Genomic DNA, 573933 nt, shown 5'->3' on the forward strand with positions numbered 1-573933 from the left:
TATCTCAAGTCTGGAGAGAAGTTTGTTGTCGACACCGACACCAGAATGGTGGGGTACTATCACTGATTCAGGATGGACAGGAAGAGCTGATAACATATTTCAGCAATCCGAGGCTGAGAGGAATTACCACCGTGACCCACTGTGAACTACTGACCATCATGAAGACCTTGCAGCACTTTCATAAATACCTGTCAGCAGTTCCACTTTTGCACCAACATTCTGCCTTGATGTGGGTTCTGAATTTTTAAAAATCTTGAGGAATAGACTGCTCAGTGGGTGCAACTTGTACAAGAGTATGATTTGACCAGTAAATACTGGCAGGTTAGCAACACTGCAATGCAGATGATCTGTCCAGGAGATTATGCCCTATACCCACTGTCAGAAAGTTGAAAGGCAGGCTGGTACAATGGAAATCAGAGGTGTGAGAACTGTGGTAGCAGAAGGCTGGGATTGTACTACTCTCCGGTGGGATCAGCTCGTGGGTGATGAAACTGGACAGATCAGGTGGGAAGTCGAGTGTGGAAGGAAGGACATCTCCAAGTACAACCTGTTGTATAGTACACACTGGGTTCAGTGGAAATCCCTAGAGATCGATGACTGTCTGTTGATGCATTTATGGCAGACAGCCGACATTAAGAAGAAGGTTGGGCAGGTGGTAATTCCCAGGGACAAAAGAATAGAAATAGTGGCCGAGTTACACAGAGGCGCCATGACAGGTCATCTTGAGGTCAATAAGACCTTGGATCGGGTCCAAAAATGCTACTAACGGGTACACGTAAGCTTGGACATCAAAAGATGCTGTCAAATGTGTGACACTTGTGCCATAAGCCAACGCCATCCTACATGGTGTAGAGTCCTTTTGCAGCAGTTCAGTGTTTAAAGGCCCTTCGAGAGGATAGCTATTGACATTGCAGGATCATTTCCAGATTTGGATACTGGAAATCACTACCTTCATCTAACTATAGACTATTTCACCAAGTGGCCTGAGTTCTACACCATCTCCAATAAGGAAGCTTCAGAAGAGGCCGATGCCCTGGTGAAGAATGTTTTCTGTTGCATTGGTGTCTCAAGAGAGCTTCACAGTGACCAGCACAGGAACTTCAAATTGACACTGATGAAGAAAGTTCTGCAGACTCTCAGTGTGCACAAGCTCCGAACGGCACCTCTTTACCCGTAGTTGGATGGCAAGGTAGAGTGGTTCATGAAGACCTTTGAGGAGCATTTATAAAGGTGATATTGGTACACCTGAGGGATTGGAGTGAGAGGGTGCCTTTCTTCCTGATGGCCTACCGTGCATCCACTCATGAGATGACAGGCAGAGAGAACCACGCCTGCTATGCGACTTAATGTTTGGGATAGTCCCGGAGGAAGAAGAATGCATGAGAACCAGTGAAGATGCTCAACAACATTCATGAGTATGCCTGATAGCACCTGAAAGTAGCTAGCGACTGGTTGAAGGTCTGGCATGACCTGCAGATGAACCTGGCAGTTTCCAGGAAGGCGGCTGAGTGTTGCTGTACCGACCTGTACAGACAATAGGGAAGTTGCTGAAGCTCCAGTTACCATAAGAAGGTCCCTACATAGTTATCACTAGGAATGGCAACGTAGTCTACAAGATATAGCAGCCTTCCTGAGGGAAAATGATAAGTCATCCACCTAGATTAGCTTGTGCCTTGGGACAAGCAGCTTTAAGACGGGAGTATTGTGACAATCAAGCCATATGCTAAATAAATAAATAAGGTACTAGCGAAAATAAATTATACTGTGTTATATTTGTCAATACAGCAAATGTGGTTTTATTTGCAAATATAATGTTCTCAATTATGAACCAAGTCATGAAACCTGTACATCAGGTAGCAGGGGTAGAAAAATATGGAAATAAAAAAAGGGGCTGGCTACTGAATTATCAGGAGCCAACACATTTTTTGCAAATAAAGATCACGAAAACCACAGGTTAGACTAGGATAAAGCTACGTATTGTTTTTTTAAATTTGTCCTTAAGTAGCATAGTCTATCAATTCATTCAAATAAATTTTCTAAATTTTTTGTTTTAGTTATTAGATGAGTTTGTACGGCTGATGATGGCCAGCCAAGACCGAAACTAGTTCCTAGATTAAAAATGCAATGTTTTTCCAAATATGGCATTGAAAAAGTGGACCATTACGACATAAGTTTAGTTATTATTGTGATCACAATTCAATACGGATCAAAAAAGTTTATATCCTATGACAGTAAAAAAAATCTTAATAGACACCTCTCACCGGCAAACACCCTTCCTTAACAAACGATTTTCTAAGTCCATGTTTATTAGAATACCCCTCTTATACAGACACCCTCTACTATGGACCCGGACACACTACAACCACTAGAAACTCGAATGAAACCTCATCTAAACAAACAGTTGTTTTCAAAATAAATTTGTGTGTGCACTGATTTTACACAGATGATACTTCCAGGAATTACAGTAACTTGCAGTGCAGATTGTACACATTCTTGGAAAGCAACACTATGCTACGCTCTCTCACCCTCCGCCCTGGTAGTTCTGATATCTGAAATGCTTGACAGTTCTGAAATTCATATTTTCACTGTCAGGTGATTTTTAAATTGACTCCTAGGTTTTCTATGTGTTTAGTTTTACGTTAGTAAGTTAATGTGTTTTAACATGGCTCCGAGGTAATTCTTAACTCTAAAAGAAATGATAGGCATAATAGACTAAAATAAACTTGAGAAGTTTGTTGTGTCTAAACTGTTCAAAGGAAGACACAGACAGCAGAAATTGTGAAAAACCAAGAGGAACTAATGAAAGAATGACATTTAAATGCCAACAAACAGCAGATGAAGCAGTTTCAAAGCAGCAATGGAGCTCTTATTGACAAGGCAATGCTACAGTAGAGTGGTTCAGTAAAATTAGACGTCAGAATGTTCCTGTGTCAAGACCAATAATGCAAGCAAATGAGTTGGAATTTTCAGTAAAATTACGTATAGGAGATTTCAAAGCCTCGAATACTGTAGTTGACCAGAGATTCAGAAAGTGACTTTGTCATGTGAGTACATATATAATACAGCATACTGTACAATAGACCGGACGAGTTGGCCTTGCGGTTAGAGGTGTTTAGCTATGAGCTTGCATCCGGGAGATAGTGGGTTCGAACCCCACCGTCAGCAGCCCTGAAAATGGTTTTCCATGATTTCCCATTTTCATACCAGGCAAATGCTGGGGCTGTACCTTAATTAAGGCTACAGCTGCTTCCTTTCCACTCCAAGGTCTTTCCTATCCCATCATCGCCATAAGACCAATCTGTGTCGGCGTGAGGTAAAGCAAGTTGAAAAAAAAAAACTGTAGATTAGGTTCTAATTTGCTAGAAATTTTTTTCACATACAGTACATGGGTTATTGTATTCCTACTTTAGGTATGTGGTTCTGAAAACATTGAAACAGGGAAGGTATTGCTTCAAGAAAAATGCCTGGGGAACTCTATTTTAAATTAAATTTAAAATAACCTTTGTTTAAAACTTGTATTAATAAAGACAAACATTTTAAAAATTTTAATCAAAAGATTATGAAAATTTTGGATTCAGTTCAAAATTTTGGAAGTTAATATTTTACAAATGTATCATATTTTTTATGAGGTTATTTAATATTAAAATAGACATATGATTAACAATGAAAGATAGATTTGCATAACTTTCGCTCATGAATCCACACTTCTTACCAATGGGGCTATGGCTTAGACAATAGAATGCTGGGCTTCTGAGCCCAAGTTGGCGGGATTGATCCTGGCTCCGTTCGGTGGTATTTGTTTTAGCGACACTTAAAAGAACTCCTGCAGGACAAAATTCTGGCACATCGACGTCCTTGAAAACAGTAAAAGTATTTAGTGGGATGTAAACCCAATAGATTATTATTATTATTATTATTATTATTATTATTATTATTATTATTATTATTATTATTATTATTATTATTATTATTATTATCTTATTATTATCATTATCTGTATTAAATTACTATTATCAACTTATTATTATCATTATTATTATTATTATTATTATTATTATTATTATTATTATTATTATTATTATTATTATTATTCCCTCTCGTCATATGTACCGTAGGTATGTCGTTCTTCACGGACGTAGTAACTCCGCATCAAGTGTTAAATCCTAGCAGGCTTTGGATCTTTTATTCCTCTTCAAGAGCCCGAAGGAAAGACGTCATATCCCGGCGCAGTCTTGTCTTTTATGAGTAGTTATATGCGGGAGACCCATGACCTCCTATTATATATCCTCTCTGCCCATGACCCTAGGTCGATAAAGAACGCAATATACAGCATCTCTTCTCTTAAAACAGATAAGAAATGAGCGGAAATTAGACAAATAATATATTGCATTGATGCGTTGCACTGGCTATTCTTTCTCGCAAATCCTATGCATCGTCAAAGTAAACGGTGGAAAAAATTCGGAAGATTTCCTCCAATTTTAATTTCTATGATTGTGTCTACGCAAGTTTCCATTCAGTTCCTGAAGGGGGCGAAGGGCCTCTTACGTTAGACGGTAATGCCGTATCTCAGGCCAGAGATATTTAATACGGTGAATGAGATATTCGGAGAAGATGGCCGCGGCCTATACTAGGAACTGCTACGGTATTCGCCTTAGTGCAGGAAAATGGAAAAAATTTCTCAGGACAACCGACGGTGAGAACCCCTCTCCGTCTCCTAAATGCAGAGGCGTAGAGCCACGGCCACCGCTCCTCTGCTAAATGCAGAGCTGTCAGACCATGGACCAGCTGTGGCCACTTGTAGACCGAAATCTATTCTGCATCCGCCTACCATTACAATTTCCTGGTAACAGTGGCGGTTCGTTCATGAAGGGCTTTTGAGCGCCGCCCTGCCGTCTTTTCAACTGATCACATAAAGAGACGGACAAATGTAGCGAAGTCGAACTTATGTGGTGTGCTATTCAGTTATACAATGCTATCTTTATTATTTCGGCTGTAAATATTTTGCTTTTTATATTTTTAAGAAAATGACAAAGGCTTTCAGACAGTGGCTGCTTTCCAGCAAGCACGGCGTTTTCTAAAGAGAAAGAGGCGCTAGGACGGTGGCAGGAGAGCTCTCAGTAGGTCCCTAGACCTAGCGGATGTGCGGAGTGCGCGGTGCGGGAGGAGCCTCGAAGGACAATATGGGCTTGTCAGGGGAAGGAAGAATGCAGGCGGGTATAAGTGAACGGAGAAGCCCTCAGCAACATTGCCGATCACTTTACAATGTACCTAGGCTTTTCCTCCCACATCTTACATTAATTGTTGTTAGAGATTAATTCCAAAACATTTTACAATTTTTTTTTTTTTTGCTAGTGGCTTTACGTCACACTGACTCAGATAGGTATTATGGCGACGATAGGCTAGGAAAGGCCTAGGAGTTGGGGGAAGGAAGCCGCAGTGGCCTTAATTAAGGTACAGCCCCAGCATTTGCCTGGTGTGAAAATTGGAAACCACGGAAAACCATCTTCAGGGCTACCGACAGTGGGATTCGAACCCACTATCTCCCGGATGCAAACTCACAGCCACGCGCCCCTAACCACACGGCCAACTCGCCCGGTATTTTACAAAACAATTAATTCCAGTATACTGACTATTTAAACAATTCCGTTCTATAAAGGAGCTAAAATAAAGATTCAAGATGTAACCGTAACGTGACGGTACTATTTGTAGGGTGGTCAAATTGTTAAATACGTTTTCATGCTTTGAAATTTGAGCAAGGAGAGAGAAATTCGGGAGTGCACTGTTTTTGTTTTCATGAATGTCGTTATTGTCTCTTAGGCCTGTGATTGTGATCTGTGAAACAGTGCAGTGTCAATAGTAGTCGGAATTGCATTAGCTGGTAGCCTGTTAATGTGTGTGCATAAATGCCATTGTAATGTGGTTCATTCATTCATTCATTCATTCATTCATTCATTCATTCATTAATGTTGTAGTGCAGATTTCTATTCAGCCAGTGCCATCGGATTATTATTATTATTATTATTATTATTATTATTATTATTATTATTATTATTATTATTATTATTATTAATCTAAAAGTATTGTGGCGCTGGTCAGTGAAAACTGGATCGATTGGGGAGGGGGAAGAGATGGCGACACAGCCCTGCCAGAGTAAAATGTCATGAACCACTACTGTCTGGTAATGTGGTGCAGTAATATAATAAAATTAAATCCCCGGAAGCTGCGTGTGTTTGTGCGGGTTTATCTCGAGAGCCACCGAATAGATTTTGTTGCGGTATGGAGCATTCATCGAGAAAGATGAACCTACGACGAAAGGAAGCTGAGCAAACGTGATTTGAGTGACGGAAGTCACAGGAAAAAATTGAAAAAATTATCATCCGTGCAATTTCTTAGCTTACGCTGCGTTAAACGTCAAGGATAGATTCCGACTATGTGTGGAAAAATTGACCATAACAACACCTAAGAATGAAAACCTGTAAATCGCCTTTCTTTCTTTCTTTAATTGAGATATTTGGACCAAAGGTCGTCGTATGTCAAGCTGTTCAAGGACGAAAAATAGAAAAAGTAAATGATGCTTCCCTCCAGTGAAGTAAGAGGCGACTAAAAGGGACACCTTACCGAACTCGACAGCTGCAGCGGCTTAAGTGCGGCTGGTATCCAGTATTCGGAAGATAGTGGGTTCAGCCCCACTGTCAGCAGCCCTGAAGATGGTTTTCTGTGGTTTCCCATTTTCTCACCAGGCAAATGCTGGGGCTGTACCTTATATAAGGCCATGGCCGCTTCCTTCCCACCTCTAGCGCTTTCCTGTCCCATCGACACCATAAGATCTATCTGTGTCGGTGTGACGTAAAGCAACTTGCAGAGAGAAAGAGAAAGAGAAAGAAAAGGGACCCCGGAGGCTCTTAAGTCCTTGAGTCCTGGCATTGCTTCCACTTACCTGTGCCTGGTTCCTCATCTTCACCTATCTTATCCTACCTCCCTTGGTCAACTCTTGTTCTTTTCCGACCGCGACGGTATTAGGTATCGAAGCCCAGGGAGCCTTTCATGTTCACGCCCTTCGTGGCCCTCGTCTTTCTTTAGCTCATACATTCATTTTTCGAAGTATCGGACCACTTGCATTTTTTCCCTCTTATTAGTGTTAAGAGAGGACTGTTGCCCAGTTGAACTTCCTCTGAAAACAATCACCACCACCAAATAAACGAGGTTTATCCGAGTAGCTAAAGCGACGCATCAAATCGGCCGTGATCTGAATAGGAAGAACTTACTATAGTGTGGAATACTCGATAATGATGAAATATTTTAGATGTAATTGTTCGTAATAATGCGTATTTAATAAAATAAAATAATGAATGACATATTCTGTCGAATTGCCTGTTTCAATCACCTTAATTAAGTACAAAATATTTTCAAGTAAAACTTACATTATTTCCATCGTTCATGCATTATGAGTTACACTAGAGTCCCTGAAAATGTATTGAAATAAATAATGAAAATCTCGTAACTCTAAAACGTGAAAGTTTGAAAAACTAATATGTACAGTACAAGGCGTATTAAGCAGGTCAAAACATGCATGTTTCTACGAAGTTACGCAACAAAGTTATCAATAAACTTATGCTATCTATTTAATTATTTATCGTATGTCTTTATGTGCCGGAAGTGTCGGAGGACAAGTTCGGCTCGCCTGGCACAGGTATTTCTACTCGTATTTAACGCTCATGGAGTTAAATGGGCGGCGTGCACGTCCGGATGTGAGATTAACAACAACAACAACAACAACAACAACAACAACAACAATAATAATAATAATAATAATAATAATAATAATAATAATAATAATAATAGTGAAATGGCGTATAGCTTTTCGTGCCGGAAGTGTCCGAGGACAAGTTCGGCTCGTCAGATGCGGGTCTTTTTATTTGACTCCCGTAGGCGACCTGCGCGTCGTGATGAGGATGAAATGATGATAAAGACGACACATACACCCAGCCCCCGTGCCAGCGAAATTAACCAATTATGGTTAAAATTCCCGACCCTGCCGGGAACCGAACCCGGGACCCCTGTGCCCAAAGGCCAGCACGCTAGCCATGGAGCCGGACATAATAATAATAATAATAATAATAATAATAATAATAATAATAATAATAATAATAATAATGGCGTGTGCCCTCCGAAGAGGTCTGGTGCAGGTCATTCAAGTTGATGCCGTAAAGGCGACCTGCGCGTCTATGAGGAGGGAACTCTACCTATGATGAATTCTACACCCAGCCCCCGAACAATCGGAATTAACCAATGAAAATCCCCGACCCGGCCGGGAATCGAACCCCGGATCCCCTGGACCAAAGGCCAGCACTCCAACCATTTAGTCATCGAGCCGGACCGGTTGTGAGATGATAATGAGGAAGGAAGAGGGTGGAACCCGGTATCGGCTCATCATAGCCTACTTCTGTCGAATAACACCAAGGAATCTGCACAAGGCTTAACGTCGTCATCCGACGGACGAATCACCATCGATAGCGTCATATGTCGTCACTGCATATGAACGCTACCGGGAGATTTGGAAATTGTATATTGTGTACCACCACCTCTCCTACCCTGCCGGCCAGCGTTCTGATGATGATGAAAATTTTTCAACCACCGGGAATCGACTGAGTAAACCATATAGACTTGACGCCTTAACGATTATGGCCACCAGGCGGGCGATAATCCTTCTGAGAGGAACTCTGAAGTCTATAGAAATACAGTTTTGTGCTTCTCCCGTAAAATTAATGAAATGGACTATACGAGGTTTTCATTCTTAGGTGTCGATAAAAAGCTCTAAAAAAAATAAATCTGCGGCGGTCTGTTAAAAGTAGCCCTCGTTATGTTTCTATGTTAACACTATATAATTTGCATGCATGGTTTGGGAGTTATTGTCGGCTTAGCGAAAGCGCATGCACAGGGAAATACGAGCGAATTTCACACTAGGCGACTGGAATCGGCTACATTGTTTTAAACGAAACTTTTCACACTGGTCTACTCAGTAGCTGAGCCACGGAAAGAAACGCTGCGACCGACCTTGAGGTATAGCTTCCTCCCGCTACCGTTAGCCGAGGCAGATTTTGCAACCCCGATTGGCAACAGCTGGTGAACGATTGCTGTGTATTGGGGTCTTCATACCGCTCGCCTTCAGTTGCCTTCCGTTCAGAACTCCGTTGTCAATGTGCTCCTTCTCGCTACGTATTTCGTTTCAAAATACCATAAACTGCACTAAGAAATTAAACAAAAATTAAAAATGCTTATAATTATAGTCGGAATGAATTATCTAACCTACACAAGTGGACCAACTGAACACGGAAGATTTACTTATACAAATTATACATTCATCTGGAACTTAATCTTTAGCGTTTCTTTCACAGCTGTCTTCCGAGATAGGTGCATAGACGTGTAAAGAAAGGAATATCATATTGACATAAATACTGTATGTCTTATGACTGGGGGTCCTCCGAAAATATGTATACCGTGACGCGACAAAATGTGTGATGGAAGCGTAACCGTAGCAACTGTGTAGACTATGTCTTATGACTAGTTGACATCTGAAATTAGCAACCGTTGTTAGATGGCCATAACCGGGAGACATATTAATGATCATTTGATTTTCACAAAGGGGAAAATGGTCTCTTTTTTTAGAAATTTTATAGGATGATGATGAGCCTGACTTTTATGAGTATAGAGAAGATAAGTTGCAGTAAGACAATCTGTAGACATTTATTACGCCAAAAGAGCCAAGAGAATACTATTGCTAATGTTGTCGTTCCATGACTGTTCAGTAGCTGTGGAAATACAATATATGTCAGGCTATTTAAACCATTTTCGAAACATCAGAACATTCTGGTATGGGGCATGCATAAGGTTGAAAAAACTTGGAAGTGAAAGTGTTAAAGCAATCAGCAGCGGCGACTAAGGGGGGCAGTCCCCCCCCCACCCACCCCCCCCACGTTGTAGAGAAAACATTACATTTATATTCTATTTTAGCCGGCTGAAACTAGGAATAATAGGAATTATTAAAAAACAATTTGTGCACATTTTTAATTATTAACAAAATTATTATCGAAAATACGCACAAAACGTCGTTCGTCGCGGCTAACCGATTTGTATAGCGCCACATCAAGTAGTGGAGACTTCGCAAATGCTGTGAGGAAGGGTAACAGGGGTATATTTTTTGCCAAGGTCGTGGATACTGAGGTATGATTCATCTGCTTGCCGCGTGCGTTCATCAATCTGGCGGTCTCTTTAATATGGTCTGTTAGTTTTCTTAGAGTGTAGTCAAATACTAACTGATTTTTTTAAATTTTAAAATCACGCTGTACTTCTATTTAATTGTAATACGTGTGTAATATTATTTCTTTGGTGAACGTATAGTACTGAATCAAAATCTCAAAAAGCTATTATTGCCGCACTTAAGTTAGTAAACTGTCAACTTTTACCTATATGTCGAAATTCGCTCAAGGAGCATCAAAAACTTACAATTTTGTAGCTTTTTGTTCAGTTTTTAATGTGTATAACCCCCCCCCCCCCACCTGCTATATCCCTCAACCCGGATACTTTCTGTTGTCTGCATATTTTTCCCCCCTCCCCCCACTTTTAATCCCCAATCGCCGCTACTGAAACCAATAATCATCACCACCACCGCCATAATCTCTTTCTTCCACAAAATATCGTAACGTATGGAAAGTAAATGTCTTGAGAATTACCGAAAAAGCATTCGAAAAAGTAGAGCGGCCTGTCAGAATTCTTCAGAGCTAAAAACACAAATGTCGAGCATCAAGAGGCTTAGCGTGAGCATCTCAAAGTTACGGCGCCCGGGCGTCGTGAGGGGGGTTCCGCACTATCGGAGTCCAGCCGAGCAGATCTACTGTCCCATGGTGGAAGTATTTCAAACCAGTACTAACTAGACACTATATTTCGACAATACCTATCACGCGATACCTCTTCTACGTCAAAACTTGCAGTCATGGCCTCGACATGGAAAACAAAGCTGGAAATTTTATCATGAAAATCGGCTGACATACAGTAAACAGTGCAAGCGCAGTAGTAGTCTTTAATTTCTTCCACTACGGAGTTTGTTACAATCTGTTTTACGTCCCACATAGGCAGATATGTCTTATGGCGACGATGGGAAAGCGTTTGGAGTGGGTAGGAAGTGACCGTGGCCTTGGTTAAGGTGACAGGATTGCCTGGTGAGAAAACTGGAAACCACAACAAACCATCTTCAGGTCTGCCGACAGTGGGACTCGAACCCTCTTATCTCCCGAATACAAGCTGATAGCTACGTGACCCAAACCGCGCGGCCACTTGTTCGGACAACTACGGAGCACATTGGAAGAGGGAAGGCGCGCACTGTTTGTAGTTTGTAATATTCCGATTGTTTTTTTTTATTACAAAGATCGGAGGTTGTCGTTGAATTTAAACACACAAGTTTGTTCGGTTTCAATATTTTACTGGGAAGCGGTGGAGTAGGAAACTGTTGAAACGTGTGTATTGTGTTTAGGAGATAAGAACAAATAACATTACGGAAGGTAGGGATGCAATTTCGCAGTTCATAATTGTTTTTTGTTAAGTAACGAATGGTTCGTCCACGGGAGGAGCTTGAAATAATTCTATGTTTGTGGATTAGGTAGTACACAAATAGCTTACGTTGCCCCTTGACTTATGCCACCCGCCGTACCATGCTTCAGTTAATAGTCTGCATGCGTAAGTTATGTGAAAATGTATTAATAAGAATAATAATGTTATATGTTTTACGTCCCACTAACTACGTTTAGGGTTCTCGGAGACGCCGAGGTGCCAGAATTTTGTCCCGCAGGAGTTATTTTACGTGACGGTAAATCTACCAACACGAGGCTGACGTATTTGAACACCTTCAAATACTACCGTACTGAGCCAGGATCGAACCTGCCAACAAGCCAACGCTCCATCGTCTGAGCTACTGTATATTATGAAAACATTCAAGAAGCAAACGTTGTCACACTAGAAAATATTGCAACATGTCAGCAAAATCAAAAGTCGTTCATCATTAAATGCTACCTGAGCTACAAACATCAAATGTTTAACTTCATTTTTATATATATATATGGCATTATTTTGACGTCATATGTGTTGGAAAAGGTATCATAATCCAAGAAGAGAAATCAAAACTCTGAGATTTGTCGATGATATCGTTCTTTTTTTTATCTGGTCTACAGAAGATATGGCGAAATTGCTGATGGTATGGACGCAGAGTTGCAGAAGGAGTACAGAATTTTAATTTAATTTCTTGTGGCTATTTCTAGCCGGGTGCAGCCATTGTAAGGCAGACCCTCCGATGAGGGTGGGCGGCATCTGCCATGTGTAGATAACTGCGTGTTATTGTGATGGAGGATAGTGTTATGTGTGGCGTGTGAGTTGCAGGGATGTTGGGGATAGCACAAATACCGAGCCCGCGAGACACTGGAATTAATCCGGCCGGGAATCGAACCCGGGACCCTCTGAACCGAAGGCCAGTACGCTGACCATTCAGCCAACGAGTCGGACGGAGTACAGAATGAAAATAAACAAATCCAAAACAAAAGTAATGGAGTGCAGTCGAACGAAGTCAGGTGATGCTGGAAATGAAGTCTTAAAGGAAGTAGATGAATACTGTTACTTGGGCAGTAAAATGACTACCGATGGCAGAAGTTAACGAGGACATAACGTGCACACTAGCACAAGCAAGGAAGGCCTTTCTTAGGAAAAGTAATTTGCTCACTTCGAACTTTGATACAGAAATCAGAAAGATGTTTCTGAAGACATTCATCTGGAGCGTGGTACTGTATGGAAGTGAAAGGAAGAGAATAGAAGCTTTTGAAATGTGGTGTTACAGAAGAATGCGGAAGATGAGAAGGATAGATGGAATCACAAATGAAGAGATAATGAATAGATTTTTTTTTTTTTTGCTTTACGTCACACCGATACAGATAGGTCTGATGGCGACGATGGGATAGGAACGGCCTAGGAAGTGGAAGGAAGTGGCTGTGGCCTTAATTAAGGCACAGCCCAGGCATTTGCCTGGTGTGAAAATGGGAAACCATGGAGAACCATCTTCAGGGCTGCCGACAGTGGGGCTCGAATCCACTATCTCCCGATTACTGGATACTGGCCGCACTTGAGCGACTGCAGCTATCGAGCTCCCCTTCCTATAGAATTGGTGAGAGGAGATCGATTTGGCTAAATTTGACGAGAATAAGAGATAGAATGATAGGACACATTTTAAGCCACCCAGGACTTGTTCAGTTGGTTTTTAAGGGAAGTGTCGGCGGTAAAAACGGAAAAACAAACATACAAACAGATTAGAGTAGATGTAAGATGCAGCAGTTACATAGAGATGAGAAGATTAGCACAGGATAGGGTGGGATGGTGAGTTGCATCAAACAAGTCTATGCACTGATGACCCAAACAACATACGTATTCAGGACCGTGCCCGTAGCCAGCAGAAACAAAATCTCCCAAGCACCCTGCATAGTTGGCGGTGAGGTTAGGGGCGTGCAGCTATCAGATTGCATTCAGGAGTTAGTTGGTTCGAACCCCACTGTCGGCAACCCTGAAAATGGTTTTCCGTGGTTTCCAATTTTCACACCAGAAAAATGTTGGAGCTGTACCTTAACTAAGGCCAAGACCGCTTCCTTCCCACTCTTAGTACTTTCCTGTACCATCGTCCCTGTAAGACTTATCTGTTTCGGTGCGACGTAAAGCCGATTGTAAATAAAAAAAATTAATAAATACTTCGTTGACATGATAAGCTTTTGGGCTTTTGCCGTGTCAAGAAAACAAGGGGAAATTATTTACGTTTCGCAGAGAACTTTGCATCGCGTCTTCAGAAGAAAATCTCGTCTGTTTACGAGGAAGACTTCTTTATTAATCTAAATATTTAAATCAATCAATCAATCAATCAATCAATCAATCAATCAATCAATCAATCAATCAATCAATCAATCAATCAATCAATCAATCAATCAATCAATCAATCAATCAATCAATCAATCAATCAATCAATCAATCAATCAATCAATCACTACTGATCTGCATTTAGGGCAGTCGCCCAGGTGGCAGATTCCCTATCTGTTGTTTTCCTAGCATTTTCTTCAATGTTTTTAAAGAAATTGGAAATTTATTGAACATCTCCCTTGGTAAGTTATTCCAATCCCTAGCTCCCCTTCCTATAAACGAATACTTGCCCCAATTTGTCTTCTTGAATTCCAACTTTACCTTCCTACTTTTAAAGACACCACTCAAACTTATTTGTCTACTAATGTTGTTCCACGCCATTTCTCCACCGACAGCTCGGAACATACCACTTAGTCGAGCAGCTCGTCTCCTTTCTCCCAAGTCTTCCCAGCCCAAACTTCGCAACATTTTTGTAATGCTACTGTTTTGTCGGACATCACCCAGAACAAATCGATCTGCTTTTCTTTCGGCTTTTTCCAGTTCTCGAATCAAGTAATTCTGGCGAGGGTCCCATACACTGGAACCATACTCTAGTTGGGGTCTTACTACAGACGTATATGCCCTTTCCTTTACATGATTACTACAACCCCTAAAATCCCGCATAACCATCTGCAGAGATCTGTACCCTTTATTTACAATCCCATTTATGTGATTACCCCAATGAAGATACTTCGTTGCTGGGGAAACGTGGACGGAAGCTGAGCAATAATTTCAATGTCGGTTTTTTTTTTTTTTTTTTTGGCCGCATACGTATTTCAGTTTCATTTCTCTTTTTCAAACGAGCCTAATGAAATAGTAGAACAGATTATAGCTCCTGCAAATGGGTTTTCATTTCTCACTTAAAGAAAGGCGCGTCACCTGGAAAGTGTCGCTTTCTCTCTGGCAGGGAGAAGAGGTAAATTTGAAGTCTTTTTTAAATTGGAGATGGGAAAAAGAAAGAGAGTTTCCGTGAGCTGAGAATATTGACCTCCTAACTAAAGAGAGAGATTTATATTTTGAAGATTTTTCGACTTGATTTTTAATTTAGGATTTTTTTCGTTTTCTTGGATTTTGGCGGTTTAAATTAGCAGTGTGGAGGATGTTTTTTTATAGCAGTGAAAGAATAAGAGAAGTGAGAAAGTTTGGGAGGGGGCAGAGTTTTTTTGATAAAAGTGAACTAATTAGTAAAATAAGAAAATAGGAGAAGGGGGCAGGGGAGTTATGAGAAACAATTTGGAAAATGAGGAAATATGAGAAGGGACAGCGGGGGGGGGGGAGACAGAAAATGAAAAAGTATGAGAAGAAGCTTATAAGCTAACAAATCCTACTTCTTCAAGTATTTAATGCTATAAAATGTAACCCGTTGCGTGGAAAGGAATCCAAGGTCGGCAATGGAGTTTTAGAGTAAAGTTGAACGAAAGTGTCTGTGGTGTAAAAAATTGCATTTCTATGTTTTGACTTCTTACACTACCTATGAGTTTTCTTAACGAACTAAGTTACGCAGTAGTTGGAGTCTTCGCAACTCGATGTCATGGAAACTTTATAAAATTGGTAAGAAAATTAGTGAAAACAGTAATTGCGTTTTTCTCAAATGACAGTTTTCGATGATGATGATGTTATTGGCTTCACGTCCTTTACGCGGAGGCCCCGGGTTCGATTCCTGGCCGTGTCGGGTATTCTTACCTGGATTCAAAGATTGATTCGAGGGTCATTCACCTACGTGATTGCAGTTAAATAATACTGTTATTTGCGTTTTTTTACGTCCCACTAGCTATTTTTTACGGTTTTCGGAGACGCCGAGGTGCCGGAATTTAGTCCCGCAGGAGTTCTTTTATGTGCCAGTAAGTCTACCGACACGAGGCTGACGTATCTGAGCACCTTCACATACCACCGGACTGAGCCAGGATCGAACCTGCCAAGTTGGATTCAGAAGGCCAGCGCCTCAACAGCGTGAGCCACACAGACCGGCAATACAATTTTCTTAATAACAACAGTTAATGATTACAGCAGTATCCTCTGAAGTATTGCACCTCAACGCATGAACTCTGTTTTGATAATGATCATTACTTTATGCCAATTTCAGAACCACAACAAATCTCAAAAATTAGAAGTCCGGCTTAATAATTAATACTTATGTTGTATGAACTTAAACTGAAGATCAAAGGCGACTATATACACCCTTGTCTCACACCCCTCCGTATTTTGACCTTTTCTGTCGTGCGATTCCTGATTCTGACGTTTCGCGCAACGGATCACAAATGGAATTTTTAAAATTATTGTTGCTATAAATAGAAAAAATAATGCTATAATTTCATACCTTTAATAATAACATCTGTAATGCAGATGTCAGTGATCAATTGGGTGGGAAGTATAAAACAAAAATTAAAAAGAACTTACACTGAAGAGTAAGGCAGTCCGTATTCGGTTCTCGATACTGAAGTCTCTTCGCAAGTTCGCACTGCAGTTGGTAAGTGCTTGTTTCAAAACCTGAATGCCGTGACTTTCCAAAGGTAATAGGCGTTGATATGAATACAAGACAGGAGCCTTCGCTTAATTTTGGTGCAGTGTTAAGAAATGTGCCGTACTGAAGGTGATCGTGACACAACTAGTGATTCATCCACTTGAAGTCGGAACAAAGTGGAGGAAAACCAACGGAGGGGAAAAATACCAGCGCACAGAAGATTATGCCACAATCATTAATACTTATGTTAGTTTGTATGAACTTAAATTGAAGATCAAAGAAGACAATATACATCCTTGTCTCACTCCCCTCTATAAATCGCAGGTCCTTCTGGTCTATGCCCGTGGTTTTCAGGACTTCAATCATCTTCTCAGGTCGGACGTTGCCAAAAGATTTTTCAAATTCAATGAAGCAGAGAAAAACATTGCACCGGGCGAGTTGGTCGTGCGGTTAGGGGCGCGCAGCTGTGATCTTGCATCCGGGAGATAGTGGGTTCGAACTCCACTTTCGATAGTCCTGAATATGATTTTCTGTGGTTTCCCATTTTTTTCACCAGACAAATGCAGGGGCTGTACCTTTATTAAGGACATGGCCGCTTCCTTCCCACACCTAGGCCTTATCTATCCCATCGTTGCCATAAGACCTATCAGTGTCGATGCGACGTAAAGCAAATTGTAAATACATTGCAGTTAACTTCTCGGCAGCTCTGCACCAACCCCTACATTTAGATTACGGTATGTTAATTGATTATTCATTCTAGTTCCACTACAATCGGCTTGGTACGACTTGGACAGTTACTCTCTCAGTTCTGTGACATTATTATTATTATTATTATTATTATTATTATTATTATTATTATTATTATTATTAGTATCAATTTAGGAAGGCTCGGCTTGTGCCGGTAACATATTATTATTATTATTATTATTATTATTATTATTATTATTATTATTATTATTATTATCAAAACCCCCTGGTGGCCATGATAATTACGACATTGAAGTCTAAATGGTTTGACACCGTGGTTAGCCGGTTCGAGTCCCGTTGGTCGAAAAAAGTTTCACCATCAGGATGTTAGCTGGCACGGTATGGGAGGTGGTGGTATACAATTTCTAATCACGAGATTGCGTGCCAAAAGCCTGGATTAAATTCCAAACCTCTCCGCAGTGCTCATATGGAATGAGGGCATATGACGCTGTTGATGGTGATTCGTCCGTCGGATGGCGATATTAAGCCTTGAGCAGATCTCTTGGTGCTATTCGAGAGGAGTAGGCTATGTGCCGGCACCGGGTTTCACCCCTCTCCCTTCTTACTATCATATACCACGGCATTCATTCAATCTCATCAACTCCTCTGATGAGGTTAACGTCAGGAAGCGCATCCGGTTAGAAACCGCCACGGCAGATTCATCTCACCTCATACCCGACCCCGTAGGGAAACGGGACAAGGGTTGGACAACAAACATTATTATTAATAACATAATCATCATCGATACACTGCAGTTAGGAGATATCTCGTGGCTATGCTTGCTTACAACAGCATAGCAACAAAGTAAATATATACATATTGAAAATTGCTTTACGTCGCACCGACACAGATAGGTCTTACGGCGGTGATGGACAAGACAAGGCTAGGAGCGGGAAGGAAGCGTACGTGGCCTTAATTAAAGTAGAGCCCCAGCATTTGCCTTGTGTGAAAATGGGAAACCACGGAAAACCATCTTCAGGGCTGCCGACACTGGGATTCGAATCCACTGTCTCCCGGATACAAGCTCACAGCCGCGCGCTCCTAACCGCACGGCCAACTCGCCCAGTAAACCTTCTTCTTATTTGTATTTTATCAGTCTGACTCCTTGTGTGAATGGTCAGCATAGCTAACTTCACTTCAGAATGTCCCGGGTTCGTGGTTTTAAATCGCCTCTTCTTAGTTCCTCTGGCTCGGGGATAGTGTGTTTTTGCTTGACTCTATAGACTTTTCTTCAATACACACAACGAACAACACTACAAACCACCACAGAAGGCTGACGTTAGGAAGGGCATCCGGCCGTAAAACAGGGCGAAGTCCTCTATGTGCGACACACTTCGCACCTGCGACCCTACCAGGACAAAGAGTATGAAGTGTGGGAAAAACGGCAGATTATTATTATTATTATTATTATTATTATTATTATTATTATTATTATTATTATTATTATTATGACAGTATTCATAATACAATATTTTAAAAGTACAATAATTTAACTATCACCTAAACAAACCTGTGTAGATCTATTATTTCATAGTCCGACTCGTTGGCTGATTGGTCAGCGTACTGGCCTTCGGTTCAGAGGGTTCCAGGTTCGATTTCCGGCCGGGTCAGGGATTTGAACCTTCATTGGTTAATTCCAATGGACCGGAGGCTGCGTGTTTGTGCTGTCCCCAACATCTCTGCAACTCACACACCACACATAACACTATCCTCCGCTAGGATAGTTACCTACACACATGGCAGATGCCACCCACCTACATCGGAGGGTCTGCCTTACAAGGGCTGCACTCGGCTAGAAAGAGCCATGCAAAATTATTATTTCATACAGTGGATCATGACGAACTGTGTGTTATTCGACGCGCACCGATATGTCTTATGGTATTGACGGAATAGGAAAGGCCTAGGAGTAGGAAGGAGGCAGCCGTGGCCTTAATTAAGGTACAGCCCCAGCATTTGCCTGTTATGAAAATATGAAGCAAAGCAAAGTCATCTGCGTAGAGGCCATGAAGGGCCTTGGAGGGATGGAAGGTAAAGGCTTCCACTATTCGTAACCTCGGCACTTGATGGGGTGGAGTGGTTAGCTCTACGCCCGGCCCGGCCGCCTTTGCCCCCCCCCCCCCCGCTACTCATTTTTGGTGTAGGCTGAGTGAACCTCAGGGCCATGTGCAACTCCGGAAGTGGAAATCTCGTTTCTTAAATTTCACGACTTCCTGACGGTGATTCGAACCCACGTCCTTCCGAGCGAGCCGAGCACGCCTTTACCGCCTCGGCCAGGCAGCCCCGTAGCAAAGTCATCTCCGTACAGGCCATGAAGGCCCTTGGAGTGGTGGAAGGTAAAGGCTTCCACTATTCGTAACCTCAGCACTTGATGGGGTGGAGTGGTTAGCTCTACGCCCGGCCGCCTCTGCCCCCCAGGAATTAACCTGGTACTCATTTTTGGTGTAGGCTGAGTGAACCTCAGGGCCATGTGCACATCCGGAAGTGGAAATCTCGTTTCTTAAATTTTACGACTTCCTGACGGGGACTCCATATGAGCACTGCCCTAACCAAACGTCCAACTCGCCTGGTGACATGTCCTATATCTCAGCAGCTTACCGAGATAATAAACACATATTATACATGTTACTGAGGTTCGTAACTACTCCCTCCTGGAGTTAAGTGCTAACTTTACCTAAGACTTTTGCCATTCCTCAGTAGCGGGTACAATAAGTAGGCTACTTATTTTGAAAGAGTCCCTACTAAACGGGAAGTTTCTATCTTTTTAATACGACGGAGCAGGGTAGGCGAGGTGGTGGTAAACAATTTCTGATCATTAAATTGCGAGCCAAAAGCCTGGATTAAATTCCAAACTTCTCCGCAGTGCTCATATGGAGTGAGGGTATATGGCGCTGTTGTTGGTGATTCGTCCGTCGGATGGAGACATAAAGCTTTGAGCAGACCCCTTGGTGTTATTCGACAGGAGTAGGCTACGTGCCAACACCAGGTTTCACCCTCTCCCTACCTCATCATCGTCATAATGCCACATAGAGATGCGCATGTCGCCTATGGATGTCAAATGGAAAGACCTGCACCAGGCGAGTTGAACATGTCCTCGGACACTCCTGGCACTAAAAGCCATATGATAAATAAATAAATACCGGTACGACGGAGAATGAAACATCTCGGTCTTTTACCAAGTTCGAGAGCGCTCTATTCCAGACCCTGAATCTAATCCTAAATCTTTAGCAGAGTTGGTAATCGAACTCGGGCCAACCAAGCGGGAAAACTAGTAAGCTACATCTTTCGTTAGTTTGACGATATTTGGAAAGCTATCGCGGCATTTCCCATACCTCACTTCTATCATTACTTTCATAATAATTATTGTACCACTCCTCGTACGGTACAGAAGATTCCAAAATAAATTTTCAGATGTAATAATAAACATTCCTTTACAGCTACCAGTTTAAATAGGCGGTGTAAAAACCCAAATCAGCTAAATACTTTACTCAAAGATGATTATAATAATGTCATGCGATCAACCTTCCTTCAACTGCTATCGATTTTAAAACGCCTAAATGCCGAAATTTTGCCATCAAACGGTGCGCTATTAAATCAACCTACATTGCTTTTTCGCATCTTAACACTATGTTCCAATTCGATCCCCTAACTTTTCGCGTGGGAAACAGTCGATTTGCTTCCTACCTAGAATTAAATGTCAATAACTTTGGTTTACGTCCGCCTCTGTGGTGTAGTGGTTAGCGTGGCTCTGCCACGAAATTTGAAAAGTGGTACGAGGGCTGGAACGGGGTCCACTCAGCCTCGGGAGGTCAACTGAGTAGAGGTGGGTGGTTTTCCGTGGTTTCCCACTTCTCCTCCAGGTGAATGCCGGGATGGTTCCTAACTTAAGGCCACGGCCGCTTCCTTCCCTCTTCCTTGCCTATCCCTTCCAATCTTCCCATCCCTCCACAAGGCCCCTGTTCAGCATAGCAGGTGAGGCCGCCTGGGCGAGGTACTGGTCATACTCCCCAGTTGTATCCACGACCAAGAGTCTGAAGCTCCAGGACACTGCCGGTAGAGGTGGGATCCCTCGCTAAGTCCGAGGGAAAAACCGAACCTGGAGGGTAAACAGATGATGATGATGATGAACTTTGGTTTACACTCTTTTAATTCACTGAATGAAGCTGAACTCGAAACCTGTTCTCTGATTTGTTGATTTCTAACCTTGCTATAAGATTTTAACACTGAGCGAGATAAAACATAATAACGAAACATTCGGCAAATTATTGTGCAATGAAACAAATTTCTCGTTTGCCCCATTAGCATATATTGAAGCTATAGTTCTACAACTTACCAAAATACCCCCGCTCAACAAAATTATAAGCCTCGCGCGCAGTGGTACCGGTATCTATATTACGCCAAATAAAATATATATGCACGATGAAACTAAGCGAGTACGCGGGTAATAGGTATTAATACTGTCCCTGCGAAAGGTCTAATCTCATACCTGTTTTGTCTTTCTTTTACACGAAATATGTACTTCAAGATAATGGAATTTTCCATCAATGTTTAAAGATTTTTAAGCTTACCTTTACTTAGAAGAAAGTAATTTGATTTGCAAATGTATATCCGGAACAGACGCAGATCTACTAAACAAAACTCTTCGTTTTTTGTGATTTTTCTTCCAGTATTAAATATAACTAGAAACTGATTGCTACAACTATGCGCTTATGCGCCACTGTAAAAAAGCTCAAAACGCTGACCGCTGCACCTACCCGATGCGTGCGGCGGCAGGGGTTGCAGGGTGGAGGCATCTGGTGGAGCAATCAGTCAAATATACTATTTTGGTTCCGTGAAAGGAGAGTGAATATTATGATATAATATAACTACATTGTTGTTCAAAATACTATTGTTTTTAATGTCATCGTCAATTTTAGAGGTAATTAGAACGTCATTCCACAGAACGCCAATATATTGTACGATCCTCTTCATCCCCACCCCGCTTTGTTATGAACGAATGAACGTTCGTAACTTCATGAAACATGCGCATTGCTTATCATATTATGATATAAATCTGACGAGGTATTCTTTGATTGAACATTCGGGTATCTGCCTACTTGTATTGTTCCATTACCAACGTGTTCGGAAAGTCCTTATCTACAGTTATAAATCCATTATTTAATTTTTCTTCCTGTCTTTGAAAAGTGTTATCAACAAGTGGGGATTTTAGGCGTAACAGGTTGTCGGCGAAAGACGTCTTGACGGTGAACAGATGCGTGTATCATGAGGTAGGCAATTACATTTTATCCCCTTTGAGATTAAAATAGTATTATTGGTTTATGTGAGAAAAAGAAATGTTTAATTAAAGTGGACAAGTTTGCGAAACAGGCACTTGTCTCTTAATAATTCCGATGCTATTTCTTTGAGTGATCGTCGGAGCAACCCGAAATGTTATTTTAGATTAAAATCTATGTATCCTACATCATTTGCATAGTTGAATGTCACATGTAAATACGTTAACATATACAATGTTATCATTTTTACTATCGGTTTAACAAAAGTCGAATAATATTTCGAAATGCTGATGGTATTGTGTTTTCCACTTCTTGTGTTGGCGCTGTTCAGGTTATTTATATCTGTGGTTTTATATTAATCGTGATTGGTTAGTGTAGACAGTTGACTTACCAATCGCTTAATTATGTAATGGCGTGTTCTTCAAATCAAATCAGAATATTTTGTGCAGAATAGATAATGGGTAATTGTTTTATATCTAACAGTCGTAAATAATGAGCCTGCCTCCTAATGTTAATTAAGCTAAAGCGAAAAATATGTCACAATATCATTGCTACATGCTATAACTCTTTCACTTTAAGGACATTGTAAGAATAATGTAATCAACAAAATTATTGTAAGCCAAAATTAAAATTTCATTTGTTTTGTTATGCTTGGTTCATTGTGGCAACCTTCAACTGAGGGAAGTTTTAAAAATAAATATTTTACTTTTCTCCACTACACATTATGGCACACTCATTCACCCCTTATCGTTCTTGGAGGTTTTGCTGTCCACTTGTAAGAGGAAAAACCTCATCCATATCATTAACACCTACATTAAAATAAGACTTCTTGTATAATAAGCACTTGTTGCCTCCTTTTGTCAGATATTAGCATAGTCTGTTGGTATCAAGTGACTCTAGGCTACATGTATTGTTTAGACAATCCATACACAGCACATGGTTTGTCGACCAAGACAGTTAGGGCCTATCGGTAAGGAATATTACTCCACGATTGAAACTATACGACCGAAGCCCGGCTTTTCACCTATAACGGCACCACATGAAAAGTTCCCCCTGTGTTAACAGCCTAATTTTACCACACAATGTTTATTATACATTAAGCCACTAATAGAACACATTTTACTATTAGCAGCATAGAACCAAGACTGAACTGCTAGTCATGATTTTTCTCTCTTAACCTGTGTGTCAGCAAACATAAGATTCTTTTATACTTGAACAACGATGAGATGTTTCAAATGGATTTCACATCACCGTTTTGTTATCAAGTGGCACACATACATTTTTTTTTTTTTTTTTGCTAGTTGCTTTACGTCGCACCGCCACAGATAGGTCTTATGGCGACGATGGGACAGAGAAGGGCTAGGAGTGGGAAGGAAGCGGCCGTGGCCTTAATTAAGGTACAGCAGGGCTGCCGACAGTGGGGTTCAAACCTACTATCTCCCGAATACTGGATACTGGCCGCACTTAAGCGACTGCAGCTATCGAGCTCGGTACACATAAATTTGAGTTGCTGTAGACATGTATATAACACAATTTTTTGTTATACTAATTTTACTGCAGTATTTAACTTTCGTTTTTCGCTAGGCTGAAGATGTCCCCAGGAGGGACGAAACATATACCTGTAACTTCGCTTTGAGAATAAAAAATTTAAGTATTGTAAAGGTGGAGCTTTTAATGTTAATATCTTTAAACTGATCTATCTAAGGCGTTTGATAGGACAGATCATGAGAGACTACTAGTGAAAACCCCCTGTGGGTGGGGGTGGTAGAATAATTTCCACGGTATCCCCTGCCTTTTGTAAGAGGTGACTAAAAGGGGCCTCAGGGACTCTGAACTTTGGAGCGTGGGTTGGTGACCACGGAGCCCTCAGCTGAGTCCTGGCATTGCTTCCACTTACTTGTGCCAGACTCCTCACTTTCATCTATCTTATCCGACCTCACCTGGTCAACTCTAGTTCTTTTAGACCCCGATGGTATTATGTATGGAGGCCTAGGAAGTTTTTCATTTTCATGCCCTTCGTGGCCCTTGTCTTATTTTGGCCGATACCTTCATTTTTTGAAGTGTCAGACCCCCTCCATTTTTTCTATCTGTTTAGCGTTATACAGAGGATGGTTGCCTAGTTGTACTCCCTCTTAAAACAATAATCACCACCACTACTAGTGAAAATTAGTGCAATATTGGACTAGAGAAAAGAGTGGCTATGGGTAACTATATTTTTCAGAAATTAGAATTAGAGTAAGTGAAGCATTATCTGATCCTGTAATCAATAATAGGAGAATTCCTCAAGGCAGTATTATTGGACCTTTATATGTTTGTATGTATATAAATTATGTGCGTAAATAAGTGGAATTGAAGACAAGACTTTTTGTAAATAATGATATAATCTTTAGAGTAATAAATAAGTTAGAAGATTGTTAGTGACTGCATAAAGATCTCAACATTGTTTTGAGATGGACAGCAGGCAATGGTATGATGGTAAAAGGGGTGAAAAATCTGGTTGTGGTTTCACCAAGTGGAAAAGCCGTCTCAGTTTTAATTACTCTTCATGGTATGACATTATTTCAAGGGGATCTCTGAAAGACCTACAGTTAGTATTAATATAAGGAAATATCTTCTTTGGTATAATCACATAAACAGGATTGTAAATAAAGGTTACAGATCTCTTCACGTAGTTATGACAATGGTATTTAGGGGTTGTAGTAAGGATGCAAAGGAGACAACAGTTAGAATATGGTTCCAGTGTACGGGACCCTCATCAGCGTTACTTGATTTTTTTAAAAAGTAGCTCGATTTGTTTGGGTGATTTCCAACAAAAGAGTAGCATTACAAAAATGTTGCAAAGTTTAGGCTGAAAAGACATGGTAGTAAGGAGATGAGCTGCTCGACTAAGCAGTATATTATTAATAATCCCGACCTTGAGGGTCGGGATTGGATCCGTATTGACTTAGTAACAGTAAATATGTTGGAAGATGGTCCGCCTAGTCAGTACTATTTATTTATTTACCTTTCACCTTAACATCTAGTACATGTTTCGAGAATATTATGCATTCTCTTCCTCAGCTAGTGGATTAAAATTCAGTATACAATAAGAATTTTTAATGGGGGCCCCCCCTATTTTAGTAAGGTCTTATTGTATACTGAATTTTAATCCACTAGCTGAGGAAGAGAATGCATAATATTCTCGAAACATGTACCAGATGTTAAGGTGAAGGTAAATAAATAAATAGTATTGACTAGGCAGACCATCTTCCAACATATTTACTGTAAGCAGTATATTACATGTTACATGTTCCGAGCTGTCAGTGGAGAGATGGCGTGGAATAACATTAGTAGACGAATAAGTTTGAGCGGTGTTCTTAAAAGTAGTAATATAAAGATAAAATTGGAATTTAAGAGGTCAAACTGGAGCAAATATTCATTTATAGAAAGAGGAAATAGGGATTGGAGTAATTTTTCAAGAGAAATGTTCGATAAATTACCAAATTCTTTGAAATTCTCTAAGAAAAGGCTAGGTGAACAACCAATAGCGAATCTGTCACCTGGGCGACTTCCCTAAATGCAGATCAGTGATGATTGATTGATTGATTGGTTGATTGGTGTGTGTGTGAATAGTATGTATAATATTTGTGATAAGTGCCTCATGCCCATTGCTTATTTATTTATTTATTTATTTATTTATTTATTTATTCAACTCATTGACTGAATGGTCAGTGTTGAGGCCTTAGGTTCAGAGGGTCCTGGGTTCGATTCCCGGCCAGGTCGGGGATTTTAATCGTGTCTGATTAATTCTTCTGGCCCAGAGATTAGGTTTTCGTGTTTGTTCCATCACTTTCCTCTTCATATTCAGACAACACGCCACATTACCAACCATCACAGAAACACGCAAGACTAATTACATAGGGTTGGCGTCAGGAAGGGCATCCAACCATAAAACAGGGCCCAATCCACATGGGCAACACAGTTTGCACCCATGACCCCACAGATGTGGAAAGGGGGGGGGGGGGTAAGCAACAAAAAAAAATATTTATGCCTTGTGAACACAGCAGGTCATGAGTCCCAGTTTCAATGTTCACGACAACTTTAACTTATATGTAAAACATAAACTAGAATATTCTTAAAATTATTTGAATTAATTTGCTGTATCTGTGATATATACAAAGCAAAATGAGTTAATACCTCCTTAATATTTGCAAAATTTCCTTCATCTCATTCTTGAGGATTCATTAAAAGTAATTTGAATTTTCAAGATACTTTTAAGCCCACAAAAGCTACAAGTCATCACTTTGGAAAAGAAACTTTCCACTGATGTAAAAGAAGCTTTCTTTTTAATTCTGTTGAACGGAGAAGGTATTAGAAGAAGCTGATGAATGCAGAGAAAGTAAAAAAAATGAAATGAAACTCACATCGTGTCTGACTCTCTGCTCTTCTCTTCTTGCATGATCTTATTACCTCCCTATTTAAAAGGCCCTTGCGATCTTGTTTCACTCAAGTGATTGGCTATCAAGGCCGATAGGAATGACTTGGTATTATAGCTTAATCAATCTTGTGCAAGGTAACACCTTGTTTACAGCTTCACATGACCGGTCTTATTATGTGATAAGGTGCAAAGAGTTAAGTGTAAGTAAAAGTTAATTGCTTCATTTCAAACAGGTTTCTAATGATTTAGGCCGTAATGATATCAGTAATTTATTTTGTTAGGTGTTATCTTGGTTAGACAGGATGTGTGTGGAAGAATGTTCTGTAAGGAGTAATTTACAAGTTCTTCAAATTTAACTCCAGAACATCAACATATCCCAATTACAGTTACCTGCTTCAAAATTATATACTGTATAGATGGGGTCTTCTTTGACTCCAGTTGCATTCTCCTTGTTTTTATCCTCTCTGTGTTTAATTTCTGGAGTTCTATTTTGATGTCTGTGTGGCTGATTTATTGAATTGTTTAGAAGTTTATTTTTAGTAATACCTTAATGGCAAGGGTGCATGTTTAGGAAGGAGAAAATCATGCAAAAAAGATGTGAAACAATACTTTAAGTAGCGGAGATGGGAGATCCTCTCTTTATGCTTGCCCGAGACCCACTAACCCGCCTCTTTTTTTTCTTTCTTTTTAGAATTTGTTTTACGTCACATTGACACAGATAGGTCTAATGGTGATGATGGCATACGAAAGGCCTAGGAGTGGGAAGGAAGCGGCCGTGGCCTTAATTAAGGTTCTTCAGGGCTGCCGACAGTGGGGTTTGAATCCACTATCTCCTAGGAGCAAGCTCACAGCTGCACGCCCCTAACTCACCTCAAGAAGTATTTTTACTCATATAGAAAAATGAAAATGGACAATATGCAAACCTGAGAAGTGTGACCATTTTCTGTGTTCCTATTGGCTGGAGCAGTTTGTTATCATCTCCGATAGAGAGCGCATCATGTGTGGCCACAGGGCTAGCACATTCTGTGAAAATAATGAAACCATGAAGTTTGAAAGTGTTGGCATGTGACAGATGTATTTGCAATGTGAATATATTAAGTACAGAAGGATTGAAATTCACTGAATACCGGTATTTAGCCAGACTGATGGTCTTGTCACTAGCCACAGCTAAGTTGGCAGCCATCAGTCAATCAGTCACTACTGATCTGTCCGGCTCCATAGCTAAATGGTTAGCGTGCTGGCCTATCGTCACAGGGGTCCAGGGTTCGATTCCCGGCAGGGTCGGGAGTTTTAACAATAATTGGTTAATTCCCCTGGCACGGGGACTGAGTGTATGTGCCATCTTCATCTTTTCATCCTCATCACGACGTGCAGGTCGTCTACGGGGGTCAAGTCAAAAGCCCTGCACCAGGCCTCTCCGGAGGCCACATGGCATACACTGATCCAAATTTAGGGCTGTTGCCCAGGTGGCAGATTCCCTATCTGTTATTTATTAGTCTTTTCTTAAATGATTGCAAAGAAATTGGAAATTTATTGAACATCTCCATTGGTAAGTTATTCCAGACCCCAACCCCCCTTCCTATAAATGAATATTTGCCCAATTTGCCCTCTTGAATTCCAACTTTATCTTCACATTGTGATTTTTTCTACTTTTAAAGACACCACTCAAGCTTATTCGTCTACTAATGTCATTCCATGCCATCTGACAGCTTGGAACATACCATACCATACTCGTTAATACCGAATGTTGTATTCTTTTTCCTTAGACTGCTCCTATTGTAAATATGTTGATATTAAACTTAATAATTATATTTCCTAACATTCCAAATAATGTAATATTTAAATTTTCAAATCAGACCTCTGCTACTAAGCACTGTATATGTACCTTTGTCACAACTAGTAATCAACAGCCAACGGCAGATATTATTGTTATACACATTAATATCCAATATTGTATTCTTTTTCCTTTTACGCCAAGTTAAATCACCAATTACTTATTGCAAGCCATAATTCTCGAACCTAAGACTTCAACCAGATAGTTTTTCCAATTATTACGACTTTACTTTTGAATAAGGTCTCATTTAACATTCTCTCAAATTGCTGGAATATTTTTCCTAACATTCCAAATAATGTAATATTTAAATTTTCAAATCAGACCACTGCTACTAAGCACTGTATATGTTCTTTACACAACTAGTAATCAACAGCCAATGGCTGATATTGTTACACACATTAATACCGAATATTGTATTCTTTTCCTTAGACTGCTCCTATTGTAAAAATGTTAATATTAGATCTTAGTCATTATATTTTAATTTTAAATCAGGTGCCTGATTTAACCTTGAGGAGGTACAGTGACTGATGATGCCTTCTATGAAAGGCGAGGCATGTCTCACATTCATAAGGTAACAATGATCAGTTCCTAATTGTATAAAAATTTTAATGTATTGAATAGGTGGTTAAATAATAAATAAATTAATTAGCATCCTACAAACATACCACTTAGTCGAAAAGCTCATCTTGTTTCTCCCAAGTCTTCCCAGCCCAGACTTTGCAACATTTTTGTAACGCTACTCTTTTGTCGGAGATCACCCAGAACAAATCAAGCTGCTCTTCTTTGGATTTTTCCAGTTCTTGTATCAAGTAATCCCGGTGAGGGTCCCATGCACTGGAACCATACTCTATTTGGGGTCTTACCAGAAGCTTATAAGCCCTCTCCTTTACATCCTTACTGCAATCCCTAAATACCTGCATAACCATGTGCAGAGATCTGTACCCTTTATTTACAATCCCATTTATGTGATTATCCCAATGAAGATCTTTCCTTATATTAACTCCTTGGTATTACAAAGATCCCCAAAAGGAATTTTCACCCCATTAACACAGTAATTAAAAATGAAAGGAATTTTCATATTCGTGAAACTTACAACCTGATTTTAACCCCGTTTATCATCATCAGCCTTGTGTGATGTGTGCAAGTAATGCCATGTTGGATTCCTAAAACTTTTTTTGCACCCTAGTTAGTAAAGTTTTACCTTATTTTTATCCTACGTTTCACAAAAACATTATATAAAGGGTGTTACAAAAATACAACTTATCATTTTGAATGTGTGACCTTTCTAGCTTTTAACATTTAACATTTAACTGGTAACCTACACTGGGAGCAATTTTGTTTTTATAATGATAATCCTTATAAGATTTCCTTGCAGATTAGATTAGTTGTTTTCCTTCTGATGTATGTACGTAGCTCATTGCAACATTTTTCCGAGGTTCTTCCGGCCACCTCCCTGTTATCTTACTCCTTTCCCCCCATGCAATATTTAAGCTATCCCTGTGTTTACTAAAACAGTAAAAACTCTTACAGTATTCATACAGATATTTTATGTAACAAAACTGCCTTCCGATGAAAGGAGCACCATAGGACTCAGTCTCACTAATAACATTTTTATATAACAGGTAAGTTATAGCAAATCATACTAAATATTTGGATTGAGATTGTTTGTGATTTAAGATGTGGCAGGATTTCTTCAGCACTGTCACTACAGTCTCATCTCTAAGACAGGATGGTAAGCCGAATCTCTTCCTAAAAGTCTTCCAAAATCCTTGGTATGGCACCTCAAACTTATACTGTAAGGGTGTTTTTATCTTAATAATATTATTAGGTACTGGTAAGACTTAGTGTTTACAGTGCACTATGTCTTCTGTGTGGGCCAGAACATATTTGTTACTTTCATTGTCCATTGTGGCTTTGACAACATGAAAGAGCAATTTCTATGAAACTCTTTTCCACCTTGTCAATACTTCACATTTTACTATAATTACGGGGGGTAACTGTGTAGCCCGCCTGGTGGCCATGATCGTTAAGGCGCTGAAGTCTAAAAACGGTCTAACACCGAGGTTAGCCGGTTCGAGTCCCGTTGGTCGAAAAAATTTTCACCATCAGAATGTTGGCCGGCAGGGTAGGGGAGGTGGTGGTATACAATTTCTAATCACTAGATTGCGTGCCAAAAGCCTGGATTAAATTCCAAACCTCTCCACAGTGCTCATATGGAGTGAGGGCATATGATGCTGTTGATGGTGATTCGTCCGTCGGATGGTTACGTTAAGCCTTGAGCAGACCCCTTGGTGCTATTCGACAGGAGTAGGCTATGTGCCGGCACCGGGTTTCACCCTCTCCCCACTATCATATATCACGTCATTCATTTCATCTCTCATTAACTCCTCTGATGAGGTTGACGTCAGGAAGGGCATCCGGTCATAAAAAACCGCCATGACAAATTCATCTCACCTCATACCCAACCCCGTAGGGAAACGGGACAAGGGTTGGACAAACACGGGGGGTAACTGTGTGTAGCTCAATACGGACAAGATTGAACCATCATGGTTAAAATAAACAACATGAAAGTGACCGAGGAATGAGTGATGCTAGTAATATCATTCCGTATGCAGCCAGTCTCTGATATGAATAGTGTGAAAATGTCACTCATAGGGTCGGTTGGTGCGGGCATTTCACTAGGCTTGGCAGACTGAGATGTAGTAGCAACTTGTGGCTCAGTGAGGAAAGCAACAGGGAACTATCTCGCTCCTCATTTCCCTAGCGCACATCTTCAGTGACACCTGGGTCACCTATGATGGCTGATGGTGGAGTTGTGGAGGTCCAAACCAGCCTCCAGGCCGAGCACTCAACGTACATACAAGGTTAATAAACAATTTATTTTAATAAGGATTATTTGATTAAAATATTAGTCTCAAAATATATTTTTTTTCATTTTCAGGTTGATTTATTACTACAAACTAAAACATAAACATTCTTATTGCAGGCTACCCATTTATAGGTGGGTCTGGACTGTTGTGAGCTTATTTGTAAAGATTTTTATGCTCAACAATAATTCTTCCACACATAGTTGGGGGTCTGTTGTTGATGGTTTAGGCAGCGAAAGCCAAGAAGGTGCTCGGATGGCCGGTTTTGCTGCATCTTCCTTCACTAATCGAAACTGCGTGGCTCTCTTGTCACAAATTAATACTTCATACACCTAAAACTTCCTCGAATAATGCTCTGTACAAAAGTGAAAATGGCATCAAAATCTGGATGGTGGTTCTCAAGATTAGCCTGCGTAAACATAGACAAGTTGCCTACCGACAAGTTTATTTTATAAAGCAGGAAAACTTGGTTAATTCAAATCCAAAAGGTCCAGAAAATAATTTGGATTAATCTCGATTTCAAATTAAACAAAACTGTACTGCCCAAATCTTGAACTCAAAATGATCCCTACTTCTTTAGTGGTTCTTTGAGTTGCAGTGACAGTAGAATATGGTGAATCAATAACAGACCACAAATTTGTTCATGACATTTTATCATAAAAAGCACTTTAATAATAAAAAGAAGCTTCACCATTATCACTTAATCCATTTGTCATCACCCATTTTAACTAGTGTCCTCATGTTCCCCCTTCCAAGCCTCCAGTAGTATTTCACATTTCATTTGCTGACTGCTGTCAGTCAACTCCACATGAAGGTCTGGGTTTATGTCTAATGAGCAGATTTTCCTGGTTACTAAAACCCAAAGTTAGCTATCTAAAAGACATACCCTCAGGTGTCCAAAAGCTCAAAACCTTTTCTTAGCTTTGCAATAACTGCAGTTCCATTTAGAGTTCCAGCACAACTATATACCATTTTTTGGTTCCATCAAGGCAGTCTTCAGTCATTCTCAAACATATTTTTTTACAGTGTTAAAATTCTAATATGGTATCTTGACTTTGAATTGAATTAAAGACACATTTTAAAAATTTGCAAGGTAGTGCAGTATCCCCATTATTTTTTTATCACCATCATGGATGACATAGGTACTGAAGAATATCAAGAAAACCTCTGGTGAACTAAATGCAGTGGCTTTCGCTGATGATGTTATGATCTGGGGAGAAACTGAAGAATAAGTACAGTTGAGACTCAAATGAATGGAAGGTTAAGTTCCAGGAATACAGTCTCAAGATAAACGAACCCAAAAGAGTAGTGACGACAATAAAGAGAAAGGGTCGACCAGCAAACATCGTGCTAGGAAACCATCAACTGGAAAGTGTGAAAAACTTTACATACCTTGGCAGTGTAATATATTGAAATATTCTAGCTGCAAAGGAGATGGCAAATAGAGTGCAGAAGAGCTCTCACTTTTATCAGCAAATACAAACACTCCTCTTGGGATCCCGAAGTACCAACAAAATCAAAGCTGGTGATGTTCAATCAGTACTTCATACCAATCTTAACCTATGGCATCGAAAGCTGCACCCTCACTAAGAAGGACTCATCAAGGTTGCAGGTATCTGAGATGAAGTACCTGGACAAGTTAAGGAATGATGTGGTTAGAAAGGAAGACCCCCTTTGGGTGGGGGCAGTAGAATAACACCCACGGTACCCCCTGCCTGTCGTAAGAGGCGACTAAAAGGGGCCCCAGGGGCTCTGAACTTTGGAGCGTGGGTTGGCGACCACGGGGCCCTTAGCTGAGTCCTGGCATTGCTTCCACTTACTTGTGCCAGGCTCCTCACTTTCATCTATCCTATCCGACCTCCCTTGGTCAACTTTTGTTCTTTTCCGACCCCGATGCTATTAGGTTTGTGAAGGCTAGGGAGTCTTTCATTTTCACGCCCTTCCTGGCCCTTGTCTTTCTTTGACCGATATCTTAATTTTTCAAAGTTTCGGATCCCTTCTATTTTTCCCTCTGATTAGTGTTATATAGAGGATGGTTGCCTAGTTGTTCTTCCTCTTAAAACAATAATCATCACCATCACCACCTTAGAAAGGAAGGTGAGATTGAGACATCATTGTTAGATCGGGTCAGCATGTCCAGATTGAGGTGGTATGGGCATGTAATGAGGATGGAGCCAATAAGGACAGCTTATGTTAACTTGGAGAGGCATGTGGCAGAAAAACTGATGGTGGGAAGACCAAGAACCCACTGAGTGGAAGAGGCTTGCCAACAGTTCCCAGGAAACTGAAACTGGAACTGTAAAATGATGATGATGATGTATAGGAATGCCAAGAGATCATGAAAAACATTAGAATTATTAACACATTTGAATTGAACACATTCACAGACGTGCCATCTCCCTTGATTTAAGTGGGAGACTCCCTATTTTTGGCCCTTCCTCCCTCTCTCCTGATCGCAGAGACTTATCTCCCGATTTTGAGAACAAAATTAATATTCCTGTATTTTTTGATAAAACCCAGGTTTCTCCTCATTCTTTAAGTACTTGGGGAGAATTGATGTTCAGTGGACACTGGCAAGACAGATGTAATCAGCTCGTATCTCTAATGTAATGCTTTTTATCATATCATTTCCACATAACAATGCCGACTGTGAGGCTATTTTTTAGTATATTTACAAGGACAAAAACAATTCAGATAAAAGTTTCCTGAAAAAGAATCCTGGAAAAAAATTAAACCTTAAAACCCGCTCAACATGGCCGGTGCCTAGAGCACAAATCTAGTTCAGAAATTTATGAAGAGGCCTAATGCAGTTACAATGAAGAGTCATGTGTTCCAAAGCTCAGATACATGCAGTATTTCAGTATTTATAAAATATATGCAATATTTTAGAATTTATTAATAAATAAATAAATAAATTAATTAATTGAGTAGTACAATGTGTTAAATATTCTTCAAAGTTGCATCATCAGTGATGTGTCGTAACATGTCGCGATATGCCAGAAAAAAATAAAATCTCCTGATTTTTTACTTTTGAAAGTCTGTACTCAATTTAAGAAACTTCTACTGCATGTACTGTATATATATTACAGCAATAACAGGATTAGTAACTTTTGGATCAGCATTTATGAAAAGTACATTAAGTTAAGAAGGTTGCCTATCGGCTAATATAAATAGTATGAATTGAGATTTAAAAATAATTTTGCCCCCATCTGAAATGCTGATTTGAATGATAAGTGTTCTACTTACCTGTATTGTCCATGCAAGTAGCACACTGCACTGCTAAGAGAAGTGGTGAGAAGTGGAGACGTAAATGTGATAACTTAATTATCCTTGTTAAGACTACTGTTGCATGTCACAATAGCTGATTGTAATCAGTGTTAATGATTGTGTTAGAGATGAGGCTTTCAGGGGAAGGATAAGATTCAAGGCTGCTAGAATGTATACCTAGGAAGTATTGATGAAGATGGGCAGTTCCATGCTAGGCTGATCCTGTGAGTGAAATATGATAATTTATAATATATTTTTTTATGATATTACTAAAAGTTAATTACCATCAATATTAAAACCTTAAAGCTCACGTTAAGAAAATTCCACTTCTTGTTGTTTATTAGACAGGAGATTAGTGATATTTCAAATGACATATATTATAATTCAAAATACAAACATAGACATCCATTTATACAGTTATTGACACACTCTAAAGCATTTTATGCTTAAAATAATGGAAAACAATGTCTTTTAGTGCTACACTGTTCAAACTCTGTGCTCATCCATTTGTGCGCCTTGTGCTTTCATTATTGCTCGATAAATACAGGTATTCTTTTTGTTAGTATTTCCAACATCTCTGTGGATGCAGACGTGATATAGGTCTTTTGGGCTTATGCCGTGCCAAGAAAACAAGGTGAACCTCTTTCTGTTTCGCAGAGAATGGGTGTGTGACAAAGTTGCATTCTGTCTCTAAAACTATTCAATGCTTATGGCAAGTTTATCATAAGACAAGCTTTGGGCAACTATGGTGGGGATGGGTGCGTGTCGATGGGAGGCAGAAAATTCAGACCTTCATTATTGTAGAAGTCTTCCTTGTGAACTGTCGAGATTTCCTTCTGCTCCGGAGCAAAGTTCTCTGTGAAATGTAAAGAGTTTCACCTTGTTTTCTTGACTCGGCATAAGCCCAAAAGCTCATGTCATGTCTACAAGTACTGGCCGTGAAAGCATCAATGTTAACATTAGAAACCTCTGTGGATATAGTTCTCCATGTTTTCAAAAGGCATTGCTAGAGATCTTCACAACTGTTGACAGGAGATTGTTTTTGTCTTACAACCGAGTTCATCCTGTAATAACTCGATGGGTAATAAATTGGGTGACTGAGGGGGCCAGGTCATTACTTGTAGAACTCCTACAAGTAAGCTGTTACTTATAACTTGCACAGCTTTGAAGTGTGTTTCAGGTTGTTGTCCTGATGCAGAACGAAGTTGAGTTCCAGATGGCATTGCATTGCTCTGTAAAATGCGATTGTTCTGGTTCTTTCTCAAGATACTTTCCACTCTCGCAAAGTCTCCGAGCTTATTGTTTCCAAAACAACCCCAAACACTAATGCTACCACCACTATGCTTCACAGTTGGTATTAGTCAGCCTTCTATTATTCTTTCTCCTGGACAACGGCAGACATACAGATGACGATTTGACCCAGACTTCTCAATTTTGACTCATCAGTTCATAGCATACATTTCCACTGTTCAGTGGTCCAATCCTTTTGTTGTATGGCCTACTGACATCTCAAAGATTTATGTCTACATGTTAAAAGAGACCTGTTGGCAGACGTCCACACAAGGCAACATTATGTAAAGAATATTTCTCAGTCAACAGTGACACTGATTGTTCTCTAGTTCTGTGAAATTCAGTGCAGATGTCCACAGCTGTTACACTTGCTTAAGATCTCAACATGTTTATCCTCAGCAGCGGATTTTCTTCTAGCATGTCCACTACATACTTGATAACTGTGAGTGCTTGTTTTTTTATCTTCACTTCAAAGTAGAGCGAATGCTAAATTCAGAAATCTTTCGTTTATATAGCAGTCTGTCAGTTTGACCATTTGACTGTCTTGTTGGCCTCATCACTCTTTTCATGCTAACTTTTTCTCCCAGTTTTCTGCAGTGACTCTCTATCTTGCAAAAATTGGAGCAGTACTGAAGGAAGAGATTTCATTGTTGGAAAACAGGCTAAACCAACAGAGATATTAAAAAAAGTGTGGGAAAGTTCTTTGTATTATAAGTAACAATAGGTGATTTCAACAAAGGCAACAGACTTTTAAGCGTCAACTTGTGAGGTGGTATTTCTGAGATGTACTTTGTGAGGTGAGGTCTCGGAGAGCGCTAATGTATCTTAGTTACACATAGCCACACGTAATCAAACAACTAACTTATAATTGCTCGTACTGGTTCCTACATTAATCTAATATGGGTTAAAAATGCAAATAAAATAATCTATTATCCTTACTTTCACTCTTAATAGAGAATGGCAGAATCTTTTCACTGATCATCATTATCATCATCATCATCATTATCATCATCTGCAGTTTCCAGCTGTTGGCCGGGTCTGCTTCTTTTCACTGATCATCAGTTTTGATTAATTTTGGAATAAGGATCCTTTATAAAGCTGATATTTAGAAATAAATACATGTGACGGATAGAGTGATACAGTTAAACCAAAGTAACTTACATCATTTTATCAAAAATCACAGCATATAAAGCACATAGAACATTTTACGCAAACTTCCCATACTTTTGGGTCCTGCTCCTTTTCATGAATGCTCACGTGACCATTTGTTTATATTTCTTCCGTGGTATGCTTTAAGTGTTATCCTCGCTATTTGCAGCCTCATTTTCTTCTTCTTCCCCTTCTGCGACATCACTTTCCGAAATATTTTCACTCTTTATAATAAAGAAATCTTAATCAGAGTCTGTTTCATTATCACTTATATCCTCCTCAAGCCATGATTGTACAGTGCTTTCAAATCCACACTACTAGAGTTAATCGAAAACGAACAATGTGTAACGTAACCATTGAGGTGCAGTCTGTGATACCGCTCAAAAATTTTTACTATGCAATGAACTGCATGTGTCAACAGCTACAGCAACACTGAGCTGTGTGGGGACTCAAGTTCACACGTTAGCAAGGTAAGCGAAAGAAAAGATGGGAGCTAAAGACAGAAAGTGATAAAATAAAACTTGAAAAGTTTCCCACGGTCTGTGTGACCGCACCACACAAGTTAAGGGTTGAGGTTTGTAAATGTTTTGGTTAAAAAAAAAAAAAAAAAAAAAAAAAAAAAGTAATTTTGTCTCGTCGTCCGGAGGTGGTGCAGCTCTTTTCAGGCACACCCCCAATGGAGGTGAGCTGCATGTACCATTTTAACCACATACCAACACTCCTGCCATTCTTAAATTTCTGGCAGTGCCGGGATCGAAGCCAGGTCTCCAAGGATGGCAGGTAATAGTGCGAACCATTACGATACGAAGGCGGTCAGTGTTTTGGTATAGTGATATAACAGAATCCAGGCTGACGTTTTGTGCACACTGGTTGAAGATTCTAGATATTTGCAAGTATCGCTCTCCAAATACCTACTTGTATGTCTAGGTCTTAGTCCTCTTTCCTGATACAGGGTTGAGGATGAGGCGAGATGAACGTATATGACATGTTTCTACAGCTGGATGCCATTCCTGTTGCTAAACTTCAGTTGAGGAACCCTGCAACCAATTGCTCAGTCCTAATGAAGATGAAATTAATGGTGGTGAATGAAATTAGGAAAGGAGGTTGCTTATGAATAGGAACTGTCCCTGCATTTGCCTGAAAGTGAAAATGAGAAACCACAGAAAACCAATTTGAGGACAGCCGACAGTGGGGTTCGAACCCCACTCATCTCTAGAATGCAGAATGCTTGGCTTCAGAACTGAAGCGCGTTAACATGCGCAGCCACTCCGCTCGGTTCTCCAGACACCTACATAGTACCTAAATAATGATTAAATATCATTATATGTATATTTTTATGTAATAGATCAGGATGCAGCAGGAAATGGATAAAAAATCCCATCAATCTGTATTGCATATCAGTTTGAAGAATTTCAGAGGCGAGTTTAAACTTTTTGATGCTAGTATATTATAACAGCAACAGTCCGGCTCCATAGCTAAATGGTTAGCGCGCTGGCCTTTGGTCACAGGGGTCCCGGGTTTGATTCCCGGCAGGGTCGGAAATTTAACCAACATTGGTTAATTTCTCTGGCAGAGGGGCTGGGTGTATGTGTTGTCTTCATCATCATTTCATCCTCATCACGACGCGCAGGTCACCTACGGCCGTCAAGTAGAAAGACCTGCACTTGGCGAGCCGAACATGTCCTCGGACACTCCCGGCACTAAAAGCCATACGCCATTTCATTTCATAACAGCAACAATCTTTCATACCTTTCACACTCAAAGACAACAGTTCCCTACATCCTTGCTTTTGACATTATTGTGCGCTAGGACATTCCTTTAACAATGTGTGTGTTTTTTTTATTTTCTTAGAGAGCTGATGTTTTCCATGGAAAACAGAACAAAGTTGAAAGAAAATTTTAAAATGCTCATTGTAGACAGTGAAAAATAAGTTCATGTACTATCCGCAAAACATTTAGTGACACTTTGACTCCATAGTGCTGAGTTGCAAGCAATCGTCCGCATTTTCCGTATCAATGTTATATGCTGTTAAAAGAAGTAAAAAAACACAATAGTTCCACATGATCGATACTGTTTATTCATTTAAGGCAAATTAAAAATTGTAGAACATGTTTCGTCTATTTTGTAGACATCTTCAGCTGCATATGTTTAGGGGTAGTGCATAATTAACAAGGACATATATTCCTGTTATCTTCATGTTAAAACACACATTAAAAACATTAAAAAAATTGAACTTAGTTATACTAAAAAGTATGTCATGGGAAAAAAGGGAGAGGGAGTGGTGGGGTGCAGTCATGGATGAAAAGGAATATAGTACATTTTAACTAATTCTCACTAAAATATCCTGTTAATAAAAATAGCTTAATTCTAGTGCTCAATAAGTAGACCTTGAGAGACGGATTGGCAACCTGTAACATAAAAAATGAATTGATTATGTATCACCATGAGACACCTGGCGGTGTATATGCAAAACTTTGAATACTATTGTTATTTTTACAGCAAAGCAAACAAATATAGGTTAAAACTGAACTTGTGAAACCTATCGCAATAACTGAGAAAAATCCAAGTACATCACAGGAACACCATGGAACTCCTACTCGGAATGAACATCACAGTGAACGCAGAAAAATAATAGCAAAAGTAGCAGACTGCAGTGATGTAGAAAAATAAAATAAACAGTTAAGTCTTCTCGCTCAGTAAGACAAGCTACTGCATATATGGGGAAATCTCTTTCCACGATTAAGAGGATTAAAACATTTCTTGCCTCTCACCCTGGTGAATCTCAACGCATACATGGTAAAAAGAGGTAGGCCAGCCAAGCCATTTTATTATGGTTGATGTCATTATGGATAATGAAGAAAAAGTTATGAGACATGATGTGACTCAGTTGTGGGCTTTGGATAATATAATTTTAGGAAATTCGTATCGATCATAATATCAATTCAATTCAGATGTCAATTCCATTCAGTTCGCAGTATTACTGGGACTGTTGAAGATCCCTCCTTGCCCCTCAGAAATATTTAATTGAAATTCAGATTCCTCCTTACAATCAACTTATTACTTTGTCCCAGTAACCACTATGGTTTTTGGAGATGCCGAGGTGCCAAATTTTTGTCCCCCAGGAGTTCTTTTCTATTACAGTAAATGTATGAATGAATAGAAAATAACAGAACTAAACCCTTCAAGATCAGAATGGGTGTGTGACAAAGTTGTATTCTGTCTCAGTCTGTTCAATGCTTACGGCGAGTTTATTGTAAGACAAGCTTTGGGCAAACGGTGGGGGTGGGTCGGGTGTCGATAAGAGGCAGAAAATTGACTGATTTGTACAGTGCCGATAATAACACTTTACTCACCAAGGAATTCCCTGAATTTCTAGACATGCTGCAGATCACTGCTGAAAGTCAGGTCATTGGATTGCAGATCAGTTTTGAAAAAGAAAACCTAACAATCATCGATAAAGATCAGACCCTCCACTACAGGACTTTCCACCACACATAAAAATGATTAATGAATTCAACTGCCTCAGGTTTTACCTGGGGCAGCTGCGAAATAGAAATCAGAAGGTGCATATTAGTGGCTTGCAAAGTGGTCAATCTTGTGAACGTGTGGTCTGACAGTCCACATGTTACGATCTCCGAATATACAACGTGTATTCCCTACCTTGCATGCTGCTGTTTTCTTCGATCCTGTCACCGCTGCTTCACGTATTCTACTACTCCGCTCACCTGTGCTCTTTATCTTGTTACTATGTTTGATTGTTAAATATATTCTATCCATATTGTTAAAAAAAACCAACAACATACTGTTGCTATCTTGCTGTTGGTAGCGTGTGATAAACAAATAGTATCAACTGAAGTGCACGGCAGTAGAGGTAATGTACACACGAAGTGATATAATATAGTATAGAGCTTAAGCAAAGAGGTCATAGAAAAGGGAGGCTCGGATGATGATAATAATAATTGTACCGGGCGGTACACCTCCACGCCGCTAATTCAAACTTTGCGCCAGTTGAAACTCCTCTGCTGGAGGAAGTCTGAACTTTATCTACTGTGTTAATTTTCAAGTTTCTCAGAAGATGTCACTACTTGGAAATTTTGGAGTTTCTGAACTGGGTCGTTTTCGATGTATTTTTGTTTTACCGGTAGTAAGAAGTGTGAACTTTCTCTTCTAGAGGACACTACTGAAGAACTACAATGGTGCACCCTAGTGCGAAGTGAAAGAACTGTTTTTTTTTTTTTTTTTTTTTTTTTTTTTTTTTTTGGAGAAATTTTTATTTCAAAAGTTTGTTCCTTGTTAAATTTCTTTCTGTTATTGTTTAAGTTGGCTGTATAACCCTTTCCTTCCCCTTGTTTTGAATTTAGCCAATCCCGAATTTCTTTAATTAATTTCTGACCAGATGTATCTTCTCCAACTTGAATATCTTGCTTAACCCTAGCCAATAAAGTTTTGGTGGGCGGGTGTTCTCATTTCCGAAACGCCTCGAACTTTCCACGAGAGTATATAAACTGCTGATTTTCGGGTCTCTGCGCCACTTCTGTACCAACTTTCAAAGTGTAAAGTACGTAGCAGGGGGCGGGAAGCGCCTCTTTCTTCGGGCAGCAGTACAACAACAAGGTAATGGCCGTTTAATAACTTCTTTTCTTGCTAGCTCAGCAGTTTAACTCTTGGGGCGGGTCCGAAGCGTTTCCACCATGTAACTTTCCCTAAAATGTAAAGACTCTTAGCATGTATTCTCTTTTAAAGCTACATATTGGGATAGAGAGTGCTTAACCCTCTCGAGCTCCCACTCATATTGTTTTGAGGTGAACTTATTTTTCATAACCGATTCTTCCGTAACATAATGTAAATTGTTTCCTTCTAAAGTCACCTCTTTAGTATGGGATTAGCCCTTGCATTAGCGGCCTAGAGCCAGATTAGGTTTTAAACAAAAGGTATTAGGAGTGCAGATCGCCTCCTCACAAATTGTTATTTTGGAGGTCATGTAATTAACCTTTTTCTCACTTAATAGACCTCAGTAGGTTGGGTATTTTACCCCCGTGTCTATGTCCTTAGAGGACAACTTGAAGGTGGAGTTTGGTGTGGCCTTTGATAGGCTTAAAGTTGAGAGCGAGTGGCTCTTTCTTGAAAATTGAGTATGTATGCCTCGAGGAGGCTTTTCTGTGTAATTTAGAGCAAGCGCCCCTGGGCATGAATGGGGATTTCTGCCCCTCTGTTAAATCTTGTTTTGGGGTAAAGTTGGGCTAGTTGCCCAAGAATTGCGAGTTCGGGGCTCGAAGCCCAAATCCTGTAAATACTGTAATTGTACTTTTGTTGCCTTGCTACTCTGTACCTGCCATTCTTGTTATTTCTGAATTTTGAAAAGAAAATATAACCTTTTCAAATTTTAAATTAACTTTAATTTCGTAGCCTGAGACCTGTTCACCCCCGCACCTTCTTTCACCTCTGCTAATCCACCAAACCACGGTAACAATAATAATAATAATAATAATAATAATAATAATAATAAATTATTAAACCATGGAAACATGCAGTAAGAAGGAGCTAGGCCAAGAGGAAAACCAAAAATTAACAATATGGATAGAATATATTTAACAATCAAACACAGTCACAAGATAAATAAATCAAAGAGAAATTTTAACAAGTGGTGAAAGATAAATATGTAAAACTGGAGAAAATTAGAAAAGTGTGCCACATTTACAAATAGAATTTCCAAAATGCATGTAAGAAAAGCCTATCGAACAAATACAAGCGTACAATGAATACATACAGAAACTGAATAAGAAAAGTGGGAGCAAAACCTGAAAGAAAAGAAGTACGAAAGGAAGGGGAAAGGGAAGTGGGATAAGGATCAGAATGGGGAAAGGATTTTCTTCACCGGGTATTACTATGTTATGAGAACAGAATTTACAAATAGCATACGTCTTAGAAGACAACTGAAGTGATTAAATTTTTTTTAAAATATTGTCCGTTGCGCAGTTCATGTAGAAGTGCAGTCTTTCATATGAGCTTTGGAAATACAAAGTGTTAAGTCGGCAGAAGAAAAGTTCAGCAGGCAGATGGCCCAGATGAAAAAATAATGTCCAAATAATGATAAATCTTGCTCACCAAATTGTTGAAGATTAACAGTCCAAATGGAATTGACATAATACAAAGTAGCACGGTTATTTGGGTGCTCCACCACTCTGAGACGAAGGCAGACTCAAATTGTGGAGCAGCGGAGTGGGAATATATAGCGGTGTAGAAAGATCTAGAAAAGTGAGGAGGCTACAAGCCAGCAAGTTCGAGAAGCATATTATCACGTGTCCAAGGTAAGCACACAGCGCACAGACAACGGAGAAGGCGAAGCATAGAGAGGAATAGAGAGGATGGCATCATAGTCACGTGATGAATGGCGTAGCCAGAGCACAGGTGAGCGGAGTAGTAGAATACGTTAAGCAGCGGCGACAGGATCGAAGAGAACAGCAGCATGCAAGATAGGGAATACACGTTGTATATTCGAAGATCGTAACACACAAGGTAAGAAACTTATGGAATTTCTAGTGTTCTCCATATTTTTTGTACAGTGCATAATCTTGGACACTGAAGGCATCTGATGTGAAATGAATTGATGGTTTGGAAATGTGGTGCTGGCATCAGTTGGTGTGTATCCCATGGACAGCAAGAAGAATGAACGTGTCCATTTTAAATGAACTTTGCATTTGTGTCAGGCTTTCAACGGGAGATAGTTGGTTCGAACCCCACTGTCAGCAGCTCTGAAGATGGTTTTCTGTGGTTTCCTATTTTCACACCAGCAAAATGCTGGGGCTGTACCTTAAATAAGGCCATGGCCGCTTCCTTCCCACTCCCAGGCCTTTCATATCCCATTGTGGCCATAAGACCTATCTGTGTCGGTGCAACGTAAAAAAAAAAAACACAACGAAAGAGAAGCTTTCAATGATTTGTCGGTGTTGTATTGTACAGGACTTTGGTCATGTGGTATGATGTGATGATACCTTGAAAACTGATAGTTCAAGGAAAAGTTAATGGACAGCAATCCAGGGGTGTAGCACCATTGAGATGGTTGGACCAAATCAAACACTTCACTTCGAATCTCACTCAGACTAGCAGATCAGCTCGAATGGAGAACCATGGTTCACACTTGAAAATTAAAGTCATGAGACCATGATTAGTCAGTGATATGGGAAATTGAGTTAGAGGAAAAGGAAATATACCAAATAGGCTGGTGTATTTGAGGACTATCAGATTCAGCCAGGAGATAACCTACTAACATGGGGCCAGAAGGCCAGAACTCTTCCGTTTGAGCTACTCAGCCCTGCAGTGTTATTTTTGGGATCAAGTCCAGTTTTAAGTGTATGTAGAAATAAAATATCGGGTTTCAAAAGATCATGATCCTCTCTGCTCCCAGCATTTTCCTATCCCATCTTCGTCATAAGATCTATCTGTATTGGTGCAACGTAAAGCAAATTGTAAGAAAGGAATACAGAAAGTGTCTAACTTTTACAGTCAAGTCAGAAACCTACTTTGGGGCAGCAAAACACCCCAGGAAGCCAAAATAACTATGTATTACACATGTTATGTACCAACTCTCATCTATAGTTTGAAGTTATGTACTCTACTAAACAAAGTCATTAGCAGAATTCAAGCAACAGAAAATAGATTCATCAGAACTACAAATGAAAAACAACCAGAAGGGGGATAAGATCATAAATGAATTGAACAGGAAGGAAGGTGGCATCATTATTCCTATTGCCAGTGTTATAAAGAAGCGTAGACTTCATTGGTATGGTCAGTGAGAAAACTGCAAGGACATACTTCAACCTCAGAGTGGAAGATAATGTTGGATGGAGACAGTAAAATCAGAGGTGGAGGAAGATGTCTAAAAGCAAAAAAATATTTGAAGATAGGAGGAAGTGGCAAGAACTTGTATACCACACCTGGGAAACTGTAGTTGGAGAATGATGATGATGTATTAAGATGAATACAAACATCTAGATCCTGAGACAGGGAATTAACCGAAGTAGTTAAAATCTCTGTTACAGTCCGTTTCTGTCTTCAAATACCTTGGAAGTATCATTTCAAAAGATAACACAGTAAAACAAGAATTACTTAACAGGACTCAGTATGGTTCTCAATTTTATTTTCAAGTGAGAAATCTACTCTGGGAAAGCAGAAAATTGACAGTGTTTTATACCTACTTCATTCCAATTCTCACATGTCGGCTCAAAACATGTACCCTGCAAAACAAGGCAAATAGTAAAATCCAATCAACAGAAATTAAATTCATCAGAACAATTAACCAAAAGACCAGGAAGGACAAGATTAGAAATGAAGCAAACAGGTAGGATGCTGGCATCAAAATACTTGTTACCAAGCTTTTAGGAAGATGCAGGCTACAAAGATTTGGGCATCTTATGAGCGTGGACAGAACGAAACAGCAAGGAATTACTTTGAGAGAGAAGTGAAAGGGGAGAGGCCAGTTGGGAGGCCAAGGAATCGATGGATAGAATCAGTGAAATTGGAGGTCAACAAGAGGAATGCCAAGTGGGAGGATATAGAGGAACCAAAATTATACTTTCTACAGGAAGAAGTGGCGAGCGCTTGTGCACCACACCCGAAAAACTGGAGCTGGAAAATGATGATGATGATGATGATGATGAGTTAAAATCTCCGATGCAGCCAGGGATTGAACCTGGGTCCTCTGAACTGAAGGCCGCCCACTGTGCTGACCATTCAGCCAAGGAGCCGGTCAAAATATTTACAATAATGTCTTTAAATTTTTCTCCTAATTACAAATTATATATATTTCATTTATTGCAATGAATGACCACCAAGGATCCTGAATTCTAAATTTATGCATGGTGAGGACTATGTACGAAATAGAGATTTAAAAAAAAATGCTATTTGTTCAGGGCGTCGACCCATGTGGACTTTTGCCCGTTCTGGCGTCATATTGTATGAACCTGCATGTAATTGGAATGGCGGTAGTGTGGAATGTTGTGTGTGAGGAAAGGAAGATTAAGGATGTCACAGACACCCAGTCCACAGGCCAGGGATATTAATAATTACAATTAAAAACCCCTGACCCGGCTGGGAATCAAACCCGGGGCCGCTGGGTGACAGGCGGGCGCGTTGCCCCCCTATACCGCGGGGCCGGACAAGAAGTAGAGATACTTGATATATTGATTCATCTTCAGAGACGAGGAGGGTCTCTAGTAGTAGAAGTCACGACAAAGGATGCTGGCAGAGTCCTTGATTATGCCTGTTATAATTTTCTCCGGCATATCATGATGGATCCTGAAGATTTTGAGGACATCCATGTATATTTAATCACACTACCCCTGTTTCCAAATAGCAAGCCCTTCTCAGGACAGATATTGTATTTTTCTATTAAATATGAGATTCAAAGCTCACATATATTCTTCTTGTCAGTTTCCATGACCTGGGTTCTGGGACTTCCAGAGTGGATCATTTGACTAAGTATCACTGCTGTTCGTGCTTGTTAATGGATGGCAGAGCAACAGTGTCTGCTCCTCTGATAGATCTATTGGTAGAAATACAGTAATCTTTACAAGAGATAAATTTCATATTTAAGCTTGTATTGTCACCTTAACAGCATTATGGTATTTTCAGGCAGAAATTCCACCTGTACAATACACTTGTTTTTATTCTCTTCAGAATAACATTATTTTAGTAAAATGGAACATATTTCATCGTATTCGGACATATTCAGCCTAATCTTTCTGTATAGAACATATCAAGAACTATCCCTTGTCCCATTGGGATGAAACATGTTCCATTTTATTAAAATAATGTTATTCTCAAAAGAATAACAGCAAGTGTATTGTGAAAGTGATTTGTACTTGAAAATAGGCACCATAATGCTACAGTGTTCTTTGTCATGTTGTTCAGATATTATTATGGTCTAGGTTTTGAAGGAGTTCTCGTTTATGACAGAAGCCAAACAATATCCTTAGATTGCTGTGAAGAATATGGTCACCAAAAGATATCATACTTCATTATGAAGTTAAGTTAATTTTATTTTACATATTATGTTTATTTAGAAACTAGAAAAGATAATTCCTTTGGTCATACAAAAAATGAGTCTTGAAATTATTTGTATGCTCAGTGTCATCTAGTCACACAACTCATCATGGTGGACTAAAAGCCTTGTTGTCATAATAAGTTGTGTCAGGAGCAGAGGTTTTCTTGCCAAACTGTTCTCCCTCCTCTATTGTGTCTGGCAGCGTCTTGCCCAGTGTCTCTGGCAGGATCAGTGCAAGTAGACCAGCTGTGAATGTGAGAGCACCAAATGTAACTGGAGGTGCAGAGTTCCCCTGTAACAGAATAATTTTTGTTGCAGACTTTAAAAGTGCATTAGAGCAGGGCACAAAATTTCCTGTTACCTGGTCAACACAGGCGACAAAGTTTTAATATATATTTTAAAGTTCCCTATGGGAATCAAAATCTATATCATAGAATGGTCTAGCAGGCATTGATTTTTGTAAAGGAGCTGAAGTCTCTCATAGTGCATTGTCACTGCCTGCGGCTACAAGTAGCCTGTGTAGTGTCCACTACATGCACTAGCCATGTGTCATGGTAGGTATGCCAGTTACCAACAGATGAACCCAAATTGGCACACTGGGGTCAAACGCTGGCAACCAAGAATGAGTTAGCTGCAAAATGTATAATTTCTAATAATTGACTAATTATATTGGAATTGCAAGTTTTATTATAGGCTTTTGGGCTTATGCTGTGTCAAGAAAATAAGGTGAAATTCTTCACGTTTTGCAGAGAACTTTCTCTGGCCTTCTCAGTCATCAACGGCACTGTCATAGTAGATGAATTCCTTGATAAGAGCGGTGGATCTGCGTAAATCAGATGGCATTATTCCAGATAGAAGCGGGAGCCAATGAGTTGGTGTAGATCGAATTGTGCCAGTTATTATGCGCGTAGTGGAATTCAATTCAGTATCAATGACTGTTCATCCATACTGAAGCACAGTTCTCAGCACTTGAATATACCAAGCCTAAAGCTGAAGACTGTAAAACGTTTGCCGAAGAACCCCAGGTAGTTCCACAAAGCTTATGAATGATGTTGTTACGTGTTTTCAGTTTCTGTGCAGAGCCCAGCAGATGTTGCTTGTAGGATAGTGTTCGATCCAAGATTACTCCAAGATATTTTGGGTTCCAGTTGTGGTGAAGTATCCTGCTACAGAAACTTACATTCAATTTAGTATTCAATAAAATTTTAAGGAACCCCGATCTACTTGTACATGAAGATCTACGAACTATCAACCAAAACAGATTATGTTCACGCCATCCAACTTTACGTAATGCCTTAGACATGGTTGCTAGAAGCTACAACCCAACTACAGAGTGGAAAAGACGGTGGGAAGCAGCAACGGAGACGCACCTGCACAGTATGTTCTCGAATGCCAAACTTCCAAGTGGATTCCAACTACCACGTAAAATATGGTCTGCTTTGAACAGAATAAGAACAGGCCATGGCAGATGCAGAGACATGCTGTTTAAATGAAACAAGTTGCCGACACCCGCGTGTGACTGTGGAGCTGCACGACAAATCATACATCATATTGTCAGAGAGTGTGAAACGCGGGCATACACAGGCAGCGAAGTGGATTTCCTGATGGCAACTCCAGAAGCAGTACAGTGGATCAGTGATCTTGACATTCAGTTGTAGGGAGACTTTTCTTGTTCACTGTTTTCTTGTTATGTAAATATGTATATAATTTATATCTGAACTCAACTTGATTGTATGGGTCATACGCTAAATAAATAAATAAATAAATAGTAGATGAATATAAGGAATGGGCGCATAGGAGTATCGGGCGATGACATTTCATATACACTGTTTTGCTATTAGAAATCTTTGTACCGGGTGAGTTGGCTATGTGGTTAGGTTCTCGCAGCTGTGAGCTGTCATCAGGAAGATAGCGGGCAGGCCAGAAGATGGTTTTCCGTGGTTTCCCCATTTTCACACCAGGCATATGCTGGGGGGCTGTACTGTAATTAAGGCCATGGCCACTTCCTTCCCACTCCTAGCTCTTTCCTGCCCCATCGTCACCATAAGACCTGTGTGTGTTGGTGCGACTTAAAGCAAATTATAAAAACAAAATCTTTGTTTCCATTTTTGGTATTTAAAAATGCTTTAATCATTAGTTACTGATACCTTTTGTGAGTTTAGTGTTCCGTAAAGTTGAGAATTATGTGCTTCATATTGTTTTGTTTTATATCTTTAGCAGTTGAGTAACTGCCATGAAGAAAAGAGTAACATTCTGTTGATTCATAAAAAGGGTAATATCAAGAAATTAATAATGACTGGCTGTATTCCATGTCCAAATGCAAGTGTCTCCAGGAGAAAGTGAGAATGACACTGTAACAGTGTTGAAGTCAGTTCACCTTCTTATTCTATGAAAGGAAAATGTAAGGGTATCATGTTAAACGTTTTAACATCCCATTAAAATACACTGACTGACAGAGCAAATGCAACACCAAGAAGGAGTGGTCAGAACTTTATGCCAATTGCAGGGTAGACTGACGTCACTGAGGTATGCTCATGATGTGAAATGCGCCGCTGTGCTGCGCACGTAGCGAACGATAAATGGGACACGGCGTTGGCGAATGGCCCACTTCGTACCGTGATTTCTCAGCCGACAGTCATTGTAGAACGTGTTGTCGTGTGCCACAGGACACGTGTATAGCTAAGAATACCAGGCCGCCGTCAACGGAGGCATTTCCAGCAGACAGACGACTTTACGAGGGGTATGGTGATCGGGCTGAGAAGGGCAGGTTGGTCGCTTCGTCAAATCGCAGCCGATACCCATAGGAATGTGTCCACGGTGCAGCGCCTGTGGCGAAGATGGTTGACGCAGGGACATGTGGCACGTGCGAGGGGTCCAGGCGCAGCCCGAGTGACGTCAGCACGCGAGGATCGCCGCATCCGCCGCCAAGCGGTGGCAGCCCCGCACGCCACGTCAACCGCCATTCTTCAGCATGTGCAAGACACCCTGGCTGTTCCAATATCGACCAGAACAATTTCCCGTCGATCGGTTGAAGGAGGCCTGCACTCCCGGCGTCCGCTCAGAAGACTACCATTGACTCCACAGCATAGACGTGCAAGCCTGGCATGGTGCCGGGCTAGAGCGACTTGGATGAGGGAATGGCGGAACGTCGTGTTCTCCGATGAGTCACGCTTCTGTTCTGTCAGTGATAGTCACCGCAGACGAGTGTGGCGTCGGCGTGGAGAAAGGTCAAATCTGGCAGTAACTGTGGAGCGCCCTACCGCTAGACAACGCGGCATCATGGTTTGGGGCGCTATTGCGTATGATTCCACGTCACCTCTAGTGCGTATTCAAGGCATGTTAAATGCCCACCGCTACGTGCAGCATGTGCTACGGCCGGTGGCACTCCCGTACCTTCAGGGGCTGCCCAATGCTCTGTTTCAGCAGGATAATGCCCGCCCACACACTGCTCGCATCTCCCAACAGGCTCTACGAGGTGTACAGATGCTTCCGTGGCCAGCGTACTCTCCGGATCTCTCACCAATTGAACACGTGTGGGATCTCATTGGACGCCGTTTGCAAACTCTGCCCCAGCCTCGTACGGACGACCAACTGTGGCAAATGGTTGACAGAGAATGGAGAACCATCCCTCAGGACACCATCCGCACTCTTATTGACTCTGTACCTCGACGTGTTTCTGCGTGCATCGCCGCTCGCGGTGGTCCTACATCCTACTGAGTCGATGCCGTGCGCATTGTGTAACCTGCATATCGGTTTGAAATAAACATCAATTATTCGTCCGTGCCGTCTCTGTTTTTTCCCCAACTTTCATCCCTTTCGAACCACTCCTTCTTGGTGTTGCATTTGCTCTGTCAGTCAGTGTATATACCGGTATATATTGTAATTTGTTTTAATATTCTTCCTGTGTAGAAGAAGCGAAAATATGAAGGGGGAGTGATTTCCTGAGAGAAATATCGTGCACGCCAGAGGAGTCGTCAGTTTGGTGTTAATGGTCTTCTCTTCAGCATGCGAGAAACTGTATATCAATCCGTGGACTAAGTTCTTGCAATACTAGATATTTCACGTCAAGATCTCAAATTAAGAGAGCATCATTGTAGACTCCGTAGCCATCATCCACCATCATATTTATGTGAAGAAATAAGTAGAGGAAATAATTTAAAATAAATAAATTAGCCATATGAATCCCCTAAGGGCTATGGCCTCCTGCAATGCAGGGACAGTGCTCAGTTTAGCTCATCAGGTGAGCAGGTCCTGAAGAGCATTATTATATTGGTTAATCTGTAGTTTTTCATGATAACGTATTACCGCATATTGTACACTTGTGTAGTCTCACCCCCGAGTGAATGCAATTGTGTTTTTCTGGAACAACAATTCGCGAGAACGCACTGTTGCATTAATGACACGTGTACACTTTTATCCCAGGGAGGGTTCAGGTTGTTTCTAGGTAAAAGCGTTAACTTGCACTCTTCGTTCTTGGATAGCTTCTTCTCCGAATGTTGTAGACGTTTCTTGTAATTTCTTGACCTTATCCTCCGTTGAAATTCTCCTGACATACATTGCAAGTGCATATCCTCCTTCCACTATGTGTTACGTGATGAGTTATCAAATCACTACTGCATGCAAACGTCTGTCTGTTTGACATTCGTCTTGCTATTCTCCCGAGTGCACAGAAGATGACCATCACGGTATCCTCTTCGTCGAAGCGTACAGTTGTATGTTGTATTCTTCACCTCTGTCCTGAGAGCGTACTTCAACATATTTTACACTTGCTCGGCTTCTTTCCGCAGTGTACGTGAGGATGATAATTTTATATTCACCACTTCATAAAAACCTCTTTTTATCAATTTTACTGTATTATGCCGTAGTGATCAGAGAGGTGATCTCCAGGTCTCTTTGCGGAAGCGCACTGTTGCATATTTCACTGCTGCACAATATCTATAATATGTGTCTTGATCGACCTATGTTATCACAGGGCTTGAGCAAAGGTGTATCCCGTAAGGTCAGTGATCTCTGCACACAATTTTTCCCAGCTCTTTCCACTCTTGCCTTATCTTTGCTGTTCTTGTCTATTGTTTTCCTCCCCATCTCGCAAACCAGTCTGCCCATCTAGTTCTTTGCCTTCCCACGTTCCATCTTCCTTGTCTGGGATCCCACATTGTCATTTTGTAGGTCCATCGATTTTGCTCCAGTCTCGCTACATGTCCTCCCCATTTCCACTTTAGCTGATCGGCTGTCGTCAGAGCGTCTTTCATGCCGGTTCTCCTTCGTATATCTTTGTTCCGTATTCTGTCTCTCAATGAGACCTGGAGTATTTTTCTTTCCATTTTGCGCTGGCATATCTGGATCATTTTCCTTTGTTTTAGTGTTAGCGCCCAGGTTTGGCATCCATATAGTAGGACTGGTATCACACATTTTTCTAGGACTTCAGCTTTAAGGGTGAGTTTCTGAGTCTTGTCTGTCAGTATGAACTTTAGAGACCAGAACCTCTTCCATGCTTGTCCTATTCGCCGTTTGACCTCTTTTTCTGAACAGTTTGAGAATGATATGTTCTGGCCAAGGTATACACATTCCTTTACGTCTTCCAGTATTTCTCCGTTTACGCTAACTGGAGTTTCCAGTGCATTAGTCATCAATTTTATTTTTCTTGGATTCATTGTCAGGCCTGCTTCTTTGCTGATGTTGTCTAATTCTATTATCATTTGTTCTAGCTCCGTTGCCGACTCTGCCACCAATACGATGTCGTCTGCAAATCGTAAGTGCGTTAGTCTTGCTCTATCTATTTTGATGCCGTATTTGTTTTCCCAATCTAGTTTTCTGAACTGATTCTCCAGTAAGCACGTGAATAATTTTGGTGAGAGAGGGTCCCCTTGCTTAACTCCTCTTTCTATCTTGATGTTCTTTCCTTCTCTTTCTGTTTTTATTCTGGCCTCGCTGCCTTCGTAGAGTTTATCCAGGAGTCTGATGTATTTGTTCTGGATCCCTTGTTTGCTCAGTGCTTCTAAAACGTATTCCCGTTCCACGGAGTCGAATGCTTTACTGTAGTCCACAAATGCTATATATACATGCAGATTGAATTCTTGTGTTTTCTCGATCAGTTGATTCACTGCTTGTAGGTGGTCTGATGTACTGTAATTTGTTCTAAATCCTGCTTGTGTCACTGGTTGTTGTTCATCTAGTGTCTTCGCCATTCTCTTAGTTAGGATCTTCATGAAGAGTTTGTAAAGATTTAGAATTAGGTTGATAGGTCTGTAGTTATTGATATCGTCTTTGGCTCCTTTTTTGTGCAGAAGTATGATGGTGCTTTGTTTCCACTCCCTTGGTATGTCTTCTGATTTGAGTATCATGTTAAATAGCGTAGTGATGAATGGGGTTATGTCTTCTTCACCCCATTTCAGGAATTCATTGTAGATTCCATCTTCCCCTGGGGATTTTGCATTCTTTGCTTCCCTTATGGCTGCTCTTACTTCACTGGGAAGAATGGGTGGTATTCCTTCCTCAATGTCCTCTTTTGGCGTCTTATGACACTGTGTGCCATTTTGGGAATTACTTGTATATAATTTCCTGTAGAATTCTGTCGCTTGTGTCACTATCTGTTCTCTCTTGGCTTGTCTTTTACCATTACTGTCTTTCACTCCCAGTATCCAATGTTTGTCCGGAGTTAATTCCTTTCGAATCTTCTTCATTGATTTTGTATTTTCCATGATTTCTTTGACTACTTCCGTGTTGTGGTCTCTGATGTCTTTTCGGATTTCCCTTTTTGTTTGTTTATTGATTTTTGTATATTCCAGCTTTGTGCGCTCATTTTCTTTGGCTTGTGGTTTCAGACGTTCTCTTTCTTCGATCAGTCTTTTAGTACTATCCTTTAATTTTATTCTATTTCTTCTTCTGTTTCCCGGTGTTGAAGATTGCTTGACTGAGAGGGATATGCAGTTTACGAGCTCTGTATAATATTGTTGTGCCTTCTGGTCTGTTTGTTGACTAAGCTTTTGGAGGTTGTGTTGTAGTGCTTTTGTGTATTCTGTTCGATCTGTACTTTCGGGGTTTGGGGTCGTCTTGTTGAAGTAGCGTCTCTTTTCCTTCTTTATTCTCATTTTAAGTCAGACCATTCTGTGGTCTGTATCGAATTTTAGACCATTGATTACTTGGATGTCTTTTACAACTTCTAGGCTATTAGCTAGGATGTAGTCTACTTCATTTTTGGTTTTTACATTCGGAGCGATCCACGTCCATTTACTTTCCGGGTGTTTCTTGTAGAAGGTGTTTACAATTTTTAATCTTTGTCCTAGTGCAAACTGTATGAGTCTGTCTCCCCTTTCATTTCTTGTTTCATATCCATAAAGTCCCATGGGTTCTTCGTCTTCGTATTCCTTTTTCCCTACTTTGCTGTTGAAGTCACCAATTACGAATGTTCGGTGTGCTTTGTAGTCTGTTAGAGTGTCTTCTAGAAGCGTGTAGAATTCTTCGATCTCTTCTTCTGTGCTTGCCTCTGTGGGTGCGTATACCTGGATTATTGTGATTTTGATGTTTGTTATTTTTAGGGATAATACCATGATCCTCTCTGAGATTCCTCTTATTTCCTGTATATTCTGTTTCAAATGGCTTTTAATTATGAAACCTACGCCTTTTTGTCATCTTGTTTCTCCTATGTAGCTAAAAATGTTGCCATTTTCTTTTTCTATTATATCTTCGCCGTATTGTCTGACTTCGCTGAGGCCCAGAATATCGAATTTTTATGTTCTTGAGTGCATTTTGGAGTTCCAGTTCCTTGTCTTCAGTTCTTAGGGTTCTAATGTTCAACGTAGCTAGTATTAATTCGTCCTGGTTGCGTGTTGACTGTTTGTGCTCTAAGGTTTGCAATTTTACTTTCCCCCGTTTTTTTTTTAAATTCATATCATTCCAGTGTATCCACTGGCTGTTCAGCATTATTTTCTGGTAACCCACCCTCACATCACTGTTACCCTTGTCCCTTTCTTCCTTAGCTTTCTGTCTGAGTGATGCCTGGATTGCTCTCTCATTTCTGGTGAGGTCATCATCTATGTAGATATCTTGTCCCCTTAGTCTGTGTTTGTTTTTGACAATTTTTAATTTGTCAGAAAAGTGTTCAAAACTGACCTTCACTATCCCTCTATTATTTTTGTCCTTGCCCACGTAGGTTGTATTACTTGCTGTCACTCCTGCTTCTACTCTGTCTATTATTTTATTGATTTTGTCCTTCAGTTCGTCTTTTCTGCCTTCTTCACAAGATAGTTCTTTGCTCTTGATCACTATGTTGTTTCTCTTTTCTCTTTTTGCCCTCTGTTCTTCTCGTTCTTCTAGAATATTTATTCTTTCTGTTAGTGCGTTTATCTTTTCTTGTGTTTTGTTGTTTGCATGGGTGATTTTCTGTTCTAAGGCATCGTTTACTTTTTCATAGTATTCATCCCTTTTTCCGATTTCGTTCTTTATGCGTAAAATTTCTTCTCTTGTTTCTTGTTGGAAGTCTTCACTTTGTTTTCTCAGATTTCTTAATTCTAATAATATTTCAGCAAACATACCCTTAATATCATTTCCTTGATCTTGTATGTTGACTGCGGAATCCTCTTCTCCAGAGCTTTCCGAGAGTGGTATTTTATTGATACTTCCTTTGTGTTTTGTGTTTTTAGTTGCAGGTTGTGTTTTGGGCGGCATGTTGTCTTGTTTGTGTTTTAGGTATTTTGTGAGATGATCTTGTTATCCTTTTGTCTTCTCGTGAGGCTTTGGTGTATGTTTAAAGTTATCCTTTAGGCGTGATAGCTTTCCTATTCCTTGGCGACATCCTCAGTTCTTGTTGGTAACAAGTTTTCACGGATGTGATGTTCTAGTCTAAGTGTGTGGTCTGCAATTGGTCTCCCTTTGCTGTCTTACTTTTGACTTGACTTCACCTCTACCACAGCAACGTGTTTTCTCTGACTTATGAAAGTCCTTTTTGTTTATTTTGGGATTATCTGACTTCTTTGCAGTTTTTCTCGGACACCATGCCTGTAGGTACTAACCGTATCGTAACTGCCGGCGCCGAACAACAGTCTACATTCGCAGACTAGCCACTAATACTTATATCACTTGTATCACTTACGGGATATTCAACAATAATTACCACTGTAAATTTTACCTGGAGTCGAAGTCTGGGTAGCGCATGTTGGCATTTAGATATCGCAATCAGTTTATCTTGATCTCACACCAGGGGATGTCAGTACATTTAGCACCATTTAAATCCATTTCAGTTCTAAGGGAGTTGGATTTTAAGCGCGTTGTGCGTCGTTGCTCATATACGTTAAATATCGTGTAAATAAAGCTGAACGTCCCTACACACAATACCTAACGACTGCCGTTTAATTTTCTTTTACGCTGACGATGTACAGTTCCCTGTCAAAGTATGCGATAAGCTGCAAGCTTTGTCTAACCTCACTGATGGGATTCTACCATACCTCAGCATAACTGTGCATAGATTGGGTAGTTATTTACTTCATTCTCCACTCGCCACCAATTGTACATCAGATTTTTACCACATGGCACATTGACATCTGTAACTACGTCCAATCCACTGGCCTTACCTGAAGAAATCCCCAATTTTCCAGAGCAGTACTTTCACACGTTCATTACCGCCATTATTAAACGCACAATATAGGCCCTGTTAAATACTACTACTACTACTACTACTACTACTACTACTACTACTACTACTACTACTACTACTACTAATTGTAACCCTCAAAAACTAAAGTAAAAATAACCTGGCATTAAATAATTATGATTATCAGCGATGCAAGGGCGTTTGGAAAACCGTTCCTATTAAGTTATTGTCAGCGCTGATCGAACAATAATTTACCTTTTATCAAATATGAATTAAAATGTATTCACAACAGATGGTCAATGTTGATTGATTTTTAGTGCCTCTTGTGGCAGACCTAAATCAAACCCCATGGCACAACAGCTCTGAAGGGCCATAGCCTACCAAGTGACCGCTTCTCAGCCCAAAGGTCTGCAGATTAAGAGGTGTTGTGTGGTCAGCAAGACAAATCCTCTCAGCCGTTATTCTTGGCTTTCTAGACTCTGGTCGTCATCTCATAGTCAGATAGTTCCACAATTGTAATCATGTAGGCTGAGTGGACCTCAAACCAGCCCTCAGATCCAGGTAAAAATCCCTGACCTGGCCGGGAAACTAACCCGGGATCATCAGATAAGAGGCAGGCATGTTACCCCTACACCCAAGGGGCTCTGTCTCTTGTGGCAGCTAGATGAAAATCTAACAGATCATTTTGTAAATAAATGTTCCTTCTCTCTCTCTGTATATATATATATATATATATATATACAACTATTCTTTATTACAGTAACTCTCTGTGGGTGGAGGCAGCAGAATACATCCACAGTATTCTCTGCCTCATAAGAGGCAACTAAAAAGGGCTCTCAATTTGGGAGTGTGGGTTGGTGACCACGGGCCCCTTTAGCTGAGTCCTGGCATTGCTTCCACTTGTGCCAGGTTCCTCACTTTTATCTATCCAATCCTCCGTCGGTCAACCCTTGTTCTTTTCCGATCTCGGGATTATTAGGTGCCAAGGGCTAAGGAGTCTTTCATTTTCATGCCCTTCGTGGCTGTTGTCTTTCTTTGGCCGATACCTGCATTTTTCAAAGTGACAGATCTCTTCCCTTTTATTTCTCCCTGAGTAGTGTTATATAGAGGATGGTTACCGGGTTGTACTTTCCCTTAAAACAATAATCATCACCAGCACCACCACCACCACTTTATTACATTATTCAGTTCATGTGTTAAATGTAGAAGCTGGAAAGTTGTCCATAGTAGGTTATATATATTTGTACAGTACGTAGGAAAAATGAAGTCTAACTATAACCTGGAATGTACAATGAATCGTCAGTTACATCACTGGGAAATTCTGATGTGCCATCTGTTCATGGGGAGGTGAGTCTATTGACTGGAGGTCTGTATAAGACTGGGTTTGGCACAGTCCAGGATCTACTTATTATTGGTTATTTGTTATGAAATGTCTGTCTTCTATGGGCTAAAAATGGTAAAGTATAACAAAGGTGATCTGAATCAGGACACCATGTGTTGGCGGAACAATCTCTGAAAATTGTATATGTGACCTATTGTGTGGAAAGGGACCTAAATATGAGCAAGTAATCTACCTGTTCAATACACAAAATTTTGTACATTGCTCATATACAAAGTGGTTCCTGTAAGGGCCCTCCCTGGATATAGCCGGAGTGGAGTCCACTGCAGACACTAAAGTGAGCCTGAAATTCTAGCTTGTGTTCTTGGTTCATGTCCATGGCAGGCCTTGCTTAGGAATTTTAGGCACAACAGAATAAGGTCTAGAAATGCAGCACCGGACGAGTTGGCCGTGCGGTTAGGGGCGCACGGCTGTAAGCTTGCATCTGGGAGATATTGGGTTCGAACCCCGCTGTTGGCAGCCCTGAAGATGGTTTTCCAAAAAACTCTTCATGGTTAAACATACATTCAATATTTAAGTGTTATGGTATACTTTGTCAGATTTTGGCAGCCTATCATTGTAGGAAGTAAAAATAAATAAAATAATAAGGGACCTAAAGTCGGATTTTTCATTTTTGAGATTTTTATGGTTTTAAAATTGGCATAAGATACTGAATATTGAAAAGAATAGCACCACGGACCACATAACGTATATTGGAGATATTGTGCATAGTGTGGAAATCTTTCATATTCTTTTTTAAGTTGTTTTTCTGGTTTTGGAATGTTTGATGATTTTCCCATCATCACTTTCGATTTGTATTTATTTTTAGATATAAACTTACTTGTTCAAAATCATATTTTCACTGAGAAGGCCCTGATTTGAGGCAAAACTTTTATGGATGTTCATGTTTTGGCAGCCTATCCAAAATCTGTAATGTTTTCACTGACTTTCATTATGTTTAAGCTCAAAATAACAACCTCTCTTATATAGGGGAAAAGGAAAATGCACCTCAAACTCTCTTAATCTACTGATAGTCATCAATCGTGATCTGAAATCAACAATTCCTTCCAACTCCTTGGTTGAATGGTCAGTTTAGTGGCCTTCACTTTAGAGGGCCCCAAGCATGAAATCCCAGCCGGGTTGGAGAATGTAATGTTAAATTGTTAATCTATTTAGCTTGGGAACTGAGTGTTTGTGCTGTCCCAAAATCCCTGCAACTCACAGAGCACACACAACATTATTGCCCTCAACAATAACACACATTTTCCCATACACCACCGCCCACCTTCGTCGGAGGGCTGCACCAGACCAGCAATAGCCATACAGTATTATTATCAATTATCTTCGCGGCACAGACGGTACTCACCAGCAGATTGATGTAGGGTGCCATCATGCCTCCGATGCGAGCACACGTGGCACTGGCTCCTATTCCTACATTACGAACCACTGTGGGAAACAGCTCAGCTGAAAACATGTAGATGGTGGTGAAGGAAGCTGTGATGGCCATTTTTCCTATCATCACAAACATTATGGTCAGCCAGGTCATGTCTGAAAAAGAATTTAAGTGTGTAAGCGATCTTTTTATTATTCTAATGTGTTCTTACCTCAGTAATAAAGAATACCCAATGCATATTTGGCATTGAAGAATAAGCATTACCAATTAATAATGCTACTTTTTTTCTAATGACAAGTACACTGATAAATACAACGGGCCTCACGAATGAGCTGGCCAACCAGTCCACAAGCCCCAGCAGAGTGGCAGCTTGCTCACACACCTTGTGACCTTGGCTTACTTTTGTACGTTCCTCAGTTCACTGAAGCTTGTGTTGAGTTTGGAAGTGATTTGAGTGTTTATATGTTACAAGTCTTTGGATTATATGTTTTACAGTAATAATGCCTGGAGATAAGTACACATTACAACAATGGATTTTTATGTACAATTTGTATGTGATTACATTATCTTGCAGGGAAACTGATGGCGATTTTCATTATAATTTCCAAATGTAAATAAATTTAGGGAAATGAGTTTGATTCTCGGTAAGAAGTGAAGATTAAAGCTGCGCATGCTTACCGAGGAGAAAGTAGTCAAATTTGGAGAATGATTAGACATTCTCCTGAAAAAAAAAAAAAAAAAAACCTGTGTGACAGCTATCACTAGGAATCACAATTTCTCGGAGCTCACTGTGGCAAGCTACCAAACTCGAAAAATTGAAATCGTACAAGATAACGATTGTTCTTGAATTGCTATAATGTGTTAATAAGATTCTAGTGCATTTCTGTAACTGGATGTTATAATAATAATAATAATTTCGTGTGGCTATTTCTAGCCGAGTGCAGCCCTTGTAAGGCAGACCCTCCGATGAGGGTGGGCGGCATCTGCCATGTGTAGGTAACTGCGTGTTATTGTGGTGGAGGATAGTGTTATGTGTGGTGTGTGAGTTGCAGGGATGTTGGAGACAGCACAAACACCCAACCCCCGGCCCATTGGAATTAACCAATGAAGGTTAAAATCCCCGACCCGGCCGGGAATCGAACCCGGGACCCTCTGAACCGAAGGCCAGTACGCTGACCATTCAGCCAACGAGTCGGACAAACTGGATGTTGAGGAATGTTGATGATGGAGTAATTGATCCACATTTAATAATCTTCTCTGATGAAGTAGGATTCCATTTACATGGCCCTGTTTCGATGCAGAATAACCAGTGGTGCAGCTCAGAGAAACATGATTAAGTGCAGGGAACCCCATTACATGATGAGAAAATCGGAGTACGGTGCGCGGTAATTGCATACAGGATAATGGGACCGATATTTTTTGCAGATATCGTTAATGCAGAACTTTACAGGAATAACGTACACCATTCTTTAAACAACTAACTGATATTGAGTGTTAATTGGGATATTTCTGGTAAGACTGCTGTCACACATACAGTTGCTGAGTCATTGCATTTTCAAACAGACTTTCAACACATTAGTATGATGAGGCCGTAAAAATTAAAATTCATTAAATTTTATTGGGGAAATTTTTGAAGATAGGGTAGTTAGTAGGAGGTTATAGCCAGCACATCATGTGTATAGGTAAAACCTCCACACATTAGAAGAACTGGAAGGGTATAGGGGAGAGAAATTAACTCTATTTTGAAATCTGAACTGATGCGCGTGAAAGAAAATTTTGTAAAAAGGTGCCAGAGTTGTGAGAAAGGACATTTCTAACATCTCTTGTGATTTCTGTCGGTCAGAACGTGTACCATTGGCACAATGCCCATCCTTCCAATTATGCAGGAAGAATGCTACTGTTGATTTGGCCTGTTTGACTTCACTGTAATTTCCCTGCTAGGGAGCCCACAATCATGCCCTTATCGAAGTCCAATAACTCTGAACCTCATGCCATCTTCTTATCAACTGGTTCTCATATGTCTTGAAGCATATGCTGGTGACAAAAGTTGACTGACCTACTAAATTACCAGCCATCATGGGTGTTTCGCTTGTGGCATACATGTGCCTCAAATGAAACATCAGGGCATATAGAAACACTCTGGTAGCAAAAACTATTAAACCTTGAAGATTATGTACACATATTTTACAGTTATATAGATTGAGCTTGTTGCTCTGCACAACAATGTTCACTCGCCTTCATGGCTTCTCAAGTAAAACTCGGTAACTTTTAAATAATAATATTATTTGCTTTACGTCCCACTAACTACTTTTACGGTCTTCGGAGACGCCGAGGTGCCGGAATTTAGTCCCACAGGAGTTCTTTTATGTGCCAGTAAATCTACCGACATGAGGCTGTCGTATTTGAGCACCTTCAAATACCACTGGACTGAGCCAGGATCGAACCTGCCAAGTTGGGGTTAGAAGGCCAGCGCCTTAACCGTCTGAGCCACTCAGCCCGGCAAGTAACTTCTAGTGAAACCCTGCAAGAAATGTGAATTTTGAATAACTCCCTCCTGCCCTTTTGTCCCTAGTATTGCAAGACCAGTAGTTTTCTAATCTCTACAGGGGAGAGTTTCATCATGAGTCAATCGAAGTGAAGATTGCCCAATGTTGCTGAATGGGGACCAGAGGTCATTTCTCGCCTGGCTCTCAGGGGAGACGTTTGCGTTAAGCCAGCATTGAAGTGCCCTAGCTCTGTATTTTGTCCATCACTTTGCACGCCTTGGCAACACTGTGGCCTAAATAGCCAGTGCCGCCGGCTCTTGTACACTGAGTTTTCCTCTGTGTTGAGTGTGAGAATTTCGCTGACATCTTTGTTACAATACGATATGTTATCCTATTAGAAATATACTCTTTCTGCGTATTAAGTAATGGCAAGTGCTCAAAACAGTTGTTCATATTGAAGGGAGAGAGATAGCAACAGCACGTTCACTGTGTACTCTCTCACTCTCACCCTGCTCTCTATCGCACGAATGAGCTGTGATTAGCTGTTCAAATCTTGATGGTTGAAAAAATCTTCACCGCCAGAATGTTCGCCAGTAGGACAGGAGAGGTGGTGGTATACAATTTTTAATACTTCATTGGATACCAAAAGCCTGGATTCACTTCCAAACCTCTCTGCAGTGTTCATATGAAGTGAGGACGAATGACGCAGTTGATGGAGACATTAGGGCTTGAGCATACCCCCTGGTGACAGGAATAGATTGTGTGCTGACACTGGGTTTCACCCTCTCCCTGCCTCATTATCACAGGTCGTTCATGGGCGTTAACTGGAAAGACTTGCACCAAGCTTCCCCGGAGGCCACATGATGACATATCAACAAAAACGGAACTACATCAGTTAACTTCCAGGCTAAATTGTCTCTGCTATAGAATGATGACACGAAGGAAGTTGGCCGTGTGGTTGGGGTCGCGGTAGCTGTTAACTGTAACTTTAAAGCTTATCAGTCTGTCAATCACACAAATTAAAATGTAATATATAACAATGTAACATACGTGTAAAAAAAAAATATATATATATATATATATATAATATACAGTATATAGAAACTATTAAACAAAGAATGACATGTTTCGCCTATAAGATTCTATCAAATCACTTTAAACCATGTGCATATGTGTACAATATTGTTTACATTGCACAAACTAGTCAATGATTATGAATTGGTGATGTTATGGAAAAATTTGTACAAATCATGAATGTATTAGTCCTCTACTGTCACTTTAATAAATTTGGAAATTTTTTAATACGTACGTATCTTAGCCCCTGTTGTCCGTTATCTTTTGCAACTGTATTTGGATAGCTGTGAGCTTGCATTCGGGAGAAGGTGGGTTCAAACCCCACTGTTGGTAGCCCTGAAGATGGTTTTCTGTGGTTTCCCCACTTTTACACCAGTCAAATGCTGGGGTTGTACGTTAATTAAGGCCACGGCCGCTTCCTTCCCACTCCTAGCCCTCTCCTATCTCATTGTCGCCATAAGACCTATCTGTGTAGGTGTGACGTAAAGCAAATTATAAAAAAGAAAGAAAAAAAGAAAAGAATGATGACAGCGTTCAGTATAAAATGTTACCACATTACTGAAGAGATCAAGATATGAAAGGAATGCGACAGAAGGTTGTCCTCTTTCCCATCCTTTCTAAGTTATATCCTCAAGATACTTTTTTAATTTCCCTTGATGAAGTTGATAAAGGTATCCGTTGTAGCGGCCTTATTGAACTGCGTGCCATGCCTACATCTACAGTCAACACAGAAGAGTGCAGTGCTGGATAATGACGTCACACCAATTTTCAATATAAATTGGCATGCAGGATGAGCTGCAAAACATTGCTGTATGCCAACCTGTCTACAAGGGTATCCCCTATTTGAAAATGTGGTCTGGACAGGTGGACTGACACAGGTCGTGAGGTTTCACCACTGTGCACGCAAGCGTAACCTTGGAAGGAGACATTCCCATCCTCTTTCTCACTGTAGTCTTCTTTGCTTTCAGCATTCTCGTGACATATTCTATGTCCCATTATACATTGTACAGAAGGACTTAATTCCTTACTCTTGATTTCGTGTGCTTTAAGATAGGGCTTCCCTCATATTTGTGTTCTGGCAACGAGAATATTATTGTGACTTAAAGCACACTCAGGAACTGACAACAGTCATTCCCACTAATAAGCACCGTTTTGTAAATAATGTACATAGTTAATTTTCATGGTCACCAGCGAGAACAACCTTTAGTTTCAGTGCAATTTAAAGTGAATGAATATTATTGTAAACTGGTGTCCGGCTCCATGGCTAAATGGTTAGCGTGCTGGCCTTTGGTCACAGGGGTCCCGGGTTCGATTCCCGGCAGGGTCGGGAATTTTAACCATCATTGGTTAATTTCACTGGCACTGGGGCTGGGTGTATGTGTCGTCTTCATCATCATTTCATCCTCATCACGACGCGCAGGTCACCTACGAGTGTCAAATCGAAAGACCTGCACCTGGCGAGCTGAACATGTCCTCGGACACTCCCGGCACTAAAAGCCATACGCCATTTCATTGTAAACTGGTGAATCAATAAAAATAAGTTTGTGTTTGTACAGTTGTTTGTTTTTGTACACAACAGTATCAATATTATTGGAAAGCAAAGAAATACCATCGCTATGTGGATGAGACCATGATACTTGTTGACAGTTTAGAAGGCCTATAATCTTTTTTGAATAGAATCAGCAAAGTAAGCCTTAAAATAAACACTCAGAAAATCACCAGTGTTGTTATTACCGTAGATGGACACACTACTGAAAGCGTGTCCCATTCAATTACCTAGGATGTTGGCTAACACAAGAATGGGATCTAGATGGGCAAATTAAGAATTGGCGTTGCAAGAAGTGTGTTTCTGAAATTAAAACATGTTGTCCACGAACCTACTATGCTGGCGTAGCCGGGGGAGAGGTGATATTCCCATGTGGCGCGTCCCAGTTGGCAGATAGGGGGGTCCTAACCGGCTTGCCGGTGGACTTGAGGGAAATAAAATAGCTCTCGCGGACCAAACACATAACCCCCTGTGGGTGGGGGACGCAGACGAAGAATGTATGTATGTTCAGTCCGTCAGCGATACCGCTGGTGGGATCCTCAACAGCTCTGCCATCAGCTGTCATAGATGGCCTAGGCATCACTGAAGAGGCGTAGTAGGGAAATGAGGAGTGAGGTAGTTTCCCGTTGCTTTCCTCACCGAGCCAGAGTTGCTATTACATATCAGTCTGCCAAGCCCACTGAAATGCATACACCAACTGACCCTATGAGCAACATTTTCACACCATTCATAGCAGGGACTGGCTGCATAAGGATTGGCATTACTAGCATCGCTCATACCTCAGTCACTTTCATATTGTCAAAGCCAAGGATAAGACAGAGACAGATCTATGATAGGTTTGCGTTGCCTGTCAATGGTGCTGCAATGTGCGAAACACAGCAGGTCTGTAATACATGTGTGAATTTCATTACCTGTGAGTAGTACCATAATGTGTGTCTACGCTATTCTTGATTAGTACCGTAACATGACAAATACCATGGTTCTATTTTTCTAATGATAAGTACCATTATGAGGGGCCGATGACTTGGATTTTGGACTCCTTTTGACTACAAGCATCGTAGATTCAGTATCGTACTATAGAAGCAGTCCCTTGGTCAGTATTACTATTGTTTTACGCCAGCTTCTGTGCATGTGAGGCACTGTGGGACGGTTCCACTGATCGTTTTAAATTCATGTCCATCCATTCATTCTTCGTCCTCATGTTTTGAATTGTGGTCAGTGGAGGATTTTGGGTTTTTAATTTGTCATTTCAGTTCGTCTCATTTCGTACCATCAGGGGCCGATGACGTAGATGTTATGCCCCTTTTAAATAACAAGCATCAATCATCAATCAAAACATCTTGTGTGGAACTGTGATCCCTGATTTGAAACTCATTGACATTTCGTAAATTGTTGTGTATTATCAGTGCTGCTTTACAATGTCAAATGATAAGGACACGGAATGCTTCATCAGTAAACAGATACAGGCCTTTCAAATGTGAACATATTGTAGAATGTTTTAGGTCTCATAGATATAACACATCACCAATGAGGAAGTACTCCATCGTGTTGCAAAATCCCTTGCAAAATACAGGAAAGTAACCTATTTCAACCACATCCTCAAAAATAACAAATACAACCTGATGCAACAGATCATAACAGGCAAGATAGAAGGGAATGTAGGCAGAGATTATCCTAGATGCAGAACATTCATCACCCATGATATAACAACACAAAATAGTAAAAATTACTCTACATTGGTCGCCAACATTCTGGAGGAGGAGGAGAACTTACCCACTGGAACAGCCAATGTTAGAAGTAGTGCAACTCCTCCGATGATCAAGGAACCAGACTGTATGATTTTTCGTCCCCATCGGTTAAGGGTAAGCAGAATTAGTATGTTTGCCGGGAACTCAACCGCTCCGGCTATCACAAAGATGATGTATGCATTGCCTGCCAGATTGGAAGTGTTCCATGACAAACCATAGTATGTACAGCTGTTGACGAACCTGTTGGCAGTTAGTAAGATGCATTAATATTTGAATTGATGGTATGTCTGATGGCTACTGTTAGTGTTCAGTGGAAACCATCGACAATCAAACCTTGGGCATGAAATGGGTGGCCAACGAATTAGGATTGTTTAGATTTTAAGTACTACTTATACAGGACTTTCAAATTAAAATGCTACTGGCAGCAGAGAGCTCTTAGTAAGCAAGTTCCTCCCAGTTGACATAGTAAATTGTCTTCGGGAACGGACTGTTTGGGAAGTGTAATTAGTTGACACTTGGCCCACTTAGTGGCAGGTGTTAACTGTGTTGACCGGAAGCTCATTATAAGGTCTCTGTGGCTGGCCGTACTTTATTTTGAAAACCCTGAATTTTCCAAGCTTACAACTTACTTTCTAGTCTATTTTACTTTTAACAAACAAAGGTATTTTCGTTGAGTATTTAGTCTTTACGATTGCATTGTACTTGAAAAAGACTTTCAGCCTACTAGATTGTGTTGAGTACATACAGGACAAGTCTCTCCTCTGTGGCAAAACACAGGCAAGTAACTAGGGTGATGATAAGGAGGATAATAAGCCAAAAAGTATGGTGCAGTACACTACTACAAATTACAGTTTATCAAAGTCAGAGGAGAACTGGCATCATGTTATATTGCCTCCTTTGAGTGAATCAGGTCTACTCATGCTTGGCTAGTGCAGAATCTACCACTTCATTGTTTCTCGCTGGTCCAGCATAGAGCATGTTACACAAAGCGCCCTCATCAACAGTCCGCCCACAGATTACATACGAGTAGGTCTTGTATATAAGGAATACATTTCATTATGGTCCATATTGACGATTGATCACTACCAAAACGGGGTATAGGTGGACCTTCCTATACCCTCTTTTGATAAGTTTTCATACACGTGCACTGTTCATACTTACATGTTAATTGCACATGTTATGGGAGTTACTTTTTTTTTTTTCTTTTTTTTTTTTTACAAGTTGCTTTAGGTCTTATGATGACGATGGTACAGGAAAGGGCTAGGAGCGGGAAGGAAGTGGCCATGGCCTTAATTAAAGTACAGCCCCAGCACTTACCTGGTGTGAAAATGGGAAACCATGGAAAACCATCCTCAGGGCTGCCGACAGTGGGGTTCGAACCCACTACCTCCCAAATACTGGATACTGGCCGCACTTAAGCGACTGCAGCTATCGAGTTCAGTATGAGAGTTAATAGCTGGCCCCGTGGTGTAGGGGAAGCATGCCTGCCTCTCAGCCGGAGACCTTGGGTTCGATTCCCAGCCTGGCCAGGGATTTTTACCTGGATCTGAGGAGTGGTTCGATGTCCACTCAGCCTACGTGATTATATTTGAGTAGCTATCTGATGGTGAGATAGCGGGCCGCAGTCTAGAAAGGATTCGCCATGCTGACCACATGACACCTCATAATCTGCAGGCTTTCAGGCTGAACAGCGGTCGCTTGGTAGGCCAAGGCTTTTCGGGGCTGTTGCGCCATGGGGTTTGGTTTATGAAAGTTACTAAGGACTGACAGTTTCTCTAGCATCGTCAGGTGCTGGCCTGGATGTGCAGTTGTTGTCCTATCAGCCTAGTCATAGTACAAGAACGGTAGTGAATTGGACTATAAACCTTGACTTTGTTATCTTCCTTACCACCCCATTGCTGTTTGCCATGGAGGAAGGACTTATTGTATATATTTCTGAAGAGATGTTAAGTGCAGAACAAAAATAGCCAACCAGACATCAGTGGAACCAAACCCTCAACCTTGGTATTTCCTGTCTGATGCTCTCCCTATTGAGCTTTAGATTTAGTGTGCCTGATTGGCATTTGGTGCTGTGAAACTTGATCTTTCATCGAATCAAAACTTATATGTAAAAGAGGTCCATCTTACCAGATATAGAAGAGGATGAGAGAGTTTTTGCGCATGTTTGGCCAACGTAACAGGTCGAACACAGATGATTTGTAGTCTTGGTTTTGTGGCTGAAGGATGTCCTCCATGGTGCTTTCTGGAATGTTTACCTTGTTCCATTTCGCGACTTTAAGGAGTAAGCTGCGAGCCTCGTCCACTTTTCCTTTCGTGATCAGCCAACGTGGCGACTCAGGAATTACCCTGTTGGACATGATATTGTAATCACCTTAAGTAATAGCAATGAACAAAAAAGTGACTTATCAGTTAATGTATCAAAAGGTAGGAACACACAATAGAATAAATCAATGACAGACTAGCATTGGAAGAGGGAGCAATGAGGACTAACATGGAAATATATAAGGACAAAGACAATCTCCACATCTTCAAATAGATAGGCTCTTCCCTCCCAGATCTTCTTAGCCACCAGCGAGCTCGCTTCTACCTGCCACCTTCATGAGGAGGGCAAGTATCTACACTCATCTTCAGTCTTGATGTGGGAAGCGTTGGATGGGTAGAAAGCTAGGTAGGCTGAGAAGACGAAAAGAGACAAAAGATAAAGATGAATGCAGGTGGTAAAAGGCTACAAACCAGGACAGACACAGAAGGAGAAAAAGTACCCAACGGGTACAAATAAAGGACACAATGAAGTCATAAGAAAGATTAGAACACAAACAGGAAAAAGGGGGTTATTATATGCCAGTAAATATGATATGCAGTATGGCTTGTACATTGATATAACCATCCATATTAATAGCTAAGATCTAATTGAAGTCATACATTTTAAATACGTGGTCTTGTGATGGCAAGACACTGAAGTGCTGAGTAATTGGAGAATACTTGTCCACTTCAAGGAAAACAAAACATTAAAAAGAAATCCATAGTTGATAAGAGTGACACTGTATGGTTCAGAATGCTGACCTGCTTCATTAGGAGGGTGGGTATCAGCACTCTTTGAGGGATCATCTTGACAGATCTTCCATCTTGATGTGGGAAGTGTGGGATAAGAGAAATGTCAGGCAAACATAAGAAAAGGAAGGGGGCATGAGATAAAGCTTAATACTGTTGGTAAAAGACTAGGCATATTAGCAGAAACAAGATTGTTGGGGACTGAGAAAAAATGAATATGTAATAGTTGGCACGGATTAGGAGAGCGCAGTGTGTGAAGATGTGGAGACTGTCCTATTTTTGTACTTTCATTTTTGTTCTTTTATTCTCTTCCTGCTGTTCCCTCCTCCTCTACTGACCTGTCATTGTATACATCCTATTATGTGTTCTTTTCATGCTTCTCTCTCTATATATGAGATGCTTGTACTCTACTTAGATTCTTCTCATAAATCCGTTTGGAAGTGGTAGAAGAAAATTGCAAGACCCTAAAGAGTATTATCCTGTTGAACATGGGTACAGTAGTTACATGCTGGAGGATTGTAGTTACAGTAAACTGATGAACATTTAGAGAATGCTGGCAACAGATGGCGTGGTACCATTCACTTCGTTATGCAATGTCCATCCTTGCATCAGATAGTAACGTGCGTGCCTGGACACTTGAATATCGTTTATGTGTGGAGCAGTCAGATTATAGCCATGAAATCAAAGTTTATAATTTTCATGTTCTGTATTGATGACAATATAATTGTAGACAAATGAGGTAATCCATCTAATCAATACAATATAAAAATAGTACTTCAGTTTATTTTAATCATAGCACTAGTTTCAGTCTATTGGTATTAGGCCATCATCAGCCATAAGATATTAAAACACTGGCCATAGATATAACAAAAATAGATAACATATTACTTCAAAATAGTTCTGATCCAGTATTCAGTATCCACTAAAATAAGTTGCTGTCTTGAGGATATAACAGAACAGTTGAACATTTTTATGATCTGTTAGTATACTTCAATAAATATAAATCAGTGTTTTGAAGATGTATGAAAAAAATTTTTTTGATCACTTGTATACAATTAAAAGCAATTGGTGAAAAATTAAGATAGAATAGCTTGATGTTAAATTAGATCGTAGTTGATTATGTTTTTTAAGTGTATGTATTTATTACATAGTAACACTTTCTCAATTTAGAAGTTGCCTAAATGACAAAGTATAACCAATACCAACTGATATTGTGTAACAGAGAAAAATACATAGACGTCTATTGAAAGCAAATTACCGAAGGTGGTTTCTTAAAATACTTATTGACGATTTCATGGCAGAAAGTCCAATATCAATACTCAAGGATTTTGGCAGGTGGAATGCCGTGCAAAACTCAACGAATTTTCTAGGTATGGTGCCCCTACTCCCGATTAGCAAGCCCATGACTTTGATCTTTTTAGCTTGTATTCTTCCTTTTGAAAAGGAACTGTGGATTCGTATAATTTCTTCTTCTCACGATCAGTCAACCTGACGATAGGTTGACTCACGGAGTATTCGAAGCAGTCGGTTGGATCGATTATATATCCTACATTGTTGTCTTTGTAAGCAATTACAGCGATCCTTCGAGTGCTTCCATTCTTTGCCAAACCAAGGATCTCTCCATGGACAGTGAATCCGGTTCTTCTGAGAGCCTGGGCGATGGTAGTTCTTATTTGATGATTCCTAGCAATGCACAGAGTTGTGGCTGATGATGGCCTAATATTGATAGGCTAAAACTATAGCCATGACTTGAAGATAGTTGTGTGCCCCTGTTGTGCAATTATAGCTGTTTGAGAGGGCTCGCATTGGGAGTCTTTGCAAGACAGGATGGACATATCAGCGGATTGATGCACACATTGATTATGATGCATCTCTAGTTTAGCAGAGTTATCAACAATGGTTCATTGAATAGACCTACCCCTATAAACCAGGTTGGGGATAGCTGCATAGTACAGACTATGTCGAGGTCAGTGTATTGTTAACATCACTGGCAGACTGTAATATATCTTCAGTAGAGTTCTGAGGGAATGTGGCACTAGCACACGTACCATTGGGAACTATCTGCTTGCAGCAGGACTGTGACAGTTAATGTCTTTTGCCCTGCTTTCTCTTCTATCACAACACTGTCATCCACCCCTCCTGTGGTTTCGGGCAAGGATCACCTAGAGAATGGAATGGCATTGTGTTGTGTTTAATGATGGGAGCAGGTTTTGCCTCCATGCAACAGATGGCTATTTATGTGCTTGACGTCAGTCTTGTGGGCATCATCTTCCTGAGTGTATTCCCCCCCGGTGTACAGGTCCAGTTTGTGGCATTATGGTGTGGTGCACATAAGCTTCAATTCCGTTTCACCTTTCGGTGTGTATGGAGGGTTCATTAAAAAGTGCCCTCTACATTCAGCTCATTATTCGACCTGTCCTACTGCCTTTTCTCCAACAGGAAGGTAATGTACTGTTTCAGCAGGATAATGTTCATGCACACACTGCTACATACATGGTGTTCATCAGCTGCCTTAGCCGGTACAATCCCCAGACCTCTGTCGCATTGAACATGCTTGGGATGTGATTGGTGACTTCTGACCCAGTCTATACAGTCAACCATTCACCTTTCACAGTTGCAAAAATAAGGTGCGAGAGGCTTGGAACACTATTCTGCAGGATGATATTCATCACCTTTATGATCATCTCCATGTGAGAATATTATGATATTATCTTCATTTTGATCCATATTGATACAATTGCAATTACAATATAATAAGAGAAAGGATCCACCTAATCAGTATATAATTTATTCTGTGATTAATTATATGTCATAGTATGGTGTGGGACTAGTTTCGACCAATTATTGAACATTTTCAGCCACTCATAGTAAAATATTGACCAAGTATTAATCATATTATATACAAACAGTGATGAGACAAATATCTAAAAACATTTTTGTGCACATTTTAAGGTTTTTAAGATTTTAACATCATATATCACCATATGTTTCTGGGGAGGAGGGCCTCAACCCTGACATGGCGTGTCCCATATGGCTGATAGGGAATGTTCCTGTAGGTATACAGGACAGGTGTGAATATGGCTTAGCCAAATAAACACCCACAGATCAACTGAGGCGAAAAGGACTACAGTCAACGGTCTCGATGGCGGAAGAGGATATTTCCCAACGGGTGAGAAGGTGGAAGAACTGGCTCTACGGCTAACAACCATAGTTCTAACCATGGACAGAGTAATCTGTCCCACCAAGCATTACCATGAGGTAACACTATGTGTGATGAAAACACTTTCAAGAAAAACCACCCCAGGTGGTACCCAGCAATGGAAATCCACGTTGCGGCGCAAACAAGCCTTCGGATTCTGGGGAGCTTGTACCAAGATGGAGTCGGAGCCATCTGGTAGCCAGACTGATGACGTGCTAACGACAAACACGACTCACCAAAAACAAATTTTATGGGCAAAGAAACATCCCTATTTTGGAACTATCAACATACAGACTCTACTTCAGACAGGGAAATTAAAACGGACTTTGGATGAAATGGAAAATCAGAATATCCTAATACTAGCAGTGCAAGAGACATGTTTTACTGATATTAATACGTTTGATTCAGAAAATTACAGAATCCTTAAGGGTAAACCTGGATGGAAACTTGGCACAGCATTTTGTGTAAACAAATGAGTTATTGACTCCATAATGGACTTCTCTTCTCTTTCTGACACTCTCTCCACTCTAACACTGAAGTGTGCAAACGAAAGATACACATTATTCATTGCATACGCCCCCATAAATGAAGACAACAGAAAAAATCCTGATAAGGTGGAAAATATTCTGGGATCAATTGAAGAATGAATTGCTAAAGACACCGAGCAATCGTGTCAAAATTCTGATGGGTGATTTCAACGTGCAGGTCAGGAAAGAACGTCAGTTCCAAAAAATAGTAGGTGGTTATCCAGGTCACACCAGAACAAATACGAATGGGAAGAGACTTTTTGACTTATGTGAGACTTTTGATCTTAAATTAATGTCCACGTACTTCAAAAGACTGCCAAGGAAAAGAAAACGTGGTGCGCTCCATGGAAAGACCTAGGTGAATATCAACTGGACCATGTTGCAATTTCAAGGAGAAACACTAAAGAAATTATGAATATGGTAGTACAGAAAGGAGCCAATCTTGACAGTGATCGCTTCTTGACCTGCATAAAATTCAAGCTGTTACCGCTAAACAAGAAGAGTCCCTCTCCAAATGTGTCAATAAAAGTAAACCACGAAAACTTCAAGAAAACAGAAATGAATTTCAAAGACATATGCGGGAGAAGAAAATGGGGACTTGCAAGGATATTCGAGAGAATATGGCAAATATAGCTAAGGATGTTGCACCATTGCGATGAACTCACAAACACTGATGGTGGACCACAGACTGTGATGTAGCAATTGACAGGAGAGCTGCAGCCTATAAAACATGGTACGCAGATAAAACAGAAGATAAATTTGAGACTTACAAAGAGGTATGCAAACAGACAGCAAAGACCCTCCGGCAAGCCAAAAGGAACCAAATATCTGAAGAAATCCGAAGTATTGACGCGGAATTTACGAAGGACAATACTACAACCTTTCACAGGACCTTTAAAGAGCACATAAATGGATATCAACCATCTGCCATGGGATTTTGAAGGGAAGATGGAAAATGAGCTGTGAATAAGAATGAAAATTGTGAGATATTGGCTACATATTTTGAGAAACTGTTGAACTGTGAAAAACCTTAAAAATAAATGTCCAAAAGAGGATCCAAAGTAATGGAATGGAAACTCAATAACCCCCCGACGAAAAAGAACTCCATGAAATAATTACAGACTTAAAGAACAACAAAGCTGCAGGGGAAGACTCTATCACAGCAGAGATGCTAAAAAGTGGTGGAGAAATCGTAATCACAATTTTAAGGCAAGAAATGGAAAAGATCTGGGAAATGGAGGTTATCCCTGAAGACTGGAAAAATGCTGTCATTCATCCTCTACACAAATAAAGGTGATAGAACAGATCGTAACAACTACCGCGGCATTTCCATCACACCTGTCACATGTAAGACACTGTCTAAAGCACTACAGAAGAGACGTATGGAAAAAGTGGATCACCAACTAGGTGTGTATCAAGCGGGAGTTACGAAGGGAAGATCATGCATTGATCAAATCTGGAGTCTGAAACGTGTACTAGAGAATCATCTCTCAAAGGATCTGGTAGGGGTTTTTGTAGACTTCAAGAAGGCGTATGATTCAGTTGATAGGGAAGTGCTATTCAGTATATTGGTGGAATTTGGAATCAACGCCAAAACGACGGCAATTGTTAAGCAGAATTTAACTGGGACACATTCGAAAGTTAAGTTCATGGGAGAGATCTCCAAGCAGTTCGAAATTATAACAGGAGTCAGACAGGGTGATAGACTGCCACCAATTCTTTTCAACTTTGTGTTGGAGAAGATTATCTGGGAATTGGAAAAAAGAACTGGACAGAAAAGGACTACTTAACAAAATATACATTGGAGGATCAAAAAGTGGTGTCGTGATTAATTGCCTTGCCTTTGCTGATGACCTCACACTGCTATCTAGGAATACTAACACAGCAGTAGAACAGCTGAATGTACTAAAACTACAAGCAGAAAAAGCAGGACCACAGATTTCTTTAGAAAAAACGAAATATATAACAAACATCAAAATAGCCCCTTGGTACCTGAAGACAGAACACGGTAAAATAGAAAGAGTTGATAGCTTTAAGTACTTGGGTGAAATAGTGAAAATGAAAACTAATGAAAGAGAAGCAAACAACACCAGACGGGACAAGATGGTTGCGGCTTTTCATAGGATATATCCTGTATACAAGAAGAAAGCCATCTCCAGGTGAGCTAAACTAAGGCACTACAATACATTGATTAAAACGGAATGTCTGTATGCTAGTGAATGCCTCCAAATGACGGGGAAAGTGGGACTGAGGGAAGCTGAGAAATTCAAACGAAAGATCCTTCACAAAATAATGGGTCCAAAGATTGTGGATGGACAGTATAGGTTGCGATGAAGGGAAGAACTTTCCCATGACAATGAAAGGCTGAGTCCATGAGAAAACGGAGACTTAAATTCTATGGACATTTATTTAGAATGGATGAGAAGAGACTAACAAAAAGGATTTTCACAATACTAGACAGCAGAGCTAAAGTGTCAGACAAATGGTTCAGGGAGGTGAGAAAGGATCTCCACAGGTGGGACTAAATTTAGAAGACATCTCAAACCGAACAAAGTTTAGGTGAGTGATCGACAAGTTCCAGGGGATTCCATGATGAACCGAAACTTAACCGTGGGTGGACGGAAGAAAGAAGACAGGCTGCCAGAGAAAGGATGCTAAAGTTTTGGGCTGTGAAGAAGGCTTCCAGAAACATGTAACTGTTACCTAACATGGTCTCTAACGGCCATAAACGAATAAATATATATATCACCCTATGTTTAATAAAACCACACCTGGGCAACTGGAGTGGGACATTGATGATGATGATGTTTAAGTGCACAAAGATATTTATAGGTACATGTTTCATCATTGTTTGTTTATAATACGATTAATACTTTGTCAATTTTTTTACTATGAGTGGCTGAAGATGATCAATACTTGGTCGAAACTAGTCCCACACCACACTGTGATGTATAATTAATCACAGAATAAATTATTTATTGATTAGGTGGATCCTTTCTTTTATTATATAGGGGATGCCTGGCCAAGGCGGTGAAGGCGAGTTCGGTCCACCCGGAAGGACGTGGGTTTGATTCCTCGTCATGAAATCAAAAAATTTAATAAATGAGATTTCCACTTCTGGAGGTGCATATGGCACTGAGGTTCACTCATCCTACACCAAAAATGAGTTCCAGGTTAATTCCTGGGTGCAAAGGTGGCCGGGCATAAAACTAACCACTCTATCCCACCAAGTGCTGAGGTTACAGATAGTGGAAGCCTTTACCTTCCACCCCTCCAAGGGTCTTCATGGTCTGTACAGAGATGACTTTGCCTTTCTTTTTTTTTTTTTAATCCCCTCTTATTATATTGTAAAATTACATGCAAGAATACAAGTGTTTGTGGCTGTCCAAGGGATGTACACGAGATATTGATGTGGCACTAAGCACCTTCATTTCCAAGCATCTGTTGTTTGGTTTGGTCTGTGGTGTTGTTTATGTAATGTCATCAAGCTACAGTTGAGGTTGAATTGTGAATAAAGTGACATACACCGTCATAGTCTCTCTGCCAGTATATATTTACCACCAGTAACAGAGGAAGAGGCTGGCCGGTAAAGTGACTGCTATCTGGAGCATCCTCCAGTCCCGTACGAAGAAAGCGATGGCTGTCAGAAGCACATATCCCAAACTGAACATCAGAATGAAGTGCATGCCTGCTAATAGCCGTTTCTTTGGTGCCACCAACTCCATACCTGCAATAGAACTGATGATAGAATACATTTTCTACTGCATCTTCCATGAAGAAGGCAGTAAAATATTCTTACCTATCACGTAGATTATGAGGAAAACTCCATCTGTTGTTGCACCGATCACCATCCTGGCAATTACATAACTGATATACTCAGGAGCAAATGAGCCGAGGAGGCCAGCAGCTATTTGTAAGACTAACGATGTGAAGAATATGGGCTTTCGGCCATACCTAAAAAATAAGGGACACAGTGTGTATATATGATTTCAAAAATGTAGAAATTCACTGTCACCACAAGGTTTCATATTTTGCATAATGAGAAAGAGGAAGTGTTCTTTGTGTGCAGTCGAACAGGTGGTATAGTGAACAATTTTAGCTGCAGGTTTCACAAACACAGTTGCTGTATACCTGATAAAAACCTTTCTTATTACAAATACGGTGATGGAAGGCGTAAATTGCTCCTCACGTATAGAGGTGATGAAGCTCAAAATTGGCTGCTTTCCATTCATCATTGTTCATGATGGGAGTATTAAAGAATTCTGTGCCTATTTCTGCACTTTTCTGGAGCCATTCATCCAGGAACCTTTTGGCAGCTGACGTTGGTGTCAGATTGTAAGTTGTCATCAAGTCTTCTATGAAGGAAGATGTTCTTGCTAGTTGGTATACAAGTTGATTTGGTGAAAACTTTGAGATGCAGAGTGCTCTCTTTACGTATCTGGCCATGCGGTTAGGGGCGCGCAGCTGTGAGCTTGCATCCGGGATATAGTGGGTTTGAACCCCACTGTCGGCAGCCCTGAAGGTGGTTTTCTGTGGTTTCCCATTTTCACACCAGGCAAATGCTGCAGCTGTACCTTAACTAAAGCCACGGTCGCTTCCTTCTCATTCCTAGGCCTTTCCTACCCCATCGTCGCCATAAGACCCATCTGTGTTGGTGCGACATAAAGCAACTTGTAAAAAGAAAGCAAAATATTAGTTCTGCCTAAAGTTTTCAGATATCTGTATGAAAGGTATGCCCATATTACCTCAGTTGCATACAATGTTACTGGTACAATTTTCAGCTTGAATAATGACATTGCTGTTCTTAGTGAAAGGGATTTGAGATTGCGAATATGAGTGAGTTGGCCGTGCACTTAGGGGCGCGCAGCTGTGAGCTTGCATTTGGAAGATAATGGGTTTGAATCCCACAATCGGCAGCTCTGAAGATGGTTTTCTGCAAAATGCTGGGGCTATACCTTAAAAGGCCACGGCCACTTCCTTTCCATTCCAAGCCCTTTCCTATCCCATCACCACCATAAGACCTATCTGTGTCAGTGTGATAAAAAAAAAAAAAAGAGCAGAGAATAAAAAGAAGAGAGATTGCGAACTTCCATTGCAGCTTTTATTGCAGCCATTGTTCTATCTTTAGTGTGTCTTATGAAAGTGAATCCTGTGACTTGTACAGTTACCCCTAAATATTTGAAAGGTTTGACTACTTCATTTGTTTGGTTTCCTTCCTTTCTGGACCTTCATGACCTTCATCTTATTCTGGTTTATATGCATGTCATTCTTTTGAGACCATTCCACTGGTCAATTAAACGCTCCCTGTAATGAGCTCTTGCTGTTGCTCACTATAACCATATCATCTGCATATAAGTACCTATTCACATCTCAAGTTACTACCTTTTGTACTACAGTACACCATTCCTTTGTTTGATGTCTCTTGACTGATGTTGATTATTAACTGAAGGAAATGATCTTCAGATCCTAAAACTCCTTCGAGCTTCTGTATGAGGATGTTATGGTTTACCCCATCAAATGGCTTTGTATAGCTGATGAATACAGCGAAACCATGCCCTTTTGGTTTCCTTATTGAATCTCCAATACATTCAAGTACACAGTGGACTGCTTGTGCTATAGAACTCCCTGGTATTAATCCATATTGTTCCATTGGTATGGTTTCCATCAACCGGTCAAAGATCCTGTAACCTAATTACACTCATGTTAATAAAAACCAGAACACCTTGAAAGACTAGAAATAGGAATTTCATATTCACAGGACTCGTGCATTAGTATGTTCTGAAGAAATGATTAGCATTTGAACCATGTCGGCCCTCAGGTTCAGGGTTCACATCGATATCTCGGTGCACCACCACCGACTGGTAAAATGTGCCTGCGGCTCTCGTTGTTACTATAAATCGAAGGTAATGGATCAGTGTGACTTGACCAGACGTGCAGGATGTCTTGCAGACATATGCGAGAACCGTACCGTCAGATGAGTGAGTTTGAAATAGGGCGCATTTTTGGCATGAGAGAACGTGATGCATCCATCCAGAAAATTGCTGCTCGTGTGGGATGAAGTGTTTTGGCAGTGCAGCGTGTGTGTACAGAATGGTTCACAAAAGGCCGTAGAACACGGCGAGATGGGTCTTGCCGCACCACCCAGATCACCCCACGAAAAGGATAGACACCTCATCTGAAGGGCATTGTAGGACAGATCTGCGTCCTCCTCCTCGGCTCTGGAGCAACAGTAGAACAGTGTAACACATCACACAATATCAGGAGTGACAGTCCGTCGCCATTATTGCGGTGTAGGTTATCGGCGTGCCTTCCACTTCTCCGCCTACCTTTGACTAATTTGCATAAACACGCTAGATTGCAATGGTGTATGGAACGATGTCACTGGGGACAGGAAAGGCAGCAGATAGTGTTTTCCGATAAAAGCGATGCCTGTTTGTTTGAAAACGATGGCTGCATTTTGGTTCACTGCAGACAGGGGAAGAGGCATCACATTGACTGCATTCACACAAGACATACAGCACCAACTCAAGGCCTTACGGTGTGGGTTGCTATTGGGTACAACCACAAATCACAGTTGATGTGTATCCAGGGCACTGTGACCAGTTTGACCTACGTACATGACATCCTGCGACCCGTAGCCATACCCTTTCTGCACGACACCCCCAGACGCCATATTTCAGCAGCATATGAGTAACAACACAGTAAAGGTTTCCACCTATTCAATACAAAATATATTCACAATGTTTTAAAATTACATGGAACCCATCTAGGGGTCATCATCAGCCATATCAAAGCAAAGATCACTCTTGATGAAATCCTAAGAACATGTTAATTTTAACAGTAAGATTATTATGGAATAACAAGTGAATGTAGTAAATGTAGTAAATGAACAGAGATGTTAGTATGGGACAGGTGAGTAATAGCTAATAAATATACAAGGAACATACATAAGAGGTTTGGAACAAAGTATAAAAGGGGGCTTAGTGTTGTAAAAATTATATAATCATGGAAAACAGTAAGTCCTTATAATGAAGAATGCAATGTGAAATGACACATATAAAATTATATATGGCTTAGGAAGAGTGGGGGTGGTTTGGGAGGGGAAGAGGGCTTAAGGTGGGGCTGAAGGGTGCGGGAGAAAGGGTAATTGTCTCGGATTAAATTTAGGATTGAGTTTTGGTTGGCTGCATTATTGTTTCTGAGGAAAGTGATAAATAGATCGAAGAGTATGTTGGGTTTCTCTGAGATTTCATTGAGATTGTGACTGGCGTTAAAGTATTGGTCTAGGTGTATGTAATAATTTTGAGTTGATGTGACTACATTTTCATAACCGATTTTCTACGCTTAATGTATTAAAATTTTCTTATACGAGTCACCTCCCTAGTTTGGGAATAGCCCCTGTGTCATCGGCCTAGTGCCCCTTAGGTTTTATAAGGTTTCATGTAGGAGTGCAAGCAACGCCTCCATTCATCTTGGTATTTTGGACCATTTAATTAATCTGTTCTTTTCCACGAAGGCCCAGTAGATTGGGTACAAGATACCCCTGTTTCTTTGTAGGTGTGCCTTGAGGGCAGTTGATAGTAATGTTGGTTGTTACCTTTGATAGGCTCGGAAAATTGAGAGCGGGTTAGCTCTCTTACTTGTGGTAAATGTGGCTCAGAGAGGCTTGAGATTTAAAGGTGGGAGCAAGGGCTCCACGTTATAAGGGGATTTCTGCCCTTTGGTAATATGTGGTTGTGAGCTGAGAGCTTGTAAAAATTAGAGCTTGTGGCCCAGATTGTTAAAGTCTCTCTAAATCTTGGCTTTCTTGGTCTTGTACCTGATTTGACTTGTTATTTGTTAAAATCTGAAATTTTTATGTGAAAATTGTTAAGTTTTTAAAATATAACCTTTATTGAAATTTTAATTCATCTTTCGGCCTCGTAGTTAGACCCATTCCAGCCTGCACCTTCTTTCACCTCTGCTGATCCACCAAAACAATGTAACAGTAATGATGATGATGATGATGATGATAATAATAATAATAATAATAATAATAATAATAATAATAATAATAATAATAATAATAATAATAATAATAATAATAATAATAATGCTGTCTAAATAAGAAATGAGAAAATCCAGGAAGAAATTAGAGTGGAAAAAAATCAATGATAGAATAGAGAAGAGCCGACTAAGATGGTTTGGGCACATACGGTGAATGAGTCATGAAAGAATGCCAAAAAAGGTGATGGAAATACAAATGCAAGGAAGGAGAGGCCATGGACGACCACGACTGAGATGGAAGGATACAATCCAACGCAGTATTATAGAAAGAAACCTGGACTGGGACACAGTGTTGAAGGTGGAGTGGTGGAAAGACCGAAGAAAGTGGAGAGGAACCATATTTGCCCCTACCCGGCTACAGCTGGATAAAGGGAAATGATGATGATGAAGAATATGGTGCTGTCTGACAATGAAAGCAGAATTCCACTGGAAATTTCGTACAGCTGTGTTACCGTAATTTTGTTGCTTGACATGGAGTGCTAAGATTTTTTCCTGCCTTTCAAAACCTGACTATCTCAGCCACGTTAGAATCCAGTTTTGTGAAATATTTGAAATTTTTTAACAATTGATTTTTATGATGGCTCTGCTTATATAGAGTATTGATTTTTTTCTTTTTGGTAGTGGTTAAACGTCACACTATGTTATTTAAGAAAGTAAATAATATAAAAAAAATATAATGACTAAGCCACAAACCTATCGGAGAGATCACCAAATATAAGGGCTCCAAGGACATCTCCCAGCATAAAAAGTGCATCTGCTGTTGCTCTCAGCCAGACATTGTCACACACAAGATTGAACTGAAATTTTAAGAACCAAACATTAATGATGATGATGAACTCTGAAATAATGGAACACTAATAGATTCTTCATGGTAATTATGAGCAACACATAAACAACAGAAATTTGATCTGCCTAAAAATTTTTTTCAAACAACACAACTTTTCTGGAACTCTGCCACTTTTTCATAGGTGAATTGTTATTCTCCAGTTGGCATAGTAGTCTGCGAGTGTTTTTTTCCCCCTAAATTATATCCTGCTTCCTTGCTTTGAAATCTCATTAAATTCCTTGATAATGGTACAATTTTATTGCTTCTGCTTGCCTGAATTGCCCAGTATTTATTACATAATCATACAACCACCCTGAATTTCTGTATAGTTCGTCTTAAATATGTAATTCAGATACTTTATATTTCCTAGTGTCATCAGCACCCTATTCCTCCCCTCCCAATTGCTTTGAGTGTTACGGCAGTAGAATACATCCACAATATCCCCTAACTGCTGTAAGAGGCATCTAAAAGGGGACCTCCAGGGGTTCTCAACTTGGGAGTGAGTTTGGTACTGAACGAGTTGGCCTTGTGGTAAGGGGCGTGCAGCTGTGAGCTTGCATTTGGGAAATAGTTGGTTCAAACCCCACTGTCAGCAGCCCTGAAGATGGTTTTCTGTTGTTTCCCATTTTCATGCCAGGCAAATGCTGGGGCTGTACCTTAATTAAGGAAATGACCACTTTCCTTTAACTCATAGCCCTTTCATCTCCCATTGTTGGCATAAGACTATTTGAGTCAGTGTGATGTAAAGCAAATTGTAAAAAAAAAAAAAAAAAAAAAAATGTATTGGTGACCACTGGTCTCTTATCCACAACTGGCATTTGTTCCACTTTCATGTTTTCTACCTGACTTCCCTTGGTTACTCCTTGTTCTCTTCTGACCTGAAGAGTATTAGATTTGCAAGGCCTACATTTTTCTGCCCTTCATGGCCCTTCCCTCTTCTTCTCCGATATCTTAATTCTTAAGCAGCAGTCATTGTCATCATCAGTAGGAAGAAGACTGAATTATAGAGTTGAGAGTGGATGGTTGCTTGGTTTTACTTTCCCTTAAACTAAACAATAATCACCACCTTTCTATGATGCTTAGTCGATGTTCTACCTTTGTTGTAGTTGGCCAACATTCAAAATCATAAGATTGCCATGGTACAGACAGGTGTTATAGATTCAGTTTCAGGTGGGCAATTAAAAGCGATGCCTGTTGACTTTTACCACTTCATCTGGGCTGGATTAATCCTTACACTGCTACGACCGAGATATCTTGTTGGGAACTTTAGCTAAATTTCTGAAAAGGAAATTTATAACTTTGGAGTTTCCTTTGGCTTTCAAACATGAGTGGCAGCAAGCTAAATCTTTTAGGAACATAATGGACCATATGTCAAAATGCACACTGCATTTTACTGCTATCTGCAGTTAATTATCTGAAAAAATGCACTCAGCTTGGTACACAAACTAGATTGGCAGTCCCGAAATACACCTACGTCCAGGGCTTGTAAAAAGCCTTCAAGTAGTAGACGGCAAGTGCTTTCAGAGTTCAAACTTATAAAAACTGTGAATACTCTTGAATAGCAAGATGAGTACTCGGATATCAGTGATTGAATATCAAACTTCTTGTAGGATAGTGTATTTTTGGCTCTAATAGACAATCCTGATTATCTCCGTCCTTAATTTTTGTGCAAAAAAAAAATAAAGCAGAAAGGTATTGTGGAATTCTTTTGCCAGTTGAGATGGTATTTCTTATTATTTTGGCCCACTTTTCAAATGTTTAATATATTTTTAAACATTATATTTTTTAAATTCAGCACGGATGGTTCTGATCGTCGCTCAGCATATTAGCAGTGAAAAGGTTAATTCCCATTTTCACCTCATAGATGAATTAGAGAACTTATGACATGGTATTATAATAAATATAATTTTAATCCTGTACATTTTCTGCAGGGTGAAGCCGATCTCCGCCAACAAACTGTGGGAGGTTGTTCAGGGGTACCTTCTAAGTATATTGTAACAAGGGACTCATGGTCTCCGGTGGCTCATTACAGGGTAATTGCATTTTGTTTGGTTCGTTGCGCCAGTTAGCTTTGTACCTGCATTGCACTGAAAATAAAAAGTGCTCGTTCTTGACAGATGCCGGGGTGTCAGAATTTTGTCCTGCTGGAATTTTTTAATGTGCCAGAAGCCAACGATGCTGTGTTCTTGGTGGTCAGCGTTTTGAACAATATCTCTAAGACAAATCCCAGGCGCCACGTCGCCATGGCACCTAAAATTCTTCCTTTGGTGCCTTCTTTTTTCGAGTTGAGTATAATCTCCCCTTTATATGTTTAATTCTCGGCTTGCTTTCGCTGAACTGTTGCAAAATGAATGCAATTGCAAACAACCCCTTGACACTCCATATGATTTATCAAACTCGGTTGAACAAGACAGTGAGTTTATGCAGTGGCAGGGATCTTGGTAAATATGGGCGATTTCTGGTTTGATATTAATGTTACTGCCATTTTAAATAATAATCAAGGCCACATTATATAGGCAATGGAAGAAAAATTAATGTTAAGTACGAATGTTTGGGTGTTGAGAAGGCCACTCGTAAAGAAAGTATTGCTGACGTAAAAATAACTCAAGTATGGTACATTTCTCATGTTAATGACACAAATAATATTCTGCATTTCTCCTTTACTATCAAAATAGAATCTCTTTTGCTATTAAATTGATTTTTTAACAGAGCTATTATTGTAAAGTGAAATAGAACGTTGGCAGCATGGGCACAAAAGGCACAATAAGGATGTCTTGTAGAGTCTTGTGTCATATTTTTTAGATATGTAGGTAGATGCAGAGAATGATCAACATATTAGCAGAAACTTTAGGCAAATGTAACCTCAAAATTAATACAAGGAAAACAAAAACCATGACAATATGTATTTAAAAGAAAACACCTGTAACACACTTCACAATTGGCTCTGATAAAATTGAACAAGTGAAACAGTTTTGCTTCCTGGGAACCCTAATCATAAGTCATAATCGGAGCATATCAGAATCATAGGTTGAAAGAATAGCAATGGCAAAGAGAGCCTTCCAAGATAAAAAGCATGTGCTAGCCAACAAACATATAAATATTCAAACTCAGAAGGCCTTTGCAAAAACCTTTGTATGGAGCGTGCTTCTATATGGTTACGAGAGCTGGACATTAGGAGAGAGAAAAAGAGCAGAGGCAATTGAAATGTGGACCTGGAGGAAAATGAAAAGGATAAGTTGGACTGAAATGAAGAGCAATACCTAAATCCTTAGATAAACAGGAGAGAAACGGAGTCTGGTAACTGAAATGGAAAAATCGAAAATAAAATTTATTGGTCACATTCTGCAGCATGTGGAGTTCCTTTGTAATATCATTCATTCAAGAAAGAATTGCTGGAAAACAGAGGAAGAGGACGACCCAGAGTGCCTTATTTCAAGAACCTGCTTCTGAGGATGAACTGCAAGACCTATACTGAGTTGAAAAGACTGACTCATGATAGACATCTGTGGATGCAGTGACGATGCTTAGCCTTTAGAATATGATGATGATGATGAGGTAGATGATGTTTAATCCTTTAACATGCCAGACTAATCTATACAGAGGAATTGTAAAATTTGGTGATGATTCACTTAGATATTTACATTTTACAAGTTTATTAGAACAGTATCAAAATATAAGTAAGTAACAATTGGCTCGCTTCATAAATTTGTATATAGAATGGCATGTCTTATTTAGTTCAGTGTCCTGCTGTCTTTATATTTTGTGGTAATCTGTTGTAGTGTATAAAACTACTAAATCACAATACTTAGGGCCTGTTGCTATTACTAGCGTGTTTTATTTTCCAGAAGGCTGGACGCCAGTATGTTAATGATGCCAGTACTAGAAAAATTACCTGCCTCATAGGTTTAAAAATCATTTGTCATGGCCTGCTGTAAGGGAACAGTTCTGCATTTGTTATGCAATGTACTGTATTCTGACAGAACAGATTAAGCACACTGTGACCAAAGTGTACGTGTTTTGTATGAGGGTTGTTTGCATTACTCTGGGTTTCATGTTGCACATTTTGGTTATTGCATATTACAGGCTTTTTCACTGTTGTGAACGTATTTTCACAGAAACAAGGATGACTGGGATGTAAGGAGCCATTGGAAACCACGGGTCCCTTATACCAGTATACTCGGAAGGTATCCCAGAACAACCTATGACAGTTTTCACAAGTTATAAATTTCATTATGGTCCGTATTTATAATTGATCACTATCACTTCTCCTTTGTGAAATCTGTAATAATGAAACCCTTAGAATGATTTTCTGAAATATGCATTCTACAAGGCAGGCTAAGTTCTTAGTCTATTTATGTAGTATTTTTATAATTCAGATACTGAATGGATGGTCTGCGAACCAACATTATGTTCTGAGAAAACCACAAAATAAATATTTCAGTTCATGTCGCATATGAACAAGTACATGCCATCTTCTCTATCCTTTGATAGTGATCAGTTGTCAGTATGGACCATAATGAAATTCATAACTTATAATTTGAAAGAAAACCAGGAAAAAAAAAAAAAAAAAAAAAAAAGAGGCTACTTAGGCCTTCTTTATTTTACAATTTGCCGGGCTGAGAGAAGATGGCCTTCTGACCCCAACTTGGCAGGTTCGATCCTGGCTCAGTTTGGTGGTATTTGAAAGTGCTCAAATACGTCAGCCTCATGTTTGGTAAATTTATTGGCACTTAACTCCTGCAGGACTAAATTCCGGCACCTTGGCGTCTCCGAAAACCGAAAAAGTAGTTAGTGTGACGTAAAGCCAATAACGTTATTATTATTGTGCAATAACTCTAATGGTATTGAATAGGTGGACCTTTCTCTACACTTTGATAGTGAATGTGAAAGTTTGTCGGTGGAGTTCGGCTTCACCCTGTATGTTAGAAAGAAGATGCAAAATATAAACATATAATTTACTCATTTATATAACAATATATATCACAAAAAGGAGTATTAGTCACCTCAGAAACTATGCTACTGTCATATGTAGACTTGTCATACACCCAGGAGGAACATTTGATGGTACCATTGACTGAGATCTCTTCGTCGGTGTACCAGTTGCTATAGTTCAAAGGGAAGACCTCACAGGATGACCATTTCTCCCCATCTCTAGGATATGATGCATTCAGACTTTGTTCATCTATTCTGTAAGTGCTGTTTGGTCCTTCAAAGGGAAGTTGACACCTTTCGAGGGAGAAAGAGATCCCAACAGGTCAATATAATTAAGGGAAAGAAGAGACAAGGAACACTTAAGTAATATTAAAAAAAAGATAGGACCATGATAGATCGGTGTGGGGAAAACAGAAGAGACAAAGACTTCTATATAACAATTGAGGCTTTCATGGCTGGCGTTACAAATCATGTCAGTGTTTTTCAGGCTTGTAGGCCATGGTCCAAGAGCACATGATTGTCCCTATTTTTCACAGAAGACTGCATTCAGCATTATCAAGGTTGATATAGATGTTGATTCCCATAGGGAACCTGAAATATTTGTTCCGAATGAGTAGCTTTATAATACCAATATAGTTGGTCCGTTATTGGACATTATAAATTTTCCAGCTAACTCATTCCTGGTTGCCAGCGTTTTGCCCCAGTGTGCTAAGTTGGGCTCATCAGTTGGTAAATAGCACACCCACCTATGGGAATCAACGTCTATATCATCTGATGGCCAGGCAGGCATCAGTTTCTGAAAAATGAGACAAAGTCTCTCATAGTGCCAGCCAAGGCTGAAACTAGTTCCTAGATTTTAAAAAATGTAATGTAAACATTGCATAATATAGTATTGAAAAGATGGACCATTATGATATATGTTTAGTTATTATTGTGATAACCATGGTGGGAAAATTATGCAAATTTTTATTTCCCCCTAAATTTCCATTTCAAAATTAAGGGTGGGAAAATTATGCAAGCGGGAACATTGCATGTTTAAGTACAATATTACAAGTCGACCGTTTTGTATTATGTGATGTCTTACCTGTGTTCAACCTTGGCATGCAGAAACACTCCAGCTAGTCTGTGAAATGCTACTATTATCCCAGGTAGACTGAGAAGTAGGAGTGTTCGTCTTTGATATGGTCCAAATTCTCCAATGTACTTGAAGATATCATCAAATGCCATGGTGTCTCCTTTTTGAAATCTATAATAATGAAACCCTTAAAATGATTTTCTGAAATATGCATTCTACAAGGCAGGTTAAGTTCTCAGTATATTTATTAGTATTTTTAATTCAGATATTGGATGGATGGTTCACAAACCAACATTATGTTCTGAGCAAAACCACAAAATAAATATTTCAGTTCCTGTTGCATATGAACAAGTACGTGCCTATATGTATAAAACAATTTACATCATTCATTCATATATACACTACCCGATTTAAAATATCCAGTTGCCTATCTGAAATTGCACTTAGACTTTACCCGTGTCATGTTCCCTGTTATTGGGCATTAATATGGGGTGGGTCCACCCTTCAGCTTTATGATGGTTTTAACTCTGCTGGGACACTTTCAGTGAGGTGTCTCAATGACTCTAGAGGAATGGCAGCGTATTCTTCCTCGAGCTGAAACCAGAGAAGGTAGTGATGTTGGACTCTGGAGTCTGGAGCGAAGTTGACATTCTAACTCGTCCCAAAGGTTGGTACTCTGCACAGGCCAGTCCGTTTCAGGAATGTTATTGTCCACAAACCATTGCCTCAGAGATGCAGCTTTATGACAGGGTGCATTGTCATGCCGATACCAACATAATTGGTCCGTTATTGGACATAATAAATTTTCCAGCTAACTCATTCCTCTTCCCAGCATTTTGCCGCAATGTGCCAATTTGGGCTCATCAGTTGATAACTAGCACATTTACCAAACGCTGGCAACAGGAATGAGTTAGCTGGAAAATTTATAATGTCCAATAACAGACCAATTACATTGTTATTATAAGTTTACTCATTCGGGACAAATATTTTAGGGAAATAATTTCTGTAACACTTGTCATGCTGATACAAACAATCGTCATCTCTGAACTGGTCCTCTACTGCACGTAGTATACAATGATTTAAAGATGTTCATATCCTTCTGCACTTTGAGTTTTCTTTGAGCGCATTAAGGGGACCACACCCTAACCACGAAAAACAACCCCATTAATAATCTTGACCATAATGGCCGGTATTGGATCCGTATTGACTTAATAACAGCAAATATGTTGGTAGATGGTCCGCCTAGTCAATACTATTTATTATTTACCTTTCACTTTAACATGTAGTACATGTTTCGAGAATATTTATGCATTCTCTTCATCAGCTAGTGGATTAAAATTCGGTATACAATAAGACCTGATAAAGTAGGGGGGCCCCCATTAAAAATTCAAAACTATGACCATTACAATGTAACAATTAAAAAATTTCTATGGTAAAAAACATGGAATTAAAATCCCATCTTGTCATGTACAAATAAAAACACAATATAATAATGTCTGATTAAATATTGAGTACACCGTCTTATGGTGATATGAGTTCACAGTATCCTTGATCTTGCAATGCTATCTTGCAAAGTTCAAATAAAGTTGAGTTAAGAATAAATGAAATTGCATTAAAACTTGAAGTCTTGCCGATATCCGCGGTTAATAGGTGTTAAAAATAATGTCTATATGAATTAAAATCTTGAACACAGCGTTGTACATTGATGTGAGTTTACAGTGTCCCTGGAGTTGTAATACTATCTTGCGAAGTTCAATTGGATTTGTATGATAATAAATGAAGTTGCATTAAAACTAGAAGTCCTGCAACTTCATTTATTATCATACAAATGTCCGACTCGTTGGCTGAATGGTCAGCGTACTGACCTTCGGTTCAGAGGGTCCCGGGTTCGATTCCCGGCCGGGTCGGGGATTTTAACCTTAATTGGTTAATTCCACTGGCCCGGGGGCTGGGTGTTTGTGCTGTCCCCAACATCCCTGCAACTCACACACCACACATAACACTATCCTCCACCACAATAACACGCAGTTACCTACAAATGGCAGATGCTGCCCACCCTCATCGGAGGGTCTGCCTTCCAAGGGCTGCACTCGGCTAGAAATAGCCACACGAAATTAAAAAAAATTATCATACAAATCCAATTGAACTTCGCAAGACAGTATTACAACTCCAAGGACACTGTAAACTCACATCAATGTACAACGCTGTGTTCAAGATTTTAACTCATATAGACATTATTTTTAACACCTATTAACGGCGGATATCGGCAAGACTTCAAGTTTTAATGCAATTTCATTTATTCTTAACTCAACTTTATTTGAACTTTGCAAGATAGCATTGCAAGATCAAGGATACTGTGAACTCATATCACCATAAGACACTGTACTCAATATTTAATCAGACATTATTATATTGCGTTTTTATTTGTACATGACAAGATGGGATTTTAATTCCATGTTTTTTACCACAGAAATTTTTTAAATGTTACATTGTAATGGTCATAGTTTTGAATTTTTAATGGGGGCCCCCCTATTTTATCAGGTCTTATTGTATACTGAATTTTAATCCACTAGCTGATGAAGAGAATGCAAAAATGTTCTCGAAACATGTACTAGATGTTAAAGTGAAAGGTAAATAATAAATAGTATTGACTAGGCGGACCATCTGCCAACATATTTGCTGAAACAACCCCATATCATAACACCATCTCCTCCATACTTCACTGTTGGCACTACACATGATTGCAGGTAACATTTTCCAGGCATTGTCCAAACCTAAACCCTTCCATCAGATTACCACAGGGTATAGCGTGTTTCATCACTCCAAGTCACTCGTTTCCAGTTACCCACTGTCCAGTGGTGTCGCTCTTTACACCACCCCAAGTGTTGCATAGCATTGACTGCTAAAATGTTTGGCTTAAGAGCACCAGCTCGATCATTGTACCCCATTCTTTTTAACTCCCAATGCACAATCGTGCTGGCTGGACTGCTGGTAGCACTTTGGAACTCATGAGCGATTCCTTCCGCTAATTTCTTGCTATTTTTACAACCACCCTCTGCAGTGCTCGACGGTCCCTGCCCATCATTAAATGAAGTCTGCATGGTCTTGGTTTAGTTGTGGTTGTTCCTTTGTGTTTCCACTTCACAATCAAATCATCAACAGTCGACTTGGGCAGCTTTAAAAGGGTTGAAACGTCCCTGATGGGTTTGTTACTTAGGTAACATCCAGTGTCTACTCCATATTTGAAGTTACTGAGGTCTCCTGACTGACCCATTCTTCTGTTTATAAGCTATAAATTTCATTTTTGTTCCGTGTTGAAGTGCAATTATAAGAAAGAAATTGACAAGAGGGTCAACCTTTTCAATATAATATACCAAGTAAATAATATTACATCAGTCTTGGGACTAGTTTCAGCCACTTAGTGGCCATCTTCAGCCAAATAAAATTAAACAGATTATGTGATAACTAAAACATATATGTATACCAGACAAAGACAGTGCTGCAGGAATAATTGTAACATTAAAATACATATAATAAAAAAATTATGGTTATGATATTCTTGTCATAATATGATGTCTTTAAGTTGACTTAGGACCTCAGCCAAAGAAATAAATCTGGAAATTATTGCCAGAATTAGGAATGAAGAAACATAGAGAAAAGAAATTAAAAAGAAGAAAAATTATTTATGAGACTCTCCTCTAATGCCTGATGTAGAACAAGCACTGACTTGCTGGAGGAAGCAGGCAAGCCAACAGAGAAATGGATAGGATAGTGGATAGGACTCTCAGCAGCAGTCTTTTTTCCGCATCCTTCAGCCCCACCTTAGACAGCCCTTCTCTCCTTCTCCCCTTCCCTACCTTCCTTATCCCCTCCCCTCCTATCCCTATCTTGAAGCACTGGTCCAAACCAAAACTGAGCCAGGTGACTCCAGCGACCCCAGAAATACCTGGGATAAACTTAATAAAATTTTAAATTAACAACAAACTTAATTCTACAAATAATTCTGTAGACCTTCTAAGCTTAACAACCAATTCACAAATGAGAACACAAAATACATTTAAAAAAATGGTGCATATGGAACATTTTGAAAAATAACCTCTTTCTTTGAAAAATGAGCCGTAATTTTGAAACTAATTGCTCATTTGAAACTACCCTTTGATTTTTCTTAATTTAGACTATATTCACTGCATCACCAAATTTGACGTAAGTCAATTAAAAATTAACTAGGATAGAAGATTCATTGGGGTCTCCCTTAAGTCAAGAATCATAATCATCAGTACTACATAATTTCACATTTTGAAATAAATACATCTCTACAAAATCAGGGGGTTAGAGTTTTATGTTGCAACTCAAAACTCATTGTTCATTGTTCACATAAAAACTCAAATTGCACCACTACTAGAAAGAAGGAGAAACCCACGAGAGGAATAATGCTTGGAGGGGAACAGCTTAGGAGGTGGAGAGTTTCAAGTACTTGGGAAGTATCATAGAGGAACGTTGTAGAAATGATAGGAAATAATCGAGCGTAGAAGACAAGCAGGAGCGTTCCTGAAAAATGTTGGAGGCCTTGTTTGGAGCAAGGATGTCCCTCAGAGAAGCAAAAGATGGATATACAGGACGTACTATATACCTCTTCTGAAGTATGCAGCAGAAACTTGGGTAATGAGGCAGAGAGACATGGCTAGGATACAGGCAAGTGAAATGAAGTTTCTGAGAAGCAGGATAGGAGTGACAAGAATGGATAAGATGACAAATGAGAAGGTTAGAGATATCAGAGGTGCCAATTATTACGGATTGTCCGTAATTATTACGGATTTCACCTCACGATTACGGAATTACGGTCAAAGGAGAAATTATTACGGAAAAGCTGACATTATCAGGAAAAAATAATTTTCTACGGGAAAAAAAGAAGGAAAAAGGCTCGAAAAGATTGAACATTTCTCCTAAATCATCCTCGTTTCAATGCCTCTGAGCTGGCAATGGTAGTTATTCGATCGTGACTTCCGTTTGCTACCCATACGCGTTGTAAAATTCATTGTGAATGAAGGTGCTCCGGCGCTGCTCTTCTTCACTATAAATCCTTCATTAATGTTGTATTTGCTGCGTCAAGTGTACCTGACAGTTGACAGAAAGATTGAGAAAGAAGTGAGGCCTACATTAAGCAGGAGTCGCTTATGGTTCAGAAGACGAAAATGTCATCACAGTGGGAAGGATGCTTCAAGAAAACCTACACTGAAAAGCAGCTGCTGCGTGAGAAACAAGCTACAAGGAATGTTTTATCACAGAACTAACAGGTTGTGTGCAAATGTTATTGTGTAATATGATATACTTTCGAATAGATTGGTAGAGGGAAGGGCAAAAGGGGTGTCATTATCAAGAAGTGAGGAGCATGCTTTGGATTTGACTTGAAATTTTTATCGGCGGCGGAGGGCGATTACTGATAATCCACTTCAAAGATATAGTAAAAGAAGAGCCACTGAGTGAGTTGGCCGTGTGGTTAGGGGCATGCAGCTGTGAGCTTGCATTCGGGAGATAGTGGGTTCGAAGCCCACTGTCGGCAGCCCTCAAGATGGTTTTCCGTGGTTTCCCATTTTCACACCAGGCAAATACTGGGGCTGTACCTTAATTAAGGCCACGGCCGCTTCCTTCCCCACTCCTAGCCCTTTCCTGTCTCATAGTTGCCATTAGACCTATCTGTGTCGGTGTGTCGATAAGCAACTTGTAACAAAAACAAAAAAATAAATAAATAAGAACCGCTACAGCACAGGATAGAGGTATCTAGACTTAGATGGTATGGACACGTGAAGAGAATGACAGAGGAAAGGATACCGATGAGGATGCACGGAATGTAGATAACAGGAAAAATGTCCAAGGGGAAGACCAGGAGACAGGTGCATAAAAGGAGTGGAAGAGTGTGTACAGAGAAGAGGAGAGGACTGGACAAGCGTGACGAGGGAGAAGTGGTGGGAAGACAAAAGGAGATAGAGAGGCTTATGTTCCAAGCAGACCTGGCCAGCAGCTGGAAACTGTGTGTGATAATGATGATGACGACGACAATGATAGATAAAGAATCAAAGAATTCGTTTCACCTGGTGGTGATTACAATGCCATGTGCAGGACGGAGTAGGGCGTGCACACCGCCATTTTATTATTTATTTGCGGCATCTGGAAACTTTCACTCCATGTAACTTCAGACTCAGCTAAGTTATGTTGCTCGTTGTAGTCTCAATCAACAGCTCTGATTGTCATCAAAATCATGCCAGACTGCAACCTGGATCTTGTGATACCTATCGTAATCACTAGAGACTTGAATGTTAATATCGTGCAAGTTCACTCATTACTGGACTTCATGCTCTGTGAGTTCAGTCTATCTTATATTAAAACTCATCTGATTACTCTAGGCAGTACTTGTATTGATTTAACATTCACTAGAAATCTTGATGGATCTTGTATGGCATTAGTATCATACTTTTCATATCACAGAGCTGTCATCTTTAAAATTATGATGGGATAATATTTTGTTTCATTTTCTTCCCGACACCAATGACAATTTGTTTACAAATTCAAACAGATACAAATAAAAACTTCCATTGTTTATCAGATTTTTTCCCTCTGTGTGTAGGGGTGGTAGAATGACACCCATGGTATCTCCTGCCTGTCGTAAGAGGTGACTAAAAGGGATCCTAGGGGCTGTTCTCTTGGGAGCACAGGCTGACGACCACAGGGGCCTTAGCTGAGTTCCTGGCATTGCTTCCTCTTACTTGTTTCAGGCTCTTCACTTTCATCTATCATATCCTACTTCCTTTGGTCAACTCTTGTTCTTTTCCGGCCCCAACGCTCTTAGGTTGTGAGGGCTTGGGAGTCTTTAATTTTCATGCCTTTCGTGGCCCTTGTCTTTCTTTGGTTGATATAATAATTTTTCGAAGCATCAGATCCCTTTCGTTTTTCTCTCTGATTAGTGTTAATAGAGGATGGTCGCCCAGTTGTACTTCCTCTTAAAAGAATAATCACCACCGCCATCACCTTTTTCAAATTTTGAAGAAATTTCACATAAAATAAGTAAATCTGTTAAGGAATCTGGATTATCAGTGGAATATACAAATATTAATTCACTTCATTACTTAATAACAAGACCTACTAGCAGATATGTACATAAAAATGCGTGGCTCTGTCCCTGATGCAGCTACACAGACTTTTTGTTAAAATTCATCCACTGTGTGTTGCCCTATTACAAGATGAGATAAAAGACAAGACTTACTGGTACAAGATTGTATCTCACGTGAAGTAAATGCTGTACTCTGCTTTATGTTGAGGCAGGTGAAGTTGTTAACAACAGTGTGCAACCAGTGTTCGACCCTAAACAGTTGTGCTTATCATATGGAGTACACTAGGGTGTAAAACTTGTGGGACACCTTATGACACGTGTTTGTTCACTCACAAGCTACGGAAACGTGAACAAGCAGTATCGTTTACATAATAACTTAACTGGTTATGGAAATCTCCCAATTTATTTTGGAAAGGTATGTTCTCTCTTACTCAGCTGTGTAAGATGATTGTTGTATTTGGAGATAGAGGACGGAAACTAAGGCAGGCAAGAGCATTTGTGTTGATTTAGGCTTTCCTGATTGTTGGATTGTTGATCGGACTAAGCTATTTAAGATTCTGAAGGTGATCAGGACTAGGTACCAAGAACGAAGAATTATCTAAAATCTGTATATAAATCAGACTGCTTTGATAAGAATCAAGGGCTTTGAAAATGAAACAGCAGTCCAGAAAGAAGTGAGGCAAGGTTGCAGTTTGTCCTGCCCCTCCGTTTTAAGTGTTCATATAGAACAGGCGGGAAAGCAAATCAAAGTGGAATATGGAAAGGGATTCACAGTCCTAGGAGAAGAAATAAAATCCTCAGATTAGCCAATGATATTTTTAAAAAAAATCTGATACTGTAGAAGATTTGGATGAATTGCAGAATGGCATGGACACTGTCATGGGGAAGGAGTAAAGATGAAAATAAATAAGTCTAAAACTAAAGTAATGGAGTGCAGTCAAAAAAAGTCAGATGATCCAGGAATTGTTAGATTAGGAAATGAAGTTTTAAAGGAAGTAGATTAATATAGTTAATTGGGTAGTAAAATAACTAGTGATGGCAGAAGTAAGGGGGACATAACATGCAGACTAGCATAAGCAAGGAAGTCCCTTTCTAAGAAAAGAAATGTGCTCACTTTGAACATCGATACAGGAATTAGAAAGATTTTTGAAGACTTTCGTCTGGAGCATGGCATTGTGTGGAAGTGATACATGTGCGATAACTCACTCAGAAAGAAAGAGAATAGATGCTTTTGAAATGTGGTGTTACAGAAGAATTTTGCAGGTGAGATGGGAATCATGAATGAAGAGATACTGAATTGAATTGGTGAGAGGAGAAAGGTTTGGCTAAATTTGACCAGAAAGGTAGATAGAATGATAGGGCACATCTTTAAAGACACCCAGGACTTGTTCGGTCAGTTTTTGAAGGAAGTGTAGGGGTTAAGAACTATAAAGGTAGAGCAAGGTTTGAATATGAAAAGCAGATTAGAGCAGATGTAGGACGTAGTAGAAGTTACGTAGAAATTAAAAGGTTAGCACATGATAGGGTGCCATGGAGGACTGCATCAAACCAGTCTATGGACTGATGACTCAACAACAACATAGGCTTTTCTTCTGTCTTCTTTACCAATCACGCCCATCGTTGCCCTTGTCTTTCTTTGACTGATACCTTCATTTTTTGAAGTGTCGGATCCCTTCCATTTTTTTTCTCTCTGCTTAATATTATATAGAGGATGGTTGCCTAGTTGAACTTCCTCTTAAAAAAATAATCAACACCACCACCACCACCTCACTGTTGGCAGCCTATCCCATCGTCGCCATCGGACCCATCTTTGTCTGTGCGACGTAAAGCAGATTGTGAAAAACAGATGATCCATCAATCAGATGGAGATATAAGCCTTGAGCAGACCCCTTGGTGTTATTCGAGAGGAGTAGGCTATGTGCTGGCACCACGTTTCATCCTCATTATAGTCATTTCACGCTCAGACATGCAAGTAGCCCATGGGCGTCAAGAAAAAAGACCTGCACTAGGCGAACTGAACTTGTCGTCGGACACTCTTGGCACTAAAAGCCATACGATAAATAAATAAATAAATATATTAATTAATTAATTAATTAATTAATTAATTAAAGAAATAATTTACACTAATATATTGTTAAATTGTTTGATCTGAAAATATGTCGGGCATAACTGATTTGTTAGGGGCTGCCTGGCCGAGGTGGTAAAGGCGTGCTCGGTTCGCCCGGAAGGTCGTGGCTTCGAATGCCCGTCAGGAAGTCGTAAAATTTAAGAAACGAGATTTCCACTTCTGGAGGTGCACTCGCCTACACCAAAAATGAGTACCAGGTTAATTCCTGGGGGCAAAGGCGGCCGGGTGTAGAGCTAACCACTCTACCCCATGAAGTGCCGAGGTTACGGATAGTGGAAGCCTTTACCTTCTACCACTCCAAGGGCCTTCATGAACTGTACGGGGATGACTTTGCTTTTTATAACTGATTTGTTAGGCAGAGTTCTCACTTTCTATCTTCCCTCCTATGTGGCAGTGCCACTAGCCGTATTGAGAAGTTTTACAGATGAGTTTCTGTCTGTCTGTTTATTACATTATCACCTTGAAGGCTGGTTGGATCCTTAAATAGGATCATTAAAATGCAGTGCAGTTACAGGGAAACTTCAAAAACCAATCATGGTGCCAGAATGAAGCATACTGTACTAGGCAAGATGAGAAGTGAGGTAGTTTGCCATTCCTTTCCCCACTGGCCCAAGAATTGCTATTGTAGCGCGACTGCCCCTACAAGTAGCTCTTTTCACAGCACTCGGTTGCAGTAATGATGCTCTGAACATCATTCTCATCACCACCCACATCTTAGCAGTTTCCATATCGTCTCTCCCATTAATGGGATAGATTTCATTTTATTAAGATAAGTATTTCTTGGCACCATCTTGGAACCATCCATGTTGACGGTGAAGATCTGCCACGAGTAGAAAAATTTAAATATTTTGGATTCACAATCTCTGACAATGGCCGACTCACCGACGAGGTCAACACAAGGATACATGCAGCCTGGCTGAAGTGGTGAATGACAACAGGTGTCACCTGCAACCGTCGGATGAAGCACGAACTGAAATCTAAGATCTATCGGACTGTTATCCATCCTGTCACTCTCTACGGCACCAAGTGTTGGCCAGCTACAATGGAGGTAGAACATCGACTAAGCTTTGTGGAGATGAAGACGCTTAGTTGGAAAGCTGGCATCATTAGACTGGATCATATTTCAAATGATGATATCAGGGAATGTTTTGGTGTTGCACCGATCCAGAAGAAAATGCAGGAAAACCGTCTGTGCTGGTTTGGGCATGTGTTGCGTGCAGAAGACAATACATTGGCAAAGTCAGCGTATACATCGGAAGTGGCTGGAAAGAGGCCCAAGGGATGACGAGACAGCTGTGCACCGATACAGTGCACAACGACCTGAAAGCTGTAAGACTACATCCAGAAGTGGTCTGAGACCGAATTAAATGGAGACAACAAATTCACACAGCGGACCCTGCCACCAGGTGAGACAAACACTGAAGAAGAAGAAGAAGAAGAAGAAGAAGAAGAAGAAGAAGAAGAAGAAGAAGAAGAAGAAGAAGAAGAAGAAGAAGAAGAAGAAGAAGAAGAAGAAGAAGAAGAAGTATTTCTTTAATTGTTCGCTAGTTTAAAAATCATGCCTTTTAGCTTTTGAACAAGTAGTTTGTACTGCAGGGTAGAAATATATACTAACTATGTCTTTCCCAGTGTTGTTTTTTGTCAGTCTACAGTTTCTTTGAAAAATATTTTGTAATAGAGAAGTTCTCTGGAATAGGTTGTTCTTTGGTTTCTGTGCATATTTCCTTCTTCACATATCAGTGTACATCCATGCCAAATAACAATTCACTAAACTAAATAGAGGCTGCAGCACTATGTAACGAATTCGACCATGTGTTAGGTTGTTCTTCCAGTCAGCACAGTCTGCACAAAGTAGTTGCAGTCTTAGCCAAGTCGTCCATCTTTTGCTGCAGAAATTTACCATTTTTTCCTTGACTCCAGTTAAGAATCTCTCTGAAAAAACTAAAGAAAACCTCAGCTTCAAGTCTCTCATGAAAGTCTTATTTAAACTAGCTAAGAAGAAGGACATAGAAGTGCTCCTTAAGTTAATTGATCTACAGGACACTCCTCGGTTCTGTGATCACATTTCAGGCAATCGCACTTCTGGAGATTAAGAATGCATGACTGATGAAGAAGATGGGGGACCCCAGTAGAAGTGATCAATAGATCCATAGAAACAAACCAAAATCTTTGTTCCCAGATAAGAAATTGGTACATTATGCTAAGTGAATAACGCACTTAAAAAAACGTAACAACAATAATTAGTAGTCAGAGCATCAAAAGTGAAAGTGTTTGCTTTGTAAATTTCATGTTAAATGTGGAAATAGCATACAGTATATAATTTATTAGCAATGAAAATTAAATAAAATTACACAATTCTCATATTTCTGAGCATTTCTAAACCATTTAGGTTCATCTGTAGGTGATAACTTCAGTCTAAAAGAAGTTCATAAAGATCTAAAGGAAGGAGGCATAAACTCCAAAGAAATTCAAGACAGAATTATTTTCAGGAAGAAAGTTACAAATATGAGGGAGAATCCAGAGACATCCTGCTCTACCAAACAACATTTCGGCAGAAGAGTGACAGAAGAGAAGCCTGAGAAGGCAACAGAATAATGACTTTCCTAAAAAAAATCACATTTCCTATAAACTGTACATTTTATCTTTTAAAGAAACTTGAAACTTTAGTTAATTAATGGATGACTTAAATGAAACCAAGGTTTTTAAATACTTATAACTGGCTTATTTTTTGGGTTCTGTGGTTCAAATCCCGGTCACTCCATGTGAGATTTGTGCTGGACAAAGCAGAGGCGGGACAGGTTTGTCTCCGGGTACTCCAGTTTTCCCTGTCATCATTCATTCCTGCAGCACTCTCCATGATCATTTCATTTCATCTGTCAAGTCATTAATCATTACTCCAGAGGAATGCGACAGGCTTCGGCAGCCGGCACAATTCCTATCCTCGCCGCAAGATGGGGGCTTCATTCGTTCCATCCCTGACCTGGTCAATGAGTGGAAAACAGGTGTAGGTTTTCATTATTCAGCTTGCTTATTTTGATGTGCCTATTGTGCTCATTGTGCCTGAACTTCTAACATGTTGAGTACCACAGCATACATGTGTGTCTATTTTGAAATTTCCTGCCAGGCAACAGAAGACATGGGTGTCCATTTGATGATGATGATGATGATGATGATGCTGATATAGTCAGCTACATACCATTTTTCTTTTGGAGGCTTACACCATTTTCTTTACATTGTTACCAATAGTTTAACAATCTCAGGCTTCTCTTCTGTCACTCTTCTGCTGAAATGTTGTTCAGTTTAGCAGGATGTCTCTGGATTCTCCCTCATATTCTCAACTTTCTTCCTGAAAATAGAAAATGAATATCTTTGGTGTTTGTGCCTCGTTCCTTTAAATCTTTGTGAACTTCTTGCAGCCAACGGATGAGTTTCCATTTTTCCAAAGATGGTTTATGGTGTGGATTACTGCAGTCACGTCCTAGTTCGTGAACCATGGGCAATGGCTGAGTAGCCTAGTAAGTGGTCCTGAGAGTTGGGATACCAGTTGCTGTGGAATGGGAGTGGGCATCTTGGACATATTCTGAGTCTTGGCCCTCCTCGTGCTCAGGCGGCTAGGACTATACAATTCACCAATGGTCCATAACCCGTTAGAGGAGAGATCCCCACTTGGACTGTGTGCAAATAGGGTAGCATCCTGCTTCATGAATTTACCGAGCTCAGAACATTTTAAGCAAGCCTCGGACCTATGGGAGTAATGGAGTCCTACTTCCATTTGACAGGCGAGGGACACCTTGGAAACAACTTGGCGAATGAAATGGAATTCGATGGGGAGCTATCAATATTAATGGGGCTTATGGAAGAAAGAAAGTAGAACTGGCTGAGTCAGCAAAGAGGATGCATCTGGATGTGTTAGGAGTAAGTGATATTCGGGTAAGGGAAGATAACGAGGAAGAGACAGGAGATTATAAAGTGTACTTGACGGGTGTTAGAAAAGGGAGGGCAGAGTCTGGTGTAGGGCTCTTTATCAGGAATACCATTGCACGCAACATAGTTTCTGTTAGGCACGTAAATGAGCGAATGATGTGGGTAGATTTGTCATTTGGAGGAATTAGGACTAGAATTGTCTCCGTGTATTTACCATGTGAGGGTGCTGATGAGGATGAAGATGACAAGTTTTATGAAGCATTGAGTGACATCGTGGTCAGGGTCAACATCAAGGATAGAATAGTGCTAATGGGCGATTTCAATGCGAGAGTTGGGAATAGAACTGAAGGATATGAAAGGGTGATTGGTAAATGTGGGGAAGATATGGAAGGTAATGGGAATGGGAAGCGTTTGCTGGACTTCTGTGCTAGTGTGGGTTTAGCTGTTAAGAATACATTCTTCAAGCATAAGGCTATTCACTGCTACACATGGGAGGCTAGAGGTACCAGATCCATAATAGACTGAATCTTAACCGACTTTGAATTCAGGAAATCTGTTAGGAATGTACGAGATTCCTGAGGATTTTTCAATGATACAGACCACTATCTGATCTGTAGTGAACTAAGTATCTCCAGGCCTAGGGTAGAGAAAGTGAAATCTGTCTGCAAACGAATAAGGGTAGAAAATCTCTAGGATGAGGAAATTAGACAGAAGTACATGGATGGATATGATTAGTGAGAAATTTCGAACAGTGGACAGTAAGCAGGTTCAGGATATAGAAGGTGAATGGGTGGTATACAGGGATGCTGTAGTAGAAACACCAAGGGAATGCCTAGAAACAACTGTGTGTAAGGATGGGAAAAGGCGAACATCTTGGTGGAATGATGAAGTGAGAGCAGCTTGTAAACTTAAAAAGAAGGCTTGTCAGAAATGGCTCCAAACAAGGGCCGAGGCAGACAGGGATTTGTATGTGGATGAAAGAAACAGAGCGAAACAAATAGTTGTTGAATCCAAAAAGAAGTCGTGGGAAGATTTTAGTAATAACCTGGAAAGGCTAGGTCAAGCAGCAGGGAAACCTTTCTGGACAGTAATAAAGAATCTTAGGAAGGGAGGGGAAAAAGGAAATGAACAGTGTTTTGAGTAATTCAGGTGAACTCATGATAGATCCCAGGGAATCACTGGAGAGGTGGAGGGAATATTTTGAACATCTTCTCAATGTAAAAGGAAATCATCCTGGTGGTGGTGCAAACAGCCAAGCTCATGGGGAGGGGGAAGATGATGTTGGTGAAATTATACTTGAGGAAGTGGAAAGGATGGTAAATAAACTCCATTGTCATAAAGCAGGAGAAATAGATTATATTAGACTTGAAATGGTGAAGTATAGTGGCAAGGCAGGGGTGAAATGGCTTCATAGAGTAGTAAAATTAGCATGGAGTGTTGGTAAGGTACTTTCAGATTGGACAAAAGCAGTAAATGTACCTATCTATAAGCAAGGGAACAGGAAGGATTGCAACAACTATCGAGGTATCTCAGTGGTTAGTATACCAGGCAAAGTATTCACTGGCATCTTGGAAGGGAGGGTGCGATCAGTCGTTGAGAGGAAGTTGGATGAAAACCTGTGTGGTTTCAGGCCACAGAGAGGCTGTCAGGATCAGATTTTCAGTATGCGCCAGGTAATTGAAAAATGCTATGAGAGGAATAGGCAGTTGTGTTTATGTTTCGTAGATCTAGAGAAAGCATATGACAGGGTACTGAGGGAAAAGATATTCGCTATACTGGGGGACTATGGAATTAATGGAAGATTATTAAAATCAATCGAAGGCATTTATGTTGACAATTGTGCTTCAGTGAGAATTGATGGTAGAATGAGTTCTTGGTTCAGGGTACTTACAGGGGTTAGACAAGGCTGCAATCTTTCACCTTTCCAGTTCGTAGTTTACATGGCTCATCTGCTGAAAGATATAAAATGGCAGGGAGGGATTCAGTTAGGTGGAAATGTAGTAAGCAGTCTGGCCTATGCTGACGACTTAGTCTTAATGGCAGATTGTGCCAAAAGCTTGCAGTCAAATATCTTGGAACTTGAAAAGAGGTGCAATGAGCACCTCGAAGACTAAATTAATGTCAGTAGGTAAGAAATTCAACGGAATTGAATGTCAGATTGGTGATACAAAGCTAGAACAGGTCGATCATTTAAAGTATTTAGGTTGTGTGTTCTCCCAGGATGGTAATATAGTAAGTGAGATTGAATCAAGGTGTCGTAAAGCTAATGCAGTGAGCTCGCAGTTGCGATCAATAGTATTGTGTAAGAAGGAAGTCAGCTCCCAGACGAAACTATCTTTACATCGGTCTGTTTTCAGACCAACTTTGCTTTACAGGAGCGAAAGCTGGGTGGACTCAGGATATCTTATTCATAAGTTAGAAGTAACAGACATGAAAGTAGCAAGAACGATTGCTGGTACAAACAGGTGGGAACAATGGCAGGAGGGTACTCGGAATGAGGAGATAAAGGCTAATTTAGGAATGAACTCAATGGATGAAGCTGTATGCATAAACCGGCTTTGGTGGTGGGGTCATGTGAGGCGAATGGAGGAGGATAGGTTACCTAGGAGAATAATGGACTATGTTATGGAGGGTAAGAGAAGTAGAGGTAGACCAAGACGACGATGGTTAGACTCTGTTTCTAACGATTTAAAGATAAGAGGTATAGAACTAAACGAGGCCACAACACTAGTTGCAAATCGAGGATTGTGGCGACGTTTAGTAAATTCACAGAGGCTTGCAGACTGAACGCTGAAAGGCATAACAGTCTATAATGATAATGTATGTATGTATGTATGTATGTATGTATGTATGTATGTATGTATGTATGTATGTATAGTATTCTATACTGCCATGTATCTGGCTTTATTCTCTTTAGGTATCTGTAAAAGCTCATCCTTGTGTTTCTGATTGTGGTTCTCTATTCTCCCATACAATTCCCTATTGGATCCCAGATGGAATGTACAATCCTCTGACACTTTTTTGGGTCCTAGAATTTTCCTGGATAGTTCTTCGTAGCATAGGGGCATTGCCGTCTGACTGCTGTGCAGTAGTGCCTCAGTTTTGCCTGGAAGGAGATCGATCTGGACCTGTAGATATCTTGACACAGTTTAAAGGCCATTTCCATCCTTACTCTTCCTCCTAGTGATTCTTTTTCATTGCCATTGTTGTGTTATGCCTTCAGATATGAGAAAATTTATTTTTATACTTTATACATATTATAATGTATAGTCAGATTTAAGAAAATGTATTTTCTTTAGTTTGGAGCGTTCTTATCAATTCCTTCCCATGTAAATTCAAAGGGATTATTGATAGGCAATGGAATTAGGGAATGTATGAATGCAGGAAATTGACACAACGAAATGTTAACAGTCTGAAGTGTAGACAGGAGACTACTTACCCTACTTCACTGGTTGAGTGTCAACACACAAAGGGAAGTGAGAGAAACGTTCATTGTTTTTGTGTAGCTTGTATGAACTTGTAATCCACAATTGTCACTTAACACATGTTTACCTCACGTGTCTCATTCTACTACCATTTTCCTTTCTTCTCATCCCGCAGAGATCGCAAGCTAGGAATTGGACAGTATTTGGTGCGCACCTATAGTGTTCTCTTGTTTGACTGCCATGGCCCTAGCTGATGCAAGTTCAGTATTGGTAAGTTTTTAATGTAGATTTTTGCTTTTCATTTAAATGCCATGGTGGAATTTGCTTCTAAAATGCCAGGAAGTATAAATATATTTTTGATCCTTGGAGGAAAATTTTGATGAGGTTTATTTATTTATTTTCATAATTGATTTTGGCCAGCTGTGGACCATGTTAATTTCTTTTCATGATTTCAGTTTTCTTTGGCGTCACTGTTCCTTCATTCTCTTGCTAGCAGCTTCTTTCTTTTCAGCCGTCCAATGTTGTTTCTTCTTGGTTGCTGTTTCTGACTCTAGGAACCCCTCAAATGTGTATCTTGTTTCTGAAAGTGGTTCTTTTGTGGATGTCTTAGTCTATGATGTTCATTTCTTCCAGATCCTTCTTGGTGTTAACAAACCATTTGTCATAAGAGTTGCCTTTTCTATTGGGCTTATCGAAAGGGTTACAAATTTTCTTAGTGAGTCTGTCTTCGAGCATTCTTGAAATATGTCCAAAGAATTTAACCCTTTGTTTGCATATGGAATCTGAAATTCTGATGCAGATTTTATATACTTCTTTGTTACTCCGTAATCGGTATGTGTCAGCATATTTTTTTGGACCAAGAATTTTTCTTAAAATCTCTCTTTCCTTATTCCCGATTTCTTCAGTGTCTTTTTCTGATTGCTAATTCTAGGCATTCTGAAGCATACAGACACTCTGCTTGGATTACTGTCTGATACTGTAGTAGTTTCTTTCTTTATTTATTTATTTACTAGCTGGTGTACCCATGCTTCACTATGGAATTCTAAATTGTATACAGAATTCTAGACGAAGTCATGTACACGTAGATAAGATTTTATTAAATTATGTAATAACGCAGGTATTTAAAAATTAAATTTTAGGCACCTTCCCCTAAACTACAATTTCAAACAGCGTGAATAAAGTTATTTATAGCCTAGATGGTAGTTCTTTATTCCCCTATTTTACATACCGATTTTCATTAAATTGTGTTCACCCATTTTCTCGTGGTTCAGCGTTGAAATTGATTTAGCAACAAAAATCAAAATTCATTAATATCTCTGTTACCATAACCAGTACGGTAAAAATGTATGAGACATAAATGACAGGAAATTTAATTTTATATAATAATTGTTATGTAGTGTTTATCAATAGGACCACTAATAACATAAATATTTGAGAATTAAATTTCAGGCCTTCCCCTAAACTACCATTTGACTCAATGCGAATAAAATTATTTATAGCCTTGATTGTAGTGCCTCAATTCCAAACTTTACATACTGATTTTCATTAAACTCCTTTCTGCCGTTTTCTCGTGATGCGCGTACATACATAGAGATAGACAGACAGAAAGAAATGACGGAAAATTAATAATTGCATTTTCTTGTTTCTGTGGACATGACCGATATATAAATACCATTCTTCTTAAATTCTGTTTAATGTACAGACAAAACTCTTATTTTATATTTATTTCTTCTTCTTCTTCTTCGTTTTGGCCTACGATGGACCACATCGTTCTTAACTCTGTTGAGCTCTTTTCTTCCTCTTAGCCCAGTATTCCTTTATTCTAGCGCTATGGATGTCTTTTCTTTCTTGAGTCCATTTCACTCCTACTCCTGGACGCAGTGATTTAGTTGTTAGTGACTGGAGAGAGTCAGATGTCTTGACTAACTTTCTAAACTTATCTCGGTTATAAATGTCAATGCGATCAATTTTTAGGTATTGTAGGTCTTTCCGCACTAAATTTGTCCATTTCGCATTTGTTGCTTTCCCTCTAGATACTGTGTTGAAGATGAGTGATAGTGTTCAAGTCATGATCCCAAGTTCATGGGATCACTCCTGCCTGAGGTCATCTATTTTTGAAGGACAGTAAAAAGTCTCATCACCGTAAGTCATTGCCAAAAATCTGGAAAACAGTGATATTTGAAATTGGTGACCGAAGCATGATTTATAAAGGTGTGAAAAGGTCTATAAAAGAAAACAGAGAATGAGTATTAAGAATGAAAAAGGAAGAAGGAGAAAAAGGCAAAAGTGAAATATGAAAGTTAATTTACTCAGTTGATGGAGAGTGAGTTAACAAGCTGATGTCCATAATATAGAACTTGAGGCTGGTTTTTAATCAAGAGATTTGTCTACATTTATTAAGTGAAACATATGCAACTCCAAATAGGGTGAACTTTTTACCACATTTCAACAAGAATGTACAGAATTTTTAACATTCCAAATCCAGTTTTCTTTTTTCGGTTCACAACATTTTGGTCTCATGATGTTTTAAAACTTTTTAACACATGAACCATTTATCACTTCAGAATGTAAGAATTATGATGTAACATTCTGATTCTTTAGATAATATGTAAATTTCATCACTTTATATTATCCAAAGTAACTGAAGATGACCCAAGGAGGCTGAAACATGCCCTAATTATGTAAACATTTTTACAGTTTAAAAATTGTAAACAAATGTAGTTGCATTTACTAGGTGGACAATTACATTACCATTTTTCTGTTCCATTGTAAATTGAGGCGGTCGACGTAAAAAGGACACATAGACCTATGAGCCCGTTTTACGCAGAGTACATAGGTTTGTCCGCTATTTTCTCTAGTTAATAATGGCGAAAGATTGAGCAGGATATGTTGAAAAGTGATGTCGTTACACCTGTTTAAAGTTAGCTGTGCAACTTTCCCAGTTCATGGTCACAGCTTCTCACAGTATGATAAGAACTTTGGACTTATCAGACAGTAAGTACATTAACCAGAAAGAAGTGAAGCCTTATCTTACTGCAGTGGTATTGTGCTGCAGAAACCCTTCTCCATTTTTGATAGTTACAGTGGATGTGGACCTACTGCCATACTGGGGTAAGTTTTTATCTCCATTCTTTTGAATAAGCCAGTATCCAGAAATAATGTCCCATTCACAATAATACAGTACGTGATCATAAACACAATGAGAGGTGGTCCTGTTGTTTTTTTTTTTGTTTTTGTTTTTTTTTGTCTCATAGCTTCAATGCAAATTTCAGCCTTTTTTGCATTTGGAAATATGATACAGACAAGAAAACTTTACCATTGAAAAGACCTGCCCCCCCCCTCCCCCTGTGGACTTCATCCAAAAGAAAGTGAAGGATATAAGAAGCCTGTACAAACTTTTCTCTGAAGATGGTGTTCCATTTATTCAGGGGGTGATAAACCAAGACTTTTGGTATTATTCTCTGACAATGTTAATAAACCGAGACTGAACAGAAAATCTTATTCCCTGACAATACTGATCTGTTGTAGCCACTTAATTTTTCCACAAACTCAATCTTTTGTATTAATATTGGATTATATTTAATTTAAATCACTGTATTTAAGTCTTATTTATTGAATTTTATCACCAAAAATGCTATCTGCATAAAAAAGGCTCATAATATTAATTTTTCATTTATTTAATTTATTTAATTCATGAGCCATTTAAGTCATATTTTAAATGAATTATTCATATCTGAATTAAATATTCCAAATAATAACATACACTACAGTATGGAAAATAATAAACACTGAAGGAAAACAAAGATAAATATTTCATTTCCTTTTCTTTCCCAAAATGAGTTTTCACCTATGTGCCCTTTTTACGTTGACTGCCTCAATTGTCAATAATGAATTACGATGAAATTTATCTATGCAAGCCCCTTTTTTGTGGTTGAGTGTACCTAACACTACTTTGTTAAATGCTGCTACTGTACTTTGTTGTTTGGTAGACATAACTCACCTTTTTATTTTCGAGTGATCTGTCTGAAACACGCTTATGAGGGGTTACATACCATGAGTTTAAAATCCACACATGCTATCCTATAAAACAAATCATCGTGGAGACAAATCTCGTCTGAGAACAAAGCTGGATTCCGTAACACATTTTAGTGGAAAGCTTTTTGCTACTCTTGCCTTATCACAGTGTCATTGCAACTTTTTGTATCACGTTCATTAGCATGAAATAATTAAATCCGCTGTGTGGCAAGAATTCACTACCTTATCTCATTTTTCTTTTATTTGGCATACGTTTTTTAATTTTTATTAATGACCACTCACAGGCACGTGAAACTAGTGTTTGCCGGTTTGAGCATTTACTTAATATTTTATCATCTCTGGTCATTCAGATTCAAGATAATGTTATCACCTGCAGTTTGTTAATCAGCTTCTACTTAACATGCAACCTAACAAGTGACAAATCAAAATAGGAACACAGAATAATACAGAGAGTTGGGCTCCTTTTCTCCTTCAGTGTTTGTGTGGTGTTCCTAGTTTCTTACCACTTGTATTCATCTTTCTCTCTTTTCTTTTTCTGTATTCTTCAGCTTTCTCCCTATCCCACACAAAATTGAAGATCACTTGAAATGGACCTCTCAAGGTGTGTTGAAGCTCGGACTTCTAATGAAGCTGAAAAGCAGAGAAAAAAATGGATGTAGAAGAACTTGGCTTGATTAGGAGAGAACCTATCCTTGTGAAGATGGTAGTGTATGAAGAAGTAGAGATTGGTCTTGTCCTTTTCTAATAATAATAATAATAATAATTTAGTGTGGCTATTTTTAGCCGAGTGCAGCCCTTGTAAGGCAGACACTCCGATGAGAGTGGGCGGCATCTGCCATGTGTAGGTAACTGCGTGTTATTGCGGTGGAGGATAGTATTATGTGTGGTGTCTGAGTTGCAGGGATGTTGGGGACAGCACAAACACCCAGCCCCCAAGCCATTGGAATTAACCAATGATGGTTAAAATCCCCAACCCGGTCGGGAATCGAACCTGTGACCCTCTGGACCGATGGCCAGTACGCAGACCATTCAGCCAACGAATCGGACAATAATAATAATAATAATAATAATAATAATAATAATAATAATAATAATAATAATGTACAACCTGTTTTCCAGTCAATGACTGGGTCAGGGATGGGGTGAATGAAGCCCCCAACTTGCGGCGAGGATATGGATTGTGCCAGCTTCCAAGGCCTGTCGCACTCCTGGGGCAATGATTAATGACTGACAGATGAAATGGATTGATAGTGGAGAGTGTTGCTGGAATGAAAGATGACAGGGAAAACCAGAGTACTCGGAGAAAAACCTGTTCCACCTCCGCTTTGTTCAGCACAAATCTCACATGGAGTGACCGAGATTTAAACCACAGTATCCAGTGGTGAGAGGTCAGCGCTCTGCCGCCTGAGGCCACGGAGGCTCCAATAATAATAATAATAATAATAATAATAATAATAATAATAATAATAATAATAATAATAATAATAATAATAATAAGAATAAGAATAATAGTTATTATTATTATTATTATTATTATTATTATTATTATTATTATTATTATTATTATTATTATTATTATTATTATTATTATTATTATTATTATTATTGAGAGGAAGAAAATTTCTACGCCCAAAACTCACCGATGGACAATATGAACTTACAGGTAGGAGTGACATTAGAAAATGCAGGCTGAGATTCTGAGGACATATAAGAATGCATTGAGACAGTCTTATTAAACAAATAGTCATATTCTATGAAAACAGGAGTTAACTCAAGACAGATGCAACAAAATGGATTGGCGAAATCAAAACCAAGTTGAAACAGGCAGGAATAAAACCAGCAGACGTCCAAAGCAGGGTAATCTTCAGATCCAAAATTCACACATGGCAAGTTGACCAAGAGGAAAGACCAAAGAAGAAGACTGGAACAACCTGGTCTCAAGACAGAAAGGAAGCCCACAGTAAAAGAATGAAAAAAATATGGGCACAAACGAAGGCAAAGGCACGCCTCTAAGTACTTTGCCTACTCCTAATGGGCTTATTCGTATATAATATATAATAATAATATTATTGGTCTGACTCATTGGCTTAATGGTCAGCGTTGAGGCCTTTGGTTCAGAGGGTCCGGTTCAATTCCCAGCCGGGTCGGGGATTTTAATCGCGTCTGATTAATTCTTCTGGCCTGGAGACTGGGTATTTGTGTTTGTCCCAACACTTTCCTGTTTATATTCAGACTACACACTACACTACCAACCACCACAGAAACACGCAATAGTAATTGCATTCCTCCATTATAGGGTTGACGTTAGTAAGGGCACCTGGCCATAAAACACGACCAAATCCACATGTGCATCACAGTTGTGGGAAAAGCGGAGGAAGAAAAATAATAATAATATTATTGGCTTTATGCACCACTAACTACTTTTACAGCTTTTGGAGACGCTAAGGTGCCAGAATTTAGTCCCGCAGGAGTTATTTTATGTGCCAGTAAATCTACTCACACAAGGTTGACATATTTGAGCAGAATCAAACTTGCGAAGTTGGGGTCAGGCGGCCAGCGCCTTACACGCCTGAGCCACTCAGCCCGGCTTGTCCTTTTCTGTTTTCATTTCTGCCCTTTCTCCTCTTTTTGTTGTGCTCTCTTTCCACACTGATCTGTAATATTTATGTTTGTCCTATTATGTGTTCATTTTCCATTCCCTTCTATATAGTTTTGAAGACTGGACGCTCAGCTCTTTGCTGGAGAGGCAGATTGAAACTTTCAAAATGTACTTGTACAGAAGAATGCTTCGAATATCCTGGGTAGAATGGAAACCAGTCAGGAAGACCTCAATTTGTTAAATGAGAAAAAAGAACTTCTATCATTCATCAATGAAAGAAAGCTCAGGTACATCATGAGAACTTCTCCAACTCATCATCGAGGGGAAAATTGAAGAAAAACGATCTATAGGGAGACGGAGAAATTCTTGGCTTAAAGACTTGCACCGCTGGTGTGGACGAACTTTCATTGAAATCTTTCAAGCCGCTGTTTTACGACTCAACATAATCAATTGGATCACCGACCTTCGTAGGAAGACGGCGTCCTAAGGAGAAGAATTCGTGTTCACTGACTTGATTTCTACATAACTCTCAATTTACCGTAATCAGATCAACCGCATTGTGGCGTAACCGCCATATCAAAAACACTGAAAATTCACGAGTGTTAGGAGTTACAGTAATACGGATATTTCTGAAGACGATGGATTTCTTGGATTTGATGAAGCTGATACAGTTAATACAGTGACTGAAGCCATAAAAACTGTCCCAGGTGGAGAGGAAGTTGACGAAGACATTATTCGCCAGTGGTTCGATTGTGACCAGAACGACCAAGACTACGAAGAGCTGACAGATGAACAGATTGTTGACAAAGTAAAGGGCAGGGAGGGAGCAGGAAGTGAAAGTGATGAGGAGGGGCTAACAGCTGCTCGCGCCACACAAGCACAACAAATAGTTACACAAGGGGCTACCTTGGCAAATGTCGAGTCATTGCATGAGTACATCGAGGGCCATGATGATGCTCCCATGACCGAAAAACTTGTTTTGAGAAACTTGAGAAGCAAAATAAATAAAGTGTTTCTCGGCACAAAATCAGAAAACCATGACTGGTTATTTTCAGAAACAGTAAAGTTAGGTAGTCTGAATATTTTCCTTTGTCTTATTAGTTTCAACAAAAAGTGCTGTTTATTTTTCCATTTATTAATTTGCTAAGTGCTACTTTTTACTGCAACATATTGGGTTAATTAATAAAAAACAATACAGTAGTATAATCCGGAGGTTCATATGGCCCTGAGGTTCACTCAGCCTACATAAAAAATGAGTACCAGGTTAATTCCTGGGGGCAAAGGCGCCCGGGCCTAGAGCTAACCACTCTACCCCATCACGTGCTGAGGTTAACAATGGTGGAAGACTTTACCTTTCACTCCTCCAAGGGCCTTCATGGCCTGTACAGAGGTGACTTCGCTTTGCTTTGCTTTTACAGTAGTATAATTTAATATCATTCTGTACTTTCAGTACGCCTATTCTATTTTTAACATTTTGTGCGTTTATCGCAATTTTACTTATCTGGGAAGCCTTAACCTTGCATTATCCCAGTTAATAGAGAGTTGACTGTACATTACACATTTATTAGTTATCCTGCACAGTCAGCTGCTGAACTTTCATCCAAATTCTTTTCAGAATGTTCCACTTAAAAATAACTTTCAGACAAATGGTTCAATCAGTTAAAAAGTGCTACCCCTAGATGAATCTGACATTGCTTCCATAACAGTATCATTACACTGAAAAGTAAAAGTCCATCATCATCATCATCATCATCATCATCATCATCATCATCATCATCATCATCATCATCATCATCATCATCATCATCATCATCATTTAGCTATCTCTAGTTTCACGGGTGTGGTGTAAGAACGCTCTCCTCCTGTGTTGGTGCAATGTAAAGCAATTCGTGAAAGTTTTCACACCCTTCTTGTGTCTTCCCTTTCTTTTTCTGATAGTCATTTTTTGAATTTGCTGGCCTCTTCCATTTTCACTTCTGATTAAAGGGAATGGTCACCTGCTTGAGGAGAATTAACAATAAAACATAAGGCAAAAGAAAAGAATGGGGAAAGTAAAATGAAGAGAAGAACTTGTAGCTAGGCACAGTAAGATAAACACAGATATGACACATAAGTAAGGGTTTAGTACAGTAAAAAATAAACATGACATTATGTACAATACAGGGGACAGCAATGAGAAGAGAAAAAAGGAATATGAAGGAAATGGGCTAGGTTAACTTAAGCGAGAACTGATTAAAGGAGGCATGCAAAGAAAAAAAAAGTCCAAGTTCCCATAGTGTTCCTTTCATTATTTCCATCTTTCTATAAGCAATAAATAAAAATTATTTGCAAAATGAGGAATAGAGCATAAATCAAGAACAACTACAATGTTGGTATTTCAGAATTTTATTTAAGATAAATTATTTTAAGTGATAATATATTTACAGTAAAAACTCTTGAACATCATTACACTGAGCCAAGATTGAACCTGTAAGCTTACATTTTAATAGTGTCCTAACTAGTACATGTAAATTCCTTCCTCTTCAACGTTACACCATTCTATGCCTCTTCCTTGTGGATCTTCTTTTATTTGGGATGTCCATCTTGTCCTTTGGCCTGCCTCTAGGTTGCTTTCCCTCTAGGTCCCTTTCAAGCTATTCTCTTGCTGCTCTCTTTGGACCCATTCTTTTGAAGTGACCAAACCATTTCAGTCACGATGTTGCAAGAGTGGCACAAAGTGATTCCATTTGGATCTCTTTTTGTATCAAAAGTCAATCATCATCATTTTACAGTTCCAGTTTCCCGGGTATTGGTGGGGAGCCTCTTCCATTCTGTCTTATTGAAATGCATTCTGTTGTTAATGACGTCCTCTAGTGTCCTTCCCCGATCTGCAATGTCCGTCTTTACGATGTCCATGCAGTGGGTTCTTTGTCTTCCCACCATCCGTTTTCCTGCCACATGTCTCTCCAAATTAACATATGCTGTCCTTCCTCATTACATGTCCAAACCACCTCAATCTGGACATGCTGACCCAATCAAAAATCAATACGGACCAAGAAAAACAATAAAAATTATAAAATTAATAAATTGGTTCCATATGCATCAGGCTCCACACTTTCATCTTCCCTATCTGAACTCCCTCTGACAAATCTTGTTCACTTCTGACCTTCATGTTTGCGAGGCCTAGGGAGTGTTTAGTTTTCACACCATTTAGCGAGTTGGCCGTGCAGTTAGGGTCATGCAGCTGTGAGCTTGTATTCAGGAGATGGTGGGTTTGAACCCCACTGTTGGCAGTTCTGAAGATGGTTTCCCATTTTCACATGAGGCAAATGATGGGGCTGTACCTTAATTAAGGCCACAGCTGATTCCTTCCGACTCCTAGCCCTTTCCTATACCATCGTCGCCATAAGATCTGTCTGTGTTGGTGCAACGTAAAGCAACTTGTAAAAGTCTTCTCACCCTTCTTGTCTCTTCCCTTTCTTTTTCTGATAGTCATTTTTTGAATTTGCTGGCCTCTTCCATTTTCACTTCTGATTAAAGGGAATGGTCACCTACTTGAACTTCCCCCTTAAGTTGAAAAATACCCGTTAAAGACGTCCTTAAAATTTAAGGTTACAGGTTCAATCTTGGCTCAATGTAATGAAATTCAAGAGTTTTTAAATATACTATCACTTAAAATAATTTATCTTAAACAAAATTCTGAAATACCAACATTATAGTTGTTCTTGGTTTATGCTCAATTCCTTATTTTGAAAATAACTTTCAATTACTGCGTATAGAAAGATGGAAACATGGAAAGGAACACTACAGGAACATGGACATTTTTTCTTTGGGTGCTTCTTTTAATAGATTCTTCCTTAACTTAATCTAGCTCGTTTCCTTCATATTCCTTTTCTCCCTTCATCTATAATACCCGACAATTTAGAATCAGCTGCAACCATTTCCTTGCATAATATCAATACAGTTAATTATACTGGAGACCAATGTACAACTCTGCAAGCCTATACTCTTATCCAGTTCACTGGCTACCTGTAGATCTATTATATCAGGATATTTGTTATATAAAATGCAATTTTTTGCAACACTGTATGCTGTACAAAAAACCTTATTGGTATCTGCATACTGTTTACTGAATTGTTGACCAATAAGTTGTTGTAATTGCTGCTTCTCTGCAAGGTTAACTTTATCTGAGATTGTTCTGTTTGCCTTGGATTTTTATGATTAAAATGTTTTCTTCCCCTTTCTTGATTCCATAATACGTAACCTCAGTGTTTTCCCATTCTTCGGAAATATAGAGCTCCGATTCTCTTTTAGTACCCAAACCCATTTCCAGTCCCATTGAACAACCATACAACAAATTTTCTAATCTTCAATAACTAGCCAATGGTAAGCATTCAAGAAGTTTTATGGCTGTTGAGCAGTCCAGTACATTGTATATAATGTAATCTGTTTTTTACTGTACTATACCATTACTTATGTGTCATATCTGTATTTATCTTACTTATTGTGCCTAGCTGTTCTTCTCTTTGTTTTACTTTCAGTCTTTAATTTTCCTTGTTCTTTTCTTTTGCCTTTATGATTTATTGTAATTGTTGTGTCTACAGTTATTTTGTTAGTTTTTAATTTTCTTCTACTACTTTTGTCATTAGATGATTTTTCATATCAAATCAAATCAAATCGAAAGCTCTTTATTTGCAAATGAGGTGTCTATCTCGGTGGCAAATGATACACTAAAATACATTATTGTCAAGCACTAAATTTTACATTAACAAGAGAAGAAGAAAATGTTCCTAGAATACAATATTATACAATTTATGCTAACAATTTTTTCTATTAAACACACAGTTCATCCTTAATAAATTTATATTGTTTACAAAATTCTACTTATAATATCTCCTGTACTTACAAACAGTCATCTCATATACAGTATGTGGAATTACTTCAAATAATACTATACAACTGGTATAAAATTAAAATTTACATTGCATTTATTTACTTATTTGTTTTTTACCCATTTTTGAACCTAAGTAGCATAATGACCTGCTGCGTTTTAACCAGAGCCCCTTTTGCCGCCACTTTTCAGAGTTTCAGACTTTTTCTTTAATGCTCTTTCATTTATGTATGTTTGCATTTTGCTACTCAATTGTTAATATATTTTTCATTGCGGAACTCGGTAATTCAGCATCTTGCCGTTTTGGTTTCCCAAATAAATAAATTTAAAAAGGAACACACAATTATAAAAAAACACAGTGTCGGAAGAGAGAGCAATAGAAAGGGGAGACGAGGACAAACATGGAAACACAAAAGACAAGGTCAACCTCCAAATCCTCAAATAGACAGGCTCTCTCCTCATCAATCCCAGTTCTTCTACATCCATCTCTTCTCACCACCTGACGAGCTTGTTTCTGCTTCCCAGCTTCATCAGGAGGGTGGGTATCAACACTCAATGAGGAGCCATGTTAACAGATCTTCAGTCTTCATGTAGGATAAGTGTTTGATAAGAAGATAGCTGGATAAATACTGGAAGAGGCAAAATAAAAATAAAATAAAAATGCCACAGTTCTAGCCCTTCAGGCAAGCAACTCAATGTTGATGAAAACATCCTATGGATATGAGCTACAAATTTTAGGTAAATAAAACATGATGAAAAGTAAGACAGTATATTCTTTATTGTACCCGGTCGATTAGATTAGGAGGGTTGCCTTTTTGTACCACTACGAGCGCTAATGTGAGTCAATGCATAGTTTCACTTAAGCCCTTATAACTAAATCTGGTGTGGACCTTTTTCAGAAAATAAAAAAAAAAAGCCTGAGGAACACATTGCGTAAAGAATGATGTAAATAAGTTAATTTGGCTGGGATTTGAATCAAAAAGAAAACAAGTGATTTTGGGCTTTTCAAGTCCTTTAGCCCTTCAATTTCGGCACAATTGAGGAAATTGCTTAATTTTACGCTTTTTCATAGTATGCTAAGAAACGTGTTCAAAATTAAAATAAAGACGAATGTTGGTGATAAAAGACCAGGAATACAGGACAAACGCAAAAGGAGAGAAGAAATCCAAATGGTCGGTATAAGTATTGGAAAGGAACAAACAAGTCATATACAGAAACTCGTTGTTAACAGGTTTGTTTTTACAGTAGCATTAGTAGAATTAGAAATGGGGGGAGGGGACATTTTACAGAAAACAAAAAATTATCAAGTTTGTGGGATAGAGTGGAGGTGGTGGTGGTGGTGGGGATTATATACATCAAAACACAAATTTTTTAAATGCTCTCTGAGTACATTTTGACAGAGAGGCAAAAGGTGACTCTGAAATGAAATGGTGTAGGCTATGGCTTTTAGTGGCGGGAGTGTCCGAGGACATGTTCGGCTCGCCAGGTGCAGATCTTTTGATTTGACTCCCGTAGGCGACCTGTGTGTCGTGATGAGGATGAAATGATGTTGAAGACAACACAACACCCAGCCCGCGTGCCAGCGAAATTAACCAATGATGGTTAAAATTCCCGACCCTGCCGGGAATTGAACCCGGGACCCCTGTGACCAAAGGCCAACACGCTAGCCACTTAGTCATGGAGCCAGACAAGGGTGACAATCTACCACCTTAAGTGTGGTAATAATAGTTTTTTTGAGATTTTGATTCACTACTGTACAATAAAGCCTTCACCAAAGGAACAATATTACACATCTATTACAATTAAATAGAAGCATGGTGTGATAATACAATTAGAAATCATTTAGTAGGTTGACTACACACTAAGAAACTAACAGACACTAAAGGACTGCCAGACTGACGAATATGTGTGACAAGCGGCAAGTGGGTGAATCATATCTCGCCGTCCATGACCATGGCAAAAAATATACCCCTGATACTCTTCCTTACAGCACATTCAAAGTCTCCACTACTTGCTGTGGGACTATAAAAATCTGTTAGCCGCAACGAACATCATTTTGTGCGTATTTCGACTAATAATTTTGTTATTAATTAAAGAAAATAAAGGAAAGAATTAGTTGATAAGACAACAGGGCTTGAACTAATTGTTTCTTTTTTTAAAATCCTAGTTTCAAGCAGCTGAAATGGAATAAAAATGTAATGTTTTCTCCACAAATTGGGGGGAGGGAGTGACTGCCTCCCTCCCCCAATTGCCACCACTATGTTTTTCTACAATTGCAGCAGTAATGCTATCTAGCAGAGAAAAGTGGTAGCCCAAGAGAGAGAGCAAATCTTTGTTAAGAGCAGTCAGAGTAATGTGATTGTTGATTAGTTTCGTGGTCTTAGGACAGTGAAGACCACCAAATGTAGTTTACTTCCAACTCTTCAATATTAAAGCATGCAAAGGTTAAGGGAATCTTTACTTTTTTTTTTTTTTTTTCCCGTTCCACCTCCTTTTATGACCCATTTCTCATTACACTGAAAATCTACATTCCTTAATATCTCTGTGTGATAAAAATGTACAGGATGTAAAGGATCAGAAATTGTATTTTCCGGAGATATTTGGAAGTTTGTGAAAAATATATTATGTTGAGTATTCAACCTGAGAGCTTATTTGATCCTCAACAGCTCCATCAGCTGTCCTAGATTGCCTAGGCATCACTGAAGATGCATACTAGGGGAAGGAAGAGTGAGGTAGTTTCCCATTGCTTTCGTCACAACCAGAAGTTGTCAATCTGCCACACCCACTGAAATGCATTCAACAACTGACCTTATAAGCAACATTTTTACACCTTTCATAACAGGTACTGGCTGCGTAAGGAATAGCTCATACCTCGGTCAAGGATGATCCTGAGCGGTTTGGGGCTGTGTGGTTTGAGTCATGTAGCTATCAGCTTGAATTCAGGAGATAGTGGGTTGGAACCTCACTATCAGTAGCCCCGAAATTGTTTTCTGTGGTTTCCCATTTTTACACCAGGCAAATTCTGGGACTGTACCTTAATTAACGCCACGGATGCTTCCTCCCCACTCCTAGTTCTTTCCTATCCCATCGTCGCCAAATGATCTGTCTCTGCATGTGCGACATAAATCCAGTTACATGCTCTATTGGTGGAAAAATATCTAATTCCCTCCTTGGGAACTTAAAATTTCTATCCTTAAATCCAGTTGTAAAAAAATTTGATGATACTGAGACAGGTCAATGAAAGTAACAAATTTGTTCTAGCCCATACCAGAAGACATTAAACACTAGGTCTTGCCAGTGAAGACATGTGGAAAATATAATAATCACAAATCTCCTTTATTATTATTATTATTATTATTATTATTATTATTATTATTATTATTAATAATGTAAAGATGTTAATGATTGGAAATTATATTATATACGGTTCTTGATCCAGCTAATAGTAATGGAGAAATGAGACATTTCCTTTTTTCATCTCATTAATTTTGCTATGCCACTGTACACTAATCAAGTACAGTAGTGTAGACTAGTCCATTCTCCAGATATCCCTGAATTTAAATATTGAATTTCAAGAAATCTGTCTAGCAGTTTTCCTGTGATTTTCACACAGACAGACAGACAGACAGAAAGACACAAAAAATGAACTGAACCCACTTTCAACTTCTGTTTACCTGCAGTCCAAGATAGAAACTAAGTATGAGACAAAAATTTCAAGTGTGCAGATGAAATTATAATAATATTTCTATAGATAGGAATTCAAAATTGGATAAACACAGTGGGAAGAGGGAGCGACAGAAAGAGGAGACAAGGACAAACGCAAAAGAGCAAGGAAATCATGTTACCCTATGAGTACTTGCCTGTTGTGAAGTCTTGCCTAGCTGAAGGAAGAAGAGACACTGTAGACAGAGATATCATGATAACAGGCTGTTACAAAAGGACTATTCAATTTTTTATATTTACCTGTGTGTAATTGTTGGTGTGTCTCCCCTATTTTGCCTCTCTTATAATTACTTCCTAGACCAAGATCTTGTCACTGTGGGAGAATCTGCTGTGACAATGAAGAAGTTGTTAATGAGCTAATGATAGCAGGTCTTTAAGTATTATGAAATAACTTGAGATTGTGTTCTGCCTGTGACCAGGAGATGATACAATGTCCTTCATATGCAGTGGAAACATTAGTGCCTTACATAGTGTCTTGTTCCTCTCTGGTAGTGGATTTATGTTGGAAATCAGTCAGTTAATGGTAATGCATTAGTGATTGCAATTTTACATGTGTTGTTCATATATCTGAACGACTTGCATACTTTTTGTGTGATGAGTTCTATTTTTACGGTTCTTAATGTGAGGAGGACAATTCTGGTGTTATGTTCCTGTTTCCTAAACAGTTATTGATTGCATTGTCCAACTCAGAATATTTCAAGTGATGGGAATAGGTACTGTACTATTTCAGACATTTTAAACATAGTGATATAAATTTCTTCTTCTTTTTCTTCTTTTTCTTCTTCCCACACCTGGGGGGGGGGGAGTCCACAGGTGCGAACTTTGTCGAACATGTGGATTTGGCCCTTTTTTTACGACTGGATGCCCTTCCTGATGCCAACCCAATCTCGAGGGATCTAATCACGATTGCGTGTTTCTGTAGTGGTTGGTAGTATGGTGTGTTGTCTGAATATGAAGAGGAAAGTGTAGGGACAACACAAACGCCCAGTCTCTGAGCCAGAAGAATTAATCAGACGCGATTAAAATGCCCCTCCCGTCCGGAAATTGAACCCGGGACCCTCTGACCGAAGGCCCCAATGCTGACCATTCGAGTCGGACTGATACAAATCTCTACTACTAGTATTTTAAAGAGACAAAGTTTGTACTGTCATCTGGGCTAATCTCGAACTATTGGACAGATTTTGGTGAAGCTCTCACCATTGTCTTTCTAAATAAATATATATTTTATTCACCAGAAGAATGCACAAGATGGAAGCGGGTGGGAAAGACAGAGAGAAAGATGCCTGAAGGGAGTGAAGACTGGAATAGAATGTTGATGGGAATCGCAGATTGAGGTTTAGCTTGCAGAGAGGGCTAGGACAGTGACTAGAGACTGTGCTTGGAGATGATGATGATGATGATGATGATGACGACGACAACGATGATGACTATCTCTGTGTAGAACTGGCACACCAGAAAATTTATCCAACAGGTAGTTCAACTTCTAATCACAGAGCAGTTGTATGTAAAATTTCTTTGTTCTTGCCTGAAATTCACTGCACTACACTCAGTGGCATCTTGTGAAGAATGGTGATGAGGTTTCACATATTGCATTTCTCCCATGAATATTAACCCATTTCCAGTTATAAAAAACATAAAATCAGATCATAACGATAAAATAAACACTTACCTAAGCCAAAAATGTGGAAGTCAATCGTGTTGCTGCTGAATATATTTAGTAACGATAAAATTGGGAGGCTTGAATACTCTACAGAACCATTTACCTTTACAATATCAGTCCCAAGATATGTTTAGGAGCAGAAGCAGTCTTCCCAAAGCCTTAATTTCATGTTTTCTGCTGTTATAAAACACTTGTTACCCTTACAAACACATATAAAACATATTTGTAATAACACTAATTATTGTGAATTAACATAAATCTGCACAAGGGAGAGCAACTTTGTAATTACTAGTGAAAACAGTTTTCACTTTGGCCAGTCCTCTCGCACCCTCTTTTCAGTGTTAACAAAATAGAGAGCAACCCTGCTTTTGTTCCACTGCTTCCTGGCAGGTTTGGAGAGAAGAGGATAGTGTGAGAAAGACTGAGTGACAGAGGTGAGAAGTGTATGAGCTACAATTTTCACTAGCGATTACAGCAATTTTTTAAAAAAACTTTTTTTCCCTATTGTACACTGCCTAGAGCTAATTCAGCAGAATGAGCTACACAGCTGCGTTGGCTGGAGCTCCCTTATTCTCTTAGCAAAGTAAGCTGAATAACCTGATTTTACTGCTAGGAAAATAATCATGAAAATTATTGAGAAGCTCATTTCCAAAAGGTACCACAAACCTATTAGGCTGTCATAGCCTATCGTAAGAGGCAATTAAAAGGGGCAACCAAGTGATGGTAAATTTTGAGCCATGAGATTACCTCTGATTATTACTATCACACAAGGAACACCATGAGTCTACTTTTCTTGCGATTAGTACCGCTATATGAGGAATACCATTGGTCTGTGGGTGGATCACTATGGGTTTACAGTACCCGTGTATAGTGTCCGCCACTATGACGGAGGCTCCCCTCTGTCCAGATTCGGTTGGAACACCCCATGAAGAAAAAAACAGGCTATCCTCGGTGCAGTGTTTCAGCATCTGGTTGTGGACATCGTGGGTCTGCGTTCCGAGTAACACCACGGGTCTGGGCGTTGCCTGTGATTAGTACTGACTATGTGAGGAACACCATGGGTCTGGGCGTTGCCTGTGATTAGTACTCGCTATGTGAGGAACACCACGGGTCTGAGCATTGCCTGTGATTAGTACTCACTATGTGAGGAACACCACGGGTCTGGGCGTTGCCTGTGATTAGTACATACTATGTGAGAAACACCATAGGTCTGCATTACCTGTCCGTAGTGCATTACCTATGAGTAGTACCACTATGTGAGCGACACTGTGAGTCTGTGTTACTTGTGGTTAGTACTGCTACATGAGAAATACCATGGTTCTGCTTTACTAGCGATAAGTACCATTGAGGGGCCCTTGACCTGGATTTTGGACCCCTTTTAACAACATCATCAATTCAGGATTGTGCTTTCGAAGCAGCCCCTTCGTCAGTATATACCATTATTTTAAGTTACTTTCTGGGAAGGTGGTGCATTGTGGGTTGGATCCACTGATTGTTTTAAGTTCATAATCATTGTTCATCATTGGCTTTTTGAATTCTAGTCAGTGGATCAATTTTTGAATTTTTTAAACTTTTAATACTGTGAGTTGGATCCGCTGATTATTTTAAATTCATATTCATCCATTGATTCTTTGTCAGCAAGTTTTGAATCCTGGTCAGTGGATGAATTTTGGAATTTTAAATTGTCATTACATTTCATCTCATCTCGTACTATTAGGGGCCGATGACCTAGATGTTAGGCCCCTTCAAACAACAAGCATCATCTTCATCCAAAAGGTACCACATCCAAAAATTTCAAAATTGAAATAATGATTTGAAAATATGCGTTTGTATAAAGCTCCACATTATATTCAAAAGAAAAGGAAAGTATATGAAATAAAATTTATTATTAAAGTCCGTATTGTCTACCTAATACAAGTATTTTGGTTCTTTGAGGAAATTTCTCCTTTACAGTACTATCATTATTTATTCTATTCAGAAGAACAAATTTATTTGGACACATTTTCTCTCTTTAAGAGACATCGTCAGGCATAAAAAGGAACAAAAACAAAAAGCAAAGATACACACACATTTTAAAATACACAAGAATATTACTTATATAACATATCTTAGTCTTTAGTGATAATCTATAGTCTTGAGGACTCTACTCAGATGTGCCACTGTGGAGACATATGAAATTTAAAATAACATGCATTCAATTGAAAAGGATTCACACCATTGAGGTATTTTAATGTTGAACACATTTCTTAACAGACAAAGTAGGGGTCCCCATATGATGAAAAACGTAAAATTAAGCAATTTCCTCAATTGTGCCAAAAGTTGAAGGTCTAGAGAGCCTGGAAAGGTTTCAAATTGTGAGTCTTTGATAGCTCTATCAAACATTAAAAACAGATTTCAGAAGTCACTTCCGGCCTAAATGCAGTTCCAGAAAAACAGCCTAAAATTGCTTCTTTCTTTACTCGTTTTCTTTTCGATTCAAATCCTAGCCAAATTAACTTATTTACATAATTCTTTCCGTAATGTGTTCCTTGGTTCAATACCCTCAGGCATTTTTGATTTTTTGAAAAATGTCTGCACCGAATGCAGTTATTAAGGGCTTAAGTGAAACACTGCATTGACTCACATTAGCGCTCATAGTGGCAGAAAAAGGCAAACTGCTAATCTAATCAACCGCATAATGATGATTAAGAAGAGGATTATAATTTTTAGTAATAAATGAAGAATATATTGTCATCATTTATTGCCTTTTATTCACCTAAAATTCGTAGCTCATATCCCTAGGATATTTTCAGCATTGAGTTGCTTGCCTGAAGGGCTAGAACTGTGGATTTTTTCACAAGTTATGTCTTAAGTGTTTATGAAACCTTGGTTATTAGATGGTCTTCAAAAAATTCTTATGGAGCACTGATATGTGGGAGACAGATTATATAGAGTTATTACTCTGTTCGCTCGATAGCTGTGGGCGCTTAAGTGTGGCCAGTACCCAGTAATCAGGAGATAGTGGGTTCGAACCCCACTGGCGGCAGCCCTGAAGATGGTTTTCCGTGGTTTACCATTTTCACACCAGGCAAATGCTAGGGCTGTACCTTAATTAAGGCCATGGCCCCTTCCTTCCCATTTCTAGGCCTTCCCAATCCCATCGTTGTCATAAGACATATCTGTGTCGGTGCGACGTAAAGCAAATAGCAGTTCAGTTACTCTGTCCTTAAATTCCTTCAGATTTGTTCCAAAATAATATTAGAGTGTTGATTATAATTGCAAAGTTAAAATATTAAAATCATAGTTCTAACACATGGCTAGCAAGCTGTAATTTGACATCCTTGTTCTTGATTAAAACTGAGCTAGAATCCGGAGGGGGAACTTTTTCTTAACCCACGAGGGGTCGTGTCAAAAGAGTTACATAATGGGTCGTGCACGGTCGATTTGACCAGGGAGTATAAAATACCAGTTCTTGTAGCAAAACACATTGTATCTTTAAGGAAAAACATTCCCATGAAACAAAATACCAGTTTTTATTGAAGAGAAATACATCCATGAAACTCACAAAACACTTGTATAGTGACAACAAAGACCGCGGACGGCGGACACCAGGAGTTGTGCACGGTGTAAATGACCAGGCTTACAGAAAAAGCTATCAATTAACTGACTGGTGATGAAAGCGGGGAACAGTGAACGTAAACACATGTACTAGAAGAGTCCATTGAAAGGTACAGGAAAGGGTGAAGCTTTATACTGCGAAACAATTTTGAAAGAATAAAAAAATGTATGGGCCCATTCTAAAAGACTGTGATATGACCCCTCGCAGGTTAAAGGTTATTGTTACTTAAAGTTGAATTTTTGGGCTTGGCTGAATTGTTGACTTCATACGTTGAAATGAAGAAGTTAAAGATTCTACTGAAATAAGAGGGGTTTCCTTGCTGGTCTTTCTTTGGCATAGCCAGCTTGCATGTGGCCTTATGTTAGACTGAGTTTCAGTTGAACACATGTTATTTTAAATTTCATATGTCTCCACAGTGGCACATTTGAGTAGAGTCTTCAAGACTAGATTATCACCAAAGACTAAGATATGTTATATAAGTAATGTTCATGTGTATTTTTAAATGCATCTGTATCTTTGATTTTTGGTTTTGTTCCTTTTTGTGCCTGAGGATGTCTCTTCAACAGACTAAACATGTCCCATTAACTTTGTTCTTCAGAATAGAATAAATATTACACAGAGTCTTTTTTTTTTTTTAGGTCGTTCCGCAGTACCACTCAGAGCACGGCACGGCTGGCGCAATGACACTCCTCCGCTAGCCGGCACAATGCGCACTTTTCCTCTCCACTACTCGCAGCAATTCACACTTATAGAAATCCATTTGTAGTGAAACTATTGGTCTAAAACCTACCTGGCATTACATTTGATATTCACAATGTTATCCCTCAGCTCTCAAACACGCCTGACACCTCATAAACAGGTTTGCAGACACTCGGCGTATCTCAGCCCATGTGATGTTCAAAATAACTTGTGTAATGTTCTGTTTTAGTTCTCTTGTGTGAGGGTTGTTAACATACACTTTTCCTTCAGCATCCCCCATAGGTAATAATCACAGGGATTTAAATCAGGAGATTTAAACCACATGATCTTCGAAAACTTCCCATATTACCTCCATACACCAATTAGCAGTGTATGCCGTCGCATTATCTTGCATCAAGTAACCATTACTCTTTTCTTCTTCCATCAGCTCTTGAAAGAATGGTCTGAGAATGAGGTCTATATATCGATCAGCATTTATTGTTTCACGCAAAAATATAGGCCCTATAATTCTGTGAGCACTTATTGCGCACCAAACTCCTGTCTTTACATCATGAAGTGGACGCACATGCACCTGATGAGGATTTTCTGCACACCGGTAGCAATTGTTTTGATTATTTACATAGCCACTTAAGAGTAGCCATGCTTCACCTCTATAAAATAAAAGTTCTGGGTCAACATACCCATCGTGAACTGACTGAAGCAACCAGTACCAGTACTGCACCCTAGCAAAACTGTCAGGTCCTTTTAAATATTGGGCAGGGGTGGGTTTGTACGGTTTTGTTGCTTTGTGAGCAGAAGATAATGACACATTAGCTTGTACTATGAGACGCAACAGGGATTTTGTTGGAGTTCTTTCCAAGAGAGCTCCTATTTCGTCAAGCTTTTTCTATCAAGAAGGAAGTATAAATATCCACCTAATCGATACTTTATTAATGCCTCAGGCAAAATTGAATAAAATTAAAACTTACAGGACATGTTTCGACCACTTAGTGGTCCTCTTCAGCTGTATAAATAAAGAACTGAAAAGAAAAACATTGACAATAAGCACAAATAAACGTTCTTTGGAGACTCCTTTGATAAAAATGGAGGTCATCAGAATAGGTCATCTTGCCTCTCGTTCTTGTTTGGAAAAGATGTTTATTCTGCGCTCTCTAGAGGGTCTGTCTTTGAGTGCGACCTGGTGAAGTAACGATGTGATACAGTTTGACAATTCATGGAAAGCTCTGGAGAGAAGGGAAGTAGAGTTTTATCGCCATCTAAAATAACATGTGAGGGAGGAGGGAGATTGGGCTGTGCTTCTGCGATGTCGTGTTTGATTATATCTCTTGTTCGTCTAGTCTGTTTCATGTCTACCCATTCTAAGTATTTGCTAATATTCTCACATAAGATGTTTTTATGCTCGTTGTTTTCGTTGAGATTCTCTTCACCGTTTTCCAATTTATCAAGAACGATGTGGATGTTTTCCAGGTTGTTCATAAGATTACCTTTATTAATCATACAGATAATTTGAAGGTCGTTTTATATTGGTGAATTTGTGGTTGGACTCTTTCATATGGGATCCCATGGCAGAGAATCTTTTGTATCTTTCAGCATTGACGTGTTCTTGATATCTAATTGAGAAGTTCCTTCCAGATTGTCCCACGTAAGTTTTTTTACATTGAGCACAAGTCAGCTTATAAATACCCGATTCCTGGAATTCGTTATCTTTAAGTTTATTAGCTTTATTATGACAAAAGAATCTATGATTTCGTGTTGTTGTTTGTAGAGAAGGCTACCTTGGTATTGTGTTTCTTGAATAAGTTGGTGATTTCGTAAATCTGCGGGTTATTAAAGGTGAATTTTACATATCCTTTTTCTTTTTCTGAATGCTGTTTAATTTGTTGTTGGTATTTGCATTTAGTGATGATTTTATTGATGAATTTCAAACTGAAACCATTATGTAGAGCCTGTTGACGAAAAAAACTTACGTGGGACAATCTGGAAGGAACTTCTCAATTAGATATCAAGAACACGTCAATGCTGAAAGATACAAAAGATTCTCTGCCATGGGATCCCATATGAAAGAGTCCAACCACAAATTCACCAATATAAAACAGGACCTTCAAATTATCTGTATGATTAATAAAGGTAATCTTATGAACAACCTGGAAAACATCCACATCGTTCTTGATAAATTGGAAAACGGTGAAGAGAATCTCAACGAAAACAACGAGCATAAAAACATCTTATATGAGAATATTAGCAAATACTTAGAATGGGTAGACATGAAACAGACTAGACGAACAAGAGATATAATCAAACACGACATCGCAGAAGCACAGCCCAATCTCCCTCCTCCCTCACATGTTATTTTAGATGGCGATAAAACTCTACTTCCCTTCTCTCCAGAGCTTTCCATGAATTGTCAAACTGTATCACATCGTTACTTCACCAGGTCGCGCTCAAAGACAGACCCTCTAGAGAGCGCAGAATAAACATCTTTTCCAAACAAGAACGAGAGGCAAGATGACCTATTCTGATGACCTCCATTTTTATCAAAGGAGTCTCCAAAGAACGTTTATTTGTGCTTATTGTCAATGTTTTTCTTTTCAGTTCTTTATTTATACAGCTGAAGAGGACCACTAAGTGGTCGAAACATGTCCTGTAAGTTTTAATTTTATTCAATTTTGCCTGAGGCATTAATAAAGTATCGATTAGGTGGATATTTATACTTACTTCTTGATTAAACATTGATACGGTCATGAAATGGACAACTTGTAAGCTTTTTCTATGTTAAAATGGTTCATGTCCTGCGTGATTTCTTGTTAAGAATGGACCCAGTGGTGCAGAACTTCTTTACTAATTTATGTACCGTACTCCTATTGGGAGCGAGAATGCCAGGAAATTTGCGAATGAATCAAAAGCAGCACTCTGTATAAGAAGAATGCTTCACATAGCACAACACAATGAATACATGCTGTTCTACTGTATACATCACCCGTTAAATACACAATTACTTTAATATTCCTACAGAAACGATGCTATTTTAAAACGAACACATTGAACAATACCACAGATGTTAAACTAGACTATTGCTGTGAAGCAATGGTTATCGTTACCATACTAAATTAGATCATCTTAGCCGGTCATGAAACAATATATCTCTCAGCAAATGAGTCACCCGGCCGCGCTATCACTTTCTGTGCGTGTTCCCCTGACACACAGATCGAGCTAAAAAAAAAAAGACCCTGCAATATGTAAAGGTGGAATTTCCTCAAAGAACCAAAATACATGTAGAAAAGGAAATCGTCAAAACAGCCAAAATCCACGTCAAATAGGGCATTAAAAATCACTTTTGAATACCAATAGGTACCAAATTCCATGGTTGAGTTGGCCAAAACATAAAACATATCCAAGTAGCCAATGAGGAGCCATTTCTGGGGCATTTGACCAGCAGCAACAGAACACTTTTTTTAATTTATGTTGTTGTATTCAGTGATTTAATTTGTGCCTTGAGTGTAAATAACTTAATTTTGTTCATTGTATATATTTAAATACACTGTCTTGATGACTGCAGTGAAACTTTTAAATTTCAGAGGGAAGTATTTAGAGTTTCATTGCCAAAAAGTACCAAATCCATTGTCTTTTCTTGAATATTTCTTAAACTGCAAAAGTTTTATCAGAAATACTTTGTATAATAATGTATTTATTACATATTAACATACTAAAAGTGCCAAAATGAATTAACAGTTGAAATTTTACACTCTGAATGTTTTCCTTCTCTCCTGTAAAATTTTACTTTTGGAAATAAGCTCCTCAATTGGTTTCTTAGTGGACTAATTGAACCTGAAGAGAAGCCTCACTTGACCACTGTAAAGATTACTTCACTAACACAGTGTAATAACTAGTACAGTCTTAGAATGTAAGAACACAGTGTTATGCTGCTCTCTAAACAGCAAACTGGACTGAATTATAACAATATAAAGATAGAAATTATGCCTGCTCTAGTAACAGCAAATTGTGTTTTATTGCCCACGTGCAGGCATAAGCATGGGAACAGTTTGTTATTGTTACTTAAAATTGGCATGGCCTTGGCCCAGTGCAGGATGCACTCAACTGCTGATGAAGGCCAAACAACAACAATGACGACAATGTTGTTTTTTGTAATGCCTGCCTAATTGACTGAAACTTGTGATTGTTTAAATATTAAATCAGTTAAAGTTTGTTATTTGTGAAGTACAATTTGAAATGATTTGAATGTATAATGCTCCACAGTATTCGCTAGCCATGTGTCTTGGTGAGTGTGCTATTTACCAACTGATGAGCCCAACTTAGCATACTGGGGCGAAAAAAACAAGACAAGGACTATCTCCATATCTTCTTTCCCTATCAAGAAGTAAGAGTCCACCAGTATTGGTTTTTTCTTTCCATAAGGTCTAATGTTAATACTGTCTACTGACTGTATTTTCAGCTGTGGAGAAATAGTGGCTCTTGGATGATTGGTCCTAAATCAAATGGAATGTTCAAACGGTATATGTAGGTATTAGACAATCCTTTCAGTTCTGATGGAACACACATATCCCAAGGTTGGATTTCCTTGTCAAGTTGAGCAACCTGTAACAAAAGTAAAGTGGACTGTTGACTGTTGAGGTAAGGCCCCTTTAAACACCAAGCATCATTGTCACAAAGTAAAGAGACATTTACACAGGTCTTCCCTCAAAAGAATCTTGAATGAGAGGGAAAATTTGCTTGTGGAAAAAGAGATGTCATTTAGGTTTCACTAAGGATGTAAAAGAAATTATAATATAGAGCATGTTGTAAACCATTATGTAAATAAAGTTTTAGACCTTACTGCATGTAATGACAAATAACAAAACAGTATGTGGGGGGAATATTTGAACAAAACTACTGTATTTGAATATGAGCATAATAACAGCCTTTGTCTATATTCATCATAATCATCATTTCTTCGCTCCAGCAAGCCGGGTGCGGTTGTGTATGAGCCTCCTCCAGTTTGTCCTATCCATCCACAGATGCTGCTCATATATGCGACGCCAGTTCATGTCTCTAATTTCAAGGTCCTTAAATATCTGTTTTTCCCAAACATCGCGAGGTCTCCCTCTTGGTCTCTTCCCAGGAACATTGTGGTCAAAGTATGTTCTGTGAGGGTTCATTCTTTTCATGTGACCATACCATTGCAATCTCTTCACTTCTAGAGTCTCCAGCAAGCTTCTTTCCAATACAAGATGTTGCCGGATATCCACATTCCTTATTTTATCCATTTTTGTTTTTTGTAGACAAGAACGTAGGAACTTCATTTCTGTTGCCTGAAAATGACTCTTTGTTGGTCCAGTAAGGGTTGCTGCTTCTAGGCCATACGTCAATATAGGTACTAGATATATTTTGTACAAGCTGATCTTGGAAGGTAACGGAAATGTTTCATCCCAAAGTATTTGACGTACAGCGTGATAGAATTTGGAAGCTTTCTGTATTCTGTTGCTAATCTTTTTGATGTATGGTATTGTCTGATGACAGAACACTACCTAAATACTGGAAGTTGTCTACAATATCCATCTCCTCATCTCCAATTCTTAGATGAACAGTTGGAGAGTTTCTACTCAGCACCAATCCAACTGTCTTCATTTTGCTGATATTGAGACCTAAGGTTGTAAAAGCTTCGTGCCAGAGATCTAGTCTAGTTTGCATTTCCGCTTCTGTCTCACCCCATACCATTACATCATCAGCAAAAACCAGGGCATTAGTTGTTGGATCTTTTTTTTAACCGCTTTTAAAACTTCATCCTTTATGATTATGAAGAGAAGTGGTGAAAGACAACTTCCTTGTTGGACTCCACTCTTCGTTTCGAACCAACCTGACCTTCCATCCTGGACCTGGACACAACACTTGGTTTCATCATATAATCGTTGTACTCATGCTATGATGTCATCGGGCACTTCCTTATGTCTCAAACATCCCCATGTATGCCTACGTGGTACATGGTCGTATGCTTTCTCGATGTCCAGAAAAACAGTTATAAGTGTTTTACCTTTCTCCCAATACTTCTCATAGAGCATTCTGGTGGCAAAAATGAGGTCTATAGTTGATCTATGAGGTCTAAATCCATGTTGTTCCTCCTCGAGTGTCGGTTCAACATGTTTTCTAATCCTGCTCTTAAGGATGGATTCGTAGATTTTGAGGCCATGTGACAGCAGAGTTATACCTCTGTAGTTGGTACATTTCTTTCTATCACCTTTTTTCAACAATGGGATGATGACTCCTTGCTTCCAGTTATTGGGTATTACATTCTCTTTCCAGATTCTATTTATTACCCTGTACATCCACTGTTGTCCAACCTCTCCTAGTGCTTTGATCATCTCAACGCTTAATTCATCTGATCCAGTTGATGTGTTGTTTTTCAGCTTAGATATTGCTGTCTCTACTTCCAACTAGTCAGACTAGTGATTCTTTCAAAATCATAAGGTTCGTCGTCTAATTTAGTGACATTTTCATAACAGTTCAGCAAAGTTTCAAAGTGCCTTTGAACTCGTGTAATATTTTGGTCTTATCCCTAGTCACCTCACCATTAGGAAGTTCTACAGATTGGATTCCTTTTGAGTTCTTCTATTATTAACAATACTCTATAACAGTTTTTTTTAAATTTTCATACTGCATTATTTTGGTAGCCAGATCTTCCTTGCATTTCTGCTTTTCAGCTACAACCAACTGTTTGATCTGTAATTTTTTCTTTCTGTAATGTGACAGCTTCTCCTCTAGTTCATGTTGATTTCCCTGTGTTCTTGCTTGATATAAGGATCTTCTTGCATGGTTTCTGTCGTTGATAGCCATTGATAGCCTTTTTAATATCATCATTCCACCAGGCAGTTTCTTTAGGTTTTCTTATTTGATTCTGTTGTCCATATACTTTTTCTGCTATACCAACCACAACCTTCTTTAGAGTACCCCATTCTTCATCTACCAGTTTCAGTTCTTCTCTCAGCAACAACCTGCGGACACCTTCCCTGAATTCTTCCTTTGTACTTGGCTCGGTTAGTCTCCAAGTTTTTATTTTTAGGACTCTTTTGTTACAGACTTTGGGAGGCCTTTTCTCTGCAATAACTGCAACGAACAGTCTATGGTCTCCACCAAGGTCTTCACTTGGAGACCTTGATTTTCCCATACATTTTGTCTATATTGTTTCATAGAATACAGGTAGACCTCGTTATACGCGATAGTTATGTTCCGCGGAATTGCCGCGCATACTGAACTTGCGTAAATCGGGAGTCATTTTATATTAAAATATAGGATTAGGTTTCTGTTTACTCACATATTAAGTTTAAAATAGCAGAGATTCTTAGTATTTTTACAAAAAAAACCATTATCATGTTTCTGAAACGCATTTTAATGCAAACTTTAAACACTTAAAAATTTAACACTGAAACACACAATAATATAACTAAACTCTGCATACACGCTCTTGGCTTTCGCTTGAATAGCAGCTCCAGGTAGAGGCATGTGGTGTTGGTTCTGAGCTCAATCCAATCCATTCTTTCCATCACTTCCGAGCAAGATTTGGTCACTCTAGTCACACGTAAGTTAGCAGAAGACTGAGCAGCTTTTCAAATTGATTCCACATTGTCATGAATAGTTCTCACATTGGAGTCACTAAGTCCCAAGGCACGCTGAATGTCAACAACATCCTCACCTTTCTGATAGCGATCCGGAACTTCTAAATTTGTTTCTAACTAATACGACTTTGGTACACGCTTCTTTCCTTCGACAGGCACACATTATTTCTTTTTACCCAGTATTTTAATACGAAATTTGTGAAGTGCAACTTCACCGCTCTGCCGATCGGAACTGACGATTCACGTCTCGACAAACACGACAGAAGATGCGCGCAGACTGCGCTTGCCGTGTTTAACTTTGGTGAGCAATGTAGTGTACGGTACGTTACAGAGTTCGGCACGCATGGGTGTACATGCCTTAAGGCTTTACAGCTTCTACATACTGTTAACAGATATAAGCAATATACTTAAAACCAAAATCGCGTATATGCGAAATTGCGGATAACGAATCTGCGTATAACGGGGTTTACCTGTACCTTTTTTCTGAATTAATAGTATAGGAATTATATTCTGTTCTCCTTTTCCTATCTGACATCCTTTACAGTTTTCTCAGCATACAGAACTAACAGAATAAATGTGTCCCAGGTCTGTACTTAAAAATCTCATAATCAGCCCTGAAAGGATCAAATACTATGGAATAAGAGATGTATTTTCTAAGTTACTTGTAATTTGTAGTCATCAGAAATGTGATTGATTGGTTCAGTAGTGCTCAAGTTGCAGAAAATTCTTCAGTCTATCTATGTATATTGTCTGACCCTTGTCCCGCTTCACTAAAGCATCAAGTAGAGAGTTTTTATGGCCGGGAGCTCTTCATAACGGCAACCTCATCAAGGGAGTTAATGAGATGAAGTCAAGAGGGTGAAACCATGTGCTGGCACATAGCCTAACTCCTGTCATATAGCATCAAGGGATCTGCTCAAGGCTTTACGTCCCCTTCAGACGGACGAATCATCATCAACCCTCACTCCGTGTGAGCACTGCAGAGAGGTTTGGGATGGAATGCAGGATTTTGGCACACAATCTAGTGATTAGAAATTGTACACCACCACCTCTCCTACCCTGCCAGCCAGCATTCTGATGGTGACCTACAATATTAGCTCTTTTTATACTTTCTCCTGAAGCCAGGTGGTAAACTTCCTCATAAACATAACAGAAAGCTTTGGCAATATTAATTTGTATTGTATGACAGTGCACATTTCTAAACAATGAGCCAAACTAGGATTTGTGTTGTTGTTTCAATCTTGCCACAGGCATGCGTGCAGTGGTTGTCGCCTTGACTCTTGTTGAACAAGCTTAGTACTAGAACTGCAACTGCCATCATTTTTATATTTTCAATCCTTTCAGAATCGAATTCTGACTGATGGTTGATTTTCAGCACTGACAAGTACAGTTCAAGTACAGCTCAGTAGGTCTTGATTTTGAAAATGCCCCATACCCAACTGAGGTTCTGCTGTTACAGCGCAGTACATGGTCATACCATCTCAGGAGAATCTCCTGCATTTTATCAGTGATTGGAGCCTCTCCAAATGCTGCTATAAAGCTGCAAAGAAAGCAGTACTTTTACCTCCAAGACCTATTAATGTACCTGCTAAAGAGATTTGTTTTCAGCTACGTCGAACCATCTTGGCACCCTGGGAATCGGAGTGGCTAGCTATCCGAACTCCCAGCAAGCTGAGAGCAATTAAGAAGAGAACTACCGTGTGGTGGTCCTCTTTCTGGGCTTCACGGAGAGAGGCTATAGTATTGTGTAGGCTGAGGATAGGTCATGAACGATCTACGCACTCTTATCTCCTAAAGAGGTGGTGCTGACTTCACTGTGGCCCACATCCTCACAGAGTGCGCCAATCTATCTGGCCTAAGACAGAGCCTCGGCCTGCAGGAAACACTTGAACGCATATTAGCCAATGACGCGACTACTGCTGATCTTGTCATCCGCTTTATGTGCAACAGTGGATTAATCAAGGGTATGTCAATTGCAAGTGTTCTGTTACTCACGGAGCTCACGTTCCCTTTTGATTCATTAGGGTTTTTTCGGCTTAATTTAATAATTTTTTTGTTTTATTTTGTACTTCGTTTCCAAATTCCTTCATTGAATAAATCACTTTATTTTATTTTAAATTTCTTTTCCTCTTAATTTGTTCAGTGAGGTTGATTACCTAGTTGTACTTCCTCTTAATTTTTTTTCTGTGTTGGAAGTCCTGCTAGAATAGTTTGATCGGGTGAAGGGAATAGATCTGCAAAGAACCATCCAAGCGTGGTTAGAAAAAGGAACTAAGCACAAGAGATCAAGGAAGTAATTTTGTTTGGTGAGCAGATAAAACAAGACCTGGAGGGATGAGGGTTAGAGTGGCAATAGATTGATAGGAAGATGTATACCTGGATTGACAGAGGGTTGCGGGAAGTCATGTATTAATTCTCCACACTCGGGCATCTGGACATGGTTCTCAGTGGTGGAATATACAATAAAACATATGCACTGACTGGTTCAGAAAATTATTTGCTCAGGATTTGCTGTATGAGAAGTTTTGGGAGAAAGGTAAAACATTTATAACTGTTTTTCTGGACATCAAGAAAGCATATGACCATGTACCACACAGGCGTATAAGGGAATGTTTGAGACATACATGATGATGATGAATATGATGATAAAAGAAAGAGCAGCTTCATCGTAGCTCATCTCAAACCCAGTTGAGAAAGGAGGAGAGTATATAATTGGTTATTGAGTCTCCGTGGAAGCACTGATGTTGAATAGGAGTCTCTGGTTAATCTTGAAGGGGGAAAAAAAAAAAAAAAGCTCTAAATTGTAAGCTCGCCTACTTACTTAACCAGCAAACACTACTAACCGCATAAGGGTGAATTTCTGGTGGCTTAAAACTGGACCGAGCTCGAGCTGCAGTCGCTTAAGTGCGGCGAGTATCCAGTAATCGGGAGATAGTGGGTTCGAACCCCACTGTCGGCAGGCCTGAAGGTGGTTTTCCGTGATTTCCCACTTTCACACTGGGCAAATGCTGGGGCTGTACCTTAATTAAAACCACGGCCGCTTCCTTCCAATTCCTAGGTCTTTCCTCTCCCATCGTCGCCATAAGACATATCTGTGTCGGTGCGACGTAAAGCAAAAAAAAACAAAGCTTAAAACTGGATAACTCTGCTTAGGGGGAACAACCCAGACAGGAAGGCCAACAGGCATGGAGGCTGTTGGAGGCACTGTGCTGGCCAATGTAGGGACAATTTTCCACGTTGGGTGAAATCCCCAAATTCAGGGAATAAAAGAAGAGTTGGATGTATACGAGTATAGAAAGTGGCTGGTAGACCCGACACTGAGAGGCAGAACAGTAATAAATCAAAAATCAAAGTGGACCGATGACCTAGATATTAGGCCTCTTCGAACAAGAAGCATCATCATTATCAAAATCAAAGTGAGTTGACACTGGACTGAAGCACTTCTAAATGCAGCTTTTCTTGAATAAAAAATGAATGAAAACCTACAACCTGTTTTCCAGTCATTGACCAGGTAAGGGATGGAATGAATGAAGCAGATATAGGCTATTAGTACGATAGGGTCGCCACTCCCAAAGTGTAGCTTTTCTTCTCTCACTGTAAAAACAGAAAAGAAATATGTAAAAAAAAAAAAAAAAAAAAGTTTTTAAAAAGCTGCTTTTTCTTTGATTGTTCAGTATAGTACATAAATCGCAATTCATTTCATCTCTTACTATAAGACCTGTTTAAGACTACTGTATTTTCTAAAACAAAAATAATTTCTTTACTAATGTATTGCAGAACGTTGAAGATTGAATGGTTAGGCCATATCACCCACAAGGAGGTACTCCCTTGTGCCATGAAATCAGTAAAGAGTAACTTCACCATAGCCAATCCCAAACCTGTTTGAGAAAAGAGGTAGATTAATGCTAGGACGTACCTTCCATTTCTGTACTGTCGTAGTAGGAAAAGTAAACTTCTGACAAAAGTGTGATTTCAGACTGCCATTGCTACCTGTTGACAATCTTATGCTACTGCTCATGAGAGGGGTTATAAAGAGAAGCTCTGATGTTGTAGTTAACTTCTATTGTATTATTCTTGCCATAAAATGACAACAGATATGACGGCTGGTAGAGTGAAGGTATTGCATAATAGTGCTACTGCCTAGAGCATTTTAGAAGTGCGAAGTTATTTATTGTCTATTGAAGATTGTGATACTACTATTAGTAGTTTATGCAGTGAATATGATATTTAAATTGTTAGAGGATGTATTTCTGCCCCTTCGTCCTGTTTCTTGACATGGGGACGAGGATAAGATGAGATGAATTTATATGGCGTGTTTTTATGGCCGGATACCAACCTCATTTGAGGAGTTACCAGGTCTATGCGTTAGTTTTTGTGGTAAAGAAAAAAACGCATCATTTTCAAGGGAAATTAACTTTTTGTTTATTCAAAATTTTGGCCATTGGCTTCTACACACTTCGCCCATCTTTCAGGTAAGTTATGAATACCATGCCACAAAAACTGCTTGTCGTTTGTGGCAAACAATTCATCGAGCCATTTTCCAACTTCCTCGAAACTGCTGAAGTGCTGCTCTAAGAGCGCTTGCCCCATTGATGCGAAGAGGTGCTAAGTCAGATGGTGCCAGGTCGGGGCAGTACGGCGGGTGCGGAAGTATGTCCCATCCAAGCAATTTCAAGATGTCTTTCACTGGTTTTGCTGTGTGAGAGAGCACATTGTCGTGTAACAAAATCACTTTGCCATGTCTTCTGGACCATTCCGATCGTCTCTCAAACAACGGGTGATTTAAATTAATCATTTGTTGGTGATATCGTTGTGCACTAACGGTTTCACTGGGCTTCAAGAGTTCATAATACACTTTGCACTTTTGTGGTCTACCAGAGCGCGCACCACATGTAAATTGTTGAAACCGTACCTCACATGTTCTAATCGATAGTGCGTGTTCACCATATGCTTCTACCAGAGAACGATGACTTTCCACAGCCTTTTTTTCTTTTTATTAAATAAGAAAGGCGATGCGTGCCATAAATGTTCTATTTCAGGCACAAATGTCAACGTGATCACTGAATGATACAACACAGACGCTAGTATTTGGCAGCCTCAACTTGTGTGTGTTGGTAGGTTAATGTTAAACGAACAAACCGACGTATGTGTCAAATTCATACGCTGCGTACTGTTTGCTAGCACCATCTCTTAGTGAAACTGGAAAAGACTTATGCATACACCTGGTAATGAAGACGAAATGAATGATGGTGAATTGAAGTGGATAAGGAGGTGGAAGGAATCGGCTCTGGCCTATGAATAGGAACTGTCCCGGTATTTGCCCTTAATTAAAAACAGGAAACCACAGAAAACCATTCTCAGGACAGCTGACAGTGGGACTCGAACCCGTGCATCTCCCGAATGCAGAGCTTGGCTCCAGAGCCGTAGCGCGAGCATTCCGCTCGGTATTGAATTTGTTAGAGTAAGTGACAGTAATGGACAAAAGTTGAGAGTGAATAGTGACAATGAGCAGAACTCAGGTGTAAATAGTGACCAATTTTCAGATTTCGATCAACTACTGCAATGATATAAGAAACTCGGATAGATCAAAGAATGTACTGGGCAGGGCGAGGAACTAAGATGAGGAAGGGAGCACTCTGAGAGGAATAGGTAGGAGAAGAAGCCGAGCAAACTGCGGTAGGGGAAGATACATTTTTTTAGGATGAAGCAAAAGAGTTACCATTTCTCTAATTTTCAATGTATTGTCTTCATACTCAGTACAATGGTCATTATTTTGTACATCTCAGGATGTTTGTTACACCTAACTTTTGTTTTGTAATCAACACTTACCAGTAATTCAAAATCTACAAATATTTTGAAAACTTTCAATATATATCTGTGATTTTGGTAACAACAACAACAACAACAACAACAACAACAATAATAATAATAATAATAATAATAATAATAATAATAATAATAATAATAATAATAATAATACCTGGCTGTGCTGATTGCAATATCAAAAATACTCATATAGCTTAAATGGTTATAGAATCAGTAATTATTAAGTTGGATGATGCTTTTTACTGAATTTTTCCTTGGTGGTTAATGAGTCTCAGTGGGGCCACTAATCTCAAATAGGTGTCACTGGATGGCTCCTTTCTAATGGCAGGAAAGCAGCCTCTATCAGTCATATCTTCTGAAATGACTAACGTAGCCTGATACAAAGCAAAATGTGGACAACCTGGGGTATGCAACAGTGGTTCTTCATATATAAAATGGTAATTCTGGTGGAGGAAATGCAAAATGGTCACCAACCATCAGTGAGGAGGCAGCACGAGGAGAAGATGAATTAATTTATCTTTCATTTGACTGTGAAGATACTAGAGTACCATGATAAACAGATTGAATTAAACTTTTTATACAGATTTATTTTGAGTGAAAAGATAAACAGTTTTCTTAGATCAGTCCATCATTCAGTAAGAAAACCACTTTTTAATGCAGAATTGTTGCAGAGAGTCACATTCGCATTTCTTGGGAACACGGCCGGCGTGCTCACGTTGTGTCTGATGATGCTGGTTTCACCTGTTTTTCTTTCTTCCCAAATCTCTCCCCCTCTTCCACTGTGTCTGGGAGAGTTTTGTTCATAGTTTCCGGGAGGATAAGAGCAAGGAGTCCAGCCATGAATGTGAGGGCCCCGAAGGTCAGCTGAGGTAGAGGCTGCCAGGTGTGTGACTGAAAAGTCAACAATATTACATATGAACAATTCAAAGAAACAGACAAGTAACATATAAAGAAAGGAACATGCAAAGGGGCACACAATAGGAAAAGCGCAATGACATTTTAGTGTAGGAAGAAGGAGCAACAGAAAGAGGAGACAAGGACAATCTCCACAACTCACTGCTGTCTTCAAGTAGCCATCAATCAATTTCTTCTTGACCCCGATGCAGGTCTGTAGCCAATAGGGAGCCAGGATGGGCATTGCTCTACCTAGCTCTTAATGAGCTACGTGGATGTGTTTAGCTAGTTTTGATGTGACCGTTGATGAATTTCTTGTGATAAACTGGTTCTTCTATAATTTATTTATTTATTTTAATTTTTTAGCCAACATAGGACTACTTTACTCAGGTTTATGGAGGTTTACCTTGTTTTTGTCAGCCCAATACTGTTTCATCATTTCACAACATAATTTTCTTTCTGCTTCTGGAATCACTCTTCATATTCTGTGCTTGTTGATTTTCGTCTGTAGTCTAGTGTGTTTATCTTTCAATATCTTGAGTATATTTGTTTTGTATTTTAAATCTTGTAATATGTAACTCTCTAATGTCTTCTTTAAGTTCTGTGATCCATCTAATATTATTCTTACTCTTCCATAATTTTTCTCTTATTTTTCTACTGATTCTATTTTCTAGTGACCATATTAGATGCCCTAAGAATGATATTTGTTTCTTTTTCATTGTGCTAGTCACAGGTTCTATTTCTTTATAAACTGTTTCATTGGAAGCTAGTCTCCAGACTCCGTTTACTTGATAATTTTTATTTAAACAGGTTTGCACTCTTCTCCTTTCTAACTTGAGTATTCTGTATATTGCAACTGTGTTTCTTGTCTTGAATAATGTTTCATATGCATATGTAATTTGTGGCTGGGTGACTGTTTTGTAGTGTTTCAATTTGGTTGCTATTGAGAGACACTTTCTATTATATGTATTCTTGGTAACATGCTGTGCCATAACCAGTGCTTTCTTGTTCAGGTTGTATGTGATTATTTCACCTAAATATTTAAATTTTTCCACAATTTTTATTTCTTGGCCTCCCAGCTTAATTTTGTTTGCAAAGAAAAGTTGAGTTAGCATAATTTCTGTTCTTTCAAATGAAATTTTCTAACCAACATTTTGAGCTATTTCCTTTAAAGATTTTATTTATTGTCTTGTTTCTTTTATTCAATAAAATATGCACCAAAGCATAGGAAAGTATTCTTTCCTACTAATCTTCAACAGTTAGAAACAAAACTTGTATGAACATATTTCACAGAAAATTGAGTACTAAGTTGACTTGGTAGAAAAGTAAGAATGGCAGGAGGACTGGTAGGCTACATGGTTAATATTGTACATGCAGCTCACCTCCGTTGGGGGTCTGCCTGGAAAGAGCTGCACCACCTCAGGATGAGGACATGAGTTTATATTTAACCAATAGAACGATAACAGTTTCTTTTAACGAGATAATAAGAATGTAACGAAATTACTTCATTTTTACATATGTAACAACATAGTATGTATCTAGGAACCTTATTTTTTTATATAGGCCAAAGGCAGGCATTTATACAAGTGGAGGCACATTCTTCCCCTAGTGCACCGTCACTGCATTGTCCTACATAGGAGGCTTGCAGTGGTGTCTCAACGGCGCACTAGCGCCAGTGTCTTGGAAAGGTGTAGCAATCCATCTGATGAGCCCACTGCTACACTGGGGCAAAACGCTGGTAATTTCACGACTGAAAAAGCCTAAAGACTTAAAGAGCTTAAAAGTTTTTAACATAGTGTGTATGGATTTTAAAACCGTCACACTACAATTTGTAATAACAATATTTTATAATAATGCAGTGACTATTTAATATTAAGACTCACAATAAGTGGACTTTTTAAAATTGTTGTGCTATATTTTAATGAATTTATTTTTCCAACACAGTGTCTGTTCTATGTATCATATTTTTCTAGTAATATTTTAGAATGTTTCTTGTTAATTTATTTGTTAGGCAGTTGATGATGATCCGGTGGGAACCAAAACATTTTCTAGTGTTATAAAAAATGTGTAAATGTGTAAAGTATTTCTGAACAATGTATTGAAAGGTGAAAAAATATAATTTTCTCTTAGGAGTCAATTTTTAATGATGAATGATGTAAGCTCATTAGTGTGGCAGGTTTGGTTGAATGTTAAGTCCCTTAAACTGAAATTAGGAGGAGTGCAACTTTCTGCAGAATGATATAAGCACAATAATAGTTATACCTACCAGCAGGTTGATATAAGGAGCACTCATTCCTCCCACTCTAGCGAAGGTTGAGCTTGCTCCAATGCCCACGTTGCGAAGGACCGTGGGGAACAGCTCTGCTGAGAAGATGTAGATTGTGGCAAAGGATGCTGTGATTGCCATCTTTCCAATCATGACAAATGTTATCGTCAGCCAGAGCATATCTAAAAACACCACAGAGAAGTATTTACTGAGTGTGTTTGTATGATGGAATATAGGAAATTAATTCATTAAGGAAGTAGAGAGGGAGGGGTTGTCTCAAACAAGTCATGGACAAATATATTCCTGAGTTCTGATGTCACCTCAGAATATTATCTGATCATGGCAGCCAGTTTATTTCAAAGATCTGCAATACCAAACTGAATGAACTGGGGATCAAAGCAAAGTAATATGGTTGAAAGGACAATGCGTGAAATAGGACTATGTTTAGTGCGTATGTGGTTCTCACAGCTGTTGAACGTTTGTGTAACATCACGTTACACGAGTCCACTGGATTCACGCCCTATGAAATTCATCGCGGCAGGAGACCTACCAATGAAATTGTGAGTATATTTTCTTGAATGTACGATAATTTTTGGCAAAATATGCTTATTTCAAGAACAGAATTTGATAATTCCGTCTTCTGAGGTTGGCAACGCTGGCCAGCAGCAACATACAACTAAATTGTGGCAAGGTGGGTGATATGCGTGATGAGTGTGATGACGTAGGTAATATAGATTTCGATTCCCATACGGAACTTGAAATATTGGTCTTAAATGAGTAAATTCATAATTCCAATATAATTACTCATTCAGGACATATTTCAAGATCCCTACGGGAATTGAAATCTGTATTGTCTGATGATTTATTTATTTATTTATTTATTTATTTATTTATTTATTTATTTATCTATTTATTTATCTATTTATTTATTTATTTATTTATTTATTTATTTATTTATTTATTTATTTATTTTACAGTACAGGACTTCGTGTCCCACTTACAGTGGCAACTACGTCACATAAACTACAATTAACATGGCGGTACTTATATCTAAAATATATTCTACAATTTTATCTAAACACCTATAATACCAAAGTATTTCTCTAAAAACTAAAGAGCCTTATATTATTATGGTTAAAAATCACACAACAAAGTAAAATGATGAAAGAAATGAAGCAGTTCATGTACAAGCATAATATTAGAGAGTGCCAGCCCCGTGGTGTAGGGGTAGCGTGCCTGCCTCTTACCCAGAGGGTCCGGGTTCGATTCCCAGCCATGACAGAGATTTTTACCAGACCTGAAGGCTGTTTCGAGGTCCACTCAGCCTACGTGATTATAATTGAGGAGCTATCTGACGGTGAGATAGAGGCTCCGGTCTCGAAAGCCAAGAATAACGGCCGAGAGGAATTGTCATGCTGACCACAGGACACCTCGCAATCTGCAGGCCTTCGGGCTGAGCAGCAATAGCTTGGTAGGCCAAGGCCCTTCAAGGGCTGTAGTGCCATGGGGTTTTGGTTTGGTTTTTGGCATAATATTAGATAACTTCACCTTACAATTTCCCCTATTTTTATGACTTTATACAATGGTGCGAAGAAGTTCAGTTAGAAACTCGCTCATTGGCTGACTGAAGTCAAGGCCATTATTTTTCTGAATGGTACTGTTGAAGATACTACAGAGTTTGTTCACTGGCAAGTTATCATGGGCACACATCCTGGTTTTTTTTTCTTTTTTCTTTTTTTTTTTTTCATTGAAAATGTTATGCTATTTCTGGAATTGAAACGAGGTACATGAAAATTTAAGACAGTAATTCAGGATTATCAATGGCATACTTTACAATTTTAAAAAGGAATTTTACTGCATCCTTCCGTCTGCAAATTTCTAAACTTTCCACTCCGAAATTAAATGGATATTACTATAGGGTAGCATACGGGGATAGCAGCCAGTTTTTTATATTGTAAGTATTTTAAAAATCTTTTTTGCAATTTTTCAATCTGATAGACATATGATTGACACCCAGGGCTCCAAAAAATGCTGCCATATTCTATTTTTGGTCTTACTGTGGTATGAACAGATGAGTGCAAGTTTGATTGTTTTGAAAGGTTTTATATTCCTGATAATGAATCCTACGGTCTTTTGTGACTCAGCTACCATTTTCAGTATATGCGAATTGAAAGTGAGCTCATGGTCGAATAAAAACTTGAGGTCTTTCATCTCGCAAACCGATTGTAAATCACTATCACTTAGCTTGTAAGTGTAATGGACGGGAGTTTTTCTTCTGGTGAACGACATCGATACACATTTTTCTGCATTTAAGTACAGTTTATTTTCAGGCGCTCACTCCAATACACTTTTCAAGTCTAGCTGGAATATTTCATTTGTTCAGGGCAAGTCATTGATAAATACAAGAAACTGACACACTGGGGCAAAACGCTGGCAACCAAGAATGAGATAACTGGAAACTTTATAATTTCCAAGAACAGACCAGTTATATTGGAGTGATGACATAGGTAAGCATAGAGTCCTGGCTTGCTTCACTCTGAGAGACTGACGGGTTGAATCTGGAGGGCCAGGTAGTCTGTAGTGGGATGGTTAGTATGTAGTGGTGTGGGATAGAGGAAAAAACCAAACCCCATGGCACTACAGCCCTTGAAGGGCCTTGGCCTACCAAGCGACCGCTGCTCAGCCCGAAGGCCTGCAGATAACGAGGTGTCGTGTGGTCAGAACGATGATCCTCTCCGCCGTTATTCTTGGCTTTCTAGACCGGGGCCGCCATCTCACCGTCAGATAGCTCCTCAATTCTAATCACGTAGGGTGAGTGGACCTCGAACCAGCCCTCAGGTCCAGGTAAAAATCTCTGACTTGGCCGGGAGTCGAACCCGGGGCCTCCGGGTAAAGGGGCAAGCACGCTACCCCTACACCACGGGGCCGGTTTGGGATAGAGGAAGGTGAGGTGGATTGGACAACTCCATCAGACATGTCCAATGACTGATGAGACAAAAAAAAAAAATGTATAAGCAGCATGCAGAAACTAACCTTGAGGTACGGTGAGCGTGAGAAGTAATGCTACACCTCCGAGGATCATGGAGCCGCACTGTGTGAGTTTACGGCCCCACCGATTGAGGGTCAACATGAGAAGTACATATGCAGGAAACTCGACCAGTCCAGCGAGTATGAAGTTAACAAAATCATTTCCTCCCAGATTGGAAGTGTTCCAGGATAAACCGTAATATGTGCAGCTGTTTACAAACCTGGTGGACAAACATACTGCTTGAGATAACACTTTCTACTATGTTCCATGGGTTACACATACATTTAGAGACATGAACATAATAACAATAACATCAACATCATTTACAGTAACACCTCACCCTTTATCAACCCAGGTACTGTGCAAATATGCTTTTGTAAACCTGCATTACAAATGCTTCATGGCTTTTTAAATGTGTGTCTGCCAGGGACCAGCTCTCTACTCTGTTAAGCAGAGTGGAGAGGATATAACATCCGGCAAGCCTGTTTTTCCTTTTTAAACTTACGGTCTTATTACAAATAATATTTCTCATCCCAAAGAATGCAGCTCAGGCTTTCTCTAACCTTGATTTTATTTCTACGGTCATTTCCCAACTTCCCTGAATACTGCAGTCAACATGCAGTATGTTATTTTATTTACCATTTCAAGCGTAGTTCCATTTGCTGTTATCCGTGGTAATTCAGGAGGTTGTTTACTGAAAGGGACGATCTTGTATTTGCGATGTTCAAGTTTCATTCTTGACGAACTGTCCTTATTTGTTTTTGAGCTGTTGTAGTTGTTCAGCGCACTGGCAGTGAGAATGGTATCATTGGCATATCTCAAGTTGTTGAATAGTACATCATTCACCTTGACGCCAACTTCTGTATTTTCCAGTACCTCCTTGTAAATATTTCTTCAGAATATATCTTGAACAGGATGATGTCTTGCTGGGGTTAACTACTGTGGGATGGAGTAGACTGTGCAGCTAGCGACTCAGTGCCAAATGTTGGGTGGCAGTAAATTCCCCAACTCTCTAAAAGGGCTAGGTAATGGATTTGGACAGAGGAGCCCTCATATTTGGGTGCTGGTCATCAAATAGAAGAAATGCTACTGAAATCTAACAGACCTCACCTGTTCTCTAGATTAGGGGCAGCTGCTAAAGATATCTGTTCTTGAAGTTACGGTCAGCCTTGTTGCAACCTGGCAGTTAGGTATAAAATGCCTTTGCCTGTGGTGATCCCACTGTAATAATAGCCTATAGGCACTGTGCGGGATGTACTAGTGATGCCGCACAGCGTTACTGAGGGAAATTAAATGTGGACCTTGCGTCTACTGAGGAGTTCCACAGTGACATTAAGAAATTGTGGATCTGAGCATTGAATGATGATTACTACTCATGAAAAGTACAACATTCAGCTTTGCATCACTTTCTAAGGGTGAACATTTGTGTGTAAGTGGACATGTGAATCGAAATAAGATGAGATGATGTATCGGTTATTTCTGCAAATGTGATATGCCAAACTTTTGTCACACTACCACTGTACGCAGTAAAACTACAGGTAACTGTATAACTGTGTATATTTTTGTTATCCATTCCACATGCTTGCACTAAGTAAATATGAAACTTTTAATTCTTATTTTTATTCAAATTTGTTTCGATTGATTCGGAGTGCAAAGTTTTTAGTGGGACTTGTGTCCTGCAGGAGGAGGATTATGTTAACACATTGAAACTGTATTTTATTATATCAACAAGACTAGTCTGCCACAAAGTCGGGGGATACCTAGTGCTACTAAGACTCAGAAACAAAAATATTCAAAGTGAAAGCGAATAGAGTAGTCTTCCCAAGGAAAAAATTGAAGTGTACTGTTCCTATTTTCCTCCTTTCTAACAAAAGATGACCTTTGACATATCATTTCCTCCTTAAGCCAAATATAACAAAGGTGGTGGTGGTGATTATTGTTTTAAGAGGAAGTACAACTACAGTCGAGCAAAATATTATGTGCACTCGAGTTTGGAGGTTGTTTATGAAGTAACCAATAGGCCCACTGAGAATACAATAACACCACCATTTTCATTGTATCATTTCACGTTAGGTCATGTAGGTTTTGAATTTTTAGTTTATATTGTAATTTTTCAAAAATCGCAAGTGGAACGCCAAAAGTGCCCGTTTTTAGGCGTGTTTCAACCATGCGTCGACTTTAAGACATCGTTTCTCCAAAACCCGTCATCTGATAGAATCCAAATTTTAACACAATATACATTGGGATGTTTTAAATCTAGTTTATAATTTTAAAAATTTTGTGTTTCCAAGAAAAAAAAGTTGTTTTCTTTGTTTTTGCTCTTTTAGTTCATATTCTGATTCATCCATGACAATAACTGGTCCCAATGCTGCGTTTCCTAGGCTAATATTGCCTCTGTCGTCATCAAAGAGTTTTACAAACTATCCACTTCATGTCCATATCGATATGACAATCTAACAATCAAAGAAATATTTGTTATCCACCTATTCGATACTTTATTTGCCTTTGGCAATTTTTTTATAAAATTATTAACAGTACATGTTTCGACTGCTTTGCAGTCATCATCAGCTGTATTTACATAAGTTTAGGTGTGAAAAAGGTTGGGAGAGGATGGTAGGGGGGGGGGGGGGTGGAGGGTGAGGAAGAATGCTTAAAAGGTGATTAATAGGGGGCGGATTTCTATGACCTAAAAATGTATGAATTATGTATGCATTTATGACCTAAAAGCATAAAAATATGACCTATAAAATTCAAAATATGACTTAATGGATAGCATCTACGTTACATAGACACACTTTTATTACGAGTGCTACAGGCTACAATTAATTTAGAGTTTAAAAAGTTTTAATTCTTCGAAATCTTTAACCCAAAATCAACTAAAATGGTGAATATTTCATGAACTTGTTAAGGTTACATTGCATACTCCCAGGCAAGGACGGACTCTGTGGAAGACATTAACACTACAGTAACTTTCACTGTTCTATATTCAGTCAGTTTTACTTTATACCCAAAACATATGTTATTTGAATGAAACTTTCATACCTGATCTAGTCTCCATTATCAGAATTGTTGCACTTTATGACCACATGCATCTTAAGATTGTTGAATGAAAATCCCCTCCTGTTGCTGCTGAGTATCGTCTTGTAGCGAGGGAAACTTCTTTTGACATTACATGATGTAACGGGAGCGTACTTGAATAGAGTTAAATCACTTGGAGAAAATTCCTGGAAATCTGCAGATGAAGGGGTTCCACAAAGAATGTCACTTATTCCATGCAGGTATACAAGTCTGCTATTTTTTCCAGTATATTTTCTAATTTTCTACACACCCTAGATGCTATTGTTCCTTTCGCATGACTTAATTCCTGTTCAATGTACTTTACAACATCCAGTGCATTGCTTAGTTCTGCATCTGAAACTTCCAATTGCATGATTGCTCCAGATAAAAAATTAAAATTGGACTTTATGTAAGCCAGGTCCTCTTTTAATGTAGTGCTTGAAAATAAATCTTGGGTGGTATTTATGGAGGACCTTTCTGAGGATCAAAAGACTTCACGATCTTCTCCACGACATCTAAGTTGTTGCAATAGTATACTGCGGCATCAAGCTAAGTCCCCCATCACGTTATAACTGGCTGGGGAGATAGGGGTAGTAAAGGTGCTTCTCCTTGAAATTTCTGAACATGAAGTGGAGCTTTGACAAACACTTTCTTACAGTTCGATATTAATTTATCAGCTTCAGGGTAGCTATTTCTAACTTCTTCAGCTGCCCTATACAAGGCATGTGCAAGACATGTCACATGTATCATTTTCGGCTATAGCATTTTAAGTCCCTTGGCTGCCTTCACCATATACGGAGCAGCGTCAGTTACAAATAGAAAAACATGCTCTCTCTTTGCCCCGTTTGGCCACAACAGATTCATTGAATTGTCGAAGAGAACTGCAGTGGTGGAATGGTTTGTCTTCTCTAGCACTTCACATGTCAGGAGGAACGTATCTTAATTAGTTGGTGAAAAGCCAATCAGTTGTTTCAAATACGCTTCTGAACAGAAGCAATAAAAGACACTTAAAGGCGTTTTTATCTTCTTATTGGAAGAAGAAGATTTAACAATATTTTAGTTAAGAACTAGTTATTAATCACCTTTTAAGCATTCTTCCTCACCCTCCGCTCCCCCCACTACCATCCTCCCCCAATAGACAAAATTTAAGTTTCACATGTAAAGTATCAAGTCTATTACGAGAACATATAATGTGCTTATTTTTACCTTTTTTACACCTAAGCTTATGTAAATATAGCTGATGATGACTGCATAGCAGTTGAAACATGTACTGTTAATAAATAATTTTATAAAAATATGCCAAAGGCAAATAAAGTATCGATTAGGTGGATAACAAATATTTCTTTGTTAGATCAAAGAGTTTTTCAATGTATTTCTTTATGGTTCTAATTTATCTTCATCATGAAAGAAAATGTTTCAATTTTTATCAACTAAATCAAGCATTTTCATCTTGTACATGCCAGTTAGTTCTTTTACTCTCTTGTGCAGTTGGAAGCTGTCATGTTTTTTTTCTGTGTTTCTTCAATTTCTTTATATCTGTTAATGAGCCATTCTTCTCTTCAAGTCTATATTTCTCTTCTGATCGTTCTTTCCGATTCACTGTACTTTTCTTGATTTTTATGTCTGTAATGGCATAGTAGGTTACAGCACAATATGTAATATCTAAGTAAATATTTACATGATGATGACAGTTTCAATTTATAATACCAAAAATGACACCAAAAGGTAATACAAACAAATGAACAGCATGCATGTATATAGATAAACACTACATAATATTTATGGTAGTCATAGCAGAATGTAGTGTGTGTCCTTTACATATTGTAGGTAATCTAAGTTAAGAAACTGACAGTGAGGAGAAATACCTACCTTCAAAAAATTCAAGGCATATTATGACATTTTCCAATGTTTTCCTTTCCTTTTATTTAGTGCCATTTTAAGAAAGCCTGTATTAATAGTAAAGAACACTGCTCAGTTGCTGTATTATGCCTCAGATTCATTCATTTTTTTAAGACAGGCTACTTACCATATGAAGAAGACCGTGTTGGACTTCTTCCGAAGATTAGGGTAGCGCACAAGGTCCACCAGAGATGTTGATCGTTGTGTAATTGCCTGGGTTTCTTCGTTTTTATATGTTTGTTTGACAACATCATCCAGAAGTCCTTTTGGAATGATTACTTTGTTTTCATCAGCAGCCTTAAGAAGTACCTTTCTTGCCTCTTCAGACCTCCCCTTGGTGATGAGCCAGCGAGCAGACTCTGGTATAAACCTGTTGATGTTAAACAGTAGCATACCTATAGGGTTAAAGTTTGGTATGACATGTACAGGTGATTCACCCAACTTGCGACTTGTAATAATTCCGTTGGAACAAGATATTGAACTGATTTCACAAATTGTTTCCATGTGGCGGCCTCACAAATTGAGAGGAGAAACCTACTCCACTAAACTAAGCAAATACCCCATTCAACAGAGAGTTCCATTTTTCTTTTTTCCTTGCCAAATTACAAACTGGGTGCAAAATTGTGTATAACAGAATTTGTTTCAGGTTCCTATACCAAATACTTCTTGGTATATTACCTGTGAAAGTATCGGTACCGGTAGGCAGCATCACTAGTGTGACGGACATGAACACTGACCTGCCAGATACAGCCACTAAAGAAACTGAAGCTGGTTTGTACCATTAGCTGAAAAAAAATTATGTAGTAGAGCTTTTCTACGATTAAATATTTTACTTATTACAACTTCCCTAATTATAGGGTTGCCACTAGGATTTTTCACTACACAACTTATTATTACAGGTTATAACAAAACATTATCTAATAAAAATCATATTAGCATGTAATCTTAAAAATCTTTCACATACAATAAAAAAAGAAGCAAAGAGTACACAACACACAATACTTATTGACTGTATAAATGGTTTCTAAAAAATTAATATTGAACTGTGCCTTACTGTGTGAAGTAGTTAAGTGCTACAAAAATGAATATATTTTTAAAATTTTTATTGAATGTACAGTACAATACATTGATTGAGCAATAATTACCACAAAAAGACTTTTTTGTTTGTTTGTAATGTTCACTGAACATCTGCTATAACTGTTATCTGTATTGTACTAGCATAGACAAAACAGACTTCTGCAGGAAAAACCACCAACCTTGGGCAGTGCACTGTATTTTGTGTTTGACACAGGTTCATCTACACTGCTTATGTTCACATCACTGAACATGTCTCCACTGCCAACATTAATATCTCTGAAAGTACTGAAGATCATAATATAAAGCAAAGTTTGTTATCCATAATTTTGTGCCTAGTTTGTAATTTGGCAAGAAAACCCTGTGACTTTTATTTCTGGGGTAGTTTAAAAAAATGTCTGTACAAGACAAATCTCTCAAATCACTATGTATGCTCAATTTAAAATAAAAAAAACTTTGTGTTGAAGGGGTACTTGTTTAGTTTACTGGTGTATGTTTATCTTCTCAGTTTGTGAGCCCCTTATTTGGAAACTTATCCTCTCATCCGTTATTCTTGGTTTTCGGACCCAGACCACCATCTCACTGTCGGATAGCTCCTCACCTGTAATCACTTAGGCTGAGTGGACCTCGAACAAGGTAAAAATCCCTGACCTGGACAGGAATCAAACCTGGGGAATCCAGGTAAGAGGCAGGCACTCTGCCCCTAGACCAGGCAGACACAGACTGTTCTCAGCGGAAAAAAAATTAGATGACATTGGTCACTGTTTGGTCCCAATCCCTTGCGACTTTTATTTCTGGGGTAGTTTAAAAAATTGTCTATACAAGACAGATCTGCACACCCTAGAAAAAACTGGAACAGAATAACTGTCAGGAAATTGACAACATTACTCAATGTGGACTACTTTCCCAGTCCTAACCCTTTCCCAATCCAACTGCTGATAAAGTAAACTCGTGTCCTCGTCCTGAGGTGGTGCAGCTCTTTCAGGAACATCCCCAGTGGAAGTGTGCTGCATGTACCATTTTAACCTCATACCAGCCCTCTTGCCAGTCTTAAATTTCTGGTAGTACCGTTAATTGAACCCGGACCACAGAGGACGGCAGCTAATAGTGTTAACAGTTACGCTATAGAGCCGAACTGCACTGTATAGAAAGATAGGAACACCTAATAGGATAAACAGTGACAGGTTAGTGCGGGAAGAAGGAGAAAGAGGAAAAGCAATGGATGTAGATGAACTGAAATAGATGAGGAGAGAGTCCATCTACAGGGTCTCTCCTATAAACTAAGACCGTCGAAGTGGCGTTGGGGGGCGCGCCCCTAGATCTTGACCTTGCAAACAGCCTGCACGTGTTCGACCTGGCAAGCATGAGTTGCCAGTCTGAATATCAGCTGTTAACACACTGAGACAGTATTCGTTGCAACACCATATTTTCATGTGTAAAAATTCTGGTTTCATCTCGAACAACCTATGTACTCGCAACTGAAAGCACAAGAATCTCTTCAATACCATCACAACAGAACTGCACTTAATCCAAAATGCTCTATCCACTAATGTGATATAAACATACAAAATTAGAGTACAAAACTTATACATAGAATCTACCAACGGACATCCTTATATGCCAACATCAACGTGCTGTGACATCCAATCTATTAAGTCCAAGCTCAAGCCATATTCGAATACTTTCTAGATTTTACTGTACATACTTTTATATAGAAACATTCATAACTAAGCATGTGTTTATTTCTTTTATAATGTTAAACATGGCTACACAGCCTTCATAAACATAACCCTACTGTTCAACAGACAAATATGTCACTAAAATCTGATTATTATACTTCACTTTCATTACTTTCTCCTTTTTTAACTAAAGGTGTACACCTTATAAAAACAATTTTTTATCGCACTGACTGTCAGCTTATATATGTATATACTTTTTAATTATACTCATGTTTATATTCAATACTATCAATGTAATATTACTGTAGGAGTCACAATTAATGTAATATATCTTTGTATAATTGTCCTGGCTGATGATGACATCAAACATTGTCGAAACCGGTACCAAATGTAAATAAACGTGATGTTTTAAATGTAAACCTTCACGTAATATATTGTATTGAAAAGGTGGATATTAACTTTCCCATTTCTCTATTGTTCACCTTAATGGTCGTGTGAACAGTCATAGCTCTCGCTATTGGAGTGCAGAAAATCCTAATGGTGTTTATGAAGTCCCTCATTATCATAGGAAGATTGGTGTTTGGTGTGCTGTTAGTGCAAGATGAATAATTGGGCCTTATATATATATTTTTTTTTGAGATGGCAATAAATGCAGAGAGGTACCAAGATGACATTTTGACGCCGTTCTTCCATCAGTTAATGGAAGAAGAAAAATCGCGTGGGTGGTTTGAACACATTCAGCCCCTGCTCATACAGCAGAAGATTCCCTTCTTACAATCTCAGAAGTGTTTGCAGACAGTGTGATCAGTGCTGGTCTATTTCCCCCTCGTTCTCCAGATCTAACAGTGTGTGATTTTTACTTGTGGGGTAAACTGGAAGCAAAAGTGTATTAAACAAATCCTCACAAATTGGAGGAACTGAAAGAAAACATTACAAATTAAATCAAATCAGAAACGTTACAGTGGCAGAACTCAATCGCGTCAGCCAAAATGTGGTTATCAGATACAATGCCTTTTTAACCCAGGAAGGAAGACCTTCCAGCATCTTTTATAAGGTAAGCATTCATATTAAGATCATATACACGCTTAAAGCAGGGGGCGGTCGCACGTGACATACGTTCAGCCGAGGCAGCGCTGTAGCGCAAAGTACAAACACCGCACATTCCATCTTAGTTTATATAAGAGACCCTGTATTTGAAGATGACAGTGTATGAAAATACTGAGATTGTTCATATCATTTTGTTGTTTTCATGTTTGTTCCCGTCTCTTCTACTACCCGGTCTTAATTGCTGTCTTCCCACAGAATAGAATAATGATTGTCATGTCTACACACCAAACCTTGTCATAAGTTATTGAAAAGAAAGCTCCTGGACTATGTTTCTTACCACCAGTAACAGAGGAAGACTAGCCCAGGAACTGATACAGCACATTGTAGTAATCTCCAGTCACGAATGAAGTATGCAAACAAGCCAGTGAGCAGGTAGCCCAGAGTGAAGAACAGCTGGATGAGTACACCAGCTAAGAGCCGCTTGCTGGGTCCAACCATCTCCATGGCTGGAAGAAGAAGAAGATGATGATAATAATTTTATCTTTTCCTTTTGATTATTTAAAATAGACCTAACATTGATTTTTATAGAAATTTGGAGAATCCTGAGATGAATCATCTGTGGAATATATTTAATTGCCTGGTGTAGACGAACATTTATTGCTCATATTGTATGTATTATTCGTAAGGTACTATATACAATATTGTATTAGCCAATACTGTACCTAGCCGGCCTCTCAGTGTAGGGGTAGCGTACCTGCCTCTTGCCGGAGGCCCCAGGTCTCAGACTACGTGATTACAATCGAGGAGCTATCTGATGGTGAGATGGCGGCCCCAGTCCAGAAAGCCAAGAATAAAGGCCGAAAAGATTTGTCGTGCCGACCACATGACGCCTCGTAATCTGCAGACCTTCGGGCTGAGCAGCGGTCTTTTGGTAGGCCATAGCCCTTTGGGGCTGTTGTGCCATGGGGTTTGGTTTTAACACTGTACCTAATAGTAATTAAAAAAATCTAAAAGTTGGACTGCGTGACTCGGACAATGACGGCTTGGTGATTCTAAGGTGGTGGGTTTGATTTCAGCTCAGTTCGGTGGTGCTAGGAGGTGCTCAACAGATGAATGTCATTCCGATTCACTCCAGTGTTATATAGGAATAATATAATAACATAAATTTTTACAGTTTCATTATTATAACTTTATTTTCCTTGCTTATGTTAAGAAAAGCTTTCTCCACATTTTCCTTACAGCTTTCCAACATTAAAGACCCCTAGGCAATTCATATTGGTAAGGGATAGTACTGATCCAAATAATGGACACTTCATCTTTGATAAAATGATGTATTTTGAAAGGGAAGACCTTTTTACTGCTACTTATCTACAACTTGTCATTATTGGAAAATAATTCTTGAACGGTGGTTGATCCCAATTATATGCCCTCTATATGGTGCTGTATCTTTCTTATCTATCTGTCATACGGCTTTCAGTGATGGAAGCGTCTGAGGATAAGTTTGGCTCGCCCGGTGCAGATCTTTCTATTTGACTCCCATGGGCGACCTGCACATCTAGACAGTCTAGTGATTTGAAATTGTGTACTACGTTTTCCACCAGTAGAACTTGAACCAGTTAACTACGTTGTCAGACCATAAATATGCTTTAATCATCATAGCCACCAGGCAGACTAGTGTGATGTTGTATAATGTACAGATAAGACATAGAAAAAAATGTGTAATAAAACCGACAATTTTTCAAAAATAAGACAGCCTAGGAATGGGAAGGAAGCAGCCGTGGCCTTACTTAAGGTACAGCCCCAGCATTTGCCTGGTGTGAAAATGGGAAACCACAGAAAACCATCTTCAGGGCTACCGGCAGTGGGATTCGAACCCACTATCTCCCAGATGCGAACTCACAGCTGTGCGCCCCTAACCGCACAGCCAACTCGCCCGGTACGTTGTCACAGTCAAGGTCATGCGTTCCCACTGAAGACCAAGACTCCCTAGTCTGTGACATGAACATCGCTCAGTTTAAACTGAATATTGTGTACGATTTTGTAAAATGGTGCTGAGCGGACCCTGTTCCCGTATGTTTTGTAAGGAGAGACCTGTTGTACTGCCACATGTCTACAAGACAACTTGTCTGTGTTTGGAAATAATTTCTCTCACCGTGGAAGTTTTGGTTTAAAAAAAAATAAGACAAAGGAAAAGACTGAAATTTAAAAAGGAGAAATTATCAAAAAAAGGGCTATTTTCTAGTTTTTTCTCTGCATCTCCCCAGGATTCAACAAGTGCTGTGCGTGGTGGAATTCTAATACAGTTAGCAGTACTAGTATAACAATAACTCACCTATAACATACGCTACAAGAAAAACTCCTGCCGTGGTTGCTCCTATGATCATCCTGGTGATCATGAAGCTGACGTACTCCTGTGCCAGAGATGCCAGAAGGCCAGCCACCACTTGAAGTACCAATGAGAAGAAGAAGATGGGCTTGCGTCCAAACCTGAAAATAAATCATGTTTAAACCGATAATGCTCACAACTCTGTGTAGTGCTCCATGTAGCTGGACGATACTCACCTGTCTGAGAGATCACCGAAGATGATGGAGCCCAGCAAGTCACCAAGCATAAAGATGGCATCAGCTGTTGCTTTCAGCCAAGCATTGTTGCACACCAGATTGAACTGCAATTTGAAATATTTGGGAAGGTTTTAATACTTATAAAAACCAAAAAACAAATGTATAGTGAGACAAAAATATCTAATAGTTCTGTATTTAATCCTAGTGGAATTAATTGTTCTTCAAACAATGGTTTTTTGTTAATAAAATATTTGTTTCTTCTTTTGCACAAAAGAAAATGTCATCAAGTATTTTTTGCAAGGACTGGTCTGTTACCACAAAATGGTCCCATGCCACTAATTGGTGGCCATTCTCTTTTTTGCTACATAGCTTCTGAGATCTGTTTTATGAATGAATTCCTAGATCTTTCTGGTGGCCTTATCCCAGCAATACAGCCTTCTACAGTTGTCATTAATGAAGAAAGGCATTAAGCATGATCCCATGAGGAAAGATGTTTTACATATTCATTTCAGCTCTGAACAAAATTTAAATACCTTTAATTAGATCTGTCCACACAACTTCAAGCATTTTGCAGAAATAGCACAGTTCAAATACCTCCAGTTCTTAGGTTGTTCAGAGGAACTCTATGAGAAAGTATTCATGATTTCCTTCTCTAGCAACATGAAAATGAACTGTCATAACATCTATCATTGTTACTGAGTGGCATAAAAACAAACTACCATAGCAGCCTGCGACCTGCTGCTCTGAAATATTGCCTAAACTACTATATACCATTATTTACAAGATCACTCACATTAGGGTTTTCCGCTACACTATTCTGCACTCTCTCACTTGGCTCATCTCACACACTCCTGCTCTCCAACACGGCCTCCCACAACACAGTGTCGATTCGGAGTATTTTGCTTCACAGTTCACTGCATGTTGACTAACCAAAACAGTCTTATTCTTTGCAAATGCACTACTGAATGGCTTGCAACTGTCTTGTAACTCACTCGTGACTAACTCAAGACTCACTGGCTGTTTGCCGGTTCTGCTCTTTATATAGGATAGTGGAAGAATCTTGCAGTTTCCTCTTATAGATCATTCTGGGCTCCTTCATTGTTAATCAAGTTCCATTTTCTTCTAATTAGGAGCTTCCTTATCATGACCCTCATCAATTTTCCAGACTATTGTTTTAGTCATCACTGGCCTCACCAATATTGTCACCTCTTGCTGGCATTGTAGCCTTCCAGTAATCCTCTGCCCTTTTGGTCATAATATATATTACATATCCAAAATGCAATTGCATGAAACAGTGCTGGTGTCTGTTGATCATAGTAGATAGATAACAGCAGGGCAAACAGTGGGCATGTCTGTGGATGAATTACAGTCATCACACGAATCTTGCATTGCCAACGGGACAAGATCTAATTTTACAGAAGAATTTCTGAGTGCTAGAAATGCAAAAGCAATAAGGCAAATTCAACATAGAATATGTGTTGATTGCTAAGGGTCTAGTGAGTGAAAGGAACCACTGTATCACTAAGGACTGACTGCCTGACTTATTGAACAGTCGTAGATTTAGCATACTACTGTACCTAGCGACAGAGCACTAGACGTAAACAAACAGTAGTTACTGGCTTTGCCGAGTGCAGTCATATTTTGAACACTTAATATATATACTGTGGACACATGAACTGGTCAACCCAGCGAGCAAAGTCTCTTCCGACTTCCCGCAATCACGAGCGTCTTCGCTGCCTCCCATCCCACCCCACATCGTGTAACTTGTTCCATTTTGCTTATTGCTTACAATAGCAGATGCTCTTTTTAGTCGGTTTATCAGCCTAAATTGTTTCAAAATATTGTTTAAAACATCTTAAATTAAAGCATAGTACCACAAATTGCAGAATGCCCATAAGGTGGCCATAATTGTAAAGGTGTTAAGTCTATATGGTCTGACACCATAGTTAGCCAGTTCAAGTCCTGTTGGTGGAGAAAATTTTCACCATCAGAATGTTGGTAGAAGAGATGGTGGTATACAATTTATAATCACTAGATTGCGTGCCAGAAGTCTGGATTCAATTCCAAACCTCTCCGCAGTTCATATGAAGTGAGGTTATATGACACTGTTGACAAGGTTTTACCCTCTCCCTTCGTACTATCATATATCACATTATTCATTTCGTCTCATTAACTCCTCTGATGAAGGGAGGCGCCCAGAAAGGCATTCGATTGTAAAAACTACAAAAATTCATCTCACTTCATACCTGACCCTGTAGAGAAGTGGGATAACGGTTGGATATATAGTGTAAATTGCTGGATAAGCCCTTTATTTTAATATTATCAGTTTAAGTGGGCATTTCCTTATCCAGCCAAGGGTTGAGTCCTGAGCAGGCCGGTTAATAGGGCATCCATCCTATATAGATAAATCTGGAAATAATGTGAAAGGCCTGGCTGAGTGGCTCACATGATAGAACACTTGTTTTCTCAGCCCAAGTTGGCAGGTTTGATCCTGGCTTCTCTTGTGATATTTTTAGGTGTTCAGATACAGCAACCTCATTATCCTGCACTTCCCATACAAAGACTGAAGATTGGTCAAAATCGTCCCTCAGTCGGTGTCGAAGTATACCCTCATCTTGAAACTGGGAAGCAGAAACCTGCTTGTCAAGTGCTAAGAATTACAGAGACTAATGAGGAGAGAAGGCTCTTTTCCAATGCTGACCTGTTCCTCTCATGTATTCCTATTCATGTTCCTATCTTTCTATAAAGGAGAAAGATCTACTCACCTCCGTTACTGCACTACTCTTGTATGTTGACTTGTCATACACCCAAGAGTTGCAGCCAATGCTGTGGTTTTCTGGCACTCCTTGGCTGAAGTAATCTGTACTGAAGTTTGCGTCTAACCTCTCACAGGATGACCATTCATTATTGCTGTCATCCCAGGGGTATGACATATTGAGCAGTTGGGGCGGAAGTGTGTACGTGGTGTTGGCATACTCGAATGGCAGCAGACACCTGTAAACAGGTTAGATAGCATCATTAAAATACCAGGAAAACATCACGTTAATTAATGATATTTAAATTTCATTGTTATTTAGTGTGATTGTACGTGCTTGCTTCCAAATATTTCCAGAATTTGTTAGTAACACACTCTCCATTCAAGCAACTAAGTGAAGTAGACGTTTTTCATGATTGGTTCTATTCTCACGAGTATATTATCAAGTAGAAATCAAGCCAAGTTAAGCTTCACGTATAGTTTTACAGTTTTTCTTTCATTTTAGAATTTCTGATGTAATTACCGCCATTCCAAGGAGTGAGCAAAAAAATAACTAATAAACTTGTTCTTTTGCATTTTGCATTCTAAATAGAATATATGAAGGTACAAATCTCTATAATTCAGTGAACAAATAAATAAGTCGGTCTGAAAGACCAAGGTAGAACCTAAACATTATGTTACTACGAGAGGTAATTCTGATCAGTGGATGATTTTGGATTTTAAAATTGTCGTTACATTTAGTCTCATTTCATACCATTAGGGGTCGATGACCTTTATTTATTTATTTATTTATTTATTTATTTATTTATTTATTTATTTATTGTCTTGTTTTATATGGCGGGACCCAGGCTATGAAGCCTGCTATTCTGTCCTACCATACATACACCTACATGAAGAGTTAAATATACACTAAATTATCTACAGTTTAATATCTTAAGGTATCAATTAAATGTTGTTTTTTTTTTGTTTTTTTTTTTTGCTAGGGGCTTTACGTCGCAATTAAATGTTTTAATTAACCTAATAACTTAACTATGATCTAATCCTACTATGTTATAAGAAATTATTATTATTTATTAACCAGGTTTGACAGAGTTTCTCAAAGCGGAGGTGGTTTGACACGCTCCTAATTTCAGCAGGTAGGGAATTCCAAATTCGGCTGGCGGCGACTATAAATGATCTACTGTAGCCAGTTGAGCGGTGAATGGGAATGCTTAGTACTGCAGTGGATGATGATCTGGTAGGAATACTAGAAGGTGATGCTAGGTAATGGAATTGTGTGGCAAGGTATTCAGGTGTGTTAAGGTTCAGTATACGATGTAACAGGGAAAGAGTGTGTAAATTTCGTCGCTTTCTTAAGCATAGCCATGAAAGCCTATCAAATGCGGGAGAAATATGGCTAAACCTTGGTATATCTGAAATAAATGGAACGCATGCGTTATGTGCATTTTGGAGCTTGATGGAAAGTGAGGCATTCAGGTTACTGTATACTACGTCACAGTAGTCGAATATTGGCTTGTTAGGCCCCTTTAAACAACGAGCATCATCATCATCATCATCAACTAAGAGAGGTTTAAAGAAACTTGAACTCACATCATCATATCATCATTGAACTTTACCTGTGGTGGGGATTGGCATGGAGGAAGACATTCACCAGCTTGTGCAGAGCCACAGGAATTCCTGGCAGGCAGAGGAGGAAGTAGATCCTCTTCTGGTAGCGTCCAAAGTCTCCCAGATGGAGGAAAACATCATCAAAGACCATGATTTTTCTGCAACATCATTATGTAATGAATACACCAAACATTTCTTTTACAATAACATATTTATTAAATGGATACATACCTCTTCAGTATAGACTGTTATGTCTTTCATTGTTCAGTCTGCAAGCCTCAATGAATGAACTATACATCTGTACACACCTCTGTTTGTAACTAGCTCTGTGGTCTTGTTTAATTCCATACCTGCCGGGCTGAGTGGCTCAGATGGTTGAGGCGCTGGCCTTCTGACTCCAACTTGGCAGGTTCGATTTTTTTTCTCTCTCTCTCTCTCTCTCTCTCTCTCTCTCTCTCTCTCTCTCTCTCTCTCTCTCTCTCTCTCTCTCTCTCTCTCTCTCTCTCTCTCTCTCTCTCTCTCTCTCTCTCTCTCTCTCTCTCTCTCTCTCTCTCTCTCTCTCTCTCTCTCTCTCTCTCTCTCTCTCTCTCTCTCTCTCTCTCTTCTCTCTCTCTCTCTCTCTCTCTCTCTCCTCTCTCTCTCTCTCTCTCTCTCTCTCTCTCTCTCTCTCTCTCTCTCTCTCCTCTCTCTCTTCTCTCTCTCTCTCTCTCCTCTCCTCTCTCTCCTCTCCTCTCTCTCTCTCTCTCTCCTCTCTCTCTCTCTCTCCTCTCTCTCTCTCTCTCTCTCTCTCTCTCTCTCTCTCTCTCTCTCTCTCTCTCTCTCTCTCTCTCTCTCTCCTCTCTCTCTCTCTCTCTCTCTCTCTCTCTCTCTCTCTCTCTCTCTCTCTCTCTCTCTCTCTCTCTCTCTCTCTCTCTCTTCTCTCTCTCTCTCTCTCTCTCTCTCTCTCTTTTTTTTTTTTTTTTTTTTTTTTTTTTTTTTTTTTTTTTTTTTTTTTTTTTTTTTTTGGTACCTTCAATCATTCTTGCTAGTTTCATCTCTGTTTCTTCCAACTTAGGAATATGATCTTCTGAGTCCACCCAGCTGTTACTCATGTACAGCAAAGCTGATTTGAAAACAGACCATTGGAAAGATAGTTTCGTCTAGGAACTGACTTCCTTCTTTAAAAATACTGTTGATCACAACTGTGAGCTCACTGCATTAGTTTTGCTGCACTGTGATTCAGTTTTGCTTAGGCAGCAAGTGAAGATTATATAGGGGAAAGAATGAATGTAATGATGTTTGCGGATGATGTTGCGGTCTGGAGAGAAGATGAGGAGGAGGTACGACAGCTGAATGTACTGAATAGAAGGATTCAACAATGGAGATTAAGGATCACCGTGGAGAAGAGCAAGACAGTGGTGATTAGTAGAGGAAGTAAAGAAGGAAAAGAAGCTATCAGAATTGGAGACAAGGAACTGGAAATAGTAGAACACTTCAAATACTTGGAAAGTTAACTGACAGAAATAGAAGACTGGTTCTGGAAATTAGTGGAAGAATACAACTGGGGAGTACCTTTTACTGCCAGGTACATAAAGCTGTACCAATGTAGGCTAAAGAAGTAACGTACAAGGGATATCACCTAAAATGACATATGCAACAGAAACTCAGAGGAAATGAGAGTACTGTACAGGCAGCTGAAATAAAATTCCTGAGAGGAGTATGGTACAGAAGATAAGGAGCGACACAATGAGAAATGAAGATGTATGAAAAGAGCTAATTGTGCAAAAACTAAATTACAAACTGGAACAGAACAGATTGAAGTGGTATGGACATGTCAAGCAGATGAAAGAAGAAAGATTGCCAATACAAGCACTAGAAAGACAGATAACAGGGAAGAGAGGACGAGGGAGACAAGATTACGATGGATGGATTCTGTGAAGAACAGCATAGGATAATTGAACCTGGAATGGAACACAGTGTTGGATGAGGAAAGATCAATCAGTCACTACCGATAGGCATTTAGGGCAGTTGCCCTTTCTTGAATGATTTCAAAGAAATTGGAAATTTATTGAACATCTCCCTTGGTTATTCCAATCTCTAATTCCCCTTCCTATAAATGAATATTTGCCCCAATTTGCCCTCTTGAATTCCAACTTTATCTTCATATTCTGATTTTTCCTACTTTTAAAGACACCACTCAACCTTATTCGTTTACTAATGTCATTCCACGCCATCTCTCCACTGACAGCTCGAATCAGGTAATCCTGGTGAGGGTTCCATACACTGGTACCATACTCTACTCGGGGTCTCACCAGAGACTTATATGCACTCTCCTTTACATCCTTACTACAAACTCTAAAACACCCTCATAACCATGTGCAGAGATTTGTTTACAATCCCATTTATCTGATTACCCCAATAAAGATCTTTCCTTATATTAACACCTAGTTACTTACAATGCTCCCCATAATCACACCATCAATGCAGTAATTAAAACTGAGAGGACTTTACCTATTTGCGAAACACACAACCTGACTTTTAACCCCATTTTTCATCATACCATTACCTGCTGTTCATCTCACAACATTTTTGAGGTCATTATGCAGTTGCTCATAATCTTATATCTTATTTATTACTCTATACAGAATAATATGGTGGAGTGGAAGGATGGAGTGGAGGGGAACCATATTTGCCCCCAGCTGGTATCAACTGGAAGAGGGGAATTGATGATGATGATGATGATGATGATGATGATGATGGTGATTATACTACTACCATCTTGGGAGAATAAACAGTGAATTCCTCCTTAAGGGAGCAATGTAAGATCTCTTTCTTGCAGGGTTTTACGTCTTTTTAAATATTAAGCTTGTTGCCTCAACAAAGGTGTAATGAAAGATACCCTATTTAAATATATTAAACTTATATTTCTCCAAAAAATCCATGCTTTTTTTGCATGTCATAGTGTATTGTTTAGCCTATTAATACATTCAGAAATTGATTGAATGGTTCCCCCGGCTTCATTATGACAGATTTCAACACATGTTGGGGAGCTGTTTTGAGAGATTTTCGTTCGTGGTGTTGTAAGTGTAGGATCAGAAGAAAGCTCAATAAGGACAGGAAAAGAGAAGAGACAAAGCGATGAAGATAAATACAGATGGTAAATGACTAAGAAGACAGAACAAACGCACAAGGAGAAAAGGAGTATGACGTTTCAAATATAAGTATTGGAAAGGAATGAAGAAGTGGTGAATGAAGATTGAATATATATATTTTTACAATTTGCTTTAAGTCACTCCAACACAGATATGTGTTATGGCGATGATAGGATAAGAATGGGCTACGAGTGGGAAGGAAGCGGCCGTGGCCTTATTTAAGCTACAGCCCCATCATTTTTCTGCTGTGAAAATGGGAAACTATGGAAAACCATCAACAGAGCTGCCGACAATGGGGTTCGAACCCACTACCTCCCGAATTCAAGCAACTATGAAGTTTGAAGCTCTGTCAAGATGGCCTCTCAGTGAGTATTAAAGTCTGTCTTCCTGATGAACCTGAGAAGCAAAAACAAGCTCATCGAAACCTGTGGAGGATTGAGAATGATGAGGAGAGAGAGCCCATCTGTTTGAAGACAGCAGGATATGAAGAAGATATGGATTTGGTGGGGGTTTTTCCATTTCTCTCTCTCAATGTGTTTATATATATTTTTATACTATGCTTGCAGTTTGTCTTAAAGTTTCAAGACTTTCAAGAGAAATTTAAATTTTGAAGGATAGATTTATTATGCTGATGAGACTTGAATCAAGGGAAGTCAGTTTTTCACTGTTCCTTTTTTGTTAGTCCATTGGCTTTTTACAAGATTCTTGAGAATGTAGTAAAAGACTCACCAGTTTTATACCTCTCTTTGGAACCATACATTCATAGACTGTACGTGTGTTTGCTGCTGTTATGCTGTTAGCACAAGCAGTGAGATGTGTTACATGCTCCAGTGATGTGGAACAACACAACGTAACACCTGCTCAAAGAAACTCTTGGACATGTGCCAATGCTCAGGAACTGGAAGTGTTTGTTTAAAATTTTTTCTTAAAGCTGTGCAGAGGCTAAACATTCCCATTCTTTTGAATGCCTGACAGAGGACGTTATTTGCAAGGCTGTAGATAAAATGATAATTACATATTAAGGTGACTGTTGAAACAGTATGCATTGCTAGGCTTTAATGGAGGTGTCAGCAGATTCAAATGTTAGACTGAGGTTGTTCATAATAATAATAATAATAATAATAATAATAATAATAATAATAATAATAATGATAATAATAATAATAATAATAATAATAATAATAATAATAATTGTCATCATCATCTACAAGCAAATACAATCATCTGAGAGAATGAAGAAGTACTAGGCTGACAGAAAACTGAAGAACCCTTTTTATAAAATTGACTAAAATGGTCCAATGAAGGCCATAAAATGTAAATAAATAAATTATTATTATTATTTAAATAATTCCTAGGACCAAAGTACAAAAATGGATGAAAAAGAAACCATGGGAAATTGATCAAATCAGGGAAAAAATGCAGATACAGTTAGAAAACAGCAATTAAAATTCTGCGGACACCTACACAGAATGGATAACAACAGGCTGACAAGGAAACTTCTATCCCTGAAAAACTGGAATAATTGTTTAGTGGAAATAAAGAAAGATCTACAAGAAACTGGTTTTACTGAGGACACCATTTGAGAAAGAATGATATTTAGATGCTTAGTTAGCGAACATAAATTTGCAGAGAAATTTAAAAGAAAATGTACAGGATAGGCAGAAGAATGCAGTTGGGAACTCGGTGAACAAATGAAGAGATGTTGGGAAGAATATTAAAAAAAACGAGATTCTACTAAATAAGTTCAAACGCGCTCCTTAGTTGGGCGTAACAAATCAGTAATAATAGTATATAGACTGTTATGCCTTTCAGTGTTCAATCTGTAAATCTATGTGGATTAACTAAGCACCTCCACAACACACTATTTGCAATCATCTGCATGGCTTGATTTAGTTTTAGATGATTAAAATTTGAGTCTAACCATCATTGCCTTGGTCTCCCTCTACCTTCTCTTACCCTTCGTGGCTGAGTTCATTATTTTCCTAGGCAACCTATCCTCCCTCCATTCACCTCACATGACCCTACCACTGAAGCTGGTTTATATGCACAGCTCCTTCTGTCGAGTTTGATAAATTCCGTTTAAGCTGTTTTTCCATGTTATTGTAACAAACAAACAGATAGACAAACATGACCTACTTTCAAATTGTGTGCACTTAATCTGAGATAAAATGCAGGTAGGAGGAAATACTTTGAAGCCTACAGACAAAATTTTATTTTCTTTACATTATTTTTCTTTACACAGATTATACTAACAACTGTTGTGGTACTTTTAGGAGAATTCCACCTACAATAGATTATACCATTTACAGTATAGTCAACTAAACTGAAAATGAAAACCTACAACCTGTTTTCCAGTCTTTGACCGGGTCAGGGATGTAATGAATGAACCATATAGGCTATTATTACAATGGGGTCGCCACTCCCAAGGTGATATTAATGACTGATAAATGCTATGAAATGATAATAGAGTGTGTTGCTGGAATGAAAGATGACAGAGAAAACCGGATTACCTGGAAAAAAACCTGTCCTGCCTCCACTTTGCCCAGCCCAAATCTCGCATGGAGTGACCAGGATTTGAACCACAGTATTCAGCGGTGAGAGGCCGACTCGCTGCCGTCTGAGCCACGGAGGCTCTCAACTAAACTATCATCATCTCTCATCATTCACATACAGCCAATTGCCTCCATCCATTCTCAGGACAGCCTACAGTGGGGTTCGAATCCACTCATCTCCCGAATGTAGATTTTTGACTCCATAGCTGTTGCACGTTAACACGCACGGCCACTCCACTCGGCGAAATACATCCATCATGCTGCGCCATAAATACACAAGTGAAGAGGCAAATGTTATAGTTATATGGCTATCCTAAGGGGTAAAAGAGGACATTATGATGTAATGGTTGAAAAAATGTGCGCACCTGACATGTAAACCACTATACCAGCGAGAATGAACAGTTCCTCACATCTGCCATTTAAGTTCCATGCAGGTCAAGTGCGCACTCAGGACGTGCCTGCGTCGAGACTGCCAATACAAAGTCTATGTACTCACCAGCTGGGCAGATTGAGGGGGAGCAGGAGTCTTTTATTTGTTCGTCTCTACCTCCTGTACTCTGGGTTGCCCAGTTAAAACTCACCACAGACACTAGAAATTTGTGTTAAAGATTTCCACTAATCTTTGTTTTTTGAAGACAGTTACAGCCATGGAAAGGAAGTTACTCAAATTGTTGGTTTTTGATGTTGTAATAGAATTCATATAGAATAGGTAAACTTTTACTGGTAATGTCAGAATTTGAAAGATTGAGAAGAGTTAAAATTGGCATTTTTTTGTCTCCATCTTCTTCTTCTTCTTCTTCTTCTTCTTCTTCTTCTTCTTCTTCACATGTATCCTGCGATGGTGGAGGGTCTGCTTTAAACTTGACACATCTTGGTTGCTTATTTTGTCAGCAAAAGGAATAATTGTGAGAGATGGTTAGCTGACCGAATGAACAAATTCATCTGTTTGGCAACTCTCCCAGAGTGGTGGGTAGATGAGTGCAGGAAGCAATGTTGTCACCTCCATATGTCAGATAAATGTCTAGACAATAGAGCTATTACTTCCAACCTATATTTTTATAAAATCCTCGTAAATGTACGGACATTATCTCTAGATTGAGCCTAAAAACTCTCATTATATACGTAGGTTGATTCATGAGTGTTAAAATGACTTAATGACATCTTAGTAAATGCCTTTGAAGGAAAAATACTAGGAAAGGAAGGAAGAGGAAGACCAAAATGTGAGAAACTTGATGGGTGTGAACACTACAAGGAAGTGAAGAGGACAGCAGGATTGAGAGGAAAACGGCTGCAGAGACGAGGCTTAGCCTTTAGTGTATAATATTATATCATTTGTGAATCATTGCAGCTTTTTTTTATCTCCCAAAATGTGCCAAAACTGGAAATGTGTATGTAATTCTATAAAGAACACATTATCATCATATGCAGTTTTCAGCTGCTGGCCAGATCTGCTTGGAACATAAGCCTCTCCATCTCCTCTTGTCTTCCCGCCATTTCTCCCTCTTCACTCTTGCTTACTCCTCCCTCCTTGACTTCTTTTATCCATCTGTCTCTTGGTCTTCCTCTTGGTCATTTTCCTGCTATGTCCATTTTGTGCATCCTCTTGGATATCCTTTCCTCCACCATTCTTTTCATGGGTCCAAATGCCTCTATCTTGTTCTGCAGTGGCTCTTCTTTTACTATTTCTCTAACCTTCTCATTTCTCATCTTAATCCTTCTTGTCACTCCTTATCCTGCTTCTCAGAATATTAATTTCACTTGCCTGTGTCCTAGTCATGGCTCTCTGCCTCATTACCCAAGTTTCTGCTGCATACATCAGAATAGGCACATAGTACGTCCTGTATGTCACTATTTTGCTTCTCTGAGGGACATCCTTGCTCCAAACCAGGCTTCTGACAATTTTCTGGAATGCTTCTGCTTGTCTTATGATACTTCCCAGGTACTTTAAACACTCCGGCTTCCTAAGCTGTTCCCCTCCAAGCATTTTACCTCTCGTAGGTCTGCCCTTCTTTCTAGTTGTGATCACGATCTCGCTCTTTTTGGCATTAAATTTCATTCCATATTGTTTCACCTGAGAGCCTCCGTAGCTCAGGCGGCAGCGCGTCGGCCTCTCACCACCGGATAATGTGGTTCATATCCCGGTCTCTCCATGTGAGATTTGTGCTGGACAAAGCAGAGGCGGGACAGGTGTTTCTCCGGGTACTCCAGTTTTCCCTGTCATCTTTCATTCCAGCAACACTCTCCATTCTCATTTCATAGCATCTATCAGTCATTAATAAATCACTTTGGGAGTGGCGACCCCATCGTACTAATAGCCTATATCTGCTTCATTGATTCCATCCTTGACCCGGTCAATGACTGGAAAACAGGTTGTAGGTTTTCATTTTTCATTGTTTCATCTGATCTTCCCATGCATATCTAACTGTTACTGGACATCCTCTTCCTTTTTTTCTATAGATTAACAAGTCATTTGCAAACATAACCACTTTCATTTTCCCCTCCTCAATTTTCCTTGCCACTTTTATCATTAACTCATCCATTGCTACAATGAAGAGCAGCGGTGGACAGAGAACTTCCTTGTCATAACCTATTTATTTTTTTTGTTGCTCAAACTAGTCTGTTCTCTCTCCTCCTACTTTCATACTATTGACACTCCCATGATCCATCTCCCTCACTCTTTCTGTTGTCTGATTCCCAACACCATTTTTTTCTGTAAGGCTTCCCATACTTTGTTTCTGCACACACGATCACATGCTTTCTCAAACTTTCTTATCCTTCCCACATATGATTTCACATTCATATCATCAATGATTTGGTTAGTGAACTGCAATTTTGCCTGCCTCTTCCTTCTTTCCCTTCCAAAACATTAACTATGAAGGCATTGCACCTTTAAAGCATCAGATAAACTGATCTTTACCTTTCAGTAGTTCCTTCCAAAGACCTCTTTTCTCCAACTCTGGTAAGGACATCCTAGTTATATTATAAAGGAACTCAAAGAAATAGTTAAGGAAGATTTTAATGCATTTGTTTTTGCTGATGATGTTGCCATTTAGGGAGAAACTGAGAAAGATGTTCAAAGGAGACTGGATCTTTGGAACATGAAGTTTAAAGAATATAATTTAACTGTGAACAAGAGCAAGAGAGTGGTAATGAAAGTTAGTAGTAGAAATACACCTTGTAACCCCTCCCTCGAGGGAGAGAAGATTGAATGTGTGAATACCTTCAAAAATACGGGGAGTACAGTATCAAATGACGGAAGTGCCAAGATCGAAGTGTTGAATAGGGTGCAAAAAGGATCAAACTTCTTCCATCAAGTACGGAACGTAGTATGAGACAAGGGAGTTTCTCAGAGGGCTAAACAGACCCTGTGTAAGACTTACCTCCTGCGTTTCATGACATATAGTTTGGAGAGTTGAGTCATACATAAAAGATAAGTAAGTCAACTACAAGCTGTTGAAATGAAGCTCAGCTGTACAGAAAACAAGGAAGGACAGAATTAGGAATGATCAGATACGAAGGGACCTTCAGGTCAACCTGACCATGGAAGAAAGACTGAGTGTTGCAAGGCTGAAGTGGCTAGGACATTTTAAGCGGAGGCAGGAGACTCGAACACCAACGAAGTATCTTGAAAAGATCATTCCGGGACGAAGACAAATTGGACGCGCTAGAAACAGGTTGTTAGAGAAGAGAAGAGAGGAGAAACATGGGATGCCCTAGTAAGAAAAGAAGCATACGAGAACCATAATAAATGGAGGCACATCGTTCTTAAACATCCTACCCGGCTCGCTGGAAGGAATTCTTCATGATGATGACGTCGTCCATTAGCTGGTGATCACAAGCCATTACATATGTATTTTTAAAGTTAATCTTAATTCTGAACACTGAATTCATTATAAAGTCTGTATATTCCAAGGATTTGTGTAGTAATTCTTTACTTTCTTCAATGACCGCAATATCATCAGTAAACCTGATAATTTTCTCTCTCCTGGTATTAAATGTTATCCCTCCCGTTACTTCTTTACATTCATTTATAGCCTCAATGTGCACTGAACCGTACAAAAATTGTCTGGCAAAGAACGATTTAATTTTTTAAGTTCTTTGAAAGGCGAGGATATATATAAACTGTGAATAGCCAGTGGCTGAAGAGATGATTCTTGGAATCCTATCACCTGCATAATATGTTCATTCTATTCCAAGCAAGAGGATTTTGAAAGAAAGTCATCTTCTACAGCAGCCAGTTATTGTGTGGTTGAGTGTACATATTATAAAGAACTGGTAGGTACATCCTCGCCTCACTCCTTTCTGTAAGCAAACTTCTTGTATTTCTCACTTTTTGTAAAATATGGCCCTCTGGTTTTTATACAAGTTGAGTATTCTCCCTCAGTCTTTGTGGTCAACCTGTGCTTTTCATGTCTGATCTGATCTTTTATTTTAAGATTTTTAAAGAATATTTTCAATTAAATATTCTCTCTCAAAATTTCTCTTATAGATATTTGATCATGTTTCTCTTCGTGTTTAGAACAATTCTTTTAATATTCAAAATGACCCTAATTCTGATAATATACTTGTTTCTCACTATAGATGTAATTGTATTACATATTAAAAATTTCATTCTGGTTCCATCTTGACATCATTAAACATGTACAAATGCACATGTAAAAGGTCCACCAGTTCAATACGCTATATTCTTCTTCTACAGCTTTTCCCACACCTTGTGGGGTTGCGGGTGCAAACTGCGCCGCACATGTGGATTTGGCGTTATTTTACGGCTGGATGCCCTTCCTGATGCCAACCCTGTATGGAGGGGTGTGTTGTGTGAATATGAAGAGGAGAGTGTTGGGACAGACACAAACACCCAGTCCCCAAGCTAGAAGAATTAATCAGAAGCGATTAAAATCCCCAACCCGGCCGGGAACCGAACCCGGAACCCTATGAACTGAAGAGCAGTACGCTGACCATTCAGCCAACGAGTCGGACAATTCAATACACTATATATTTAAATAAAATTATTATTATTACCTGGCAGCAAGTACGAGTACATGTTCTGTCCACGTAGTGGGTATCTTCAGCTAATACCATCAGTACTAAACTATTAACACTAAAATATTAAAAAGAACAATGGAATTAAAATCTATGGGAAACTAGTGCATAACTAAAGTCTAAAACGGAACATCAAATTAAAATACGAATAGAAAATGCATCTATCAAGTCATAAAATCACATGTTCTGGCAAGCTAATCACTAAAGTCTTAAAATTGTTCTTTGATGTGTTGATACACAAGGACTTGATGCGATGAAATCCAAATTATGTGTCATATATAACAGTTCCATTGTTCTTTTTAATATTTTAGTGTTAATGGTTTAGTACTGTTGGTATTAGCTGAAGCTGTCCACGAAGTGGATGAAACATGTACTAGTACTTACTGTCAGGTAATCATTTTATCTGAATATATCTGCCTGCAGTATATACTGCATGTGAGTAGCCCAGTAGCTGCTGTTGCCGATCCCAAGCCCGGGGAAAGGAGGAGGGTTGGCTCCATGCCGTAAAATAATAGCCAAAGAACATCCTTTAGGCAACCTCTAAGGTTCAATACCTTAGTTGTAATTTTCTCACTTCATTAATCACCAACTCATAAATCATTATCACCTCACTGGATCACATCTCGAGTTGTAACTCGAGACCTAGTCCCACCACAGGTTATACATCTACCATCAACTATGGAAAGTCTTCAAAGGAATATTCCACCATCTGAACTAAAATGGTCTGAGGAGGCAGTACTCAGATACAGTGGGATGTTACCTCGAAAATCCAATGCAGTCGGAGGCATTGAAATACCCACATACAGACAAGACAACTGAACTTAAGTCAAAATTTAAACCAAACCATATGTCATATTTTGTAACACACAATGTAAATTCCCTTCTACAAATTGGCAAATTAAAAGTAATAACTGACATAATGGACCAGCACAAGATGGAATTACAGGAAATAAGAAACTTTGATCAGGATGCACTGGAATCTCAAGGGTACATACTCTACAAAGGTATACCACGAAAGAGAGTGACAAAAAATTCCCCAGTTCACAACAGGCTTTTTATTTAACCTTAAAATAATAAACTCTATACAAAAGTTTTAATCTGATTCCTCAAGGATCTTCACACTTACAATAAAGACAGCTAACAAAATTTATACCATAACTAATGCACATGCTCCTACCAATGATAAGAATAACTCTTTAAAAGACTGTGTAGAGATAGAAAACTATTGGGATCTACTCGACGATATCCTAAATAACATTCCTAAAAACCTTGTTAAAATATTAATTGGAGATTTTAATGCCTAACTAGGAAGAGAATGTAGATATCGTGATGTAATTGTTAAATGGCCTGCTCGGAAGAGAACAAACAAAAATGGTCAAAAACTCATTGATCTTTGCAGGAATCATGGCCTAATATCAAAATCTACATATTTTAAGAGAAAACCACAAAAACTCAAAACATGGAAACAACCCGATTACTCTAAAGGTGAATGGCAATTAGATAATTGTATTTATGGATAAATTATATCACAAAGACATTTATAATGTCAGGGTTCTTCGAAGAATAGACACGGGCTCTGATCATTATGTAGTTAAAATTAAAATCAAATTAACTCCCCAAAGGGTAGTACAACAACAAGCCTATAAACCAAAAAGGAAAATAGATCCTACACTGCTAATTAAAAATGAAAATTATCAAAAAGCAACAGAAATTAAAATCACAGATAACATAGATGACCTAGTTTGTAACTTTCAGCAAACTGCAGAAGAATTGGCCCCAATAAAGCCTCGTAAAAAACATCCGTGGTGGAATAATGAATGTGATGATATGATTGAGAAAAGACACAAAGCAAAACATGTACTAGTACTTGCTGTCAGGTAATAATTTTATCTGAATGTATAGTGTGTTGAACTGGTGAACTTTTTACATTTGCATTTGTACATGTTTATATATTTAATTGACCAAAAATTATCTTCACTGATAAAGCCATGACATAAGGCAAACCAAAAATGAACTTGGGTGAATAAATCCAAAATCTGAAATGCTGAGTGGATTAAAGCTTAAGTTAGCTATTTAATGCCATCCCCCTTTTCCCCCATGGTGCGGCAACCCCCACGGGCCTTCGTCTACCAAGCGACTGCTGCTAAGCCTATTTGATGGAGGGTAAACTTAGCAGATAATATTAGCGTCTGCCATATTGAATCATTGCCTTCAAACCTGGAACCAAGAAGGGAGATATAATTCATCTAACCATCAGGTTCTTTTGGTTTTCAACAGGTAATTAGCTGATGGTAAACTAATTTTTGGCCTCTACATTCCACCGATTCTAATAACTGTTTATTTGTTGGAGTATATTTTTATATACGGAAGTCTTTGATGGATTTTAATTGTGTTTGGATTAGTTTTGATTTTACATTTTGACTGTCCCTATGTACACTGTCAAAAATGAAAAAGTTAGAAATTTTGTTTTATAGTGCAAATGTGCTTTAGCTGTAAAAAAAAAAAAAAAAACAACGTAAGTTTACAAATAACATGTAGATTCAGTGTAGTTTAAAGAGTATTGAATTTAGAGGATAGTTACATAGCTGTACTTCCTCTTAAAACAATAATGAATTTAGGATTTTGGTTTGTTTCTAGTCCCCAAAGGAGTGGGAATGTCTTAGTATCATGCAGTTGATGGAATGTACTACATTTAACATAATTTTGTAGAAATAAATTAACATAATTTTGTTGTTTGAGTCATCAGTCCACAGACTGGTTTGATGCAGCTCTACATGCCACCCTATCCTATGCTATGCTGACCTTTTCATTTCTACATAACTACTACATCCTACATCTGGTCTAATCTGTTTGTCATATTCGTATCTTGGTCTGCCCCTGCCGTTCTTACCACCTACACTTCCCTCGAAAACCAACTGTACAGGTCCTAGGTGTCTTAAGATTCAGTGTGTTGTGTACTTCACTACATGCCCTATCATTCTATCTCTTCTTCTCGTCATATTTAGCCAAATCAATCTCCTCTCACCAATTCAGTTCAGTATCTCTTCATTCGTGATTTGATCTACCCATCTCGCCTTCAGCATTCTTCTGTAACACCACATTTAAAAAGCTTCTATTCTCTTTCTTTCTGACCTAGTTTTCGCCCATGTTTCGCTTCCATACAATGCCACTCTCCAGATGAAAGTCTTCAAAAACATCTTCCTAATTCCTATATCAATGTTCGAGGTGAAAAATTTATTTTCTTAAGAAAGGCCTTCCTTGCTTGTGCTGGTCTGCATTTTATTTCCTCCTTACTTCTGTCATCATTAGTTATTTTACTACCCAAGTAACAATATTCATCAATTTCCTTTAGGACTTCATTTCTTAATCTGGTATTTCCTGCATTACCTGACTTCGTTTGACCCACTCCATTACTTTTGTTTTGGTCTAAATTGTTTTCATCTTGCATTCCTTCTCCAAGACTCTGTCCACACCATACAGCAATTTCTCTAGATCTTTTGCAGGGTCAGATAAAATAACATCATCTGCAAATCTCAGGGTTTGATTTCCTCTCTTTGGACTTTGATTCCCTTTCCACATTCCTCTTGAATTTCCTTTATCGCCTGTTGTCTGTAAACATTGAAAAGGAGAAGGGACGAACTGCAAAAATGAAAAGTGAGCAAGACACAGATTCTGTCTAGAAAAATCATTATCAATCTACTTCAACTAAGAATTACCCACCCACTAAAGGATGTATTCTTGGTATATTTGTATTTTTCAAAATTAATCTTCTTAACTAACATGAGAAGATAGGTATGTGGTACACTATAATGTAGAATCTCTTTCTGCCATGCTGTTGTGAAAATATGTTAATACTTAAAATAAATTGTATGTTTGAATTATGTCACTATCTTGCCTGCTAACATATTGTTCTGTAGTATAGAGCAGATTGAAAGATTGTGTTGGAAGGTATAAAATATATGATCTACTAACCTTATTTCTGATGGTGATTGAAAGTAGAGGAGAGAACGCTATTCTGAACAAACTCTTGTTACCACAATCTACAGTTTGGCTTAATGTTATGGCCATGAAAGCCACCTACACTCGAGATCTGAAAGTTTTTAATGAAGCTGATTGTCTTGTCCTACACAAGGCACTTAAATCATCATAACTTGCAACTCTTATGTAGGTAGTGTGTAGGTACTTCTCACAGCTTGTGATTTAAAAGTTTTGTTTGAGAGTGTGGGTAATAGATCCAGATTGACAGAGCCAGATAAGTGACTAATTGAAATGTATCCCTGATTTTGGAAACAAGGGTTCTCATCATTTAATTAACTGATTATCAGCATCTTTGTTCTGTGTTTTGTAAAATTATATTGGGTTAGTTTAATTTATATTAATCTTGAATAAAAGTAACATTCAATCTGCCAGACAATACTACCCATCACATATTCATTGTGCAGTCATGTTTCACCCCATTTTGAGGGCTTCTTCTATGCATTACAAATATGAATATTATGAATATTGTGTTATTATAATACAACATATAACTGTTATAGCTCGGTCATCATTATAACACTGTATCTTAATTGGAAGATTGGTTGGCAGCAATTCTCCTCCTCCACTCGTCTGTATAAGGATATTATCAATACACAATACACGGTTGGAAAGTCATTAAATCGTAAACAAACCATAGGACATAAGTTCATAAGTGTTCTGTCTACTGCTGATCACTTCCCACATATCTGGGAACACTCTGTATATGAAGAACGAGTTATATCTTCAAAGGTTTTGTATTATCATTGAATAATATCTTATAATGTTGATCTAAAGAATCAACCAAATGAGTTAGCTGTGTGGTGCAGGGTGTGTAGCTATTAGCTACCGTCAGCAGCCCTGATGGTGTTTTTCAGTGATTTACCTTTTACACATCAGGCAAACGCCAACGCTGTATCATAATTAAGATCACAGCTTCTTTCATCCCACTTCTAGCCCTTTCTTGTCCCATTATCACTTAAAACCTAATTAGGACATTGAACCACTGGCATATAACTTCTGTTATATTCATGTTTTAGAATAGAATTTTGTCGAAAATGAAATGATTAAAAATATCTTGGTTATTATTACTCGTACAGTAAAAACATGTGAGATTTGTTCTGTTGATAGGTATATTTATACAGTACCAATGCACCAAGTCCAAAGGTTAGTTGATGGTTTGGCACCACTAAAGAAGAGACTAGTTAGCTCTCGAAACATGTGTGGTAATTAAGTATATAAAATATGTAAAGTATTGACAAGGCGGGAAAGTGTTCTATAGAAATTAGATTTGAAGTGATCGGAAATAGTATTTCACACAACTTCTATCGTATTCAGTTTTTTCAATACAGCTAATAACCTACAGCTATTCCTCGACCATCTCAACTCTATTCACGTAAATATTCAGTTCACCATGGAAATCGAAGTAGACGGAAAACTACCATTCCTCAATGTCCTAGTAAAACGCAACTCCAATGGGACTCTGAGTCACGCAGTATACAGGAAACCCATACACACAGACAGACAGGTACCTACATGCCTCGTCTCATCATCACACATCACAAAAGCGGGCTATCCTAATATCACTAGTGAACAGGGCCATAGTGATATCAGACGCAGAGCACCTCAAGGAAGAGAAAGAACACCTCACGAGAACCCTCAGGAAAAATGGTTACTCGCTCAATAACATCCGACGAGTCTTTAAAAAATCAGAAGAGAACAAAGAAAAGGCCGCCGTAGGAGAAAACAACGGGAAAGAAGAACTGACCCGCCCGAAAAGAGTGATACTGCCATACATTAAAAATACTACAGACAGGATCGGCAAGATACTGGACAAATACGACATAAAAACCATCTATAAACCTCACCGGAAGCTAACCCATTATCTACCACCAGTGAATGACACAATAGAATTACAGGATCCTGGAGTATATCACATTGAATGTAGCTGCGGAGCGTGTTATGTTGGTGAAACAAAATGTCTGACCTCCACCCGCCTAAAAGAACATATCCGTCACACCAAGAACCAAAACTCAGATATTTCAGCGGTAGCCAAGCCTTCCTACGAAACAAGGCACGGAATATCATTTGACAAGACCAAGATCCTAGCAGCTATCCCTTGGAATATGGAAAGGAAAATCTGCGAGGCTATCGAAATCAAGAAACATCCGAACAATATAAATTTAGAAGAAGGATATACAATCAGTAATTCTTGGATGCCTATCATTCATAGTTTAAGACATACAGACCACAACATAAACATGCGGGCCGAAACCCCATTACATAACAGCGCGGGCAAGCCCCCACTACCTGGCTGTGACACATACCTTCCAGAATGCTCACGAGACAGCCTGGGCTTAGGTCAGCCAGAAAGGCTAGGATATAAAAGGCCAAGGTCAGGGCCACTCTAGTAGTGTAAATTGCTGCCTGGGAGACTGATTACCTTGGATCGAGTAGGGGTATTTCAGTCACTTTGACAAAGAATACTGCAATGTATTCGAAACGTCGGCAAACTGTACGTGATGTACAGACAACTACAACATGGTTCAACCCGGAAATTAAACTAAATAATTCTTCACATCGTGAAAGCTTCACCTCTAAGAAACTTCAAAAAATTTTTAAATCCCTGACCTGGCCAGGAATCAAACCTCAGTCCTTTCAACCCATAGGCAAATAAGCTAACCATAAAGCCAAGGAGCTGTACATATAATCCAAGATAAAAACCAACAATGAGGCAACAATTTTAACTGTGGAGGCAAAATTATATTATTTTGAAAATAGATCAGATACTCATTGACTTGCAGGCTGCATCAAACTTAATCAGCGACAAGTACAGTGTCAAGACAGTGCAAAACATTAGTACCTGAATTCATTCTCACTCAAATTTCTCTCCAGCCATAGAAAGTTTAGGTGGTACTTTTGAACACTTTAAAAGCAATACTGCGGATGACTCTCTATGCTATTGTGGATCTTCTCAGATAATGAAGCATTTACTGTGCAATGTTTGGAAGAACGAGATTCGATCTTGAGTGTTACATGAATAATTGTAATGTGGAAATCCCAAAGGCATGTTGCTACAAAAGGTTCCTAAAATTCATCCATCACATTTGCAGTAATTTCCTTCCCTATTTTTTTTTTTTTTCCGTGAACCAAGTAATTGTATAACTGTTTGTAAAGTAACTGCAACCTTAATACACTCCTCTGTAAGACAGAGTTCCAACTATTAGGATACAGTCATAATCTGTGTCGGTGCGATGTAAAGCCAATAACAAAAACTGTTAGGATATTCAATAAATAAATATTTAAATAGATTAATTAGTCAGTGTGCTTTCAATATGACTTTCTTCCTTGAATTTAAGGGTTCTTCCTTACTTTGAATATACGTATAATATTTCACAATTTTTTAGCTTAAATTGACCTTTTAAGAAAACTTGTTTTTTTGTTACTTTGAAAATTTATGACCCTGTAAATTTTCTGAATTGATCTAATCATTTTTGACTTTATTTGTGAAATATTCATGGTTTTGTTTCATTATAGGGGTGTGATTGCTGAGCGGCGTTGTCACCAAGACGGCTGTGTTTAGAATCCCGGGCATTGCGTGTGGGACTTGTGAAATATGTCCCCGTGGTGCAGATTCCATATAAAACTGGAGTTCATGTGGCCATCATCAGTTGGGTAAAACTATAGCTTACTTTACTTGCATGCTTTGTTTTGTTATATTTCTTGGCTTTCATTCTTTTTCTCTTCTTTACTCTGAAATTGTTTTAAGTATGATATGAAAATCAGCATTTATAAGACTAATTACAAACATGAACCCAAAAAAGACTAAGATATTTTTCAGATCTTCATATACTGCCATCTCTCTTTCATCAGCCCCAGCTCTTCCACATCCATTTCTTCCCAGCCCGCAATAAGCTCATTTCTGCTTCATCTCGATAGATCTTCAATTTTAATGTGTGAAATATCAGTACAACGAGAAAGCCAAATAACAACAGGAATAGGAAAGAGACAAATGTAAATACTGGTGGTAAAAGGTTAGGAACAAAAGACACAGAAGGCGAAGAGCACACCAGGAGGTATGAAAAGGAACATCAAGTGACAAATCAAATTACATACAGAGTGTCTCAAACCTTTTGGCTCAAATTGAAACAGGTGATAGTGGATCCACAACCTATTATATTGAGATAGGGAACCAGTGGTTGGAAATGCATATTTATTGTCTTATGGACATACACAGCATAACAACCACCTAGCTCATAGTAATTGTTCAAAGTGATGACCACCAGTCTCGGTGCATATATTGCAATGGTGCAAGCAGTTCTGCCGCACCCTCGCAAAGATCCCGGGTGCCTGTTGTACACTGGAGCAGGCAGCGGGTGATAAACGGTGTACACCCCTGACCACCAAATAGAAGTACTGTACACAACTTGGCTCATAGCATGTGTATCATGTGACGACTGCATGCATCGCACCGGCACATTATCCTGTGCTGCATGCACACCAATATCCTGGGTATCAGTTGTCCCTTGCATAACACAGCTTGTGATGTGTCCATGGTGAGGTGTGTTACTGTGTACAGTGCATGATGCGTATTCAAAAATGGAACTTTACTCATCACAAGAGTTGGCAGACATATATTTAATGTACAGTGTGGCAGGATGTATTGCCCGTAAAGCAGCACGAATGTACAGAGAACGCTTTCCCAACAGGCGTCATCCTAATTGGAAGAGGTTTATCTCCGTGGATACCAATTTACGAGAGACGGGGTCGTTCATGCACAGAGAACTGGCCAAGGTTCCAGCCAAAGACATATCTGAACACCAGACTTTGAGGAGATGGTGTTGCAACATCTTCACGTGGCTTAATACCGGCTTGAGAGCACCAATCGAAGAAAAAACTGTCATGGGAGGGATTTGAACACAGATCTCCGAGTTGATACAATTGTTTAAATCTTGTTTATTGTTTATTTTATGAGTCCTTGTATGAATTATAGCCTTTGCACTCACCTTTCATGGACTGTTTTGAATTGACATTACTGAATATCTACAATTCGAACCTTCACTGCCAAGTCCATCTCGCAACATAAGTTCAGATGTCACGTGCAATTCTATGAGGCTGTTAAATCCTAACTCACATTCAACGAAGGATTGAACGCAGACCTTTTGTGCCAAATCCATTACGAACCTACATTTTCGAGTGTGTCTCATGTGTTTTTTGCATTTATCGAATCCAAACTCACGCTTGTGCAATTCTTGTCTCACCCTTTACAGCTGTTTTTTGAATTGGCGCTTATTGAATAAGTGATCTCAATCCCTAACTGCCAAATTTCACCTCAACCCAAATATGTTTTATAATGTTATGTACATTTTTGAGAAGATTGTGTTTATTGAAATATAACCTATGTTTTGTACTACACTCGCGGCAGGCAACATTCAATGGAAAAGTGTCTGAAATAATTTAAATCTCCAATGCCAATCATCTCGTACTTCTGCATGGTTTTGTTACAGTTTATATGTTTTATTGTTTAAGTGATTATGTTATTTCATGTTTATACAATTTTGACTCACCCTTCATGACCACTTTGAAACTGACATTGTACTTCGCGTCTTCATGTTCTCTCATTTAATCACACTAATGTAACACCTTGTAATATAAATGTCTACATGCTAGCCTATTTCCCACATTTTGGCTGAAGATGACGCCAAACAGCGTCGAAACTAGTTCCAAGTGTAAATATATATTGTAAATAAACTATAACATTTATTTGTATTGAAAAGCTGGACCCTTTTAAGTTTCCTATCTTCCATTGATACAATTGCACAATAGTAAGTACGCTACGGTGACACCGGTTGAAATTCATGCTGTGTTTGACACTGATTTCTTGGCATCGATATCTGTTAGGGATCGGTCATTTATGGAAATGTTTGTCGAGCGGCCTCGTCACTGACTAGGCTTACATTGCCGTGCAATCGATCCAGGTCCATTGTACACGTCACATGGCCAATCGATAAAATACGCTTTCAAATATTTGACATTTAAAGGGGGCGTGGCTAGTTAGTGCAGACATTTTTAAGAGCAACATTTAGTACAAAATATGCTTGCTAACATATGCAAACTATATATATTCTGAAAGAGAGAACTCCAAAGAATAATACACGAAAATAAGAAATTCAATTTTTTGAAAATAATTCACGTACACATGCCCTTAACACATTCACTCCCATAGAAGCCTTAAGGCATTTAAGAGCAGCCTATGTGCGGGACCGTATCCGAGTTAAGGCGTTTAACGTTGTGTGATGTAAACGTTGTTTTGAATTTAGTGCTAAATTCTACAAAGTCGTAGTTTGTGTTGAAAACCACAGATGGCAAATAAATGAAGAGTCCCTTACCCTGACTACCCAAACAGAGAGTACATTCCAGTGCTTGCTTTCTTTTTTCTTTGAGTAAACACGGAACTTGTGAGGGTGAGTAGTGAAGTGAGTTATTGTTTTTGCTATTTGCTTTACGTCGCACCAACATAGATAGCTCTTATGGCGACGATGGAATAGGAAAGGCCTAGGAATTGGAAGGAAGCGGCCGTGGCCTTAATTAAGGTACAGCCCCGGCATTTGCCTGGTGTGAAAATGGGAAACAACAGAAAACCATCTTCAGGGCTGCCGACAGTGGGGCTCGAACCCACTATCTCCCGATTACTAGATACTGGTCGCACTTAAGTGACTGCAGCTATCGAGCTTGGTGTGAGTTATTATGTTGCAATAACATGACGAGTTACAAACATAGTATACGAAGTGAGGAAATTAAAGACATACTACTGAAAGATGATTCTGGTGATGAACTCATCCCTGATTTCAGTGATAGCAAAGGCAATTCCGATGATGATATACCAGACTCTGGGCAAAGTGAAATTCAGCATATTCAAATAACTGATACACATCCATCTTATTGCCAACCTGCAAACAAGTTCACTGGCCGGGTAGGATTAAATGTTGACATCGAAAAAGCAACAAAATTATGTCTTTTGTCATTTTATTTGTAAATGACTCTTTTCTTGAATATGTATGCCATCAGACAAAACTTTACGCGGAACAAGTTATTTGTGCAGCACCACGTCCATTCACTAAATATTCTATTTTTCAGACGTGGAAACCGGTCAACGTAAATGGGATGAAAAAGTTTTTAGGATTAATGTTTGTAACCGCAATCATTCAAAAACCAGATCTGAAAATGTACTGGACAGAGGACACTATTTTCGGCTCGTCGATATTTTCGAAAAATTTGCACGAACCTGGTTCAAAAACATATTGATATCCTTCCACTTTAGCGACAGCAGTCATTATGAGGGGAATTCTGACAGGCTATACAAGATTAGGCAGATTCTCGAAAGGCTCAGTGACCAGTTTTCGTACAGTAATATTTAATGTAAAATAGTGCACCTTAGAGATGAGGGGATTTAAAAAGACTGGGCTGGAGGTTTGAATCACCCGTTGAGGAGCTGGTAGTCATCGTGTTAACAAACATTTCCGTATATGACCGATTGCTTAGCAGCTACCCATGCTGAGAAATTAACATCAAATACAAAATAGCGTGGGTTTCAGCCTGTTGTCGTACCGTACTTGCTATGCTGCGATGCTGTTCGCTCGGAGGTCTGTGCTCAAATCCCTCCACTGGCAATGTCTTTTCTTTGATTGGTATTCTCAATTACACGTTATAATTCTCATGTTAGGTCCGTATTGAAATGTACGTAAATACAAAGTATGTTACAAGTGTTATTTTTAAAATCCACCTATTCAATACAAAGAGATCTAGTAAATTAAGAATTAAATCTTATCATAAAAAGTTACAAGGGACATATCTTGCCCATATTAAAAGCATCATCAGCCTCAAATTCAAACCTGTAAGGTGAATAATCAGGATCCTGATTGTTCTTACAAATCATAAAATGAGGATATCAATGTAGGTGTTTAACATAAAATGATTACAATGTCCTTGGTTAAAATCGTATCAAGCTGCATGTCTCAAGTTCACAAGATTACACTTTCCACAGCGCTGAGTCAGTGCGCCCAAAACCTGTTGAGGGTAGAACAATAAACAGCTCAATCTTTATAAGGAAATAGAAATGTGTTTCCTTGAATACTCCTATTGGAGAATGAGAAAAATTAAAGCTGATAGACTGTTAAAGATGTTAATTTCGTATGTTAAGATAAGACAACAGTCTTCTTAAGTAGCTGTTCAGCTGTCTATAGTCTTATTTAACTGGCTTGAAGGAGTGAAAGTCGAATGTGTTACGGTAAGATAAGTCTTCTTAAGTAGTTGTGGGAGCAAGGAAAGTTATTCGGCTGTCTATAGTCGTATTTATCTTGCTTGAAGGAGCGAAAGTCGAAGGTATAATGACGTTGACTAGAGCTTTATGGTGTAAAGTTAGTAACAAGAGGAGAGTGAATGCTTAGGAAAGGTATTTTTGAAGTGAATGTGGGTTTTAAAAAAATTGAGAATGTATAAACACTTACCCTTTTCGTCTGTAAAGATGTAAATCAGTTATAGAAAGGTTAGTTGAAGAAAACAACATTATGTGTATGTTAATTTATTTCTTTGACTGTTATGGTGTTAATCAGTTGCTATGGTAGTGTTGTGCTTCTAGTATTGTATCGATGTGAGATTGGCGGAGGAGGGTGTGGTGGAGGGGAGGGGGTAGGCGGGGCGTTAAGTTTATGTGTTGTTGGTTGCGAGAAATTTGCGTGGTCAGACAGGGAGGGAGTCGTGTTGAGTTGCGGGAGATTTGCAGGGGCAGACATGAAGGGAGTCATGTTAGTTAAAGTAGTGGGAGTTCTAGAAGATGTTAATTTAATATTTTTAAGAATGTAGTTATCTTTTGAATTTAGGGTTTGTAATAATTTGGGTAAACTTTCATATAATGGATTCTTGACTTCAATTAAATCATTGAGGTTTAGATTTTTGTTGTAGTATTGGTCCAAAAATATATAGATGATTTCAAGTTAATTCATCAACTTTCCTTTGTCTACTCTTTTAATAATTGTGAGATCTTGTTTTATCGTTGTGAAGTGATCTCCGGTTTCTTTCATATGGGAGCTCATAGCTGAAAATTTATTGTGCTTATTGGCATTATAGTGTTCTAAGTACCTAGTTTGAAAACTCTGGCCTATTTGACCGTATAAGAGACGTTGCATTGCATGCAGGTGAGCCTGTATATGCCTGAGCCTGAGTAAATGTTTTTGCTTGAATTGACTGTGTTGTGATTAAAAAATAATTATTGGTTAGTGTTTGTTGTCCTAAAAGCTATACTGGTATTTTTGTTTTTTATTAGGTTCAAGACCTGGTGAAAGTTTGGAATGTTGTAGGTGAAGGTAACAAATTTGGATTTTTAGGGTTTGTCTGGGATGAGGTTTGTTGTTAATTTGAATTTGACCTTATTTATTAAATGGTTTATCATTTCAGGTTTATATCCATTGATTTTTGCTAAATCCTTTATATAATTTAGTTCTGTTTCAAGGTTCTTTGGTATTAGAGGGATTTTTAAAGCTCCGGAAATAAACTGTTAAAAGTGGCTAATTTATGGGAGTTAGGATGTAAAGAAGTATCTTTGATTGTTAATGGGGTGTGAGTAGGTTTTCTGTAAATTTGAAAATTGAAGTTGCCATTAATGTGAGTTACTGTGAGATCTAGGAAATTTACGGATCCATTGACTTCATCTTCCTTGGTGAATTTAATATTTTGGTCTAGGTTGTTTAAATAATTTAAAATATTGGTAGTATTATTGAGATCTTTATTGATTATTACGAATGTGACATCTACATACCGAAGCCATAAGCTACGGCCTTTTATTTTATTTTATGTTCTAAAGAATCCAAATAGATGTCGGCTAAGATGCCTGATAAGGGATCTCCCATAGCTAGGCTATCTTGGTGGTAAATTTACCATTAAAAATGAAATAGTTGTTTTTTAGCACAAAGTTTAGGATTTTTATGAAGTCTTCTAATTCAGTTTGCTGAGGTTGCTGTGTTTTGCGAGGTTGTCTTTGATAATATTTACAGTTTCCTTTGTTGGTACATTAGAATACATATTAGTAATGCCAAAAGAGCACATAATGTGGTTTGGTAGTAAGGTGAATTTTTTTTTAATTTCGCAGAAGTCTATTGAATTTTTTAAGGGGGATTTATGGTTAAACCTGTTATGCCTTTTTAGAAAATAGTGGATATATTTTGAGGTTTTAAATGTCGGACTATTTCTACAGTTGTTGATTGGGCATATGGGTGTGCTTTTCTTATGTAATTTAGGCATTGCTCTGGCTGTGGGGGTTATAGGTTTCATAAGGATTACTTTTTGTTGTTCTTGTTCATTGAGTAAAAATGTGGAATTCTTTAATAGTGTTTAAATTTCGTTGGATTCTTATTGTGGAGTCTTTATGGACTATTGTGCAAGTTTCATTTATGAAAAATTCTTCCGTTTTTTTTTTTTTCAATGTAATCTTTCTTATCTATTAGAACAGTAGTCCCTCCTTTATCGGTTTTAGTTACTATTAAGTTATCTTTTATTTTGTTTTTTACTTCTTTAATTAATTTTGAATGATCGAGAACAGCATTTTTATTTAAACCATCAATTAGTGTTGGAAGTTTCTTTAGTATGTCTTATTTAGTGTCATTTTGTAATTCCAGAGGGAGTTTTGAAATATTCGTCTCGACTTCTGCTATGGTGGTGATAACATAGTTTTCTTTTTGTATACTAGGCCAATTGTGTTTTAAACCTTTACCTATAAGTTCAATTTCTTTTTCTGAGAAGCTTGTGACCCACACTAACGTTTTTGTAGTGAACGTGCCCCACAGGCATGATTTGAGTAGAGACTCGTGTGTGAACATTGAAGTGGACAAGGTCAATACAGATATTGTTAAAATTTGTAAGGCCTCCATCTAAACAATTCAGGTAAACGAAAGATAGCAAATATTGTTCTAGATTTTATTAATCTTAAGATATGTACTGTAAAACAGGCAACTCCCTTGAGTTATAATACTGACCAGGAAAACTAGTAGAAAGAGCCAGCTGTACTTCAAGCTGGCTCAGTCAACTAGAAAAAGAAACTCAGGATAGTAAGGAATTTCAAGTTACCCAATTGCAACAGTCAAGTTTTAGGGAGGAAGGGGGTCTGAGATTGCTCTTGGTAAACTGTCAAAGTGTAGTAAATAAACAATTAAAATTCGGTACATTGATGGAATCTTATGAGACTGATGTGGTGATAGGAGTGGAATCGTGGTTGAAAGAAGGAGTGGGTGGGTAATAGAGAAGTATCTCCAGAAGGGTACACAGTCTATCGTAGAGACCGAGGAGATAAAAAGGGAGGGGGGGGGGGTGTTTATTCTGGTGAAGGAAACTTACTGTTCACATGAATGGTTTACCGATGAAAGGGATGAAATATTAGGGATAAAATTAGTTTGTGATAATATGAAGGAGGTGGGAATTATAGGAACATACAGGCCTGGAAGAGAGGAAAGAGACATGGAAATCTTTGAAAAAATAATAGATTATACTCATAAAAACAATAATAATGATATGGTAATAATTGGGGGAGATCTAAATTTGCCTGAAGTTGAATGGAAAGGAGCTGCAAGTGAAGCCCATGAACAGAAACTGGCAAATAAGTTAATTTGGGAGGGAGGATTTACACAAGTAGTACAAGAACCGACTCGTCTCAATAACTTACTAGATGTATTCTTGGTTAAACCATGGGAAATTGTTGATAAAACTGAGGTAATTGAAGGAATAGGAGACCATAAGGCTGTAATAATGGATGTAGGACTCGTACCAAAAAGGCTTAATAAGAGGGTTACACAAGACAAGAAATTGTACAGAAAAAATAAAGTTGATGAATTTGGGACTTACCTTAAATCACAATTCAGTTGTTGGATAAGTGAAGGGAGTAACGTGGATACACTTTGGGCTAAATTTAAAGGAATTATTTGGGAAGGAGAGAAGAGATTTGTACCTGTTAAGAAGGGTAAAATGACCTCAGACCCTGTTTATTATACAAGGGAAATAAGAAAACTAGACTTACAGGATTATATAGAGCCTATACAGGAGAAGAAGCATGGGGAGATATCCGTGAGAGGCTTCAGTTGGAAAATAATTATATCGGCAGGACTGACCACAAATATAAAATTAGAAGGAATTTTAGCAGAAGCAATTGGGGTAAATTTTCATTCATTGGGAAGGGTGTGAAGGAGTGGAACAGTTTACCAGGGGTAGTGTTTGATCCTTTTCCAAAATCTGTACAGATATTCAAGAAGAGAATAAACAGCAACAGAGAAAATAAATGAAGTGTTAGAGGGCATTCGACCGGTTCAGGTTATTGTAAATAAAAAAATGTGTGTGAATAAATTAATTCCATCCCCTGGTCTAAGGAGTTTGGACAGCCAAAGTAAGGGACTGCCTGTAGGGGTGAAGTACAGTGGGGACTTCGAGGGCCCTGGGACCGCTACGGTAGCTGTGAAGGCCCTTCAGGAACTCTGAAAAGTGGTGGCAAAAGGGGCTCTGGTTAAGACGCAGCAGGTCGTTATGCTACTTAGGATCCAGAACGGGTAAAAAAAAAAAAAAATAGTAAATAAATAAATGCAATGTAAATATTAATGTTATACCAGTTTTATAGTATCATTTGAAGCAATTCCACATACTGTATATCAGTTGACTATATTTGTAAGTAGTACAGGAGATATTATAATTAGAATTTTGTAAACAATATAAATTTATTAAGGATGAGCTGTGTGTTTAATAGAAAACATTGTTAGCGTAAATTGTATAATGTTGTATTATAGGAAAAATTTTCTTCTCTTGTTAATTTAATATTTAGTGCTTGACAATAATGTATTTTAGTGTACCATTTGCCACCGAGGTAGACACCTCATTTGCAAATAAAGAGATTTTGATTTGATTTGATTTGTGTTCATCAAGTTATGGCGGGAGAGTTGTTGAAAGAAAGAACCCTTTTTTCTAAGTGTATTTTGGGTGTTTGTCGTTGATTTTCTTTTAAGTGAGCCAGTTTTTTTATCTAATGTGAACCGTTTCCTGCTTAGTATGTCATTTCATTTATAATCAACATGTAATTGAAATGAATTCCATTCTATAGGGTTCACATACTGAGACACCGATAAGTGTAGTTTGTACAGTTGTAAGTTTAAGAATGACTTCTTTTTATGGAAAGTTTTTATTTCGTTCTTAAGACAGATTTCATTAGTTTTGTTTTGGGTTTTTAATAAGTTATGAGCTGATAAGTTTCTCCTTTGGACATGTCTCAAGAATCTTGGTACTAATTTTAGTCTCAGATGTTCTTTTAGGAAAGCTATGTCTTTACTTAAACTGCTAATCTTAACCTTCAGGTTGAGAAATTTGTTTAGCATATATTAGGCCTGGTTGGCTTTTACATTACAGGTTATAATTCTCTTGTTAGGTCCATATTGAAATGTACGTAAATACAAAGTATGTTACATGTGTTATTTTTAATATCCACCTATTCAATACAAAGATATCTAGTAAATTAAGAATTAAATCTTATCATAAAAAGTTACAAGAAACATGTTTTGCCCATATTAAGGGCATCATCAGCCTCAAACTCAAACATGTAAGGTGAATAATCAGGATCCTGATTGTTCTTAGAAATTGTAAAAAGAGGATATCTTTGTAGGTGTTTGTCTAACATAAAATGACTAGAAGGTCCTGGGTTAAAATCTTAGTATCAAGCTGCATGTCACAAGTTCACAAGATTACACTCAACAGGTTTTGGATGCATTGATTCAGCGCTCCAGAAAGTGTAATCTAGTGAACTTGTGACATGCAGCTTGATACTAAGATTTTAACCAAGGACATTCTAATCATTTTATGTTAGACAAACACCTACATTGATATCCTCTTTTTACAATTTGCAAGAACAATCAGGATCCTGATTATTCACCTTACAGGTGTGAGTTTGAGGCCGATGATGCCCTTAATATGGGAGAAACATGTCCCTTGTAACTTTTTATGATAAGATTTAATTCTTAACAAGCAGTTTCCCGCTGGCTCCGCCCGCAATGTACAAAGTATGGTGTTGTTGGTTACTATCTTCACGGATGTATTTGCAAAGTTTCGAAATAATCAAATCAAGCAATGATCTGCTGTGGTAATAGATTGTAATATTATGTCAACAAAACACTTGAAAATACATCACACAAAGAAATTGAAATAAATGTTCTTTGGAACATCACTACACGCCTAACTGTTAAAAAGGCTTCAAAGATCTTCGTCATGGAGACAAATGTACTCATAACTTTTCTCAGAATCTACCAATTTAAGTAGTTAAGTAGTTATTGCCTCAAAAGAAAGCGATTGATCCACTAAGTGTTTTTAGACCAAAACGAACTCCGTACCTCAGTTAGAACCAAAGATATGACTGCTTCAAAGAGACAAAAAATTGAACAAATCAAATAATTTGAGGAAGGTGGAAGTTGAGTGACTTGTAGTACCTGATGACAAATCTGCACATGAATACCTTTCAGTTAAAGAAAAAATGAAGGAAATTGATTGGATAGAATGACCGGACTGACCAACTTTAGTTTTCATAAAAAAATTTAATATATAGATTTACTAGATCTCTTTGTATTGAATAGGTGGATATTAAAAATAACACTTGTAACATTCTTTGTATTTACGTACATTTCAATACAGACTTAACATGAGAATTATAACCTGTAATGTACACTGACTGACAGAGCAAATGCAACACCAAGAAGGAGTGGTTCGAAAGGGATGAAAGTTGGGGGAAAAACAGAGACGGCACGGACGAATAATTGATGTTTATTTCAAACCGATATGCAGGTTACACAATGCGCACGGCATCGACTCAGTAGGATGTAGGACCACCGCGAGCGGCGATGCACGCAGAAACACGTCGAGGTACAGAGTCAATAAGAGTGCGGATGGTGTCCTGAGGGATGGTTCTCCATTCTCTGTCAACCATTTGCCACAGTTGGTCGTCCGTACGAGGCTGGGGCAGAGTTTGCAAACGGCGTCCAATGAGATCCCACACGTGTTCGATTGGTGAGAGATCCGGAGAGTACGCTGGCCACGGAAGCATCTGTACACCTCGTAGAGCCTGTTGGGAGATGCGAGCAGTGTGTGGGCGGGCATTATCCTGCTGAAACAGAGCATTGGGCAGCCCCTGAAGGTACGGGAGTGCCACCGGCCGCAGCACATGCTGCACGTAGTGGTGGGCATTTAACGTGCCTTGAATACGCACTAGAGGTGACGTGGAATCATACGCAATAGCGCCGCAAACCATGATGCCGCGTTGTCTAGCGGTAGGGCGCTGCACAGTTACTGCCGGATTTGATCTTTCTCCACGCCGACGCCACACTCGTCTGCGGTGACTATCACTGACAGAACAGAAGCGTGACTCATCGGAGAACACGACGTTCCGCCATTCCCTCATCCAAGTCGCTCTAGCCCGGCACCATGCCAGGCGTGCACGTCTATGCTGTGGATCAATGGTAGTCTTCTGAGCGGACGCCGGGAGTGCAGGCCTCCTTTAACCAATCGACGGGAAATTGTTCTGGTCAATATTGGAACAGCCAGGGTGTCTTGCACATGCTGAAGAATGGCGGTTGACGTGGCGTGCGGGGCTGCCACCGCTTGGCGGCGGATGCGCCGATCCTCGCGTGCTGACGTCACTCGGGCTGCGCCTGGACCCCTCGCACGTGCCACATGTCCCTGCGCCAACCATCTTCGCCACAGGCGCTGCACCGTGGACACATCCCTATGGGTATCGGCTGCGATTTGACGAAGCGACCAACCTGCCCTTCTCAGCCCGATCACCATACCCCTCGTAAAGTCGTCTGTCTGCTGGAAATGCCTCCGTTGATGGCGGCCTGGCATTCTTAGCTATACACGTGTCCTGTGGCACACAACAACACGTTCTACAATGACTGTCGGCTGAGAAATCACGGTACGAAGTGGGCCATTCGCCAACGCCGTGTCCCATTTATCGTTCGCTACGTGCGCAGCACACCGACGCATTTCACATCGTGAGCATACCTCAGTGACGTCAGTCTACCCTGCAATTGGCATAAAGTTCTGACCACTCCTTCTTGGTGTTGCATTTGCTCTGTCAGTCAGTGTAAAAGCCAACCAGGCCTAATATATGCTAAACAAATTTCTCAACGTGAAGGTTAAGATTAGCAGTTTAAGTAAAGACATAGCTTTCATAAAAGAACGCCTGAGACTAAAATTAGTACCAAGATTCTTGAGACATGTCCAAAGGAGAAACTTATCAGCTCATAACTTATTAAAAACCCAAAACAAAACTAATGAAATCTGGCTTAAGGACGAAATAAAAACTTTCTATAAGAAGAAGTCATTCTTAAACTTACAACTGTACAAACTACACTTATCGGTGTCTCAGTATGTGAACCCTATAGAATGGAATTCATTTCATTTATATGTTGATTATAAATAAAATGACATACTAAGCAGGAAACGGTTCACATTGGATTTAAAAAAAAGGCTCACTTAAAAGAAAATCAACTACAAACACCCAAAATATACTAAAAAAAAAAGGTTCTTTCTTTGAACAACTCTCCTGCCATAACTTGATGAACACAAGCTTCTCAGAAAAAGAAATTGAACTTTTAGGTAAAGGTTTAAAACACAATTGGCCTAGTATACAAAAAGAAAACAATGTTATCACCACCATAGCAGAAGTCGAGATGAATATTTCAAAACTCCCTCTGGAATTACATAATGACACTAAATACGACATAAGAAAGAAACTTCCAACACTAATTGAAGGCTTAAATAAAAATGCTGTTCTCAATCATTCAAAATTAATTAAAGAAGTAAAAAACAAAATAAAAGATAACTTAATAGTAACTAAAACCGATAAAGGAGGGACTACTGTTCTAATAGATAAGAAAGATTACATTGAAAAAAAAAAAAAAAAAAAAACGGAAGAATTTTTCATAAATGAGACTTGCACAATAGTCCATAAAGACTCCACACTAAGAATCCAACGAAATTTAAAAACACTATTAAAGAATTGCACATTTTTACTCAATGAACAGGAACAACAAAAAGTAATCCTTATGAAACCTATAACCCCCACAGCCAGAGCAATGCCTAAATTACATAAGAAAAGCACACCCATATGCCCAATCAACAACTGTAGAAATAGTCCGACATTTAAAACCTCCAAATATATCCACTATTTTCTAAGAAGGCATAACAGGTTTAACCATAAATCCCCCTTAAAAAATTCAATAGACTTCTGTGAAATTTTAAAAAAATTCACCTTACTACCAAACCACATTATGTGCTCTCTTGACATTACTAATATGTATTCTAATGTACCAACAAAGGAAACTGTAAATATTATCAAAGACAACCTCGCAAAACACAGCAACCTCAGCAAACTTGAATTAGAAGACTTCATAAAAATCCTAAACTTTGTGCTAAAAAACAACTATTTCATTTTTAATGGTAAAATTTACCACCAAGATAGCCTAGCTATGGGAGATCCCTTATCAGGCATCTTAGCCGACATCTATTTGGATTCTTTAGAACATAAAATAAAATAAAAGGCCTTAGCTTATGGCTTTGGTATGTAGATGTCACATTCGTAATAATCAATAAAGATCTCAATAATACTACCAATATTTTAAATTATTTAAACAACCTAGACCAAAATATTAAATTCACCAAGGAAGATGAAGTCAATGGATCCGTAAATTTCCTAGATCTCACAGTAACTCACATTAATGGCAACTTCGATTTTCAAATTTACAGAAAACCTACTCGCACCCCATTAACAATCAAAGATACTTTACATCCTAACTCCCATAAATTGGCCACTTTTCACAGTTTATTTCCAGAGCTTTAAAAATCCCTCTAATACCGAAGAACCTTGAAACAGAACTAAATTATATAAAGGATTTAGCAAAAATCAATGGATATAAACCTGAAATGATTAACCGTTTAATAAATAAGGTCAAATTCAAATTAACAACAAACCTCATCCCTGACAAACCCTAAAAATCCAAATTTGTTACCTTCACCTACAACAATCCAAACTTTCACCAGGTCTTGAACCCAATAAAAAACAAAAATACCAGTGTAGCTTTTAGGACAACAAACCCTAACCAATAATTATTTTTAATCACAACACAGCCAATTCAAGCAAAAACATTTACTCAGGCTCAGGCATATACAGGCTCACCTGCATGCAATGCAACGTCTCTTATACGGTCAAATAGGCTGGAGTTTTCAAACTAGGTACTTAGAACACTATAATGCCAATAAGCACATAAGTTTTCAGCTATGAGCTCCCATATGAAAGAAACAGGACATCACTTCACAACGATGAAGCAAGATCTCACAATTCTTAAAAGAGTAGACAAAGGAAAGTTGATGAATTAACTTGAAATCATCTATATATTTTTGGACCAATACTACAACAAAAATCTAAACCTCAATGATTTAATTGAAGTCAAGAATCCATTATATGAAAGTTTACCCAAATTATTACAAACCCTAAATTCAAAAGATAACTACATTCTTAAAAATCTTAAATTAACATCTTCTGGAACCTCCACTACTTTAACTAACATGACTCCCTTCATGTCTGCCCCCGCAAATCTCCCGCAACTCAACACGACTCCCTCCCTGTCTGACCACTCAAATTTCTCGCAACCAACAACACAAACTTAACGCCCCGCCTACCCCCTCCCCTCCACCACACCCTCCTCCGCCAATCTCACATCGATACAATACTAGAAGCACAACGCTACCATAGCAACTGATTAACACCATAACAGTCTAAGAAATAAATTAACATACACATAATGTTGTTTTCTTCAACTAACCTTTCCATAATTGATTTACATCTTTACAGACGAAAAGGGTAAGTGTTTATACATTCTCAATTTTTTTTTTTTTTTAAACCCACATTCACTTCAAAAATACCTTTCCTAAGCATTCACTCTCCTCGTGTTACTAACTTTACACCATAAAGCTCTAACCAACGTCATTATACCTTCGACTTTCGCTCCTTCAAGCAAGATAAATACGACTATAGACAGCTGAATAACTTTCCTTGCTCCCACAACTACTTAAGAAGACTTATCTTACCGTAACACATTCGACTTTCACTCCTTCAAGCCAGTTAAATAAGACTATAGACAGCTGAACAGCTACTTAAGAAGACTGTTGTCTTATCTTAACATACGAGTTTAACATCTTTAACAGTCTATCAGCTTTAATTTTTCTCATCCTCCAATAGGAGTATTCAAGGAAACACATTTCTATTTCATTATAAGGATTGAGCTGTTTATTGCTCTACCCTCAACAGGTTTTGGGCGCACTGACTCAGCGCTCCGGAAAGTGTAATCTTGTGAACTCGTGACATGCAGCTTGATACTACGATTTTAACCAAGGACATTGTAATCATTTTATGTTAGACACCTACATTGATATCCTCTTTTTACGATTTGTAAGAACAATCAGGATCCTGATTATTCACCTTACAAGTTTGAGATTGAGGCTGGTGATGCCTTTAATATGGGCAAAACATGTCCTTTGTAACTTTTTATCATAAGATTTAATTCTTAATTTACTAGATCTCTTTGTATTGAATAGGTGGATAATAAAAAGTCACTTGTATCGTACTTTGGTATTCTCAAGCCGGTCTTAAGCCACATGCAGATTTAGCAACACCTCGCAAAGCCCATTTGAATTAGCCCACGATGTGATCTGATTGGCAGCTGATAAAATGACAACGGTGTGAGATATTGAATTATTTCTTTCAAATTATTTATCAGCATGACTATCCCTCTAACGCTCATGCACCGGTTCGCGTTGTTTCTGACTACCCTGTATAGGAATATGGAAAGGTGCACATAACAGATAAACACAAAGGCATGTCAGTTTGAGAAGAAGGAGCAGCAGAAAAACGAGACAAGGACAATCTCCACATCTTCATTCACTGTTAAAAAGTAAGTGTTCACCAGTATTTTTTTTTTTTTTTCCTCTCATAAAGTCTAATGTTAATACTCTCCACTGAATGTATTTTCAGCTCCTAAGAAATTGTGCCTGTTGGATGATTGATCCTAAATCAGATGGAATGTTTAAACAATATATCTGGGTATTAGACAACCCTTTCAGTTCAAATGGGACACACTGTCCCAATAGGTTGGATTTCCTTGCCACGTTGAGCGACCTGTAACAAAAGTAAAGAGACATTTACACAGGTCTTCCCTCAAAAGAATCTTGAATGATAGGGAAAATTTACTTGTGGGAGGGCAGAAGAAGAGGAAATGTCATTTAGGTTCCAATCATCATCATCATCATCATCATCATCATTTCTCTTTATCCAGCTCCTGCCGGGTCGGGGTATTTATGGGACTTCTCCATCTTCCTCTTTCCTTCCACCATTCCTCTTCCACGGTCTTGTCCCAGTCTAAAGTTCGTCTTCTTATGCTGCTCTTCACTGATTCAATCCATCTTGTTCTAGGTCTTCCTCTTGCTCTCTTGCCCTCGCACTTTGCCTCCAGCATCTGTCTTGGAATTTTATTCTCCTCCATCATCTTTACACGTCCAAACCGCCTTTGTTTCTTCTTTTCAACCCTGTCATTTAGCTTTCCTATCCCAACTTCCTTCCTAACATCTTCATTTCTCACTCTGTCTTCCCTTGTCTTTCCTATCATACTTGTTAGGAATTTCATCTCACTGGCTTTAATTCTACTCTCTTGCCTGCTAATCAAAGTCTAACTCTCAGCTGCGTAAGTCAGTACGGATACATAGTACATTTTGTACATTATCTCTTTACTTTTACTTGGTACTTCTTTACTCCAAACAAGTTTTCTTACATTTTGGTAGAATGCATTACCCTGCTGAACCCTCCTGCTAATCTCCATTGTCCACCCTAGCATTTTGTATTAATTCACTTCCTAGGTACTTAAAGCTGTCCGCAATTTCCAGAGTCTGACTTACCATTTTCACAGTGCCTTTTCCTTGCCTTTCCCTGTACTGATTTTCATGCCATACTTCTCAAATTTTTCGTTCAGTACATCTAGTTGTTCTTGAACTTCTTTTCTGTCCTTTCCCCAGATCACATCATCATTTGCAAATAGCAGTATCTTCATCTCTTTATCTCTGTAGGCTTCCTTTGTTTCCTTTACAATTTCATCCATGACCATAATAAACCAGAACTGACAACACACACCCCTGTCTTAGTCCAGTCTTATTCCTAAACCATTGTGTCTTTCCAACTGGGGTTCAGTACTCTGCTAACACAGTTGTTTCACTATGTAAAAAAGAGAAACATAGTATAGAGCTTGTTGTATTCCATTATGTAAATGTTTTAGAACATACTGCATGTAATGAAAAATAAAGAAACATTGTATGGGGGTATATTCGAAGAAAACTACAGTGGAACCTTGGATTGCGAGCATAATTCGTTCCAGCAACATGCTCGTAATCCAAAGCGCTCGTATATCAAAGCAAGTTTTCCCATAAGAAACAACTGAAACGCAGATGATTCGACCACAACACAAAAATATTTATTCGCATACCATTTCTAAAACAAAATATAACATAAAACAAATTAAAGTGCACTTTTCCATACAATAGAATCATTGTTGATGTGAGGGAGACGAGAGATGACATGAGAAGAGTTACTGTGTAGCACGAATTTCACTAACAGAATCGCTGGTATCTGTTGGCTCACTGGAATTGTTTTCTTTTGTGCAACTTTAACGAGGAACCTGTCCAATGACTGTTGCTTTGCCTTTTTTTGAGGATTTCACAAAAATGTGGCATTACATTGTCATTGAACTGATTCATCGCTCGCACTGCTACAGCCTTATTCGTGTGGTGTTTTTCTACAAAATTTTGCACCGTTTCCCACATTTTGCACTTCTCCCGAATCTCAGTTGAAGTGAGAGATTCCATTGACTTTTCCTCCTCCTCTTCCCCAGACGAGATCTCCATAACCTCCATCTGATGTTCGCGATGCAGGTCTATCAGTTCGTTGGGGGTCAGCTTCTGGCTATGTTTTTTCACCAGCTCTTGAATGTCCACGTCATTCACCTCCAACCCCATAGTCTTCCCCAAGGACACAATTTCATCCACAAACGGCGGCTCATTGTCACCAACAATCCCCTCAGAGTCATGTCGAAGAACACGTTCAGGCCACAGCTTTGCACAAACGGAAGTTAGAGTTCTCCTGGTGACTCCATCCCAGTCTTTATCGATGATCTTTAGGCAGTTCACGATGGGGAAATGATTTCTCCCAAACTCTCAGAGGGTAAGGTTTGTTCCTTCGGTCACTTCGAAGCATCGCTGAAATAGTGCTTTGGTGTATAGCTTCTTGAAGTTCGAAATGACTTGCTGATCCATAGCCTGGAGTAGTGGAGTAGTGTTAGGAGGAAGGAACTTAACCTTAACGAACTTGAATTCTTCCAGTAAGTCGTCCTCAAGGCCTGGAGGATGAGCAGAAGCATTGTCCATAACTAGCAAGACTTTGAGCGGCAGATTATGTTCTGAAAGATATTTCTTCACTACAGGACCAAAGACCTCGTTCATCCATTCAACAAACGAACAGGGGAGGCGAAAACGTAGGGACACGTGACGCTCGTATTGCGGAACCTCACTCGCTTATCAAGTTACGATTTATTTCAAATGTTTGCTCGTCTTGCAAAACACTCGTAGACCAAGTTACTCGCATTCCGAGGTTTCACTCTACTTGAATATGAGTATAGTAACAACAGATTTTGTCTATGTAGTTTCATAGAGGCAATTATATTTTGTTCTCCTTTTCCTGTCTGACATTCCTGTAAGTCAGGACTGCAGGATTAATGGAACAAATATGTCCCGTTCCATGCCTGTATTTCAAAAACTATTTTATGAAAACAAGAAAAATTTATCCCAAATATGTATTTTTTTTTTACCGAGTATCTTCCGGTATAAGAAGATCCGCTCTACCAAGTGCCAACAGTCTCCTTGAGGGTGGATGAGCGGGTAGAGGTTAGGGCACTATGGTCCTTGGGACAGGAAATGGTCCCAAAAGGCGGAAGAACCTACAACTGGTCAGCGGCATTAGGATGCGGAAGGCAATGGGAAACCACTGCATTAAAGATCCTGAAGGATATCCCTTTAAGTTCACACGGCATGGCTCTATTTAACGTAAAATTATTATCCGGAGTTTCTATTCCCCCATTCGGATCTCTGGGGGGGGAATTCTTTCAACGTTGCTATGAAGGACATCCGAAGATGGCACCACTGCCCTTCAGAAGATGCTTTCCATGCTGCAGCATCACGTTCAGAGCTGGCTATGTGGACCGTCGACCTCCACTAGGAGAAGGCGCCTCAAGAAGAAGATGTATTTTTTAAAGATCTCATAATCAGTCCTGAAAGGGTAAAATAATTTGGAATAAGAGATATATTTTCCAAGTTACTTGTAATTTGTGGTCATCAGAAATATGATTGATAGGTTCAGGAGTGCTCAGAATTGCAGAAAATTCATCATCCATGAGTGTGAGGTTCTTCAGTCTGTCTATGTCCAACCTGTTTCTCTACAGGATCAAGAATGAGGGGAGATGAATCTTTGCAGCAAATTTTTATGACCAGATGCCCTTGATGACATCAACCTCATCAGATGAGTTAATGAGATACTAGTACTAAAATGTTTACATTCCTCTCCTGAAGGGGGAGGCGGGCCTCTTGGACGATAACGCCATCTCTCAGGTCAGGAGATTTGTTACGGTGAAGGAGATGCTCGGAGCAGTTGAAGGGGTTGGCGGCCGTGACCTATTCTAGGAACTGCCCCGGCATTCGCCTTACTGCAGGAGAATGGAAAACCACAGGAAACCATTCTCAGGACAGCCAACAGTGGAGACCAGCCCCTCTCCACCTCCCGAATACAGAGGCGAAGAGCCACGGTAGAGCCGTGGCCACTTGTGGGCCGGGACCCTCTCTGCATCTACCGACTTAATGAGATTAAATAAATTACGTTATATATAAGAGGTGCTTAGCTGGGCGCCCGTCGAGGCTAGCCCAGTGCAGCCGGGCTGGCATGACGTAAATGTGGGCAGCTTACGTAACAAGCATACGTCACAGTGAAACGAGAGAGCGAACACACTCTGCAGGGAGCATTGAAGTTGGATTGTGATTACGAAGCTCTCCTCCACTACTCACTGAAGTGCTGGTTGGGATGCATTATTTAGAATAAAAGTCTACAATCTCAACATAACAAAACTGACCTTTTAAAGATATTCCGGTTTAATTTATACTGCGCTCGATATAAACAGTCAGTTTTATTTTCTTATATTTATTCATTCAAAAGAAAACTGACACATTATGTTTGTGTTACCATCTACAAAGGTAGATGGTTTAAACTTACAAGCTACGATTTACAATTCCTTGCATGGGAATTACAGCGTTTTCAGTTTTAAAAAAAAAAGTAAAATTCCCGTTATTCATTAAGCAAAAATTAATATAATTACATATTGCAACAATTATTTTGTACAGTGTTGTGGTGTTCTGTGACTTTCCCCGTTCACTGAATTTCTGAAAATAGTATTTAAAATTTAACAGGCGTCTGGGAATAATAGCTAGTCTCTAAATGGCGAGAGTTAATCACCTTCAACAACGGCATATGCCCTCACTCATTATGAGCACTGCGGAGAGGTTTGGAATTTAATCCAGGCTTTTGGTACACAATCTAATGATTAGAATTTTTTTTTCGACCAACAGGACTCAAACTGGCTAAACACTATGTCAGATCGTATAGAATTCATGCCTTAATGGTCATGGCCACCATGTGGGCACTTCAGTCTGTCAAAACCAATTCAAGAATGAATACATTTAGAAAATTCCTGAAAGAGAAAACATTTAACAGATTATACCTGAAAAAACTATCGTTAACTGAGTTGGAACTGAAAAGAAATAGCTTCCACTATAACACACACACAAAAATCTTCATTAACAGAATATGGAGAACTCTTCATTGACTTGCCTTGAACCTGTCTTTAGAAATCAGATGTTCTTAGTCACCTAGTTTGAAGAATGAATCAACAATTCCCAGTACAGGCAGCTGGCTTCGCCATTCTTGATTAGATAGCGTACAGCTGCCCCTCACATCTGACACTGGTGATTACTATCTTACCAGGAAGAGAAAGTTGACTAACAAGAAGAATGTACACCTTTTTCTTCTTTTTCTGCTGTTCTCACATGAGCAGTGTTTTGCAAACCAGTCTTGTGTACCCTGGAGCCATTGCTAATTGCACTTTGCGATACTCTTAAAGTGGAATGTTCTGTTCCAAGGTCATTTAGATCCAACACTACTTGTTTCTAAACAGATTCTCATTTAGACACCGAGTTAAATATTATCCTAATAGTAACATCTTGTACTTTTTGTAATCCTTAAAAACTTTTCATTTTACAGTCATTTGTAACATGTTAAGTTTTAATTTCCTCTTGTCTGTGAATGTCTTTCCTCAGGTTCAATAATAATAATGTTATTGGCTTTACGTCCCACTAACTACTTTAATGGTTTTTGGAGACGCCGAGGTGCCGGAATTTAGTCCCGCAGGAGTTCTTTAACATGCTAGTGAATCTACAAACACAAGGCTGTTGTATTTGAGCACCTTCAAATACCACCGGTCTGAGCCAGGATCGAACCTGCCAAGTTGGGGTCAGAAGGCTAACATCTCAACGACGTAAGCCATTCAGCCTGGCTTCCTCAGGTTCAGCAATACTTTTAGCAATGCTCACTCTGCAGGTTCCTCTAATCCTCTTCTTGTTCTGACAGTTGAGAACACACTGGCCATTCCGTGCATGTTAACGCTCTTTGGCTATGGAGTCGCACTCTGCATTCAGGAGACTAAACCCTACAGACTGTTGTCCTGAGAATGGTTTACTGTGATTTCCCATTTTCACTTCCAGGCAAATGCTGGGACAGTTCCTATCCATACGCAACACCCAATTTCATTCACCATAATTAATTTCACCTTCATTAGTTCCTCAACTGAGATTGGTGTCAGGAAGGGCATCTGGCCATAAAAAAAAATTTCATCTCGCCTACTATCCGATCCTCTATCGGGAAATGAGACGAAGGGCATTCAAACATTACGCAATGGAAGGGAACAAACAGGTGATTTGTTATAAACAAGAAAATAGGAACATGAATAGGATAGACACAAAGACAGCTAAAGGAGACGTGGGCACTAACCATATCTTCATACATTGTCGTCTAATAAATACAAGAGCTCTCAATGAATGGCCATCTTGACAGATCCTCGGTCTTTATGAGTGAAGTGTGACATAAGAAGAAAGCCAGATAAACACAGGAAAAGGAAAGAGAAAGTATTAAGATGCATGCAAGTAGTAAAAGACTAGGACAAGAGGACAAACACTAAAGGAGAAAAGGAACAAAAACAGGTGCATTGATCCAGCTTTCTTCTTATCCTACACTTCCCTCATCAACAGTGAAAATCTTGACCATATTGGCCATTTTTGAGTCCATACTGACTTAATCAAATTAGCTAGTTATGTTGGTGAATTTGTCTAATCAACACTGTACCAAATCAATTGTGTAAAAGATTTAATTCATTATACACTCAAGAATAGATAGTACATGTTTTGAGAATATATGGATTCTCTTCTTCAGCTATGCGGGTTAAAATCACATATTTGTATAAAGATCTGATAGGAAAAGGAGAGGGGCCCGTTTAAAAGTTAAAACTGTAAAGATGTACAATAACACAAATTAAAAGTTGGATCATAATGTCCTGGATCATATTTCCAATCTCGTGTTCATATAAAATCTACATTGTAATTTAATAATTCTGCAGTTATTGTGGAGCACTATCTTGGTGTGACGTCAAATGTAACCTTCTTGTAACGAAAACACACTTGTCCAGATCTCTTATTTACTGTATGTTCTTAGATCTAGTAAGCTGTAAAATACGTCCCCATATGAAGACGGGCAAGTCAAGCTGAAGAAGAGAATTGAGTTTTTAATGAATTAAAGGTGGGTGCACCGACATAACTAGTTAACTGATGATCTTTCACAATGGCATCACTGAGAGTTGAAGCCCGCCCTTCGGTTGAAGCTGGGAAACAGAAACAAGCTCATTGAGGCCTGAGAGGAAATGGATGTAGATAAATTGGTGTTGATGAGCAGGGAGCCAATCTATTGAAAGATGGCAGTGTGTTCTCGTCCTTTTTTTTATGTTTTCATGTTTGTTATATCACGTGTTCCTTCCATATTCCTATCTTTTTATAGATAACTTGATTTATCTCCGTACACCTGGTGAACTACAAGATATAGAACATCAAACAATTAACAACATAAAATATATATACACCCAAGAGTTAAGTCTAAAAATTAAATTTTAAACCATTACCTTTTCAGTGCTGAAAATGAGCAGAGTTTTGTCACAAGCACTTAGATAGAAGTTCACTTGCTGACTAACAGGCTGACATTGAACTGACCGGTGTTAATGGACGCTGTGTGGTCATGTAAGGGATGTCACCTGTCCTTGGCATCTTTCCCACTAGGTTACTCTTTAGTATTCAGTTGAGTACCTGAAGAGAAGTTGATTGTTTGCTTGTTTTGGTACAACTGATGCAATCAGTTGAATGGGACTCATCACGGTCTGCTGAGTATGGCCTGGTCCATTGTCATTCTATGCTGTTGTCATTTTAACACCAGCTTCATGTACCTCAAGTAATGGACCAAAAAAAAGTACACCACAGGGCATTACCCTAGTGAAAGTGAACTAAACACTTTGTTATAGCTCCCATTCTTCAGTAATATTTTGCTAACATGAATACTGTACCAGTACCAGAAACAGTCTCTTGTTCAGAACATTATTATTTTACCTTTTTTTTTTTAAAGAACAAACCTATACTTTCCAGTGTTGACTCGTTTAATGCAACTTCAAAGCGTTTCAGTTCGTCAAAAACATTAATTATAACGCGCATAACACTGTAACATACCTGTAAATAAAACCAGACACTAATAAACCAAGATGACGTGTTTTTTTCTATAAGAACATCCTCAGATTCTATCAAATCACTTTAAACCATGCGTATGTCAATGACTGTGAATTGGTGATACTGTATTATGAACAAATGAAATGTATCATGATTACAGTAGACCTCCACTGTCACTTTACTACAGTAACTTTGGAAAAGTTAAGCTGCTAATCGTCTGTTAGCTCCAGCAACTACGTCTGGACTGAAGCCAGTTCCCGTGCTCTGGCCGTGGTTGCTATGCAGAGGACTGAGGGGAATGCTGAAGGTGATAACTTTGTTCAGCGAGAGGAAAGGGGTAGTGCATAGTCATATTAAATTTGTCTTGTGTATTTGAGAATAAATGCACGATAGTGCTTTGGTCAAATCATCATCAATGTCCCACTCCAGTTACCCGGATGTGGTTAACAAGGCTCCTCCACTCCTTTCTGTCCTTCCACCTTTCCTGCTCCATTACTTCCACCACATCCAATCCAGCTTCTCTAATGTCCTTTCTGATCTGATCCATCCACCTTCTTCTCGTCTTCCAACTGGTCTCTTTCCCTTAACTTCTCTTTCTAATTCCCTTCTTGCTACCCGTTCCTTTCCCATTCTTTTTACATGTCCAAACCATCTCAGTCTTGCTTTCTGTATGTTCTGTACTAAGGGTTCTATATTTAGCTCTTATCCGATTTTAATATTTTGGATTCTATCTCTTCTTGTCTTTAACCGATGTTCTTACAAATTTCATTTCTACTGCTTGGATCTTACTATCTTGTCTCTTATTAGTTACCAGCGTTTCTAGTCCGTATGTTACAATTGGTATGAAATACTATTTATATAATGTTAATTTCGTTTTCTTGGGTACTTTGTCATCCCATAAAAGCTCTCTGACTTGATGATAAAATGTTGTACCTTTACTTAGTCTGTTATTAATTTCAGGGTTGATTTCATTACTTCCATTAATAATGCTACCCAGATATGTAAATTATTCTACATTCTCATCGTTCTCCGTGTCTGTTCACTTGGCTTCTCTTTTTCTCTTTTCCACAGTGCATGACTCCAGTTTTCTTTTTACTAATTACCATTCCAAACTCCTTCAGATTTTCATTCCAAATGTCCAGTCTCCTTTGTACTTCCTTTTCTCCCTTTCCCCAAATCACCACATCATCTGCAAATACCAAAGCATTCACTTCATCACTATGTGATACACTGTTTTACACGTTTTATGATTTCATCCATCAATATAATAAACAATAATGGAAACAGTGCACTTCCTTGCTTGAGATTTTTTTTTTTTTTTTTTTTTTTTGTATAAAATGTTTCAGAGTTACCCCTCCCCACTTGTACACTGCTTTTACTCGCATAATAAAACATTTTTATCTTGTTAATTAATGATTTTGGTACATTCATTTTCCATATGCATTCCCATACCTGTTTTCTCTTAACTGTATCATAAGCTTTTTCCAGATCCAAAAATACAAAGATGATTTCTTTGTTCCTTTCCAGGTGTTTTTCCAATATCGTTCGCACTGTAAATATCAAGTCTATTCTTGATCAATTCAGTCTAAAGCCATATTGTTCCTCCTCTGTGTTTCTATTATATCCCTCAGTCTTTTTTCTATGACTTTCTCAGTTATTTTTAGCCCATGTGATAATAGGGTTATATTTCTATAATTTTCACATTTCTTCCCATTTCTTTTTTTGAACAATGGTACAATGCTTCCTTGTTGCCAATCTTCAGGTAACCTTTCATCCTTCCACACAGCATTGAGGGCTTGGTATTGCCACTGTTTCCTGCTGCCTTAATCATATCAGCAATGAATTAGTCTTTTCCACTTGCTTTACCTTTGGTCATTGCTCTCTCCACCTATTTCCATTTTCTTATCTCCTTCTTCCTCCGAGCAGTCATCCCCATTATAAAGTTTTTCAAAATACTTTGCCATCACCTTCTAAAGACCCTTTTCGTCATGTACTACGGATCCATCTTCTCTCTCTAATGCCTTGATTTTTTTCTTACTTCTAGTTTCAATCTTTTGTATTCCACATGTAACCTTTCTATCCTATTCTCATCTCTCTGATACTTTTTTATGCTTTTCCTTATCCATTTCTTCACCTTGTCCCTTTCTTTTATTTATTTTTTTATTTTTTGTCTGTCCAGCACTGTGTCTCCTTTCCCTTAACGTTTGCTTTTGTTTTCCCGCATACCTCAATTGCTGCTTTCACAAATGACTGTCTTAAATTGTCCCACTCTTCTTCTCCACTTCGTATTTCTGTGTTAGGCAACTTCCTTTTTATACAATCTTGGAATGCCATTCTTTTATCTTCCTCCTCCAATTCCCAAATCCTGATCCTTAGTTTCTTCTTCAGTACAATTTTAGGGATTTTTACTTGTTTTAATTCCGCAGTATTAATATTCTTTAATTCTGCAATATTAATATTCTATGATCACCTTCCATACTTTCACTGGGAATTATCTTCGTATTCATGACGTATCTTTCCCATTCTCGGTCTGTTATTATAAAATCAACGAGTGTTCCATACTGTCCATCCCAACTATATCGGTTGATCGTATGGTTATTCCTTTTCATAGACCATGTGTTCTTTATTATCAGGTTATTTCTGATACAAAAGTCCAACAGTTTCTCTCTATCTTCATTTCCATCGCCATACCCATGTGGACCATCAGTTCCCACATGGGCATTCAAATCTCCCATTATCATGATCCCAACTCCAACAATACGAGTTTCCAGTTCATTAGGAAATCATCTATTTCTTCCACGTTACATCCTATCTGTGGAGCATACACCTGTACTCTCTTCATTAGTTCCTTGTTTACATGTATGTGCATTATTATAATTCTTTCATTTACATACTCAACTTCAGCTATTGGTTCAACATACTGATTCACTATAAATCCCACTCCTGTTTTTTTTGCTATTTTTGCTTTACGTCGCACCGACACAGATAGGTCTTATGGCGACGATGGGATAGGGAAGGCCTAGGAGTGGGAAGGAAGTGGCCGTGGCCTTAATTAAAGTACAGCCCCAGCATTTGCCTGGTGTGAAAATGGGAAACCATGGAAAACCATTTTCAGGGCTGCCGACAGTAGGATTCGAACCCACTATCTCCCGGATGCAAGCTCACAGCTGCGTGCTCCTAACCGCACGGCCAACTCGCCCGGTAAAATCCCACTCCATTCCTTTTCTCTTTACTGTTACCCATCCAGTAAAAGGTGTATCCCTTTCTTAGTTTCTTCATTCCTTTCCCTTTCCATTTTACTTCACTCAATCCCAGGATGTCGAGTTTTCGTTTTGGTGAAATAAAGTGCCGAATTGAATTAAGGAGTAAGACATTATTTTTAGTAATAAATAATAACCTACTACGTCTCTAATTCCCTTAAAAACAAAGTAGAAATTAAAAATCCACCTTAGTCAGTACAATTCAATATGTATAAACACTTAAAAGTTCATGATTAAAAAGCTTTGGTATATGTTTCAGCCAATATTTTGGCCTCCTTCAGCCATATATTAAAACAGTGAATGGAATAAAATGGAAAAAACATATGACATAAACTAGACATAATTAAAAAATTAACAAAAATGTCACATAAGGTTGTCCATCTTGATGAAAGGTAACAACTAAAAATGGAAATCAGTCTTTTTCAATAAATCCATTTTTGTCGTGTAAATCTATCAATTAAGGACAACCCCTGTTGATCAATATGTAAAGCATCGTACTTGATTGAAGAATAATTTTGTAAAATAACTTTTTTCTTTTCGAAATCAACACGGAACATTGTCAGTTGTTTAATTATTTCCAGTTTATGTCATAAGTTTTCTCCATTTTAGTTCACTCATTGATTTAGAAAGAAAGCTTAAATATTGGCCAAAACATGTGCCAAATTTTTTAATCATGACCTTTTCACAGTTCTTAATGTATATTGAATTGTATTGATTGGCTAAGGTGGATTTATAATTTCTCTTTTTTTTTAAAGGGAATTTTGAGTATTACACATTGTCAATACGGAACATTGTGAATACGAGTTTCATAAACTCTAACATCTCGAGTAGCGAGAACACTACCTAAATTCAAGGAATTTAATACAGATAAAAGTAACCTCACCCACATTTCAGACTGTAGTGTCAGAGTAGCCTCCTGGGATTCATTAAATATTAAATGTGAAAATATATCAAGATCTTTGTTTGATATGCAGGGGCTGAAGAGAAAGGTGGAAGGAGATAACTTTGTTCAGTGGACCGGGGAGAGAGGTTATATTGTGTTTTTGAGACTTATGTTAGAGTGTGAATGCATGAAAATGATTTTGGATGAAATAAAATTCACAGTAATGAGTTAAAGAGTAATTTGTGTAATGTTATTTTTAGGATTAAAATATTACCTAATAGATGGTCTCAAATAGTGAGAACGCTGTCTAATTTCAGAGAATTTAGTACAGATAAGAATATCCTAACCCGCATTATAGGCGCTTAGCATCGGAGTAGCCTCCTGGGAAACAAAAGGTGTGAAATGTTCTGAAAATATAAGTAGCACGAGGGGGGGATTCTTCATATGTGTGTGATCGTTAAGGTTGATATGTTTTAAAACAGTTTTTTAAATGTGAGTTTATATAGTTTCTTTAATGTTTAAAGATTTGCTTTTATTTTTGACAGTTAACACAAGATCTGTGTAAGTCAATGAAAAGGTCCTCTCCGGAAGCTGAATGTCAATTGTATCTAACCGCATTTTTGTGTTCTTTGTATCTGGTGTGGAAACTACATTTTGTTTGGCCTGTACATGTGATATTGCAGTTTGGTTCTTGAAATCTAATTTCAAAAACTCCTGATTTAGAGAAAAGTTATTTTTTGTTTTGGTTGTATTTGCTGATTTGAGTCTTTGCAATGTGTTGTCCGTTCTACAGGCTACTTTTAAACCTTGAATTTTGAAAATATTACCTATTTGGTACGTGTTCTTGTTCAGATAGTTAAGGACAATGTATTTTTCTTTTTTATGTATGGTTTTTCTGATTTTTCTTTGTTTATTTAATAATCAATTAATTGTGTCAGAAGGGTGGTTGTTCTCTTTTGTGATTTGTTTTAGTGTCTGTATTTCATTATTGGAATCTGTTGTGCTCACTGGTGTGGAAATTGTTCTATGTAGCAATACATTTGGTCCTGCTAATTTGTCTATTGTGTGTGATGTTTGAGCGAATTTTTCTGTATATTTTATATGACAGGTTGTCATTATTTCTACTGATTATGATGTCTAAATAAATTTATTTTCTTGTTTATTGCCAGTGATTGATAAAGTTATTTATGTGATTGACTTGTGTAAGGAATTCAGTGTGTTTAAGAAGTGTTGCACATTTGTTACATCATTATCCTATAAGCATATTACGTTGTCTACATATCTGCTCCAGTATAAGATTCCTCTAGAATGCTGGTTGGTTAAGAAATTGTTTTCAAAGTTAAGGAGGAAAATGTTCGCTATTATACCCACGGTTAACCCTTCTTTTTTGGCTACAGATTTTATGTTGAATGTAAAACTATATTGGTTTAAGTTTGTTCTTAGAAGGTTATTTAATTTGTTTCTTGTAGTGAACTGTCCTTTAAATTGTTTTCCACAATGTTAACTTTATTATATTTGTATATTAGTGTACATACAGGTGATGTCAAAGGATATCATTCTTGTGATCTCTGTTATTTTTAGCTTTATTTCTTTCATTCATTCTTTCTTGGTGTTTTTAATTAACCTGTTTTCTTTGAGTGTGTTTTTATCATTTGGTTGAGTGGTTTGCTTACACTGTAACTTGGCAGTCTGACATTTACCATTGGTCTGACAGGATTTGTGTCTTCGTGTATTTTGGGGAGGGTTCTTAGTGTGGGGAGTTTGGGATTTTATATGGTCTTTCTTTTTCCTGTTTTGTGAGAATAAGTTCTGTTTAAATTGATAACACTAGAATTCAAGAGATAGAGCAGGACCTAACAAGTGAATTTCTAAATCAGATAAAACAAGTGATCAAGAAAACAGACCTTCTACTCACAGAACAGGAGACGAGGAAGACTTACCATAAACAATCCCAAACTCCCCACACTAACAGCCCTCCCCGAAATGCAGAAATACTTTAGACCTGTCAGACCAATGGTAAAATTCAAAAATGTGCCAAGTTGCAATGTAAGCAAACCACTCAACCAAACAAGAAAAGAAGAATCGCACTGAAAGAAAACAGGTTAATTAAGAATACCCAAGAATGAACCAAAGAACTAAATCAGCTAAAAATAGTGAAGAGCACAAGAATGATAACCTTTAACATCACCAATATATGTACATTAACATACTAATACAAGAATTCACAACAAAAACTAAATAATGAACCTTCTAAGGACAACCTTCAACCAAATTAGTTTTACATTCAATGACAAAATCTATTGCCAAAAGGAAGGGTAACCATGGGCTCACCATTATCAGGTTTAATAGCAAACATTTTCCTCATTAACATTGAAAACAATTTCTTAACCAACCAACATTCTAGAGGAATCGTACACTGGAGGCAGACATATAGACAACGTAATATGCTTCTACTGTATGATGATGATGATGATGATGATGTAACAAATATGAAACACTTCTTAAATACTCTGAATTCCTTACACAAGTCACTCAAATTCACACTGGAACCAGAAATGAACAAAAAATAAATTTAGACAGACTATCATATACAGGAAATTCACTCAAACATCACACACAATAGACAATGTACACACACAAATTAGCAGGACCAACTACATTGCTACATAGAGCAATTTCCACACCAGTGAGCACGACATATTCCAATAATGAAATACAAACAATAAAATAAATTACACAAGAGAACAACCACCCTACTGACACAGATCGATTATTAAATAAACAAAGAAAAAACTTCAGAAAAACCATGCATGAAAAAGAAAAACACATTGTCCTTAACTGTGTGAATAAGAACACGCACCAAATAGGTAATATTTTCAAAATTCAAGGTCTAAAAGTAGCCTGTAGAACAGACAACACACTGCAAAAACACAAATCAGCAAATACCAAAAAAAAAAAACTTTTCTCCAAATCAGGAGTTTTTGAAATTAAATGTCAAGGACCAAACTGCAACATCACTTGTACAGGCCAAACAAAATGTAATTTCCACACCAGATACAAAGAACACAAAAATGAAGTTAGATACAATCGGCATTCAGCCTTCGGAGAAGACTTCTATAACAACTTGCAGCATTTCACAGCCTTCAACACAGATCTTGCATTTTACCTATCAAAAATAAAAGCAAATCTTTAAACAATGAAGAAGCTATATAAATTCATATTTAATAAAACATAAATAAACCATACCAACCTCAATGATAACACTACACATTTGAAAAATTTCCCCCTTCGTGCTACTTAGTTTTCAGAACATCATTTCAAACTTTTTGCATCCTACAGGAGGCTACTCTGATGCTAAACATCTGGAATGGGGGATAGGATATTCTTATCTGTACTAAATTCTGTGAATTTATGCAGTGTTCTTGTCATTCAAGATGTAGTAGGTTATTATTTATCAGTAAAAATTATGTTTTATAAGATTTTTCTTCTGTCCTAGTTTTGTTTGTTCTAGTTTTTAGTTTGTCTGTAACTGAAGGATTTTCCTTAGGCTTTTCCTTCTTTTTTTTCCTCTGTCCTTAATACTGACTGCCTGCCTGCAATGGTTCATTTTGTATGATGTGTGTTGTAATGCTTCAGGTTTTGATTGCTGTGTTGTTTTGATTTCTGGGATATTGATTTTTATCTTTCCCAGCTGATAGTATAATGTTTGTGTGATTGAGATTCCCTCTTTGTTTGCCCTAAAGGTTGAATGATTCCTCCTTGGCACTTGAATAGGAAAATAGTGTATTTTTCTGGATTGCTACCATTTTGATTCTGATATAGTGAGAAGGTGGACCTACAAAATAATACATAAATTTTAAGCACACAGATCCACAAATTCCTTTGTTAAAATAACCATTTCTAGGCCAGAAGTTCAGGATAAATTAATAAAAACATATTTTAAAAAATAAATTTATTTAGCAAGAAGAAAACGGTACAAAAATGGTAGAAAGTGATTGTTGTGTTAATGGTTTGGCACAGCGAGATCTAAAATGCAGAGTATTTGGTATGGTAATGAGAGAAAATATTAATGTATATGGGCTTTGGTGAAAAGAACCTTGTCATCTCTCTCTGATAGCTTTACAAGTAAGACTCTCTTTAATTTTTTAATTAATCACATTTAAAGATAAACTCTTAGTTTGTAGTAAGCGAAATCCAGCACGGAACAGGAAACTTGTGAACTTCTTACTAACACTGATCAGAAACAGTCATCAATGACCTGCATTTAGGGCTGTCGCCCAGGTGGCAAGTTATCTATCAGTTGTTTTCCTAGCTTTTCTTAAACATTTTCAAAGAACTTCGAAATTTATCAAACGTTTCCCTCATAAATGATCCCAGTCCCTTACTCCTCGGCCTGTAAATTAATATTTGCCCCAGTTTGTCCTTGAATTCAAACTTTATCTTGACGTTATGATCTTTCCTACTTTCAAAAGCTCCGCTCAAGCTTATTCATCTAATAATGTCACTCCACGCCATCTCTCCGCTGACAGCTTGGAAGATCTTGCTTAGTTGAGGAGCTTGTCTCCTTACTCTCAAGTCTTCCCAGCCCAAAGTTTGCAGCATTTTCGTAACACTACAGCTTTGCCGGAAATCTCCCAGGAAAAAAAAAAACAAAAACGTCCTGTTTCCTTTGGATCTTTTTCAGTTCTCGTATCGAGTAGTACTGGTGTGTGTCCCATACTCTGGAACCATACTTTAATTGGGGTCTTACCAGAAACTTATATGCCTTCTCCTTTACATCCTTATGAAAACTCCTAAATAGCCCCATATCCACGCAAAGATATCTGTAAACTTTCTTAACCACCTCAGTAATATGACTAGATCATTCCTAATATTAACACCTAGGTATTTACACTGTTCCCAGTGAAGTACTATCAACATAGTAATTAAAACTGAGAGGACTTTCCCTTCGGGTGAAACTTACAACCTGACTTTTCATCCTGTTTACCATCATACCATTGTCCGCTGTCCATCTCACAACATTGTCTAGGTCCCCCTGCAGTCACTCACAATCCTGCAACTTTCTTACTATTCTAAAATGTAAATAGCCTTATCTGTGATTCCACTTCTTTATTCATGTTGAAATGGCATATGGCTTTTAGTGCCGGAAGTGTCCGAGGACATGTTCGGCTCGCCAGCTGCAGGTCTTTTGATTTGATGCCCGTAGGCAACCTGCGCATCGTGATGAGGATGAAATGATGATGAAGACTACGCAGATGCCCAGACCCCCTGCCAGCAAAATGAACCAGTGATGGTTAAAATTCCTGACCCTGCCGGGAATCAAACCCGGGACCCCGGTGACCAAAGGCCAGCACGCTAACCATTTAACCATGGAGCCGGACTTGACTCATTATTTCTAGATATATAAAAAACATAAATGTCCCATAATACTACCCTGTGGGACGACTCCCTCCCTCTATATCATTACAGGATCATTACTCTAATTCTCTTGAGTTCTATTTTCTAGAAATTCAGCCACCCATTGAACCACTCTTTAGTCTAGCCCAATAGCTCTCATTTTTGTCAGTCATCTCCTATGATCTACCCTATCAAAAGCCTTGGATAGTTCAATAGTGATACAGTCCATTTGACCTGAATCTCAAATATCTGATATCTTGCTGGAATTCTACAATTGAGCTTCACTGGAATAACCTTTCTTAAACCCAAATTGCCTTCTTTTAAACCATAAAGTGCAGTTTTGTTGGAACAAGAATGTGACATTTCATTCTCAGACACTGTCTAATAGAATTATAATAGTCATGGGGGGGAGGAAAGTAAAATGAACAGTTTTTATGAAAGCATTGTGCATATAAAAAGTTATGTTTAATAACAGTGAAGCAAAACAAACATGTAGATGAAATAGTTTTAAATAATATTTTACTAACTGATAATAGCCGAGGCCATATTATTATTATTATTATTATTATTATTATTATTATTATTATTATTATTATTATTAATGCCTTTGTAGCATAGGAGTTATCACTACTAGATGCAATCCTTGGGTGCCCAGGTTCGGTTCCGGTACTGCCGGAGATTTAAGAATGGCAGGAGGGCTGGTAAGTAGTTAAAATATACATGCAGATTTAATATGAGGTCTCGTAACTTCCGAGCCATGGCATGGTGGCCGCAGTTCCCAAGCTCTGTGTTGTGTGTCAGACTCTTCTCTATTCAATTTAACCTATCTTGGTTTCCTCTTGTTTCCTCTTTCCTCATCTTATTGGTTTTGTGAGGAATAAAGAAACATTTTTACGTTTCTGTTTGGTATACCCAGTATCCTCAGTTCCTAATTCTTTTTTAAAATCTTGTGACACATAGAACCCCGTAAGGCTTTGACTTGTCAAGACAACTTCTGCGTGACCAGATGGCCTGCAGATACTAAAGTATCAAGTAGTCAGCATGTCAACATCCTCAGCTGTATCGCTAGACTTTTCTGACAGGGTCCACCGCCTTTCATATCAGACAGCTTCTCACTTGCTATCATCACAAGGCCGAGTGGAACCCGTTCCAGCTCTCAGTTCAGAATTAAATTCTTTGGACTGGCTGGGAATTGATCTTGGACCTCCAGGAAAGAGACTGGCCTGCTACCCTGACACCATGAGCCTTGCTCCTTGTTGTTAGATCCTCAATAAATAAAATTAATGCTTAAATGAAATTTGAGATTACAGAATTATCATCAAGCATATACAGCAACAACAATCAAAGCCATCTCTGTACAGGCCTTGAAATGTCCATGGGGAGTGATGGATAAAGGCTTCCGGTATCTGTAACCTCGGCACTAAGTGGGACAGGGTGTTTTTAAGCCCAGCCGCCTTTATCCCTCCAGGAATTAACATGGTATTCAGGCTGAGTGAACTTTGGGTCTGTGTACTGCTCCATAAGTGGAAATCTCGTTTCTAAACCTTTTTACTTCCTTACAAAGTATCGAACCCATGTCCTGAATAAGTCTACATCCCCAATATTATTACAGTAATTCCCACTATCATTTTTACGGTGTCTTAAGTGCCAGAATTTTTTTCCTGCTGGAGTACCTTTTAGCATCCTACATGCTGGAGTACTACCGACACAAGGCTGGCGTATTTGAGCCAGAATTTAACCCGCTAACTTGAGCTCAGAAAGCCAGCGCACTACCATCCGAGAATTCCCTCTCCCCGAAAAATACTGCATTTGATATTCATGTTAGGAAGATTAAAAAAAAAAAAAGCTGATGATCTGCCTTTTCACCAAACCCGTGATTGATGATTTATACTAAACAATATCCTGCTTCAGTGTTCCATCTGATATCCTTTAGGTCCTAGTTAACAAAATTTACATAGCATCTAAGTCATAAGTTATGAATTTCATTTCAGTCCGTATTGACAATTGATCACTATCAAAGGATAGAGAAAGGTCCACTTATTCTGTACCATTAGCTTAATATAGTGCCCTATATAATTATATGAGCTTTTTAGAATGAGCTGATGTTTGCAGACATACTGTGAAATATTTATTGCAAAATCCATGAACGATAATATAAGCTCACAATTGCATGGCCCAAACCCCATAGCCAGTTCATAACAACCTATCCCTAGCACGTTATTGATATGAGCCCAACCTAGCGCACGGGGGCGAAACACTTGCAACCAGGAATGAGTTAGCTGGAAAATTTATGATGTCCAATAACGGACCATTTATATTGGTATTATAAATTTACTCATTCGCGAAAAATATTTCAGGTTCTTTTTGGGAATCGTCTATATCATTTTGATATCTCCGATATTCATTGTTGATGGATTTAGCAATAAAAATTTCACAATGTGTCCGCAAATATCAGCTCATTCCAAAAAGGTCATAATTATATAGGACACTATGTTAAGCTAATGGTATTGAATCGGTGGACCTTTCTCTACCCTTTAATTAGCATCTAAATGTTGAACAGTGTTCCCATACTGGCTAACCAGACTTGGCTGGTGTTTAAAATTTGCAAGTAGAGCATTTACCTTCATCATAATTTTTTTTTTTTTTTTTCCCAATACAGTTAATGGAGAAATTTAACACTTCCTGTTTTTGCCCGCTTAATACTGCTATGTCACTACATAATAAACAAATACCCTAGCTAGTGCACAACATGGCTATCCTTGCACTTAAATACTGAGTTTTGAGAAAATTTGTTGAGTTGTTTTCCTGTGGTGATGTAAGAGACAAAATGTGAACTGAACCTGTTTTCAACTTTTGTGTATCTATTCCGAGATAAAAACGAAGTACGAGGCAAATATCTTAAGCGTACAGACAAAATTATAATTTTACTTATATACATTTATTTGATAACATAAAACTACTGTTCACATAGTTGCGAGATTGCATTTGGGAGATGGTGGGTTCGAATCCCACAGTTGGCAGACTGAAGGTTTTCTGTGGTTTTCACATCAGACAAATGCTGGAACTGTATCTTAATTAAAGCCATGGCCCAATCCTTGCCATCGCCTTTACGTTCCACCAACTACTTTTACGGTTTTCAGAGATGCCGAGGTGCCAGAATTTAGTCCTGCAATTTTTCTTTTACATGCCAGTAAATCTGCCAACATGAAGATGACATATTTGAGCACCTTCAAATACCACCGGACTGAGCCAGGATCAAACCTGCCAAGTTGGGGTCAGAAGGCCAGCGCCTCAACCGTGTGAGCTACTCAGACCGGCAATAAATAAGTAAATAAAACTGCTGCAACAAGGAAATATAACGTACTAGCTGCACTACTCATTCTTGCTATTTGTTTCACATCGCGCTGATGGGATAGGACAGGAGTAGCATTTTCCTGGTGTGAAAATGGGGAAACCATGGAAAACTATCTTCAGGGCTACACACCGTGGGGCTTTGAACCTCACCATCTCCCAAATGCAAACTCACAGCTGCGTGACCCAAACCCTGCAGCCAATCCGCTACTACGTATCCCTAGCGTGTTATTGATATTTTGATGTTGATAATATTCATTCTTAATGGATTTTGGCAATAAAAATTTCCTAACATGTCTGCAAATATCAGCTCATTCTAAAAAGATCACACAACAAAATGTTTAGAAAGTTCTTTAGTATCTCATATAAAAACGGTAAAAGTGATAGTACGAGGGAAACTGGAACTGTAAAATGATGATCATGATGATATGAAATATTGAAAATTTTATTTTCTTTGTTAAAGAGGAAGCCAAACTTTTCAGTGTTGACTAAGTTAATGGTACTTTAATAGTCTTAACAGTGTGTTTTTATGCAACTTTTATTATGTACAGATTTTAGAACTGATATTTGCTGAGTGTCCGCATGGCGACGATGTCTGCGGCACCACGGGCTGTCAGTATGGCGACTGTTGTTGCGGTTTCCCTTCACGTTGCAGCAGAGACAGGCGCGCCTACAGTGGTGCATTGAGCGATGACCACGAACACAGGAGTTACCGTCACATCGTCTTTCCAGACAAAACCCAGTTTATCAACAACACCTTCATAGTTGAAGTAAACAATGTATTGAATGAGAGAATTCTATTGAACTATTATACTATAAAATTTATACTGTCAATACGGATATGAAGTTTATATCGTGCGAATTCCAGTTCTGCTTATGGCAATCACGATGGACGTATCCATGTGTGGAAGCACCGAGGAGAACGAATATAATAATAATGTTATTTGTTTTACGTCCCACTAACTACTTTTACGGTCTTCGGAGACGCCGAGAACAAATGTTACTAGCTTGCATTCGTCATAGTTATACAAGCCCAGCACCTTGCATGATAGTATGGGTTGCCATTGCATACACATCCTGGTTCCCTGTTGTTCGTGTAACCAGTAATTTGGACAGCCACCGCTACATTTTGGACGTATTAAAGCCCATGGCTGTGCCCTATCTTCAAGACCTCTGTGACACCGCCTTTCAACAGGACAATGCACGGCCGCATGTTGCCCGTGCTGTCGTGATCTTCCCCGGTACAGAGGCTGTTCGACTGTTGCTCTGGTCAGCATATTCTCCAGATCCATCAACTGTCGTAGGTCACCACGAGACTGGCACACAACCACTCACCAGCCACTTCGATTGATTAACTTTGGCATAGAGCTGAAGTTGCATGGAGTGATGTCATCCGAGCACAGTTCCACTCGATGCCTAACCGAATCACAACTGTTATTGCTGCCAGAGGTTGCAGCTCTGGGTACTAATTTGTGCCTCAAAATTGCCTGTAAACTGCATCAAGTCTTCTGCCCATATGTACAATAAATATGATTCTGCTCTCTGTTTACCTTCCTGGTGTAGCAATTTAAATGCCCAGCAGTTTATTAATGGATAAATTGACATTTCCTGTTTTAACCCCGTAGATATTGCTACATCACTGAATACTAATCAGACATGATATTCCGTATGGTGGTTTTTTTTTTTTTTTTGAGTTCTCAGTCCAGGGGTTGGTTGAGTCCTCAAAAGCTCCGCCATCAATTGTCAAAAATGGCCTAGGCATCACTGAAAAGGTTTACTAGGGATATGAGTGAAGCAGTTTCCCCTTGCTTTCCCCGGTACCATACACATACTTGCATTATTCTCCCACTTTTTAACCTCAAAAATGCAGAGGGAGAATTATGCAAATTTAATTATGCAAATGGACTTTTGGCCATCGCTGGCATAGACTTTTTTGAAGAGAAATGTTGTTTCTCTTTGTGAATCTACATGGCTACCCTCTGCTCTGGTTGATTTAAATGTGAGATTCCTATACTGCTTTTCTTTGCAATCTCTAGCACCTTTAACTGTAGCATTTTGTGTGAAACTTAACAGCTTCTCAGTCATTGCCTGGGTTTAGATCAGGATTTCGGGCGCCATACACCTATTTTGACAAACCACTTGGTTATGGTCTTATGGCTATCCCTGAACGTAAATACCAAATTCTGAGAAAATCTGCTGAGCTATTTTCGTGTGAATAACAAAAAAGTTTTAAAAAATGAAATAAACCTACTGTACTTTAGTATACCTAATGCAAAATAAGAACTATGTATGAGATAAAAATTTGCTGTGAATAGAAAGAGGTTTTTATATTTTATTTTAAATACTTCCTTGGTGGTGCAAAACTCTTGCATTTAGGAAATAAATAGACTGTTAGCAGCCCCTAGGTTATTTTTCCTTTAAAAACTAATATTACCACCAACCATCAACGTATTGTTTTCCTGTGAAAGAACACCTAAATTAATCTAATTTTATAAAACTGATTTTTATTTGGCATAAGCTAGTATTATCACTTATCATTCTTCCTATAAATTCACCTGAGACATATTATAAAACTTGGGAACACATTACCTAGGAACATGAAGCAGGATATTTGATAATCGCTGCTGGCGATAGACAGTGTATCTATCTGTGTGGTAGGAATGTGCTCAAGAGGTAGAGGGTACTCCTCACTAATACTTAAATATGCCTCACATATGGTACCAGCCATGTGGAGGCAATTAACAATACTTTTCTGTTTCCACACTCCTCTCTTGCTACGCCATGCTGCCTTTCGAGCCCAGCTTGTGAACAATCTCCAGTTCTCGACCATGTTGCTCTTCCTCAAACTTCGGTTTGCTATACATATAAAAAAGGAAAAAAAATCATTAAGAAGAAACCTCACCAATTTGACTAATGAAATAAACACAAATTCCACAAATACCATTCACAAACAAAATAAAAAATTACAAGATAAAATAAAACAGAATGATGTCAAAGTTACAATGGCCGACAAAGGATGCACCACAGTAATAATGAACAAGAAGGAAATACATTAATAAGACTGAAGCCTTTTTTCATGGATAACTCTTTCATTAATAAACAAAGATCCCATAATTGAAAGCTACTTTCAACCTATTAGGTCGTGTTACGTACATTTAGTACGTGATGAAGAGATGTTAAGTACAGAACAAAAATGGCCAACCAGACACCAGTGGGATCCGAACCCACAACCTCCCGATTTCGCGTCGGTTGTGGGTTCGGATCCCACTGGTGTCTGGTTGGCCATTTTTGTTCTGTACTTAACATCTCTTCATCACGTAATAAATGTACGTAACACGACCTAATAGGTTGAAAGTAGCTTTCGATTACAATGTGGTCGTGAAAATTCAATATTCAAAGATCCCATAGCCCGAATCCAACGCAATCTCAAGACTCTGCTCAAAAATTCATCCTTTTTACTAAATGAACAGGAATCAAGGAAGTTAATAAACATGAACCCAAACATACCTACAGCTATAGCACTACCAAAAATACACAAAAAAGAAATTCCCATCAGACCAATCATCAACAGTAAAAATAGTCCAACATATAAAACATCACAGTTTATAACTAAAACATAAATTTCATAATAATTCTCCGCTAAAAATATTCAAGTGATTTTTGTGAGAAGTTACAAAAATTTAAGGTACAACCAAATCACGTCATGTGCTCGTTCGATATTACCAATATGTACTCAAACATTCCAACAAAAGAAACAGTTAACATCATTAAAGACAATTTAACCAAACTCTGTTGTCTCAGTGTAATGGAAATCGATGAATTGATGAATTTATCAATATATTAAATTTCATACTCTACAATAACTTTTTCACTTTCAATAAGAAAATATATCATTAGAAAGGGTTATTAATAGGAAATCCAGTTTCAAGCATCTGAGCAGACATTTACCTTGATCACTTAGAACATACAAAAATAAAAACAAAAATACAAGGTTTAATCCTACAGTTACGCTCTGTCGACGACACGTTTACCATCATAGACCACAAGTGCTACAACAGTAACACTATTTTGCAATACCTTAACATACTTGATCAACATATAAAATACACTACAGAAGACGAAGTCGATAAGTCCATACATTTCTTACACATTACCATCACACGTAAAGAAGACAGATTCGATTATCAAATTTATAGGAACGAACCTTTTTATCAAACACAAGAAAGAACAGCTCATTACACCCCAACTCTAAAAAAACAAGCAGCGTACTATAGTTTAATACAAAGAGCCTTTAAAATACCCCTGACACAAAACGACCTCAATAAAGAATTAAAATATGTAAGGAACATAGCCAAGTTTAATGGATTTAATACAGATACTTTAACCGAATAATAAGAAAAGTCAGAAATAGACAAGTGTCAAAAACAAAACAGTCCACATTCGTCACATTTACTTACAATAATCATAACATATATCAAGTTTTGAATTTATTAAAAAAAACATGATTTCAAAATTGTGTTCAAAACACAAAACGCTAACCAAAGCATGTTCCTAAATCACAATAGTGTCAATTCCAAGAAAGGCTAATACTCAGGTTCCAGGATTTACAAACTCACATGTTCTCAATGTTTTGCCTCGTACATTGGACAAAAAGGACGAAGTTTCTCAACACGATATTTAGAAGTCTCCTATTCGAACCGCCATAGTGATAGGCGGCATGTTACTCCACATTTTTTAGCAACACAAGCAACATTCTATTAGACCATATAACATTTCACAAATACGCTCACAGAAGTTAAATCATAAATTGAGAACCAAGTTCCACAACATACCAAGGGAGCAAGAATTTTGGACATTTAATCTCAAGCATCCCATCAACCAGAAAAAAAAAAAAAAGCTATTTGGACTTAAAGGCTGTACAATTGAATGTTTAACAAGTATAGACTCTCTTTTTAACAGAATAATTAGTAGTAGAACTGGAGAGTTCGGCAGCCTCCACTTCCACTGGCCCTCCGCAGAGCCCTCCTCCGCCTCCACCTCGGCAGACTCTTGGGAGAGGCCTCCATCTCCACACGCTCTCGGGAGAGGCCTCCGCTGCATTGACTGCGCTGGCTAAGAGCGCAAGCCTAACCTCACATTTGCCATCTTGGAGGGGCTTAACACAACTTTTTATGCATAAGAGAGCTAACCTAACCTCATGGAGGGAACCTCAGTTTTACAGCCGGATGCCCTTCCTGACGCCTAAGAGATCGAGCCTAACATCACAGAAGGCTCTAACCTCAGTTTTACGGCCGGATGCCCTTCCCGACACAATTGCACAAGATGGCGGCTATAGACGGCTCCTTATGAGATGCCTTAAGGGTGCTTGTGCAAGATGGCTGCTATACATAGGCTCTTATGAGACGCCCTAGGGACGCTTGCGCAAGATGGAGGCCACAAGATGGCAGCTATACATGGCTCTTTATGAGACACCTTAAGGGTGCTTGCGCTAGATGGCGGTCGCAAGATGGCTGCTATACAAGGGCTTTTATGAGATGCCTTAGGGATGCTTGCGCAAGATGGCAGCTATACACCGGCTCTTATGAAGAACGCTAGCTTAGAGGCTACTGCGCAAGATGACAGCTGCTGTAATGCATGCGGTGGAGGGCAATGAAATTCCACCGCAAGATGACAGCTGCTGTAATGCATGCGGTGGAGGGCAATGAAATTCCACCGCAAGATGACAGCTGCTGTAATGCATGCGGTGGAGGGCAATGAAATTCCACATGCTTTTTTGAGAGTGGTCATCTTTAATCAACAAAGCATCGTGCTGCCATCCTTAGCTACTAAATTTGAAATGTGGTGGTGGGCAATTTGAAAAATTCGCCTTGTTTTTTTTAACAGCTGCCATCTTTAATCAACAGAGCACCGTGCTGCTATCTTTATGGCTACTACCTTAAGAACGTGGTAGCAGGCAATTTGAAAAATTCCGTTAGCTATCATCATTAAACTGTAAAACTTTAGTGCATTCGCGAACCTGACCTCTCATCTATTATCTTGAAGGTGGGCTATCATTAGTTTACGACTAGGTGTCCTTCCTGACGCTAATTACACAAGATAGCGTTTAGAGGCTACTAAACAAGATAGCGGCGGCTGTTATGGCCTCCTCCTCCTGTGTCAAGGCATAGCTCTATCTAACATGCATCGCGAAGGCAAGAGTGTACACGTGTTGCAGCGATAACATCATTGTGCATGTTTAGACTTGCAGTTCACGAAAGAAGTGATTGAAACATAACAAGACTAGAATCAAACACTGTACTAGATGTCGTTAACTTCAACATGTGATCAGAACATTGATTGATGTGTTGTGATTAAAATATAACAAGACTAGAATAGAACACGATACACGATGACGTTACTTACAACATGTGTTCAGAACGTGTCAGGGGATACCTTTGTTCTAAGAAGATGGATTCGAACAGAGAAAAAAATATTAAGACTAGAATTCTGAACAGCTTGTGCAAGATAGCAGTTAAGGCATAGCTTTATATTTCTGTTGATCATACAACATGATGTTATGCATAAGGCAGTGCACATACTGCGTAGCCAACTTGCTTGGTAAACGATAATATGAATACAAAAAAGGTACAGCTTTAAATGATTTGCCTTCTATCATTTGTCTTGTGCGAAAATCAAAAAGTACAGAAGAAAACTATAATGCGTAGCCAACTCGCTCATTAAATGATAATATGAATATATCAAACGTACAGCTTCAAATGATTTGCCTTGTCTTGTGCGAAAATCAAAAAAGTATAGAACAAAAACCATACTGCGTAGCCAACTCCCTCGATAAATGATAATCTGATTTAGTTGCACTAGAAAAAACAGAGATTCAAACCCTGTTCTCTTATCGCAAACACAGAAAGTGAAATTAAACAGAATGCCTAGTGCTATAAGAAATACATTGGTAACCCCTGGTTTCCATTCCCTATCATGTGTGTAGCACGATTATTTTTTCGGTTCAGCATTTTACAATCATCTTGCATAGTAGCCCTCGCCTGCACAAGCTAGATGCTGGTAACCCATGCCAACAGATTGAAACAATATGTTTCCGAACCGATATTTCATGTTACATTTTCTGCAATAACTTGTTCGACTGCTAGGGGCTTAAATGTAACCAGTGTATTTCTTATAGCACTAGGCGTTCTGCTTAATTTAACTTTCCGTGTTTGTGATAAGAGAACAGGGTTGAATCTATGTTTCATCTATTGTAACTAAATCAGATTATCATTTATCGAGCGAGTTGGCTATGCAGTATGTTTTTTCTATACTTTTTTGATTTTCGCACAAGACAAGGCAAATAATTTGAAGTTGTACGTTTGATATATGAATATTATCGTTTAACGAGCGAGTTGGCTATGCAGTATTAGTTTTCTTCTGTACTTTTATTTTCGCACAAGACAAATGATATTATCGTTTACCAAGCAAGTTGGCTACGCAGTATGTGCACTGCCTTATGTATAACATCATGTTGTATGATCGATAGAAATATAAAGCTATGCCCTAACCGCTATCTTGCACAAGCTGTTCAGAATTCTAGTCTTAACATTTTTTTCTCTGTTCGAATCCATCTTCTTAGAACAAAGGTATCCCCTGACATGTTCTGAACACATATTGTAAGTAACGTCATCATGTATCATGTTCTATTCTAGTCTTGTTATGTTTTAATCACAACACATCAATCAATGTTCTGATCACATGTTCAAGTTAACGACATCGAGTACAGTGTTTGATTCTTGTCTTGTTATGTTTTAATCACTTATTTAGTGATCTAAACACATCAAACAATGTTCTGAATGAATGTTGAAGTTAAACAACATCGAGTACAGTGTGATTCTAGTCTTATGTTTCACTCACTTCTTTTGTGATCTGCAAGTCTAAACATAGACAATGATGTTATCGCTGCAACACATGCACACTCTTGCCTTCGCGATGCATGTTAGATAGAACTATGCCTTGACAGAGGAGGAGGAGGAGGAGGAGGCCATAACAGCCACCACTATCTTGTTTAGTAGCCTCTAAGCGCTATCCTGTGTAATTAGCGTTGGGAAGGGCATCTTGTCTCAACTAAGGATGGCCCTCTTCAAGATGGTAGATGAGAGGTTAGGTTCGCGAATGCACTGGAGTTTTACTGTTTAATGACGATAGCTAACGGAATTTTTCAAATTGCCCGCTACCACGTGCTTAAGGTAGTAGCCGTAAAGATAGCAGCACAGTGCTCTGTTGATTAAAGATGGCAGCTATCAAAAAACACGTGGAATTTTTCAAATTGCCCACCACCACATTTCAAATTTAGTAGTTAAAGATGGCAGCACAATGCTTTGTTGATTAAAGATGGCCGCTGTCAAAAAAGCACATGGAATTTCAAACTGCCCTCCACCGCCTGCATAACAGCAGCTGCCATCTTGCGCAGTAGCCTCCAAGCTAGTTTTCTTTATAAGAGCCTGTGTATAGCCGCCATCTTGCGCAAGTATCCCCAGGGCGTCTCATAAGAGCCTATGTATAGCAGCCATCTTGTGTGAACACCCCTAGGCCGTCTCATAAGGAGCTGTGTATAGTCGCCATCTTGTAGAATTAGATAGCCGCCATCTTGCACAAGCATCCCTAAGACGTCTCCTAAGAAGCCATGTATAGCTGCCATCTTGCAACCGCCATCTTGCGCAAGCATCCCTAGGGCATCTCGTAAGAGCCTATGTATAGCAGCCATCTTGTGCAAGCGCCCTTAAGCCGTCTCATAAGAAGCTATGATTGGCCGCCATCTTGCGCAAGCATCCCTGGGGCGTCTCAAAAGCCTACGCCTAGCAGCCATCTTGCGCAAGCACCTTTAAGGCTTCTCATAAGGAGCCATGTATAGCCAAAATTAAGAGGGTTCCTCCTATTCAATACAAAGATATTTATTAACGTGAATGAATCACATATCGTTCACATGAGGTAGTAGTTTCGGCACCAAACGTGCCATCATCAGCCAACAAGTCAAATCGGGCAAACACAATATAACCTTAAAACAACTTTAAAACACACTGTAACGCTTGCATAGATGAATATGAAATAAAATATGGTACATGATGATATTGCATTTCAGTTTGAAATCCGTTAAATTGACGATGATTCCGTTGCTATATTTCCTTTTTTATTTTTTAATAATCTGTATTGTCTTTATAAAGGCGGTTATGTGTGATCGTTGTATCATGGGTACTTTAGTTTTTAAATCTGTTAAATTATGCTGCGGTGTTTAATGTCATATGAAGTTAACACTGTGTGTTCTGTAGTTTGGTTCCAAAAAATAAACATACATAAGATGAACTTGGGTAGATCCAAAGAATTAATTTCCACTTCAATATGGGTTTTGGAACCTGGAGAAGAAATTAAAAGTTGAATCATGCAAAAGATTGGAAGGAAAGACTAAAAAAAAATCTAAAAAAACGAGAGACTACTAGAAATGAACTCACCTTGAGGAGCCTGAGTGATCGGCGGAAGGGAGGTGAGGGGAGGGGTAGAGGCGGAGTGGATATATATTGTGTATGGTTTGAAAGATCAAATTGTTTTTAGGTGGTCTAATATTTCTTAACCATTTAATTAAGAGATCATAAAGAATATTAGACTTCTTGGAAATTTCATTTAAATTATAGAAAGGGTTGAAATATTGATCGCAATGAATGAAACAATTTTCGACAATGTTCATGATTGGTCCTTTGTTTGCTATTTGAAGTATCTCAAAATCATGTTCTATATCAGTGAACTTATGATTAGAGTCGTGAATGTGTTGGCCTATAGCGGAAAACTTGTTATATCTTACTGCGTTGACGTGCTCTGAATATCTGGTTTTGAAGTTGCATCCTGTTTGTCCCACGAAGGAGGTGCTGCAGTCGATACACTTGAATCTATAGATTCCAGATTTGGAAAATCTGTTAGAGGTGTTGACTGATGTTGAATTATGTATAATTTCTGAAGTCCTATTATTAGTTCTGAAGATAGTTTTTACGTTATGTTTTCGAAAGAGATTAGTGATTTGATGGACACCGTCATTGAATGTAAAAGTAGATGAAATGGTAGTTTTAGGTTTTTCTTTTGTGAGAGTGGTCTTAGGCCGTGTCTAAATTTATTGATTATCTGTTCTATAAATGATCTGTTGTAACCGTTAAATTTGGCGATTGCTCTTATAGTGTTGAGTTCACTATTGAGGTCTTTTTTAGACATAGGTATCGTGAATGCACAATGAACCATGCTATTATACGCTGCACGTTTGTGTGTTTGGGGGTGTATGGAATCTTGACGAATAGTATTGGCAGTTTTTGTCTGTTTTCTGAAGATTCTTTATGAAAGAGCAGATGGATTTCTGAGAACAGTCGAATCCAGAAAATTAATAACTTTATTATTTTCGGACTCAAGCGTGAATTTGATGTGGGGGGTCAATGTTGTTTAAGGTATGTGTACACCCAGAATTTTTATTGTTTTTAATTACAAGGTTTCCTGTTTGGAATTTAGGTTACTGGAATGAGCAAGAAAAAGTAGAAAGATCAGTATATATATAAACTAAAAATATTGCATTATTTGTTTATAACAAATTATTTTGTTTAAAAATGTATGATATTGTTTTAAACATCATAGCTCCCAAACTAATTGACATTTCTCAAATCTGTTTTTTGCATTTTCTTCACAACACTTATAGGTAGAGCATAAACCTAAAAGACATGATCCTAGAATGAAATTGTGTCTGTTGATGTCCTATTACTTTAGTTGATACAAATGTTTTGGTGAGTGTTTATAAACAAATTACATAATCAATTTATTTTACAACAATAGTTACATATCTTAGGTTTGTGCCCTGGAGTAGGCTTTTGGCTTTTATTTAAAAGAATATTCAGTGAAATATGATAATTAGGTCTAATGTTATGATTTTTTAAAATACGGAGAGCATTAAAAATTTTATTCCAGAGAAATCCATCTCAAAGTTTTAACACAGTTTTAGAAACCTCCTGTATCATATGATGTCCCGTGTAATGCAGTATTCTGGTCTTCCTTCATCTTTCTTTTTCCTCTCAGGTACCTCTTCCTGGTTTTCTGCTCTAGAGTGTTTTGTAGGTGATACTTTTTTCTGTTTTAGAGCTTTAGTCAACTCCACACTGGCTCGAGTATGTTTACCAATAGTAACACCCACTCGCTTTAGAGTTTCCAATTCTACATTTGGGCTAAAATTATAATGGCAAATAGCATCCATAACACAAAAATTCAATGTTTTTAGTCCTACATAACCATCTTTTGGGCATCTTCTCCATATCATGCCATTAAAACTTTCATTTTGAATTTGCATTTGCATTTGCCATGGAGACAACGCCTCAGCATAGCAGGATCAGTCAGCTTGGAGTACACTGGCTTGACAGCTTCAAGTAATTGTCAGGTAGTCCATTTTGAGGCTTATATTTATCCATTGTGCTATGTGCCACTGCTGTTTGGAAGGAACACCAACTGCCTTCACCTTTGGGTATCCAATTGTATTGTCCTGCTCTACAACTTTCTTCATGTTTGTAAACTGGTTTCAATGGATCTTCCTTACAGGCCTCCTTTTAGTTTTTCTGTTACCCATGGTTATAACAACAATGTACAACAATATTAAAAATAAACAAATTAGAATTGCTGGAAAACTTTCTATAAGTACAGTGTATCAACATAAATAGTAGGCCTACAAAATGCAAGGGTGCTCAAAACATTCACATCTGTTTAGTCAAATAATTAAGAGCAATTCTCATAGATAGCAGCACAGGGTTAGTGTGGAGTGACCTTTATATTGTACATCAGTAATTAGAAAGAAAACAAAAGTCACAGATGATCAGCATGAGCAGAAGGCAAAGAATAAACACTTGTGTCCATAAAAGGAGGCGTGGCTCAGTGTGCTGCCATTTACATAAATGTCAATATCTCAAAAAGTAGTTAAGATAGGGTTATGTAATTTACAACAAATTAAAGCTAATAAAATAACGAATCCAGATAATGTGAAATTCAAAATTGAAAAAAAAAAATGAGACTTTTTGGCAATTTCTGGGTGTAATTCTTGCAGGGTAGAGGTCGCATTCTTGATTTCTCCATCCATTATAACAAATGTTTCTGTACATATCTGGCCTACATGAGGATGTTTGGAAAAGTGTTGCTATTTATTTTTGTATATTCCAGAAATTCTAAATAAATGTCCGCTAGAATTCCCGATGCGGGAGATCCCATGGCCAGTCCATTTTGTTGATAGATGGTTTCATCAAATTTAAAGAAATTATTGTTGATGACCAGTTTCAGAAGAGAAATAAAATCTCGTATTTCTGATTTGCTGAGAGAGCTCTGTTTGTTTAAGTTATTTTCAATAATGGAGTAAAGTTTGGTTGTGGGTATGCTTGGATACATATTAACTATGTCGAAAGAATGAAGGGTATGGTTGGCTTGTACATTAAATGACTTCATTTTTCAATTAGTTCGGTGGTATTTTTGATGGATTTGTTAGAGAGAAATTGATAGTTCTTAGTTAAAAATCGTTGAACAAATTGCGCAGTTTTATATAGAGGGCTGGGATGATAGTTAATAAGCCGGATAGGAGAATCAATTTTATGTATTTTAGGGAGGGCTTTAACTGTGGGTAAACCTGGATTCATATTTAAAAGTTTCATTTTTTCTTGATCTGTAAAAAGAAAAGATATATTCTTTAATGTTTGTTTTAATTGTTGCTGTATTTTCTGTGTAGGATCTTTATTGATTATTGTAAACGTGCTGTTGTTAAATTCTTTGGTTTTAGATATGTAATCAGTTTTGTCCACGATAACTGTAGTATTTCCTTTATCCGTTTTTGTGACAATTAGATCGTAATTTTGAATTCTCTTTTTGTGTTCTGCGATTTGTTTATGTTCGGAGGTAAAACTATTGACATTAGAATTGATAGGGGGATTCCTTTTATTTACGTTGTTAGAACTGAACATCTTATCTAGTTTTCTTTTTGTGTATAAATTTTGTATAATGCATTGTTTCAAGAAGCTAATATCTTTGCCCAATTTGGCAAAGTAAAAAGTAAAAAGAAAACTAGATAAGATGTTCAGTTCTAATAACGTAAAAAAAAAGAAATGCCCCTACCAATTCTAATGTCAATAGTTTTACCTCCAAACATAAACAAATCGCGGGACTCAAAAAGAAAATTAAAAATAATGATCTAATTGTCACAAAAGAGGATAAAGGAAATACTACAGTTATCATGGACAAAACTAATTACATATCTAAATCCAAAGAATTTTTTAACAACAGCACGTTTACAATAATCAATAAGGATCCTACACAGAAAATACAGCGGCAATTAAAACAAACATTAAAGAATATATCTTTTCATTTTACAGATCAAGAAAAATCGAAACTATTAAATATGAATCCAGGTTTACCCACAGTTAAAGCCCTCCCTAAAATACATAAAATTGACACTCCTATCCGGCTTATTAACTATCAACCCAACCCTCTATATAACATTGTGCAATTTGTTCAACAATTTTTAACTAAGAACTATCAATTTCTCTCTAACAAATCCATCAAAAATACCACCGAACTAATTGAAAAAATGAAGTCATTTAATGTACCAGCCAAGCATACCCTTCATTCTTTCGACATAGTTAATATGTATCCAAGCATACCCACAACCAAACTTTACTCCATTATTGAAAATAACTTAAACAAACAGAGCTCTCTCAGCAAATTAGAAATACAAGATTTTATTTCTCTTCTGAAACTGGTCATCAACAATAATTTATTTAAATTTGATGAAACCATCTATCAACAAAATGGACTGGCCATGGGATCACCCGCATCGGGAATTCTAGCGGACATTTATTTAGAATTTCTGGAATATACAAAAATAAATAGCAACACTTTTCCAAACATCCTTATGTGGGCCAATATGTTGAGACACATTTGTTATAATGGATGAAGAAATCAAGAATGCGACCTCTACCCTGCAAGAACTAAACAACATTGACCCCCACATCAAATTCACGATTGAGTCCGAAAATAATAAGGTAATTAATTTTCTGGATTCGACTATTCTCAGAAATCCATCTGCTCTTTCATAAAGAATCTTCAGAAAATGGACACAAACAGCCAATACTATTCGTCAAGATTCCATACACCCCCAATCACACAAACGTGCAGCGTATAATAGCATGGTTCATCGTGCATTCACGATACCTATGTCTAAAAATGACCTCAATAGTGAACTCAACACTGTAAAAGCAATCGCCAAATTTAACGGTTATTACAGATCATTTATAGAACAGATAATCAATAAATTTAGACACGGCCTAAGACTACTCTCACAAAATAAAAACCTAAAACTACCGTTTCATCTACTTTTACATTCAACGACGGTGTCCATCAAATCACTAATCTTTCGAAAACATAACGTAAACATTTTCTTCAGAACTAATAATAGGACTTCAGAAATTATACATAATTCAACATCAGTCAACACCTCTAACAGATTTTCCAAATCTGGAATCTATAGATTCAAGTGTATCGACTGCAGCGCCTCCTACGTGTGACAAACAGGATGCAACTTCACAACCAGATATTCAGAGCACGTCAACGCAGTAAGATATAACAAGTTTTCTGCTATAGGCCAACACATTCACGACTCTAATCATAAGTTCACTGATATAGAACATGATTTTGAGATACTTCAAATAGCAAACAAAGGATGAATCATGAACATTGTCGAAAATTGTTTCATTCATTGCGATCAATATTTCAACCCTAACTATAATTCAAATGAAATTTCCGAGAAATCTAATATTCTTTATGATCTCTTAATTAAATGGTTAAGAAATATTAGACCACCTAAAAATAATTTGATCTTTCAAACCATACACAGTATATATCAACTCCACCTGTACCCCTCCCCTCACCTCCCTTCCGCCTCGCCTATTAACCTTATGATCGCATCCATCAGTCCAGCTCCGTCTGCCGATCACTCAGGCTGCTCAAGGTGAGTTCATTTCTAGTAGTCTCTTGTTTTTTTTCTAGAATTTTCTTTTTAGTCTTTCCTTCCGATCTTTTGCCTAATTCGACTTTTAATTTCTCTCCAGGTTCCAAAACCCATATTGAAGTGGGAATTAATTCTTTGGATCTAACCAAGTTCATCTTATGTATATTTATTTTTCGGAACCAAACTACAGAACACACATAGTGTTAACTTCATATGACATTAAACTCCGCAGCATAATTTAACAGCTTTAAAAAACTAAAGACATATACAAGCTGGACAAACCGCCATGGGTATACAACAACGGAGTCATCGTCATTTTAACGCATTTTGAACTGAAATTCAACCTCATCATGTATCATATTTTATTTCATATTCATCTGTGCAAGTGTTATACAGTAAAACCTCGTTAATTTAAAGTAGTTGGGACTAAAAAATCGGACTTCGAATTACGTGATTTCGAATTAACCGCCAATTTGCATTTCAGAAGTACCAACCCTTGCCGCGTTACAAAATATTCTAAGGCCCGTTACTGCATGCCGTTAACCTTGATTCACAGTTTATACCTTTCAAATGGCATGAAAAAAAGAACTATTTCCAAAATGTACCCAAGAAGGTGCATTTGCAGTATTCAAATAATGCACTTGGATATCTCGCTGGCAAACATAACCTCACGGAACGAAAGAAAGAAAAAAGTACGATTCAATGACTGAGAGAAATCTATGCTGGCTCCCATGTGCAAGTGCTTTTTTTCATTGGATTACTATACTGTATGCATTTTAGATGCCTTGTATTTACACAAAAAGTGCCCGATGCCCTTAAAATTGAACTTTCCTATGACTCTATACTTGTACGATTTCCTGCCATGGTACTTCTTTCGTACTTCAGAAATGTAAACACTTGCCGCGTCACAAAGTATTCTAAGACCCATTAATACATATAATCACCTCAATTCACAGTTTAAACCTTTCATATGTCACGGAAAAAACTATTTCCGAAATGTATCCAACAAGGTGCATTTACAATGTTCAAATAATGCACTTGGGCAAATTACCGACAAACATAACCTCACGTAACGAAAGAAAAAAAAATTCAAAGACTAGGATAAATTATGCTGGTTCCCCTGTGCAAATGCATTATTTTTTGGATTTCTGTACTGTATGCATTTTTAGATGCTTTGTACTGGCATGGAAAGTGCCCAACGCACTTAAAGCATTGTGGCTTATCGAACTTACCTTTGACGAGGGGATAAAGTTTCTCGCTTTCATGTGCATTGCAACGCACTACTAATACAATGACCCCCATCTCCCACCGTTGTACAATTCCCCGACTGGCACTTTCTCCTTTAAAACCATAAGACCGTTTGGGCTCGAATTAAAATAAAGCAATGCAGTTTCATCTACAAATTAATGTACAGAAGGCACAAGACTTGAAAATTTGCCTATGCAGGGTGGAAATGCGACAAAAGACGCCTTTCATGTACAAGAAGTGTTCAACGATTACTTCACTTCAGAGGCTGGATCTGTTCCATGGCAAGAAGAGAATCAATAGGCTACATGATGGAATGTTACCTAAGACGGTGATATAGGCCTACTGGGAGCCATACGTGAAAAAAATATTGTATGTGCGCTATTTATAAGATTTGGTGTTCAGTGCCTACGAATTTTATTATATGAGTCACGTTTTTTGTCAACTGTCGGCATCGGCAGTGTTCGCGGATTCTGTTTTTCCACACACTGCCTGTTGCGCGATATTACGGCGCTCCTTAAAAGGTTGAATACAAAAGAATTCCGATTTCATTCAACTTAATCATAAAGCGCATTGTAGACCCACCGAAGTGAGTGTAAGTGCGGAAAGCTCCACGTTCCGGAACACGCGTTCTGTTATGACGCGAATAAATTCCGAGTTGAAATTACTCGGAAACATACTATTGTTTTAAAATGTAAAGGCAGTTTCGAATTAAAAGTCTGAATTTCAGTAACGGGGCCAACATTGTACTTCGAATTACGAATCATCCGTATTTCGAATTAAACAATTTAAATAACATGCAAAACTGTATCTCATGTTTCCGGGAATGAGAGGTTCTTCGAATAAGGCAGGATTTTGAATTAACCAATTTTGAATTATCGAGGTTCTACTGTAATTGTTTTAAAGTTGTTTTAAAGTTATATTTCATATTCATCTGTGCAGGTGTTATAGTGTGTTTTTAAGTTGTTTTAAGGTTATATTGTGTTTGCCCGATTTGACTTGTTGGCTGATGATGGCACAAGTTTGGTGCCGAAACTAGTACCTCGTGAATGATATGCGATTCATTCACGTTAATAAATATCTTTGTATTGAATAGGAGGAACCCTCTTAATTTCAATTATTGTAATCCCACTTCAATACGGATCATGAAATTTCTAAATATCCATGTATAGTCACCATCTTGCGCAAGCGTCCCTAAGGCGTCTCATAAGAGCCTATGTATAGCAGCATCTTGCAGCCACCATCTTGCGCAAGCACCCTTAAGGCATCTCATAAGGAGTCGTGTATAGCTGCCATCTTGTGCAGTTGGCGTCGGGAAGGGCATCCGACCGTAAAACTGACGTTAGGGCCTTCCATGAGATTAGGCTTGTTGTCTTGTGCATCAAAAGTTAGGTTAAGCCCCTCCAAGATAGTGGATGTGAGGTTAGGCTTGCGCTCTTAGCCAACGCAGTCAATGCGACGGAGGCCTCTCCCGAGAGCGTGTGGAGGCTGCCGAACTCTCCAGTTATACTACTATAATTGTACATAATATCATTGTTTTTACATACAGCAAATTCCACCAGTCAGAATAATCAAAAATGGCCAGTTGTTTCCACAACTCATATGTATACAGAAATATATTTTATTAAATAATATCCAGGTTAGCATGACAATTTTAAATATGTTATCAGGATACAAATACCCAGGATCCTGGATATTTTGATCACTGAGTATAGGAAAACAGCTGATGATTCCCAAAATGTGGGCGAAACATGTCCCGTTAAAACATTAATAATGTAAAGTTTTTTATGTAAATAAAAACCATATTGTATTGAAAAGGCAGACTTTCAAAGTGTTATTTTGGGGAAAAAAGTCTGCATTTAAGTTTTTCATGTACAGGTACAGTGAAAGATTTAGGGTACAAACCATTTCTAATGATGAGATAGGAGTATTAAAAGTCACAAAGAGAATACAAAAACTGTTTTCCATTGGGGCTTATTAAATAACAACAGTGTATTAAAAGGTGTGTAAAACAAAACAAAATATAAAAACTGGGACCATGAAAGTATCAGCACATTATTGCAAAATCATTCTTTCTAAAACAAACGTGAGCTGAAGCCTTATATATTGTGGACCAGTTTTCTAGTCACACTCTTTGACCATGAATTATCTGAAGGTTAAATTCGGCTATGTATGAGAGGATGATTTTATTCATTATCTTGAATGCAACAACACTTTGATCGACTCGAGTTGAAACTCGAAGATGCAAGTCTCAAAATACGCACCACCGTTGAAGGATGTGGATGCCTGTCCACTTCCTGGATTTTAATTTTGTCTTCATTTGTAAAATATTTCACAAATGTTTCTGTATTTATGACTGAGCTACCACAGACAAATCTGCGCCATGCTAGTCAACTTCAGATGACTGTGTTCCTAATTCATAGGTTTTGTATCACGCGATAAATATTTACTATCGTTCACTACATCACTCAACATACTGTAGAATAAATTTCTAACTTCTGAACGCAGTACAAAATATAAGCACAAACATGCTTACTGTGTTATTCAGGAATATCAATGAAAACAAAAAAGCAAAAATGGATTTTCCTGAGACTAACAGCATGCTTCCTGAAGGTGTAATTTACTCAGTAAAGTTCATGAATTTAAGGCCATTTCCCATTTTTGTGCACCTTTCCTCAACCTGCTGTCTGTGGCGAGGGCTGTAATCTGTGTTGGAAATCATGTTCCTTTCACAAGGAATGATGACAAGAGAACATTTTCAGGGCTAGAAATAATGTAATAATGTAACAGTGAAATTTGTGACGCAATAAGGGAGGTATTTTTATAGAGACTTCAATTTACTTTGAATATGCTAAGCAAGAAATCGTCCTAATGTTGAACACACTAACGAGGTTTCACCTTATTTTCTCGTGTCTAGTTAAATTTCAGAAAGGCTATTCCCATGTAAATTTATACTCTACTGGCACTTGAATTATGTTTTCATAATACATATAAGGTTAAGTTTGGCTAGGTAATGCTGTTTGAATAGGGAAACTGAAACATTTGCCACAGAAGCCACTGAGTTAGGAGTATTTTACTTTTGAACCAGACTTTTAGTTGAGGTTAAATAAGGAATAACAGAGTCATCCTTCACTAGTTAAAATTGATTCAAAAATGGTGGATACCCAATGTGGTGACATGAATCAGACGAATCACAGAAGGAGTAACAAGTAGCCATGTTCCAATTAACTTCCGATTCACAAACTAGTCTATTCATTTCGTACACTGAATCATGATACATTCATCCAGTGCAATGATTCGTTCAGAATCTCCCCATCCCCAGTAGCGAGTCAAGCTCCATGCAGAATGGATGTGATGAGGCAAGAACAGTGTGGGTACATTAAACTGGCTGTGTGCAGGGGGTCACAATGCCAAAATGCTGAAGAACGTTATAGAGAAGCTGTGCAAGCTGTGGGTAATAAACACCCTTCCGTACTGAACCGGTGGGAGATGGGCAGCAGCATGAAACTAGCAGCGATGTGCAACGGTCCAGAAGATCTGTTACTGTTCGGACGCATGTGTCATGTGCAGTAATTACCCAGTGCATGGACATGGACAGAATATGGATACTACCCAAGTTACAAGCTGAAACAGGCATTGAAAACTGAACTATTCACAGAATTTTACAGGAAGATCTTCATTAACATAACTTGGTATACTACTAGCAGGAAGGCGAGTAAATGCTGCAGAGAATAGCGACCCTGGATGAATTTTAGGCCAGGGCGTATGAACCACAGCCAAAATGCCAGTCTGCAGAATGGAGACATGCAGGATCACCACACACAGACAGAAGTTCCACAAAACCCTTCCCCCGTGAAGCTGATGGTCATTGTGGCTTCCGATGTCAGAGGTGTGATTCGTATTACTTCATTTCAAATGGTACAGCAGTATCAGTAATGTACTATAGAGCCTTCCTGCAGAAACAGTTACATCATGCCATTAGGGACAAATGCGCAGACCTTGTCGATAATGCCAGACTACATGCAGCAGAGGCTGTACGGAGGCAACCTCAGCGCGGAGGAGGAGGAAGTACTGGAACATCTGCCATACTCACCAGACCTGTCTCCGTATCATTTTGACCTCATCCCCAAAGTGAAAAAACCATTGCGCGGGAGACGGTTTGGGACATGAGAGGACACTGCCAGCGGTATGAAACATGATGTTGCAAAATTCATACATGGTGAGGTGACTGGTATCTGACATCTCCCGCAACATTGCCAATGTGTTGTGAATAATTTATGGGACCACTTCGAGGGTTTACCATAAAGGTTACTGTACTCTCTGAGAATAAACATTATGTAGCACAAGGATTTCCTGGCTTACAATTTCCTCGCTTTATATCCCACACCTGGCAGTATTCATACATTCCACTGCACCTTACACTCTCCACTCTCATCTGTATATTTCCATTTGCCTGGTAGATGCCGTATTTGTGCCAGGGGGCTTGTTGCCATGACTTACACCCCAACCCTTGTAATAGTGATTTTTAACTATCATGCTCAAGGCAGGTGATTAATTTAATGCTGTTGAGTAAAATTAATGATTTTACAAAGACTGCAGAAAAGTGACTACAATGTTAACATATAGTATCTTGTAATTCATAAATAGATGTAACCTTCAGTAGTTTGTACTTGCAGTTGCAATATTAAAAAATTAAAATAAATTATGTAAGTTGTTTTCATGGTACCACATTCAAGAAATGTTTTGAGAACAGATGTCCCATTTTGGACCTTCAGAAATATGGTCATCCTGTTCTGCTAACTTACAGACAAGGACAGCAGATGCATAAAAATCAACATAAATGCTCTGATGTAAATATGTTTCATGAATAAACATAGCACTCGCCCTACTAACGAGTTTATGTTCTAGCGTAATGTATATACAGTACTTACCACCCAAACTTCTCTCCCTCCTGTATGGTGTCGGGCAGCTTCTTGTTGAGAGTTTCTGGGAGCTGCAGAGCTAGGAGTCCACCAGTTGTGATCATCACACCAAAGATGAGCAGTGGTAAGCTCCGCCAGGTGTCGGCCTGCAAATGCAACCAGTTGTGCTCTACTCAAAAGAACTGACTGCAAACCAGCACTGATACTTATAACATATGACTTATGTTTCAATGATAAAAAGTATGCTTAATGTGGCTTTTTAGAATCACTAAATAAATTTTTTTAACTTTAGCTCATTCTGTCAGCCTTTTCAGAAGTCTTACACTGTCAGGAATAATTTTGGAACTTTGCTTAAGACCAGGACAATGACAACCAGATATGGTGTTATTTAAATGGCCCAGAAGTTCCAGTACTTAGGTGAGATACTGGCCCTGATAATCAATGAAAAGGCAGAAAATGACGAAAGGACAAGATCCATTGAGTTAGCAGTCAGGCTATTCCAAAAGACATACAAATCAAAATCCCTCTCATCCGGTCGAATTCATACATTACACTGCAGTTGTAAAACCGAAATGCCTGTACACAGGAGAGACAATTCCCAATCAGAAATAGAAAGGAAACAAAGGGAGTTTCTAATAAATATCCTGGCACCTTAAAAGTTAATAACCAATGATTTTACATTCTGCATGGGACCAAACCGAGAGTGAAAAGAAAAGTCTGAAATATTCTCAATCACGGTGAAGAAGAGGAGAGTGGCTTTGCAAGGACACGTCAAAAGAATGCTGCAACCAGAAAGATACAATTTCCATGGGTGAAAAATGTTCATGTAGAAAAGTGTGGAATCAAGGCAGAAGACATGGCAAACACTAGTTATAACACATACAACATTATAACATAGTTACAGAAAAAAAAAATAAACACATACATACACACACAATTAAACAAAGAATAACATGTTTTGTTCTATAAGAACATCTTCAGATTCAATCAAAACACTTTAAATCATGCGCATATTATGTCCAATAATGTTTATGTTGCATAAACTTGTCAATGTAAATTGGTGATATTATGAACAAATAATGACTGTAGCAGTCCTCAATTGACACCTTATTAACTTATAGAAATGTTTCTGTACTTCAATCAATCGTCCCTTACCTTCAGCAACTGCGTTTGGACTGCAGCCAGTGTCCTTCCTCGCTCCTGATGGATGAATGAGTGGGTATGCGAGGGGAAATTCTGTAGGCAAGGAAATGAACTCTGTTCTGTGGGGGGGGGAGGGGAGGGGAGGGGAAATGTTGCCTCTTCTTGTTATAAGCTATTTTCGTGTATTAGGGAGAAAATGCAAGTTAATGATTTTGTGAAATAAAAGTATGGGATTGAAGAGTATCTTGTTAACCTAAAAAAATGCCTTTAGTGGCAAAAGACTGTAAATTCAGAGAATTTACTACAGATAAGAATATCCTAAATGGCATTCCAGACATTTAAGTCAGAGTAGCCTCCTGTGGGATTTATTAAGTGCTAATGCAAAAAGTGTGAAATGTTTTCAGAAGTGAATTAAGTAGGGTGAAGAGGGGGAGGGGGGGGAGGAGGGCAGAATTAACACTCCTAAAAATGTTACCCCATTGGTGACAGATCTACTGAATAACTGAAATGCCAATCAAACATTCATTCATTGGAATAAAGTAGGGTCCTAATGAGCAGTGTGAGTTTATATTAAGCTTTCATACCAGGAAATTCAGGAGCCATATCACATTCGTAAACTTTTCTAAAAAATTAGTAATCACCACCACCACCATTGCAATATACACGCAGTTTGTCTTAGAAATAATTTCAATATAAGTGGCGCATCTGACGATGTCTACCATTTTCTACTTTAGTCATCTGGCTGTAGTGTAGAGGACCTGAACCCTAGAACGGTAGCGCTCGCCTTCGCGACGAACACGTGATACACTTAAGCTTCCCCCAATTCGCCCTTTTATTCTATCTCCCACTTACCTCTGGCAGTGCCTGGCGCACTGTTTAGGCTCCTTCCTGATAGCCGAGAGAGTGGACAGCAAGTTGAGGTAAGCGTTGTTTGGGATCAATTCCTAAAATCTTAGTAGTAGCCAATACAAAGCGCTACATATAAACGTCTTCGTCTTCTGTCTCCAAAAAACAGATCAATTTCCATTTTGTCTCCAAGACGAACTGCTACTAATGAGCACATTTAATTACATAAAGTAAAATATTTCACATAGTAGTTGTGTGGAAATGTACACTGGGACTCTGTATCTATATTTTTTACGTTTTTCATATATGGTCAACAGTCTGAAATGGAGACATCACGGAAGAAGAAATCAACTATGTTGAACAAGGTGATAATTTTGAAGATGACAATGACCTAGATCCAGACTTTATACCCAATGAACAGTGGTTTGATACAGAGAAAGATGAAAATGAAATGGCTGGAGGTGTCAGAAGACAAGTACGGCTCGCCAAATGCAGGTCTTTTGATATGACGCCCGTAGGCGACCTGCAAGTCTTGATGAGGATGAAATGATGATGAAGATGACACATACACCCAGACCCCGTGCCAGCGGAATTGACCAATTATAGTTAAAATTCCCGACCCTGCCAGGAATCGAACCCGGAATCTCTGTGACCAAAGGCTAATAGCTACGGGGCCAGACGCAGAGGAAGATGAAGATAACATCATTATGTACAATATTAGAATTGAATAGCATGTCGTGGACTATTATTCGTTGTCTATTATAAAATGTTTCATGTGACTTACTGTATATTGCTCTTCCGCTCCTACTCGTGTACCTCACTAAATCTGAGATGTAATTATAATTTAGTCATATCAAATGAAAAAGTAAAACATACCATTGATATTACCATTACAATACAGACTTTAACAACTATTTAAACCCCCTTAAAACAACAATGAAAAATAACAATTCATAAAAACTAGCAAAAGTGTACGAGTCGTCGCCCTGACGAAGCGCTACCAATAACAACAATGCGAGTAGCGCTACTGTTCTATGGTTAAGTTTCTTATGTTGCTAGATATTCCTAAGAATTTCTTCTATACCTGGAATAGCTGAAACACCATCCCTGGTAACATAATTGTAAAAATTCTCATTCAGGTTGTCATAAAATTTGACCAGTTAGGTGTTAGAATTATTGGCTCCACATTTCCGAACCAAACTACAGCCCCAATGGGCCTTCCGCCTACCAAGCGACCGCCCTCGGTCCGAAGGCCCACAGATTACGAGGTGACGCATGGTCAGTGCGACAAATCCTCTCGGCCGTTATTCCTGGCTCTCTACACCGGGGTCGCCATATCACCGTTAAATAGCTCCTCAATTAAAGGTAATCGTAGAATGACTGAACCTGGAACCAGCCCTCATATCCAGGTAAAAATGCCTGACTTGGGCAATAATCGAACCCAGGCCCTCCGGGTGAGAGGCAGGCAAGTTAGACCGCGGGGCTGGCTTCAAACGTTAATTACCGGTACACGACTTTAAAATCTCGAAACTTTACATTCAGTTTTACCAGGGAAACTTTGTCAGTTTCCACTGAAAACTTCGTCATATTCCCTTGAAAACTTCTTTCAGTTCAGCAACTTTGATCAGCCGAACTCTTCGAAAAATCTAATACCCATAACGCCAAACCAAACAACAATCGACCACAAGTAGTTTTTCATTTTCTAATCTAATAAAATTAGATACAAAAGCGTCCAACAAGATGGCAAAATCCATTATTTTAAAAATCTTCCATTGTAATTTGGTCACCAGTATACTGTTCCCAGTCAGTTTATGGAAATCTTGTACCGCGTAAATTAGGCCTACATCGACTTTTAAAGGTTATGTTGAAATCGAGAATATGGTTTCGAAAATATCAAATCCTCAAGTTCTCGAATGCATTATATTTAGTTCACCCGTCACTAATCGCAATCAAATTGGAAAGAGAAAAAATATCATTACACTTCCGAAATTACGATTATTCGCGACCTTGAGCTCAGCTGGAAAGCCCACTTGCTGTACAAGTCGGTACGAGTGTGAAATGACACAAAGTTTTTAAATGTAAAGTGCGCAAATAAAACGACTATGGCTTTTATAATATTTTTAAACAAAAACGTGAAACTCCCAGTCTTATATTATGACAAAAACAGTAATAGGCAATCCCAAAACGTCCCATGGCTTTATGTATGTAAGGTGCAACATCTGTTCCGGTCTCGATAACGTAACTGTAAACTCTTTCAAGATTAAAAATATTGTGTCCACCTATTCAATACAAATATATATTTTTAATGGTTAAATTCTACATGAATTAAACACCAGTTAGGGACATATTTCGCCCTAGTTATGGGCATCTTCAGCCAACATTAAACTTAAGGTCAAGGATTAAAACTATAACATTGGAACTTATAGTAAACTAACTTAATCTAAATACAATTGTCTTATGTCTAATTCACGTTGTGATCAATCCAATCCACAACTGGAATTCTAGTCAAGAAATGAAATTAAAGCAACGTACAAAAAGAAAGCCCTCCTAAATTTACAATTTTATAGGGTTCATTTATTTTTGGCCCAAATGTTGTCTCCGTTGGAAAGGAATTCATTCCAACTACATGTGGACTATAAATTGAATATTAACAATTTTAACCAAGATTCCAGTTTTGTAAAAGTTCTTACGAACAGTTGAAGAAACCCCAGCTCACGCAGTGATAAATTCTAGTCAATACAATTTGAGAAACCCCAATTCACACCTTGATCAATCCAATCCACAATTGGAAGTCTAGTCATAATAAAATAAGTTAATTCATTGTTCATAAATTCTGGCAAAGTTAATGCACATATTGTAAACTATTGTAAACTATGTAAACAGCATAAGACAATTGTATTTAGATTAAGTTAGTTTACCATAAGTTCCAATGTTATAGTTTTAATCCTTGACCTCAAGTTTAATACAGGCTGAAGATGCCCATAACTAGGGTGAAACATGTCCGTAACTGGTGTGTTTAATTCATGTAGAATTTAACCACTAAAAATATATATTTGTATTGAATAGGTGGACACAATATTTTTAATCTTGAAAGAGTTTACTTACTGTATCTTCAATACGGAACAAAATGAGATTAGTTACTTGTAACATAATTGTATACGATAATAAAAATACTAAATTTGTGTTACTTAAGAAGGAGCAGTTTCGATTCCTGCCTGAAAGCCCAGTTACTATACAGTGCCCTGAGGGAAATGCCGAAAACCTGTTCGGCGACACACTCGAAAAAAGTAAAAAAAATAAACATCTAACCCTGGACATAATGTCGACGTTTTGCAAGTAGGCTACGAACATTTGACGAAACTCTTTCCGTCTTCAAACAGAGCTGTCAAAATGCACTCCGTCTCCTTCCAATTGTCGTGGGCACTCTCTGCTTTATGATTTTCGAGGATTCTCTAAACAATACTACCCAAATGCAATGCTAAGATGATCCCTTATGCAAGTTCACCGCCGATCTCTTTTCCAGTACAGTACTTTCTCTAATTATCGCAACGAGGGGACATTAACACCAAGATCCTAAGTATGCCATAGCCGTCCATTAGTAAGATACAGTTTCTTGAAAAACGCGTAATCGAGGAATTAGCGTCGATTGGACTGAAATCTCTGGACGGGTGACCCGGGAAATCGTTTCTTCGAGGAACAGAAAATGCAGGATTTTTACAACGTGATTTAATTAGGATGCTCGTGGGACCATGTAATTTGAACGAATAATACGGGAAAATGTAGTTCCCGGGAACGTATAATAGAGGTTCGACTGTACATGTAGGGACATGTATGTAGTCGAAGTGTCCTATAATTCCATGGAAATTACCCCATGTATAATAAAATATATTGTTTGCCGAGAATTGTATTCCAGTTGACAGTTGCTGGCTGGACTGTCCCTTTGTCAGTCTCAAGAAACAAGTCTCTTGAATAGCAAAATCTTATTTTAACCTTTACCACTCGTCTGTCGGGTGAGGCCCGACATTACGATATTCCCGTTACGGTTGCATGTCGGGGGAGACCCGACATGGCATTTTATCGCCCACCACTCGTCTGCCGTCTCTTAGCCGACAAAATACACGATGATATACTGTGCTGCCATCTTTTGGTTCCGCGTGGAACTTTGTAGAATCCAGATACTATTTGACAGTCAGTCAAAATTCTATTATTTAGATGGCAGTGTAGAAGTCAGCTGTCCACTCACTCACACGAAAGCTCGAGCAATAGTAAACAAACATGGTCGCCATGTGCTCTTCTAGTCATATATATGTTGTATATGTCAGGCAACGCACGAAACCACAGTATTTTCGCACCTCTGCTCCTAATGAATATATCCAATAGCATTTCACGATGCCTAAAAGTGAACTGACAATGGTCGGTTTGTATACCGTAACCCAACATGTACCTGATGCTGACGGCTGGCACAATATTATAAATCAGCAGATTCAGATTTCAAGAAATCGCAGTTTACAGTGGTTTCAGCCCACAAACTACTGCGAGGTATGAAAACAGAGACTGAATAAGTTTTTCAATTGCTTTTCTCATGATAATTTGTACACTAAATTATTAACGAAACCAATCGGTATGCAATAACGGTAATAACAATAATAATAATAATAATAATAATAATAATAATAATAATAATGCAAAATAATTCGTCTTAAATTCCACATATTGCTTTTATTTGCTCCAGTACAGCTTGATGTAAACGTGCCATCTCCAAAATCATGAAAGATTAATACAGGTCATATAAGATAAAAATGTACATTTAAAATACAAATAGTAGAGGCAACTCAGAGAACTTTAATTCAAGGGGTAAGGGTTAAGCTGTACCTCCCTGTACATTTCAGATGAATTGCTGCAATTTCGCAGTGGGCGACCCACAGAGAGGCCGTCGGACTAACCTTTCTTCCTGGAATCGTCTCAACCTTATACAAATTACATGTTTGATGGTACATATCCTCTGATTGTGATTCCTCCTCTCATTTGAGGTTAAACAGTGTTCTCAGCAGTGTTTAAACATGGCCGATTGAACAGTTTTAGACAGTGTCTAAGTGATAAATAACGTCTCTGCAATGCGGCAGCCATACTTGGGGCTTGTTTAACTGTAGACATCGTCTAAACACCATTTCTGCAAATATCCCAATGTACTTTACACAATGTTCACTGGCTATTTAAGAAATAAGCTAACTAAACCACCTAGACATTTTCACAATGATAATGAATAGAAACAAAACAATCAGCAATTATTATGAAAACCTGAAAGATAATTATGACAGACCTCAAGTCTCTTCAGTCTGTTTCATGGAAAAGCAGAAAAGCTGGAAGCTGATTAACAGGAAAGAATGTGCCAGAATGATCTGGAAGTCGAAATTACGGCTAGATCTACTCCATGGAACCAACGTGAACATGGATGTCTCAGTTCATCAGATGTATTTCCAGGACTGCATCCGCGTGTGACATATCTTCACGGACAATTCTAAGATAGGAGAAAATGTTGGATGCTCTTTTGTCACCGATAATGTTTGCACAAAGATCTCACTTTCCAGTGTCTGTAGCGTATATACAGCAGAGCTCTTCACCATCTTAGAAGCTCTGAAGTTTGCACTGAGTGAAGAACGAGCCACTTTCTCGAGAGTACTGACTCAAGTTCTGTACAGTCTATTGACACCTGTTTCCCCACAACACCAACTGGTACAACTGGTACAACAAATTCATGACATTGTAGCCTTGTTATGCAAATGCTGGCACCAGAATCACTTTCGCAATGCTTACAAGCCATGTTAGGACTGTGGGGAAATAAAATGGCAGAACATACTGGAAAAGAAGCAATACTTTAACCACCCAGACTTGTGAATGTACCTGCTAGGGATGTTTGTTCTCAGCTGTGTCAAACCATCTTGGCGTCCTGGGAATTGGAGTGGCTAGCTATCCGAACTCCTAACAAGATGAGAGCAATTAACAAGACAACTGCCATGTGGTGGTGCTCTTTCCGGCCTTCACGATGAGAGACTGTAGCTTTGTGTAGGTTGCGGATAGGTCATGGAAGATCTATGCACTCTTACCTTTTAAAGACCCCCAAATGTGTTCTTGTGGTGCCGAATTCACCATGGCCCACATCTTTGCACAGTATGCCAATCTCTCTGGCCTAAGACGAAACCTTGGCTTGCAGGAGACACTCAAACTCATACTAGCCAATGACGAGAATACTGCTGATCTAATTTGTTTTATGTGCGAGAGTGGATTAATCACGAACATATATATTTGAAGTGTTCTTTTTTGGCTTAATATTTTTTTAAAATTAAATTTCAAATTCCCTGTTGAATAGTTTTTATTATTATTATTATTATTCGTAATTTTTTGACTTCATTTAATTTGTTTACAGAGGATGATTACCTAAATGTACTTCCTCTTAAAATAAAAAATCACCACCACCAACACAACGAGAATTTTCTACGGGTCTATATAAAAAGCGGACCCAGCAAAACGGTCAGTCTTGAGTAAGTGAGCGAGCGAGCGTTGGTCTTCGAGTCCTGTGCGTCAGCAAGTACTGAAGTGAATCAAGACAGTCTTGATTACGCGGCATGCTCCAAGCTGGGGAAGTCAACTATTCTGGATAGAGTCTGCACCGCAGGAGGCCTGTTGGGCAACAGGAGTTCAGTGCACCGGAGTATTATCACCCGAGTGTGTTTTACGATTGTGAGTTTAAAATAGTATTCAGTGGAAAACTGAAATGGGAGAATTCATAAATAATCGTAATAGCACTTTAATAAATTTAGTGGATCATAAAATATGCTACCCCTATGTCTAGTAATTTTAGTTTTAGGGACCCTCACAACAATACACACAACACCACATGTTACACTACTAACCACTACTACAGGAACACGTCTGGCCATAAAACCGGGCTTAATCTACGTAGCTGACCCCGGATAATTTGAAAAGGGCTAGCAAAGAAGAAGTGTGAATATCTTTACTTCTTGCTCAACATGATGGTGAAACCTGAGGATAAGGTGCCTGAGAAAGAGTTTGTGGTAAGGGAACAAAGCCCACCTCATAGATGATACTCACCAATAAATTGATGTATGGAGCAGTGATACCTCCCGCGCGGGCACACGTCGAACTGGCCCCCAGTGCCACATTACGTATCACTGTGGGGAACTGCTCGGCGGTGAACACGTATATGGTTCCATATGAGGCAGTGACAGCCAACTTGCCTATCATGGCCAGAGTTATGGTGAGCCAGTTGAGTTCTGTAACACACAGCCAAGTCTGTTAAAACACACTGCGATCTCATGGCTAGGAGGCATGCAGCATCACTCCGGCACTGTCTCGAGCATCCTGAAACATATGAACACAGTATGTCTTGACATCCAATCAAACTGGTGTGGCATCTCTCGAGAACTGCCTGCAACAAGCTACAAATTTACAAGAATATACCAGTTAGGGTTTTATTACTATATTATACAGAGCTTAAAGCATGCCCTAAAGCTGTAAAAGGGTGATGCATGCAGTATCCCCTGTCTGTTGTTTATCATCCATTGTTACAATTGTTTCTGTAATAATATTAGCAATGAAATTTTACCCGCGGTTCTGCTTGTGTCAATCAGGTTTTGACAATCCAGGTGATTGCGTCCTTTGAGTTTAATTTAAATCTCTAAGTGGAACATAAAAGTGTACCTAACGGTTATAGCTATTGCAGTGAAATGAATTTGAATACCATATTTACACATATAACTTAACTTCCCCCCCCCCCCCCCCCCGTTTTAGCATTAGGGAATGGGGTGGTGGGGGAGGGAAAATTATGGTGAATTTAAATTTGAATATAAAATATAGATGGAATTTCACCACTATTTCAACATGGTTCTTCATCACTTGCCGACATCGAGATGTCCTCCTTTGAAGGTGTTTTTTTTTTTGTTTTTTTGTTTTTTTCCCGGGAATCTACACAGCCATCCTCTGGTTGTTGAAAACTAATTCTTACATTGCCTTTCTCTGTGATATCCATTGCCTTTAACTGTAGCATTTTGTGTGAAACTGAATAGCTCTCTGATAATGTTATTGCTTTTACGTCCCATTAACGACGTTTACCATTTTCAGAGACGCCATGTGCCAGAATTCAGTTCTGGAGGAGTTCTTTTATGTGCCAGTAAATCTGCTGACATGGGCTGAAATAATTTAGCACCTTCAGCCTGGCAAATAGTCATCTTTTCTTACTTCACTTACCTTAACAGTTCTTTTTCAATTTCTAGATACTAGCCTGATTTTGGTCCCTCAAATGATATGACACACAGCACATGTCCCTTTTTGTTTACGCAAGTAGCATATAGAACTCGTGTCTGTGAGCACGATCGCTGTTCATTTAAACTGTGCATTGTAACTCCCGTTTTTCTTCCCCTTGCTACCACTATTCAGTGATGTACGTAAAAATAGTTGTCAGAGAGACCAAGTGCGCATCTCCCATATGGTTATTACAAATGTACTAGTTATGCGAATATGGACAACACTATGAGCAGCTTGCCAAGCGGTCCCATTACTGTGGGTGGTTACGGTCTGCCTTGTTCTCTTTTTCCCGTAGCGATGGATAAGCACTACTTCACGATGTAATCATCGGACCTGTGCATCATGTGTGACCGTGCTAGCGCATGGCAGCACACACATTTCTATGGTGCGAGTCAAACAGACGATCTCAAGATATTTCTATGAGGAACAACAAAAGAGTCTGCCCGAACTGCAACTATCTGAGGAGCAGAGAAAGATAAGCAAAAGATTGAGGACGTTCTGAATAATAATCACGTGGCCTCAGCTGCCGTGTACAGGTATTCTAATTTGATGCCATCTGGCTGCCTGCTCGTCAATTACAACATTCAGTTTTACTCTAGGCTTACTAAACGGCAGAGTAACTGAATTTCTCTTGGGCGTCTATGGTTGAGTTTTAATGAATTCTGTCAAATGACCACCAAATGTGTCACCAGAGATCTTTTCATGCAGATATCTTTGACACAGTGTATCAAATGAACTTTTGAATGCCCTTCAAAAATCTGACTACCTCTGCTGGATCTGAATCCATGTTCTTGGGATCCGCATAATCCACAGAAGGAAGTTCTGAGAAGATAAAGCTACCTGGCCAGTCTCTTCTTAAGATTTACGCAGTCAACATTTGGCCAAAATCAGAAGCAAAACAGAAACAATGCTTACCTATAGTTTGGATTACTTGCAAAACCGAGTTCATAATCGGAGTTTTTATCTTTTGTCTCGTGGCCTTTTCCCAGTTACGTGGGATGGATTAAGCCCAGCTTTATGGTCGCATGCCTTTCCTGATGCTGATGCAGAAGAACACAAACCCCCAGTCCCCAAGCTAGAGGAATTAATCAGATGTGACTAAATTCCCTGACCCACCTGGGAATTGAACCTGGGGCCCTCTGAACTGAAGATTGCTACACTGACCATTCAGCCAAGAAGCCATAACAGTTGCTCATAATTGGAACCTTGCTTGCTTATCTTGCTGGTTCCAACTTTAACCTCTCGGCCGGGGAGTTTCCACTGAGAAACGAACATTCGTAGTGAGGAATATATTTAGACTGAAAACAAGTTAATTTGTCATGCCCATTATCATGATGTGGGTGACAAGTTACCTCGTCACGCCCATTACTCTTCTGCGAATGACTAAGGAACTCATCCCGCCCATTATGCATGCATGCCTTTGCAGAAGAGGAATTATCCAGTTTTGACATAAATATGTCTCGTGGCTGGTGGTCATCTGAAAAGATGTGTTACGGAAGTTAGAGTCACAAAACGTGCGACAGTGGTGTAACCTTAGCAACTGTGCAGGCTAAGTCTTATGACCGGCGGTCATCTGAAATTAGTACCCGTTGATGGATGGCGATGACCGAGAGACGTATTTATGATCATTTGATTTTTGCAATTTGAAAAGTGCTTTCTTTTAATTTGCATCTGGTAATTCAGACCATATTTCAATATTTGATTCGACTTCTTGCAACTATATTATGATACTACGTCTGACACTAAGTAACAACCAATAAAATGATGCCACTGTTGTAATGAAGTACAGTATTATTACACTACATAAATTTGTCTTATAACAATATAGCAAGAAAAGCAGTGTACTGTACATAATGTTATAAAAATAATTTAAGAATTTTCTTAATCATTTTTCTTGAATGAGTCTATTTATAATGGTACAGAAGCAAGCCCACTGTGAGTTTCACCACTTGTGTTTATCTTCTATATCTAAAGAGCTGGCATCTGATTAGTTATCTGAATTAATGGGATTAAGAATAGATTCATCATCCAAATGAGCACGCTTAGCAAGTCTGGAACCTGTCGACATGTTTAAAGCGATCATAGAACTACACTCAGCAACAAAAAGAAACAAGATAACACGTTGCACCCAGTAGAAGGCTGTAGATGAGTTAGCTCGTTATTACCCGGTTGAGGAACAATTATTGGCAGATGCATTAACTCGTTATGCCCACTTAAGAGGTTAATAGGGTTAAGAGCTCTCGAGTATCTGTCTTAAGGCATGTCCCTTTTCTGCACCTAATACCTTAACAATGCGATTTGCAGAGCAATTCTAATTTTCTGCTTTTGCTGTTAAGTCGCACCTCCACCTGATGTCCTTATTCCTTAAAGGGAACCTGCTAACTTTGCAGGTGAATTAGGACACAGAAATGAAAACAAATTTTGCTGAGTGAGCTGGAAGTTTGCCCCTCTCTATTAACGGTACACATGGAAAGAGGTCATCTTGACAGCGATGTTCACAACAGCTCAGTATTCCTAACAGTCAACACAGTAGGGGTTATTGCATAGCATCACTTTGAAACATGCCTTACAACTACATGCTGAAACAAAACTGAGAGAGATTACGGTGTTGTGCCCCACTACACACACTGTCGATGGAGTGTTAGCATTGTGACACAACAGCAGCATTTAATAGCCTAACAACAGTGCACTAGATGGGCCAAGATGGAGTTTCCATATTGAACTTTTTTCTGAAGCTAATTTTAAGACTGCTCTATTTGAGTGCACAGGGCGACTACATCCAAGGAAATCTGGGAAATGTACAAAAGTTTTTCTGCGCCTGAAATATTTAGGAATATGCCAACAATTCCTAAAAGAACAGGAAAAGCTTGTTCACAAAATTAGGTTGGGAGAATATGAGACAGAACTACAATGAACTGATCACATTAGTTTATCAGACATTATATTCCTTTGAGTTTAATGGCATGTGAAGGACAAACTGCACGAAAGTTTCGCTAAGACTTTGCTTTGCTTCCTCAGAAGTGAACGATAATTGTTCAGATAATACAGAAGCTGGCAATAACAGTCGTGGTCAGTAGTGGTTTTTCTTCCGAGAAACTGGTGCAAAGCCTTCACGAAATGTAAAGATTCCCTGCAGTTTGTCTGCTTCACATGGCATCAACTGAAAAGAATATTTTGTCTCTTATTTTGGGCCATGACAGCATCAAAGTATACGATAATTAAAAACAAAACAAGAACTATGGCACAACCGCGCAACTGCTGCTCAGCCTAAAGGCCAGCAGATTACGAGGCGACGGTTAACGTAATGCATCCTCTTGGCCGTTGTTGGCTTTCAAGATTAGGGCCACTATCTCAACATCATATAGCTCCTCGATTGTTCTTCAGTACACTGAGTGAACCTTGAACCAGCCCTCAGATCCAGGTAAAAACTCCTAACCTGGCCAGGAATCAAACCCAAGGCCTCCAGTTAAGAGGCATATTTGCTACCTTTAAATCATGGGGCTGGCAGATGATGATGATGGTGGTGGTGGTGATTTTCATCATCATCATCATCATCATCATCATCATCATCATCTGTGAGTTCTATTACCTTGTACAGGCATTTTACTTTGATGCCATTTAGGCTCCTAGGCTATTTAGAACTTTGTTGGGTGACCTACAGCAAAGTTTTAATTATGTCAGGTGAACTCCAAATGCATTACCAGTGATCTTTCATGTGCCAACATCACATGACATGGAGTGGAACCTAGTGACTAACCAGATTGTTACTAAAAGGAATACAATGATGAGAAAGGGAAATACATAATGGAATGGCATATTCAAGAATTCAGGATGCTTTAACATTTGTAAAAATAAAAAATAAATCATTGATGAGAAAAGTAATTTTTCACTTGTATAAGGAAGCTCCACCCAGGCCCAGGCGCCCACTACAGAAGGAAATGGCTGAGAAGGGAACAGGGGCAATGCTGTTGTTCTTTACTCACATGACTTACTAGGGCAGAGACACGTAAGTTAACTTCGGGCTGAATGCTGTGCTGGAACCTGCTAAGGAGGGAGAAAAATAGCGAGACGAGGTCGTGAGAGGATAGTATTAACACACAGGAGGAAGACGATAAGTGGATCTTATCCTCTTGCCTCCAAAACACTGAAAACACAAATTAAAACTCAGTGCGGAAGATAAGAACAATCAAACACTGAAAATACAAGAACACACCTGAAATACACACCTCATTAGCCCTGAAACCAATGCCTTTAAATACTTTTTTTTATACTTCTGCAGATGTTCCTGCTGATACAACTTCTAGCAGTTTTCTTGCAATTCACAAATTGACAGTATTATTTTGTGGTAGCCAACTTCCATATTGTTGTATTGTTAAAGTCGCTACATGTACATTTTGAACTGTAATTTATTAAGAATTGATTTTTGATGAAAATTTAAAGTTTCTTTTAATGCACATTTGTGTATTGACTAAGGTGGGTTAATTATATACTTTTCATTTACTATACAGTTAATACAGAACAACCCAAATATGAGGTTCTTATACTGCACTGTAATTTACAAATACAGTATTTGGTGAGGAGAGACAGTTGCACAAAATTATGATTCTGCATGGAAACTAAGAGAACAACTACTGTATGATATAGTGCAATTGGCATAGACATAAACATCAAGAAGTCTAAATGCTTGGCTATAAGCAAGGGAAGACTCGCTTGTCAACTAAGCATCTGCCTACAAGATAGTGTCAGGATTATTTGAGGAAACAGTGCAATACCTTGGAGTTCATAAATCCATTGTACTTGATGAAGCTAAAACTTCAAGCAACCCGAAGGGAAAGAACGACTGTTTGGCCACTACCCTTCTTCTGCAACCACACCTGAAGTACATTCTCTCTACAGTGATTTGCCCCTCCTTGAATTACAAATTTCAGACCACTTCCTTAGATAGAATACCAGCAAGATTTCTCTCAGACGGAGTTGTCTTTATTAGAACGCCCTCGAATGAGATTCTTCAACTTCCAATAGATACTTCGGGCAGTATGCTATACTCTCATAAGAAATGTGAAGGATTAGGTTTATTCTGAGTCAGCTGGGAAGTGCTTTTGTAGAATATTAATGCTTGTAACCCTTGTGGCTACCAGAAACTCAGTAATAGATTATTTTCAAGACCTACTTGGAGGAACAGAACAATGTGTGAGGAAACTGGGCATTACTTCATGTGAGCATTTTTCTTTTTACAAGTTGCTTTCTGTCGTACCGCCACAGATAGGTCTTATGGCGACGATGGGATAGGAAAAGGCTGGGAGTGGGAAGGAAGCGGCCATGGCCTTAATTAAGGTACAGGCCCAGCATTTGTCTGGTGTGAAAATGGGAAACCATGGAAAACCATCTTCAGGGCTGCTGACAGTGGGGTTTGAACCCACTATCTTCTAAATACTGGATACTGACCGCACTTAAGCGACTGCAGCTATCGAGCTCGGTCCTCACGTGAGCAGCGGTGTATGTGAATATGTTGACCGTACATTTCCCTGCTGTTGGATAGGGTGTAATGGACCAATTAAGTGGCCAGTTTGATCTCCTGATTTAAATCCCCTTGATTTTTACCTGTGGAACCATATCACAAGTATGGTATATCTAAGTGAAATCAGCACAGAAGAAATGTTCTGCCAAAGTGTTTTTGCTGCAGCAGAATCCATTTGGATGGACTCTGAAGTGTTTGCACATGCACGAGCATCATGAATTTGCCACTATAGAGTACTTCTGCAAACAAATGCTAAACACATCGAACACTTGCCCTAGTAGCTTGGGCGTCCTCTGGACCCATTCGGAAGTGTCCCCACAATTTCTACCATCGTGTAATATGCACCCACTTTTGGCACCTCAGTGGAAATCTTGTTTCTAAATTTTCCAGCTTGCTGACAGGGAAATCAAACCTACGCCCTTCCGGGTCAACTGAGCATATTTATTGCCTCGTCTATGCAGCCCCTCGTTCTGTAGACTTAACAACATTCCAAGTAGGAACTCTGCAGAAGCATTCACAATAGACATGTTACAGAAATTTAAAATTAAAAATAAGTCCAGACATTTTTTGTTTTTTTGAGGTGTGTATTTTTTCCAAAACTGTCAATTATGATCTGCAAACAACAAAAAAGAAAATATTTGAAACTGAACTCAAATATAACATGTGTTTTGTGAAAATACTGTGTGGTTATGTGTTCATAGTTGTATCACAAAATATTAAAAAATCTGTGTGTCAAGTCAGTAACAAAAGTGTTCACATTCCAAAATGAGGGAGATGTGGGATCTGATGGGTTAAGGGCAGGCTGAATGTTATCTTTATCATTCAAATGATGTAAGTTGCGATTTGTATGCTAGGATATGCCATGGATTGTGTTGTTCCTAAAATAGGGGTGTTCTGCTTTCAAAGACTGGTACTCACTATGAAAATACAGTGTGTAAAATAACAATTGCTGCAACCAATTAAAAAAAATGAATTTCTTATAATACTCCGTACCAATCTGGGCCGAATAGATGAGAGTTCAGGCTCTGCCTGTCAAAGCCAGGACAAAGTGTGAGTGACAGAGGAGTAACCAAGAAATCTTGGTCCAGCTGGCCTGGCTGGTAGCACCTTGTAGGACCCCTTGTCAGAGTTACAATGAAGTCCTAAGCAACAGTTCTGGCAGAGAAGGAGACCTCTGGAATGGTGCAGTTGGTGGACCAGGCATTTCAGTATTCAATCTGCTACCTCGTACACAAAGAAAGGGACTAGTAAATGGAGTTCACCCTGATAGGCAAACCCTCGAAGTGTTAGGCATAGCAAGTCAGCAAAAGAGGGATTGCTTTCAACAATTCAGAAAACACTTGTTCATGCCCACACCTGACCTGCTGGAGTATAGAATAGATCATGAACGACTCTGCCCCGAAAGATCACCAAGGACCTTGACCCTGAAGCAAACAATTGCTCCTAATAAAACAAAACTCACAAGGCTCAGTACATGCAAACTGATATTAACATTGAAACCACTCGGCTGGTGATTTACGTAGACGGCATCGTTATGCACGAAGACCAAAAGTTAGCGCTCGAATTGAGAAGGCTGCAACTATGTTTCCCTGACTCCCACTAATATGGACTGCAACTTCTATCTCTTATAGCTTTAATAATAATAATAATAATAATAATAATAATAATAATAATATGACGTTGGATACCATGTGCAAGCATTTTGAGTTGACACCGTTTGGCCACCTGTCTAGCCCATCTGGTAGCCATTATCATTAAGGTATCACTTCTATTTGGTCTGACACCATAGTTGGCTGGTTCGAGTTCTATTGGTAAAAAAATTTATCACCGTCAGAATGTTGGCTGGCAGGACAGGATAGGTTGTTTGGCACAAATAATTACAGGTAATGCCAAACTCAGCTACTGTATTGTTATGTTGTCAGTCCACAGTCCCAAGTTGATAGCCACTATCTCCTGAATGCAAGCTCACAGCTACGCAACCCAAACTGTGCTATCAATTCGCTCAGTCACCCGAGATGTAGCCCATCTAAAGTTTGTATAACCATTTTGGGGAATGTATATTACACAAGGTTGCAACAACAGTTGCATTACAGTTTATACGTTCATAGTGTGTACCAGGTTTTGTATTAAAGGACATTTGGATGCATCAAGGGTGTGGTTATGTAAAACAAGGCTGTGTGTGCGTGTGTAACTCACCTATGGGCACAGCTAGCGTCAACAGAAGGGCCGCCCCTCCCAGCAGCATACAGCCGCACAGGATGGATTTGCGACCCCATCGGTTGAGTGTCAGGATCAGGAATGTGTAGGCAGGCACCTCCACTGCTCCAGATATAACGAAGTTGAGATAATCGTTACCTCCAAGGTTTGAAGTGTTCCAAGACAGCCCATAGTAAGTGCTATTGTTGACAAACCTGGAGGAAAGAGAACGCGACCAACGACCATATTACTTGAAAATGAAGTAATGAATAAAATTCATCTGTAGAAAGATAGAAACATGGATAGGAATGCATCTTTTTTTTTTTTTTTTAAGTCAACATGCCATGAAGTTACAGCCTTGAAAGGCCGCCATCAAGCGAGCACTGCTCAACCTAAGGCCTGCAGATTACAAGGCGACACATGGTTAGTGCTACAATCCTCTTGGCCATTTTTCTTGGCTTTCCAGATTGGGGCTGCTATCTCAAGCATCAGATAGCCCCTCAACTGCTTTCAGCTCAAACCAGCCCTCAGATCCAGGTAAAAATCGCTGACCTTGCCAGGATTCGAACCCGGGACCTCCCAATATGAGACGTGTTCTCTATCCCAAGACTGCAGGGCAGGCAGGGGACATATCTATTTTGTTTTAACTTATAATTTTGCCTGTTCACTTCATATTTTACTCCATACTTCATTTTTATCCCTTATTGTGTGTACTACAGTCAAAAGTAGGTTCAGTTGTCGGTCGGTATGACATCGTGGGGAAAATTTCTCAAAATTTAATAATTAAGTTCAGAGATAGCCAAAAATGATGTGCAGGAAAAGCTGCAGAAATGGAGTCAAGAGTTTACGAGATATGATTTATATATCAACAAGACTAAGACGGTGGTGATCAAGTTACAAAAGGGAGATGACAAACCACAAATCAGAATAAATGACACCAAACTGGACAGTGTTCCAACATTTTAAGTACTTGGGTAGTATAGTATCAAAAGACAACCTTGCAAAATATGAGGTGTACAGTCGGATTAGCACAGCAACTCAATTTTACCATCACGTAAGACAACAGCTGTGGGATAAACAAGTACCATTGGAAGCTAAGATGAAATTTTATGAATCATATTATGCACCCATCCTCACGTATAGCTTGGAAACTACCACGTTAACGAGACAAGACAACTCAAATTTCCAAGCTGCAGAAAAGAAGTTCCTACGCACCATGATACAGAAGACTAGGAAGGACAAGTTCAGGAATTAAAAAGGCTGAGAGGAGTTGGGAATAAGAGACTCCCTACTAAAGGGGATCCAGAAAGCAAGACTAAAGTGGTTTGACCATGTAAGAAGGATGAGTGCAGCAGGATTGCAAGAAGAGAATATGAAACAGAAGTAAAAAACCAGCAGGCAGACCCAGAGGAAAATGGACCGATATGGTGAAGAAGGATGTTGAGGAGGGAGAAAAAATGAGAACAGAGAACAGTGGTTCATGTATAGACAAAGATGGAGGGGGACGTACACCACACCCGGGCAACTGGAGATGGTCAACGACGATGATGATGATACGACGATAGCCAGGTTGTCCACTAGGCTATATTTTTTTATTACAGTGGAATCTCGATTCTCAGTTTTTTGTGGGACCACAAACAAAAAATCGTACAACACGGAGAACTGAAAATCCAGGAAAGGATGAAAACCATCAAAAAATGACTAAACATCATAAAAATGAAATATGTGTAATTGTAATCTTACTAACACTCCTAAAACAAACCGAACTACGCCTCAATGGGTCTTTGCCTACCAAGCAACTGCTGGTCAGCTCGAAGGCATGCAGAATACAAGGTGACGCATGGTCAGTATGACTAATCCTCTTGGCCGTTATTCCTGGCTCTGTAGACCGGGGTCACCATCTCACCATTAGATTACTCCTCAATTAAAGGTAACCGTGTAGGATGAGTTGACCTGGAACCAGCCCTTACATCCAGGTAAAAATGCCTGACCTGGTTGGCCCTTACCATAATTTTTGTTATATGTATTACATGTATTTTAATCTTATAATTATTCCTGCAAAATTGTCTGTCTTGTCTACATATGTTTTAGTTATCGCATGATCTGTTTAATTTTTATTTTGGCTGAAGTGGCTGAAACTAGTCCAAAGACTGATAAAATATTACTTACTTGATGTATTGTATTTAAAAGGTAATTGTCAATTTATTTCTTATAACTGCACTTCAGTACGGAAGAAAAATTAAATTTATAGCTTATAAATATGGTTATGTTGAATTCGAGAATATGGTTTCGAACGTAAGTTTCGATTCCCCAAAGTTCTCGAATGCATTATATTCAAATATGCCCGTTACTAATCGCAATCAAATTGGAAAGAGAAAAAAAAAATCATCAAAACTTCAGTTTTTTTTTTTTTGCTTTACGTCGCACCGACACAGATAGGTCTTATGGCGACGATGGGACAGGAAAGAGCTAGGAGTGGGAAGGAAGCGGCCGTGGCCTTAATTAAGGTACAGCCCGAGCATTTGCTTGGTGTGAAAATGGGAAACCACGGAAAACCATTTTCAGGGCTGCCGACAGTGGGGTTCGAACCTACTGTCTCCCGAATACTGGATACTGGCCGCACTTAAGCGACTGCAGCTATCGAGCTCGGTACTTCACAAATTACGGTTATTCATGATCTTGAGCTCATCTCGAAAGTGCGCCCGCTGCACAAGTCAGTTTGAGTGGGAAATGACACAAACTTTTTAAATGTAACATGCGCAAATTAAAACAACTGCTGTTTTTATGACATTGTGACAAAAATGTAAAATTCCCAGCCTTGTATTAGGACCAAAACAGTAATAGGTAATCCCAATAACTCCCATGGCTTTATGTACGTACTATCTGATGTACCCGTGCTTCGCTAAGGAATTCTAAACTGCACATCAAATTCTAGGTTAGGTAGTGCACACGTCGTGAGTAAGATTGTATTAAATTGCATAGCAATTAACGTTACCCTAGAAACATGACGGGGAAGTCACAAAACGTCTTTTCTTATGTGAAGACTGGGTTAGAGAATTTTCATTGTAACGGAAGGCCCTCTTGCCTACCATCAGTCACAGTCAAGTTGGGGAGTTTTCATTATAATGGCAGACACTCACTCTCCACCTGCCCGTTTACATCCTCAGGAAGACTGTGTTAGTGGTTTTCTTAACTGAAATCAACATAGGTCATTACAATGACGCCAGCAGAAATATCGTGATTAAAAGCAGGGCTATCATATGAAATGAAATGAAATGTTCTCACTTTTAACGAACAGTACTATGCTGCCGATCTAACAGTCCAAAGTTCCACAGTTGGAATGTCCAGGCCAGACAGCAGCGAGCCATGAACTCGCTTTAATTTCGGGAGGGGGGGGGGGACGACGACGACGAATAGAGTAGAGCCCCAGGGCAAAAACTATGACCTTTTACTCATCTGTTTAATACAAGTATCCGATGAGTCGGAAAATCTCAATTAACTATACTGGAGGGGGAAAAAATTCTATTTGACTTAGAGGCAAATTTTTCCTCCAAGCCAGAGGAGAATAAAATGTGGAATGTAATAAAAGTGGAGAGGAAAAAGCTTTTCTTAAGAAATGGCTCTTTTCAGGGTTGAATTATGAGTTATTTTATAAATTACGGTGCTATAGCCTGAAATAGGTCGAAATTGTAATTCTATACCAGGTCATAAGTGAGCCTCTGGCATTATGTATGAACACTGCTCATTCCTATCAGCGTAGGAATCGAATAGCTGGAATACTATGATGAACCAGAGAGTTACGTACCAGCAGTCTCAGAAATTGTATGAACTGGAGGAATGGCATGCTAAAGAATAAAGTAATCTAACTCTCCAACTATTTACCGCCAATATTCAGGCTGTTATACTGGGTGTTTGTTGTTTGTCCAACCCTTGTCCCGTTTCCCTACGGGGTCGGGTATGAGGTGAGATGAATTTGTCGTGGCGGTTTTTTATGACCGGATGCCCTTCCTGACGTCAACCTCATCAGAGGAGTTAATGAGAGATGAAATGAATGACGTGATATATGATAGTAGGGAGAGGGTGAAACCCGGTGCCGGCACATAGCCTACTCCTGTCGAATAGCACCAAGGGGTCTGCTAGAGGCTTAACGTCCCCATCCGACGGACGAATCACCATCAACAGCGTCATATGCCCTCACTCCATATGAGCACTGCGGAGAGGTTTGGAATTTAATCCAGGCTTTTGGCACGCAATCTAGTGATTAGAAATTGTATACCACCACCTCCCCTACCCTGCCGGCCAACATTCTGATGGTGAAAATTTTTTCGACCAACGGGACTCGAACCGGCTAACCTCGGTGTTAGACCGTTTTAGACTTCAGCGCCTTAACGATCATGGCCACCAGGCGGGCTCAGGCTGTTATATTGGGTACGCAACAGTAATTCCATCTATCGGTGATGAGTGGCAGCATAAGAGACAAAGAATATCACAACAAACAATGGTGAATGTAATGTTATTGCTGATCAATTTTATGAGCTTTCGATATTTTAGGCCTTCACATTTAGTCTTCTTCAGACTCTGAAATACTACTTATCATAGTCGGTATGGTAAAACATAAAAAATGATCGTAAACTGTATTCTCTATAACTTTTGTTAATGTAGTACTTTTCGATAGGACCAATAACATACGTATTTAAAAATTACATTTTAGGCACCTTCTCCTAAAATACCATTTCATTCATTGTTTGTAGCTTAGACTGCAGTTTATTATTCCCAGACTCTATATACCGATTTTCATTAAAGTCTGTTTACCCATATTCTCATGGCTTGGCGTTGATATGGACTTAGCAACAAAAGCAACAAAAATACAAATTCATGAATATCTGTTATCACAGACGGTACGGTAAAAGTGTACAAGACATAAATGATCGTAAATTTAATTTTACATAACTTTGGTTATGTAGTATTTATTGATAGGACCACTACATATATACACATCCCACGTCGTTCCATCTTAAGAGATGGGTCGGCGAACGAGGCTTCTCCACCAGTTGCGGTCTCTAAACTTCTCTCCTTCTTCGATGCTTTCCAAAGTATGTCCTCCTGTTGAATGTCAATCTTCACCATGTCAGTGAACCTGAGTCTTGGTTGCCCTCTTGGTCTTTTGTCTTCAAGTTTTAGATCATACATTCTTTTCAGTAATCTGTTATCTCCCATGCGTCGCATATGTCCATACCATCTCAGTCGCTGCACTGTTATTCTGTCCTGCTGTCTTACAACTTGAGCCTGTTTGCGGATTTCTTCATTACGGACTCTGCCCTCCGTGTTTTACCGTGCTACGGACAAATCCCATTTCTGCTGCCTGGATTCTACTAACGTCTATTTCTCATGGTCCATGTTTTGCAAACAAATATTTGATAAATAAATTTTAGGCCTTCCCCTAAACTACCATTTTACTCAGCATGAAAAAAATTATTCATAGCCTAGATTGTAGCGGCTCATCCCCCGACTTTACATACCGATTTTCATTAAATTCTCTTCAGCCGTTTTCTCGTGATGCGTGTACATACAGACAGACAGACAGACAGACAGACAGACAGACAGACAGAAATTACGGAAAAGTAAAAAGTGCATTTCCTTGTTACTGTGGACATGACCGATGCAGTAATACCATTATTATTAAATTCTGAGCAATGTACAGACAAAACTCTCATTTTATATGTATAGAAGATCCAACATCTGTTCTGGTCTTGATAACATAATCGTATATGAAAATATTAAAATAAGTACTAGATTTGTGTAAGAAGGAACAGTTTCGATTTCTGCCTGAAAGCCCAGTGACTACAGTGCCATGAGGGAAGTTTGAAAACCTGTTCAGCGATACAATCGAAAAAAGTAAAAATATAACATCTATAATCCTGGGCATAATGCGGACATTTTGTAAGTATGAACACTTGACGAAACTCGTTCAGTCTTTAAGTAGAGTTGTCGAAATGCACGCTGTCTCCTTCCAGTTGTTGTGGCCACTCTCTGCTTTATGATTTCTGAGGATTCTCTAAACAATACCACCCGAATATGATGCTAATATGATCCCTTATGCAAGTTCAGTGCCAATTGCTTTTCCAGGACAGTACTTGCTCTAATTATCGCAATGATGGGGGGTTAACGCTAAGATTCATAAGTAAGCCGTAGCTGTCCTTCTGTGAGATACAGTTTCTTGAAAAAGCATTTGATCAAGGATTTAGCGTTGATGGGACTAAAAGTTCTGGACGGTAGATACGGGAAATCATTTCTTCGAGGAACGGATAATACAGGATTTTTACAACATGATTTAATTAGGATGCTCGCTGGAAAACAGTTTCTGGGAACTGATAATCGAGGTTCCACTCTAATGTACAGCGACATAGCAATATTAGAATCGCGTAACATTAGAGGTAATACAAATGTCAATCCTAGAGTAAATGCCCTTTTCTAAAAATTCAGCTGTTGCTGATAGTAAATGCATATCAGAAAATATCTGGGTGAGATGCAGCACAAGACTCTCTTAAATTGCAGTTCAGCTGTAAGGAAATCTTACCAGTTTAAGAATATGTTGAGTGCCCTCTTACGGAGGTTAGGGTATCTGATGAGATCGAAGAACGACGGCTTCCTCTCTGGTTCCAGAGGGACTTTCTCCTTTTCTCCCTCTGGAACAAGCCCATCCAGGACGTCGGGAGGTATTATAACTTTGTTCTCCTTGGCAGCCTTCAGCAGGAACACCTTGGCTTCTTCTGGTCGGCCATTGGCCAGAAGCCATCGAGTTGACTCCGGAAGAAACCTGTAAGATGAAAAACCCAAAATTCTCAGTATGCAATGTTCTTGTAATTTGTCTGAGAACTATCAACCAAATTTGTATATGCATCATACATATATGGGTCATTCGAAATTTTATGCACCATTTTTGTTTTTCGTTTTTAAACAAATCCAGATATTGTTTTATACCTTTGATATTTTTTTTGTATACCTGCTGTACCCGTAGTTGATGGAGTAGTTTTGTACAATATCAGCAATAGGCCTACTGTTATCTATAGTATTAGTCATCAGATTGTAGTCTTATACATAGGTGTGTTCTTTTTCAATTTATAAATTTCCCAGTCTCTGTCTCTGATATGACAACTTTCCATTCAAGCTCCTGTACTTTTCCGAGAACCTGTGTTGTTCTTCTTCTTCTTCTTCCTCTTCTTCTTCCTCTTCTTCTTCTTCCTCTTCTTCTTCTTCCTCTTCTTCTTCTTCTTCCTCTTCTTCTTCTTCCTCTTCTTCTTCTTCTTCTTCTGATAGTAGAACCTTGGTGTAATGACAGATTATTACATGCCCCTCAAAAATTCCTATATGAATCTGTGTAATATCGTTCAGTTACAACAGGATCCATTTCACAAATTCGTATAAACAGACGAATGGATTAGGGCGCGTTATTATTCAAATTATCAATATTTTTAAGGCTAGGTACACAAATGACAGGGAATCTACAACTTAGCAGCATCCCTAAATGCAAACCACTGATGATTGATTGTACTCTCCCGCATACACCTGTGTAATCAACTCCAGGGTCCAGACTCCAGCTTTTATATTGAATCCTCCTCCATACCAATTTTTTGCTGCACGCACAAGTGAGCTCTCACCGACATTCGAAATCTGTATCGATTAATAATGCCCATCGGCTCAAGACTCCGACTGAAATGAACATTACATTTGTAAATGAAAGGGAGGAACATTTTCACAATAAGTGTGTAAATAACATAGCCGACAGCAGTTGTCAGAAATAAAGGCTGAAGTAAATCATCACTTAATTTTAATACTAAGAACTGAAATCGAATAAGAATGTGATAGAAGTCACTGTGCATCACTGATTTCGAGATTAGACTCTTGTGTCTTGTTAAATTCCAGAAAGGCTGTTTGCATGTACATTTATAGCAAAAAGGTTGTAATTCCTCCACAGGGGCTTGAAATAAGTTTTCATGATAAATACACAGTAATTAGGTTAGGCAACGCCGTTTCAAGTGAAAGAATTGAAATGGCAAACCAATGCTACACAGCCTAAAATGCCTCCTGCATCTTGACCAAATCACCAGGATTTGATTTAAATCATAGAACCTGGTCTGCTCTTAATAGGATAAGAACCAATTGTGGCAACTCACTGCATAAATGGAGCAGAAAATCCTTTCCAAGCTAGGATTGTGGAGCAGAAAAACAAACAGTCCAGCGTCTATTTAAATAATGTCCTCTCAGACCCTTTCCTGGTGACCCAGCTGAACTCCTGTTGGCAACTACAAGAGCAACTGACTACATAGAAAAGTTAGACATTAGCCTGCGACCATTTTCTGTACAAAATGTAGCGCGTCATTGCAAATATCCCTAGTATGTTAAGAAACTTTTTTTTTTTTTTCCTTAGTTAGGAACATTTTTTAATGGTTTCTATAGTGTTGGTTATGGAGCTCTTCCCTTCGATTAATATTGTATTTCTCCTGTTTAATTGTTGTGATGTGATATTAGCCATATGCTAAACAAATAAATCATCAACATTGTTGTCCAGCTCCATGGCTAAAAGATTAGAGTGCTGGCCTTTGGTCCAGAAGGTCCCGGGTTAGATTCCCGGCCAGGTCGGGGATTTTAACCTTAATTGGTTAGTTCCAATGGCTCGCATTCTAGGTAGGGTCCTCATCTTCACAGACTTGCAGGTGGTCCAACAGGCCGCCTACGAGAAAAAGACCTGCACTAGGCCTCTCCGAAGGCTATACGCCATTATTATTATTATTATTATTATTATTATTATTATTATTATTATTATTATTATTCTGGCACGTCAAATCAGTGCCATAGTTATGCATTTTAAGTTGTGTACAATAGCTATGCTGCTCCTCTCGTGACATGCGGCAACACTTGTGCTACGATAGCCACGTATTACTTTCTTAACTCTGGACAACAGCAGAAATGAGTGACAGTTACTTCAAGTAACAATAGTCACTCAGTGTAATGTTATGTAATTTCCTGGAGAACAACTAGAGTTACAAAGTGTATGCATGTGACCTTTACCTATAGACAAAGTACACGCTGGACTTTATTTTGTGATATGACTGACAGTTTACCTATTATTTTGTCTTTTGGCACATAAAACCTGTCCAAATTCACTAAATATCCACATGTTAAGGGCTGCCATTTTGAAACAGTTTATTATTGAAAAATCTTAATCAGCCTGTGTTTCAACTGAATACCTGAGATATATACACCAAATTTCAGCTAACAGTTTTGGTTTAATTAGCGAGAACGACACAATTATAAAAAATTGAAGAAGGATCCACCTATTCAACCTTTCCTTCTTTGATTTTTATAATTGTGATTGTTTGTCAGTTTGGATCATCATGAAATTCATATCTTACGACAGCAAGAAAGAAATGTGCATGATCTCATTTTAATCTGTTACCCAATTTTCTTTTCAAATAATTTCACAAACACAGTGAAAGTTCTCTGAGCCAACTGCCGCCATTTCTGATAATTTTAATCTGGCATGGAATGATATCTAATAAGACCAATGTGTTTTCACCATCCTTCACCAACAACCATGAATTTTTTGCTGCTGCTTGTTGTTTAAAGGGGCCCTAAACATCGAGGTCATCGGCCCCTAATGGTATGAAATGAAATAACAAAAAGTTCAAACTCATCCACTGACCAAAATAAAAAATGTCATGAAGAATGAAAGGATGGACATGAATAAAAAACAAAAAACAAACAAACAAAAAACAGTGGATCCGACTCAAAAAGGTCATAAATAACAGTATTACTGACCAAGGGACCACTTATAAAGCACAATCCTGAATCGATGATGCTTGATGTCTGAAGAGGTCCAAAATCCAGGTCTAACACCCCTCGGAATGGTACTTATCGCTAGTAAAGTAGAACTATGCTCGACTGCATATCAGTCAGAAAACCAAGAATGAAAAGATGGAAGTCTAGAATATTAAAGAGCCTAGCCAATACTTACCACCAGTAGGAGAGAAAGCCTATTGCGGGGACAGTGAGGGCAACTTGCAGCATTCTCCAGTCGGTAATGAAATATGCAAACCCTGCAGTAAGAATGTAGCCTGTAGTGAAGAACAGCTGGCACGCTACACCAGCAAGAACCCGCTTGCTGGGACCCACCATCTCAAGAGCTGTAAAAAACAATCAGGTGACTTGTTAAGATTACACAGTGTATGATTTCCAGAGGACATTATTATTGTTATTAATAATAATAATAATAATAATAATAATAATAATAATAATAATAATAATAATAATAATAATAATAATAATATTATTATTGTTGTTGTTGTTGTTGTTGTAGAAACAGAAAAGGGCATGAATAGGTTGATACAAGTTATGGAAAACTCTCTAGGTAAATTACAGCTCAAAATTAAACCTCAGTTATTCAATCGTATTTCAAGGACATATATATTCTGGTCCAACCTGATAAGACTTCTATATACTTTTACATACCATGAACAACTGAATTATTAAAACAGGTCTAAAATTAAACGATACACCCTGAGACATGTATATACTGAAATAACACACAAACAACAATACTGTATACAAATTTCATTAACCCAGGAATGCCATAGAGTACCAACATGCATTACCTCTAATTCAGTTCTCTGTATCCCCAATCGCACCATGAATCTCGCAACAATGTGTGAAAGGTAATAATGGAATCATTTCCTTGTGGCACCACATGAATAGAGGAGTCGCACATGGCTCTGTACTTGGACCTCTTCTTTTCGCACTCTCTGTGAACGATATATCATCGAATTTAAGACATTGCAAATACCATATGTATGCTGACGACCTGTAACTCTACACAGATACTACAGCACGAGACCTTCAGGAAAATATAGACTTACTAAACATTGACTTACAGGCTGTTAGTGACTGGTCTGCTGCCTATGGCCTGCAAATGAACCTTACAAAGTCGCAAGTAATTATCCTTGGCCATTAAAATCAAATGACAAGTATACGTAAACATCCACTGCCTAGAGTAATCCTTCAGAATGTTTCAATTTCTTTTGTCTCACAAGTGAAGGTTTTATCATGGACATACCTTACATATCTGCCAAAAGGTTCTCTCAACTATTCATTCTTTATATAAACATATATTTCCAGTGGAACTTAAACAGAAATTAATCAAAGCTCTTGTAATGCCACTATTGTCCCTAAGGCTACAACATGCTCAAAAAGCATATGTGAGGCATATAAGCAATCTAAGAAAATATGATCACGTGTCATCTTTCCTAGAACTAGAGTGGTTGTGATTCCTTGTTCGTCGTAATCATCATACTCTGTCTCTCCTCCACTGAGTCCTTACTACATCTTCCCCATCTTACCTTTCTTCGCGTTTCCATGACTTCTCAAATATTCATAATAGAGATACAAGGGCTCAAACATCAAACCTGCTCACCATTTCTCACCATCCAACTGCCTCATGTAACAACTCATTTTCTGTGTTTGCCGCACGAGAATGGAGCCGTTTAGCAGATGACGTCAAAAGAATACCAACCACAGTGTTATTTAAAAGAGCATTAAGAGGTACAGCTGCCCGAGGCTAATGTACTCGCAAATGAAGATTCCGCAGAGGAACATGAACGGAGTCTCGCAGATAACTTCACAGAATGTCGACTTAAGGTCCAAGCAGAAGAAATTCTCAAACAACATATCTCCCATTGCAGTGAAAAATTTGTGGATATAGAAGATTAACCGTCCAGGAAGAGAGTGAAATCATTAGCCTGTGAGCCACCTATCTGGACAGAGGAAAACTTGGATGCTAAAACAACCCCCTTCCCTGGTGCAGATTATTATTCTTTTTGAAACATGACACCTACTGAAACAATCGCACTGTTCTTTGACCAGAAAACATGCACTGTTTAAGAATGAAACAGACTTCAAGTTATTTATGATCTTCATATATTATTTGATAGTGTTGTGACTTTGTGCCTGACAGAGTGTGGAAACTGACCCTTTTGACTGTTTTCCAATATTCATAAACATTGTGAGACTTCGCCTATCATTGCGTGTGCCATACTACCATTCTTAATATTACGTACTGTTTCATCTTATACCGATCCAGAGTTTAATTAATCTTTTTCTTTTTCATATGCATTGTTTTACATGTTTTTACGGCTGATGATGACCTGGACTAGGGTCGAAACCGGTCCCATTTATTTTTACTATTAAATAAAAATGTAATCACTACATTTCTTTCCTATGTATTGAATAGGTTGAACCTCTTTCAATTATTTAATTTTTAACGTTAATGAAACAGACTGTCAAGAAACTCCTGAAGAAATTAAGGTATTCGTCGGTATTTTACTTCTAAGTGGGAAAATTTGGAAAATGCAACTGATGTTCATAATGAGATGGTTAGTTATGCCATGTGTTGAGATCAGTTACTTCAGATAATTAGGTTCATTCACAGTACAGACAACAGCAGTACGAGTGATGATCAAACGTGGAAATTATGAACTCTGATCAACATTATAGAATAAAAATGCCTTCAATCTTTCAGAGCGGAGCAGAACTAGGCCGCATGGTTGTAAACGATTTGTTTGGGGGAAGCCAGTCAGATTTGGCTTCATGGTGTGGTGCCTGAACTTAGATGATTGCATTTTCAAGTTTGTCCTTGTCTCCTCTTTATCTGTTGCTCCCTCTTCGCACACTGACCTGCCATTATGTTTGTCCTACTTGTGTTCCTTTTCTTGTTCCTATCTCTCTATGTATGACTTCATTTGGCACTTGTTTATTCCTTTCCAATACTTGGTGTCTTTTCAAGTTTACCAAGATAAGAACCATTTCACAAATACCCAGTATGAAACAAATTTCAGTAAAAGAAGCAGCACCTTTAGGATCTATGACTTGCTGCCATACAGAACTTTCCCTACAGATTATATTCTGATCATTTGTTCACTGGTTTCAAACTTAATAAGAGCCTTCATTCTAGAAGGTATGGCTGTGCTGGAGCTATTTGAGAAAATAGTCCCTAAGAACCATCCTCTGACCTCTTCAATGAAGAAGAAAAAATTTAAATTTACCAAAAGTACAGTTAGTTCTCGCACAATTGGTGGATAACACAGCTGTGACAGCAGTATCATTCTGTCATGGTATACTGTAATGCCCATATCCAATGAAGTAGATATAATCAAGCTGGGAAGAAGAAAATCTCAGTCCCAAGCCCACATCTGTTTGGTCAGTACAACTGCTGTACGGGAGGCACCGATCGAATGGATGAAAATGTAGCCCTTTACAGGGTTAGCATGCAGAATAAGAAGAGGTGGTGGCAAATGTTCACGTGGCTTTTTTTTTTTTGTTGCTATTTTTTGCTATTTGTTTAACGGAAGAGTGGGAGATTGGGAAGGTAGCGGCCGTGGCCTTCATTAAGGTACAGCCCCAGCATTTGCCTGGTGTGAAAATGGGAAAACACGGAAAACCATCTTCAGGGCTGCTGACAGTGGGGTTTGAACCCACTATCTCCCGAATGCAAGCTCACAGCTGTGCGACCCTAACTGCACGGCCACTTGCTCGGTCACGTGGCTCTTGGACAGCATGCTCCACAACTTCTGGATTTTGCTGAGGAAAGTGGGGAAAGAAATTAGGCAGCTGGAATTCAGGAGAGAAATTATGAAAACCTACTTTACATAGTTTGTGAACCTACCAACATCACATGGAAGTACCACTGGAATCAGGCATGACTAAAACGTTCACTTATCTGTATACTTGGAAAGAACTTCAAGATGAAAATGAGCAGTTGTTTTACCATATTTATTTGCACATTAAACCCGCCTTCTTTCCCGCATTTATCCCTGCAAGAAGTAAGTGAGGATCCAATATGTGATAGCCTCCCATTTAGTCCAGTGACTTCTGGGTATGAAGAACTATAAATTGTAGCCTCATGTATGTATTCTACACTATTCTTTAACAAATTTGTGATTGTATTCTGAATCTTACTGGCTACCTTTTCTGGACAGCAACATTTCTAAATTTAAAAAATAAAGACAATAAATGGTGAACACATGACTTATAGGCCTACTTATAAAGTAAAGTCAGTTTTAGTTACTCTTATATCACATCATTCGTTTCATCTCAGTAACTCTTCTGATGAGGTTAACATCAGCAAGGACATCCAGTCGTAAAAACTTGCTATGAAGATTTGTCTCACTTCATACTCGACCCCGTGCAGAGAAGGGATAAGGGTTGGACATACAGTTTCATTTATCATATTATGTAATATTAATGTGAAAAAACTTAATGGTCAGTCGAGCAGTAGGTCTATCACACAGTAAACCTAATCACTGCTTTCATCTGAACTGTCGTCGTCTTGTGCTGCCAACTTCCCTGCTACCAGCATTGTTGTCGTCCCAAAGGACATCTTCATTGCCATCAAGAGCATCCGAGATCCCGTCTTTTTGAAACTTTTAAAATAGTTTTGTTCCCAATTATAGAGTCCAAACAATGAGAATCTTTTCACAAATGGTTCCTGGAGATGGTCTCTGTTATTCCCAATTGGTGTTATCTGTAGCAGAAGCCACCCCTTCTGAATAAAGCTGTGCTGTAGAAAGCGTGCCAACCCACCAGCTGATTACTAGTGTATGTTACGAGTTGTACTTCCAAATGTAATACATAGTGGCTGGAACCATTCTTTGGATGACTGCAGCTGTTGGAAGTCAGAGTTTTATTTTTAAGTATATTTCATACTTGTTTTCTACATTTATCACATCAGGATTTACCTAAACAGCTCTAACTGAGATAGGAGAGACTGCAGTGTTTAGGTTATGTATGCTATCAAATGCCTGGATAGTGCCAGACGTTCCATGAGGAAAAAATAAAATAAATAAATAAATAAATTAATTAATTAATTAATTAATTAAATAAATAAATAAATAAATAGCAGGAAAACTTGCTGCATTTATGGATATCTAAAGGTGTGGAAGTAATGAGTTTTATTATCATAATGTTTAATTTCACACATTTGTTGTCTATTTTTTTTATTAACGTATAGTACGTTTTGTCTGATGTCACCAAAAGTCGTAAAAGTAGTTATTTGTTAGGTACATTGATAAGTAAAACAGTCATTATGATAGGATTGTTTTTTATCATGTTTTAAGCCTACTTATCTCTAAAAATTACCTTTCTTGGCCTGCGTTATGAGACATTAAACGATCACTTTGGTAATGATCTCACCTGCTATATTAATAGCAGCAACAATGAATATTTCTTAATTAAAGTAAACTCGTGTCCTCATCCAATTATTATTTTCGCAAGGTGGTGCAGCTCTTTTTAGGCACGCCCGCAATGGAGGTGAGCTGCATGTACCATTTTATTGCTTATCATCCTTCCCGACATTTTAAAATCTCTGTCAGTACCAAGAATCAAACTTGGACCCCCGAGAACTGCAGCTAATTGTGCTAACCGCTAACTGGCGGATATAATTAACTACAAAACACAGACATATCTCATGACTGATGCGTGCTTACATTGTGCGGGTTAGACATGTGAAACTGTTCACCTATTTGTGCGATGTCATCTGAGCTGCAATATGCTATGGAGGTGGACGTTTCTTAACTACAAAACACAGATGTACCACACGACTCTGATGTGTGTTTCATTGCATGGGTCAGATGGACGAAACTCTTCACAAATTTGAGTGATATCATTGGAGCTGCAGTGCGGCCTGTACCCGCTTCGAAGCAGAATCGTAGTAGTTCTCTGGCAAATTAGTTGGGAGAAGGGTCTTATATGCAAGCTTCATTTTCTTTGTCTCAAAAAGCCAGGGGAGGGGTTCTAATACATGAGGAAATGCAGTAATTGCTTTTTAGGGTAGCTGACAGCTTGAAGCTAAATGGCCTACATCACTACATCATCTCAACGAACGGCAGTGCTGCGTGGCTCCTGGATATAATTCTTGGCTTCGCACTGAATGTGTCAAATGCAGTGTTGGCATCTGTATTGTGCGTTTTTGTCATTCCATACCTCTGAAAAGGTTGAACACAGAAGGACTGTATCTGGAACACCACCATACGAACTCTGTTCCATCGGAATCAGTAAGCGAGGCAGCTGTGAAGAGAACGCTTAGCTGGTATCCGGACGTTTGTAGGGCAGGAGATGAAATAAAACTGAGGGCAGTGATGGTATGCAAAGAGGCTTGCAGCTAGATGAGGAAAAACATTACAAGAGATGCATCTCCTCACTGCACATGCAAGATGGCTGAAGGGTACCAGCATAAGATATTTCATGGAAGATGAAGATCCACTCATACATCCTGAAGGGCACCTTCATGTTTCATGGAAGATGATGATGAACCACTCATGAACGCTTCTACGGAGTAAAATGCTATCCCCACATTGCAATCCTACAATTAATTCTAGTCTTTGACACCCCTTCAGACCAGAGAAATCTGATCACTGATTGCTATACAAACTGTCAACAGAGCAGCCTAGCTTAAATTACACCAATCGAACGATCTAGAACAAACTTCAGTCATGTGACCACAAGAGTACCAACTTCTAGTACACAAACTTTGAGGACAGAGAGGCCAGTGTGGCGAAAGTACCGATAAGTTTTGAATCTCCCTCATATTACACTCAGCTGCACAAAAATTGGCTGGCAAAAGCATGAGCATATTTGTAAATTGTGAATAGCCGGTGGCCGAAGATGATCCTTGGAATCCTACGATCTGCACAATACGTTCATCCTATTTCAAACAAGAGGATTTTGAAAGAACGTCATCTCTCACGACAGCAAGTTCTTATGTGGTTGAGTGTATATCTACATAGTTCAAAAGATCTCATAACAGTGATTACCTATGACATAGGCTATAAGGAACTCTCCTGATGCTGTCGAGCCCACCAGTAACCTGAAGATCATGAAGAAGATATAACCTGGTGAAACAGCAACCAGAACTCCAGACACCAGCTGAAGTGCTAGAGCAACGAAGAAGATAGGCCGGCGCCCGTACCTGTAACAAGTACACTGGAGCTTACTGCTACTGCCGGATCATACAAAAAAAATTCACAGCTCCAGATGAGCTTGTTTCTATTTCCCAGCTTCATCAAGAGGGTGGAGATGGTACAGTGATTGGGGGGCCATCTTGACAGATGTGGAAGTGTATGAGGAGAAGAAAGAAACAGAAATATTTATATAAAGTTAATTACTAGTAGGTCCAGAGGCCCCTTTGGCTGTAACTAACTGCCACTTTAACTTAAATGTATCAATTAATATTCACAATCTAATAAAAACAATACATAAAAAGCGTAAGATACATTTTCCTACTGAGGATATACGAGTAACATTAAAAACTAAATAAGTTGCTTTACGTTGCACCGACACCATTTATATTGGTATTATAAATTTACTCATTCAGGACAAATATTTCAGATTCCCTATGGGAATCAACATCTATATCATCTGATGGCCAAGCAGGCATCAATTTTTGCTGATGAGACAGTCTCTTAGTGCATTGGCACTGCCGGTGGCTCCAGTTAGCCTACGCAGTGGCCTCCACGGTATGCACTAGCCAGCGTATTGGTATGTGTGCTAGGTACCAACTGATGAGCCCACCCTAGCACACGAGGGCGAAACGCTGGCAACCAAGAATGAGTTCGCTGGAAAATTTATAATGACCAATAACGGACCATTTATATTGGTATTATAAATTTACTCATTCAGGACAAATATTTCAGATTCCCTATGGGAATCAACATCTATATCATCTGATGGCCAAGCAGGCATCAATTTTTGCTGATGAGACAGTCTCTTAGTGCATTGGCACTGCCGGTGGCTCCAGTTAGGCTACGCAGTGGCCTCCACGGTATGCACTAGCCAGTGTACTGGTATGTGTGCTAGGTACCAACTGATGAGCCCACCCTAGCACACGAGGGCGAAACGCTGGCAACCAAGAATGAGTTAGCTGGAAAATTTATAATGTCCAATAACGGACCATTTATATTGGTATTATAAATTTACTCGTTCAGGACAAATATTTCAGATTCCCTATGGGAATCAACATCTATATCACAGATAGGCCTTATGGCGACGATGGGACGGGAAAGGGCTAGGAGTGAGAAGGATGCGGCCATGGCCTTAATCAAGGTACAGCCCCGGCATTTGCCTGCTGTGAAAATTGGAAACCACGGAAAACCATCTTCAGGGCTGCCGACAGTGGGGTTCGAACCCACTATCTCCCGAATACTGGCCGCACTTAAGCAACTGCAGCTATCGAGCTCGGTAAAAAAAAAAACCTAAACATCTAGGAGATTACTACTTTTACCATTTCATAAACATAGACTATACTAACAAGGAAGAGAAGACATAAGAGAAACCTAAGCATTTTAATGCCGAGGATAAATTAAGAATAAAACCGAGCTTTAAAATTAATCTAGGAGATTATGACATTTTGTACTATTTACTTAATTTGGTGAAAATTCACTTAAATGGCTTAATAAGTGGAAAGGTAGCGGTATTTAAGACATTTTTTCTGAGTTCTGACACTACTTTGTTGTATTTCATATAGTTTAAGATCATTGTATAATTGAGAGGCAGTGACAATGAACGACTTACTGCACTTTACCGTACGATGCCATGGAACCCGATCATGTACTCGACTCATTTGAACAAAGGACTTGGTCAAATATGAAGGAGCATTAGATTTTAAAATTCTCAGCAGTAAGCAAGCAGCTGAGTATGACCATCTATCCCTGAGTTTCAACCATTCTGTGGCTTTGTAGTAAGATGTTATGTGACAGTCTTGACAAATGTTGAAGACGAATCACACACAGGCATTCTGAATAAGCTGTAGTTTGGTATTATATTTCTCTGAGATATCGCTGTAAATTACAGCACCATAATCTAAAATAGGAAATACCATAGTTTGGATCAACATCTTTCTCACCGAAAAAGGAAGATACGGCAAGTTTCGTCGAAACTGATGCAGTATACCAGACACTTTCTTGACCAAATGCTTGGCATGGAAGGTCCAGGACAGAGAGTTATCCATTAGAATACCTAAATTCTTAACACATTCCTGATACTTGACTACAGAACCATTTACAATTACTGGAGGAATGTCCCTATTGAAAAGATTTGATAAATTTCTTTGATATCCTAGAAAAATAACTAAGGTTTTGTTTTCATTTAATAGTACATTCTGACTTAGTGTATACTGATGTAGTCTTTCTATATCTAGATTTATTTTACTAATACTTTTCGTCAACACGATTCACAGGAAAATGGTAATTGATCTGTAAATCATTGGCATACCTATGATGTCTCGTGTGGCCTAAAACTCCAGGCAGATCGTTTCTATACAGTGAAAACAAAAGGGCACCCAACACGGAAGACTGAGGGATGCCAGAATGTACACTAGACCATTTACAGAAATTTTGTTTGTCAAATACTACACGCTGAAACCTTCCTTTCAAGAATGCATCAAACCAAGAGAGAGCTGATAGAGACGTGCCCATTGTATGTAATTTAGTCAGAAGTAGGTCATGATGAACTCTATCAAATGCCTTGCTTAAATCGAATAGTACCAGAAGTGTTAGTGCCTTTCTGTCCATTGCAAACTTGATATCATCGGTGGCTGAGAAGTGCCATTGTAGTGCTATGGCCTGTTCGAAAACCAGACTGAAACTTGTTAAGAATAGAATGAGTATTTAAATACGGAGTGAGTTGTTGGTAAACAATCCTTTCTAATCCTTTATCGAATATTGACAAAATAAGGATTGTTCTGAAATCAAATTTTTTAGGAGAATGACTTTAGGAACAGGTTGGATATTGGCCATTATCCATGCAGCTGGAAAGACTCTTGATTGTAAACAGAAATAATAAAGGTGAGCTATAACCAGAGTGATTATATCCGAACAGTTCATTAGGAGGGAATGTGAGATACCACCTGGTCCAACAGCCTTGCTATTCATGCTCTTATATACTTTGACTACATCTTCTGGGTAAATGTATGAAAAGTGAAAGAGATCATGTTGTGGTTCAATTGTGTTCCTGTAACTGTGAATAATTTCGGATATTCTGTGAGAATTGTTCACTGGTGAAATTTTTAAGAAATAATTGTTTTGTAATTCTACAGGTATGAATGAGGAGGTAAGTTGTGAATTTTTTCTTAGCAATACCTAGTGATTTTACAGTTCCCTGTAGAGCAGACTGAGTTGATTTACTGAACAAAGAATGCACGTGTTTGAGTTTGGCATCTCGGATCGAGAGTTTGGTTGTATTTCGCAAGATGCAAAAGATTTCAAAATCTTCAGGTTTCCTGGTTTTGATGTGCTTTCTTTTTGCCTTGTCCTGCACTGAAATTAATTTCTTAATTGTAGACGTTATCCACGGGTTAGGCGGATGTTTGGCTCGAGTTACTTTTAATGGGGCTTGCTTGTTGTACAACTCAAAAATTAAACTATTAAATTAGGTGACTTTATCATCAATATTACGCTGAGAAAATACTTCATACCAGGGAGCTGAAATTACGTCTTTTCAAAAATCTTCAGGATTAAAACTGCGGAAATCTCTAAATGCGATCCATTTTCTTTCATATTTGGGTGCTGGTATCGAGAAGATAGCATATAGCATATCATGTCCAGAAAATTCACTCACTGGGGTCTGCCCGAATTTCCGAAGGGTATCATTACAATTTGAAGCTATGGTACCAAGATTAGAATGACAATATGCAGTGTGGTATGTATTATCAAATGGTATTCTAGTCAAATTTCACGAGTTAAGTGCATCACCGATTACTACAGTTTCCGAGGACCCTGATCCAAAATGCCCATTCATACCACCTGCAAGTATAACATTTATAATGAAAACTTAATTATACATCGCCTCTACAAACGACTCCATGAAACCAATTTTGGAAGGATGGTAAATGCATGAAAATAATACTTGACCCACAGCTAATTCATGTTCGAGGAAAAATTACTCTGGCTTACGACAATATTCTGCAGGGGAGGTGTGAACTATTTTACATTTTATGTTGCTTTTCACGTACACAGCTACTCCTCCTCCTCCTCCTCCTCCTCCTCCTCTCTTGCCCAATCTATCATTTCTATATAAATTAAAGCCAGGAATGTTAATATCTGAGTCTGGTATGGACTCCTTGAAAAATGTCTCACAGCAATAACATTAGTATTTGAATCAACAAAGCAGTCAAAAAAAACTCATCGAAATGTACCTTATCGACTAATATCTGTGCATTTAAGTGAATTATTTTCAAATCAGAGGGATAGATGTGTTGAAGCAGAGATAACAGTTTGGCTAGAACAGAAGAATGGTTTGAAACAAGGGAGTGCACTTTCACCATTACTTTTCATTGTAGTAACGGATGATTTAATAACGATAGTAGCAGAGGAAGTTGGAGAGAAAAAGATTAAAGCAGACAGTCTAATGGTGTAGGGAAATGAGGAGGACATTCAGGACAAATTCGATGTATGCTACAATACGGCATGAAATTTAGTATAAAAGAGAGTGGGATAGTACTTTCAACCCAAAAGAAGGATAGACCAATGGCAAGTAATGATTGATAGGAAACGACTGAGGAAAGTGAAAAGTTTCAAGTACCTAGGCAGCTTATTAAAGGACAATGGACAAAACGATAAGGAAATAAGTGTGGGGAACAAACGCACACATTCCTAAAAAATATGTTAGAAGCTTAGTGGAGTAAATATGTCTCCCAAAACAGCGAAAGAGGGGCCTGCAGCTGGCAGCGGTAGTGAAGCTACCCTAGCGGACAGCATTGTACAGCAGGTAAGGGAAGCTCTAGTCGAAAGACATTCTCTCGGCTATCGTTGAGGCAATGACTGAAAGTGTCACAAAGGCCGTGGCTGAACAACTCAAGGCCACCCTGGACTTCAACATTGAGATTATCAATGAACTTAAAATTAATATTAAAAATAGGGAAATTGAACTGAAAAAAGTGCAGGATGAACTCAAAAGGAGTACAGATGCTCTTAAGCAATATCAACGTAGAGGAAGTGTGCGTGTGTTCGGAATACCCAAATCATCGAATGAGAATACGAACGAACTTTCGGGCAGGTTGTTTAAAGACAAACTTGGCCTTGACATCGCCATGCAGGATATTGATAGGTCTCACCGTGTTGGCAGACCGGAGCTGGGAGTGAAACAGCCTATAATAGTGAAATTTGTAAGCTATAGGAAAAGGGAGGAAGTCTTTCGTAATAGCGCAAGTTAGCAGGCACTGGAATCACTATCAGGGAGGACCTGACTGAGGCTCGCACTCTAATATTAAAGACGGCTGTAGATAAATTTGGAGTGAGAAATGTCTGGACCATACAGGGATGCATTGTTGTAAAAAGAGGGGAAACCAGACAACATAACAATGGATGAACTGAACTCTCTCAAATAAATAAACAATACCCTGTTCTGTAGATTCTACTGTGAAATAGCTTTCTAATTCCTCAACTCTTTCTTCCAATGTGATTTCTTCATTTGTAACAAATTCGTAAAATAGTCTTATAGCATTCACAAGTTCCACCCACACCTACAAACTCTTAACTCTTTCTCTTCTATTTATTTCTGAAATGCTCACCGGCAGGTGCACTTAAATAAAGCCTAGGAGTACAGCACCTTAGCAAAACCCTCCTCTAGACTAACTCTTCAACTGTATCATCATCATCGTCGTCATCATCACTTGTCTATTGAAATGTTCAAACATATGCTATGTATATGTAATTATCTGCATGTGTCTGTCAGTATGTGTGTGTTATCAGTGTTTGTTCCAGGAATTTGTCACCTACCCTTTAAACATGTCAGCAGCTGGCGTCCTACTGTTACGGTAGATGAGGCATCCCTGAGTGTCATTGATCCGAGTGTATTCCAAGACGAAAATAACCCTCGTGTACCTTCACCAACTGTCCCCAACCCTCAGCCTACTGAATTGCTATTGAAACAATCTCTGTCTCAGTTCTCGCGAAGTCTACAGTGTTGCCATATCAGTTCTCTCTCACTCCTCAGTCACGTAGATGAAATTTGTTCGATAATATCAACCTGTAACATGCATATTATGGGTATTACTGAAACCTGGTTATCTGATAAAATTAGCTCTACCCTTGTAAAACTGTAAGGATATACACTCTATCGGCATGATCGCACTGCCAGGCATGGTGGTGGTGTAGCAGTATATTGTAGAGATGATATTAAATGTAGAATTATTATCAAATCATCATCTGGCATCACTCCACATACGGAATATATGTTTGCCGAGACCATAATTAACCGTCAAAAAGTACTGATAGGAGTTGTCTATAAACCACCGAATGTTACTAACATCTCTGACCTTCTCAAACTAGTACCAACCTACGAGCATATACTACTTCTTGGTGACTAACTCAAATATCTTAGCCCCGACTGGCAAATCAGACCAAATCAGCAACCTATTTACCTCCATCGACATGACGATCTTACCACTAAACACAACTAATCATCTTCATACACTTAGATATACCAGCCATAGTGGAATTGACCTCCTGATCACAAATAACCAGCATAAAGTTCTTAAGTATGGTCAATTTCCTGTACCTGGCATCTCAACTCATGACTTAATTTACCTGTGCTACTCTCTACGTGTACCAAAATTCAAAGCTAAATACATTAGTTACAGGGATCTGAAAAATATTGATCTACAACAACTCCAAAACGATGCGTACACTTTACCTTGGGAAAATATAAAGCAGATGCATGACACAGACATGAAAGTGACAAGATTTAACTCCTTACTCACAGGATTATATGACAAGCATGCTCCAGTTAGGCAAGCTAGAGTCACTCGCTCACCTGCACCTTGGTTAACAAGCGATATAAAAGCAACAATGGCTCACTGTGACGCAATGTTTCGCCGATACAAGGAAACAAATAATGAACTAGATTTTGAACAGTATCTTCTTTTACGTAACAGAACAAAGCAATTAATTCGCAATAGCAAATTTAATCACATTAAAAATTTAACAAGGAACTTAAATGCACGTGAAACGTGGAACGAACTTTGAGCTATGGGAGTTGGAAAATGCAAAGAGCCACATGTGTCAACTATATCTCTTGTTACACTTAACTCTCACTTTGTAACTAACCCAATAAAGGAATTTCAACCTCAAAATCATATCAATCTAAATAAAAAAAAACAGTGACCCTACAGAAAACGAACATAATTTATCTTTTCACCCTGTCAGTGTAAATGATGTAAAGCGTATTTTGAATTCAGTTAAGTCACAAGCTAAAGGAGCAGATAACATCCCAATAGGCTTTATAAAAATTATTATTGGTGCGGTCCTACCAATTATTACCCACATTGTAAACCACTGTCTCACCACAGGGACGTTTCCAACTGCATGGAAGGATGCTCTAGTAACCCCAATATTAAAGCAAACTGGTACCACTGCAAATGCGCCATCTGATTTCCGGCCTATTTCGATTCTTCGCCCCCTCTCAAAAGTTCTTGAACAAGTTGTACACAAGCAGCTAGTAGAATTCTTAACCAGACATTCTCTTTTTGACCCATTGCAATCTGGATTCAGAAAGGGACACAGTACTATGACTGCACTTCTTCGGGTAACAGATGACATAAGACTAGCAATGGACAAACGGCAGGTGACGATACTGACACTCCTTGACTTTAGTAGTGCGTTCAACACGGTAAATATAGACATACTTCTATCCAAGCTACGCTCTCTGCATATCGGCCCGATAGCCCTACATTTTTTTTTAAAGCCGTACCTTACAAATCGTCGCCAGTGCGTTGTGGTAAGCAATCAAAGATCCCAATGGGTTGTAAAATCATCCGGTGTCCCTCAAGGGTCTGTTCTGGGACCCTTACTCTTCGTCTTGCATATTAATGACATATCTTCCACACTTCAGTATTGCAACTACCACTTATATGCTGATGATCTACAGATATACAAACACACCACTACAAACAATTTACATAAAACAGTTCAGCATATTAATTTGGATATTGAAAGGCTTACCGCCTATGCTAAAAACAACCACTTAATCCTAAATCCTCGTAAAACAGAAAGTATTATCATAGGAAACTCTAAATTATTAGATGTAATAAGCAATATCAATCCTCCAATCATAATCAATGACATTGCTGTACCGTACCTTAAAAATGTAACTAATCTTGGAATCTCCATCAATGAGAATCTGACCTGGAATGAACATGTAACAAATGTATGTAGAATGGTTCATGCAGCTCTATATCCTCTGAAACGTCACAAGAATTCTTTTCCTCAAAAACTTAAAATTAATCCAAGCACTACTATTCCCAATTCTAGACTACTGTGATACGGTACTAGTCAATCTAAATGCTGAACAAGCTTTGAGACTTCAGGGAGCACAAAACTCATGCATATGATATGCCTTCCAACTGCGACATGACGCTCATGTCGCACTATATTTCAAAACATTGGGATGGCTTCGCATAAATGTTATTATTTATAAATTTCATTTTCCGTATTGACAGACTCAAAGTATAGATAAGAAATGTGTTTTTCCACCATTCAATACAAAATTTATTTTAATAGATTAAGCTAGTACCGGTTTCGGCTCTTTAACGGCCATCATCAGCTAGTACATGTTTTGTTTTAGCCATTAGACTATACACAAGTTGTTATTGTATTAGGCATCCGGATGTCTAATGGGGGATGGAATAATAGCATATAATTAAAATATCAGTGGTCAGGTTAAAAAGTTATAAATAGAGCATGAGTATGTAAAACATATTAAAAACACACAGGTCACAATATATAACATTTAAAAAGTTTCAACACATTAAAATTGTACGTGTAGGTAGACACTTGTTAAAATTTTCAATTTATGTTATATGGATTCCATTCTTCTGTCCTCTGTGCAGATCCTTCTAGGTAATGTTGATTTTAGTTGCGTAGGGTAATCTTCGAGGACATTTTGAAACTAGTGTACGTCTTATTGATGTGGGCCTTTGTCATGATGAAATTTTGTTATGTTATATATCCCAACTTGTGATATACTATGGCAAGTTTCAATACAGCAAACAGCAGGTTTCGAGCATGTATTTAGAAGTAGTCGGTGGTAACACTTCTCTCGTCTATGTTTGTTCTTGTAGTCTGTAAAGATAAAGTGATATAAGTATGCCGGTAGTGTGTGCATGAAGGAATGCCTAGTGTGTGTATGGAAAGAGTACTTACTATAGTTGTTGTGGAAGACTTGTGCTGATGTGTTTGAAGGCTTGTTGTGTTCTACTGCGAGTGAGTCTGGGGCTCATATTCGCTGTGGAGGGGAATGTAGGTGGAGGGGAAGAAGGAGTGGCCGTTGGAGAAGTAGGGGCGGGGTCAGGCTTGTGATTCGTTGGTTTGTTAGAGCGTGTGTTTACTATTTTGAGATAATCATTCTTTAATATTGGAATGGCTTTGTCAAAAATAATGCTGGTTTTTTCATTAATATCATTAATGTTATGATTGGGGTTGGCGTATTGGTCTAAAGAAATGTAGAAATCTTCGGTTATGTTGACCAGGGGGCCCTTGGAGTTTATATAATAATAACAATAAATACAACCAATCAGGTGTCTACCGTATCAAATGTAACAACTGTGACATAAGTTACATAGGACGTACAGGCAGAAACTTCACCATCCGCTACAATGAACATATAAATGCAGTAAAACATAACCATTTCTCATCAATAGGCCAACATGTAGAAGAATCCAAGCATAGTTTCACAAACATCAATAACGACATGACAATACTAAATATAAACTCCAAGGGCCCCCTGCTCAACATAACCGAAGATTTCTACATTTCTTTAGACCAATACGCCAACCCCAATCATAACATTAATGATATTAATGAAAAAACCAGCATTATTTTTGACAAAGCCATTCCAATATTAAAGAATGATTATCTCAAAATAGTAAACACACGCTCTAACAAACCAACGAATCACAAGCCTGACCCCGCCCCTACTTCTCCAACGGCCACTCCTTCTTCCCCTCCACCTACATTCCCCTCCACAGCGAATATGAGCCCCAGACTCACTCGCAGTAGAACACAACAAGCCTTCAAACACATCAGCACAAGTCTTCCACAACAACTATAGTAAGTACTCTTTCCATACACACACTAGGCATTCCTTCATGCACACACTACCGGCATACTTATATCACTTTATCTTTACAGACTACAAGAACAAACATAGACGAGAGAAGTGTTACCACCGACTACTTCTAAATACATGCTCGAAACCTGCTGTTTGCTGTATTGAAACTTGCCATAGTATATCACAAGTTGGGATATATAACATAACGAAATTTCATCATGACAAAGGCCCACATCAATAAGACGTACACTAGTTTCAAAATGTCCTCGAAGATTACCCTACGCAACTAAAATCAACATTACCTAGAAGGATCTGCACAGAGGACAGAAGAATGGAATCCATATAACATAAATTGAAAATTTTAACAAGTGTCTACCTACACGTACAATTTTAATGTGTTGAAACTTTTTAAATGTTATATATTGTGACCTGTGTGTTTTTAATATGTTTTACATACTCATGCTCTATTTATAACTTTTTAACCTGACCACTGATATTTTAATTATATGCTATTATTCCATCCCCCATTAGACATCCGGATGCCTAATACAATAACAACTTGTGTATAGTCTAATGGCTAAAACAAAACATGTACTAGCTGATGATGGCCGTTAAAGAGCCGAAACCGGTACTAGCTTAATCTATTAAAATAAATTTTGTATTGAATGGTGGAAAAACACATTTCTTATCTATACTTCGCATAAATGAACGAAGGAATTTTCACCTAATGACACTTGTTTACCAAGTGCTCTCGAACACTCCTACTTACCTCTCATCTAATTTTAGTTTCCTTTCCTCATTCCACGAAATTAGTACCCGTTCTGGTTCCCTACTTGAAATTCCACTAAGTCGAATTCCTACGATCATTCCTTTTTAGTTACTGCATCGAGACTCTGGAATACACTCCCAATGGACATTCGGCACCTTACTTCCTCTCATAAATTCAAATCTGCCTGCCGAAAGTTTTTCCTGGGAACATAGAACTGAGTTGTGTGAATCATTGTGTGTTTGTTGTGTGAATGGGTTTTCTTCATTTATTATTATTATTATTATTATTATTATTATTATTATTATTATTATTATTATTGTCTCACTAATTGCCGTACTGATATGTAGGCCTAACTTAGTCTTAGAATTATCTGTCCGTAGTATCATGTCCTTTTAGAATTTCTATGTCTTACTTTTATATTTACATTTTTAAATTTTATTGTTTATAGTGGTTAAGTGTAAGAGAGGGCCGTGAGCCCTAACTTTGCCACAAATGTAAGTCAGGAATAAATAAAATAAATAAATATTATGTGCCAACACTCGTGTATGCTTCACAAACTTCAGTAATGAGGGAGGAGAGAAAAGGAAAATCCAGGCCAGTGAAATCACATTCTTGAAAAGTTGAATGGGCATAACAAAAACTGGTAAGATAATACAAGAGAAGGTTAGAGAATTTGTGCAAATGGAACCACTGCAGTATAGGTTAGAGGAATCAAACGTTAGATGGTATGGGCATATGAAGAGAATTGAGAAAAGGAGGATACCCAACCAGGAAGATGCATGAGATGGGAGTGGAAAGTGAGAGACAAAAGCAAAGATAGCTCAAAGGAATGGGTGAAGAAAATAGGGTAGGGCTGGACCAAAGTGACGACAGGCAGATGGTGAGAGGATGGAAGACTTACGTTCTAAACAGACTAGGCCAGTGGCTGGAAGCTGTGTAAGATTATTATTATTATTATTATTATTATTATTATTATTGAGGCTGAAAAACCAAGAAATGTGAGCATATGAGATTTTTTTAAACCAATGAGCAACTTTAGCCTATTCAGTCAGTAAGAGAATACACCTTACCTGTCGGAGAGAAAGCCAAAAGTAACAGATCCCAGAACATCTCCAAGCATAAACATGGAATCTCCTGTCGCTCGGAGCCAGGCATTGTCGCACACCAGGTCCCACTGTAACATGTTGGGTGACACAAACTATTAGATATGGAGCACACTCTTAAGGTAGTCATGCAATCAGGCCTACAACATCTACCAATATTCCGTAGTTTCTACAAGCTTTCAATGGTTATTATGGGATTAAGACATTGGGCAAAATATTATGATTTAATTTAACATTTTTGAAGATAACTGTATGAATTACAAGGTAATAAATAATATAGTTCAAATGTTTTAACTTCTAACGCTGCCCCCCAAAGCAAATGATGTATTCTCATCGAAGAATGGACAACATAATCAAGGAGGGCAGCAAAAGCAATTCAAGGTCATTCTAAATTTTAATATGAAGAAGCATCAAACTGACATTGGCATCTGGGAGCATGTAGCAACTGACTGGGTGATATGAAGACGTATTGTCTGATGAAAGATATCACAGAAAAAGGAATGAGAAAATTAGAGAAGAAATGACCAATCGGCGTACAACAAGGAGCTTTGGTATATTTGATGTTTTATAACTTTTTTCTTCTGCCCACCCAAGTATCTGAAATAGAACTTCATATGTACACTGCCTGACAAAGTTAAGCATCCAGAAGGAGTGGTTGAAAGTGAATGAAACTTCATATGCTGAAAGACCATGTGCCTTTACTGAACTGATTACAATATGGAATGAAAGAGACAAGACCCTTGGCAGTTACAGGTGGAATGTTGGTACCAGGTCAGTAGGGTGTCGCACTCTCCCCTGGCCGCAATGCATGCCCTTTATGCGGTTCGAAATGGTGTCCAACAGCCTTTGGATCCTCTCCTGAGGTCATTTCATCCACAGCTGTTGCAGCTGTCCCTCCACATCCCGCAGGTTGGTACTGGGACGGAGTCCCCTTCCAATGTCATCCCACACGTGTTCAATGATGGAGAGATCCAGGGATCTTGTTGGCCACAGGAGGACCTCAACATGCTCTAGGCAGTCCATAGACACACATGCTTGTTGGAACACTGTCCCAGGGTAGGATGTAAGGACGCAGAATGACTGCGACATATTGCTTTGCCGTCAAAGTCTGCCGAAGCACTACTAGAAGTGACCTGAACTCATATCCTATGACTCCTCACACCATGATGCCAGGGATTATGCCTGTGTTTCTTTCCACAATATGGGCAGGATCTGCCCTCTGCCCTTGATGCAGCCAAACCTGCACACGATGGTCATCGAAGGTTATGGAGAAGCAGGACTTATCACTGAACATGATGCAACGCCAGTCATCCTCTGTCCATGCCTCCTGGGCAAGGCACCACTCCAAACGTAGGCGCTGGTGTTCTGGTGTCAATGGCAACCGACGCATGGGGCGGTAGGACCCCAATCCAGCGGATTTGAGTCGTCGAGACACTGTGTTGTAGAGTCTCCAGTACATGTTCGCGGATGGCGGATGTTGAAGTTATGGGATCCCGCAATGCTTGGCACACCATATGACGGTCCTCCCTTAGGGTGGTGTTTCTTGGTTAACCGGAATCTGCACGACATGACTGGGTGTTCTCATGTACCTATCGAGTTCAACATTGGGCCACTGTGACATCTGAATGGCCCACATGCCTGGAAATTGCACGATACGACCAGCCAACCTCGTACAATCCCACAATGCGGTGCGGCCTCTGTCAAATGCTGTCAATTGGTGGACGAGCTGTCTAACGCATCTACGAGGCATTGCGGGTATTTTGTACTGTACGTAGTCCTTTCTGCAAGTCTTGCTTAACTGCGACTCACAGCAGTTGACTGGTAGCACTCTGGTGGATATTCTACACATTACAGATCCTTGTAAATCTAATCATTTACTCACACGTCATTGGTGTGCTTGTATACCAAAATGGGATAATACTGGACCGCTCCTTTTGGGTGCTTAACCTTTTTTTTTTTTTTTTTTTTTCAGGCAGTGTATATAAAATCCAACGTTTTTTTTAAATGTAGAATTTGTCCATAATTTCAAAACCATTCTTGGCTCATGATCATTACAAAAACATGCAAATGCGTAAATTTGTCTAGAATGAAGAAATAAAATATTAGCAATAAAATTTCACATATATACTGACTAGATATTTTATTTCAACAATACTCATCGTATCTAAGGACTACCCCAAAAGCAACGTGGATCTCTTGTGTCTCCAAGGAAGAGAGAGAAGAGGATGGAGGTGTAGGATCCACAGCCCGACCGAGGAGCTTCCTGCATAGGGGAAGAATACTTATCATGCAGTACATATTCTAAGGGAAAATTATGATGTGTGACGGGCTAAGGGGAAAAGATGATGAGTGGCACTAAGACTTTCTTATGGATGCAAGATGTGGCCTACAGGTAGAAGACACTTAGAATGACTTTGAAGAATATTTAGACAGAGTCCATTCGAATGCTTTGTGAATTCACTTTGCATCTGCATTATTTCTTTTTTTTTACATGCTTCAGGCTGTTTCTGTCTGTTTGCATGCTTCTAATAAGAAAATTACTAGAGGTATTTCAATCAAACCTCATATTTAGAATGGTTCCAACTCTCAAAATCAGGGAAGGAGAATAGAAACTTAATGACGGGCAAGTGCAAGCAGAGGGCAGTAGGATCGAGAGACAAGGGTAAACTACTGTATACACGTTCAGCTCTAGTCCTTTCCTTACTTTGGCAGTCTTCCATTAGCAAATGCTCAGACACTGATGTGTGGCATCACCTCCGGTATGCTAGTGTGTTATTCGGTTGTCTCGACAACTACGACCTCAGAGTCTAGACAAAGCTATATGTTTACAGTCCTATGGAGATTAAGAAAATCCTGTCTGCTGCTGATATTGTGGTGTGAGGAACAAGCAGTCAGGGACATATTGAATGAGAAAATTGTGCAACACAGTATGAAATTAAGTATGGAGAAGAGCAAGACAATGTTGATGACAAGAGTAGGAAAGGAATCATAAATAATAGAGGTCAGAACATTGAAATTGTACTGAAGTTCATATACCTTGGAAGTTAACTAATGCAAAATGCTGAAGAGATTAGCAAAAGGATGCAACAGGCAAATGCATTCTATCAGAGTCTAAAAAAACCTTATTGACATATGCAGCAGACTTGGGCAGTGACAAGAAGAGAGGAGATTAAAAGTCAAGTCAGTGCAGTGAAATTAATAAGAAGTGTGATAGGAAAGACAAGAGTGACAAATGAAGATGTCATGAAAGAAACTGGAGTAAAAGAATTGAGAAGAACAGACTGATGGTTTGGACATTTAAAGAGAATGGAGGTGAGAATGATGATTGTTGTGTAAAGAGGCTTAACATCTAGGTCATCAGCCCTTTAAAGAGAACAGAGGAGAGAATGATGATGCTTGTTGTTTAAAGAGGCCTAACATCTAGGTCATCGGCCACTGCTGCTTGTAGTTATTTCATTCTCTCTGTTCGGGTGTGGGCCACCAGTCCAACTATGCTTCTAATGGTATGAAATGAGACGAAATGTAATGACAATTTAAAATTCCAACATTTATCCACTGACCAGAATTCAAAACTTGATGAAGAATGAATGGATGAATATGAATGTACAATAATCAGTGAATCCAACTCAAAATATTAGAAATTAAAAATCAATCCACCAACTAGAATTCAAAAAAATAAAAATGAAGAACTGAACAATGATTATGAACTTAAAAACAATCAGTGAATCGAGAAACTTAAAACAATGGTATATACCGACCAAGGGGCTGCTTCCAAAACACAACCCTGAATTGAGGAGGCTTGTTGTATAAAGAGGTCCAAAATCCAGGTCAACAGCCCCTCATAATGTTACTTATCGCTAGTAAAGTAGAACCATAGTATTTTTCATGTAGCGGTACTAATCACAAGTAACAGACTCGTGGTGTTCCTCACATTGTGGTACTACTCACAGATAACGTACTACACACAGCTAACACAGACCTATTGTGTTCCTCACATAATGGTGCTATTCATAGGCAACGGAAATCCATGGTCTTCCTCACATAGTGGTTCTAATCACAGGGATCCATACTATCCCATGGTGTTCCTCACACAGTGGGTACTATTCACTAGCAGTGCAGACCCATGGTGTCGTTTATATAGTGGTACTAAATTGTAGGCAATGCTCAGACCTGTGGTGTTCCTCGAAACGCAGACCCATGATGCCCACAACCAGATGCTGAAACACCCCAGCGAATGTAGCCTCTTTTCTCCTTGGGGTGTTCCAACCGAACTTGGACAGAGGGGAGCCTCCGACATAGTGGCGGATACTATACACGGGTACTGTAAACCCACAGTGATCCACCCACAGGCCCATGGTATTCCTCACATAACGTTACTAATCGCAAGAAAAGTCTACTCATGGTGTTCTTCGTGTTATAGTACTAATCACAGGTAATCTCATGGTTCAAAATTCAGCATCCCGTGGTTGCTCCTTTTAGTCACAGGGGATACCGTGGGTGTACTCTTCATCCACGTCCTCCACCCGCAGAGAGAAGAGAGAATGAAATGGAAACATATTGTTACGGTGTTAAAACAGCTGTGTTTAATCAAATTTTGAAAGATGTTATGTATCACTTTATTTTATTTTGAAAACCTCAAGAAAAGACAAAGTATGTTATGGAAGGACAAGAGTCATCATTTTCATTTTGATTTTGTAAAATATGGTCATTTGTTTTGCCTAAAAAAGAATTGCAATAGAGTTAAACTAATGTATTATTAAGGTCCACCTTTTCAATATAAATTATACAGAGTTTAAATTATATAAAAGATTAGGGACTAGTTTAGACCTAATAGTAGGTCATCATCAGCCTAAAGCAAATTAAAACAAATACCGAAGAAAAAAAACAATGTATAGACGCATAAGGTCTCGTGAATGTACATACCATGTGAGATATTGAGAAAGGAATTATAGAGTGTGCAGCACTATGTTAAAAAATAACTATGACAGAGATTCGTAAAAAGTCCAGTGTGCATTAAAAAGATGTTAAAGACAGGAATCCTTGAGTTGCTGGATAAGGAGATTAGTATATGCTGGCTCCTCTAAGATGCTGTTATCCAACTGAAGAACAACTGAGCCGAAGTCGCATCATTTATTTACAATTAAAGTCCAGTGTGCCATACAGCATTAAAAAGTTGTTAGGGATGGAAATCTTTCAGTTGTAGGTCAAGGAATTCAATATATGCTTGCTCCTTAAATGTGCTGCTGTACATTCGTAGAACAACTAGGACGAAGTTACGTTGTTTTTCAAGATATTCATAGACATAAAAACATGATGCTAGAAAGGCTCTTCTGTTTTTTGGAACTTGAAGGAAGGTGATTGTTGCGCGTGGAGGCTTAAGAATCCAGAGATGTGCTACACTATGTTAAAATATACAGATCCATAAAAAAGTCCAGTGCGCTGTATAAATAAAAAAGAATTGACTGAGTGTGATGTTTGAAAGTGTCATTTTGGATGTGGACCAGGAAGAAGAACTTTTGGAAAATTGTTTTATACTGTATTTTTTTTTTCTTTTTTTCATTACGTTGCACCAACACAGACAGGTCTGATTATGATGATGCTTGTTGTTTAAAGGGACCTAACACTGAGGTCATCAGCCCCTAATGGTACGAAATGAAATAACAAAAAGTTCAAATTCATCCACTGACCAAAAAAAAAAAAAATGTCATGAAGAATGAATGGATGGATGGACATGAACCCAACAAAAACCAAAAAAGAAAAGAGGAACAGTCTCAAAAAAAGATCGTAAATAATAGTATTACTGATCAAGGGACCACTTATAAAGCACAATGATGCTTGATGTCTAAAGGGGTGCAAAATCCACGTCTAAGGCCCCACAGAATGGTACATGTCGCGAGTAAAGTAGAACCATGGTATTTGCCATGTTGGGGTACTGATCAAAAGTAGCAAAGACTCACGGTGTTCCACACAAGATGGTACTACTGACAAGTATTGTACTTCGTACAGGGAACGCAGACCTATGGTGTTTCTCACACAATGGTGCCACTCACAGCCAACGCAAACCAATGAGGCTCCTCACCTAGGTGTACTAATCACGGGCGCCGGTATTCCCGTGGTGTTCCTCACATAGTGGGCACCAATCACAGGCAACGCAGACCGACGGTGTCACTCATATAGTGGTACAACACACAGGCTACACCCAGATCCACGGTGTTGCTCACATGGGTATGACGCACGGGTACTGGAAACCCCCAGGCCAGCCTCTTAACTGCTACGAATCACAAACCTATTTCGTACCTAATGTAGTGGTACTACTCGCAAGTACAGGCAACCCATGGTGTTCCCCATATGATGGTACGAATCAAAAGTAGTTTCATGGTTCTAATTCAATCATCCCTTGGTCGCCCCTTTTAGTCGCCTCTTACGACAGGCAGGGGATACCGCGGGTGTATTCTACATGTGCGTCCCCCACCCGCAGGGGGTAGTGTGTTTGGTCCGCGAGAGGTAATTTATTTCCCTCAAGTCCGCCGGCAAGCCGGTTAGGACCCCCCTATCCGCCACCTGGGACACGCCACGTGGGAGTATCACCTCTCCGCCTGCTACGCCAGCGTAGCAGGTTCATGGACAGATAGGTCTTACGGCAACGATGGGACAGGAAAGACCTAGGAATGGGAAGGATAAGGCCGTGGCCTTAATTAAGGTATAGCCCCAGCATTTGCCTAGTATGAAAATGGGAAACCAACTTCAGGGCTGCCGGCAGTGGGGTTCGAACCAACTATCTCCTGGATGAGAATGTGAAAATATTTGGGGTTATTTAATTACTCTGCATCCTCTACATTTATTTGGATATTGTGTAAAAATTTCATAATGTAAATAACTGTAATTAGCATCCGGATTTAAGGTAATAATTTGTGTGGTAGGGGATAGCTGCACGTGCCTGCATTGGTAAGATGCTTCTAGTGATTTCCTGTTGCATCAGAAAGGAAGTTTCTGGAAGTTGTAAAGATCTTTCCCTACCAAAAATTTCGGAGCCCATTGGCCAAAATAAAGCAATTTCTCATTGGTGAATGTAAGAGCCGCGGGTGCGCTAATTGGTTATCTCTTGATTGCCCCATTTCCAGCTCCTGGCGACTTGGCCAGGGCCATGCTTGTGTCCATGGTCTTCGATGTGTACCGGCGAAGGGAGCAGTCATCTCCTCCGTCTGATGGGACCACCGGCCCTCCGAGGTGAGCACTATTTGGTTCATGTTTTGGATTTTAACCTTTAAATGTAAATTCTTATTTTAAACTTCTTTGTGCGCCGGAGTTTGCCCGGGGTATCTTCCATTCAGTAATTTTAAGTTCAAATGACTTAACCCTCACAGCTAGTCATACCCCCTTTGTTTTGGAGGCATTCCTCCTTTTTTGGTTTTATATGCTGTGTAATAAATATGTACATTTTAATCTCCTCCAGGATTGCCTCCAGTAGTCCTGTTTCATCTTAACACACTCTCGTTTAAGGTATGCATCTTATTCAGAAGAGTTTTTGAAAAGGCAGCTACTTGATTGGGCTCCGAGTTAGAATTCTTAATAATTAACACCCTTTCTTTTCCTTGCTAATGTCTTAACCTACATGTGGTGTTATATTAATGTGTACCTTTTCTTTAACTTCTTTGGTTGTAAAGGGATAGCCCTTGGTAAATTATGAGCTCATTTTCTTATATATAATTTTAAGTTGATATCGTCTGCAACCACCTTACGAAACTACCTTGTGATGACTTTAAATTATGACTGTTTAAAATTTCTTTACATTGTTTTGAAGTCATTGGCATGAAGCTTGTACTACTGACAATATTGATATCTGAAAATTTGTTTATTTGCTAACTTTATTTTGACTTCATTGTTGACCTTGTTTTGTAATGCCATTTTCCAATTTTTAATTCAGTAAATGTGGTGTTCAATTGGGATCACCGTTGATTTTGTTTTCCCAGCAATGCAGTACCTTCTCACGGACCTGGTAGAGTTCCCAACTGCTTCCCATTTCCTTTCTTTCAGTTGTCATGTTGGTTACACTGTTATTTATATATCTACATTGTTTTTGGAGTGTTAACATGGTGTGTATGTTTCATTTATTTTGTTACAAGTAACTAATCTCATTTTGTTCCGTATTGAAGATACAATAAGTAAAACACTTTCAAGATTAATATTATTGTGTCCACCTTTTCAATACAAATATTTTTTAGTGATTAAATTCTACATGAATTAAAAACACTAGTTAGGCATCTTGAGCCTAATACTAAATCTTAAGGTCAAGAATTAAAACTATAAACATCGGAACTTTAACAAAAGTTGTACATACTGTACATATTGTAAACTATGTATAAAGCATAAGACCATTGTATTTAGTATTAAGTTAAGTTTACTATTAAGTCCCGATGTTTATAGTTTTAATTCTTGACCTTAAGATTTAGTATTAGGCTGAAGATGCCCATAACTAGGGCAAAACATGTCCCTAACTAGTGTTTTTAATTCATGTAGAACTTAATCACTAAAAAATATTTGTACTGAAAAGGTGGACACAATAATATTAATCTTGAAAGTGTTTTACTCATTTATTTTGTGCGAACAAAATTTATTATGTTTAAAATTTTATTATCTGTCTTGTTCCTTGCTGTGTAATCCATAGCAGTTACACATATGATGGAGGCTAAGTTTGAGGGAAAGATAACAAGATGGATAGACTTGATCAAGACCAGAATAACAAGTAGGAACCTGGAACTGGTTAAGGGGAAATTATGAAAATGATCACGAGTGACAAGCACACTTACTTATGGATGTGATACATGGACTACTGTCATAATACTTAAAGTAAAATGTTGTCCCCCTCTCTATTGCATTTACAAATAATTATGTTGCCTTGTACGTTGTCAGGCTGCTGTTCTCAATATCCCAGGAAACAACTTTCTTAAAGACATTAAACAGTAAGACAATCTCACCTCCTTGACGGTGCTGCTCTTGTAGAAAGTTGTATCGTACAGCCAGCTGTCGCACTTGACGCTAGCGCTAGCAGGAATGTTTCCCGCAAAGTAATCCTCCGTGAAGTTAGCATCAAGTCTCCTGCAGGACGACCACGACTTCTGTCCAGTCTCCCATGGATATGACATGTTGAACATGGACTCGGGGATGTCGTGGTAAGTGGCATTGGGATACTCGTATGGTAGCCGACACCTGCAGAATACAAGGACTGCTTACTTAACAATACTCTCTGCAAATTAACTTTACATTTTGTGTACAACTTTTTCAGTCTGGCCAACACAGAATGAATATTTGGGGGGGAAAACAAATGATTTTTTTTTTAAGCGAGCCAACGGGACCCAAACAAAAGTTTATTACAAGATAAAACAAAATTATCAAAACAATAAGTGCTGTACTCTAAGCCGAAAAAGGAAGACTTGTAAAAAATATTAAGCTCCTCTTAAGCCCTCCCCAAAATACACAAAGACTTGTGCCCAATCAGACCAACAGTAAATTTCAAAAAAGCACCGAGTTACAATCTAAGCAAACTACTCAACCAAATGCTAAAAGATAAGATTTCAATTAAAGATGATTGGTCCATCATTTGACACAACCAAAATACACACCAATATATCAAGAGAAGAGTCAATGAAAACAATAGAAAAACATCTTAAAGAAACAAATTATTTATAAGAAACAAAAGAAATAATGAGCCTTCATACACAAACTCTACTTTCAATATGAAGGATTAACTGAGTGTTGTCCATTATCAGGAATAGTACAGTGAACATTTTCCTACTCATTTTTTGACTGATAAACATGTAGGTTATATTAACCAAGCGACAATGAAAAAGCATGGCTTCCATCTTATCTAATTATGAAAACAATCATGTTCTAAAACCTTTCATGACATATAAAGACAATGTTTGTTCATTCCCTCATGTATCACTTAAAAACAGCAGGACATACCTTTATGAAACTCTGCATATCGTCGTCGTACCTGCAAAAAGCGCTATGTGATAATATACTTGGAGGAATACTGACCCGCAGCACATATTATAAAGAGCAAGTGTTCCTTGACAATACTCACACAGTACTGAACCCTACCGGCCAAGGATCTAAGCTGAATATTTCACATAGTGGTTTTTACAAGTACGAAGACAATATATTTTACAGTTATGTTAACTTAAATTCTGGACTGACTGGCATTATGATATTTGAAGGGGGGCCGGAGGGGACTGAAATTATTTCATGCCGATATTTTTAAAAAGTATCTATGAATTTGACCAGTTTTGGTCTCTGATTGTTCCATATTGACTAAGTTCATTAAAAATACCACGGATAGTTGTTTAGTCCGCCCTGTCAATATCTATTATAAAACTTGTAGACCTTTGCTGGCAGACCTTGTGTTTACAGTGCACTAAGTCTTCTGGTATAGGCTAGAGCAATTTTGTTATTTTCATTGATCTGTGTCTTATCCTTGGCTTTGACAATATGAAAGTGACTGAGGTATGAGCGGTGCTAGTAAGGTCATTGCTTATGCAGCCAGTCCCTGTTATGAATGTAGTGAAAATGTTGCTCAAACGGTCAGTTGGTGCATGCATTTCAGTAGGCTTGGCAGACTGATACGTAATAGCAACTTCTGGCTCAGGGAGGAAAGCAATGGGAAACTACCTCGCTCCTCGTTTCCCTAGTATGCCTCTTCAGTGATGCCTAGGCCATCTATGACAGCTGATGACAGAGCTGTTGAAGATCCAACCAGCCTTCGGGATGAGATATTGAACATACAGACATTAAAAAGTCTTTATACACTTTATACTCGTACGTTTTGAAAGATATCCACTTTCTTCTCAGAGAGCTTCACATACGGTATATAAAATCAAAATTTATCTAAGATCATCTTAATCTAACTTACGCTACCACACACAAATACATAAAAAAATATAGATATACTTTAACTTAAGCAAGAACAAGGATACAACAACAGTCTATTGCAAAGTTTGAAATGAGTCCGTATTAAGGACAAATAATATGACAGAAGCAAATTAAAGAAATTCTTTTTTTAATGTGTAGTTATTACAACATCAGTGTTCTACATTTTAATGTTTTAATTCCAAGAATTTATGTGTGCTAACATAAGTTAGATTAAGATGATCTTAGAATGGAGAAATTGATTTTTATGTGAAGTTCGCTGATGAAGAAAGTGGATATCTTTTGAAACATGTTCGAGTATTAAGCGTATAAAGACTTTTACAATAAATACTGACAGGGCAGACTATACAACTATCGGTGGTATTTTTAATAATTTTGAAAAGTGTCAGCTTCATTTAGAATTGTTTTTAAACAAAACCTGCTTTAAATCTGATTTTAGAACAATTGGATTGGGAAACTGAAGACAGAAAATATTGAGAAATTAACATCACAACCCCCATGCAGTGTGTCTTGTTTTAAACTAAAAACTATTCATAAAGCAATTACTGTTAGTTTCATTCCTTTTCACAACCTGTGCCAAGAACAGGTACTTAAGTAATACTGAAAGAGCAGGTTAGCATGGAGAGGTGCCTTCCACATACCTGTGACTCAACTTTGCCTGCAAGAAGACTCCTGCCAGTTTGTGAAATGCACTGGAGATTGCGGTGAGACACAGCAGAAAGTAGATGCGCCGTTGGTAACGCCCGAACTCCCCCAGATAAGGGAAGAGATCATCGTAAGCCATGGTGTGTCACACTATTCCTCTCTTAACCTGTAACCAACTGTTGCCCAGTGTGTTAAAAGCACTTGCATGTTTGTTTACTGAGGACATCCTGTGTTACATCATAGTGTGTGTTACTTATCTCCTAAAGGTCAAACAAAACTGTTCCCATCATATACATACTCATCTGCATGATCACATGTTCCCTGAATACACTATTACATAGAGTCCCACTGTTCAGTCTGCAAGCCTCTGAGAATGAATTAAATATTTTCATAATTACATCCAGAATAGTAACCTCCTCTGATGAAATCATCCTTCTGAGTCTAACCGTAATTGTATTAGTTTTCTGTTTATTTTCATCAAACTGATTCCATTATTCTCTTGGTGCGAAAGATAAAAACATGAAGAAACACACAATAGAACTAACACAATGACAGGTCAGAATCAGAAGAGGGCGCAATAGAAAAATGAAAAAAGACACACAGAAACAAAAAGGATGAGAATAATCAGCATACCCTGCCATCTTCAAAAGTATGGACTCCCCCCCCCCCATCAATCCCAGTTCTTCTACATCCATTTCTTCTTGGGTCCTCACAATCTTCAGTCTTGACTTGATTTGTCACTTGTTTGTACCTTTCCAATGCTTATATTGACCTATTGGGCCCTTGCCTCCTTTTGTGTGTGTCCTGAGTTCTGAAGTTTTTTTACAAACTGTATTCATGTTTACCATTTTTCTCTCTTCCTTTTTCCCGTTATCTGGTTTTCTTATCCTACACTGCCCACATTCAGACTTTTTTTTAAAAAGAATATACTTGACGTCACACCGACACAGATAGGTCTTATGGCGATGATGGGAGAGGAAAGGCGTAGGATGGGAAGGAAGCGACCGTGGACTTAATTAAGGTACAGCTCCCAGCATAATTCAGACTGTAAAGACGACCCTTCATTGAGTGTTGATGCTAACCCACCCTATGAAGCTAGGATGCAGAAACAAGCTCACTGGGGTCTCATACCTCAGACTTGGTACAACTCAATGGATTAGAGTGACCATTATTATTTTTTATCTTTTTAGTGGTGCAAGTCCAGCAATTGTTATGAGTTTTCACTAAGTGAGAGAAAGTTTGTTAATGTGGACGGTGCGGGACAATTCAAGAAAACGTGGTCAGAGCAAAAGTAATGTACACCTGTAACTCTAAACAAGGAGAATACACTGCCTAATCTGCTAGGAGTACATGTAATGTTCCCTGGTTACTGTATACACTGAGGAGGTACATTAAATTTGATCAGGGATATGCTAATATTGGACTGTTGATTACTGCTACAGCAGTGCACAAATATAATTCTGACTCAGCATAAGCAGAGCTGCAGGAATTGCAAGATACAGATTAATATAGACTGATGCAGATTCCTTTAATAGGGAGGTATAACTTTCGCTGGCTTAAACTTAGTATATTTAAATTTGTAGAGCTCAGCAGCTACAAACAGAACCTCATTATTAGACTGTTATGCCTTCCCGTATTCTATCTGCAACCATCCGTGAATTAACTACATGCCTCTACAATCCTCTATTTCAGTGACACTTTTTATCTTCTATCAATAACTCATTAAAAGGGAGTCCAATCAACGTTGTCTTGGTCCGTCTATTTTTCTTACCCTCCATGTAATGTTCCCTGGTTACTGTATACATTCTCCACCTATCTCACAGGATCTCTCATCCATTGTGTTCACCCCTAACTTAGCCTTCATTTCCACATTCTGAAAACATTCCTGCCATTATTCTCACCTACTGCTACCAGCAATCATTATCTCTACCTTCATGTCTGATACTTTTAACTTACAAATAAGATATTCTGAGTCCACCCATCTTTCACTCTCTTACAGGCAAGTCTGTGTGAAAACAAGACCAATGTAAAGACAGCTGTGTCTACAGAATCTATCGATGGCAGCGATAAGCTCGCTGCGTGCACCTCGCTTCAATCTCACTTACTATACTGTACTACCATCCTGGAAGGATGCACATCCTAAATACTTGAAATGATCCTGATGGCTTTCTTCCCTACTGGCATCACTTTAATCTTTACTTGCTGCACCTCTTTCCAGGCTCCAAAATACCTGCAGTATTACAATGCAGGCCTTCTGCACCATCTGCCATTAAGACCAAATTATCAGCATAGGACAAACTGCTTATTATGCACTACTCAGTTCAACCACTCCCTGCAATTTTATGCCTATCAATCAATGAGCCATGTAAATTATAATCAACGAAGGTGAAGGTTTACAGCCTTGTAAATTGTAAGTACTTTCGATCCAAGGAATCGTTTTGCCACTAATTCTTAAAATAGATGCCTTTGATTGCCTGTAATAACCTATCCCCATTGCTATATTCACATAGCAAGGCTAAAATATTTTCCCTTCATACTCTATAATATGCTTTCTCTAGATGTATGGAACATAAACAATTGTCAATTCCTCTTGTAACAGTTGAAATGTAAAATTTTTTGCAAGAGAATGTAGACAAAATGAATTACTTAACAAATACTTCTTTCAATTGATAGTTCACATAAAATCAGGGTGACCCTATTTCTGAAGGTCCAAAACAGGACATCTGTTCTCAAAACATTTTTTCTACATGGTGACATAAAACAACTTAAATAATTTATTTTTGATTTTTTAAATATTTCAAATGCAACTATAAACTTCTAACGGCCACATTCAGTTACGAATTACAAGATATGTCAAAATTTTATCCACTTTTTTTTGTCTTCGAATAATTTTTAATTTTACAATTACAATTTAATTTTAATCAAAAACGTGAAATTAATCACTTCAATCCACCTTCAGCACTATAAACTGACAGTCAATATTATTTTTCTCAATAGCCAGAAAGTCTACAAACATAAAATTGCTATAGTAAAGTAATAAGTAATAACTCAAAAAAGAGCAATCATGATATCTAGAAGTTGCTGATAAAAAGAGGAAAGGCAAAGCACAAAAACTCCTTACTTGACTGTTACCAACAAGTTATGTATAAACAAGATCATTAAACTTTACACTGCCACCTATCAGAATGTTGTAAAATAATTATATTTTTCTTATTTGTAAAAATAAATGAAAATGGGACAGATGGAAAACCAAAGAGACGGGTGGGACAACATAAAATAATGGGACTCTCTCACTGAAAACGGGAGATATGTCATCCTGCATAAAATGTCGATAGAAATAACAGAATAAGCGATTTAAATTTTGTACAGTAATAAGTTTTGTTACCTACAGTTGGTCATTAACAGCCATGGTCATTTCTGGTCTTTGAACCCAACATCTGCATAATAAGGAGTAAAAGGATTTAAAAGATATTTATAAAATTAATGTTTGCCATTACCTAAAGAGGTGAATGAAGATCTTCCAGTGGAGTATTATTAGTCATACCTGAACTGTAGTCTGTCTGCTCAAGTACTGACTGTCTCTTTTATCTGTCCACAGATAATGGCATGGTCAAGGATCCCAAGAGTGCTGACCTCTGGAATTTCTTGAAGGATTGAGCTATCAGAAATGAGGTCATTCCTTCTTCTTGTAAACAGATAAATTAGAGTCATGCTCATTTGAATGATTGTTTTTTCCTCTTTAAAAACCCTGTAACTTGCCAGATTAATTACAGTGCTCTCTTGTAATGAACATTAATTTGTTGTCAAGGACTTGATGATGATCTGCCCACACGACAACCTATCACTTGTTTAACTAAGACAACTTCAGCTGGACATTTAATGTACACAACACTCGAGCCTAGCTTTCTGTGGAGAACAAATACCGTTATGATAATTTGCAGAATAGATGTTACAAATTTTAAATCTAGTAATATATAGAAAGATATAAAGAAATAAACTCAGTCTGTCTGTATATATATATATATTATTTTATTTCTCACTTGTTTGTTCCTCTCCATTACTTATATTGACCTGTAATAACCAGAATTGTTTGGTGCCAGCAGGTATTTTGATTGGACACTATTTAGGCTGTCTGCATGTCAATTTCAACATTCAGTTTTTGTCTACCAAACCGCAGTGAAACAGACCTCTGTTTAGACAACCTACGGCCAAGATTTAATTAATTTTGTCAGGTTATGAACAAAATGTGTCACCAGAGATCTTTTATGTGCTAAGTAAATAAACTCGTGTCCTGATAGGGACTATCATATTTACAGAGAAACCCTAAATGTGGTTTGACCTTTGTATAACATTTCAATTATGACAAGACTTTTTATTTATTTGAGAATCTTATGGTTCTAAGTCGAACTCAATACTTCCAAAATTCTAACTTGAGTGAAAAGAATTATGTTTTGTTAAGTATCACTCTAATCGCGACTTCAAGATTTTGAAACTGTGATTATTTGAAGTTTTCTCTAGATGTTTTTAGGGGCACGATAAATCCCATATTAAGAGTGTTTATATGTGCATTGATATAATATGTTTATTTATGATTGCCTGTTCTCATATTTGGCTGAAGATGACTCTCACCAGCATCGAAACTAGTTCCAAGTATATGTTATAGCTTGTTTAGTTTAATATTAGTATTCAAAAGGTGGATTTTTAATTTTACTTATTTGACATCCTGTGATGTGTAGTACTGAGTGAACTTTTTTACCGCCCTTAAAATATCCAACTACCTCTGCCGGGGTTGAACCCCCCCGATCTTGGGGTTCAGATGTTGAAACTCGACCACCAATCCACAGAGGAGGTGGGAGGGGGGCTATACTGACCTGTTGGGTTCCTTTTCTCACTTTTATGCTCGTCCTGTGCTCCTAGTCTTCTGTGATGAGTATTCAACTTTATTTTAAATTTCCTCCCTTTATCAGGTTTTCTTTTTATCATGTACTTCACACATCAAGAACTCTCCCGATGAACTTGGGGGATAAGAAGAGATGGGTGTACAAGAACTGGGATTAAAGAGAAGAGAGCCAATTGACTTGAGGATGACAGTAAATGAAGATGTTGAGATTGTCTTTGTCCTGTGTTTTGATGTTTGTCTTTTTTTTTTGCTTCACGTCACACCGACACCAGTAGGTCTTACGGCAACGATGGGATAGGAAAGGCCTAGGAATTGGAAGGAAGCGGCCGTGGCCTTAATTAAGGTACAGTCCCAACATTTGCCTGGTGTGAAAATGGGATGCACGATAACAGAGCACCAGTAAATCTATACGAGGGAAAAGGCCTTCAGGAAGACCCCGAAGCATCTGGAAGTAGGAGATCAACAAGCTATGTTGGACCTTCCAAATTGATAACTGGGAAGAGCAGGCTCAAGATTGAAAAGGATGGAAGAGGATTGTGAGATCGGCACGGGAACTTCTCGTCCCTCAGAAGTCTACGGAGTGAGTGAGCGAGTGGTTTCGGCCTTTACAATATGCTAACTTCAGCATCCTTTTCAATGCTGCTATTCCCCTCTCAAAGAATATTTATTTAAAGAAAGTTAATAAACAGAAACAAAAACACACAACTAAGACTCCACAGGACACACCCCCTTCTACCCCAGCCACTCCTCAAGCCCACCCCTCTGATCCACCCCCTTTCCCCTCCACTCCTACAAAAGCCAACCCCCGTCATACAAGAGGTAGTACACAGCACACACCCAACAAACGTGTCAGCAATCAACTAGAGACAACAGAAAAGTAAGTATAATACACTTACAGTATATTTCACAATACATATCATAGACATTCTCTAACAGAAAAACTTTTTCTTTCTTCCAATTTAGATATTCCGACACAGCTATCAAAAATTTCCAACAGATCACAAATTGTAAAGGAAGGAACACACTCACCATATTACTCCAAAACATCGGGCATTAAACGTAAGACAACCTCGAGCAGTGCTCAAACTATATGAAGATTTCAAAACAATTTATTCGTTCCACCAAAATTGACACTTTAAACATAAAATATGTACCTGCTTTAATATAGAAATCATAAAAGTGTGTTAATAAAACATCAAGACCAGTGATATTTCACAACAAACTATTATAATTCTCACTGATGCATGTTCATCACAACAATGTATCATTTAAACTTAAAAATAAGTCGTCCTAAACTTAGAATAGGTAGTGTTTAACATTGTATGTTATTTTAACAAATATTAAAGATAAAATAATGAATTACAGAAATTAAGGATGATATTGAACAGCTCCAAATAGCAACAGATGATCTTACGAACAAAAAGACAAAATTAAAATACTTAAAAAACACACACCGGGCTACAGACTAAGATTAATAAAAGGTGTAATGGGAGGGTATTTTCAGTTTAAGAAAGAAAGGCAGCATGTCTCAGAATGAAAAAATATTGGGCTGATAGAAAAACAAAATATCCTCTGTATAATTGACTAGAGTGGTCCAATGAAGGCCATGTCCATATACTGGGTATTCAGCCCGAAGGCTGGTTTGATCCTCCAGAGCCCTGTCAACAGCTGCCATACATAGCCTAGGTATCACTGAAGAGGCATACTAGGGAAATGTGGAGTGAGGTAGTTTCCTGTTGCTTTCCTCACCACGCCAGAAGTTAATATTACATATTAGTCTGCCAAGCCCACTGAAATTCATGCACCAATCGACCCCATGAGCGATATTTTTACACCATTCATAACAGGGACTGGCTGCATAAGGAATGACATTACTAGTATTGCTCATACCTCAGTCACTTTCATATTGTCAAAGCCAAGGATGAGACAGACAGGTCAATGAAATTTAAAAAAATTATTTTAGCCCATACCAGAAGATATAGTGCACTGGAAACACTACATCCCACCAGCAAAGGCATAATGTAGACCATAAAATGTAAAATAAAACTTAACATCAAACCAGTTTCCATATATTTATTTGCTTTCTGTATTATTATTATTATTATTATTATTATTATTATTATTATTATTATTATACATTACTGCCATTAAGACAGTGGTTGAACTTTAATGTTACATGATTATTCAATTTCATCTTGTTTCTTTCCTTTTCTCTTCCCAAAATCTCTTCATTCTTTGACTGTGTTCTTGTTTACCTTTGTTCAGTCCATACTTTCCCTGTTTTCTTGTTGTTGTTTTTTAAACTCTCTTTTACTTCAAATTTCCCATTCATAATTTTATTTCTGAAAATGTTTCTTTCATTTATCATTGCCTTGTTGATACCTGCTTGTTGTAGATCATCTATTTCTTTCAACCAATTGTTTTTCGTTATTGAGTTATTAGCTACATCCAAAAATCCTCTTTGTGAGTCTACTGCTGTCCATTCTATGTAGGTGCCCTTAGAACATTAGTCAGCATTTTCTGATCATGTTTGTGTGTCTTGTGTATTCATATAGTTCTTTAGTTGGTCTCCAAAAATCTTTCTGATTATTACTATTGTTATTTCCATATCATAATCAGAGGTTCATCGCACCTGCTCAGGTGCTGGACTTAGTGAATGTTTTATTAGTGCCAAGATTGCTTGTATGTGCAGTCAACCATATAGCCTAAAAGTTTTTATTCAGCATGTAATGTTCCCTGTTAGTGCTGGAATGTGATAAGATAGGAAGGTCGCTGCATGGTATCAGAGTGAACAGCATGACACCCGTAGCTGCTGGCTGATAAGCCAGTACGTACCAGTTCTGCAACTGGGTGCTACACAAACCACTTCATTGCCTTGCACAAACATCTCTCTGTCTGATGTAATAACTTTCTTGTTATGAAATGCTCTAAGCTTCCTGTAAAAATGAAACTTTGCTAGCTTTTCCTAAAAACATCCTGCTGTTACCTCAGAATTACTGAATAAACCAACCTTGTCTAGATTAAAGTTGTGTAGGTTCTGCATCATGCTGTCTAGTCTTAAGCTAAGATAACAGGGAATCAGGGCATTGCAAACACTGAGCTCATTCACAGAGCAATTAGATGCTATTGTGATGTGATAAGGTGATAAGAAGACCTTGATTTCATACTAACTGTAGTCAATATAACAAAAACAAGTGATTTGAGCCTTGTTTCAGATATTAGCTTCATTCACAATTAAATTGTTCTAAATTACAAGAGAAATTAAACATGTATGCCCAAGATTCAATCAATCCTTTGAAATTAACTGACACAGGACTATCCTTTACATGTTCCTGTCCTTCTATAATATGTTATAGGTAAATCTTGAAGATACTAGGCCTAATAAGATTTCAAGACGAGTACAGCAGAAGACAGAATGAAGAACATTATTAACTGTTAGAAAACATCCATGAGGAAGAGGAGACATCTGTGGTCACTCAGAGACAAAGGATCACCAAAGATTAACATATAAAATCAAACAACACAATCTTCCAAAGGCCATCTTTCATCCAGAAGACTAAATAGGTCAAGAGAGACCTAGACCAAACAAAAATTCGACCAACTGAAATGCATAGTAGAGAAGTACATATAAAGCTTGTAAGATCTAGAACTTTCCCAGTACCTATAAAACTAATCACCTCACATAATAAACCAACAAACTCAACAAAGAGAAGCACATGTAGCTAGAATGAAAGCATACTGAGCCCAAAGAAAAGCCCGAGAGAGTTGAAACCATGTGAGCTGTAGATTGCCTAAATTTTATAAGATTATAACCATGTAGGCTGAGTGGACCTCAAATCCAGATAAAAATCCCTGACCTGGCTGGAAATTGAACCCAGGGTCTCTGGGTACAAGGCAAAAATCTTTCTGATTATTATTATTTCCCTATCATAACCACCTGGACTTACAACTGAGTGTTTGTATCTTATGTGTTTAACTTTTAGGTTGACTAGTCACCAGTTTAGCAGCAGTGCTCACTGTCTAAACAATTCTGTGAACACAAAGAAGATAAGGGGACAGTCTGGAAATATTAAAATGGATATTTTGGTCATTTTGCTGAAAGCCTATGGTTCTGGGAACTTTTAGGTAATGATTCGTCACAGAAAACTAGTTAACTTTATTTTGCTTTTTTCCCAAAGTACCAATTTTACATACTGCACTTCATTTTTCTCTTCTAATACTCCATTTAACTTAACATAATGTTTATATTATATTTATATTTTACAACTTTCCTCATTATAAGGTTGCCACCAAGACAAAGTATACTTCATTTTCCAACACATATCATCACTTCTTAGAGGCTATAAATATCACTGTCTAAGAAAACAACAGATACATCAGTACGGGAAAATGAAAGGAAAAATAATTTCAGATGTGAAACAGAAAAAGGAACTAAGAAAAAATATATTAACAATAAGTACACAACACACAATATTACTGACTGAGCAAATGGTTCCTCAAAACTGATGATGAACCCTGGATGGCAGCTACTGCTGTGATTTTCAATACAAGTTTTTCTAGGACTAATGAAACCCAAAATGAGATTCAAACCATGCAATTGGATCGATGATCATTCCATTCTTGCTTTGTTGTTAGTAATATAATAATTTATTTCTTTATTTTACATTTTATGACCTAGATTGGACCACCGAGGATTTTTTGCTTTTTCCATCAGTCCAATATTTCTTCATTCTAGAGATGCCGCCTTCCTTTCAACTGAAAACACCCTTCCATTAGACCTTTTATTAATCTTGGTCTGGAGAGAGAGAGAGAGAGAGAGAGAGAGAGAGAGAGAGAGTGTCTTGAAGTATCTTAATTTTGCCTGTTTTGTTCTTAAGATTATCTATTGTTATTTGTAGTTCCTTAATATCATCCTTAATTTCTGTAATCCATTTAATCTTGGTCTTGTTATTCCATATTTTCTCAATGATTCTTTTGCTAATTCTGGTGTCAGGTGTTTTGATAAGATATCCAAAGAATAAGGTTTTTTTTCCTGACCGTAATAATAATAACAACATATGATCTCCGTAGAGGCCTGCTGCAGGTCTTTGAAGTTGACACTCACGGGCAACCAGCACATTTTTGAGAATGGGGCCCTACCTAGGATAAAATGTAATGCTGAAGACAACACAAACACCCAGTCCCCAAGCCACAGGAAATAACCAATGAAGATTGAAATCCCGAACATGACTGGGAATCAAACTCAGGACTGAAGGCCAACATGCCAACCAGTTAGCTATGGAGCCAGACAATTTAGAGGCTGTGTATAGAATTTCTGATCACAGACATTTTTCAGATTGTGGATCATTATATCATAAATGTTGGTATAAAAATATTAAATCTTTTAAATCCAACATATATCTGAATATAAATAATATGCAAAAAAAAAACCCAATAACTACAGTTATTTTTGAATGTGTATTATATACTACATGCCAAGTTTTCAATAAAATTGCATTGGAATTTAATGAAAAAATGGATTTAAAATTTTCAAAAGAACTCATATTTTTCATGCACTATTTAAAATATCTCCAATAGGGCTTTAGAATACCTTTTTCTAGTAAGGCATTCCATGAAAATGTTATAAAAATCTGTACATCATATACAGTAGAAAGATCTGAGTCACAACAGGACTTCCACATGTTCAGTAATTCCTGTGAGAGTATGTGCAACACATGTTGAAGTTTCAACACTTCTCCTTATCTGAACCAGTGTGCCAACACGGAAGTCCCTTTCATTTTATGATCAGTTCCAGAAAGTACTGATAAGAACTGTTCTACTTGGCATGCTGTATGGCCAGTAGGTTAAGTTTGAATTGTTCTTCCTGCCTCTCTGCAGCAAGCCTGTTAGTGCTAGAAATGACTGAACTTACTGTGTTTTATGGACGACAAGACAAGTGTTGTGTGCACGTGTTGTAGGCACTTTGCAGCTACTGTTACTTGCTATTGTTCTGGCTGACTTCTTGGCAGCTGTTTTGGGATATTTGTGGCTTGTTCTCTGCATTTTTATTATTAACCACAAGTGGGTCAGTGAACCTCAGCTGTGAAGATAGTCCATTATACTTTCTGTTATCACTTCCTGGAAAGCAGAGACCACATGGTGAACTGCTGACCTTAGCTGCAATCAATACACAACACCCAGCCAGACGCACTGGCTCCATACCTCTCTCAAACGGTGTCATGGAAATGGCCTTGAGTTTTTTTATCTTGTCCTAATTTTTTGGTCTCTTGCTGAAGTGTTAAAAGACATTCAGCTGAGTAAACATGTTCCTCTTTGAGATGTATAACTCTGGTGTCCACAAAATAAATACTGTGGACCTCAAGAGCAATACATGATGATGATGATGACTTGTTACTTTAAGGGGCCTAACATGTAGATCATCAGTCCCAAGAGCAATAGAACTCACTATTACAAATATTCCTATGCACCTAACTACAGCCCCTGTAACTGTCAAGAATGGACTTATGCCTCAAGAATATTGACACTTTATATTAGTAAGATTCATTTTATATATTTATACATGAGGATAGATAGATAGATAGATAGATAACTCTTTATTGCCACCCTAGTTTGCACCATCGGTTACAGACAATAAAGAGCATAAAATACACATGAACCCAAAAAAACAAACAAAACAAAACAATACAATATAAACCAAACAAAACAAAACAATATTGACTAACATACCATTATATATTATATAAAGCTCTAACTATCTACACTAAAACTATTAACTAAGAACCCCCCAAAAAAAACGCACAAAATAATGTAAACCAAACAATACAATTACTATCTACTCTACTTATTAGTGGTGTCAATGTCGGCGGAATCCAGCCTAACACTGCACCAACTTGTCTAAAACTATTGAGATGCCTCTGGTATGCGAGGAACTCCTCCGCATGCAAGGGCATCCCCTATCTACTCTCTACAGCTAACTAAACATAAAAAATAAAATAAAAAAAATAAAAAAACCTCGGCTGCTGCGGCATTCCCTGTGAGGAGAGATCCATCCCACCCTGGCCGCTTTAGCCACTCCTCCCGGGTTAGATATTACCCCCACCTATAACTCGTACTTCTCTCCTCATCTTACGTGGCGAATCGTAGAGGCGGTTTCCGGTCCGTCATACGATCCGTCACGCATTTATCTACTGCTCCGCCTATAATCGTGTCGTCTTACCGCCACCATCTTGATTCAGTTGTTATTCTGTGAGCGGACATGTTTCCTCTTTCACCTAGGGATGGGACTGTACCATCCCACCCGTCTGTCTCTTATACCCCTCCCCCCTTCCATCCCCAATCTTCCCCTCTTACTCTTCCTAGCCTCTGTCCATCTCTCTTATAATACTTATTCGCTAACTACTAACTACTTTCCACTTTACCGTATAGTTAATATTTATACACTATATACAAACGCACTTGTTGACAATTTCCAGTTCCTTGCTCATCGCTTTTCTTTCTTATTCTTGCGTCTCTTAGACTAAAACTACTTCCTAATTTCATTTTTTTTAATAGTTTAACTTACATATTAAACCACGGAATTGCCACAAAACAAATCTGTCTTTTCCTTGTTTCCTCACATCACTTATCAATCCTTTCCATCTCTAAACAGTCCAACAGTTCCTCTTCCTCACGGCCACTCATTACTTATTAAATTTTTTTTTTTTTTTTTTTTTTTTGCCAGAGTTTAGAATTATCTACTATTATGTTATCCAAACACCTTTTCTTGTCCACTAACCCTATCATTCCTATTCTAACTCTGTTTACAAATGTATTTGCTGACAATTCTATAGCTCCTACGAGTCTTATATACATGAGGAAGATACCAAACTTACTTAGAATATTAAGTACATTTTGGCTTCCAAACAAAAAGAATGATTTTTGCCAAAATAAATAATCTAAATCATATTTACTGTTACATTATTTATAATTGCTTTAACCTCAATCAAAATAATTATTTGCTTCCATTTTATCAAAAATCATTAATGATCATAAATTATTTATTTATTTACCTTTTATACAAATTTATTCCTCAAGCATTCCAAATGGAGGCAGAATTAAGGCAAATAATGCCCACAAAATACCTTGACAAAAAGTATATAGATAGCAATACATTCTATTGATTCTGTTCTTGTGTATTGGATTAATAATTATTAAAGTTTTCTTTGTATAACTGACTGGAGTGGTCCTATGTTGGCCATAAAATGTTACAATTAAAGTTTATTCCATCACTGAGCACAACAGAGACTGCCAAAGGGGAGGGGGGAAGAACACACCGTCTCTCTACAATATATACAAAACTTATTAATTTCAAATAAATTCTTGACCTCTGAGGCCAATTTATCAAATATTTTAAATCAGACAATGAAATTGGTTTACCCGTATAACCTATAACAAGGTAGTTATATTCTTCGATATCACTTCCGACTTTGATTTCACCAGTTTCTCTCCGTATGCTGACTGCACTAACAACAGATAGCTCAGTCTTTTGCATGCAGTCAGAGGAGGTTTGGTTATAAGATAAGTTGTTGTGTTCTTCAGAATCAAAATCCAGCAATTTACTAGTGGTTCAACCACGTTTATATGCAAAGAAAACAAGCAAGCTACACTGTATTAGAGGCTAGGATTGATAAAAGTGTTCTATGCCTTCAAAAGGACTCTGGCAATATTGGGTTCCAAGACAATACCTAAAATTGTTTCTAAGTGTCTGAATGCTGTTACTTCTTAGCCAGTTGGTATATATTGTCCCATATGAACATAAATCCAAGGTTGCTAAGTAAATCAGAACAGAGGAGGCACACACATCTTGAAATATAAAGGAAACTATTTATCTACATAGGAGTACCCAAAGTACAGAAAGCAGAAATTCTACATTCTCCATATGAGAAACAGGGGTAATTCGAACATCATCATATAAATACCATATGTAGGAAAATATACAAAATTGAAAGGAATCACCTCTTAATGTTGTTCAGAATCTGTGTCACATTTTATTGGTTAATATTAATTGTTATGAAATTTGTAAGTATTTATAAATTAGCATGATAATGTTCTAATTACCCTATGTTCTAATTACCCCTGGTTCCCCTACTAAGATTAGGAGAAGTAAGCCATATTTTTATTACTAAACAGAGTTACAGGCTATCACCTTCAGCACTGCATGGGTTAAAATCCTGAAAGTAGTCAACATTTTTCTTTGTTTATTACAAGACTAAAGGATCACACAAAAAGAGTCCATTAATGAATGAAACACACAGTCTTGTAGAATCATTCCTTTTTTTTTTTTTTTTTTTTACGTCATACTGAGAGACAGGTTTTATGGCAACGATCAGATAGGACTTTACAGTAATAGGACCGTGAAGGAAGCGACTATAGTCTTAATTTACATACAGCCCCAGCATTTACCTGGTGTGAAAATGGGAAACCACGGAAAACCATCTTTAAGTCTACGGACAGTGGGGTTCGAACTTACTATTTCACGAATGCAAGCTCACAGCAATGTGACCCAAACTGTATAGCCAGCTCACTCAGTGTTTAGAGTTAAAAGGGTATGGTTACCTAGGTGTACTTTTCCTTAAAACAACAATCACCACTGTCTCAGTGGATCAGATGTAGTGTCCTACTTGTAACAGGTTCAATCCTATGTGAGGTAATTTTTGAAGGGTGGTCAAAAATCATTGCACTCAATGTCATCATTAGGATGTTATAAAGACTTGTGATGGTGCATTCTGTGTTATCAGACAAAAGTACATTTTTTTTTTTTTACAATTTTGCTTTATGTCGCATTTACACAGATATGTCTTCTGGCGACGATTGGATAGGAAAGGCCTAGGAGTGTGAAAGAAGTGGCTGTGGTCTTACTTATGGTATAGCCCCAGCATTTGCCTGGTGTGGAAAACAGGAAACCATGGAAAACCACCTTCAGGGCTGTCAACAGTAGGGTTCAAATCTACTATCTCCCAGATGCAAGCTCACAGCCAACTCGCCCGGTAAAATAAATAAAAAAGTATATTGACACAAACATAGGAAATGTCTAGATGACAATGATTCTGCAACTAGTTATTAGAGGCCATACAGTTATTACCACCATTGTATGTATGTTCAGTCTTCAGCCCTAAGGCTGGTTGGATCCTCAACAGCTCCGCCATCAGCTGTCATAGATGGCCTAGGCATCACTGAAGAGGCAGGTAGTTTCCTGTTGCTTTCCTCATCAAGCCAGAAGTTGCTATTACATATCAGTCTGCCAAGCCCACTGAAATGCATGAACCAACCGACCCTATGAGCAACATTTTCACACCATTCATAGCAGGGACTGGCTGCAGAAGGAACAGCATTACTAGCATCGCTCATACCTCAGTCACTTTCATATTGTCAGAGCCAAGTATATGACAGAGACAGATCAATGAAAGTAACAAAATTACTCTAGCCCATACCAGAAGACATAGTGCACTGTAAACACTAGGTCCTCCATTAGCACTAGCAAACAGAGGAAAGTCAAGAAATTAATGCTAAAAAAGAAATGGGCAAGTATTGTAATGAAATGGCCAGCTACTGTATATTTCCACTCTTGAAAACACGATGCTGGTTCCTTTAAGTAACTTGTAATAGACAGTCACTTAAAACACAAGACATCTGGTAACTCTCCAGAAATAAAAAGTGTTGCAGCAGGAAATGAAATGTCATGTTTCGACATGACCTCTGAAGCCTATCTTGTTTTCCCAGCACTTGTTAATTTATAAGTTTTATTGAAAAAACTATGTATCTCTCTGGATTGCCTTATCTCCTCTTGCACCATGTCTTGAACAAACAAACCTATGGCACAACAGCCCATTTAGAACCTTGATCTACCAAGCCAACTGATGCCCAGCCATATGGACTGCAGATACTGGAGTGCCACATGGTCAGCGTGGCAGCATCCTCAACCATATTCATTTATAGACACGATATGGGCTTTTGGGCTTATGCCATGTCAAGAAAACAAGGTGAAACTCTTTACACTTCGCAGAGAACTTTGCTCCGCGTTTTCAGAAGAAAAGCTCGACTGTTCCTGAGGAAGTCTTCTACAATAACGAGGGTTTGATTTTAAGATTGTTTTACCGTTGGAACTGTAGTGGTACGCCCGTTCATCACCAGGTGGCTCACTGTATGCTGCCATGTAAATCCTTAATGGCTGGCAATCACGTATTATTTTGATAGCCAGTGTCCCTCGTCAAAGCATCAACGATAACATATATTGTGTATTTCCCAGTTGCACTTCCACTGTTCGTCAGTGGTAGAGAGCTGGCCTCTGGATCCCAAGACCGTGGTTCAAATCCAGTGGAAGAAATCAGATTTTTGAAGGGCGTAAGAGTTCGTTCAACACTCCACATCATACAATATTGGTGGTACATTTTGCGTTTATCTGATAAATTTAATTAAAACCCTGACAGATTGCCCAACAAAGAAGTGTTTCTCTTCCATCTAGTAGAGTAAAACAGAATGTAGAGATTGACATGCAGGCAGTAGCTGAGGCCACACGATTGTTGTTATTCTCGATTAGGGCCATTAGAGACCAGGTCAAGTACCTATAACGCATTTCTGGAAGCCTTTTTTCCAGTCCAAAAAAGTTGCATTCTTTCTCTGGCCGCCTGTCTTCTCCCTTCTGTCCAGCTGCTGTTCTGCTTTTGATCATCGTGGAAGTCCTTAAAGTTGTTCCATCACTGATCTGTAGTTTGATTGGTTAGAAATGTCCTCCTGATTCAGTCTCCCATGCTCTTGAGGTCCTTGCTTACTTCCTTGAATCATTTATCCGAGATGTTAGGTCCATTGTCCAATACATTAAAATTCTGCTTCGTTAGTCGGGTTGCATCCATCCTGAACAGATGTCCGCAGAACTAGATTATTATTATTATTATTATTATTCACCCGACATTCAGTTATTAATGTAAGTATTTCGAGTTCAAAATTACAACAAAGCATGAAAGTGTATAAAATATTTTAAATAAATGCTAAAGAACATACTTACATAGAGCTGTTCTGAAACACTGACTGGAAAACTGTGGATGAGTTGTGACAGAGATAAGTACAAGTACTGTTGCAAGAACCAATTGCTTGTCGTACTAGTATTAGCATAAAACTGTGGATGAGTTGTGACAGAGATAAGTACAAGTACTGTTGCAAGAACCAATTGCTTGTCGTACTAGTGTTAGCATAAATTATTGTGAGGTCAAACTCTATCTCCAGATAACAATATGTCGTTACACAACACTTCCATTACGTTCCCGACAATACTGTATTACATTCTTTGCTTCAAAGTAACCTGACAAGCAGAATTAGTTGTTTTTTTTTAAACCAGCATTAACTAAGTGATGTTTATGTATGTTGAGTACTCAGCCTGAAGGCTGGTTGGATCATTATCAGCTATCATAGATAGCTTAGGCATCACTAAAAAAAAGAAGAAAAAAAAAGAGGAGCGAGGTAGTTTCCCGTTGCTTTCCTCACCAAGCCAGAAGTACCTACGGTACTACATATCAAGTCTACCAAGCCCACTGGAATGTATGCACAAATCAATCCTATGAAGAACTTTTCCACACAATCATAACAGGGACTGACTGCATAAGGAATGGCAAAACCAGTATCACTCATATCTCTGTCAGTTTCATATTGTCAAAACCAAAGATAAGACAGAGACAGGTCTATGAAAGTAACAAATTTGCTCTAGCCCCTACCAGAAGACACAGTGCACTGCAAAGGCAGAAGCAAGGTTTGTTCATTTGTTAATTTGATCAATAGATTTTCCTGACAGCAAATGTGAGAGGCTGACAGATAGGGATTTTTGCCCCCTTCTATGATTGATTTTTATACACTGCCATCTTTACATGGGCTCTCTCATCAATCCCTAGTTCTTTGACATCTATTTCTTCTCAACCCCTAACAATATTTCCTGATGAAGCTAGGAAGCAGAAATGGGCTCATGAGGGGCTGAAAACAAATGGATGTACAGTACAGCAGAACCTTTTCACTTGGATCTCCAGATAATCTGGACCGATCTAAAGGAAAATATTTTTCTATTTTTCTTTCTAAACATGAAGGTTGTTAAAGCCTTGCAGGATTATGCAGAGAGAGCTAAAATGATAGCACTTCAGAAAGATTCCTGAACTAGTTTGTAGGAACTGTATTAGAGACTCATTTTAACTCATCACATTGTTGGGTTTTTTTTTTTTCATGTAAACAGAAATCAACCCCAAAACTCTGAAATTCAAAAACAATTTAAAACAAAATGGAAAGCGTTTTTATGGCAGCTTTGTGTTCACTCTACAGACATTTTAATACAGAAATCTCACCTCTGTAATTTACACAAACTTTTTCAAGCAAAATCAAAAGAATTTCTGTGGCATCTTGTTTCCATATCTATCTATCTATCTATCTATCTATCTATCCTGTGCACTGTTTTTGCACTCCTACAGTAGCATAGTAGCATTCATTTAATATCCGACTGTATTTCTTAGTACGTATAGACAGGAATGAACCAAAAGTATTGATCTCTTAAATATAATGCCAGCACATTTTTAATTTGCTTTACATTGTATAGACTCAGGTTTTATGCTATAACTCTTAGGTTCTTTAGTCTGCTGAAACTGATTCTGAATAAATACAGTTAGCCTATAAACTACTATACCTGAAAAAGAAACAAATTAAATTAAATTAAATGAGGTTTTATGGCAACTACGGGATTGGACTACAAAGAAAGCAACCATGGCCTTAATTAAGGAACAGCTCCAGCATTTTGCCTGGTATGAAAATGGAAAACCATCTTCAGATCTGCCAGCAATGGGGTATGAATGCACAATCTCCCACCCATGTAGCCAGTTTAATGTTTCTTACTAAGCACATCCTCTTCGAGCATATCAATGGTGCAGAATACACACCTGCTATTCCCAAATATACTACTTTCCAGAAGACAGGAAAAACTTATTTTAAGGTGTATACTTTGATTTAGAAGTTAGATATCAGTAACAATGTATGAGGAAGCAATGGGAGGGAAATTGACAAAGAATGTTTGTGCTATAGATTCAGAAGAAGGTTGTGAATATATACCTGTCCTAAAGTAAAAATGTCCATTACTGCCATAGGTGGTTTGCAACGAATATACAGTATGTAACAACACAATTTTCATATTTTTAACAACAAAAATATAAAGACATAACAAAATCTCTAAGAAAAATAATTTCATCAGAAGAAATATTGCAGTCTCAAGTAAAATGTAATTCTAAAAAAACATTTTTAAAATTGTAAGACTATTTTCAATCTCATTGCACATGATGAGGAAAGAAACAAAAGATAAATACATCTTAAATATGTTGAAAAATATCTTTGAATAATGTTATCTAAAGAAATACAACTACAAACCCAATATAATGTTCAGTTGCAATGCATCATCAGTTGGTATCAAGAACAAAATGAATCAACAGTAAAATGGACATTTACTCTGAAATTGAATATTCACATATCACTAACTTGATTTTTACCTTGGTCATAGCCAGTGTGAATTAATTTAATACACAATGTTATCAATTTTCAGAGAGTATTATGTTATTTTTGTATGCTCTGTACTGTATATTCCTATGACATTTAAGTCACTGATTTTGAAGGTTTTCCATGTTCAAATTTATTCCAAAATATCTGAAAAATCATTAAGTTTTAATCAAACTACTGTATATGTTTATTTCAGAAAAAGCATCTCTTTAATGTTTTCTTTTCTAATTACAGAAAATATACTCTTCACTGACTTTTGTTTGAAATATTCAAATGTGATGAGATATAAATATATTTGAATAATGTTGTCAAAAGAAATGTTACTACAAACATTAAGTGTTCAAATTTTCAAAACATTATGTTCAGTGACAGTGCATCAGTCGCTATCAAGAATCAAATGAATCTGCAGTAAAATGGATATTACTGTTCCGTAAAGTATAAAACCATTCACTTATTAGTCTTTACCTTATATGTAGCCTACTGAGCTTTATTCTGAAGTGTTGTATTCTTGCTATCATGAGGAAGTCTGTTGAATTTCACAACTGCCTGGTACACAAAGCACTTCTTTCTAAGAAATCAAATCAGCAAAGAATAATGCAAAGTTCAAGAAGATCTAATTGGTGGGGATGAAAGGTAGAGGGGATACTGAGGTTATTATTATACTATCCCTGTCATGAAGCTAGTCAAAGTGTGGGCTTGTTTACTTTCCTTATCTCTGATCATATTGAATGAGGTTGAACTCACCTGTCAAGCTTCCTTCTCAGCTCTTCAGTGTTGACTGATGCCTTACTCGGAGTTGTCTCTCTCATTCAGCTAGAAACAAGTTTATCCTCATTGACCTGAGGTCAGCTATTGTTGTGTGCCATGGCCCGGCCCCGTTTGTTTCTGACAACAGACAAGTGAGTAGTGAAACTTCTGTCATCATCTGATTTCATTAATTCTGGGTCACTGGAACTTTCCCTTTCACAGACAGACAGACAGACAGAGAGAATGACTTACCAGGATACTGGAGTCTTGCAAACCTGCCATATCTTGGTGAGTGGTAAGGTAAGGTCAAGGAGTTCCACCAGTATTAGCATTGTTCTGCATGCTGTGTTGCCAGTTCTCATTTCACAGAAGGTGTAAGAGTACTTCCACAAATCAGTGTGCTGTTACATTGTTCATTGCTTTCGTGACTCAAGTGGCCTTGATTCTCTCTTCTGCTATTTTGCTTGACATAATGCGCTGATTTCTTTATTTCTCATTTCCAGTACCTTGAATTGTGGGAGTGGTGAGGTTTCTGTTACCTGTTTCTGCTCTACTATTCCTTATGTATCATACAGAAAAATATGAACTTGAAAAAAGAACACACAATTAACTTACATATTACTTCATCTGTCACTGTTCATTACTCATATTCCTCCTGAAACCACCAGGGTTTAAAATTAAAAAAATAAAAATAAAAAAAAAGAAAAGAAAATTTAAATCAAGGACTCCACATTAAGGAAAATAAAAACTGACCTGCAATAAATGTATTTCCATACATAGGTTAAATAATTACCTGTTTCTGGTCTAGTATTGCTTATGTATTTTAAGATAATCTGAAAACTCCAAAAATAAGACATTTTCGTGAACAGCTATTTGAAATTGTATCTAAACTTTTGGCTCTCTATATTCTTCCTGGGAATGATTCATTCTTTTCTTTTGGCAATCTTAAATTTGTTTAAAAAAAATTGAAGGTCTCAACATAAAGGATTAGAAAAAAAGAAAACATATTAACTTGTAAAACATTTATGTCTGTAAATGAGCATAAAAACATGCAGTAATCTAAAGTCACAAATGATAAAAAAATTAATTCATAAAAAAAGCAGGATTTATTATTTGCTATCTGCTTCACGTCGCACCGACACAGATAGGTCTTATGGCGACGATGGGATAGGAAAGGCCTAGGAATGGGAAGGAAGCAGCAGTGGCCTCAATTAAGGTACAGGCCCAGCATTTGCCTGGTGTGAAAATGGGAAACCATGGAAAACCATCTTCAGGGCTGCCGACAGTGGGGTTCGAACCCACTATCTCCCGATTACTAGATACTGGCCGCACTTAAGCGACTGCAACTATCAAGTTCGGTCAGGATTTATTAAACAGATTTTTTATTTTATTATTATACACCATATGTTCCTGCAAGATATTCTCTTTACTGGCTGGTTAATGCAGTCTGTTATACTCTTGCCTCCAGTGCTTGAAGTAGTGAATTTAGTGTCTGGCACAGATAGTTGACATTTCAGAATATTTTGATTTACAGGCTCTCTTCTCCCCGGTCTAGAAAGGCAAGAATAATGGCCGAGAGGATTTGTCATGCTGACCACACGACACCTCGCAATATGCAGACCTTCGGGCTGAGCAGCAGTCGCTCGGTAGGCCAAGGCCCTTCAGGGCTGCAGTGCCATGGGGTGGGTTGGTTTGTTGGTTGGCTATCTTATCCTTTTAATACAAAATTATACCTCTATAGGACCAAAAGTAGTTAAGGGATTATTATTTATTACTATTCGCACAGCAGATATTGTATGGCTTTTGATGTTGGGAGGGTCTGATGACATGTTCAGCTATTATGGTGGAGGTCTATCTATTTGATGCCCATGGGCGACCTGTGGTTCTAGATGTGAAATGGGGTAGGAGAGGGTGAAACCCAATGTCAGCACATAGCCTATTCCTGTTGAATAACACCAAGGGGTCTGCTCGAGGCTTAACACCCTCGTCCGATGGATGAATCAGCATCATCAGGGTCATATGCCCTCACTCCATATGAACACTTTGGAGAGTTTTGGAACTGAATCCAGGCTTTTGACATGCAGTCTAGTGATTAAAAATTGTATACCATCACCTCTCCTACCCTGCCGGCCAACATTCTGAAGATGAAAAATTTTTTCGACCGACTGAACTCGAACTAGCTAACATCAGTGCCAGACCGTATACTCGATGCCTAAACAATCGTGGCTACCAGGCGGGGTCTCACAGAAGAAATACTGAAGTTCTAGTGAAAAAGGGCAAGTCCCATATACATCTAAAATGTTTCTTAGACCATTGCTTACAATTAGATAGTCCTGTTTCTTAATACGGGGTTGGGGATGAATTTATATGGCATGTTTTTACAGCAGGTTGCCCTTCTGGATGCCAAGCTCAGCCGATGAAGCTAATGAAGTTTAAATTATGGTGAATGAAACAGGGTAAGGAGGTGAAGGAACTGTCCCGGCATTTGCCTGGAAGCGAAAGTAGAAAACCACAGAAAACCATTCTCGGGAGAGCTAACTGTGGGGTTTGAAACCATGCATCTCCGTAATGCAGCCACTCCATTTGGTCTTACAAATAGATATCATTTACAATATTTTTACTAAATAAATAAACTAATCATAAAATATATCTGTATACATAATTTCTCACTGCTCGATTATCTAGTTGATTAATCAATCCCAATCACCCATTTCATCATTCATTCTCACCCATTCGCTGACTCCCTGTGGGTTGGGGGCGGTAGAGTAAGAATTGGAGATGGTCACTCTGAATGGTTCAATACAACCAAAGGAGTACAACAGGAAAGTGCCTTAACACCTCTTCTATTCATAGCAGTTATGGATACCATTTCAAAGGAACTAAAAGGAAAAGGTAATAAAGATCTTCAGACTCTCCTGTTTGCAATATGGGATGAAACAGAGGAGGGAGTGCAAAATAATCTGAATGCATGGTGTAAGAAGTTTGATGATTATGGAATGAAATTGAACCCATCAAAAACAGTAGCATTGAAAATCAGCAGACATAATACAGAATGAAACATAAAAATACAGGACCACCAAGTTGAAGTAGTACACCAATTCAGTTATTTAGGAAGCGTAATGGCTAATAATAACAGAGCTGAGATAGAAATAACAAACAGAGTAACCAGTATCATTAGACACCTACTATGGGATGAGAAGGTCCCACATAGAACAAAAATGACCCTATACAAGTCATATTTCATTCCCATCCTTACATATTCTCTGAAAACCTGCACACTAACATCAAAGGATTGTAGTAGGATTCAAGCCTGTGAAATGAAATTTCTTAGAACTGCCCTCCAAAAGACCCAACTTGATCATGTGAAAAATGATGAGATCCGATCTAACCTAGGTCTAAATGAATCGATGGAGGAAAGACTTAGGTCATCTAGACTTAAATGGTTTGGGCATGTTAAACGAATGAATAGCACAAGGTTACCATGTGCTTATTTGGAAAAGAGAATAACAGGTAGAAGACCAGCTGGAAGACCAACAAGAAGATGGATGGACCAACTGAGGGAAGACGTGGAGGGAAGAGGATGGAAATGGGAATCTGTCTTGGACAATGAAATGTTTTTGAATAAGCAACTTTGGGAGATGCTCATTTTCAAACACCCTACCCGGCTTGCTGGAAGGGCAAACCGATGATGAGGATGATGATGAGAGTAAGAGGCGAGTAAAAAGGCTCCTAGGGGCTCCGAACTTGGGATTCTATGTTGGTGACTATGGGGCCCTTAGCTGAGTCCTGGCATTGCTTCCACTTACTTGTGCTAGGCTCCTCACTTTCATCTATCCTATCTGACCTCTCTTGGTCAACTCCTCTTCTTTTTGACCCCGACGGTATTAGGATGCAAATCCTTCATGCCCTTTGTGGCCCATCTTCCTTTGGCTGATATCTTCATTTTTTGAAGTGTCAACCCCTTCAATATTTTCCCCCGATTAGTGATAATAGAGAATGGTTGCCCAGTTGTACTTCCTCTTAAAACAATAATCACCACCACCACCTCACACTCTGACACATCCAGCAGTTTCTTTATATAAAATTTACATTTTGGAAGAGGCAAGTTCTTCACTTTCGAATTCCATAGCTTTGCGCAGAGTGTCAAATTAATTTTCATCTTTTACAAATATTTCTCATCCTTTCTGGATTTGCAGTAGTCCCTCATCTAAGTGGAGAATGTGGTTCTTTGTTGTTCAAACCACTTCGCAACAGTTCTTCTCACTCTTTCCAGAAGAGATTATTATTATTATTATTATTATTATTATTATTATTATTATTATTATTATTTGTTAAGAAAGTTATAGTATTGTATACACCTATTCTTTTGTAAAATGTGTATCTATACAATTATTAATGTTTTTAACTTCTCAAAATTTATTTACAAGCACCAACATTTAAACATTACGTACTGGTAAAATTTGAAGAATCCTAAACTATTTCTTTAAGAAGATATCATCAATGAAGTTTATTTTTCTCTCTTCCCTTTCCCTGTATTTAAATAGCCTTTTCCTTAGCCTACACTTCCCACATCAAGACTGAAGATCTCAAAGGACAGCCTCCCATAAGTATGAAGCCCACCCTTCTACTAAAGCTGGGAAGCAGGATTGAGCTTGTCAGTGGCTGAAAAGAACTGGGATAGATCAGGAGACAGTGTATCTGTGTGAAGATAGCAATATGTATGAAGATGCCAAGATTACCCTCTCTTGCCATACAGACCTGTCATTCTGCGTTCGAGAGATAGTGGGTTCGAACCCCACTGTTGGCAGTCCTGAAGATTGTTTTCCATCTTCACACCAGGCAAGTACTGGGGCTGTACCTGAATTAAGGCCACGGCTGCTTCCTTCCCATTCCTAGCCCTTTCCTATACAGTCACTGCCATAAGACCTCTCTATGTCAATGAAACATTAAAAAAAAATTAAAAACACACCTAACTGTGTTCATTTTCATGTTCCTACATGACCTGATTTAAGTTTGACTTAATTTAAACAAGCTGTTATAATCTTTTAGTCACATCCCTCAACATAGGACTGGCACCAAGAAGAACATCTGGCTGTTTCTTTAAGATGATGATCATCAATGAGGTTTATTTCTGTCTCTTCCCTTTTACTGTACTTAACCAGCCTTTTCCTCAGCCTACACTTCCCACAGCCTTATGGTATTTCCAGCTAAAAATTTCACCTTTACAATACACTTGCCTTTATGACAGAATCCTTTAGCCTACATTTAGGGTTTTTTTTTAAATAATGTGTTACCACATAGAAATGAAGCTCTTCTGATCATAAACACACCTGGAAATTAATTCATTCCAAGAGAGGAACATTTGTGGCTGAAACAATGACGTCATGTATGATGACATTTCCTTTATGAGCATCTGATGAAGGTCATACAATAGTTACAGTGCCTCAAGGTGATAATGTGACTTCTTGTACAGACAAGTTCATATAGAAAGTGATACATGATTGATGGAACTTTGGCTCTGATGGGATGATCACATACATCATAATTTATCTATTAAGAAATTAGATATCAGTAAAAAATCTGCTTGGATATGTATTTCGGTTTGCGTAGTCAGGCTACTGAAGCATAGGTCAATACAGGTGTGTGTGTGTGTGTGTGTGTGTGTGTGTGTGTGTGTGTCTCATACTAGTAAAAACGTGCAGATTGCTGTATTCTTAAAGTAATTTCTCCATCCAAGTTTCCATTCTGTGATGACATGCTGCCCAAATATTTAAAATCTTTCTCTACTTCATTACTTATTCTTATCACTCCCCTGGCTGTTCTGTTACCACACATCATGATCAAAGTCTTGCTTTTCATAGCACTAACCTTCGTTCCAAATCAACTTGTGCCTGATAATGACGAGTAAGGAGGGCAATACACTTCTCTGATTCACACTCTGTATTTCCAATATAATTGGTCCATTACTGGAAATTATACATTTTCCAGATCACTGATTCTTGGTTGCCAGCATCACCTACCATGACACATGGCTAGTGCATGTAGTGCAGGCCACTGCATAGACTACTTGCAGCCATAGGAAGCGCCAATGCACTATGAGAGAATCTGTTTCTTTTACAAAAAAACTTACTCATTCACGACAACTATTTCCAGTTTCCTACGGCAATCAAAATCTATATCCTCTGATAGCCTAGCAAGCATCAATTTTTGAAGAAGAGACCGAGTCTCTCATAGTGCATTGGCACTGTCTGAGGCTCCAAGTAGCCTGTGCAGTGGCCTCCATGGTATGCACTAGCCATGCCTCTTGGTAGGTGTGCTAGTTACCAACTACTGAACCCAAATTAACACACTGGGGGAAAATGCTGGCAATCAAGAGTGAGTTAACTGAAAAGTGTATAATTTCCAATAACGGTCCAATTATACCAGAAACAAAGAGTGTGAAACTAGGCTACTGAGAGGTTGCCATGGACTTAAGTCGTCATCATCCTCCTCCTTTCCCCTTATTCAGCTACTGCCGGGTCGGAGCATTTATGGCACTTCTCCACCTTTCTCTCTCCTTCCACTATTCCTCTTCCATCATTTACCCAGGGTAAATACAACAATATCACAGGGAAGTGAAGGAATAACTCTATGAAGAGAGAGAGAGAGATAACCACAAACTGCTAAACAATTCATATATTAATGTCAATGTCTATTAGTTCTCATTTCAATTCTAGCTATCAAAGAATCTTTCACTAAAACAACAGAGTGAATAACAATCATCATTATAAGCAGACTTGACATAAATTAAATTAAGATGGGGCATAGAGGTAAGATTCAAATTTACAGTAATTATTTTGGATGAGGAATATAAAAATATGATACATCAGGTATCAATGATGTAAGGTGAGAGGATAAATGACATGTCATTATGAGGTCAGATGTGCAAGCACAAGCAGTTTGATTTCGAGAAGTGAAAAGAAACTAAATCCGATTAAAGTCAGTTCCACATCCAAAATTAGTTAGGAATGTGATTTTACAGGAGTATTCATTCAATAGCGCAGAAGGTAGTTGTTACTCGGATATATATTTTTAGGAACAATTTAGTTCGATAGGGTGGTGAGTAAAAGTGTACTTTGCCATGTTGCCTAATGAAGTCCACTAATGCAGAGTGTCTTGAAACAAAGCACCAAGTTCTTAATTCCCATGAATGACTAGGATAGAAATAAAGTTTACAAATAGGGCGACCAAGCTTAAAATTTCATACTGCTCCACAGAAGTGATCTGAATTTAAAAGTTCCTCTCTCATCCTCTTACCTCAGGAGATCAATGATGGAATCAGGGAGAGCCAGCTCCCAGGTAACTTGTTGAGCCTCTGGGAGGATTGTGGATGTAAGGAAACTGGTGGTAAACAGTAAGAATAAAATCAGGAGGACAGATAGGCATTATGAGTGCACTTAATAACCTTTGAACACATGGGTAAATTTTATTGCACATGGTTTGGTTTCTTTTCTTTGCAATATACATTAAATGCTTGGCATTTGACATTACATACATCAGTTTTAAAAAATTGAAAATCTAGATTTTCTTCTCGTGCTGAATAAGGGTTTTTTTTTAGTTCAATACACTTGCCAACTGGCCTAAGGCAGACCAGCCATCCCAGAACAATACTGGGTGCTAACAAATAATAAAGTAACTTTAACAGATACTGTACAGCAAGTTAGACCTGAAAATAACCTAAGTTGACTAGTGGGATAAAAAGTACGTAAATTTGATTCACAGAAGGTTTGAGGATGGTTGCCTAGTTGTACTTCCTCTTAAAACAATCAACAATAACCACCTTCACCAAGTTCATTCTTCATGGAATAATTCTACCCTATCCTACATGATGAATACTGCTAAATGCAAATTGTTACACAGCACAAATTAAAAAGACAAAGTTGGTTAACTCTAGACATCTTAAGGAACATTGCAACACCTGAATCCACCATCCAGGCTACAGCAGACTCTGTGCAAACTTTGTTTTGCTTTTATCTTTGATTAGGCATTCAAAAGTGGCTTCAGTTCAATTTTTGTTACATCATCACTGGGAAACTGGTGAACAGAATTCCTCAAAACTCTGTGTAAGATCAGGGATAGCTGGTATGTGCACTATGCTATATAGGTATTATCTAACTAGAATACAGTGTTATAGCAATATTAAGGGGGCCAAAACAGAAAATGTCAAATCTCTGCAATAATATTATTTGTATTGAATAAGAGTTAATAACTAAAGCTGTGTAAAATATAATTTCTGATCTCTTATGTTCATGCACTTGTTTTACAGTAGAAGCTATGATATTTCTTAGAAAATTGTACAAAATTGTGTCGATATCCTCCTAGTCAATACTATAATATTTTACGTCCAATTAAGACAAAATTCTACACAGACATAAGAAGTTTTGACTCAACATTGGGTCATCCTCAGTAAGACAAACATACTATTACTATGACCAGAATGAGTAGAACTAGAGTCATCATTCCTTGAGTTCAAGTGTGCTGCCAGTGCAGGCATACAGTGACCAATCATACTACATCCCGCTGTCATCTGTTCTTGTATTTAACCAAACAAAATACTGTATTTTAAATGCTTAAATACCAAATTTACAAACCTTATGATTGAGAAGACATAATAAACATTTCCCATCACCCTTAATTTTCACAGAAACCCTTCCAGAAAGGAATAAACTAAAAAATGGGAATTAGGAACAGTCGCTAGTTCAGAACTTTTTGAAAAGAACAGAGAAAGATATTCTGCTTCAAAATACCTTTACATCCCTAACAACTGTATATTATGAAAGTAGGTTCTGTTTCAACAGTAATGGTGCCCATGATAACCAATCGGTTGAATTCGGTGTTGCAACAGATTGACCTACTGTACAAACATCATTAAAGTCCAGAGTACAAACTCTTCCTTGTGATTGTGAGGTAGCAAGATGAGGGGGTCACTTCCTTATCTCTACGTGCAAGTGTAATGTTTATCTAACTACTGGTTGCCCCTATCAGTAAGAAGTACACTCCTTGCCCATAAGCAAGTGGTTGTATCTCTTTATCCAGTCTGTCACAACAAGCTCCCACTTCCCTTCCAGTCCATTCGCTATGCAGCACCTCGGGAAAAACCCCTACAAGCTGTCAATGAACATCAGGTAGGTCTACTAACTAGCTTTGTTCTTTATTTTACAGCAATATTGACCATTTTCAAACTGGAAAACACTTCTAAAGGAGCTTGTTTACTTTAAATTCAAAATACATACACAACTGAATTAAAATACTCGCCAACACCATTCCCTATGAAACAGTTAGACTGACTTTATAATAAGGTCTTCCAAAAAAAGTACATAAAAACTGCAGTTACTTGCCAACAATTATCTATCTTTCTACAGAAATGCTTTGGCCCATTTTTCAAACAGATCCTTATGGTTGGTGGGGGGTTGCTGAAAAAAATGCCCAACACTGACATTCGGTATTTTATCGTATCCCGATCTAGAATCTGGAACACAACTAAACAGCATAATGACCAAAAATGTGGCTTTCAACTGAAATAGCTAAATAAAATTTAGGAAACTCAATCGTCAAAAATTAGCAGTGTTTTGCCCCAGTGCAGCATGGGCTCATCAGTTGGATACGACACCTTCCCAAGACACTGGCCAGTAGCGCCACCACTGCAAGCCATACATGTGATAAGCATGTAATTTTTGACGATTGAGTTTCCTGAATTTTATTTAGCTATCTCAGTCGAAAACCATATTTTTGGTCATGCTAGTTCGGAAGGGCATGTATAGCAAGTGGAGATGCAATTTTCCCCTAGTACGTCGGCACTGCATTGTGCTTATCACATGTATAGCTTGCAGTGGTGGCGCTACTGGCCAGTGCCTTGGGAAGGTGCAGTATCCAACTGATGAGCCCATGCAGCACTGGGGCAAAAGGAAACGCTGGTAATTTTCGACAATTGAGTTTCCTGAATTTTATTGAACAGCATAATTATTATTAAGCAGTTACAATGCTCTCATTGCTTGGTGATATGCACAAGGAACAGCACTGACACTGTATTAATCTTCTGTCATGGGTAGAAACACGACTGAATGTACCTCCCGCACTACATCTCGCATACTAACTGGGGGATGCAAACCCGGTATGTTTAATAAGAGCTAAGGTTACGTGAACGAATCGTAGCCACGAAATTTCACTGTATTTTTTGTGCCAAATAGAAGATAATTGCTTTTACTCAAATAAAGTATAAAATTTGCAGTAAATTAAGAAATAGTACAAAATATTTTACTTGTAGAGAATAATATGGGATACATACTTTACTACCTTACAACTATTACTTCTGCTACTTCCGTATATGTTTTGTTTGTCTAACACTTTCGTGTGTGTTGTCTTTGCTCAGTGAAGTTGTGTGAATTAATTAGGTGTCGTTTTCATGTTGCTCATTCGTTTTGTGCCCTAACTCATTCATTAAGTGATATATTTATTGGTCCAGGGATCATGCTATTTTGCTGTTTGAACTGCCCGCACTAGTCATATGGACAAAGATAAAGAGAATTCGCAGACATAGCACTCCCATTCATCCGTGCTAGTGCTGGACCTCAAGAAAGAAACAAAAGACAGCACGAGCAGTGGAATGCAACATAAGGGAATCCTGTCTACAACCCATAAGTACATATAGATATTTCTCTAGTAACAACGGTATTTCTTACTTTACTGCAGATTTTACATCTTATTTGAGTAAAAGCAATTATTATCTTCAGTTTGGTACAAAAATTACCATGAAATTTCGTGGATAAGATTTGTTAACGTAACCAGAGCTAATATCCCTCACAGCGCTATCTGGTGGCTGACCTACTGACCCACAAACCACCATGGATAAGGAAGGGAGTAATGACACTATTTCGTTCTACTTATTCTGCTGCTGCTGCTACTACTACTACACTAATCTTCATCATCGAATGACCTAAGCTACTGAGTACAAGCACTTTGATTTGACGTTGGGTTACCTGGGTGTTGATTTTAATATTATATTTACTCTAACAGATGGTAGATAAACTAGAACTCTGTTGAGCAACTTATTGAAAAGTTTAATGTCGGTTAAACACAATGTGTCACCAAAGATTTTTTACATGCCAGCATTGTACAACAGTGTGTCAAAAAGACTTATCTGCCCTTCGATCTCCCAATCTGACGGCCATCACTCTACCACTGATCCACAGAGTAAGTTACCTCTAAAATTCTGCGAAACCATCTTCTTCCATCTTGAACTGCACTTCAATGCAAAAGTCACTTATTTTTACTTCGTCTGATGCTATAAACAATGGTAACTTGTAATACAGGATTTGGGCACCTGAAATCGGAGCACACAAAATGCCTTCCCCTGCTACCTTGCAATTTTGAAAACAGTGGCCCGGTGGCCCTCTATTAAGCGTAAATGAACCATCAGTAATGCAATGCAAACTTGGAGAAATGCTCTTTTTAATGGCACAAGTGCCTATTTTATTCATTTACATCATTTACAAAAACCAACAATTCTTCTGTACAGACCATGAATTATCAGCTGCCACTGCATCATAAAGGAACCCATTTTATCCTTGTGGGACTATTTGATAACAAACAAGCTTAAGTCACTCATGACTCCTTGATTTCAGTGTTGTATGTATAAAGCACTATGGAACTAAAATAATCCATTGCCTGATCAAAAAACTGTTGTACAACTCAGAAATATGCTAAAAAACATCTTATAATTAAAAACAGGAATACAGAGTTATTTTCGCAAATAAACTTTGCTTGTTACCAACATTGTATAGAATACTTCATGAAATTAGGAATGTTGAGAAATGTGTTAATGGACGTACTGTGTATAATACTGCTTGATGTAGTGGAAATTATAACTGCATTACATGCTCTCGTCTATCACACTCGACAAAACTGGAATGTTAAGTGATATGTTAATGAATGCTGAAGTGTCACTTCTTTTTTAATAATACTGATTGGAGTTATGAATATTATCATTCCATTATTTGTAGAAACATAACTACTAATGTAATAAATGTGAAAACATGTTTGGATCTTGGTGTAACTATCAGGTCTGAATGACTTTATGCATCTGGATTAAATTTCATCCATAATTAGAGGATAACATAAGGGCTGTTCACTATCATGCTCTCTCATAAGGGAACAATCCAGCAAAAGGAAACGTGAAACTAGTCAGAGGAAAAGCTACGCCAGAGAAAAGTGAATATCCTGCTCAAATGATTAGTCCTATTTAAAAATGAACCCATCAAGTGTACTTAGAATTTAATTTCCCTCATGTACAGCAGCGATAAAGTATAAAGCTGGATATGTAGCATCTCTTTATGTCTGTCTTCAACAATTCAGAAGAACGAAGTAACTTTTGCAGAAGGCTGAATCTTTAACGGGTCAACCGTGCCACATGTTCCTAATTCAATCTGTAATTCAAAGGAGGGAATGATCCACCTGATCAATGCAATATTAAAGTGAACTCTTATCCTCATTCCGAGGTGGTGCAGCTCCTCCGTAGTGTAACGGTTAATGTTATTAGCTACTGTCCTCAGGAGTCCGGGTTTGATTCCCACTACTACCAGAAATTTAAGAATGGTAGGAGGGCTGGTAAGTGATTGAAATGGTACATGCAGCTCACCTCCATTTGGGGAGGTGTGCCAGAAAAGAGCTGCACCACCTTGGGATGAGGACACGAGTTTACCTTTAATACAATAATTTGAAGTTCAATTATATTTTATATTGAAACACTAGTACTAGCTCTGGCCCTCTGATTGGGCCATCCTCAGCTAGATGCATAAACTTAAATACTGTAATAAAATAGCACTCTTCAGTAATTAAAAGATTATATCAACGTTGCTGTTCTTAAAATGCCCACTTAGTAGTTAAAAGGGGTTAAAACTTGTGCACCAGATAACATTTCTTCACAAATTATGAGAATTCTCAGATTATTTAAGGAATGTAAAATGTTGCCGTGCTCTAAAACTGGCTTCGATGCTGGTGTTATTGCATTATATAACAAAAGTTCGCCTGAGGGAACATCCTTAATTGCTATGGTGATTAGCGGTAAAATTGAAAGATGATGTAGATTAAGGAATTGCCAATACACGTACCTATTTCAAGTCCTGAGATGAGAATAAGTTGGTGAATGTCTCAAAAGAAGGAAAAACTAGATTTGAAGAATACTGTGTCAAGTACAATTTCAATGTAAAAGATCAACATTTGAACTTACTCCCTTGGTTCCCCGTGGGCCTGTTCTCAGCGGCTGTGTTGACGGGGCACTGAGTGCCGCCCGTCGCTTGGAGCGAGCTATTACTTGGATTAAGAGAGGAAGAGAAGCGGAGGGGAAGCAGGCGGAAGATGCTGGTGAGTTTGTAGTGATGATTGGCAAACTTTTGGGATAAAAATTGGCAATTAAAGGGATAACAGTATTATATCATTTTTTCTCTTATTTCATTTAAGTTATAATTTGGGTTAGCATACTGAAATTACGTATGGGTTTTAGCGCCGGGAGTGTCCGAGGACAAGTTTGGCTTGCCAGGTGCAGGTCTTTTGATTTGACGCCCATCGACAACCTGCACACCGTGATGAAGATGAAATTGTGATGAAGACAATACATCCACCCAGGCCCCGTGCCAACGGAATTAACCAATTATGGTTAAAATTCCCAACTCTGCTGGGATTCGAACCTAGGACCCCTGTGACCAGAGGCCAGTATGCTAACCATTTAGCCGTGGAGTCGGACGGTTAGCATACAGATCTAGATGTTTGAAGCATTCCTCAACAATATAAAGTAAGGTTGTGATTTAATGCATTAATATATTCAAGGTAGCGAGTTTCTCTACAATGGGACATCATATGGCTGATTTTGGACATAATTTCTGTAACATTGAACAGGGTTTAAAAATTTTAAGAATCGTGCAAAAAGATATAAAATATAATTGAACTTTAAATTATTTTAATGATCAGATGGAACATCCCCTCCTTTGATTTATAGAGTGAATTAAGGACTCATCAACATGGACAACATGAAGCTTGTATCATAATGAGACCACATGTTCCTTGCTCTGTGTACTCTTATAGGATATTAAATTTCTGCTTTATAATTTGTGTTATATATTATTGATCCTGCAAATAGTACACAAAAAGAGATTGTATGGTCCCTACTCTGTGATGTGAGCCAGTAATGTGTTGAATAGATTGTTATTTTTTGTTTCTTTCACACCATTTTTTTTTACTTCTGTGTAGGATTGTAATTTACATGTTTTAATATGCAATGATTCCAGGAATTTAGCGTTTAATGCATAAACATAAACAAAAGGTAGAAGTCCTATGGAGGATACCTAGTGACTGAAAAAGAAGGAAAATAAATTTGAATGACTGCCCCTATACAACCCTGTTTCTTTGTAGTTCTAGCATTGTGGATTTTTGGGTGCATGCAGTTTCGCAATTATATTCTTCAAATGTTCTTATACATTTCAAAGTCTGCTTTAAATAGTTTTCACCACCCCTGTCCACATCTAATGTGTCCATAATAATGCAATGTTATTTAAAGCAGTTCTTACGTCAACTGCAACAAATCTGTCAGAGCATTCTCCACACGTTGGATGTCATACATTTGTATCCTATCCAACATGCTTGAAATTTTTTTAAATATTGAAAACCATGACAACATGGGTAGAAGCTAGTAAATGTATATATCTAGGGGTGGAGATGTTTACCAGAAATTTAGCATTATGGTTGGTACATTTGTAATTTAAAGTTTTATAGTGTTTTGACAAAAAAAATAACTTGGAATATGAACTAATTTTGATTAATATTTTGGTGATATTACTAAGAAATTAAAAACACATCTACATAGAGCCTACAGTAAAATTAAAATAAAACATGATAAAATTGTAAATTTGTTTTAAATTGATATAGGCCAAGTATACATAGAAAAGAAAAAAAGACATGTTTATAATGATTCAAAATTAACTTGCATCATATTCATGAATCTCAGACACTGCTCAAGGGAATCATACAACATACAACGTTCGTGTTCTATCACTTACAATTGAACTGTTTTGTACTGAAAACTTTTTCAGCATCTACAATCTTGATAGGACATTAAATACACTGCAGAGCTGCTTGGGCAAACTGAGTATTTGAGTTGAACAGTCAAAAGCATTTAAGGGTAGTCCACAGTTCTACAAACTCCTTGGTTTAAGTTTTCAGAAGATAAATAGAATATATAAATAAATAAATAAATAATACTTTATTTGAAAAGTTGACAGTTTTCCACTTAATTATTTGGTATATATTTAGTATTTTGAGTTGATTTTCCTGTTTTACTTCATCTTCAAAACACAATTTTTAAAAAGTTTACAGAAAATACTGAAATACAAACCTTTATAAGAATTTCATCTAATATTGCTATTATAAAATATCACCATCCCTGCATACTATAACAACCAGCTTTCTATTGGTGTGAAAGAATTATTGAAATCAGTCAAATGGTTCCAAGGTTTAACTCTCCACATGCAAACAAAATCACAACTTTCTCTCTTTATAATATTAGTACAGATGACATGGAGTGAATTCTAAAATAAGGTCTAACTTGCTGTTCAGCGAGTATATCAAGATCTTAACAAATTAGGTACAGTACATCTGACTAAAATGTAATACGCAGTTGTGCTTGACTTCAGTTTAGAATGTCGAGGAAGCATCTCTACTGAACTCTGTTTATTCATCATCCTTGTGACTACAAAAGAGTGCACACAACTGCTACGGTATTTGAAATAAAAATGAGGGAAAAGGCCACAGTATAAGCAACGAAGTAACTGCTAAATTAAAGCTGCAAATGGAATGCTCAACTCCTTGGTTTGGCAAGGTACTTCACATTCTACACCACTTGTCTAGAGTCTTGTTATCACAAGTTTTAGTTTTAAAAAAACCTTCAGAAAAGAATAGACAAGTTTTTGGCACATTACTGTGCCAATTGGTGATTTATTCTTTCCTTTGTATTATTCTCCCATAAAATTTTGGCAGTGATGACTCTAGACCACTCAAGAATATAGACTTCATTTGAAGTTGACAGCTTCTCCTATCCTCTTGTGCGGATGGCGGTCCCAAGGTACGACACCACGAACAGTCTGCTCGATGGGCAGCGAGTAAATGTCAGCCGCTAGTTCGTCCAAACCAATTTCAGGATCTGATTTCGCTTTCTTCGCAACCTCATCCACTTCTGCTCGTATTGCGTCATCGATTTTCTGTAAGCAGTCCGATGTACACACCTCATGTTTACAACTATTGTAGATTTTGTTACTACAGGGTCTTTATTTTAAAGTTGTGCAAGATAGGTGCAATGTTAGTCGAATAGGGAATTCACCAAGCGCAGTTGCAGTCACAGATCATAAAAGTCCAATAAGTAGCAAGCCTTGTCAATACATACGAGTTATTTAATAAATTATTGTTATCACATCTTACACCAGACATGTTTTGACGACCTTATTGTCCTCTTTCACAATGGTTTTTTCACTCTACCAATTATCTCTTGGACCTCTTTACTTATTATTAAACACCAAACACCAAAGTTCTAAACATCTCTTAATTGAAATTTAATATGTGTCATAAATAAAATAAATCATAAATGTCATAAAAGAACACTAAAACTACACTATTCTATTTACAAACTTCTTAAAATGTCATCCTTGTCTATAACCTAAAAAATATAATAAATTTATTAAGATTAAAGTCTCTTAAAATTTTACAAAAATCTTCCAGTTCAGAAATCACATCAGATGAATGTTGCTGGTATTTCCATCTGTCCTCAAACACTCCCTAGAGTGGTACCTCTTCACTCCAACCTAAATGAATATACTGTTGTCAATACATAAACATAACTGGCCTTGACCTTAGCATGGGGTAACATGCCTGTCAGTAGAACATAGATATCAGGATCAGTATCTTTCTCTTATATTAGCAAAATGGATAAGGATTTTTTATTTTTTTTTGACACCCGAATCGGAAACTCTTGTCAGTTTTTGTATTTAAAATTTGGTGCATTCACTTTGCCCTTGACCTCCGTTGGTTGTCATCTGATCGGATATTCATTGAGTTTGGAGTGAAGAGCTGCCACTCTATGGAGTCATCGAGGATAGATGGAAATATGGCGTAATCTCTGAATTAGAAGATTTTAGTAAAATTTTAAGAGATGCTAATTTTAATAAATTGATTACAGTATATTTTTAGGTAATAGACATGGACACCATTTTAAGAAGATTGTAAACAGAATAGTGTGGTTTTAATGTACTTTTATGACATTTATGATACATTCTATTTATGACACATTAGATTTCAATTAAGAGATGTTTAAAACTTTGGTGTTTGGTGTTTAATAATAAGTAAAGCAGTTCAAGAGATAATTGGTGGTGTGAAAAAACCACTGAGGAAGAGGATAGTAAGGTCCTCGAAACATGTACAGTGTACGAGGTGATAACAAATAATTAATTAAATAACTAAGTATTGACAAGGCTGATTTTAAATATCCTATGGTAATGAGTATCTATTGGAGTAGAGATTCTAGTCAATAACAGACCATTATAAAATCAAACCACAATGGTTAAGTTAATAAATTTAAAAGTAGCAAGTACACGAGACTGTTAAATGACAACTTTTATTATAATTTCGATCCACCTTATTCAGTACATAAAAACTGTTGTTTAGATGAAATTACAACATATATTTCAATCAGAACTAGTTTCGACGCCTTTTTTGCGTCATCATCAGCTGATATAGGTTCTTGGAAAAATTGGCAATCACATAAGTTTATCTACGTCAAATTGAACATAATTTAAAACCATATTAACAACCTAAAACTGTGTTACAATTATACTGTTTCAAAGTCCATATTTTCTACAAGTCCGAGACTTGCGAGTCTTAAACCTTAAATTGATGAAAACATATGTATTTGCTCACGAATAAACTAATGTGGATTTAAAAGAACAACAACTTAAAAATTAAAAAGAGTCTTGAAGAAACATTAGCTTAATTTAACACACTTCTTAAAACGCGATGTAGAATCGTATTAAAATAATTCAATACAATCTTCTGAGTCGCTTTAATGGAGCAATCCTAGTGAGGTGGAACCGAGCAATCTGTCCTTTAAGATGTTAACAAGTACAACGTTCCCAGTTCACTGCGGACCTGAAATAATAGGAATCTAATAAACTACCGCCTAACTGAAGAGGCAAAATATAAAATTACGTCTTATAACGTAAACGTTTTTACGTGACTCACCTCAAAAGATCGCTGTCCATGCGAAGCACAATGAAGCCTAGCGAGCAGTGTTGTGTTAGTAATCAAGTGTCCAACGTTGGTCTGGGCCGAAGGGGGGAAATAGGGGAAAGCAGGAGGAGCAACTGAGGAGCAGCAACATGTTGGAGCTCCAGAGGGTGCGGTCGTAGAAAGCAACTAGTAAAGCTATTACTCATAATATGAAACACCGTCCTATTGACCGGGATATGTACATTTTTAAAAAACTCAATAAGGAAATCAAAATGAATATTTGATTTTTCAGAAATTTCATTTAAATTAAGGTTTGGATTAAAATACTGATCCAGGTGTATATAGCAACCCTCCGCAACATCCTGCAAACTTCCTTTTCCTAAGTTCTCCAAGATCTCAATGTCCTGTTCTATAGATGTGAATTTATGCTTTAGATCATGTACATGCTGGCCTACCGTGGAAAATCTGTTATATTTTATTGCATTGGCATATTCTGTGTATCTAATTTTAAAACTTCGTCCTGTTTGACCTAGATATGTCGTTACATTTAAATCTATACACACCCGATTTGGTATATGGGCTCGATCTATTAACTGAGGCTGAATTGTGCAATACAACTGTATTATTATTATTATTATTATTATTATTATTATTATTATTATTATTATTATTATTATTATTATTATTATTATTATCAGTACGAAAGGAAACCTTGACATTATGTTTCTTGAAAACATTAGTGAACTTATATGTATCCTTATTATAAGTAAATATTGCCAACGCCTTCTGATTAGGTTTGTCTTTGGCCAAAGTGATTTGTAAACGGTACCTGAACTTGTTGACGATACGTTCAATAAAGCATTCACTAAAACCTTAGCCATTGAACGGATTATATGGAGTTCTTTATTCAAATTAGCTTTTGTCATGGGGATTCTAAATGCCCGTTCTACTAAACTATTGTATGTAGAGTTTTTTTTTTTACTCTGTGGGTGTTCCGAGTCTTGTCTAATAATGACTGCCGTTTGTGTAGGATTTCTAAAAATACTATAAGCAAAAGATGAATCCGATCTGTTGATTTTTAAGTCAAGAAAATTAATCGATTCATTACTTTCTGACTCCAAAGTAAATTTAATCTGTGGGTCAATGCTATTAAGTACATCTAGAGTAGCCGTTGCGTCCCTAACACGTTCGTGTAAAATTACTAATGTATCGTCCACAAATCTAGACCAAAACAGAATGTTGTCAAATTCTCTGTCATTCTCCATCATGTATGTTTCCAAAGAATCCAGATAAATCTCCACCAAGATTCCCGAGGCCGGAGATCCCATTGCCAACCCATCCTGTTTATAAATGACCTTGTCAAAGACAAAGTTGTTATTATTTACAAGTAACTTAACCAATTTCATGAAATCTTGTATTTCAAGTTCACTTAGCTGACTAGGATCTAAGATTCTTAAAACAATAGGAGGCAAATTATTGGTTCTAATACTCGGAAACATTTTTCAAGACTCGGTTCAGAATAAATTAGATAACTTTCTTCCTGCTAAACAGAAAGTATTGGATTTAAAAAAAAAAAAACTAGAAATGCTAAAGAAAGAATCGTTTTCAAGCAAACCAGTCTTAGAAACTAAACAGTCTCCTAATAAAGATTTAGTCAGGAGTTTTCATACACCAGTTATCAACCTTTCCAAGACCATTTTGAATGAGAAAGAAATGCAAATTCTTTCTAAAGGCCCAAAACATAACTGGCCTAATTTCAACCTAGCCAAAAAACCACAAAACTTGTGGTGGAATCGGAGGTTGCGATTGGTAAATTACCACATGAGGTGCAGGAGGAAGTTAGATTAGATTTTAAAAGAAAGTTGCACAATAATTTAGTTACTAATAATAAAGATAATGCCATTTACAGTTCCAAGGACATCAGTATTGATAAAAAGTGTATTATAGAATTTAAAAAGAAGGTTAAAGATGAGGAGCTCATTATTACTAAGGCAGATAAGGGTAATGTGACGGTAATTATGCATAAGGATGATTACATTCATAAGACTAAACAATTTTTCGATAATGAAAACTTTTTATTGATCAAGAAAGACCCAACGCAAACTCTATAACACCAATTAAAACAAACATTAAAGAATACTTCCTTCCTCTTTACCGAACAGGAGAAGCAAAAACTAGTAAATATGAACCCGGGCCTTCCAAAAGCGAGAGCACTCCCCAAGATTCACAAGGCCGGGGTTCCCATTCGGCCCATAATAAATTACAGACCCAGTCCTCGATACAAATTAGCTAAGTTCATTCAGAAATTCCTTAAACAACACTATAGATTTACGGCAAACAAATCCATAAAGAACTCCATAGAACTGGTTAATAAATTAAGCAATTTTAAATTACAAGCTCACCATACCTTACATTAATTTGGTATCGTCAACATGTTTCCGAGTATTAGAACCAATAAGTTGCCTATTGTTTTTAAGAATCTAAGATCCTACAGTCAGCTAAGTGAACTTGAAATACAAGATTTCATGAAATTGGTTAAGTTATTTGTAAATAATAACTACTTTATCTTTGACAAGGTCATTTATAAACTGGATAGGTTGGCAATGGGATCTCCGGCCTCGGGAAAACAGGATGGGTTGACAATGGGATCTCCGGCCTCGGGAATCTTGGCGGAGATTTATCTGGATTCTTTGGAAACATACATGATGGAGAACGACAGAGAATTTGACAACATTCTGTTTTGGTCTAGATTTGTGGACGATACATTAGTAATTTTAGACAAACGTGTTAGGGACGCAACGGCTACTCTAGATGTACTTAATAGCATTGACCCACAGATTAAATTTACTTTGGAGTCAGAAAGTAATGAATCGATTAATTTTCTTGACTTAAAAATCAACAGATCGGATTCATCTTTTGCTTATAGTATTTTTAGAAAGCCTACACAAACGGCAGTCATTATTAGACAAGACTCAAAACACCCACAGAGTAAAAAAAAAACTCTACATACAATAGTTTAGTAGAACGGGCATTTAGAATCCCCATGACAAAAGCTAATTTGAATAAAGAACTCAATATAATCTGTTCAATGACTAAGGTTTTAGTGAATGCTTTATTGAACGTATCGTCAACAAGTTCAGGTACCGTTTACAAATCACTTTGGCCAAAGACAAACCTAATCAGAAGGCGTTTTGCAATATTTACTTATAATAAGGATATATATAAGTTTACTAATATTTTCAAGAAACATAATGTCAAGGTTTCGTTTCGTACTGACGATGATAATAATAATAATAATAATAATAATAATAATAATAATAATAATACAGTTGTATTGCACAATTCAGCCTCAGTTAATAGATCGAGCCCATATACCAAATCGGGTGTGTATAGATTTAAATTAAACGACTGTGGGTCCACATATCTCGGTCAAATAGGACGAAGTTTTAAAATTAGATACACGGAACATACCAATGCAATAAAATATAACAGTTCTCCGCGGTAGGCCAGCATGTACATGATCTAAAGCATAAATTCACATCTATAGAACAGGACATTGAGATCTTGGAGAACTTAGGAAAAGGAAGTTTGCAGGATGTTGCGGAGGGTTGCTATATACACCTGGATCAGTATTTTAATCCAAACCTTAATTTAAATGAAATTTCTGAAAAATCAAATATTCTTATCCCGGTCAATAGGACGGTGTTTCATATTATGCGTAATAGCTTTACTAGTTGCTTTCTACGACCGCGCCATCCGGAGCTCCAACAGGTTGCCGCTCCTCAGTTGCTCCCCCCCCGCTTTCCCCTCTTTCCCGCTTTCGGCCCAGACCAACCTTGGACACTTGATTACTAACACAACACTGTTTAAACATAGGAATTTCATTTTGTCTGTATTGAACTGAGAAAGGATGGTAGGAAAGAACACTTTCGCACTGCAAGATATGTGGTCAAGGTTATTTTTAATATGTATAATTTTTGTTTTCTCAACGATTCATTTGTTTCTATATTCGTCCCTGTTTTTATCTCCTTATAAGATGTGTATTGTTTAATGTCACGCCTTGTGTAATATAAATGCCTACATCTTGCCTATTTCCCACATTTTGGCTGATGATGACGCAAACACAGCGTCGAAACTAGTTCCAAGTGCAAATACATGTTGTAAATAAATATAACATTTTTGTATTGAAAAGGTGGACCGTTTTAAGTTCTTCCTACATCCAACACAACACTGCTCGCTAGGCTTCATTGTGCTTCGCATGGATAGCGATCTTTTGAGGTGAGTCACGTAAAAACGTTTACGTTATAAGACATAACTTTATATTTTGCCTCTTCAGTTAAGCGATAGTTGATTAGATTCCTATTATTTCAGGTCCGCATTGAACTGGGAACGTTCTACTTGTTAACATCTTAAAGGACCGATTGCTCGGTTCCACCTCACTAGGATTGCTCCATTAAAGCGACTCTGAAGATTTTATTGAATTATTTTAATACGATCTACGTCACGTTTTAAGAAGAGTGTTAAATTAAGCTAATGTTTCTTCACGACAATTTTTAATTTTTAAGTTGTTGTTCTTTTAAATCCACGTTAGTTTATTCGTGAGCAAACTGGTTTACATATGTTTTCATCAATTTAAGGTTTAAGACTCGCAAGTCTCGGACTTGTAGAAAATATGGACTTTGAAACAGTATAATTGTAACACAGTTTTAGGTTGTTAATATGGTTTTAAATTATGTTCAATTTGACGAAGATAAACTTATGTGATTGCCAATTTTTCCAAGAACCTATATCAGCTGATGATGACGCAAAAAGGGCGTCATAACTAGTTCTGATTGAAATATATGTTGTAATTTCATCTGAACAACAGTTTTTATGTATTGAATAAGGTGGATCCAAATTATAATAAAAGTTGTAATCTTGGTTCAATACAGACAGACAAACAATGAAATTTATTAATTTAACTGATAAATGAGGTCACCTTATTGACTTCCGCAGGGTTTGGTATCGTTGCCATCTCTCCAGTGTTTATCAGTTTATTTTGGTGGAGTAGTTCCTGTATGAATGTTTTTTAGTAAAGTGCTGCTTAAAAAGTGATGTTTGCTTTAGAACATGTTTTCACTGTAGAGTGCTTTGCAGAGCATTTGTCTAAAAATGGCTCCACCAATAAGAGCTACATTAAACTGGAACTAGCTTCCATTTCCCCATGAGATCATCTTCAGCCAAAGATTATACAGAATTGACAAGTCATAATACAGACACATATGAATGTTAAAATAAGGCTGTGCAACAAAATTTAAATTGACAGTCTTAGTTGCTATACATCGTCAAATTAAAATTAAGCCACAATTCTGTTAAAAAATTAGGTGAAGTTTCTTAGGCTTGTGGTTTGAAATAATTTAGTGACGGCACCTGCAACAAACCTTGGACTTCACAACTAGGTATAAATATATGAATTTGATCCGAATTGGAAGACAAACCTCACTCGATTTTGTACTTTCTTCCAACATACCAAGATGTCCCTAATGGAATGCCACATGGTTTCATTCTACTTTAAATGAGCAGGAGTCAAATTCCAAAAGCTATATATGATGGAAAAATATTTTCATCCGTGTGATTCTGTACTAAAATTATTTCAAACCATAAGCCTAAGAAAGTGAAACTTCACGTTATGTTTGAGCAGAATTGTGATGTAATTTTAATTCGACGATGTATAGCAACTAAAACTGCCAATTTTAATTTTGTTGTACAACCTTATTTTAATATTTGTATGTTTCTACATCATAACTGTCAATTTTGTATAATTTCTGGCTGAAGATGATCTCATGGGAAGATCAAAACTAGTCCCAATTTAATGTAGCTCTTATATTAATAATAGCTTTCGCTTTTGGATTTGTAATTTGTATTTCAATACAAAACTTATTGCTTATGAAGTATTTGTCTGTCAAGGAGTGGCGGTTTGAATCCATTTACGAATTTTCTGGTGTCAACAACCCTCGCACAAGAGAAAAAAATCTATAGAACAATCATCAAGTATACTGAATATCTCACAGGATGAGATTCACCACGTATCTGCAGACTTGTTTAGGAGGTGCTAAACATGTTAGACTGGGCGAGGTGGCCGTGCAGTTAGAGGCGCGCTACTGTGTGACCTTGCATCCGGGAGATAGTGGGTTCGAATCCCACTGCCGGCAGCCCTGAAGATGGTTTTCCGTGGTTTACCATTTTCACACCAGACAAATGCTGGGGCTGTACCTTAATTAAGGCCACGGCCGCTTCCTTCCAACTCCTAGGCCTTTCCTATCCTATCGTCGCCATAAGACCTACCTGTGTTGGTGCGAAGTAAAGCCACTAGCAAAAAAAAAAAACATGTTAGAGAATCAAGGTACTTCACTGAGTTTCTCCTTCAATGTTAATTTACAAAGTGAAAATTTAGTGAAGACAGATACTTGAAGTGAGTATTTGTAATTACACAAGGAAAGCACACTGGTGGAAAATGAAATCCTGGTATTGGATGACACTGGATTTGTCAACCCATAATGTCCTGTATGTGCTCAATGATCGAAAGGTCTGGTGATCTCATAGCCCAAGGCAACTGCTTGACACTCTGTAGAGCACGTTGGGCAAGAACAGTGGTTTGACGACTAGTGTTTTCCTGTTGGAGAACACCCCGTTGAATACTACGAATAAATGGCAGCACAACCAGTTCCATCACCAGTCTAACATTCAAATCCGTTGTCAAGGTTCTTAGGATAACTCCCGCTGTCAAAGGAAATCGCTCCCAGACCACAGTCCTGGTGTGCCAATACCGCAGACGGCTTCGTTCCAAGTGCTCATCTGGCCTCCTCCTTACAACCTATAGCCATCACTGAAGTCGCAGATGGCAGTGATTAGGAGTTCGTGGCATGAAATCTACAGAACGTCTGGCTTGGATCTATCCCTCAAGTAATAGATTTGTTACAGTTTGCTGTGTCACTCTGGTGCCAACTGAAGTTCTAATGGCTGCTGCAGATTCAGTACGATGCACCACACCCATGCGGCGGTCTTCCCTCTCCATGTAATGCCGTGTGTGTGGCTGTACCCCAGTGCTCTTGAAACAATGCTTTCCCGTGAATATTGTTGCCAACACCTATGCACTGATACATTCTTGCAAGTCTTTCTGCAATATCACGGAAAGAACATCCCCCTGTTCATAGCCCTATTACACGGCCTCGTTCAAACTCGGTGATACTGCCTTCTCCGTCTCCTTAAAGACACATTTGACTCGCACCTACCTCACATCAACACTGGACGATGACTAACGCTCACGAAGTGTACAGCGCGTACTTAAAACAAACTTGTTTTGCAAGGTCATAGTGGCTCTACTAGCACCATTCTTTGATGACAAGCGTGCAAATATGAATAGGCCTCATCTTTCAGATGTGCAAACACACATCCTGAATTAATTTTGTTTATCAAACACAACTCCTTCTTGGTGTTGGGATTTCATTTTCCGCCAGTGTACAGTATGTGTGTGTAGGCTGGTTTTATTGGATTAAAACTGGACACCAAATTACTAGTAAACATGAAGTGAATAACACGGTGATAGGGAGAAATCTGACTTAAAAATGCCTTACAATTAATTACTGCGTTGTTGCTCCAAGAGGTACAAAATGTATTGAAAGGGATACAAGGGAAGAGGAAAATTTGGGTCAGGGAATAGTCTTGCAGGTGAGAGATGCGTGGACCAATGAAGCACCGGAGAATTTCTCCCTAAAAATTTAACAGGCTACTGGAAATGATTGAAACAGAGTAAGATGCGCACTTTTTTTTTGTTTTACATAAATGTGTCTTGTTGTTGGGGATCAACTGAAAATTTGCATTACAGAAACTAGTGTCACAAAATGTGTGATGGAAATGTAACCCTAGCAACTGTGCAGACCATGTCATATCTGGTGGTCATCTGAAAGCAATAACCACTGATGGGTGGCCATGACCAAGAGATATATTTATTGATTTGATTTTTGCAAGACTTTTTTTAAAAATCTTTCCAATAGTGGTGTGAGCGTCATATATGTCTTTAATTTGTCATATTTCAACCGATGTTACAGTATTTGATTGGCTTAGTACTTCTAGCAAACTTCTGCTCACGATTATGTGCGTATGTATTGAGTTGGTAACCGCAATAGCGTACAAGTTGTAAAACGCGTGCAAATATGAGTGGTAAAAGACTGCATTCTTTCAGTGCCGCAGAAAGGCTGAGAGTTATTGAAGAGGCTGAAGGGTTACAAAATCGTGCAGCGGGAAGAAAATATGACATTCCACAATTGTATGTGAGAAGGGTTTGAAGACTTTAAATGTATGAACAGCTGACTACAAAAAGGAACGCTTTCCATGCTGTTCTGCAGCAGAGCTAGGAGAAAGAAGGAAAAATTACAAAGCAACAGCAATAGGTGTGCTTTTTGTAGATCGTCAGCTAAGTTTCCTCAAGTAAAGGAAAAACTTCTGGTATTTATTACCACAAGGCACCCAGAACACAGAGGTGTCAACTGCAAGCTATGAGCATAACACGAGAGCTTTGTGTGATGTATGATTTTAAAGCAAACATGTCCCTTCAAATTTTAGTTTAATAGGATGTAAGTCCTAACTTTGTAAATTCTATTGTATTGAATAGGTTGATCCTAATAAATTTTGGTAATATCTTAAATTGATGTACATTTCAATATGGACCAAATATAAAATTTGTAACATGTAATAAAGCAAATTGTAAAAACAAGGAATGGTTATTGAGTGCCACATCAGTAAGCAATTAGTGCTCTTCTCAATTCCCAAATCGACTGTTGAGGACGCAATTGCCAAGTGGGAACGAGAAGTCACAACCACAACAAAACCCCAGCTGGATAACTCACGTGTGTTGACTAATGAGGATCGTTGAGCATCAAAGAAAGTAGTATGGCATAATCAGATGCGAGAAGAGCAGTGCCATTAACTGGGCACCGAGCACCACGACTGTGTGCTGAGAGATAAAAGAACTGTGGTTCAAGGATCAAGCACCCACTCAAACCACAAATTTTACTGGTGAACAAATCAGTACGAATGAAAGTGAGCAAGCATGGAGGACATATGAACATTATGCTGGATGGAAAGAAATTCAAAAGTCAATCATTTTCAATACCTTAAAAGCACAACTCAGATGGCCAAAGCTCAGCTGAAATCACCAACAGAGTTCAGAAAGGGGCCTGTTTTTTTTCTGCTAGTGGCTTTACGACGCACCGACACAGATAAGTCTTATGGCGACGATGGGATAGGAAAATCCTAGGAGTGGGAAGGAAGCGGCCGTGGCCTTAATTAAGGTACAGCCCCAGTATTTGCCTGGTGTGAAAATGGGAAACCACAGAAAACCTTCTTCAGGGCTGCCGACAGTGGGATTCGAACCCACTATCTCCCGGATGCAAGTCACAGCCGCGCGCCTCTAACCGCATGGCCAACTCGCCCGGTGGGCCTGTTTTTACCACCAAGTCAGTAACCTCCTTTGAGGCAGTCAAGTATCTAAGAAGACTCTGTATCAGGCCTGCTTCGTACTACCTGTAACAACATATGGACTGGAAATTTGCACCATCAACATAAGGGATAAGCAGACTCCAGGCTGCAGAAATTAAATTCCTGAGGTCAATATTCAGAAAACAAGACTAGATAAGATCAGAAATGAAATTATCTGAAAAGACATCCATATGGAACCACTGTCTGCAACTCCAGCAACATCAAGATTGAAATGGTTTGGTCGCTTGAAGGGAATGGATCTAAAGAGAGTAGCAATAAAATGGTTTGAAAGGGATGTGGAAGGCAAGCAACCTAAAGGCAGGCCAGCAACAAGATGAACATCCCAAATGAAAGATGTTCTGCAAGGAAGAGGCACAGAATTGTGTAAAACTGAAGAGGAAGGAATGTACCTGTGTAGACTGAAATGGAGAGCACTCTTGCACCACACCCAGGAAACAGGAGATGGTTGAATGATGATGATGATGATGATGATGATCGCTGAGTGCTGCTTCTGATCTGTGGACCATTGCAGATACGTAATTTCGAGTGATGAATCGCGTTATATCATGTGGCAGTCAGGTGGGAGGGTTTGGGTGTCACTCATGCCAGGCCAGCCTGTACAGTGCCCACAGTGAAATATAGCAGAGGTGAGATGACAGTGTGATTTTGTAATACTACAGAGCACTTTATAAATGGAAGGATATGCTGTATTTCTTCACGTATTAGACCCCTTTTTTCCCCTACTCTTACAGCCAAAAATGTAAAGTGGGGGTCCAATATGCGATAACTTCAAATTTTGTGGAGTGAACACATGACTTCTAGGCTATAAATTGTACATGTAAACATTCTACACTATTCTTTTAACAAACGTATGAATGTATTTTAGTTATACTGGCTATTTTTGTTGGAAAGCCAATATTTCTAAATGTAAAAAGACAATAAATGGTGAACATAACTTTTAGGCATATATATAAATATAGTCAGTTTTAGTTAGGTTGCTCATATCACATCATTCGTTACATCTCATTAATTCCTCTGACGAGGGTGACGTCATAAAAACTCGATACGAAAATTCATTTAACTTCATACCCGACTCTGTAGAGGAAAGGGATAAGGTTATTGTATATCATAACATGCAATACTGATATAAAAGAACTTAATGGCCAGTCATGTGTCTCCATCAGTTGAACAGTAGGCCTACCGCACAGTAAACCTGAGTAAACCTGATCACTGCTTTCATTTGAATTATTGTCTTGTGCCACCAAATTCCCTGCTACCAGCATGTCGCCATTCTAAGTGATGTCATCTTCACTGCCATTTCTACCCGCGTCAGCCATGCACTGTAATCAAGAGCATTCGAGGTCCCATCTTTTTGAACCTTGTGTATATAGTTTCGTTCCCAACTATAGAGTCCAAACAGCGCAAATCTATTCCTAAATGATTTTTAGAGGTGGTCTCTGATCTTCCCAGTTGGTGTATGTGTAGCAGAAGTCACTCCTTCCAAATAAAGCCATCCTGAAGAAAGCATGCCAAACCACCAGCTGATAACTAGCTTATGTTAAGAGTTAGAAGCAATCTCTTGATAACTGCGGCTGTTGAAGGCCAGACCCTTATTTGTAAGTATATTTCATGCTTGATTTCTACATTTATCACATCAGGATTTACCTAAACAGCTGTAAATAAAATAACAGAGACCGTGTTGTTTAGGTTAGGTATACTATCGCCCGGATAGTGCCAAAAGTTCCATGATGGAAAGAATAGAAATAAATAACAGGAAAGTTCGCCGTATTTATGGATATCTAGCGGTGTGGCGGTAATGCGTTTTATTATTATCACAATGTTTAATTTCGTACGTTCGTTGTCTCCATTTTTTTAAATTAACGGATACCCTAGTATATTTTGTTTGGTATCTTCGAAAATCGTTAGAAGTAACTGGGATATAAAATCAATATTATTATTATTTGTTAGGTACATTGGGAAGTAAAACAATCACTATAATTGGATAGTTTTTATCACGTTTTAAACTTGCTCCTCTCCAAAAAATACCTATATTGGCCCGAATTACAAGATATTAAACGATCACTTTGTTAATGATCTCGCCTGCTATATTAATATTGTGAATATTTCTCAACTAAAGTAAACTCATTTCCGAGGTGATGCAACCCTTTTTAGACACACCCCCAGTGGAGGGGAGTTACAGGTACCATTTTTACTGCATATCAATCTTCCTGCCATTCGTAAATCTCTGGCAGTACGGTACCGGGAATCGAACCGAGACTCCCGAGAAGGGAACTAATTGTGCTAATCATTATGCTGGCGAACATTCTTAACCACAAAACACAGACATACAGCATGACTGATGCGTGTTTACAATGCCTGGGTCAGACACGAAACTATTCATCTATTAGTGCGATGTCATCAGAGCTGAAGTAGGCCTACGCCACGAAGGCGGATATTTCTTAACTACGAACACAGATGTACCGCATGACTTTGACGCGTATTTTCATTGGGTGGGTTGTACAGACGAAACTATTAATTCACAAATGTGTACGATGTCATCAGAGCTGCAGTAAGACTTACACCCGCTTTGAAGTGGAATCGTCGTTCTTCTCTGATGAATTACATTGGGGGGTCTTGTATACGAGATTTTTTTTTTAATTTTCTTCGTCTCAAAAAGCCACGTGGGGTCCAATACGCGAGGGGGTCTAATACACGAGTAAAGTGAAATTTGACCAGCTGTAAGTTATAGACAGCAGGCCAGAAGACTGGCTAGCCCAGAGCCCTGTACTGAAAAAAGCTCCGAGATGAACTAGAATAGCGACTTTCCTCTTGACTCAAACGACCCGCGTCGCTGTCTATACTTGCTGCGGTGCTGCAGAGAAAACGGTCTGCCATTCAACCACACACATTTTGACATCTGGTAGACAGTGTTCACGCTGTATGAACGTCAAGAGTGGGTCCCCATACCGTATTAATGTCCATTTAAAGAAAGATAATTTCAAATACGTGCTGGGATACTTTTGATCACATAGTGCTTAAAAATAATACGATACCTTAAGTTCTTCACTGGTGGCAAGACCTGAGGTGATAAGCTTCTCACGAAAGAGGTTGATGGGGTCCCGTGTTTGCCTCACTTCTTGTATCTCGTCTCTTGAACGGTAACTCGTTCCAGGATCCGACATGGAGTGTCCGTGGTAGCGATAAGTGGCAGTCTCCATAACGATAGGACCGTGACCACCTGCTGCGTAAGCTATAGCAAACCTAGTAGCTTCTCTTACAGCCAGCACATCCATTCCATCAACCTACAACCAAAATGTGCATAAAAGGTGTTGTAAGTTTTGTTCTAAAGGGCCAAATTCCACTGTTAATGGCCCCAAAACAAGATAAGACTGAAATTTCAAGAAGGCATAAAATTCTAATATTAAAACAGAACCAAAGAAGTTACAGTATTATTTGTCTCGATTAGAACCTAAACATGGTACTAGAGAACCTCATATCCCAAAGATGTCAAAAATAAATTACAGAATCTACTTAGGAAGGCCTGAATTGGGGCATAGAAGCAAACCAGCAAAAGTATTACATACTCTCTATGAGCAACCAAAATATTACATAAAAAGCGACGTTTTATTCTTCCAAGTAATGCCAACAATGACATTTGATAATTGTGGTATGGGGTTGATCCACACCTAACGAATATAAATCTATTTACTAAATCACTGTATTATTTACATATATATACATAGATATGGGACTAGTTCTGACCCAAGTTGGGGTCAACATCAGCCTTAAAAGTTAACTTTACCGAGCTCGATAGCTGCAGTCGCTTAAATGCGGCCAGTATCCAGTAATTGGGAGATAGTGGGTTCGAGCCCCACTGTCGACAGCCCTGAAGATGGTTTCCTGTGGTTTCCCATTTTCACACCAGGCAAATGCCGGGGCTGTACCTTAATTAAGGCCATGGCCGCTTCCTTCCACTTCCTAGATCTTTCCTATCCTATCGTCGCCATAAGACATACCTGTGTCGGTGCGACGTAAAGCAAATAGCAAAAAAAAAAAAAAAAGTTAACTTAAAAATCAAACTGGTAAAGTACATAATAAGATGATGTATTTACATTGTGATGTTTAGTGTTGGCCAATTTAGAACATGCTAGCATATCTGAAATATAGTAATATAAAACACAATGGTGAACTATCAATTATGTTTGGCTATGAAACATGGAGTGGAAATATACATTGGTAATGTGTACAATTAGGGACACTATTCGACAGAAACAGTCAAATGCGTTACATTGTTTGTGGGTCCCTATAACATATCATCACTGCCAAGACAAAACCTCCTATGTGAAATATTTTAGCTTAGAACTTTAGCCGGTAAGGTTCTGTCACCTAAGGTGCAATAGTGGGTGAATATTGTCAAGGCATTCTCGCTGTTCATAATGTATGTGCTGCGGGTCAGTATATCTCCAAAAATATTATCACATAGGAGGTTTTGTCCCAGCAACGATGATATCACAGAACATATAGTGCATCATTAGCCATGATTTGGTTGTGAAGTAGGAAAATACAACTACAATCGTGATAATATGTAGTCAAAATTCAAAGTACACAGTTGTGCAAAAAGTACACTGGTACTTGTACATACCACAGTTGTATATCATCGGTACGGAACATGAAACTTTATCTACTTTGACAATTGATAGTATGCAATAAGGAACTTTCCTGAAAATGAGTGCTTTCTAATGAAAGACACATGGATTAAAAACTGTATTTAGGCAGTGTCATTTGTGACTGTCGACCTAATTGCACTGGCTCACTGTTTAGAACTGCACTGCTGAAATATGGTAATTGTGTTTGAAGCCCCTTGCGCTTTCTTGTGCACTGGTATGCAATGGGTAGTGTGAATAAAAAGAACAAGAAGATGATTTGTTGGTTAACGGGGGCTAATATCTACGTCATTGGCCCCTAATGGTACAAGGTGAAAAGAAATGTAATAATAATTAAAATATTAAAATATATCCACTGCCTAAAAAATAAATGATTATGAAAAAATTATTTAGAATTTAAAATAATCAGTGGGTCAAATTAACAATGTCTCTGAAGTGAAATCATATGTATAATTCAAATTAAAAGAAAAACTCGTTAAAATAGACAAAGACTACTTAAAACAGAGTCAACAGAATAAAAGTTAGTTAACAATAAAGTAAAAATTTTAAAAACAATAAAAATTCACTTTTATACACAATAAAACAGGCCACTACCCCTTATGAAAAGGATGACGAGGTCTGCTGACTTACCATCTCTTAGGCTGAGGGAAATGGTACTCAGACGTTTTCGACTACGGCGCAGATTGGCGCACTCCGTAAGGATGCGTACCACGGTAAGATGACCGCCACACCACGGGAGGGGGGTCTTCTCCCTTCAGTATGTAGGAGTACATTGCTATATCATGGCCGACCCAAAAACGACATACTACCACAGCTTCTATCCGAGAAATCCGAAGGGATATCTTCCATACCTTTGTAGTTCCTTTTATTGTTCTCAGCTTATTATAAGAGGGGTGGCCTGCCACTCCATTTCCCAATGGGATATAACCAAATGTCTCAGCTGAGAACGAACACCACTGGCTGGAACTTTGTGAAGCAATGTGACAGCCTCCCAGGCAGCCCTATCGGCTACCTCGTTTCCCACTACACCCGTGTGGCTCCCCAGTACGTGATCCTGGTGCTAGTACTCCAACACCTGGCCAGCAGGTCCTGGATCCGCTGCACCACAGGATGCCAAAGGAAACATACAACAATAGAGTGTAGCGACCTCAACGAGTCCGTACACAGCAGAAAGTGCCGGCGTTCATTGGACAGTGCATACCACAGAGCTTCAAGGATAGCATAGAGCTCTGTTGTGTTTTCCAGTACAGAAAAAAGAATATTCTTATTAACGACAATGAACGCACAGCCTACTTTCGCTTCTGCCCTTGAACCATCCGTGTAAGCGACAACTGAATCTGGATACCAGGTTACAATGGACAGGAAGAGCCTCTGATAAATGGAGGGGTCCGTGTTCACCTTAGGCCCAGAATGCAGATCCAGGATGATTTCAGGTCGTCGAATTAACCACGGAGGTACCTTTCCTGGTCGTCTAACAAGACAAGGAACTGAAGGTACAACAAATGATCTGCAAATGCTATCCAAGTGTACACCAACCGGCTGTGTTGCTCATGGACAACATACAGCCAACTGTTTGCATTGTCGAATACACAAGGATAGCTTAGGTGAAGTGGCATCTGTCGCAAATCTGCAGCACAGGACAATGGTATTTGTTGGCACCTCAGATGTAGAGGTGGTACACAAGATTCAGCGAACAGGCTAGCAATGGGGCTTGTATGGAATGCTCCTGTTGCCAACCTAACTCTGCTGTGATGGATGCTATTCAGTTTCACAAGGACGCTTCGCCTTGCTGATCCATATGCTGCACTGCTGTAGTCAAACCTGGATAAAATTCATTGATTTCTTCATCCAGTGCCACAGTAGTACGAGCATAAACCTGAATGACGTTGATCCTACACCTCCCTTTGAGAAAAATATGGTGTTATCTGAGTGAGTGACAAAGTGGCCACAACCTATCGAATGTGTCACGCCGAGTCCAAGCATGTTCAGATCATGTAGTCTCATCGCTCTCTTTCAACGACAGCAAGTTTTTCTGACTGTAAGAGACCTCGTACATTCCAGGTTGCAATCTTTCTAACTATGCGCAGGGATGATTTGGATTGATTTGCACATTCTGAGGCTCCTCTGAACCATGTCATCCCCAGAGATCCAACAGGGACAGACAATGATTTACGATTGAGTAACGCCTAGAGGTTGTCTTGGGAAAATTAAACAGTGGTGGTTTCTGTTACCTTCCACTGACCCACAATTCCAGTCTGTTCATCAACCCAGCTTCCCGCTGGGGTTGGGTATCCAACCTTCCACTGTGTTGCTCGGCTTAACAGGGGCACCACGTGTAGGTAGGAAATGGAGAACTGAGGTGAGAGAGGCTAAGAGAACTCTCTTGTCGAGTTCTTATATTTGCATCACACCTCCATTTAGTCAGAGTCTCAAGGTGGTTGCAGAGACTCGCCCTAGGTCAAACAGCTCAAGGGACAAAAAAATACTGTTAATTGTTCAGGCTAACAAAAACTCGTGTTAAGCGATAGGAATTGCAATAACGAATAATATATCCCTGCCATGACCAAATCATTTTTTCATGTAAACTGAGTGTTCATATAGAGTTTGTGCTAATGAGTTTTTACCGTGTATCTTACTAAAGGTATCCTGACCTTTAATCTGCCCCCTTTTTTTTTTTCCTCGCTGCACCGACACAGATAGGTCTTACGGCGACGATGGGACAGGAAAGGCCTAGGAATGGGAAGGAAGCGGCCGTGACCTTAATTAAGATACAGCCCCAGCATTTGCCTGGTGTGAAAATGGGAAACAACAGAAAACCATCTTCAGGGCTGCCGACAGTGGGGTTCAAACCCACTATCTCCTGGATGCGAGCTCACAGCTGTGCGCTCCTAACCGCACGGCCAACTCGCCCGATGACCTTCAATTTGAAAGATGCCACGGACTTAGTTTGCATGTTTATTAACCCAATGGCTGCCAAGGTCCGATGTAAGCCGATGCTCTGTGAATTGTAAAACTGCCATGATCCGATGAGTACCGATGCAATAAAGGCCAGTTTTCAAATACCGTTTGTTCAGGTTTAACGCAGCAGATGACTCGCGTATGCATTTTGGCTGATCCATGGTAATTCTAACTGCAAGTAAATACCATTTTTCTCTTAGACAATGAGAATATAACATTCTTATTTTCTATGTCTTTTGAGAGGCTGGCACGTGGTGGCCATGTCGTGTGCGCCACGAAAGTTGCGTGGCAAGTTTGTTTGATGCGGGGTATTAATATCATTTTGTTTTTGCGTATTATACTGTGAATTTGTGTAGGGTAAGATGGTAAAATATTTTTCGGCACACTTGTGTTAAAAATACAATCAGGCTATATTGTTAGAAAGTTATAGTGATATATCTTCTAGTGATGAAAACATCGAGACAGAAACAATGCATGCGAGATATATTAGGCCTAATGGTGTTTTTACCTCTTCAAGTTACTATTACTGACGAAAGTGAAGATGACAATGATCTTAATGTTACCCAGCAAAAGGCAAGTCAACATGACGACTAACCTAACCTCAATTTTCAATCTCAAAAACGAAAAATCATTTGGACATTTATAAACAGAGATTTCAAACTTTTAAAATTAAAAGACAATACAGTTCAGAGATTTTTTTTTTTTTTTTTTTTTGCTACGGGCTTTACATCGCACCAACACAGATAGATCTTTTGGCGACGGTGGGATAGGAAAGGCCTAGGAGTTGGAAGGAAGCGGCTGTGGCCTTAAGGTACAGCCCCAGCATTTGCCTGGTGTGAAAATGGAAAAACATTTAGAGATTCTAACAGTGACATTAACATGTATGTGAAATAATTATTACTATGCCAAATACTAATTCAAATTTGCAAAATGAATTACAGAAAGTGGAATTTTTTTAGCATAAATATTCAGCCAGTCCCTGTTATGAATGGTGTGAAAATATTGTTGTTAGGGTCGGAAGGTGCATGCATTTCAGTGGGCTTGGCAGACTGATATGTAATAGCAACTTCTGGCTCGGTAAGGAAAGCAACGGGAAACTGCCTCACTCCTAATTTCCCTAGTATGCCTCTTCAGTGATGCCTAGGCTATTTATAACAGCTGTTGGCAGAGCTGTGGAGGATCAAACCAGCCTTCGGGCTGAATACCCAACATACAACATAAAGACAGCTATATCATTTTTTTTTTAATTTAAAAAATCATCTATATACCTTCAAAACTGAGGCGAGTAGTTTAGCTTGGCAGAGAAAGGTTTAATATTATTATATATCAGTGTCATTCCATTGGTAATATGTATTTATTGTTCAATTGTTTCTTAATACTCACTGTGATTTATACGTGTAAGCGACAAAGCATCTTCAAGCAATTTCACAAAATAGTTCCTCAGTTAAATGGACATCCTGCTTTCAGCAGTGAAAATAATTAAATAATATGATTCTAGAAAATGCACATTCACTCCAAGGAACCTGCAGGTATATTGATTGGATAACAAAGCCTTTAGCGCACCATTCTCACAAACGGAACAGTGTACCTCGACTTGCCACAATTTCTGTTTGCATTGTGTTGAAATACGTGAAACTGAAACTAATTTGAGTACTAAACAAGGCAAAGAGCTAAAGAGCAGTGAAAATTATCTTACTTCAACATTTAAAAAATTCTATAGAATTAACATCAGAGGTTATGGGATTTTCGGTATCAGATATTTCGAGGCCTGCAAAGCATAAGGTACGAAAGGAAACTTACTACCCCAGAAAGGAATAGAAACTGTTGCCAGACCGATGTTAAGGAAATGTGATGATGAAGTGAAGTCGCTGCATGGAGGAAAGTACACAGTTTCCTACTTTAATAACAAGTATCCGTACCTAAACATATTTTTGGACACTGAAAAGTAATGATGGTCTGGTTTATAAGCTAGAATAAGAAATGTTTCATAGCTGAAAGGACATATCAGTGCAGTAGTGCTATTTACAAAAAATTATAGAACACTGACATTCAAAGGTTTGTTCCTTGCCTTCAGTAAGCTACTTTGGAGAGAGTACAAAACATGCAATCTAAATGTGAATAAAATATTGAATATTTTTACCACCTGCAGTGTGAGACCGAAACTACATAAATCTAAAAGGTATGTCCTGTTGTTAAATATTCTTTATTTTCAAAAACAAACATGAAAAACGGAGTTGCAATAATTTGTTATTGTGCAGAATGTGCTGCAACGGCGCTAACGAACAGGCAGTACCACGTGGGAAACTTGAAATTTTTGGCTATAATGATGAATAATCACTGGCATTTAATTTATTATTTGGCTTAATAAGCACACAAGTCTGGAAAGAAGTGCAGGTTTCTAAACATTTGTTTGTGAATTTTTGAATAATACTGTATTTGCTTGTGTAATATGTGTATTTAATTTTGAATCTAAAATACCGACGGAATTCCACTATCTTTCAGTATGGTCCTTCGGCGATTGCTGGCACTGAGATGTCCTCCAAATAGAAAGAATATTCCTGTACATGAATCTACAAAGCCATCTTCTGCCTGCCTTAAACAGTGAGATTCTTTGTTTTCTTTACAATCTTCAGCGCCTGTAACTGTAGTATTTCATGGAAAACTGAACAGCTGTCCTTTCTTAATCCAGTTACATATTTAAACAGTTCTTTTCCAGTTTTTTTGGTACTCGCCTGATATTGGTCCACGAAATGATAAGAATGTCTTCTTAACACACTGTAACTGTTCTCTTTGATTATGCAGAAAACTCAAGTCCTGCAGCACGATTGCTGTTATTTTCTGCAACGCAATCAATGTCGATGTGAAATGAGCGTCTTAACTCTTATTTTTCTTACCCCTCTCCTACTACCATTCACACCTATATAAAAATAATTAGAGGCTGGTATGCGTTATAAGGTGCGCATCTCCCATGTGGTTACGAGCATACTAGTGATGCATGCAGAGTTGCCACCTGGGCTTTTCAGACTACAAAGTGACGACTGGCCGCTGAAACAACAGATGTTTTCACAACTGCACATTTCACAAATAAGAAAACGCACCGAAGACAGATTTTTTTAAAAAATATAATCATGGCGGGAAATTCCATTTCAGAATTACGGATGGGGAAATTCTGCAAAAAGGAGAACTTAAGTACAGAATATCAGCAGACCACACAGGGAGGAAACCCCATCAGTCTACCTCTCAAGATAGTCAGGAATACAATCGAACATGATTTCTCAAAAAGTCTAAGCATGATGCACTTACCCAAATGCCAGGGACGTAGTCCCCTCTGGTGTAGTACTTAGTGCTAGCTGCTGCCCGATCCACACTCGTTCCCATGCCATACCCGTTGTTTTCACACACAAAGATGCAGGGAATCTTCCACAGCTTGGCTATGTTGTATGATTCAAAGACTTGACCTTGATTAGCTGCACCATCACCATAGAGGGTGATGCATACACCATCAGTGCCTTTGTACTTGGCAGCAAATGCAATGCCAACACCAAGTGGAACCTAAAAAAAAAAGTTAAAAACTAGTACTTTTCAATCATTTTCAATTTGAAACCACTGTAAGATCCTGTTAATATAGAATACCAGTGTTCATGGCTCAAAGAGTTCATCTGGTATGCATTATGTGACCACAGCATTCCTGAACTGCTTATAAACTGGGTACGGATGTTGTACGTTAATAGCAGCACAGAGTACGATAACAAAGAGAAGAATGAAATGTCCACCTATTCAATACATACACAATTATCTCTTAGATTATTTTAACACGTTGAGTGCCAAGCGACCCCATATGGGTACGTGAGAGTAGTCAAGTTTTTGAACTTCACGTACGTTCGTTCCAAATCGAGAACTGTGCAAACCCATTTGGGTGTGCAGTAAGTATGTGATTCAAAGCTGTATAAGTTCTCTTCCTGCCATCTGCTGGTCGTCTACTTAAGTACGTGCATAGTCCACCCTCGATTCTTCAATTCCTGTTTTGGCGCGACCCCATATGGGTAAGTCAAGAGTGCTTTGTAGGGTGACAAATTCATTGTCTATCTCGCGCACGGATTGTTTATGTAAGTGTGCAGTGCTGCGAGATTCCTTTCGTTTTTAAGTCATTACAAGTAAATCGAGGGGTAAAATACTTAGTGCAGATAGTGTGGACAAAATATCGAACAAGTCGGACAATGATGTAAACGAAGTATATAGTTACAGTGATTTTTGAACCCAGTACAGAGCAAATATTGATCTCACACATTCATCCATATTGATGGATTACAGTCTTCAGCATACACATCCCCACTGTATTCCGGGTTTCCAAGCCAGCTGTTGCAGCAATTATGACCGTCTTCAAGGTTATAGCCACTGGTTTCCCTTGTTGCACAATTATCGCTGCTAGGTTCTCTTACTCAAATTAAATGTTATACAAATAAAATTATATTCTTATTCAGTATTCCATAACTATTAATTCTTCTTATAATACTATTCTGTTCCATCCTAATTAACCAAACTTACATGATTTTCACTACTTTATAAAACAACATTTTATACAAAAATTTCCTAACCTAAAATCGGAAGATCGCCACTTACAAACATTTCCTGACCTAAAATTGGGGATCGTACTTTTTTATGGCTCCAGTATGAACAAGCTAAGACATCTCTCATAATCAACAGCATATAATGCATCCCTGCAAAGGAAAAGGTAAGTATGACCGAGCGTCAGGACAGTAACTACTGTGTAAGTGCGACCCCATACGGGGGCGCATATACGTGTACAATTCGTAATGACCATATCGGGTCGCAATATTTTACCTAATATACATAAGTTGACCTAATATAACATAAATACATCCTCATTTCAGCGATCATTTGCTTGGTTAACCCTGTGAACGTTTTGGCAGGGAGTAACTCGATGTTATTAGCTCATGGCACTAGACGGCAATCCTATGAAATTCGGGCTGGCACTCATCGTGTTAATCAACTCTGGTAGATGTTTTGTACCTTGATTAGCTGCACCATCACAACAGAGAGCGATGCATACAGCATCATTGCCTTTGTACTTGGCTGCGCTCACCATCACTTCCTGAACCTTTCCTCGATTCAGTAATAAATGGAAACTGTTAGGTAATAATGTAGTATTACACAATTATACACACGAAATGCTGTCAGTTGCGTACAGTTTTATTTACACATTATACACACACACTAATAAACTGCCATCTTGAACAAAACACTGTTAAGAAGAAGAAGAAGAAGACTACCACATTACCCTGTCAACAAAATCACAACAAGAGCTCACGACTTCCACTAGCAATTCTCGCGAACACCACAACTCCAACTCCCAAGACTGCCTCTTTATATACATTGCCTGGCCAGGCTTCTAGAAAAGTATGACACAACATGTTTTCTTGAATTTTTTCAAGTCTCCAATAACCTATTTACAAATGAATAGAAAATTCTATACCGTTCTAGCAACAAGATGCCTTGTTCTGAACTATTACACTGTGTTGCACAGCATTACATTGCATTTATACATCATATTTACAGGTAATAATAAATTATATACTATTAATTACATGTTCTTACATTAAATAAACTCTTATTATTATACATACAGCAGATGTATTGTGACATAACCTCACGAGTTTTGTTACACAAGACAGACCATACAACACACAAATAATATGACCAAGATTTATACCAAATGAAGTCCGTACATAACTATGTAAATAATAATAATAAAACTAACTATGATTAGTGGAAAATGGTAAATAAAAATGTAAACAGTTTCTGGGATGGGTTTAAAGCAATTGTTGAGGAATGTGAAAACAGGTTTGTACATTTAAAGGTGCTAAGAAATGGTGAAGACCCACCTTATTATAATAGAGAATTTTTTTTTTTTTTTTTTTTTTTTTTTTGCTAGGGGCTTTACGTCGCACCGACACAGATAGGTCTTATGGCGACGATGGGATAGGAAAGGCCTAGGAGTTGGAAGGAAGCGGCCGTGGCCTTAATTAAGGTACAGCCCCAGCATTTGCCTGGTGTGAAAATGGGAAACCACGGAAAACCATCTTCAGGGCTGCCGATAGTGGGGTTCGAACCTACTATCTCCCGGATCCAAGCTCACAGCCGCGCGCCTCTACGCGCACGGCAATAGAGAAATAAAGAGACTAAGAAGGAGGTGCAGAATGGAAAGAAATAGAGTCAGAAATGGCTGTAGAAGTAAGGAGAAATTGAAGGAACTTACTAGGGAATTGAATCTAGCAAAGAAGGCAGCTAAAAATAACATGATGGCAAGCATAATTGGCAGTCATAAAAATTTTAGTGATAAATGGAAGGGTATGTATAAGTATTGTAAGGCAGAAACAGGTTCCAAGAAGGACATTCCAGGAATAATTAATGAACAAGGGGAGTGTGTATGTGAGGATCTTCAAAAGGCAGAAGTATTCAGTCAGCAGTATGCAAAGATTGTTGGTCACAAGGATAATGTCCAGTTATTTACATATGATAACAATGACATTTACAATAAGATACAAAAGTTGAAAACTAGAAAAGTGGCTGGAATTGATAAGATTACTAGGTATATACTAAAGACAATGGGTTGGGATATAGTACCATATCTGAAGTACTTATTTGATTGTTGTTTGCTTGAAGGAGCTATACCAAATAAATGGCGAGTTGCTATAGTAACCCCTGTATATAAAGGAAAGAGTGATAGACATAAAGCTGAAAATTACAGGCCAGTAAGTTTGACATGCATTGTATGTAAGCTTTGGGAAGGCATTCTTTCTGATTATATTAGACATGTTTGTGAAATTAATAACTGATACGATAGAAGGATTCCAGCAAGATATAGCAGATATCTTGGATTCAGAAGTTCAAATGGACTGTATTGCGATTGACCTGTCTAAAGCATTTGATAGGGTGGATCATGGGAGACTACTGGCAAAATTGAGTGCAATTGGACTAGACAAAAGAGTGACTGAATGGGTTGCTATATTTCTAGAAAATAGATCTCAGAGAATTAGAGTAGACAAAGCTTTATCTGACCCTGTAATAATTAAGAGGGGAATTCCTCTGGGCAGTATTATTGGACCTTTATGTTTTCTTATATATATAAATGATATGAGTAAAGAAGTGGAATCAGAGATAAGGCTTTTTGCAGATGACGTTACTCTGTATAGAGTAATAAATAAGTTACAAGATTGTGAGCAACTGCAACGTGACCTCGATAATGTTGTGAGATGGACAGCAGGCAATGGTATGTTGATAAACGGTGTTAAAAGTCAGGTTGTTAACAAAGATAGTGACCGGAATATTCAAGTAGCTGGAAAATTTATAATGTCCAATAACGGACCATTTATATTGGTATTATAAATTTACTCATTCGGGACAAATATTTCAGATTCCCTATGGGAATCAACATCTAAATCATAAGTGGTATGTTCCGAGCTGTCAGCGGAGAGATGGCGTGGTATGACATTAGTAGACGAATAAGTTTGATTGGCGTCTTTAAAAGTAGGAAAGATCACAATATGAAAATAAATTTGGAATTCAAGAGGACAAATTGGGGCAAATATTCACTTATAGGAAGGGGAGTTAGGAATTGGAATAACTTACCAAGGGAGATGTTCAATAAATTTCCAATTTCTTTGAAAACATTTAAGAAAAGGCTAGGAAAACAACAGATACAGAATCTGCTACCTGGGCGACTGCCCTAAATACAAATCAGTATTGATTGATTGATTGAATGAATAATAATAATAATAACAACAACAACAACACCTACTAACTGAGCTTGATTATTTCCCTTATTTACCTATGGATTTAGAGAATTGTTTCCAAGTTATACTAGTCCAGGGATGGCGAACCTATGCCATGCGTGTCACTAGGTCACACGCTAACACGATTTTGGTGGCACGCCACATGAACATATTAACGTTTTTATATACATCTTGTGCTACAGACTATACATATCTCATGGATCGTATAGTTATAGTATTTCATGTGTAAGAAATAAATATAGAAAGCCAGGCCGTCAGTCAGTCAGTGAATGAAGTTTGACTTGTGTGTGATAGCCAGTAGCGCGTACTTATTCATTGTATGTTACTGTTTACTCAATGTCGTTTTCGGTGCCGAAAAAAAAAAAAAAAACAGAAACTTAACAAAGATAGTGACCGGAATCTTCAAGAACACTGGACAACGGAATTCGGAGCGATAGAAGGAAGCAATAAAGCTGTGTGTTGCCTGTGCTTGAAAACAATCGTATCCCGCACATTCGATGTAGGCCTAAAGGGCCATTTCGAGACGAATCATTTAAATGTTCGTTCCTCGCCAAATGAAGAAAGAAGAGAGCTCATTTCACAGAAAATCGAACAATACACAAAACAAACTAGTCGTTTTGTATGATCTTTCAGGCCAAGGAATAATATCAGTGCGGTTGTTTCCATCTGTCTCGCTGCATATTGGAGCATGAGGAACAGATTTTTTCTGACAGCGAGTTCTTGAAAGAGACTTTCTTATTGACGTCCGATACATTAATATGAAGACTTTCCTAACAAACAACAAATAATTAACAGAATTAAAGAAATGCTAGCCAGGCGAAATCCTGTCAAGGGAAGAATAATAAGAATGAGTGAAGATGTTTCGGAACAATTATTGAAAGCTGATTTGGATAACTCCCAGATATATTCAGTATATCTTGTTGAAAGCACGTATGTGACCTTACAAGAGAGGATTGCTGTTTTTTTCTGATTTCCTTGTGGAAATGTGATGAGGGAGGAATTAGTTAAATTGTTGAGTTTACGAAATACGATAATAAGTAAAGATGTAATGAAGGATGTGAAGCAAGAACTTGTATTAAAAATGGGGTTTGACTTACAGAATATTGCCTGAAGTATGGTGAGTATTCGTAATGGGTTTGTGCAATTTCTTAAAGAAAAAGTTCAACATCGTATTTTACAGTTCCATCGCATGTTACACCAGGAATCCCCATGTGCAAAAAAAAAGGTATGCAGTTATTTCAAAGAGAACTCTCAGTGGTAGCTACAATAATTGTGAACTTCATACCTGCACGTGGTCTAAATAATCGCCAGTTCTTGAAAATGTTATAAGAAGTGGAATCTCACTGTGGCGTACTTGTAATGTACAATAAAATTCGCTGGCTGAGTCGTGGGCAAGTATTCCAGAGGCTTGTCGAGCTCTTGGACGAAATTTGCTTCTTCATGATAGAAAAGCACGAAGAAGTCCCAGAACTCACGGACCCTATCTGGCTGTGCGAATGTATGTTTCTCCGCGATTTTACAGCAGTATACAATGATATGGATCAGAAACTACAAGGAAAGGGACATACTGCAGAAGATTGATTGAGATCATAAAATCATTCCAGAGAAAACGTGTGTTCGTCAGGGATGTTGATACAAAGAATTTTAAGTACTTTCCTTCACTTAAAGTACAACTTGAACTCATGTCAAAGTTTGCAAATAAATTAACTTTTGAAGGCACAATAAGTATTTGTAAGAAGTATGTGGACGTCTCACAAAATTCAAAACAAATAATTTCCAAGAGATTTTCCCAATTTCGAGATTAGGAGAAAACATTTCATTTTATTGCAAAACCTCATATTACACAAATGAGTGACATTAAGGTCAATTTTTTACTGACCATTTAGAAGTGGAGTTGATTGAATGTGAAGAAAGCAGTACATGGATGAATGAATTCGTACAACTTGGTAAAGCATTGGTAAAAATAAACTGTGTTGTTGATGGTGAATACTCTCTCCAGAAGCCAGACAACTTAATACGTGAACAATGGGACAGCCTCCCACAAAAGTTTTTGGTGGTGAAGAAACTTGCTACAGCATTACTTACTTTGTTTGGGTCATCATATACGAATAGCTATTTTCTACAATGAACGTAGAAGCCGTCTTCGTTCAGACCTAAGTGCTTCTTGTGTGTTAATGAAGACAAGAAGCTATGAACCTAATATAAATGACATGGGTACTAAATGTGAGAACGTCCGCCTCCGTAGCGTAACGGTTAGTGTTATTAGCTGTCGTCCTTGGGGGCCCGTGTTCGATTCCCGGTACTGCCAGAAATTTAAGAATGGCAGGAGGGCTGGTACGTGGTTGAAATGGTACAAGCAGCTCACCTCCAATGGGGGTGTCCCTGAAAAGAGTTGCACCACCTCGGGATGAGGACAAGCGTTTACTTTACTTTACTAATGTGAGAACAAGATTTCACTTAAAGTCCATTAGCAATATTAGTGTTTTTAATTATTATATCTTATAATATTTAATGACGAAGTGTGTTACAATGAGAGCTAATTATATATATATTTTAGAGGTAATGTTAGGTATTCTCCAAATGTACATACTTAAACATGTATTTTTTTATGTATTTGCAAAATACAACCACGAAATATGCAGTCAAATGTATTTACAAGATATATATACTGAATAAATAAGTAAATAAGTAAATCACTAAATGGATAAATAACATATTATGAAACATAATTGGGAATTAAGAAAGGAAGTCGGTTGGGGGGGTGTAGCCATTCCTTAAAAGAAAATAACAAGTGGCACAGTAAATAGTTGAGAATAATAAACCAGACATAAAATGGCACACTAGCTGAAAAAGGTTCGCCACCCCTGTAACTAGTCCATTACACTTGCATCAACATGAACAAGCACTTGCTAAAATAAAACTGATCACAATAGTTGCACTTACGCCAGCCGCACTGATCTACCCACTGAACAGTGTAAAAATCATGACCATGGCAAACAAAAGCATGATGCAAAGCAATGGAGAGAAAAATAACACCAGATTTGAACCTCATGATATTCACTTTTAATTTTAAAGCTGCCAATAAGAACAGGACTTCCGGCCACACACCAGTTAATAAGAGATGCACATTCAGCTATTCACAGTGGTCGGCAGAAGGACTTTCAGCATTAATAGTGACCCATACGAGAAAGACCTTCAGCTACTGAAGCAACGTCCCGAAAAGGTGGGAGTTTCAAAACATATTTAAAGTTAACTTACAATTGCGAGAAATAATTAACTGATTAGGAGGTCAGCAATTAAACGTAAAATATAGGGAGTTTCGCATCTAAATCGGGAGAGTTGGAAAGAATGAGAATGGCAGTGTGAGCACAATCAAGCTGAACTCCATGGTATTTGGTGGCTGAGGATAACTCGACTTGTCTTCCTTCCCAACAGATATTCAGTTATGGTTTGCAACATGACTGCAAAGATGAGACAGTGTAACCTGTATTTGCTAGGATATGTTTCTCTCTCTCTCTCTCTCTCTCTCTTTTTCAAATAAAAGTTTCCCTTGTATTACTTAGGCAGATCACTGAAGCAGTAACTTACTCCACAATTTTGGGAAGTTCGCATAGACGGATAAGAGTAACATGATTTGGGACACGTGGTGCGGAAATAATGCCAATTCTCGATTTTCTGACCTCGATTCTACGACCTCAAACAATCTGGACTAGCTGCTTTGGCAGACCAGTGGTACAGTGTAGGCCTCCAGATTCCAAGACAGCAGGTTCAAACCCAGCAGAGGTAGTAGGATTTTTGAAGGACAGGAAAAATAACCATTCGACACTCCACGTCGTACGATGTTAGCATGTAAAAGATCTCTGGTGACATTTGGCATTTACCCGACAAAATTCATTAAACTCAGTGATACACGTCGAGGAGAGATTCGATTTACTCTTGCCATCTAGCAGGGCTAGAGTAAAACGGATCATAGAAACGGACGAGCAGCCAGACAGATGGCATTGAATTAAAATGTTTGTACAGGTAACTGAGGCCATATGATTATTATTATTATTAATATTACTACTACTACTACTACCACCAATTATTTGGATTGTACTCCAACAGCAAGATCATCAGCATACAAGAGAGGCCTTCACAGCCTTCATCGATAGGTTAATCATTTATGTGTAAGCAATGAACTTCATTGTTAGGCCAATATTGATGGATAAGACTAATTTTCTTACTAAAAGCCTTTCTTTTAGCATCTAATCAATACATATGCCTTTGCTGGTGAGATGTAGTGTTTAGAGTGCACTATGTCTTCTGGTATGCGCTAGAATAAATCTGTTACTTCCATTGACCTGTATCAGTCTCATCCTTGGCTTTAATGATATGAAAGTGACTGAGGTATGAGTGATGCTAGTAATACCATTTCTTATGCAGCCAGTCCCTGTTGTGAATGGTGTGAAAATATCGTTCACAGGGTCAGCGGTGCATGGATTTCAGTGGGTTTGGCAGACTGATATGTAACAGCAACTTCTGGCTCGGTGAGGAAAGCAACGGGAAACTACCTCATTTCACTAGTACACCTCTTCAGTGACACCCAGGCTATTTATAACAGCTGTTGGCAGAGCTGTGGAGGATCAAACCAGCCTTCAGGCTAAATACTCAACATACATATATCAATACACAATTTTTCATTGAATGGTACTAGTTTCAGCCGATACGACGGCCGTCCTCAGCTATTCACAACAAGACACTGTTAGATAAGAACATAGTAACATTACAAATGTCTTAATAAAAACAAGTCAAATGGGGTTAAATCCGAAGAAGCTAGGACCATAGATGATCGCAAAAATACATACATGCATACATGCACATTCAAAATATTCATTACAGTCTGCATCTAATACTTAACACTTCATCAGATAAAATGACAGTCTAATGGAACTGAATCCCGATAAGTTAGGAACTATAAATGGTCATAAAACAGTTGTTAATCCACGAGGGGTCGCATCGAAAGAGAAACGTGATGAGTCGTGCATGGTCGATTTCACTGGGGAGTATACAATACCAGTTTTTGTAGCTGGTACATCTTTTGTACATCTTCAAGGGGAAAAAATGTCCATGAAATGAAATACAAGTTTTTCTTGCAAATCACACTGTATTGTGTAAGAAAAGTATAACCATGAAATAAAATACCAGCCTTATAGCAAAACAACCTGTGCTATTAAAGGAAAGCATATCCATGAAACAAAATACATAGCTAAACACATATCATTAAAGAATTTTTTTTTTTTTGCAAGTTGCTTTACGTCATACCGACACACAGGTCTTATGGCGACGATGGGACAGGAAGGAGCTAGAAGTGGGAAGGAAGCGGCCGTGGCCTTAATTAGGTACAGCCCCAGCATTTGCCTGGTGTGAAAATGGGAAACCACAGAAAGCCATCTTCAGGTCTGTCGACAGTGGGGTTCGAACCCACTATCTCCCAAATACTGGATACTGGAAAGAAAAATTCATCCGCGAAACAAAATACTGGTTTCACTAGCATAAGACATTCTATTATTAAAGAAAAATATATCCGTGAAGCTAAATACCAGTTTTTGTAGCAAAACACATTGTATTATTGAAGAGAAACACATCAATGAAACTCACAAAACACTTCTATACCGACAACAAAGACTGCAGATGGCAAACGTCAGGAGTCACGCATGGTGTAAAAGACCATGTAATAAGGCAATGCTAGGACTCGCGCACGATGGAAACTACCAGGCTTAAAGAAAAAGCTCTCCACTTACTGACAGGTGATGAAAGTGGGGAACTGTGAACGTAAGCACGTGTAGTGGACGAGTCCATTGAAATTTAAAGGAAGGGGTGAAGGTTTATAACGTGAAACTATTTCGAAAGAATAAACAATGTACGCACCCGGTGTAAAACACCATGATGCTACCCCTCGCGGGTTGAAAAACTTAACACTTAATCAGATAAAAGCTACTCTAAAAAGAGTGAGTTGTGAGAACATGCATACCAGGAACTACAAGACTTTTAGTAAGAAAAGTAAGTAAGTTGATCGTCGTTGTACACACTGTCCTTTCCTGGAAATTAGCCCTTTGTTTTTCAGAAATATTCTATAACAGACTCTGTGAATCTATACTGACCTGAGCACCAACAATACCATTCCCTCCATAGAAGTTCTTGCCATACATGTGCATAGATCCACCCTTGCCACGGGCACAGCCCGATGCTCTACCGGTTAGCTCAGCCATAACGCCCAAATGCGACACTCCCATCACGTAAGTCCATCCATGAGCACGATAAGCAGTAATAGCTGCATCATGGGGCCGCATCGCTGCATGCATACCGACCGCACAGGCCTCCTGCAAGGGGATGAAAGACATAAGTATAGTGTTCAAAACTAATTATTAATTAATTATACACCCTTCCATGCAAACACTGACTCCAACACACACACTGGACACAATTATATGCAAGAGCATATTTTGTCTTTCCTTCAATTTCGAGTCATGTTTTCACAATTTTCATGGCACAACAGTTTATAACTGGTGGCCATAATATTTAACGGTCGTCTTTATGATCTAACACAGTAGCGTCCAGAGCGCTTCACACTGCAAATTCGCACAGCTGTACACCTGTGAATGCACAGTGCAGAGTCGGGGTAGGACTAGACAACAGTGCCCACACATTATGGGGGGATATATCCTGCAATGCTACTCATGTGTTTCATTATCAATCTGTTATCACACCACTTCCTTGTGATCTGTTAAAGGTCAATGACTATATCATTAAAACATGGCAGCTGCTAAAAAGCAATCGAATGGAGATCTGCCACAACAATTTAAGAAAGAATGGGAGTTGCAATTAATTTTTTATTACTTCCGATGAAGAGAACTTGAAATGTTTAATTTTTGCTTGCATAATGGTCATCGGAAGTTTACGATAGAATGCCATTATAAAGCCGTTCATAAGGAAGACTTTGCGCAACACTGGACAAAAAATGACGAGCAAAGCTGATTAGAGCTCAAGGATATTTTTCTTTTTTTACAAATTGTTTTACGTCGCACCGACACAGATAGGTTCTTATGGCAACAATGGGATAAGAAAGGGCTAGGAATGGGAAGGATGCGGCTGTGGCCTTAATTGAGATACAGCTCCAGCATTTGCCTTGTGTGAAAATGGGTAACCACTAAAACCATTTTCAGGACTGCCGACATTGGGGTTCGAACCCATTATCTCCCTAATACAAGCTCACAGCTGTGCAAGCCTAACCGCACGGACAACTCGTTCGGTATTCTCAAGACTATCAATCAAGCACCTGAACAAGAGGCTGCTGTAAGATTCATTTTCTTCTTATCAACACTTTACAAGTATAACCTTAACAAATCATCTTTAGTTATATGTATAATTACATGTTCTTATTTCATATGTTATGCAATTTGAACAACTGAAGTACCTAGACAGGAGCTTATAAAACATTTCAAGAAAATTAACATTATGCTATGTTAGTAGTAACAAACAAATTCTTAACATATGAGTAAACAAACACAGTAAAGGTTCCCACCTATTCAATACAAAATATATTCACAATATTTTAAAGTTACATGGAACTAGTTTCGACCCATCTAGGGGTCATCATCAGCCACATCAAAGCAAAGATCACTCTTGATGAAATCCTAAGAACATGTTAATTTTAACAGTAAGATTATTATGGAATAACTGTTAAAATTAACAGTAAGATTATTATGGAATAACCTTTGACTTATAAACGTTTCTTGAACGAGGACACTAGCCACACCAAGCTTGCCTTGGTGCTGCACCATCAATAAATATATCTCTGTGGCTATGCCATCGACGTCATTGTTGGTATGTTCCCGAACGTGACTTCTAACATACTTCTCCTTGACAAATGGCGTTCTTGGCTATCTGTTTTTGAGATATATTCATATCGCGCAGCATGCATATGGTGACTGTTACGATTGTAGTTTGGGCGAGTCTTGTCTCTCTTTGCGGTGACCCAATATTACGATCTGTGGTGTCCGAATCTAGCTTGCGAGTCCATGAAATTATGTCATGCTATGCGGATTGTTTCCATAATGTGCCCTGACGCACTGACCTTTCGTGGGTCCTTATCATTTTGGGTCTCTGTTCTGTGTGTTTCTAGGTCTTTTCCTTGAGAGGAGTTTGTCTGATAGGGAGGCCAATAATGGATGGCCTCGGAAAGATGGACAAAAAGGGATCTGAAATGAGTGTATTGAATTGTAAGTGGTCCTTAATTGGATTTATCTTCTGTACCAGACTCTCATTCTAGAGTCAGTGTTTCCGGTTACATAGAGCCTCTGTGTTCTACCTCTGCATATGCAGGTATTTATTCGTTTTGTTTGCCACAGTTGCGTGAACGCTACATTTTGAGATTTTCGTTCTGCAGACCTTTAACTTTCGTTTACTGCAGATCTTTGTCTTTTGTTCTGTGTGTTTTGTTTTCCTTTGTACTTTACATACATATGAGAATGGAGGATAGCATTTATCCATTTGTTTAGTTGATGTGCCTGCTTGTGATTTTACATTGAGACCTATCATTGTTGTGTTTTGTCGTCTCCGTTCATGGGTGAGGTTTTTGAAATACGGTATTATATTACACTATGATTTGATATTCATGTTCGTCCATGCAAGGCGATATGAATATATTGCGCAGCGTGCATAATATGGTGACTGTTACTATTGTAGTTTGGGTGAGTCTTGTCTCTCTTTGCGGCGACCCAATATTACGATGTGTGGTGTCCGAATCAAGCTCTTGAGTCCACGAAATTACATGTCATGCTATGCAGATTGTTTCCGAAATGTGCATTGACACACTGACCTTTCATGGGCCCTTATCATTGTGTGTGTGTATATGTGTGTGCGCGCGTATGTGTTTTATTGAGCTGTCCGCTTGTGTGATTTATGGTATTCTCTGCATCTCACGGATGTTATTTTCCATTTTACTTTCATATCTTTTATTTTTGCTTTCAGCTATTTTTGAGCCTGACTAATTATTTTGTGATTTTCCTTTGGTTTTATCCAATTGATTGTAGAGATTGTTTACATCTCGTAACTATGGCAAACATTCCTTTATCTATCGTTTTCTTTTGTTCTTTGAGAAGGTAATTGCTGTGTGTTCGTGTCTCGGGTGATGCTCGTTTGCAGCTTGGGTGCTATGTTATTGATTGGGATATGCAAAACCCTGCACAGTTTATTTTGATTTTTCTCCCGCACCTGTCCAGCTTCTCAATTTTGTGTTTGAAGTATTTAAGTATTTTTGAGGCGAGTTGATATTCTGAGGCGTTATTATTTTGGAAGAGATGATGGTGGCTACTCTTGTCGATACTTATTGAGCCTCTTGGTGTTGCTGAACACCTGTCTACATGTAACATACTCTATACATCTTTATATGTAAGTAACTATCCCATGCTTTGCCATTTTTTGTTCATCAGTTTATTCATCTAATTTTTGTGAGTGTTAATAAATCAATCATGTTTTGTACTCATTCTTTCACTTGGGGAGGGGTACAGGTTTCTTGTTTTCCCTGCTTCCTGTCATTTGCCTATGTACGAGTCCAGCTCCAGACTGTTTTAGTCTGTCCCAACCAGTCCACGAGGTGAGTATCGACGTGCGGATGTTGATATATATTTGGTGGCAGGTCCTCTGTGGTGAGTATTGCGTGTCGTGTGTGAGTGGATGAACACTCCCCCACCGCGAGGAGTGGATGGGAAGGAGGGACGTACAATAAGGGAAGGGACACACAGCTGCTATTCCGAGACACACCACTGTCTGCACAGTGCGGATCTGGACGCTGCAGATCTGACACCATGATTAGCCAGTTTGAGTCTGTTGGTGGAAAAATAAATGTTCACCATCAGAATGTTGGCTGACAGGGTAGAAGAGGTCATGATATACAAATCCTAACCACTAGTCTGCGAGCTTAAAGTCTACATTCAATTTCAAACCTCCCTACAGTGTTCGTGTGGAGAGAGGGCATATCATACTGTGGATGGTAATGTGTCCGCCAGAAGGATACATGAAGTTCTGAGCAGACCCTTTGGTACTATTCAACAAAGGTTAATTTATTATTTTAACCATTATTTTGGTTTATTTTAGTTTATTTTGGTCCGTACTGACTTATCTAATAACACTGAGAAATCACAAGTAATGTGTCCGCCTTGTCAAAAAAACTATTTAATCCTTATTAATTAATCTGTTGCCTAATGCAGTGGTCTGCCGGGAAGGTGAGTCAATAACAGACACAATGAGGAAAAAGTTAACTGCTTTTTTCTGTCATATATCAAGATTAGATGGAGATGGAGAATGCTTGACTGGATACTGAGATTAGTAAGAGGATTTAAGCTGGAAGCTGTTTCTATCATAGTGTAAGAAACATGGTATGGGACAAAGATGTGCCAATGGAAGCAAAGGAAACTATGTACAAGATGTATTACGTACCCATAACAACTTACGGAGCAGAAACTTGGACAATGACAAAGAAGGATGAGAGTCTAATACAGGCACCCAAAATATTCTTGAGGAGTATGATACAGAAGAGTAGAAGAGACAAAATAAGAAATGAGAAAATCCAGGAAGAAATTAGAGTGGAAAAAATGAATGACAGAATAGAGAAGAGCTGACTAAGATGGTATGGGCACATAAAGCGAATGAGTGATGAAATAATACCAAAAAAAGGTGATGGAAATGCAAATGCAAGGAAGGAGAGGCTGTAGACGACCACGATTGAGATAGAAGGACACAATCCAACGCAGTATCATAGAAAGAAACATGGACTGGGACACAGTGTTGGAGGAGGAGTGGTGGAAAGACCGAAGGAAGTGGAGAGAATCCATATTTGCCCCTACGTGGCTACAGCTGGATAAAGGAAAATGATGATGATGACAATATCAAGATTAGATGAAATGTCGTATGGCTTTTAGTGCCGGGATATCCCAGGACGGGTTCGGCTCGCCAGGTGCAGGTCTTTCTATTTGACACCCATAGGTTTTTTTTGCTAGGGGCTTTACGTCGCACCGACACAGATAGGTCTTATGGCGACGGTGGGATAGGAAAGGCCTAGGAGTTGGAAGGAAGCGGCCGTGGCCTTAATTAAGGTACAGCCCCAGCATTTGCCTGGTGTGAAAATGGGAAACCACGGAAAACCATTTTCAGGGCTGCCGATAGTGGGATTCGAACCTACTATCTCCCGGATGCAAGCTCACAGCCGCGCGCCTCTACGCGCACGGCCAACTCGCCCGGTACACACACACACCCATAGGTGACCTGCGCGTCGTGATGAGGATGAAATGATGATGAAGACAACACATACACCCAGCCCCCGTGCCATTGGAATTAACCAATTAAGGTTAAAATCCCCGACCCGGCCGGGAATCGAACCCGGGACCCTCTGATCCGAAGGCCAGTACGCTGACCGTTCAGCCAACGAGTCGGACATGAAACCAGGCTACAAAAACAACTATTTTTTGGAACAGTAAACAAAAAAATCTTTGGTTCAAAGAAGTCCAAGGTGATTTAGAAGATTTGAAACACAAATTGCAAATACAGAAGAGAAAATGATTCTGCAGAACAAACATATAAGACTTAAACTAAAAACTTTGCAATGAAAACAATATGTCATATCTGAAGAAGGAAGGGCAACCAGGCCGGAAAGAATGAAGAGGTTATGGGAGAGAAGATGATGAGAGCTAAATTCCCAATTAATTCTTTAAGACATAGACAAAGGTGCCAACCTTTGAAATGGCTTTTCCGTAATTCCCCTCCCCTACCCTCCAAAAAATTTTGGAGTCAAATCCAAAGCACACTCATCCCTTCTGGATAATGTCACACTCTTTGCCCTTCCCAACAACAATCTATTCTAAGATATATCCTATTATACCATAAATTTGCACATTACCAGTTAGTTCTGTCATAAAATATTCTTTGTAAATTGTTTCCCCACGCAGCAGGTGCTTTTGTGTGGGGGTTTTCTCGTAGCATTCTTCCCCCTGTGAGGACATTTTCACCTTATGAACAAAAAGCGATTCTAGTGTAGATGTGATTATTGTAGGCCTGAAGTCATTCTGTTTTTCCTATTAACACTGAAAACTCTTTCTGTTGGAGACTTAATGGCAGGTACACTTAATACTGCAATAATACAAGATTACATATTTTAGTGAATAGGAGAGCAGAGTTACTTAATTCACAATGAATTTCACGACGCTCACGGGTAGCAGAAGGAAGTGATGATCGAATAAGTATCGTTGCCAACTCACAAAATTTGAAACAAAGAGAGTCAAGTACCAATGCTCAAAAAGATTTAATTCTCCTTGTTTCCTTATTTTTTTTACGTAGAAATTATATTTTCCTTATAATGCCGTTTTTCCGTAATAATTTACCCTTGGACCGTAATGCCGTAATCGTCCGGGGAAATCCGTAATAATTACTGATAATCCGTAACAGTTGGCACCTCTGCATAGATGAATATGGTTTAATTTAGTGCTCCAATGTGGGCGTAAAATATGTAAGTAAATAATTAATCCGTCGAACATGTGGTTCTCAGAACATTTACAAAAGATTAGTAAATGAGGACTAATCGCTGGTAACTAATAAGAGACAAGATAGTAAGATCCAAGCAGTAGAAATGAAATTTTTAAGAACATTGGTTAAAAAGACAAGAGATAGAATTCAAAATATTAAAATCAGAAAAGAGCTAAATATACAACCATTAGTACAGAAGACACAGAAAGCAAGACTAAGATGGTTCGGAAATGTAAAAAGAATGGGAAAGGAACAGGCAGCAAGAAGGGAATTGGAAAGAGTAGTTAAGGAAAAGAGACCAGTTGGAAGACCAAGAAGAAGGTGGATGGATCAGATTTGGAAGGACATTAGAGGAGCTGGATTGGATGTGGTGGAAGTAATGGAGCAGGAAAAGTGGAAGGTCAGAAAGGATTGGAGGAGGCTTGTTAACCACACCCGGGCGACTGGAGCGGGACAATGATGATGATGATGATTATAATTATGACAAGATATGAATTATAATAGACAAAATTTATAGTGTGTGTTGTTGACATTTGGTGCAAGACAAGTAAAGAGTTGAATGATAAAACACTCATCACAATCATACTTGTTCTAGTGCAAGTTCTAAAAGTTTTCTTCCAATTTGAAGAATGCACCTCCATAAAGACCAGGTCAAACACTTGAAACACTAGCACTTAAAGAATCTTCCTGAATTCAATTCAATACATCCCACAAAGGGACGTACATTAGTCCGAAATGCGGACCCTACTCCAGCAAGGCGACATTAAGAAGATAACAATGATTTAGAGTAGAAATCAAAAGCCAAATGAGCCAGAAACCGCTACAACATACCTGGCCGGAGTAGAGATGGCAAAACCCTCGAATCACCTTCTCTTTGTAAAGATTGCCAGAAGCTGTCTCCATTCTTCTTATGGTCTGCATCTGGTGATAATAGGCAAGTCCATCCTCACGGGTCAAACTCACGTTTGTGGCAGGCCCTGTCTCCAGCCTGTGAAGCTGAAATGGCTGAAACAGACCCATGTTCCTCATGTACCAACAACAAACCACTGGAGGTTAAATTCTTAACAATGTACTGTCTTATGGTAAATAATATGAATTTGATGTTATAACTCAATTTAGTATTCCTATTCTAGATTAGTCAAACCAATTGAAATTTCTAACTTTTCTGCATTTAGACAGGTTTAAATCTGACTTGACTTATTTCTGAAAAATTATGTTAATATTGCAAATTTCTATAAGCAAGGGAACAAGAACAATGTACCATGTAAATAAAGATTTTAGGCAACTCATTGTTTTGCTTTTGATTTGAACTACATATCTGCCAACAATGTGCTGATGCTTTCATTTTTTATTTTATTTTTATTTTGTTTTACATAGTTTACATCCCCGTATACATTAAAGTCTAATAATATTAAACATAATCAGCTTTTCAGGTTCTTCTTCCGCTCCCAAAACTTCTTCATCCTGTCGGACCTGGCTGCCCTTTGGTTGTCAGTAATGGTGTGCTTCCTTCGTTCAAATGTTATGAGTTTGAATTTTAAGAGTTTATTCTTTAGAATACTCTTCCCTTCTCTGCCTTCAATTTGGAGCATTGATAAATTTAATTCTTCTACATCATTCATGATCTCTGTGAACCAAGTGTTCTTTGTTTCATTTTTCCAGATGTAACTAAATAACTGCTTCACTAGTCAGGTTTCCGGCAGACTGAAAACATGACGAAAAAAGGCAATTATCCTTTTCCGCATTGTACCTATTATTGATTCGCTTTCACGATACATAACTTCATTAGGTAATAATCTTCAATGGCCATCAACTTTGTGTTTCTTATTGATGATTGTCCTGATGATTCTTCTATCTACTTTCTATAATTTATCAGTTGATTTTAGTGTTCAACCTGAAGAGTGTTTCACTAGCATAAACTGCTTCGGGTTTTACAACTGTATTGCAATGTCGAAATTTAGCATTCATGGAGAGAGAGTTTTTATTTTTTATAAGCTGGCCAGGTCATTCACTGTGCTGTTTTCAGTTTGATCGATGTTTTCTCTTTTGTGTTCCAGGTTATAATTTCCCTAAGATATATGAAAACTGATGCTTCCATTTATTATAAATTAATATACAGCATATAAGTTTTTCTTCTAAAAGCAATCATCCTACACCAATGGTCTTCATTTCTGCACTTAACATTTTGCGACAGTGATATTTTTCCAATAATACATCGAGTACTGAGACTGTTGGCTGTCTTACTATTAACCACTGCCACACCAGAACGCTCTTTTTCATCCCTGAAATATTTAAAAGCTTATTTGCAGAATATGACTGCACAGGAAAGATTGAATGTGTTAGCTCTTTTGAATATACACAAAGAAGAACATGCAACCGTAGAAAATATAATCCATGAAATGGCCAGAAAGCTATTGTAATGATCAACATGAACCCAAAATATGTGTCTTAATTAAATCATTGTTATTTTCAAAGTTTTAATTTAGGGTTTCTAATTTCACAATATGCACCCAACATTATTTTATAGAAGTAATCAAGTTTGAATATTTAATACTCCCCTCCCGGAAAATAATTTCTGCATATGCCCCTGGTGATCGGAAGTGTTCACAGGTAGTTTCGAAAAAAAAAAACAGTGTGATCAATGGTTGAGATTAAACTGGATGAAAACTAGTGTGGTGTTAGACCTCAAAAGGTCTGTCAAGATCAGATTTTCAGCAAGTCAAGTAACTGAAAAATGCTATAAGAGAAATAGACAGTTAAGCCTTAAAAGGTTATTTAAAAGGTTGGCCATACTGAAAGTTTACAGGATTAGGGGTAGTTTTTTACAATCAAGGGTGTTTATGTTGACAATCAGGCCATAGTAAGAATTAATGGTGGAACAAGTTGTTGGTTCAAAGTAGTTCCAGGCATTAGACAAGGCTACAATCTTTCACCTTATTATTATTATTATTATTATTATTATTATTATTATTATTTGCTTTACATTGCACCGACACAGATAGGTCTTATGGCGACGATGGGATAGGAAAGACCTAGGAGGGGGAAGGAAGCGGCCATGGCCTTAATTGAGGTACAGCCTCAGCATTTGCCTGGTGTGAAAATGGGAAACCATGGAAAACCATCTTCAGGGCTGCTGATAGTGGGGTTCTAACCCATTTTCTCCCAGATGCAAGCTCACAGCTGCATGCCCCTAACCGCACAGCAGGTATGATATGACTACAGTAATATCAGTAGGGAAGAAACCTAGGAGAGACTGAATGTCCAGAAGGAAATATAAAAATTGGAACAGGTGGATCATTTCAAGTAGCCTCCGTAGCTCAGGCGGCAGCCTCTCATCACTGGATACCGTGGTTCAAATCCCGGTCTCTCCATGTGAGATTTGTGCTGGACAAAGCAAAGACAGAACAGGTTTTCCTCTGGGTACTTCGGTTTTTCCTGTCGTCTTTCATTCCAGCAACACTCTCCATTAACATTTCATTTCATCTGTCAGTCATTTCTCATTGCTCCAGAGGAGTGCGACAGACTTTGGCATATTTAGTATTAAAAACTTCATTTTTTGTCCGTATTGACTCAAGATTTTACAATGCTTAGTAAAGCTAAAGGTTCCACCTATTCAATACGTTATCGTAATGGTCTATTTAGAACATCACATATTTATTTAACTTATCATAAAATACATCTTTGGTACCGGTTTCGGCAATCCACTATGCCATCATCAGCCATTGAGTTTTTTATAGCAAGGAACATTCAAAAATTTAAAGATATGCAATAGCAAGTCCTATTCTTACATGAAAAACATTAAAAATATAGCTAAATAGCATAGGCCCATTGTACTATACAAATTAACATGTCTTTTTTGAAAAATACAATATTATTTAGTGCATCTAAAATTATTTTATATATAATTGGCAAAGTCTATGATTTGGTATACCTTATGTACAATAGAATCATGTAAAATTGATAAAAGAATCTACTTTTTGCCATTTAACCAGTTTTTAAAACAACAAGTCCTATTTTACATGGAAAATATTAAAACTTGGCTAGTTAGTATTAACCCTTTTTTTATGTTATACAAGTAACATGTTTTGTTAAAAAATAAAGTATCATTTTGTGCGTCTAGAATTGTTTTTTAGGTGCTTAAAAAGACTATGGTTTGATATAGTTGATACACAGGAAATTTGATGTTTCTATAAAAACCTCTGTCATTTTTAACACAGTTTCTTAGTTCCTCATAATATGCGACTTATACTGTTTTAGATAATAAATACAGGTTCTTCTTCCTTAAAACTTACTGAAACAACAGTCTGTTTGACTATGTAAGTCCTGATGTGTTTTTTCTTGTTTGAGTATTGCTTCTAGTATTTTCCAATGTAAATAACATGCTATTGCATATTTTTAAATTTTTGAATGTTCCTTACTATAAAAAACTCAATGGCTGATGATGGCATAGTGGATTGCCGAAACCGGTACCAAAGATGTATTTTATGATAAGTTAAATAAATATGTGATGTTCTAAATAGACCATTACGATAACGTATTGAATAGGTGGAACCTTTAGCTTTACTAAGCATTGTAAAAAAAAAAAAGACTTTGGCAGCCGGCACATCTCCTATCCTTGCCGCTAGAGGGGGGCTACATTCATTCCATTCCTGACCCGGTCAGATGACTGGAAACAGGCTGTGGATTTTCATTTTTTCATTGGATCATTTCAAGTACTTGGAGGGGCCAATGACCTAGATGATAGGCCTCGTAAAACAACATTCATCATTATCATCACTAAGTACTTACAATATGTATTCTGCCAGTATCGTAGAACAGTAAGTGAAATCAAATCGAGATGTGACAAGGCTTGTGCAGTAAGAAGAGAATTCTTTGATGAACTGTAAGAAAGAAGCAAGTTTTCAGACAAAAATTGTTTTAACATCAAACTTTTCAGACCGACTTTGTTCTACGGGTGGGGGTGGGGGGTGAAACCTGGGTATCTCGAGATATCTGATTCACAAGTTGGAAGTTACAGACTTAACGGTAGTGAGAATGACTGCTGGTAGGAAAAAGGAGAGGAAACAATAGCAGGATGGTACTCGGAAGGAGATAAAGGCTAAGTTGGGGATGAACCCGACAGATGAAGTTCTGCGTACCGAGCTCGATGGCTGCAGTCGCTTAAGTGCGGTCAGTATCCAGTATTCGGGAGATAGTAGGTTCGAACCCCACTGTCGGCAGCCCTGAAAATGGTTTTCCGTGGTTTCCCATTTTCACACCAGGCAAATGCTGGGGCTGTACCTTAATTAAGGCCACGGCCGCTTCCTTCCCACTCCTAGCCCTTTCCTGTCCCATCGTCGCCGTAAGACCTATCTGTGTCGGTGCGACGTAAAACAACTAGCAAAAAAAAGAAGTTCTGCGTATGAACGATCTTCAGTGGTGGGTTCAACCAAGACGGATGGAGGACTATAGGTTACCTAGCAGAACAATGGACTTAACTGTGGAGGGTAAAAAAAGCAGGATACCGTACCAAGAAGGGGGTCAGACTCAGCTTTTAATCGTTCATAGATAAAAGGTCCGCTACTAAATGAGGCTGCTAGCTAGTAGCAAATAGAATATAGCAGAGGCATATAGAGACTTTCAAACAGAGTCTATAATGAAGATGTAACTTTTTTTTTTTTTTTTTTTTTTACAAGCTGCTTTACGTTGCTCCGACTCAGACAGGTCTTAAGGCGACGATGGGCCAGGAAAGGGCTAGGAGTAGAGAAGGAAGCGGTCGTGGCCTTAACTAAAGTACAGCCCCGGCATTTGCCTGGTGTGAAAATGGGGAACCACGGAAAACCATTTTCAGGGCTGCCAACAGTGGAATTCGAACCCACTATCTCCCGAATACTGGATACTGACCGGACGTAAGCGACTGCAGCTATCGAGCTCGGTGTGAAACGTATTTCTTCGTGTACTAGACCCTCTCACGTCTTGGATTCCCCCTGACTTTTCGAGACAAAGAAAATTAAATTAAAGCTCTAATATAAGATCCCCCAACGTAATTCGTCAGAGAACAACGAATCCACTTCGTAGCATGTACCGGCCGTACTGCGGTTCCGATCACATCACACAAATAGGTGAATTGTTTAGTCCGTCCGACCCGCGCACTACAAGCACGCATCAGTCATGCAACATGTCATACCGGTACGTGTTTTGTAGAATGCCCGTCCCGGTAACGTAACTGTTAGCACAATTAGCTGCCTTTCTCGGGGGCCCCAAGTTATATTCCCGGTACTGTCAAGAGCTTTAAGAAAGGCAGGAAGGTTGGGATGCTAATGGCACGTATTTGATGCAGCTCACCTCCACTGGAGGGCGTGCTTGAAAAGAGCTGCACCACCTCGGGGTAGGATACGAGTTTACTTTAGTTAAGAAATATTTTCGAATGTCCCTATTAATGTTAGGTGAGCTAATGAACACACTGGTCGTTTAAGTCAAGCTAATATAGGTAATTACTGGAGAAGTGGCTTTAAAACGTGATAAAAGCAATCCATCATAACGATTGTTTTACTGGGCAACGTACGTAACAAATCATACTATGCGTAAATGAAAACATGGATAACAATAAAACGCATTACCTCCACAGCTTTGTATATCCATAACTATGGCAAGGTTTCCAGCAATTTATTTTTTTCGTCATGGAACGTCTGGCACTGACCGGCACTGACTAACCTAAACAATGCGATCTCTTTATCTCAATTACAGATGTTTATAGAACACATCCTGGTGTGAACAATGTATAGAACAGGTACGAAATATACTTAAAATAAAGGTCTGGTTTTCAACAGCCGCAATTATCCGAAGAATGCTTCCAGTATACATTATTACATTTGGAAGTGAAACTCTTGGGTCAGACCGTCCAAGGTTCTTAAATACCCAAAGAGAATAAATACCGTCCAAAGCAAAAAGAATGTGTCCAAAGAGAATGGGACCGTCGGCGTCGGGGTGGCACGCTTTTTACCAAAGAGAATGCTTTCTACAGCACGGCGTTATTGCTAAACGTGCTAAGGGGTGGCTTCTCCCACACACTGTACATCAACCAGAAGAATACACAGACAATCTCCAGAAACCATCTGCTCTCGATCGCAGCGAAGTAGCAACTAGCAAGGAAGCAATTGGCGGCACAATCGATCATTCAAATGAAAGCTGTGATTACGTTTACTCCCACACAGTAGCGGCGCTAAGAAGCTCGCCATCCCCCCCACCGCCACCCCGACAATAATTGAAAATAGGCCTCTCGTTTCCTGCTAAGGAAAGTTACAAGTTTATTTCGTAGTCCAAGGTTGTATATTACTACAATGAACAACGATAATAAGAAATCAAATCAAGATTTGACAAGGTCAATGCAGTAAGAAGAGAATTCTCTGATGAACTGTAAGAAAGATGCAAGTTTTCAGACGAAATTGTTTTAACATCAACATTTCAGACCGACTTTGCTCTACGGGGGGGGGGGGGGGGTGAAACCTGGGTATCTCGAGATATCTGATTCACAGGTTGGAAGTTACAGACTTAACGGTAGTGAGAATGAGTGCCAACAAAGGACTCCTTGAAGAACTGGAGAAAAAGGAGCACAAAATTGTGAGAGGAATCTTAGGATCAAGTACAGAAATGGAATCCATCAAAAGAGATCCAACGAGGAAGTCTACAGCAAAATAGAGAAACTTACCGACACTCCGAAAAAGACGGGCACGATTTTACGGTCATCTGAAAAGAATGGACGGAAGAAAGTTAACTGAAGAGATCTTTCACTTTTCTGATTCAAACCCCAAAACCACAATTCCCTAGTTTAGAAATACCAAAGAAGACCTGCAAATGTCACATATCTCAGCTGAACACGCCCTTAACAGAGATCGCTTCCGCAAGAAAATATTGACGAACGGGCTAAACCGAGACGAGCAACCGAAGAGAAGAAACGGTGCCCCTTGGACAGAGGAACGTTGGCAGGCCCAGTCACAAAGAATGAGGGAAATTTAGGCTCTAAAGAAGGCCAAGTTCAAAGACAAATGCAACAAGACTTAATATGGTCCTTGATGGCTCCAGCGAATTATATATATATTATAATAATTACATAATTTAGTTTTCAAATCCGAATGAATTAAAATAATACACTTATGTGGTACAAACCCACACACACAAGAAATGCATATTCGCATTATAGTAGCTAAAACACGCTGTCACAATATTAAGACATAATCTCATTCCTAGGACCAAATAATTAACAACTCAACCATCCATTGTAGGCCCACGTAGCTGCACTGACTGCCAAGGGTTATAAACCGACTCAAAACTTCAGTATTTACAGTTTGGATAAGGAGAATGTCTTTTGTTATCGCATCTTCGCTGACTACCAGGTTCTCAGAACTGGCTATTTACTTCACAAGCCTTGTTGATTGCTGTGAGTGGCAGCAAGCGATGGTTATTATTGGAAAATGTTGGGAAACCCACATTCTTTCAGAAATAACTGCCGTACTCCTATTGACGAGAGAAGCTCTGCACAATGACGGCCTAAGTTTGGAATAACCCTCTGTAATACAAATAATACTATGTTGTGTGCTGTAGCTTTATCAATATGTAAAATCACTCTTCAGCTGCTGAATTAAGCAACAGTCATGGGCCCAGCAGTGTCTGCAGGGTACTTATCACCGCCACTGCTCTCACAGAGACAAATGACTGACGTTAAGTTATTTTTCGTTCTTTTGTATTAATATTGCACAATTCGATAAACAAACCTATTTGCCCAACCCTTATTCAGTTTCTGTACGGGGTCGGGTATGAGATGAAATGAAGCCTAGCGAGTTTTTAGGACCAGATGCCCTTCCCGATGTCAACCTCATCAGAGGAGTCTATGATATAAAAGGAATGACGATATAACAGTAAATAAAATTGACAGATTATACTTACAATATATGTAGGCCTCGAAGTCATTTGTTCACCATTTCTTGTTTTCTTCTTCTTCTTCTTATTATTATTATTATTATTTTGTTTTGGCCGGCTATGGGCCACGTTAATTCAAATTCAGCTTCTTCTGTTTCTGGCCTTTAATCAACATCCAGTACTCCTTCATCCTTTCACTCTGCAACCTCCTCCTTTCTTCTGTCCACGGCACTTGGATACGGGATGCAACTTTTTCTTGAAACCTCTTCATGGTCTTTATCCTCTACTTGTAACCATCTCTGGTGATGATTTCCGTTCCTTGAATTCTCATTTCTTCCAGGTCCTTCTTCACCTTCAGTTACCAGTGCTCCGTAGTTTTCCTGATCTCTCTTTTTTTTTTTAATACTGCCTCTCCATTAACGTAGTCAGTAAGACTCAGAATACAATCATAAATTTGTTAAAGATAATGTAGAATACACACATGTACAATATTATAGTTCTTCATAGCCAGAAATTATGTGCCATATTCAATGCACAAAATGGGAGACTTATCACATACTGCCCACCAACCCCTGCCTTTTGCAGCTACAAAAGCAGGGGGAGAAAAAGGGGGGTCTAATTTATGAGGAAATACGGTAAGTTATTCAAGACACTAGCAGGGCCCGGATTTTGATGATCTAATAAAAGCAAAAAATTACCTATAAATGACCTAAAAAACCTCAAAAGCTGACTTACAATGAGCAAGAAAATAACAAAAATATGAAGGAAAACACATGTTTACCCCAAAATAGTAAATGTGTGCACTGTCCACATTACCTTTAGCTCCTAATGGAGTGAATACAAATAATAAGGGTCATCATAAAAGACAAAGAAAAATGTGAGAGAATAATATAAGTCTTCAGACTGATGCTCTCACTGCCTGTAACTGGACATGATATCTTTTGGGCTTTAGCCATGTCAAGAAAAGCCCAAAAGATCATATCTACATTATTATAAGTACTTTTTTTAAATGCAGTTCTTTTAAGCAAAATAACTGTTATTAAGATGATATGCAATTCCTGCTATCCACTGATATCCTGGATACCATGTGTTTTGTCATGACCAACATGTTGCTGAACAGTAAATCTTTTATCTGCTGCCCCTTTCACTGCACATATTTCTCCGATAGGTATCTGACCATCTGTAGAAAAAATAGCCTTTCGGTCTCCAGGGATGTGGATTTCCAAACAGTATGGATAAGGGTTGTAGAAGGTTATTTTATTTAACAGTCTTGAACTGAGTACTGAACCTCTTGATGTTTGAGCATCCTCATTTATTGAAAGCAAACTTTAGATATGTTTATTACCCAATGTAAAAACATAAAGATGGCTAAACAATAATGTAGAGCAAGGCAAAATGACTTATAAACAGGAAATTAATATAATGAATTGCTGAAAATGACTGCCCTGTGTTCAAAGAGCGTTATCAATCCTCGTTTTGCCTCTTGTAACACCTAACAGTGTAAATAATTATCTATTAGGTCATATGTAGTGACAGGAACATGAAAAGGCACACATATTGTGAGAGTAGAGGGACTAATGGAAAGATGAGACAAGGACAAAGATGAAGGGGGAAAAAAAAAAAAAAAAGGGAAAAGATAATCTCCACATTTTCAAACACTGCTCTCTTAAAATCGAGAGAGGGCTTTGTCCTCTTGAATCCCGATTTTCTACATCCTTTTCTTTTCCAGCCCAATGGATTAACTTTTCCTTCCCAGTTTCACCATGAGGATGGGCTTCAATAGTCACTGATCTTCAGTCTTGAGGTGCAAGATACCGAGCGAGTTGCCCGTGTGCTTAGGGGTGCATAGCTGAGAGCTTGACTTCAGGAGATAGTAGGTTCGAACCCCTCTGTCAGCAGCCCTGAAGATCGTTTTCCGTGGTTTCCCATTTTCACACCAGGCAAATGTTCGGGCTGTACCTTAATTAAGGTCATAGCCGTTTCGTTCCTACTCCTAGCCCTTTTCTATAAAGTTGTTGTCAAAAGACCTATCAGTGTTGGAGTGACATAAAACAACTTGTGAAAAAAATTGTGTGAGATAAGAAGAAAGCCAGAAAGAGAAAGGAAAAGGTACGAGTCATAAGATAAAGATGGATACAAGTAGTTCAATCTGCTTTACGCCGCACCGACACAGATAGGTCTTATTGTGACGATGGGATGGAAATGGCCATGGCCTTAATTAACGTACAGTCTGGTGTGAAAATGGGAAACCACTGAAAACAATTTTCAAGGCTGCTGACAGCAGGGTTCGAACCCACTATCTCCTGAATGCAAGTTGATAGCTACGTGACCCAAACTGCACAGCCACTAGGATACAAGTAGTAAAAGACTAGGAACACAAGACAAACCAGAAAGAGAAAACAATGCCAACAGCTGACCGAGGAGAAATTATTGCAAAGATTGATGAGAAGAGACCATTTATTTGAAAATGGCAGTGTATGACAATGGGGAGAGCATCTTTGTCCTAGTGTGTTTTCAAGTTTGTTCTTAGTGTCCTCTTTGTGGTTCGCCCTCTTCCTGTACCTACTGACCTTTCATTATGATTATCCTGTTATGTGTTCCTCTCTCTTTATATATGATCTGATTTGACACTTGTTTTTTTTTCCTTTTCATTACTTATATTCACCTCATGAAATCCTGTAAAATGTACATTTTACAATCCGAATACTGCCTTTCTTTGGGACTATCAGAGGCACCATGAGATTAGAGAAAAAGGATTTGTATTACTGCATCTGATGAATTTCACACCAAGCAATGCGAGATAATCCACTTACCTTTGTCTCAAAGGTAGCTTCTGTGGCATAAGTACCCTTTGAGGAACCAAAAAACGATATGGCTTTCTGCAAGGATAAATAAGAAATTACATGTCATGCATTTAAATATCCACAGTCACAAAATATACAAAGTTTAATAAGCAAATGACACTGAATACTTTCTACAAATCTGAAAATCCTTATATCTATACAATTCCGTAAGGCCACTTTCAAGTGGAAGCGTGAGAGTTTTCACACACACTGGTCCAGTTGTCTCCCGATCTGGCAGCTGCTGAACAACCGACCCAACCTTAACATCCACCGGTTATCGAAGGCAGACTTTTTCTTTTTAATTCTTTTTTAAGAAGGAACACATACTTCTCAGTGTTAAGTCAGTTTTAAAATTTAACTTTAAAGCTTTTCAACCTTTGGAACACTAAATATAACACTAACATACCCATTAAAAAAAAAAAAAAAAGCATTATTAAATGAAGAATGACATAGTTCATTCATGAAAAAACATCATCAGATTCTATCAAATCGCCCTTTTTTTTTTTTTGCGATGGAAATTTTTTTAATGTTTAAATTCCTTAAATGAAATTACTACGTGGCAGGAACAAACGTTTTGGTGTTAGAATGGAGAAATTAAACCTTCATTTGGTGCTACTCCAACAAACTGCTGCTGTTGCAACATATCTGTCTTTTTACCTTTACATTATCTCCATATGTCTCACACAACTGTGAAAGTACCCTTGCAATTATCACCGTCTGTCGTGCTGACATCACCCTCATCAGTTTATTTTTTTATTGAAATCATGTTGGGGCAAAAAACATGATAAAATACGATTCTCTGGCAACCATCAGTTTTAACATAGCTTGAATCTGTCAGCTATGTGTACGCTTTCACATACCCCGGTACTTATCTGGCGCCATTTGGTCTTTTCTCTGCACTGTTGATCAGAACGTCGTCTTTTTTTTTTCAGCTTGATTGAAGTTATTTATTACATACCTTTTCAAGATGAATGAAATAGACAATGAAGTGCTGATTTGTCTCACTGAAGGTAGGCATGTTTTATGGAACAAGACAATGGAGATTTTCAAGGATAGCAACAAAACAAGTGGAAGGAGGTCAGGTTGACAGGGCTTCATGGAGTTATATGATAGTAAGAAAAATGCTTTTTGGCAAAGTTTTCTCCTTCTTTTAATTTATTGTCTTTGAATTTATTCTGATGTGTGATTTTTTCAAGTACATATCAACAGTAGAATGCACTTGAAAACTAAAATGTAACATGGATAAAAAGAAGTAAGCATTACCAAGAAATGTACACAAATGAAGAGGAATTTTCCAATATTTCTATATGATCTTCAGATAATGAGTCTCTGAGCCTCAAGATGACAAAGCTTAGAGGGTAGGCCATATAACTGTTAAGTTTCTCAAGTTCAGAGGTACATCAGTAGCTGAAATCTTTGACATCTGGAACTGCAGCTTTCCTCAGTTACAGGAAAAGTAACCAGCCACACAGTATTTTGCACCATACATGTCTTTTTACATCCACGTGTTTCCAAATGTCTCCCACAATTGTGAAAGTTTCCTTGCAATTATCACCATCTCTGTTCATGTCAGCCTGAGATCGTTCCGTGGATTGTAGATTACCCATTGTACTAGTCTGTACCCCAGTTACAGGCAATCCAGAACTAGGGGATGCAGGGGCGTATTCTCCTTGAATGCAAGGCATTCATTGCATGCGTTATGATAACACAAAGAACTGTCTGATGTACGATTTTAGGTTATTTCAAGTCAAATATTAACGATTTCATCTCTCAGAAGTTCAAAAGATCCGCGCAACTTGGTTCCATTGCTAACTACGTGTGGTGCTGGTGTAGTCTCGCCGTCTACTCCACTCTAGGAAGAAAGAGACAGCGAATGGAGGAGTTAAGGATGTAAGGCATTCAATCTTAAAATTGCATTCAGTGGCAGACGAACGATGTCGCTGCAATTGAAACTTGGTCAGAATTTGTCACCCCATACCCGTGCTACCCTCTGCCATCTGTTAGCAACTTGGAGAAAGTTGGCATCTTTACAGCGAACGGGACCCACAGATTACCCACCAGCGAGAACCCAACGTGACGAAACTGACCAATGCCACTGGGGTGACTTACCTCCAGTGCTTGAGTTGTGGCTAACTAGTGAGTTAACTCATTGTGTTTTCGGTGGTACATGTGGTATTAACGATGGATGAGTCTAAAACGGATATAATTCTAAATCAGTTTGAAAAGCCATTTACTGGCCGTTCATTTGATGAAAAGATTCAAATAGTTAAAGCCGGGAGACCTCTACCTTCCCTCGTAAATTTCTTCTTCTTCTTCTTCTTCTTCTTCTTAATCTGCTTACCCTCCAGGGTTGGCTTTTCCCTCGGACTCAGCGAGGGATCCCTCCTCTACCACCTCAAGGGCAGTGTACTGGAGCTTCAGACTCTGGGTCGGGGATACAACTGGGGAGGATGACCAGTACCTCGCCCAGGCTGCCTCACCTGCTATGCTGAACAGGGGCCTTGCGGGGGATGGGAAGATTGGAAGGGATAGACAAGGAAGAGGGAAGGAAGGGCCATGGCCCGAAGTTAGGTACCATCCCGGCATTTGCCTGGAGGAGAAGTGGGGAAACCACGGAAATCCACTTCGAGGATGGCTGAGGTGGGAATCGAACCCACCTCTACTCAGCTGACCTCCTGAGGCTGAGTGGACCCCGTTCCAGGCCTCGTACCACTTTTCAAATTTCATGGCAGAGCCGGGAATCGAACCCAGGCCTCCGGGGGTGGCAGCTAATCACACTAACCACTACACCACAGAGGCGGACCCTCGTAAATTTAAAAACAGAAAACAAGAATTGTGTACGCACGTTCAATCCGGAAACTTACAGCAAAACTGTTTGGCTCGAGTTCACCTACATGTAATTAGGGTGAGTAGAATTGAAATTTACTTAATACATTGTGTTAACTGCATTACTAGATGCATGCCTCAGTGGAGATTCCAGGATACACCACTGAGGGGATGGGAGTATTCTATTCTAACTTTGGAAAATAATGTGCTGAATGTTTTGTTTTGTTTTTTCACAATTTTCCAACATCTATTTAGATTTGAAAAAGTACTGTAATTTTGTGTGTATTTAAGTTCAAACAAAACATCTTTTAAACAGAATATACTCCCTCTTATAGAGTGTCTGCCTCCGGATCCCAAGACAGCTGATTCAAACCCGGCAGAGGTAGTCGGATATTTGAAGGGTGGAAAAAAAAAGTCCATTCAACACTCCATGTCGCACAATGTTGGCACGTAAAAGATCTTTGGTGACACATTTGTTGTTTACCCGACAAAATTCATTAAAACTTGGCCATAAACGACCAAGAGAGGTTTACTCTGGCATCTTAGTAGGCCTAGAGTAAAACAGAATATTGTAATTGACGAGCCGACAATGAGACGGCATCAAATTAACATGTCCACGCATAGTAGCTGAGGCCATACAGTTATTATTATTGTTACTATTATTATTATTATTATTATTATTATTATTATTATTCCGAGGATACCGTGGAGCATAGAGGTGTAAGAAGGTGCGGGCATGCATGGGTGGACAGAGAAAAGACTTACTTCTTTCCTTGTTTTGTTTGTTTCTTTTCAGATTCTCTAACCTACCACAACGATTCAAACTTCTAACATTCCATGCTCCGACTTGCAGAATGTCAGTATCCATCTTCCTAATGATCGCCCCCTCTTGTGTAGTCCCCACCCGGAGATCCAAATGGGGGACTAGTTTACCTCCGGAATATTTTACCCAGGAGGAAGCCACCATCAGTACATCATTCATACAGAGAGAGCTGCATGTCCCCGGGAGTTAGTTACAGCTGTAGTTTCCCATTGCTTTCAGCCGTGTAGCAGTATCAACACAGCTAAGCCATGTTGAGTGTTATTACAAGGCGATATCAGTCAATCATCTAGACTGCCGCCCTTGCAACTTCCGAAATATTTCCCACCGTTTCGTCAATAACACTCATGATGTCGGAGCAGCGGGTGTGTTTTGTAAAGTGTGTTCCAGATGGGTCCCTCGCCTTTTGACCGAAAATCTGAAGTCGAGACATTTGGAGGTATGTCAGAGGCTTACAGCAAGGTTTGCAGAAGAAGAGATGATGCATTTTTTAGTCGTTTCGTCACCTGTGACGAAACATGGGTCCACCACTACACTCCCGAATCTAAACAAGCCAGTAAGGAGTGGCAGAGGAAAAACTAGGCAGCACCAGTGAAAGCCAAGACTCGAATGTCAGCTTGCAAGGTTCTTGCAACCATTTTTTTGATTGATCTTTTGCATGAGCGACGCACAATCAATGCTGCTTACTACTGCAAGCTGTTGAATAAGGTGAGGATTGCGTATCATTGCAAAAGACGAGACCAACCGATTCGACATGTCATCCTCCTCCATGACAATGCGCAGCCCCATACTGCAGCTCTGTCTTGAAGTTACAGGAAATGCACTGGACTACACTTTATCATCCTGCTTACAACCCGGACTTATCGCCCTGCGATGAAGATAGCGAGAGTGTGGAAGACTTTGTGCGCAACTGGCTGGTGACACAACCCAGTTCTTTTTACGAGGAGGGTATCAAAAAGCTACCCATACAGTGGGACAAATGCATTTCCAAAGCAGGAAACTATGTGGAAAAATAAACTGTAATTTCTTTGTTTTTCAATAAATGAATTTAAATAAAAATAAAATCCTGTTTATATTTGATGCCCCCTCGCAATAGCACTAATAAATAGATATTCGAGAATATAATTTTACACCGTCCCATAAAATACCATTTCACCCAGCGTGAATAAAATTATTGATAGCTTAGAACTGCAATGCCTTATTCCCCGAATTTACATATTCATTTTCATTAAATTCTGTTCAGCCATTTTCTCATAATGAGCGCACAGACAAATATGATGGAAAATTAAAAATTGCGTTTCCTTTTTATTGTGGACACGACAAACACAGAAATACCATTCTTTTTAAAATTCTGAGCTATATACAGACAGACTCATTTTACATATACAGTAGAGATGAAAAGTGCAAGGCATAAGAACTTATGATGGAAATGAAAACACCATATACATGATGAAAACTTACTTCACATAATGTCAAGTAACAGAGAAAAGATGTATCATACGCAGGACTGCTACAACGAATATCAGTCACCAACACTAAGACCTGCAAATTATGCATGTGTGAGATGAAAATAATTACCATTGACATTTCTATGAAGTCTGGGACCATTCTGACAGCAATGTCTTTGCTTGTATGGTACCATGTCCCAAACTGGCAGCATGAAGGAGAAAAAAAATATATATATATATAATTTATTTATACAGTCACACAATTCATTACCTTATTTGCATTGGAAGAACTAGGTGCCACACTCAGAATAGGCTACTAATAATAGTGAGTACGCACCTTTTTGAGAGCAATGGCAACCTCAGTACCATAATTTGATTTGGAAAAGAAAGTCTGCTGTACATTCATAATGAAAAATACAAATTTATTTGGGCATTTACAGGATGATTACAATCATTCAGACATTCTCTGAACTTAATAAAATTGAGGAAACTCAGTCGTCAAAAATTGTGTGTTTCACCCCAGTGCTGCATGGGCTCATCAGTTGGATACCACACCTTCGCAAGACAATGGCTAGTTAGCACGCCAGTAGTGATACCATTACTACTACTAAAATGTCTTCATTCCTCCCCTGAAGGAGGAGGCAGGCCTCTTAGATGGCAACGCCGTCTCTCATACCGGAAGATTTGTTACGGTGAAGGAGATGCAGGAACAGGCAAGGGGGTTGGCGGCTGTGGCCTATACTAGAAGCTGTCCTGGCATTTGCCTTAATGAAGGAGAATAGAAAACCACAGAAAACCATTCTCAAAGCAGCCGATGGTAGGGACCAACCCTTTCCCGTCTCCCGAATATCGAGGCAGAGAGCCATGGCCACTCTTGCTCTGCTCGGTTGGCCGGTCAGTGTGCAGAGCTGTTGGACCAGCCATGGCCACTTGTGGGACAAGACCCACTCTGCATCTACCGACGCGATACCACTGCAAGCTATTCTGTGATAATCCTGCAATGGTCAGTGCGTTATCCAACTGATGAGCCATGCCACACCGGGGCGAAACACTGGTCATTTTTGATAAATTGAGTTTCCTGAATTTTATTCAGCCATCTCAATCGGAAGCCATATTTTTGGTCATTCTCTGAACTTGTTCATTTCTTGGAAGTAGAAAAACTATAATAAATTAAATGGATCAGAATTCTGAATAATTTAACAATTTATGACAGTAAGTTAACCCTCAACTAATATGGAGCAGGTCAGATTGCTGATGTGCTCGCATACTGGGTTGTCCTTTTTGCATTTTTCACACCAAGAATGCTGTTACCAATTGTTGCCTCTCCCCTAAATCCCTTTACATGTGAGTTCACCCATGCTTCATGTTAACTGCTTCTATGTTGATGGGGACACTTTTATTTGGGCAGATAGATATTTCCAGCGGCTACGGTGGGGCAAGTCAGAAGAAAAGTTGGTTGCCATTGATGCTTTTACGGCTCGTAGACATGATACTGTATAGGCTTTTGGGCTTATGCCGTGTCAAGAAAATATGGTGAAATTCTTTACGTTTCGCAGAGAACTGTGCTCTGCGTCCTCAGAAGAAATATCGGCACCTGTCTATGTCATATGTTACGTGCACACATTTATGTGAACCACTTAGACTGATTCTATGGTTCCGTTAGCTTCCGCTTTGAACGCTAGCGTTGTGCCACGTCCTGGGAGCCATCTGGTGGCGAATGAACGTACCATTTCCACTTCTATTATAACGTCTAAATTTTAAAGAGTACATTGTTTAAGAAGCCTTTCTCGTGGACAATCAAGATTTCTCTGAGGACGCAGAGCACAGTTCTCTGCGAAACGTAAAGAACTTCACCTTATTTTCTTGACACGGCATAAGCCCAAAAGTCTATTCAGTATCACATCTATAGAAAAGCTGGTTATTTATGAGGAACAAATTCCTGTTCCTTCAGATGAAATTAATACAGAAGCTGACACTAGTGATATGGGACCTAAATCAACCGATACTATGTGGAAAGTCTACCTTGCAACACTACACAAAATGTAACCCAAGCTAAGCCTAGAAGTACAAGGAGACCTATCACTTACAGGACTAGACATGTTAGTATTTTTCAATCACACTTTTTCTTCTAATACTGTCCTGTTTAAAATCTTTAATTTGCCAAAGTTTTGTCGGTACTTAACTCAGGAAATCATGTTGGCGAGTGAAACAAATCAAGGCATAGGGCAGCAAGCACAAACCTGGAAAGACCATCTTTGAGAAGGCCCTAAATGGAATGAAACTGAACATTTCCGAATCTGGAAGATCTGGAGTGACATTAACAGATGGCTCAATATCCATCGATCCATCCATCAACAAGGCATCTGGATTTGAGTATTTACGCTCACTCGTAACGTCAGATGGAGCTTTGATCAGAGAAGTGCCAATGCAAACTTATGCAGCCAGGGGAAAATGGAGGCAATCGACTGGGGTCTTATGCAAGTGGAAAATTCCTGCATGGCTGAAATTCAAAACCTACCACACTATAATCAGACCTGTGGGTTTTATATGGAGCTGAATGCTGGCCAGTAACCAACAGATGTGAGCAAATGCTGCGTTGGTCCATTGGTTCAACAAGGCTTGACCATGTTATCAATGTTGAAGAAGGAAAGATTCTCAGCATCATATATCTGAAAAAATGAAGGAAGCTCATCAAGGATGATACGAACATGTACTATTGAGTAACGAAGACACAGTAGCAAAGGCGCATTACAACTTGGCATAACAGGAAAGTGACCATGAAGGCACCCAAGAAATGACTGCTTGATCAAATCAAGGAAGACATGAGAGTGGCCAATGTCAAAGAGAAAGTCAATACAGATCACGCAAAAATGAGACAAATTTGTATAAGAGCTGACCCTGCTATGTGTGATAACATTTAACTTAGGCTAGATAAAGAAGCAGAAGAAGAAGCAGGCCAACGTAATTCTATGTAAAATAATATGTAAAAAATAATTGGTAAAATAACTGAGGATATTTTATTTAAGGCATTAAACTACTAAGATTTTTGTTTAAAATGTCTGAGTCGTTTTGACTTCTACTATACTATAAGTCACATGACTTACATCCACCATACCACTTAGGGTTAAACGAGATGGTATTTATTCATAATGAAATTAATATTAAATTCATTATTTACATGTTGCCATTGATGTTTTCACGGCCCGTACTTATAGACATGATACTGGATAGGCTTTTGAACTTATGCAGTGTCAAGAAAATAAGGTGAAATTCTTTACGTATCGCAGAGAACTGTGCTCTGCGTCCTCAGAAGAAATCTCGACTGTTCACGAGGAAGACTTCTTAAACAATGACTCTCTAAAATTTAGATGTTATAATAGAAGTGGAAATGATACGTTTATTTGCCACCAGATGGCTCCCAGGATGTGGCAGAACGCTAGCGTTCAAAGCGGTAGCTGACCGAACCATAGAATCAGTCTAGGAGGTTCATATAACGTGTGCACGTAACATATGACATTGACAGGTGTATGATATAGACACAAGGCTGGAATGAAACACATGGTGACGAGGAACGTACGAATTTGGAAAACACAGAGACGAAATAACAATAGTGAAAGGACAGGGAAGGGAACTACCTACATAAATTCTTAATGGCTGGCAACCAGGTATTTAATTGATAGCTGGTGTCCCTGTTGAAATTGTTAGGATTTCTACATATTTACACAGCTTCCCATATAATCCTAGACCTGTAGTGTCTAGTATGGGTAAGAGCTCAAGCATCTTCTTGGAACATGACATCATGACCCGATGATAGAGTGTGCTCAGCTATTGCTGATTTGTCTGGTTGGTTGAGACGATTATTACGTTCGTGTTCTTTGATACGGGTACCAATGGACCGGCATGTTTGGCCAATGTATACCTTACCGCAAGTACAGGGAATTTCATATACCCCAGGATGTAAAAGTAGGAACAATTTTGTCCTTGGTTTTACTCAGACTGAGCAATTTTAGTGGCAGTGCCAAACACTATTTTCATATTGTGTTTGCAGAGGACCTTGGCAATTCAATCTGTGGTGTTGTGAATGTAAGGCAAGTAGGCAGTTCCCTTCACTTCTTCCTTCTGTGAGCTTTGCTTGGTCCTTTCTCTGGGATTCAGAGCTCTATGAATCTGCAAATCGCTGTAACCATTACCCTTGAACGCGACTTTGAGCGTGTCCATCTCCACCTGGATATGTGATGGCTCACAAATTCGTCTCGCCCTCTTGGCGAGTATCGTGAGAATGCCTTGTTTTTGTTCTGGATGGTGGTATGAATCTGCATGAAGACAGTGATTTGTGTGGGTAGGCTTACGATAGACGGTATGTCCTAAGGAGCCGTCCGGTTTCTTTCTTCTAGAACATCCAAGAAAGGAAGGCATCCGTCTGACTCCATCTCCATAGCGAATTTTATTGAAGGATGTTGCTGATTTAGGTGGTTTCGAAATAAATGAAGTTTCTCAGGACCTTCTGTCCAGACCACAAATGTATCATCAACATACCTCCACCATATCATAGGTTTGACAGGCGCCAAAGTAATAGACTCCTCAAAATGCTCCATACAGAACGAAAGTGGACTTCCCATAGCCGCTCCATCCGTCTGTTCTTATATATGAACATTATATGAACCACTTAGACTGATTCTATGGTTCGGTCAGCTTCCACTTTGAACGCTAGCATTGTGCTACATCCTGGGAGCCATCTGGTAGCAAATGAATGTACCATTTCCACTTCTATTATAACGTCTAAATTTTAAAGAGTCATTGTTTAAGATGCCTTTCTCGTGGACAGTTGAGATTTCTTCAGAGAATGCAGAGCACAGTTCTCTGCGAAACGTAAAGAATTTCACCTTATTTTCTTGACACGGCATAAGCCCAAAAGCACATACAGTATCATTAGTTACATGTTTGTGATACTGAAGCCACCCTAGTCTGGAGTTTGCTTCCTACATTAGCTGCATTTTCTGTAGGAGGAAAAAAAAGAAAAAGACAGGAAAGAGGATTACCAATCTGTAGATGGAAAAAAAAAAAACAGCATAGAATAATCATAAAATACCACTATCTTTAATAGTGCTACTCAATGGTAGATTGAAACATGTGGAGAAAGCAGTGTTTAATAAATTACCAACTATTAAAACTATAAATTTTTCATAATTATAATGAGACTTGGCAGACTCCAGAAGACAGGAATGAGGAACATTAATAGAGCCACCCCTCGTATTTTCTATTAATCAATCTAGTGCAAGGAATAAGCCCAATCATAAGAAGCAGCTGGAAGTAACCACTCCAAAGGGAACAGGCAATATCAATACCCTTCCGAGTTGAAGGAACTCTTTAAAATACATCAACTACTCCCAAGACTATAATGATTTCTTTTTTACGTCTTATACTTCACGTTGGCTTACAAGTTTGCCAAGAGAATCTAATTTTCATGAATTGTTATTCGAGTATAATAATACAATTCTGGTATCTTTCACAAACAGACAGATGGCTCAATATAAGTGATATTCGGTATCAGCAGAGCGATTTTTATGCTAACGCAGAAGTTGGCAGGAATGATGCACAATGCTGAACTTCAAGGTGGACAAGCACGTTAATTTCCGCAAACGCGGAAAAATTATGCAATTCAAAGAGAGATATAGTTATTATAATTCAACACTGGAAATATATTTCTAAAAATAACTCTTAATTTGCTCAAAATCTTTAAAGATGAAATGCTTATAATGAATATGGACTGTCAGTGCGGTTATGAATGACAGAATGTCGATGACCAAATGAATATTGCGATATTCTTACCAAAAAATAAGGAAAGAAAAATAAACTTACATGCTTATTGGTCGTCTTGGTACCAATAGTTCGGATACAATTTTGAAGCATCTTCATTTACAGCTATTTTAATGATCGACAAACCCTTTATATTCCCCTCAATAACGTTGGTCAGCAGATGGTTGAAGCACTATCGGTCGGAGAAGATCCCTCCCCTTCCTCTTTTTTCCAAATCAGCTGCGAAATCGAGTTCGCACAGTCGAATTTTAAGTGTATCGACCAAGTCCCAATATCGAATTTGCCGTAACTTTACAATATGTTCCAGTAAAAATATAGCTTTGGGGTATTTGATACAGTTTCTCGGATTTTCTAAACGATTACACCCCTGATCATTCATATTCCAAGAGAAAACACCGGATTATTTCCGAAAGTATGGCATCATCGCTTCGATCATATATCCACACTCTAAGTATCATCGTCATAAAATTGGTCGAACGGAAAGGAATGTCTTTACCTCATATTCTCTTTGACGCAATTCCTAATTGGTCAACAGTGTGACTGGTGGTGTGACGTAGTTCTTGGCGTAACTTAGACCAATGAGATAATCTGAAAGCTCGCGCTTATGCTTTGAAATGTTTAAATCTAGTAATATGTCATTGAAAATAACATATGACATTTAATGTCATAGGAAACTTATTTTATGAAAGAACCCCCCCCCTCATTTTTCCGCGTCGCAGCGCTGATATGTGATATTTATCCTCATGCCTTATCTGTTAGATCATCATCCCAGAGGATGGTTGGATCCTCAAATAGCACCACTAAAGGCTATGCAGTTATAGGCAAACAGCAAAACCAATGGCAGAGCCCAAATGAGGCATCCAAGGCATTTAACATAATTATATTACATATCTTGTTAGTGAACAGTTCGTGAGTGTTGCTGTCAAATATGTTATAGGGTGATCATTATCTTTTTTTTTTAAATTTTGATATCTTCAAGATTATTTTTATGTGTAGGTATCAGAAACAGCAGAAACTGATCATCTATTTCAGTTTTAGGAGGACTTTGACCTTCTTCTCCTTCCAGTGCCATATCCATCATCGGACGTTGGCGATCATTCTTGGGGGCTGTGTGGAATAATGAAATATGTACTTGTTTGACCGAACCACTGTCGCAGGTTCTCGAGCCAAGATCCCTCTGTGGGTGGGGGCAGTAGAATAACAACCACGGTATACCCTGCCAATCATAAGAAGCGACTAAATGAGCCCCGAGGGGCTTTAACTTGGGAGTGTGGGTTGGCTACCATAGAGCCCTTAGCTGAATCCTGGGTTTGCTTGCACTTCATGTGCCAGGCTCCTCACTTCCGTCTATCCCATCCGTCCCTTGGTCAACACTTGTTCTTTTCTGACCTGACGGTGTCAGAGCACTTGAGGCCTTGGGAATCTTTCATTTTCATGCCATTCATGGCCCTCTTCTTTCTTTGGCCGATACCTTCATTCTTCGAAGTGTCAGATCCCTTCCATTTTTTTCTCTCTCTCTGATTAGTGTTATATGGAGGATGGTTGCCTAGTTGTACATCCTTTAAAATAATAATCACCACCACCACTCTCCAGCCAAGACGTGCATGGCCTCCCAATCTTCCATTGTATAATTATTTGGAAGAGGGTGAAAGTTTCCAGGTGCTTCATGATATGGCCAAAGTAGGAGAGCTTCTTGCTAGTTGCTTTACGTTGCACCGACGCAGATAGGTCTGTGGCGACGACGATAGGATAGGAAAGAGCTAGGAGTTGGGAGGAAGCAGCCGTGGCGTTAATTAAGGTACAGCCCCAGATTTGCCTGGTGTGAAAATGGGAAACCACAGAAAACCATCTTCTGGGCTGCCAACAGTGGGATTCGAACCAGCTATCTCCCAGATGCAAGCTCAAAGCTGCGCGCCCCTAACCGCATGGCCAACTCACCCGGTAAGAGCTTCTTGATCTTAACAGCTCTGCACAGTCACTTTTCTTTACATATCCATGTGAGGACCCCCTCATTGCAAATTCTGTCTACCCAGCTGATTCAAAGCATGCAATGGTAGACCAACATTTCAAATGTTTCTAATGTAATCAAAGTGGCTTTCGTCATAGTCCAGGACTCTACTCCGTACACCACTATAGATAACACATAGCACTGTGCTATCCTAATCCGAAGCTGTGATGGTACTTCTCTGCTACAGAGTATTTGACAGAGCCTTATAAACGCTGCCCTGGAGTTCTTAATGCGGCACTTTGTTTCATAGGATTGGTCCCTGTACTTGCTGATGCCGCTGCTTAATAGAAAAATACTCATTGTAAAACCAGCAAACATGATTGGAATAAACAGCCCACTGACCATAGCAATGAATAACATCCTCGCCTACAACAACTTTACAGTATAAGACAACAAAACATTTTCAAATGCCATAGGACAAAATAATGGGGTCTTACAAAGGGACTCCCTTAGCCTGCTACTATTCAATATTGCCTCACCAGATATCACAGAGACCACCCACAACAGTTTGGATGTAATGGATCTGCATGCAGATGACATAGCTATAGGATCAAACAGCAGAGAAGATTTACAAGACATGATCAAACTTGACGAATATGTCTTCAACTACTGTCTGATAATTAATAAAAATAAATTAGTACAGATAGTATTCTGGAAAGGAGGGAGAATCACACTTGGTGACAAGATACATTTCAGTGGGGAGGACCTAGAAATTTTGAACACATTTAAATATTTCAGTATTACACTTCAGCCCTCAGCCACCTCTTTCAGAAATCAGAAGTATCTATGATATTATGGAACCCACTAGACTGTATAAGCACAGCCAAGATCTTATTCTATGTTAACCCAAATGCAACCGTAAGCGGACTGGTACGTGCTCCGTCTTATGGGGTAAATATCCATGAACGTACTTGTCCGCATCTCAAATCCCATTAGAGTATTGGAAAAGTGGTAGAGAAAGGAAGAAAAACAACAATGGCTGAGGGTTTACTCAATCTAATAGGCTCCTATTTCTTTTATTCTTCTTCCTCCTCTTCTTTCCTTCTTCTTCTGCTTTAGAAAAAAGAGAGGAGAAAGAAAGAAATAGAGCAGTTGCTGAGGGCTTACTCGATCAAATATGGCTTCTTTTCTCATCCTTTTCTTCTTTCTCTTCTTTTATTCTTCATTAGGAAAAGCAGTGGATAAAGAAAGTAAAATAACAGTTGCTGAGGGCTTACTTGATCAAATCTAGCTTATTCTTTTTCTTCTTTCCTTCTTATTTTCTTCCCCTTCTTTCCTTCTCCTTTAGGAAGAGCAGGGGGGAAAGAAAGAAAAATAACAGTTGTTGAGGGCTTACTCGATTCTTCTTCTTTCCTTCTCCTATTTTAAGAAAAGTAAAAGGAAATGAAAAGAATAATGGCTGAGAGCTTACTGAATCAAATATGACCTATTAGTTTTTCCTTCCTCTTCTTCTTCTTCATCTTTAAGAAGAGCGGTGAAGAAAGATAGCAAAAAGAACAGTTGATGATGGCTTACTTAGTCAAAAATTAATTTTATTTAACGCGCACAATGTGCAAAGAATTACTATATAAATCATTAGTCTTCGTTGCAAAATTTCACCAGTGATTCTGATCGCTGTTTACAATTTAAAACATGGTACCTAGTACAGTGTGCACCACATCTTAAACATACACAGTTCAAACCTGGTTCATGATAACGCTTTATATTACACAGTTTATAATGGAACCCATGAACGGAGAACCTTGTCAGCAGGTGTCGCAGTTCATATCCACCTTGAACCCACTCGCGATTTAGCATGGCATCGGTAGAGTAGAAATCTTCCCAGATGTCAGCCTTCTTCGATCGTAGGTCTCGAAGCAGATGTATATAGGGTGTTGTTGCTGGAAGTAACAACTGTAATCTTAGCTCTTCCACATAAAAACGAGGAAGCATATTTGACTAAGGGATTTTACTTAGTCAAATATGCCTCCTCGTTTTTCTTTTCTTATTATCATTTCTTCTTTAGGAAAAGAAATGTAGAAAGAAAGAAAAAAGAAGAGTTGTTGAGGGTCAATTCAATCAAATATGGCTTTATCCTTTTTCTTTTATTATTTTTCTTATTACAATAACTTATTCATTGCAGGTAAGGCAATTTCAGACTTGTTCATGGCATATTGAAAGAGTCCTGCTGAAGGCACTTTGAGTCTAGTCTATAACACCAACACTGCACACTAGAAATATGGCAGATTCCTATCAATGTCAGTGAACATGGCAGCTGGGTGCATATAGGATAAGGTCCTCTCAGTGTTCACTTACGAGTTGGAGGTCATTTGAGAACACGTAATTGTATCCATCCTCAAGACTAAGGCCCCAGATGCTCTGAACTTTGGAGCGTGGTTTGGCAACCACGGGGCCCTTAGCTGAGTCCTGGCACTGCTTCCACTTACTTGTGCCAGGCTCCTCACTTTCATCCATCCTATCCGACCTCCCTTGGTCAACTCTTGTTCTTTTTCGACCTCGACGCTATTAGGTTTGCGAGGGCTTGGGAGTCTTTCATTTTCACGCCCTTCGTGGCCCTTGTCATCCTTTGGCCGATATTTTCATTTTTCGAAGGGTCGGATCCCTTCCATTCTTTCCCTCTGATTAGTGTTATATAGAGGATGGTTGCCTAGTTGTACTTCCTCTTAAAACAATAATCACCACCACCACCTCAGGACTATCAAGGATGTCAAGGCTAGGGGAAGTCGCACTCAAGACTGGTATATGAGCTAGCCACAAGGACTTTCTTAGTCATCATCATTATGGTCCCAGACACCACCATTATCTCCATCTCCTCCTGTCCCAGGCCTGTTCTTTGATCATCTGATATTCTCCACTCTTCACTTCATTCATCATTGTTATTCTTTTTGTCGGGCTGAGTAGCTCAGATGGCGGAGCGCTCGCTGGACTTGTGAACCCAACTTGGCAGGTTCGATCCTGGCTCAGTCCGGTGGTATTTGAAGGTGATCAAATACATCAGCCTCATGTTGGTAGATATACCGTCACTCCTGTGGGACAAAATTCCGGCACCTCAGCATCTCCAAAAACCGAAAAAGTAGTTACACTGTCCTAATATTAACTGAGGGGAATTTGTTCTGCATGTTTATGACTTGAAATGGAAATGAATTTTATTTACATGCTGTATAATATTGCTGGTGAGTAACCAGATTTATAATGTATGCTGTCTTAATTATCCTTCTCCATCCTTTTTTCTTTTCTCCTTCTACCATACCCTTGAGAACTATTGTTAGAAGCTCTTTCCCTCTTATAATATGGTCTATCCAGTTGGCTTTCCTCTTTAAAGCTTGAGCTCAAGTCATTATGCTGTACCGCCTGAACTACACCTGTTTCGGTACTGTTTTGAGATTATTCTCCAATCTGTTCTTATACTGAAACCTATCTATATTGCCATATACATATACAAGAAAGCTCCCCTGTGGGTGGGGGCAGTAGAATAACACCCACAGTATCCCCTGCCTGTTGTAAGAGGTGACTAATAGGGGTCCTAGGGGCTCTGACCTTTGACATGTGGGTTGGCTGCCACGGGGCCCTCGACTGAGTCCTGGCATTACTTCCACTTACTTGCGCCAGGCTCCTCAATTCCATCTATCCTATCTGACCTTCCTTGGCCAACACTTGTTCTTTTTCGACCCTGACACTATTAGGTTTACGAGGGCTAGGGAGTCTTTCATTTTCACACCCTTCGCAACCCTTGTCTTTCTTTGGCCGATACCTTCATTTTTCGAAGTGTTGGATCCCTTCCATTTTTTCTCTCTGATTAGAGTTATTAGAGGATGATTCCCTAGTTGTACTTCCTCTCAAAACAGTAATCACCACCACCACCACCACTATACAAGGAAGCATGGCAGAAATGAATGACTCTGAAATAGCTGGGAGTCACCTAGATCTTAATCAAGCAGCACTGTGCAAATGGCAGGGGTAAAGTCTGCACTTGAAACGTTCATCAGAAAGCTGATAAGCAAAGTTTGGGGAGCCAACCCATGCACACTTAAACCATCAGCATATCTGCCTTAGAACATGTTGCACCTGTATGGAATGCCTCTGCTTGAGTGAAGCAGGTAGATTTGTTAACACGTTCCCTGTTGCAGTGAATTCTGATGACTTGATTTTTCATTGTATTGGCCCGATGCTGTCTTCATTGATGTGATGCCTAAAAAAACGTACATGAACTTGCTTGTAAATTTTATCTAAGGAAGACAATAATATGCTGATAATTACTTGAATAAATAAAAATCTGAGAACTTATATTCACTTACCTAGAGCAGTGTACATAGGAATAGGTTACATGAGATATTAAAAGGATGGTATTCTTTGTATTAAACAACAATCTGCCATCTGAAGTTAGAATCATTTTAGGTTTCATTCGCCATAACACTAAAAGATAGGTTAGACAACAATCTGAACACAGGGTGACTCGAAGTGATATACAAAAAAATTCCTTCGGGTCACTGAAGGGCCGATTGAAACTAGCATCATGCCTCAATCCTTTACTTCAATATGAACACGATGTTGCCATTAGTTATCAAAAATATTTAACTAGGATGTAGTTATTTACTGAGCAGTTTTGGGAAGTTCATACCGACACTAAAGAGTAACATGCTTCGGGACACGCGGTGACCCGAACTGCAAGGAACGTGTTAAGAAAGAAGCCATATTTTCCACTGTTGACTCAGTTAAATGTAGCTTAAAAGCTTTTCAGTCTGTTGAACACACAAATTCATTATAAATATTACATTATAATATAACCGTCTAAAAAAAAACCAACATTCTTTTTTTTGTACAATTTGTTTTACGTTGCATTGACACAGATAGGTCTTATGGCAACGATGGGATAGGAAAGGGCTAGGAGTGGGAAGGAAGTGGCTGTGGCCTTAATTAAGGTACAGCCCCAACATTTGCCTGGTGTGAAAATGGGAAACCATAGAAAACCATCTTCAGAGCTGCCGACAGCGGGGCTCGAATCCACTGTCTGCCAGATGCAAGATCACAGCTGCGCAGCCCTTACCTCATGGCTAACTTACCCGGTAACACATTATTAAACAAGGAATAATAGTCATAATATATGATCTTCTTTTTCTGTGTTGATTTCCCAGTTTCAGTAACCAGAAATTTATTAGGACTTCCCACCTAATCAACATTGTACAAATATGATTGAATTTTTATTCTACCTCATTCAAAGTAGGACTACCTTCAGTCCACTATTAGACCATCCTCAGCTTCAATATAAACTTAAAATCTATAACAACAACATACAAACTATGATCAAAATTTCTTGTCGAAATTACATTCCTTCTTTTGTAATGTCCTCATGAGTTATGAAGTCCAAGTAAAAACGTCAACACTGTATTACTGTAAAAGCTTCTTTAAGATTTGTCCTGTAAATTTCAGCAAAACATTTTAAAATACACAGAAATTGAGAGATATGCACGGCAGCAAGATATTACTGTATGGTATCTTAAGAAACAAAAAGAGAGATCAAGTAAACACCAGATTTGTGAAGGATGAAGGCAGCATAATATTAACAAAGCCAGAAGAAACAAGAAATAGATGGAGAGAGTATTTTCAGAAGTTGCTGAACATGAGATCTAATGACAGTCATCCCAGTTTTCAAGAAAGGCGATAAGAAAGTATTGAAGAACTAAGGAAAATTACTCGGATATCCCATGTTGCTAAGATAATGGAAAGGATACTGGAAAGTAGGATTAATTAATTTTGTGTGGCTATTTCTAGCTGAGTGCAGCCCTTGTAAGGCAGACCCTTCGATGAGGGTGGGTGTCATCTGCCATGTATAGGTAACTGCGTGGTATTGTGGTAGAGGATAGTGTTATGTGTGGTGTGTGAGTTGCAGGGATGTTGGGGACAGCACAAACACCCAGCCCCAGGACCACTGGAATTAACCAATGAAGGTTAAAATCTCCGACCCGGCCGGAATCAAACCCGGGACCCTCTGAACTGAAGGCCAGTACACTGACCATTCAGCCAACGAGTCGGACGGAAAGTAGGATAAGCTTGAGGGTTGAAAATCAGATTCAGGAAAATCCGTTTGGTTTCAGAAGTGGAAGGAAGAGCCCATTTTCATTTTGAGACAACTAATGGAAAAGCAATGGGAGTATGGGAATGATATGGTAAAGACATTCATTGACATTGAAAAGCCATATGATAGTGTCCCCAGGACTAAAGTTTGGGACAGTCTGGTGTAAAAAGGAATTGGACAGGGATTAATAAAAATGATTATAGCAATGTACAAGGAATGTTGTAACTGTGTGCAAACACAAGTTGGCAGGACAAGTTGGTTCAAAATAACTAATGGGCTGAGACAGGGAAGTGTTCTATCGCCAATCTTGTTTACAATAGTAATGGATGACATCATGAGAACAGCAAAAGCAACATATGGAGGAAGAGAAATGAACATCATGTTATTTGCAGATGATATTGTGATTTGTGGAGAAGACGACATGAAGATTCAAGAAGAGTTGGATGTGGTGAATGGGAAGATCGAAGAATGTGGATTGAAAATAAGTGTAGAAAAGAGTAAAACTCTTATTATGACTAGAGGGGAGAAAGAAGGAAAAAGCCAGATTAGACTTGCAGACAAGCCCCTGGAAGTAGTGGAGACGTTCGAATACCTGGGGAGTGAATTAATGGAGAATGCTCGACTGGATGCAGAGATTAGTAAGAGGATTCAAGCTGGAAGCTGTTTCTATCATACTGTAAGAAACATGTTATGGAACAAAGATATGAAATGAAATGGCGTATGGCTTTTAGTGCCGGGATATCCCAGGACGGGTTCGGCTCGCCAGGTGCAGGTCTTTCTATATGACACCCGTAGGCGACCTGCGCGTCGTGATAAGGATGAAATGATGATGAAGACAACACATACACCCAGCCCCCGTGCCATTGGAATTAACCAATTAAAGTTAAAATCCACGACCCAGCCGGGAATTAAACCCGGGACCCTCAGAACCGAACGCCAGTACGCTGACCGTTCTGCCAACGAGATGTGCCAATGGAAGCAAAGGAAACTATGTACAAGATATATTATGTACCCATAACAACTTACGGAGCAGAAACTTGTACAATGACAAAGAAGGATGAGAGTCTAATACAGGCAGCCAAAATGAAGTTCTTGAGGAGACAAATTAAAGAATGAGAAAATCCGGGAAGAAATTAGAGTGGAAAAAAAAAAATCAATGATGGAATAGAGAAGAGCCTACTAAGAGGGTTTGGGCACATAAAGTGAATGAGTGATGAAAGAATGCCAAAAAAGTATGGAAATGCAAATGCAAGGAAGAAGCGGCCGTGGACGACCACAATTGAGATGGAGGGACACAATACAATGCAGAATTATAGAAAGAAACCTGGACTGGGACGCAGAGTTGGAGGAGTGGTGGATAGACTGAAGAAAGTGGAGAAGAACCATATTTTCCCCTACTTAAAGAAGTCTTTAACATAACATTTTAAAATAAAGAATTGAAAAAGTCATTACTGTCACTGAACAATTTACACTGTCTTAACATTAACTGAGAGAAATTTGTGTTGTATGATTATGACGTAAACTATAAATAAACACCTTATTTTCATACTGTATAATATTGCCAATGGGTAACCAGATTTATAATGTGGGCTATCTTAATATTTACTAGCTGATGTACCCGTGCTTCGCTACAGAATTCTACATTGTATATGGAATTCTAGTGTACACGTTGTGAGCAAGATTGTATTGCATAGCTCTTAACGTTACCCTAGAAACGCGATGGGGAAATCACCAAACATCTTTTCTCATATGAAGACTGATTTAGGGAATTTTCACTGTAATGGTAGACCCGCTTGCATACCATCAGTCACAATCAGGTTGGGGAGTTTTCATTATAATGGTAGACACTCACTCTCCACCTGCCTTTCTACATCCTCAGGAAGACTGTCTTAATGGTTTTCGCAATTGAAATGAACATACATTACAATGAGGTCAGCAGGAATGGCGCGATTAAAAGCAATGCTTTCATATGAAATACTCGATCAAATGAAACACCACACATTTTCTCACTTTTAACGAACAGGACTACACTGCCGATTTAACAGTCCAAAATTCCAGAGCTGGAATGACCAAGCCGCAGACAGCCGTGATTCGTGAACATTCTTCATCTCTTTTCAGCAGAGAGAGGGTTGAATAGTGGAGACCCCCAGGACAAAAACTATGGCCTTTTATAATCTGTTTCCTAGGAGTACCCCAATGAGTCAGAAAATATCAAATTCACTACACTGGCTGGAGGCAAATTTTTCCTCCAAGCCGGAGGATAAACCCACTCTTCACTAATAATTTGGAATAAAATGAATGTGGAATTTAATAAAAGTGAAGAGGAAGAAGCTTTTCTTAAGAACAGCTCTTTTCAGGGTTCAATTTTGAGTTATTTAGTGAATTGTGGTGCTATAATTTGGAATAGGCCTAAATTGTTATTCTAGGCCAGGCCATACTACTAATACTACTACTAAGCCTCTGCCTTAAGTATGCACACTGGTTGTTCAAAACAGCACATCAGAGTAGGGATCAAATAACTGGAATACTATGAAGAACCAGTATGTTACGTACCAGCTCTATCAGAAAATATACGAACCAGAGGAATGGCATTCTAAAGAAGAAAGTTTTCTAACTCCCCACCTATTTCCCACCAATATTCAGTCAGGCTATTATACTCGATATGCATCTGTAATCCCATCTATCGGAGTTGAGAGGCAGCATAACACACAAAGCACATCACAACAAACAATGGTCAATGTAATGTTATTGTTGATCAATGTTATGCGCTTTCAATATTGTCGGCCTTCACATTTCGTTTTCTTCCGACTCTGAAATACCACTCATCATAGTCAGTACGATAAAACTGAATAAAAAATAAATGATCAGAAATTGTATTCTCTGTAACGTTTGTTATGTGGTACTTTTCGATAGGACCAAAAAAATACGTATTTGAAAATTAAATTTTAGGCACCTTCCCCTAAACTACAATTTCATCCAGGGTGAATAAAATTATTTATAGCTTAGACTGTAGTTTCTTATTCCCCGACTCTATATACCGATTTTCATTAAATTCTGTTAACCCATTTTCTCGTGGCTCGGCACCGATATGGGCTTGGCAACAAGAATACAAATTCATGAATATCTGTGTTATCATAGCTGGTACGGTAAAAATGTATAAGACATAAATGGTCTGAAATTTAATTCTATATAACTTTGGTTATTTAGTATTTATTGATACAACCATTAATAATATAAATATTTGAGAATTAAATTTTAGGCCTTCCCCTAAACTACCATTTCACTCAACGTGAATGATATTATTTATAGCCTAGATTGTAACGACATATTACCTGACTCTTCATACCAATTTTTATTAAGATAGGACCACTAATAACATAAATATTTGAATATATTTTAGGCCTTCCCCTAAACCAGCATTTCTATCAGCGTGAATAAAATTATTTATGGCTTAGATTGTAGCGACTTATATCCCTACTTTGCATACCGATTTTCTTGTGATGCATGTACATAAGTACAGACAGACAGAAATTACGGATAGGTAAAAAGTGGATTTCCTTGTTACTGTGGACATGACTGAAACAGAAATACCATTCTTTTCAAATTCTGAACAATGTACAGACAAAACTCTTATTTTATATATATATATAGATAGTGTGAAATACAGTTATCTCCAATTGTTCCTGGATTTTTGAAGTTAATGCATTCAGCATAAAAAAGACCGGCTGAATGTTGTGAGAGGGAGATATCCTAAAACGTCACTATGTATTTATTATTCACAGAAGTCAAATGAACTTGGTGAAATTAGGAAATCAGTCCACTTTCAATCCAATTGGTTATGAAAGTACCGTTTTGAATAGTGTCGGATCCCTTCCATTTTGTCTCTCTGATTAGTGTTTATTAGAAACTTGTTTTACTTTGCAGCGACACAGCAAGGTCTTGTGGCGACGATGGGATAGGAAAGGGGTAGGAGTGGGAAGGAAGCAGCCGTGGCCTTAATTGACATAGAGTCCAGCATTTGCCTGGTGTGAAAATGGGAAACCACAGAAAACCAACTTCAGGGCTGCCGACAGTGGGGTTCAAACCCACTATCTCCTGAATGCAAATTCACAGCTGCGCCCCTAACCACATGGCCAACTTGCTCGGACTAATTAGTGTTATATAGAGGATGGTTGCCTAGTTGTACTTCCTCTTAAAACAATAATCATCACACCACCACCTTGCAGACTTTAGTATTTCTTCCAGAGGGTGCTCCACTCCCAAAGATGCTCTGACAAGCCCATTCTTCACGTGATCGTGCTATGTTTTTTGCATGGCATTCATAAGAAATTTCATTTCACAGGCTTGCAGTTTACTAAGATCTCTTGTCAACGACATGTAGGTTTCTAGGCCGTATATATAATTATGGGAATAAGAAACAATGTATACAAAGACGTCTTGGTTTATAGGGATACCATCTTGTCCCACATCAGAGGACATACGAGGTTACAGAATTTAAATCCATTGCACACTCTATTAAGTACTTCTTGTGGTGCTCCACCTTTCTTTGAGACCATGCTCCTAAGGTACTTCAATTCTTGTGCTGCTGTAATGTATTGTCCATCAAGTTGTATTTGGCAACCAGTATTATCTATACTCATTTTCCTTCTGATTAGTGTTAATAGAGGATGGTTGTGCGGTTGTACTTACTTTTGAAACATATTAAAAGTTCCAATACGTTTGTCCTAGAAACAAGCCCGCCCACAAGAAAAATCTAATGTCAAGCAAGCTTTAGAAAAAAAAATTATTTTACAAGTTGCTTTACATCACACCGGCAAAGACAGGACTTATGGCGATGATTGGACAGAAAAGGGCTAGGAGTACGAAGGAAGTGGCCATGGCCTTTATTAAGGAACAATCTGGTGTGAAAAATGGGAAACCACGGAAAACCATCTTCGGAGTTGCCAACAGTGGGGTTCGAACCCGAATAATGGATATTGGCCGCACTTAAGAACCTGCAGCCATTGACTTCGGTTTTTAGAAAATCCGTCTAGATAAGTCTATAATAGGAAGGGAGGAATCCTGTGCAAAATCAAACAAATCTATGGTGAATATATGTATACAAACACCTATGTGTTCTAATAATTCTGTCTGCTTCTTTAAGTACTCTTTAATCGTGGCCTTAAAACCAATCAGTGCATTGTGTTTAGGTTAAGTGGATTTTACTTTCTCACGATAACCCGCAATGTGAGTGAATATTTTAGTAGGGTTTATTTCTTCATCTTTAATGAATGCAGAGGATCACTTTAGTCAGTCCTTTATCCAAGTCTCTTCAAAGGGGCTGTTCAGGTCTTGCGGTCCTCCCAGTACTTTCTCGTATATTCCGATCTTTGTATCCTTTCTGGTGTTGAAAATATTTGTGTTGTGAGTTTCTTTCTTGTGAGTGTGAAGCAGATGTGTATGTCACGGATTTTTTTAAACGTAACCGAAAAGCTTTTCAATCTGTCGACCACACGATTTCAGTGTAAATATTACACTATAACATACCCGAATAACACCACATTATTAAACAAGGAATAAAAATATTCGCTATTAAGCTTTTAAGTTACATTTAACTGAGTCGACAATGAAAAGTATGGTTTCCTTTTTAACAAACTAGATGGGATTTTTTTGCTAGTGGCTTTACATTGCACCAACACAGATAGGTCATATGGTGACGATGGGATAGGAAAGGGCTAGGAGTTGGAAGGAAGCGGCCATGTCCTTATTTAAGGTACAGCCCCAGGATTTGCCTGGTGTTGAAATGGGAAACCACAGAAAATCATTTTCAGGGCTGCCGACAGTGGGATTCGAACCCACTATCTCCCGGATGCAAACTAGATATTTGTGTTTAATTTTATCTTACCTGTGGTGTCTTCTGGTGTAAGGCTAATTGCCTTCAGATTCTCTCCTATTTCTGTGATCCATCTGCATCCTGTTATGCTATTTTTTTTAGTTAATAATAATAATTGTACCGGGCGGTACACCTCCACGCCGCTAATTCAAATATTGCGCCAGTTGAAACTTCTCTATAGGAGAAAGCCTGAACTTTAACAAACTGTATTAACTCAATGGTTTCTCGGAAGATGTCACTACTGTAAATTTGGTAATTTTGAAGTGTTCTAAACTGTGTCTATTTTGATTTGTGTTTGTTTGCTCCGTATCAAGAAGTTTGGACATTCTCTAACAGATGTCTCTACCAAAACTTTGATAACGCACTCTGGTGTAAAGGAATGAACTTTCTTGAAGAAATTTAGTATTCCTAAGTTTTATTTTTACTAAATTTTGTTCTGTGGTTTGTAGGTTGGCAATATAAATCCTTTCTTTCCGCCTGTTTTGAATGCAACCAATCGGGAATTTATGTAATTAATTTTCCACCAATAAGGTGCTTCTTCCTTGTCTTGTGTATTAGTTTTTGCTGTTATCCAATAAAAATAAAAGGGTGGGTCTACTCATTCCTGAAAGGTCTCGAATGTTCCACGAGGGTATATAAACTGCTGATTTTCTTGTCTCGGGGCCACTTCAGTAACATCTCTCTTAGTGTGTGAATATGTAGCAGGGGGCGGGAAGCGCCTCTTTCTTCAAGCAGCAGTTCTTCTACAAGGTAATGGCCTGTTAACATCTTCATTTCTTGCTAATTCAGCAGTTTAACTCTCGGGGAGGGTTCGAAACTTTTAGTATGTAACCTACCTTTGTAAAATTTAAATTCTTTTCTGTCTATGTAAAATCTATAAATGACTGTAAAGCGGGGATAGAGAGTGCTTCACCCTCTCAAACTCCCCTTCATTTTTGAAAAGGAGGTGACTACGTTTTCATAACCGTTCTTCTCTTCTTTAATGTAGTAATGTTTTCTCATACGTGTCACCTCCCTAGCTTGGGATTAGCCCCTGTATGATCGGCCTAGCGCCACATAGGTTTTAGACAAAACTTGGTGTAGGAGTGCAAGCTATCGCCTCCATTCATTTGGTATTTTGGGCCATTTACTTAACCCGTTTTGTTTTCCTTCCTGCGAAGGCCCAGTAGATTGGGTATTACTTACCCCTGTTTCCTTGTGTGCCTTAAGGGCAGATAGAAATGAAGTTTGTTGTAGCCTTTGATAGGCTTGTAAAATTGAGAGCGGGTCTGCTCTTTTTCTTAACATTGTAATTAGGAGCAAGTGCTCCTCGTACTTAGGGGTTTTCTGCCCTTCAGCAATTGCGGCTGTGAGCTCAGGAATTAGGCTTGGGGCTCGAAGCCCAAATCTTGTAACAAACTGTAATTTGTTAATTTGTTGATCTGCTACTTGGTACCTGTTATACCCTGTTAATTGTTGATTTTGAAAAGAAAATATAACCTTTGTTAAAGTTTTAAATTAACTTTAATTTTGTAGTTGAGACCTATTCCAGCCCGCGCCTTCTTTCACCTCTAACTACCACAGATATCTCTGTAATAATAATAATAATAATAATAATAATAATTGCGTGAGGCCTCTGGAGAGCCTGGTGCAGGTCTTTTGAGTTGATGCCTGATAAGTCTGTGGAAATGGGGCCCCACCTACGATGAATTCTAATGCTGAAGATGACACAGACACCCAGCATCCAAACCATTGGAATTAACCAATGAATGTTAAATTCTCCAGCCCGGTCGGGAATGGAACCTAGGACCTGCTGTTCCCCTGTGGGTGGGGGCTTTAGAACAATACCCACGGTATCCCCTGCCTGTTGCAAGAGGCAACCAAAAGAGGCCCCAGGGGCTCTTAACTTGGGAGTGTGGGTTGGCGACCACGGGGCCCTTAGCTGAGTCCTGGCGTTGTTTTCACTTACTTGTGCCAGGCTCCTCACTTTCATCTACCCTATCTGAGCTCCCTTGGTCAACTGTTGTTCTTTTCCAAACCCAACGGTATTGAAGTGCTCGGGGCCTAGGGAGTCTTTCATTTTCATGCCCTTTTTGGCTCTTACCTTCCTTTGGCTGATACCTTCATTGTTTGAAGTGCCGGATCCCTTACATTTATTCCTTCTGATAAGTATTAATAGAGGATGATTGCCTAGTGGTACTTCCACTTAAAACAATAATGACCACTACCACCGGCCGGGTCAGGAATTTTAATCGCTTCTGCTCGGGGACTGTGTATTTGTGCTTGTCCCATCACTTTCCTCTTCATATATACTTTCTTTATTTTACGTCCCATTGACACAAATAGGTCTTATGGCGATGATGGGATAGGAAAGGCTTAGAAATGGGAAGGAAGTAGCCCTGGCCTTAATTAAGGTGCAGCCCCAGCATTTGCCTGGTGTAAAAACGGGAAACCAGCGAAAACCATCTTCATGGCTGCCAACAGTGGGGTTCGCACCCACTATCTCCCGGATGCAAGCTTACAGCTGCACGTGCCTCTTCATATTCGGACAACACACAACAGTGATTACATCCCTCCAAAATGTTGGCCTCAGGAACGGCTTCCAGCCGTAAACTGCGCCAAATCTACATGTGCAACATGGTTTGCACCCACGATCCCACAGGTGTGGGAAGAAGCGGTGGAAGAGGAGGAAGAAGAAGAAGAAGAAGAATGGCAACAACTCTGATGTGGATGATAAAAGTCTTTATTGTGATGTAAAAGAGAGTATTTATAAAAATGGTTCTGTCATCATAAAAAGGTTGTCACTTTACAAAGAAAAAAGATTTACTACGTCCTCCTATTCAATACTGGTATATCCATCTTAGATGGAATAATTCAATCAGACATGTTTCGGCTCATTTTAGAGCCATCTTCAGTGAACATATTAAAAGCTACATAATTAAAATTAAAAGAATGCTATGAAAAAGCACACAATGAAAAAGAATATAATATAATATAATATAATATAATATAATATAATATAATATAATATAATATAATATAATATAATATCCCTGACCTGGCCGGGAATCGAACCAGGACCCTCCAGGTAAGAGGCAGGCACGCTACTCCTACACCATGGGGCCAGTGATTTAGACACACAATGTACTAAAAATTTATATAATCAATATATATTATACAAAAAGATGTGCAACATGATGAAGTTGATAAAATGTAAGGTTGTAGCGAGGTTGAAGACCTCTGAGTAGGAAAGCGCAGTAGTCACACTAAAAATGAGGACAAAAATCACAAAATAAAACTTGAAGAATGGTCTGTCTTCAATTGAGTCACATGCTCGAAAACATCATCATGTTGCACATGTTTTTATATATTCTTTTTCATTGTGCTTTTTGCATAACATTCTATTAATTGTGTAGCTTTTAATATATTCACTGAAGATGGCTCTAAAATGAGCCAAAACATGTCTGATTGAATTATTTCATCTAAGAAGGACATACATGTATTGAATAGGAGAACGTAACAAATCTTTTCTCCTTTGTAAAGTGAAAACCGTCAATACGGAATGATTTTAATATCTTGTCATAAAAAGGTTGTACGTAAATGCACTTAAGTACTCGTCGAAATGAACACATTTGTTCTGTCATGGTGAAAATGTCTGAAGGCATGAAATGTGTGCTTGCTGTGTTGTTATTGCTTCTCTTCCATCTCTGAAGGTTCTTCAACTTTCCTAGAACAACAGAACAAGTATATTACACATTATAAACTTCGTATTCAGTCCATATTGTCAACCTTAATGGGCTTGTCAAACTACAGAAACGTCCCACCTATACAAGTTCACAATGTTTAATTCATATATTACAAGTACATGTTTCGTTCTCCTTTGAGAACATCATCAGCTGGAAGTACAGTCATTGATAAATTGGAATCAAGGTACCATTGTAAGCAAGATATATATGTTGTAATAATGACAACAGAATGTAGTTTAACAATTTTGCACAGATCCATACTAAGGAGCTAATCAAATTTGCTGTATGTGAAGGGTGTCATTATCTGCCGAGATAATGGTACTAACTTTTCAGACATGGAATAATTCTAGCCCCAGGGGCTCTCAACCTGGGAGCATGGGTTAGTGACCATGGGGCCCTCAGTGGAGTCCTGACATTGCTTCCACTTACTTGTGCCAGGCTCCTCGATTTCATCTATCCTATCCGACCTCCCTTGGTCAACTCTTGTTCTTTTCTGACCCCAATACTGTCAGAGTATTCGAGGCCTAGGAAGTCTTTTATTTTCACGCCCTTCATGGCCCTTGTCTTTCTTTGGCCGATATCTTCATTTTTTGAAATGTTGGATCCCTTCCATTTTTTTCTTTCTGATTTGTGTTATACAAGGGATGGTTGCCTAGTTGTACTTCCTCTTAGAACAATAATCACCACCACCAACACTCGTTACAAATTTCATTGTGATCCATATTGACAGTTTTCAGTTACGACAAAACTTTGTCATTTAATCAATACTTGTTTTACTCATGATAAGTTACAATTGGTCAGTACATGTTTCAAACTATCATCAGGTGAGAAATAAATTAACACTAGAACTGGCAATGTTAAATCTTGTGGTGGCAGCCATATTTGGCATCTTTTACTTAAATAAAATACAAAATATCCACGAGGTATGAAATAAACCTACAAAGTTATATATATCTACATAAAGCTAAGACACTGAGGATTGTTGTGTTGACACGAAATTGCATAAATATTTTGACTATAAAAGTGTACAGTCTATTCAAGGAGAAAAATTCCCAAATTAAAAATAACAATGTAACTTTGATCACATGTACACCCAACTCAAACAGGTTACAAACAAACTGAGATATGCAAATTGTCAATAATGTATCTGTATCACATTAGCAAAAGTTACATCACTCTAAGGGGTATATTCTTCAAAATATTGAGGAAAATGTGTTGGCATGCTTAGCTCAGGAGGCATGACCTTAGACCACTTTGTTGCGACAGGATGTTACAATGGAGACTCGTCATCATTGGACTTTCCGATATTGGATGGGAAGAAATAGCTGATACAAATTCCAAATCCGACTCAGAATCTGTTGGTTCACTCTCTATATCCTCAAAGTCAGATCCGTCACTTTCATCTTCAACGAAGTTCACCATACTTCATCACTAATTTTCCATAATAAAGATTTAGACATACAAAACAAACAAAACAAACCCCATGGCACTACAGCCCTTGACAGGCCTTGGCCTACCAAGCGACAGCTGCTCAGCCCGAAGTCCTGCAGATTACAAGGTGTCATGTGGTCAGCATGACAAATCCTCTCAGCAGTTATTCTTGGCTTTCTAGACCGGGGCCGCTATCTCACTGTCTGATAGATCCTCAAATTCTAATCATGTAGGCTGAGTGGACCTCGAAACAGCCCTCAGGTCCAGGTAAAAATCCCTGACCTGGCCGGGAATCGAACCAGGACCCTCCAGGTAAGAGGCAGGCACGCTACTCCTACACCACGGGACCAGCGATTTAGACACACACTGTACTAAAAATTTATATAATCAATCAAATAATATACAGTATATGGAAAACTACAAAATAAAATGATAGCAACTACAAACACTATAGCAATGGCCTTCAAACAGATGGTCGGAAAACTGCACTCATTTCTTCCGTAAATTTGCGCCCAAAGAGGTTATAAATATGTATGAATTTGAACTCACGCCTGCTGTTGAGATTAAGAATGACAAAAAGTAGACTCTCATGAAATCTGTTGAAGAAATGAGGAAATTATGTGATGAAATACAAACATCCCGAATATTTGACAGTGCCACTACAGCGGGATCAAACTGTCAAATATTCAACAGTTGCTAGTTCTAGGGTTAATGGTAAAGAATAATCATTCTCTTATAAACTAAAAGACCCTCATTGTAAAACAGGATTAATCTCTCTCAAAAAAAAAGTGGAATGTCATGTTAAAACCAATGCACATTAAAATTGTTCACCTGTCTGAAGAATTCTTAAAATTAATGTTTCTTAAAAAATAATGTCATGTTAAAAAACACTGCACATAAATTCAGTGATGAGTGTGTGAATCCTTTGTTTCAACATAAGCACTTGTTTGATTAAGTATCACAAAGGGAGGTGTGCATTTTCATGCGGTGTGATGTTAAAGAATGCGTGTTGTTCAATGGAATGGGGTTCAAATATATTAAAAACACTCCACATCTTAGGAAATCCTTAGAAATTAGTGCCTCTTGGTGAAGAGTATGTCTTGTTTGATTTCCTAAGATGTGCACTGGTTTTAATATCTTTTGGTCACATTTTAATTGTTTTTCCTTCTATTTAGCCCAGAGGTGATCACGCTGGGCCCAGCACTGTGATCAGGCGGGCAGGCTGGTGATGAGGGTATACTTTTCAACCACAGTGACGTTATGGTTACGTCACAGACCGTGAAAGTTGGGCAAAGTTCTCCCAGTCACTCTCCATCACTGCGGCGATACACAAGTTGGAAATGGAGGCAGAAAATAATGAAAAAAAAAGGGCAGAAATCTGCGTCATTTTCAATTTACGTTGTAAGAAATAAGTTATTTACGTTCATTACAATTTATGTATTTTGAGCGAATACAATAAAGAGTTAGGCCTACAACCTCAAATGTTATTGTGATGTGCGTAATAAATTACAATTTTCACTATTAAATTTTAAGAGGTGCTTTCTAATATCATACAGAGTTGGGCGGATAAGCTGTGGTTTGTGGTTGTTTGGGTTTAAATTATCTGATAAATTCACCAACAATCCAATAATGCTTACCGGGAATAAAATCAGTTAGGTTATTTATTTGAAGGCAGTGGTAGATATTTTTACATTGTAGTTGTACTTTAATCTTGGGTAGTAAATATCTGTGTCTTCACTCGTGATGAAACTCCCTCTAAATTATCACTGGATGCCTGTTAAATTTTAAATACTATTTCCAGAAGTTCAGTGAAGAGAGAAAGTCACATAACTCAACAAAACTGTGCAAAATCAAGCAGTAAACTTGTTGAATTATGAAATTATATCACTTTTTTATCTTAATGAATAACAGGAATTTTACTTTTTTTTTAAATGGAAATAATGTCATCCAGTCAATTGTAAATCATAGCTTGTACACTTAAACCCTGTACCTTTGTAGATTGTAACAAAAAATTATAACGTATCTGTTTTCTTTGAATGAATAAATATAAGACAATAAAACTGACTGTTTATATTGAGTGCAGTATAAATCAATCCAAATATCTTGAAAAGGTCAGGTGGCTTTTCCATTTTGCAATGATAGTCCTTTCTTTTAAATACTGCACCCCCAATCAGCATTTTGGTATGTAGTGGAGGAGAGCTTCATAATCACAACTGAACGTCAATACTCCCTCCCTTTGCTGCAAAGTGTGTCCGTTCTCTCACTTCGCTGTCACCTATGCTTGTTACGTAAGCTGCCCGCATTTATGTCACACCAGCCCAGCTGAGCACCTTTGATTTAGCCAGTAGAAACAAAACTAATTGTTCCGTCACAATGTTGTAGGACAATGGAAACTTACTTGCCAAACTTCTCGCCCTCGCGTATGGTGTCAGGAAGTTTCTTGTTGAGCGTCTCCGGTAGTAAGAGAGCTGACAACCCCCCTGTCAAGGCCAGAGCTCCAAATAGCAGCAGTGGGAGAGGAACCCAGTAGTCAGCCTGCAAGTCAAAGATGTTAATTTATTACAGGCAGAGATGAAAACCCAAAAGGCAAGTACAATACAGTCTTCCATCTTCCGACACTGCAGTCGTCACAAAGACCTCGTCAATACAGTTCTTCAGCTCCTGCTGCTTTCCAGTTTCATCAAGAAGGTGGGCATCAATGCTCACTGGAGGACTATGTTGACAGATCAATCATGAGGTGGGAAGCATAGATAAGATGAAAAGTACATAAAGACCGATGTAGGAAAGAGACAAAGGTTTAAAGATAGGGGTAAAAGATTAGCAACAAGGACAAATACAGAAGGATAAAAGAATCCCAATGAGTCAATTTAAGTAACAGAAAGGAACAAACAAGTGAAAATTTGATGAGAAACAGCCAATAATGGGAATACACTGGATCCTTAAACTTTAATCTATCACTCTACCATTAATCCATTCGAACCTGCATAATAGTATCACTTGCAGGGACAGAAATCTCTCTCTATATTTATCTTTTTCTTTCCAAGAATTATGCAGCAATTTTGTTAATTGAGAATCAGTCAAAATGTTACATTTATGGAAAGCTGTAATCATCACAGATCAATGACTAACAGTTCATTAACTGTTTTCCAGTCTTCAGTAGCAAATCACTGTGTGATATATTTTAAATCAGCTCTCCAAATAAAGTGGTACACCATATTTTCCACACAGCCACCTGACTTCTGACCTTATTTTATGAGCCTTGTATACCTTGCAGAGCTTGGAAGTAGTTTTATTATCCCTAAAACTATCAACATCACTATTATTATCTTTGTAAGAAAGATTACTGTCTTCTGACAAAAAATAGTCATTATTATCACTTAACAATATCTTTGTCATTACTAACCATGTTCGTTTACTAACAAGTGCAGGCAGATTGCATTTTGCTCTCTATACAGAATTCCGTGAACTTTGTAGAGTGTATTTCATTTGGAAGATTCCCTGAAGTTCAAAGAGTAATCTGTATGTATTGCAAGACCCATCTTTTGCCATCAACTTGAACTACCAGCGTTTATAAGTTAGTACTGAACAGTTCCACATTTACAATTAACAATAAATAATAATAATAATCGTATGGCCTCAGCTACCGTGTGCAGACATTTCAATTTGACGCCATCTGGCTGTCTGCTCATCAATTTCAACGTTCCGTTTTACTCTATGCCCCCACTAGGTGGCAGACAGAGTAAACCGAAACTCACTTGGGCGTCTATGGCTGAGATTTAATGAATTTTGTCGGGTAAACACCAAATGTGTCACCAGAGATTTTTTACATGCCGACATCGTACGACATGGAGTGTCGAATGGACTTTTTTCCGCCCTTCAAAAATCCGACTACCTCTGCCGGGTTTGAACCCGCTATCTTGGGATCCGGAGGCTGACACTCTACCGCTGATCCACAGAGGCAGCTTACAATTAACAAATTTAATTATACTGGTCCGAACTGATACAGTTTAATTAAGAACTTTAATTTAGTTTACTAGTTTGAATTATTTACGCATAATTTGGTATATGTTTTGTCTTCCTTTGAAGACCTCCTCAGCCTAAGCGTCTTAATAAAATATCTAATTAAAACACTGTAATGTCACTGTCCAATGACTTAATACTAATGAGTACATGTCCTTTCAAGGATATTTAAAAGCATTTATTTTAAAATTGTTCCAAGAACAGAACTACAACAAAGCTGCTTGTACAGACAAAAAATTTGCAAATATACTTGAAAGGACATGTACTCATTGGTATTAAGTCACTGGAAGTGACACTACAGTGTTTTAATCAGATATTTTATTGAGACACTACAGCTGAGGAGGTGTTCAAATTAAGACAAAACATATACCAAATTATGCGTAAATAATTCAAACTAGTAAACTAAATTAAAGTTCTTAATTAAGCTGTATCAGTTCGGACCAGTAAAATTAAATTTGTTAATTGTAACAAATTATGCATAAATACGGTAATTCAAGAATAAATGTATTTTCACTTGATTAGGTGGACTAGTAAACTAAATGTTGACCTTCAGTCCAAAATGCCGGCATATGGAACAGTTCCGTAAGTCGGTGCTAATGAGTTAATCAATTCTTCAAGGTGAATCGACAAACAAGAATGTTATTTAGCTGTTTAATGTTGAAGCAGTCCTCTAGGAAAAGGACCAAATTACAGCTGAATCTCATACATCATTTCTAAATACATAGGATATTAGCATGTTGTTGTTATTGGCGACTTACCAACAGGTTGGCATAAGGAGCGAGGATGCCACCAACACGAGCACAGGTAGAGCTGGCTCCCAGACCTACGTTGCGGATGACCGTCGGGAACTGCTCTGCCGAGAACACGTATATCGTACCATAGGAGGATGTAATTGCCAGTTTTCCGATCATTGCCAGCGTTATCAGCAGCCAGTTCATGTCTACAAACAAAGTGAAGATCAGCCATGGCCAGAGTTTAGTTTGCGTTAACAATTGACCAGCAAGATACTAACCAGGAGGTATAACTGTTGTTAACAAGAGAGCCACTCCTCCCAGAACCATACAGCTACACAGGATCGTTTTACGACCCCATCGGTTGAGTGTTAACAGCAGGAAGGTGTATGCTGGGATTTCGACAGCCCCAGAGATGAAAAAGTTGAGATAGTCATTACCACCGAGGTTAGAAGTGTTCCATGACAGACCGTAGTAAGTGCCGCTGTTGACAAACCTGCAAGAAGGGAAGGGCCCTATATTTGTTAGATATTCTCCATTAGGTATGGAGGTTCTTTTATACCCAAACAAAAAGTGACACCAGGCAGTATTTTCAACAACAAAATATTTAATATTATTCATTCATTTCATTTCGGCCAGCTATGGACTGTCTCCTAGCCCACCTGGTGGCCATGAATGTTATGGCATCAAATCCCTATGGTCTGTCACCACAATTAGCCAGTTCAAGTCTTGTTGGTGGAAAAAAATTTACTATCAGAATGTTGGCCAGTATGGTAAGAAAGGTGGTGATATACAATATTTATAATCACTAGATTGCGTACTAAAAGTTTGGATTCAATTCTAAACCGCTCTGTGGAGTGAGAGCATATGAGGCTGTTGGTGGCGATTTGTCCGTCGGATGAGAATGTTAAGCCTTGAATAGACCCACCTCGGCGTTCTTCGACAAGTAAAGGCTATGTGCAGACACCACATTTCCTCATCATCATCCTACACCCAGATGCGCAAGTCACTTGTGGCCATCACCTTTTAAGATCATGGCCACCAGGTGGGACGAGGACACAAGTTTACTTTTATACTGTTGCTTAAATATGGAGAACAAAGCTGTCAGTTTCCATTCGGCAGATAGTGGGTTCGAACCCCTCTGAAGATGGTTTTCTGTGCTTTCCCCGTTTTCACACCAGACAAATGCTGGAACTGTACCTTAATCAAGCCCACAGTGCTTCCTTCCCACTCATAGCCAATACCTGTCGCATCATTGCCTTAAGACCTATCTGTATCGGTGTGACATACAGCAGTTGTATAATAATAATAATAATAATAATAATAATAATAATAATAATAATAATAATAATAATAATAATAATGATAATAATAATAATAATAATAATAATAATAATAATAATAATAATGATAATAATAATAATGATAATAATAATGATAATAATAATGATAACAATAATAATGAAGACCTTGTATTTACAATTCTTTTCCAAAAGATTGTTTTATTATTTCTTTGTGACTATGTGAAGACTCCATATTGTTCTGCAGAGACCAGATAAAAAAAGTATCTAATAGAATTGCTTTAAAACGAACCATTTCTGCAATCCATATCTGACGGCTGGCATCCCCCCCTGTGGGTGGGGGCAGTAGAATAACATCCACGGTACCCCATGTCTGTCATAAGAGGCAACTAAAAGGGGTCCCAGGTGCTCTGAACTTGAGAGCATGGGTTGGCAACCACAGGACCCTCAGCTGAGTCCTGGCATTGCTTCTGCTTACTTGTGGCAGGCTCCTTACTTTCATCTATCCTATCCAACCTCCCTTGGTCAACTCTTGTTCTTTTCTAACCCAGACAGCATTAGAGCACTCGAGACCTAGGAAGTCTTTCAATTTCACACCCTTCATGGTTCTTGTCTTTCTCTGGCCAATGCCTTCAGCTTTCGAAGTGTCAGATCCCTTCTATTTTTTCTCTCTGATTAGTGTTATATAGCGAATGGTTGTCGAGCTGTGCTTCCTCTTAAAACAATAATAACCACCACCACCTCTGTGGAGACCAGATAAAAAAAAGTATCTAATAGAATTGCTTTAAAATGAACCATTTCCGCAATCTCTTATCTGCCAGCTGGCATCCCCCTGTGGGTGGGGACAGCAGAATAACACCCATGGTATCCCCTACCTGTCATAAGAGGTGACTAAAAAGGGGCCTCAGGTGCTCTGAACTTGGGAGCATGGGTTGGCAACCAAGGGGCCTTTAGCTGAGTCTTGGCACTGCTTCCACTTACTAGTGCATCGTTCCTCACTTTCATCTATTCTATCCGACCTCTCTTGGTCAACTCTTGGTAAAAGTTCTTGCTTTTCTCTTGTTAAAATACTAGGTGGAATTTAAAATCATTAATTGATTAAGTCATAAAACTTGAGCATGGTGTTGCTTAGATTGTTGTGATGAATACTAAATATTATCTAAATCTGATGATTACATAAAATCAGCTTCATGGTCCGTATCGCACTTCAATAGATTCACAATTAAGTATTTATTTTCCACCTAGTCGATACAATGATTGCTTAAGGCAATTTTTAATGGTCAAAAGTGGTACATGTTTCGTATATTATCAACATCTTCAGCCACATAACACTGTTTAGATGAAAAATGTATAAAATTGACAAAGTAATGCTTTAGAGGAAGTGTCCTTAAAATTAACATAAGATTGACAAGATTAAAACAAACAAATAACTCGAGATGACACGCCACTTCACCGGATCATGAGAATAACAATATTGTTGATTAAATTTCCTCTGTGTTTAACATGTTGAATGCCCATGCAAATAGCTTCTTAAAATTATTGTTGGGAGAACACTCCATGGGAATTTTAATATCTCACCACTAATGTACACATCACATCACATCACACTTAATACCTTAACGTAATCAACAGACTTCAAATCCTGAATCAAGAAATTTATGGATCCACCAATATTGATTATTTTTAATGAAAAACTAACATAGTTCAACTACAAGTGGACTTGGAACTTATATTTTAACATTCACAATTTATCATCCAGTTTTAAATGTTATGTTTTTATCTTCTGATTCTTAGCTTGTCTCACCATTTTTACAAATCTATTTATTCTTTTGTTTGTATCTTGCATGTATAACTTCTTTATATTACTCTAGATGATGATGTCCCCTATGGGACAAAACATGTACTAGTTTAAGGTAACAACATGTATTGAACAGGTGGATCCTTAAATAGAATATCTAAGTGTATTCTTAAATATTTTCAACTTGATTACAAGTCAATACGGAATACTTTGAAGTTGTAGAGATAATACCAAAAATATTTCACTAGACTAAAAAGGAAAGTATATTCTGTAAATTAAAATAAAACATTTCAAATTCAATTTTTTTGACCCATAAAAGTTTAACCCCCACCCCGATCAGAAACGTTCATTTCTTACCAATTGAAGAAGATATTGAGAGACTTTTTTCGCAAATTAGGGTACCGGAACAGGTCCAGTATGGAGGGTTTGCTCTCCTTGACGTTTTCTTGGGACGCAGTTTTCTCCGTCTCCGAGGTTGTTATCAAGTCGTCCAGTACGTCCGATGGAACACTGACCCTGTTCTCCTTGGCTGCCTGCAGGATGATACGTTTAGCATCCTCGGTGCGGTTCTTGGAGATCAACCAGCGTGCTGATTCAGGAATAAACCTACCATCATACATGTAATATTAATATTGCAAATCTGATAACCCTAGTGTCATCTGTCATTAGTTCACAGAGAGGGGGGGAATAGAAATGTGTGTGCCTTCGTTCCCTCTACCTACAGTAAGTCAGTTAGTATAGATCTCAAGGGAAGGGAAGTCAGTTTTCACAAACTTGTAGTTTGGACTCCGTAAGTCAAAGTCAGTCAGAAGTTAATACAGTTGAAACCGGTTAGTGCAAAATCACTTTTTTTTTGCTTTACGTCGCACCGACACAGATAGGTCTTACGGCGACGATGGGACAGGAAAGGGCTAGGACAAGGAAGGAAGCGGCCGTGGCCTTAATTAAGGTACACCCCCAGCATTTGCCTGGTGTGAAAAGGGGAAACCACGGAATACCATCTTCATATTGAATATAATTAAGAGATAAGAATTTCATAATGTTCCGTATTGAAGTGAGTTCACTATTAAGTATTATGGTATAAATTTACTCATTCGGGATAAATATTTCAGGTTCCCTATGGGAATCAACATCTATATCATCTGATGGCCATGCAGGCACCAATTTTTGGTAACGAGACAAGGTCTCTCATAGTGCATTGGCACTGCCGGTGGCTGCAAGTAGCCTACGCAGTGGCCTCCACGGTATGCACTAACCATGCGTCTTGGTGGGTGTGCTATTTACCAACTGATGAGCCCAACTTAGCACACTGGGGTGAAACGCTGGCAACCAGGAATGAGTTAGCTGGAAAATTATGACATCCAATAACGGACCATTTATATTGGTATTTCCCTGTAGAGTAGAGGAGATCGAATTGCGCGACTCCAGTGTTCGTTCGCCCACATCTCTACCTGACACCACTGTTAGTCATCTACGTACACTAAGTCTTCATCATCTTCTTCCTCTTATTATAACCGTGTGCTAGAACTTGGATTTCTATTCACAGTAGGTACAAATGGTGCTGTGTTTTAAACAGGTTTCCACCGTCTTTGAGTGGCATTTTGTCTAGGTCACAGCAAAGCCCCTTATACTTGGCAATGTCACCGACCGCAGCAAAATTTTTCTCATAATTGATATCTTGAGAATATTTATGGCCATAAAATTGTGGGCTAAATCAGCAACCATTTTGTTTAATGTAGATCTTGCTTTCTTGTGGCATGGCATGAGAAAGTTGTGTGCTGGATCAGCTGCTTGCTTTATTTTGACCCATAACTCTGCTAACCAATACACTACGTCCATCATGGTTATCTGTTTGAAAAAGCTTGTGATGATTTCCTCACGTTCAGTTGCTTCCAGGAGTGAATGTAGCAGGCGGTGCTGATAATCTTTTTAAATTTTTTTCTAGACATTCCAAAATGTCCTTAGATGTATCATACTTATTAGGCAAAAATAAAGCTCAAATTCCATCATATACTAGTTCCTGTTCATCTGAATGTGACCCTGCATTATCCAGCAATAAAACTGCTTTAATAGGCAGACACTTCTTTATCTAGGATAAAATTATTTTAAAAAGTTGTATCCTAGATATTTAAAGTCAATACAGAACCAAAATGAAATTCATTACTTGTAATAATAGGACCCTTCTTTCTCAAAAACATTCTAGCTTCAGGCACAACAATGAACATGCACGTGATCTCAGTAGAGGGGAGGCACAGTACAATGACATGGCGAGAATAAGCAGGAAATCAAATGCTGTAGATAAAAATTTTAAAATTTTTGAAAAGAAAAATTCAAGTAACGATCAGATTTAACGGAGCGTCGGATTTCCAGAACTTGGATTTGTGAGACTCTGCTGTTTATCATTAGAATGTAAGTTTGTCTCATATTTTGTAATTTTCAATACATTAATTCTAAGCTAATGTATCTCTATGCAGCTGAAGCATGTACTGACAGCCAATGGAAGCTGAGAGTAACTCAATAAGATGCTGATAGGTCGTTATCAGTATGTGGAGCCTGTGGCTGTAGTGCATCCCACAAATGCTGGAGGATGAGTGACAGAGGAGCCATGGAATGAATGCGATGGTTGAGGTGATCGCATAAATGTTCAATTGGGTTCAAGTCGAGGGAATTAGAGGGCCAGGGACATCAGTCTTGGTCACGTTTTTCCACCCTTTGCCAAACATTTGTAGCCATATGATACGTTACATTGGCTTGCTGGAAGATTATACCCACCCCATGGAAGTCAATAAGCATGCATGATTTTTTAAAGAATTACATCTAATTCTTGAAGCAGTTCCAAGTAATTTAGCAACAATAATTTTTTAGCTCTGTTAGGTTCCATCTTCACAACCTGGATTTTTAATTCCTACTGTCTAGGTTTCTAGAGTGGGGGGCCGTATGTGTATGTAGCAGTTCTGTATTTAGTAAGCATTATGAAGAAATAACACATTGACAAATTAGTCAGGTTAGAGTTCAAGTCACACATGAAGGCAGGTTAAAATGATAAGTTTGGATTGACGGGCATTAAGGCCATGGAAAGGAAGTAATAAATTTTAAAAAAGCAGTAAAACAATAAAATTAAGAATGAACTCATGAGAAAAATAATAAAAAGAAAAAGTGAAATGGGATATGCTATTCACTAGTTAAAAAGAAACAAAAATGTAATTAAACTAGTACAGTATTCATAATTGGTTCCACCAAATTAAAATATAGGCATTGTTTATTTATCATTGCCACAACACCAGGCTGAAAGTTAGTTCACGGAACAATCTTTTGAGAAAGCTCACAGCCACCACCTGGGGAGCAAGCCCTCACATCCTGAGAACCTCTGCTCTTGCTTTGTGTGTGTCCGCTGCAGAGTACGCTTCACCTGTGTGGAGTGCATCCACTCACACCAAGGAGGTTGACATTGCAATCAACGAGACTGTACGTATCTTGTCGGGATGTCTGAAGCCAACCCCAGTTGACAAACTCTACCCGATTGTTGGAATAGAGGTGGTGGTGGTGGTGATTATTGTTTTAAGAGGAAATACAACTAGGCAACCATCCTCTATATAACACTAATCAGAGAGAAAAATGGAAGGGGTCCTGTTGTAACCAAGGTTGAAGTTTACAAAACACAACTTTTATTGCTTCACTTTATGATATTTACACAAATAACTGAAATTTATTTTGAAGCAAAAAGTAATATTGAATCTTGAGAAAAGTCTGTCTTTATACAATATGTACAGGTTTACAGTCTTTATATACACTCCTATCTTGAAAAGATAGTCTTTGTGAATTGACACGTTGATAGTCGAAAACTATCTGGCACACTAACATAAATGTCTTTGAGAGTCCTTGTTTGTTGAAGTGCCTGAATTCCTAAAAAGCAAGTTCAATTGATTGAAGAAATTCCACCTAGCGAAACTAAGGGAGCTTGCATAACTTAGGGAATGAAAATGGCTTGTAAAGAATTACGGAACATAGGCAGTGGAAACAGGTAAGGGAGCGGTGACCAGAGGTGAAACCTCGTACTGCCAGAAATTCAGTCCACCTGGTCGAAGCACATTTTCAAGAGGAGTAGCCTCCGTGCTCGACGTAGGGTGTATTCTGGAGCTGGACACCGGGGCTAGTGGGCGAGTGAGCAGGCAGGGAGCTCCTATTTATAGTACACTCGATGGTCAGGCACGCGCACTGAGGGCTGCGCGTCGAAGCTAGCAGAATGATACACAGGCGCGCGTGCAGCTGGCAGGCGGAGCGAGAAGGTGAGCGCCGGACATACAACACCCTCCCCTCCTAAATACGCCGGTACGGCGTGAAACGGCGGCGGCGCTGGCGGCGACTGCGATGCTGGGGCGGAGCTGCTGATGTTTCTGTTGTATTGTCCGGGGCTGGAACTGGGCGGAGTGGCGCTGTCTCGTCCTGAAAGGAACCCATTGTTATTAAATGATCTAAAGCGCGTTCAGCAATAGATTTATCAGGTTTAGCAATAGCATCAATAGCTGGACAGGGGCGGTAGCGCAGACGTATCTGATCTTGATGGCGGCAGATACGTTTCTCCGTAGTCTGTATCTCGTATAGACGATGACCCAAAGATTTGCAGATGACTCCAGGTATCCAGAGTGGGTTGGATTTGAATGTCCTGGTGTAGACCTTGTCGTTGAGGGAGAACTTCGTTGGTGAGGTCTTATGCTGGGCCGGAAGAGGCTGTAACAGAGAAAGTAAAGTTCTGTGAGGTCGTCCATGGAGCTTCTGTGCAGGAGTGATATTATCAGCGCCGGGTAGAGTTCTGTAGTTGTTTAAGAGTTGGAGCAAGGCTTGGTCTTTAGTTAAGCCTGAAGAGACAGCTTTCTTCATACTTCTTTTAAATGTTTGTACGAAGCGTTCAGCTTCACCATTAGATTGAGGGTGAAAAGGTGGTGCTAGGATATGACGAATGCCATTATGTGTACAAAAGTTCTGAAAAGCAGTAGCTGTAAATTGAGGTCCGTTGTCTGAAATGAGTACTTGCGGTAAACCTTCTGTAGTAAAGATTTTCTGGAGAGCACGAATGGTAGCTTCGGTTGTAGTAGTCGAATGCATATCCACGACATATGGAAAGTTTGACAGTGAATCGATGACTATTAACCACATGGAATTGAGGAAAGGACCTGCGAAATCGATGTGAACTCGTTCCCATGGAGTAGTAGCAGGAGGCCATGAAGCAAGATCAGAAGACGGGGCGTTCTGATTCGTTTGACATTGCTCACAATGACGTATTAACTTTTCGATGGCGGCATCAATACCGGGCCAGTAGCAGTGTTGACGGGCGAGTTGCTTTGTTCTGGAGATACCCCAATGGCTTTGGTGTAATAATTCGAGAACTTGTTTCTGTAGGCTAAGTGGGATAACCACTCGGAAGATGGTGCCTGCTTCTAGTAATACAACTCCGGCACGAGTCGTAAGACGATGCTGCATACGATGATAAGGTGCCAGGTGGGCAGGAAGTGTGCTCTGAAGAGGCCAACCGTTGCGGATGTAAGTACGTACAGTAGCAAGTGTACTGTCCTTATCCGTAGCTTTAGCTATGCAGGTAGCATCAATAGGAAAACTGGATACAGTATCTTCAAGTTCTATGTCCAACTGAAGACATTCAGATTCTTGAGAATCGAAGGCAGTATCAGGACCAACGGGTAAGCGGGAGAGGGCATCAGCATTACAATGCTGGGATGTGGCTCGATATACAATCTGATAGGAATAATCAGAAAGGAACATGGACCATCTTTGAAGCTTTCTGAGGGAATTCTCTGGGATCTTATTACCAGGATGGAATAAGTGTACGAGAGGCTTATGATCGGTAATGATCAGGAAATGGTTGCCATAGAGATATTCATTGAAACGGCGAATACCAAAGATGATGGCTAAAGCTTCTTTCTCTATCTGTGAGTATCGACGTTGATGGTCATTAAGTGTTTTCGAAGCGAAGGCGATGGGGCGTTCTTGTCCATGACGATCCTTCTGGGAGAGAACGGCACCGACACCGTAGTCTGAAGCGTCAGTAGCTAGCGTGATGATCTTGTCTGGCTGAAAATGAGTGAGTTGTATAGCGTGAATTAAGGCGTTGTTGATTGTTTTCCATGCCTGTTGGCATTGCGGAGTCCACTGAAACTTAACACCTTTTTTACGTAGAGCGTTTAATGGAGCTGCTACTGTAGCGAAGCGTGGAATGAACTTATTATAATAGTTCGCTTTGCCTATGAAGGACTGAAGCTGCTTGAGGTTCTGAGGTGCTGGCATGTTTACTATCGCTGAGACATTCTGTGTACTAGGACGAATTCCATCCTTATCAAGTATATGTCCTAGGTAGTGAACTTGAGGCTGAAAGAAGGTACATTTAGCGAGATTCGCTCGTAGGCCATTGTCTTTCAATTTCTGGAGAAGGAGGCGTAGATTGGTTAGATGTTCCTGATGATCTTTTCCAGTAACAAGAATATCATCCAGGTAGTTAGCACAACCGGGAATGGAAGCGGTGAGTTGAGCCAAATAGCGCTGAAAAATAGCCGCTGAGGATGAAACACCGAATGGTAGCCGCTGGAGCTGGAGCAGTCCGAGAGGAGTGTTGAGTGTGAGAAATTTCTTAGATTCTTCGTCTAAAAGTAGCTGGAGATATGCTTCTTTAAGATCAACTCGAGAGAAGAATTGTCCACCAGAGAGACGACGGAATAAGTCTTCTGGACGTGGAATAGGAAAGATATCTGTGTCGAGTTGTGCGTTGACTGTAGATCGAAAATCGCCACAAAGTCGAACATTACCATCAGGTTTCTTGATTACCACGAGTGGAGTAGCCCATTGACTAGAAGTAACTGGTACAACAATTCCAGTTTGTATCCATCTTTCTAATTCTTTCGTGACCTGGTCTTGAAGTGCTAGGGGTACTGGACGTGATTTGAGGAAGCGAGGCTTAGCTCCGGATTTCAGCTGAATGTGAGCTGTATAGTCTTTGGCTGTTCCGAGCTGAGAGTCGAAGACTTCAGGAAACTGCGCTAGGAGAGCGGTAACGTCAGAAGTAGGATGCAATGTAGATACGACGTTAATGTTGTCATGTATCTGGAAACCAAATATGTTAAATAGATCCATGCCCATAATGTTTGATGCAGTGTAGTTGTTAACTATGAGAAGAGGAATGGCCTTCTGAATTCCTTTATAACTAGCCTGAAGCTTGATTTGACCTTTGATGTCAATTTTCTTCTTGTTAAATGTCACGAGCTGGATGTCAGCTGGAGAGCATGAAGGTGAACCTAAGTCGTGGTAGGTAGTCAGGTTAATAATAGAGACAGGTGATCCAGTATCTAATTGAAAATCGACAGATCGATCAGAGAATGAGAGAGGAATGATGATTTTGTGAGAATCCTGTGTGGGAAGAATAAGATTGATCTGATCAACTTCCATGTCTTGGCGGGGCTGTATATGCTTCCGGCGTGCTGCAGTAGTCTTAGCAGGGCGGAGCGAACTTTGACAGACAGTCTTAATGTGTCCAAGTTTATTACATCGTTCACAAGTAGCTTTGAAAAAACGACAGTCACGACGTTCATGATGCTTGAAACATCCTCGGCAAGAAGGCAGGAGTTTCGAGGTGTTTTTAGAATTGGGCTTCCGTGTAGCATTACGAGAGGGAACCTGGCGAGAATGCTTGGTGGAGAGCGCCTTATCCGTACGGTTCACTGTAGCAGAGGACTTGCGGGCCTGAGGCGAGACTTGTGCAACTTCGTGTGGAGAAGCTATGGCTGCGGCAGTCTTGGTAGTAAGCTCATAAACCGTAGCAATACGCTGGACGTCTTCTAAAGAAGGGTTACTCTGCTTGACAGCGTCAAAACGTATTTTGTCTTCAGGAGTATGTAAAATTATCATGTCCCGAATGAGAGAATCAGTGTAGGATGAACCACAACCGTCCTTGGAGCAGATGAACTGGCAGGGTTTAGCTAGACCACGCAATTCAGTTATCCATTCAGTATGTGTCTGATGGGGTTGCTTTCTGCACTGAAAAAATTTATAGCGAGCAGCCACTATGTGAGGAGCTTTGGCATAGTGTTCCGTGAGACGGGCCAATAGCTGCGTGAAGGGTACCTCAGATAAGTGTTCTTCCGGACTTAATTTACGTAGTAATTCACACGTAGCATTGCCAACCGAACTAAGAAATAGTGCGCGGCGGCGTTGATCATCTGTGACAGAATGGCAGATGAAATGCTGTTGTAAACGGGCTAAATAAACTGACCATTCTTCCTTAGCCGGATCAAAAGCAGAGAACGGAGGAATAGCTGATGGCTGTGTAGAGACAGAAATAGCTTGAATAGCCTGAATTAATGCTGCCTGTTGTTGTTGCATAAACTGTTGTTGTTGCTGCTGTAAGGCTTGGAAGACCGTAGCGAGTTGTTCCGCAGTAGCCATTGCGAGATGCGTGCAAGAAAGAGTAAGGTAAGCTGTGTGTCAGAACTGGTTGGAGTGTCGTTGTTGTTTAGCACGTCGCCGTAGAGTTGACAACTGGGCCTGTTGAATTGTAGTGTCGTGTTTACCTCGTTGCTATAGAGTTGGCGATTGGGGTCGATGACGTGTAGTTTGTTGCTTTTTACCTCGTCGTTAGAGAGTGGGCGATTGGGGCCGAAGAATTGTAGGTTGTTGCTTTTACCTCGTCGCCATAGAGTTGGCAACGGGGGTCGAAGAATGGTAGTGGTGTGCTGTTTTACCTCGTCGCCATAGAGTTGTGTTGTAACCAAGGTTGAAGTTTACAAAACACAACTTTTATTGCTTCACTTTATGATATTTACACAAATAACTGAAATTTATTTTGAAGCAAAAAGTAATATTGAATCTTGAGAAAAGTCTGTCTTTATACAATATGTACAGGTTTACAGTCTTTATATACACTCCTATCTTGAAAAGATAGTCTTTGTGAATTGACACGTTGATAGTCGAAAACTATCTGGCACACTAACATAAATGTCTTTGAGAGTCCTTGTTTGTTGAAGTGCCTGAATTCCTAAAAAGCAAGTTCAATTGATTGAAGAAATTCCACCTAGCGAAACTAAGGGAGCTTGCATAACTTAGGGAATGAAAATGGCTTGTAAAGAATTACGGAACATAGGCAGTGGAAACAGGTAAGGGAGCGGTGACCAGAGGTGAAACCTCGTACTGCCAGAAATTCAGTCCACCTGGTCGAAGCACATTTTCAAGAGGAGTAGCCTCCGTGCTCGACGTAGGGTGTATTCTGGAGCTGGACACCGGGGCTAGTGGGCGAGTGAGCAGGCAGGGAGCTCCTATTTATAGTACACTCGATGGTCAGGCACGCGCACTGAGGGCTGCGCGTCGAAGCTAGCAGAATGATACACAGGCGCGCGTGCAGCTGGCAGGCGGAGCGAGAAGGTGAGCGCCGGACATACAACAGGTCCGACACTTCGAAAAATGAAGGTATCGACCAAAGGAAGACAAGGGCCACGAGGGGCGTGAAAATGAAAGACTCCCTAGCCCTCGCAAACCTAATAGCGTCGGGGTCGGAAAAGAACAAGAGTTGACCAAGGGAGGTCGGATATGATAGATGAAAGTGAGGAGCCTGGCACAAGTAAGTGGAAGCAATGCCAGGACTCAGCTGAGGGCCCCGTGGACGCCAACCCATGCTCCAAAGTTCAGAGCCCCTGAGGCCCCTTTTAGTCGCCTCTTACGACAGGCAGGGAATACTGTGGGTGTTATTCTACCGCCCCCACCCACAGGGGGATGTTGGAATAGCTCCCCCCGCTATCAGAAGGGCTGTTGCTGCTGATGCAGAGAGGACAAAGCAGACTAATGATTCTCACCACCCACTGCATGATCACCAGGCTGTAGTCTGTCGACTGAAGTCGAGAAAGAGCTTCATCACCAGGACTCAACCACTGGTTGGAACACCTGAGTCTAACCGCATCACCAGGTGGAAGAGCGTGCTGCCGCCTGATACTCCTGCAAAGGAAGAGCTAGCTCCAGGAAATGACCTGCCCTAGCCTATTTGGAGATCACTTAATCGTCTTAGGGTGGGCGTACCTCTTTGCAAGACCAACATGCAAAAATGGGCCATACTTCCAGCTGATGGAGACGCATCCTGCGAGTGTGGTGTAACACAAGTTCCGAACCACCTGCTCATCTGTCCCCTACTAGAACATCCCTGCACTACACAGGACCTGATCGAGGCGAACAACAAGGCCATCGGAGTTGCTACATTTTGGAAATGCTGACCGGACACGGAATGATGATGATGATTATCTCAGGGTAAATACTGATATATGAGTAGCCCATGAGGAAATGTTATCTGTCAAGTAAACCATGTAAAGGCAAAATTCCTTTCTAGTTCCGTTATACTTTAACTCACAAGAAATATCTCATTCCAGTGGGTAGAGACGTAAAATTTACAAAAAACCTACAAATTAAAAAGAATTGAAAATGGATTTACTACTTCAGACCCGTTCAAAAGTAAGTAAGAGAAAGAGAGAGAGAGAGTGTGTGTGTGTGTTTTATTTTTAAATAATGCTTCAGCTTCAGTGGTAGTGTGTCGCCCTCCAAATTCCCAGACCGCACGTTCAAACCAGGAAGAGTGAGTAGTATTTCTGAAGGGCAACGAGCAGCCAGCCAATGAAAGCTTCAGTATAAGCACGCACAAATATTCGCTGACCTTATCACTTCCCTGTCAGGAATAACATTGTTATATATCTAAATCAGCCTTGTCAATATTATTAAGAATTGTTAATGTTTATTGCAAGATGAATGAAGGAAGAAGAAGTCTGAATGACTAAAAGCACGATACTACCCTCAAGTAATGCAAGAGTGGTTCCGGAGTAGAAACGAACATCGTGGGAAAATGGGTGTGTGGTTTTTAGTGGGTAAGAATCCCACACATTTGTGGAGTGCGGACCCTTCACAAGTGTTTCATGTAAGATTTTCCACAATCTCTCGCAAAAAAATATACTATTATTATTATTATTATTATTATTATTATTATTATTATTATTATTATTATTATTAGGGGATTAGCCTCCATTGTTCAGGTGGCAGTACACCAGCCTCTCACTGCTGGGTTCCGTGGTTCAGATCCCGGTCACTCCACATGAGATTTGTGCTGGAGAAAGCGGAGGCGGAGCAGGTTTTTCTCCGGGTACTCAAGTTTTCTTGTCATCTTTCATTCCAGCAACACTCCAATTCCATTTCATTTCATCCATCATTCATACTCATTGCCCCAGAGGAATGCGGCAGGCTTCGGCAGCCGGTACAATTCCCATCCTCGCCGCTACATGGAGGCTTCAATTCCTGACCCGGTCGAATGACTACAAACAGGCTGTGGATTTTTTCATTATTATTATTAGGAGCTGCCTGTCTGAAGCATTAAAGATGTACTCGGTTCATCCAGAAGGACGTGGGTTTGATTCCCTGTCAGGAATAACATTGTTATATATCTACATCAGCCTTGTCAATATTATTAATAATCTTTATTGTTTATCTATTTTAGTCACAAAGTGATAACAATGTTTTTCAGTGGTGAATAGTCTGAAGTCAGTATGAACCACAACAAATTAAACTACAATGGTTGAGTTAATAAATTCCCTGCAAGGAAGTTGAAAAATTTAAGAAATGAGGTTTCCACTTCCAGGGGTGCACATTACCCTGAGGTTCACTCAGCCTACATCAAAAATTAGTTCTAGGTTATTTCCTCGGGGCAAAAGCGGTCAGACGTAGAGTTAACCACTCTTACCCCACCAAGTGCTGAGGTTACGGATAGTAGAAGCCTTTATCTTCCACCCCTCCAAGGGCCTTCATGGCCTGTACGATTAATATTATTATTGTACCAGAAGGTACACCCACTCCGTTCACTTAAATGAAGCGCCTTGGAGAATGCCATCTAAAATCTAAAACTCATAACAACTAATACAAGAAGTTTGGACATTTCCATACAAACGTCTCTACTATAGACTTATGTTATGCCCTCTGGTGTAAGATTGACAATTAAAATTGTAAAGTAATTTTGTATGTTAAGGTTTACTAAACTGAATTGATTATTCTTTGTTTTTGGTGTGTTCAAGTTCACAGCACTTCTATCTCTTCCCGCTAACTTAAGATGTTGGCCAATAGAAAATTTTGTATATTTATTTTTCAGCCAATAAGCATTGTCTTGTATCTATTTAATTACCCAATAAGAATTGAGGGTGGGTCGGGCCTTAGCCCAGAGATTTCTGGAACTTTCCCCTCGGGTATAAAAGCTGGCACATTTTCAGGCCAGGTTGTCTTATTGACCGTTCCAGTCAACAGAGTGTGTGTTAATAAATGAGGTTGAGAAGTCCATCAGCTCAAGGTAATGGCAGTCCTGGTGTAACTAAGAGATAGTCTTGGAAAGCTAGCTCGAGGGAAAGGTTTCCAATCTTTAATAATGTAACTTTAAATTTCTAAAATGTAAATTTCAACTTTAAATGTAAATCTCAAACTTGTAATGTAAATTTCAAACAAGCCAAAGGAACATAAACCGAAATGAGGGACTAGTGAGTGAGCTACCCTCTTGTGTTCCCTATCTACTTGATTTTGAGGTGACTACGATTTTGTAACCTTTTTCATTAACTTAAATATTTTCTCCATCTAGTCACCTCAGTAGTATAGGCTTAGCCTCTGTAACTTCAGGCCCAAATAGGGTTATAAACTTTCATTTCAAATTTCTGCCTCCTCACAATTTTGATTCTGAGCCAGTAACTTAACCTGTTGTTGGGTACTCGATACCCCCGTTAAACTCTATTTCATTCCTTTTATGTTAAAGCGGTTGGACTGTTGAAGATATAAGACAGCGAATACTGCTTGAATTTGTAAAATATATGTTGTGACTGTGGTAGACCTGGATGCTTCTGGAAAGAGGTTCCTAAGTGTAAATAATGTAGAATTGTTAATGTAAATATTGAATGGTGCCTATGGAAGGCTGGAAAGGAGTGTAGTCTCCAAGATAATTTTGTGGAGCAAAAGGTGCTCTTGTCATTTATTGTATTACTTCTGTATCTCATTATTGTACATGAAATCTTCATTTTGCTTAGCGAATTGTTTGTTAAAATTTAACATCTGAAAAAACCCTACAATATAACTCTAATTTTAAAGTTTTAAATTAATCTTCTGATCGTCTAATATCGATCGACCCATTCATGCCCGCACCTTCTTTCACCTCTGTGATCCACACAAACCTGGGAACAATTATTATCGTCATCATTATTATATGCTTTCAACTCGGCACGATGGAGTGATATTCTGGAAGCTCTACAAGAAACGTTCAAACTACCAGAATATCTCATGTACATACTGCAAGAGTATTTGAAAGATTGTTATACGACATGGAAGATGGTCAGAGAAGAAAACGGCTCACAACCGGTGGAAAATTTATAATGTCCAATAACGGATCATTATATTGGTATTATAAATTTGCTCATTCAGGACAAATATTTCAGATTCCCTATGGGAATCAACATCTGTATCATCTGATGGCCAGGCAGGCATCAATTTTTGGTAGTGAGACAAAGTCTCTCATAGTGCATTGTCACTGCCGGTGGCTTCAAGTAGCCTACGCAGTGGCCTCCACGGTATGCACAAGCCATGTGTCTTGGTAGGTGTGCTAGGTACCAACTGACGAGCCCAACCTAGCACACGGGGGCGAAACACTGGCAACCAGGAATGAGTTAGCTGGAAAATTTATAATGTACAATAACGGACCATTTATATTGGTATTATAATTGTCCTCCTGATGAGGAAAAGGATTAATACTGTTGTACCGATGCAGGTGGGGCAGAGAGTCATCGAAACAAATAGGAGCAGAAAATATTTTGGTGTAACACTTGATAGTAAGCTTACATTTTGGGATCACATCCAATGGGTAACAGATAAGTCAGCAAAAACCATGACTGCACTGAGTAGACTCATGGGAAATATGAAGGGACCGAAATCTAGTAAAAGGCGGCTTCCCATGTCGACTGTCAAATTAATACTTCTGTATGGTTAGGAAATTTGCGATGAATCATTAAAACTTACGAAGTGCGCGGGTTGCTGCAGGGTAAATGCACCATGGCGAGCAGCCTGGCTAGTGCCAGCAGGGAGGTGCTAGGGCGAGCCTGCATGTGCCAGCAGCGAGATGCGAGCAGCGAGGTGCTAGCAGCAAGGTGCCAGCAGTGAGGTGCTAGGGCGAGCCTCCATGTGCCAGCAGCGAGATGCCAGGGAAGCTTTTATATCCTAGCAGCGAGGTGTTAGGGCAAGCCTCCATGTGCCAGCAGCGATGTGCTAGGGCGAGCCTCCATGTGCCAGCAGCAAGATGCCAGCAGCGAGATGGTAGGGCGAGCCTCCATGTGCCAGCAGCGTGTACGCGGGACTGCTGCAAGGTAAAAGCACCATGGCGAGCAGCCTAGCTAGTGCCAGCAGTGAGGTGCTAGAGTGAGCCTCCATGTGCAAGCAGTGAGGTGCCAGCAGCGAGGTGCTAGGGCGAGCAACCATGTGCCAGCAGCGAGATGCCAGGGCAAGCTTTTATATGCTAGCAGCAAGATGTTAGGGCAAGCCTCCATGTGCCTGCAGCGAGGTGCTAGGTCGAGCCTCCATGTGCCAGCAGCAAGGTGCTAGGGCGAGCTTCTGTATGCCAGCAGTGAGGTGCCAGCAACGAGGTGCAAGCAGCAAGGTTCTAACAGGGAAGTACCAGCAGCGAGGTGCCAGCAGCGATGTGCTAGGGCAAGCCTCCATGTGCCAGCAGCAAGGTGCTACGGTGAACCTCCATGCGTCAGAAGCAAGATGCCATGGTGAGCTTCTATATACCAGCAGCGAGATGCTAGCGCTAGCCTCCATGTGTCAGCAGCGAGGTGCTAGGGCGAGCCTCCTTGTGCCAGCAGCAAGGTGCGAGGTGCGAGCAGCGAGGTGCTATGGCGAGCCTCCATGTGCCAGCAGCGAGATGCCAGGGTAAGCTTTTATATGCTAGCAGCAAGATGTTAGGGCAAGCCACCATGTGCCAGCAGCGAGGTGCTAGGGCGAGCCTCCATGTGCCAGCAGTGAGATGCGAGCAGCGAGGTGCCAGAGCAAGCTTCTAAATGCTAGCAGCAAGATGTTAGGGCAAGCCTCCATGTGCCAGCAGCAAGGTGCCAACAGCGAGGTGCGAGATGCCAGCAGCGATGTGCTAGGGTGAGCCTCCATGTGCCAGCAGCAAGATGCCAGTGCGAGCTTCTATATGCCAGCAGCGAGATGCTAGGGTGAGCCTCCATGTGCCAGCAGCATGTGTGGGGGACTGCTGCGAAGTAAAACCACCATGGCGAGTAGCCTGGCTAGTGCCAGCAGTGAGGTGCTAGGGCGAGCCTCCATGTGCCAGCTGCGATGTGCTAGGGCGAGCCTCCATGTGCCAGCAGCGAGATTCCAGTGCGAACTTCTATATGCCAGCAGCGAGATGCTAGGGCGAGCCTCCATGGGCCAGCAGCGTGTGCGCGGGACTGCTGCGAGGTAAAAGCACCATGGTGAGCAGCCTGGATAGTGCCAGCAGCGAGGTGTGAGGTGCCAGCAGCGATGTGCTAGGGCGAGCCTCCATGTGCCAGCAGCGAGATGCCAGTGCGAGCTTCTATATACCAGCAGCGAGATGCTAGGGCGAGCCTCCATGTGTCAGCAGCGTGTGCGGGACTGCTGCAAGGTAAAAGCACCATGGCAAGCAGCCTGGCTAGTGCCAGCAGTGAGGTGCTAGGGCGAGCGTCCATGTGCCACCAGCGAGGTGCCAGCAGCGAGATGCTAGGGCAAGCCTCCTTGGGCCAGCAGCGTGGTGCTAGGGCAAGCCTCCATGTGCCAGCAGCAAGATGCTAGGGCGAGCCTCCATGTGCCATAGCGTGTGCGCAGGACTGCTGCATGGTGGAGAAGGAAGACGAAGCACAAGATGCATTAAGCACGACATCCGTCCTGAAGTAATGCGAGAGCGGTTTCCGGGGCGGAGATAAACATCATGGGAAAAGGGAGTGTGGTTTTTCGTGGGTAAGAATCTCCACACACTTGTTGAGTTCGGACCCTCACAAGCTTCTTATAAAAGATTTTCCACATGCCCTTGCAAATAATAATAATAATAATAATAATAATAATAATAATAATAATAATAATAATAATAATAATAATAATAATAATAATAATAATAATAATAATAATAATAAATTATTATCCCCCCCCCCCGATCGCCTCTCCACTGTTTTAGATTTACTCTTCTCTCTATCTCCATCTCGATTTTATTCTGTATATTTTTCTTTTCTTTGTCTCTTTTCCCCTTCCCCCCCTGTGAGTGTGGGGGCAGTAGAATAAAACCCATGATATCCCCTGCCTGTCCTAAGAGGCGATTAAAAGGGGCCCCAGAGGCTTTCAACTTGGGAGCATGGGTTGGCGACCACAGAGCCCTTAGCTGAGTCATGGCATTGTTTCTACTTACTTTTGCCAGGCTCCTCACTTTCATCTATCGTATCCAATCTTCCTTGGTCAACACTTGTTCTTTTCCAACCCTGACGGTACTAGGTTGCGAGGCCCAGGGAGTCTTTTATTTTCACACCCTTTGTGGCCCTTGACTTGCTTTGGCCGATACCTTCATTTTTAAAAGTGTTGGATCCCTTCAATTTTTTTCCTCAAGATTTAACGTTTCGAAACAGAGTTTTGGATTGTTACTGGTACATAGAAATACATCAAATATAAGCATTACTCTTGCAGCACACCACTGATGTGATCTAAGCAATTACTCAATTACCTCCTGCTTTTTCCTATTTAATAGAGAATGGTTGCCCAGTTGTACTTCCTCTTAAAACAATAATCACCACCACAACCACTCAGACTTATTCTATTTTTCTAACTGATTAACGTTAACAGAGGACGTATGTCCAGTTGTACTTCCTCTTAAAAACAATAATCACCATCACCACGTCCGCCTCCATAGCGTAACGGGTAATGTTATTAGCAGCCATCCTCGGTGCTCCGGGTTCGATTCCCGGTACTGCCAGAAATTTAAGAATGGCAGGAGGGCGTGTATGCTATGTGGTTAAAATGGTACATGCAGTTCACTTCTAATGGGGGGGTGCCAGCAAAGAGCTGCACCACTTCGGGATGACGATACAAGTTGTCTTGTCCACCACCATTTGTCTTTATCTTTCTTCCTTCGCACTTGATTTATTTTCCATTTATCCCCATCCCCTCTATCTTTAATTAGTCTGATGACCTTGTATCGTCTCTTCTCTAACTCACAGACATGAACATCAGACTTGGAGAAAATATGGCGACATAAATTTCTTCTCGCAATATAATAGCGCTTATTGAGCCCTCTGGTGATGAAGAACAGTATCAATATTTTCAGCAACAGAGCAATGGTATGATCTCCTTAAACACAAATATGAGGTACATGAAAGACTCTCATAACTATTAAACTAGGTCAGTAGATCAGATATACACTGGCCATGTATCTTCTTCAAGGTATGGAATAAAAAGTACAGCATATTCTGCTGCAACATCATGTAAAAAATTGCCAACCTGAATTAAGTAGAATTAAAAAACTTTCACTATTTAAGAAGTCTGTTTTTATATACTTATTACAAAAATATATAGAATATTATTTATTATTGCCACATTTAAATATAATATTTACATCCAGTGTACTGCCAATATTGTTGTGATCAACGTATATTATAAATATTAAAAATTTCTACCATTAATTGTAAAGCCGTAAGTGTAAAGAGCAGTCCCTCCCTCGAACTAATAGCTCATTGGGACAATACTCAGAATAAATAAATATTATGGTTGATTAAATTCAAACCTTTCATCATTGTTAGAACTGTCATAGCCATGACAGCCCCCAGTAAGTCGGCACTGAGTTGTGCTTATCACATGTATAGTTAGCAGTGGTATCGCTACTGACATGCTAGCCAGCCAGTGTCTTGGGAAGGTGCGGTATCCAACTGATGAGCCCATGCCGCACTGGGGCGAAACACTGGTACTTTTGACGACTGACTTCCCTGAATTTTATATAGCTATCTCAATCGGAAGCCATATTTTTGGTCATGCCTCAGGAGGGCATATATAGCAAGTGGAGATTCAATTCTCCCCTAGTACGTCGGCACTGCATTCTGCTTATTACATGTATAGCTTGCGGAGGTGTCGCTACCGGCGTGCTAGCCAGCCGGTGTCTTGGGAAGGTGCGGTATCCAACTGATGAGCCCATGCTGCACTAGAGCGAAACACTAGTATTTTTGGCGATTGAGTTTCCTGAATTTTATTTGGCATAGCCATAGTCAGTTGAGTGTCTCTTCTGTGGACACACAGTGAAGTCTTCAAGGAACACAAAGATTTTCTAATTTTCCTCTTTCACATGCCAAAAACCCAAAAGATATTATATTCAAGTGGATGGATGAATTTTAAAAAATAAATAAATACAGGGTAACAAAATAAAATGTTGAGAGGTAATAAAAATAATAACTGTTCACTGTAAGGTGCTCTGCTCACCTTCGTATGTTACCCGAACTCTAGTAATAAGGTCCCTACATACCACCAGTAAGACAGGAAGATGACTCCAGGGAGCGAGAGCGCCACCTGCAGCATCCTCCAGTCTTTGATGAAGTACGCAAGGAAAGCTGTCAGGATGTAGCCCGCCGTGAAGAAGAACTGACAGACGACACCAGCAAAGAGCCGCTTGCTGGGGCCCACCAGTTCCATGGCTGAAATTTAAAAAATAACACAAATGAATATCTTAAAATTTATTTACACATGCAGATTTCTCAGAGTTGAGGAATTTGATTGAGAGTACGGACATGACAGGTAAGAACATAGTTAATAGCACTCGGAAAGAAGAGAAATAATATATTATGATGAAAGTACCTGTATAATATTATTAAGTGGAGAATAAAAGAAGATGTTCACAGGTACTGGTGGAGTAGAGGGGGCAAATTGGAACAGGCCAAGTCCTTCTGTGAATCTAGGGCACCTATCGATGTTCAGATTTTGATTGCTTCAATGTCTGAGGACTTGGACAGTGAAACAACTGATATATCAGAGATGGGAAACTATAATGCAGTCTCAAGAAGCCTGAGAAGACTAAGCACACTTTTTATGTCCCGTGATACTCTTAGGGCCGATTGTATAAACACCACTGACTGGAGATCAGTTTTAATCTAAGTTCAGAAAATGATCTGAGATCAGACCGGTGTTGTGTTGTATAACACTGATCCAAGATCAACTAATCGTAGTTCAATTTTGATCCCAGTTCATATGTGAGTGCTTGGCATCAGCGCAGAAACAGCTGAGTATCGCGAGTCGTGGTGAACAGTGTGAATACGTTTTCCTTCGTATTCTGTGTGCCGAGCAAAAGAAAGAAAAAAATGACTGAAATGAAGCAGAAAAAGAACCGTACTCCTAATTTTTTCCAAGGAAGACAAGGATGCCATAGTTGAAATTGTACCAGATGAGTTGGCTGTGTGGTTAGGGGCATGCAGATGTGAGCTTGCATCTGGGAGGTAGCGGGTTCGAGCCCCACTGTTGGCAGCCCAGAAGATGGTTTTCTGTAGTTTCCCATTTTCACACCAGGCAAATGCTGGTGCTGTACCTTAATTAAGGCCACGGCTGCTTCCTTCCCACTCCTAGACCTTTCCTATCCCAACGTCGGCATAAGACCTCTCTGTGTTGGTGCGACATAAGGCCAATTCTAAAAGAACACAATGTAACTTCACTCTATTTCTTTTTTTGATTTGGTCGCTTTATGGGCTCAAATATAAGCTCACTCTGCAGCTGTTTTGACATGAAGTACTGGAGTCAGCAGGTAACGACAACACTGACAGCCTTTGTCTCCCAGGAGTATGCCTTATGGAATGTCTCCTATTTCGAATTAAGCATGCACTCATAAATTAATGAAGATATTGCTATTGTGAGCAGATCCTGGCCATCTTTCTATGATATTTAGGGACATGATCCTAACATCACAAATAATTTGAACATATAACGGAAACCACCCATGATGATTCCTATAAACTTCGGCGTTATAATCCCCAGCAGACGTTATAGCTGTGTGGGTACAATCTCTAGTGCCTAGAACACCAGGGACATGTTGTACATCGAAACCATCGCATATGATTTTCCTCACGTCAATTTGTTCAGAAGGCATTTTGATAAACTCGTGTTTGAGTGCAGCAATAAGGTTAGATACACGATGAATGGCTCTACAGACTGTCGCTGTGTCTACATGCAGTAAATCATCAACGACTAACTTAAAACTTCCTGTAGCAAAGATTCGGTGACAGGGTTGTTTCTCCTGGTAGGTTTAACTAGAATATCACACAACCTGAGTTCTAGCTGTTCTACGGTATCTTTTCCTAAGTGATCCCTCAGTTTAAACTTCTTATCACTCAATTCTCTCACTGGATTTCCTCATTCACAGAACACACAGGGAGCCCGACAAAATACATCATTTTCATCATCAGAAGATATATCCGAGAAATCAGAGTAATCAAACATCTGTAAAATATGAACGAGATAAGATTATAATGTAAGCAATTTTTCGAGGTTATGTTATAAAGTTATTACATTACACTGCAGTAAGAAGAGTAATATTTCCTATATACGGACAACAACTATGGCTAGCAATGTATGAGGTTAGACTTCAGTGTATTTTTTTTACCATTTATCATAACAACACAGGTAATATTTTATTAACAATCAGCTGTTCTTGTATCTCAAGTAGAAAACAACTCCTTGTTCTGAGATCAAAGAGTTTGACCGGAGAAATTTCTCCAGTCAAAGTTGATCTTAGTTCAGTGCAAATTGATCTCAGATTAATGTTTATACAATACAAATGCCTGAGTTTTGCGTGAACTGAGATCAGTTTCGTCTCTGATCTAAGATCAAACGGTTTACACAATCAGTCCTGAGAGGAGTAACAAGCTATGACACTTTGGTCAACTGGAAAAATCGGGAGTGGTCTTGTGTTCCATTTGCAGTGAATAACCACCTGCCTGTCGTAAGAGGTGACGAAAAGAGGACCTCAGGGTTGGTGCCCACAGAACCCGTAGCTGAGCCTGACATTGTTTCTACTTACTTGTGTCATGCTCCTTGCTTTTGTGTTTTCTATCCAGGCTCTCTTGGTCAATACTTGTTCACTTCTGAACCTGAAGGTATTAGGTTTTCGAGCCCAAGGGAGTCTTTCAATTTCATGCCTGTAGTTGCCCTTCTCTTTTGTTTGCCAATATCTGTCTTTTTTCCTCTGCTGGTTAGCATTACGGCCGGCCCTGTAGTGTAGGGGTAGTGTGCCTGCCTCTTACCTGGACGCCCTGGATTTGATTCCTGGCCAGTTCAGGAATATTTACCTGGATCTGAGGGCTGCTTCAAGGTCTACTCAGCCTGCATGATTACAATTGAGGAACTATTTGACAGTGAGATAGTGACCGCAATCTGGGAACCCAAGAATAACGGCCAAGAGGATTCTTCATGCTGACCATGACAACTCATAATCTGCAGGCTTTCGGGCTGAGCAGTGATCACTTGGTTGGTCATGGTCCTTCAGGGCTGTTGCGCCATCGGGTTTGGTTAGCATTAAAGAGGATGGTTGCCTAGTTGTGCTTCCTCTTAAGACAGCAATTACCAGCACATAGAGCAACTAGCATAAACGTATGTGCGAGTGGGAAGAAAGGCAGCAGGAAGTCTGACCCCCATCAAGTCATGAGGTGGATAGCAGAATCTATCATTTCATTTTAAACTGAGCCTTTGTTTTATAGTGAACGGAAAAGATCTGTGTCTTTCTGATCATGATTTATTGAACGTAATATTTTTAGCACACACTTATGGCAGCTATAAAAAGTCATATGTCTGGAAATGATACATGGAAGTCTCAGACACTAGAGTGCAATTGTAATAATTGTTCCCCCATGTTAGTTTTGAAGGCAAAAACGCATCAAGCATCATTCGCCACTTGGATATATGAGATATTTCAAGCCAGTCAACCATCGGCTAGTAGCTCTTCTACTTTGCAGGCTGTGTCTGTAGCTTAAATTACATTCTGTTTTTCTTCCTTCCTTTTTCTTCAAGTAATTAATTTTACAGTACTATTACATCGATCACTGCTGGGCAACAGCCAAATGAACTAGTAAAATAATTCACTTAACTCTGTAATGTCTTATTGCAAGGATGGCAGTGTAGATGAAAATTGGCAAAGCCTCAGAAGTCTTTCAGTGAACCATCTGATCCACTTCAACAGTTGATAAAGAGACAAAACTTTATAAAATAGTCAGCATGCCAACAGCGATCTACACCAATGAGACATGGAAAATTACGGTCCAGACAGCAAAGAAGCCCAACGTATTCCACCTATGTTGCTTATGCAAACTTTTGGGTGTCACCTGCTCTATTTCATTTCATTTCATTTTACGTTAGAGTGGTTCCAGGAAAATGCAAGATATTGGGGTGGAACGTTGAATGCATCTAGTGGAAATTTTTTTCTTCGCTTACCAGACAGCTGTTGACAAATTTAACCATAATAGGTTAATATGATTGTTTGATCCAGTATTGACTTGTCTGAATCTATTACAGAACTAAATCAACCATTCCATTCTCAAAGAACACTTTGTTAAGCTGACATCACTGATGAACGGAATGGATGATTTTCCTGAAACATGTATGGTAAAATAAATAGTTTTCTATCATTATAAGGTGTATTGACACTGTGGACTCAAGTAAAACTATTTTAAATAGTTCTGTTATAGATAACAGACAGCTGTTACTGGAAGGCTGCTATGCACTGGAAGCTACCAGGAGGCAGGCTGAAGCTGAACAGACCACACAAAACATGGCACTAAACATTCAAAGAAGACCTATGAACAGTTAACATTGGGTGGGACAATATCGAGAATGCCATTTCGAACAGAATGCATGGAGGAAAGCAATGATGATAAATTTTACAATTGAATACAAAGATTTAAAAAAAAAGACAAACTAGGTTTTGTTCTGATTAATTTTAATTTTTTTTTTGCATTAATTAGATGTGTTAATATTAACAAAGATGCTCCAATATGCAGTACTCTGAAGGCAAGAAATTCTGAAAAGGTGTTCCACATGTGTAATGACAAGTAAATGTATAAATTTACATCATAGATAGGAAACTCAGCAGGATAGGAACACTCACAAAGTGTAAACATAATGACAACGAAGCTCTTGATAAACACCAGTGTCTATAGGCTTCAAACAATAAGATTCGTGTACGGGAGTCATTTGTTGATGCTTACAGAAATATCTGTTAGCACAGTAAATATTGAACTTGATAGATAAGGCTTCGTAGCTAAGTTTGAACAGACGGGGAAAACAGGAGTGCAAGGGATATGGAATGGAAGATAAATAAACAGCTGTAACTGTTGGTGATGGCTTGTACAAGTTGTGGGTAACGATGACTGTACCTATGACATACGCTACCAGGAAGACACCAGATGTGGTTGCTCCTATTACCATTCTGGCCAGCATGAAGCTCACGTAGTTAGGCAGCACAGCTGCAGTTAGTCCGCTGACCAGCTGAGACACGAGTGAGATGAAGAAGATGGGACGTCTTCCAAACCTATCAACAAGTGATGCTGGTCTCATTACTCTTTCTTTTCAAACAAAGAAAATGTAAAACTCATTATTTGCAAAAACATCAGTAGACTTTTGCTCATACTGAAAAATAAGAATTTTTTAATTTCAGGTTGGCCATATAGGTATAATTTGCAAATATTATCTAACAATTTCACTGGTCACTATCACAAAATTCAACAACGTAATACAAGGGATGATCAGAAAATACGGATACAATTCCAGTACGTGCTTATTAGAAGAATATAAACTGCATCATTTAAAGGGATGCTGCTATTTTTCAGTATAGTCTCCCATCCTGTTCAGGCATTTATCGCAGCATTTCACGAGATGCATGTTGCTTGTCTTGCAGAAAGCGGGGTCCTGTTGTGAAAGTAAAATCCATGCTACAAATCCTCATCTTCAAACAATCTGGGCAGTATTACTCCTGCACCAATCATGAGGCCTATAACATCGAAGTTATCCAGTCCATATTCACGTCAGGAAAAGGGGATAAATGGCTCATGAATTCTCTACTTTTCCCCATGTACTTCACCAGGCTGGTTAGCATTCGATTCAAGCTGAATCATAAAATCAATTATTATATTCAGGGATGTTATTTTTGAAGGCTATCATATCAATTCTATGGGTACTGCCAGTCTCCGACAACCCATCAACCTCTTCATTCACTGTGTAGCCAGCATTTCTTAATGACTGAATGATGAAGGTTCATATACGTGGTGTCTAGTAATCACATTTATAGATTGAGATTTCTTTAAATGTACGTATTCACATTAAAAATACATTAATACAGCACCGGTTTCAATCTCATAAGAGATCATCTTCAGCTCCTGAAGAACATTAAGAAGATAAAACAACAATTCTAAGTCAATGTACAATTTTTGATATTAATGATAAAATGTGTGTGATGACGCAGCACACGCTTCCAGCAGGATCATAAACAGCCAGCCCAAAGAGAGAACATCCCAATCTATTATGTGGTCTGCCACAACCAAACCAAACCCCATAACACTTAATGCCCTTGAAAGGGCCTTGGCCTACCCAACGACCGCTGCTCAGCCCAAAGGCCTGCAGATTACGAGGGGTCATGTGGTCAGCACGACGCATCATCTCGGCTGTTATTCTGGGCTTTCGAGACCGGGACCGCCATCTCACCATCAGATAGCTCCTCAATTCTAATCACATAGGCTGAGTGGACCTCGGATCAGCCCTCAGGTCGAGAGAAAAATCCCTGACCTGGCTGGGAATCGAACCCGGGGCCTCCGGGCGAGAGGCAGGCATGGTACCCCTACACCATGGGGCCGGTTCTGCCACAACCAGTTCAGAATAATTATAATACCCATAGCAAGGGATGTTCTTACCCAATTCAACCACATAATAACAACCTGAAAGAATTAATATACCAACAAGACACTAGACCTAGCTCTAAACTAAGAAGCATTTATTTCAAAATGGACAAGTTTTAACCAATTTTATTCACACAATGACAAATTTGATTAACCATTTACAACTGACCCATCTCAAAGTGGAAGAAGATCTATTATAAGAGAACATTTTTAAAAATATAAGAACAACACAAGGGAAGGAAATTATAGACATGAAATGTGACTATTTTTAATACGTCATCACACACATTTTATCATTAATATCAAAAATTGTACGTTGAGTTAGAATAAGTAATGTATTAACCTGATGTATTTGTTGTTTTATCTTCTCAATGTTCTTCAGCAGCTGAAGATGATCTCTTATGAGATTGAAACTGATACTGTATTAATGTATTTTTAATGTGAATACATACATTTAAAGAAATTAAGTATTGATTAGGTGGGAAATCTCAATCTATAATTGTGACTGTTTTACCATCAATACAGACCTATAATGGAATGAATAACTCATGGTGTCTAGTAAGTCACAGGGTTTCATTGTAAGGACAATATGCTAGGACATGTGATAGCGGTCTGAAGCGTTCCCGGTAGAAGCGAAGAAAACAGTTGCTGTCACTGCAATGAGATAGAAACCCTCCCTCATGTCCTTGGTTTCTGCTTGGAAGGGAAACTATTGAGAAGTAACAGGCACCATAGGGTCATGACCAGTATTGCAGAACTTCAAAAAATCTGGCAGATTTGAAATCTTTGAAGAATTGCACTGTATCTCTAGCGATGGATCCAGTAAACATGCAGACACTTTCACAACTGATAGGAAGAGAAATATCGGCGTTGTTATTGATTCAACAATAAGGTTTGAGAGTAACAGTTCACAGGTCAAAGAAGTTGATTCTGAAAAAAAGAGACACTATGAACCCTGTTTTAAGTACAATGAAGAAAAGTATCACACACACACCAGTTGCTGGGAAGGGATTGGGGTTACTCTTTGGTGCGCGAGGATCTCTCACAAAATTTTCAGTTAATTTCTTCCTCTGTTTTGGTAATCCTGTTTTGTTTTATAAAAGATATTTATTTAAATGTTTTATGTATTTCATTGTCAATGGTGAATCACCATTTATACGGATGGTATATGTAAAGAAAAATGTTTTCCTGATCGGGGATATCAAAACAGATCAGATGTAAGGCTTTTCAGGCGTTTGCTCTATTAACCAGCGTTTCGTCTTAGGTCTGACACTAGGCTCATCAGAGTGGGATGTGCCAGACCCTACCCACTGACGCTGGGGTGTATGCAGGTGAACTTATCAGAAGCCCTTATAAGAGGCACAGTCTGATAACTGCATACGGGAGATAAATCTCCACAATGGAATTATTGCCCGCCTAGCAATTCCGAATGGAAAATTCTAAATTCCCATGGAGGGAATTAGATATTTTTCACCAGGTTGGAATTGCTAGGTGGGTAATAATTCCATTGTAGAGATTTATCTCCCGTATGCAGTTCTCAGACTGTGCCTCTTATAACGGCTCCTGGTATGTTTACCTGCATACACCCCAGCATCAGTGGGTAGGATCTGGCACATCCCACTCTGATGAGTCTAGTGTCAGACCTAAGACGAAACGCTGGTTAATAGAGCAAACTCCTGAAAAGCCTTACATCTGATCTGTTTTGACATTTTGACATGCTCTATTGGTGAAAAATATCTAATTCCCTCCACGGGAATTTAGAATTTTAAAAATATGTAAGTACATTTTATCCTAAGATAAATAGTGCAAAAATAACTATCTGATTCTGTTATTGTACAGTGCCCCTTGTTCTAGGGCAGCCATCCCTTGTAGATTCTCTCTCCTATCTCAACGTGGCAATTTAGACAATGGTTATTGTCTTGGAATCCGCCAGGCATGGCTCGAATGGCTGTGATATTAGCGGTCATCTTTAGATCATCATGCCAATCACTGCACAATAGAACATCATGGTATCTTACCCAACTGTTCGCTAAATGTTGTTCTTTAAATAAGATAATACATTTTCCCAAATGAGGAAGCTGACACCTTGTTGTAATTGTGCGAGGTTGTTGTCATTTTTACCCGGAGACCCCGGTCAGATAAGGGACTTTTACCTGGATCAGAGGGGTGGTTTGAGGTCCACTCAGCCTACATGATTACAATTGAGGAGCTATCTCAGGATGAGATGGCGGCCCCAGTGTAGTAAGCCAAAAATGATGGCCGAGAGGATTTGTTGGGCTGGCCACACAACACCTTATAATCTGCAGGCCTTTGGGCTGAGTAGTGGTCACTTGGTAGGCCATGGCCCTTCGGGCCTTTTGTGCCATGGCGTTTGGTTTGTTTGGATTATATTATTTTATACTTTTAATGCTGTACATTGTAAATACAGTGGTCACGACCTAGAGCCCTATGTGTACCACAAATAAAGATATTATCTATCTCTCTAACTATCACATACAGCAAGTATAACTTTTGTACACCATACGAGAAATGAGGAACATAGGCTACGAAACAAAGACAAGCTGAAGATATGTCAGTACCTGAAGTATAACGCACTGCAAAATACCTGGAAAGATAATTCAATTGTGAAAGTTTTGAAGTAGAAAGCAGTTGCTAATCTGAGTGAAACAGCATCTTACCTGTCAGACAAGTCTCCAAAGATAATTGAGCCAAGAAGGACACCGAACATGAAGAGAGCATCGGCTGTTGCCCGTAACCAAGCATCCTCACACACCAAGTCAAACTGGAAGTAGCACAGAGAAATGGAGCTCACTAAGGATGATGATGATGATGATATGATGATAATATTGTGATCATGATTTAAAGGGGCCTAAAATCTAGCTCATTGGTCCCTAATAGTATGAGATGAGATGGAATGAAATAAAATAAAATAATAATTTAAATTTACTCACTGACCAGGATAAAAAAAAATTATGAAGAAAAACACGATTATGAATTTAAAATAATCAGGGGATCTAATTTGCAATGCCTTATTTTTCTATACAATGATTTAAAAATAGATTAAAATTAATAAAATTGAATAAGACATTGCCTTTGAAGTGAAATCATATATTTCATTCAAACTAAAGTTAAAAAACATATAAAAGATAGAATAAAAATATACCTAAGAATAATGAAAAATAAAACATGTTGATTCTCTTAATTATTTAGTTTATCTTGGAACTTTTCCTTTACGTCACACCGCCGCAGATAGGTCTTATGGCGAGGATGGGATAGGAAAGACTAGGAATGTGGCCTTAATTACTTAGTGTGAAAATTAAAAAGAACCTCAGCTGCCGACAGTGGTGTTTGAACCTACTATCTCCCAAATTCAAGCTGACAGCTGCACGCCCCTAACCACGCAGCTACTTGCTCAATCTCGGAACTGTTGTGATCCCAAATTTAATATGAATCAATTTAATTTTGAATCCTTGTAGTTTGGAGAAAATATCATTTGATATCGAATGAAATACTGATATCTTAGTAAATAGGATCCTCCCTACGCCCAGGTGGCATATTCTCTATCAATTGTTTTAATCTTTTCTTAAATGATTTCAATGTACTTGGAAATTTATTGAACATTTCCCTTGAATAAATTCCTCACCCTACAAATGAAAATTTTCCCCAATTTGTCCTCTTCAATTCCAATTTTATCTTCATATAAGGCCCTTCAGGAACTCTGAAAAGTGGTGGCAAAAGGGGCTCTAGTTAAGATGCAGCAGGTCGTTATGCTACTTAGGTTCCAAAATGGGTAAAAAATAAATAAGTAAATAAATGCAATGTAAATTTTAATCTTATACCAGTTGTATAGTATTATTTGAAGTAATTCCACATACTGTATATGAGTTGACTATATTTGTAAGTACAGGAGATATTATAATTAGAATGGTAATATAGTAAGTGAGATTGAATCAAGGTGTAGTAAAGCTAATGCAGTGAGTTCGCAGTTGCGATCAGCAGTATTCTGTAAGAAGGAAGTCAGCTCCCAGACGAAACTATCTTGACATCGGTCTGTTTTCAGACCAACTTTGCTTTACGGGAGCGAAAGCTGGGTGGACTCAGGATATCTTATTCATAAGTTAAAAGTAACAGACATGAAAGTAGCAAGAATGATTGGTGGTACAAACAGATGGGAACAATGGCAGGAGGGTATTCGGAATGAGGAGATAAAGGCTAATTTAGGAATGAACTCGATGGATGAAGCTGTACGCATAAACTGGCTTCGGTGGTGGGGTCATGTGAGGCGAATGGACGAGGATAGGTTACCTAGGAGAATAATGGGCTCTGTTATGGAGGGTAAGAGAAGTAGAGGGAGACCAAGACGACGATGGTTAGACTCGGTTTCTAACGATTTAAAGATAAGAGGTATAGAACTAAATGAGGCCACAACACTAGTTGCAAATCGAGGATTGTGGCGACGTTTAGTAAATTCTCAGAGGCTTGAAGACTGAACGCTGAAATGCATAACAGTCTATAATGATAATGTATGTATGTATGTATGTATGTATGTATGTATGTATGTATGTGTTTAATAGAAAAAATTGTTAGCGTAAATTTTATTAATTTTTTTATTTATATTATGCCCACATTGGAGCACTGAAATCGATTTACACACAGTCAAGTCTTATGAATATTGGTTACAATTCGGTTGATTTTTCTTCTTTTGTTCCCAGAAATGTTTCATTCTCTCTGACCTGGCTGCCCGTTCTTTGTAAGTTACGTTGTACTGTTTGCGTGTATAGGTCTTCAGTTTAAGTCTCACGTCATTATTTCTTAGGATCCTCTTTTCTTCTCTGTCTTCAATTTGTTGAATTGTCTAGCCTAATTCATTTAAATCTTCTTGGACTTCTTTGAACCAGTGATTTTTAGTTTTACTTTTCCAAAAGTAGTTTAGTAAATGTTTGAGTATCCTAGTCTCTGGTCGTTGTGATATGTGACAGAAAAAAAAGCAACTCTTCTTTTCCGCTCTGTATCTATTATAGACTCAGTCTCTCCTGGTATGCAACTTCATTAGGTAGTAATCGCCATTGTCCATCTACTTGGTGTTTTTTGTTCAGAATTGTTCTAATGATTCTACCTACTTTTCTGTAATTTATCTGCAGTTGATTTCATATTCAAATTGAGTAAGGTTTCACTAGCATAGGTTGCTTCAAGCTTAATAACGGAGTTGTAATATTTAAATTTTGCATTTATCGAGAGAGATTTGTTCTTGTAGGTTGGCCAAGTAATGTGTTGTGCTTGTTTTAATTTGGTAATTCTATTTTCAACTGATATTTTCTCTTTTAAGTTCCAAGTTATAATCTCTCCAAGATATTTATTAACAACCTTAATTTGTTTGTTATTAGTCAGTGTGATAGGTGATGTTTCCACTTTGAAGGATGGCATAATTTCCATCTTCTCAAAGGAGATTTGTAATCCAATTTTTGCTGCTGTCCTAATTCTTCAATTTGGAGTTTAGCCTCTTCCACACTACTTGCAAGTAGCGCAAGGTCATCTGCAAATGCTAGACAATTGAATTTGATATTCTTGCCAATCTTGATGTTTGGCTAACATTTTAACACGATTGCATTCTAGGAAAATTTTCTTCTCTTGTTAATCTAAAATTTAGTGCTTGACAATAATGTATTTTAGTGTACCATTTGCCACCGAGGTAGACACCTCATTTGTAAATAAAGAGATTTGATTTGATTTGATTTGATTTGATTTTATTTGATTTTATTTGATTTTATTTGATTTTATTTGATTTTATTTTATTTTATTTTATTTTATTTTGATTTGATTTGATTTGATTTGATTTGATTTGATTTGATTTGATTTGATTTGATTTGATTTGATTTGATTTGATTTGATTTGATTTGATTTTATTTTATTTGATTTTATTTGATTTTATTTGATTTTATTTGATTTTATTTTATTTGATTTTATTTTATTTTATTTTATTTTATTTTATTTTAATTTTGAAAAGTGATCAGCTTGTGTACCAATTGGTGATAAAAACTGCATCTCATCTATGCACATCTTTCCTACTTTTGAAAGCTTCACTCAAGCTTCATTTACTATGTTATACGGAAACTATACAAAAAGAGGAGGAGTTTCACAGTCAAGCATAGGGTAAATTATATCTCAATGTTTTCTAGAGCAAATGTCGCTATATTGTGTTGACATGACCTGTCCCTTATTGGCATTTTAAAAACCTGACAACCCTAGTCAAACTGTACAGTTCAATCATTATTGCCCTATCTCACGGTATCCCCTGGCTGTCATAAGAGGCAATTAAAAGGGGGATCCCCCACGGGCTCACTGATAAGGAAGTGACCACTCGCTTCTCCATCCAAGTGTTCCCAGGCATAATTAGTCTGTCACTGCATTAAGTGTCCATTCAGGGGTTCTCAGCTTGTGACTGTGAGTGGGCAACGAAAGGGCCCTCCTCTAGTTGATGCTTAGATTGTTTCTACTTACTTGTGCCAGGCTCCTCACTTTCATCTTTCCTATCTGACCTCCTTGGTCAACTCTTCCTCCTTTCCAACCCCACTGGTATTAAGGTTGCAAAGCAAAAGGACTTTCTCATTTTTACATTTTTTGTGCTCCTTAAATATCTTTCACTGGTAAATGAAATGGCGTATGGCTTTTAGTGCTGGGAGTGTCCGAGGACATGTTCGGCTCATCAGGTGCAGTCTTTCAATTTGACTCCCGTCGTGATGAGGATGAAATTATGATTAACACGATACATGCACCCAGCCCCCGTGCCAGCGAAATTAACCAATTATGGTTAAAATTCCCGACCCTGCCGGGAATCAAACCCAGGACCCCTCTGACCAAAGACCAACACTCTAACCATTTAGCTATGGAGCTGGACGGTCTTTCACTGGTACTTTCATTCTTCAAAGGACTGGACATCTTCCATACTTCTTCTGATTAGTGTTAATAGAGAATCGGTGATGGGAAAAGGACAAAATAATAGTGATTGGGCTCAATTAGATTTACCTGAGGAAAAAAAAAATCTTACTCAAGTACTATTTTCAGTTAATCATGAAATTACAATTACTTCACAGAATGAGAGTCTTTAGGGAATAACTGACTTTTTAAAGTTGAAAACATTCCTTAGCAGACATGGTAAGGATCCCCATATTATGAAAAACGTAAAATTAAGTAATTTCGTCAAATATGCCAAAAACTGAAGGGATAAAGGGCCCAGAAAGGTTTCAAATGGTGAGTCTTGGATAGCTCTCTCAAACTAAAAAAAAATAATTCAAAAATGACTTCCAGCCTAAATGCAGTTCCAGAAAAATAGCCTAAAAATTGCTTGTTTCTTTAATCATCTTCCTTTTTATTCAAATTCTAGCCAAATTAACTTATTAACATAATTATTTCTGTAATGTGTTCCTTGGTTCAATACCCTCAGGTGGTTTTCGATTTTTTTTTTTAAATGTCCGCACCGAATGCAATTATAAGGTCTTAAGCGAAACTCTGCACTGGCTCACATTAGCGCTTGTAGTGGTAGAAAAAGGCAAACTGCTAATCTAATCAACTGCATAACAATGATTAAGAAAAGTATTGTAATTTTCAGGAATAAATAAAGAATATATTCTCTTACTTTATTATATTGTATGCTCGATGATGCTGAAATATATCCCAGAAAACTGAATCTCGATGAGGCTCATTATAGTGCAAGTTTCATTATGATTCAGGTTCTCCACCAATCAGAGTTCAGATTATCATTATGATACAACTGTTTGACCAATTAGGTAAGAATACCATCGCACCTGCGTTCAACACACTAGCTTCGCACTTGTTTCCTGTCAAGGTCCCTGATCCACCCATGGAAAATCAATAACCCAGCGTATGTGCTCTGCGCCTGTTCAGTAAACTCAACTGTCAAGCGACATCGCGACAGAAATTTATGAATATTTAGAAAATAGAATTATAGTTATCATCAAGCATAAACACTCATATTCAACTCGCCTATAATGGTAATTAAGACACTTGTATGGAAATTATAAAACTCGCTTTGTTCATTTTTATTAACAAACTCATGTCTTAATTAGGGCTTTTGCATTATGTACTCTTATTTACCTAAAATTCGTAGCTCAAATTCCTAGGATGTTTTCAACATTGAGTTGCTTGCCCGAAGGGCTAGAAATGTGAATTTTTTTCACATGGGGATGTAATGATACCAAAGTTTGCAAGGAAAAATACATTATTCCATTATGTATTTTTAGTACAAGGTCGTTAAGTGGCTACCATCATCACTAGGTGAGACTAGTCAGACTTTTAAAATGATTGCTGCCAAGCAAATTTTGCATGTCACTTTTGTGTTTTCATTATTTTCAGGATAACTAATTCAAAATATTTTTTTTTCAAAACAGTACAATGAAAATGCCTTAACCCCTTCATCATCACATGTTTATTCCAGCTCTGTTCTCAAGCACGTAACATCCACTGTATCTCCTGCCTGGCGTAAGAAGCGACTAAAAGACAGATGAAGGACTCACATTTTGAGAGTGTGAGTGGGCGAACACGGTTCTTCTAGTTGAGTCTGGGATTGCTCACACTTACTTGTGTCAGCATCCTTGGTTACATCTTTCCTATCTGACCTCCCTTGTTCAATAATTGTTCTTTTTCAACCTCGACGGTATTAGGTTTTCACGGCCCTTTGTCACTAAGAATCGTTTTCTCTACATTATCGTTGGAATTATGTTTATCTTTTATTCTGTATTGTAATTACATTACTAAATTTATATTGTGTGATATTCTTTGTCAGTTTAGCAACCTCAGTCATTTGAGGAAGACCAAGCTCGATAGCTGCAGTCGCTTAAGCGCGGCCAGTATTCAGTATTCAGGAAATAGTGGGTTCAAACACCACTGTCGACAGCCCTGTAGTTGGTTTTCCGTGGTTTCCCATTTTCACACCAGGCAAATGCTGGGGCTGTACCTTAATTAAGGCCATGGCCGCTTCCTTCCCAGTGCTAGCCCTTTCCTGTCCCATCGTCACCATAAGACCTATCTGTGTCGGTGCGACGTAAAGCCAATAGCATTTGAGGAAAAATAAATAATAAATGAAAATATTGAGAAATATAGTATGAAAATCAGTGTGGAGAAGAGAAAAACAGTGGTGATGACAAGAGGAGAAAGAGAAGGAATCGTTAGTATCAGGGGACAAAACTTTGAGGTCGTTGACTGCTTCAAATATTTGGGAAGTGAAATAATGCACAATGCAAGGTTGGATAAAGAGATCAGCAGAAAGTTGCAAGTGCGAAGTACATTCTTCTAGAATGTAAGGAATGTGGAAGAGAGAAGTTCCTCTGAAATGTAAAGAGATAATATACAAGATGTACTCTACCCCTATATTAACATATGCATCAGAGACTTGGACTTTGACAACAAGAAATGAGACGAAAATTCAGGCCAGTGAGATGAAGTTCCTGAGGAGTATGGTAGGGAAGACACAGAGAGACAGAGTAAGAAATGTTGAGGTCAGAAAAGAGATTAGGGGTAGAAAACTGAGTGATAGGATGGAGAAGAATGAAATGAGATTCTTTGGACATGTTATGAGGATGGAGGAGGGAAGGATACCAAACACAAGTGTTGGAGACTAAGATAGAAGGAAAGAGGGCAAGAATAAAGCCCAGAGCAAGATGAATGGGCTCTCAATAACAGTATAGGAAAAAGAAGACTGAACTGGAATACAATTACTAAAGAGGAGCGGTAGAAGGAAAGGCAATGGTGGAGAAGTGCCATCAACACCCTAATCTGGCAGGAAAATGATGATGAAAAAATAAATACCGTAATGAAACATCTCTTTGGTCTGGTAGTATATGTACTCAACATGAACTAATATGTTGAAAGTTTATTTTCAGCACAATGTGATTGTCAAAATTAAATAATCACCAGCACGACCACTTCTCAATTTTGATGTTGAGCTATCATGTTTATGCTATCTTTCTACACAATCTGATCAGAATACAAAGATAATTTTATTGGTTAGTTCTTTTACATGTCACATGTAATACATGTAATAATGACAAGCTGTGCATTTTCCTATAATTGAATATCCACTGATCTTGGCTAGAACTGAAACAACAAACTTGGGTACAATACAAGAGCTTGTTAACATTTCTTAGAGCTGTCGATGAGATCAATAACACAAGTAACTTACCTCCATTACTGCACTGCTGTGATACTTGGTGCGGTTATAGACCCAGCTATCACAGTGAACTGTCCGATTGGCTGGAATGTTACTCTCAAAATATTCGGGAGTAAAGTTAGCATCCAGCCTCCGACAGGACGACCATGTGTGCAGGGCATCATCCCACGGATAGCTCATGTTGATAACCTCAGGTGCAAGGCCATAGGTAGCATTGTCACTCTCGAATGGGAGCCGGCATCTGTCAGAAGAGGAGACAGTTTGATCTTATTTTGAGATACATTTTCTGAAATATTACCTGGCATGTTGGTTCAGTTCCACAATACACTTATTATAAGCTATAAATTTCATTTTGTTCTCTATTCAAGTCCATTCTAGATGTGAGTGTCATAAATATTTTTTCTTCTTTTAAATGAATTTTCTCTTTGTTTATACATTCCTAATTCTGGCTATCATTTCAAGATTACTTCATTGCCTGAGATCTGCTTTGATTTGATTGCCTAATTCAATTTAAAGACAGCATCATATTATGACACGAAGGTCACAACCATAATTTTTGTATTTTAATGTTATAATTATTCCTGGAACATTGTCTTTATCTTAAATATATATATTTTAGTTATCAAATGATAGGAGTTAGGCAAGGATGTCCAATCTCTCCTTATCTCTTCAATATGTTCATTGAAGCCATTGCAGTCTTGAAGGAGAAAACAACTGGGATCAAAATTAATGGCAAACAAGTACACTCTATAAGATTTACTGATGATATTGCCATACTAGCAGAAACAGGCAAAAGTATGCAGAGAATGATCAATATATTAGCAGAAACTTTAGGCAAATGGAACCTCAAAATTAATACAAGGAAAACAAAAACCTTGACAATATGTAAATACAAGATAACACCTATAACACACTTCAAAATTGGCCCTGATAAAATTGAACAAGTGAAACAGTTTTGCTACCTGGGAACCCAGATCACGAGTGATAATCGGAGCATATCAGAAGTTACGAAGAGGATAGCAATGGCAAAGAGAGCCTTCCAAGATAAAAAGCATCTGCTAGCCAACAAACATATAGATATTCAAACTCAAAAAGCCTTTGCAAAAACCTTTGTATGGAGCGTGCCTCTGTATGGTTGCGAAAGCTGGACATTAGGAATGCAAGAAAAGAAAAATATAGAGGCAATTGAAATGTGGATCTGGAGAAGAATGCAGAGGATAAGTTGGACTGAAATGAAGAGCAATACCAAAGTCCTTGGAGAGAGGGGAGAAGAACGGAATCTGATAACTGAAACTGTAAAACGGAAAATAAAATTTATTGGTCACATTCTGCGGCATGAGGAGTTCTTTTGTAACATCACTGAAAGAAGAATTGCTGGAAAAAGAGGAAGAGGACGACCCAGAGTGTCTTCAAGAACCTGCTTCTGAGGATGAAGTGCAAGACCTATGCTGAGTTGAAAAGACTGGCTCAAGATAGACATCTGTGGCTGCAGCGACAAGGCTTAGCCTTTAAAATATGATGGTGATCACATGATCTGCTTAATTTTTATTTTGCCTGATGATGGCCACTAAGTGGCTGAAACAAGTCCCAAAACTAATGTAATATTATTTACTTAATAATACTGTATTGAAAAGGTCAATTTATTTCTTATCCATAATACACTGCACGCACTGACAACTCTCAAAAGCACTTGTATTCAGTAATAATACTACTATTACTTGCTAAGTGCTCTTTAATGTTTCAAGGTAACAATCAGTAAGACATCATCAAAAAATAATCATGTTCATTTTTCTTCCTTTTTTCTTCCTGCTAGTGGCTTTACGTTGCACTGACACAGATAGGTCTTATGGTGATGATGGGATAGGAAAGGGCTAGGAGTTGGAAGGAAGCGGCTGTGGCCTTAATTAAGGTACAGCCCCAGCATTTGCCTGGTGTGAAATTGGGCAACCGTGGAAAACCATCTTCAGGACTGACGACAGAGGGTTTTGAACCCACTATCTCCCGGATGCAAGCTCACAGCTGCACACCCCTAACCGCACGGTCAACTCGCCTGGTTCATTTTTTTTCTAATTGTCAATTTCTAAAGATACTTATAACCGTGTTCACAATTTTCTTACATCGAGATTTCAAGAATGAATTTTTGTATACAGGATAAAGCCGAACTCCACCAACAAACTTTTGGCGGTTGTTCAGGGATACCTTCTGAGTACAATGGTATAAGGGACCTGTGGTCTCCGGTGGCTGCTTACGGAGTAATTGCATTTTGTTTGGTTTGTTGTCTCAGTTAGCTTTGTACGAAGGTAATCCCAAAAAATAAGATCTCCTTTTTTTTATAAATACTTAGACCTGTTTATTTCTATAATGGTTTACATCATTTTACAGCTTGAACATTCAGCTATTTTTCTACATAATCACCATTTTGGCTGATGCATTCTTGTAGACGCTGTGACAGTTTTTGTATGCCCATGTTATACCAACTCGCCGCCATGCTGTTCAGTAAGTTGTGAGCAGCGCTTCGGTAAACCTCAGGAACCAAAGTGCAGAGATCATCCAGGGTGATCCGCCAATCTTCCCGCATGATTTGCTCAACCTTCACGACTGTCTCGACGGAAACTGATGGTCTCCCGCTCCTTTGCTCGTTCGTCGTGAATTTCAGTCCGACCGGCTGCAAACACTCTACACCACTTACGAACATTTTTGACATACATGCACGACTCATCGTACACTTCCATCAACTGGCAATGGATTTCAATCGGTTCAGTACCTTTTGCGCTCAAAAACCTAATAACTTCACGCCCTTCGTGGTAACATCCAATGGAAACTCCATTCTCAACAGCTGCCAAGCCAAGACTAAGTGCCTCAGTGTGGCGTGCGCATGTTTATATGCAAGCGCGGGAAACACTCTTCATAATATTATGTCCAACAGCCACATGAACAGAGTTCTGTATTTATAAAAAATAGCAGATCTTATTTTTGGTATTACCCTCGTATCTGTATTGCACTGAAAATAATAAATGCTAATTCATGACTAATGCTCATTCAGGACAAATATTTCAGATTCCCTATGGGAATCAACATCTATATCACATAATGCCAGAATGTCGGAATTTTGTCCTGCAGGAGTTGTTTAACGTGCTGGAAGCCATGATCATGGTGGTCAACATTTTGAACAATACCTGTAAGGGAACAGTTCTACATTTGTAACATACTCTACTGTTCAGTACGCTGACAGAACAGACTGAACTCACTGTGACAAAAGTGTACGTGTTTCATGAGAGGATTGTTGCATTGTTCTCTGTATTGTGTTGTACATTTTATTTATTGTATATGAGAGGCTTTTTCACTGATGTGTATTTTCACAGAAACAAGAACGATTGTGGTAACAAACCAAATAAATCATAATTACATTATTACTCTCTAACGAGCCACCTGTGACCATGAGTTCCTTATACCAGTATACTCAGAAGATATCCCTGAACAACCTCAGAAAGTTTGTTGGAGGAGTTCGGCCTCACCCTGTATGTTCTTTTATCATCATCATCATCATCATCATCATCATCAATGTCCCACTCCAGTCACCCGGGTGTGGTTAACAAGCCTCCTCCACTCCTTTCTGTCCTTCCACTTTTCCTGCTCCATTACTTCCGCCATATCCAATCCAGCTTCTCTAATGTCCTTCCAAATCTGATCCATCCACCTTCTTCGCAGTTTTCCAACTGGTCTCTTTCCCTTAACTTCTCTTTCCAATTCCCTTCTTGCTACCCGTTCTTTTTCCATTCTTTTTACATGTCCGAACCATCTCAGTCTTGTTTTCTGTATCTTCTGTACTAACGGTTCTACATTTAGCTCTTCTCTGATTTTAATATTTTGAATTCTATCTCTTCTTGTCTTTTTAACCGATATTCTTAAAAATTTCATTTCTACTGCTTGGATCTTACTATCTTGTCTCTTATTAGTTACCAGGGTTTCTAGCCCGTATGTTACAATTGGTAAGAAATACTGTTTATATAATGTTAATTTCATTCTCTTGGGAACTTTGTCATCCAATGTTCTTTTATATGGTGTTTTTTCCCCCCATAATGTTCTTTAACGATACGACAAGATACATATTTCAAGATTGATCTTTCATAGGACGTCTAGTGTTGTGTTTTAGAGTGTTTTATAAACTTTATATTTTATTTTTCAAGGCTGAAGAAGGCCCAATTAGGCCAAAACATGTACCTTTTATGTGATTTAACTCAGAGTTTCCTTTAAGATACATTTTATTGTATTGAATAAAGTGGAGTAATTATCATTTTTCTTTAATGTACAGTCAAATATGGAATAACCCAAAAACGAGATTCTTAAATTGCAACACATTTTCACAAGCGACATCACATTTGAAATACAGTACGTTTTCCTGTGCAAAATATGACCTTGAAGAAATGAATTGATCAAAATATGACATTTCCTGAACATCCGAACCCTTGTCTAACATCCTTTCAATTGCTATAGAATTTAAAAGATGTCGGGATGTTGTAATTTTGTTTGCAGGTTTTCTATGACATGCCAAAAGCCGACAAAATGGAGCTGTCACATTTAATACAAGACTAGGGTGAAACCGAAAATGACGTGGAGAAAAAGCTGCAGAAATGGAGTTGAGCGATTAAGGGACATGATTTAAATATCAGCAAGGCGAAGACGGTGGTGGTAGAGTTACAGATGAGAGATGACAAACCCCAAATCAAAGTAAATGACACCAAACTGGACAGTGTTTCAAAGTTTAAGTACTTGGGTAGTATAATCAAAAGACAACCTTGCAAAATATGAGGTGGACAGTCGAATTAGCAAGGCAACTCAATTTTACCACCAAGTAAGACAACTGCTGTGCGATAAACAAGTACTACTGAAACCTAAAATGACATTATATGAATCCTATCATGTTAAAATCTTCAGTGTGCACTGTTATCTGAAGATTTTAACACGATCTTATAAGAGAATGAACTTTTTCTTAATAGGATTTTAACATTCATAACATCATTCTTGCTTCCATTTTAAATGTTTTTAACTACAACATGTATAGTGTCAGTTTTACCAATCTACTGAAGATGATCCAATTAGGATCGAAACATGTATAGATGTGACAAATGTAAAATTTAATTTTTTAAATCACATTAATCATAATGTAATGATTAAGGAGGATACTGTTCAATAATAAATCATTGTTATAGTGATTTAAAGAATATTAGTTTAGCTGTCAATACGGAAACATGAAATTTATATTTTGTGGTAACTGTGTGCTGAGAACTGTGAAGGCAGCAGCGAGAGTAACTGTGGGACTTAGTGAGATTGTAAGCATTAGTGAATGAAGACTGAGAGCTGGGAGAGAGCAAACTGTGCAGCCGGTCTGTTAATGTGTAAATAGTTAATTAATCAACTTAAGCACTACCTGCGGTAAGTAAACTCGTGTCCTCATCCCGAGGTGGTGCAGCTCTTTGCCCATTGCTCTTACCGCCATTGAAGGTGAGCTACATGTTCCATTTCAACCACATACCAGCCCTCCTGCTATTCTTAAATTTCTGGCAGTACCGGGAATCGAAACCGGGCCCCTCGAGAACGGCAGCTAATAACACTAACCATTACACGATGGAGGCGGACACTACCAGTAAGCAAAGCAAAGTCACCTCCGTACAGGCCATGAAGGCCCTTGGAGGAGTGGAAGGTAAAGGCTTCCACCATTGTTAACCTTGGCATGTGATGGGGCCGCCTTTGCCCCCAGGAATTAATCCGGTACTCATTTTTGGTGTAGGCTGAGTGCCATATGAACCTCCGGAAGTGGAAATCTCGTTTCTTAAATTTTACGACTTCCTGACGGGGATTCGAACCGAGCACGCCTTTACTGCCTCGGCCAGGCAGCCCCTGGACACTATCAGTGGTAATCTTTATTTATCTAGCCTGGCAACATATGACAATACTTTAGACAATAAAGTAATAAGAAGTTTTACCTGTGGTCTGCCTTAGCTTGTAGGAACACTCCTGCCAACTTGTGTAAGGCACATGAAATTCCTGGTAGACACAGCAGGAAGTAGATCCTCTTTTGGTATCTACCGAACTCCCCCAGGTGAGAGAGAACGTCATCAAACGCCATTCTGGAAAGAAAAAAAAAGGGAACAGCTGGATTAGCCATTAATACTTCGGAGGACAGCATGGTACAAAGTCAAAATATTAAGCTGGTCTCCATTTTCTTAAATTGTAGTTTAACTGATGATAATAGTTGTTTGGAGAACCAAGCCAATGTTTTAAACATGTGGTGTACGATTCTTGTTGACAACTGACTCATCAAAGACGTGAGCGCAAGGATCAGTTTAGTATAAATGAAGTGGTGAATGACATCCCTTCAAACATAATTTTCATTGACTGTGTAACAATGAAGTTACTGCCTTGAGAAATGAACCAGAATTTATACAAAAAAATAATTATTACATTTACAGTTTCTTTCAAGTTTTAAAAAATTACAAATCTTTAATTCTCTTTGTTAAGTATCAAAAATATCACTAGAGAAAACTTTTTTGTGTTTAAAGTTTGTGGGTTCGGATCTCACTGGTGTCCAATTGGCCATTTTTGTTCTGTACTTAACATCTCTTCAACACGTACTATATGTTCGTATAACACAACCTAATAGGTTGAAAGCCAATTTTGATTACGAGGGGGATCAAATATAAATGGGATTTTTTTTAAAAATTCATTTATTGAAAAATACAAGGCAATTACAATTAATGACATAGTTTCCCACCAAAAAATTAATCATCTTTCCTACAAATTAACTTGGAGCTCAATTTTGACCCTGTATCATATACGTTTCAACAATGGTAGGGCCTAAGTTAATGTTTTTCAAGCTCAAATATTGCTTCATTATAAGCTACCTACTGTAAGTAGATCATTTTAACCATGGCAGGAGTTGTTTAAATATGAGGAAAAAGGGCGTCCCGTATGCTGCTAAAACGGGACAGTACTTCAGACCTACGAATACGGGAAATCTCTTATAATACGGGACATGTGGCAACCCTACTTCTAATAGTCTCAGCATCAATCAATCAATACTGATCTGCATTTAGGGCAGTTGCCCAGGTGGCAGATTCCCTATCTGTTATTTTCCTAGCCTTTTCTTAAATGATTTCAATGACATTGGAAATTTATTGAACATCTCCCCTGGTAAGTTATTCCAATCCCTAACTTCCCTTCCTATAAATGAATATTTGTCCCAATTTGTCCTCTTGTATTCCAACTTTATCTTCATATTGTGATCTTTCCTACTTTTAAAGACGCCACTCAAACTTATTCGTCTACTAACGTCATTCCACGCCATTTCTCCGCTGACAGCTCGGAACATACCACTTAGTCGAGCAGCTCGTCTCCTTTCTCCCAGTTCTTCCCAGCCCAAACTTTGCAACATTTTTGTAACGCTACTCTTTTGTGATCTCAAGTAACGAAGCTTTTCTTTAGTGGTGGACTAGATTGATTGATTGATTGATTGATTGATTGATTGATTGATTGATTGATTGATTGTTAATACCACGCAGCCGAGATTCGTAAATGGAGCTTGTAATGCGCGACTTCGGGGGTTGCTTTGGTACCGTACGTGATTGGTAATTAATTCATACCTGAGAAACAGCGAGGCTTCGCCGATTTTCCGATCACTAGGGCGATGACGAGAACTTGTTGCACTTGCATTCATAATTAAAGCGTGATTGATGCATCTCTTCTAAATAGGTAAATGATGCAATGCGCAATGCTGAAGTATCTTATAACTGGATTTAGGTATTACGAGAACTGTACGGTAACAATCTTATTCTGAACAACGCGCGAATCTGCATTTTTCGAGACCGAAAGAAATATACCCGGAGTATTCACCTGCATACGGTACAGTAAATAAAATTACTGTTTTAAGCCGCGTTTTCACCCGTGTTGCCAGTGCCGGATTAAGGTGTTTGGGGGCCCTGGGCTATTTAAAAAGGTGGGGCCCCTTCTTCGTAACATCACGTAAGACTAGCATACTGAAGTCGTTATAGAACTACTTCCACTTAAATTGATGAATAAGGAAGTGTTGAAATAGGCTACAATTTTTCTCTATTTTTCATGTTATATTTCATAATGCCGAAACATATTTTACATTTGTCTCATCATCACTATCAAATCGACATACAAAACAGAACTTACGTTTTTAGACACCACTAGGATATTTCCTATCCATTTTACAAGAACATTACAGATTTAACTTACGAATGGTTCAATAATCACAGGTGATGAACTGGAAGTTCTCTTCCTGATGCAAAGATACCGGTATAGTATACCATGCACATTCCACCGTGCTTCCCCTGTTCCCTCTCGCTCACTTCCTAGACCTCTTCCCCCTCTGCTCGTACTCGCAAAGCTACCAGATTTAAATTTTCGTCAACAATAACCTTTACAATAATTACAGTGCGTAAGTAGCGAGGATTCGTGTCTCCGGACGGTAACTGATTCTAGCAGTGATGAAATACTAACGCGGACAGCTGTTAAGAAGGAAGGAAGGAAGGAAGGAAGGAAGGAAGAGTGCGTGTTTGATATTTTGCGAGCGTAAATATTCATATACGTGCACGGAGGTGGAGCAGCAGGCCTTTTTATACAATTTTAGGTTCGGTCAAGGGCCGGGGTCCCTTGGCACGCGGGGCCCGGGGCTGCAGCCCCTTTAGCCCCCCCCCCCCCTTTAATCCGGCCCAGTGTGTTGCCTACTCACGTTACCTTACCACCAACCACCCACCACATGTTCGTATCATTTCGAAAAGAATTGTGAATTTGTTACCTCGATATCTCGAATCACCTCGGAAGCTAAATTTTATTTCGAGTTATCGAAATTTCGAGATATAGAGAATGCCGTTTTTGAACATGTATAGCACATAATTGATTCATATGTATCTACGGGCTTATACTGAATACATTATTTTTAACAGTATTTAACCCTCCGTTACACGCGCCGCGGAGTGAGAGTCCGCACTTTATTATTCTTTGGTATCATAGGCCGAAAATGCAAGGCAGAACGGGCTGCCTCCTTGTAGCTTCCTTCTGCAACAATACAGAGGCCGTGACGGCGTGAGAATGTCTGAGTAATCGCCGAGCTGTTGATTACGGAAGTTTATATTGTCAACTGCAGACTTGCGGAGTCTGAGTCCGCAGGCGTGTATTGGTGAGTTGTTAATCTTACTCACTCTTTTGGTAAGTTGTCCATTCTTCCGTTATTATTTATTATAAAATTATATACTTTTATTACCTACAAGTGTAGTAGTGGGCTCATTTTTATATATTTTCTACTTGTGATCATTTACAGTGGGATAAACACGATATTACAAAATGAGCTATGAATAATTATTTAGCGTCCTCTTTCCAAGGAGTTAGTGCGATTTATTCCGTGAGTTATGGATCAAATCGAGCAGTCATTGGACGACGATGAAGTTGGTGCAAGTGATGACAGTGATCGGGACGTCGTAAACGATAGTGATCATAATTCTGAGAGGAAACAGTCCAGGTACGAAGAGGACGTGACTGAAAGTGAACAGCATGGAATATATGTTGGAAAGGACGGGACCGACTGGAATCATCGCCCTGCAATAGAAGGGTCAGCCAACCTGAACATAATATTATAAAACACTTGCCTGGAGGTTTAGAAGTTGCCATGAATACTAATGATGATGATGATGCTTGTTGTTTTAAGGGGCCTAACATCGAGGTCATCGGCCCCTAATGGTACGAAATGAAATTACAACCAAAAGTTCAAAATCATCCACTGACCAAAAGAAGAAAAACGTCATGAAGAATGAAGGGATGGGCATGAAACAAAACAAAAACAACCAGTGGATCCAACGCAAAAAAGAAGGATCATATATAGCAATATTACTGACCAAGGGACCACTAATAAAGCGCAATCGTGAATCGAGTATGCTTGATGTCTAGAGGAGTTCAAAATCCAGGTCTAAGGCCCCTCAAAGTGTTACTTATCGCTAGTAAAGTAGAACCATGTTTTTTGTCATATTGGGGTACTAATCAAAAGCAGCGAAGACTCACGGTGTTCCACACAAGATGGTACTACTCACAAGTATTGTACTTCGTACAGGTAACGCAGACCTATGGTGTTTCGCACACAATGGCGCCACCTACAACCAACGCAAACCAATGAGTTTCCTCACCTAGGGTACTAGTCACGGGTGCCGGTCCCAAGGGCCCCGTGGTGTTCCTCACATAGTGAGTATTAATCACAGGCAACGCAGACCCACGGTGTCGCTCATATAGTGGTACAACTCACAGGCTACGCCAGACCCGCGGTGTTGCCCACATGGGTACAACGCACGGGTACTGGAATCCACCCGGCCAGGATTTTTACTGCAACGAATCACAAACATATTTCGTACCAAGTGAGTGATACTACTCGCAAGTACATGCAACCCACGGTGTTCCCCGCATGATGGTACGAATGAAGAGTAGTTTCATGGTTCTAATTCATTCATCCCTTGGTCGCCCCTTTTAGTCGCCTCTCACGACAGGCAGGGGATACCGTGTGTGTATTATTCGTCAGCCTCCCCCACCCACAGGGGGTGTGTGTTTGGTCCGCGAGAGGTATTTTATTTCCCTCAAGTCCGCCGGCAAGCCGGTTAGGACCCCCTATCCGCCACCTGGGACGCGCCACGTGGGAGTATCACCTCTCCCCCTGCTACGCCTGCGTAGCAGGTTCGTGGATGAATACTGAGACGCCAGTTGAAGCTCTGTAATTGTTCTTTACCGACGAAATGCTACGAGAAATCGTAACATGCACAAATCGTTATATATACCCTTGTGTCATACAAGTTAAGGAAAGACAAAGTTGTAGTGGTTCTATCTACTTTCCATGAAGACGATTCTATTGATGACGATTCAGATGGACCAAAACCCTCAATGATTACCTTCTATAAAGACACGAAGTCGGGCGTTGATAAGGTGGATGAAATGAAATGCACTTACTCCATGGCAAGAACATCACGACATCATGACTTCTTCCGTGCGATATACATCATCAATTAATAGAATGTAACGATTACAATTTTATTCCAAGGAGTAAATTAATAACCAATTATTGTTAATTTGCAATTAGTTTTGCTAAGTCCTGTGATTTGCAGTTGATAACTTCTAATTTATTTAAAGGACTGAAATGTTCTTGTAAATGTAGATTGTATACACATTTATCAATTTAAATAAAATCAAATAAAGTAATTACGATGTAAGACAGATTGAAAAAAGAGAGAAATAAGGAATTCTTGAAAAAAGAATTGAAATGAAAGGAATGGAAGCTTACACACAATCACGGACTCGCAGTCCGCGCGCGTGTAAGGGTGTTACAACAGAGCGCGCGTTTAACGGAGGGTTAAAAATATGCAAACAAACTACTTTACGCCATCACTTTAATTATAACCCTTAACTTTTAAAAGACAGGATACAGAACATACAGCAGTGAAACAAGAAACATACCTCCGTTAACACTTTTGGAAAACATCCGTTAGTCTCTTCTCTTTGTTGCTGTTAACCTTTCCTCCCTTCACGTTGAAACTTCTCGTTGAAAAATGACCTCGCTCATGGGTGCCCGCAAGGTGGGGGGAGGGCGCTTGCGCCCCCCTGGAATTCTAAAAAGGTTGATGTTCAATTGGTTTAATATCATACCATATTATTTCATAAACTGAACTTACTGACAGTCATCTAGCATCTGTTATAACCGGAAATTTCTGTAAAGACGTTGGTTTTTATATTCAAGAAAATTGTTACCGCTAATGTGCCCCCCCCCCCTGCAAAAGATCCTGCGGGCGCCCATGAGTCCTCGCTAATGTTGTGAGATGGACAGCAGGCAATGGTATGATGATAAAGGGGGTTACAAGTCAGATTGTGAGTATCACAAATAGGAAAAGTCCTCTCAGTTTTTATTACTGCGTTGATCGGGTGAAAGTTCCTTTTGGGGATCATTGTAAATACCTAGGTATAAATATAAGGAAAGATCTTCAATGGGGTAATCACATAAATGGGATTGTAAATAAAGGGTACATATCTCTGCACATGGTTATGAGAGTATTTAGGGGTTGTAGTAAGGATGTAAAGGAGAGGGCAAGTCTCTGGTAAGACCCTAACTAGAGTATCGTTCCAGTGTGTGGGACCCTCACGAGGATTACTTGACTCAAGAACTGGAAAAAATCCAAAGAAAAGCAGCTCGATTTGTTCTGGGTGATTTTCGACAAAAGAGTAGCGTTACGAAAATGTTGCAAAGCTTGGACTGGAAAGAATTGGGAGAAAGTAGATGAGCTGCTCGACTAAGCGGTATGTTCCGAGCTGTCAGTGGAGTGTCTGAGTGGTGTCTTTAAAAGTAGGAAAGATCACAATATGAAAATAAAGCTGGAATTCAAGAGGACAAATTAGGCAAATATTCGTTTTAGGAAGGGGAGTTAGGGATTGGAGTAATTTACCAAGGGAGATGTTCAATAAATTTCCAATTTCTTTAAAATAATTTAAGGTAAAGGCTAGGAAAACAACAGATAGGGAATCTGCCACCTAGGCGACTGCCCTAAATGCAGATCAGTAGTATTTGATTGATTGTTAACACCACGCAGCCGAGATTCGTAAATGGAGTTTGTAATACGCGACTTCGGGGGTTACTTTGGTACGTGACCGGTAATTAATTCACAACCGAGAAACAGCGTGGCTTCACCGATTTTCCGATCACTAGAAGGTTTAGTGTTTCGATTCCCTTCATATTAGCTCCCAGCATTATTGTAACCCTTTGTTTACTTGTTAACTGTTCCTCATAAACCAAAAATGCCGTATTGCAGAGTTAATGTCGCACAAAATTCGAGTTACAAAGTAAGCCTATTTTTTGCTTCAAGGAAAGAAATGTTTGCTTCGAGATACCGAAATATTCGTGTAATAGAGAAATAAATTCGCGTGAAGAATAGGACAAACGTCCGGGAAATTTAAGTTACTTAGAGATACTGAAAATTCGAGTAATGGAGGTTCGATACATCCGAGGTTCGACTGTATCAACATGGTCATGTTAGCAAGAAATTTCCCGTTATGCCAACGAGAAATTTTTGTTGTCTACAATAAGTCGGTAAAGATGAAAGAATTTGGCAACAATGTATTGCCAACGTGTTAAGCCGCATTTACACCGAATGTTACCAACATATGCTTATAACAGAGCCATCTACAGTAACTGCAGTCGGCTATGGTTTATAATCAACACGATTTAGCGAAGTTTCGCGTGATGTTGGCGGTGGGCGAAAAGTGGAAGAGGGGAAATGTACTGTAGATAACATCGAAAATAAAGTCATGCTGGTGTTCTGTTACCAGCATATGTGTTGCTAAAACGTGTAAACATTTTTTATAACATTCGCGGCTTTAATTACTTTTAATTTAGTGTGGCTGTTTATAGCCTGGTGCAGCCTTCTTCCCAGTGTTCATTATGTAGTGAAGACATAATTATGACGCTGTTGATGGCGAATCGACGGTCAGATGGGGACGTAAAGCGTTGAGCAGACCCCTTGGTGTTATTCGACAGGAGTAGGCTACGAGCTGAAACCGGGTTTCTCCCTTTCCCGACCTTATTATCATTATATTCCCTCCCCCCCCCACACACACACACACATGCGCAGGTCGCCCATGGGAGTCAAATAGAAAGACCTTCACCAGGCGAGCTGAACATGTCCTCGGACACTCTCGATACTAAAAGCCACACAAATAAACACAATGTTTTATCGTTTTCCACATGGAAACAGATAGGTGAGATTCTATTTTCACTTTACTTTCCCGGGGTGTTTCACGCATTTAGTTGATGGTTCGTTCACACTCGGCTGGCGCCAGGTACTTTCAACTTGGGAGCGTGGGTTGGCGACCACGGGGCCCTTAACTGAGTCCTGGGATTGCTTGCACTTCCTTGTGCTAGGCTCCTCACTTTCACCTATTCTATCCGACGCCCCTTGGTCAACTCTTCTCTCCCGACCTCGACGGTATTAGAGCATTCGAGGCTAGGTATTTTTTCATTTTCACACCCTTCGTGGCTCTTGTCTTTCTTTGGCCGATATCTTCATTTTGAAAAACGGCGGGTCCCTTCCGTTTTTTTTTTTTTTTTTTTTTTTGGTGTTATATAGAGGACGGTTGCCTAGTTGTACTTCCTCTTAAAACAATAATCACCACCATCACCACTCACACTCTGCTGTGGATACTACAAAAAGTGTTGACAGTTGATAAAAAGGGAGAGGGTTTTCTTCCTCTACTTTTTTGTCTCCCTTGTACTACCGGAGAACGCTGAGGATTTCGTGGCTTGCTCGACTAACGAAGCAAGAAGTACTCAGGTTGTTTCTTAAGTAAGTTTCGCAATTGGCTTTTATTTGAATGCACATGCGTGAATTGCATTTGGGGCACTAACAGTGGCGGTGGGCTCTCTGGAGCACATAAGCACGTGAACACCCAGTTCTAACCACTGAACTAGATGTAATACTGGAATGCTGACTGCAGTGGTAGCTCTCCCAGAAAACTGCTTCCTGTTCCGTGGCTAGTCACGCCCCCTCGTGTACGGCAAAGTTGACAAGATACAGAGCCTGGAAGTTAGCTGATGTGTTATGTTTGATAGATTCTTTTGGTAATATCTGACCGTACGTCAAATTTGTGATTTAATCAGGCAGCAGAAGAAAACAGATGTGAACTCACAAAAGCTTCGTTTCCACAAGTAAGCAGTCTAAGCACTATCTCACTGCAAAACTATAAACATGATATTTTAAAACGATAATCACTATTTTCTTCCGGTTTGGCTCTTATTCTATGCTTATGGAGATATCTTACATGATATTCTGGCATATTAAATGTCATACGTTTTATAGGTTATAGTCAGAATGATATTGTTATAGAATTTATAACTTAAATTTAAAATCCGTGGGCGCCCACCTGGTGGCCATGATCGTTAAGGCGCTGAAGTCTAAACGGTCTGACACCGAGGTTAGCCGGTTCGAGTCTCGTTGATCGAAAAAATTTTCACCATCAGAATGTTGGCCGGCAGGGTAGGGGAGGTAGTGGTATACAATTTCGAATCACTAGATTGCGTGCCAAAAGCCTGGATTAAATTCCAAACCTCTCCGCAGTGCTCATATGGAGTGAGGGCATAGGACGCTATTGATGGTGATTCGTCCGTCGGATGGAGACGTTAAACCTTGAGCAGACCCCTTGGTGCTATTCGACAGGAGTAGGCTATGTGCCGGCACCGGGTTTCACCCTCTCCCTACTATCATATATCACGTCATTCATTTCATCTCATTAACTCCTCTGGTGAGGTTGACGTCAGGAAGGGCATCCGGTCATAAAAACCCGCCACGACAGATTCATCTCACCTCATACCCGACCCCTAGCGAAACGGTACAAGGGTTGGACAAACAAACAAACAACAATTGTAGAAATATTTAAAAAATGGGTTATAGCTTTGAGGATAGATTGGACTCTAAAAATGGGAGATGTTCGATGTATTTTCAACTTCTTTGGAATCATTTCAGAAAAGATTATTTTGTTTCCCAATATGAAGTTGGGTATTGTGTATGAATATATACACGCATACGTGTGCTGTCTTTGTCCTGATAATAAATTTGGTTCAAAACTGATTACAATATATTTTCAATTGACCATCATTCGCAGATATTTCCCGTCTAAAATTACTAGGCTATAATTTTGTATGCATACGTTTCGTTTGTATGGTGTCTATTTTATTGCCTTTTTAGTGTAGGTATCGGTCTCTAAAGCCAAGAATAACGGCCGACAGGATTCGTCATGCTGACCCCACGACTCCTCATGATCTGCAGGTCTTAGGACTGAGCAGCGGCCGCTTGGTAGGCCCTGGCTCTTCAAGGCTGTTGCGCCAGGGGTTTGGTACTTTTTTAGTGTAGATATACGTATTTACTGTATTGTGATCTCTTAAAGAAAAATGTTTGAGAATAATCAGGCCTAAAATATATTTCCATTTTCCCCAATATTCCTAGCTATTTTCGGTTTCAAATTGCTATTAATCTTCTGAAAGATATATTTCACCGCAAATGAGGTGAAATTTCCAAGAGACATTCCGCCTAAATGTTTAAAATTCGCTAAGATACCTGTGCCTCGTCGCATGTACGTACACGTAAGTCATGCCTCCATGCCGTACAGCTAGTCGCGCCGGAAGCCGCACTTCGCTCCTATTCAGTCAGCGTTCCAGTATTACCTACAGTTCAGTGGTTCTAACGCATTTTCACGCATTCGTGGATACCGGTAATTCAAAATGGTTTCCTTTTTTCGACCTGATATCGTCAATCGATCGAAAGCACTCGACTTATATCGAAGCTCCGTTAAGCCTCATTCACAATGCAAACGTAACGTAACGTAAACTTAAAATTAACGTTAACTCAGAAGTTAGCGGCCATCTTATCTAATGGAACCATTCACAATGCGCCGACGTAAACTTAACTGCGAGTCCGTAAAATTAAGGGATTGCAAACTCCAAGCTCTTGCGGTTAATTTTACGTTAACTTTAAGAACCAGCCAATCAGAGCAGAGGTAAACATTGTATTTTGTGCACGATATAATGACTTCTTTCGACGAAACACTTGTAATTCTCTTTCAAAACAATCTTTGGAGAAAGAATTACAAAGACGCTGTACCGAAAAATTATAGATGGAAATAAATATCCTGTAGCAATGAAATCTGACGGTAAATGGCGGGAGACAAGCTCGCAGCGCTGGCGAACGGACGAGAGACAATCCCTGTCATAAATAAAACAGTGTCCCTGTATATTTCTTAACATTATACGGACTACTAGTTTACGAAAACGATATCATCCAAACAAATAGATCCAAACAACTCATCGGGGTGTGATAGATAGGGGCATAGATGTCGGTAAAGGAGACCTTATATTTCTTTTTTATTAGAAAAGAGGAAGTAAATCGTAAGAAAGGCAAACAGTTCAGGTTTCATCCACATGTCCCAAACGAACTGATGAGGGTCATTTCTTACATAAGATTACCGAAATCGCACTGAGGTAACCTTCTTTGATTCAAGGGATGAATCCATTTTCTGCACCGTTGTTTAGATCGCCTTTTCCCAGGAGCAAAGCAATAGATGTTTGAAGTAATACGAATTCCGCTACCACGTTGTTTGATTCCATCGAGGTATTGAAATATAAAACTGCGAGATAGTCCAAAACCCGACTTACGTGCTAAATAACATGGCATTGTTTTAATTGGCTGCTGTGTACTCTTTACGTTAATGTTACGTTCCTCCATTGTGAATACCACAAATTTTACGTTAATTTTACGGTTACGTTACGTCGTTAAGTTTACGGTTACGTTTGCATTGTGAATGAGGCCTTACACTGACAGCTGTTCGTTTCGAATGACAATGCCAGGGAGCATACTGGAGATTTTGCTACGAGGCTTAAGAATATATGCATGCGCATGGATATGACGTCATGGTTTATGCACAGATATATCCATAAGCGAGGAGCACGTAAGGAATGTGCCTTTCCGTCTACAACCACCCTTAAACCAGAGATAGTATTACTTTTGACCATAAGGGTCGGCCACCTCCCTTGTTACTGTTGCCAACAGCTCCCAAAGTTACTATTGCATTACATCGCCGGAAGATTGCGCTAGTAGCTAATTCTGAACAGGTGTTCGTAATCATGGAATCAGAAAGCCACAGTCTCAGCGAACGCCTGAGCGACCCAGCCCGGCAGTCGTAATTTTAGTTTTCTTGTACACTCACAGATTCGTCTCGGGAAAATGCATAGAGACTAGAGAAGCAACCGAACAAGGAACTTTTAGTGAAATTAGTAAGCGAGTTTGTACTTATTTGCATTCTACTTTGGTACCGTAGATTTGAGACGTGAACACACATTTTGTTGTGAACCCCCTGAAAATGTGGTCACGAGCCGCCACTGGACACTAATTACAACACTACCAACTTTCGGCAACTTCCAACTTTTTGTGAAACTAAACCAGTCAATTCGATGTTATAAACGTTTTGATCCGTTACTTTGTTTACAAAATGAAATGGGAATGTGAAGAAACACGGAAATGTCTTGACATGTCCGCAGTCCAGACGTGTTTATGGGATTTTAACGATGTTATTTTAAAAATAAAGTCGAATGCACTACTGGTACTGAATCTATTCTGGAATGTAGTAATATGGATAGACTGGCAGCTGATAAACTTAAAAACAAAATCCATTCTATCAGGAATACCTACACCAATGAACTCACAATAAAGAAGATAGAGAATGGTAAGAAATCCAGCAGTGGCACGGAATAGAAGCCGAGAATTCAACACTGCTGTTTCAATAATAATAATAATAATAATAATAATAATAATAATAATAATAATAATAATAATAATAATAATAATAATAATAATAATAAACTGGCGTCCGACAAGGTAACGGCTTATCTCCGCTTCTTTTCAACCTCGTCCTAGACAAAGTCTTCCGCGAGTGGGAGAAGGCATTGAAGGATATGGGATACTGGCGCCCCATATGACTAGTACGACCCAAAGACGGTATTGAGATATCATGCCTCGCTTTTGCAGATGACCTTGCCATACTAACAGATGATGTAGTCACAGCCGTTAAATAAATAAATTGAAACCCTTAGTGAATGTGCTGGAAAGGTTGGTCTACAAATTTCCTTCGAAACGGCCAAGTTCTTCTGTTCAAAACTTGACATCCAAAATTTGAACACGACATATGGGTAAATCAACCGAGTACCACACTTCAAGTACTTGGGAGAAATACTTGAACCAACGGGAGCCGAGAAGGCTGCCCAGAAAATTCGCCTACAAAAATTTCGGAAAGCCTACGGTAGGGTTCACAACATATACAATAAAAAGTGCTTGTCGCGCCATGCAACGATCAGACACTATAATACAGTAATCAAGCCCGAAGTCTTATATGCCAGTGAGACCCTTACACTAAATGGGAAAGGTCACCTAGAAAACATTTTAAAAGAAGAAAGAAGAATCCTTAGGAAAATTCTCGGCCGCCGAAAAACAGAAGATGGATATAGACTGAGGTCACGCAAAGTGACAGAAGAGCTTTCCAACATTGAGCAGACATCCTCAAAAAGACGTCTGAAATTTTATGGGGACGTCCGCAGACTGCTGGCAAGTAGACTGACACACAAGATTCTCACCTACATAGAACATCTAAAAATATTCCATGGGTACTGGAAGTGAAGAAGGATCTGGAAAAAGCCCATATGGACTCAACTGACACCGCGGACAGAAACCTCTACAGGAAAAAAAAAAAAATGGATGGAAAGTGCAACCAGAGAACGAAGTGAAAAAGAAGACTGGAAATAAGTGGACAGAAGAACGGAAAAGGATCCACGGAGAAAGGATTAGAGCTGTTTGGCAACTCAGAAAACAGAATCGTTAGAGCTTTGCGTGATCCATTGGTTCCACACGCACATAATAATAATAATAATAATAATAACAATAACAATAATAATAATAATAATAATAATATAATAATAATAATAATAATAATAATAATAATAATAATAATAATAGATTTTGTGTTCCACTAACTATTTTTACGGTTTTCGGAGACGCTGAGGTCCCTCAGGAGTTGTTTAACGTGCCAGTAAATCTAGCGGGACGAGGCTGATGTATTTGAGCACCATCAAATACCACCGGACTGAGTCAGAATCGAACCTGCCAAGCTGGGGTCAGAAGGACAGCGCCCCAACCGTCTGAGCCACTCAGCCCGGCAATGGTGTTTCCCTCCTGACGAAAATAGTTTCCAAAAGAAGTTATTTAAATTTGTTACCGTACGCATTAGTTATGAACGTTTACAAAATATCATATTATAATATTTCCTCCTACATTTTTTTTCAGTAAGGTTGCAGGACATCCTAAATATGATATTTGCGCAGCTGTGAGCTTGCATCCGGGAGATAGTGGGTTCGAGCCCCACTGTCAGCAGTCCTGAAGATGGTTTTCCGTGGTTTCCCATTTTCACACCAGGCAAATGCTGGGGCTGTACCTTAATTAAGGCCACAGCCACTTCCTTCCCATTCCTAGGCCTTTCCTATCCCATCGTCGCCATAAGACATATCCGTGTCGGTGCGACGTAAAGCAAAATAGCAAAAAAAAAAAAATAGCAACCTACGTTCACATTTTAACTGGGCACGATAAAAATTCCCACTCCACATAATTGAAGGTAGAATAAAATAAGCAAAATTATGGTGAAGCTTGTTTCTGTGTAGGAGGAACGATAAACTTGTTATTGCCGTAACGTATTACCTCGGGTGTCTTATGCTTTTGTCCACGACATACTCTCAGTCTTTTACGAGGCTGTAAAACATCCATTAACAGAACTTGTGCCATTCGAAAGGAGCAACAGTATTTCTTAAAGAGACTGAAAGAAGTTTTATGCAATGATAGTCAATATAGTACGACGTAGGATGCCTACATACATCTTCTTTAAAGACTTCTGATATTCAGCATTCGTAGTCCAAGCCTGTGTGAATGGGTAGACTGTACTTTATTACATAGTGTACGGAAACGTTGTTCTATAATCACAGTCCGTGATAAATGGGACCTGATATCAGAACAATTAAAAAGATTATGTAGGTACTAAACAGTGTTGTAGTTGGGCCGGACTGCCAGCATTTATGGAAACATGCTGTTAACATACCGACAAACATTGCCAGGGCTAGAATTGAAAATATCTTTCATTTTGATTATTCTAGTTATTTCTGGGGTCGCTGGATCCACCGAGGCTCATTTTACTTTTGGTCGGGGTTTAAGACCGAATGCAGGTAGATTACTATTATTATGATTATTATTAACAAATACATCGTAATTGGAAAATATCCCCGTGGCAATGGTCACTTAGAGTAGTGTGATAATAAAGTTAAAAGTTAAATCATAATTACACAACAAAAACAACAACAACAACAACAACAAGAGTACAACAAGCAATTCTACGGAAAGAAAATATTACAAGGAATACTACTAGTTTAACATTCTAAATCCAGCAGAAAATCACAAATTCAGTGTCCGTCATTTACAAATTTTATTTTTCAATGAATATTGAATTTTCACGACCACATTGTAATCGAAACCGACTTTCAACCTATTAGGTCGTGTTACGTACATTTAGTACGTGTTGAAGAGATGTTAAGTACAGAACAAAAATGGCCAACCAGACACCAGTGGGATTCGGGTTCGGATCCCACTGGTGTCTGGTTGGCCATTTTTGTTCTGTACTTAACATCTCTGTCCGCCTCTGTGGTGTAATGGTTAGTGTGATTAGCTGCCATCCCCAGAGGCCCGGGTTCGATTCCCGGCTCTGCCACGAAATTTGAAAAGTGGTACGAGGGCTGAAACGGGGTCCACTCAGCCTCGGGAGGTCAACTGAGTAGAGGGGGGGGTTCGATTCCCTCCTCAGCCATCCTGGAAGTGGTTTTCCGTGGTTTCCCACTTCTCCTCCAGGAAAATGCCGGGATGGTACCTAACTTAAGGCCACGGCCGCTTCCTTCCCTCTTCCTTGTCTATCCCTTCCAATCTTCCCATCCCCCACAAGGCACCTGTCCAGCATAGCACGTGAGGCCGCCTGGGCGAGGAACTGGTCATTCTCCCCAGTTGTATAACACAACCGAGAGTCTGAAGCTCCAGGACACTGCGCTTGAGGCGGTAGAGGTGGGATACCTCGCTGAGTCTGAGGGAAATACCGACCCTGGAGGGTAAACAGATTAAGAAAGAAAGAAAGAAGGAAAGAAAGCTATTTGCTTTACGTCGCACCGACGCAGATAGGTCTTATGACGACGAAGGGATGGGAAAGGCCTAGGAATGGGAAGGAAGCGGCCGTGGCCTTAATTAAGGTACAGCCCAGCATTTGCCTGGTGTGAAAATGGGAAACCACGGAAAACCATCTTCAGGGCTGCCGACAGTGAGGTGAGCTCCTGGATGCTAGCTCACAGCTGCGCGCCCCAAACCGCACGACCAACTCGCCCGGTGAAAAAGAAAGAAAGAAAGAAAGGAAGAATAATAACTGCATATTTGCACACAGTAAACGGAAATAGTCTTACCAAACAGACGTTTGATTATTTCTGGAAAAAGAAGACCACTACAGCACAGATTAAGGAAACGCTGAAAGATATGGAAAGGTTAAACCTCTCGAAGGCACAAATGTTGGGTAGAAATACATTTAGGAACACAATAAAAAATTTGGAATGGTTTCAAGGCGAAGGAAGAACTGCGAAGACCGGAAGAGCCTGAACAGAAGAACAAGTTTAACAGGCCCGTGAACGCATGAAGGAGTATTGGAAACAGAGGATACTCCACACAAAGAAAAAGAAATGAAATTGTAGCGAGATCCTGTGGTCAATTCTCTTGTATAATAATAATAATAATAATAATAATAATAATAATAATAATAATAATAATAATAATAATAATAAAAGCTTTTTTTGATATTTTAAATAATAATAATGCTCAACTTTCAAGTTGACGCCTTATTAGCGACCTGCGCATCTATAAAGAGAATTCCAATGCTGAAGACGGCACACACACCCGGCCCCCAAGCCATCGTAATTAACTAGCTAAGGTTAAAATCCTCGACGCGGCAGGTAATCTAACCCGGGACCCCTTGGAACAAACGCCAGTATGTTAACCATTTCGCCATGGAGCCGGATATTGAAGAAATAAAGACGTTCCTTTCGTTTAAAACCAGCTTCGCTGTGTATTCAGGTTGAAACTCCAAGAAACTGGATATGGTCGGTTCCAAACAACATTTTATTGAACAAAGAGGAAAGTGTCCGCCACTGACATCCTTATCGGAAGACAATATGACAGTGATACGAATGATCGATCCGTAAGAAAATTCCGGACTTTTTTTTCCGAAAGATAGTGATAAATAACGTTAAATTTAGATTATGTAATGCTGTATCTATTCCGTTCAGGTTCCTTGACTGATAGGTCAGAGTCGAGGCTTTCGGTTCTGAAGGTTCCGGGTTCCACTCCCCATTGATACGAGAACTGGAAAAGATCCAAAGGAAAGCAGAACAATTCGTTCTGGATTATTTTCGATAAAGGAGTATGAAAATGTTGGAAATTTTGGACTGACGAGACTTGGGAGAAAGGAGACGAGCTGCTCGACTAAGTGGTATGTTCCGAGGTGTCAGTGGGGAGACGGCGTGGAATGGCATCAGTAGAGGAATAAGCTTGAGTGGAGCTTTCGTTATTAAGATCATAATATGAAGATAAAGTTGGAACTAGGGCAAAATATGTATTTATAGGAAGATTAATGTTAGCGATTGGAATAATTTAGCAAGGGGTTCAAATACATTTTCAAGTTATTTGGAATAATTTAAGAAATTATTTGGTAAACAATTGATAGGGTGTCGGTTGCAGCTAGGCTTCGGCCTGGAAGTGACTACAGCTGGTCCGTGGTCCGACATCTCTGCACTCCGACCGGCCAACCGACAGAGGACTGGTGGCCACGGCTCTACGCCTTTGTATTCCGGAGGCGGAGAGCAGCTGGCCCCCACCGTCGGCTGTCCTGAGAATGGTTTTCCTTTCTCCAGCACTCAGGCGAATGTCGGGACACCCTTTCGCCTTCACCATAAATCTCCGTGGCAAGTAATAAGAAACATTTTTTTTAAGTTCCGTATTTACTATGATATTAACTTAACAGTGCCCGACTCGTTGGCTAAACGGTCAGCGTACTGGCCTTCGGTTCAGAGGGTCCGGGATTCGATTCCTGGCCGGGTCGGTGAATTTAACCTTAATTGGTTAATTCCAATGGCACGGGGGCTGGGTGTATGTGTTGTCTTCATCATCATTTCATCCTCATCACGACGCGCAGGTCGCCTACGGGGTATCCCGACACTAAAAGCCATACGATATTTCATTTCAACTTAACAGTAAAGACAGTGTCTTATATTATAAATACCATAGCTAAAAGTTATCTTTATATGTTATTTTAATATAATCAATGTATATCCAGTTATATGTCTTCCAGTGCTGATGATAGCTGAAAGAGCCGAAACATGTTCACTTAAAAATGCTAACAAAATAATCTGATAGATTATTGTATTATATGTGGTATTGAATAGGTGGAAATTAAACTCTTTTTTGCTAGTGGCTTTACGTCGCACCGACGCAGATAGGTCTTATGGCGACGACGGGATAGGAAAGGCCTAGGAGTTGGAAGGAAGCGGCCGTGGCCTTAATTAAGGCACAGACCCAGCATTCCCTGGTGTGAAAATGGGAAACCAGGGAAAACCATCTTCAGGGCTGCCGACAGTGGGATTCAAACCCACTATCTCCCGGATGCAAGCTCACAGCCGCGCGCGGCCAACTCGCCCGGTAATTATACACTTCTCCAATACAAATCCCCTGGCCCGAAAGACGGAGTCACCGTCTAAGACATCCGCCTCCCACTTCAGGGGAGGAATGAAAATACTGAGTGGTAGTAGTAGTAGTAGTAGTAGTAGTAGTAGTACCGAACAAGTGGTTGCGTGGGGTAGTTCACGTAGCTATCAGCTAGCACTCGATAGATAGTGGGTTCGAATCCCACCGTCGGAAGCCCTGAAGGTGTTTTTCCGTGGTTTCCCATTTTCACACTAGGCGAATGCTGGGGTTGTACCTTAATTAAGGCCGCGGCCGCTTTCCTCCCACTCCTAGCCCTTTCCTACCCTTTCGTCGGCATGAGACCTAACTATGTAGGTAGTAATCTGCCACCTGGGCGACAACCCTAAATAAAGATCAATGGCGATTGATTGATTGATTGATTGATTGATTGACTGATTGATTGATTGATTGATTAGATCGGAAATTTTAGCTGCGTCCAGTTAATTTCTCTAAGGGTTTGGCTTCATGGCTGGTCTTCGGTCATAGGTGTCCCGGGTTCGATTCCCAGTAGAGTCGAGAATTTTAACCATAATCGGTTAATTCCGCTGGCACGGTAGCTGGGTTTATTTGTCGTCTTCATCATCATTTCACCCTCATCAAAACGCGCGGGTCGCCTACGGGAGTCAAATCAAGAGACTCCATCTGGCAAGTCGAACTTGCCCTCGGATACTCCTAGCAAAGCCATTCGCCATTTCAATTTCCCTGAGTCAGGGCCTAGGTGTTTGTACAGCACAGTTCACACCTCCTGATATACCCACAACACATCACACTAACAAGAGAAGATACATCCTTCCGCGTGTGGTTGGCGTTATAAAGGGTATCCGACCATAAAACAGGGTCAGGTCTGCATGAGTGACACAGTTCGTACCCTTGACTCCACTAAAGTGTTGGGAAAAAACGGTGGAAAAAGTTGTGAGAGGAAGCTCTGCGAAGGACAAGTAGTTATAATTTTACGAGAACATTCCTGATATTTGTATGTAGCAGATGCCGAGATGCAGCTGTCGGCGGCGTTGCGGAAGTCGTAGTAAGATAACTGAAGATAAACAATGGGAAGAAGCGAATACACCAGTTGTCAGGACATGGGTAGAAATCATCCACAACTTAAAGAAAACAAAAATATTTCCCACAGACACTTGCCAAAATTCAATGAAAAAAATGAAATGGCGTATGGCTTTTAGTGCCGGGAGTGTCCGAGGACAAGTTCGGCTCACCAGATGCAGGTCTTTTGATTTGACTCCCGTAGGCGACCTGCACGTCGTGATGAGGATGAAATGATGATGAAGACGACACATACACCCAGCCCCCGTGCCAGCGAAATCAACCAATTAAGGTTAAAATTCCCGACCATGCCGGGAATCGAACTCGGGACCCCTGTGACCAAAGGCCAGGACGCTAACCATTTAGCCATGGAGCCGGACATAAAATTCACTGAATTCTTCCCTTTTTTTGCCTGGATCTAATACTCCTACAGAAAGGGTATTTTCTTTTATTCATGCTGTGTGAGACGCAAACAAAACAAAACATAAACCAATTTTCCCATTGTGACAATCAAATGATCGTAAGTATGTCTCACGGTCATTGCCATCTATCAACGCCTGCTAATTTCAAACGGCAACCAGCCATTGTCTGATATCACTGCCTGAACGGTTGTACCAAATACAGTAGAGACTTCCGGCACGCTAACATCCGTAACGCAAATTTTCAGACGACTCCCAGCCATAAGACAAATTATGGTGGTGATTATTGTTTTAAGAGGAAGTACAACTGGATAACTTTCCTCTATTAACACTAATCAGAAGGAAAATGAAAATGAAGGACTCCCTAGACCTCCGCACGTAATGATACGTTGACGCCTTAGTGAAGGAAGCATGCGTTACTGAGCAGGGCATAAATATCACCAGCAATTTCATGGATTATATAGCAACTATATACAACAGAGCCTACAGTCAGTGGACAAAGAAGAGGGGAAAAAGAAAGAGCTATAAAGATAAATATCACTCAATGATCAAACAAACCCCATTGATTCACACAACAGAATACACAACGAAGATTCATCTCTGCAACCACTCGAATGCGCTTCAAGCACGGAGGTTTCGGAATTCACGCTTATCGTATCATCTGTTTTTATTATGTACTCATTACCACAAACAGCAAAAATGGTTTGATAAAGTGCCGGGCTCAGTGGCTCAGACGGTTGAGGCGCTGGCCTTCTCACGCCAACTGGGCAGGTTCGATCCTTGCTCATTCTCGTAGTATTTGAAGGTGCTCAAATACGTCAGCCTCGTATCGGTAGATTTACTGGCACGTAAAATAACTCCTGCGGGACTAAATTCCGGCACTCGGAACCCTAGAAAACCGCCAACAATTTGTTAATGGGACGTAAAAACAATGAAAAATGGCATATGGCTTTTAGTGCCGGGAGTGCCAGAGGACAAGTTCGGCTCGCCAGATGCAGGTATTTTAATTTGACTCCCGCAGGCGACCTGCGCGTCGTGATGAGGACGAAATTATGATGAAGACGGCACATACACCCAGCCCCCGTGCCAGTGAAATTAACCAATTATGTTTAAAATTCCCGACCATGGCCGGGAATCGAACCCGGGATCCCTATGATCAAAGGCCAGCACGCTAACCATTTAGCCATGGAGCCGAACGTAAAAACAATAACAACATTATTATTATTATTATTATTATTATTATTATTATTATTATTATTATTATTATTATTATTATTATTATTATTATTATTATTATTGCTGGCCTACGGGCGTCGAATCAAAAGACCTGCATCTGGCGAGTCGAACTTGTCCTCGGACACTTCCGACACTAAAAGCCATACGCCATTTTTAAAATTACTATTATTATCATTATCGACAAAGTCTCTTGTTCACGTTAAATAACAGTTACCCTGCAGTACAATTACACTGCTAGCGTCTAAAGACAACAAAGTGTATGATATTATTAAGAGCTATTTAAAATTAACACCTTGCATTCAAAATTGAATGTTTTAATTTGGATAATTTTGTAAGATACCATAACGTGAAAAATTGTATCTTCTTTATCTACCGCTTTTCCCACACCTGTGGGGTCGCGGGTGCGAACTGTGTCGCACATGTGGATTTGGCCCTGTTTACGGCCGGATGCCCTTCTTGACGTCAACCCTATATGGAGATATGTAATCACTATTACGTGTTGCCATTGGTGCTCTCACGGCCCGTACTTATAGACGTTATACTCTATAGGCTTTTGAACTTATGCCGGGTCAAGAAAATAAGGCGAAATTCATTAAGTTCCGCAGAGAACTGTGCTCTGCGTCATCAGAAGAAAATCTCGACTGCCCACGACAAAGGCTTCTTAAACAATTGGCTTTTGAAATTTAGACGTTATAATAGAAGTAAAAGTGGTACGTTCATTCGTCACCAGATGGCTCCCCGGATGCGGCACAGCGCTAGCGTTTCGAAGCGGAAACTGACCGAACCATCAGAATCGGTCTAAGAGGGTCAAATAACATAATTATACAGTATCATGTCCAATATTACGTGTTTTAGTAGTGGTTGGTAGTGCAGTGTGTTGTCTGAATATGAAGAGGAAAGTGTCGGGACAAACACAAACACCCAGTTTCCGGGCCAGAAGAATTAATCAGAGGCGATTAAAATCCCCGACCCAGCCGGGAATCGAACCCGGCACCCACTGAATCGAAAGCCTCAATGCTGACCATTCAGCCAATGAGTCGGACAACGTGAAAAATGGTATATTATACATAATATGTACGAGGGCGAATCAAAAAGTAAGTTACACTTGCAAAGTTATGGCCATTTATGAATCCACCTACACATAGACAACACTGCTGTGACAACATACAATGTAAGTTCACTTTTTCACGTAGTCTCTAAGAGACTGTAAACATTTTTCGGAACGGCCGACCAACTTGTCGAATCCGAATGCGTAGAAGTCACCGCCAGCGCTACGTGATCACCCGGAGACAGCTAGCTGCTTTCACCACCTCATCGTTATGGAAAATTGAGCGCCGCTGTTACTTTGTTACAGGATAACGCAACAACTCACACGGCCCGTCAAACCTCCGAACTGTTGCAGTGATTCAAGTGGGAGATATGGCAACATCCACTATACAGTCCAGATTTAGCGCCATGCGATTATTATGTGTTCGGTAAGCTGAAAAAGGATCTCGATGGACGACGATTCCGGAACGATGAGGAGGTGAAAGCAACTGTCTCCAAGTGATTACATAGCGCTGGAGGGTGATTTCTACATTTTCTACGCATCCGGAATCGAAAAAGTTGATTGAAAACGTTTACAATCTCTTGGAGACTATGTCGATAAGTGAACTTAGGCACATTATATTGCGCCGTTCCCGCGTCCAGGCAAGGACACAAGAGATCCAGACTAGCTCTAACTTCAATAACTCGGGTGACTGAGTTCTACGGGTGTGAGTTCCGCAACGGAAAAACGACCAGGTCAAACAACGGTATTCCCTAACTAACGCAGAAAGACGTCTCTTACTCGTATTTAGCTAGGTACCATTCTCATTAATTCTTAAGAAAATCGTCGTCGATCGTTACTACTACAATCTTATAACTAAGCCTTATGCTAAGAACACAGAGAAAGAGTTTTTAGGTTTCACAATTCAAAATTTATTTAAATATTAAATCAGATATTCAAGCAATTAGTTCAAAATTTTACTAATGAAGTAGCCTTAGTATTGACTGACTCATCGTCGACCTAGTAATCCATATCCGTCGATAACTTTGGAAAAAAATCACGTCTTTTCACTTCACCCTAAGTGATTGAATGTCTTCTCGGCTTAAATAGCTTCCTCTCTTAGTACTCATTCTTCTCCGAAATCATCAATTAATATTGTAAACGACATGACACATGTGGGAAGATTCTTAAAAATAAACTGCCCTATCCTTCTCTTACAATTCACCTAGCGAGTTGGGTGATAATTAAATAAATTAAATTGGATACAGCTACTAGTATTTACATGTGCCTTCTTGGCAAGAAAATAAAACATGAAAATTATTTACATTAAAAATATAGGATGCATCCACAGAAAAGAAAAGAAAACTCCTATCAACTATTATTTATAGTCCTTCTAGTTGTATTATTTTGAGAAATAAAGAAACACATGTGGACTTTCTGAGCCATTCTTCAGTCAAGAAATGGAGTTCTATTTGTTTAAGTTAACCATCCTTGGAAATCGCATTAGATTATGTTAACTAACCCTTGATATTTATTCTAAAAACTATCACAGTACTTAAAATTCAACTGACTGATTTGACTGACCGTAGCTTTAAGACTATCAATGAGGATATTCTAAACTCTTCTTGCGTTGTTCTGACAAGTACACACATATACGTTTTACGTCTTAAATATTGCTCTCTGCCTATTTAGTTGCTTTTTAGACACTCATATTTCCTTATGTTACACATCATGAGCTAAGCTACGTCCATTGTAAGTCGTAATCATCCAATAAGTAACATCTTCGCAAGATTTAATTCATGACTTTAAGGTAATATGACCTTATCTTATTGACATAAACTACGTGCGTACGAAATGGCAAGAAACGTCATCACACTGGTTCTACAAGGTTATAATAACACATGCTACCAACGGAAAATCTACTTAATCGGATGACAATATCTCCAGCTAAAAGAAAATGATTCTTTTTCGAAAACCTAGGTCACCAGTGATCGGCCTATAGATTGAAATTCATACAGAAATGTAATCATTCAGTGAGTTCTCGAGATCTTCCTAATCGAATCAGTGAAGGCTCCAAACTATCCAGAACATTTGCTGCTCCAAGTAACTTAATATGGATAAAGAAACATTGCACTCGACGTCCTGAGATCATGTCCTGAGCTAGATAAAATGTGTAGGCTAAAAATCATTGCGTGGAATTGGCGAGAAATCAGTGATCTTCTCAATTATAACATTTGAAATCACGAGACCTTATTTCATGCAACTATGACTCTCTCTCGAAGAAACAATAACTACAACCATTATACATCATCAACAACTCTATATCATACCCATGACGCGTTACTTATTACACTTATTTCATATAACCGCACTATCACTTCATCACGTAATTCATTACCTTGGCTTGCACATGAACGTGCCGCGACATTACAAAAATGCCTACTTTATTTGCTACAGTCATAGTGCCAAATTTAACGTAACTTGGAATAGTCTACTGCCATTCCTTCATAACACAAATCCTATGCATGATCTCGTACAATTTGACGTTGTTTAAGTTTATGACACGCAGATATAAATGCCTACTTCATTCTTACACATCACTGATAATAATAATAATAATAATAATAATTTTAGCGATCTCTTCACGCATGTCTCTGGAAAACATTACGAACGAACATCACTTGGTGACCACGCCTACAAATGGAATTGACGTTTCGTACGGATGAGTACCTACTTCCAATCAATTTAGCTAGATGTTTGTTTACGCACTGTGTTCGCACCAATAAATATTACTAAGCAAAATAAAGAAAACAATATCTTCTTACTTACGAAAACGACTTGGATATTGGACTTAACTTTGCTCAAGATGGTCTAGGCGTTTCCTCCTCTCCGATCATCTGAGACTATGAACTGGTCATCTGGTTCCTCCTCAAGTGGTTGGGTACATCGTGGCTTCTCATCATCGCTCACTGGTCATCCGGGATAGCCAACATCGTCTCGCCTCGTCAGGATCCAAGCAGCATCGCCTTGCTTCCTTACAGACCCATGATGAAGACTCGTGCGTATGGAACAGAACAATGATAGAATGTTTGACTCATTGCTAACATTTTTCAAGTACTATAGCTCTTGCGTTGCTCAGATTGTACAGGTTTTTACTGGAAAACAGTTAGATCAATAAATAGTCCAGAATTGTCTAAGACTTATATTCAGTATATTGTGATTCGAAAATAAATTTCTTTTCGCCGTCTTTTATCAGCTTAAATGCATTTAATTTACTGGTCCGTAAGTGTCTTTCAATGTTAACCGGTGTCGGGCAAATTTCATCAAGGGCTTGCGTCACTGCGTGACGTAGTTCCACAGTAGTATATCTTATCTTATCTCTTATTGTTTCTCGTATTAAATCTCTCGCGCGGCGTTTAAATCTTGATCTCTGCCAGATAGAGTGTAGTCGGGAACTAATCTTCGTTTCCAAATCTCCAATATATCGCTCCGCTGAATAATTCCTTTAAAATTGAGTTCTGCGTCCTGTTAATACACCGAAGTCAGATTAGATAGTAAAAGATGAGCATCTTTTTTCTTGAATAATGGTTTCAAATAATGTCCATCTGTCATTTTTTTCTGCGCCTTCTAAACGCGGCTATTACTGTAACCGACTGACGAAAAGACTTATACTTTGGCCCGTACTGACGTTAAATGTATTTTATTCGAGATTATGACCGCAGAGACTCCATCTTTGTTGCTCTAGCTCTTATAAAGAATTGTGAAACGGCACATTAACTTCCCCTACGTTGAAAGAAATATATGGCTTGCTATATATTTATTATATTCGTCTTCCTTTTTATAATGGGACTTTTCACTATTCTTTATGAGTTCTCTTCTTGCATTATTACTCCTTTCTTTGGAACAATTTGTTTACTCATGCTGTAAGTGGCTTCAATCTGTACTTCTTTGACTCGTCATCACTTGAGATGGTTTGCCCCTTTCCTATTCTTTGAAATATAACTTGATGTTTGCACTGTTATGTACTCCTTTACTGTTTCCATTTAAGTCGTGAATTTCGTATGCATTATTTCTGAATGAACGGTTAATCCTAAATGGTCCTTCAAATAAATGCAGGAATTTCGCAAAGACTTTGTTCGTTACACTGGAAATTGCGGGTTTCTTTATTAACACCAGGTCGTCTTTCTTCAACTCAGGTTTGAATTTCTTATGCTGTACCCTCCTTAACCTTCTCTGTGCTTGTCTGTACAGCCTCTCGCGAACCAGTTTGTTAATTTCGTCGATATCTAAGTCAGGTTCAGCAGGTAGGTGAACAACTGCGTCCCAAGGTCTTTCAGGTTTGATACTATGATGAATGATTTTAGGTATCTGTCCGCTGGATTCATGTATTGTGTTATTCATGCTGTCTTCTATTATTCCTATTACCTCTAACCACTTCCAGTGTTGGTTTGGACAATAGATTCGACAGAATTTCGCTATTTCTTTTATGCATCTTTCAACAGGATTGGACGCTGGATGTCTCACCGAGCAAAGAATGTGTTTAATTCCTAACTCTTCCATGGTTTCTCTGAATTGAAGCGACGTAAATTGTGTCCCTCTGTCTGACAGTAATTTCTCAGGCTTTCCCATGTTAGGTAAGGTGTTTTTGATTAGACGTTGTAATACCTGCTTTGTGTTGGCGCGTTGAATTGGTTGCAACGACACATATTTAGAGAACACATCCATCACTACAACTATGTACTTGTGTCCCCTTCTGGCAGTTGGGAGTCTACCAAAGATATCTATAGCATATAGTTCTCGAGCTTTATGAGGCAGTATAGCTCTGGGTTCGTGTCTTACTGTACCACTGCCATGTTTAACCTTTTGACATATGTCGCATGTTCTCACGGTATTCCTCACCGTTCTTCGAATACCTTTCCAAGTAAATTTTTCGAGTATTACTTGTGTTACCTTTTCCACGCCACCGTGACCTGTAATTCTGTGTATGTGCCAGATTACTTCCTTGTATAACATCGAAGGTAGTACTATTCGTATTCTCTTATGACCTTTACCTGATCTAGCCATTAGTATGCCTTGCTCTAAGCTGTAGATTTTCGTAATTCTCAATTTTGTTTCACTTTCACAATTTTCATCTTCCAATTTATCTATGATTTGTTTCAACCTTTCGTCTAGACGCTGCAAGTGTACTAGGTTCTGTAGTTTCTCTAATGTTTCTTCATCGTCCGGGACCAATTCAATTCTATGAATTACTTCCTCTTTCTCCACAGGGTTACGACTTAGGGCGTCAGCAAGGATGTTTTCTTTTCCCTTACAATACTCTATTTTTATCTGGAACTGCTGCGTGAACAACATCCACCTTGTTATCCGCTCATTAGTCATTGCAGCTTTCAGTCCAAATGTTAATGCCTTATGGTCTGATCTGACCGTTATTGGGTATCCATAAATAGTTTTTCTCCATTGCTGTAAGGCGTAAATGATTGCTAATAGCTCCTGTTCTGTCGTAGTATAGTTAACCTCGTGGCTCCTTAATTTTCGGCTAGTGAATGCTAGATATATCCTTTTGGGAGGTGTTCCTTCTTCTTCTTGGTATAAACAAGCTCCGATGCCAACATTAGATGCGTCTGACTGTATTATAAATTCCTTTTCATAGTTAGGATAGCCTAATTTAATGCTTTTTGTTAACAAGGTCTTTAGTTCTTGGAATGCTCTTTCTGCCTTTTCGTCCCATTTCCACCTGTTGTTGATCTTTAACAAATCCTGCAAAGGCGCGGCGGTCTTGGTATATCCTTGACAATGGTTAGAGAAAAACTGCGCCATCCCAAGAAACTGTCTGACGTGCTTTATACGCTTCGGTCGGGGAAAATCGCATATGGCTTGGATCTTAACTGGGTTAGGCCGTACTCCTGTACCGTCTATCATGTGACCGACGAATAGGACCTCTTCTTGACAGAATTTCGATTTTGAAAGGTTGATCTTAAATCCCGTGGCTCTTAAGTTTCGAAACAACTTCTCGAGCTTGTCACAATGCTCCGTAAATGTTTTAGTTGCGAGAATTAGATCGTCCACATAGTAAGTTAAAAACTCCTTTACCTCCGGCGTTAAATTTCTGTCTAATGCTCTCACCAAAACAGCACAACTATTTCTTAATCCGAATGGGAGACGACAGTAGATATATGTCTGATTATCAAACATAAATCCGGTTAATAATCGGGATTTTTCCTCCAGAACGATGTGATGATATGAGGATGTAAAGTCCATGGTTGAAAAATACCTCATGTCACGGAATTTCTGAATAATATCCTTTATTTTTGGAGTTTGATTATACTCTGGAATCAATCGACCGTTCAAAAAACGAGCGTCAAGGCACAAACGGAGTTTTCCGTTGCTTTTTACAACAATTACCAAGGGATTCAAATACGGACTTGATGTCTTCATTATAATGCCATCGTCTTCCATTTCCTTTATGATCTTCTTCACTTCTGGGAAGTGTTTCTCCGGAATTCCATAGAGTTTGCCTTTATAGGGCGTCCAATCGTTCACTATTAATTTATATTTAAAATTTGGAATCTGTCCTGGTTTATTCCTAAATAAATCCGAGTATTCCTGTAAGATTCCATGAAGTTTTGATTTTTCGCTCGTGGAAATTTTAGCATTCGCCACTGCTTCCGCTATGTTCGGCATGTCTTCTTCCTCCTCCATAGCCATTACCCTTTCTATGCTCGCAACAATGTTTTCGTCCGCTAGAGATATCTCTCCTTCCTCTAAGTGAAAGTTCGGATGCTCTTCGGATGGTACGTTTTCTTCTTCCGATACCTCCTTGTTATCTATGATCCTAATGTTGTCATTGATCTTAATCCGTTCTTGGTTTTCCCTGGTGTGTTCGTCAGATATAGGGAACCTTATTTCTTGTTTCTCCATATCGATCGTCATTCCCGTTACCGTCATGAAGTCTATCCCTAGTATAATATTATATTTAATCTTGTTCATGACTATGAATGGATGCTCAAAGTGCCGGTTTCCAATATTTATTTCCAAATATGTTTGTATATTGCATTCCACTGTCTTATCTGGAATTATCCCTCTTATTTTAATTTTCGAAACTGGGATGGTTAATAATTTCATTCGTCTACTCATATCTTGGAATAATTCCTTCGAAAGCACACTGATGCTAGCCCCAGAATCAACTAAACAACGTACTTTCATCTCTCCAACTCTTGCTACGATAATAGGCAATTCATACTTTCTCTTTATGTGATGTACTGTCAAATCCTTCATCAGTTCTTCCGAATCGATTTCCCACGAATCCACCTGTGTTATGAAATAACTATAAATTTTGGAATCCAATGCGTTCTTTATATTCTCAACCTCACCTTCTAATTCAAAATCGGCGTTTTTTTTTTGCTTGTTATCTTTTCACTTTCTCTTCTACATTCGAATTCTCTCACGTTCGGATCGAGGATCTGTTCTTCCTGTTTCTTCCTTTTGTACCTTTGCAACTCCAGACTCTCCGCTCCCTCTACATCAGCGTTGACGTCCTGTTCTCTAATTGCTTTTTCCCACTTGATCTTTTCGTTACGGTCCTCATTTACATCGCGTGTAGGTCTCCGATTATAAGTTTCCCTTCCTTGGTCAGCTCTCGTATTTCTTCTTCCGTAACCATATCTTCCTCTAAAATTATTTCTTCCTCTGTTTTCTCTGTACAGGTTCCTGTACCGCATGTTGGGTCTATAAGCTCTATTTTCCCTATATGCTTCTTGGTTGTAGGACCCTTTCCTGCAATAGCATCTTTCTTCATCTCTCCTTCCATTCTCCTGGTTTCCCCATTGTCTCTTCCTGTTCATTTTTACTCTTTCTTCAGGGGTATTTCCATCGACGTTTTCCTGTGTGAGCACATTAACCGTTTCTTCACTGTAAGCGTTCCTAATCATTCTTTGAGGGTGTGGTGCTGTAGTCATATCGATCTGTCTGAGTGTCGTTTCCATTTGTACTGCTGTAGTTGGGTTAGCAGTAGCCAGCAACCTTTGTATATCGGAAGGAAATTGTCGTTGTATCGTTTTGATCGCTTCGAGCTCACTGGGTGGCGAATCAAGGTCTTGAAAACGATGAAACTGGAAAGCGAAATAATCACTAAACCCTGTTTGACCGTTCGTAGCATACTTGCGAGAGTACAACTCTAAGCGTAAATTCTGCTGCAATTCCGGACTCCAAAATTTCTGTAAGAACGCCGTTTTAAAGTCACCATACTCATGGAAAGTATATTTAAATGCTTGGAACCATAAGCTTGGATTAGCATCTAAATGCTTTTCCACTATTTTCAATTTCTTCTCCTCAGCGATGCCATGTTCCTTGAAGTAATCCTCCATTTCCCTAAGGAAACGTTTGGGCGAAATACTGGTGGAATTATTAAAGTGCTTCGGTCTATCATCGAAGGTTTTTATGACATTAATAATCGTAGGATAACCACTGTTTCCGTTATCCACATTTGTCTCCCCCATACTGTGGTTAGAACGTGTGGCTGGTATGGGTGTCACTTCTCTTTCATTTATTTGAAACTCCACTCCTCTGTCCCGCTCACTACTAGACATCATAACAGTCTTTCCTGTTCCTTCCTCTCGAATTTCTTGTAACTGAGCTTGCATTTGTCTAAGCCCTTCTTCAGATTTCGTTATTCTTTGGTTTAATTCATCCTTATGTTGTTCTATTTCCTCTCTTATCTCCGTTATTCTGCTTCCAATTTGGTTTGCAGCCTGGTCGTACTTCTTTTCCAGACTTGTACTCGTGGTTAGCACGTCCTCACCTAGTTTTCCTATACTTTCCTCACATAATCTCCACCTTTCTTGGGAATCTAGGCTTAACCTTTCCATATTATCTGATAGATCCTTTATTACATTCTCTTTTAAAGATTGGAGATAGTTACTGTTCCCTGTCATCTCTCTCCTAATTTCGTTTATTTCTTCTCGTATCTCTCGGTTCTTCTCCTCCATACTTCCACTAATTTCAGCTTTCCATTCATCTATATTGTTCTTGATCTCTTCTTTCATCTCCTCCATCTTCTCCTGATATTTATTCATTTCTTCTTTTTGTTCTTGCTGACCTCTCCTTATTTCCTCCATCATTTCTCTATGTCTTTCTTCCTGTCTCTCCTTAAATCTTTGGTATCGTTCCTCTTGCTCTTGCTTCTCTCTCTTCCTCTCTTCTTCCTGCTTCTTAACCATTTCTGCCATCTGCTTCTTATTCATTTCTTCCATCATCTTCTTCAACGTTTCTTCCTGCTTTCTCATCTCTTCCTGCCTCTCTTTCTTAGCTTCCTCGTCGCGTCTTCTAGCTTCTTCCTCGCGTTTTTCATCACGCATTCTAGCTTCTTCATCGCGCTTCCTGTTCTCTTCCAACCTCTCCTTTCTAGCTTCTTCATCGCGCTTTCTAGCTTCTTCATCGCGCTTTCTGTTCTCTTCCAACCTCTCCTTTCTAGCTTCTTCATCGCGCTTTCTAGCTTCTTCATCGCGCTTTCTGTTCTCTTCTAATCTCTCCTTTTTAGCTTCTTCATCGCGCTTTCTAGCTTCTTCATCGCGCTTTCTATTTTCTTCCATCATTTCCTTTATAGCCTGCAACAATCCCTGGCGCTCTTCTTTCTGTCTTCTTTCTTTCTCTTCCTGTTCCTTTTGATATTTCTCTTGTTTCTCTTCTTGGTCTTTCCGATACTGTTCTTGTTCTTCTCGTTGTTCCCTTTGATACTCCTCAAATTGAGCTTTCAAATGGCTTAACGTCGTCATATTGATATTCAATTAGTATTCTAAATTCTAAAAATCCTAATAAACTCTATGGTTTTACCTAAATTCTCCACAACTCAAGTTCTCTGACAATGTCTCTCCCACTACTCCAATCAACAATATATATATTCAGCAAATACACAGGCAGGCTAGACTACTTGGATCTGATTCAGCTCACGATGTTGACCCAATCACACTAGGAAATATGAGGTACTTGTTCATGTACTTATGACTCCAATTCTTAACTGAAAATAACTGAAATAACCTCTTACAATCTATCTCTTATATCTAAGTTACATCTAATCAAATTGACATATTAGCAGTAATTTATCCTTCTTTCCTAGTTTTGACTGCTACCAACTATTTTCTGTCATCCTCTTCAGAGCAACCATCCATTTCTTCTTTCTCCTATTCCATTATCTATACTGGGCATCTACTTGTTCTCATAGTCTAATATCTTGCTGTGTCCACTTCGATCCCATAAGATTATAACGCCTAACAGTTCAGTAAAGAAATCGCCGTACCACATCTCCATTTCCATGCAATCATCCTGCTGTTACCAACAATAATTCCTCATCCATTAGTTTCTAAAATATCTCCTTCGTCTTACCCACTTCTCTTGAGTCAATTCTCCCATTTTACTCTAATATTGCACCGAAGACCCGTCATTCGACTATCATCTCTGTCATCTTCTTACTAGGTTTCCCGATGTTTTCCTCATTCTTATTGTTACATATGGGAATCGACCTCTTCACAGTTCTGTGTCGTATTCTTTCTCTTGACTTCCCACGACGACTTTCTCTTGAATTTCCACATACATGAGTATCTCAAAAAGAAATTCTGTTTGGTTTGCAACCAACAGTTCCCATGGCGTTTTCCTCCATTCGCATCACGTTGAGGCGCCATTTTCTATGGCGACCAACGGTTCTTGACCACGGTGTCTTTCTCGAATTGCCACACGTATGGGCGACATTTTCTACTTGCGCCGTTCCCGCGTCCAGGCAAGGACACAAGAGATCCAGACTAGCTCTAACTTCAATAACTCGGGTGACTGAGTTCTACGGGTGTGAGTTCCGCAACGGAAAGACGACCAGGTCAAACAACGGTATTCCCTAACTAACGCAGAAAGACGTCTCTTACTCGTATTTAGCTAGGTACCATTCTCATTAATTCTTAAGAAAATCGTCGTCGATCGTTACTACTACAATCTTATAACTAAGCCTTATGCTAAGAACACAGAGAAAGAGTTTTTAGGTTTCACAATTCAAAATTTATTTAAATATTAAATCAGATATTCAAGCAATTAGTTCAAAATTTTACTAATGAAGTAGCCTTAGTATTGACTGACTCATCGTCGACCTAGTAATCCATATCCGTCGATAACTTTGGAAAAAAATCACGTCTTTTCACTTCACCCTAAGTGATTGAATGTCTTCTCGGCTTAAATAGCTTCCTCTCTTAGTACTCATTCTTCTCCGAAATCATCAATTAATATTGTAAACGACATGACACATGTGGGAAGATTCTTAAAAATAAACTGCCCTATCCTTCTCTTACAATTCACCTAGCGAGTTGGGTGATAATTAAATAAATTAAATTGGATACAGCTACTAGTATTTACATGTGCCTTCTTGGCAAGAAAATAAAACATGAAAATTATTTACATTAAAAATATAGGATGCATCCACAGAAAAGAAAAGAAAACTCCTATCAACTATTATTTATAGTCCTTCTAGTTGTATTATTTTGAGAAATAAAGAAACACATGTGGACTTTCTGAGCCATTCTTCAGTCAAGAAATGGAGTTCTATTTGTTTAAGTTAACCATCCTTGGAAATCGCATTAGATTATGTTAACTAACCCTTGATATTTATTCTAAAAACTATCACAGTACTTAAAATTCAACTGACTGATTTGACTGACCGTAGCTTTAAGACTATCAATGAGGATATTCTAAACTCTTCTTGCGTTGTTCTGACAAGTACACACATATACGTTTTACGTCTTAAATATTGCTCTCTGCCTATTTAGTTGCTTTTTAGACACTCATATTTCCTTATGTTACACATCATGAGCTAAGCTACGTCCATTGTAAGTCGTAATCATCCAATAAGTAACATCTTCGCAAGATTTAATTCATGACTTTAAGGTAATATGACCTTATCTTATTGACATAAACTACGTGCGTACGAAATGGCAAGAAACGTCATCACACTGGTTCTACAAGGTTATAATAACACATGCTACCAACGGAAAATCTACTTAATCGGATGACAATATCTCCAGCTAAAAGAAAATGATTCTTTTTCGAAAACCTAGGTCACCAGTGATCGGCCTATAGATTGAAATTCATACAGAAATGTAATCATTCAGTGAGTTCTCGAGATCTTCCTAATCGAATCAGTGAAGGCTCCAAACTATCCAGAACATTTGCTGCTCCAAGTAACTTAATATGGATAAAGAAACATTGCACTCGACGTCCTGAGATCATGTCCTGAGCTAGATAAAATGTGTAGGCTAAAAATCATTGCGTGGAATTGGCGAGAAATCAGTGATCTTCTCAATTATAACATTTGAAATCACGAGACCTTATTTCATGCAACTATGACTCTCTCTCGAAGAAACAATAACTACAACCATTATACATCATCAACAACTCTATATCATACCCATGACGCGTTACTTATTACACTTATTTCATATAACCGCACTATCACTTCATCACGTAATTCATTACCTTGGCTTGCACATGAACGTGCCGCGACATTACAAAAATGCCTACTTTATTTGCTACAGTCATAGTGCCAAATTTAACGTAACTTGGAATAGTCTACTGCCATTCCTTCATAACACAAATCCTATGCATGATCTCGTACAATTTGACGTTGTTTAAGTTTATGACACGCAGATATAAATGCCTACTTCATTCTTACACATCACTGATAATAATAATAATAATAATAATAATAATAATAATTTTAGCGATCTCTTCACGCATGTCTCTGGAAAACATTACGAACGAACATCACTTGGTGACCACGCCTACAAATGGAATTGACGTTTCGTACGGATGAGTACCTACTTCCAATCAATTTAGCTAGATGTTTGTTTACGCACTGTGTTCGCACCAATAAATATTACTAAGCAAAATAAAGAAAACAATATCTTCTTACTTACGAAAACGACTTGGATATTGGACTTAACTTTGCTCAAGATGGTCTAGGCGTTTCCTCCTCTCCGATCATCTGAGACTATGAACTGGTCATCTGGTTCCTCCTCAAGTGGTTGGGTACATCGTGGCTTCTCATCATCGCTCACTGGTCATCCGGGATAGCCAACATCGTCTCGCCTCGTCAGGATCCAAGCAGCATCGCCTTGCTTCCTTACAGACCCATGATGAAGACTCGTGCGTATGGAACAGAACAATGATAGAATGTTTGACTCATTGCTAACATTTTTCAAGTACTATAGCTCTTGCGTTGCTCAGATTGTACAGGTTTTTACTGGAAAACAGTTAGATCAATAAATAGTCCAGAATTGTCTAAGACTTATATTCAGTATATTGTGATTCGAAAATAAATTTCTTTTCGCCGTCTTTTATCAGCTTAAATGCATTTAATTTACTGGTCCGTAAGTGTCTTTCAATGTTAACCGGTGTCGGGCAAATTTCATCAAGGGCTTGCGTCACTGCGTGACGTAGTTCCACAGTAGTATATCTTATCTTATCTCTTATTGTTTCTCGTATTAAATCTCTCGCGCGGCGTTTAAATCTTGATCTCTGCCAGATAGAGTGTAGTCGGGAACTAATCTTCGTTTCCAAATCTCCAATATATCGCTCCGCTGAATAATTCCTTTAAAATTGAGTTCTGCGTCCTGTTAATACACCGAAGTCAGATTAGATAGTAAAAGATGAGCATCTTTTTTCTTGAATAATGGTTTCAAATAATGTCCATCTGTCATTTTTTTCTGCGCCTTCTAAACGCGGCTATTACTGTAACCGACTGACGAAAAGACTTATACTTTGGCCCGTACTGACGTTAAATGTATTTTATTCGAGATTATGACCGCAGAGACTCCATCTTTGTTGCTCTAGCTCTTATAAAGAATTGTGAAACGGCACAATATGTTGTCATAGCCGTGTTGCCTGTGTGTAGGTGGTTTCATAAATGGCCATAACTTGGAAGTGTAACTTACTTTTTGATTCACCCTCGTAAAATTTGTTTCATTGAATTGTATTGAATTCTAAAGTATAACAAGTTGATATTGTAATATCCAGATGGCTTTTTGGTCTGTCAAGGATCTAAAGCCAAATAAACGTTTAAAAGGGAAAGAAAAATGTGTCGCTCAATGGTGGGATAAACCTAACAGGGCGGCCTAACCACCGTTCTAGGAATTTCAGTGGTATGGTTCAAAACGGATGGTAAAATGTATAGAAATGTACAGGTCATCATGTACTGTAAGAACTGAACGTATTGTTACGTGCCAGCCCCATGGTAGCCCCTTTCTGTACTTCCAGAAAGGAACTAGTGACTCACACGACCGGGGATTTCCCAGCTGGCTTGTGGGGTGGGGCCAGCCTTTCCGCGTATTGTTCTCGTAGGCCGGCTTACCTGTGAGTTTCTTGGAGATTCAACGAGAACGTTCTGGCTCACATCACCCGAGCTATAAAAAGGGAGGCTAGCCACGAAGTCAGTCAGAGTTGGGCTCCGTGGTGGAGCCAGTGTGTTGGGGTTCGGTTGCTGGGCTGAGAATGACAGAGGTGTTAGCTGTCGCTAGTGTCCCACCGAGGTCTGAACCAGGAGCTGTTGTTGTGGTGTCGCATAGTACAGTGAGTGGCTGGACTGAAGATGTGTGGAACGGAAGACTGTACTACCTGAGAGTACTGTGAACTTGTGTATTTTTGTGGACGGAGGATCATTGTGAGTGTGAGTGTTAATGGGCATGTGTTAATATTCGCTGTTGTGAGTATCGTCCTGCTGTTGAAAACTGTTGCTGTTTACTTGTTCATTGCTTTTGTGAATTACTGGACTGTCTCTGAAATCGAACCAAGGAATAGTCATCCTTATGTTGTGTAGACCGTAGCCCTGTATTCAAATCCAGTGGTCCACACAGCTGCTGTATGAGGTGACTGGACCTGGGGAAGTGAAAGTAAAGATTTTTTTTTTTTTTTTTGCTAGTTGCTTTACGTCGCACCGACACAGATAGGTCTTATGGCGACGATGGGACAGGGAAGGGCTAGGAGTGGGAACGAAGCGGCCGTGGCCTTAATTAAGGTACAGCCCCAGCATTTGCCTGGTGTGAAAATGGGAAACCACGGAAAACCATTTTCAGGTCTGCCGACAGTGGGGTTCGAACCCACTATCTCCCGAATACCGGATACTAGCCGCACTTAAGCGACTGCAGCTATCGAGATTGGTGAAAGTAAAGATTAACCGTCTACAGGTGGTGGTGGTGGTGATTATTGCTTTAAGAGGAAGTACAACTAGGCAACCATCCTCTATATAACACTAATCAGAGGGAAAAATGGAAGGGATCCGATACTTCGAAAAATGAAGATATCGGCCAAAGGAAGACAAGGGCCACGAACGGCGTGAAAATGAAAGACTCCCTAGCCCTCGCAAACCTAATAGCGTCGGGGTCGGAAAAGAACAAGAGTTGACCAAGGGAGGTCGGATAGGATAGATGAAAGTGAGGAGCCTGACACAAGTAAGTGGAAGCAATGCCAGGACTCAGCTGAGGGCCCCGTGGTCGCCAACCCACTCTCCAAAGTTCAGAGCCCCTGGGGCCTAACCGTCCACAGGTAAAGCAACGGACCGGACCGCCTGCTGTGCCATAAGGAAGAGAAACTTGTAAATAGACAGCAATTAGTAAGTGTGGCCATTAATAGCTGAATAGACTTGTGTGTGTGTGTGTGTGTGTGTGTGTGTGTGTGTGTGTGTGTGTGTGTGTGTGTGTGTGTGTGTGTGTGTGTGCATTTAATGGGGCATCCTGAAATGAATGAGAGTAACAAAACAGCCGGTGTTTTATTCATAACAGTAGTAAGTTTGAATTGTGAACGATAGTATGTCCTGAACTTGAAACGTCCACTAATTGTTTCCTTGACCTCCTGTTAAGCATCATTACGCTTTATCTCCATTACAACCATTATTTGAAAGTAAGTCACTTAATCGTCTTTATTACTCAGAGTCTAATGAACCAATACGATATATCGGAGATGACTGTCGCACGGGTGTTACATTTGCAAACATCACTGGTGTCGAGTGAAAAAAGAAAGAAAGGAAGATAGAAACCTCGCACTCGTACATTCTCTCCGCTCCGCTCTTGGGTTTAGAAAAAGAGATCGTGAGTAGAGATTATTTGGCTGCTCCCCTCTTAGTAGTCTGTTACTATCTGCAGGGGGTACAGAAAACGCACCCTTTACTCCGCCAACAGGGGAGATAAATAGTTCCAATTATCGAAAAAAAAAAGTATTTCCACAAAGAATGTTAAGGCTCATGAACTGTGAGAAAAAGAAAGACATTCTAGTCCTCCTAAATATATTTATTATTATTATTATTATTATTATTATTATTATTATTATTATTATTATGTCCGACTCGTTGGCTGAATGGTCAGCGTACTGGCCTTCGGTTCAGAGGGTCCCAGGTTCGATTCCCGGCCGGGTCGGGGATTTTAACCTTAATTGGTTAATTCCAATGTCCCGGGGGCTGGGTGTTTGTGCTGTCCCCAACATCCCTGCAACACACACACCACACATAACACTATCCTCCACCACAATAGCACGCAGTTACCTACACATGGCAGATGCCGCCCACCCTCATCGGAGGGTCTGCCTTACAAGGCCTGCACCCGGCTAGAAATAGCCACACGAAATCATCATCGTTATTATTATTATCAGCCAGCCCTGCGGTGTAGAGTTAGCATGCTTGCCTCTTGTTCCGAGAGAGGATGGTTGCTTAGTTGTACTTAGTCCTAAAACAATAATCACCACCACCTTATTCTAAGGCCCTGAGTTCGTTTTCCGGCCATTCAAGGATTTTAAATTACAACAAAGGTCTTTTTTTTTTTTTTTTTTTTTTTAAGGAAGGGTTTTTATTCTGGACTGAGGAGTAGAACACGGTTCACTTTGATACGAGATTTCCTCAAGGTCTTAGTTACAGGAAGAAAGCGCAGAGTGGGAATATAACGCTACTGACCTATAGTGTATACGGACGTACAGTGGTTGCCATGGTTACAATACTGATGACGCTAAGTCCGGATAGACCGCTAGTCCAAAAACATATCCATGTTAAAAGTTCAACAACGTTCTGCTTTGAATCGCAGCGCAATGTGTTCGTGACACATTTGAGTACATATTTAAAAGAGATTCCAATGCGCCTAATCACGTGAGGTCGGTGGATGTAGAGTGGGTCTCAGCCCTCAAGTGGCCACGGCTGGTCCGTGGTCCAACAGCTCTGCACTGTGACCGGCCAACCGAGCAGCGGAGGGGTGGCCGCGGCTCTACCGTGGCTCTACGCCTCTGCATTCGGGAGACGGGACAGGGCTGGTCCCAACCGTCGGCTGCCCTGAGAATGGTTTTCCATTATCCTGCACTAAGGCGAATGGCGGGACAGTTCCTAGTATAGGCCAAGGACGCCAACCCCCTCACCTTCTTCGAGCATCTCCTTCACTGTAACAAATCTCCCGTCCTGAAAGACGGCGACATCGTCTAAAAGGCCCGCCTCCCCCTTCAGGGGAGGAATGAAAACGTTTTAGTAGTAGTAGTAGTAGTAGTAGTAGTAGTAGTAGTAGTAGTAGTAGTATATCACGTGATAGAGTAAAAACCCACGACTGCAGAATTCTAGTTCCTCTCGAAGTCTCTTTCACCATTTGACATAAATACTGTATGTCATATGTCTAGGGGTCATCCAAAAATCTGTGTAACGTGACATGACAAAGTGTGTGACGCAAGTGTAACCATAGCAACCGTGCATAACAGTGATGTAAAGTACGGATGAATGGTCAGACAGTGTTACCTAGCAACCGCGCAGGCTATGTCTTATGACTGGTTGACGTCTGAAATTAGCAGCCGTTGTTGGATGGCCATGACCGGGAGACATATTAATATGATCATTTGATTTTCACAAACGAAAAAGTGGTTCCTTTTTTATTACTTGTTCTTTCATTGTACCATTTTCGCTCGATCCCCAGGTCAAAAATAGCCCTACAAATTACTTTCCCTTCTACCACAATAAAAGCTACACGTTTTCTAAACAACTTTGTGTTTAGAAAGTAGGCCTTTACCAGTCACTTCACCACACATTTCATGGCCTACTGTATTCTATCATGTTGTAGTGCAGGGCTTCTAAGAGCGCATAAACCGGTGCAATGCGCGCTGCAAGGTGCAAAACACGACTTCGCTAGGTTGATCAGAGTGCAAACCCCCACTTTTCGATTTTGAGATATAGCGCTGTTTCTCTCTCTCTCTCTCTCTCTCTCTCTTGCTTTGCAGCGCTCCACAATCCGAGCAGAGTTGAGCCGAGCTTAGCCGAGTAGGCGGACAGAACACTGGTCTAGTGAAGTACAAACCGTCCGAACCGAGCCAAGACGGACTGATGCACGGTGCACAGAACCTCTGAGCTTCAGTTTGCACGCGTAAGATTTTGGGCGTTTGAAAGGTCCTGTTGTATTCTATCATTGCCTTCGCAACGAGGCTATAAACACCTCAAATCATACGTACAACTTCACTTTCGGCCTTTGTTAAATAACTACTCTGTTCCCTTCTGGTTTACATATGGACATCCGAATCAACAGGGATATGCAATTATTGGTGGACCGAGTGGAAACGGCAAGCGAAACTTTCGGATTAGAACTTTTTTTTTCTTTTTTTTTTTTTTTGCAAGTTGCTTTACGTCGCACCGACACAGACAGGCCTTATGGCGACGATGGGACAGGAAGGAGCTAGGAGTGGGAAGGAAGCGGCCGTGGCCTTAATTAGGTACAGCCCCAGCATTTTCCTGGTGTGAAAATGGGAAACCACGGAAAACCATCTTCAGGGCTGCCGACAGTGGGGTTCGAACCCACTATATCCCGAATACTGGATACTGGCCGCAATTAAGCGACTGCAGCTATCGAGCTCGGTCGGATTAGAACTAAATACTAAGAAGACCAAATTCATGGTGCACAAAGAGAGCAGGCGCGGTGGTGGCAGCAAACGAAGAAATTGAGAGTTGACAAATTTGTCTACCTATAGGAAGCTGTTTCAACGCACAATGGAACCCCGCTGCGGTAATCTAAGCCCGAATAAAAATAGCCTGTTCGACCTTTAAAAATGACACCTTTGCAAGCCATCCACTTCATGGTCCGTATCACCCCCACCCCTTGCCAGTTCTTTTAAAGATCTAACCCAAAGTTTTTAACCTTTTAGAGATTGTTTTAAGATTCATATGGAAATGTATGTCTCTGAACTTTTATAATTTCCACCTAAACCAAAAAGTGTATCTGATGATGTTTAATAAATCTAAACGAAACATGTACTAGGTACTTGTGAATGTATTTGCCAAAGGCAAAATAAAAAGTATCATTAGGTGGAACAATTACTCTGCTTGGTTGAATGAGACCTTTGCAGTGCTCGGCCAAAATGAGCATCAAGTATTAAGTTTATCCTGTTCTGTCGTATATAGTAGGTTTGGGCACTAACACAACGAAACGAGAGGAGAATAGATGCGTTCGAAATATGCATGTATAGAAGGTTGATCAGAATATCTTGGATGGACCACGTGAAGATCATCGTAGCCCTGCAGCGGATCGGCCACGATGAAGAGCTGATGAAAATCATGAAGAAACGGAAATGAGGATATTTTAGATATGTCATGCGAAATATCGATTACTCCAACTCATCATGCAAGGCAAGATATTCGCGAAACTGAGGTACTGGGCGCCGTCGGATCTCATGGCTGAAAAACTGTCAATGGTTTGAACTGTGGGTTCGAACCCACTATCTCCCGGATGTAAGGTGGTGATTATTGTTTTAAGAGGAAGTATAACTACGCAACCATCCTCTATATAACACTAATCAGACGGGAAAATGGAATGGATCCGACACTTCGAAAAATGAAGATATCGGCCAAAGGAAGACAAGGGCCACGAAGGGCGTGAAAATGAAAGACTCCCTAGCCCTCGCAAACCTAATAGCGTCGGGGTCGGAAAAGAACAAGAGTTGACCAAGAGAGGCCGGATAGGATAGATGAAAGTGAGGAGCCTGGCACAAGTAAGTGGAAGTAATGTCAGGACTCAGCTAGGGATCCCGTGGTCGCCAACCCACGCTCCAAAGTTCAGAGCCCCTGAGGCCCCTTTTGGTCGCCTCTTACGACAGGCAGGGTATACCGTGGGTGTTATTCTACAGCCCCCACCCACAGGGGGACCTTGGATGGACCACGTGAAGAACATCGTAGTCCTGCAGCGGATCGGCCACGATGAAGAGCTGATGAAAATCGTAAAGAAACGAAATTAGGGTATTTCAGACATGTCATGCGAAATATCGATTACTCCAACTCATCATGCAAGGCAAGATATTCGCGTAACTGAGGTACTGGGCGCCGTCGGATCTCATGGCTGAAAAACTCCGTCAATGGTTTGAACTGTGGGTTCGAACCCACTATCTCCCGCATGCAAGCTCACCGCTGCGCGCCCCTAAACGCACGGCCAACTCGCCCGGTCCTTGATAAGTTACGCCGTAGCGTGTCAGCGTTAATGTTCGTTACGGTACCTGATAATCAGGTCTCGTTCGGGATTTACGATAAGATTATTGGCGTCAATAACTGAATCAAGATTATTTATTGAGCATACACTCTGTTCCAGAGAGATTGAGACATTGTGAAATGGGAAACAAAATTGGAGGAATAGGGACAAAGATTTGGTTGACGATGAAATACATACTCTCTTAAATAAATAAATAAAATAAAAATTAGTTTTATTTGAATATAACTGGTACTAAATACAAATAGTGCACGCATGTAGGAAAGAAAGTTTTCGTTTTAATAAAAAGAAATGGCGTATGACTTTTAGTGCTGGGATGTGTCCGAGGACTTCATCGTGATGAGGATGATAGCTAAATGGTTAGCGTGCTGGCCTTTGGTCACAGGGGTCCCGGGTTCGATTCCCGACAGGGTCGGGAATTTTAACCTTAATTGGTTAATTTCGCTGGCACGGGGGCTGGGTGTATGTGTCGTCTTCATCATTTCATCCTCATCGCGACGCGCAGGTCGCCTACGGGAATCAAATCAAAAGTCCTGCATCTGGCGAGCCGAACTTATCCTCGGACACTCCCGGCACTAAAAAGCCATACGCAATTTCACTTTTTATTATATGGATTTATAACAGCTGTTCAGCATTGTATTTTTACATTTCAGCTTATGAAATGTGTGGTTCAGATAGAAGTGCGGTGGCTTTCCGAGCCTAAGTGTGGGTTCGATACCGGCGCAGTCTACTGGTAATTGAAGGCCCTCTCAAATACGTCACCTCGCAGTCTATCAATAAATAGATTTACGAGCACGTAAAAATACTCCAGCAGGACAACATTTCCGGCAACTCAATGGCTTCGAAACCTTTAAAAATTATTTATATTAACGTAATATAATAATAATAATAATAATAATAATAATAATAATAATAATAATAATAATAATAATAATAATAATAATAAGAGCGATGCAAGGGAATATGACGAACGTTCTATTGCTGTCTAGAACAGAAAGTCACTCTTTTCTGCTTTGTTTACCATCTCTGACACGTTGACACGTGGTGAATGTTTATAAACACTCACTCATTGTGGACAAATGACGATTAGATAAGCCTGGGGTTCCCAACCGGTGTGTCGCGACAGTCACGAAACTGTACACCTCAAAACTATCTTGTATGCACAGGCTCCGGTGCAGAAGGTTCAAATTGGCCCCTAACTGCGATAGTCAAACGTGAATACAGGATTTATATACGCATTAGCATTTAGCACTTCCACTCTACATAAAAAGCAAAGCAAAGCAAAGTCACCTCCGTACAGGCCACGAGGGCCCTCGGAGGAGTGGAAGGTAAAAGGCTTCCACCATCGTTAACCTCGGCACTTGATGGGGTAGAGTGGTTAGCTCTACGCCCGACCGCCTTTGCCCCCAGGAATTAACCTAGTACTCATTTCTGGTGTAGGCTGAGTGAACCTCTGCGCCATATGCACTTCCGGAAATGGAAATCTCGCTTCTTAAATTTTACGACTTCCTGACGGGGATTCGAACCCACGTTCTTCCGGGCGAACCGAGCACGACTTTACCGCCTCGGCCAGAAAGCCCCTTCCACTCTACATAGGGAATGGACAAAATAACACCAAGGGATAGATTTCCAAGTTGTTGAAATCATTTAAGAAAAACTACATAAACAACTGATAGAGAATATGCAACCTTGGTAACAGCCCTACATGCAGATCAATGATGGCTGATTGATTGCTTAACTGAAAATTAGAGTTGCCTGCTGCGTAATGTGCTTCACCTGCTGTCTGTCGGCATCACAATCACACTGTGGAGAGGGTAACTTGTTCCCCTTGACCAAAGAGTCTCCACAGTTGGTCTTGACATATCCCACGGGGAAGATCAAAACAAGAAACCTTTGTTGTAATTGAGAACAAAAGAACCAAATTGGTTCTTTAATTGGTTGAAATTAGATATATTGTGTGCTCTGACCCACGGTACGTAATTGTAATAATTTTATGCAGCGGTCTGTTAAACTGATTAGGCGCCCCGCCTTTCCATGGCCACATGGCCGGAATCAAGCTCAACGGCGCGTGCAGGATATTCCAAGAAGTATTTAGTAACCTCTACGTGTGATTCACAACAGAGATAAACTAAACTGTTCATTTGGAATTAATAAACTGAAAATGACATGTATGAAAGAACAACGCAAGCGGTAGATGTGGGAGGAATTAGATCGACCTAACGTCATATTCAACATGGAGTTACGCAAGCCTCTGACTTAGATCCTTTTCTATTTCTTACCTTATAACAAGCTCCTTCCATAGATCAGTGGTAGAGTATTTACTCCGTATCCCAACATCCCAGAGACGTCAAAGTTGTGAAGGGCGGAAGGTAATCCATTCGACACTCAAAGTCGTATGATGTCACCACCGTCACATATCTCTGGTGATACATTTACTGTTTACCCGGAAGAATTAATAAAAACTAAGACATGGGTCGATTCACCCAAGAGAGATCTGGATTACACTGCCATCTGGCAGAGTAAAACAGAACGTTGAAACTGATGGACAGGCAGCCTAGATGACATCAAATTAAAATGCCGGCACACGGTAGCAGAGGCTATGCGATTAGTGAATAAGCCCACTAGGACTACGCAAAGTACTTAGAGGCGTTATTTTGCCTTCCTTTGAGCCCATTTTTCTCTTAGTGTGATCTTCCTTTCTGTCTTCAGACCAGGTTGTTCCAGTCTTCTTTGGTCTTTCCTCTTGGCCAACTTGCCATTTTTGAATTTTGGATTTGAAGGTTACCCGGTTTTGGACATCTGCTGGTGAAATTCCTGCCTGTTCCAGATCGGTTTTAATTTCGCCAGTCCATTTTATTGTATCTGTTTTGACTTTGTCCCTGTTTTAGTAGAATTCGACTATTTGTTTTTTTTTTAAGGCTGTCTGGGTGCATTGTTTTAATATGTCCATATAATCTTAACCTGCGTTTTCTAGTGACACTGAATATTTGTGTATAGTTTGATTTCCTGTTTGAATCTGCGTCAGTGTTAGTACTGAGCGTCGGCGAGTTTTGGGCCTAGAATTCTTTTTTTTTTTTTTTATCATTTTGAGTTTCTTTTCCTCAATGTCTTCAGTGTCTGCTTTCCTGTTCAAAATTAGCGTTTCTGGTGCATAAAGACATAAGGCCCTACTGTCTTAGACTTTTGTACTTGGAGATACATTTTTTGGTGGATATTTTGTGTTAGTCTGTATGCAGTTTCCATCTTTTTGGCGTCTAATTTCGTTGGCTTTTTGTTTCGAGTCCATTTTCCTGAATTGTTTCCACCAAGATATTTAAATTGTGACACTCTTTTATGTTTGTCATATCCTCATGAATTTTTTGTGCTTGTTTGTTGCAGGTTCAATCAGTTCTTGGACTACTTTGGCCTTATTTAGTACTGTAGAATCTTTTTGCCAGTGGCTCTACGTCGCACCGGCACAGATAGGTCTTATAGCGACGATGGAAGAGGAAAGGCCTAGGAGTTGGAAGGAAGCGGCCGTGGCCTTAATTAAGGTACAGTCCCAGCATTTGCCTGGTGTGAAAATGGGAAACCATGGAAAACCATCTTCGAGGCTGCCGACAGTGGGATTCGAACCCACTATCTCCCGGATGCAATCTCACAGCCGCGCTCCCCTAACCACACGGTACTGTAGAATCATCTGCTTATAAAACTGAACAGGTAATAGGCCCTATATTATAAGCTAAGAAGGAGAAGGAGAAGGAGAAGGAGAAGGAGAAGGAGAAGGAGAAGGAGAAGGAGAAGGAGAAGGAGAAGGAGAAGGAGAAGAAGACGACGTGAAAGAAGAATAGAATAATACATTTAGTGATATAAGAATGGCACAAACAGAAAGTAGTCCTCAAAATTCACCACCCGGTCACATTAGGTAGAGGAAAATTAGCGATAGGTCGTCTAGCATTTGTAGACGACCGAGCACAACACGAGACATTCCAACTGCCCAAAACCAGAGTGAATATAGAAATTTAAGACTGCAAAAGTATTTCAACACAGCGGAGGCGATAAATACTATACAGGGAGGAAGTATCGTTTTCGACGTGAAAAATAAATTGAATGGATTTGGATGAAAAACTGAAATAGAATATAATCTTTACATTATACATTATATTTCTTCCAATACATTTAATTTTGATTATTGTTGGTAACTTCTTTTATTGTTCTGGTAAGTCACATGAGATTACCTAAAGCCATGTGGGTTTTAGACGTGTAGTATGAACAAGCATACAAATGTAGGACTTGTGGTGTAATCTCCTGTGATGGTTTAATTTAAAACATACCGGAACATTTTAAGAGAATTGTTATTATTAACAAAACAAGTAAAAACTAATAGTAGCCAAACACGCACACAACTATCCTTCATCCATTTTTGCTGAACTATGATAAAATATTGTATGTAGTGTAATGGTGCAGTGGCAGTATGTTATAATCTTTTATAAAAGTTAACTTTCACAAAATATTTAACCTTAAAGATCTTTGACAAATTTCTTTGGTGGTGTAATAACAGACACACTTTATTTCATTTATTTTAACGGCCGAGGGGATTCGTTGCCCAGACAATGCGTCACCTCATAAACCGCAGGTACTTTGTTTTGTTTTTTGTTGTTCTATTGAAAAACTAGAAATGACACTGATACATACTGTATGAGCTCTTAACAAACCTTACACAGGGTCATTCATGGTATATCATTTAGATTCCTATTATACCTCCCTCGCCTGCCAGTTGAGGGTACGTAATGTTTCAACAAGGGGACTCATTACAGAAGTTAACAGGCGTCTCCCGTCGTGCGATACCGTTACAATAGCCTATCAAGGTTATACATCCTGAGTTGGAACTAATGACTCGCCACTGCGATCACTAAATGATCTCCACTCACGAACAGATTCAAGGATGAAAATCTGTCGTTGGCAGAGCAAGATCACCCTTTTCCCAACTGAAAAATTTGTTGAATATTTTTCTTTAAATTTACACATTTGGAATGAGTATAAATACGTAGGGCGACCAAGCGTTCTTCATTTTAAGGTTTGTAAATGTCCCGCTGCGCGCTCCTAACTGCACGGCCAACTCACCCGGTCTATACTTGTTAATATACTGTAATTATTCCACCTGTAGACATCCATCGTTGACGTAGCTTTTTTTTGTTATGCTATCTGCGTGCTTACTTACGACATGCAGGTCAACGAGACGAAGAAAGGCAAGCTTTATATAATAGATACTCTTACAGAAATTTACGGAAAAGTCAGGGATACCGGGCGAGTTGGCCGTGCGCGTAGAGGCGCGCGGCTGTGAGCTTGCATCCGGGAGATAGTAGGTTTGAATCCCACTATCGGCAGCCCTGAAAATGGTTTTCCGTGGTTTCCCATTTTTACACCAGGCAAATGCTGGGGCTGTACATTAATTAAGGCAACGGCCGCTTCCTTCCCAGTCCTAGCCCTTTTCTGTTCCATCGTCGCCATAAAACCTATCTGTGTCGGTGCGACGCAAAAAGACTTCCCCTTTGCAATAGTTGGTTTAGTGAATGTCAAGCCTTTGAGCGTGTTGAGCTGCAACGAAGAACAGCTGCCTTATTGATAATACAGGATAAACAGGGGCATAATTACAATTACCAATACTATATGGCCTTAAGTCTTAAAGAGAAAACGTTGCACATAACCGGCCATTAACAAAAGTCAAGGAGGCGAAACTCCAGCACTCCTTATAGAAATTACTAAAAACCTAATTGGGCTTACGGCCCAAAGATACAGAGGTTAATCCCATACTACAAGAGGATGACTAAAGGAGGAACCTTTAATGCCGAGACGAGATTTACAAAATTTAGTGTTTGAAAACTTTAGTCACCCAATTGGATGGTTGATTGGGAGACGGCAGAGGGTCACCACTCTTCTTTCCCTTACATTACATATTTCCCAGTAGAGAATAGAAACAGAGTCCTCAGACTTCACGAAAAATCCTACATTTAAACTACCAGTTTACAAAATTACATTAAAATAAAACGGCTAAAACCTTCCCCTCAAACTACCCGCAGGCGCCATCATATGTTTAGGAAAATTCTGCTATTACCTTGTATCGCTGGATATTCTTCAAGCAGGCCGCGCCCCTGCCTCCTAGGCCTCAGTCAAATCACACTCCCAGGCACTGGAGAAATTCAGAAAAGACGGCCCTAAAATGCCTTGCTTATGTAGTTGCGTAAGGGGGAAGTTTCCTGATTAAATTGAACCACACTCTGCTGATAGGCTGGATTTCTGTACAAAACCACGGAATTGATTGGCTAGAGAACATATTTACAAGCATCTGATAGTTAGATTAGAGTAGAGGAGGAACCAGAAAAACGATTTTCAGAAAATGTTTACTAATAACAAAAATGAAATTCGGCTGTCTTGAATGTTGTATTCCAAAGTTTTCCATTCTCCTGCACTAAGCTGAATGCAGAGACACTTCCTAGTATAGGCAACGAACGCCTACCCCCTCACTTTCTCCAAGCATCTCCTGGTCTGAGAGAAGGCATGAACGTTTAAGAGACTCACCTCATTCTTCAAGGAAGGACCGAAAACAAGTTAGTAGTAGTCGAACATCTTGGAACGCCATATCATGACCCGTTGATTGGGCGTGCTCAGCTTTTGATGATTTGTCTGGCTGGTTGAGACGGATATTACGTTGGTGTTCCTTGATACGAGTACCAATGGAACCGGAATGTTTGGCCAATGTATACCTTGCCGCAAGTACAGGGAATTTTGTACACCCCAGGGTGTATTTTTTATGGCTTATTACTAAGAGTGGTGCAGCCTTTGTAAGGTAGACCCTTCAACGATGACGGGCACCATATGTTATAAGTACAATGTACCTTTAACAAAATAAGGAAACAAGATCTTGCACGGAGAAACTTTATTTTACAAGAAAATAAAATAATACATGGTAGTACACATTGCTATTTAACATACTCACTATTCTTATCCAAGCTCTTGTTCATCTACATCAAGACATCGATGTTGGCAATACAGAAATCTGCTTCCAGTTTCTGAAGCCACGTCATGACGCTCATCCTCGTGCTTCATCAACGATCCGAAGAGATGGAAATCACTGGAGGGCTGGTCGGTCGCTCATCGCTCAGCCCAGCTCGACAAAATTTGCCTTTTTCTAGGTGAGATAAAGAGACTACAGCTGTGTTAGTGTGTGTCTTTTGGTGGTTGGGGGGGGGGGTGCCGTGAGGCTCCGCCCCGCCTCACAGCCCGTGGTGACCTACCTGTTTGGACAAATGACCGACAAGCAAGTACTAACGCAGGGACATAGCCTAGTACAAGAGTACAGAATAACTTGAGGTGCAAAGGCTAGTCTTCTGCCAGCTACTTCCACCCCTCCGTAAAGGAGAAGTTATGAGAAACCTCCCTAAACCCACCAGGCAATCCCATATCTCCTTTCGGCACTGGTTACTCTGTCGCGGTCATACCAAGACATCCCCGACGGTAGACCACTGCCGCTCAAGAGCCACTGTCACCCCCGGCACATGGCCGCCAGCAAGGCTTTCAAGGTGGAAAATGGAGAAAGTTATAAAATAAAAAAGAAATTTTGACGCGCAGTCGAGAGAGAATAAATAAATAAATAAAAAGTAGTCTTGCAAACGACCATGTGGATGGAGAGGATGCGGAAGCTCTTCCCAAAGGAGCTATTTCGCGTAAGGACGGACCGCATAGAGAATGTGGTGACGCACCATTGTTGTTACAGCGGTGGTGGTGGTGATGATGGGCAACCATCATCCGATAACACTAATCAGGGGAGGGGGTGTAGAGGGGATCCGACAATTAGAAAATTGAAGGTATGCGCCAAAGAAAGACAAAGTCCGCTACGGGCATGAAACTGAAAGACTCCCTAGGCCTCGTGACGTAATACCGTCGGGGTCTGAAATGAACAAGAGTTGATCATTTGAGGTCGGATAGAACAGATGAAAGTGAGGAGCCTGGCACAAGCAATGCCAGGGCTCAACTAAAGACCCCGTGGTCGCCAATCCACGCTCCCAAGTTAAGAGTCCCTGGTGCCCCAATTAGTCGCCTCTTAAGACAGGCAGGAGATATCGTGGGTGTTATTCTACTGCTCCCACCCACAAGGCAAGTTAAAGTATATTAAAGCTCCCACAATGTTTAAATCTGGTAGAAGAGAAATATCTCACATGGCGAGCATCACATCTGGACTAGCATTCTTCTCTGGTCTTATGGAGGTAATTCTTGTAATATTAACGTTGTTACTGCTGATTGACTAGAAACTAACGAATAGTACAGGGCAAGGTATATTGCGGAAATCATATTAAGGAGGTTGTCAAGAAAGGTTACAAATTTCTCTACATGGTTATGAGAGTATTTAGTGGTTATAGTAAGGATGTAAGGAGAGGGCATATCAGTCTCTGGTAAGACCCCAACTAAAGTGTGGTTCCAGTGCATGAGATCCTCAGCAGGACAAATTGATACAAGAATTGGAAAGAATTCAAAGGAAAGCAGCACGATTTGCTCTGGGTGTTTTCGAACAAAGGTGTAGTGTTACGAAAATGTTACAAACTTTGAGCTGTGAAGATTTGGGAGTAAGGAGACGAGATGCTCGACTGTGTTGTATGTTTCGAGCTGTCAGTGGAGAATTCGTGTGGAATGATATAAGTGGACGAATAAGCTTCAGTGGTGTTTTTAAAAGTAAGAAAGAAGTATGAAGATGAAGTTGGAATTCAAGAGGACAAATTGGGGCAAATATTCGTTTATAGGAAGAGGAGTTAGGCATTGGAATAATTTACCAAGCGAGATGTTCAATAAATTTCCAAATTCTTTGTAATTCTTTAAGAAAAGGCTAGCAAAACATCAGACAGGGAATCTGCCACCTGGACGACTACCCTAAATGCAGATCAGTGGTGATTGATTGATTGATTGATTGATTGATTGATTGATTGATCAGTGGCATATGCTGGGCTCAAGATGTGGGCTATCTCTAGACTTAGGTTACCCCTTTTCGATGGTTGGTTTAGTGAACGTCAAGCCTTCAGCGTTTTGAGCTGCAGCCAATAGCCAACGGAGAAGCCTGTTGTGTTGTGAAATCTGCTTCACAAGCTACTGACCTGGCCTCTGCTGCTGCCAGTTCTCAATCCCTGATCAGTGGATATGGCAGCCTAAGGTTTAGCAAATTAAAGTCCGGCTTTGTGGCTAAATGGATAGAATCTTGCTTTTGTCCGGTGGCACCGGATCGATTTTCAGAATCAACCACCTCATACTGTTAATTCCCCTGGCTTGGGGACTGGGTATTTATGACGTCTTCGCCATTCATTTTATCCCAATTAGGACACCACCAAGCCTACACAGATGCCATGCACCATTATTATTATTATTATTATTATTATTATTATTATTATTATTATTATTATTATTATTATTATTATTATTATTATTATTAAATACAAATGCTGAATTTTATACCAGTTGTACCCATCGTTCACTGGTTTATTAGCTTCCTCGGGAGATCAGTGATGGTGTCTGACCTATGATCACGGGTTCGATTTCAACCAACAAAAGAGAACCTGAAAGATTGCATTTCATTTTAGCAGTTGTACCTATAAAAATAAAACTATATAACAGCTGCCCTGCAGTGTCTTCCCACAAGGATGTAGAAGGAAACGGGAATGAAATATCAGTACTCTGTTATCTATATGATTATAAGTCAGATGTATGAGATGAGGAAGTATATACGATGAGTAACACATGGTTGATAGCAGGGGCGATCTGACGAACCGAAGCCTAGCACACCTATCCCCCCCAGGTCCCAGCTCCTATCCGATGTACAGCAGCAAGCCGCTATGGGATGAGCAGAGGGGAGAGGGACGAGAGTCTGGGCTGCGTTATCAGTCTCCGATGCTTAGCTTTCAGAAATACGTGCGACGTTTATTCTCACTGCTTTCAAGTTTTGAAAATGGAACAATGTGTCAGATGCTCACATTACAATGTGCCTTGGACTTCCATCGTTCTCAATAATTGAGGTTTGGGCTTCACCGATAGCCATGGTAGCCCTAAGTATACGCCACTGCTGAAACCGTAAAAGTAGTTAGTGGGACGTAAAGCAAATGACATTAATATTAATTAATATCGGTGCGAAATTTGGTAAAAGTAGACATTGTTGATATGTTACCCCATCCTTCCACCATTAGTAGAAACGTCCGGGCAAAGGCACATGAAACGCGATGTGAAGTAATGCCTCTGATTATTTCTGCCATGCACGACAAAATAATGATGGCTTGGCTACTTTTGATATGTGGACTGACCATATCCATTATCTGACTCTGACTATGCAGCGTATAGACAGGGAGTGGAAGCTGTTCAGTAATGTTCTTTTTACTACAAAATTTCCAGAGACAAAGAAAACAAGTGTAAGTAAAATTGAGGAAGTTTACGAGTTAAATATTCCACAGTGTAATTATAAAGACATGCCTTTCGTAAAAGATCAGGGTTAAAACATAAAGAAAGCTTCTGAAAATCATAGATGTCTGCCTTATGCTGTTCACTGCATAAATAAAGTACATGCGCACGTATTTGATGAGATGAGATCGAAGATGCTCGAGGAGGTGCAGGTTGGAACGAAATAGAGTTAGAAATGGTTATGGAAGTAAGGAGAAATTGAAGGAACTTACTAGGAAATTGAATCTAGCAAAGAAGTCAGCTAAGGATAACATGATGGCAAGCATAATTGGTGGTCATATAAATTTTAGTGAAAAGTGGAACGGTATGTATAGGTACTTCAAGGAAGAAACAGGTTCAAAAAAGGACATTCCAGGAATCATTAATGAACAAGGGGAGTGTGTATGCGAGGATCTTCAAAAAGCAGAAGTATTCAGTCAGCAGTATGTAAAGATTGTTGGTTACAAGGATAATGTCCAGATAGGGGATGTGAGTAATACCAAAGAAGTATTAAAATTTACCTATGATAACAATGACATTTACAGTAAGATATAAAAGTTGAAAACTAGAAAAGCAGCTGGAATTGATAAGATTTCTGGGGATATACTAAAGGCAATGGGTTGAGATATAGTACCATATCTGAAATACTTATTTGATTATTGTTTGGTTGAAGGAGCTATACCAGATGAATGGAGAGTTGCTATAGTAGCCCCTGTGTATAAAGGAAAGGGTGATAGACATAAAGCTGAAAATTACAGGCCAGTCAGTTTGACATGCATTGTATGTAAGCTTTGGGAAAGCATTATTTCTGATTATATTAGACATGTTCGCGAAATTAATAACTGGTTTGACAGAAGGCAGTTTGGGTTTAGGAAAGGTTATTCGACTGAAGCTCAGCTTGTAGGATTTCAGCAAGATATAGCAGATATCCTGGATTCAGGAGGCCAAATGGACTGTATTGCGATTGACCTATCTAAGGCATTTGATAGGGTAGATCATGGAAGACTACTGGCAAAAATGAGTGCAACTGGACTTGACAAAAGAGTGACTGAATGGGTGGCTATATTTCTAGAAAATAGAACTCAGAGAATTAGAGTAGGCCAAGCTTTATCTGACCCTGTAATAATTAAGAGGGGAATTCCTCAAGGCAGTATTATTGGACCTTTATGTTTTCTTTTATATATATATCAATGATATGTGTAAAGAAGTGGAATCAGAGATAAGGCTGTTTGCAGATGATGTTATTCTGTACAGAGTAATAAATAAGTTACAAGATTGTGAGCGGCTGCAGGGTGACCTCAATAGTGTTGTGAGATGGACGGTGGGCAATGCTATGATGATAAATGGGTTTAAAAGTCAGATTGTGAGTTTCACAAATAGGAAAAGTCCTCTCAGTTTTAATTACTGCGTTGATGGGGTGAAAGTTCCCTTTGGGGATCATTGTAAGTACCTAGGTGTTAATATAAGAAAAGACCTTCATTGGGGTAATCACATAAATATGATTGTTAATAAAGGGTACAGATCTCTGCACATGGTTATGAGGGTATTTAGGGGTTGTAGTAAGGATGTAAAGGAGAGGGCATATAAGTCTCTGGTAAGACCCCAACTAGAGTATGGTTCCAGTGTATGGCACCCTCACCAGGATTGCTTGATTCAAGAACTGGAAAGAATCCAAAGAAAAGCAGCTCGATTTGTTCTGGGTGATTTCCGACAAAAAAGTAGCGTTACAAAAATGTTGCAAAGTTTGGGCTGGAAAGATTTTGGAGATAGAAGACGAGCTCTCGATTAAGTGGTATGTTCCGAGCTGTCAGTGGGGAGATGGCGTGGGAGGACATCAGTAGACGAATAAGTTTGAGTGGTGTCTTTAAAAGTAGGAAAGATCACAATATGAAGATAAAGTTGGAATTCAAGAGGACAAATTGGGGCAAATATTCGTTTATAGGATGGGGAGTTAGGGATTGGAATAACTTACTAAGGGAAATGTTCAATAATTTTCCAATTGCTTTGCGATCATTTAAGAAAAGGTTAGGAAAACAACAGATAGGAAATCACCCACCTGGGCGACTGCCCTAAATGCAGATCAGTAGTGATTGATTGATTTCATTGTCCGCCTCTGCGGTGTAGTGGTTAGTGTGATTAGCTGCCACTCCAGGAGGGCCGGGTTCTATTCCCGGCTCTGCCACGAAATTTGAAAAGTGGTACGAAGGCTGGAACGGGGTCCACTCAACCTCGGGTGGTCAACTGAGTAGAGGTGGGTTCGATTCCCACCTCAGCCATCCTGGAAGTGTTTTTCCGTGGTTTCGCACTTATCCTCCAGGCAAATGCCGGGATGGTACCTAACTTAAGGCCACGGCCGCTTCCTTCCCTCTTCCTTGTCTATCCTTTCCAATCTTCCCATCCCCCACCAAGGTCACTGTTCAGCATAGCAGGTGAGGCCGCCCGAGCGAGGTACTGGTACCCCCCGACCCAATGGTGCATGTTGATTGCGGACAGTGTCGATTGCGGACACCTCATTAACAGTCTCGATTGCGGACACAAAATATTTGGGAAGAGTGCCAGCTCGTTCCAGGGTTTTCCACCTTTCTTACCAATCCAGTTCTGCTCTAGTTGTCATACTGAACGTTAGCTCCACCACTGTGTTGAGCTTTTAGTTCGTCCGCTTGTTTCTGCTCATTAATCGTTGTGCTATTATGCAATTTATTGAGACTGAGAAAGGTTAGCCATGTGCCTTATTGCATGGTATGAAATGAAATGAAATGGCGTATGGCGTTTAGTGCCGAGAGTGTTCGAGGACAAGTTCGGCTCGCCAGATGCAGGTCTTTTGATTTTACTCCCGTAGGCGACCATTGGATGGTTATAGTTACAGTTTAGAATTAGTAAATATGGTGTTATCACATGGATTTGTTTGAAGGAGAGGACGAAGAAGTGCAAAGGAAATTTTTTTACTAAAGATATGTAACAGAACTTAATCTTATCAGATTTGAATAATTTTAATATGTATACCTCTCTATTGAGTTTCAACTCTGATTCATTTAAACTTTAGTTTCAAATATATTAAAATACATTATATTTACTATTTGTGATCCTATTTCATTTTTTTTCCAGATTGACAAACTTAAAAGTGTCTCTGCACGTGTTATGAAGCGTGTATAGATGTTTTAAATTTATTTGGTTGTATTTATTAGGAACCAAAGTATTTTTTTTAATAATTAAATATTTGTTATTCTTATATTGCTTATTAAGATTTTATTACTAATTATTATTTATTTGCTTACTTATTTTAGGTAAAAGAAGTCGTGAGAATTGTAAATCATGATTGTATACCTGACGAGGCTCAAGTTCATGTAACACAAGCAACATTTCGTGCAAAGATACGGGCTAGAGAAGAGCCTAGTTCTTCTACCTAGGTATAGCTCAGATTTATTCTGAAAAATTTCAAAATTTGCATAATACAGGATATGAACTTATAACACACATTCCTCAGTTTGCCAATATTAAACATTCAATGTACTATGGAAGGAATAAGGATCATGGAGTGCAGAAAGAAACGAAGTTAGCGTCAGAAATCATCCTCAGTGAAGAATTGTTGAAAAGGTTTGACAGAAAGAACTGTCTCCTTTCAGATGTCAGAATGTTAATTTTCGCCAGTTGTTTAGCTAAGGAAATGTTGTTTTTAGTTGACGGTCCATTTAAGAGTGTTAAGGTGTGTAGTTTGCCTGGTTGTAGTAATGTGTTAATGTGAATTAGAATCCATCCACTCTCTATATCTTCAGGCTTCAGACACTACGTGAAATGGAAAAAAAATCCGTGAATCTCAGATTGAGGAAATGTTTCTCTTAGAGCAAAATAGCACCAGTCTCAAAATCTACTGTAAATTTCTCTGGTTCCCATTCTGGAACAACTTGCACAATGTTTTCGAGCATCCGAATATATGTTCCCTTTTTCTTGTCAGGAAGAAGTCCAAATATAATAGGACTTATGTTAGTTTCACTTTCACTACATCCCAGGTCCACATGTATCGTGTATAGTTAGGCGAATGTTGAAGGTCCCGATGTATGCGGGTTTCTTTGATGGTAGTTTGCCAGACAACTCCGACTTTCTCTGTGATCGTGGTAGCCCAGGTTCCCCAGAATCCGAAAACCTGGTTGCCGTCCATGGACGGGTGGATTGGTTACCACCTGGGGTAATTCTGTAATTACTCTCACGAATCATAATTGCTTGTAATCAAGGATTAGTCCAGTGTTTCTACTGAGAGTTTAGGACCAGAGATTGCTAGTTCCTGGAACGTAATTTGTACAGCCGTACCTACTAGGTAAACAGACGCTGACCACTTTGCCGCTCGATCCAAGCCAGACGCGAAGTGGATTTCATTTTTGGTTCTTCCGCCCTCTCTGCCATCGAAGCCGTTGACCATAGTTCTATTCACCTCAGTTGATCCGCGAGTGCTTATTTGACTTTAGGTCTTATTCGCACCTGTCCTGTATATCTACAGGAAACTTTCCCTGTTAGCCATTGGGACGCGCCGTGTCGGGGTTGAGAGCTCCATCCCAGTGTCTCACGCAGGGTTATGTTTAGCACGTACTTAGTTCGGAACTAAACCCCCACGTGAACTGATCAGGTAATAATGTAGTATGCTGTCCAGTACAGAAGTGTCGCATTACCGGTCTTAAAGATGGCTGACAATAGTGGCCGGCTGTGTGACCTAGGTAACGCCGAGAATATGAAGAATAGTGTATATCTTATTCGAGGTTTCTATGGAAATAATGACAAAGGAAACCAAAAAGGGGGCAGTTAGGTCAAAAGTGTTATTCAGATATACGGAGTGACCCTTAGATAGTATTATCTATGAAATAATTGTCGCAATTACCAAGATGGCGGACATTTATAGCACAAAATTCATATGAAATATTACCCCAAAAACAGTATTATACAAGAACAAAATCACAAGATAACACTAACACACTTTTAGCACCAAAAGTTAAACCACTATTATCCCTCGGAAGCCACAAACAAAGTACAGTTCTTCTGTATAAACCGATATAAGGCGCAGCACCATTATACATGATCTTACCCACAGGGCACAGAGTAATTATTATTATTATTATTATTATTATTATTATTATTATTATTATTATTATTATTATTACGAGGAATGTTTTTAAGTATGAGCCGTTTGAAAATAACTACACAACGAAAGAGGATTTTCAAACACCACATTTATTTGCAGATTCTACATACTTTACTCTATTTCTCAACATTTATTGTGATCATGAATTCGGTTTATGTTATCATATTTGTTTTCAAGGATTTTGTTCCCAAGAATGTATTATCGCGCCTTGTCTGAACACACTTACTTCTTCAGATATGCAAGTGCTAAAGGCTGTAAAACCTCCAAGGAACGAGTAAGAGTTTTATGTTGTTATGTTGAAAAATAGAGTAAAGTATGTAGAATCTGAAAATAAATGTGGCTGGGCGAGTTTGCCGCGCAGCTGTGGGCTTGCATCCGGGAGATAATGGGTTCGAATGCCACTGTCGGCATCCCTGAAGATTGTTCTCCTATCTCATCGTCGCCATAAGACCTATAAATAAATAAATAAATAAATAAATAAATAAATAAATAAATAAATAAATAAATAAATAAATAAATAAATAAATAAATTTGATGTCTGAAAAACGTCTTTCGATGCGTAGTTAATTTCAAACGGCCTTTACTTAAAAACACACCTCGTATTATTATTATTATTATTATTATTATTATTATTATTATTATTATTAATCTCATACAGTCGTAGTATCAGCACACTAATTTTAATTCATAACCGGTTTTCGGACTCTAAGGTCCACCATCAGTGTTAACATTTAAAACATTTAATTTCACATGAGTGTGTCGTCAAAATGAGTTAAAATAATCGAGCAACAGCCTGAGCACGAGGAAAAGCCAGCGCTTCCTAAGTTGATCTCAACAGGGCTCTATTTTCAAATTTTAAAAAATTTTAACTCATTTTGACGACACACTCATGTGAAATTACATGTTTTAAATTTTACCACTGTGAAAAGACTCAGAGTCCGAAAACCGGTTATGAATAAAAATTAGTGTGCTGATACGACTGTATGTGATTAATAATAATAATAATAATAATAATAATAATAATAATAATAATAATATGCCAGATAGACCGTCAATCCAAAAACATGCCTCTCTTAAAAGTATTCTTACGTTAAAACTGGATAAAGTACTGTATGCAATACCTTAGACTCTCAAGGATATGTAGGCGTTATAAATTCTTCACTTCCAACAATAGGTGTCTCTGCACTACAGGAGACGTAATGGGCTAATAAAATAGCTGATTACCCATGTCCGATCACTCGTTAGCTCATATCGCTTCCTAGCGGCGCTCTTTGAGCAAGGCGTAGCTTCCATTAACAAAGTCTAATGAGTGTTAATTGAACAGGCGTCAGCAGATGGTGTGAGAACCGGCTTATTTTACGCAGATTGGCTCTGTTGTTGTCCGAAGCGTGTTCAGAAATTAACACGAGTAGGATACACGTTCCAAATATAGGGAGAAATAGTAGGCCATTTTTTAGTAAATGGAATGCTGTAACGAGAGCAGACGGCCTGGCAGAAAATTATATTTTCAAGGCATATGTGAAAACCATTGTTATTATTTGGATACCCTATAGGTACGTTGATGGTACGCTGTAAAGCACAACACTTTTTAAAGTATTATAAGGTAATAGGTTTTATGTGTTCTTTATAACTCATTCGTGAGGTCATTTTTTTTTTTTTTTTTGGCTATTTGCTTTACGTCGCACCGACACAGACAGGTCTTACGGCGACGATGGGATAGGAAAGGGCTAGGAGTGGAAGGAAGCGGCCGTGGCCTTAATTAAGGTACAGCCCCGGCATTTGCCTGGTGTGAAAATGGGAAACCACGGAAAACCATCTTCAGGGCTGCCGACAGTGGGGCTCGAACCCACTATCTCCCGATTACTGGATACTGGCCGCACTTAAGCGACTGCAGCTATCGAGCTCGGTGAGGTCAAAATTAGAATATGCATCCGTTATAAAAGGTTCAAAAGAGATTCTTACGGTTTATTTATTACAAGAAGCATAATCAGTCAGCACATAGGTTGAGAATATCATATAGTCACTTATTAGAAGAATTTAGCTACAATTCATTAAGCGCTCGCCGAGAATCACACCAACAACTGTTTCTACACAAAATTATAAATGGCCAGAGTAAAAGTTAACGTAAGCAAATTTAACTTGCGTAACCGGACGTACTTTTACAATCCCTTATCCAACATATTAATTCATAAAAATTCGCCATTAGTAAGGATGTGTAGTACGTTTAATGACTTATTCAGAAACAGAAACCACGACATAGATCTCTCAGTGTCCCTTAACAGACTTCAAAAATGTCTAGTAATTTCATTTAGTGAATATACGTACTTAAACAACCTTAACAAATAGCATCTCATAAAAAGAAAATATAATGCATTACACTATCTCTTTGTCAATAATCCAAATGGAATTCAATTGTCTATAAACTTCGAGATATTATTTTTACACTGTTAATCATGCACCTGACCTGTTCGCATATGTGTGTGCCTGCACATCAAGTTTTAGTTCTTCCTACTTATGTAATCAGGAGCAAGTAATGTCAGCACTATCTAATCCTGATCTGTATAAAACCAGTACGTTTTTGTCATTTTTTCTTCTAAATTTGTTTATTATAATCTTTCAAAATCTGTTGTTAATTTTTCGTGATTTTTTTTCTGTTTTGCAGTATATATTATTGTACTATATTTTGTAATGTCTGTTGTAAATGGAGTGCAACTCCGTTACAGACATGTGTCACAATAAACACGCGCTGCATTACACTGGATTGGTTCTGTGAGTCACAAGGGCAAGCGACCTGTTAAAACAACACACCTGGACGAAGATTAGAGTAGTAGAATGAGTCACAACAAGCACACAAACTGGTCATGTAAAAACCTGACGTTTACAAACAGTCGTTGCGTGTCATAGGTATATGCGCCAGAGCCATGGTTTTCTGCTTGACGGACACCCGTGTGCGGTGAGTGAATACGTGCTGACAAACACTCGCCACGCATCATTTGTGGGTGGGGGCGGTAGAATGCATCCATGGTATCCCCTACCTATCGAGAGTGGCGGTTTCCCTAGCTGAATCTGGCATTTCTTCCACTTACACAAGAACCTCGTTTATCCGGGCCTCATTAATCCGGATTATCCGGATCGAAAATAATAAACATTTATTTTTACTTTTACAGCATTTGTTTTACGGCGTCGACTCTTCTTGAATGTCTTTTCCACCAAGGATAGCCAAGGACAGGAATTGGAAGTAATTCGGCCGTGGTCTATCAAAGGTAGCATCCCGGCTTTCCCCTGGAATTGAGAATGGGAAACCATGGAAAACCATTCTCAGGACGGCTGAGGTGGGATTCGAACCCACGCTCTTCTGAATGCAACGCACTATTAATTCACTGATGGTGAATTCGAAAATGAAACCGGCGCTTCATCAGAAGAAACAATGACTCATGGAGAGGCAAGAATACAGCTGGACAAACTGATGGCCTATTTAGAAACCGTGACTGAAATCACACCGACAGAACTGTTGTTGGTAAAACGTGTTCCTGATCGTGCTGCCCGCAAACACTATACAAATGAAAAACAGAAAGAAAACCTCACCGATTATTTCAGTGCATTAAACAGAGTCGTAAATGTACGAAAAGTGTTCTTATTTCTTGTACAATTGAAAAAAGATATTACTGTACAACTTATGTTAATATATTATATAACATGTACTGTATTTTTTTAGTTTTCCCGGATTATCCGGATTTTCGATAATCCGGATCAGTTCCGGTCCCACTTAATCCGGATAAACGAGGTTCGTGTGTACTTGTGTCAGGCTTTTCACTTTAATTTTTCCTGTCCGGCCTCCTTTGGTTCTTTGCCGACTTAGAAGAAAGGAGACGAGCTGCTCGATTACGCGGTATGTTCCGAGCTGTCGTGGAATGAGCCCGCCTGGAGGTCGCGATCGTTAAAGCGTCAGGTTTATATGGTCTATCTCCTCCTGTGGGTGTGGGCGGTAAAGTAACACCCACGGTATCTCCTGCCTGTTTCAAGAGGCGACTAAAAGGGGCCTCAGTGCCTCCAATTTGCGAGCATTGGTTGGTGACATCGGGGACCTTTAGCTGAACCTGGCATAGCTTCGACTTACTTGAGCCCGGCTCCTCACTTCCATCTACCCTATTCGACCTCGTTGGTCAACTCTTGCTTTTTTTTCCGGACCCCGACGCAATTAGGTGATTCGTTCGTTGGATGGAGACGTTAAGCTTTCAGCAGACTCTTTGGTGATATTTGACAAGAGTACGCTACGTGCCGACAACGGGTTTAACCCTCTCCCATCATCATCATCATCCCACATCCAGACGCGCAAGTCGCCCATGGGTGTCAAATAGAAAGACCTGCACCAGACGAGCGGAACATGTCCTCGGACACTCTCGCAACTAAAAGCCAGGCGATAAATAAATAAATAAATAAATAAATAAATAAATAAATAAATAAATAAATAAATAAATAAATAAATAAATAAATATTTATTTAATAATAATGGGGTATAGGATACCTGCGCGTCTGTGAGGATGGGGTCGTATCTATGATGAAATGAAATGTTGAAAACATCACAAACACCCAGCCCCTGAGGCATAGGAATTAAATAATGAAAGTTAAACTTTCCTACCCGACTGGGAATCGAACCCGGGGTCTCCTGAACTGTAGAACAGTATGTTAACCATTTAGCCATGAAGCCAGACAATAAGCAGGCGATATGATTAAGTTTGTTTTTAAAAGTAGGAGAGATCACAATATGAAGATAAAGTTGGAAATCTGAAGAATTTGCTTTACGTCGCAACGACACAGAGAGGTCTTAAGGCAAAGGGTGAGGAGTAGGAAGGAAGCAGCCGTGGCCTTAATTAAGGTACAGCCCCAGCATTTGCCTTGTGTGAAAATGGGAAACCACGGAAAACCATTTTCAGGGCTGCCGACAGTGGGGTTCGAACCTACTATCTCCCGAATACTGGATACTGGCCGCACTTAAGCGACTGCAGCTATCGAGCTCGGTCGGACTGGTATCAAATGGTGTGCAAAAGACAACACAATACCACGTTTAAAGAACGCCAGCTCGTGATATGCCATCATGCTCGAGGTAAATCGCATAGAAAGATATCACAGATGTTCAACATGCAGAATAATAGTTGGAGATATATTAATCAGACGATTGAAAAATGAAGACAGAATTGATTCAGTTCCCCAGACACTCAGACCAAGAAGGCTGACAGAACGAAAGGAGCGGTTTGTGCTTCGCAATGTGAAACGAAATCCGAAAATTAGTGTTCCGAAACTGACAGCAGCTGTTTTAGAGAAGTGTGGAAAGAAAGTGGGTACTGAAACCGTGCGAAGAGCACTGCGAAGGAATGGGTTCTTTGCGAGAAGAGCTAGGAGGAAACCATTCATAAGTGCGGTGTTATGTTAGGTATTCAGCCCAAAGGCTGGTTTGATCCTCCACAGCAATGCCAACAGCTGTCGTAGATAAATTCGGCATCACTGAAGAGGTGTACTAGGGAAATGAAAAGTGAGGTAGTTTCCCGTTGCGGTAAATAAAAAATAAAAATAAAAAGCGACTAGAGTTAGCAGAAACCTACGTAAGCAAACCCAGTGCTTAGTGAGAGGATGTGTTACTTTTTGATGAGTAAACGTTCAACATCTCTGGGTCCGATGGAAAGCGATTGGTGTGGCGTAAACGTCACGAGGAACTGAAAACGAGCAATTTACAAGAAACCGTAACATATGATGGAGAAAATGCAATGATGTGGGAATGTGTTGCATCGACCGGGTTTGGTGCACTGAGTTTCAATAAACAATTTTTGACAAAAGAGGGCTATTTGACTATCCTCAAAGACAATTTGCGACAGTCTGCGGAACAACTTGGTATACCGCGTACTTTCAAGTTCTACCAAGATAACGACCCCAAGCAAAAGTTGTAACTTGTCATGGAGTGGCTGCTGTACAACTGCCCGAAGGTTTTGGAAACTCCACCACAATCACCCGCCCCGAACCCCATCGAGAATGTGTGAAGTCAAATGAAGGCAGCTCTGCAATTGCGGCTACCAAGTTCCCTCATAGATTTGAAGAAGAGACTGCTACAAGAATGTGCGGCATTAAACCCTGATTATATCAAGAAAGTTATCTCCAGTATGCCGAATCGACTGGAAGAGGTCATAAAACATCAAGGTGGACCTACAAAGTACTGAATGTGTAACACGGTAGTGAATTATGCGAGTTTATGTTGCTTTTTTGTATAGTGGCCGAATATTTTTTAGGCGGCACTGGAATTATTGCTTTCATTTAATGTACGACAGATGGCGTACTAATGACTGTCAGAAGAGTTTGACTTACAACACAATGTTTCTGGAACGTGGTATTATGTCTTCCTACATGTTTCGTTGTATTATACATTATCGTTATAGTGTAAGAATAATTACCCAATAAAAGCGTGTCGAAAATCATAGTGACCGAATATTTATGGGAGTATCTGTATATAGAACACATAACTCGTCTTGATATGCCTGTCCTTTCCAGTGGTTTTATGAACATTTAACAAGAAACGCGTTATGGTACGCCGCAGTTCGTAGTCAGAATCCATCCATTCTGACGTCATCATGCCGTCTGTTTGGTAACTGGTAAAATCTATCCATATATTCGTTTTCTATGCTCCACTTCTTGATGTAAAGCTTGATATTGTGTCGTAGAAGGCAATGGTATTTTTAATCGCAGAGCACAATCCGCTGCCATCTGGAATCTGGGAAAGGTTAGAGAATCAAAGAGTATCTAGCAGAGAATAGTATTCTTCCGTGATCAGAGAAAGTGTATACTCTCGGGCTTGACAGTAATCAAACATCGCTGCATGCAATGCCGATAAAGGATGAAAATCACATAAATATCAGAATATTAATAAAAGTGTTAGTCGCTTAGCAACCTGCTAAGTGCAGAATGTATTGTGGGTTAGGGTAATCCTTCGCCTGCAATTATTGGAGTGAAAAATCAAATAGCGAATATTTAAGATTAACGTAAATCTATATATTAAAAAAATATGAAAACTAAAGTCAGTCAGTCCGGCCATTCTATCCGGTCGATTTCCTTCATTTTTTTAAACTGAAAGGTATTTGTGCACAGATTTGTCATGAGGTACTATAAATCACTTAACTTCCGCCTTCCTCAAATTATTCACTTTTTTCCATTTTTGTCTCTTTGAAGCAATCATATCTTTGGTTCTAATTTAGGTACGGAGTTCGCTTTGGCCTAAGAACACTCAGTGGATCAAGCGCTTTCTTTTGCGGTAATAACTACTTAGATTGGTAGATTCTGAGAAAAGTTACGAGTACATTTGTCTCCATGACGAAGATCTTTGAAGGACTCTTTAACATTTCGGCGCGTAGTGTTGTTCCAAGGAACGTTTAATTCAATTTCTTTGTTTGATGTATTTTCATGTGTTTTGTTGACATAATATTACATTCTATTACCGCAGCAGATCATGTTCTTTTATTTCATTAATTCGAAACTTTGCAAATACATCCGTGAGGATAGTAACGAACAACACCATACTTTGCACACTGCGGGCGGAGCCAGCGGGAAACTGCTAGTATTATACCCATTTAAGTGGTCCGCCTATTCAATACATAATTTATCACATTTAGTACATGTTTCGTCCCCTAAGGGAAATGATCAGCTGTAATAAACTACAATAAAATATCAGTATCAAAATCACATTATTAAATTGGAAAGACACATTAAAAACATTGTTGTATGATAGGATATTTAAAATAAAGTACTGGCAAACTTTGTTAAAGTTGCAAGTCATATAATCAATAAAACTGCATTGTTCATTAAACTCTTGATGATAAAGTTCGTGGGAACTAACAGTTGTATTCATAGAATCTTAAAATGATCGTTGTTATGAATACGAACTCTTTATTTAAAATATTTTTTGATGGAAGATCTATGCGACCTTTGATGGACATTCTTTAATTTTTATATAAGATTGAACGCTTCAGGATTTAAAGTCAACACGGCGCCGAAGTAGTAAAGTTATTTGTAGAACTGAATACTATTTTTGTCTGAAATTAAAAGAAAAAAAAAACTAAGTGTAAGCAAAGTGAGATGGAAGATGAAATAATATAATATAATTTAAAACGTGTTACTTACTTCCTTGTTTGATATTCCAATATACTAGCAGTTTCCCGCTGGCTCCGCCTGCAATGTACAAATTATGGTATTGTTCGCTACTATCCTCACGGTTGTATTTGCAAAGTTTCGAATTAATGAAATAAAGCACATGATCTGCTGTGGTAACAGAATGTAATATTATGTCAACAAAACACTTGAAAATACATCACACAAAGAAATTGAATTAAACGTTCCTTGGAACAACACTACACGCCGAACTGTTAAAAAGTCCTTCAAAGGTCTTCGTCATGGAGACAAATGTACTCATAACTTTTCTCAGAATCTACCAATTTAAGTAGTTATTACCTCAAAAAAAAAGCGCTCGATCCACTGAGTGTTTTTAGACCAAAACAAACTGCGTACTTCAATTAGAACGAAAGATTTAATTGCTTCAATGAGAAAAAAAAATGTTGAAGAAATGGGACGTCAAATTGAATGTGAACTCATAACTTTCCTCAGAATAAACCAATTTGAATAGTTAAGAGCTTAAATGAAAGATCTTGATCCACTGAGTGTTCTTAGGTCAAAACGAACTCCGTACCCCAATTAGAGCCAAAGATATGATAGCTTCAAAGAGACAAAACATTGAAAAAAATCAAATAATTTGAGGAAGGCGAAAGTTAAGTGATTTATAGTGCCTGATGACAAATCTGTGCATGAATACCTTTCAGAATGGCCGTACTGACTGACTTTAGTTTTCATTAAAAAAATTTAATATATAGATTATTGTTGTTTATTATAGTTGATGATGTCCCTTAGGGGACGAAACATGTACTAAATGTGATAAATTATATATGTATTGAATAGGCGGACCACTTAAGTATAATATTTGAGTTTATCGTAAATATTTGCAATTTGATTTATAGTCAATACGGGGTTATTATCTAAAATGAAGCTGTTAAAGCTTGTTACATGTAATTATTGGAGTGATCATTTACTGATTTGATTTTAAGAACACTCAAAGTTGGCTGAACTTAGAGACCTATCAATGTCTCATGGTTCACTCGCAGGTAATTACGGAGAAAATAAAACAAAAACGAAGCAAATCGGTCCAGTAGAAGGGACGGACGGATTTGCCAAAGTTGTATTTGGTAAACTCTTTTAATATAAAGGTCTAGATGGCTGCCTAGATGTACTTCCTCATAAAACTCGCCACACGTGCAACTTAAAACAAAATGTAAAGCATGGAGTTTTGTCCTTCTTGTTTGTCGTCTTGAACTTTACATATATTTATGAAAGTCCTTGAATTATACGGACGTTGACGGGACCGAATTTCCCAAACACAGTAGGCCGACCGCGTGGAGCAGTCGTGATTTGTGGACATAGAGGAAAATACTATGCAGTTTAAACAGGATGTTTGTTACGAGATTAGATTACTAATATGTATACATCTTACCATTCACTCAAATATGGATTAGCTTCTCGAGTGTTGAGTCAGAAGACGACAGCTTATGATTCATATCGGCTAAATGCTGCAAACAGAGTAAAGATATGCTTTATAATATTACATAAGCCGGCCTCACGGTCTATGGATAATGAGCTGGCTTCTTATGCAAAGGACAAGAGTTCGGTTTCCGGCCAGATCAGGGATTTTAACCTGGATTTGAGGGATGAGCGAGTTGGATGTTCTGTCAACTCTGAACGTGCTTTTCCTTACTTTCCTTTTTATTTTTGGTACTTGTTTAATTTCGCACGAATGCATCGAAGGATGTCGGCGAGAGAGGGATGGGAAAGGGCTAGGACTGGGAAGGAAGCGGCCGTGAATTTAAATAAGGTACAGCTCCAGCATCAGTCTGGTGTGACATTGGAAACAATGAAAAAACATCTTCAGGGCTGCCGACGGTAGGATTCGAACCCACTATCTCTCGAATGTATGCTCACAACTGCGCGACCCCAACCGCACGGCCAACTCGCCCGACAAGGTTTCCCATTTTCACACCAGATAAATGCTGGGATGCACCTAAATAAAGGCCATTTATAATGAGTTAGTGCCGCGAACATAATAATAATAATAATAATAATAATAATAATAATAATAATAATAATAATAATAATAATAATAATCATAATCCGCCTCTGTGGAGTAGTGGTTAGTGTGATTAGTTGCCATCCCCAGAGGCCCGGGTTCGATTCCCGGCTCTACCACGAAATTTGAAGTGTGGTACGAGGGGCCGGAACGGGGTCCACTCAGCCTCGGGAGGTCAACTGAGTAGAGGGGGTTCAATTCCCTCCTCAGCCATCCACGAAGTAGTTTTCCGTGGTTTCCCTCTTCTCCTCCAGGCGAATGCCGGGATGGTACTTAAGGCCACGGCCTCTTCCTTCCCTCTTCCTTGTCTATCCCTTCCAATCTTCTCATCCCCCTACAAGCCGCTGTTCAGCATAGCAGGTGAGGCCACCTGATCGATGTACTGATCCTCCTCCCCAGTTGTATTCCCAGACCCAAACTCTCACGCTTCAGGACACTGGTCTGGGAGCGGTAGAGGTGGGATCCCTCACTGAGAACAGGGAAAAACCAACCCTGGAGGGTAAACGGATTAAGAAAAGAAGAAATAATAATAATAATAATAATAATAATAATAATAATAATAATAATAATAATAATAATAATAATAATAATAATTGTTACCGTGTTTTGGTGGTAGTTATGCGTGAAAGAAGGTGCGGGGGTGGTGAACGGGTCTCAAGCTACTGAAGTGAAATTAATTTTAAAATCTAACAAGGTTATATTTCTTTTTCAAAATTAGGTAACAACAAATAGAACAGGTACTTAGTAGCCGAAACACGATTTACAAATACATTTACATAGGTACCCCATTTGGGGCTTCAAAAGTCAGAAACATAATTCTTGAGCAATGAGCCCAACCTTACAATGAACACCATACGACAAAGGGGCCGAAAACCCCCAAACATGCCAGAAACATCTGCTTCCAATTACATCCAAAAGCCTCCTTGAGGCAGAAACACAATTTTAAAAAAGGGCAACTTTCCCCTAAAATACAAGCCTATCATAGGCCACTCCGAACTCCACCTTTAAGCCGTCCTCAAAGGACATATACACAGGGGCAAAATACCCAACCTACTGAGGTCTGTTAAATAACAAGAAGATTAATACATGACCTCTAAAATACAATTTGAGAGGAGGCGAACTTGCACTCCTAATACACTTTGCTTAAGACCTACTTGGCACTAGGCCGTTAATACAAGGGCTAATCCCATACTACAGAGGTGACTTAATAGCAATTTACATTATATTACGGAAGAATTGGTTGAGAAAAATAAGTTCACCTCAAGACGATGTGAGTGGGAGCTCGAGAGGGTTAAGCACTCTCTATCCCGATATGTCGTTTGAAAATAGAATAGATACCAGTTGTTTTTACATTTTAGGAAAAGGTTACATGGTTGAACGCTTAGAACCCGCCCCGAAAGTTAAACTGCTGAGCTAGCAAAGAAAGAAGTTATTAATCGGCCATTACCTTGTTGTTGACCGCTGCCGAAGAAAGAGGCGCTTCCCGCCCCCCCGCTATGTACTTAACACACTGAAAGATGGAACAGAAGTGGCTCGGAGACCCAAAAATCAGCAGTTTATAACCTCTCGTGGAAGGTTCTAGGCGTTAGGGGAATGAAAACACCCGCCCACAACGTTTTTATTGGATAGGACCCCGCAACAGATTCAAGTTGGGGGAAGATACCCCTGATTGGTCAGAAATTAATTAAAGAAATTCGGGATTGGTTACATTCATAACAAGGGGAAGAAAGGGGTAAATATTGCCAACTTAAACAATGACAGAAAGAAATTTAACAAAGAACAAACTCTTGAAATTAAATTTTCTCCAAAAAAATAGTTCTTTGACTCCTCACTAGGTTGCACTATTGTTGATCTTCAGTAGAGTCCTCTAGAAGAGAAGGTTCACACTTCTTACTTCAAGCGAAACAAAAACACATCAAAAGTGACACAGTTCTAAAACTCAAAATTTTCCACGTGGTGACATCTTCTGAGAAGGTAGAGAATTAATAGCGTAGATAAAGTTCAGAGTTCCTCCAGCAGAGGAGTTTCAAAAGGCGCACATTTTAAATTAGCGGCGTGGAGGTGTACCACCCGGTACAATAATAATAATAATAATAATAATAATAATCTTTGTCCCACTAAGCAGTTTTTACGGTGTTTGGAAGGTTGAAGTGCCAATATTTTGTCCTGCAGGAGTTCTTTTACGTGTCAGTAAAACTATCTCTTGAGGCTGACGAATTTTAGCAACTTCAAATACCACTGGTCTAAGCCGGGATCGAACCCGCCAAGTTGAGCTTAGAAGGCCGAAGGAGGAAGAAATACAGAAGATTAAATGCGAAGATGAAGTAAAAAGTAAACATTGTGGAAAGTGGCTGTCACTGTGTATGGAAAATATGTTTCTTCATATTTACACTTATAATGATAAATGATCAGCACATTTGTCATTATCAGAAAGCTGTTATGTAATAACGCTGTCTAAATATAACAGGATAAGCAGCAGTGCGTAATTAAATACGAGTATTTACATCAACAGTACTCTTGTTGAATCTCGACCAGTAGTTTTTCTCGATCGTCAGCAACACAGGTTCCATTTCATTTTCAAAATGAACAGTCCGGCAAAATCATTTTAATTCGAATCCTGAGCGAGGCAACTGATCCACAGTGCGAGGGTTTTCCAGTTGCACCAATCACGTTCCTAACATTTCTGTGTGTTTAATATCCAAACAACGAAACAATACACTTGTAATTTGTATCTAAGGACGCGTCCGCCTCTGTGGTGTAGTGGCTCTGCCACGAAATTTGAAAAGTGGTATGAGGGCTGGAACGGGGTCCACTCAGCCTCGGGAGGTCAACTGAGTAGAGGTGGGTTCGATTCCCACCTCAGCCATCCTGGAAGTGTTTTTCCATGGTTTCCCACTTCTCCTCCAGGCGAATGCCGGGATGGTAGCTAACATAAGGCCACCGGCCGCTTCCTTCCCTCTTCCTTCAGCATAGCAGGCGAGGCCGCCTGGGCGAGGTACTGGTCATTCTCCCCAGTCTGAAGCTCCAGGACACTGCCCTTGAGGCGGTAGAGGTGGATCACTCGCTGTGTCCGAGGGAAAAGCTGACCCTGGAGGGTAAACAGATGATGATGATGATGATGATGATGATGATGATCTAAGGACCCCATACACGATCGAGCAATTTGCGCAACAAAGGGTTTGCACAAACATTTTGATGGTGTATGGCGCAGATTGACTAGTTGCAGAACTGTTTGAAACAAATCGGGAGAGACCGAAATAATTAGCGCAACACGCTCTGCTTGACAAGCGATTTGATTGTGTATGGCAGTGTTTGACGACAGTTGGCCGTGTGAAGACCTTTCCTGTATCATTGCGTTCGTAATCTACTTGAGTCCGGTTCAGTATGGCGTCAACAAAAAACGTTAATAAAGAATTCTGGCGAGAGTTCATCTCACTTTTATCGCGTGTTGCCTGAACTGTGGAAAGTGAAGAGTTAGGTGTATAAAAATAGGAATATGAAGGATGCGGCGTAAGAGAACTGTTGGAGACGATGGAGATTGATCCCTCTAGTGCGTACCAAAATTAATAACCTTCGTACTTCGTACCATAGAGAACTTAAACTCAATAAAAAAATCTGGTAGTCCGCCTCTGTGGTGTAGTGGTTAGTGTGATTAGCTGCCACCCCCGGAGGCCCGGGTTCGATTCCCGGCTCTGCCACGAAATTTGAAAAGTGGTACGAGGGCTGGAACGGGGTTCACTCAGCCTCGGGAGGTCAACTGAGTAGAGGTGGGTTGGATTCCCACCTCAGCCATCCTGGAAGTGGTTTTCCGTGGTTTCCCCACTTCTCCTCCAGGCAAATGCCGGGATGGTACCTAACTTAAGGCCACGGCCGCTTCCTTCCCACTTCCTTGTCTATCCATTCCAATCTTCCCATCCCCCCGCAAGGCCCCTGTTCAGCATAGCAAGTGAGGCCACCTGGGCGAGGTACTGGTCATCCTCCCCAGTTGTATCCCAGTTGTATCTGAAGCTCCAGGACACTGCCCTTGAGGCGGTAGAGGTGGGATCCCTCGCTGAGTCCGAGGGAAAAACCAATCCTGGAGGGTAAGCAGATTAAGAAAGAAAGAAAAAATCGGGTACACTAAGTAAAGATGTGTAAGTACCCAATTTATGGTATTTCACCCATATAGATTTTCTGAGGGACCAGGAAACTCAAATGCAGGGAACAACCACAATGGACGATATCAATGAAGACGACAAGGAAATGGAGAAAATTAATGAAAAGGCAAGCATTTAAATTTCAAAAATGAACTGAGGTTTGCACAAACCATTGCAACGTGTACAGTATGTACCAAAGTTTGCGCAAACTGTTTGATCGTTTACAGCTAAATGTAATAATCTGCTACAAACACCAGAGAAAATACAAGTAAACTAAGTGAAAGAGGTCGAAGGGGTAATACAATAGTTTAGAAAGCTAATAAGAAAACTACTTGAACTCAGTGGCGAAGCGTGAACTTAGTAAGGGGGTAGACAGAGATTCTTTTATTTAAACTGTTTTAATCATATTATTATATGGAATGTTGTTTTCGACGCATACATCTGTATTCAGTATTATATTAATGACTGAAAATAAGACAAACCCTATAACAACCTATAACCCTACGTGCACTTGCTTTATTTTTAAATATAGACGAAATAGGCCGCGGGAGTTGTCAATAACAACATACTTTTAGAATAAAAATAGCAATATATTTCATTGTTATATAGATTTAATAAGAGAAATAGGAAATAAATAGTTGTTCGTACAAGTCACCTTAAACAATATTCTTGTAAATGAGTTTAATCCGCCTGTCCTTCATTTCGGCAAATATATCTCTTACTCTCGTCTTGAAGTCAGGCGTCTTGCTAAGATTCCACAGAAATTTCTTCTCTATAGCTGGAGTTCCCAAGTTAGACAGTCTCTGGTTGGTCATCCAATTCCTTAAATAGGTACGTTTTAATTCGTTTGAATGCTCTCATAGCGCGTTCACTAGAAACTGACTTTATCGGAATATACAGCATCAAGTTAAGCAATTTTTTCCGTATGCGTACTCTGGAGTACCTTATTAAGACTGGAAGCCAATAGTTATTGGGGTTATAATACCGCAACTAATATTGGCGGGCAAGAAAATGCACGTACTTGAAGGGTTTTGATGCTGTCATTCATTTATTAGGTGTAAGTTTACTATACTTCGTATTTAAATATTATTAATTTATTTTTAGACATGTCTTATAATAAAGTAAATTCAAATTAATAACATTAAAAGCATGTCTAAGATGGTAGCCAATAAGAGCATCTTTATAAGAGAGATCCAAATACTAGCCAATGAGAGCAAGAAGAGACGCTGGTAAGTCTGTCTACTGGGCGGAGACATCTCGCTATAGGAAAGTCATAGTTCCACAGTCAGCACCTACAGATAGCGTTAGTGTTGCTCTATCTGAAAGCTTTGAAAATCAAAGGGAAAATACCATACACAGAATGGACAGCAGCGTCTACTTTCGCCTACGTGTTTCGTGTAACTAACACGAGCTTTAGCTTTGCCGAAGTGAGACGAAAATAAGTAAAGCGGAGAATACAATAATGTCACGAATCTGGAAATATTTTATGTTCTAAAAAGTAATTGAATTAACTAGACAATATTTCTTTCACAATATGTTAAGGGTACACGCTGTCTACCCTGTCTCCCCTGACGCTTCGCCCCTGCTTGAACTATTAAAAAGGTTTTAGACCTGAACCGAATGTTTCCCCTACTTTCTCCTCCGTTTCCCCTCCTTCGCCTCATGCTCCTCTCACAGCCACACGCTCTCAGTCAGTTGACGATGCAAGGGAAGGAGTAAATATAGCGGGACCGGCCAGGAGGTAAGCATTTCGATTGTTCCTTCGACATTCCACCATCGTATATTTCTACGACGAAATGGTTAGCGTGCTGGCCTCTGGTCACAGGAGTCCCGGGTTCGATTCCCGACAGTGTCGGGAATTTTAACCATCATTGGTTAATTTCTCTGGCACGGGGGCTGGGTGTATGTGTTGTCTTCATCATCATTTCAGCCTCATCACGACGCGCAGGTCGCTTACGGGAGTCAAATGGAAAGACATGCACCTGGCGAGCCAAACATGTCTTCGGACACTCCCGGCACTAAAAACCATACGCCATTTCATTTCATCGTATATTCACAAGGTTTTTCTAAAACATTTTTTCTTTCCTTCTGTTACAGACTTCCTTCAACTTTATAATAAAAACATAACCTCAACTTCGGTTATTCTTAAGTAGTTTCCCCCGGTGATCTTATTTGAAATTTTACATTTTTACAAATTTTAAGTCTATCCTCAAGTAAATATTTCTCCAGCATTTTCAAGAAAGAAGCTCCCGTATACACGGATTTTATCTCAAGCTTGAACACTGACTTGTTGAGTGTTTTGGATCAACATGAAGGAACATTAATTTTTATCTCATCATTATCATAATCACCATCATAAGTGTTTTTATTTTGTTTGTGTCAATTTTTGTACCCTTTTTTAGCTAAAGATGTTCCGCATTAGGAGCGAAATATGTACTTTTTAAAATAATGTAACTAGATTTTAAGCTGGAATATGTTTTAAAATTAAGACTAGCAGTGAAAAATAAGTTTCGCATTGTCGCTTCGCAGTCCCAGTAGACAGTGTACAGTTTGATCTGCACACACGCTGACTACTATGCGAACTCCGTAAAAAAAAGAGAATATGAACCTAGGCAGCTTTCAAGGTTTCAGAAGTTATAATTTTCAATTTCAGGTCATTGACACGGAAACAACCTAAATAATGAACTGGAGGAAAGTTCGAGCAACGGCCAATTGAATACTAGCGATAGATTATAATATCCAAGACTCAGAAGATGAGAATCATACTTCCTTCGTAGAAAGTGAATATTCACCGAGAATCTAAGACTTTGCCATCGTAAATTATGATTGTGAATACTGGCCTAATAAAGTGATCAAGTTTTCGGTGCATGGAGCAGCGGTGAGTTGTATGTGCAGAAAGGAAACTTTTGGACCTGGCCAAAGAATGACGATGCAACAGAGTATGAACTTCGTGATAAAAGTAAAAGTAATTCCCCAACAAAAGTGACTTATAAGACAAATTTGTTTTCTGTGAAGAATTAAATTCTCACTGGGGCTATAAAGGTATTATGTTCCAAAAATGCTGCTTTATTAAACTTTTAATTAATAAATATGATTTAACATTAAATCACTGCAGATAATGACAGCTATGTTCCAAGGAGAAAAACAATGTTAGATCATAGTTCGGGACTTGGACATACAACTATAGTCCGCATATTCTTATTTAATTATTAATATATTTTAAATGAAATTTAATTTACAGAGTTATGCATTTTTCTGGTTCGATTCCACTGTAGCATTTATGACTGAAAGGGATATACTAACAGTGGACCATAGATATGAGAAATTACTCCTCTTCCTATAAACGAATATTTGCCCCAATTTGTCCTCTTAAATTCCAACCTTATCTCCATATTGTGATATTTGCTGCTTTTAAAAACACCACTCGAACTTATTCGTCTACTAAGATCATTCCATGCCATCTCTCCAGTGACAGCTCAGAACTACTACTTACAAATCGAACAACTCGTCTCCTTTTTCCCAAGCTTTCCCAGCCCAAACCTTGCAACATTTTCGTAACGCTACTCTTTTGTTCGAAGACACATTTTGGGAGACATTCAGTGACTGGCTTTGAAAAAAAAAAAGGACGAGACATATTCTTCAGTACCTACCCACCATTTTGCATGACAACGCGGGACTGCGTGTTGCTCAATCTGTGCTTGTGTTGTTTAATCGATGACCTGGAAATGTCTCTACCATTCAACTTACCCTTCTAGTTTAAGCCCTAGTGACTTCGATTTGATGCTACGGCATTCCATTCAGAACTGTTCTTCAGTGACGTAGCGTGTCAGCATGGCATGGGGTGAACAGGAATTTTAAAAAGGAACCAAGACTGGAAGCCTCTGTGGCTCAGGCGGCAGCGCGCCGGCCTCTCACCGCTGGGTTCCGTGATTCAAATCCCGGTCACTCCCTGTGAGATTTGTGCTGGACAAAGCGGAGACGGGGTAGGTTTTCCTTCGGGTACTCCGGTTTTCCCTGTCATATTTCATTCCAGCAACACTCTCCAATATCATTTGATTTCATCTGTCATTCATTAATCATTACCCCAGAGCAGTGCGACAGGCTTAGGCATCCGGCACAGTTCCTATCCTCACCGCTAGATGGGGGATTCATTTATTCCATCCCTGACCCAGTCGAATGACTGGAAAACAGGTTGTAGCTTTTCATTTTCACTCAGACAAACCAGCCCGCTTGGTGGACATGATCATCAAAGGCACCAAGTATTTAATGGTCTGACACCGTGGTTCATTATCTCTTTCTCTTTCCGCATATGTGATTTTTCCCTGGCCCTTAATACCACACCTTAACACCACTTTACCAACACAAACCTTGCCTGTTAACGCGTCTGACGTGCAAACAGGCAGCTACTACAGCAGTACCTTCCCCACTCTTCCCTGCTAACCCCTTTTCCTCTTAGAAACTAATAGCATGTCGGAGGCAATGTAGATTGAGTTGATTGCCACGCGGGGGGAGCGGATTTCGGGGTCTCCCCGAAATAAAAAAAATGGTTCACCATCAGAATGTTGGACGACAGGATAGGAGAGGCGGTGTTATACAATAATTTCTAATCACTAGATCGCGGATCAGAAGTCTGCGTTCAAATCCAAATCTCTCCGCAGTGTTAATCGTGGCTGTTCCTGCTTCAGCTATGGAACACATCAAACCGAAGGAGTTGGCCACGCGTATCTGTGAGCTTGCATTAGGAAGGTGGTGGGAAAACCATCTTCAGTGGGGTTCGAAAGCACTAGGCCTATCCGAACTCACAGCTCCGCGTAACCTACCCGCACTGCCAACTCGCTCAGTCAAAACAAAAACGAAACAATTCATAGTATTAAAACCTAAACACCTTGAATGTGTTAATATTCCCAGTCGATGAAATTAAATTATGGTTTCCTTCTATGAACTTAATGTTTTATATACAAGCTAAAGGCAGGCGTTTATACAAGTGGAGATATACAATGAGTGGCCAAAGTTACGGGAAGGTGTGTCCCATTAGAAAATGGGCCGTATATGACCCCTGAGCGTTGAGACTAGCTGCGGCGTAGCTGTCACAGACACCAGTATAGTGAAGATTGCAACACGTCACGAGTTAACTGACTTTGAACGCGGGATGATAATCGGCGCACGGCGTTTGGGTCATAGCACTGTAGAGATTACACGCGAATTGGGTTTTCCGAAGTCAACAGTGTCGAGGGTGGATCTTCAATATCGCAGAGAGAATGTCACCATCCGCGTAAACCGCCGCATGGAAAGACCACAGGTGTTTTAACGAACGGAAATCACGTCGCCTCCGCAGAACCATATTGGGCGCGCTACTGTGAGTTAGATCACCGCCCAGCTGAATGTTGGGAGTCAGCAACACATTTCTACCAAGACTGTAAGGAGGCAACAGCACCGCATAGGCTTCACTAGTCGACGACCAACTCGTGTTCCTTTGCTGACACCTCGACACAGAGCTCAACGCTGCGAATGGGCTCGCGAACATCGTCAATGGACCACGGAACAGTGGCGGTGTGTGGTATGGTCCGATAAATCCCGGTTCTAGTTGTATCGAGCTGATTGGACGCGTGAGAGTGTGGCGTATGCCCCATGAAGCTATGGATCCTGCGTGTCAACAAGGTTATGTTCAGGCGGGAGGTGGTTCAGTTATGGCCTGGCTCTGGACGGCGTTCTCGTGGTCGGTAGGCCCAACTGTCCGGCTGCATGAAGCGCTGACAGGTGCACGCTATGTGGACATTTTTTCAGACCATCTGCATCCCTTTCTGGCCCTAGAGTACTTTGATGGAGATGCCATGTTTCAACAGGACAATGCGCTATGTTACCGCTCTGTAGTGGCACGCAGGTGGTTGGAGGAGCACTCCAGTGAAGTTAGGACCAAGGATTGGCCCTCCAGATCCAATCGAGCATTTATTGGATACCGGTACTGTCGATGCTGGCGTACGCTCCATGAACCCCGCACCAATTAAACAAGACCAATTTTGGGTTGCAGTGCAAGATGCGTGGGTCCAGATCCCTCCAGAATGATTCCAACACCTTGCAGAGTCGATGCCTAGGCCGTATTGCTGCCGTTTTTAGGGCTCGCGGAGGAGCAATTCGTTATTAACATCACATTCAGTGTCTTCCCACGAATTTTGGCCACTCATTGTATATCTTCCCTAGTACTCCATCACTGCATTGTTCCGCAATTGAGGCTTGCAGTGGTGTAAATACTGTAATAACCACCATACAATAACTTCTCTGAATGTAACTTCATGAATATGTAATTTTTTTTTCTAGGGGCTTTACGTCGCACCGACACAGATAGGTCTTATGGCGACGATGGGATAGGAGTTGGAAGGAAGCGGCCGTGGCCTTAATTAAGGTACAGCCCCAGCATTTGCCTGGTGTGAAAATGGGAAACCACTGAAAACCATTTTCAGGGCTGCCGATAGTGGCATTCGAACCTACTATCTCCCGGATGCAAGCTCACAGCCGCGCGCCTCTACACGCACGGCCAACTCACCCGGTAAATATGTAATCAACGTAACCAATATCCTACTTCATGATTTGTATATGCATTATTATGTAATATCGATTGATTTTTATGTAATAGAAAACTGCGAAATATGAAGTAAATATAAGTGAAATATGTAATTAAATATGTAATATTCATAAAATATGTAATAGTATTAATGCACTAAATTTACAAACATGCTCGTATATTGAACCCTACAAAGTCACAAGTAATCCTTCTTGGCCGTCAAAATCAAACGACAAGCATAAGCAAACGTCCGTTGCCCAGAGTAATCCTTCAGAATGTTCCAATTCCTCAAGGCTCTGTACTTGGACCTCTTTTTCTTTCGCACTCTTTGTGAATGATATATCATCGAATTTAAGACATTGCAAAGACCGTATGTAAGCTGACGACCTTCAACTCTACACAGACTCTACAGCACGAGACCTTCGGGAAAATATAGACTTACTAAACATTGAATTACAGGCTGTTAGTGACTGGTCTGCTGCCCACCGCCTGCAACTATTCTTTTCCTTGCTAGTGGCTTTTACGTCGCTCACAGATAGGTCTTACGGCGACGATGGGATAGAAAAGGCCTAAGAGTTGGAAGGAAGAGACCGTGGCCTTAATTAAGGTACAGTCCCAGCATTTGCCTGGTGTGAAAATGGCAAACCACGGAAAACCATCTTCAGAGCTGCCGACAGTGGGATTCGAACCCACTATCTCCCGGATGCAAGCTCACAGCCGCGCGCCCCGAACCGCACGGCCAACTCACCCGGTCCGCCTGCAACTGAACCTTACAAAGTTGCAAGTAATCATTCTTGGCCATCAAAATCAAATGACAAGTAAACGCCCGTTGCCCAGAATAATCATTCAGAAGGTTTCAATACCTTTTGTATCACAAGTGAAGAACCTCGGCGTTGTCATGGACGAACGCATGACTTGGTCGGGACATATCTTACATATCTGCCAAAAGGTTATCTCAGCTCTTCATTGTTTTTATAAATATGAACATATATATTTGCAATAAAACTTAAACAGAAATTAATCGAAGCTCTTGTAATGCCACATTTTGACTATTGCAATATTGTTTTCAATGATGTGAGGCCACTATTGCCCCAAGGCTACAACGCGGTCTAAATGCATGTGTGAGGTATATAATATGCAATCTTAGAAAATATGATCATGTGTCATCATCTTCCCTAAAACTAGACTGGTCGCGACTCCGTGTTGGTCGTAATCATTATATTTTGTCTCTCCTCCACCGAGTCCTTACTGCATCTTCCCCATCTTACATTCCTTCGCGTTTCCATTACTTCTCAAATGTTCATAACAGAGATACAAGGGCTCAAACATCAAACCTGCTCGTCATCCCTCACCATCGAACTGCCGCATATAATAACTCATTTTCTGTGTTTGCCGCACGAGAATGGAACTGTTTACCGGATGACGTCAGAGGAATAACAACCATAGTGTTATTAATCATAAGAAGGTACGCTCACTTGAGCATAGTAACCACAGTGTCATTTAAACGAGTTTTAAGAGGAACAGCAGGATACGAATGAACTGTGCATTTCTGGTCTTTCATTGATCGTGCTAGTACATTAAAATCACTAGCTATTATTATTATTATTATTATTATTATTATTATTATTATTATTATTATTATTATTATTATTATTTGTAAGTATGTATGTGTCACTGGCGTAGAATTTTATTTCTGTTATAAAGTGTTTCGATTGTGTTTAACTGGGCTAATGTTTAGTATTAATTACGGTAGTGTTCACTTTGATTCTATGTACGGTACAATAAATGTTTTTTAATGCTATATGTTATATTAGTTCGGAGCGTCGACCCATGTGGATCTTTTGCCCCTACTGCCACCATATTGCATGAACCTGCGTGTAAATGGAATGGCGGTAGTGTGGAATGTTGTGTGTGAGGAAAGGAAGATTAAGGATGGCACAAACACCCAGTCCCCAGGCCAGGGATATTAATCATTGCAATTAAAAACCCCTGACTCGGCCGGGAATCGAACCCGGAGCCGCCGGGTGACGCATTGCCCCCTACACCGCGGGGCCAGACACAATAACTGGTTTAGTGTAGGAGAAGGCCTGCCGGCCTGAACTACACCCATAAAGACATTTATCTATCTATTTATATTCCCTTAATTATGAGTTATAATTACGATACGAGACAATAACATTACAGAGGAAGATCTGCTTCTGGGTGCAACTTCGAGGAAAACAACATTTATTCATTTCTGTGAGGTGGTGGTGGTGGTGATTGTTTTAAGAGGAAGTACAACTAGGCAACCATTGAGCTCTGCGAAAACAGGGCTCACCCATTTCTTATCTATCTATCTATCTAACTAGGCAACCATCCTCCATTTAACACTAATCAGAGAGAAAAAATGGAAGGGGTCCGATATTCGAAAAATGAAGGTATCGGCCAAAGGAAGACAAGGGCCGCGAAAGGGCGTGAAAATGAAAGACTCCCTAGCCCTCGCAAACCTAATAGCGTCGGGGTCGGAAAAGAACAAGAGTTGACCAAGGGAGGTCGGATAGGATAGATGAAAGTGAGCAGTCTGGCTCAAGTAAGTGGAAGCAATGCCAGGACTCAGCTGAGGGCCCCGTGGTCGCCAACCCACGCTCCAAAGTTCAGAGCCCCTGGGGCACCTTTTAGTCGCCTCTTACGACAGGCAGGGGACACCGAGGGTGTTATTCTACCGCCCCACCCACAAGGGTGATCATTTCTGTGAACCTGATATAGTTTTTATTTTCTGAATAAGGTCATCGTCGTGGTAAGTTCAGTGTGAGTGGAACACACGCCGGGCAGATAACACACATTCTAGCTGCCGAGTTCAATGTACGACATTCCTAGAATAATATAATAGTGAGGAAATTGCAGGGGAACTTGGTAAAGACAATGGTTTATAACATCATCTAGCACCTTCCCTATGTAGACATAATGAATGGACCTCGTATATAAAGCAAATTCATTCCTATTTCGAATACCATTTTTCAAAAATAAGAGTATAAAACAACTTATTTATCTCTCAGAAGTCAAAATAGTAGAAATAGTAAGATCCTGAATCACGGTGAGTTTGGTTTACAGCATTTTCAACGAAATGACGTGCCCTAGTTACATGTGAGGCACAAATCAAAGCCTTCTGAACATGTTTTGATTTGTTTTGTTCACAGGATTCTGCACAGATGCCGATAATGCAAGTGTCTAAGTTCATTCCACGTTAAGAAAACAGTATTACTCTTATGGTAACAGGGTTGCCATATCGAACAGCTCTGCTCAACACCATCACGGGAAAACGGTGTAACCTCAATTTGTGAAATTCAGTGTTTAAGTTCAAGATAAAAATCGGAAGAAACTAAGGTGCAAATTATGTTTATGAACTGAAGGGGACGGTGGGGTTTACAGGGGCTATTCTTGGTTTGTACAGAATCAGAGGTAAACTAAAAAACCTCAGCATTGACGTTTAAGGCAAATTGGGGGAGAAAATAGACAAATAATTTTTATGGGCTCGAGCGGCGAGGGATGCATTTCATTTCATTTCATTTAATAAATTTCTCCCAGACAAGAATGGCTAGAAAACAGACGTAAGAAACAATTTAGATGATTCTACAAAAGATCACAGTATGAATGTTAAATAAAGAAATCACACACGTAGGCGTATCGTAAAACTCTCTCTCAACACAAGACAACGACGCACTGATTTAAAGCCTGAAAACACACACGCAACAAATAAATACTGTAGATGACTTCACTACAGAAATGAGCTGCCGGCGGTTCACAGAGTGAGGAACTACACGATGCTCGTACCAGAGCAACACAGGAGGAGGAAAATGAAGGAAGGCAACGAAGCGATGGCTGTTCCTGCCATTGTGCTTCCTCCCTACGAATATATTTATGAAAAAGAAAATCTTACGTAGTGATTTTAATAACTCACGAGCAAAGATGAAACATCCTGTTTATCTCTCTTTCATAATACATGACAAAGTACAGTATAATATCCCTTAATCACGAGGAATTATGGGTGTCTCAGAGAGGGTGTGTTCACTCCTGTAGGTCCATAAGAGCTGTACTGATTTCTTAACGTGGAATGGGCTTTTTTAATACTGTACCAAGAAGGAGGTAAGGCTTTTTGCGGATGATGTTATTCTCTATAGAGTGATAAATACGTTACAAGATTGTGAGCAACTGCAACGTGACCTCGAAAATGTTGTGAGATGGACAGTAGGCAATGGTATGTTGATAAACGGGGTTAAAAGTCAGGTTGTGAGTTTCACAAATAGGAAAAGTCCTCTCAGTTTTAATTACTGCGTTGATGGGGTGAAAGTTCCTTTTGGGGATCATTGTAAGTATCTAGGTGTTAATATAAGGAAAGATCTTCATTGGGGTAATCACATGAATGGGATTGTAAATAAAGGGTACCGATCTCCACACATGGTTATGAGGGTGTTTAGGGGTTGTAGTAAGGATGCAAAGGAGAGGGCATATAAGTCTCTGGTAAGACCCCAACTAGAGTATGGTTCCAGTGTATGAAACCCTCACCAGGATTACCTGATTCAAGAAGTGGAAAAAATCCAAAGAAAAGCAGCTCGATTTGTTCTGGGTGATTTCCGACAAAAGAGTAACGTTACAAAAATGTTGCAATGTTTGGGTTGGGAAGAATTGAGAGAAAGAAGAAGAGCTGCTCGACTAAGTGGTATGTTCCGAGCTGTCAGCGGAGAGATGGCGTGGAATGATATTAGTAGACGAATACGTTTGAATGGCGTTTATAAAAGTAGGAAAGATCACAATATGAAGATAAAGTTGGAATTCAAGAGGACAAACTGGGGCAAATATTCATTTATAGGAAGGGGAGTTAGGGATTGGAATAACTTACCAAGGGAGATGTTCAATAAATTTCCAATTTCTTTGAAATCATTTAGGAAAAGGCTAGGAAAGCAACAGATAGGGAATCTGCCACCTGGGCGACTGCCCTAAATGCAGATCGGTATTGATTGATTGATTGAAGGAAAATCTTTGGCCCAATATGCAGAGGGAGTGGCGATCTCCGAAAAACAAGTTAACACCTACACGGCCCGAATCGCTCAGTCAACTCGCTCAATATTTAATTAATTAATTCATTATTATATACAGCCTATGGAGGGCCATTTTACATTAATAATAATAATAAGTTTAAATAAGTATAAAAGGTAACAATCAGTATAAAGAACAACATAAGTATCAACATTAAATTATTAACAATAACAATGTTACAACAATGGCAACGATAACTGGCAAGTGTCGGTTACAGAATTAGGAAGAAGAAAGGTCGAGGGTTGGATGGGCGGAAGAAAATAGAAACCTGGAGAGGACTTTAAAGAAAACCCCTTTTTTTAAGGATGCGAAAGACGTTCTTTTACTGATTGGAGTTCTAATAACGAAAACAATTAGAACATATATTATTGTCCACAGTTGAAAATGAAAATCCACAACCTGTTTCCACGCTCGTCGATTCTTATGCGGTGTAAACTATTCACTATTTTAAACAATACATACTAATCACTGTTAAAGAAAAACTATCCAGAACTTATGCTCTCAACTCCTCAACTGCTAAAAGCGAAATGTAAACTAAAATTCGAAACGTGTCGAAAGCTTCACTTTTTGAATGATCACCAGAACATGTTACCTGAGGTTAGAAGAACATAAGTGAGTTTGCAATAACATCGCCATAACACCCTCCGCTATTATACAGCTTCGTCTACATTGTTCTTTTTTTATTGCGGGCACGTCAAAGCTAGCCCCTAGCTTGACATTTTAAAATGCATTGAAACTTTAATTCCCTCAAAGGTTCACTAACCTTCAAAACAGTTACCAATACTCACCATAAGGACTGAGAGAGAATTAGCCCCTATGTCAGATAAACGTAGAAAACAATCATACTTGCATTTTCTCATTTCAATAATTACTGCAGGACAGTGATACTAAGATATTAATTTGGTCTCATTAAATTAATTATCTAAAATATAAATAATATAACATTTCTCCTTTAGCGCTTAATTATGCACCGCCCCTGCTGCGTGGGCATAGCGAAAAGAAAGAAGATGTATTCACTTCATGCTTCGGAATGCTATTCTTGTTCAGTTAAGGAATAATTCATTTTCCTTTACTACAAGAGAGATGTTTCTGAAAATAAAAATACTGCACATTGATTGGTGGTCCCCACGTACTTACGTTAGTGATTGTGATTGGCATAGAACAGCGGCGTCCAAAACGCTTCACAGTGTGTAACCAAATACTGTTCAGCACAGGTGGACACGTGCTGACATACTGTTGGGGTCGGCAATGGAGGGGGGGAAAGAGAGTGATGGGGAAGAAGCGAGACAGACTCTTCTGGCGATAAAGGTGAAGGTTTGCGTGCACTACTTAACTCATAGACATCGCTTGATCTTGTCAATCCGTCAGAAATCCTCTCGCTCTCGATCCAATAATGTTATTTGTTTTACGTCCCACTAACTACACTTTTACGGTTTTCGGAGACGCCGAAGTGCCGGAATTTAGTCCCACAGGAGTTCTTTTACGTGCCAGTAAATCTACCGACACGAGGCTGACGTATTTGAGCACCTTCAAATACCACCGGACTGAGCCAGGATCGAACCTGCCAAGTTGGGGCCAGAAGGCCAGCGCCTTAACCGTCTGAGCCACTCAGCCCGGCGCGCTCTCGATCCGGCATGGGTCAAGGGATTATTCAATAATTATTGCTTCCACCACCAAGTACAGGAAATGTACAACAGGTATTGCCAGGATCAACACGAATAATCTACAGACAACCGAGCTCGATAGCTGCAGTCGCTTAAGTGCGGCCAGTATCCAGTATTCGGGAGATAGTAGGTTCGAACCCCACTGTCAGCAGCCCTGAAAATGGTTTTCCGTGGTTTCCCATTTTTACACCAGGCAAATGCTGGGGCTGTACCTTAATTAAGGCCACTGCCGCTTCCTTCCCACTCCTAGCCCTTTCCTGTCCCATCGTCGCCATAAGACCTATCTGTGTCGGTGCGACGTAAAGCAACTAGCAAAAAAAAAAATAAATAAATAAATAAATAAAAAAAATCTACAGACAACATCTCAGCCATAATGCTTGAGTCATTAGAAAAATTATTTTGACTACCTATCAAAATAACACATTCTAGAAACTCTTCTACACTATAAAATGCCTTTCTCCTTAAAAATTGTGACAGTACCCTGTTAAATGCACTTTTGTCTAATATTCGAATTGGTACTGGAAGCTTATTGTAGATCCTAAGCTGTTGGTAACCGTGGCTTTTTTTTTTTTTTTTTTTTTTTGCCGGGCTGAGTGGCTCAGACGGTTGAAGCACTGGCCTTCTGTCCCCAACGTAGCAGGTTCGATCCTGGCTCTGTCCGGTGGTATTTGAAAGTGCTCAAATACGTCAGCCTCGTGTCGGTAGATTTACTGGCACGTAAAAGAACTCCTGCGGGACTAAATTCCGACACCTCGGCGTCTCCGAAAACCGTAAAAGTAGTTAGTGGGACGTAAAGCAAATAACATTATTATTTTGTACTTTTTCTAAGCCTGGGGTGAGCAGTATCCAGATCACTCTTGTATCTTGTGTCGTTCTTTAAATTCAGAAATATTATATTTTACATGCATAATATTTGTAAGAATATATATAAACAGTGAACTGTCATATTTTAAGGCTGACAAAAGGAAGTTTTACAAGAGTCTCTAATTTGTAATTCAGCAATTAGACGAACTGCATTTTTCTGCCTCATAACCTGATCCCATACAGTATATGACTGTGAAAGACAGCATAATAAGATGCAAGTAGCATATCCCGCCTGAGGCAGGTTTTCAGTTTCCTCAGTGGAATTTAGTCCTGCAGGAGTTCTGCCCTTGAGGTGGTAGAGGTGGGATCCCTCGCTGAGTCCGAGGGAAAAACCAACCCTGGAGGGTGAACAGATAAAGAAGAAGAAGAAGCAGAAGAAAATTAAATAATCCAAGGTTGCGAGCAGGCATTTCAGATGAATATTTTGTCTGTAACACGTTCATTTGCCCCTATTTTTAAGATGATGTTCTCCCGCGAAAACATTTTTTTTTGCTAGTGGCTTTACGTCGCACCGACACAGATAGATCTTAGGCGACGATGGGATAGGAAAGGCCTAGGAGTTGGAAGGAAGCGGCCATGGCCTTAATTGAGGAACAGCCCCAGCATTTGCCTGGTGTGAAAATGGGAAACCACGGAAAACCACATTCAGGGCTGCCGACAGTGGGATTCGAACCCACTATCTCCCGGATGCAAGCTCACAGCCGCGCGCCTCTAACCGCACGGCCAACTCGTCCGGTATTTCAGGTTGTTTACGAGCCTGCCATTCACCTTTATTCCCTCTATACAGGCTGCTTTAATGACTTCTTCAGAACAAATATTGAACAGTAATATTGGGATAATACACAACCTTGTCTCACATCTATTTTTATTTGTATTTCTCCCGAAATGACATTGCCTTCCTTCATTATTGCAGTTTGGTTACAATGAAGTTGGACTATAATTTTTAGATCTCTTTTGTCCAGCATTTTTTTTTTTTTTTTTTTTTTTTTTTTTTCCTGAGCAATTGAATCAGACGATCATGAGGAACTTTATCAAAGGCTTTGTAGTAGTCCAGGAAACAAACATATAGAGGTTGATTCATCTCCAGGCATCTTTGTATTATTACTTTGTTAGTGTCTGAAAACTACATTTTGAAGAGCTACGTTTGCGATGACATGCCTGTAAAGAGTAAAACAAAGGAAGTAAAGCACAGTAATTGTATAGGAAAGACCAGTGGCGGCCGGTCAATACGTGCTACCGGGCTCCAGCACGTAGCTTCGAACTGTACGGAATTATTTATGTACAGTACAATTATCCTTGTGCCTTTTCTTTGTTTTGAGTATGGTATGAATTTGTGTTTGGTGAAAATCAGGACAAGATCTGTTGAACACCTAGCTCTCTTCTCCCGAGAAACTTAGTCCGTGCTCATCTGAAATGAGCTCTGGCCTGTAGCCTGAAGGAAGCAATACGCAGGCGCAGCCAAGCTTGCAACACACCCCGTAGCCGGTGGACTATACCATAAACCGGGCTCAACTTTCACTGATCCCGTCAATAGTTACTTTTTCTCCCGCAAGGGGGGTAGAACTGCACGATGTTTCCTGCTACCCTGATGTTGAACGTGGTAAGTGGTTAGCGATTCTGCCACTAGAGATTAGTATCGCCTGGGATTGAAAGCAACGTCAGTCTCGAAAGTAAAGCGTAAGTGGAGGCAATCTATCGCAATGATAATGTTGTTATTAAGGAAACCAACCAATGCTTATTATTAAGATTCCTTTTGGAATCAAAAATAAGGAATTCGTTGGTGAGTCAAAGAATATTTGACTGGCCCTAAATGTTTTCCTGCATTACAATGTAATTTTGTTCTTGTTTGTTCTGAGTTATAAATTGTGAGAAAAGCTTTATTATTATTATTATTATTATTATTATTATTATTATTATTATTATTATTATTATTATTAACAGGTTTGAAGTATGTTGGTCATCATGGCAATATGCAGACTTAAAGAAAGCTTATTCAGTCGTTTTCTTGTAGCACGTAGGCTGATTTTTTCACGAGCCGCCACTGGGAAAGACTCATTTAATAATGTGGAACGTTTTACAGGGCTTCCTTTCCACAAAACGAATGATTAAAAAAGAATGTGTCTTACTAGAACTAATTGAACAGCAACTACAACTGTGTTAGCAGCCTACGAGAGGTCAAACATGGATAAGTCTCAGATAATGTAACGACTACAAAGTCTGTGAGCTCTGCAAACCACGCTGCTCGGAACTCGCACAGGAACCAATGCTACTTCCTTTACTTCAAACCATGCATAAAATAAACATATCTTAACAGTAGAGCTTCAAGGTGATCATGTTTAATTTCCTGATGAAACCAACGCTAAAAATAACGTATCAAAACAAGGAGTGTGTTTTCGTATTCCCATTAAACCCTTTTGTAATTTATCAATATGAAAATCTTATTTGTTTGCGTAAAAATTCAGAATACTGTTCTCTCTTATCCACATGATAAAAAACACCAAACACCGAGAAAATTCACTGCGTGGTATGGGCGAAGTAGCTTCGGAAGATGGTAGGTTATTTTTTCAATGTTACTTGCTTTACGTCCCACTAACTACTTTTACAGTTTTCGGAGAAGCCGAGGTGCCGGAATTTAGTCCCGCAGGAGTTCTTTTAGGTGCCAGTAAATCTACTGACACGAGACTGACGTATTGGAGCACTTTCAAATACCACCGGACTGAGCCAGGATCGAGCCTGCCAAGTTGGGATCAGATGGCCAGCGCCTCAACCGTCTGAGCCACTCAGCCCGGCGATGGTTAGTTTGAACCTCATGGTTGGCAGTCCTAAAGATGATTTTCCGTGGTTTCCCCTTTTTTTTGCTATTTGCTTTACGTCGCACCGACACAGATATGACTTATGGCGACGATGGGATAGGGAAGGCCTAGGAATGGAAAGGAAGTGGCCGTGGCCTTAATCAAGTTACAGCCCCAGCATTTACCTGGTGTGAAAATGGGAAAACCACGGAAAACCATATTCAGAGCTACCGACAGTGAGGTTCGAACCCACTATCTCCCGATTACTGGATACTGGCCGCACTTAAGCGACTGCAGCTATCGAGCTCGGTATTTCCCATTTTCATACGAGGGAAATACTGGGGGCTGTACCTTAATACAATGACGCTTCTTTCCCTGTGCTAGACCTATCCTATCCCTTCTTCTCTTCTTGTTCTAGGCATTTTTTCTACTTCAGGCTGCAGAGTCTGCTTTTCTAGATTCACGTCTCCACTTCATTCTGTTGCAATCATCAGGCGACCTTAGCTCCATTGCTTTCATATCGCTGATGCTTGTGTCCACCCGTCTCCGTTTTGGCCTTTCTCTAGGTCAGGGCCGTCTAAATTTCTTTGAACGCAGGACCAGTAATGAACTTTTATATACCGAGCTCCATAGCTGCAGTCGCTTTAAGTGCGGCCAGTATCCAGTACTCGGGAGTGGGTTCGAACCCCACTGTCGGCAGCTCTTAAGATGGTTTTCCGTGGTTTCCCATTTTCACAACAGGAAAATGTTGGGATTGTACGTACTTTAATTAAGGCCACGGCCGCTTTCTTTCCACTCCTATCTCATCGTCGCTATAAGACCTATCTGTGACGGTGTTACGTAAAGCCAAAGAACTTGAGCAACTGGTCGCTGGCCACATCCACAGTTTAACAAAATTATGTATGTTAGGTACTCAGCCCGAATGCTGGTTTGATCCTCCACAGTTCCGCCAACAGCTGTCATAGATAGCCAAGGTTTCACTAAAGAGGCACACTATTGAAATAATGGGTGAGGTACTTTGCCGTTGCTTTCCTCGTCGGACCATAAGTTGCTATACATACATAATCATTATAAAATGATATGACTCAGTATGCAAGCAGCTTCTGTGAATTTATTAAACGCCCACAATCCTCTATTTCTAACTAGTTCTGTGGCGTCGTTTAGTTCCATACTTCTGATCTTTAAGCCATTAGAAACTGAGTCTAATCATCGTCACCTTGGTCTCCCCCTACTTCTCTTACCCTCCATGATCGAGTCCGTTATTGTCCTAAGTAACCTATCCTCCTCCAGTCGTCTCACATGACGCCAAACCGCAGCCGGTTTATGCGTACCGCATCATCTATCGAGTACATAACTCTCTATCTCCTCATTCCGAGCACCCTCTTGTCATTCTTCCCACCAGCTCGTGTCAGCGATCATTCTCGCTACTTTCATGTCTCTTACTTCTACATTAGTGTCCAAAAGTTAAGCATAAGTTACGAGTAAGCAGGACAACAGGAAACAGACCGCAAATCGCACGACATATGCACCTATCAACCTTACGTGTTCGCTCTGTATAGGAAAGGCGTGTTCCCTACTTCGACTAGCGGCGTAACCGCAAGGTAAACTCAGCCAGTGCCTGAGCCCCATATTCCCTCAGCCGTGTTTGCCCTGTTATAGTATGCGGAGTGTAGCCTCGCGGTGAACGTGACAACATAATGGCACAACGACGCCATTTGGACCCCGTTTTGCAGGGTAGAATATTCGGCCGCCTGGAAGCAGGCCAGACACAGACCGAAGTCTCCGTATCCTTGAATGTGCCACAGTGTCATTTCCAGGCTTTGGAGACGATTTCTAGACACAGAAGATGTTAGTCGTAGGCCAGTACCAGGTCGACTAAGGGTAACCACCCAACAGCAGGACCGATATCTGGCCTTAACCGCCCGACGAAATCGGAGAGCAATTGAAAGACAATTGTAGGCGGAGCTTGCAGCCGGCTCAGGGTTTGCCGTTTCCCGGCAAACTGTGTACCGGAGGCTCAGAACAGGGCTGTTTTCCCGACGTCCAGCGGTGTGCGTCCCGCTCACTCCAGTACAGAGACGGGCCCGTTTACTGTGGAGCCGTCAACATCGAAACTGGACCATGAATGAATGGAGGCATGTGCTCTTCACAGATGAATCCCGCTTCAGTTTGCAGAACGATTCCCGTCGCACATTAACCTTGAGAGAACCGGGTAGCCGATACAACCACAGGAACATCGTGGAACAGGACAAGTATGGTGGTGGTGGCGTCATGGTGTGGGGTGGCATTATGTTGAATGGCCGTACGGACCTGCACATCTTCATGGGTGGTCCGAGGAACACTGTTAACGATCGGAGATAGAGGGATGAGGTACTGAGACCACATGTTCGACTCTTCAGAGGTGCGGTTGGTGCAGACTTCCTCTTAATGGACGATAATGCTCGACCGCACCGCGCTGCTCTATTGAATGAATTTCTGGTTGGAGAAGACATTCATCGCATGGACTGGCCAGCGAGGTCTGCGGATCCGAATCGTATAGAACATGCCTGAGATGCATTGGGGAGGCGAACTGCATCCCGTCAGCCTCCACCAAGGACCCTCCAAGACCTTCGCATTGCGTTTTCGGAGGAATGGGATCGACTGCCACAAGAGCTCTTGGACCATCTGATAGCGAGCATGCCCGGTCGCTGCGAAGCATGTGTGGCCGTCGTTAGGGCTACCCGTACACCCTATTAACAGCATATTTTGTTGTGGAAGACATTGTCAAGTTTTGTTAGTTGTTGTCAAAGGTGTACCTTAGCTATTAGAACCTTTCTGATTTTTTTTTTTTTTGTACAAGTTGTGTGACAGATGGTGTGTGAGTCAGCTTCCGTTTGTTCAGCTATTCGTCTGGCATTCCTATCAGGCGGTATGGCCTCGTTTAGTGATTATGCTTAACTTTCGGACACTAGTGTAATTTATGAATAAGATATCCTAAGTCCACTCAGTTTTCACTCCCGTGCAATACAATTGTTATACTACCAATCAATCAACTACTACTACCAATAATAATAATAATAATAATAAGGTCCAAGCAGTATGTGCCTGTCTTTGTGGGCTTCAAGAAAGCGTACGACTCCATTGACCGGGAAGTCCTGCTAAACATCTTAAATGAATTTGGAGTTGATTTGAAAGTGTTGGTATTAATTACAGCCACCCTGACCGGTACAAAATCTAAGGTGAAGTTCCACGGATGTCTCTCGCATTCCTTTGACATCAAAACAGGAGTCCGATACTCTTCAACTGCGTTCTTTAAAACATAGACTGGACAAAGAAGCACTTCAGGAGCGAGTACGCAAACTGGAAATAGCCTACCAAACATCCCGCACAATCTACAACAAAAAATGCCTTTCCCAAAACACCAACAGTTCTGAAACCAGTAGTTCTATATGCAGCCGAAACCCTGTCTCTAAATGCCAACAAAGGACTCCTTGAAGAACTGGAGAAAAAAGAGCGCAAAACTGTGAGAGGAATCTTGGGAACAAAGTACAGAAATGGAATCCATCAAAAGAGATCCAAGGAGGAAGTCTACAGCAAAATAGAGAAAATTACCGACACAATCAGAAAAAGACGGGCACGATTTTACGGTCATCTGAAAAGAATGGACGGAAGAAAGTTAACTAAAGAAATCTTTCACTTTTTTTATTCAAACCACAATTCCCTGGTTTAGAAATACCAAAGAAGACCTGCAAATGCTACATATCTAAGCTGAAAACGCCCTTAACAGAGATCGCTTCCGCAATAAAATATTATTATTATTATTATTATTATTATTATTATTATTATTATTATTATTATTATTATTATTGTTACGGGATTTCCGTGGTTCACAGAGGTGTAAGAAGGTGCTGGGGTGAACGGGTGGAAAGAGAAGTGACCAGAACATAAATTAAAGCACTAAATTTTGAAATTTTATTTCTTTCCTTTTTTAAGTTTAAAATTTGATAGATAATCTGAATAAGCAACAAAAAATAACAGTTAAAGAGCTCGACAGCTCCAACAATAACAATGACTTAAAGTCACAAATCCGGTAGGCTACAACAGAGAAGATTAACGACACAACAATTTGCGATGAATGAGCATTGTAGCTCTAAAGGTACACTATTTTATCCCTTTCAGACCTGAAAGAAAACTGGCGGTGTGAATTTTTGTTTGTACGTCAAAAAGTGACTAAAATGCTCTTAAATATATATATATATTTAGTTTATTCTACAAAATAAAAATTAACATCTGAGAAAAAGCATCCACACAATTGCGCGTGTCAGGACTTAATTCACTACTTACAAAAAGGAAAAATTGCCTCAATGCATGTGAATATACATATGTGCATGATCAAATATGTTCTATTTTACAGTGGAGAATAATTTAAAACAATTAAATCTTGGTCCAAACACAAGTAATATTACATTTTCTACACTGAGGACGAGTTTTGCTTTTACTGCCCTTTTGGCAGCAGCACCTTGTTGTCGGATCTGAAAGAACTTACTAAATTGCTCTCAAACACATGTTTATGTTTATTTTACAAAATGAGAACTTTCAGCTAAAAAGCAGAACCCACACAATTGTGCTTGTCAGGACTTAATTCACTACTTACAAGAAAAAAAAAATCAGCTCAGTACATGTGAATATCTACAGGTACATGTTCAAATGTTCTATTTTATAGTGCGGAACAATGTATTTTAAACAATGAACATATTATACATTACATTTCTCACGTAGAGTACGAGTTCTGCTTTCACAGTCCTTTTGGTGGCAGCACCCAGCACTCTTGCATGCATTGCCTGTAGGGAAACCTAGCCCGCACACTTGTGAATATCAACATTCAAAACCTCATGGTATTACGTACGATGTTGTAAGTTGTTCGATAAACAATTTACACACTTGATTGATTATATTATGATATTCAGTAGAGCTTCTAGATTAATATGAATGCAATAAATAAATAAATACTTATTTTAGGCATTACTGCTTCCTGCAATCTTGCCGATGAACTGTATTTTGAAACTCTTCTTCCTGCCCCCTGGTGGTAAAGCACTAAATAAAAACAACTGAAGTACATGCTACGTGTCCCGCACAAGCACTGCAGTCCGGTCTAGCGCCAAGCAAACGTCAAATAAGCTCAGACATAAATAAAATACGAACCCGCACAATTGTGCGTACACGGTCTGAAAGGGATAAAAGAGCATATTTGCTCCAATCATATTCTAGGAGACTGAGCTCCAAAATTTACTACATTTCAGCCTCTCAGAGGCACAACCTTCTTAAAAAGTTACACTAGGTGAACTTCAGAAACTGTGTTTAAAGTTTCTTCTGCTCAACAGTCATTTACACATTTGTCTATCAGTAACTGTACTTAACAAGGGCAATGGATGCCCATACTAAGTGGCCTTAATACAACAATAAAATATGTCAGACAATCGTCCATGAACAATAGGGTAGGAAGCGAAACTCTTGTACTTCTTTTGAAAAACACTTAAAATCCTAAATGGGTTTATGTCCCGAAATTCAGAGGCTAACTACAGAGGGGTGACTAGATGCGAAATATTAAGTACCAAAGCAGTGTGAAGAATTTGCAGGTTTAGAAAATCTTAGTCACCCCATACCAAGTTGAATGGGAATTGATAGAGGGTGAACAATCTTTATTCCCTAAATTAAATGTTTCCCAGCAGGGATATGAACAGAGGCTTTAGACTTGACGAAAATTTACATTTAAACAGAGACTTTCGGGCTTTACATTAACAAAAGAAGTTCGAAACCTTCCCCTCAAGTTAACTGCCTGGAGCTATCATATGTTAAGATACATCTGCCGTTACCTTGAGTAGTTGGGCCTTCTGGCGACGGCAAGGCTGCCCCTGCCTCCTAAATACGCTGTACACACACAGACTGGAGCGATGAAGATGACAGTGCTGCCCTAAAGCGCCCGGCTCTTATAGCAACTCAGAGGATAAAGTTCCAGAACTCTCTTGAGCTGGGCAGAATGCCCGAACACACCCCCAATTTTAAGTGGCTAGAGAAATTACACATAATTCCTGATTGGTTAACCTAAGGAAGAAGGAAGCTGTAGAAGTGCTGATAACCTTAGCATATAAAATACAATCGACAAACACTTAAGGTTTACAAACATTGAAAATTGAAAAAAAAAAATCCCTTTAAAATTCTTCTTCTTTATCTGTTTACCCTCCAGGGTAGGTTTATCTCTCGAATTCAGCGAGGGATCCCACCTCTACCGCCTCAAGGGCAGTGTCCTGGTGCTTCAGATTCTGGGCCGGGGGATACAATAGGGGAGGATGACCAGGACCTCGCCTAGGCGGCCTCGCCTGCTATGCTGAACAGGGCCCTTGCGGGCGGATGGGAAGATTGGAAGGGGTAGACAAGGAAGAGGGAAAGAAGCGGCCGTAGCCTTAAGTTAGGTACCATCCCAGCATTTGCCTAGAGGAGAAGTGAGAAACCACGGAAAACCACTTCCAGGATGTCTGAGGTGGGAATCGAACCCCCTAAACCACAGAAGCGGACCCCTTAAAACTTAATTGTCCTTAATCCCGCCAGAGGGGGCAGTTAGGCCGATAGTAGACACTTCTAAAGGTTAAAGGTATCTTGTGATTCATAGTTTAGGATTCACAGCACAGATGGTCTTCTAGAAAGCGCGCAGTTCAACGGGACGGGGATGGTGTACCCCGGGTACAATAATAATAATAATAATAATAATAATAATAATAATAATAATAATAATAATAATAATAATGGCGTGTGGCCTCCGGAGAGGTCTGATGCAGGTGACGCCGTATAGGCGACCTGTGCGTTTGTGAGGATGGGACTCTGTCTAGAACGAATTCTGATGATGAAAACGGCATAAACATCCAGCCCCGAAGCCAGAAACAATAATGAAATTTAAAATATCCGACCCTACCGGTAATCGAACCACTATTGTCATCACGTGAGACGGTGAGATGGCGGCCCCGGTCTAGAAAGCCAAGAATAAAGACCGAGAGTATTCGTCGTGCTGACCACGCCTCACCTCTTAATCTTCAGGCCTTTGGGTTGAACAGCGGTCACTTGGTAGGTCAAGGACTTTCAGGGCTGGTATGTCATGAGTTTGTTATTATTAATGATGTTATTGGATTTACGTCCCACTAACTACTTTTGCGGTTTTTGGAGACGCCGAGGTGCCGGAATTTAGTCCCTCAGGAGTTCTTTTACGTGCCAATAAATCTACTGACACGAGGCTGACGCATTTGAGCACCTTCAAATACCACCGGACTGAGCTAGGGTCGAACTTGCCAAGCTGAGGTCAGAAGGCCAGCGCCTCAACCGTTTCACCCACTAAGCCCGGCATATTATTATTATTATTATTATTATTATTATTATTATTATTATTATTATTATTATTATTATTATTAGTAGTAGTAGTAGTAGTAGTAGTAGTAGTAGTAAGTACGGGAGGAGTCCGCTCCTTGTCAGAATGGTCGGCGTACTGACCTTATGTGCGTAGGGCCTTTGGTTTGATTCCTGGCCTAATATATATTTTGAATTCCTCTGGCTCGGGGACTGGGTGCTTGTCTTCGTCTTAATACGATTCTCTTCATCTCCGCACACCACATAACAGTACCAACCACCACAGAAATTCGCAGTAATAAATACATCCCTCCACATTGAGTTGGCGTCAGGAAGGGCATCCGGCCGTAAACCGGACCAAATCCTCATCAACTGCCGATCTTAATTAATTGAAAGTAAAGGCCAGGAAGAAGAACTGGAAAGTTCGAGAGGAAAGGAATCTGTTAATATATGAACACCGGTAAAATCTACGAAATAGGCAGACTACAGAATTGAAAAGAATTTGGGAACTTATTGAACATCTCCCTTAGTAAATTATTCCAAATCCTTAATTCTTCTTCCTATAAATGAATATTTGCCCCAATGTGTTCTCTTGAATTCCTTGAATTCGTCTTGAATTTCTCGGAGATTTCGGAAAAGCTTGTCCCCAGATATTTGGTTAACTTATGCCTTAAATGTTAGACAGCTCATCTCAGTTTCCTTGTCTGAATGATTTATAAATACATCTTGAGTATATTTCATGATAGGAATAAAGAACCAGAAGTTGAAACGATATCATTCGCCACTTATCTTAGATGTGGTTTTCCTCAGTTTGAACGTGGTACAGTAATGAAATGGCATATGGCTTTTAGTGCCGGGAGTGTCCGAGGGGCAAGTTCGGCTCGCCAGGTGCTTGTCTTTTGATTTGACGTCTGTAGGCGACCTGCGCGTTGTGATGAGGATGAAATAATGATGATGACGACACGTACAACCAGCCCCCGTGCCAACAGAATTAACCAATTATGGTTAAAATTCCCGACCCTGTCTGGAATCGAAACTGGGACACCTGTAACCAAAGCACGTTAACCATTTACCCATGGAGCCGGACAACGTGGTACAGTCCTTTGCTTTTATTAACGAGACCTAATGTTCTGGTATCGGCTAGAACAAATTTGTTACTTTCATGGACATGTCTCAGTCTTACCCTTGACTTTGACAATATGAAAGTGACTGAGGTATCAGCGATGCTGGTAATACCATTCCTTATGTAGATAGTTGCTGTTATGAATGGTGTGAGAATGCTGATCATAGGGTCGATTGGTGCGTGAATTTTAGTTGCAAGCTGAAGATATGCTCAAAAGTCTCTCTCCTTTACTGTTTATTGAAGAGAAAACATTCACGCAAAAGAAAAGAAAGACTAAGTCATTTCTAGAACTTTCGAATATTACACTACAAAGATTTATTAAATAATTGCATCGTTCGGGACGTATTCCACTTTTCAAGAATATGGTTTTAGTAATGAGTAGGCCTATATCAAAATAAAGGCAGAAATATAAACATTAAACTGCGTGAGGGTGAGAGAGTGTGTTTAATTTTCCTTACTGAGCTTGAAAACAGACTTAATTATGAATACCATCTTGATTTATTTCATCTTAACGTTTATCATATACTTGGGTATTAGAATCTGCATCATTAATGCTTACGTTGAGGTTAGTTTGTTACGGCATCGCCCTCTACTATGTCATAGTTACGGTTATGTCTGGTGATTTTAATATGTAACTAGTCAAGCTTGCAGGAGTGACGACCCATTACAAAAAAAAAGGCGGCGATATATGTGTTTGAGTGTACAGCCTTACGTGTCAAGTACTATAATAACAACATCTAGGTCGGCGAGAAAAGCAACGGGAAACCACATCACTCCTCATCTTCCTTGCACGCCTGTTCAGTGATGTCTAGACCAATTATGACAGCTGATGGCGAAGCAGTTGAGGATCAAACTAGCCTTCGAGCTGAGCACTCAACATACAACGTAGTACGTAGCCATGTTGAAACACTGGATCCCAGTGAATTTCCGAAGTTAAACAACATCGGGCGTGGTCAGCACTTGGATAGGTAGTCACATGATGCTGCGTAGAGGAGGAACGGAAAGAAACTGATGACCCAACACAAGTTTTTTTTTTTTTTTACAAGTTGCTTTAAGTCGCACTGACGCAGATAGGTCTTATGGCGACGATGGGATAGGAAAGGCCTAGGAAAGGAAGGAAGCGGCCGTGGTCTTAATTAAGGTACAGCCTCAGCATTTGCCTGGTGTGAAAATGGGAAACCACGGTAAACCGTCTTCAGAGCTGCCGTCAGTGGGGTTCGAACCCACTATCTCCCAAATTAAGCTCACAGCTGCGCGCAGTGATATCTCTTTTTTTCTATTTATTTTACGTCGCACCGACACATATAGGTCTTATGGCGACGATGGGATAGGAAAGGCCTAGGAAGGGAAGGAAGCGGCCGTGGTCTTAATTAAGGTGTGAAAACGGGAAACCACGGAAAACAATATTCAGGGCTGCCGACAGTGGGGTTCGAACCCACTGTCTCCCGGATGCAAGCTCACAGCTGCGCGCCCCTAACCGCACGGCCAACTCGCCCGGTAGTGATAAATCTAATAAAATGTATGCGTGGTCCACTCTCTTTGACGATGTCAAATGTAAAGTCATACATAATTAATACAAGGCCTATTTTTCACAATAACGTTATTTTGGCAAGAATCTATATTTTTGCAGATAAATAAATTACTACGCGATAGATAAGTTACATATCCATTGATCAGAACAGAAAATTAATTTTTATTGGATTGCCTATTGTTGATAGAAAATACTCCCTTTCCCTGGACAAGGCATTTCACATAAGAAGAAAATTCTACTTTTTTCCCCATGAAATAACTTACTACTTGAAAAATTCTCGGGTGGTAACGCAGAAATGTTAGGCAGCTAATAACCTATTTTGTTATTGACTGCACGTTGGTGACTAAGCGAGAAGGAATGTTTTATATATATATGTTATTGTCCGAAAAACAGTAGTTTTCATAACAAACCAGAGCAAAGTATATGATACCGTTGATAACATTCATAACTTATCGCACTCCCGCCCAGCGCTGCATGGCTATGCATCACCAATTGGTTACGATTGAACTGAACCTGAACCGTCCAGAGACACAGATGAATTTATGGAAGGAATAATTCCACTACCTGAGGATAGTGGACACGCCTAAAGATGTGCAATGTATTTTAGTATTTTCATTTTTCTAATGTACTATTATAATCGTGAAATTTATATACTGTATATATATTTAATTTATTTAGCCAGTTTACCATCTAACTTTGGTTTCTCACTGAACTCAGTGAGGGATCCCAACTCTAACTTCTCAATGGCGGTGTCCTGGAACATGAGCCATTTGGTCAGAAACAAAACTGGGGAGGAGGACCAGTACCTCTACTAGGCGGCCTCACCTGCTGTGCTGAGCAGTGGCCTTGTAGGGATGCGGAGATTGGAAGGGATGGACAAGGAAGAGGAAAGGAAGCTATTTTTTTTTTTGCTAGTTGCTTTACGTCGCACTGACACAGATAGGTCTTATGGCGACGATGGGACAGGAAAGGGCTAGGAGTGGGAAGGAAGCGGCCGTGGCCTTAATTAAGGTACAGCCCCAGCATTTGCCTGGTGTGAAAATGGGAAACCACGGAAAACCATCTTCAGGGCTGCCGAGAGTGGGATTCGAACCTACTGTCTCCCGAATACTGGATACTGGCCGCACTTCAGCGACTGCAGCTATCGAGCTCGGTAGGAAAGGAAGCGGCCGTGGCCTTAAGTTAGGTACCATCGCGGCATATACCTGAAGAAGAAACGGGAAACCACCAAAAACCACGGAAAACCACTTCGAGGATGACTGAGGCGAGAATCGACCTCACCCCCTCCCCCTCTACTCAGTTGATCTCCAGAGGTCGAGTGGATTCCGTTCCAGCCCTCGTACCACTTTTCAAATTTCGTGAGAGAGCCGGGAATCGAACTTGGGCCTCTGGGGGTGGCAGCTAATCACACTAACCACTACACCACAGAGGCGGACTTCGTGAACATTATATTATTTATTTCTTATTTAGTCAGTTCACCGTCTAACTTTGGCTTCCCGTGCGGTTAGGGACGCGCAGCTGTGAGCTTGCATCCGAAAGATGGTGGGTTCGAACCTCACTGCCGACTGCCCTGAAGATGGTTTTCCGTGGTTTCCCATTTTACACCAGGCAAATGCTGGGACTGTACCTTAATTAAGGCCACGACAGCTTCCTTCCCAGTCCTAACCCTTTCCTATCCCATCGTCGCCATAAGACCTATCTGCGTCGGTGCGACGTAAAGCAAAAAAAAAAGAGAACTTTGGTTTCTCCGCCGGACTCAGTGAGGGATCGCAACTCTACCGTCTAAAGGGCAGGAATACAACTGAGGAGAAGGAAGACCAGTACCTCTACTAGGCGGCCTCACCTGCTATGCTGAGCAGGGGTCTTGTAAAGATTGGAAGGGATAGGCAAGGAAGAGGAAAGGAAGCGGCCATGACCTTAAGTTAGGTAGGCCTACCAACCCGGCATTTGCCTGGAGAAGTGGGAAACCACGGAAAACCACTTCGAGTCTGAGTGGACCCCGTTCCAGTTCTCGTACCACTTTTGAAATTTCGAGGCAGAGCAGGAATCGAACCAGGACCTCCGGGGGCTGGCAGCTAATCACACTAACCACTTATTACTAAAATTAAATTTAAAACGTATAATTTATTATAATGTGTGCATTTAAATCGCGCTCTGAACTTTGGCGAATCGTCCGTTCTGTAGGGTATGAGGCAACAATCAAATATATCGGACGTTTTCACTAAAAACACGCCTGTATAAGAGTTTTGTCACATCATGTTCCCGGTCTTGCACAACTTTTGGCATCAGGGCGCCCCATTTAAAGCGCACTGTCTTTTATAGAGACACACGTAGTCGATCGCAGTTAATCCCTGTGATGAGCGGTGAAGTATTAAGTTATAGGGTCGGTTGGTGTATAGGTTTGAGTAGGCTTGACAAGATACTGTAGGTAAGTAGCGTCACCTTCTAGAGCAGCGAGAAAGCTTCCCATTTTCTTTGCACGGAGAAGTGCAAACATGAAATGGCGTATAGCTTTTAGTGCCGGGAGTGACCGAGGACAAGTTCGGCTCGCCAGGTGCAGGTCTTTTGATTTGACGCCCATAGGTGACCTGCGCGTCGTGATGAGGATGAAATGACGATGAAGGCGACACATACACCCAGCCCCAATGTCAGCGGAACTAACCAATTATGGTTAAAATTCCCGACGCTGCCGGGAATCGAACCCAGGACCCCCGTGACCAAAAGCCATCACGCTAACCATTTAGCCATGGAGCCGGATGGCTTTTTAATAGCACTTGACCTTTCTATTACCGCTGATTATAGAACTTATCTTCAGCTCCATGGCTAAATGGTTAGCAAGCTGGCCTTTGGTCACAGGGGTCCCGGGTTCGATTCCCGGCAAGGTCGGGAATTTTAACCATAATTGGTGCCGGGCTGAGTGGCTCAGACGGTTGAAGCGCTGGCCTTCTGGCCCCAACTTAGCAGGTTCGAACCTGGTTCAGCCCGGTGGTATTTGAAGGTGCTCAAATACGCCAGCCTCGTGTCGGTAGATTTACTGGCACGTAAAAGAACTCCTGCGGGACAAAATTCCGGCACCTCGGCGTCTCCGCAAACCGTAAAAGTAATTAGTGGGACGTAAAGCTATTATTATTATTATTATTATTATTATTATTATTATTCTGGATACCGTGGTTCAAATCCCGGTCATTCCATGTGAGATTTGTGCTGGACAAAGCGGAGGCGGGACAGGTTTTTCTCCGGGTACTCCGGTTTTCCCTGTCATCTTTCATTCCAGCAACACTCTCCATTCTCATTTCGTAGCATCTATCATTCATTAATATATCACTTTGGGAGTGGCGACCCCATCGTAATAACAGCCTATATATGATTCATTCATTACATCCCTGACCCGGTCACTGACTGGAAAACAGGTTGTAGGTTTTCATTTTCATTATTATTATTATTATTATTATTATTATTATTATTATTATTAACAATAATTGGTTAATTTCGCTGGCACGTCTTCATCATCATTTCATCCTCATCACGACACGCAGGTCGTCTACGGGCATAAATTCAAAATACTTGCACCTGGCAAGCCGAACTTGTCCTTGGACACTCCCGGCACTAAAAGTCATAGAACTGTTGTTCAAACCCAGCAGAGGTATTCGGAATTTCGAATGAAATAATGAAAATCCACAGCCTGTTTCCAGTCATTCGACCGCGTCAGGATAGAAGGATAGGAATTGTGTCGGCTGCCGAAGCATGTCGCATAGTTGTGGTTTATCTCTGATTCTATTTCCCACTTGCTGATTTTCGTTCTGTAGCAGGTTCGGTCAGCGATGTCGGCCAATTTGATTCCTGATTTTTCCAGGTCTTGGGCGGATTTCCGTTGTCCACCTATTTGTTTTGATGTTTTCTGTTGCCTCAAGTAAGATTATTGTCAGTCTGTTTTCTGGAAGGCGTTTGATGTGTCCGTAAAATTTCAGGCGTCTTTTTCTGATGTCGTTCGCAAGGTTTGAGAGCTCCTCGGTTTTTGTACGAGATTGCGGTTGATGATTTTACGTTCCTCTTTCAGGATGTCTCTTGTACTGTTTTTCTGTGGAGATCCAGTGTTTCACTCGCGCATAGTATTTCAGGTTTGATCACAGTGTTGTAATGTCGAATTTTGGTGAAGATTGAAAGGCATTTTTTTGTTGTAAATGTTTTGCGTTCGGCCGAGGGCTCTCTTCATTTTCTGGATGCGGACCTCGAGGGCCTTCTGTTCTTTTCCTGTTGGTACTACAATTTTTCCGAGATATCGGAACGCAGTTACTTTTTCGATTGTGCCAAATTTCGTGTTCAAATTCTGGAGACTGCAGTGGTTACACATGACCTTGGTTTTTGAGAAGGTGATTTGTAGGCCGAATTTTTCTGAACATTTCTTGAGGGTTTCGATTTGGCTGACTGCCTGTTGTTCGTTTGTTGCGGGGATCGCGAGATCATCTGCGAAAGCGAGACAGGATATTTTTACATGTTTTCTTGTCATACTTAATGGTTGCCAATTTCCTTGAACTTTTAGAACTTATTCCCATTCTCCCATGATTTTGTCCAAGGCTACAACAGTATGTTAAAGAGTAGTGGGAAAAGTCCATCTCATTGCCGGACACCGGTTTTAATCTGAAATTTTTCAGATATATTTCCCATGAATTTTACTTGGGAAGTTGTGTTGGTGAGAGTTAGTCTGATGATTTTTTTAGTCTTGTTGTCCAGTCCGTATTCACTCAGTGTTTGGAAGAGGGATTGCCGGTCAATGGAGTCATATGCTTTCTATAAGTCCACGAAGGTGCAGATTGTGGGTTGTTTTCTTGTGTGTCGTAGTTTCAAGATGATTTTCAGATTGAGTATCTGTTCTGCACAGGATCTGTGGGGCCTGAAGCCCGCTTGGAATTCACCTATGAGTGGTTCTAGTCGTTCCTGTGTTCATTGGAGGAGAGCTGCGGAGAGGATTTTGTATGCGACTTGCACCAGGGAAATTCCCCTGTAATTGTTCACATCTGTTCAGTCACCTTTTATGTGAAGTTTAACGAGGAGGGCGTTTGTCCAATTTTCTGGTAGTTTTTCCGTTGTCCAAATTTCTTGTACGATTTGTGTAAGTTCTTGGAGAGAATTCTTTCCTAGATGTTTAAGAAGCTCTGCTACGATGCCGTCGTCTCCGGATGCCTTGTTGTTTTTCAGTCGTTGTATGTGTCGGTGTATTTCCTCTTGTGTAGGTGGGGATGAGTCTGGGTTTGGGTTCGGGTGAAGTTTATGTGGAAACCTTTCTGTTGGTTCTGGGCAGTGAGTAGTGACTCTTAAGTATCTCGCGAGTTCCTTGGTGTTTTCGTTATCGGTGAGTGCCAATTTTCCGTTTTGTTTTCTGAAGCAGAGAATCTTGGGCGTGTTAATCTGTTGCGGAAGACGCTATAAAAATCTCTGGAGTTGTAGTTGCGGAAGTCCTGTTCGGCCGACTTCAGTTGGTCTTCCAGGTATTTCCTCTTGGTTTATCTGATGAGTTTAGAGGTCTGTCTGCGGACTTAACGTAATTTTTCTTCGTTTCCAGGTGTAGCCTACGGTTGCTGACGAACTTTTGGTATGCGATTTTTCTATTCAATATGGCTTGGTGACATTCGGTGTTCCAGAAAGGGTGTCTGCTCTTTTTCTGTAGTGTTTATTATTATTATTATTATTATTATTATTATTATTATTTTCATATCGTTATGCCCAGCTGAGGAGCACGCTGGAACTTATTTAGCTGACGATTTTGCTTTCTTCTCTTCCCAAAATCTCTTCATCCTCTCAATGAAATTCTTCTCACGTTTTTCTGTCCACGTTTTATTAGTCGTAGTTTTTGGCTCCGCGAAACTATGATTATATTAATCAGTGTTCTGAAAGATCGGTTCTTCACAGTTTCATGGTTGATGTTGATTTACTGAAGATCTGATTCTATTTCATTTAGCCAGTTGTTCTTGACTTTCAGTGTGAGGGCAAGATTTAGAATTCTTTCGGTCTGTCTATCATAGTTCATTCTGAGAACGTGACCATATAATTTCAACCTCCATTTTCTGATAGTGTCTGAGATTTTTTCAGTATGGCATTGTATTTCATGAGATTTCTTTTTCATCCACACTTCCTCTGTGCAGAGTGGGCGGAAAATTTTCCGTAACATTTTTCTTTCTTGCTTTTTTATATCTTTTATCTACCGCCAATGATTAAGGTTTCCGATGCGTATAATGCTTCAGGTTTTATTACTGTATTATAATGTCCTAGTTTTGTTTTCCGAGATAATAATGGTTTGTTATATGTGTTCCAAGTGATTCGATATGCTTTCTATAATTTGGTAATTCTCTCCTTACTTGCTTCACGATTTAATACAGAAGGTTGAATGATCTCTCCAAGGTATTTGAATTTATTTACTTGGGAAATTTGTCCAAATTTAGTCATCATAGCTTGGCCATCTAGAAACCGAGAGGCTGCTTCCATGTAGGACCTACTGGGGTTTTTTCATGTGATTTTTGAAATCCTGTTTTGGCTGCAATTTCATGTAGGTTTTCGAGGGAGTAGATTGCTTCATGGCTATTATTAGAAAGAATTGCCAAGTCGTCTGCAAAAGCTAGACACCGCACGTGAATTATTATTATTATTATTATTATTATTATTATTATTATTATTATTATTATTATTATTATTATTATTGGGGCGTGGGTTATTTTTAGTGCTGGGAGTGTTCGAGAACATGTTCGGCTCGTCAATTCTGTAGCTGCATTTCCCGGTACATCCCATGGCAATGAACTACATGCGAGTGTATTGTCTGTGGATGTAGGTGTAATGGAATGGGAAAGAAGCGGCCATGGCCTTGAGAGGGTACAATTCCGGCATTTTGCCTGGAGTTAAAATGGGAAAACCATTTCCAGGGTGGCCGACGGAGTTCGAACCCACCTATCTCCGGAGTACAGAACTGTGCCGCAACGCAATGAACTAACTTGTTCGGTATTATTATCATTATACAGGGCGTTCGGGAGATCAGTACAAATATCCATACGGAAGGTATGAATGTCCGCAGTTCGTAACATATTATTTTTTTTAAATAGAATGGTTTGTCCAAGGGAGTGGCTTGAAGTAGGGTGCGATGTTTGTGAGGTAGGTAGTAGCTTCGTTTGCCCTTCGGCTTATGCCACCCGCCACACTATACTACAGGCAGTATGCATGCGTAAAGTGCAAGAAACAATTCTACGAGGACTATTTTTCAACCTCTGTTGGGGTTTAAAAAAACCCACACTGACATAACAAAAGCTTAGTAGTTTCATACTTATTTTTCCATCTAATCGCCAAAACGATTTAGGCATTTGTTGTGTCGTGATACTAGCTTTCCGATGCCCTCTGCAATGAAGTCTGCCGCTAGTGAGGTAATGTGTATCTCGACAGCCTCCTGAAGTTCTTCGTTTGTACGCCACAAATGGAAAGGGGCAGAAACACATTTTGTAGGCCCAGAACCTGTATGCGGGATTTCCTATGGACAAGCCCGACACTACATAGGAAAATGGGTACAAAAGAAACAAATGGAGAATTGGAGAAATACTCCAGGATGCAGACTTGCAAAGGAACTGATAAAAGGACCAACCAAGAAGCATACCAAAAAGCTGTTGAAACTCAGCAGAGAAAATATAAGATGGGTAGTAGGACTGTTGACAGGACACTGCCATCTGAAAAAAACACCTACATGGAATTGGAGTAATAAGAGGCAGCATATGTAGGGAATGCAATGAAGCAGAGGAATCAGCTGAACACATACTTTTCGAATGTGAGGCGCTGGGTAGAATCAGACTCTCCGCTCTAGGACTACCAGGTGAAGGTGGTGGTGGTGGTGATTGAAGAGAGAGAAAAAAATCCAAGAAGACCCAATAAGAACAACCCGCAGCTTTGTGAAGGGAGCAGGTATATCTAGGTGGGAATGAAGGAAAAACATGGTAACAAAAGATCTTAGAGGTCGACGCTAATTAGGAACTAATATTTAGAGGACCCATGAAGAAAAGAAGAAGAAGAAGACGCCACAAATGGAGGTTTACGATCAGTGAACTTTCTACAGCAATCCCAGACATTTCAAGGTCTTTCTTCTCTGTACACAATTTTGACTCAACACTTAGGATACTGAAAACTTTGTTCACGTTCGGTCCCAACAGTGTTGACTGACGATCACAAAACTCAGCGAATGGCGTCAGCCGTAATGATTCTCACGTGTTACCATAGTGATGGGGAAGTTTTTAAAGTCTGACGTTACTGGCGATGTAACTCGGGTCCTGTATAACACTCCAAACACCAAAGAACAGTCTAAGCAGTGGATGCATCTTTCTTCTCCAAACAAGCCAAAACGGTTTAAACTCACACCGAGGAACAGGAAAACAATGACTGACGTTTTTTGGACAATAAAGGTGTCTTGTTGGTGGACTTTATGTAGCAGGAGGCACATTGCCTCACTAGCACTTCACGGCGGCTTCAGGCAACACCTCCTAGATGCTTCAGGACGTATTCTGCATGCATAGTGTGTTAAGAAGCGTCCATCACTTCACTGCGGCTATCGTAATCACAAAGACGCAAACAGGAGATGTCCACTGTTTTATTTACAGAGTATATACACATTATACACACTCACACTAATGAACTGCAATCTTGAACTGACTCGAAGAAGAAGAAAATTAAGAAGAAGAAGACTGCCACATTAGCATGTCAACCAACTACCAACACAACAAACTCACAACATGAGTTCACACACTTACTAACAACTCTCGCTAACTCAACTCAACAACCCAAGACTGTCTCTTTATATACCTTGCATGGCCAGGCTTCCAGAAAAGTATGACACACCATGCTTTCTCGTATCTTCTCTAGTCTCCAATAACCTATGGATGGAACATTCTATAAAGCTCGAGTGACAAGGATGCGTTGTTCTGGACTATTACCCTGTGTTGCACAACATTACATAGGATTTATACATCATATTTACAGGTAATAATAAATTATATACTATTAGTTATGTGTTCTTACATTAAATAAAGTCGTATTAATAGGCCTATACATACAGCAGGCGTATCGTGACATAACCTCACATGTTTTGTTACACAAGACAGAACACACAATTAATAATACATGATACGACCACGATTTATACCAAATGAAGTCCGTACATAACTACGTAAATAATAATAATAATAATAATAACAGACGTAAACAACTTCATTGCCACACCTCCCAAGTCATATATTATTATTATAACACCTACTAATCGAGCTCGATATTTCCACTATTTACCCATGGGTTTAGAGAATTGTTTCCAAGTTATACTAGTCCATTACACTTGCATCACGGCTTCAGGACGTATGCATGAGTAATGTGCAAGAAACAATTCTAAGTACATTACTGCGCTGCAGCTGTACATATCACTTCACTGTTGCTTCGGGACGTATGCGTGAGTAATATGCATGAAACAATTCTAAGTACATTACTGTACTGCAGCTGTTCACATTACTTCACTGCGGCTTCAGCCTACGAGCATAGGGCTCAACGTACACATACTCCCTGTGGATGGAGGCGGTAGAATACAATCTTGCCTGTTATAAGAGATAACTAACAGGGAGAGGCTCTCTCAGCTTAGGAATGTAGGCTGGCGACCACGGGCCCCGCACTTGAGTCTGTTATTACTTCCATTTACTTCTGTCAGGCTCCTCACTTTCATCTCACCTATCCGACCTCCCTTGGTTAACTTTAGTTCTCTTCTCACCCGATGGTATCAGGTTTGCGAGTAGTATTGCCAAATGTATAATTTGATTAAAATAAATATGCCGTGCGATGTGCAAAAGGAAATGTGTACACTCGCTTCCACTGTGGTGTCTACAAACATTCCTACCTTTCCACCCGGAACATTCAATATCTCAGGACTGAACTTTGATATTCTTAGTTAAGGAGAGACCAGACCTCTAAATAGGGAAGATGCTAGAGAAAAGCGTGCCGCATCATTCAGTCTACTGCAGACCTTAACAGTGTTAACGTAATTTACGAGCATGTGCTATATAGCTAATGACATGTAGCAAGACCGACTACAATATTGTCTTGCCTGTAATGATCGGTAGCTCAGAACTGGCTATGTGCATCGCGCAGCTGCAATTTCGATTGTCACATGTATCTTCGCTGCCCACCAAGTGTGCCAGATGTGCGGACATGTGAACAGTTTCCCGCGAGCATGTGAACTGCGAAATAATAATGGCAACGAAGACTTTCTTAGCTGGGGATGTCTTGTGAAGTTTGCTATTAGTGGGGTAAATTTTTAGTTTTTGCGCACGGCACATCTATTTGTGCACGATTTGTTCACATTTTGTTCCGCGCTTTTAAAACTGTATATTGGATGTTCCATTTTTCAGAAAATAAATTCTGTTTTTAAAATCTCGCGCTTTAGAGCACAACATCGGTATTAAAAAGACAGCGGGTTTGGTAAACGAGCAAAATTTCCTGTACTCTTTGGTTCTAACCAAAGGTGCATCACTGCCGCTTCCAATCAATATTGTAATCAATCCTATTGTAAGGAGTTCCACAAAGAAGTTTTGTTGATCAAGCATCTGTTTAACATTGCATGATCAAATTGTGACGTGTACGTTTATGCTAATTAACTAATTATTACTTTGTAACAAATATTTTGTCCGCGTCTGTGGTGTACTGGTTAGTGTGATTAGCTGCCTCCCTCGGAGGCCCGGGTTCGATTCCCGGCTCTGCCATGACATTTGAAAAGTGGCACGAGGGCTGGAACGGGGTCCACTCAGCCTCGGGAGGTCAAATGAGTAGAGGTGGGTTCGATTCCCACCTCAGCCATCCTGGAAGTGGTTTTCCGTGGTTTCCCACTT

The 573933-nt window shown here is 39.3% G+C and overlaps 5 protein-coding genes and 2 long non-coding RNA genes across 18 annotated transcripts; 2 read left to right on the forward strand and 5 right to left on the reverse strand.

Annotated features, from left to right (window-relative positions):
- Positions 1 to 22330: 22330 nt before the first annotated feature.
- LOC136882094 (uncharacterized) lies at positions 22331 to 300644 on the forward strand. Its single transcript, XR_010861089.2, has 4 exons — positions 22331 to 22449; positions 104949 to 105043; positions 179531 to 179668; positions 300325 to 300644. It is a non-coding gene; the product is annotated as an uncharacterized lncRNA (long non-coding RNA).
- LOC136882216 (organic cation transporter protein) lies at positions 47377 to 88343 on the reverse strand. The gene is made up of 9 exons (XM_067154778.2): positions 88201 to 88343; positions 87188 to 87410; positions 82052 to 82155; positions 77112 to 77266; positions 76871 to 77039; positions 68663 to 68881; positions 66561 to 66775; positions 59655 to 59836; positions 47377 to 47613 (listed from the first exon to the last, which is right to left on the reverse strand). Exons 1-9 carry the CDS (start codon positions 88341 to 88343, stop codon positions 47428 to 47430), a joined length of 1596 nt encoding a protein of 531 aa, XP_067010879.2. The 3' UTR covers positions 47377 to 47427.
- On the reverse strand, positions 139264 to 203590 carry LOC136882089 (organic cation transporter protein). Of its 4 annotated transcripts, none has more exons than XM_067154614.2 (10): positions 203425 to 203590; positions 161265 to 161414; positions 159659 to 159887; positions 156894 to 156997; positions 156664 to 156818; positions 154669 to 154837; positions 150659 to 150901; positions 145581 to 145795; positions 142548 to 142729; positions 139264 to 140278 (listed from the first exon to the last, which is right to left on the reverse strand). In XM_067154614.2, the coding sequence occupies exons 2-10, from the start codon at positions 161405 to 161407 to the stop codon at positions 140099 to 140101; spliced, it is 1620 nt and encodes a 539-aa protein (XP_067010715.1). In that variant the 5' UTR covers positions 161408 to 161414; positions 203425 to 203590; the 3' UTR covers positions 139264 to 140098. The 4 variants fall into 4 exon arrangements, with proteins under 4 accessions (XP_067010715.1, XP_067010716.1, XP_067010717.1 ...); XM_067154615.2 differs by lacking the exon at positions 203425 to 203590 and adding an exon at positions 201071 to 201144; XM_067154616.2 differs by lacking the exon at positions 203425 to 203590 and adding an exon at positions 200923 to 200944.
- Positions 212097 to 317253, reverse strand: LOC136882088 (organic cation transporter protein). 8 transcript variants are annotated; one of them, XM_067154607.2, is made up of 13 exons: positions 317176 to 317253; positions 316921 to 317061; positions 316642 to 316744; positions 296723 to 296902; positions 294131 to 294362; positions 285123 to 285226; positions 272996 to 273150; positions 266152 to 266320; positions 262714 to 262953; positions 256137 to 256351; positions 247211 to 247392; positions 238121 to 238257; positions 212097 to 219763 (listed from the first exon to the last, which is right to left on the reverse strand). In XM_067154607.2, the coding sequence occupies exons 4-13, from the start codon at positions 296863 to 296865 to the stop codon at positions 219682 to 219684; spliced, it is 1659 nt and encodes a 552-aa protein (XP_067010708.1). In that variant the 5' UTR covers positions 296866 to 296902; positions 316642 to 316744; positions 316921 to 317061; positions 317176 to 317253; the 3' UTR covers positions 212097 to 219681. The 8 variants fall into 8 exon arrangements, with proteins under 8 accessions (XP_067010708.1, XP_067010709.1, XP_067010711.1 ...); XM_067154608.2 differs by lacking the exon at positions 316642 to 316744; XM_067154610.2 differs by lacking the exon at positions 296723 to 296902.
- A 7086-nt stretch (positions 317254 to 324339) lies between these two features.
- LOC136882092 (uncharacterized) lies at positions 324340 to 416853 on the forward strand. The gene is made up of 3 exons (XR_010861086.2): positions 324340 to 326087; positions 354864 to 354962; positions 415667 to 416853. It is a non-coding gene; the product is annotated as an uncharacterized lncRNA (long non-coding RNA).
- On the reverse strand, positions 330221 to 395553 carry LOC136882091 (pyruvate dehydrogenase E1 component subunit alpha, mitochondrial). The gene is made up of 7 exons (XM_067154618.2): positions 395425 to 395553; positions 384442 to 384507; positions 373565 to 373738; positions 366319 to 366537; positions 355665 to 355913; positions 347793 to 348041; positions 330221 to 333206 (listed from the first exon to the last, which is right to left on the reverse strand). Exons 1-7 carry the CDS (start codon positions 395479 to 395481, stop codon positions 333018 to 333020), a joined length of 1203 nt encoding a protein of 400 aa, XP_067010719.1. The 5' UTR covers positions 395482 to 395553; the 3' UTR covers positions 330221 to 333017.
- On the reverse strand, positions 412042 to 463607 carry LOC136882090 (organic cation transporter protein). 2 transcript variants are annotated; one of them, XM_067154617.2, is made up of 10 exons: positions 463465 to 463607; positions 457493 to 457721; positions 449976 to 450079; positions 445783 to 445937; positions 440898 to 441066; positions 422699 to 422947; positions 419524 to 419738; positions 419270 to 419451; positions 416890 to 417026; positions 412042 to 413041 (listed from the first exon to the last, which is right to left on the reverse strand). In XM_067154617.2, exons 1-10 carry the CDS (start codon positions 463605 to 463607, stop codon positions 413002 to 413004), a joined length of 1623 nt encoding a protein of 540 aa, XP_067010718.2. In that variant the 3' UTR covers positions 412042 to 413001. The 2 variants fall into 2 exon arrangements, with proteins under 2 accessions (XP_067010718.2, XP_068085491.1); XM_068229390.1 differs by lacking the exon at positions 412042 to 413041 and having other exon boundaries at positions 416886 to 417026.
- Between the last annotated feature and the right edge of the window lie 110326 nt (positions 463608 to 573933).

Source organism: Anabrus simplex, chromosome 10, assembly GCF_040414725.1.
Source record: "Anabrus simplex isolate iqAnaSimp1 chromosome 10, ASM4041472v1, whole genome shotgun sequence".
NCBI classification, from domain to species: domain Eukaryota; kingdom Metazoa; phylum Arthropoda; class Insecta; order Orthoptera; family Tettigoniidae; genus Anabrus; species Anabrus simplex.

What these genes read in the sequence shown, in the direction of transcription:
- LOC136882090 (XM_067154617.2), bottom strand. Translation starts at nt 463,607, where the DNA reads ATGGCGTTTGATGACGTTCTCTCTCACCTGGGGGAGTTCGGTAGATAC. An exon ending in CCTGGTAGCGTATGTCATAG is followed by an intron (nt 441,067 to 445,782) that starts GTACAGTCATCG and finishes TTTAAATTTCAG; the next exon opens with CCATGGAACTGGTGGGCCCC. An exon ending in AACAACAGTTATACCTCCTG is followed by an intron (nt 419,452 to 419,523) that starts GTTAGTATCTTG and finishes CTTTGTTTGTAG; the next exon opens with ACATGAACTGGCTGCTGATA.
- LOC136882216 (XM_067154778.2), bottom strand. Translation starts at nt 88,343, where the DNA reads ATGGCATTTGATGATATCTTCAAGTACATTGGAGAATTTGGACCATAT. An exon ending in ACAGTAGCATAGTTTCTGAG is followed by an intron (nt 82,156 to 87,187) that starts GTGACTAATACT and finishes TTAAAATTTCAG; the next exon opens with TTCAATCTTGTGTGTGACAA. An exon ending in CACCCTACATCAATCTGCTG is followed by an intron (nt 47,614 to 59,654) that starts GTGAGTACCGTC and finishes ATTCTGTTACAG; the next exon opens with GGGAACTCTGCACCTCCAGT.
- LOC136882091 (XM_067154618.2), bottom strand. Translation starts at nt 395,481, where the DNA reads ATGAAGATGCTTCAAAATTGTATCCGAACTATTGGTACCAAGACGACC. An exon ending in ATGGTATTGTTGGTGCTCAG is followed by an intron (nt 355,914 to 366,318) that starts GTCAGTATAGAT and finishes TTTTTTTTTTAG; the next exon opens with GTTCCACTTGGTGTTGGCAT. An exon ending in CCACCAGTGAAGAACTTAAG is followed by an intron (nt 333,207 to 347,792) that starts GTATCGTATTAT and finishes GACTGCTTACAG; the next exon opens with AAAATCGATGACGCAATACG.
- LOC136882088 (XM_067154608.2), bottom strand. Translation starts at nt 296,865, where the DNA reads ATGGCTTACGATGATCTCTTCCCTTATCTGGGGGAGTTCGGGCGTTAC. An exon ending in CCTTATAGCCTATGTCATAG is followed by an intron (nt 266,321 to 272,995) that starts GTAATCACTGTT and finishes TGTTTTTTACAG; the next exon opens with CTCTTGAGATGGTGGGTCCC. An exon ending in CTCCATACATCAATTTATTG is followed by an intron (nt 238,258 to 247,210) that starts GTGAGTATCATC and finishes TTGCATTTGCAG; the next exon opens with GCCGACACCTGGCGGAGCTT.
- LOC136882089 (XM_067154614.2), bottom strand. Translation starts at nt 161,407, where the DNA reads ATGGTCTTTGATGATGTTTTCCTCCATCTGGGAGACTTTGGACGCTAC. An exon ending in AGAGTAGTGCAGTAACGGAG is followed by an intron (nt 156,998 to 159,658) that starts GTGAGTAGATCT and finishes TTCAAATTGCAG; the next exon opens with TTCAATCTGGTGTGCAACAA. An exon ending in TTCGGTGATCTCTCAGACAG is followed by an intron (nt 156,819 to 156,893) that starts GTGAGTATCGTC and finishes ATTTATTTTCAG; the next exon opens with GTTTGGACGCAAGCCCATCT.